Consider the following 576716-nt stretch of genomic DNA (forward strand, 5'->3'; position numbering starts at 1 on the left):
TAATCAAGTGGGAGTCTATCAGACAAGGGAGAGGAGGCAAGGCCTTACAGGCATCAGAAACAAGAAGGAAGAGGCAGGACGTGAGACTGAAGGGTTACATGAGACTCAAACTGTCAAGAGCCTAGGAATGACAATCATGATATCTAAATGTTTGTGGTATAACAGGCATTGTTTGAAATACTTTACATATATACATTTATTTAATCTGCCAACCACAAAATGAGTAGGTGCCTATTATTCCTATTCTATAGGTGAGGAAATTGAGGCACAGTAGGGTTAATTAACTTGCTTAAAATCCCACAGAACACGGCAGAACTGGGCTACACACCCACTCGGACAACTCCAGCGTGCTAGATCACTGCTCCATGCTGCCTAGGTCATTTTGTCACAAAGCCACTGAAGGTATTTAAACAATGGAGAACCAGGATCAGATTTTTTGTGTGACAAAGATTATTCTGGTTCTTCTGTGGAAAATTGCATTGGATTGGATGGAGCAAGGGTGGAGGTCGGGAGATCAAGGGGAAAGCTGCTCCAGGAGTCCCAGTGAGAGAAGCTGAGGCCTAAATGAAGGTAGAGGCCAGGGAGAGGAGGGAGATTTTTAGAAATCAATGACGGAGCCTATGTGCTTTGTATTTTACACATACTGCTAGAAATAAAATCCACGAGAAAGCAGAGGTTATTTTATTTTATTTTATTTTATTGACTTCAAGTGCAGAGAGTTGAGTTAAACATATTATTCAGTTGTCTTCTCTGGTCTTTTGTCTTATCTACTTATTTATTCCCTTCTACCCTCTTTCCTCTCCCGACCCCTACAGATAACTCTTTAATGTATTTATTGTGTAACTTTATATTGTTCTTGTAAATGTGTGTTTTCATATTGTGTACACACAGTTTACATTTATGTAAATGGTGCTGGATTATGGTTCTCATTCTGTAACTTACTTTGTACACTTGTGTACCTGTTTTTTAAGATCTATCCCTGCTACTATGTGTACCTTTAGTTTGTTGTCTCTGTTTCCTAGAATTAAAGAATTGGATTGACAATACAATGTCGTAGAAAGTGCCTTACTATGGAGTGGAGAGACTTCGGCTATAGCCCCTGCCTCTTTACTAACTTGTGGTGTGAACTTGGGCAAGTCCCTTTTCCTAGTTGAGTCTTAGCTTCCCCACTTATAAAATCAGAGGTGCCTTCTACCTCTAACCTTCCATGCAATCTCCCTTACTTTACACACAGGAAGCTCCGGGCCAAAGAGTGGGAGTGACTTGATCAAGGTCACACAACAGTTATCAATAGTTCAATTCAATTTAGCCCAAATTTATTGAGTGCCAGGCATGCTGCTAAGTGCTTTGGGTACTTAAATAAGTAAGCCCTGCTGAGTCCCTCCTCCCGGGGCCTCTAAACAGAGCTGTGTTAATTTTCCAAGAGCAGGTGCAGAGATAGCCTGTGGGCACTGGTCATTTGTGGTGGAGATATTAATAGGACAGAGCCTCAGATAGAATCTAAGGCAGTACCTCCACTGCCCCAATCAGGCCCCACAATGTTCCTGGACTCAAGAAAAGGAAAGAGCTTGGGTACACAGCTTCCTATTTGTAAAAGGTTATTTATTGCCATAGCATTTACCAATAATAACTGATCTGAAATAGTAAGACAAAAAGCCCTTATCTATCTGTATGCCTAATATTATACAGCAGTAATCACAGGATAAACAAAATTTTATATTCTGCTTTTGAAAAATGTTTTTGTTGTTGAACAATAAAACAGCTGCTGTTGATTATTTACTCTGTGCTAGACACCAAGCACTTTATGTATGTTAGCTTATTTCATCTTCATTACAATCCCATGAGGTAGGAGGTACTATTATTAGCCCCATTTTAAAGATAACAAAACAGAAGCAAAGGGAGTTATATTACTTGTCCTAGGTCAGTGGATTTCAAGCATTTCGAATGCAACCCATAGTAGAAACATTGTTTACATTATAGTTTGGATCACACATACCTATTTCACAATATTATACTAATCCTTACTATACAGGACCCACTCAGTATTTTCTATTCAATTCTTTTTTTTTTCAAGGCTGCTCCAAGCCACTAAATTGATTCTATGACGTACTAATGGATTGCAACACACAGTTTGAAAAACAAGGCCCTAGGTGACTATATACCACAATCCTAATAAAATTACACAAAATGTGAAGTCATCATACTCTTTAATGCCCTGTATCAGGTTCTGTGCTGCATGTTAAAGACACAGGTTTGAATCAAGACACAGTCCTGCCCTCAAAGCACTCACAGACTCCTTAAGGAAACACAGGTAGATAGACAATGAAAGCACAGCACTGGTTCTCAATTCTGGCTGCATCTTAGAATCACCTGGAGGATTTTTTTTTTTAAAGTACTAGTTAATGTTGAGGCTCTATTCCCCGACTTTCTGATTCAATTGGTCTGGGATGGGGCCTGGATATAGGTATCTTTTAAAAGCTCCCCAGGCGACTCTAAGGTGCACTTGGGACTGAGGATCACTGCAATACAGCATAAGTGTTACGTTAAAGGGGAGCATAATATAGGGGCATCTAACTATCTAAAGGTACTGAGAAAAGCCTCAAAGAGAAGTTGTTTTTTGAACTGAGTTTGTGTGCTGAATACCTTCTGTTTGGTCCTTTAGATCCACTGTCCACTCACTGTCTGCCCAGTACACTGAAGCTGTACAGAGTAAGTCAATGGGCTCCTTTGCTCCCTGGCTTCCCCTTAGGTATGGGCCCACACCCTTGCAGGAGATTGGTGAGAGAGAGGGGAAGGAGGGCCAGGTAGTAATTTCCTGGCTACTTCCCTGTAAGTTTGCCTTGGGCTGGCTGTGAACCTCCTCTGAAGGTAATTGCCCCTTTCAAGATGGCTTGATGAACAGGACTCTTTCCAGATTCTGTAATTTCTCCCCACTTCCCCACCCATTCAGGTCAAGGGGTGTTAACAGCCCAGATAGGTTCCTGAACTATCCCTTGTCTTCCTCTACACCCCACCCACAAGTTTGAAATTAGTCCCCTTGTGAATAAACCTTTGTCTAATTATCCCAATCTCAGTGTGTCATCTGTTTCCTTCTGACACTCTGACTGAAAAAGCCTAGAAGCAGTAAGGGAGCTTGCTATAAGGATAAGGAAGGAAAAAAAAAAAAAAAAAAACCCAGGCAGAGGGAGCAGCATGAGCAACGGCAAAGAGGTATGAAAATACTGTATTTTTGTTTGTTTAATTCCCTTTATTGGTGGAGGACAAATTGCTAAATCCAATGCTCTGTTCTCAGTCCTGTTCTTACTAGATTTATCAGCAGGATTTAACCAATTTAGCGCTCTCTCCTTCTTGGGACAAATTTGTCACTTGGCCTCCATGACATTGCATTCTTTTGGTTCTTGTTCTTCCTCTGGCTACTCTTGTTCAGTCTCCTCTGCTGGTTCCCTCTCATTTTCCTGATGTCTTCATCTCCCTGAAGATGAACGTTGGAGTCCCAAGGACTGTCTTTACACTAACTCTCCATCATCATCCAGTGTCATGGTTTCAAATACTCAGTGCTGTCCACTCCCAAATTTCTATCTTTGACCTAGATCTCTCCTCCAAATCCAGACTCATATATCCAACCTAACTAGAGATAACAGTGGTGTCTGGAGCTAACTCCTACAGCCAACTGTTACATTTTCAGGAATTTTTTCAGCCTCTTGTTAAACACAGCTATTACTGAAAAGGGCGAAAGACGCATACAATCTGAAGAGGAACCAGAGTATTAAACACAGCCACTACTGAAAATTAAATTATGTAAACTTTAAAGATAAAATAAATTATATTAAAAGCAAAAGTAATATTAAAAACATCACTTTCTAATTATTTTACTATATTTTATTATTTTTATACTCGGGGTTATTTGCATCTATTCTGTCTGTATTATGGAAATACTATACTACGGTGTGCTACTCTTGCATCCCTTCCTAACTCCATGTTCAGTGACGTCATGTTGGCAGCTCGAAATCAACCATGGTGAGAGTATTATACCACAAAAATTGGCAAATGCTACCAGTGAGAGCTTGATTTATTGTTTTGTTGACTGCTTAGACTTAAGAAAGTGACGGAAAAATATTAATAATGCAGAATAAATTTACAGTGTATTGTGTCTGTAGCTATTACACTGTAAATAACATTAAAAACTTGAGGAAATATCCTTCTAGTATTGGAAAACTGCTATCCAATTCAGCAAAGAAGACACTTGTGTCATTGACTAGTGAAGTTCCAACATGTTTTTATTGTTTCACTTTCATCTTACGATTAATGCAAACGAAAATATCAACAAACATTCATCCTAGAACTATCCTTGTTCAGCAGTTGCAGCCATTAGTTGGCTGCCAATACAAGTTTGGCAAAAATCGATTAAAGCATTCTGTGAGAATAAATTGGCCATGTGGAATTCACAATAAGGAGTATTGTATATTTTATTATCATTTGTGAATTATTTGCTATGCATCATTTATATGAGTAAACTTTATAATAAACTTCTATGGGTACACACACACATGCGCGCACACACACACACATACACCTTTTTTCCCCTAGGGAGCCAGTTGTTAAACATTTACCAGCAAAGCACTGCTAATCGTTAACTCAAACTTAACATGTCCAAAAGTGAACCCTTGATGTCCCATTGCAAACCAGTTGTCCCTGCTGAATGAAGACGGTGTCTTCATCTCATTTAATGGCAACTTCATCCTTCCAGTCGCTCTGACCAAAAACTTTGAAATCATCCATGAGTCTTCTGTTTCTCTCATACCCTACATCTAACCTATCAGGAAATCCTTTTGCCTCTACTTTCACAATACATTCAGAATCTGACTACATCCCACTTCTACTGCCATCACTTTGATCTAAGCCTCCATGCTCCCCCACGTGGATGATTGCAATAGCCTTCTGACTGGTCTCATTTCAATACTGCAGTCAGAGTGATTCTGTTAAAATAGAAGTGTCATTCCCCTGCTTAAAACTCTTCAATGGCTTCCCACCTCACTCAGATTCCAAGCCTATATCTTTAAAATGCCTTATAAGTCTCTGCCCCAACTCCCATCCCATTACCTCTCTAACCTCATCTCCTGCTACGGTTCCCCTCCCTCACTCCACTGCAGCTACACTAGCCTCCTTGCTGTTCTCCAAACACATCACTTCCTGCCTCGGGGACTTTTACTTGTTTCCTCTACGTGTAATGTTACTTTTCTTCCAGTTTTCCCCATTGTTTGCTCTCTTTCTTTGATCTTTGCTCAAATGCCACTTTCCCAGTGAGGATCCCTGATCACCTGAATTAAAGTTGCAATCCCTTCCCACCCACCACCACATTCTCTATCCCTCTCTCTTGCTTATCACCATCTAATGTACTATATGTTCCATATTATAAATTTTAGTTATTATCCTTTCCTGCCCCCACTAGAATGTAAGTTCAAGAATTTTTTGTCTGTTTTATTAACTACTATATTCCTGGCCCTTAAATTAGTGTCTTGTACATAGTAGGTGCTCAACAATTTGTTGAACAAACAAAACATTAATAGGTATTCTAAATACCCATAAAAAGCTTCTTTGAGCTTGTTATGGGAAAGAGGAATATGGGGGGATCCACAATTGAGTTCTCTACTCCTCCAGGTGCTCAGCTGAGACTGTGTGTGCATTTGTCTGTGCCTGTAGGTCTCCTGTTTGTATAGATGGACCACCTAGAAATAGCTGTGCTCTTTCAGGAACACCAAAAATTCATAGTGGACTGAAAATAAAATGATAAAATATACACTGTTGGCTAAAATCAACATTTCATATTAGATTCCAACATAGCCAAGTAGTAAAAGTCACCAGAAGGTTTAAGAAGAATGAGTATTTACCGAGTAGCTAGTATGTGCCTGGGAGCACAAAGATGATTCAGGTACAATCCTGCCTGCCCCCAAGGAGCTCACAGTCTGATGGGGAAGGTAGGCCATGGAAACAGACAACTATACAATATTATCATCATCCCTCTAACAGGAAAATGTCCTAAGTACAAAGGCAACAGAGAGGAGAGAATGATTACGTGTAGTAGCAGAGGGGGATGATATCTGAGCTAGGTTCTGAAGCATGATTAGGGAGGAGGGAAAATCCCAGAGAGAAATGTACAAATGAGAGACATTTCATTATAATTTTTCCCCCTTCTGCTTACTAGAAATGCCTACCTATCTGGACTTTAACAGGAAATAGCCTGGCCAAGCTTGCAGAACTCCAAGTTGTGTGGAGCAGAATTTGAGAACTCCTGGTTATTGGGACACCCAAGGAAAGGAGACCAAAAGATTCACAAGGGCAAAGCAGAGAAGAGCGGACCATTTAATTCCACAGGACCCATCAGAGGCTCAAGACTACCACAGGAAGGGTGTGAGAAAGGAGTATGAAGGGCAGAAGTACTTTATTTCTGCCTTGGCCCTTGCCTAGGGTACCCTTTTTCCTATTCTCTACCTCTCCGTGTAATGTTATCTGCTTCTGAAGAGAGAGGTTGATTGGTAGTACAGAAAGATCTCATGTTCTGAATCTGAAGTCCCGGGTTTGAGTCCTGTTAACTGTATAATCTTGTGCTCAGCTTCAAAATCTTTGCTTGCCACAGTCTAGAGCAGGGCTCCCCAAGGCCCGGGCCACGGACCGATACCAGTCTGTGGACTGTCAGGAACCGGGCCGCACAGCAGGAGGTGAGCGAGCGCGGGCGAGTGAGTAAAGCTTCATCTGTATCTACAGCCACTCTCCATCCCTCGCATTACCGCCCGTGCTCCGCCTCCTATCAGATCAGCGGAGGCTTTAGATTCTCATAGGAGCTCGAACCCTATTGTGAACTGCGCATGCGAGGGATCTAGGCTGTGCGCTCCTTATGAGAATCTAATGCCTGATGATCCGAGGTGGAGCTGAGGCGGTGATGCTAGCACTGGGGAGCGGCTGCAAATACAGATTATCAGTAGCAGAGAGGTTTGACTGCACAGAGACCATAATAAATCAATTGCTTGCAGACTCATATCAAAACCCCATCAGTGAGCGGCAAGTGAAAACAAGCTCAGGGCTCCCACTGATTCTGCATTATGGTGAGTTGTGTAATTATTTCATTATATATTACAATGTAATAATAATAGAAATAAAGCACACAATAAATGTAATGCGCTTGAATCATCCCGAAACCATCCCCCGCCCCACCCCCAGCCCGTGGAAAAATTGTCTTCCACGAAACCAGTCCCTGGTGCCAAAAAGGTTGAGGACCGCTAGTCTAGAGAGTGAAGTCCAAGCTCCTTGGCTTGGCTCTCAAGACCCTTCTCCATCTGGCCCCTGATGATCCCTCCAGCCTCATCTACCCCAAACCCCTTCTCAGCCAACAGCCAAGCACTTCTCTTGGGCTTTGTGTCTTCACAGACACTGTCCCCTCAGCTGACATCTTTCCCCTCCTCCTTCCCAAACTGGAGAATTCCCATTTCTCTTTCAAGACATGATTCTGGTGTGACTACCCCCAGGAGGCTTTTCCTGACGGCTAGTCTAGCAATGGCCACAAAACCCCAGAGCTTCCTCTATCCCAGCATGTGGAGCACATCTGCTCTTGCCCCTTACTATCCAGAGGAATCTTTCTACAACATAGGACTTACTGCCTCTCCCCTGCTTAAGAAAGGAAAGAAGTTTCCTTTCTTGGCTTAAAGACCATAATCTTCACTGTGGCCTGCCAGGTCTGTGTGACCTCACCCCTGCGCTGCCTCTCCACCTTTCTCTTCTCACCCTTTGCTCTCTCTGCTCCAGCCAAACTAGTCTTTGTTTCTCAATGCACCATGTTTCTCTCTCAGGATCTTTGCACTTGCTTTACCCTGGCTAATTTCTACTCATTCTTCAGAGCTCACCACAAAACTTCTTTCCTCTGGAAAGCCCTCCTTGTACCCCCTCCCCAGGCTAGTTTAGGTGGCACTTACCACAATAGTAATTTTAGAGCTATTTATGAATGATTTGATAACTGTCTCCCCCATGCTGTCTTGTTCATCACTGCACTAGAGGCACCTAGAACAGAAGCTGGTGTAGAATGGGTTATCAAGAAATGTTTGTTGAATGACTGTGTAAGTGCTTAGCCTGTACCGCATTACATGAAAGCTCCAGTTCTCTCAAGCCAGCCTGTGAGCTCCTGGAGAACTAGTACAGCGTCAGCACCCAGCACCGTGCTTGGCACTTAGTGGGGCTCCATAACGGTTTTCCAAGTTTGGGAGACACTGTGAAGTGCCGCCCAGATCCCCCATCAGTGAAGACTTGTAACACCAGCTATTGGGAATGCTGTCAGTGAAGAGCCTTTAACTGTCAGCCCCCCAGGGACAGGGCCCCCTTGGCTCCTGTCATAGCCCTTCCCAGATGGCCCCACATCCCATGAAAGATGAAGGCAGGGATATTAGAGGCCCGGTCTGGTCATCTTAGCTCATCTGGGGACAACTCTGATGGGCCATTCTAGTTCCAGAGCCCCTGTGGGGTCAGCCATGACTGTCCTTGGGCCTGCGTGGCCCTCTGGACTTCTTCTGCCCACTCCTGTTCCCTCCCCCTCCCTTCCACAGGTGCAGATCCCAAGGGCACTCCCTCATAAACACCCTGCACTGCAATCTCCATCTCAGAATCTGCTTCTCAGGAACCCATCCTGAAATAGGCCCTCTCTTTTCTCTTCTCCTCTGTCTCATCCCTTTCAGGGGACGTCCATTCATTCACCTAAAGTTCGTAGGCACCATTCAGCTGACAAAAAGTTTCACATCCATTTTTCTATTACTCTCATTCTGTACTGTCTAGGTGCATCAGGAAGGCAACAGATGGAGAAACTGGGGCCCAGAGAGGTGCAGCGACCAGCCTAAGGGCACTGCACTAATTAAAAACTAGCTAAGCTCCCAGATGCAGTTTTCCACCTCCCTTTCCCTACCTAGTCGCTGCATCCTGGAGCAAGAGGGAGCCTCATCGAAATGAATTCCGGTCTCAGTGGGCTGAATCCTGAAACCATGGCTCTAGGGTCCGGGAAGGGGCGCGGAGTCCAACGCTCCCGCAGTACAGATAGGGAGACTGAGGTCCAGAACCCGGCGGTCCACCGCCCGCGGAGAAGAAGGAGGCGCGTCCTGCCCGGCTGGCCGCTTGGATCCGGGGCCGCCTCCTTCCGCCCCCCGCGCCCGTGACCCCAGCCCTGCCTTTGCCCTTGCCACGCCGCCTGCTCGGGAGCGAGTCATGGTGGCGGGACTGGCGGCAGCATGGCTGCTCCTGGCGGCTGCGGCCTGCGCGCAGCGGGACCAGGACTTCTACAACTTCAAGGCGGTCAACATCCGGGGCAAGTTGGTGTCTCTGGAGAAGTACCGCGGCTCGGTGAGTGTCCGCCCGCCGGGCCTCGGCGCCGCCCAGCCGGGGCCTGACGGGGGCGCCCGGCGGCCCGGGACCCTGCCGGGTGTGGCTCCAAGGGGCTCTGGCCGCCCGGCCACCCTGCCCTGGCTCCCCAGCCCCACCCAGACATCCCATCGGGCGCGGCGCCCCCAGATCCTGCGCCGGGTCTGTCCCTCCACTACGTGGCATGGCCCGGCGCGCGGTGAAACCCGAAACTCTCGCTGCTGGCGCCGATCTCCCAACCAGCGATTTTGGGCAGCGGGGCCCAGCCTCTCACGCACTGGTCTAAAAAGTAACCCTAGCATCCTAGGGCCTCCCATCCCCAGTTTCCGCGTCCGGAACAGAGGGAGTTGGTGATATTAAGTCCAGTGAGAACACTGTGGAAATGAAAGCTCGGTGCAGAGGGAGTTATCATTTCAGACGCACGGGGACCTTACACAGATCATCCTTTAGAGAGTAGTACACTAAGGCCCAGAGAGGGAAGGTCACACAGCGCTAGAAAACACGGAGCCTGGAGGAGAACGGCTTATCCATCCGTGGCGTACTCTAGGCAAACTTTTAAGCTGGCAACTCAGGCTGAGATTTAAGTGTCATCCAGTATAACTGCTACCTGCTTACCGAGAGGGAATCTCAGCTCAGAGAGGACTTGAGAGAGGAAGTGTGCCTGGGTGAGTCTCTGAAACAAGAGTGAGTTTTAGTAAGACCAAGAAGAGCATTCCAGGCAAAGAGAACTGTCAAATGCCAAGACTCAGAACTAAACAGCAAGAATGGTGATGCTGGTGGGGAGGTCTTCAGGCAGTTGTGCTTGAAGGAGTATAAAGCATGAGGGTGAAAGATGAGGCTGAAGAGGTTAGGGAGGGACCAAGAGGGGCCTTGAACGCTACATTCAGAGACCGAAATGTTGCACTGTGTGTAATGAAGAGCCCTCCAAGTTCACTTCTCAAGGTGGGCCTCAGGCTGTGGTGTGGAAAGTGTGGGGAGTTGGTTTCTAATGGACAGGGAGGCCCAGCATCCAGATTTGGATGGACCACACACACACACACAAATGGCTGTTAGCATTCTTCTCCCAGGAGCAAGGCCATCCTTAGTGAAGAAAGTACTCTCTAAGCCTTGGAATTCTCAATTATCCTGGGAGTACTGGGGATAGTAGTCCTTGTCCTGATTGGCACCCCCTCCAGGTATTGTGAGTTTCAACTGAGGTGACAATGTGGAAGCACTTGGTAGAGTGCTCTGTGCTTGTGTTTGTTGGGCCCCAGCAGGAACCTCATCCAGGACTCAGGGCAAAGGGCCAGTAAGAGCAGGGCCCATTGCGATTCAGGCCTTCCCTTCCCTCTGGTGCAGCTCACCAGAGAGCCCCAGGTTTAGCACTTGACCAGCTCTGCTACTCATTAATTCATTATTTATTGTTGAGCACCTACTGTATACTAAGTACTGTGCCAGCCCTGGGGATACAATGGTGAACAAAACAGCTAAGTTTCCCCTTTAACAGAGCTTATATGCAGTGGAGAGGAGAAAGGCAATAAACAAGGAACGGAGAAATGAACAATGTAATTCCTAATAGTAATAGATGCTAAGACAAAAACAGACAAAAGCTATTTGTTTTCAGAAGTAATAAGGCATCCAAGATGTGAGGAACAGAAATCCTGGAGAAAAATTACCTGGAAAGTAGTCCCAGGATTCTGAGTGTTTTCATCCTCTCGGTCACTGGTAAATCCTAAAAAGCATTGGAGCAAGAGGCCTAGAAATCAATCAGAAAGAAACTGAAAAAAAAAAAAAAAATGAAGTCACACACCTGCTACGAGGTAAAGTTAGAATTTGAACCCAGGCAGTCCAGTTCCAGAGCCCATGTCTTAATTTCCAGCTTATTTCCAGCTTTCGAGGGAAACCAGGAACAGTCAGTCCAGGGAACCTGTAAGTGAAACTATGTGTTAACCCAAGCTTGGTTTGCCACTTGGGCAATATGGTCATTCATTCACCTGCAAATAGCTACTGGCTCATTATGTGTATTTTACCATGGGTTTTTTAAAAATTGGAAACAAAAAGCACTGGCTTCTTTATAGGCACTACATGCCTGCCACTGGATCCAGCCCTGGAGACATAGCCACAAGCAAAATTGTATGGTTTGTGCCCTCACGCTAACTGGGAAGACAGTCATTTAGACCAGTGTTGAGTGTAGATAAATGGGTGACACTCAGGAATGCCCTTGCCTACACTGTGAGGTTATGTACATATAGGCCTGAGTGTCGTGTGTATGTGAATGGTTCATTTGTTTGCTTGCTTCTGTGTAGTCATCTGAGTCTGCATCTGTGCTGGTATATGTATATGTAAATTTACTGTGTGTATTTAGGTGTATCTGTCTGTGTTTTGGTCACTTTAAAGATAAGTTTTTTGGGGCTTCCCTGGTGGCACAGTGGTTGAGAGTCCGCCTGCCGATGCAGGGGACACGGGTTCGTGCCCCAGTCCGGGAAGATCCCACATGCCGCGGAGCAGCTAGGCCCGTGAGCCATGGCCGTTGAGCCTGCATGTCCAGAGCCTGTGCTCCGCAACGGGAGAGGCCACAGCAGTGAGAGGCCCGGGTACCGCAAAAAAAAAAAAAAAAAAAAAAAAGATAAGCTTTTTGGATTCAGGCACGGAAATAGAAATAGGATTTCCCTCCTTCCAAAAGTATGGACAGACACACAAGATGTAGGTTAGAAATAAACAACCTTTAATGCTCTCAATGCCCAAGGATCCAGTAAAGAAGAAAGAGGAAGACCTCTAACTAGTGAAGGGAGCTACGAGTCCCAGTTTCTCACCACCACAGGCGCAATATGGCATATGCTGACAAAATGGGGGAGGTTGTTCTAACAGCCTGTGGCCCCAAGGAATGGGTGAGGGAGATACAGCACAGTGGTTCTCATCGCCTAGCTCAGTGGTTCTCAGCTGGTGGTGATCTTTTTCCCCAGGGGACATTCAGCAATGTCTGTAGACATTTTTGATTGTTAAGACTAGGCGTCTAGTGGGTGGAGGCCAGGGACGCTGCTAAACATTCTACAATGAACAGGACAGCCACCTCACAACAAAGATTATCCAGCCCCAAGTGTCAGTAGTGCTGAGGTCGAGAAACCCTGTCCAGCCTCAGCAGTCTGTGCCTGAGCATGTCCAGTGCCCCAGGCTGCCCCTGGAAGGTGGCCCTCTTTATGGAGCCAGCTGGTATAATCCTGCCTCTTCTTAAAAGTGGCCAGGACTTCCCTGGTGGCGCAGTGGTTAAGAATCCGCCTGCGGGCTTCCCTGGTGGCGCAGTGGTTGAGAGTCCGCCTGCCAATGCAGGGGACACGGGTTCGAGCCCTGGTCTGGGAGGATCCCACATGCCGCAGAGCAACTAGGTCCGTGAGCCACAACTACTGAGCCTGTGCATCTGGACCCTGTGCTCCGCAACAAGAGAGGCCGCAATAGTGAGAGGCCTGCGCACCGCGATGAAGAGTGGCCCCCGCTTGCCACAACTAGAGAAAGCCCTCGCGCAGAAACAAAGACCCAACACAGCAAAAATAAATAAAATAAATTAATAAACTCCTACCCCGCCTGCCGATGCAGGCGACACAGATTCGATCCCTGGTCCGGGAAGATCCCACATGCCGTGGAGTAAATAAGCCTGTGAGCCACAACTACTGAGCTTGCATGCTGCAACTACTGAAGGCTATGCGCCTAGAGCCCATGCTCCGCAACAAGAGAAGCCACAGCAATAAGAAGCCTATGCACCGCAGCAAAGAGTAGCCCCCGCTCGCCGCAACTAGAGAAAGCCCGCGCACAGCAACAAAGACCCAACGCAGCCAAAAATCAATCAATAAATAAATAAAATTTAAAAAATAATAATAAAATAAGGAGTGGCCAGAGAGATAGGGCTTGGCTACCTAAACACAGGGTGAGAATTTAAATCCTTTAATAATATATAACTAGAAGCTAAAAACATAGCATTGGTGCCAAAATTGTAACTGCAGTAATATAATCAAGTTCCATCAGCCAGATTTATATTTATCACTGAACGGCAATAAATAAATATATTATAAGGCAATCATAAATGTAAGGGTTAGTCTAGTGATAGAAGAAAGTGGTATTTGTTTGCCGGAGGGAGAGGGGCAAAAAGGGATTGCCCTGAGGTTCTCGGGATCCTTTTATCAAGAAAACCATGTCTGTCTATGTACCCATTCAGGTGATCATATATATGTGCACACTTACTTATTCATTCAGCACATAGTTTCTGAGACTTTTCCATGTGTCAGGCCCAGTAATGAAGTGAACATAGCTCCTGCCCTCAGTGGGTTCACATTCTAGAAGGAAGACCAACACATGTATAGGCAACTACAGTGTAGAATGATGAGCGCTAGTTGACTGAGCCAGAAATTGAACCCAGGTCTGCCTTTTCTCTCTCCTGTATCACTTCCTGATGTGAGTTCACCAGTATGTGTGCCTCTCTCTGTCATGGTGTTCTGTGTGTTTGTGGGTATGTGTGATGTGTGCTAATGTATCTTTGTGTCGTGGGGCACAGGCAATACCCATTCATGTGTATTGTGTACTTATTCTCATGAATGTTTATGTATGTGTTTCACACATCTATAAGACCCTACATGTTTATGAGAGAGAGCATTAATTGTTGAGGGGGCATCACATACGTGGGCATGTCAGGCCATGTACAAGTGTGTGCCTCTTCACTGGTTTGTGTATGTGTCTGGGTTTTGCTTTTGCCACCCAGGTGTCCCTGGTGGTGAACGTGGCTAGCGAGTGTGGCTTCACAGACCAGCACTACCGGGCCCTGCAACAGCTACAGCGGGACCTGGGGCCTCACCACTTCAACGTGCTTGCCTTTCCCTGCAACCAGTTTGGCCAGCAGGAGCCCAACAGCAACAAGGAGATTGAGAGCTTTGCCCGCCACACCTACAGTGTCTCTTTCCCCATGTTTAGCAAGATCACAGTCACCGGCACTGGTGCCCACCCTGCCTTCAAGTACCTGATCCGTGAGTCCTGAGCCTTTCCCTCACCTTCCCTCAGCTGGCTGAAGCTGTGGCTCCCTGAGCAGCAGAAGCTACTGGCTGGCTGGATGACCTGGGGCCCCTTAGACCCACACAGGCGGGTTGATGGTCTGTTCTAGCACTAATCTTTGAGGATGAGCTGAGGAGTGTTCCTGCTTAAGAATATCTCCGCCCCTGCTGCCTTGCAGTTCTCCCTCAGAGTCACTCTTGCAGACTTCTCTGGGCTCCTGTTTCCATCTGCAGGGGCTCCTAGAAGGAGACTGGACCCTCAGATTTTAGTCAGTGTGAATTAGTTGAGCTTATGGACTTAGCTGCAGGCAGGGGACGCCACATGCCTGGAGAAGGCCGGCCCGTATCTCCTGTCCTGAGTCAGAGGCAAAGTGTGTAGGCCACAGGAGAGAAACCTTCTGAGCTAAAACACCAGATCTTGGGAATTCCCTGGCAGTGCGGCAGTTAGGACTCGGCACTTCCACTACCCGGCCTGGGTTCAATCGCTGGTTGGGAAACTAAGATCCCAAGCAAGCTGTGTGGCGCAGCCATAAAAAAAAACCAAACAGATCTTAATATTTGAGAAATAGATTCCTTCTGCAGAAGGCTCAGAACCATAAAATGGGGTCATTAGCCAAGCTTGTCATTAAGTACTGTTTCCTTTCTCAGGCCTTTTCCTTCCTTTGGGGGTTCCATTTTTGCCTTCTCTCACCTCCTATTCCATGCTTCTGGTTGCCTTCATATCCCTCACTACCACCCCCTGCCAATCCATTCACCTGGAAGAGTAAATAACAAACAACAGTGTAGCAAACAAAAGGTCCCTTACTGAGGCAATTTGAATTTTGCTTTGTGGGTCAATCCTAATATTTGGTTTTTTTCCCCTGTGTGTTTTTATTAGTTCCTTCTCAGTTCCCATAGTTATAGATCAAACCTGGCTGTGCTTTAGAAGCACCTGGGGAGCTCTTAAAAATGCATTAGCCTGAGACCTACTGAAGCAGAGTCTAAGAATCTGTTTATATTAACCCCCCTCCTCCACCACCACCACCACCATGATTCAGATGCAGGGAGTCCATGGACTAACATTTGGAAGCCATTGAGATTTAATCAGAAAATAGGATATAGACTGTGTAGTAGTTTGAGGTCATTAATTAAGGAAGATCTGATATTGCCTTACCCAGCACTTCACAGAATCATAAAGCAATAGCTCTCAACCTGGGCACCAGATTGCAATCTCCTGGAAAGCGTTTGAAAAATACTGATGCCTGAGTCTCACCCCCAGATATTCTTACTTAAGTGGTCTGGGGGTATGGACTGGGCATCAGGATTTTTAAAAGCTCTCCAGTTCGTTCTAACTAATAGAACCACTACTTCAAGGGAGGGATGGACACCAATAGTGGAATTCCAGGAGAGGGGACACAGGGAAGCACACTTTGCTCTCCTTCTTCCTTTGCTCTAGAGACTTCTGGAAAGGAGCCCACCTGGAACTTCTGGAAGTACCTAGTGGCCCCAGATGGAAAGGTGATAGGGGCTTGGGACCCAACCGTGTCGGTGGAGGAGATAAGGCCCCAGATTACATCGCATGTGAGGAAGCTCATCCTGAAGAAGCGAGAAGACTTATAACTACTTTCCCTCCTCTCCCACTGTCCCCTCCCCTCACTGTTCACGAGTGACCAAAGCAAACTCAAATGGTGCTACAAGGGAGAGACTACTGACTCTCCTTCCTCCACTCTTATCCCACCTACCCCATCACTCCTGTCTGGGGAAAATTCTAGTAGTTTGATTATTTGAATCTTAGAGCAACCTGTAAGAACCCCTGACCAGTGACAGCTCTTGACCAATGACTCAACAACCAATAAGAACCTCTAGCCCCTGAAAACACGTGGCAAATAGAGGTACAAGCAATAATCTCCTACCTGTTATGAACTCTCTAAAATGAGGCCAATTCCTACCTCACAGGGCTGTTGTGAGATTGAGGATGAAAGGCCTATGAAAGTGCCTAGGGCAGTGCCAGCTAACTAGGAGGCGTTCAATAAATGTTTTTTGCATATGAACCAAAAAATAAGTTGTGATCAATAAAAACTTGAACCCAACATGAATCTCCAGCCATGAGAATCCAGGCCAAACATTTGTTGTTGTTGTTGTTGTTGTTATTGTTTTCCTATGTGTTTTTTTCAATTACAAAAGTAATACAAATTCATTGTAAAATAAGATGATACAAAATAAAAATGAAACTATCCCCCTCATTTCCTATATGGTCACTCCCTGGAGGTAAACACTGTTAGCAGTTTGGTACCAAGTCTTCCCAGACTTTTTTTTTTTATCAAGCCTATCATTATTGCCCAATAAGAATTCACTGACCAAAAGTATACTACAATTACAAACAGGCAAAGGATAAGAACAGATAATTCACAGAAAAATAGAGACGGATAATGAGGATATGAAAAGATGTTCAGCCTCATTCAAGTTGGAAAGATTTTGTTAAACAATACCTGTCATTGGTGAGGATGTGGGGAAACGGGCATTCGCATAAGCTGTTGGTGGGACAACAAACTGGCACAAGTTTTTAGAGGATGACTTGTCAATATCTTTTTTTTTTTTTTTTGCAGTATGCGGGCCTCTCACTGTCGTGGCCTCTCCCGCTGCGGAGCACAGGCTCCGGACGCGCAGGCCCAGCGGCCATGGCTCACGGGCCCAGCCGCTCCGTGGCATGTGGGATCCTCCCAGACCGGGGCAGGGCACGAACCCATGTCCCCTGCATCGGCAGGCGGACTCTCAACCACTGCGCCACCAGGGAATCCCTTGTCAATATCTTTTAAAACAAAATGTTTATATGCTTTGATCCACCATTTCTCCTTTTAAAAAACTCCCAAACTGTGCAAATATGTGTGTACAATAATATGTATGTACATTGTTCATAATGGTGAAAATTCGATGCAATTCTTGTGTCCATCAGTATGGTTTGGTAACAAATTACGGTACAAATCCAAATGATAATAATAACTAATACAGGGCTTCCCTGGTGGGGCAGTGGTTAAGAATCCGCCTGCCAATGCAGGGGACACAGGTTCGAGCCCTGGTCCAGGAAGATCCCACATGCCGTGGAGCAATTAAGCCCGTGCGCCACAACTACTGAGCCTGCGCTCTACAGCCCGCGAGCCACAGCTTCTGAGCCCGCGTGCCAAAACTACCGAAGCCTGTGCACCTAGAGCCCGTGCTCCACAACAAGAGAAGCCACCGCAATGAGAAGCCCACGCACCACAATGAAGAGTAGCCCCCACTCGCCGCAACTAGAGAAAGCCTGTGCACAGCAACGAAGACCCAACACAGCCAAAAATAAATTAATTAAATAAATAAATATTTTTAAAAAGGGAAATAATAAAAATATATATAAAATAATAATAATAATGGTTATTCAAATGAATGAATTAAATTCTATGCTACCATAGAATGTTGTCCAAAAGTGAAAAAATGGCAAGTTGTAATGAACACATGCACACACAAGAAAACACCCAGTACAAACAAGAATAATATTTTTATTAAAAATTTACAATGTTAAGTGTGAGAGAGAGAGAGGGAGGGAAGGAGGGAGGGAGGGATGTAGACCAAACTGTTAATGGTGGTTGTCTGTGAGGGCGTGGGGTGGGATAACAGGAGTCATTCACTTTCTTTGTTAAGTAGTTTTGTAATGTTTGAATTTTGTATGTAAAAATACGTATTTCACTTTTATATAAATATAGAAAAGAGGTGATGAGCAGAGTCACTGATAGGTAATTTATTGGCCAATGAGAATTTCATGTCTACTTCTCCCAAAGTCACTCTTCTAGAAGAAGGAAACTCAGATTCAAGTCTTGGCTGTGCCCTTGACTCACAGGCTGAGCAAATTTTTCCCTCTCTGCTGTCTTCCACTTTCCCACTGGACAGTGAAAGGGTTGAACTGTACTCAAAGCCTCCCTTAATGATCCTTCCCAAAAGCTGCAAGAGGAAATGAAGGCTTTCTGTGGGCTGACCACACACCACCCTGTGGTGGCCTCCAGCCTGTCCTTACACACCCTCCTCCAAGCTCTGGCTCTGCACATGGTCTTTTCCGCGTGTGTGCAGGTGCACGTGCGCGCACACACACACACACACAGAGTGAAATCCAGCTATCACAGAAATTTTTGTGATGAACACCTCAGAACCACATTCTCAATGGAGATTTCTCTGACCTCACCCTACTTGACCTGTCAGCCACTTCTGACATTGCTGATTGTATGACTCTTCTCCCTGACACATTCTCTTCCCTTCTTAGTTTTCCTGCCCCTGTCTTCTCTTGGCTTTCCCCCATCTCTCTGAGCGCTCCTTCCTTCTTGATGTCTGTCCATGACTCTTCCTCCTCTGCCCACTCCTTCCCTGTTGGTCTTCCTTAGGCTTCCTTAGGCAGGTCCCTTTTCTCACTTCATATACTCTTCCACAACCATCTCATTTTTTCTCATGGTTTTGACCACCGTCTACACCCTGATGATACCTAAATCTCTACCTTGTGTCTATGCTGGACTCATACCCACTTGCCTACTGGGCATGACTAGAGACACCTCAATTCAGTGTCTCCAGAACTAAACTCATCACCTCTCCCTGACACACCCGCTCTCCCTTATCCCCAGCCTTCACAAACCCCCTAAGCCTTTCCTTCCACACACCACTCACTCGCTCACTCACCACATTCTCATTGTTTAAGCAACTGCCTTCCTTTCTCTCCTCAGCACAGTCCTTGGCCCTTAAATTTAATTATATGGGAAGCATTTTGAGCACTGGCTCCATGCTGTCCCTGCCTAGACCCTATCTGGAAAACCAAAGACAAGCAAACAGTTCCCCCCAGCAGTTTAGAGTCCAGCTGAGGATTTTGCACTCCAAGTTAGACCTTCATTCCTAGGCTGTGTCAGCTTTCTGCTGCTCCCAAGTCCCCTCTAATGTGCAAGAGTCCTCCTAGGAAAAATCTCATTTTATGTTGTTATCAACTGTTACCTCAGTCATTGGTTAAGCAATATCTGCTAACAACTTAGTTTTAAATTAATCCCTCGGTAATCATCTAACACTTGAATAGTTAATATCTGATTTTCTACTGATGCCTTAATTATCTTCTAACACTTTACTTATAAGCCAAATATTTTATTTATTAGGTTATGTCTTAGCACTTAGCAGTTTAGGTATTTGCTAACACTTAATTATTAATCAATATTTTAGTTGTCTGCTTAAATCATATTACCGATCACTAAGCTCTCTTATATTTAGAGGTGATAAGCAAGCCTGGGACCACCAGTTAGGAGTTTGGAGAAGGGGTCATTTCTGGCTGCCAATACGGCAATAGCCTCTGTCTTTTTTTGAGCTCTCTTTTCACCCTCAGATGATTCTCATTCACGATCAACTGGCCCTAGGTCCTCAAAGAGAGGGTGGACCCATCCTAATTGCTTATTTATTTCTCTGAGCTGAGCTTCAATGTAGAGGGAGGAGAGCATGACTATGAGGGGAATCTCTGGAAAATTATGGTTGGAAGGGACTTTCATTCATCAACAAATATTTCTTGAGCATTGCCTATGTGTCAAGTTCTGCATTAGGTTCTAGGGATACATCAGTGAACAAAACACCCATGTTCCCAGCTGTCATGGTGCTCAGAGAATAGTGGGAAATAGTGGGAAACATTAAACAAATAATTACACCAATTATTATACAATTATAATTATGATAAACACCAGGAAGAAGTACAAGGAACCATAAGCATGTATAAAAGTGGCATTGCACATATTCTGGAGTTCAGTGGAGGCTTCCCTGAGAAATGACATTTAAGCTGAGAGCTGAAATTTTAATAAGAGTTAGGGCAAGGCTTCCTTGGTGGTGCAGTGGTTGAGAGTCCACCTGCCGATGCGGGGGACATGGGTTCGTGCCCCGGTCCGGGAGATCCCACATACTGCGGAGCAGCTAGGCCCGTGAGCCATGGCCGCTGAGCCTGTGCGTCTGGAGCCTGTGCTCCGCAATGGGAGAGGCCACAACAGTGAGAGGCCTGCATACCGCAAAAACAAACAAACAAACAAACAAAAAAAGAGTTAGGGCAAAGAAGTAGAGGGGACGGTTTGTAAACAGAAGCAGTGGCTGGAGCAAAGACCCTAATGAGGGAAGATGCTCAACAGAATGGAGCCAGTGCTGCTTGGAGCGAAGTGATAGGAAGAAGGGTCAGAGAGGTAGGCAGGGGCCAGATCATTCAAGGTCTTGTGGGATCCAGGTAAGAAATGATAGTGACTTGACTTAGCATCACAGAGTCTGTCTTCAGTCCCAAACCTGAAGGCCAGAAATAAACCCTTGGTGCAGAGGCAGACACTGAACTACAGATAGGAGAAGTAGATGGTTCTGGGGCTACCCCGAGCACTGGTCAGCATGGAGACACCTGTGGAAGGCAGGCAGATCTGAAACCTCCCAGCTCCAGCAGGGCCAGCCTGGTGTTTGCTGGAGGGAATTGCTGAGGCTTGGATTGCTACAAATCACCAAACTGCTTGCATAGATTCCTGGGCCCCAGAGGGATTACATTGCAGGTGGTCAATAGGCTACATTTCAAGAAAGAAACACTGTCTTGGGTATAACAAAAAAAACTCTGCAGCTTCCTCTCCTCCCCACATCTCTTTCAGTCCCTACATCTTAGCCCTTGCCTGTGACTTTTACCACTTTGTGTCAGGATAGAGATTTGGCAGCTGTAACAAGAACCCAAAGTAAACACAGTCTCAAAAAAAGTAGAAGTTCTTTCTATACCATGTAAAAATCGGACCTTTACCTGCTCCATGAATTAGTCAGGGGCCCGGGCTTATGGCTCTGGCATCCCTAGGATGTTGTCATCAGCCGCATGACCCAAGACAGCTGATCACCTCACCCCTATGCCTTTAAGGGCATGACTACATCACATTCTACAAGTCAGAAGAACTTAGTCTATAGCCGTACCCAGACATAATTTATTTTCACTAGGAAATAGTTTTTATTCTGTATGGCCATGTGCCCATATAAAAATTGAGTTCCATTAACATAAAAGAAGGGGAGAACAGATGTTGCAGGGGTCAGGGACAAATACCCATCTCTGTGCTATTTCTTAACATTTTTCAAATCTCTCTCCTCTCCTTTTCCTGCTATGACTATCCTAACTCAGGATTTATCATCTTTCTGGCTCATATCCTTGGCCCCAATTCCCTCCTTCAATCCATCCTTCATGTCACAAGCTGAATGATGTTCCAAAAAGCAGACCTGAGCATATCACTTCTCTGCTTCAGTGTGCCCCCCAACCCTTATCCTTGGAATAAAGGCTTGGTTCTTTAAACTGTCATTCAAAGTCCTTGCGCCTCATCCTCCTCAATTTCTCACCTTTGGTGTTGCTACAGCACCAAATTGCTTGCTATATTCTCTCTCATTTCTTCCTCCCATTGCACAAGTAGAAATTCTCTTCCTTTCCCTCATATGCACCTTATCTCTGTATTCTTTGAACGTAAGAAATGCCTGGTCCATAGTAGGTGTTCAAAAGTCATATATTGACTGACTACCTCATTGTCATCACCTATGTCAGTTTCTAAGTGTCCTAAAGACTGTCTCAGCCCCTGCATCAGCTAGGTTCCCCGTAAAAGGCTCAAATCCTCCCATGGAAGGGGTGACCAATCTCAGTAAGATGGGAAAGCCCAGTCAGAAGGCCCCTTCTAATCTCTTGGAATATGAGTGCTCCCCTCTGAGCACATGACCAATTGCGCCCTTCTGGTCATTCTCCAGAGGAGGTCCCAGGGCTACAATCGTCCCTGGTGTTAGTGATGATTGCATGGGAAAAACTTATATTTTAAAAATTACTCGTTTTTCATATGACATTCAAATTTAATCAGCCGTCTTGCATCTTATCTGGCAACACTAATCCAGGGTTGAATACCATGCAGTAGGAAGTTGAACTAGATAGCGTCTAGGATCCTTTCAACTCTAGGAAACAAAGCTTCTAACTCTTCTGATTCACCTTGTAACTCCCAATGAAAGCAGAAACTCAGGATTAAAGTCAAAGAGCTAAGAACATAGTTAATAGGCTAATCTACATAACAAATGACAATATCCCCTTACTAGATGTGTAACATTGGGACAGTCACTTAATCTACCTCAACCTCCATTGCTTCATCTAGCCAATAAAAGGAAACCAAGATTTTACCTAATAAATGCTGGGCACTGTGCTAGACACTTCTGTATATGTGCTGTCTCCCCTGGAATGTTCAGACAAACTAATGTGTGAAAAGGCCCTTTGTAAGTGGAGGTGGGCTGTAACAAATGTGAAACAGTATTAGTATTAGTGTAGCACCTATCTCTAGCTGATTTCCTTTACTGAAACCTTCAGGGGAAAGAAGTTTCCCTAGTTTGGTCATATTGTAGGGGAAAAACATTGTCTAGGACTCTAGTGTCTAGAGCAGTGATTCTTAACTAAGGGTGATTTTGCTCACCAGGGGACACTTGGCGATGTCTGGAGACATTTTGGTTGTCACAACTGGGTAATGGGTACTACTGGCATCTAGAGGGCAGAAGCCAGGGATGCTGCTAAACATCCTACAGTATACAGGACTATCCCCTACAACAAAGAATTACCTGGCCTAAAATGTCAGTAGGCTGAGCAATCATGGTCTAGAGTACTGCCAAGCAGAATTTATATCCCAGCTCTACCACTTAGCAGCTGGACGACTCATGGACTTTACCTCTCTGTGCCTCAGTGTCCTCTTCTGGGACATCTGGGATATTAATAGCACTTACCTCATAGGCCTGTTTTGATGATTAAATAAAAATACACCCATAAAGCACTGGAGTACCTGATACATAGTAAACATTCAGTAAATGATAGTTCTTCTTATAGTTATTTAAGTATTACTGTCCCCTCTTAAAAGATAGGAAATTGAGACTCAGAGAGGGGAACAGACTTGCCCAAGGTCAAGAGAAAAAGCAGTTCTAGTCATGGGGTTGTCAAACGTCACCAAGAATCTTCTGTAGACAAAGGCTGCAGTTTTCTTGTGTGTGGACCTAACATGAGACACCATCCTTGCTCTCAGCAAAGTGGAAGGAAAAGGAGAACTAACCTTTACTGAGTGCTCACATAACCTATATCTCATCTCTTAAGGTAGGTATTATGATTTCCATTTTACAGATATGACTAAGTGAGAAGTCTAAAGTCTCCCAGCAAGTCAATTGCCAAGTAGCAATTGAAATCCAGGCTGACCCAGTACCAAAGTCCCTGCCTCTCCCTCTGTTCTCTGCTCCCTAGACTCTGGTAACACTCCAGCAGGGACAGGGAGGGTTTAGGGTTGGAGATTTTGATTCTGGGAGAAGGCCGTTCAATCCATGGTGCAGCAGTCTTGGAGTAAATTGCAGAAGTGGCTGATCTCAGACTGAAAAAGAACTGTGAATATGAAAAATGCTTAATAACAAATAAAGTGCTGGACTCATGTTGAGACCAAAGAAGGAGGTAGACAAAGGCAGTGTTTGTTTCCTTGAACTTTGGGGACTGTCAAACCCAGGACAAATCCTAGTTTCTGCCATTCCTGGCTGGGTCCTTGGGTGAGAACTTAACCTCTCTGAGGCTCAATATCTTTATATATAAAATACCCATTCAGAATCATTCGTTCATTTATTTTATCTTTTTGACATCTTTATTGGAGTATAATTGCTTTACAGTGTTGTGTTAGTTTCTGCTGTATAACAAAGTGAATCAGCTATATGCATATGCACATCCCCATATCCCCTCCCTCTTGCATCTCCCTCCCACCCTCCCTATCCCACCCATCTAGGTGGTCACAAAGCACCGAGCTGATCTCCCTGTGCCATGCAGCTGCTTCCCACTAGCTATTTTACATTTGGCAGTGTATATATGTCCATGCCACTCTCTCACTGCGTCCCAGCTTCCCCTTCCCCCTCCCCACGTCCTCAAGTCCATTCTCTACATCTGTGTCTTTATTTCTGTCCTGCCCCTAGGTTCATCAGAACCATTCTTTCGTTCATTTATTAGTTCTTCCTCCTCCCTTAACCTATATGGCTATGCAGATTTTGAAGGTGGCCAGCAGAAAGGACAATTAGGAGTTGAAATCTAGCCTGAACTCTACTTACTCAGCCTTGCCTTTGGCATAGAGCTATATAAAGCCAGAGGAAGGGACACTTTTTAAAAAATATTTACTTATTTATTTAGGCTGCACCGGGTCTTAGTTGAGGCACTTGGGATCTTTGTTGCCACATGTGGGATCATTTGTTGTAGCATGTGGGATATTTTAGTTGCAGCATGCGGGCTCATAGTTGTGGCACGCAGGCTTCTTATTTGCAGCATGCAGGCTCACGGTTGAGGCATGCATGCGGAATCTACTTCCCTGACCAGGGATTGAACCGGTGCATTGGGAGCTTGGAGTCTTACCCACTGGACCACCAGGGAAGTCCCAAGGGGCACTTTTTTCTGATTTGCACAAAAGCGCACAAAAGAACAAAGGTGGCACAAAGCAGCAGCTTGAGAACCAGCCCTAGACTAAGTGTGGTGAAGCCAGCACTGAGCAGGTATAACTTTTGTCCTAGAGGAGCCCATAGTCTGAAGTTGTGGTTCCTAAGTGAGATGATGGCACGTGGAAGTGTTCAATGAATGGTACACATAGACAGAGCAGATGCTGCAATAAACAATGGTGCTTTCAGGGGCGGGGGGTCCTCAAGAGAGTATAGAGGATTTAGATAAGCAAAAGAAGGGAACTATATAAGCAAAAACTTGGGAGAGGAGGCTCCCTTCCCAGGTCGGATTGGCTGAAACAGAGGCTTCCTGTAGGAGAGAAGAGGCAGGTATAGTTGGAGAGGTATGGAGAGTTCAGATTTTACAGGTCAGACTAGAACCACTGGGGCTACTTCAACAGCTCAGGTGAAGCCTTCAGAGGACCCCTCTGTTGATAAGTGTGTGATGGGAAAGAATCAAATGCAGAGAAAAAAGAATCACATAACTCTGCCTCAAAAGTCAAAAGAATTCTCTTCAGCATTGTACTGGAAATCCTAGACAGTGTAACAAAACAAGAAAAAAATAAAATGCATCAACTGGAAAGGAAAAGTAAAACCACCTTTATTCACAAGCAACATAATATGTTGCCTGTGAGGAAATCATGTTTTTTTCATGTTAACATAAAAAAATCCTTAGTCTATAAAAAAAGCTACTAGAACTACTAACTGAATTTAACAAGATCTCAGAATACAAGGTGAATATAGGAAAATAAGTTGTATTTCTATAAATTGGCAACAAACAATTGGAATATCACGTTAAAAATGTCATTTACAATAGCATCAAAAATAAGAAAAAGGGAAAAATTTTATAAAATGTGTATAAGATGTGTACATGGAATAGTATAAAACATTGCTGAGAGAAATTAAGAACTAAATAAATGAAGAGATATATACCATGTTCATGGATTGGGAAACTCAATATTAAGTTGTTAATTCTCTCCAAATTGATCTATTGATTCAATGCAATCCTAAACAAAATCCAAGCAGGATTTTTGGGGGCAGAAATTGACAAGTGGATTCTAAAATTTATATGGAAATGCAAAGGATCCAGAATCACAAAAACAATTTTGAAAAATAAGGACAAAGCTAGGGGACTTATACTACCTGATTTTAAGACTCACTTATAAAGCTACAGTAATTAAGACAGAGTGGAACTGGCATAAGGATAGATCCAGATCAGGTCAATGAAATAGAATAGAGAATTCAGAAATAAATCCACACATACATGGTTAATTGAGTTTTGCCAAAGATGTCAAGTTAATTCAATAGAGAAAGGATAGTCCTTTCAAAGGATGGTTTTGAAACTACTTTTACTTCATATTTGGCACATAAATTAACTCAAAAAAATCAGAGGCATAAATGTAAAAGATAAAGCTATAAAACTTTTGGAAGAAAACATAGGAGAAAATCTTTGTTATCATGGGGTCTGCAAAGATCTTTTTTTAAAACTTTTTTTTGGCCGCCCCCCCACCCCACGCCACATCATGTGGGATCTTAGTTCTCTGACCAGGGATTGAATCTGCACACCCTGCATTGGAAGCATGGAGTCTTAACCACTAGATCACCAGGGAAGTCCTGGCAAAGATCTTTTTTAGATAGAACACAGAAAGCAGTAATCTTAATAGAAAAAAAGTGATAAATTGAACTATCAAAATTCTTAATTTCAGCTTTTCAAAAAACACCATTAAGAAAAATGAGAAAGAACACAACATTGTAAATCAACTATACTTTAATAAAAAAAATTTTATGAGAAGTCAAGCTATAGATTGGGAAAGAATATTTACAGTAATATATCGATAAAGGATTTGTATCCAGAATATATAAGAACTGTTACAGTTCAATAAGAAGATAACCCAATTTAAAAATAGGCAAAACGGGGCTTCCCTGGTGACACAGTGGTTAAGAATCCGCCTGCCAATGCAGGGCACACAGGTTCAAGCCCTGGTCGGGGAAGATCCCACATGCCGCGGAGCAACTAAGCCCGTGTGCCACAACTACTGAGCCTGCACTCTAGAGCCCATGAGACACAACTACTGAGCCCACGTGCCACAACTACTGCAGTCCGCATGCCTAGAGCCTGTGCTCTGCAACAAGAGAAGCCACTGCAATGAGAAGCCCATGCACCACGATGAAGAGTAGCCCCCGCTCGCCACAACTAGAGAAAGCCCGCACCCAGCAACCCAACTCAGCCACAAATAATAAATAAATAAATAAACAAATTTATTTTTTAAAAAACAGGCAAAACATACATTTTGCCAAAGAAGATACATGAATGGTTAATGAGCACATGAAAAGTTATTCATCATTAGCCATTAGGAAAAAACAAATTAAACCTACAATGAGATGCTACTTCACGTCTACAAGAATAACCAAAATAAAAAATATTGACAATACCAAGTGTTGGTGAGGATGTAGAGCCCTGACTCTCTCTCATACATTGCTGGTGGGGATGCAAAATGGTTCCAACCACACTCTGGAAAACAGTTTGGCAATTTCTTATCAAGTTAAACAGACATCCACCCTATTACCCCCAAAATCCACTTCTAGGATTCACCCAAGGGAAATGAAAACATAGGCCCCCCTCCCCCCCCCAAAAAAGCATATATGCAAAAAGTTTTATAGCAACTTTATTCATGATAGTACCCAGCTGGAAACAACTCTAATGCCTATGAACAGTTGAATGGACTAATTGCAGTATTTCATAAAATGAGTATATTTCCAGGTACTCGGCAATAAAAGGAAGGAACTACTCCTACATGCAACAATTTCTGTGTATCTCAAAGGCACTGTGGTGAGCAAAATAGGTCAGGCACAAAAGAGGACATACTATCAGATTCCATTAAGACAAAAATTCAAGAACAAGCAGAACTAATCTATAGGAAGGGAGAGCAGAGCAGTGGTTGTCTAAGGCAAGGCTAGGGGTGGGGAGGAGGGCTGACTGCAGAGTGGCACAATGGATGGTGACAAGTGATGGAAATGTGCTGTATCCTGACTGTGGTGGTAGTTACATGAGTATAAAGTCACCAAGCTGTACACTTAAAATGGGTATATTTTACTGTTTGTAAAATATACCTCAGTAAAATTGATTTTAAAAATAAAAAATCACAGGGCTTCCCTGGTGGCACAGTGGTTGAGAGTCCGCCTGCCGATGCAGGGGACATGGGTTCGTGCCCCGGTCCAGGAAGATCCCACATGCCGCGGAGCGGCAGGGCCCGTGAGCCATGGCCGCTGAGCCTGCTCGTCCGGAGCCTGTGCTCTGCAACGGGAGAGGCCACAACAGTGAGAGGCCCGCGTACCGCAAAAAAAAAAAAAAAAATCACAAGAGAAACAGCATTATACAGTAATAAAAGAAGTTGGAAGGAATCTGAACTTTGCAGAAAATGGATAATAAATTATCATATATTCACTAAGTGGAAAACTATATAGCAGTAAAAATGAATGAGCCAGACTGAGCATACACATCAATATAGACAAAACTCAAAAACATAAGACTGAGTGAAAAAAAGCAGGCTCCAGAAGAATACATGCAATGTGATGCTATTTATTTAAGATGTAATCACATGTAAAGCAATTTCATACATTGTTCAAAGATCCACACATATGTGATAAATGCATGAATAAGAGCATGGGGATGATAAACACCAAATTCAGGAGAATACTTATGTGGGGAATGAGGAGTATGGAGGGCAGGAGTGGGGCTTCAAACAGGATTGATCAAATTTTTCATTTCTTAAATTTGAGTAGTACATGGGTGGTTCTTGTATTATTCTTTATGTTGTTTGTGTGTTTTAAAGATTTCATAGGAAGACAAACAAACAGCAAACTAACGAAAACCTAAACCCAAAGAGTGACCACTTAGAGTTGGGGGAGAGCTTAGCTGGTATCAGGAGATCTGAGCCTCAGTCCGGTTTGTCCCTGGATTTCATGTTCCAACGTGGCAAAGTCACTTCTCTCAGGATGAGACGCAAGAGCCTCATTCTGGAAAAGAAGGGAAAGAATCAGTCTTGGGCATCAAGGGAGTGGTCGTGCGAGGAACTGGCACTTGTGCTTAATGCACGTCAGCGTCCTTTCTTTGCTTCTCCAACTGCGGTGACCTGCAAGCTGGCACCGGAGCCGGGTCGGGGATGGGGAGAGCCATCGGGGAGGGGCGTCGGGCGGTTACAGCTGGAGGCAGTAGGGCAAGGGGAGAGGGGGGTGCTCCGCTGCGTCCAGAGTCCAAGGACTCCGGGCAGACCCCCCCGGTGAGCGAACCGAGTCCTCACCGCGGGTTGTGCCCGGGTTCTCAGCCTCCGTGGGCTTCGGTCACCGAGCTGCGCGGCCCACGACAGCGAGGGACGTTTCTTTCCAAACCCCTGAGGACTGGGCTCCGGAGCAAGGCTGCCAGGTCTAGAGTGCATTGTTTTGAGAACCACGCGGAAGGAGCTTCCAGTTACTGTGACTCACTGGGTGCCAGGCTTCATGCTCTTCCATCTTCACTACTGCCCTAATGCAGAGAGAGAAAGTGACCTGCCTAAGGTCACACCGCAGGTGACTGTAGCTTATTACTTGTATATCCTTAAGCAAGTTACTTAACCTCTCTGGGTCCAGTTTTCCTATGGGTAGAGTGGGTGCAAAATTATGTGTGTATCTGGAAGACTCCATACCAAAGTATTAAGAGATATTTCTACCTGGTGAGGTAATGGGTGATATTTTTTCTTTTGGTTTATCTGTATTTTCTAATTTGTTGTTTTATAATAAATATGTACATATTTAATTGTTTTTATCTTTATTAAGAGAGTAACACTGCACAGAGTTGTGAGGACTGAAGGAGACTATGAAAAGCACAGAGCACAATTTCTAGTTCACAGTGTGTTCTCCATAAATATGAGTTCTCCCTGCTTACTCTTCCCTCCTACACTTTCCTTCCCCTCTGGTTGGAGACTCTGGCCCCCAGACCTCAGGTTGGGAGGAAGGAGGGGTCTATTTACTAGCTGTGTGGCTTTGGATAAATCACTTGTCCTCTCTGAGTCTCAGTTACCTTCCCTGCAGAATGGGAAGAAAAACACCTACCTCAAAGAAAGTATTTCAAGGACTACATGACATGCAAGATGGGAAACTGCCTGGCACATAGTAGGTCTGCAGTAAGTGTCTGTAGGAAGAAACATGACGCACATGATGAAGGAACAGGCATTAGGGTAGGTTCTAGAGCAGAAGAGGTAGAAGATTTTAGCATAGATTCCAAAGAGCCCAAGGGGTCCACTGATAGAGTTCAGCATGGGAGAGGTCCATGAACTTGGATTGAAAAAGATTACATCCTTGTTTTCATACCTCTAAGTCAAATTTAGCATTTTCTTCTATCATGCATGTAAGCAACAAATCACAGTAGTATTAGCAGAACCTGTCACTTTGTCACCAATAGAAATCAGTTATTTTTGTATTGCATTATAGTAGCAATATCTTGAAATACTGTTTACACTCATTCACCATCTCAAAGTTACAATAGTTAATAGACGAATCTCTCAATCTCATTATTTAATGTTAAAAAAGAACTAATTCACAAAATAACTATTTTGATAATGATTCTACATAATTGGTATCCTTTGTAATCCTAAGTAATTTACTTTTTGTAGGTAAAAATATTCTTCTGAATAGGGGACCATAGTCTTCATCAGACTGCTAGAGAGGACCCTTGGCTAGACAGACATGGATACTAGTCCTGCCTGGGCCACTGGCTGCTTTGTGACACTGGCCTTGTTATTTCTCTCAGGGGCACGATCATCCCTGCTTGGCTCACTCCACAGGGTTGCTGGAGGAACAAATTAATTCTTGGCTGGAAAAGGGCTTTGGAAACTGTTGACAGCTTCCCAATTTTGCCAAAAGCCAGAGCAGAGTGCTTTGCACCTCACAGCTGAATCCCATGTCTCCAGGAGACCCTGATCCTTTCCACAGGACTGCACCCTTTCTCTTTGCTCTCCATCTAATAAAGAGGCCAAAGTGCACCTCCATTAGAGTAGTCATACAGTTCCCAGTTTCCAGAGATTCACAGCTGAGGGGAGGAATTTTCTGGAGGATAATAACAATTCCTTCCCGTTTTCATATTTGATCTTACAGTGACCCTTGAAGACACTACCCCCTCAAAACTCTTCCCTTCTCCTTCAGATGGTGATCCCTCTGTGGCCATGGTCCCTGAATTTCCCTCTTCACTGACGTGTCCTGTGATCATCTGTCCGACTCCCCCACTATACTGTGTTTCTCAAGGGCAGACCCAGATCTGATCTGTCTCAGGGGCCCCAGAGCCCAGGTCAAGGGCATGGCACACATCCGTATCTGAGGAGCTGACCTGGAGGAAGAAAAGGAACCTGAAGGACAGAGAGAAAAAGCAGAGAAGGGGTAGCGCTAGGGCTTGAGCCCAGATCCCCTGATGCCCATGATTTATCCCATACACACTGAAAGCAAGGGATGGAGGAATTAGGGACCCCCAAGGCATCACATTAGCCATTTCCTACTCTACCCAGAGCTGTGAGAAATGAGGAGAGCTAAATACTTTTTAATCTTGAGTGAGTCCCTGCCCATCTGTACAATGGGAGGTGTCAGATTCAGTGGTTTTCAAACCTTTTTGACCTGACTCAAAATAAGAAATGCATTTTACATTGTGATCTGGACCACAGTACATAGAGACACATGTAAATGAAACAAACATTTTATGAAAGAATACTTAACTTTGCTATTTGCAGTGTGCATTTTCTATTCCATTAATTTTTTTTTTTAATGCCAGCTGTAACTCAGTAACAGATTACATGACCCATAGGTCCTTTTCAGCCCCAACACTCTGTGATTGGCTGCATGGGAAGTATTGACAACTAAAGTTCAGCAGTCCCTAGTCCTGGTTCAGTGTAATTGGGCCATACTGTGCACCTCTCAGAGCCTGGGTTTCCCCAGTGTACCCTGAGAGGACAGACAGGCAGTCTCCAAAGGCTTCATACAGTTCCTTCAGACTGTGGTTCTCTGATCCTAGTGAGAACACCAACCTTGTGATCTGGAAATGATGTGTGAGAATGGAGAGGTGTGTTGGCTTTGCTTCCTGCTGGGTGGAGTTACCATCTGGACATCCACTAGCCCCCCTTGTCCTAGGCCAGTGTGGCAGAGAGTATGAACAGGGGAGCGTGAACATGTCAGTGCATGAGTTAGCTGCTCAGGGAAAGGAAGTGGCAGGCAAGGAAGCCAGAGGATGACAACATATAAAAGTCACTGGAAAAGAGGCGCTGACAGAACCCGAGAAAGAGCAAGGGCTTGGGAACAAGGCAGACCCACGTAAAATCCCATGGGCTTAAGAGCCCCGGAAAATGACTTTAATTTGACTCTAAGCTCTCATTTATAAAATGAGTATGAAAACCCCTGGTCCTCTGGGTTGTTGTGAAGCTTAAGTGAGGTCGTGCATTGATCATCCCTATACTGACCCTAATGTGTGGTCCACGGCAGGTCCCCTGTCTGTGTCCTGCGCTAGCCTGGGACTGCCGCGCACAGCGCCTAGCACAAGGGCGGGCGCTCAGCGCAGATGTGGAATCCAAGCAGGTGGCTTCGATTCCCGCTCTGCCACCCCGCACATGCGCTGTCTCTCCGAGCACCCAGCGCCCTAGTGCATAAACTGGGAACGTAGTGGGGCCGGTGGGGGACGCTGGCAGAGACGCAGGCGGCTCCCTCCTCTCGTCTCCCGCCCGCCTTCCCGCCGCTCTCCACGCCCTCCTCCTCCCTCCCTCTCCCTCCTCCATCTCCCCTCCTGCCGAGCCCTGTCGGCGTACCTGGTCGTCTCCCTCCGTCCTCGGGGACTCTAGGTCTCTAACCGCTGCGTCTCCGCGCCCCTCGCTGTGTCTTCCTCGTCTCTGCGTCAATCTCTGTCTCTCGGCTTATCTCTGCCTCTCTCCCTGTATCTTTCTCGGGCTCAGTTCTGTCTCCGTCCGTCCGTCTCTCGGCGGCCGTCTTCTGCTGCGGCTTCCGCGACCACAAGTACTGCTGCGACGACCCGCACAGCTTCTTCCCCTGCGAGCACAGCTACATGTAGTGGCTCAGGTACTGACCCTGGCCCTAACCCCACCTAGAACCCCACTCCAGTCTTAGCCCCCGTGCTCCATCCTCGGCCCGGCCGCCTGCTAAAGTCTCAATCCTCATCCAGGTGCCCACCACCACGTCAGCACCGACACCCACCCAGTCGTTACCCCCTCAGGCTCTCGCCCTGTCACCAACCCAGCTCCCCCTGTGGCCGCTTCTCCGCTCCATTCCCCCATTTTGACCCAACCGTTATTCAGATCCATCCTTGAACCTCACACCAACTCCACCCTGAAAAACCTTCACTTCATCCCCACTCCAGACATCATCATCCACCACCCTCAACCCAACCTCAAACTACATAACAAGCCCCAGCCTAACAGCAAACTCCCATCTTGCAGCCTTCACAGGATACCCAGACTCCTCCCTTATCCAAGTACCCACCAGCGTCCCCTCCCTAATGCCATCGTCAGCGTCATCCCTGACCTTACCCACTCCCCAGTACTTACTCTATCAGCAGCCCTAACCTCCACCTCAGTCCTCCCTGCAACCCCACCTCAGCTCTCCTTCCTCACCCCAACTCCAAACACTGTCTAGACCTACATTCAAACCTCACTCTCAAGCCTTAATACCTCACCTGATGCTACACCCCAACTCAACCTGAGCCTCAGCCCAACCTCAATTCTTTTGTTCCCCCTCATATTTAGTCATTCTTTCAGCCACCCCTTCCTGAGGCCTTAGCAATGCCAGACCCTGTGGTGAGTTCTGAGCTAAGGCAGAAGTCCAAAGACTCAGAGTTGTCTCCAAGTGCATAACAAGGCAATGACATAATGCCACAGCAGAAGCCAGATCAGTGTAATTTGGGTGAATCCCCACCACAGGACCTCAGTTTCCCCACTAGTTCAGAGAAGCAGGTGGTTAGGCCAGTGCTGACATTCCTGGAACCTAAGTGTGGGACTGAGAGGGCAACAGGTCTCAATCTCTGTGGGTCTCCAAAGGCCTCACCCAGAGAATAGGACCTGACCCTGAGCCTGCTCTGGGAAACAGGCATCAACGAAAATGGAGTGGGCTGCCTCAGTAGACAGTGATCTTCCTGTCCCTGGAGGTATGTGACCAGAGGCTGTGTGCCTGCTGGGTGGGAAAGGACAGTCTGCCTCTAAAACCTCTTTGAGCCTCTGTCTTTTCATCTATCAGATGGGGAGGATGATTTCTGACTAGGGCAAGGACCAAATGAGATCAAGAGGTAAAATCAACTTGGCATATGCCACTAACAATTACAGATATTATTGGTTTTCTAGACTGCTCAATCTGTAATTCCAAAGGATTTTCAGATGGCCAGGTTTTCAGATCCTGCACATTTGGTTGCTGTCACCTGGGGAATTATATTCATATATTCTCTGTTCATCCATATTTTCATCCATTCATTATAGCCTTTGCTTTGTGCCAGGTGCTAGGCTAGGCACTAGAGACACAGAAATCAATGATTCCCTCTCTGAGGAGCTCACAGTCCATTTAAAGAGATATGACGTGCATCTAAAATATAACAATGGAGTATTTGTTGAAGACCCACTGTGTACTTAGTACTGAGCTGAGTATTGAACTATGACACCACTGACCTCCCTTTGAGGTATGGAAGCAGTGTGGAGCTTTGGGGCTGGTTAGAACCTGGTCCAAACTTTGGCTCTGTTCCCTTATTAGCTATGTGAATTTGGGCAAATTATCTCCGAGTCTCTTTTGTCATCCTTAAAATGGCAATAGTAATACCTGTCTCATGGAATTATTGTGAGGATTAAGTGCAATAATGCATGTGAAAGTGACTAGTGCATATAGTAAGTGCTCAATAAAAGGGAGTTCCCTTTCCCTGGTTCATAGGTGGGGAAAGTGAACTCAGAATATAAAAGTGAATTGTCCAAGATCTTCCAGCAATGTCATGGTACACTGAGATTTAAAGAACATTACCTAACACCATCCAAGGGCTAGATGCATTCACACATTCACAACGCTGGCACATCTTCTCTCCATCTTACAAATGAGAAAACATGAAAGAGGTTAAGTTACTATCTTAGAGTACTCCAGTGAGAGGAAGTGGCAGAACTGGGATGAAAACTCAGGCCTGTCTGGTCCCAAGCCCAGGCTTGACCTGCTGCACAAATGTCTAAATCTAGCCTGGCTCTCATAACCTGCTCTACTCAGATCACTTGAAAAGATACTCACTGACCCTCTGCTGTCTTCTGGACACTGTTGTAGCACTTGGAGACACAGAGATGAGTAAACTCCTCAGCACCCAGCCAGGATCCCATCCCACTACTACCACCCCCTTCCCTATACACCCCTTGTGGTCCCTCTCTTTGCCTTGGACCCTCTTGAGACATAGAGTGCTTTAGTGGCTCAGACAGTGAGCTAGAGGGTTGGATGGGGTGATCTCTGAGGTCACATTGCATGTTGTATGCTTCCATTCTATGACCCCAAGGGCAGCTGAAAGGTTCTAGCCTGCAGGGCTGACTCTTCCTAGGCATGGCTATAATATGGTTCATAAACATCACAGACAATTGCAAAGTGGAGGAGGGAAACTGGGGTCCTCAGGACATTAGGTGATCAGTATACTCCAAACCCTGAAACAACCCTTCCAGCATGGGATGTCAAAGCCCCGCCATTGCAGGGTAGAGAACTTGTTTTGTTCTGGACTCCATTTGGCCCTTTTCATGAAAGCTGGCCCTTAAAAACATGAAAATCAGCAGGTAAACATTGTTTCCTTGGATAGTGCTCAAGAAGAATTGCTGTCTTTAAAAGCATGTCTCAGGACTTCCTTAGTGGCACAGTGGTTAAGAATCTGCCTGCCAATGCAGGGGACACGGGTTTGAGCCCTGGTCCAGGAAGATCCCACATGCCACGGAGCAGCTAAGCATGTGCGCCGTAACTACTGAGCCTGTGCTCTAGAGCCCGTGAGCCCCAACTACTGAAGCCCGCACGCCTAGAGCCTGTGCTCCGCAAGGAGAGAAGCAACTGCAATGAGAAGCCCACGCACTGCATCAAAGAGTAGCCCTCGCTCACCGCAACCAGAGAAAGCGCACGTGCAACAATGAAGACCCAACGCAGCCAAAAATAAATAAATAAAATAAATAAGTTTATTTTAAAAAAAAAGCATGTCTCAGGAAATGAAGACTCCCTGTGGAGAAGCAGCTGGTGCTATCACATGTCTGGCTGACTTTCCAAACATCCTTTATCAGTAGTTCTGTTTTTTATCAGGACTGGCGGTCAGGCACTGTATATACACTATCTCATTTAATCTTTATGGACACTTGGTGATATAGTAACTTTTATGAATGAAGAAAATGAAGCTCAAAGGGTGAAGGATTTTTCAGCTTATATGTGAGAGAACCAGGATTCACACTTAGAACTGTCTGACTCAAAAACCCTAACAAATGTTAGACCATCCCTCCAGTTCTTTCCTAGAAGTCACAGTGGGTTACCTATCTTTCAGAGTCATAGATCTGTGAAATCCTAGAAGGCTAGCAGCTCTTCAATCCAATTTCCCACCATAGGCAGGAACCTCTAACTTCATTGAAAGGTGGATTCATCCAGGTCTTGTGCAAACCTGTCCAACAATAGGAAACTTACCACCTCTTGAGGCAGTACATTCACCATGGGAAAACTCTGATCATTTGAGTTCATCTTATACTGAGTACAGATTTTCCCCCTTGGACCCTCCCTTGTTGTTCCCAGCTCTGTCCTTGGGAGCTTGTTCCTCCGTTCCCAGACAGACCATCAGAGCAGTGCCCACTACCTGACTGACCGCTGATCTGGAATATATCCCCCCAGCTTTCTCACCCACTCCTCAAAGGATCCTATTTTTACAGGGCTTTTTCCAGCTAGGTGCCCATGGATGTCCCTTGTAAAGGTTGTGGTCCCAACCTGAGCACGAGTCTTCCAGATAACAGCCTTATAAACAGTGAGTATATCTCAAGAAAGGAAATAATACTTAGTTAAACAGTAAACTAACAAGTAGTAAGCTAGTACTAAAGAACTAAAAAGTACTATATGCTCAATGTGGAAAGGACAGGAGAAACAGAAAAGGAAAGCATCCGTGAGAAATCCAGTGTCTTAGCTTGCGCTCCCCAGAAGACTTGGAAACAAGGATTTGAGGGCAAGTAGTTTATATGACAAGCAATCCTAGAAAATACTGGTACAGGGTGGGGAAGTGAGATGGGAAAGGGAAGGAGCTAATGATGGTGTTACCAAGCAAGTCACCACCAAGGGCCACCAGAGCTTAAACTGCTGAACTCTGCCAGCCAGTGTAGAACATACTCTCAGAGTCATCCCATCTGAGGGCCAGGAAGCTGGGTATTTACATACAAATTTCTTTCAGTCATTGGCTGTGTGCTTGTGGGAGAAGGGAGGCATTAATTTTCCTGTACTTTTGACCTGTTCAACGTGCAGACAGAGACTGTTCTGGGCCCAAGAAAGCCCTCAGACAAAGAGGTACATTTGTGGGCTTTTGAAACCCTGGCCAGAATATTCCACAACTGTAAGACCCAATGGGACACAGACAGGACATCCACAGCCTGTGCTACTCCCAGAGACAGCCCGTTAGCGTTTTAGTGTATTTACATCCAACCTTACCTATGTTATGTTATGCATGTATATGTTATGTTTATGTTTATTTATTTAAGTTAGGACTACACTATATAATTAGTAGTGGGTCCTGCTTTTTTCACTTAACATTATCTCATCAGAATTTATCCTTGATTTTAAATATTATTTGAAAACATGTTTTTAATAGCTGTATACTATTCCACTGCAGGGATATCCAGTAATTTATTTAGCTTTGGGAAAACAGACTCTCCAAAGCTCTAAGGTGTTTCTGTTTAGTGGAAGTTAGCCATCAGCTAGCTGGGAGTGAAATCCAACAGAAATGGCAAAGGCAGGAATCTGAGGCTGGGGTCAGGGCTGGGAGGGGTGGGCAGAAAAGCTGCAGGAATCACAGGCAGAAAGGACACACAAACAACCCTGGTGCTACCTATCCCCTACTATTGGGAGAACATCCCACAGTGTTTGACAAAAAGTAGGTACTCAATAATAGTTACTAAGTGCCTACTATGTGCTGGAGCTTGTACAAGGAGAGAACAAAGCCAGTTAAACATGGTCTCAGTCTCCCTACAAAGAACACATGAGGAATATGTTGAACTTCTATGCACCAAGAATATTACATATATCATTCATCCTCACCACCAACTGTGAGGTGCTGGGTTTTGATCATTCTCACTTTTCCAACAAAGAAGCTGAGGCTCAAAAGGCTAAGTAATTTTATCAAGATCTCACATCGAGTTAGGTACAGACCTGGGTCCTAAACCAGGTGCGTCTGTAAGAGTTCCAAAGCTCTTTGTTCTTTCCCTACCACATTGGGCTGCCTGACCAAGTAGGAAGTGCTAAAGGCCCAGAGTAGATGTCCTGGCTGGGTGGGCCTGGCCTGGAAGAAGAAAGGAGAGAGAAAGAGGACCAAGGAAAGCACTGAGGAGGAGACATTTGAGATGGGCCTTCAAGGACAGGTGAAATTCTGATGTGGGGAGATGATGGGAGAGATCATGTGAAACAGGAAAGACAGTGGCCCCCCAAAATGAGCCAGAAGGTAGTTGTCTGGAGACCAGGTGACCAAGGCCTGACTTGGGGCAGAGGCAGTGAGGTTGTGGGGTGAGGGACCAGCAGCAGGGAGGTGTTCTAGACATGGAGTCCACACTGGTGTGATGACCCACTAGAGACTGGGCCAGAAGTTACCTTGAGTCTGGAAGGACAGCGGGTATTGAACTAAGGCCTGCTATGTGTCTTGATTTTTGATAAATTTATGTATTTTTGGCTGCGTTGGGTCTTTGTTGCTGCGTGCAGGCTTTCTCTAGTTGTGGCGAGCAGGGGCTACTCTTCGTTGCAGTACGCAGGCTTCTCATTGCGGTGGCTTCTCTTGTTGCGGAGCATGCGCTCTAGGCACGCGGGCTTCAGTAGTTGTGGCACGTGGGCTCAGTAGTTGTGGCACGTGGGCTCAGTAGTTGTGGCTCGCAGGCTCTAGAGCACAGGCTCAGTAATTGTAGCACACGGGCTTAACTGCTCTGCAGCATGTGGGATCTTCCTGGACCAGAGCTTGAACCAGTGTCCCCTGCATTGGCAGGCGGATTCTTAACCACTGCGCCACCAGGGAAGTCCCTTGATTTTTAAGAAACAGCAGTGTGGGGAGGGCTCTTTAAGATCATCTCTAGCTTCCTGGGGTGGCAGCAGGTTGAGGAAAGGAGAGGAGAAGAAAGGGAACACATACTGAGTCCCAACTACATGGTGACACTGAGCCATGTCAAGTTATGTATGTGGTGAGTACTTGCCACATAGTTGATGCTCTTTCCCATGCTTAGGCCCAGAAAGCCTGTTTAAGGCAAGGAGAGACAGAACAAAAGTTAAAGTTGGCTGATTCCTATAACACTTACAATACTTCTCTTATAACATGCTGCTTCCCAAGTCCTTTCCTGACCCTCTGCTCCCTTATGGTTTTCTCTCCCCAGTATTGGTGCTCCTGTGGGCCTGTCCATAGCAGCAGTGGTCCTCCCAGCCTTCATTGTCACCGCCTGTGTGCTTTGTTACCTGTTCATCAGCTCAAAACCCCACACAAAGTTGGACCCAGGATTAAGCTTACAGACTACAGGTAAGAAAGAGGTCACATGATTTCCTTGTATTCAGCAGGTTAGCACCTTTGCAGAGGGGAGATATTTAGAAATGATATTTGGAACATTTGCCTCAAAAGTGTTTCTGGAATATTCTGAAGCAGCAGCACATTTCTCAGGAGGTTCATGATATGAACATTTCCATCCCAAACTCTTCCATGTGTTCATTGTTAATCAAAATAATTTGATTATAGTCAGCATCCTATTTGTTACAGGAAGATGTTATTAAACATCCTACAATATATAGGACAGCACCCTACAATAAAGAATTATCTAGGGCTTCCCTGGTGGCACAGTGGTTGAGAGTCCGCCTGCCGATGCAGGGGACACGGGTTCGTGCCCCGGTCCGGGAAGATCCCACATGCCGCGGAGCGGCTGGGCCCGTGAGCCATGGCCGCTGAGCCTGCGCGTCCGCAACAGGAGAGGCCACAACGGTGAGAGGCCCACGTACCGCAAAAAAAAAAAAAAAAAAAAGAATTATCTGACCCAGAATGTCAATAGTGCTGATGTTGAGAAACCCTAGAATAGAAAGAGACTCCAGAAACAGACTAATTAAAGAATATAGTAACATGAATAAAATATTTAATTTTAAAAATAAGGGAAATATTGGCAAATTTGCCTACATCAAATACAAATAGACATCAAATACAAATAGTACAAAAGATACCATACATAAAGTTAAAAAACAAGTGGTGGACTGCAAAGATATAAATACACACACACGGTCAATCCTAATTATTTGCAGATTCCATACTTGTGAATTTGCCTACTTGCTAGAATTAATTTGTAACCTCAAAAATCAATACTTTCAGTGTTTTTGAGGTCATGTGCAGATGTGGATGTGCACAGAGCAACAAAAAATTTGAGTTGCCCTATCACACACATTCTCAGCTGAGGTTGAACAAGGAAGGCCATGCTCTGCCTTCTTGTTTCTGCTCTTATACAGTAAACAAGTGTCCTCTTCGTGGTATATTTAGTGCCACGTTTTTGCATTTTTATGATTTTTGTTGGTGGTTTCGCTGTTGAAAATGACCCCCAAATTAATGCTGAAGTTCTGTCTAGTATTCCTCAGCACAAGGCTGTCACGTGCCTTATGGAAAAAATACATGTGTTCAGTACACTTTGCTCAGACAGGAGGTATAGTGCTGTTGGCCATGAGTTAAATGTTAATGAGTTAGCAATATATATTAAATAAGGTGTTTTTAAACAGAAACACACACAAAACAAAGTTATATATTGATCGACTGACAAAAATGTGACCAGAGGCTCACAGGAACCTAACTTTGTATTTCCCCAAGGAGCAATAATTCAGTATTCACTAATTCAGTGTTTGTGGTGACTTTTTTGGACATAACTACAGCGACTAATGAGAATCAACTGTATCTAAAATAGAGACAGGATTGATATCCAGAATATATAAGCATATCTTTGAACAAGTGGGAAAAACATAATCCACTAAGAAATACAAATGCCCAACACACATGAAAAGATGTTCAACCTTACTAATAATCAGGAGAATGCAATTTAAGAATGACATACCTTTTTTTAAAATGATTACATTGGCAAAAATCCAAAAATGGATCACATTAATAGTGAGAAGTTTACATGGGGGGAATGGATACTCTCATATACCACTGATAAGAATAAATTGGTAAAACCACTTTGTAAAGCAATTTGGCACTATCCATTTAAACTAAAAATGTACATACCCTATAACTCAGTAATTCCACTTTTCTAATTATCTGCCTTAGAGATATAGTTGCACTAGGAGAGGACTTGTAAAGATGGATTCCATGACAGCTTGTCACACTGGAAACAAACTAAATGTCCATCAGTAGAGGAATAATAAAATATGATACTGCAGTTAAAAGGAATGAATTAGCTCTATATAGACTATCTCATTTGCTCTTCACAATAACCAGGCAGAGTACAGAACTTATTACTATCCATTTTACAGATCAGGAAACCGAGGCCTCAGTCACCTAGTGAGTGAGCGACAGAGCCAACTCCACCTCCACCTTCCTTCCTCTCCTTATCCCTGTGCTGAGAAAGGGAAGTCCCTACTTTATGCCAGATACCATTTGAAACTTTACATGCACTGTCTTGTCTAATTTTCCAAACTACCCCAGTGAGGTAGGTGTTATTATCACCCATGTTACAGATGTGAAAACCAGGTTCCAGGGAGGTCAGATAACTTGCCCAAGGGGTCACAGTTTGTAAATTGCGGAGCTGGAATTCAAATATGTGTGTTTTTCTGCCTCCAAAGTCCTACTCTTTCTACCTCACCAGGCCAGGTGTGTGGGGTGCTTCTGCTTGTGCCCTACTCCCCTCATCTCTCCCCACCCTATCCCCTGTAGCCTTTCTAACTCAAGGGAACACAGTTCACCCGTCCGTCGGTCCTGTGAATAAAAACCACCCTCCTGCTTTTCACTGCTCAGCCACCAGCTGGATTATTCAATTATTCAGTCACCAGGGTTTGACACAGCTTGTGTTCTTGCTATTTGCTTCCTGTTTTTCAGATGGAAAATGCATTTCCTGACTGTTCACTAAATGACAGTTTTTGGCTCTCTCTGCCTTTTGCCCAAACTCAGCTCTTAGCACCTCCCTTTTTTCTTCATTAAGTGCTGTCCTCTCCTTCCTCTGAACCCACAGCATCAACCCAGGAGCCTCTTGTCCCTCCTGCATCTGAGACGTTTACAGGCTGCTACCTTACACTCATCAGAGCTTGCCCCCTTACACAGACTTTCATCTGTTTCCATCTCCTTCACTGGCAGGACATGTAGAGAGATCATTAGCCCCATTTTACAGGAGAGGAAATCAAGGCTCAGCCAAGGGAAGTGAATGGCCAAGTCTACACAGCTGGTGAGCATGTACTGCTGGGATGTCAACCTCGATCTCCTGACTCTAAAGCCCACACTCACTGCACATGGTACCTGGGGTCCTGATCGCTGAGTCTGGGGGCAAGGACGGGATGGGGAGTTCCTTGGCAAGAGCAGCGTGGAAATAGAACAGAGCTTCTGAAAATAGGCTCCTTCTGCTGCCCAGATGTTCTGTACTGTCCCATTACCCCCACCCTACCCCATCCCTCAAACTTGGGATGCAACAAAGACCGTAAACTTTTTTATTCTTGTACTTTGTGAGGAACTAGCTTGATCAGAAGGCTGACCGAGCTTCTATGTTTGTGCTAGGCACTATGCCAAGGACTTTAAACATATTATCCCATTTAACCCGTTCAACTACTCTTATCAGGTGGTTATTATCAATCCTATTTTACAGATGAGGTGAGTGAGGTAAGTGTGGAATTGATGTTCCAACCTAGGTACATTTAATAAGAGACAAAAAGTGGGGGGGAAAAAAAGAAAGGTAAGAGTTCAGTTCTCATCCTCCTCTGAAAAGTGTTGGTGAGGATATCATTAATCAGCCATTCTCACTAATTCATAGGGCTCCTAGAAATCAAGTCTGATGTTCTCACTGTATCAATGGGTTGCTGAGGCCCAGAAAGGGACATTCATGTGCCCAAGGTCACCCAGGCATCTGGCCAAGCCTTTGCCTCCTGGGCCAAAGATCTTTTCCTGTAGCAGGCCCTCTTACCTTCCAGGAAGGGTTCCACTTCCTCAGAGCCCACTGCTTTTTAATTAACCACGCTTGGGGAGGTAGTACCTATAACCCAAACAAGCCTCAGTGATGGGTCAGTCTTGACTCATCTCTAAGCAGGGAGAGAATCTGAGAACTCCTTTCCTGGCTGGTCACTACAGGCTAAGACCCCAGGTAATGGGGGGACTGGCCAAAAGGTCCCTGGAAAAAGGTGGGAAAGCACAACCCTGGGCTGGGGTGTCAGAGAACCTGGCTCTAATCCTGGCTTTGTCACTCTTATTGTGTGGCCTTAGGCAAGTCACTTCTCTCTGGGCCTCAGTTTACTCTGTAAAATGTGTACAATAATACCCACCAAGAAAACTGTAAACCTAGAGGTGATGTTTACATAGGAGCTACTTAGTCTCTGATACATGGTAGACTTTTAACGATGAGTAACCCTCATTTTTATTATTATTAGGCACTTAGATTTTTACATGTTAGTCTCCTCAACCTGTCTGTTAATATCTCAAATATAGGAACCATGTCTTAAGTGCCTTTGTATCCCCAGCACCTAACAGAATTCCTAACCTATACTAAAGGTATGCTTGCTCTGTGGAAAGAGCCCAAGCTTTGGAATCAAGCAGAATGGAAAGTGTATCCTGGATCCAATACTTAATACCTGTGTCAGTGCTAACCTTCTCTGTCTGGGCCTCAGTTATTTATCTATAACATGGAATAATAACACCTACCTCAGAGAGTTGTTAGGAGAATCAGATAAGATTGTTGTACCAGCGTGTTTTAGCCAAACATGGATCTTATTGTAACTTGAAAATTGAACTTTTTATATTTGCCTTTAGGCATCCTCCTCTCCAAGTGCCTCTTGGCTAGCACCTTGATAAGATAGAACTCCCTCCCCCAGGTTTCAGGCACCACTGAGGGACTTTAATAACTTTCATTATATATTAGCCAGAGGAAGAGGCAGAAATATATATGTGTACTCAAGAGTTGGACCATTGCCTATTCTGCTGGTTTCCCTGGAAGGGAATTGAAGGGTTGTGGAACTGAAGGCCCTGGGATACATATGTGAGGGAATCCGTGGGATCTGGGAAAGATAATCATATAAAAAAGACATGCTGGGTCCACAAGTTCAGAATGAACCTGCATTGTGATGTATCTGCCAAAAAAGGGTGAGTGGAAGCTCAGATTACAATAACAGAATTATAGAGTCTGGAAGCAAGGGAATGATGGTCCTTCTTTACTCCCAGTTGAATAGAATGCATCAGCTGTCACAGCTCAGAGGTAACATTTTAGCACCCACTCCACAGGTTCCCAACTTTGTGTTCCAAATATATCACTGAAGGGTCCCCAAATATAGCAATGAGGATTCCTGAGCAATTTCCAATATTTCAAAGGTTTTACTGGAACCAAGTTTCTTAGTTTTGAGCTAGAATTATATTAGTCCAAGGAGGGTAATTAGCACGGGCTCTTTCCTGCTAATCAGAACTCTTTAATAGAAAATGGGAGGGGGGAGCTAGTACCTAATAAAGGCAGTCTATTATACAGACAGAATCCTTTACAATTTGAAATTCCAGGGAAAAGAAAGAGAAAAACAAGACCAGCCCTACTTTCTACCCCATTTTATAGAATAGTAACTGAGATCCAGAGAGGAGAAGAAGTTAGCCCAAGATAGCACAATGATTTAATATCAGAATGAGGATTTGAGCCAAGGTTTTATAGCTCCTAGAAGCCCAAGGATTCCCCCTGAGCCCTGACTGCCAGCTGCTCAGAGACCCACAATTTCAGAGGAACTTTGACCAATCAGAAGGTGATCAGAGGCAGGTGACCAGCTTGGTCTGAGAACCAGATTATGTGAGTATCGACTGAAGAGCTGGGGACATTTGGCCTCAAGCAAAGGAGTCTCAGTGTTCACAGCCTAGGACCTCCAGTCTCTGCAAGGCTACCCTGGGGCGCGAGGAAGAGACATTTTGAGAGAAGCCAGAGAACAGAGTTAGGATCAGTGGGGGAAGCCATAGGAAGGCAGAATGTTAATTCAATAAAGCTGTGTCTTTCTTAGAATAAGACCTGAAATACTTTTGTAAAGTGCACCCTCATCACCATGGGTCGTATTTAGTTCGTCAATTGTAACTCTTGGTTTAAAAAAAAAAAGAGCACCCCCAAGCCTGGAAGGTAACCAGGAAAAGGCTAAATGTGGGATTCAGTGAAAGAGATTCTTGCATTGAATAGAAGATTGAACTAAATCCCTGTACCAAATGGAATGCCTTAAAATGCAAGCTTAAATAACAAAGGATCCCAAAGAATCTGCAAAACAGACACAGAGAGATGCACAAAACAACCTTCTAGACCTAATAAGTGCATTCAGTATGGTCATAGTATGTAAGGTCAGACCCAAACATCAATGGTATTTATATATACCAGCAACAAACAACTGGAGACCAAAATTTTAAATATAATATCATGTATAGTCACTTGGAAAAAAAAGGAAATACTCTGGTATAAAACTAACAAAACATGTACAGGAGCTATACGATAAAAAATACAAAATGCTAGTGAAGAAAAGCAAAGAAGACTTAAATAAATGGAGCTAGAACACATATTAAAGCCACAATGAGATACCACTTCTCATCTATCAGCACCCTAAAGTAAAAACGCTGACAATCCAAAGTGAGGACATGGAACAACTGGATCTCTTATATACTTCTAGTGGGAATTAGAATGGTATAGCCACTTCAGAAGACAATTTGGTGTTTTCATAAAGTTAAACATACTTACTATATGTATTAGTTTCCTATGGCCACTGTAGCAAATTACCACAAACTTGGTGGCTTAACATAACAGACATGTATTCTCTCACAGTTCTGGAGGCCAGAAATTCAAAATCAGTTTTGCTGGGCTGAAATCAAAGGCTCCATGGGTGAATCTGTTCCTTACCTCTTCCAGTTTCTGGTGACTGCCAGCATTCCTTTGCTTGTAGCTGTATCACTCCAATCTCTACCTCTGTCTTTACATCACTGTCTGTGAGTGTCTATCTCCCTCTGCCTTTCTCTCTCTTTTTAAAAAATATTTATTTATTTATTTATTTATTTATTTATTTGGTTGCGCCGGGTCTTAGATGCAGCTCGCAGGCTCCTTAGTTGTGGCTCGTGGGCTCCTTAGTTGTGGCATGCATGTGGGATCTAGTTCCCTGACCAGGGATCAAACCCTGACCCCCCTGCATTGGGACTGTGGAGTCTTATCCACTGCACCACCAGGGAAATCCCTGCCTTTCTCTTATAAGGGCACTTGTGGTGGCATTTAGGGTCCATCCAGATAACTGAGGATAATCTCATGTCAAAAGCCTTAATGTCATCACATCTGCAAAAACCATATAAGGTAACATTCACAGACTCCAGAAATTGGGACCTGATATCTTTGGGGGTCACCATTCAATCCACTATACCATACAAAACAGCAATCACACTCCTAAGTGGTCCTAGAGAAATGAAAATGTGTGTCTGCACAAAAACCTATATACAAATGTTCATAACGAATGAACTGTCAATACACATAACAACTTGAGTAGATTGCAAGGGTATTAAACAGAGTGAAAAAAGCCAATCTGAAAAGTTGTACACTGCATAATTCCATTTATATAACACTTCTTAAATGACAAAACTATAGTGTGGAGAAGGGGTTAGTGGTTACCAGAGTTAGGTTTAGGAGGAAGGTATGACTATAAAGGGGTAGCATGAGAAGATTTCTTTGTGATGATGGAACAGTCCTTAATCCTGATTGTGGTAGTGATTATATAAATCTACACATGTGATAAGCGTTCATAGTACTATACACCAAAAAAAAGTCCATATAAAAATGGGTAAAATTGAATAGGATCTGTAGTTTAGTCAATTGTACTATGTCAATGGCAGTCTCCTAGTTCTGAAATTACTCCATGGTTATGTAAGATGTTATCATTGGGGAAAGCTAGGTGAATGGTACAATGGAACTCTCTACTATTTTTGTAACTTTTTGTGAGCCTTAAATTATTAAAAATAGGAAGTTCAAAACAAAAAAAACAAAAAAGGAATTTTTTGGCTCTGTCGATGAGAAGTCCAAAAGTAGGATGAGCTTTAGGAATGGTTTCAATAGAAGTTCACAATGTCCTCATGCTTGCGGCTTTGTCCTCTGAGATTCTCTCAGCTCTGCCCTCTATCTTGTGTTGGCTTTCTCCTCAGACTGATTTTTCCCATGGTAGTAAGTTGGCTGCCAGCAGTCCCTGGGACTCTGTGCTTTTTGTTCCCATCTAGCCAGGAGGAGAAAGAGGGAGCTATCTCTTCCTTCAACCAGGAGGAAAAAAAAGGCCTGAGCTCTACCCTGATTGGACTACCTCAGGTCCTGTGCCCACCCTAAACCAATCACTGAACCCAGGGAAATGCTATGCACTGATTTCTCATCCCTGTAGCAAAGGAACAGGACTACTTGATGGGCTGGGATCAAGCAGGCCCCCCTGCTGGAGCTGAGATGGGGCCTATCCTACCCAAACATAATTGCTATTACTGGGTGGGAAGAGGTGGAATGGATGTTGCGTAGCCAACTCCAATGTCTCATACAGCCTCCCTTTTTTTTTTTTTTTAATTTAATTACTTATTTATTTTTGGCTGTGTTGGGTCTTCATTGCTGCGCAAGTGCTTTTCTCTAATTGCGGCGAGCACTTCGTTGCAGTGCGTGGGCTTCTCATTGCGGTGGCTTCTCTTGCTGAAGAGCACAGGTTCTAGGTGCGTGGGCTTCAGTAGTTGTAGCACGCGGGCTCAGCAGTCGTGGCTCACGAGCTCTAGAGCACAGGCTCAGTAGTTGTGGCGCACGGGCTTAGTTTCTCCAAGGCATGTGGGATCTTCCCGGACCAGGGCTCGAACCCGTGTTCCCTGCATTGGCAGGCGGATTCTTAACCACTACGCCACCAGAGAAGCCTTACAGCCTCCTTCTTGAAATTCACTCTTCCCTTGGTTTCAGAGGCACCGTTCATCCTCGGTCTCTTCCATCAATGGGTTTTAAAGCATAGGAGTTTTCTAGACAAAGAAGGTATAAAATGTCATTCTAGGCAGAAGAAACAGTAAAAGTGGAGACCCAGAGATGTGAAGGAATGGACCCATTCAGGGAACAATGAAATTTTGGTATAATAAAGCATAGAGTTCTTGAGGGAAGAGTAGTAGTAAAAAAGCTAGAGAAGGGATGATGGGGCTAGTACATGAAGAAACTTGAATGCACCTCAAGGATCACAGGTAATGGGAAGACACTGAATGCTTTTGAGAAAGAGCAGTACATGGACTCACTTCACCTCAGAAAGATCTCCCTGGACGTCCTTAGTGATGCAGTGGTTAAGAATTTGCCTGCCAATACAGGGGACATGGGGTTCAAGCCCTGGTCCGGGAAGATCTCACATGCCATGGAGCAGCTAAATCTGTGCACCACATCTACTGAAGCCCACGTGCCTAGAGTCCCTACTCGGCAGCAAGAGAAGCCACCGCAATGAGAAGCCCACGCACTGCAACAAATAGTCCCCGCTCGCCACAACTAGAGAAAGCCCGCGCGCAGCAACAAAGACCCAACACAGCCAAAAAAATAAAATAAAATAAATAAAAAGATCTCTCTAGCTATAGCCTGGAAGGTGGCCTGGAGGGGACCCAACCAAAGGCTGTTTTGCCTGGGCAGAAGAACATGAAAGCCTGACCTAGTGTGGTGGCCTTGAGGATGGAGAGAATGGGTGGATATGGCAGATAGTGATTTGGTGGAATCAACAGGACCTGGTGAATTGCTTGACTTTGGAAAGGGGTAGGGGTAGGAGGTGTGAGAGTTGACTCACATTTCTGGCTTGAACACTTGATATACTTTTTATCCAAGAAGGCAGGAATGCTTAATTGTGTGAAATGCTCCCGATAAGCCAAGGGAGACAATAACTTATAAGTAACCATGGGATTCAGTGACAAAAAGTTTTAAGTTCTACTGAGGGCAGAAACCAAGTAAGCTGCAGCAGAATAAGTCATGAATGGGAAGTGGGATATAATAAGGCCAAGTGAGCTTCCTATCAAGCTCAGGTATAAAAGGAGGAGAGGATTAAGCAGCCATTGAAGAGACTCATGAAATCTATTCTTAAAGCAGAGAATAATATATGTTTTTAAGTTTTCCAGCACTTCCCTGAAGGCTAGCTGTGTAGTAAGCCTGTATCTTCACCTAAAAAATGAGTTTTTAATAGTACCTACCACACAGGTTTATGGTGAAGGTGAAGTCTTCATATGTACTAACAATTGTTTATTGTCTGTCTCCCCCATTAAACGTTAAGTTCATGAGAAGCATTGACAGCTCCTAGTTCATGATGTGGTATATGGTTAATGAATATTTGTTAAATGAATGATGCATTTAAGACTCTGAGCACAATCCTGCCCAAGGTAAGCACTCAGGGAAGTTCAGCGTGTATGATCCCGATGGAAAGGAAGGGCTGCAGGAGGAAGCCCCATGCCCTCGGCTTGCTGTTTTCCAGACCCTGATGAGGTACTGCCTGACCGCCAAGGTGGGAACATGGGCAATTCAGTGGAGGTGCCGGGAGTGAGCCCTCTCGGGCAGAGTCACCCTTCCTGAACCCATGGCCGGACTGCAATGAAGAGCAGGCTGTGGACCCCAAACGCCTCCTCCAGCACTGCTTCATGGCTACAGTGACAGCCGGTGACATTCCAGGCAGCCCTGAGGAGGCCCCTGTCCCCAGTCTAGACCCAGCTCCATAAACACCCAATAAATGTCTCTACACCATCCTCTTCTGGATTCTCTCTTCTTGGTAAAAAGGTGGGGCTGGGGATAATCAAAGGGACTTTGGAACCTAGCAGCATAAATGAGGGCTTTTCCTAGCAAACCCACTCAGGTCTTACTGTGGATCCAGCCATGGTGCTCTGCCTGGCCCACTGTGGGCCGAAGGGAGTTTAGACATGGGTCCCTGGTAAAATGGTCCTAACAACTGCAGGCGATCAGGGAGAAGCCTGGGGCCTGTGGAGATTCAGAGGAGCCCCTCGCCTAACCTGGGGAGTCAGAGAATTCGGACTTGGTCTTCCTGCCACAGAGCAGATATACTTAGGAAGCCCAGGGGAGATGACCAGGACCCAGGGGCAAGTGACTCGTGCCCCTCCAGCAGCTCTGTGTCGCTCCTGGAGGGGGTCCCTTGCCAAGGAACAGAAGGAGAGGGAGTGTAGAGTACATACACAGGGCCCAGCCATGTTTAATATCATTCAGTTCCTCAGGTGAATGAAAGAGTGAATGTGGCGTGAGTGAGGGAACGAATGGTTAATAGGCTCCACAGTGTGGCCTGGATAAAGTCCCTTAGTCTATCTGAGCCTCAGTTCCCTTGCAGGGTCATGGTGACTGTTCAATGAGTTGATGGATATGAACTCTCTTCCTGAACATGAAAGTGCTACAAAAATTCCAAAAATTACAGGTGAGTGTTTTTCAATATAACTTAGTAATTAAGAGCAGGGACTCTGGAGCCAAATGCCTAGTTTAAATCTGGTCGCTGCCCTTACTTGCTAAGTAACATTTGTGCCTAATCATCTGTACAAGCAGGGATAACAGTAATATCTACCTCGTAAGGCTTGGGGGAGGATTAAATTACTGAGTCCATGCAAAGCATCACACTTAGAACAGTGTTGGCTAACGGAAAGCATTGTGTTAGCTATTATTATTGGGTTTTTAAAATATTATTAGTCTGATAGCAAAGGAATCTTAGGGCAGGATGCTGACTGCCTCCCCTCTCTCCCAGCTGCTCTCCTTATCTTAATTTTGGCAATGGCTTTAGGCTTTGCCTTGGGGGCGCAAGGCAAAGATGGGGAGACTCAGTAGCCACTAAAGGCAGTTCTTGACATTTCTGACAGTGATATGACTCACTGTTGGATTTGGCAACAGTGAAATGGTCACTCTTAGATATCTGTGCATGGGGCCTGAACCAGCCAAGGGTATATGATGGGCAGCAAGGCAGGGTGAGTCACCTCAGAAGTGCCCTAGGCTGCAAAATGAGAGATTTTGGTTCTGGTCTTGCTTTTTTTGTGGCCTTGTGTGTGTGTGTGTGTATGTGTTATGCTCAGCACTCTAAACCCAGCACCTTTGTCCCCTTATTGTACATTCCGTGGTGTCTATCCTGTGCCAGGACCTGTGCAGGTTACCAGAAACAACAGGGAATCAGCCACAGCTCCTGCCCTCAAGGGGTTCATTTGGAGGGTGAGGTGGGCACACAAAAGGGCCCCCAGTGGGGGCCCTTCATGCAACTGGAGGGAGGAATAAGTGATGTCTGAGCTGAATCATCAAAGATGAGTCAAAGTTTCTAGGTGAGACAGTCAGAAGAAATTACGGCCAGCGTACAGCCTGTTCAAAAACAGTGAGAGAGAGCCTAGCACAGCCCAGGAATTGCAAGTTATTTGTTGTAGAGAGACCTTAGGGTACCTGTGTGTATGTGTGTGTGTGTGTGTGTGGCAGGAATGGGTGATAGGTGGGAAATTTAGTCACTGATGCTCTATGTGACCTTTCACAGCATAGATCCTGTCTCTCTCCTTGGTACCCCCATTAGGAAAATTCAGTTTTTCTCAGAACACTTTCTGTGCTGGCCTGGCAGGTTACAAGGAAGAATCCTATAAAGACCTTATTTTTAGGCTGTTCATGGTCTGTTAGGGGGAGATGATCTGTAAATTCTAAAAACTCAAGTGGTCATCAGTGGCCTAAACCCCTGGTTCTCAAACTTCAGCCTGCATCAGGATCAGCTGGAGGGCTTGTTTAAAACACAGATTGTTGCTCCCTGCCCCCACCCTGCCCTCAGAGTGTCTGATTGGGTAGGTCTGGAGTAAGTCCCCAGAATTTGCATTTCTAACTCGTTCCAGGTGATGCTGCTGCTGCTGGGCTGGGACCACCCTTTGAGCACGACCGGCCTGGAAGAATAAAGAGAATTCGGAGCTGGGGAGGCTAGGAGGAGACCTCACACTGAGCAGGGCTGGAGGCCTGGTAGGTTTTCCCCAGCCAGAGCCTCTGTGGATGGGGTGGGGATAGGTAGAAAGTAGATTTCTGTGCTTCCTCTGCTGACCTACACATCCCAGGTCCCATAAAGCTCCTCCCCCACCCGCCTCCAAAAAATCTACTCCTCATCGCCCTTGTTCAGCTTCTCTCGTTTGAATTCAGTCAGCCCCCAGAGCTGGCTCACAATGGCTTGCCTGAGTCCTAGGTTGGAAACAAACTGCCCAACTGGTGGTGTAGGAACCCCCTCCCACAAGGCAGCCAAGGAGGAAGGAAGCCGGGTGGGCTGACGCACAGACAGAAATAGTCTGAGCTCACCGCTGCTCCCAAGCACACATTGACCGGCAATTATTTCTTGTAAATTGCTTTCCTGGTTATGTTCGGAACATGTGTGTGTGCCTGCCTGAGAACAAACACTCAGAGGGCAGGCGGGTGGAGGTGGCTCACTGGGGAGAGGGCTCTAGATGGAGTGGAGCCCAAGTCTCAAACTTCAGCCAAGAATTAGGGAACTCTTGGATCTTAGAACTTGTAAATATTAGAACCTTCCACTCACTTTTATGGCACTCCTGTCAGGTGGTTTTCTAGCCTGTCCTCAAATATGCACATTTGTTTGTTCCTTCAACATTGATTGACAGTGATTCTCTGCCAGGATCTGGGCTAAATGAAATCCCAGTCCCCATCCTCAAGGAGTTCATGACTATGGCATCTATGGGAGATCCCTAACCCAGCCAAAAACTTCAGGGAAGGCTTCCTGGAGAAAGTGATGCCCGAATTGTCTTGAAGGATCCACTGATGGGGGAACGGGAGTTTGTGGTACAAGACAGAGAATAGCATTCAAGGCAGAGGGAACTGATACAAAAAGACCCAGAGCTAAGAGACAGCATATGATGATTTCAAGGAAAAAGAAGTAGTTGAGTTTGGTGAACACTACAGTCAAGGTGAGGGATGGTGAGATATGAAGCTGGAGGGATATAAGGGCCAAGTCCTGAAGTCTTTGCCCCATCAAGGGGCTTGGGCTTCATCCTCCTGGCAAGGAGGAGCCATAGGAAAGGGTTTAAAGCATTGGAAGGAACTCGGCACCTTATGCGATAGTTTTTTATGTTCTTTATGACCCTGAAGTAAAATTTGGCACCAGGAGCTCTGCTTTCAGGGCCTATTCAACAGCTGCCCCTTTGGTTCCTGAAATGTCAGAAGTCTGATGGACAGTGATGGATCGTGTGCCCACAAGAAATGGCTCAAGCCTTGGACATCTCTCCTCTTGTCAGGAGAAGGCCATGTCACTGCCCTTTGGGACACTGCTCCTCCTGGTCTATGTCCAGTTAGCTCAGGGGCCAGAGTATAGGCAACCAAAGCCCAGGGCACAGGCCAGAGCCCAGGGGAGCAACATGCCTTGCTCTGTCCCAGAGACCTGGGATGCTTTCATGTGTGGAACACTCACAAGGGTGTGAGTGGCTCCCTGCACACTTTCTACATACCTCACAGGATCAAGGCCATCTAGAGTGGGTGGTCCACTCAGGGAGTGGTTTTTGTTTTGGGTTTTTTTTGTCTGCACCATGCAGCATGTAGGATCTTAGTTCCCCCACCAGGGATCGAACCTGAGCCCCCTGCATTGGGAGCGTGGAGTCTTAACCACTGGACCACCAGGGAAGTCCCAGGGAGTGTTGACTGAGGATGTACTGTGAGCCCAGCACTGTGACAAGCCTTAAGGGATAGATGATGCAGCCCTGCCCTTAGGGAATTACTCACTAGGGATGAAAAGTAGGTTTGACCCATGAAATCCCTAGAGAGCAATAAGATTTTTGAAAGCAAATGCCAAGCTGTGGGGTAAAAGGCCATTAGAGTTGCAGAGATTCTAAAACAGGAGAAAAGAAGTAGTTTGGACACCTTTGTGGAGGAAGAGGGGGTTGAATTTGACCTTGATGGACCATGGCAATATTTGAAGGGTCTCAGTGAGGTAGAGGAAGTGTTCTATAATGTCAACTTTATATTTAAAGAGGGTACCACTTGTGGCTCCAAGGGCTTTGGACGAGTAGACTATTCACCACCCCACCCCAGCCATAGTCATTCAATAAACTACACTTAATATGTTTTGTGTGCCTTGCCCTGAGCTCTAGGAACAAAGAAATGAATCAGTCATAATTCCTGCTCTTGGGGAGTTCTCAGGCTATTGGGGAAAGACTGATAGGTTAATACACAATTACAATAGTTTGGAAAGTGCTATGATTTCTTTATTCATTCATCGGTTGAACGATGGCTTACCACTAAGATAGGTTATACAAGCCTACATGGCATTGCATTAGTGCAATGTAACTTTGCCACCCCTCCTATCCAGTAGTGGAATGTATTTTTCCATCCTTTGTTTCTGTGCCGACTTTGCGACTTGCTTTGACAAACAGCAAGTGGCAGAAGTGACACTGTGCTATTTTGAGTTTAGGCCTCAAAAGACCTTTCAGCTTCCTCTCTCACCCTCTTGGAATGCCACGTCACCATGTAAGGAAGCCTGGGCTAGCCTGCTGGCAGATGAGACCATGTAAAATACACGTGAGCTCTCCACTGAGGCCCCCGGGCCAACCAGCTCCCAGTTGAGCTACCAGATAACTGCAACTACTGAGTGACCCCAGGTGAGATCAGCAGAAGAACCGCCAGCTAAGCCTAGCCCAAAGTGCCAATCCACAGACTCATTAGCAAATAAGTGGTTACTGGGTTTTTTTTTTGTTTTTTCTTTGCGGTACGCGGGCCTCTCACTGTTGTGGCCCCTCCCGTTGCGGAGCACAGGCTCCGGACGCGCAGGCTCAGCGGCCATGGCTCACGGGCCCAGCCACTCCGCGGCATGTAGGATCTTCCCGGACCAGGGCATGAACTCGTGTCCCCTGCATCGGCAGGCGGACTCTCAACCACTGCGCCACCAGGGAAGCACATGGTTACTGTTTTAAGCCATATGTTTTGGGCTAGTTTGTTTTGTTTTGTTTGTGTTTTTTTTGCAGTACATGGGCCCCTCACTGCGGTGGCCTCTCCCGTTGCGGAGCACAGGCTCCAGACGTGCAGGCTCAGCAGCCATGGCTCACGGGCCCAGCCGCTCCGTGGCACATGGGATCCTCCCGGACCAGGGCACGAACCCGCGTCCCCTGCATCGGCAGGCGGACTCTCAACCACTGCGCCACCAGGGAAGCCCTGGGCTAGTTTTTTACACAGCAATAGATTACTGGTATAATTCTTTTCACATATTTCATTACAATTGTGAATATACCTGTCTTCTCCGTTTTTTGATAAGCCCCTCATTAGAGGAAAGAAACGTCTTTGTGCCATCTTCTGTTTGCCACTCCAGACCCACTCTCCATATCTTAGAAGGATGATTTGTATGATTTACATTAAGGCACTACTGTGCCCTTTGGATTCTGTTAGGGTTTGGTCAACTAAAGTCCCAGCAGAGTATAAATTCCCCTAGCTTCCTCCCTGAAGTTACATCATGGGCTGGCTGCATCTCTGTAGGAAGGACATAGCTCCTGTCACACTGTCCTTACCACAGCTCTCTTTGACTCCAGATTCTTGTAATTTCTCCCTCCTTACTCCTTTAGGCCTAAGGGTAGTAACTAGTGCCCTAACATTACTTGCCCTATTCCTTGTCCCTGTATTACAAAATCCCTTTATTAAACTCTTCTCAAATTACCCAAATTACCCAATTTGAGAAATGCCATCTATTTCCTCCTGATTGATAGTGTTGTATTAATTAATCTATCCCAGCTGCCAGCTATCTCATGGTATATGCTCAATAAATGTCATTTGGTGAAGGAATAAAAATTCCAAGCGATCTGCTGTTAGAGTTATACTTCAGTCAGAAAGACTTGGGTCTGGATCTTGGCTCTGTGGCTTCCTAGCTGTGTAGCCTCGGCCAAATTTCTTCACTCCTCTGAGCCTCAGTTTCCTCATACGTTAAATAACAAAGAGCAACACTGCAGGATTGTTGCTCAGATTGTATTGATAGATAATGTTTGTAAAACCTGTGGATCACAGTAAATGATAAGTATGACTTTGGTGAGGAGGTAGGAAGGATTTCATAACCATTTTCCCATTTGAGTTTCACTACACCACTCTGAAGATCACTATCCCCATATTTTTTTTAGCAAAGTAAGACCAAGGAACCAAAAACAACCTGCCCAAGGCCACACATTGAGCTGGAGGTAGAGTCAGAATTTGAATCCAGGTCTCTGACTCCCAGTTCAGTGCTGTTTTTGCCATACCAGCTGAAGAAGAGGCATGACCTCAACACACCTTCCGTCCTATAAGCCAGCTGGGAAAGCAAACAAAAACAAAGTGGGCCCTCCTAGGAGAAGCCAGCAGGGGGTCACCTGCCCCACCCTCTTCTTCAACAGAATTTTTTCACCTTTTCCAAGAAAAGGTCTTGGCCCCGCTGCCTGCCTCGCTGCCCAGCAGGAGCCTTGAGAATGAAATCATCCTTCTGGAGACTGGAGATGGAGAGAAATCATGCTTGGCTGGGAAGCCCCAGGACATGAATGCAGGGCATTTCGTAGGGCAGCTCAAGGCACTAGAGTCCTCTCCCTCACCTGCGCCCACTTGGGCACCCTTTTCCTCACCTTTCCCTCACCCAGGGCTTCCTTCTCCAGCAAGCCTTCAGCCCTCAGTGAGCGAGACCTTCTCTGAACTATCACAGTACCTGGCACACAGTAGGTGCTCTTTAAACCTTCTGGAACAGAAGAATGTGTCCGTTTGCATAAACATTCATTCCACAAATACCAGATGTCTCCCCTGTGCCTCCCCATGTATTGGGGTGGAGGACGCAAAGACAAATCAGCCCATGCCTCACAGACTGCATGATCCTCCTCTTAGTATTCACCACCTCCGGTGTGTTTACTAATAGTTTGATCAAACACTGTCAGAGCTCAAAGGGCCCTTGGAAACCTACCTTTCAACTGTCTCATTGTATAGATGGGGAGACCAAGGTTCAGAGAAACAACATTCTGGTACAGAGAAGAGCAAGGATCAGAGGTCAGCACAGCTGGGTTCCAATGCCCGCCCTGCCAGTGCCTTGCTGGTGACACTCGACCTCTCTCTGGACCTGTCTGTAACATGAGCAAAGAAGCAACGTGTACCCGGCACAGAGGGCTGCTCGAGTGCAGAGCTCTGTCTCCGAGAAGGCCTTTCTCCAGGGAGGAGGGAGCTTTCTTTGTCAAACCTTCATTTTCAAAACCTCCTGCTCCGGGTTCTCAAGCCCCGCCTCCTCTCCTGGCTGCCGTGCGTTACCATGGAGACCGTAAGCCCCGCGCAACACCCTGCTGTTCCGCACCCCTCCCCCTTCACCCTCTCTTTAAGCTGTTTCTCCTGTGGCTGCAGATCTCCCCCAGGGCTGATAAACTCCCGAACTTTCCCAAGACAGGAATTATTATCCCCATTTGAAATCGAGGAAAACTGAGATCCAGAGAAGGGCAGGGATTTGCCGCAGGTTACCAGCAGCCTGTTACTGGCAGAATCATAAACACAGCTTTGCTCCACGAGGGGCACCCCTTCCTCACCACAACCATCCCTCTGTGTGGCCTTACGTGCGCCTAATCAGGGAGGTTTGTTTTCCCTTTTTTCTTCTTTCTGCATTTTTGGTAGTTTAATTTTTTATTCTAAGAAGATCAGAACGTGTTCTGACTAAACCTAGAGTGATTTGAAGTTCAGTCTTTACGTTAGTGACTTTAAATCTATTCTTGGATATGTTGTTTAAGTCCTTTGTTCACTGAAAATAGTGCTGGACGATAAAAGCTGCTAAAAAGCTATCGCAGAATGTACCAGCCCTGATTATGCTGATGCAACAAGGATAATCACATTTTAGAGCACTGCAGTATGCCAGAATGCATTAAGAAAAATGGTACATGACCGTGCAGAATTTACACAACAAACATCCAAAAATTTGGATACATTATACCAAGTAGTTAAAAGTGTTTTCACAACTCTGGAAGACAAGGGTATCAAAACTTTGGCATATGAAAAATAGAATTTATTCTGCAAAGCTGGGTTCCAGTCCCAACTGGCTCATTTTGATCTCCTGCACATTACTTAATCTGAAGGTAGAATACCACCCACTCCAGTGTGATGCAGTGATGTGAAAGGACTTTGGAAGTTGTGATATGTTCAACAGATGTTATTTATTGTTATTAAAAGAAGGTTGGAGAAGGATCTCCTAAATTTTTCCCAAGGGTCTCCAATTGTCAAATGATTAGGTTCCAAAATTTTCTATGACTAACATATGTGATGCTAAAGTCTGTGATTCTAGAATCCTGAGCCTGATTCTAATCCCAGAACCCTGTGAGTCTGACATTTTCTGATTCCATTCAAGTGTGAAGTCAAGGTCTGAAGGCCAGGGCAGGAAGGAGACCCAGGTGAGCAGTATGGTCCTAGGCCCCTGGGGCAGAGCAGCTGTCCCTGCTGTTCACCTTCTGGGCTCACCCATGGAGCCTTAGCCTAATTCCCATCAGACCTGTCTTCAGTTCATCAGCCTTCCTCCAGCCAGCTTTTGTTGGGGCCTCATTTCCTGTATTATCCATATTCACCACACATTTTCTCCCATTAGGTCCAATTAAGCCATTTTGCCAGCACTACAGGAATCAAAACCCCTTGATTAGGAAGCCCAGCAGAGGAGGCCCCAGTTTAGATGATTCCACCTCCCACCTCCCCACCCCCACCCTGTACCCCAAACACCCTTATTCCCTCACACCCCAGATCAGCATAGTGGCTTAAGGAGCATTCCTTTCTCTAGGTTCTGGTACATGATGTTCCCTCCCTGCTGGCCTCACAGGCAGCTTCTGACTCACCCCAGGTCTCTAATGTACCAGGGATCCACGTATTCAGATGGGTCTGCTTCACAGGATGCAGCAGCATATGTATATGTGACCTCACATGCGTGGACACCACCAGAGCACCAGTGCTGGGCTGCAAACTTGAGACCCGAGTTCCAGGCTACTACTGTTTACAGGGTTACCTTGAGGCAGTACCTTCCTCTCTATCCAAAGAAAGGATTCTGGTCCTATGGGCTTCATGGGGTGTTTTGAGGCTTTTGAACCAGCGTATCAACAATGAACTGTTCAACAATAATGTGTGATGGAAAGTGATATATAAATACACTGTACTACTAAGATGTTCATGGTCAGTCCCATACCAGCACCGCAGCCTTGCTGTGTGACCTTGGGCAGGTTACTTTACTTCTGTTTTTTTTTTTTTTGGCTGCGCCATGTGGTTTGTGGGAACTTAGTTCCCCAACCAGGGATTGAACCCGTGCCCCTCTGCAGTGGAAGCATGGAGTCCTAACCACTGGACCGCCAGGGAATTTTCTTTACTTTTTTGAACCTTAGTTTGCGTGTGCGTGTGTGTGTGTGTGTAGTTTTTTTTGTTTTGTTTTGTTTTGTTTTGCGGTATGCGGGCCTCTCACTGTTGTGGCCTCTCCCGTTGTGGAGCACAGGCTCCGGACGCACAGGCTCAGCGGCCATGGCTCACGGGCCCAGCCACTCCGCGGCATGTGGGATCTTCCCAGACCGGGGCACGAACCCGTGTCCCCTAGCATCGGCAGGCGGACTCCCAATGACTGCACCGCCAGGGAAGCCCTGTGTAGTTTTTTTGAGTGCTTACTATATGCTAGGCACTGTGTCTGGCATGTTACATGATTTACTCCATACCAGTTAAGATTCGCAGTTGCAAACTATTGAAACCATCTCTGGCAAAACTAAGTTAAAAAGAGCTTTATCAGAAGGCTACTGGATGGCTCACTGAAATGATGGGGAGACTGGAGAACTAGGCATGAATCAGGGGCAGCTGGGCACAGCCAAAGTTCTGCCTTAGGAACTGTTTAGGACAGACTCCACCTCAAGCCACACAGCCTCTTGCGGCTCACCACCGCAATGTTGGGCTCTGGTCCCCACTGCAGCCTCCTCCTGAAGTAATCTCTGACGGTCCTCACCCCTCTAACTCCCAGCAGATTCAAGGCCCAGCTGTGGCACCAACCTGGCCAAGCCCAGACCCTCAGGGATCAGGTGAAGAGCAGCTGCCCCCTTCAGCTTCCATGTAGCTTGGAATTCCTCCAAGTAGGCAAAGTGTTTGGATTCGGAGCAGCCAAAATTAGGCAGTGTCCACTACAGGTGTCAGCAATCTTGAGTCAGGTAATATTACACTTTACACATGAAGAGACTGAGTCTCTGAAGGGTTTATCTACTGGTCACCCAGCTAATAAGTGGGTACACTAATACCCACCTCGTAGGAATGGGAAAAAAATATGGATGTGGGTAGTTAGCAAAGATGAATCCCCCTTTCCTCCTCAGTAATAGCTCAGCCATGGGGAAGGCTTTTTTTTTTTTTTTTTTCTTTTTATTATTTATTTATTTTGGCTGCACCGAGTCGTAGTTGTGGCATGCATGCGGGATCTAGTTCCCGGACCAGGGATTGAACCCGGGCCCCCTGCCTTGGGAGCGCAGAGTCTTACCCACTGGACCACCAGGGAAGTCCTGGGGAAGGATTTTAAAACCTTGTTCATATTCCCTATGACTCTGGAGCTCTCCCCAAACTTTCTAGCTATGTGTACAATTGTAATTTATTCCAAGAGATTGACTGCAATGCAGACAGATCATCATCACCATCCTCATCATCACCACTACCACCACCATCATCATCATAGTCCTTTTAGCTCATTGGAGCCTTACAAAACCCTGTGAAGTAGGTATTACCTCAGTTTACCAAATGAGAAAACTGGGGCTCAGAGAGGTTTAGTGATTATCCTAAGCTCACAAAGCAAGTCAGAACCCAAATCATGTCTAGGTTTTCTGTCTCCAGAGTCTGCTCTGTCACATGGCCTTTATTTCAAAGGAGCAGGCTGAAAGCAGGACATCCAGGATTCAACAGAGACAGAATGTCAGGGCAGGAAGACGTCTTAGCAATCTTCGCATCCTTTCCCTCTTTTCACTGATGGCAAAGCCGAGGCCTAGAGAGAGGAAGTGCCCTCCCCAACCTCACACAGTGCCATCTATGAAGCCTCATTCAAGAGCCAGGGTTTGAATGCAGTTCCCTTGCCTCCCCGTTTAGTGAGCATTCCCCCACACCACTCTGGAGCTCATTTTAAAGTTGCTGTAACTGAGATGGACAGCAGGAGAATACGTGGCCCACCCAGCTGTTGGGATGAGGGCCTGGCTAAGGTGTGGGCCAGGAGGAAAGGGCATGGCAGCAGGATGGCTGGGCGGTAGGAGGCTTTGCACCTCCAGAACATCCTGTTCTCTCGTAACCAGGAAATGTCTCCAAACATTAGAATCAATTATCTTCTCCTGGTTGGAAATGATTGCAAGAGACTTAAATTTGTCAGTTACTGGAATAGCTGGGGAGAGGGGTCTGAAGGCAACTATATTAGACCTAGACAGATCAAACTCATGGGCCCAAAGAACTGGACAGTCTGCAATTGTCCTTGATCTGAGGCCCCCACCTAGATGCTAGGGAATATCCATGTGCTTTGGCCCTTGAGGCAGCCTTCCCACCACACACGTGTCCCCCAACTGCATCCTGATTCCTGAGTCAGCTCAGACAGCATTCCTCTAGGAACATTTTTGAATTTCCACAGCCCCTACAACTTCCCTACGTTGCAGCCCTCACCACGCTGGGTTGTCAGTGTCCGTGCTGGTCTCTTCCGTTACAGACTGTCAACTCCAGGGCATGGAGTTGACATGGTCTGCCACTGAGGGGTCTCAGCGAATGTTAGCTAATTGAATGAATGGATGGAGAAAAGGAGGAGAGAACATCCAAGAAGCTAGCCCTCACCCCAACTCCTTCTCCATTTCCAGTCTAAACTCCAGGCTAAGGGCAGCAGTCTCTGTCCTAACCCAACACCTGAATTTGGCCTTTAGATCAGGTTCCTCTGGTAATGGAACTCCCCCACAACTTATTCTGACCTGGCTTCCCCTTCTCATGACCAACTCCAAGGATCCTGAGTTGCCTTCAGCCTAACATCCCCAGAAGCTGAACTCCAGTCCTGAGAGCCCCATCTGCAGGTGGCCCAATGGCCAGCAGCTTGGCATGCCCTAGAGTAGCCATAAACTGGGCATGCCCTCTGGGCAGACCCTGAGACAAGCACTGAAGACAGAGAAATGGACAAGGTGGTCTAATGGGGTCCTGAGTCTGCAAGGTATTTGAGATATATCTCAAAGAAGAATAGGCAAAGTCAGAAAGGAATAGGCATCTCAGTGTGAAATTGACAGAAGCCCATAGGCCAGCCTGGTGCCCATTGGCACAAGGCTCCAGCAACCAATCTTCACTGGGCTCTTAATAGGACACTGAGTAGGAGATGTGGAAGATATAGAGGCTGAATCAGATAGAAGCCCAACCCTAAGGTAAAACTAAGCAAGGAGGATGCCAGTACATCTAGAAGGAGGTGTTCTAGGAACCCAGTCACATCAACATTCCAGAAATACTAATATTCTAACACAATAATGTCCCAGCACACCACATTCTTTCACCTTGCCATTCCATTATGGGGGGCCACTCCACCCCACCAGCCTTCCTCTCTCTGCCATTCCAATGTTCTACCCTACCAACATTCCTCCATACCATCACTCCAACATTTTAAAAGACCATTATGAAACTTTCAACTTTCAACCAGTTGAAACTTTCAACCTTCCAACTTCCCTGGACTAAAAGCATTTAGTTGTTTTTTGGTTCACTTATACCAATGGCTCTTAATATTTTGGGGAATACAGACTCCTTTGAAAAATTAAAATCCATGGCCCCTTCTCCCCAGAAAAACAATGTATGTGTACATAAATTTTGCAGATCATTGCAGATTTTCAATGACTATGGGCAAGATAGTCTAGACTCTAAATTAAGAACTGTTTACTTTTACCCTATCTTAATCCAGAAAGACATTTAAGTAAAACAAGATCATTAAGTTTAAGACAGGACAAGATAAGTTTGAGAAAAACAAAATACGGACAAAGTGGAGCCTGGAATGATGCAAAAAGTGCAGAACATAGTGACGGGCACAGCTAAATTTGCATCACACATTTTTAGCTCTAAGACTTCCAGCAGCCAAGGCAAAAGGGGAAAGCTGTTCACTGTGTACATGAGATAAAAACAAAGCACTTACTCCTCAGGAGACACACAACTATTCTTGGTATGAAGATCAGACAAGAATTTCTCCTGAGAGCCTCACAAAGAATGACAGAATGGACCATGACCTCGACAGGGCTCTCACGCAGCCCCAGAGATGTGTTACGCAATAGAGAGACCAGATCATTCCGGTTTGCCTGGGACTTGCTCAGTTTTAGCAGTGAAAGTCTCGCGTCCCAGGAACCCTTTAGTCCCAGGCAAACTGAGATTGGTTGGTCACCTTATTTGTGAGTTAAAGGTCAGTCAAAGCTTACCTGGGCTAAGGTTCTACAGAATTGTGTGTAGTCAAGATTATCCTTGGAAAGCCTTTCAATCACCCATCAAGTAGGAGTATAGAACCATCTCTCAACAGCACAGCCAATTTGTCCTCTAGCAATGGAACAGGTTGCTGGTTCTTTGGGGAGGTTTCTGATGAAGAGATTGGCTTGCTTGGGGGCAAGAAATACTAGAATCGCACTCAGTGTGGTGAAATGTGCACACACCGTGGATTGTACAAGGCATGTAGGGACTGATACCAACAGAAGGAACAGCAGATTTACCTCTCCCATGACACACTCATCCTGCAGCATATGCTGAGTGGGTGAAATATTTAATATATTATTGGGCTTTCTCTTTCCATCTCTTTTTATTAACAGCAAGTAAAGTTGAATTTCTGTAAGTTAAATAAAAACAGTACCCACCCCATGGGGTTTGTGTGAGAATTAAAAGAGTTAATATTTACAAAGCACTTAGAACAGTACCTGACACAGAGTGAGTGTTTGCTCTTATTATTAATACAGATATGGTGGCACTTCACTGTGTGTCCTACAGCAATCCTGGATATAAGTTGATAGCAATTTGGGAAAAAGATATTCTGTGGCAGGGACCAGTTTTAGGGCCCCAGCCCTCTGTAGTTGGAACTTCATGAAGGGATAATTTCTAAACTTCTAGAGGAGCTGAGGACTGCCTGCCTTCAGACAATCTTCCCTGAGCACTGGTTCTGAATCCAAGATCTTAAGCGTGAGTGACGGTGAACACTGGTGAGGGCCTTGCCCCTTTCAGTCCACTCCTTGCCTTAGAAGATCCCCAAATAACCACCCAGAAAGCAGCAACTCACCAAGCTCCCCCATGGTCCAGACTGCACACTGCTCTCATGCAGTCTGCTCTGGTCCTAGGGCAGGTAGCCCTGGCTGGCTGGGATCTGTTCAGAGGCCTGCACAATGCAAAATGCTATGCAGATGTGAGAGACCAGGGTTAGTATACAGTGGTGCTAAGTTCAGAGTCCAGAGGGATAATGAGACTGGAGCTTGGGCAATGCCCATAGGGAAGAAAGGACGGAACACCTAGGCAATTAATTCAGAAGGCGTAGCGTGGGTCATACTTGATATTTAATTATGTGGAGGTCAACAATTGGTAAGAAATCCCAAGACAGCTGGGTTCCTGAATCCTCCTCCAGCAGAGCACACATTTCCCAGAGGCTTAGCATCTCAGAGATGAAAGAAATAATGACTAACTGATTAATTTAGCAAAGAGTAGATGCTTACTCTGGTCTAAACAGTGGGCTAATTGTTATGAAGTCTGACCTAAGTCCTAAGGTGGAAGGTGAAACTTCCTTGACTGTTGGCCAAATCCCAGCTCCACCACTTACCAACTCTGTGATTAGCAAATACTGACCTTTTCTAAGGCTCAGTTTATGTATCTATTAAATGGGAATAATGCTAAATAATAGCTATGCCACAGGATTGTCTTGAAGATTAAATAAAACAATAACTAACAAACACTTAGATACAAGTATATGTCAAACACTGTTCTAAGTGTTTTCCATATGTAAACTCATTTTTTTTTTTAGAAAACTGAATCTTTTTTCCCTTTATCGTTAATTGAAGTGTAGTTGATTTACAATGTTGTGTTAGTTTCAGGTGTACAGCAAAGTGATTCAGTTATACATACATATATATACATATATTACATATATATGTATGTGTGTGTATGTGTATATATATAAATCTATTTTTTTCAGATTTTTTTTTTGTTTTTTGTTTTTGTTTTTGTTTTTGGGGTTTTTTTATAATTCAAACTGTAAACTCATTTAATAACAATAACACCAGGACGTTGATACCATTCTTATCACCATTTTCCAGATGATGAAACGGAGGCACAGAGAGGTCAATTAAGTTGCTCCAAGTCACATAGCTAATAAGTGGTGGAGCCAGGACTGAAAGAAGGCAGTATGGCTCCAGAGCCTGCGTTCTCAACCACTCTGCTGTCCTCTATGTTTTCAGTGGAGTGCTTAGCACAACTCCTTGCACGTTGTAAGCACCCAGTCAATGTTAGCTGCCAGTATTATGATTATATTTTTAACAGTTTTATTGAGGTATGCTTTATATATTGGGGTTATATTTTGACTATTAGAAAAGCCCTTCTCACACTGAGCAGAAACCCCCCTCAGATCATGCCTCTTCTCTGTGGGTTCCTGTTGTATCCCCAGAACCTCCTTAGAGCCTGTCTTTCCCTTGCCCGGTTATAGCCTCTTAGAGATTTGCAGTCACAGGTCAGACCCGTTATGGTGGGACTTGGTCTGGCTTCTTTCCTGTCTGTTGGTGACTCAGCCATTGGCCCATAGGATTTGATGAGGCTCTGACAAGTCCCAGGACCACAGCAGGCTGGGGGCGGTTGCCTCCCACCCCAGAGCACAGCACCTACACAAATAAACTACAAAATGTGTGGGGTCCAGTGGAATAAAAATGAAAATGCAGGGCCCCTTGTTCAAAAATTATTAAGAATTTCAAGACGGTGATGGCAGAGCATTAAACTGAGCATGGGGCCCTGTGCAAATGCATGGGTGGCACATCCATGAAGCTGGCCCTGAAAAGCACCCTGCATCTTCAGCTCTTCATCGCCCCACCCCATCCTCAGCCCATCCTACCATATGCCCATGTGGAGGCAGGGCCTGGGAAGCTCCTGGCACACCTGAGAAACACAGGAAGAATTTGGCACCAAGAGAGTTAAAGCCCACTTGGGTTCTGGAGTCTATCAGTTACTTAAACGCCTACCTTGGACCTCACTGGCTATAAGACTCAGTCTTCCCCCCTCCCTCCTTGGCTCCCTTTGTCAGAGACAGCCCTCTGGGTTTAGTGGATGGTGATACAAACATCAGACTAGGAGTTGCGAACTTACCATTGCCTTGCTAGACCACTGGAGGCATGTCATGCCCTCTCTGGTGTCCGTTTCTTTACCTATTAAATTAAATGGTTAAATTCAGTATCAAATGAAATGTTTTTTCACGGAGCACTGACCAGGCAAGTTTGCATTATAATAATCATATCATTAAACTAACTACTTATTATTTGCCAGACACCATTACATTACCAGACATATGATACCACTGTACATTTCTCCATTTAATCCCCATGACAATCCTGAGGTATTTTCCAGAACTCTAAAATATAAACTTGACAGGGGTAGTGATTTTTGTCTGCTTTTTTCATTGATGTATCCCCAGCTACTAGAACAATGCCTGGCACACAGTAGGTGCTCAAAAGCTATTTGTGGAACAAATGAATGAGGAAACAGGCTCAGAGAGGCAGTGGTGTGATTTGTCTAAGGTCGTATCATTAGGAAATGCCAGAGACAGGACTCTAATCCTTCCTGGCTCCAAAGTCTATGCTTATGCTTATTCACCTGACATGTGGGTGTGATTCTCATTTTATAGATGACGAAATAGGCTCAAGTGAATGGGGATCTCTGCTGCCTCTCAAATCCTGTGTTTCTAAGCACACGAGCCCCACTTTGCAGTAATAACATCACTTTGAAAGCTGATGTCATTTGTCCCTTCTGCCTAGGACACTTCAGGGGTCTAGAGAGTACTTTTCTCTTCTCACAGAAGCAGGGCCACTGGCAAAGGCACACCAGGCTCAAATCCTGCTCTGCTACATACTCACTGTGACCTTGGGCAAGTTCTCAACATTTGTGAGCCACAACATCTTCATCTGTAAAATGGGTTCCATACTTCCTAGACCTTCCTCCAAGGATGTCCCCTCCTCCAGGAGGTGCCCTGCACACAGTGGGCCCTTAATAAACGTGGCCGTTATTACCCCACCCCAGAGCAGCTTCAAGGTCAAAGCTTGCTGCCACTGATGGCCGGAGTCTGTTGGGGCCTCCTGGAACCTGATCAGAGGCCACCGGCTTGGGGAGAGTAGGGTCAGCTGCTATTCTTGGAGTTGATGGAACCCAGCCAGGTTTCAAGTTCCCTCAAGGAGCCCTGACCCAGGCGGCTCAGCTGGTCATGTGAGCCATGAGCTCAGACCTCAGCATGTTCTCCCGGGCCCTCCACATGGCCCAGGCTGGAGAGAACCCTGGGGCAGAGTGTGCTGCGGGGAGACCACGTCCTCCTGAAGCTGACCTCAGCCTTTAACTATGTTCATTAGCATCTACTTGGTGCCCAGAAGGGTGCTGTTTGGGTAATCTCCCAGAGACTGCAAAGAATTCTCAACATCTGGATGACAAGCAGGCTTAGACAGAGGAAAGAGGGATTAGGAGACAGGCAGGACTAAATTTTAACCCCAGCTGCACTACTTTCTGGGTTTGTGTGTCTCTTTGCCAGCCACTTTTTCTGTCTGGGCTTCAGTCTGTCTGAAAAATGGTGAGAATAAAAACTTCCTTAGAGGGTTGTTGAGAGGATGAGAGCATCTGGCACATAGTAGATGCTCAGTAAATGATAATTATTTAGACTGTGAGCTCCTAAATGATGGGGAACTTGTCAGATTCGGCTATGTCTCCAGTGCCCAACCGAGGGCCCAGCCAAGAAGACACTCTCAGTGTTGGTTGAAAGAATAATGAGTTACAGAGGCACTGAATGGCAATGCCTCATGGGGGTCCCATCTATCACCACACTCAAACCCACCCCCACCCCAAACCTCATGTAGAATCAGTCACCTCTGCATCAGCCTTGATAGGTGAGCATTTACCCTCGGCTTGCACACTCCTATGATGGGAAGTTCACCTCTTCCCATGTCTTTACATTCTGTCAAGTAAAAAGTTCTTCCTTCTATTCAGACCTCTATGAACTGAAGTCTGTCTCCTTGCAGCCTCCATCCACTGGGCCTAGTTTTGCTCTCTGGAGCTGTACGGAGTAAGCCTAGTTCTACTTCCAGAAGAGAGTCCCTCAGCGACTTATTACACAATTAGAATGTTCCAGGCATTCAGCTAAGCACCTCACTTACTTTATCTCATTTAACCCTTTAACCCACTCATTAGCCCTGAAAAGTAAATATTATCCCTACTTCAGAGATGAGAAAAATGAGGCTCAGAGACATAACGTAACACATTTGTATGTGGCAGAGAAATGATTTAAATCCAGATCCTTCTCCAAAGCACTACCTTTTCAATACTCAATTGGCCCACTGGAAAATAAGATTCCCAGAGTCCCTTCCCTTCCCTTTCCTTCAATAAAGATTTATTTAGTACCTTATCTGTGAGGCCCTGAGCTAGGCCCTGGGAATAGAGATGAGTCAGACATAATCCATGTGCTTGGCACACTTACAGCCTACTCCAAACCATGTGAAAAGAACTAGAGTCAGAAGCACAAGGACTGTCAGAGCAGCACAGACCTTGGAAGTCCAGGAGGGCTTCCTGGAGTATGTGACATCTGGACTGAGTTTTGAAGGGCTATTAGGAGTTGGCCAGGCTTGTCCCAAGTAGGGCAAGAAAGCAGGATGTTTTGGTGGAACTACTGTGCAAAGAGCTGAAGCTGTGGAGCCCAGACTGCACGGGGGACCTGATGCCAAGAAGCTCAGACTATATACCACTTGAGCAGGTGCATAAGAATCTCCTGGGATTTGCTTATTTAGAATCCTGATTTTCGGAAATTCCTTGGTGGTCCAGTGGTTAAGACTCTGCACTTCCACTGCAGGGGGCCTGGGTCTGATCCCTGGTCAGGGAACTAAGATCCCGCAAGCCACGTGGTGCAGCCAAAAAAAAAAATCCTGATTTTCTTTTAGTACGTCTAAGTGGACCCAAGAATCTCTGTTTTAAGTAGGTGCCCCAAGAGACTGAGGAGTAGGGGGTCACCACTGCTCTAAGGGCCAAAGTCTTTGAAGGATTTCAAAGAGGACAGAATTCTTGGTCCCTATCTTTGGAACCTCATAGACTAACCAGGGAGACAAACAGGAAAATAAGTAATTATCATGAGGAGCAAAGACCATTAATTCTTAGAATTTCAAGAAAGATATTCTTAGTATTCCAAAAGAAAAGTGTGGCATACTTGGACTTGTGATTCTTTAGTCATGAGGATATTAATATTGGTTTGCTGGCATTACATTACTGAGCATGTACTTTAGGGTGCCAGGGTGGCCCTGTGTTGGGTCCTTTTCCTTCATTGTTTCAAAAACATTCTTTTTTTAAAAGACATCTTCCTGAATAGAATCCAAGAAAGAGTACCGATCCATTCATGTGCCAGCTCCGGCTTAGACAGGAGCTTTACTTGATAAGCAGTTAGTTTCAAAACCAGTACAGTCCTGCAGCTTATACCGGCTCTTGGATGTGCAGAGAGGAGCCTGAGCCTGATTTATCTTGAGGTGGTTGGCTAAGATGCCACTCTGTGCTGTTCATCTCAGCAAGCAGCCACTGTTGGCCTAGCATGTACCCAGGCTCAAGTCCCTGTTCTCCAGGAACTCCACGTCTTGCTGGACGGGGAGACCATAAATACACAAATAACACAGTGTGATCAGCACTGTGACAGATGGAAACTCGGGGCACTAGTGCATAGAGAAAACCTCTATCCTGACCTGGGGGATGAAGGGAATGCTTCCAGAACCTTAAAAGATGAAAGGCGGGCTTCCCTGGTGGCGCAGTGGTTGAGAGTCCGCCTGCAGATGCAGGGGACGCGGGTTCGGGCCCCGGTCCGGGAAGATCCCACATGCCGCGGAGCGGCTGGGCCCGTGAGCCATGGCTGCTGAGCCTGCGCGTATGGAGCCTGTGCTCCGCAACGGGAGAGGCCACAACAGTGAGAGGCCCGCGTACCACCAAAAAAAAAAAAAAAAAAAGGATGCAAAGGCATTCTACTTAATAGGTAGAAGGGCATTCCAGACAGAGGAACCAGCAAAACAAAAATCAAAGCAGTAAAAAACCAGCCTGGGTGTTTTTGTTATTACTTTTTTTTTGGCTGGGGGGTGGCGGTGGGGAGGGATCGGGGGGTCGGTGGGGGAGTGCAGAAAGTACAAGCAGTTCGCTGTTGCAGAAGCCTGTTAGGAACAAGATGGGGCTAAATACAGAGGAGGGACTGTATCATGGGGGTGGGGATACGTGTTGGGAAAAGAATTTTGGCCTTTCCCCTTTAGACAGTGGGGAGGCCTGATTTATAAACTGTAACACAATCACCATTCCTCAAGCCTGGGGAGGGGCACCAGCTGGGAATAGTTTCCACTCTGGGCCCCCAGCAGGTGCAAGTCTTCTCAGGGACTCTCACCACTGGGGCAGCAAGAGAAGGGAGGAGGCAAGGCAGGGCCCACCCCAGCCCCTCATCAGGCCTGCCTCCTGCAGCTGTTTGATCCCTGCACATCCCTAGAGAGCTAAGGCCCATCAGCTCCCTGGATGTGAAAAGAATGGCAGCAAAGGCAGCTGTTTTAGAAGCTAGACTATACCTCACAAGCAAACATTGCCACTTGGAGAGAAAACAATTATCTAATTGTAAAATCTGGTCCCATAAAAATCTTTCTAAAGGGACAGTTACTATTTGTGATAGGAGCTACTATTTAATCTTCTTAACAACCCTAGGAGAAGGCATTGTTATCCCCATGTGAGAAGTGACAAAATTGAGACCCAGAAGGTTGGGTAACTTGCCCAGGATGGCACAGCTAATAAAAGGCAAAACCCACATTAGTACCCAGGTTAAGACCTTCAGACCTAGGAACTGGAAAGAGTCTGGTGCCACCAACCTCAATGCAGAATTCAAAACAAGAGATCTAAACTGCAAAACGAATGTCAGGAAGCCAAGGCAGTTTTGATTTTTTTTCCCCCAAAGTGATTACTTAATGCTTTTTAAATACATAAAATTATTTTTTAATTTGTATTTTCTCATTCTTTAACACTCGCACTTAGTAATTCTTTGACTAAGCCAGAGTTGCCCACATCTGTAGGGCCTGAAGTCTAGGCCCTTTCCCTCTGCCATGCTGCCTCTCACAAAATTTTTCAAGCAATTTCATAAAACTTTGACAAACTAAAATGTAAAGTATTTCTAAATTTTTTAAAAATTAGCAAACAGCTCAAAAAAGTTTTTTTGTTCCCCTTGATCTCAAAGGCTCCAAATCAATATGGGTGGCTCCCCTATCCATCCATGTGCCCAGGCTAGAAATCAGGGTTTTTTTTAACCCCATGCTTGACTCCACCCTCCTCCTACTCCCACAGGCTCTTTAATCCATTTTCCACACTACAGTGATCTAATTTCCAAATGTCATCATTTCATTCTCCCGCTCAAAACCCATCAGTGACTCTGTATGACAACACCCAAATCTCCAGACTCCCCAGCCTCCTCCTCTCTCTCTGGGACTCCTGATTCCCTTTCTCACAGCCCTGAGCACTATACTGAGATTTTAGTGAGAACACTAACGAGAACACAAACCACTGGTCAATTATGAAACTTCTTCCCTATTACACCATCCAGCTCAAGGCTGGGATGGAGGAAAAATGTTGGATATAGTTGCCTGCTGGCCAGAAGACAGAGTAATGATCTTGTTTGCTGAGACCAGAGTGTGAAAACCCATTTTCAAACCTTACCTCAAAGGTTGCAAAGAAGTGAGAAACTCAACCATGCTGGCTCTTATCAACCTATTCCTTCTCATAGCAACCTGGATATGAAATGGCCTTGGACCCTGCTGGACAAGATATTATTATTATTTGCATTAAAAAAAATTAATTAATTTATTTTTGGCTGCGTTGGGTCTTCGTTGCTGCGCGTGGGCTTTCTCTAGTTGCAGCAAGCAGGGGCTACTCTTCGTTGTGGTGCACGGGCTTCTCATTGCAGTGGTTTCTCTTGCTGCGGAGCACGGGCTTCAGTAGTTGTGGCACACGGGCTTAGCTGCTCCGCGGCACGTGGGATCTTCCAGGACCAGGGCTCGAACCCGTGTCCCCTACACTGGCAGGTGGATTCTTAACCACTGTCCCACCAGGGAAGTCCCTGTTTCCACCTTCTGGCTTTTGTGAATGCTGCTATGAACATGGGTGTACAAATACTTCTTGGAGACCCTGCTATCAATTCTTTTGGATATATACCCAAAAGTAGAATTACTAGACCATATGGTAATTCTATGTTTAATTTTTTGAGGAATCGCCATATTGTTTTCCATAGTGGCTGCACCATTTTACATTCCCACCAACAATGTATAAGGCTTTCAATTTCTCCACATCCTCTCCAATACATGTTGCAAAACTGAAAGCCCGAAAACATTGTGATGACAGAAATAATGATCATGTCATCAGCAGGCAAATAACAAGCTCGCCCCCTAGTGTCAAGTAAGGAAGATAACAGAAAAAGCAAACATTCTTAAAAGGCACAACCACCACAAAGAACATAATCTCTACCTTACCAAGAATCTGGAGCGAATACTAATAACACAAATTACTAATCAATCAAAATAGTTTATTCACAGGGACAATTAAAAAGGTTCAGTTCTGAGGGACAAAACGTATCACCAACCCTTGCATACAAATCCCTAGCTGAGGTTATCTTATGAGCTGTGCCAGATGAGTAGCCTGGGGATGTTAATTTTTAACGTGTGAATGTCTCCACTAAAGGCAGGCTTATGTTGTATCCTCTTTAGCAACCCTGAAGTAATGGCCTCTAACTGTTACATCACACGTAACTCCCAATCTCTGAATTTGCTGAAAGATCTGACTCTAAAAGAAAAAAGGAAGCCCACACCAATGATTAAGTCAGAGGGCGGCAGTCATGACTATTTAACTGTTCTTAGCTCCTTAAACCCGCTATTACGTAAATCAAGATACTTTCTGATTTTTTAAGCCCTCCCGACTAAAATAATGATGATAATGATGACGATGTCTGATTCTTTCAGGCCCCGTGGCTGCTGATTTTTCCAACTCCCTGCTCTGTCTCTCCTGCCCACCCCTCCAATCTCTATGGCTCACTGGTTTGCTGTTTTTCACAGAGCTGCAAGAGTTTGAGAACCCAAATCCCATAAATGTGGATCACACCAGATAAAGGAATACTGATTGAAATACACATTTCAGACTACATCCCCGTAGGTGACACTCTGGGGCAATGGGTTTATACAATCAGAGTTACTGATATTAAATCCCAAGTCTTTCTGCTCCAGCAGGTCGACCTCCAAGGGCTGCATCAGAAATAGGAGGTGCCAGCCTCAAGCTGACTGTTGACTAGGAGGGTGGGCCACACTACCCAAACGTTAAAGGCTGGACGTTTTTCTGCTGCTCTTTGTGCAGCTGCCGGGCCCGATTTTTTAGCTCTTCAGCCTTAGCTTCGTCCTTATCGACACCATCCCCCAGCTTGTACATGCGGCTGGCATTGGCACAGGCCCAGACATGGCCTAGGTCACAGGCTTTCATTGAGTATTTGCATGCCAGGCCCATGTCCTTGGGAAAGCTGGGGGCGCCCTGCAGGAACATGGTACTGAGGTTGAAGCAGCTAGAGGCATAGCTGCCATCACAGGCCCTTGTGTAGTAGTCTCTGGCCCTCTCCAGATCGGGCTGGCCATCCTCATTGACCTGTCCATCATGTGCCAGGAGACCAACGTTGTGGCATGCCTCCAAGGACTTCTTTCCCGGCTTCTCACATGCCATCAGAAAGCAGCTGGAGGCAGCTTTCAGATCCTGGGTTAGTCCACCTGGGAGGAAGGAAAAAAAAGTCAACCTGAGCCAGGGCAGAACCTGAATGTCTCAGGCCAAAGTCAGGGAGCAATTCCTGAATATAGTTTATATACTTTGAGCTAAGGCAGCATGAAAAGAAGATGTCCTGGTATACTGCACAGACTTTCCAGCTTTTTTAGCCATGGAATCTTCTGTTCAAATGGTATCTTGTAAGGAAGCTTAAACAGGTAAAAAGGGTAAAATGATAATATCTACCTCTGGGGGTAACAGCAAGATCATAGCATCTTATAAGCACTTCATTAAACACTTAATTTTAATATATACTAAATGTGTATTATTTGCCAATTAATATGCTAGGTTCTAAGGAACAGATACTGTCCCTGCCTTTGTGAATCCTGTGGTCTAATGAGACAGACGTTAAACAAGCACACAAGTAAATGTATGATTATAAGTGTGACAAGCATATGGAGAAAAAGTACAGAATGCTATGAGAATGTATCAGGGCTCTGAACTAGGAGGCAAGGTCAAGGAAAGCTTCCCCAGGGACTTCCCTGGTGGCGCAGTGGTTAAGAATCTGCCTGCCAATGCAGGGGACACGGGTTCGAGCCCTGGTCTGGGAAGATCCCACATGCCTGAGAGCAACTAAGCCCGTGTGCCACAACTACTGAGCCTGTGCTCTAGAGCCCGTGAGCCACAACTACTGAGCCCATGTGCCGCAACTACTGAAGCCCGCGTGCCTAGAGCCCGTGCTCCGCAACAAGAGAAGCCACTGCAATGAGAAGCCCGCGCACCGCAACGAAGAGTAGCCCCCGCTCGCCACAACTAGAGAAAGCCCACGTGCAGCAACGAAGACCCAACACAGCCAAAAATAAAATAAAATAAAATTTAATTTAAAAAAAGGAAAGCTTCCCCAAAGAAGGGACATTTGAGCTGTGATATAATGGAAAAAAGAAAATAAAATATGTAGTGCAAAAAAAAAAAAAAAAAAAAAAGAAAGAAAAAGGCAAAGAAAATTGTTCCAGGCAGCAGGAATAGGATACAAAGAGAAAAGGAGCCCATGTGGCTAGAACCCAGAAATCGCTAAGGAAGGGAGGCTGGAGAGGCAGGCAGGGGCCAGATCATGGAGTGTCTGATGGGTCTCCTTAAGGACCTTGCACTTAATCCTAGGAGCAATGGGAAACTGCTAATGGATCATTTTAAGGAGAGGTGGTGACAGGGCTCACTTTTTCCTTTGTTTTGTTTTTTAATGGAACATTTCAAATCTCCATTCTCAAAAAGAGAAACATTTTAAGTATCTCAACGTTTAGTTTTTAAAGTCACTCCAAACATACCACCTAGAAATAACCATCATTATCATTAAGAGGACACCATTCCAGTCATCTTTATAGCATGTGTTCGAATTAAATGTTGGCTGGCTGAATGGACAGCTAGACAGAAGTAGAGTTGACCCTTGAATGATATGTGGGTTAGGGGCGCCCACTCTCCACACAGCCAAAAATCCAAGAATAACTTAAGAATCAGCCCTCCCTAAATGTGGCTCCTCCACATTGGCAGACTCAACCAACAGAGGATTGTGTAGTACTACTGTAGTATTAATTATTGAAAAAAAATGTACCTGTAAGTGGACCTGCATAGTTCAAACCCATGTTGTTCAAGGATCAGGTGTATTCTGAAAAACTGGATTACACATGCTACTTGTAAATAAAAAATTTAACTTTGATTTTACTTGTATTTATCGTTAAGACAACCAAACTGAAGTGAAACTGAAGAAACTGCTAACTTCAAATGAATATTTCAACAGAGAAATTTCCTAAATGAGCCTCTAGAGTTATAGATTATTAAAAGGTTAGCATCACTGCTTTGTTTTTTAACCAAATTTCAGACAGTATTAACTCATGAGGATGTTGTCACCTCACACTTCTCCCTACCTCTCTTGCCCTGCCTTCTATTTTTTGTTAGATATGTTATTTCAACTTCGGGAGACACAGAGCACAGTGGTTACCAAAGCCTGGGCTCTGTAGCCAGAAAACCTAGGCGCCAGTTCTGGCTCCATTACTTGCTGGCAATGTGACCTTAGACAAGTTACTTAAACTCTACAAAGCCTCAGTCTTCCTCATCTGTAAAATAAGGACAATAGTATCTACTTCATATTCTGGAAGCTTAAATGTGTCATTACAGAGAGCCTAGTACATAATAAGTGCTCAGTAAATGCTGTAGCATTTTTATGTCATAAAGGTTTATATTATTTACATTCTATTCCGTAACCCTAATTAGCCCAACATTCATTCTAAATGCGATTCTGCTCATCACCAGTCTTTTCATCAGAGCTCCTCCATTTCTGAATTATTTCTCTTGATTCACCTACTTACTGGTTATCAGATAGATTTTTCTAGAAAAGCATATAGATTCTACAGCCTCTGAGTTCTTTCAGTTTTGAGAATGCATTCTTGCCACCTTTCTATTTAAACAGTATATAATTAGGTCTTGCTTTTATATCCAGCCTGGTAAATCTATGCCTTTTACTGGAGTGTTTACTTAGATTTAATGCAACTCTTGACATAGCTGGGTTTAAGTCTACAACCTTATTTCTTTCCCATTTGTCCCAAATGTTTTTGTTCCTTTTTTCCCTTTCTTACAATTCTTTTGAATTGTATATTTCTAATAGTCCATTTCACTCTCATCATTGGCTTTTCAGTAATACTTCTTTTATCAGTGGTTTACCTAGTGAAAATACTATGTATACTTAATCACAATCTACCAAGAATTAATATTACAGCACTTCCCATATAATGTAAGAACCTTACAATAATACCCTTTCATTGACCACATTTCTATCCTTGGTACTACTGCTGTCATGTTTTACTTCTAAATATATTACTTGTTTGACTTCTATATAGTGTAAGCCCCATAACACATAACTATTATTTTTGCTTCAGTTTTTTAAAGACATTAAGAAATGAGGAAAAAATTCTTACATTTACATGTATATTCCAGTGTGCTTTCTTCTTTTGTATGGATCCTAGTGTCCACCTTTTTATCATTTTCCTTCTACCCAAACAACTTTTCTTGTAGTGTACGTCTGCCAGCGACTCATTCACTCAGCTTTTGTTTATCTGAAAATGAATTTATTTTATTTCATTGATTTATTTATTTATCTTTTTGGCTGTGCCACGCAGCTTGTAGGATTTAGTTCCCTGACCGGGGATTGAACCTGGGCCCTCGGCAGTGAGAGCGTGGAGTACTAACCCTTGGACTGCCAGGGAATTCCCCATCTTCATTTAAAAAAATATTTTCAATAAAGTAGAATTCAAGTTTGACAGTTTTTTTCTTTCAGCATTTAAAAGATGTTCTTTTGTCTTCTGGCTTACATTACTTCTGATGAGAAGTCAGTGATTATTCTCACCAATGTTCCCCTCAATGTGTCTTTTTCTCTGACCGCTTTTAAGATTTTCTCTTTACCTTTGGCTTTCAGCAAATGGTAATAATGTGTCTAGGTATGATTTCATTGGTTATCCTGTTTGGATCCACTAAGCTTCATGGATCTGTGGAGTGATATTTTTCATCAAATTTGGAAATTTTATACTGTTATTTCTTCAAATACTTTTTTCTGCCCCAATCTCATCTCTTTCTGGACTCCAATACACGTTATGTTAGATTAAGGGATAGTGAACCCCACAGGTTGAGGCTCTGTGTTGTTGTTGTTTTGCTTTTTCTCTCTCAGTGCTTCAGTTTACATAACATCTTCAATCCTGTCTTCAAGTTCACCGATCTTTCAAATTCACTGATTATTTCCTTCTGATATGTCCAATTTGCTATTAAGCCTGTCCAGTGAATTTTCCATTTCAAATATTACGTTTTTCAATTGCAGGATTTCATTTGGTTCTTTTTAATAGTTTCAATTTCTGTGATGAGATTTCCCATCTGTTCATTGTGTCCATCTTTTATTTAAACCCTTTAATAAATTTATTTTCCTTGTTTAAAAATATTTGACTGCTAATTCCAACATCCCTGTCACATCTGGGTCTGTTTCTATTGACTGCTTTTTTTCTGTTTAGCAATTTCTTACTTTATGCTGGACATTGTAGATGCTACTTTGTTCACTCTGGTTTTGTTGTATTCATTTAAAGACTGTTATACTCTGGTATCTCTTCAGATCACATAAATCTTTCACCTTTTACTAAAGACTGTTGAGTTTTGTTCTCACAAGTAACTAATTCACTGGTGAATCAGCCTGATCCTTTTGAGGCTTGTTTCTAAGTTTTGGAGCCTTTCTGCAGTCTGTATTCAATGAGGTCTCCCCACTCTGGCTTGTGGAATTCAAACAACTCCCAACACTGTGAAACCTCTGGAGTCTCTTTTCAGTTCACACCTCCCCAGTAGCTTTTCACTGCAAGGTCTCTCAGAGTTTCCTCCTATGCATGTGCAGCTTAACACTGAGCCAAAGACTTAAGAGCACCCCTATGTGGCTATCTGGAGCTCCTTCTCTGTGTAGCTCCTTCTTCTCTGGTATCCTGTCCTGCAAACTCTGGCAGCCTCAGTGGCCAGAAACTCTGACCTCTGCCTCATCAGTTCAGCAAGACTATCATACTCTACTTGGCTTCCACCTCTTTGTGCCTAGTCTGAAAAGTACCTCCAGGCAAAAAGCCAAAGCAATCATTCATGGGGCTCATCCTGTGTGTTTCCCTTTTCTCAGGGATCACTGTACTGCACTGCCCATTTTCCAATATCTGAAAATAGTTGCTTCATATATTTTATTGAATCCATGGTTTATATCCTTATAAAAGTTCATTTTAGTTGCCTTATGGAAAGATTAGATACCTGCATTAATGAAGCAGGAGAGGAAGGTGGCTTGGATAAATATGGTAGCAGGAAAGGGAGAGACAGGACAGATCTGAAACATATTTTAGAGCTAAACTGGCCACAAGCTACTAGGTATGGAGAGATACCACTTGCTAAACTGGAAGACAACAGGGGTGCAATATTTGGGAGAAAAGGAAAACAATTAAGAATTCTATATTGGATTTGTTAAGTTTGCAATGCCTGTAAGAACTCCAAGTCAAATTTTCCAGTAAACAGTCAACTATATGCAGTCTGGAGTGGTTTTGCCTAGAGATAAATGTTTGTTTGCAATTATCATCACTAACTTATTCATTGCCACATCCTAGAGACCACCACTATTAATTTTTGGTGTATTTCCTCCTATTACCTTTTCAATGTAGTTTGGTCTTGTTTTTACATGTTGTAATCATGCGTTTGTTCTTCACTCCCCATTAGAAACCCATCTTCATATGTTTTATTAAGAATATTTCATCAAAGAGATATATCAGAGTTACTTTCCACTTCCTTTCATAAGACATTTAAATGGCTTCACAAAAATAGTTCAAAGCTGATTTCACTGATGAAAACACCTGGGCAAAATATTGCTTGGGTCACTCTAAGTGTCCAACCAATCCAAGGTAACTTCTGCAGCAACCAACACAAACCAGACCTGTTCACACTGATAGAATATTTTACAATTTAACAAAGCAGTCACATGTGAGTTCATTTGATGCTCAGAAAAATCCTATGAATAAGGTGTGAGCTGACCTTATTACTCCAATTTTGTCATTGAGGTATTTGTAGCTCAGGGAAGGAAAATACCTTGCCTGATACCACACTGTCAATTAGTGCTCAGGATGAAAAGTGACCTCCCACTCTTCCCCCTGCCCCAAGCTAACCTTGATAAAAGGAGAGTTATTAACCAGTCTTTGTCAAGAAAGGACACTGGGTGTGTTTTCAGAACAGAGGGCAAATTCTTAGGCTCAGAACTAGGCAGGGGGGTCAACAGTATTGGTTTCTAGACAGGGCAGGGCCCAAGGTCTCCTAATTAACAATCCAAAAGAGCCTGAGTAGCAAAGATCAGCTAATGGGATCTCCTGTGAGGACACCTGACCTCGAGGAAATTACTTAACAATGTCAGTTTAACAGAGGATTAAGTATTATTCTCTAAACACTCTGTGTTCTTTCACCTGCTTACCTGCTCTCTATTCTGAAGAGAAGACATAACTCTATTCTACCTCCAGCAGATAAAATCTGCTCTGTCCTTTAAGAACCAGTTTCAATGCCTCCTCCTCTCAGCACCCCCTGATGATGACATGCTCCCAGAACTGAACCCCCAAAGTACTTTACATGTCTCTCTATAAAGATATTTATCGGGGCTTCCCTGGTGGCGCAGTGGTTGAGAGTCCGCCTGCCGATGCAGGGGACGCGGGTTCGTGCCCCGGTCTGGGAAGATCCCACATGCCGCAGAGCGGCTGGGCCTGTGGGCCGTGGCCGCTGGGCCTGCACGTCCGGAGACTGTGCTCCGGTGGGAGAGGCCGCAGCGGTGAGACGCCTGCGTACTGCAAAAAACAACAACAACAACAAAACGATACTTACCAAGCTCTCCCAGGTTAACAGGTATTAGTATAAATACTCCTTCCCTGGGGAGGGGGTGAAAAAAAAACATTTCTTCCCCCACACTGATCCATCTTTGCTTCACTGTACAGAGTAAATACTAAAAATCTGCTCAACAAAGGAGCACTTAAGAAAGAAAAAAGTCTCAGTGCACAATCATTAATCATATAAGTTTGTCAAAGAGAAGGGAAAATAATTTCACAACCTCCACAACCTCTTTTGTTCTCCTTAATTCAATAAGAAACTCAAAGTCCCTGTGGAAAATGTAGTAAAATATGATACAAAGACAAAAGGAACCCAAAACTTTATCAAGACACAAATTCAGAGACTAAACAGCTAGGAACATTTTTATTTTTGCACAGTGTATTATATAGCTGAGCTCACATCATACGTAATTTTGTGTTCAGCTTTCTTCACTGAACATTGTATCATAAACCTTTCCTGAAGTCAACAAAAATTATTTAAAAACATTATTTTTTTTTTCACATCTTTATTGGAGTATAATTGCTTTACAATGTTGTGTTGGTTTCTGCTGTACAACAGTGAATCAGCTATACATATACATATATCCCCATATCCCCTCCCTCTTGAGCCTCCCTCCCACCCTCCCTATCCCACTCCTCTAGGTCTTCACAAAGCATCAAGTTGATCTCCTTGTGCTATGCAGCAGCTTCCCACTAGCCATTTATTTTACATTTGGTTGTGTACATATGTCAATGCTACTCTTACTTCATCCCAGCTTCCCCTTCCCCACCGTGTCCTCAAGTCCGTTCTCTACGTCTGCATCTTTATTCCTGTCCTGCCACTAGGTTCACCAGTACCACTTTTTAGATTCCATATATACGTGTAGCATACGGTATTTCTTTTGCTCTGACTTACTTCACTCTGTATGACAGATTCTGCGTCCATCCACTCACTGCAAATAACTCGGTTTCATTCCTTTTTATGGCTGAGTAATATTCCATTGCATGTATGTGCCATATCTTCTTTATCCATTCATCTGCTGATGGACATTTTGGTTGCTTCCATGTCCTGGCTGTTGTAAACAGTGCTGCAATGAACATCATGGTACATGTCTCTCTCTCTCTCTTTTTTTTTTGCGGTACATGGGCCTCTCACTGTTGTGGCCTCTCCCATTGCGGAGCACAGGCTCCGGACATGCAGGCTCAGCAGCCATGGCTCACGGGCCTAGCCACTCCGCGGCATGTGGGATCCTCCTGGACCAGGGCACAAGCTCATGTCCCCTGCATCGGCAGGCGGACTTTCAACCACTGCGCCACCAGGGAAGCCCATGTCTCTTTTTGAATTATGGTTTTCTCAGGGTATATGCCCAGTAGTGGGATTGCTGGGTCATATGGTAGTTCTATGTTTAGTTTTTTAAGGAACCTCCATACTGTTCTCCATAGTGGCTGCATCAATTTACATTCCCACCAACAGTGTAAGAGGGTTCCCTTTTCTCCACACCCTCTCCAGCATTTATTGTTTCTAGATTTTTTGATGATGGCCATTCTGACCAGTGTGAGGTGATACCTCATTGTGGTTTTGATTTGCATTTCTCTAATGATTAGTGATGTTGAGCATTCTTTCATGTGTTGTTGGCAATCTGTATATCTTCTTTGGAGAAATGTCTATTTAGGCCTTCTGCCCATTTTTGGATTGGATTGTTTGTTTTTTTGATATTGAGCTGCATGAGCTGCTTGTGTATTTTGGAGATTAATCCTTTGCAGTCGTTTTGTTTGCAAATATTTTCTCCCATTCTGAGGGTTGTCTTTTCGTCTTGTTTATGGTTTCCTTTGCTGTGCAAAAACTTTTAACTATCATTAGGTCCTATTTGTTTATTTTTGCTTTTATTTCTCTTACTCTAGGAGGTGGGTCAAAAAGGATCTCGCTGTGATTTATGTCAGTAAGAGTGTTCTGCTTATGTAGAAACATTATTTATTTATTAAATAAATAAATTTATTTATTTATTTTTGGCTGCATTGGGTCTTCATTGCTGCACACGGGCTTTCTCTAGTTGCGGCGAGCAGGGGCTACTCTTTGTTGCGGTGCGTGGGCTTCTCAATGCGGTGGCTTCTCTTGTTGCGGAGCACAGGCTCTAGGCGTGCGGGTTCAGTAGTTGTGGCACGCAGGCTCAGCAGTTGTGGCTTGCAGGCTCTAGAGCACAGGCTCAGTAGTTGGGGTGCACAGGCTTAGTTGCTCCGCGGCATGTGGGATCTTCCCAGACCAGGGCTCAAACCTGTGTCCTCTGCATCGGCAGGCAGATTCTTAACCACTGTGCCACGAGCAAAGTCCCAAAACATTATTTTTTAATGGGTTAAATAACATTCCAGCTGGGGGAAGTAACATTATTTATTTAACTAAACTGCTACTGTTGGCACATAGTTTTTTTTTTTTTTTTGGCAGTACACGGGCCTCTCACTGTTGTGGCCTCTCCCATTGCGGAGCACAGGCTCCGGATGCACAGGCTCAGCGGCCATGGCTCACAGGCCCAGCCAATCTGCGGCATGTGGGATCTTCCCGGACCGGGGCACGAACCTGTGTCCCCTGCATCGGCAGGCAGACTCCCAACCACTGTGCCACCAGAAAAGCCCAGATTTTTTTTTTAAATAATTAACATAATGCAGTTATATATTACTTATAAATTATAAATTAGTGAAAATAAAATTCTGCCAGATAGATAATGCTGGGGTGAGAATCTTTGCATATAATCTTTATTTGCATTTCCAGTTATTTCCTTAGGAAAAAATACTAGGAGAGTTACTAGGCCAAAGAAACGCTCCTCTGCTCAAACAAGGGAACCTGATATTCCTATTAATGCTAAACTTTCTTCAACTTTGAGACTACCACAGACCCCATGTCCCATGTGAAGGGAGAAATAGCCCACACAGCTCCAGAGATTTAAAAAGACATCCTCTTCATCAAACGTTCACTGAACATCCTTCTAACCAGGCTTCACTGGGTACTGGGAACAAGGGATCATCCTCAAGAAGCTCATGATCTAGTGAGCAAAAAAAGAACTGCCTGTCTAAAGTCATATTCCCTATTTGTGGTGGTTTTAAAATATGCCCATAAATTCTTTTTTTGTTAAATTTATTTAATTCATTTATTTAAATAAATTTATTTTTGGCTGCGTTGGGTCTTCGTTGCTGTGCGTGGGCTTTCTCTAGTTGTGGTGGTGAGTGGGGGCTACTCTTCATTGTGGTGTGCAGGCCTCTCATTGCGGTGGCTTCTCTTGTTGTGGAACATGGGATCTAGGTGTGTGGGCTTCAGTAGTTGTGGCATGCAGGTTCAGTAGTTGTAGCTCACAGGCTCTAGAGCACAGGCTCAGCAGTTGTGGAGCAAGGCTTAGTTTGCTCCACAGCATGTGGGATCTTCCTGGACCAGGGCTTGAACCCGTGTCCCCTGCATTGGCTGGCGGATTCTTAACCACTGCGCCACCAGGGAAGTCCCAGCCCATAAATTCTTGATATTCCTTCCTTCAACAGGTGGAATTTAAGTTTTCTCCAACTAGTGTAAGCTAAACTTACTGACTCATTTCTAATAAACAGAGTGGAATAGAAATGAAAAGTGTGTGACTTCCAAGGGTATAGTATAAAAGACACTGTGGATTCCATTTTGCTCCCTCTTTGGATCACTCACTCTGGAGGAAGCCAGATGCCATGTCACCAGGACATACAAGTAGCCCATGAAGAGATCCATGTGACAAGGAACTGAGGTCTCCTGACAACAGCTGGCAAGGAACAGAAGCTTTCACCAACAGCCATGTGAGTGAGCCAGCTTAGGATTGGAAACTCTGGTTCCAGTCGAACCTTCAAAGGACTACAGCCCTGGCTCCCTGGCTAATGTCTTGACTGCAACCTCACCGAGAGACCCTGAGGCATACAGCTCAGCCACTCCCAGATTCCTGACCCACAGAAACTATGTGAAATGATAGATTTGTTGGGATAATCTGTTATTTAGCAATAGATACCTTAAACACTACTGAATACCAACTGCATTTAGGTCATGAGGAGAAAAGCAGATGGAAAGGAATTAATTATTGGTCCCCTCTTCTGTGCCAGGCACATGCTGATGCCTTTACCTACATTACCTTATTTAATCCTCACAACAACCCTATGAAGCAAGTACTATTTTTTTCTCCATTTTACAGGTGATACAACTGATGCACAGAGTTAACGTGACCGGCTCAAGGTCCCACTACTTGCAAACAGCATTCCTTAAGGTCTGCCTGACTTGAAAGGCTGCGCTCGTCCCTCCATCACTTTGCTAAACTCTTGACTCCAAATTTTCCTACAACATGCTTCCCCAATGCCTGTGAGGACCCTTCTGGAAAGAGGGCTCAGTATGAGTCTCAGGATGTGATGTCAGCACTACCATCAATGATAAGGACCAAAGAAAGCAGGCCCCTCCTTACCTTTCCCAGTCACATAATAGGCCCCCAGTTTGTAGCAGCTATCACTGTGTTTGTTCTCTTCACAGTTGAACTTCAACACCTTGGCAGCCTCATCAAAATTCTTCTGGATCCCTTCCAAATAGTCCACCAGCCGATAGCAACCTGTGAGGAAAGGGCAAAAGCTGCTGTTCAAGTCTAGGGCAGTGGGGAGGGTCCAGGTGTGGCAGGCCAGAGGTGCCTTTTATTTAGGACCAGCCTCTCTCCTAAAGGTGACCTCGCCACAAAGAGCGCAGGTAGTGTTCAGCCACTCCTACAAATGGCACTGTCCGCCCTCAGCCTAGGACTGAGCAATGTACAGACTGGGGAGACCTTGGCCCCGCACTGGCTCCACCACTCACCAGCCTTCTGTTCCCTGTCAGCAAGGCCCAAAGACGCACTGGCTTCCATAATGAAACTTTGCTAGCTTTGGGACTTCTCAGGAAGTTCAGCAGTAAAACACTGAGAACCATCAGGGTCCATGGGCTAGTCTTCATAGCTGCAAGAAAGGGATGCTTTGATGACTATACCTTAATCCTTGGCCGGGCTGAGTACATTAAGAAGAAAGAGTCGAAATGGCAGCTACCAAAGGAGTTGGAAGTAGACTCTCTCTCCTTGGCAGTCTCTAGTCCCAGCCAGCCTCTCCTTAACATCTCTCTCCTCTGTCCCTTTTTTTCATCCACAATAACACCCATCCCATCTCTTGTTCATTTTCATTCAACAAATATTTGAGCATCTATCTGCATCAATGTACAAGACACTGCTTTAGTTGCTGGGAATACAGTCACTTGGCTGCCTAAAAATTACATTGTAGAGGAGGAAGTACAATAAATAAGTAAATAGGTTAGCAAGATGCATTCAAACCTTAATAAACAAATATGACTGAACTAAAACAGGACGATAAGATAGTTCGTTGTGCACGTTGGGGGAATGGTTAACATAGACTGGGCGATCAGGGAGGGCTTTACTGGGGACTTCGATGTGTAAGCTGAGATGTGAATAACGTGAATGAACTAGCTATTTAAAGACAATGAAATGGGAAGGAGGCAGAAAGTCTCAGGCACAAGGAACAATAAATAAAAAGACCCAAAAGAGGGAATAAGCTTGGCACAAATAAGGTATAATGTGGCTGGATCCGGGAAGAAAGAGGCAAGAAGTGAGGAGAAGGCAGGGACCAATCACAGGGCCTTGTAGAAGATAGGAAGAAACTGGGATTTTACTCCCAGTCAAAGGCAAACCACTGGAGGGTTTTAAGAAGGGAAGCAATATGATTCGATTTGCATTTTTAAAAGGTCATTCTAATATATATGTTTGTATGGGTCTGGATGAATATGGAGGAAGTTAAGTGTGAAGGGACACACTCCAACACTGATAATAACAAAAATGTGTTATTTTGTCATTTAAAAAACTAATAAACATTTAAAATAACAAAATAAAAATTTAAATGTCAGTCTGTGAGTTGAGAATAGATTTTAAGGGAGTGACGGTGCAAATGGAGAGCCAAGTTAGAAGGCTATTTCAGTAATCCAGGTGAGAAATGATGATTTTGAAGACTAATATAGAAGTAGCTATAGTAACTACAGCCTCCTCTCGGGCTCTCCTTCTAAAGTGCCGCAGCCTGCCCTTCTTATATGCCCACCCTCCCCTACTTCACTGCTCCGTACATCTCCAGAGTACAAAAGCATGTATGGCTCTCCACTGCCTACAGAATAGTCTAAATGCCTTTCCGTAGCATTCAAGATCTGACACACTCCATAAACAAGACGAAAAGACAACCCTCAGAATGGGAGAAAATATTTGCAAATGAAGCAACTGACAAAGGATTAATCTCCAAAATTTACAAGCAGCTCATGCAGCTGAATATCAAAAAAAAACACAACCCAATCCAAAAATGAGCAGAAGACCTAAATAGACATTTCTCCAAAGAAGATATACAGATTGCCAACAAACACATGAAAGAATGCTCAACATCATTAATCATTAGAGAAATGCAAATCAAAACTACAATGAGGTATCACCTCACACCAGTCAGAATGGCCATCATCCAAAAATCTAGAAACAGTAAATGCTGGAGAGGGTGTGGAGAAAAGGGAACCCTCTTGCGCTGTTGGTGGGAATGTAAATTGATGCAGCCACTATGGAGAACAGTGTGGAGGTTCCTTAAAAAACTAAAAATAGAACTACCACACGACCCAGCAATCCCACTACTGGGCATATACCCTGAAACCATAATTCAAAAACAGTCATGTACCACAATGTTCATAGCAGCTTTATTTACAATAGCCAGGACATGGAAGCAACTTAAGTATCCATCGACAGATGAATGGACAAAGAAGATGTGGCACATATATACAATGGAATATTACTCAGCCATAAAAAGAAACGAAACTGAGTTATTTGTAGTGAGGTGGATGGACCTAGAGTCTGTCATACAGAGTGAAGTAAGTCAGAAAGAGAAAAACAAATACCGTATGCTAACACATGTATATGGAATCTAAGAAAAAAAAGTGGTTCTGAAGAACCTAGGGGCAGGACAGGAATAAAGACACAGATGTAAAGAATGGACTTGAGGACATGGGGAGGGGGAAGGGTAAGCTGGGACGAAGTGAGAGACTGGCATGGACTTATATACACTACCAAATGTAAAATAGGGGCTTCCCTGGTGGCGCAGTGGTTGAGAGTCCGCCTGCCGATGCAGGGGACACGGGTTCGTGCCCCGGTCCAGGAAGATCCCACATGCCGCGGAGCGGCTGGGCCCGTGAGCCGTGGCCGCTGGGCCTGCGCGTCCGGAGCCAGTGCTCCGCAACGGGAGAGGCCACGACAGTGAGAGGCCCGCGTACCGCAAAAAAAAAAAAAAAAAAAAAAAGTAAAATAGCTAGCGGGAAGCAGCCGCATAGCACAGGGAGATCAGCTGGGTGATTTGTGACCACCTAGAGGGGTGGGATAGGGAGGGTGGGAGGGAGACGCAAGGGGGAGGAGATTTGGGGATATATATATATATGTATAGCTGATTCATTTTGTTATAAAGCAGAAACTAACACACCATTGTAAAGCAATTACACTCCAATAAAGATGTTAAAAAAAAAAAAAAAGGTCTGACACACTGTGGCCCAGGGTCCCCGTCAATCTTATTTCTGACTACATTCTGACTTCAACCTTTCAAAAGAGCATTTTCTTCTCTTCCTCTGTTCCATTTTATCAACACTACTTGCCTATCCCTCCTGACCTCTTCCAGAAGTCTTCCCCAACCATTCTGCTCCTCAGTGACTCCAACTCCTGTGAAATCTCCCTACACTCAGGGCATAGACCAGCCCTCAAAGAACAACACTGGGTTCTTTTTAAGCCATCTTACACTGCAGAGCAACTCTGTGTAGTTGGTCAGCTTCAAGCTAGACTGCAAGCTATTTGAAGGTGGGGCCAGTGCCATTTTTTCCCTCCCTTTATAAAAATGAAGTAAGAAGAAGAAAACCACCCAAAGGTACTGGCTGCTCTGGGTGGTGGCCCCTTCTGGACATCACCATCCACCCACACACTTAAGTCAACTCAATGTTCCCAGAACACACGGGGCACATTCACGCCTCAGAGCCTTTTCACTAGCTGTTACCTCTGCCTGGCATGATTCTCCCTTACCTTCTTCAACACTGTTCATATGCCACTCTCCCAATGATTCTCCCTGACGTCTCAATTTAAAATTGCCCCCCTGAACTCCTGATACCTCTCAGTCAGCTCTTCTTCCCATTGCACTTACTACCTTCTAACACACTATCTCATTTATTTTCTTATGTTTATTGTCCAATACCCCCACTAGAATGTAAGCTCCACGAGGACAGGACGTTTTATCAGTTCACTGATGTAGCCCCAGTCCCTCTACTCCAAACGCCCGCGCGCTTCTCCTCCCTTCCAGCCCGGCCTCCAGGCTCGGTGCCGGCAGAGTAAGCCCCGGCGGCGAGCCCCGCAAGTCACGTGGAACCCATCCCGCCCCTCCCCAACACACAAAGAGCCGTCCGCGTCCTACAGACCCCGCATGTCCGGCCCGCGGCCCCTTCCAGATCCTCTCAGAGGTCGCTCGCGTGACCCGTCCAGCCCCCCGCCCCTGCGCACCGAGCCCTCACGTGTCCTTAAGGCCGTGCAGGCGGCGCTCACCGTCCGGGTCCTTCTCGCGGTAGCACTGGTAGTTGCACTCCACCTCCATGTTCTCCAGAAAGGACTTCACCTGCTCCTCGTCCTGGAAGTCCACCACGCCCGCCATCGCTCTTGCTCGCCCAGCCAAAATCACCCAGCCAGTCTGCCCCTGGCCACGCCGCTCGCCCCCGCGCCCCACGGTCACGTGAGCCGGCGGAGGGGCGGGGCCTGGGAGGGGCGTGCCGCCGAGGTCCGCGGTCACTCGGGCGCCCGGAAGGCACCGTTCCCGGATCCTAGTCTCTGCTCTGTCCTCATGCTATTAGTCTTTGGCCGTCCCATCTTTCCCTCTGGTCAGCCCACTCCTGAAAGTGGTAGCAGTCTTTCTGCAGCACTTTGTCCCAGCCTTGTGGTCTTAATGCTTCTCTGCCTGCATTTATTCCATTCATTCGTTAATTCGGTGTTCCCTAAGCGCCCCTGTGTGCGTCACCAAGTGCTTGGTTTTAGTAATACAACAGCTAGGAAGTATGGTCCCTGCCTTTAAAGAGCTTGCAGTTTAGTAGGAAGGCATTTGTTTATTCATTCAGCAAGTATTTTGAGCACCTACTATGTGCCAGGTGTAGCTAGACAAACCAGTGTTCATAAGTCTGTACAAGTGCAATGAAAAATCTGGTTCATCTCTGCTTTCCTCCCAGACGTACCCCGTGCCTCCAACATGAATGACCTAAGGAATGAATGGCTATGGAAGATGATAACTGGAACACAGTAGCTGTACTGGTTGCAGTAATAATACTGTTATAATAGCTAATGCTTAAACAGTGCTGAACTTTGTTCCAGATTCTATTCTAAGAGCTTTATACTAATTCTCATGGCACTCATTGTGACCCTATGGGGTAGGAATTATTGTTATCCCCATTCCCCCAATGAGGAAACTGAGGTACAGAGAGGTTAACTTGTCCAAGGTTACACAGGAAGTGAGAGAGTTGTGCTGTAAATCTTTTTAAAATAAAAGAATGAGGTACAAGAGGAACATGTCAAAGACATGGGAAAGAGGAGAGGAACTTCAGCTGGTTTTTGCTTTTTCTCCTGCTCAGAATCATTGGTTCCCTAGAGCCTAGACTGAAAGCTCTCCAAAGACAGTCAGTTCCTATTCATCTTTGAGTCCCAGCCATTCCTCCTCTAGAGCCCTCAGTGGAGCTCAATCCATGGTTTCCCATCACCTATAGCAATGCTTCCCAAATGGATTCATTATTAACCTATCCCTAACGGCATCAGAGAGTGGACTACTTCCAACCACGTCCTTATTGTAGAGCAGCCTACTGTACGTGGGAAATGTCTTTGAAATCCCAGTTTTATTTTAAAAGTTCATTTGTTTTTACATTCAATTCCATAATACATCCTTCGTAGCATAACACATTCCAGTTGCTATGCCACATTTACTAGTGGTTTCTCAAACCCCCGATCACCTTGGGAGATTTCCTCATTACACGTCTCAGATAGAGAAGCCTGACCTTTGATTTTGAGTTCACCTTCCTTTGGCTGGCCTCCAAAGCCCTGTACAATCTGATTCTAGCCTCATCTCCTGCCTCTCCTCCCCCATATCCCACCCAACTTTCTGTTCTCTGGATCGGTCCCAGGTTTGTGTCCCTGTTTACTATTGCTCTTGATGCGTGGACTACCCTTCTCAAATCAGAGAACGTCTCTTCTGTAATGTCGTCCCAGATGCAACAACCATACACTCCTAGAGTAGATTTAGATCCTCTGACTTCAGTGTTCCATCCCACTTGGTCTATTCTGATATAATGTAGTAGGGGATGACTGGCTTTGGAGGGCAGACAGATCTCAGTCAGTCTATGTCCTATGTTTACTAAGTTGTGACCTTGACCCAATTCACGTTTGTGATCCTGATTCCTCTTCTGTAAATGAAGATCCCTAGTGGGCTTCCCTGGTGGTGCAGTGGTTAAGAATCCACCTGCCAATGTAGGGGACATGGGTTTGAGCCCTGGTCGGGGAAGATCCCACATGCCGCAGAGCAACTAAGCCCTTGTGCCACAGCTACTGAGCCTGCACTCTAGAGCCCGTGAGCCACAACTACTGAGCCCGCGTGCCTACAGCCCGTGCTCTGCAACAAGAGAAGCCACCACAATGAGAAGCCTGCGCACTGCAACAAAAAGTAGCCCCTGCTCACCACAATTAGAGAAAGCCCACACACAGCAATGAAGACCCAATGCAGCCAAAAATAAATAAAAAAAAGAAGATCCCTTGTATGGCTGTCAGTAGGACTAAAACTGCATGTATGCAGTATGCTTAGCACAGTGCCTAGCTCAGAGTCATTCCTGTTCTAGAAATGTTTCTTGTCAAGCCCCAAAAGTCATAAAAGTCTGTGTCCCAACCAGACTGTGAGCTCTATATCTGTTGTGCTGGACACAGGACCAAAAATAGAGCAGAACTTGGTTGAGGGTGATGTAGATAACTAAAGTCAGGGACTGGGCCACAAATATGTAATACTTTTTCCTTAATCATATTTGCTGAGTTGAACTGCATTGAAATGAGAGAGCCTAAGCAGTAGAGGGCGATAGAGAGTTGGAGAAAAGATGGAAGAGAGGCTGGGCCAAGTCGGTCACATATTTTTAAATGAAATATAAGGTCATCAAAAGGGCAGCTAGCTTCTTTTTTTAGGCCTGTCCTTATCTCTGTAGTTTTATTCCCCTCTATTCTTATAAATGCTTGCATTTACTTTTTTAAATATTTATTTTAATTATTCAAGTGATACATGAATATATGTTTATTGTAAATTAATCTTATGTGTTTCACCTAATAACCCTTTTTGATAAGCATAATACAGCTTGTAGACTGTTGCAGAGAAACTGAAGGTCCGAGAAGTTAAGTGATTTACCCTAAAACACACAGTGAGAGGACCAGGAGAAACCAGGCCTCTTGGAATCCTAGCAACCATCCCAGATCCTAGAGGAAAGAATTCAAGGGCATTATAGTTCTCACTTCCTGACTCCAGACTTAGATTCAACTAATAATATTAACTGGTCACTAATTATGAGTTTAGTACTTTAGGTATATTATCTCATTTATTCTTCACAACATTACACTTCATTCGTTCAACGAACATTCCCTGGATGTTTAATAATATAATGACTAGGGCTTAAGGGATGCAAAATTGAAGAATGCAAGATTTCAACAAGAACATGCAATTCTTAGAAGAGCAAAAGCACTTGTCAACAAGCATATGGTGAGATGTTCCTCCTAATCATTAAAGGAAGGCAAAGTTAAAACGGTGCAATATTTTTCATCTCAGATTAACAAAGATTGGCATCCTGTGTTTGTGATGGTGCTGAGAAACCAGCATTGCCATACGCTGTTGGTGGGAAAATAAATTGATGCCTCCTCTTTGGAGAGCAATTTGATAATATTTATTAACATTTAAAATGTGGGCTTCCCTGGTGGCGCAGTGGTTGAGAATCTGCCTGCCAATGCAGGGGACACAGGTTTGATCCTTGGTCCTGGAAGATCCCACATGCCATGGAGCAACTAAGCCCATGCACCACAACTACTGAGCCTGCGCTCTAGAGCCCATGCTCTAGAGCCCGCAAGCCACAACTACTGAAGCCTTAGCTCCCTAGAGCCTGTGTGCCGCAACTACTGAGCCCGTGTGCTGCAATTACTGAAGCCCGTGTGTCTACAGCCCGTGTTCTGCAACAAGAGAAGCCACCACAATGAGAAGCCTGTGCACCACAATGAAGACCCAATGCCGCCAAAAATAAAAATAAAATAAAATAACATGTTAAAAAAATAAAAATAAAAAATAAAACGTGCTTATATATTTTGGGGAGGGTGGGAGAAAATATTTGCAAGCCGTCTTTACCACAATGGACTTGTATTCAGAACATATAGAGAACACCTACAGCTCAACAATAAGAAGATGACATTTAAGAAAATGGGCAATGTATTTGAGTAGACATTTCACCAAAGAAGACATATGGATAGGTAACGAGCACGCAAAAAGACACCCAGCATGGGGAAATGCAAATAAAAATCCACAGTGAGATACCACTATAAAATTTCTAGAATGGCTATAATCAGCAAGACAAACAGTAGCAAGTGTTGATGAGGATGCAAAAAAAACCTGGAACCTTATATGTTTCTGGTCAGAATGTAAAATGCTGCAGTCACTTTGTATTTTTGTTTGTTTGAATTTTACTTTGTTTAAGGACACTTAAAATGAGATCTACCCTCTTAACAAATTTTTAAGTGTACAAATATATTATCATTGACTATGTGTACAATGTACAGTGTTGTACAGCAGATTTCTAAGAGTTTGTTAATCTTGCTTAACTGAAACTTTATGTCCTTGATTAGTAACTCCCAGTTTCCCCTACTGCCCAGCCCCTGGCAATCATCATTCCTCTCCTAGATTCTATGAATTTGACAATTTTAGGTACCTCATATAAGTGAAATTATGTAGTATTTGTCTTTCTATAACTAGCTCATTTCACTTAGCATAATGTCCTCAAAGTTCATCCATGTTGTAGCATATTGCAGAATTTCCTTCTTTTTTAAGGCTGAGTAGTATCCCATATATATATATATATATATATATATATATATATATATATAAATAACACTTTCTTTATCCATTCACCTGTCAATGATATTTAAGTTGTTTCCACATCTTGGTTAGTGTTGTGGAACCAAACTAAGATGAGTCACTTATGTCAGGGACAAAATGGAGATGGTCAAAGCAAGCACATACAGAAAACTTAATCTAACCTTACTGGAATTTACAGCTCTTCTCAGAAATCAGCAGAGGATACCACCCAATCCTCAAACACCAAGTCTGTTCACACTATTTCTAGACTTTGTTCCCCTGACTCAGCTACCTTGATCCAAATAAGAAAGAAGACCACTAGGCAACCAATCAGCTGAAAAAAACCAAATAACTTCCACACTTACACCATAAAAATCCCTTAATCTGTGAGCAACTCAGAACTCATCGCCCCTTGTAGCCTTGAGTTTCCTCACTTGCAGGTTGAAAGCCTTGCAATAAACTCATCTTTCTGCCTTGTTTTATTCAGTATGCAGGGTTTGATTTTTGACACTGTGAATAGTCAAAAACAAACTCTGTGAACAGTGCTGCAATAAACATGGGGAGGTGCTAATATTTCTTCAAGAGGCTGATTTCAGTTCTTTTGGATAAATGCTCAGAAGTGAGAACACTGGATCATATGATAATTCTATGTTTAAATTTTGGGGGAATCTCCATGCTGTTTTTCATAATGGCTGCACCATTTTGCATTTCCATCAACAGTGTTCAAGGATTCCAATTTCTCCATATCCTCGATGTCACTGTTGTCTTTTGTTATTTTTCATAATAACCATCCCAATAGATGTGAGGCAATAACTCACAATACTTCATTGTGGCTCTGATTTGCATTTTCCTGTTGATTAGTGACTTCTGAGGCATCTTCTCATATACCTGTCGACCATTTGCACATCTTTGTGAGCTAAGGACCACTCAAGTCCCTAGCTCATTTTTAAATCATGTTATAAGTTTTTTGCTATTGAGATGTAGGAGTTCCCCACATATCCGGGAGATTAACCCCTTATCAGATATCTGGTTTGCAAACATTCCCTCCCATTCCATAGGTTGCCTTTTCATTCTGTTGGCTGTTTCCTTTGCTGTGCAGATGCTTTTCAGTTTAATGTAGTCCCACGTGTTTATTTTTGTTTTTCTTGCCTGTGCTTTTTGTGTCATTAAAATGTGCTTACATTTTTGACCCAGAAATTCAACTTCCAAAAATGTATCCTACAGAAATTCTTACACAAATAAATAAAATTTGCTGCAGGTTTTGTTGTTGCTGCTGCTGTTATAATAGAAACAACAAATATCCAAGGATAAGGGCTTTGACTACAATGTAGACATTTTTAAAAAATGAGAAAGGTCTTTTCTACCAACTTTGAAAGATGTTCAAATATATTATTAAGTGAGAACAAAGTTGTATAGAATAACTTAATTTTTGTTTAAAAATAATCTTTTTGTATTCATAGAAAAAAAAACCTGAGAGAAAATACACTGAACTGTTAATAGTTAACTTTGAGCTGGGAGAAAGGGAGGAAATAGTGCACAAGGAACTTCCAGTGTTTGTATTCTATCTTTATTTTTATAATGTTACTTTTGTAAGCAGAAGAAAACAATAAAAGAAAATTTTATGGAGATGATGTCTTTTCTGGACATGTTCACTGTCTTATGGGTCTTTTCAGGATAGGTATTAATATATCCATTTTATAAACGAGGTTCAGAGAAGTAAAGTGATTTCTTCAAGGTCACACAACCCACCAGTTCTCCCCCAGAGGGCAGTTGACAGTGAGCTGACAGGACGCTCCCGGTGCTGAGAGAGGACCAATCACATCTGCTGTGAGGTCACTTTGAAGGCCTGGGATTGGCGCTGCTGTCTAAGCTGAGCCGGCAGTCAGCAGCCCATGTAACTGTGGGTGGCAGGAGGTTCAGGATGATTACGCTTTCTTGGGGTTGTTCCGGGAGCACTAGTTCTGTCCTCTGTAGGTCCCCTGGGGACCCTCAGCATTGGGTGGGTTAGCCGTGGAGACGCCCTGCCCTTCTTGCTGTTGCCAGTCAATCCCCCCAGCCCGTGCCGGCCTAGCCTGCAGCTGCTCTCCCTGCATCTCTCCCACCCAACACAGGAAAAGGCCGTGCCAGGTGCCAGTCCTGCTCAGACTCCCGTTTCAGCAGCGGTGGTTGCATATCATAAAGTCCCCGCATGACCTGCCTGGAGCCAGCACAAGCGATCAGAGACAGGCTTCATGCAACCTCTACTTCCCTGCCTGTCTTTGAGGGTCCCAGGCTGTGCTGCAAGCTGGAGAAGGCCCTGCTTTATAGAGGAAAAGAAGGAGGGAGGTCCAGAGAGAGGAAGGGGTTTGGCCCAGAGTACACAGCAAGTTAATGACAGAGCCACAGACCCCTCCTTCAGGACAGTAAATTGGATGGTAAACTTTCCAAATTTACCTTCACCTCCTCCTAACAAATACCTTCACTCTTCTCTGCCTCTGGCTTCCTCTGTGTCTCATGCCTGTAAAGCATCATCTGAAGCAGCAAGGTTTATCAAGAACGATAAGGACTTTAGAATCACACTAACCTTGGAATCCCACACTTGCTGTAAGACCTTGGACTTACCTGGCCTTATTTTCCTCTCTGCCATGGGATGTTAATCTCTACTCTACCTTAAGAATAAATGAGAAATTGGGAGGCAGTTTGGTAACTTAGTGGTTTTCAAAGTATGATCCCTGGACCATCAGCATCAGAATCACCTGGGAATTTGTTAGAAATGAATATTCTCCAACCCTACTCCAGATCTGCTGAATCAGAAACTTTGGGGCCCAGCAATCTATGTTTTAACAAACTCTCCAGGTGATTCTGATACATGCTAAAGTTTGAGAACCACCAGTATACAAAGGGTAAGACTCTTGGGTTTGGAGTTGGGCAGTTATGGGTTCTTCTAAAAGTGTCTTTGTTCTGCCTGTTAGTATTTGGGAGTCCTCAAGCAAAGCATTTCACCTACATGCTCCTTAGTTTACTCATCTGGGAAATGGAGGTAATGGTTCTATCTACATAACAGTGTTGTTTATTTATTCATTCAACAAATTTTTTTTGAGTGCCTATTATGTGACAATCATTCTTCTAGGTTCTAGAGGTACAACAGTGAACAAAACAGACGAAAAATTCCAACCTCATGTAATGTACATTCTAACGAGACTTTGAGGATTAATTAATATAATTATAATAATGTATAAAGCTTCGTACAACATGGGCACATATTAAGCATTCAGCAAATGGCAGCTATTATAAATGATGGAGAAATTGCTTGTAAGCAGTGAAATGCTCTATTAGACTAAATTGTGAACTCCTAAGAATTGTCTGATTCATGCCTATGTCATCAAAATCTAACATAGGGTGCTCGCCTTGGTAGCACATATACTAAAACAGGAATGATACAGAGAAAATTAACACGGCCCTTGTGCAAGGATGACACGCAAATTCATGAAGCGTTCCATATTTCTCAGAAACTAACACACCATTGCAAAGCAATTATACTCCAATAAAGATGTTAAAATTAAAAAAAAAATCTAACATAGGACCTGGAGCTGAGTAGGGCTTGGTAAATATTTGATAAATGTATGTACGAAAGTCAGAGATTAATGATATCTCTCTTGTCTGAATGGGTTTCTTTTATAATCCTTTAGAGTTGACGGCTCACCAGTAAGCCATACCCTACATAAACCTTCCTCTCTCCCTATATTTGTATATTTCACTTGGCCCAGTTATTGAAAGGGAATTCTTTCCACATTAACATGTTGTGATGGGTCTGAAATGTAGTTGTTCTATGATAAATCTGTATAGAGTGAATGAGTGGATGCCAGGAGAAGCACAGAAATATATTGGAAATAGCACTGAAATAAGAGTCAGGAGGCTTCAATTATAATTCCGGTTCTGCCACTTCTATAGTGTTTGGTCTTAGCTAAATCCATTTTCTTTTCAGATCCCCAGTCTCTCCATCTGTAAAATGGGGCTTACAATCCCTACCCCACCACAATGCTGGAAGAAGACAGACTAACTTTGGTACCTAAGTTTTTTTTTTTTTTTTTTTTTTTTTTTTTCTTTTTGCGGTATGCGGGCCTCTCACTGTTGTGGCCTCTCCCGTTGCAGAGCACAGGCTCCGGATGCGCAGGCCCAGCGGCCATGGCTCACGGGCCCAGCCGCTCCGCGGCATATGGGATCCTCCCAGACCGGGGCACGAACCCGTATCCCCTGCATCGGCAGGCGGACTCTTAACCACTGCGCCACCAGGGAGGCCCGGTACCTAAGTTTTAAGGATGTCTCACACAACCGTGAATGTGTTGTCTCCTTATCATATCTCTCAAGAAGAACTGCTGAAAGCAGTAAAGGAGATAGTGTATATCTCTTTGCAAACCTTAAAACACTGTAAAAATTAAATAAGATACTATTTCAAATCAGATAATCTACAATTTATAGATTATAGGTTGGAAACAACTCCTAATCCTTGATACTGAAAGTGTGATCTGCAGCATTGACACCATTTGAGATCTTGGTAGAAATGCAGACTCTTGGACCCCAGCCACACCAACTAAACCGGAATCTTCATTTTTAACATCCCCAGGTGATTCAAATGCACAATAAAGTTTGAGAAGCACTGCTCTAAATCAGACTCATAGGACCTACGCATTGAAAAGATTTTGAAGATCATCTTCAACTCCCTCATTTTACAGATGAGTACACTGGAGCCCTACAATGAAAGGGACATTTTCTAAAAGGCAGATCTAACTGTGTCACCCCCCACGTTGGAAACCAATGGCTCCACATTGCCCACATCCTTAGCTCAGCAGTTAAGGTCCTCTCATCTGGCTGCTGCTGACCACTCCACTTAATACTTCCCCACAGGTGCTAGACAAACGAATCACTCTGATCCACGTTCCTCTGCTCTGAACTCCTCAGGCTATTTTCTCAGTGTGAGCTGCCCTTCCCACTTCTCTCCAGCCTCTTGACAGCAGCTCAGACTGACACCCCTGGTACTTATTTAGGACACTGGTTGACAGTGAGCATGGTTAGCCAGCTGAGATATCTACCTCCTGAAGCACTGTGGTCATTATCTATTTTTACATTACTTGTTTTACCAGACTGCGAGCTCCTTAAGGGTAGAAACCAGCTTTCAGGTCCCAACACAGAGTCAGGCACTTTGTAAGAGCTCAATTTATCCCATATGACTAATGATCTCTAATGTGTCTTCCAGGTCTAACTTTCTGCATTTTTAGACTGTGAAACTCCAGAGAGCAGGGACTTGATAGTCTCTTCCTGTTCCATCGCGCTCATGAGGCTCCATGTGCATGAGCACAGCAGGCACTCATTCACCACCCAGGCTGACTGGTTCAGCGGTTGCGATAGAAGTCATTCCCACAACGTGCCCCATGACCTGGTTCACTGCAGCATGTTCAGGGAAGTCCAAGTGACCCAACGGGTTGCAACACCAAGGGTAGGGAAGGAATCAGGTTTCAGAGTAAATCATTTCAGCTCTGGGCTGAGATTTAGTGCCTTCTGAAAATGCTCACAAGGGCTTCTCTGGTGGCACAGCGGTTGGGAATCCGCCTGCCAATGCAGGGGACACGGGTTCGAGCCCTGGTCTGGGAGGATCCCACATACCATGGAGTAACTGGGCATGTGTGCCACAACTATTGAGCCTGCACTCTAGAGCCCACGAGCCACAACTACTGAGCCTGCATGCCACAACCGCTGAAGCCCGAGTGCCGAGAGCCCATGCTTCGCAACAAGAGAAGCCACCACAATGAGAAGCCCGTGCACAGCAACGAAGAACAGCCCCTGCTCGATGCAACTAGAGAAAGCCCACGCGCAGCGACGAAGACCCAACACAGCCAAAAATAAATAAATAAATAAATTAAAAATAAAAAATAAAAAAATAAAAATGCTCACAAGAAAAGGGAACCCTCCTATACTGTTGGTTGGAATGTAAATTGGTGCAGCCACTGTGGAAAACAGAATGGAGGTTCCTTAAAAAACTAAAAATAGATTTGCCATATGATTCAGCAGTCCCACTCCTAGGCATATATCTGGAGAAAACTGTAATTCATAAAGATACATGCACCCCAGTGTTCATTGCAGCGCTATTTACAATAACCAAGACATGGAAGCAACCTAAATGTCCATTGACAGCTGAATGGATTAAGAAGATGTAGTATATTTACACAATGAAATATTACTTACTCAGCCATTAAAAAGAATGAAATAATGCCATTTGCAGCAACATGGATTATCATACTAAGTGAAGTAAGCCAGAAAGAGAAAGACAAATACCATATGATATCACTTATATGTGGAATCTAAAATATGACACAAGGGACTTCCCTGGAAGTCCAGTGGTTAAGACTCCATGCTCCCAATGCAGGGGGCACAGGTTCAATCTCTGGTCGGGGAAATAAGATCCTGCATATCTCGCAGTGAGGCCTAAAAAAAAAAAAAGATCAAATATCACACAAATGAACTTATTTTCAAAACAGAAACAGACTCACAGACAGAAAAATTTACAGTGCCCAAAGGGGAAAGGGGGTGGGGGAGGGATAAATTGGGAGTTTGGCCTTCGCAGACATAAACGATTATATATAAAAATAGATAAACAACAAGGTCCTACTATATAGCACTGGGAACTATATTCAATATCCTGTAATAAACCATAATGGAAAAGAATATGAAAAAGAATATGTATAACTGAATCACTTTGCTGTACACCAGAAACTAACACAACATTGTAAATCAACTATACTTCAATTAGAAAAGTAAAATAAAAAAGTAAATGTACAAAATAAAATTATGTACTTTACAAAAATAAATAAATACAATAAAAAATACAAACCCTCACAAGATTTCAAGCTGTGTCCCAAAAGTCAATTCCTGAGGCCTCCTGTCTCTACATACAAATTGATACAAGTAGGTGCTCAGTACATGTTGATAAGTGAATAAATGAATGAATGGGTAAATTGTTCTGGACTTCTAAAAATAAACAAATGCTCTCAAAAATAAAAAAACAGTTGTGCAGGGAGAGAGTTATAACCAAAGGTCACATAGCATTAAAGATGAAGTATAAGTTCCTTACCTTTGCCCACAGGCCCTGGTGTAATCTGGCCCAGCCTGCCTTGTCAGCTTTGCCTCTTCCCCTCCCATACATACTCTTTTTGCCTCATCCCAAATGATTTGTTGACCCTAAACATGTCATCTGGTTTCATGCTCCAGTGCCTTTGCATGCATGTTTCTCTATACCTAGAGTACTTCCCCCCCCTCTTAATTTAGGTAATTCTTATTTGTCTTTCAAAGACCAGGTTAAGTTGTACCTCTTCTAGGAAGCCTGCTCTCACCGCTCAAAGGGGCTAGATGCCTCTTCTGTGCTCTGGTAGGTGCCATGCTTCTTTTTATGAGTACTGATCATAGACTTTTGCTGTTGTCTACCTTTTCCCCACAAAGACTTGAGCACCTTGAGGACAGGGACTAGGTCTTATTTATTTCTGTGTCCTCAGTGTCCAGCATATGACATGACACAAAGGAGAGAGATTTACTGGGTACATTATCCAGTGGAAAGAATGGAGAGTAAAAGAGTTATCATTAGTCAGGAAATTTGCCACCCATAAAATTGCAGGTTTAAGAAGGGCTTTGCAAAGTCTCATTATTTAATATTTGTTAAGGATGGGCTTCCCTAGTGGCGCAGTGGTTGAGAGTCCGCCTGCCGATGCAGGGGACACGGGCTCGTGCGCCGGTGCGGGAACATCCCACATGCCGCGGAGCGGCTGGGCCCGTGAGCCATGGCCGCTGGGCCTGCGCGTCCGGAGCCTGTGCTCCGCAACGGGAGAGGCCACAACAGTGAGAGGCCTGCGTACCGGAAAAATAAAAAATTTGTTAAAGAATAAATTATTTACATGCATATGACCTCCTAGAAAAGGGCTAGGACAGTGAGTAGTAAATGATAGGCTGGGATGCCTGGGGAAGTGGAATTTTACCACCCCCCCCCCCCCCCGCCATGTCCATGGTAGATGCATGAGTAGAAGAACATGGACAAATGACCCGCTACAGAAAGATACAGTGGAGACAGGCCCCAACAGTCTGACTGGAGTGACTTCCAAGCTAGCTGCCACTTTTTCCTTTCTCCTACCCTTCCCTGGCAGAGAGTGGCAGAAAGGTTAAAGACAAGAAAATGTGCACCCAAAGTATGGTATCTGGATCAGTTACCAGACCCGGGAATTAAGTTAGTTCTATAACCTGGGGAAATTCACTCATCTAAGCTTCAGTTTCCTCATTGTAAAATAGGAATAATAATATCTAGCTTGCAGAATTGGCAGGAAGATTTTATAATAATAGTTAATACTTATATAACATATCATGCCAAGTCCTGTTCTAATACATAGACATTACGGCATATTTTATATTTATATATATATATATATATATATATATATATAAAATGTATATATACACATATATAGTAACTCAATGAATCTGGAACTCTGTGAGGTAAGTACAACTTTCATGCAAACTTTATAAATAAATAAACTGAGACACAGAAATGTCACATAACTTTTCCAAGATCATACAGCTAGTAAGTATGGAGTTGGGAGTAAAACCAAGGCATATTGGCTTGCTCCAGAGTCTGTGCTCTTAACAAGTACTGTACTCTATTTTCCTCTTCAGTAAGATAATTGTGTGAGAGTGAAGGTGTCTGGCCCATAATAGTACATAAGAAACAATGACAATAAGCAAAGTAATCCAGTACCTGTAGTTGATGAGATAGCATAAAATGGATTAATATTAAGAGGTACAATATTACCTTATTACTCTTTTAAAAAATGCCTTATCCTTAAACTGTTACATATTCCTGAGATTGGAAGAAGGTTTTCTGTATGAACAGTCTGGGCTATTTTAAGATGCCCTAAAGGTAAGGTGGCTTTGCCTTCTCCTGAGGAACTGGAACAAGTTCTTAGCACTTCAGCCAGAGGGTATTTGAGGGACATGAAGATGCCATGAAATTAATTCCTCCAATCAGACCCTGAAGACAGAGACAAATTGAATCCAGTCAATGCTCTCAAGGAACTCATTGTAGGAAGGCAAACAAATTAGGAAGGCAAACAAAAGAGACCATCTCAGTATAGCACTGCTGTGGGGGGAAGCTCGTAAAGGACATGTAACTTAATTATGGACACAGCAATCAGGAAAGGCTTTTTGGAAGAGGAGGAGACACATGAATCTAGTATCAAAGGGCAAGTGGAAGACATATTTGAAGAAAGCAAGAAGGGGTTTCTTGGCAGAGGGAATGCTATGAACAAATGCACAGGGGCTTGAAATAGCATTCTATATTCCAAGAACTACAAGTAGTTCAGTATGGTTAGAACAGAGCAGGAGACACGAAATGGTAGTGCCAAGACATAGGCAGAAGCCAAATGGGGAAGTGCCTCACTTGATAAATTAAGGAGTTTAACCCTTATCTTATAGGTGATGTAGAGCCACTGACTCAAGTTCCAAAAAAGAGTATAATATTAAAAGATAATCTTGGTAGCAAAAGGGGGTTAAATTAGACGTTTAAGACTAGAGACAGCTTTTAAGCACATGAAAAGATACTTAATATCAGTCGTCATCAGAGAAATGCAAATTAAACCACAATGGATACAATTTCACACACTGGGATGCCTATAATGAAAAAAGATGAACAACAACAAATGTTGGCAAGGATGTGGAGAATTTGCAACACTTATACATTGCTGGTAGGAATGTAAAATGGCGCAGCTGCTTTGGAAAACAGTTTGGCAGATCATCAAAGGTTAAATATAGAGTTACCATATAACTCAGCAATTCTACTCCTAGTTATATACCCAAGAGAAATGAAGACATACATTCACATGAAAACTTTTACATACAGTTTCTTTTTTCTTAAATAAATAAATATATTCTTAAATAAATAAATAAATTCATTTATTTATTTTTATTTTTGGCTGCATTGGGTCTTCGTTGCTGTGTGCAGGCTTTCTCTGGTTACAGCGAGCAGGGGCTACTCTTCCTTGCAGTGCGCGGGCTTCTCATTGCAGTGGCTTCTCTTGTTGCGGAGCACGGGCTCTAGGGGCACAGGCTTCAGCAGTTGTGGCACGCAGGCTCAGTAGTTGTGGCACATGAGCTCTAGAACACAGGCTCAGTAATTGTGGCGCATGGGCTTAGCTGCTCTGTGGCCTATGGGATGTGGGATCTTTCCCGGGCCAGGGCTCGAACCCGTGTCCCCTGCATTGGCAGGCGGATTCTTAACCACTGCGCCACCAGGGAAGCCCCTACATACAGTTATATAGCAGCATTATTCATAATAGCCAAAAAGTGGAAACAATCCAAACGTCCATCAGCTGATGAATAGATAAACAAAATATGCTACACCCATATGGAATATGTAATAGAATACTATTCAGCCATAAAAGGGAATGAAGTTCTGATACACGCTACAACATAGATAAACCTTGAAAACATAATGTTAAGAGGAAGGAGTCAGACAAAAGAGCCACACATCATATGGTTCCATTTATATGAAATGTCCAGAATAGCCAAGTCCATAGAGATATAGATTTGTGGTTGCCAGGGGTTGGGGGTAGGAAGGAATGAGGAATGACTGCTATTGAGTGCAGGTCTCTGGAATTAGTGGTGATGGTTGTACAAGTTTTTGAATATACTAAAAGCCACTGAGTTGTATTAAAAAAGGGTAAGTTTTATGGCATGTGAATTATAGAAAAAAAAAAAAGACTGGTGGCAGAATGACCAGTGAGGCTACTGAAATGGCCTAAGCAGCAGACTTCAAACAGGGGAATCTACACCCCTGGAGGTTCATGAAGACTTTCCAGGGGCCACACAAGCAAAAATAATTCCTATATCCCCAACTTTTACGTGTACATTCTTTTCTAAAACTAATCTGCCTGATAATGTGCCTTTTATTTCTCCTCTTTCACAATAGCTATTCTCTCATCTCCAAAGGAAAGATATGCCACTGAACTATCTTGACTATTACTATGAGAGTACTGCCCTGGGAGTAAAAATGTCTGGACCATCATTGAAAGGATGATTTGAATATACAGGCCTTCTGATGGAGAGTTCCAGGACAGCAAAGCAAGAGTGTTCAGTAAGCAATAATTAAACTGATAATAAAAATGTAGATAGATGTCAAATTAAAAATGTATGAGGAGGACCATAGTTTCTCAAAATTCTTCTGGAGAGTACCAAAGGATAAAATCTAGAATTAGCTTTACCTTAGGATCCCCTGGGGTGCTTAACATTCAAAACTCCAGTTTTGGGGTATATCCAGGCAATGGAGCATTACTTAGCATTAAAAGAAATGAGCCATTAAGTCATGAAAAGACATGGAGGAAATGTAAATACTTACCATTTTCATCAAGTAAAAGAAGCCAACCTTAAATGCTATATATACTGTATGATTCCAACTATACAACGTTCTGGAAAAAGCAAAACTGTGGAGACAGTAAAAAGATAAGTGGTTATCAGGGGTTGAGGAGAGGGAGGGATAAGTAGACAGCGCACAGAGGATTTTTAGGACAGTGAAACTACTCTGTATAATACTATAAGGGTCCATACATCTAATTACACATTTGTCCAAACCCATAGAAGGTACAGCACCAAGAGTGAAATTCTAATATAAACGATGGACTTTTAGTGATTATGATGTGTCAACGTAGGTTCATCAGTTATAACAAACGTACTACTCTGGTGTGGGATTTGATCATCAGTGAGGCCATGCATATGCAGAGGCAGTGGGTATTTGTGAAATCTCTGTACTTTTCTCTCAGTTTTGCTGTCAATCTAAAACTTCCCTAAACCAAAAAAGTCTTAAAAAAAAAACAGTCTCCTGTTCTAGAGACCCATCCCAATCCAGTTAAATCAGATTATTTAGGTGGTGAGCAAAGGCCTTATAGTTTTGAAACCCTCCTAGGTGATTCTGAAGTGAAGTCAGGGTTGAGAACCACATAGGCACTGGTGATAGGGATATCAAGGAGGTGGGAACAGGTTTGAGAAATCACCCGTGGAATTCTTGGTCTGGGAAGGGCCTTACAAAGCCTCAATATTCATTGAAGAATAAATTGATAATTTACATATGACCCTGTAGGAGCTAAATTGGTGGAATTTGGGTGATTGCTTGGTTGTAAAGGGTGAAGGAGAGGAAGGTGTCAAGGATGACTCCTAGATCACTCTTTTTTTTTTTTTTTTTTTTTCCGGTAGCGGGCCTCTCACTGTTGTGGCCTCTCCCGTTGTGGAGCACAGGCTCCGGACGCACAGGCTCAGCGGCCATGGCTCACGGGCCCAGCCGTTCTGCGGCATGTGGGATCTTCCCGGACCGGGGCACGAACCCGTGTCCCCTGCATCGGCAGGTGGACTCTCAACCACTGCGCCACCAGGGAAGCCCCCAGATCACTCTTAAAGACTCATTTGTGGGCATCTGCTCCTGATATAGGGAGCACAAGAAGGGGAATAAGATTTTGGGAAAGATAGGGAATTAATCTTTGAGTCTGAGGCTATGAGATATCAGTGGGATATCCAAGTGGAGTCTGCGTTTGGCATTAGATGTGGAAGCCTGGAGCTTGGAAAAAAGATTTGGGAGAAAAATTTTGGACTCATCAGAATACAGGGCTGTCTCCTTGTCTGTATAAAGCCATTGGAGAGTTTGTCACCATTCAAGAAAAGCATAGAGATGTACAAAGATAAAGAGATTGTGATGCATGTGTAGGATGTTTTCAGACTTCACACATGAAGGAATTTTGAGTTTGACAAGGTTCAGGGTGCAGTCATAAGAGTGGGTGGCTGAAGTGGAAGGGGGTGTCATTAGAACTGAGGTGGTCAAGGAGTAGAGAGGCCAGAGAGCTGGATGGGTCATGAAGGTGAATGTTGAAGTCACCCATGTTGTTGTAGGATTGCAATAGCCTAGTAGACTTCAAGCTTTAGTGTGGATCAGAATCAGTTGGAAGCCTTGATAAAACAGACTTCTGGGTCCCACACCCTGAGTTTCTGATTTAGTTGGTCTCAGTGGCCCAAGAATTTGCATTTATAACTAGTTCCCAGGTGAGGCTGATACTGGTGTCTGAGGACCACACTTTGACAATTGCTGCAATAGAGTGAAGACTGGGTCAAGTGTCAAGGTCTTCTGTGAATGTGTTTAGTTGGTGAGAGCAATGAAGAGGGAGTGATACCAACCCTAAACAGTTGATTTAGAATGTGGTCCTGACACTTGGACACTTCACCTGATGGTCAGTTCTTTGCCCATCTTGGGCATGTATTTCTCCCTACCACCTATACCAGAAGTTTGGGGAGCCTTTGTCTCCCCTTCCTGGCCTTAAAGTTTTAACCTCTACCTCCTAGGGCTTTGATTTCTTGTTTGAATCAAACAAGTGCACAGAATACATTTCACCTTGATGTTTGAATCAGAAGTAGCTAGAGGTACCTTTATTCTAACACCAGCAACTTCAAGGGAAAAAAAGAATACTGAACTGCCAAACTGCTTTCTAACCCCAGAGGTTTCACTATGTGTTGGGGAGTGAAAAAAAGAAAAGGAAAAGAAAACACTACAGAGGCCATTTATAGATTACATGAATAATAGCTGGCATATTTCTCAAACTAATGCTCTTTCTCACAATAAACATGTTTTTTGCCTTTATGCAACTCTCTGAAACATATTTTATAAGATTTAGAAGTTAATCTTATCTATTCACATTAAAGGTCAGGAAAATACAGGAAGGGCTCTTAACTTCTAATGGAAGAGAATGGTAGGGAATTCCTTGGTGGTCCAGTGGTTAGGACTCTGCGTTCTCACTGTTGAGGTCAATTCAATCCCTGGTCGGGGAACTAAGATCCCACAAGCCATACAGCGAGACCAAAAAAAAAAAAAAAGAAAGAAAGAAAGAAAGAAAGAGAAAGAAATGTAATCTTACTGGTTAGTTACATAAGAAAGCTTATTTTACATCATTGTACTTATAGGTCCAAGGAGTTTGTTTTCTTTCTGAACAAAAACCTCTGTTCATTGTTCCTTTTTAATTAAGACAAGACAAGAAATACTTAATTGATTTTTAATCCACATTTCTCTTCTCTGGAGACATAACTTCTGATTCTACAGTCAGAAATGCTCACCAGTTCCCCCATGAGGGCTTGGAGCATCATGTGAAGAGGATTTCTCATGTACATTCTAATTTTTCAGAGTTCCTGTGGCCCATTAAATACTACCTACTCTTTGTCCACCCTGGTGGCATAGGTATCTAGGGAAATCAAGACTCTGGCTAGGTAAGTTTGGAGCCAGAATGTTAGAACTGGTAGAGAGACCTGGGAGGTCACCCTTCCTGACCATGTACCCCCTCAGGACATTTTACAGATGATCACATTAAGCCCCAGAGAGAGGAAAGATTTGCCCAAGGCCTCAGCATTTCAGGGTTCCAAATGAAATGATAAACTGGGATTTGATAAAGGTATCAAATCCCACCTCCCCGGTGTCAGAGCCAAGGACTGGAAATCAACCCTTCCGACTTCTGGCATAGTGTTCCTCAGTCTTATCCTGAGTGTACACTTGTGTCTCAGCAGCACAGAGAGCTTTAAAATCATTCTGTTTTTCTCCTCAAATCACCTTCATTTGCCTTCTGACATCTGATAGAAGATACTAGGAAGGAAGGATAGAGTGGGAGAGGACTTTCCCAGTGTCTTCCTGGACCAGTATCATCAGCATCTCCTGGGAACATGCTAGTGATGCAAAATCTTGAGCCCCAACCCAGACCTAATGGATCAGAAACTCTGGGGGAGACACATAGCAAACTACTTTAACAAGTGCTCCAGCTGATTCTGATAGACACTAAAGTTTACAATGGATTCTAATAGAAAATTAATTCCACCTTAGAAAGACCTCCTGTTTACCAGGTCCTTCCTATCCTATAGAGAAATTCCAATTCTTTCCAAGGCTCTGAGGTAGTGGAATGAGCTCTGGGGTCAGAATTAGTTCTTACATGGCTGACTTGTGAGGTTTCCTATCTCTGAGCCTGTGCTTTCTCACCTATCAAATGGGATAGTCACCGCTTTTACCAGCCCCAGGGGATTGTTATGAGGCTTGAATGTGAGGCTGGCTGATAAACTGCTTTCTAAAACACTGCTGTGACTTTGTAAGAGATTGCTAGAGTTAATATTTGTATTGCTACTTTCAGCTTGAAAAAAATCCCTTTGATACCTAGCTCTACACAGAGAATATCCAGCCCACCAACTAGGGTGGACTTCTCTTAATAGATAATGCTTACTGGAAACTTTTGCCCTGAGTCTTGGGTTCTGATGAGTGGTTGGAATGGAGCTCAGCACCTCATGCTCAGGAGTAAGGAGCTGAAATTTCATCATACCCAGTAAGTTTGTTTTCTCTCATATTGTTAAGGAGGAACTTGTTTATTTCTAACTGGGAGTCTTTTTCATTATCCAACAGAGTAGTACAAAAGGCAGTAGACCTTTAGAATGGTCCCCTCCCTTAAAGATTCAGGGCGCTGACTATTAAAAATAACAGGAAATACTGCCTTGGAAATAAGTGAGTTGTAATGAAATTCCTATTCTTTGCTTTTGTCTTTTCCCATTTAACTTTCTTGAACTACTGACTTTCAGAATTAGGAGGAAACTAAACAATCATCAAATCCAGTTTAAAACTCATTATAGAACTCCCGTCTATTATATCCCCAATATTTTGTCTCTTAGCCCCTTTTTGTACACCTCTGGTGACCGAGAGTTTACTGCCCCACAGGTACACAGCCCATTCCATGTGAGACAGTTCTTACTCTCAGAATGTTCTTCCCTTTTTTGAGCTAAAAATCTACCTTCTAATAGTTTCCCATCTTCTCTTTGCCTCTAGCTTTGCCTTCTAGAGCAAAATTGATATTCTCCTCATAATAATAATAGCAATACAGTTATCATTTAAGAATAAAGGAATCTTCCAAATTCTGTAAACAATTGACTTTCTAGAGAAATTAGCATAAACCCTGAATACCTTAGATTCAGGCTTGATTATAGTCAGAGACCAAAGGCCACAAGCTTCAATAGCAGGAATTTTTAAAGGATACAAGTGTTTTTGAGAGGGTGAAGCACTCACTGAATTAACCATTAACTTCTGTTTACATAGATAAAGGAAAGAATAGTGTTTAATTATATGCCATTTATCACTGAATTTAAGTTAAAGCTATACTTAGAATCTTTTCTCATGAAATTGAATTTCTATGTTTATAAAAGGAACAGACCTTCCCAATAATACCAAAAGGTTTATTTTGATAGTTCCAAAGACTCTTGATTTGTAATCTTGAGATTACGAGTTGTTATAGGAAACTACCTCTGTTGTAGAAGATGACAGTTTGTTCACTTAAAGTTACAAACTCTATTTGCCAGAGGAGGTTGATTATATTCACCAAAAATGATGAGTAACTACTGATCTAGTTCTGATTAACTCAACAATAATAAAAGATTGTACAGAATCTCTTAAAATTAGGAACATTGATAAAGTCATTCCTCATCATAAAAAAATTGTTTTAATTGTAAAATAAATAAGCGGTTCAATCTTTTAAATTTTATTTATTTACTTTTAGCATAGGTAACACATTCTCATGATTAAGAAAATCATAAGATACAAAAGGCTAGTCTATGAAGAGTCTCTCTTCTACCTGTCTCCTGCCATCCACTTGTCCTCCCTAGCAGCAATCAGACAATCGAGGATGTCAGTTTCTGTTAAATTCTTCCAGGGATATTTTCTGCATATACAAGCAACCATGAATACATATTAGTACCACCACTTCTTACAGGAAAAATAGTATGCAATATACATTGTTTAGGACCTTGCTTTTTCACTTAACAATAGATCTTGAAGATCATTCTATATCAAAAAACTTTCTTATTCTTTTTTATGGATGCAGAGTAAGCTTTGTAGGAATACACTATTACCGTATTTAACCAGTTTATTAATAAACTCTATTAATGTTTATGAATAAACATTTAAGTTGTGTCCACTCTTTTGCTATTACAAACAAAACTTGTACATATGATTGAGCATACGTGTAGATAAAATTTTTAGAAGTAGAGGGAATTCCCTGGCAGTCCAGTGGTTAGGACTCTGCACTTGCACTGCAGGGTGCATGGGTTGGATCCCTGGTAGGGGAAGTAAGATCCTATATGCCTCACTGCGAAAAATAAATAAATAAATAAATAATTTAAAAAATTAATAATAAAAAAATTAAACTTCCTTGTGACTTAAACATTCTAAAAAAAATTTTTTTTAGAAGTAGAATTTCTGGGTCAAAGGGAAGGTACATTTAAAAATTTGATACCACCTCCGAACTGTCCTCCATAAAAGTTGTTCAAATTTACACTCCCACCAACAAAATGTGAGACTACCTGTTAAAACCACCATCATGCAGTGTCTTATCAGTCTTACAAATCCTTGTCAATCTGACATGTGAAAAATAGTATTTCGAAGAAATTCTAATTTGCATGTCTCTTATCTTGGGCAAGAATGAGCATTTAAGAGCCATTGCTATTTCTTTTTCTGTGAACTATTAATTCATGTCTTTTGCACTTTTTCCCCATGGATTTTGGTTCTTATAGATTTCACCTCTGTTTATAAATATGACAATTACCCATTTTCCTATGATACAAAATGCAAACATATATATGTATGGTCATTTTCATCTGACTCTTCTTATGGTGGCTTTTGCTTTACAGATATTTTTTATTTCCACATAGTTGAATTTATCAGTCTTTTATAGCATCTAAGTTTTGTTTTATACTTTAAAAGACCTTCCTCACTTTGAGAATACAGAAACTCCCATAGTTCCTTTAAGAAGTTTTTTTTTTTTAACATTTAAATCTTTGATGTATTTTAAACTTCTCTTGGTGAACAGTGTGATGTGTAGATCCACATTACATTTTTCTAGAATAACTGGCTATCCAGTTATTCTAACACCAAATGTAATGCCACATTTTTTACTGATTTGATACCTTTATTATACAAAATTCTCATGTATATTTGGAGGTATTTTTGGCCTTTCTATTCTATTTCATTGATTACAGGTCAACTGTGCTCCGTTTTTTCTTGATGGCAGAGTAGTGGTTTTTTTATGGTGATTTTCCTCCACTACCACCAGGTCCACAGGGGAAGTGATTCTCAGTTCAGACACAGACAGTAAATCATATTGGTCTAAGCTAATATTAGTGGTCTTATTCCCTTTGCTATTTGCTGGTTTATTCATGGCCAGTAGACTTGAGGGGAACTCTATTGAATGGCTACTAGGAATAATAAACATCTATTAGACATACAAAGGGGGATGTTTACAAGTTGGCAGTTGGATATATAAGTCTGAAATTCAGAAGAGAGGTCTGGAATAGAGGTGTAATTTGGGGAATTATCATTACATAGATCGTATTTAAAGTAATGTGATAGGATAAAATCATTAAGGAGTGAGTATAAATGGAAAAGGAAAGAGGTCAAAGTATTGAGCCCTGGGGCACTGCAGTATTTAGTGTTTTTTTCTTTTTCTGGCTGCACTGAGACATCTTAGTTCCCCTGACTCGTACCCCCTGCAGTGGAAGCACAGAGTCTTAACCACCAGACCACCAGAGAATTCCTGACACTGCAGTATTTAGAGGTCAGAGAAATGTGGAGAGACCAAGAGCAGCCAGTAAGACAAAGAAGAAACAGGGCAGTGGAGTGTCATAGTAGGCAAGGAGGAGGAATTGATAAGCTGTGTCTAGTGCTCTTGGTAGGTCAAGTAACACTGATGACTGATCGCTGTGAGTAAATGGACATCACTGCTGACCTTGACAAGAGCATTTCAGTGGAGTGGTGAGGGGAAAGCTCAACTGGACAGGGTTCCACAGGAAATGGGAAAAAGGAAGTGAAGGCATCAAGTACTGTACAGACCACCTTTGTGAGATATTTTGCTGTAAAAAAGAGCAGAGAAATGGGGGCTGGAGGGTCAAGCTCAGTCAAGAGAGGTTTTGTTTTGTTTTAAGATGGAAGAAATACATTCATTTTGGTATGCCAATGGGAAAGAAATACAGAAAAATCATGACATAGAAGAGAGGAGAATCGCTGGATAGATGTCTCTGAGAAAGTGAAATGGTAGGAACCTAGCACTGTGCTACTCAAAGTGTGACCTGTATACTAGTGATGGTCCACAAAAGTTTGTCACCAGTTTGTGACAGAAATCAAGAGTAAATATTTAGAGATTTTATAGCAGTTTGACAGAAAAATTTTATGTCTATTGGATCTAATAAAAAACAAACAAAAAATCTGACTGGAGTAGTCAAAATTCATAGAGACAGAAAGTATTATAGAATGGTTGTTGTCAGGATCTGGTGGGAGGAGGGAATGAGGAGTTATTGTTTAATGGATACAGAGTTTCAGTTTTGCAGGACGACAAGAGCTCTGGAGTTGGATGGTGGTTATGGTAGCACAACAACGTGAATGTAGTTAATGCCACTGAACTGTACACTTAAGAATGGATAGGAAGGTAAAAAAACTAAATCTATATCTATATATCTATACTTGGGCTTGCATTTTGTATGTCTGATTTTAAATTTAATTTTCTAGTAATTTTTATTGCATTTTACAAAAATATAGGTTTATGGCTAATTGCAGGGAGAAAACAAGTCCTTTTGCACATAGTTTGAGAAGAACTGAGGAGGGTTTGACCTTAGCTAGAGGGCAAATAGTTCGTTTGTAGTAAGGAAAGGAAGGCAGAGTATAGGAGCAGAGTTACAAGCAGAGCAGAGTTATAGGTAGGTTGCAAGTCGTGGTGGTGGTAGTGGTGGTGGTAACTTATAGATGTTCTCTTTTGTTTGCTTCATTTCACAGTAAACTGGAAGCGAAATCATCAGGTAAGTGAGAAGTATTGGGGGCTTCCCTGGTGGTGCAGTGGTTAAGAATCTGCCTGCCAATGCAGGGTACACGAGTTCCAGCCCTGGTCCAGGAAGATCCCACATGCCACGGAGCAACTAAGCCCGTGTGCCACAACTACTGAGCCTGTGCTCTAGAGCCCGCAAGCCACAACTACTAAGCCCACGTGTCACAACTACTGAAGCCTGCGTGCCTAGAGCCCATGCTCTGCAACAAGGGAAGCCACCGCGGTGAGAAGCCCGCGCACCGCAACGAAGACCCAACGCAACCAAAAATAAATAAAATAAATAAATTTATTAAAAAACAAAGAAGTATTGGAAGTTTGAAGAGAGGGAGACGAAATAGTTATCTGGTGGGGTAGGGGAGTGATGAAACTGGAGAAATGTAGTAGGATAGCCAAGCATTAAGGGCTTATTTGATGATAATGATATCAAATGTAGGTGGAGGCCAGTCAGTATGATTTTGCATTTTTCTCCACTCTACCCCCTTTTGCTACAGGATTACAGTTTCCTCAGGTGAATACAGGGAAAGGAAAGAAGGACTGGAGAAATGAAGGTGAATACCTAGGACTGATTTTCATAATGGACATAGAAGCTAAGCTGTTCATGAAAGGAAATGAGGACATAGGATAGTGTGAAGAATAGTGAAAAGGTAAGATTCTGAGTTTTGGTGGAGCTGAAGAATTTTTGGAGTTGGGTATTACAGGAAGTGAGCTAGAAAGGAAGGAGGTTGAGGTGGGAGAGTTGGGTGATTAAAACTGATATTATAGAGGAGTTACAGTTACTGGAAATGCGAAGACCTAAAGTATGAGCAAGGAAATGAGAGGCTGAGGCAAGGGTGATCCCTAGAGGAGAGGAACCTGAGAAGTTAGAGCATTGGAGGAATCATCTAAAACAACTGAAATCACCAAGAATTATGACAATAAGAATGAATGACAATAAACCAGAGCACAGGGGTCCATAGGTGACCGAAAGGAGTGACAGCTCTAATCTCCTGTTACGTCGTATGTTTAAAGCTCTTATTTATAAGCTCTAGTTATTTGAGTAAGTGTGGCTCCTTTAAGGGCCTGGGAGCGGGAGAAGCCAGAAATCGGGGGCGGGGCAGATGGGGGGGTTATTGTTGGGACTCCTCCGCCGAGTCTGCGCAGTGAGAGAGAGGAGGCGAGGCCAAGCTCCTGCTGGCGGCGCGGGCGGGGCCTCGGGGGCGGAGTCTGCGTTCCGGGTCGGGCTGCGGCTGCAGCTGCTGCCCTTCCAGCTCGTGAAGCAGGGAGGCCGAGGCCTGGGCCAAGCCCGGAGCCGCTGTTCGTCGGAGCCTCCTGGAGCCCCCGCGCAAGTTCAGCCTGGGGGCGGGCTCAGGCCCGGCCCGCCGCGGAGCCCAGGACAGAGGCTGCATGCCCGAGGACCAGTCCGGCGCAGCCATGGTGAGGGAGCGAGGCCTGCCTGAGCCGCAGCCGCCAGCCACCCTGGCCCCCGCGGCCCTGCCCTCCCCAGCTCTGATGCCCCGTCTGTTCCTGCCTTTACCTCCCCACCTTGTTACCTCCCCCTCGGTGACCGACTCCTTCTTCCCCTTGGTCCCCGGCCACCTACTGGGGTGACAGCCCTTCCCCCTTAATCTCTCTCCACTCGGTGACACCCTTTTTTTAAATCACCCCCAGTGACAGCTTCTTTCGCGTTCCCCTTTTCCTATTCCTCCTCGTCCTTTAACCCGACCTTCCTTTTCTCCTCTACCATTTTGCCTTGTTCTTTTGGGAAGTCTACGCCGTCCTTCTTTTTCCTCCCTCTTTTTCGCTCCTGCTCTTTGCTCTCGCTTCCTACCCCCTTTCACCATTTTATTTCCACTGCCCTCTCCTCTCTGTATTCTTTCTCCTTTTCGTCCTCCACCATCCACATTTCCTCTCCCCCTTATCGGATGTCCTCTCTTCCCCGCTCTCACAGCTGTCCCCATTTCCTTCTACGGGATTCAAGGGTCTAAGCAGGAACAATTTGAGGACGATTGCTTCCCAGGAGCTGTAGGGCGGGCAGATAGGGGGTCGCAGGCTTTCTTCTTCCTTTTCTTTTTTGTAGAGGGAAGAGGGAGTTTGGAGGTGTTGGAGAGAGCCTGCAAGCCTTATTACCTAATGTCAGTGCAAAACCTGAGTGTGTTTTGGAGTGATGGAGTGAGGCATGGGGTGAGGGCCGTCGTGCATACTATGGCCTTATGAGATATCTAGCCTTTTGACAGAAATAACTTAAAACGTTTTAAAATGAATTTTTTTGAGTATCTTTTAATGTGGAGTTACAGTTTGGGAAATTTAAAAATATTTATTTACAAGCTTTACTATTACTCAGAACAAATGGTTTTTGTTTGGAGGCAGAGACCAGAGCATCTGGAGACCGAAAATCAGCTTGGCAGTCAGATTGTGACAGTCTCTTTAATACCTTGTATTATCTTCATTTGTTTTGCCCTCTCTGCTTTTAGTTGGGAGAGCCTTACATTTGCAAATTTTCTCTCTCCTTCCTGTTTCTCTCTCTTGCCTGTTTGAAGCTTCAGTGGGTTTTTCATTGAGTTGGGTTCCACATGGTTTGCAGTTCAGTTAATGAACCCATTGCTCCATTATATGCAGCAATCTAAATTTTGGTCTCTGGGAGTAATAAGACATTCTAGTCAAAACGAAGTCCTGGTAATTATGTTCTCCTAGGAGGTTAGTTAATTTCTGATTTTTCCCCATCTGCTTTTTTGGAAAGTGGTTTATTATAAAGTTATTTAATCGGTGAACTTTCCCTAACTCACTGACTCTGCATTTTTAGGTTGTCATTCTCCAGTGTCTGCCTTCACAACAACCCTTCACATTCACAACTCATCACACTGTCATTGTATGTTAACCTGTTTCTTCCCCTGAAATGTGAGTTCTTCTAGGCAGTGACTATGCCTTACTTAACTCCTGTTACTACCAGTGCCCAGGCCAAGTAGGTGCTTGAATGATTTCACTTTATGGTCTCATTTTCCTATCTGACAAATATAATCTTGAACTGAAATTTGAGGCAACTAGTGGGCTACACAGAAAGAGTGAGTTTGAGAATCTTATTTTTGGTGCAAAAAGGAAATTTAGTAAGATGTGATCTTTTCAGAATAAAGAGCTGTCCCATCAAATACACCAAATGGCTAGATTTTTGGAAGTGTTAGCCTTCCCACTGAGAATGAATGTATGAGTACAGAGGGAGTTATGAACTCCTTTTTGGGTATTTAGGATCCAAAAGTGCCGTTTGAGCTGGGCCTGAAAGGTGAATAGGATTTATATAGATCATTTTGGGTAGGGGAAGAATGCTTTGTTGTGAATGTGAGTAGAAAGTAATTAGGATGTATTGTAGGTAGCAGGATTACCTTTATGTGACATGAAGAATGCAGGAATGAGGATGTGTAGTAGGAACTGAGACTAGAAAGACATTAGACATGGTTATGGTTTAGACTTTGTCTCCAACTAACTGGATTTCTCCTTACTTGTTAAAACACATGCACACAATGTAAAAGTGTATGTATGGGAGAGGTGAAGAGAAGGCAAAATAGTAGCTTATTATGAGCTAGGAATTATTCGTAGAGGCTACTTTAAAAAATTTCCTTGTGCAACAGGTGTAGTAGGCACTCAATAAATAGAACCAAACATTATTATAAAGCTTCGTATTTTATATTTTTCAAAATTTTCATTGTTATGTTGTGTTTTGAATAGCTAGGGATGGCTTCCCAAAGGGTCCTACTTTCAGGAAGAAACCTAAAGGATTAAATTACAGGAGTTGTGTTGTGGAAAACCAGATAGGACAAATAGCACATGTGAATGACCTGTGATAGTACTCTCTCTTGCCTGTTAACCCTGCATATCCTGGAGTTCTCAGCTCAAGGAAGTCAAGAGAAACCCCAACTGCCCTGCCTACTCATCAGAAAAAACTCCCAAACAACCCTAAGTCACACACCTCTGTTATGTAACTCTCCTTCATAGAATACACATCAATTGTAATTTTGTATTTCTTGCTATGACTTTTCGGTTAATGTCTGTCTCTACCCCCAGACCATAAAAGTCAATGATACAGGAGTGGCTTTTGACTAGCTTCTGAGGGCCAGGTGATGTTCTAGGCATTGTGGTTACAGTGGTTTAAAAAAAAAGACATGGTCCCTTGGGGTAAGGAAGATAGACAGTAAGCAAATGTATAATGAGAATAGTTATAAATGCTAAGAAGAAACGAATCAGGGTAAGGTATAAAGTGACATCTATTTGTGTATGGCAACTATTTTAAATAGTATGTTTAGGCAGCAACACTAATAGCTAATATTTATTGAACATGACTGCGTATAGGCCCTGTTTTAAATGCTTTACATATTTTATCTCATTTAATCCTCATAGCAACCCAATGAGGTAAGTATTAGCTCTTTGAAGGTAGAGACTGGGTTTGTTTGGCTCATATTGTATCTTTAACACCTAAATAGTGCCTGGTGCATAATAAGTGCTTAATAAATATTTGTTGAATGGATGGATGACTTTGGGGAGGGTCAGAAAAAGCCAAGGAGGCTTTGTTGAGAAGGGACATTTGAATTGGAGTTTTAACTTATGGGTTTTATTGGGTAAGAGTTTGGAAAGGAAAGCCATTCTTGGCAAAGGGACTAGCTTGAGCATAGAAGCTGAAACTGAAGGATGTATGCAGGGAAATGTATGATTCTAGCATTAAGGGTGTGATAGGATGCAAGACTAGGTGAGCCTACGGTCAAATTATGGAGGACCTTGAATCACAGGCTCAGGAGTTTGCGCCTCATTGTAAAAACCTTGGGTACCTTGAAAGATGTGAAGGAATTATCATAAGAGATTTTGAGGATGATCACTCCAAATCAATATGAAACATGATTTGGAGTGGCAAGAGCTGTTGCACTAGTCTAGGTGAAAAGGAAGTGCGTGAACTTTCACCCTAACCTTGTGGTGGTGGTGGGGATGATTTAAATTGGAGGAAGGAGAGTATAGGGAACTGGAATAGGAAGATCTGACACACCACTTTTTGGCTAAGTGAATTTTCCACAGAGGCATTACTAAGGAGTTATAGAATCACTAACAGCTTTGCAACTTTGCTCTCTGGGCCTCGGTTTTCATATATTATGCTGCCTTTAGGGATTTATGAGAATATGAAAACAAGGTAAATTTACCATACCAAAGTCCTTAATTTACAAACAGTAAGTCTCCCAAAGGTCATATGTTAGGTCATATAGAGGGAGAATTAGCACTTCCCAACCTTATTTAATTTTTTAAAATAGTTTTTATGTGATATGAGAAAGGAGTAATTTTAATATATATATATATTTAATATATATATTTTATTTTTGAATTATATATATAGGTTATTTAATAATATACTGAACAAAATACCCTAAAACAAATTTCAGCCATTACTGTTCAACAAATGACACATTAACATAAGATAAAGCATATTTTTAAATGAATATATATTACAGTGTAGATTGAAATTAATTATGCTTATGGCATCAAAATAGATAAGAACTGACTTTTTAACCTTAAATTAGGAATTCTTGCTTTTTTTGTACTTTAAAAATCAGCGGGTTTTTTTATTTTTTATTTTATTTTATTTTATTTTTTTTGCGGTATGCGGGCCTCTCACTGTTGCGGCCTCCCCCGTTGCGGAGCACAGGCTCCGGACGCGCAGGCTCCGGACGCGCAGGCTCAGCGGCCATGGCCCACGGGCCCAGCCGCTCCGCAGCATATGGGATCCTCCCAGACCGGGGCACGAACCCGTATCCCCTGCATCGGCAGGCGGACTCTCAACCACTTGCGCCACCAGGGAGGCCCCAGCGGGTTTTTTTAAAATTAATTTTTATTGGGCTATAGTTGATTTACAATGTTGTGTTAATTTCTGGTGTACAAGAAAGTGAATCAGTTATACATACATATATCCACTCTTTTTAAAATTCTTTTCCCATATAGGTCATTACAGAGTATTGAGTAGAGTTCCCTGTGCTATATAGTAGGTCCTTATTAGTTATCTATTTTATATATAGTAGTGTGTATATGTCAGCCTCAATCTCCCAACCCCCTACCCTGCTTCCCCCTTGATAACCATAAGTTTGTTTTCTGTATCTGCGACTCTATTTCTCTTTCGTAAATAAGTTCATTTGTACCGTTTTTTAAGATTCTACTTATAAGCGATATTATACGATATTTGTCTTTCTCTGTCTGACTTACTTCACTCAGTAGGACAATCTCTAGGTCCATCCATGTTGCTGCAGATGGCATTATTTCATTCTTTTTTACAGCTAAGTAATATTCCATTTTATATATGTACTACATCTTCTTTATCCATTCCTTCGTCAGTGGACATTTAGGTTGCTTCCATGTTCTGGCTATTGTAAATAGTGCTGCAATGAACATTGGGGTACATGTATCTTTTTGAATTATGGTTTTCTCTGGATATATGCCCAGGAGTGGGATTGTTGGATCATATGGGAACTCTATTTCTAGTTTTTTAAGGAACCTCCATACTGTTCTCCATAGTGGCTGCACCAATTTACATTCCCACCAACAGTGTAGGAGGGTTCCCTTTTCTCCATACCCTCTCCAGCATTTATTGTTTGTAGATTTTTTTTTTTTTAAGATGTTGGGGGTAGGAGTTTATTTATTTATTTATTTATTTTTGCTGTGTTGGGTCTTCGTTTCTGTGTGAGGGCTTTCTCTAGTTGTGGCAAGCGGGGGCCACTCTTCATCGCGGTGTGCGGGCCTCTCACTATCGTGGCCTCTCGTTGCGGAGCACAGGCTCCAGACGCTCAGGCTCAGTAATTGTGGCTCACAGGCCTAGTTGCTCCGTGGCATGTGGGATCCTCCCAGACCAGGGCTCGAACCCGTGTCCCCTGCATTAGCAGGCAGATTCTCAACCACTGAGCCACCAGGGAAGCCTTGTAGATTTTCTGATGATGGTCATTCTGACTGGTGTGAGGTGATACCTCATTGTAGTTTTGATTTGCATTTCTTTAATAATTAGACATGTTGATCATCTTTTCATGTGCTTTTTGGTTGTCTGTATGTCTTGTTTGGAGAAATGTCTATTTAGATCTTCTGCCCATTTTTTGTTTGGGTTCTTTGTTTTTTTGATATTGAGATGCATGAGCTGTTTGTATATTTTGGAGATTAATCCCTTGTCAGTTGCTTCATTTGCAAATATTTTCTCCCATTCTGTGGGTTGTCTTTTTGTTTTGTTTATGGTTTCCTTTGCTGTGCAAAAGCTTTTAAGTTTAATTGGGTCCCATTTGTTTACTTTTGATTTTATTTTCATTACTCTAGGAGGTGGATCAATAAAAATCAGTAGGTTTTTATAATTTTTCTGCTTTGTTTCTAAGTGACAAAATAAAAAGAATGGTTTTAGGCTGTTGCTTGCAAGCTTGTCTCCACAAATAAAACATTGGAGGTACGGATAGTTTATTTCTAATATTGAAAATCCAAATTGGATATAACTATCATCACATTTCTTTTTTTAATACTTAAAAAAATACTGAGATACCTTGATGTACCGTTTAAGAATCCTGATAAGATAAATTCACTCATTTACTCTTATTTCATCATCAGTGCAGCTTGTGTTTCCTGTCTTTAACCAACAGTTCATTCTAAGAATAAAAATAATTTAAAATTACTGTGTTGTTCTGTGTTCAGATGAAGTTATAACAACTGAGTGACTATAATATGATGAGCCAGCCAGTTTTCTCATTTCCACTGATTCACACATGTTCAGTGGATAAATTTTTGGATACTCTCAACTATTCTGTTTTTACAGGAGAAAAATTTAAATAATTATTTTATTAGATGGTCAAAAATATACAAATCGGTGTTTACATGTGTATAACTGAGTTACTTTGCTGTACAGCAGAGATTGGTACAACATTGTAAATCAACTATACTTCAATTAAAAAAAATTTTTTTTTTTTCTTTGCGGTACGCGGGCCTCTCACTGTTGTGGCCTCTCCCGTTGTGGAGCACAGGCTCCGGACGCACAGGCTCAGCAGCCATGGCTCGCGGGCCTAGCCGCTCCGCGGCATGTGGAATCTTCCCGGACCGGGGCACGAACCCGTGTCCCCTGCATCGGCAGGCGGACTCTCAACCACTGCGCCACCAGGGAAGCCCAATAAATATTTTTTAATGTACAAAATGAAATAGATATCAATGTTGAATTTAATGATTGAATCATCCATGAATTAGGAAATGCTGGCTAGAACACTACTCTTTGCATAGGTTCTAAAGCTAACCCTTAAAAACATATAACGAATAAGTAGCAGAAATAGTCATTATCTGCAATAGGATAAAAGACATTTTTAATGCTAATAATTAAAATGGGAAAATAATGTTAAAACAAAATTCTTTTTCTTTTTACAGAACTTTTTTTTGTTTTTCTTTTTTTATTTTTGGCTGTGTTAGGTCTTCGTTGCTGTGCACGGGCTGTCTCTAGTTGCGGCGAGCGGGGGCTACTCTTCGTTACAGTGTGCGGGCTTCTCATTGTTGTGACTTCTCTTGTTGCGGAGCACAGGCTCTAGGTGCACGGGCTTCAGTAGTTGTGGCATGTGGGCTCCGGAACGCAGGCTCAGTAGTTGTGGCGCACGGGCTTAGTTGCTCCACAGTGTGTGGGATCTTCCCGGTCCAGGGATTGAACCCATGTTCCCTGCGTTGGCAGGCAGATTCTTAACCACTGTGCCTCCAGGGAAGCCCAAAACAAAATTCTTGAATGCTGGGACATTTATTTAGAGAGCATGATCTCAAGCATTTAGTGAGCACACAATGTATCAGATGATATACTAATTAATCTTTACAGTTCCATGAGGTTGATGATGCTTTCTCATTGCACAGTTAAGAAAACTGAGGCTTTGAGAAGTCAGGTAACTTTCCTATAGTCATATACCTAATAAGTGACAGAACAGGATTCAAGCACAGGTTTGTCCAACCCCTAAGTCTGTGCTATTTCAAACACCTTCCCTGTACTCTATGAGACTGTAGGAATATAAACTGAATACAGGCATTTAAAATATTTGTACCGTTGTTTCCATTATAAAAGTAATTCATATTTATTGAATATGTCAAAGGGTATATATAATTTTATGGTTCTTGATCCATATTGCCAAATTGTCTTTCTACAAAGCATTTGGAGAGTATCAGATGTTGGTGGCATTCTGTGTTTAGCATTTAGATACCTTTTTAACATTGAAAAGCTTGAGACACGTGACAGGAATATGCTTTTAGAATACATCAGTTGGGGGAAAAAACCAAAAGGCTGGTAGAAATTAAGTATTATTTTAAAGTGATACTGCACTCTTAATTCTAACAGCATCTACTGTGCACTGAAAGTGTACATTTCAACACATTGAAATGTGGACAGAGCATACTTGGTATGCATGTAAATTTGTGGACTCTTCACTACGCTTAAGGAACCTACAGTTTAGGCCCCGCTAGTTTATAGTGGTCTTATAGCGCTGCTGCAGCCACACAGATTGTACTGCACAAATCAGGTGGCAGCTGTACATATGGCCAGCAATGGGTCTACAAAGATCCTGTGTACTTGGCAGCATCTAGCACATAGTGGGGGCTCAGCAAATAGTTTTGCATAGTATACTAGGATTCTTAAGATCTAATTCTTTAATGAGCTAATCATTTTATGAGAAAAAGTCGTTGCATTTCCTGCTCAGTAATACTGAGCACACATGCTGTTTATCGTGCCTCTAGTTTTGCTTACACTGTTACTTTAGCCTAGAATGCTGTGCCCTTCTTGATTATTTAACCTTCAGGTGTCCCCTTAAACCCTACCTCCTTGTGAAGCCTTCATTTACCCTCAGGCAGCCTTGGGTTCCTCCTTTCTTGTTTGCCTCCCCTGTATATTGTATGTGCTTTGGTTACAACAGTTACCCGGTGGTGGTGGTATTTTTGTTAAGGGGACTGGCTCTCTCTCCAGATTATGAGCTCCCTGAGGGTAAGAACAGAGTTGTATTTTTTCAGCTTCATGTCTTAAGCACTTGGCATAATGCATGAGACACAGTAAGTAAATAAATATTTGTTCAATGAAAGAATGTGTGTATTTTGTAGAGAAGTGCATAAGGTGATGTTAACTGAGATGTGAGTCATGAAAAGGGGGAAAAAAAGGTGAACACTCTGTACAGGTCCCCTGAGGGGAAAAAGAGTTTTGATGGGTAAGAAATTTTTGGATCAGATAGTTTCTCTTACTAGCGTTAAGTGATACTTTTGACCTAGGATAAACATTTCTGTCCAGAAGAGTTCATCAGAAAGAGTTGGGGAAGAAGCCAAGTGATTTCAAGATGAATTGCAAAGCAATATCCCTTTGTATAAAAATTTGCAAATTATTTGTCTATAATTTGTGGAGGTATCCTTCTGGAGAACAGAATATTTAAATACAGATAGGAAAGAATCAGTGACTGGTAAATGTAGAGGGGTGGTTAATTATACATTTTGTTAGCTCTGTATACAGATCTTTTTTCTTTTTTCCTATCTCCAGTTCTCCCTCGTGTAAACACTTTTCTTAGCTCTCAAAAGCATCTTAATGCCTGTTCAATGTCATATTCTCCTTTTCTAAGGGCATTTAAAAAAAGTTTCAATGTTCTTAGTTACATAATATCAGTTATATTCTTTTCATAGGCCTTTTAACCTATGGCAAATCGTTTTATCTCTCTGTGCCTCCATTTTTAAATCTCTAAAGTAAAAAGGTTGTATTAAATCCTCTCTGTGATCCCTTCCACCGCTTAAAAAAATGTAGTAAGATTCTAGCATGTTAAAGGTAAATATTTTAGTAAAGTAGATATATTCTATTACCTATAGTACTGTGGAATCAGAGCATGCCGCTTTTTTTTCTTTCTTTCTTCTTTATAAATTTATTTGTTTTATTTTTGGCTGCATTGAGTGTTCGTTGCATTGGGTCTTTGTTGCTGTGTGCGGGCTTTCTCTAGTTTTGGTGAGCGGGGGCTACGCTTCGTTGCGTTACTTGGCCTTTTCATTGCAGTGGCTTCTCTTGCTGTGGAGCACAGGCTCTAGGTGCACGGGCTTCAGTAGTTGTGGCGTACGAGCTCAGTAGTTGTGGCTCGCGGGCTCTAGAGTGCAGGCTCAGTAGTTGTGGCACACGGGCTTAGTTGCTCTGGGGCATGTGGGATCTTCCCGGCCCAGGGCTCGAACCCGTGCCCCCTGCATTGGCAGGCGGATTCTTAACCACTGCACCACCAAGGAAGTCCCAAGCTGCTTTTATAGGTGTTAATTTTGTGTAAACTCCATATATTACCTAATTTTTCACACCAGAAACCCTTCATTCAATTATGTTAATATTTCCATGGTACTTTAGTATTTTAAAGACACGTTCATACACATCCCATTTATTCCTCACTGCCATTTTGTGAGGTAGTCGAGATGAAGGTTTAGCACTGGTTTTACAGATAAGAAAACTGAGAAGTTAATTTATTTGCCTAAGGACACACAGCCATTAAGTAGCAGAGCCAGGACTGACTACAAGCCCAGTGCTCTTTCCATTATTAACCGAGCTTCTCTGTTTACCATATTATATTTCAAAACTAATGCTAGAAAAAAAAAAAAACTAATGCTAGTAGTTTAGAGGAAAATAATGCTAAAGTATATCTTTGAGTTGTTGATTCCTATGATCTGCTCATCTGCTCAGTGATTACTGACCTGAATTTTTGTTTTGTTTCTTAGAATAGCTTTATTACATGAGCTAAGATGGAAGGGAAGGGGATTTGTTTACCTTTGCAGGCCTTGATATTTTTTAGATAGAAATCTAGCTCCTTGCCCTTTAACACACAGCCATTTGCCACACTGCCCAAGCCTTGAAGTGACACATGCAAGAAGCTTGCCTTACTTGCATTTTTATTTGGTGTCTAGGGATCTCTGAAGAGTAGTTGGTGGTTTTTTTTTTGGTGGTTGTTGTTTTTTCTGGCTGCGCCACATGGCATGTGGAGTCTTGTTTCCCTGACCAGGGATCGAACCCATGCCCCCTGCAGTGGAAGCGCAGAGTCCTAACCACTGGACCGCCAAGGAATTCCCTAGTTGGTGGGTTTTTTTAAAAAGAAAAATAATTCCCCTCAGTCCATGCCAAATAATTCAAAAGATCTGTACCCTTGAGCACAATATATCTGTGCCTTTGGTACTACCTTCTTGACCTTCTCCCTCATTCGTAAAATGATTGTATTTGGGGAAAGAGAAGGTAAAGGGATTAAATCAAATCTAAGGTTACATTAAGTGTTTATTCCTGGAAGTCTAACTTGGTTGAATCAGTAGTAAAAAATACAAGGGGAGAAAAACCCCCATAAACTAAAAAGAGATTTCCCATGGAATACTACTAAAATGAGGAATCAAAGATTGTTCCAGTATCGGAAGTTTCTTATATCAAAATGAACTCAAATGACATTTGTCTGCTTTTCAATCCCATTGTTTAATTTCAAAGCTAGACTTGGGACTTAATATTTCTCTCTAGACATATAGTCTCTTCCTCTGGGAGCAAATAAGTATTTTAAATACACCTAATAATAAATTTGTGCTTGACTCTTTATTCATTCAACAAACATTTAGTGCCTACTATGTAATAGGCATTATTGTTGGCTCTGGGAATACAGCAGTGAACAAAACATAGTGTTAGTTCTATGGAGTTTATATTGTATAGTAGTAGCTAACATTTATTGAGCATTTAATATATGCCAGTCACTGTTCTAAGTGTCTTTCACCTAAAATTTATTTAATTCTGACAACAATCCTGTAATGTAGGTACTGTTATTGTCTGTATTTTACAGATCAGGAAACTGAGGTATGGAGAGATTAAATATTTATGCCTAAAGTTATATTGTTTTGTAAGTGGTAGAGCTGGCATTTTAATCCAGGCAGTCTGACTCCCAAACCCATGCTTTTCACTGCAGTGTTACATAGTCCTTCAGAGAGATGTCAGTAAAAAAAATTTATTTCTAATACTGAAATTGTCAAGTTTGTAATCTTTGTAGTCACCTGGTTTCTGGTCCAATCTTTAGAAAAAATCATCCAGGGTTACAAAAAAAGGAGCACTTTCAGAGCCGTTACCTTCTATTGGAGGATCTGTCAGTCCTAGGAGCCTTTCAGATAGGAGATGAGATTTTTGAGCCTATGAGTCAGAACTGAGACAACTACATAAAGCCAGGACCCTAACACCTAACAAAATGCCCACACCGTTGGTGAAAATGTAGACTAAAAAATATCTGCCTGATGGTGTAGGGAAACAGGAACTTATTTATCTTGACGTGGTCTCTGGATGGGAAAATTCTCTCCTGAGAATTTACAATCATGAACCTTCTGCCCTGTGTGTCTGAAACTTGAATTTATATAACTTGTGCAAGATCATGACTATTAAGTGAGAAGGGAACATTTACTGAGTAATTACTGTGTTAGGCATTGTGCTGGGGGCTTTAAACACATCTTTGCCCTTCATCCTGACAGTAGCATCATGAGATAAGTACTAATATTATCCCCATTCTACAAAGGACAGGACTGAGGATCAGAAGAGCTAGGTAATTTGCAGTATAACAGCGCTGAATTCAAATCTTGGTCCAGTATTCTTCCTGCTAAGCACAATGCCTCTGGAAGCATCACTTCATTTTTGTGCCTCAGCTTCCTTAACTGTAAAATGAAATTTGTAATATATTTCCTTTTACTTCCTTTTGCTTCATAAAGTTCCTTTTTTACTTCATAAAGTTATCAAATGAACTAAAGGATGTGAATTTGCTTTATTCACTGTAAGCTACTGTTACTGGCATCATCTGTAAAGTGTATTTTTCCTTTTAATTAAGCGAAAGAGAGACCTCATTATTCAGCAATTTTGAAGTCCACAGGGTCTGTCTTGAGAAATTAAGGCAATCTGAATACTTTTTGTGTCAGATATTTCCTGAAGTAGTTTCATGAGAGAAATAAAATGAATTTTGAGATAAGTTACCATCTAGCAACTTACTAATTCATTCAACTATTAATTTATTGGATGCATTTTTGAGGACTTTAGTTCCCAAATATAAAAGATGCCTGGGGCTTCCCTGGTGGCGCAGTGGTTGAGAGTCCGCCTGCCGATGCAGGGGACACGGGTTCGTGCCCCGGTCCGGGAGGATCCCACATGCTGCGGAGTGGCTGGGCCCGTGAGCCATGGCCGCTGAACCTGCGCGTCTGGAGCCTGTGGTCCGCAACGGGAGAGGCCACAACAGTGAGAGGCCCACGTACCGCAAAAAAAAAAAAAAAAAAAAAGATGCCTGATCTATGAGGATCTATTTCATTTTTTATCATACCAGCAACAGTGGAAGCCCCAGTCTCCTCCAACAGTAGACTACAATTGCAATATGTAGTCAATTCTCAGTGTCCCCCACCTTCCCACTTGTTAGAAATAAGTAGCCCACTGCTCAGAATGCTGAAATGCTTCTTTGTCATGACCCTGGCAATATAGTCACAGAATGAAGCTTTTAAATATATAAAACAAAGCAACCAACAAATTATATAACTAAGTCACAGGGAAGTGACTGAGCATGCCTCTAGCTGAGTATTGCATAGATGACTAAATACTTCAAGGAAGGAGAGTATAAGAAAGAAAATTTAAAATTTAGGAGGATTAAAAGAAAGCCATGAGAAGAAGGTTAGGAAGAGCTAATGAGTATCAATGTATGATTCCTCAGAGACTCCTCATGAAGAAGTCTGCCTGATACTTGGAAGTGTTGCAAAGCTCCTACCAAATATGTACGATACAAATTTAGTTTGTTGGAATTCCAGTAATTTCTTGGAAGAGAGCTTTGTAATCAGTGCCTCAGCAATGTTGTCTTGAGTTGATAGTAGTTTTTTTATTGTTACTAGTTTTTTTGGGTTTTTTTTGCGGTACGCGGGCCTTTCACTGTTGTGGCCTCTCCCTCTGCGGACCACAGGCTCTGGACGCGCAGGCTCAGCAGCCATGGCTCACAGGCCCAGCCGCTCCGCGGCATGTGGGATCTTCCCAGACCGGGGCATGAACCCGTGTCCCCTGCATCGGCAGGCAGACTCTCAACCACTGTGCCACCAGGGAAGCCCTGTTACTAGTTTTGTATCTTAATTGTGAATTATCATTGATTTAACTTTATTATTAATCTAGTGTGTGGTGATATAAATTTGCATTAACAGAACTTTTGACATAAAATTTTCCAAATTTAGACTTTGACAATGTATTGTTATTCAAATAGGAAACATCCATTTTATTGTTAAAGCAGATGTCTACAAAAGTCCCTTGTAGTGATACTTCTTTGTTAATATGGTTCTCCATTGGAACTTGGGAACCAAGAGGGATGGGTAGACTGTGAGGTTTTTTGCCCCACTTAAGTGGGCCATAGACAAAAAGCATTTGAAAACTACTAGCTTTCCTTGAATTCATAGTCTTGAGGGGGAGACGGCCATCTAAACAAATAAGTCATACAGTGGCTAATTGTAATAGAACTATATACAAAATGTAGTGTGATTAAATCTGTGTTTTGGAATATGAGGGACAGCTTCCTGGAGGAGTGGACATATACACCGGCTCTTGTAGTGTGAGTAGGAATTTGATAGATGGACAGGTAGGAAAGGGCACTCTAAGGAGAGGGGACAGCATATATAAAGAAGGGGAGGTATAACTACCACTGGTAGCATTCCTTCTCTGAACCTCAGCTTCCTCAACAAAAATAATCTCTTTTCTCCTCACTTCATAGAGCCATAATGATTGTTTTGAAAAGGCTTTATAAATAGAAGTGCTAGACAGATGTTTAATGATGAAGGTTCTCATTATTACTTTTTTTTTTTCTTCAACATTTGAAAGCCTTCTGTGTCTCCCCTAGGTGGTGTCATTTCAAGACCTCTCCTAACCTCCTTTCAGCTTAGTTGTTCTTTTCTTTGGTTTTGTTTTGTTGTTCCTTCAGGGTTCTGCTTTGTGACATCTAAAGGCAGGAGCAGAAGAGCAGATATTTGTGTATATACCTTGGCTTTAATAGCAGGAGACATTCTTTAACTGCTTATGTACAACTATTTAAGCTGTGTTCCATGTAGTTTAGAGCAGTGTCAGAATCCATGGAACATAATCCTGCAGCCAAAAGTCATTTTGTCATAACTCAAAGTCTTTATTTGCAGATTTTTGAACATTGTAAAATAGAATAGAATTCACAGATGTGCTTCTTAAAATTCCCTTTTTATTTCCTATCTACTTCCCTTTATACATCATAGCTGGTCCCTTGCCTTTCCCCTGAAAACCCTGCCAAGACTCCTTTTCCAACCCAGTCCACCATTATTAGATGGTAAAACCTCTGGAGAATGTAAGACTGGGAAAGGGTATAGGAGCAGTGGTAAGAAGTTACATTATGGCCAATTTAGGTAAAATAAAAGTGTGTGTATATAAATACACAAGCACATGTTTTCATTCAAAATTAAGATCGTTTTATTGAGTCTAATAAAAAATGTCTATTTTTACTAGTTTGAAATATATAATAATATATTATTGAAAAGTATGGCTATCATTGATTCAATTGACACTGATTTTTGGTTATCTTGTAATATTTGAAAAGCAGAAACATGAATATAGCTTTATTTACATTTCCACAAATTTTTACTTTTGTCTTTTTTCATTTTTAATAATTTGATAATTTAAAAAACTATATGAAACATTTACGTAAGCCATGGAACATAGTAAACAAATATCTAAAGACCAGCGTCGAACTTAAGAAATAGAAGATAACCACTGCCATTTTTTCCCTTGTGTGCCCCATTCTTCTGTGCCACTTCACCCACCCCCAACGTATCCAAGGTATTCACTACCCATTTTTTGGGGGGGGGGGCGCCTTGCCAAACCTACGCCCCCTGCATTGGAAGCTCGGATTCTTTAACTACTGGACCACCAGGGAAGTCCTGTCAACCATCCTTTTTTATTTTAAATCTTTCCCTTGCTTTTTTCTATAGATTTATCATAACATATTGTTTAGTTTAGAGGTAGCTTTTTTTTTTTAGAGGGAGCTTTATAATCTTCTGAAATAACTTTTCAGACAATATCATTTCCTATGCCTGTATAGACGTTTAAGTGAAATCCTGCTGCACATACAGTTTTTATTTTGCTTAGACTAACTTTATTCTTAGCATTTTACTGTCTTTAAAAGTTATTCAGAAACATACATATTGCTATGTAATTATCTATAGAGTTGATATACCATAATTTGCTTGCCATTTCCCCCGTGTTTTAGACATTTCTATATGTGGGTTTATTTTAGGGGGGGGTCAGAAAAACTGTGATTAATCCCTTTGTGTAAATACCTTTGTTAATATCTCTGATTATTTCCCTTTGCTTGTTTTTTTTGTTTTTTTTTTTTGGGTAAATTCTTAGATGAAGTACTAGATCCAGAGACTGGGTGTTTTTAAGATTGTAATTAAGTCTTTTCTATCCAGAAAAATTGCGCCAATTTATACTTTGACCAGTAGTATTTGAGAGGACTAATCTGGGTACACTTGATTTGAATGATTCACAATGTCAGGATTATATCCTGTCCTAGAAAACACTGTGTTAACCAAAAAAATTAAATAAAGGGCTGTGCTGTTCTTTCAGACTGGTGCTGTTTTTGCTGTTTTCCATAGGATATTTTTTCAGCCATTGTTCAGGGACCATGTCATTCTGCCTGCTGTATATGTGATAGTTAATTACAGGGCTTAGTTATTGCTTCTGATCACTTCCCCTGAGAATTTATCTACTCTTATGACTCCACTGTCACCAGTAGGGGATGATATTTTAATCTGTATATTCAGCTGAATTCTCTCACAGAAGCATTATTAGTTCCTTTTTTGTACTTGCCTAAGCAGGCAGACTTTCCACGGCCTTAACAAATTCCCCTGAAGAAATAATTCCTTGCCTTGTCTTCTTATCAGTCTTGTCCTTATCAGTCATGTGACCTCATGGGAGTATCAGTCTTGTCCTTATCAGTCTTGTCCTTATCAGTCATGTGACCTCATGGGAGTATTAATTACTATTTCATTTTTTTATTTTTATTTTCTAACTTTTTATTTTGACAATTTCAGACTTATAAAAAGTTGCAAAAATAACACGAAGAATTCTCATGTAGACATTCACCCAAATTCCCCAAATGTTAGCATTTTATCCTGTGTGCTTAACTGTGCTCTTTACACACACACACACACACACACACACACACACACACACATTTACCACTGGTTAACTACTACTTTAAATCATGGAGGTTTTGTTTTTTTTTTTTTTTAAATCTCGACTTCTCCTTCCTCTACCTTTTTCCCTCCACCTTTTTCCCTCCTTCTGAGCGGCCTATATGGGATAGGAAAAAGGACCTGATATTTGGAATTAAATACTTTGGTTCAAGGCCCAATTCTGCCACATTTTTAACTAGATGAACTTGGGTACACTGTTCTTTCTGATCTCCAGTATCCTCATATACAAAATGGTGTCTATTATACCAGCTCCACAAAACTGTTGTGACGGCTAAATGAGCTAATGTATGTCAAAAGTATGCTGTATGAATGCTGGTCAGTCCTTCAGAGAATACTCGTGTATCTAGTACAGTGCCAGGCATTGTGCTAAGTACTGGGGATTCAGAAAAAATCAGCATCTATTTCCTATTTGGTCACTTATTGTATTTTGTCAATTCTTCCTTCGAATTATTTTTCACTTTTGATTTTTTTTCCATTTTCTTTGCTTCTACCCTAATCTATAGCATTATCACCTCATGTTTGAGTCACTGCAACAACCAACAGGTCTCCAAGTTGTTTTTTGGCATTTATGTCAGTGACAAACTAATAATTGTCCTGAGGTATGGTACAGTATAGTGGAAAAGATATGGACTTCATAATCAGTAGACCTAGGTTTGCATCTTTGCCCCACTTCTTACAAATACTGTGACTCTGGGCAAGTATCTTTACCAGTATTCTAATTTGAACTCGTTCTTTTTTTCTTTTAACAGGTAAATATCAGGGAGTGTTTTGGCTGCTAAGGATATACAGAAAGGGTTAATATGTTCCTTGAACTTGAACAGCATCATGGTCTAGTGGGGGAGACAGATACAGTCATAAGTAACTATGGTGTAACATAGAATTATAAAAGAAAACTAGCTTTGGAGTCAGATATAAAGGGCAGCTTATGTAGTCGTAAAAGCACAGACTTAACTCTAGAATCAGATTGCCTGGGGTCTAATCCTGGCTCTGGCACTTATTAGCTGTATCATCTTGGGCAAATTAATAAACCCCTTAAAGCCTCAGTGTCTTCATCTTCATAGAATGGGAATACTGATAGAACTTACAGAATTTTAATGAGAAGTAAATGAAATTATATATGTAATGTACTTAGCATAGTTTATTGCATATAGCACATAGCATATGTTAACAAATAATGAGCCCAATAATTATGATTATGATATTATTATAGTATAGTGGCTTAAGAGCTTAAAAATATAAGCTTTGGCCTCATTTTTGAGTTGGAGTTCCAGTTTATCAACATGCTAGCCATGTGTATATGGGGAAGATATTTAACCTAAACCTCAGTTTCCTCATTAAAATGCATATTGTAATGGTGCTTGATTCATAGAATCTAGAAGTTGAAAGAGCTCATGTATCTAAAGAGCTCTGACCCAGGACCTGAGACATAGTGTTTCATGAATGATAACTCTTGTAATTTTTATTCTTGCTCTGCCATCTGCTGGCTCTGTTATCTTTCATAGTAAATTAATCTTTCTGAGCCTTAGTTTACCTACTTTGTTCAAAACAAGGTTGTCTGGAAGATTCCAAGTATATATAAAGTTGCTGGATTGGTGCCTGGTACCACACAACTGTCATTCAGTACATAATAGCTAATGGTTAATGGTGAAGATTAATTACCCAGGTGCTGAGGGTCAAATTAATTCTGCCCTGGAAATTAGGAAAGATATTCACAGAACTGAATGTTGAAGGATGTGTGAGATTTTGCCACATAGAAGGACTAATCTAAAAAAAGGCTCAGAGGTGTGAAAGTGCCTGTTAAAGTGCTTAGGAAGTGGTGGTAAATAGTAGGTTGCTTTAGGGAACACACAGTTTAGTGTATCTAGTAGGTAGCGTGTTTGGAGGGAGAAGGGAAAAGTGGAAAATGCGGCTAGAAAGGAAGGTTGGAGCCAGTTAGTTAAACGTTTCGAATACCTTACTAAATTGTTTACACTTTATTCTTTAGGTCTCTGTTTTTCCAACTTCTAACAGCAGAGGGAACTAATTTGCTGTGGGATAGAAAAGGGAATTACTTGAAACCAGTGTTACAAATAGGAATTTCTTGGTAATCTTGTGTTTTATCTTAAAATTCATACAGTGTTTGCCTTTTATATAATATATTTGTTTCAGTACAAAAATATTTTAAGTTATTTACTGGTTGCATAACTTGATTCCCTCTCCCCCAACCTCCCATACTCTCATCCCCTCAAATAAGCTTTGAGTGTGTTTGCTATCCTAAAATGTGCCAAGTTAATACTGTAGCTTTAGTCCCCTGCCACACTTCTGCTAGGAACCCCTTGAATGTGTTCCCAGCGTGAGAACTGTGCTTATAGATGATATGGAGCCTTTGAAATTTTTTTTAGGAGAGTGATAGGATAAAAGCTATGCAGTGAAGAGCTGGGTTGGTCCAGATTGAGTAGAAGCCATTTCAATTAATTAGAAAGAACTTTCCTGTTTGTTCTTCCTAGAAATTATTTAGTCTTTGAACTGTGGATTTCCTTACGATCCAAATGAAATCAGACTTGACCTTCTCTCCCTTCTGCTTTTTTTAGTAGGAACTTTGTTTTTACTTGCCTAGGGTATTCCTAATTGGTGAAGGGAAAAATCTCTCTGAGCAGGAATTTCCAAGAGATGAATTGTTTAGACATGGAATTCCAGCTTCTGCTTTTGTCCTTTCTTTGTTAGTCCTCCTGTGCTGCTGCTATGTGTTTAAAAATAAGGGGAATTCCCTGGCAGTCCAGTGATTAGGACTCGGCACTTTCACTGCCATGGCCCGGGTTCAATCCCTAGTTAGGGAACTAAGATCCTGCAAGCTGCAGCACGGCTTCTACTACTACTACTACTACTACTACTACTACTACTACTACTAAAATAGGAAATACTGATCTCTCAATACTTCTATGTTAGCTTAAAGTACTGGAATTTGGAGAGTCACAGATGGCAGTATAGTTTTTGGAGCAGATCTCAGATAATCTGAGTACAGTTCTAGTCCTGTCCCTGGCTTGATATATAACGTCTCTGTTTTCTTCTTTAAATGGAGATGATTATCCTTGTTCACATCACAGACCTTTGAGTATCAGGTGAGATAACATATTTAGAATTTGTATATAAAGTTGAAAAGGTAGTATATTATGGTGGATAAGGGCATAAGCTCTTGGAGCTACATTTCCTGGGTTTGAATCCTGCCTCTGACCCTTACAAGTGTGTTTCCAGACGCACTGCCATTATTCTAAGTTCTTTGGTTCCTGTTTTATCTCATTGAATCCTCACAGCAACTTTATGAAGTAGGTATTATTATTACCTACATTGTAAGATGAGAAAACTTAAGAGCAGAAAGGATAGGTAACTTGTGTAATGTCACACACTTAGTAAATGAAAAGTTGGGATTTGCACTCTAGCTCCAAAGCCCAGGTGGATTAACTATTAGGCACATGTACTTCCCAATAGAAGAGCAGCTGACTAGAAAAGTCTTATGCTTACTAATAGGAATTAACATAGAGATAAGGGGAAGTTTTCTTTGAAAAGGAAAAATTTGTGGGGTCTAAAAACCTGTTTTTGTTTGTGGACATATTTTATCAATTGGAAAAAAATTTTTTAGAATGATTAATTAAATTTTATAAATGTCCATATGTTACTACCTGGGTTTGTTCTTTTAAAATGACTTCTAAAAATTATGTACTCAGAAGGTTTAGATGTCTCCCCTCTGATAGTTACCCAACTTTCATTTATTTTCTCTTTTGTAAAATAAATAGATCATTTTGAAACTTACCAACGGAGGTCAAAGGGCATCTTGTTTCATCTGGGTGATTAATTTTAGACATTTAGAAAGATGGTACAATGAAGAGTAGAAAAAGCAGAAAGAATTCATACTTAGAACACAGGAAATAAGACAGAATAGGCAAAGTTCTGTGATGCAGAAGTTGAATTTGAAGAATTACTTGCTCTGAACTTTTTCTTATGTGTCCTAGCTACACCTAGCTGCAGAGGATACAGAGATATATAGTCTTTGTTACAAGTGGTCCTGTGCCCAGGTAAAAATAAAAGGTTTTATTAACATGGAAGAAAAGAAGAACAAGTTTTAGGGTTGACAGCTCACAGTCTCTGCTTCATTGGGCCAACCATTTAACTTTTGTGAAGTCTGTTTCCTCATCTTAAAAAATAATGTCTTTGTTGCCCATCTTACTCAGTTATTACAATATCAAATGTGTCAATGTGAAAGCGCTTTGTAAACTGTGAAGTATGTAACCATTTTAATAACTTAAAATTTTATTTACTTATTTATTTATATTTTGGCTGCATTGGGCCTTCGTTGCTGCACGTGGGCTCTCTCTAGTTGTGGCGAGCGGGGGCTACTCTTCCTTGCGGTGTGCAGGCTTCTCTTTGCAGTGGCTTCTCTTGTTGTGGAGCATAGGCTCTAGGTGTGCGGGCTTCAGTAATTGTGGCACATGGGCTCAGTAGTCGTGGCACGCAAGCTCTAGAGCACAGGCTCAGTAGTTGTGGCTCACGGGCTTAGTTGCTCTGCAGAATGTGGGATCTTCCCCGGCCAGGGATCGAGCCCGTGTCCCCTGCATTTGCAGGTGGATTCTTAACCACTGTTCCACCAGGGAAGTCCCAGTGCTATTTTAAATGGAATTGTTTCCTTAATTTCATTTGCATATTTTTCATTGTAAGTGAATAGAAATATAGGTATTTTTATATATTGATCTTATATCCTATAACCATGATGAACTTGTTTTTGGTTTTTCTTTTTTAGATCTGATAGTTTTTTTGGTGTGAATTCCTTAGGATTTTCTTTTGCAAAATTATGTTACCTGCAATTAGAGACAGTTTTACTTTTCCTTTCCAATCTGTATGCTCTTTATTTCTTTTTCTTTCTTTTTGGTTTTCTTTTTTAAATTTTTTTTGGCCTAATTCTAGGACCTTCAGTACAATGTTGAATTGATGTGGTGAGAGCAGATTTCTTTGTCTTGTTCCTGATTTTAGGGGGAAAGTATTCAGACTTTCAACATTAAGTATGATACTAATTGGGTTTTTCATGGATGACCTTTATCAGGTTGAGGAAGTTCTATAAACTATGTAATTTTTAAAACTTACCTTTAAAAAAATTTATTTATTTATTTATTTATTTGGTTGCTCCAGGTCTTAGTTTACACTTTGTCACTTACTGTGTGTAGAATACTGAGAAAGATGTTAGTTTTCTGAGCCAGTTTTCAGTTATGCAAAAATGAAGATAATCCTTCACTGCTTTGTAAAGTAGGGGTGAGGAATAAATGAAATAATGGATAATTCATGTTAAACACTCAGCAGAATCATATAGAAAGCACCTAACGGATGGTAGCTACTGTAATTACATTTTAGTTATATTATTGTTGTTGGGGACACTTAGAGTGTTTATTTCTGTAATTAAAACGCTTATACTTAATCTTTGTGCTTATTTGATTAGTTCTTTGTTCCTCAGATTGGAATAACTGGGTTAACCTTTTTCTTTTTTGACGATAACAACTATAGCACATTCGTTTACCCAAATAAACTGATCATATTTGAACTGTTAGGTTGGGATAGGAATTTTGTGGGAGATTAAGTTGGAAAGTAAATTGGGGCTAGATTTTGGAAGGACTCAGGCATCGTCATTCTGACAATCTAAGAATTTTGTCTTTTGTCTTCAGCCCCATGAAGTCCATTGACATTTTGAGCAGTACAGGGTTATTTAGGGCTGGTAAATTAGGAAGATTAATCTGCTGTGCCTCTGAGGTCTTCCGTGACCATCCTTGACTGATTAGGGTACTCTGCTGTGTGCTTATGTGACTACCCAATATATCCTCTATATTTAGTATTTAATAGACTTTATGTAAATATTTGTTTAAATGTTTCTCTTTTCCTGCTTCTTGAGAACATGGACCACTGTCTAACATGATATCTAGCACAAGGTAGACATTTGAATAAAAGTACTTGTTGAACAAGGAAATGAATATTTTGTTCTCCACTCTTCTGGAAACTAACTTGTTGACTTTTGTTTTCCCTTTGTTTCTTCCTGGGATCCAAGGAGGAGGCATCTCCTTATTCCTTACTTGATATCTGCTTGAATTTCCTGACTACTCACCTTGAGAAGTTCTGCTCAGCAAGGCAAGATGGAACACTGTGTCTGCAGGAACCTGGAGTATTCCCACAGGAGGTGGCTGATCGGCTGCTTCAGACCATGGCTTTTCATGGTAAGAAATGAAATAAATAGAGGAAACAAAAATTATGTGCTGTTAATTGGCATTGGATTTTGAAGTGCTACTGTGGCCATTTAATGATTTTCGTAGAAATAACAGAAAACCCTAATTCTAGGAAGAGGAATTCATTTATTTTTGCCAATCCTGCCACTTACTTTGTAATTTCTGATAAGCATTTTTCTTTTCTAATGTGGCAAATCATTTTTTTGTTCGTTTCTTCTATATTGTTTTGTTTTGAGGAGCCATTCTCAGGGCAAAAATAATTTCTCTTCCAAAATAGCAGTTTAGAAGTCTGCTGGTCTAAAACACCTTACATTACCATTTGGCAGCAGGAAAATCAATAAATACTACTATGGAAAAACTAGTTTCTGCTTTTGACCTTTGAAATGGGAAATCATAGCTAGTTTATTACTTCTGTTTTCAAACACATTCTGAAAATAAATTATGAAAGATTTATCTGGGAAATTCTGGTTATGTATATTGATAATTTTTGTTACCTCTATATACGTTTTAAGTTGAAAGAGATATAATGCCTTTATATATTTAGGGTGTATAAACTCTTACAAGTAAGAAACACAATTTTCCCACAACTATAAAATAGAATGAAAATGTGGCAGTAATGATAATTATCATTTATTGATTGCCTCTTGCATGTAATAATGCCAGGCGTTTTATATGCTTTTCTTGAATTTGACTTTTCTCAAAAACCTATAATGTAGCTATTTTTATCCAATTTATATACAGATAAGGAAACTGAGGTTCAGAGATGTAACTTGTTAAGAGTCACAGTGTTAATAAATGTCGTGGTTCAAATGCAGATCTGTTTGATTCTAAATCTATGTTCTTTTCACTGCCACACAACCTTCCTACACCTACATTAGAGGTATTCCTGCTCCTAGATGCCTGATGATGGTATACACTTTTGTTGTGACTTTAGATATGTATATGCACACAGACACATACACATCTATTGGGTTGGCCAAAACATCTTACGGAAAAACCCGAACGAACTTTTTGGACAATCCAATAACATAAATATATTTATAAATATTATATTTTATTAAATATTAAATATAAATATATAAATTTATTATGTATACTTAAAGTCACAGCAAAAGTGTATACCATTATTTGGCATATATATAGAGAGAGAGAGAGAGAAAGAGAGAGAGAGAGGGAGAGAAGGAGGAGAGCGAACACAAATGCAGATAATGCATTCCAAGGAAAGGTGGGAGAAATAAGGCTGTAACTGAGGTATTTTGGAATAATTTAGGGAAGAAGAAGACATCTACATTCCTTGGTTTTCACTAAGCTGCTCAAGTCTGTAGTGTCTTTGAATTCTTCCAACCTGCCAAAGGAACTAGGGTAAATTTCAATAGATATTATCCGTGTTAAAGTTAAAGGTCCCTTACAAAGCTGCACAACAATTTAAGAGATCATGCCAGTGCTAACATTTCTTTCTGGTCTCAATTGAATGATTACACTTACCAAGCTCAATTTAAATATTTATATATATATAACTGGTCTTGTCAGTCAAAAGAATAAATGTTAACTGAAGTTTTAACTTTGCCAGATTCCTTTTGAAATATGACTACTATTGCTTAATAATAGCAGCTAACATTTATTGAATGCTTGTTATATACCAGGGACTGTGGCAAATGCTTTATATGGATAAAATAATGAAAGTAGTTTTTAAGTAAATGTAACTAAATAATTGCCCTCCAGAGTAATGTCTTGGGGAGGCTATATGCTTGATCAAAATGTGTTTTCTACCTCTTTGTTTCAAACTGCCTTCAGATGAGGAAAGTGAGAGTCAGAGAAACAATGTGCTGCCCCCATTTGTGTTTCCCCAGTGTGATTACCTGCCTTTTTCACCAAAAAGTGTTCTGAATTATTTAATCTCTTTGTAAAAATCATATCCACCTTCAGTCAGGAGTGGATACTGCTAATATGCAAAAGAACAAATTCTTGTCACAATTTTAAAAAGTTGTTTGATAAATGTTTGTGTGTTTGAAAATTTTCATAATAAAATGGGAAAAAAGTTGTTCTGTGAATTTTTTCTTTCTTATTTTTGCTGTGCCACGCAGCTTGTGGGATCCTAGTTTCCTGACCAGGGATCAAACCCAGGCCCCTGGCAGTGAGAACGTGGAGTCCTAACCACTGGACCACCAGGGAATTCCCTATGAATGCTTTTAAAATTGATAATATATTTTTTCTAATAGCATAATGATTTTAAAAAATAATTTATTTACATTAAAAAATTTTTACTTATTTACCCGATTCAAAGGATTAATGATATTGGTGGCAATCCTTATTAAAATAAGACTGATACTAAAGAGTTTTACTTATTTGGTTCTGTGATTCTCTTGTCATAATCTTTGCTCATTGTGTCTGTTGTCTCAAAGCTAAAAATCTTCCAGGAAATGTGTGGATAAAAGCTAGGAATCAGAATAAGAATTTTACCACCTAATGATAATGCTATTTAGCTATTATGCATATAATATCTAACTATTAGCTATTATGAATATAATATCTATTAGCTATTGTGAATATAATATCTAATATTATGAATATTATAATGCTGTAATCATCCATGTACAGGTCTCATGTGAACATAAGTTTTAAGTTCTTTGGGATAAATACCCAGGAGTGCTACTGTTGGGTTCTATGGTAGTTGCATGTTTAGGTTTTAAAAAACTGCCAAACTGTTTCCAAAGTGGCTTCGCCATTTTACACTCGTACCAATATAAGACTGACCCAGTTCCTCTGCATTTTGCTGGCATTTGGTGTTATTACTATTTTTTATTTCAGTCATTTTAATAGGTATGTAGCCATTATTTCTTCAAATACTTTTTCAACCCTACTCTGTTGCTCCTCTCTGGGACAAATAGCTCTGTTCAATTTTTTTTTTTTTAGTCTATTTTTTTTTCTTGTTCTTTAGGTTTGGGTAATTTCTATCTTTTTATTTTTTAGTTCACTGATTCTTTCCTCTGTTCCTTCTGTTCTGCTGTTTAGCCCAACCATTACTGTATTTTTCAATTCTAAAATTTTCCTTTGTTTATTTTATTTATTTATTTTTGGCTGCATTGGGTCTTCATTGCCGCACGTGGGCTTTCTCTAGTTGCAGTGAGTGGGGGCTACTCTTAGTTTCGGTGCGTGGGCTTCTCATTACAGTGGCTTCTCTTTGTTGCAGAGCACGGGCTCTGGGTGCACGGGCTTCAGTAGTTGTGGCATGCAGGCTCAGTATTTGCGGCTCATGGGCTCTCGAGTGCAGGCTCAGTAGTTGTGGTGCACGGGCTTAGTTGCTCCGCTGCACGAGGGATCTTCCCAGACCAGGGCTCAAACCCGTGTCCCCTGCATTGACATGCGGATTCTTAACCACTGCACCACCAGGGAAGCCCTCCCTTTGGTTCTTCTTTATACCTTCTATTTCTTTTTTGAGGCTTTTTGTTTTCCATTTGTTTCAAGCATGTTTGTAATTGCACACTTAAGCATTTTTATGATGGCTCCTTTAAGATCTTCATAAAATAATTTTAACATTTCTGTTATTTCAGTGTTGACATCTATAGATTGTCTTTTTTCAGTTTGAGATCTTACTGGTCCCTTGTATGATGAGTGAATTTTAATTGAAATCTGGACATTTTGGAGACTACTGTTTTGGAGACTACATGAGACTACTGTTTTAGTCTGTGTCTCTGACACCACTTTAGCACTGGAAGGTGGAGGCACTGCCTTGTTATCACCAGATTGGGATAATATTCTGGTTCCCCACTTGACTTCTGTTGACATCCAAGACTTGGGGCTCCTCATTATTGCTGTGCAGGGGATTGGCGTTCTGTTTCCCCACTAGGTCTCTACTGATACTGCCCTAGCTGAGGGAGGTACGAGTACCTCATTTCTCTTCTTCAGTTGGCCTCCACTGACAGCATGTTGGGGTGAGGTGACCTCATTACTTACTATTGGGCAGTGATGAAGTCTCGACTCTCTACTAGGCTTCCTTTGACACCACTCCAGCACTGAGGGGGAGGAGCATCTCATTACTGCCAGATGGACATGAAAGTCCTGGCTTCCTACTCAGCCTTCTGTAACACCTCCCTGTGGGGAGACTGGGGCAACTAGTTACAGCAAGATTGAAAGTCTAGGTTCCCCACTTGGCATTTGCTGGTGTGGGTGAGGGTGTGGCCACAGTTTTTTCTTTGGTGTTTGACTGAAGTAAAGTAGTTACTGTCTAAAAGTTGCCTGCCTTGCTAGGCTGCCCCATTCCTGATACTTTGGCTAGAGTGATCAGATTTTGGGGGGAGCTACTTTTGTGTGTGCTTGTTGGTATTTACCAATTGCCCACTTCTTTGACTTTAAGCCTGGGATGTATGGTGCAAGGAAAAAAAACCAGTATCCAACGTATTGTTCTTTGTGTCCAAAGACCCCTAGCTGGTCTGGTTTCTTCTCTTCACCTTTCAGAGTGATCTAGCCTCATTTCTTATCTCTTCCCACTTCCATACTTAAATTTCCAGAAATGTACCATGTTCTCACTCATATCTAGGTTTTCCCCTATATTCTTTTTCCTCTCTTTACCAGGGAGACACCTTATAGCTCTAGCCGTTTCTTATGTTCAAGCAGTGTAGAACTACTTGTTGTTTTCTAACTGTGTGCTGGGCTTTCACATCTCTAAGGCTGTTTTTTTTTTTCCATTTTTTAAATTGAGATATAATTGACACGTAACATTATATTAGTTTCAGGTGTACAGCATAATGATTTGCCATAGGTATTCTAAGGCTTTGTTGATGCTGTTTATTCTTCCTTTAATTCCCCTCACCTTCTTTCTCCATCTTTGAACTTTTCCTTCATCTTTGAAGGACTTTCTCAAAGATCACCTTTTCCATGAAGTCTTTTTCAGATCTCCAGGCATCATGGATTATTTCCTTTTTTTTGCTTTCATGATACTTTGTACTTGGCTCTGGTATACCATTGGCTAGATCTAGGCACATAGCCCCATCTAAGTCCAAGGGTAGGTTGGGAAACGTAGTTGTCCGTGTGTCCAGGAAGGGGAGGAGAACCAGATGTTAATAAATATCAATAGTGTCTACCACAGTCCTGATTCTGCCATGTGCTATTTCTGTGCTCTTGGAAGGCCACTTTTTTGAACCCCAGTTTACTCGTCTGTAAATTGTAGATAATTGTATTCTTACCTCACTGAATTGTATGTCAATTAAATGAAATATTTTTACATGGGACTGCTTTGGAAATTTTAGCTATCCTTTAACCGTTTTTTGAAGTTAAAGTGTTGCTTGTTTTTTCCTAGGTCTCCTGAATGATGCAACTGTAGGTATTTTTAGGGGCAACCAGATGCGCTTAAAACGAGCTTGCATTCGCAAAGCCAAGATCTCTGCCGTTGCGTTCCGGAAAGCCTTCTGCCACCACAAGTTAGTGGAACTTGATGCCACAGGTGTGAATGCTGATATCACAATTACAGACATTATCAGTGGGCTTGGCAGTAACAAATGGATCCAGCAAAATCTCCAGTGCCTAGTGCTGAACTCATTAACTCTCTCACTCGAAGATCCTTATGAGCGGTGCTTTAGCCGGCTTTCTGGCCTTCGAGCATTAAGCATCACCAACGTTCTCTTTTATAATGAAGACCTGGCTGAAGTTGCCTCACTGCCAAGATTAGAGAGCCTGGATATTTCTAACACCTCGATCACAGACATCACGGCTCTGCTGGCCTGCAAAGACCGACTCAAGTCTCTAACCATGCATCACTTGAAATGTTTAAAAATGACAACTACCCAGATACTGGATGTTGTTCGGGAACTAAGACATCTGAATCATCTTGATATTTCAGATGATAAACAGTTTACATCAGACATAGCTCTTCGATTACTAGAACAAAAGGACATCCTGCCCAACCTTGTCTCCCTGGATGTCTCTGGGAGGAAGCATGTGACAGATAAAGCTGTTGAAGCCTTTATACAACAACGGCCCAGCATGCAGTTTGTAGGTTTGCTGGCCACTGATGCTGGCTACTCTGAATTCCTCACAGGCGAAGGACATTTGAAGGTTAGACTTTAAAAATATATTCCTTTGTCTGGCTGACCAATGTTTTAGTTGCAGAAGACTCCATTAAGGTGAATGTCTAATAACATATGGAACATGTTCATGAAACAGGACATTATATAGTGGAAAGGGCTTGCTTTAGAGTTAGAGTCCTAATTAAAATCCCAGCTTACTTGCTTCACAACCCAGAGCAAGCTATGCTGTAACTTTTTTGAATTTACATTTATTTATAAAATAGATATGATTCGTACCTTGCAAAATTCTTCTGAAGATTAATAATTATATATGTAAAGTGGAAGTCATATAGTAGGCCCTGGATAAATGATAGTTCACATGATGATAATGTTTAGATATTTTGAACCACTTAAACATACCATTTCTAAAGGATCACTTCAAAGAAACTAGGGATGCTCCTTGTTGAATTGAGTATCTGATGGGAGAGCAAGTTCTCCAAGGAGATCTCTATTGTAGAAATGGTAAAATTTTGCTTTTCTTAAGGTTTCTCCATGCCTAATGGTTTAAATTCAGTTTAGGAAACATCTGTTGGACTTGGTACAGCTTGGGATTCAAAGATGAAAAAGATATAGGATTTGCCTCCAAGGAGCCTGATAGTAGTAGTGATGTTATAACTATAAAGCCAAGGATCAGTGTAGTTGCTGTAAGAAAGTAGGAGAAATTTTTTCTAGCTGGAGCGTTTTAGACTTGATAGAGAGAAGATGGTATCTGAATCAGACTTTGAAAGATAGAATTATAACAAGTTAAGGAAAACTAATATTCTTCTAACATACATTATATCCTATAGGTGCTTTATATTGTATATGCTAATATCTATAGATAGGTATTAACTCCATTTTATAGGTGAGAAACAGAGTCATAGAAATTATATGATTTACTGTTTTTTTTTGTTTTTTGCGGTATGCGGGCCTCTCACTGTTGTGGCCTCTCCCGTTGCAGAGCACAGGCTCCGGACGCGCAGGCTCAGTGGCCATGGCTCACGGGCCTAGCCGCTCTGCGGCATGTGGGATCTTCCCGGACTGGGGCATGAACCCACGTCCCCTGCATCGGCAGGCGGACTCTCAACCACTGCGCCACCAGGGAAGCCCATGATTTACTATTAGTTAGAACCAACATTTGGATCTACATCTGTCTAATTCCAGAGCCCCATTTTTTTTCCCCCTACTTCCTACACCGCTTAAGCAGAAGTATCATTTGATCCTACTGGGGGCAGAGTCAGGGATGGCCTAGAAATGAATACTATGACCAAAATTACAAGGTATCTTTTTTGAGCAACCATTATTTTATTTATTTTTTATAGAAGTATAGTTGATTTACAGTGTTGTATTAGTTTCTTGTGTACAGCAAAGTGATTCTTTTTCATATCCTTTTCCATTATGGTTTATTACAGGATATTGAATATAGTTCCCTGTATTATATAATAGGACCTTGTTGTTCGTCTATTTTATATATAGTAGTTTGTATCTGCTAATCCCAAACTCTTAATTTATCCCTCCCTCTTTCCCATTTGAAAACCATAAGTTTGTTTTCTATGTCTGTGAGTCTGTTTCTGTTTTATACATAAATTCATTTTTCTCATATTTTTTTTTTATAAATTTATTTTATTTTTTGGCTGCGTTGGGTCTTCATTGCTGCGCTCAGGCTTTCTCTAGTTGCAGAGAGCGAGGGTTACTCTTCATTGCTGTGCACAGGCTTCTCATTGCAGTGGCTTCTCTTGTTGTGGAGCATGGGCTCTAGGCACGCAGGCTTCAGTAGTTGTGGCACGTGGGCTCATTAGTTGTGGCTCGCCGGCTCTAGAGTGCAGGGTCAGTAGTTGTGGTGCACGGGCTTAGTTGCTCTGCAGCATGTGGGATCTTCCTGGACCAGGGCTCGAACCTGCGTCCCCTGCATTGGCAGTTGGATTCTTAACCACTGCACCACCAGGAAAGCCCCTGTCTCATATTTTAGATTCCACATATAAGTGATATATGGTATTTGCCTTTGTCTGTCTGAGTTACTTCACTTAGTATAATAATCTCTAGGTCCATCCATGTTGCTGCAAATGGCAATATTTCTTTCTTTTTTATGGCTGAGTAGTATTCCATCATGTATATATACCACATCTTCTTAATCCACTCTTCTGTCGATGGACATTTAGATTGCTTCCATATCTTGGCTATTGTAAAATAGTGCTGCTGTGAGCATTGTGGTGCATGTATCTTTTCAAATTATAGTTTTCTCCAGTTATATGCCCAGGAGTGGGATTGCTGGATCATATGGTAACAGTATTTTTAGTATTTTAAGGAACGTCCATACTGTTTTCCATAGTGACTGCACCAATTTACATTCCTACCAACAGTGTAGGAGGGTTCCTTTTTTTTGTGCAAACATTATTGATCTCAAAAAAGGAGAAGGAAAGTTTAGTTATAAACATTTTAAAACATTTCAGTTCTTAGACTATTTGTAAATGTAGACTTTAAAAAATACAATGTAAGTTGGGCCTCCCTGGTGGCGCAAGTGGTTGAGAGTCCGCCTGCCGATGCAGGGGATACGGGTTCGTGCCCCGGTCTGGGAGGATCCCATATGCCGCGGAGCGGCTGGGCCCGTGAGCCATGGCCGCTGAGCCTGCGCGTCCGGAGCCTGCGCGTCCGGAGCCTGTGCTCCGCAACGGGGGAGGCCACAACAGTGAGAGGCCCGCATACCGCAAAAAAAAAAAAAAAAAAAAAAAAAAATTCCAATGTAAGAAATTATTTTGAGTCACTCTTTTTTATTCATTCAATAAATATTTTATTAAGTGCATACTCTGTACTGTGCTGGACATGGGGATTTGATGGTGAGGCGAAACAGGCATGCTCTTGCCCTCATGGAGCTTGTAATTTAGTGAGGGAGTCAAACAATGAAGTTTCATATGTCATGGGTATATGCTTTAAATATATATATTTACATTTCATATACATATTTTTAAATATTTTATTATTTATTCATTTATTTATTTATTGGCTGCATTGGGTCTTTGTTGATGCACGCAGGCTTTCTCTAGTTGTGGTGAGCGGGGGCTACTGTTCGTTGCAGTGCACGGGTTTCTCATGGTGGTGGCTTCTGTTGTTGCGGAGCACGGGCTCTAGGTGCGTGGGCTTCAGTAGCTGTGTCTTGTGGGCTCTAGAGTGCAGGCTCAGTAGTTGTGGCACATGGGCTTAGTTGCTCCGCGGCATGTGGGATCTTCCCGGACCAGGGCTCGAACCCATGTGCCCTGCATTGGCAGGCGGATTCTTAACCCCTGAGCCACCAGGGAAGTCCTCATATACATATATTAACATATAATATGCATCCATACATATGCTTTAAACTGCATAGTGCTAAGAATCTAGAAGATATACAGTACTACATTTGAGAATATTTAACAGAGAGACGCGACTTAGTTTAAGGCTTCTCTGAGGACTTGATGAATGAGTGAAGATCTTATGGATGAGTAGCTTGGTAGAGGAAATTCCAGGCAGCGAGAATGATATATGCAAAAGATGTGTGGTAGGATGGAGCATGGTACATCCAAGGAACTGCAAGAAGGCCACTGTGGCTAGAGTTCCAGAGTAAGAAGTTGCAGAGCGATGAAGTGAGGCTGGAGAAGTAGGTGCCAGGGCCAGATTTCGCAAGGTCACATAAGCCAGGTGCAGGGCAGCAAGAAGTTTGAGGAACTTACATACAACTTGTTATGGAACAAGATAGATTTCTAGCACAGGGCTTGTTGGTAAAGGAAATATAAACATGTAAATTACTATTTTAGTGTTACTTAACTCCCTAAGAAGTGGGTCAGACAGTAAAGAACTGTAAAAATCAAAGGGAAAGAATTCTTAATCTCTGTGTATTGGAAGTTTTGGAAGGATTTCCCAGAAGAGGTGAGCTTCACCTGTGTCCTGAAGGATGAAAGGAATGTGTCCCTAGTACACTGCACTAAATAATCTTCTCAAGGCAAAGATCCTCTAATAGTTGTGATTCCTGAGCAGTACAATTTTTGCTGATTGTTCTTACCACCAACAGACCCTAGAGTGAATTAGCCTAAGTTTTTTAGTTGAGGCTAGTAGGACATCTGTGTTCCACAATGCCTCTGTGAAACAAGTTTGATTTCACAATGGAACTGTTATTACTTTGAAATCTTGGCTCTAGGAAACACCTACTTTATTTGCTATCATCTAGTTTCCACCTCTGTAAACATTGAAGCAGTGATTCTCAGCCTTGACTGTAATTAAAATTACCTGGAGTGTAATTATTTGAGATGAAGGATGTGTTAACTAACCATATCATGGTAATCATTTTGCAATATTTACATGTATCAACTCATCATATTTTACATATTACACTTACATGATGTATTTGTGATATATGCATGTATAATATTATACATCTTGATAAAGCTGGAAAAAATTTTTAATTAAAAAAATCATCTGAGGAACTTGAGCAATTAAATCAGAACCACAGGGAGGTGGGACCCAGACATCAGTATTTTTTAAAGCTCCTTGGGTGATTGTAATATGCAGCTAAAATGGAGAATCATTGTTTTAAAATATTTTTTTAAAAATAGAGATCATTGGAACTTTGCCCTTTATTCAACTATACACAAAAGTTGATGTTGCTTTGTTTTTTCATTAGTTATCTATTTTATACATATTAGTGTATATATGTCAATCCCAATCTCCCAATTTATCCCACCCCTCCTTTCCCACCTTGGTGTCCATACGTTTGTTCTCTACATCTGTGTCTCTATTTCTGCCTTGCAGACAGGTTCATCTGTACCATTTTTCTAGATTCCACATATATGCGTTAATATACAATATTTGTTTTTCTCTTTCTGACTTACTTCACTCTGTATGACAGTCTCTAGGTCCATCCACGTCTCTACAAATGACCCAATTTCGTTCCTTTTTATGGCTGAGTAATATTCCATTGTATGTATGTACCACATCTTCTTTATCCATTTGTCTGTCGATGGGCATTTAGGTTGCTTCCATCACCTGGCTATTGTAAATAGTGCTGCAGTGAACATTGTGGTACATGTGTCTTTCTGAATTAATGGTTTTCTCAGGGTATATGCCCAGTAGTGGGATTGCTGGGTCCTATGGTAATTCTATTTTTAGTTTTTTAAGGAACCTCCATACTGTTCTCCGTAGTGGCTGTATCAATTTACATTGCCACCAACAGTGCAAGAGGGTTCCCTTTTCTCCACACCCTCTCTGGCATTTATTGTTTGTAGATTTTTTGATGATGGTCATTCTGACTGGTGTGAGGTAATACCTCATTGTAGTTTTGATTTGCATTTTTCTAATAATTAGTAATGTTGAGCATGTTTTCATGTACCTCTTGGCCAAAAAATTGACGTTTCTTTTAAATTATTTGTTTGACTACTAATTTGAGAGCTGAAAAATAATAGGTCATGTTAAGGGAAGAGAGCTGAGATTGCTCTGTCTCCTTTTTTAGAATTTTCCAAGTTAGCAAAGTTGATGAAAAACTTGTCTGAAATGATTGTCTTAGTATTGTGATGCTTTAAACTAGTTTAGGTTGACATTTTGGGCTTTACATGTTTTTTAGACCACACTGAAAGATACAGGAAATAGAGACAGTGTGACTCCCCAGTATTCCTTATGAGGCATTCTATTATACTCTTAGTGGGTGGTTATAAGAACAAAGGTTTTGTTTTTTCCACTTTCATATATATTATTTATTTTGATCTCTTGACTCTGTGTGGGAAGTATTGTCCTCAGTGGGAGGGAATGGCTTTCTTAAGGGTCGCAGCCAGCTGATGAGCCTGGTATGTGTCCTTTCTACTACATCTCATTGGCTATATTTGAGAATCTTAGTTCTTTCCTTTCCTCTCTGTTTCTAGTCCCAACACAGATGGTTTTCTTACCACAGAATTACCAACTCTGTCACCTGTTTCCCTACCCAATTTATTCGTCTGTAAGCAACAGTTTCTTGAACCTTCCACTTCTCCACAGTTAGGACTCTTATGTTTTTTGGCTGCCTCATTCCTAGACTCTGGGGTTATTTACCAAGCTGTGGTTCCCAGTTCCTGAGAATCACTGGTTGTGTGCTAAACCCAATATTCTCAGTTGTCATCTTATTTGATCTAAAGTGGCATTTGACACAGTTGATCTTGTCCTCCTTCTTGAAATACTTTTTTTTACTTAGTTTCTAGGATATCAGACTGGTCTTGTTTTTTCCCTACTTTTTGGACTCACCCTCAATTTCCTTTATTGGTTCTTCCTAATCTCCCAGGCCCTAAACCTATATGCTAATGACTCCTAAATTTATATCTCTAGCCTAGACTTCTCCCTTGAGAACTAAGACTCCTATATTAAATGGCAGTAATCAACATCCAGTGAAGGTACATAATAAGTTTTTTTAAGCAAAGGAGTCGATCCATTTTAAAAAACACTAAGAACTTTTTAAAGATGTCTGAGCTAAGGCCTCTGCCCTTGAGGAATTATAGTCTCGTGGAGAGGAGGCAGACCAATTTAAAAATAGCTTTAATCCATTGTAAGAAATGCCATAATAGAGTTATATACTGAGTGCTACAAGAAAGTTTTTCCTTAGAATATACATTTTAGTTTTAATCCATATATTAAATATTAATAAGGCTTAATTTAGTGGTTAGGGATATTTTCTCTGTTTTAAATTGTTTGCAGAAACTAATGCATACAGACACTTGTTTGTTTTGTTTTGTTCATTTTTGGTTTCTTTTTTTTTTTGATCTAGCATACGAAATTGATTGAATTGAAGATGCATATAGTTTGAGGAGCCAGATTGCTTGATTTGAGGGTTTATCACTGGCTAGAGAAGTGTTGATCACTGAATAAACATACAGGCAATGAAATTTGGTTTAGAGTATTTACATTCCAGTAACAAAAGTTCTTTAATTTTATATTTAAAGGTAACTTGAGGTTACATTTCATGTAAGTTAATATAAAGCTGTTGGAATCAACCAAATGTGGACTGATGAAGTCTGATGAAGATTATTGTTAATGTGTTTTCCCTCATACAATCTTTTTTATCTCATGTAATAATTCAGTGTCTTTCCAAATCTAAGAAAATCTAAGAAAAAGTTCAGGGTGATTCCAAAAGAACTGAACACTTGGAAAGTTTTTATTATTCAATAACTGCTTATATATGTGAATACATAGTCAAGACCAATGTTTATGTATGTATGTTATACATAAATAGTTTAAAAAGCATTTTGTAAAGAAACTTCCACTGTTATTCCTACAATCTTACAAATGCTCAAAACTTGCCTTTGTGTCACTTGGTACACATCTGTACTGTAGTCTAATTCTTATTAGACCTTTGTAGCATATCCTATCAGTGTTTGAAATGTCAGCCATGATGCAGCCCTTCATTTCCTCAAAGCTGCATATTCCCGCCTGAATACTCTATGTTCATATAAAACCTAGTTTCTGAGTAATATATTTTAAAAGTGTTTATTTTTGTGTCACCTTTTATAATGGTACTGCCAAAAAAAGACAGTCTTGCACCGTAATGAGATTATCTCTCTCTGAACAGCAGGGTTTTGGGTTTTGTTTTTGTTTTTTTAACGTTTTTTTGCCTTTTTGTAAAATAAGACAGATGCAAAGACCATAAATAACAAATGTATACCTTAATGAGTGAAAATAAGATGAACACACTTGAAACCATCACTCAGGTTAATAAATAGAACTTGTCAGCTACAACCTGATCACAACTCCCTCCTTCCCCACAAAAGTAATCTCTGTCCAGACTTTAATGATAATCATGTCCTTGCTCTTTTAAATAGTTTATCATCCAACTGTTTACCTCTAGGCACTTAGTTAATCTTACCCATTTTTCAAAATTATATGTCTTTTGAGTATCTTTTATAAGTTCCCTCTCCATCCCTTTCTTTTCCTTATAATTTGTGTATTAACGAATCCAGCCCTTTGATTTGTAGTCTCCCTCAACCTGGGTTTTCTTGACTGTATGCTTGTAGTGCATATTTCACTGACTTTGTATTTTCTGCAAATTGGTAGTTGGATTTAGTGACTTAATCAAACTCACGTTTGATCCCTTTGTCAGGACCCTCAGGTGTTGTGCTCTTTCATTAAGGAAGTACATAATGTCTGGTTGGTTTTCTTTCTGTGATTTTTAGCAGTTGTTGACACTCAACACCTAGTTATTCATTGGGGATCATGGTGATATTCTAGAAGTTTCTTTTTTTTATTTTAAGAGTTTTGTTTAGTTTTGGCTGCATTGGGTGTTCATTGCTGTACATGGGGTTCTTTAGTTGTGGCGAGCGGGGGCTACTCTTCGTTGCAGTGCACAGGCTTCTCATTGCAGTGGCTTCTCTTATTGCAGAGCACGGGCTGTAGGCATGCAGGCTTCAGTAGTTGTGGCATGCAGGCTCAGTAGTTGTGGCTCATGGGGTCTAGAGCTCAGGCTCAGTAGTTGTGGCGCATGGGCTTAGTTGTTCTGCCTCATTTGGGATCTTCCCAGACCAGGGCTCGAACCCATATCCCCTGCGTTGGCAGGCGGATTCTTCACCACTGCGCCACCAGGGAAGCCCTCTTTTTTTTACTACTCATTAGTTGGATTACTTTTCTAAGAAGCCACTTCCTGTTAATATACATTTCATTACCCAATGGTATATGAACCACAGTTTAAGGATATTGACCTGTATAAATGGGAAATTCCTAGGTAAACTTACTTTTGAACAGCACCTCTTGATGCTGAGTGGGAGCTTGATAAATCTGGGAAAATTAATTAATACATTTATTTGATAAGTATTTATTGAGTGCTTATTATGAGCCACACACAATGCTCCCTGTTGAGGTACAGTGGTTAATAGGTCAGTCTACTAGGGGGGTTATGATAATGGCTATGAAGGAGGTGTTTCAAGGGAGACCTGATTTAGATTGGTGGGTCAGAGAAGGCCTTTCTAGAGAAGTGTCATTTAACTTGAAATGGGAAGGATGAATAGAAATTAGGTAGAGAAAGAGAGGAAGATTTCACTCAGAGAGGATATTATATTTAGTAGCCTTTTCCTGGGAAAGAGCTTGGCTTATTGAAAGATCAGAAAGAAAGGCCACTATAGGGTGCGGGGGAGGGATAGATTGGGAGTTCGGGATTGACATGTACACACTGCTATAAAAAAAAAAAAAAGAAAGGCCACTGTAGTTATAACATTGTGAGTTAGGGGGAGAGGGTTACCTTAAGAGGCAGTAGGAGCCTAATCATGGGTAGTAAGACCTTGTAAATAGTGTTACATATCTTGAGATTTATTTTAGGTACAGTATAGAAAATTTTACCCATAGACTTATAGTAGGGTCTTAGCCTATCTAATATACATCTCTTTAGCATATGTATACCTCCAAAGGATGACTTTTCTGGATGGATTGGAAAGTGATCATTCCCATTTGTTTCAGGCTTTGCAAAGCTACCCTGGATGCTATCCACACAAATGATGTTTGGATAGAGACAGAGGGTTGAAAAGAATCCTAAAAACTCATCTTCTGTTTATGTTCAAAGGTGTCTGGAGAAGCCAATGAAACTCAGATTGCAGAAGCACTGAAGCGGTACAGTGAACGGGCATTCTTTGTCCGGGAAGCTCTATTTCACCTTTTTAGCCTGACTCATGTGATGGAAAAAACAAAACCAGAAATTTTAAAGGTAAGAATAAGAAACTGCATATGAGAAATTTGAAATTGTCTTCCTAGATAGATGATGGTTTTGTGAAGAAAATCAGTGAAAATTTGCATTTAGTCTGGTTTTTTGTAATGGGATTGATAATGTATAATTTCAGTTATTAGCCATAAATGAGAATGAGAGGAGATAGTTGCATAGTGTTACTGAAGTTTTATAGTAGTCTCATTTAAGCAATATAAATGCCTTCAAGTTCATATTTAACTATCTAAAACCAGTAATCACTGTGATATGTTTTCACCAGCTGTAGTAGAAAATGGAATATATGACTGGAATCAGGACACTGCTTTGTATATTACCCCTGTATTGCTTTCATATAGGCTTTTTTAAGAAATACAATATTGGAGTTTTATAAGGCACTTTTCCATGCAATTTATGAACCTCCTGTGCTTTTGTAACTAATCTGCGTTATTCCTCAATTAAGATATTTTAACCAAGATAGCTTTTGAAAGGCAAAAAAGGAGGATTCTTAATTTTGTTGATTACTTAGGACATTGTTTGTCAGAATGTGGTCCTCTATCCATCAGAAGTCTGGGATACTGCTTATTTTAAGAAGCATATTCATGAGAGGCTTCCCTGGCGGTCCAGTGGCTGAGACTTTGCCTTCCAATGCAGTGGGTGCGGGTTCAATCCCTGGTTGGGGAGCTAAGATCCCACAGATTTTTTGTGGCCAAAAAATCAAAACATAAAACAGCAGCAGTATTGTAACAAATTCAGTAAAGACTTTGACAATGGTCCACATCAAAAAAAAAAAATCTGTAAAAGGGGCTTCCCTGGTGGTGCAGTGGTTAAGAATCCACCTACCAATGCAGGGGACAAGGGTTCGAGCCCTGGTCTGGGAAGATCCCACATGCCACAGAGCAACTAAGCCCGTGTGCCACAACTACTGAGCCTGCGCTCTAGAGCCCGTGAGCCACAACTACTGAAGTCTGCACACCTAGAGCCTGTGCTCTGCAACAAGAGAAGCCCCTGCTCACTGCAACTAGAGAAAGCCAGCACGCAGCAACAAAGACCCAACGCAGCCAAAAAACACATTAATTAATTAATTAATTAATTAATTAATTAATTAAATCTTTTTTAAAAATCTTAAAAAAATAAAATAAAAATTAAAAGCATATTTGTGAACCTCATGCCAAGAAATTTAGTTTCAATAGGGCTGGGTACAGGAATTATAAGGAAAATTAGAGTACCTCAGGAATTCGTGAGGTACTGGAATCTGCATTTTAATAATCCCCCAAGATAATCCTTATGCACATTCAGTTTAGAAACCAATGAGTATAGGACTATATTATATTTGATACCTCATTTAGTGGGCACGACAATCCCAAGAGATAAGTTTTATCTCCTGTTTTACAGATTATGTACCTGAGGGTCTGTGAGGTTAAGTAACAGAAAGTTAGTGTCAGAGCCAGATATGCCTTAACCTCCCAGTTTCTTAGATTTTGAGAATGGGGTGTTTGGAAAGGAACCAGTAACATTTAAGTCCTAAGGTGTTACCCCCAACATCTGTCACCTCCTATGTACATACCAGAGGATGTTGGCACTTGGTATATGCATTATCATTTTTTGGTTTTGGTTACTGTGAACCTGAGTAACAAAGGACCAGACCTCTAGTCCTGATCTGAAATATTTACTCATTCATTCATTCATTCATTCATTCATTCAGAGAATGATGCAGAGAGAAATGTGATTCTTGCAAAAGAGAGCAAAGAAAAAAGGTGGTAGTTGGCTGAAGAAGTGTGTGGGGTTTTTTTTTTTTCTTTTTTTGGATGGGAGAAAAAAATAGCTTGTTTGTATGATGATATTAATGATCCAGTACAGAATAAAAAACTGATACAGGAGTGAAAGGGGAGAACAGCTGAAGCAGTGTCCTTGAGTAGACAAGAAGGGAAGAATCTAGCATATAAGTGGAGGGATTACCTTTAGAGAGGAGCCCCCAAAGGTCATTTATGGTAACAGGCAGGAAGACAGCATATGTGCATGTGTATGCTGGTAAGGAGGTACATGTGGAAGTGAGAATCTGAAGTTCTTTATGATTGCTTCAGTTTTCTCAAGGTAACTGGAAGCAAGGTCTTCAGCCAGTAGTGAGGAATGGGGAGGATTTGTTGGGGATTTGAGGAGAGAGGAAAAGGAGAGAAGTAGTTATGTCAGCCAGAGGGAAGTGAATGGATTTTATGGTACTCTAACTTTAGCAGTGTTCTTAAGGAACTGACTGTTGGGATTTGAAAGTGAAGTTTGCTACTGGTTTACTCTCTTCAAGTCAGTAAGAATTTGTTTAGTGCTTAGCATATAATAGGCCCTGAACTAGGTCTTGGAAATACAAAGATGTTTTCCCTGAATAGAAAAGATTCTTTAGCCTTATAGAAAAATCTCTGGACATGAACAACTTGATACCTACCTTGACCAGGTGAACAGGAACTGAATATTGGTGAGTAACTGCTATGTCCTAGGCTCTGCACGTGAGGATAAAAAAGATACGTAAGACATCTTAGAAATTATTATAGATCAACAAAGTAATGTTGCTATATGAAGAGAGCTTATATTTATAAGTTGGATCAAAAGAACTAATTTTTTTTCCAGCTTGTGGTTACTGGGATGAGAAACCACCCTATGAACTTGCCAGTGCAACTTGCTGCAAGCGCCTGTGTGTTTAACTTAACGAAGCAGGATCTTGCTGCAGGAATGCCTGTGCGACTCCTGGCTGATGTGACCCATTTGCTGCTCAAAGCCATGGAACATTTTCCCAATCACCAGCAGGTAAGCATATGGGAACTCCCATTCAAATACTCCTTTTAGTGTCTCTTACCCATCTCCCACCTCCATACAGTTCATTTTAATAGACCAAGCCTGGAAATTCAAATGCCTTTGGAGGCTGTGAAGTAATAACTTTATGGTGTGACTGAGTGCAGAACAATAGAGAAGTAGAAAACTAGAGAATGCTTTCCTTGCCTAAAAGTATTTCAGTCCAAATGTTGAGGGAAATAAAGCAAGCCATACAAAACATCTTGCACCTAGACCTTGAGTTAGTGATAATTTCAGCAAACAGGCATAGGCTTAGAGCTTTTGTTCTGAACCAGGTACTGGTTCAGTACTCAAGTACTCAATACTTAAGTACTGGGATAGAGAAATGAGTAAGACATGGATTTTCTATTTCTAGCAGTATAGGTAGACTACAAAACCTGTCCTGTCCTCAGGATGAAAACTAAAAATGCTGCTTGAATTACATTTTTAACTCTTAAAATTTAACAGTGAGTTGGCAAGTTAGTACAAAATGCTCAGAGGTGCAAAACCAAGTAAAAATGGCAACCCAGATAGGTGAGTGGGTCATTAAAGCCAGCTTCCCTCATTGAGAGCAATTGCCAAACTAGATGAACTTTAGGCTTTGGTGTTCATGGACTCTGGAAGCCAGGTGAACAGAAGACAAAATAGGACCCACCCAAAGGCCACCAGAAGGGAGGGAGATTGGCTGGAGTTATCCTATTTATTACCCTATTTCTCACGTAATAGAAAAGATTTTTTAAAATGTGCAAGTAAACTTATATGGGCCCAGTGGAAGTCAGTCTTTGAACAGTAGGTGGGCAGAATAAAGGTTTTAAGAAATAAGCGGTGTTTTATCAATCTTTCTTTTTTTTTTATAGAGTCTACCCCTGTTTAAAAAATAAAATAATATTTTATTCAGGATTTTTTTTCTCCCTTTGGTTCTTTAGTTACAGAAGAATTGCCTCCTTTCACTTTGCAGTGACCGAATTCTTCAAGATGTTCCATTTAACAGGCAAGTGATAGCACTAGAACTTAAAATGGGGCAAAATGGAATTCTAGAAATATGTCTTGGGTCATTTCTTACCATTCAGGGTATTCCTGGTGTACAATTAGTCAAGTGGGTGGGATTGTGCGTTGCCTTATAGAATGCTAAATCTACTTTCTCTAATTTAGTGCTTTGACGTTCATGATAACAGATTGGCCCCTGTTTTCATAGCCCTTTGCATAAGAATTTATATTGATTATAGTTTTTAGAATATCTGCACAATATTGTGGGCTGAAGAAATTGAGGCATATAGAAATTCAGTGTCTTACCCGTGGTTTTGTGACTAGTAACTGCTAAGCTAGAAAGACTCAAGTCTTCTAGGTCCAATGTTCTTTTCTCTGTATCATACCTCATTATTATTGTTATTTGATACTTAATTATAGAAGAAACTTTTTAAGCAGAGGTTAAGGGAGACCATATAGCTGGATTCCAGTAAGTATAAAGGGTTTCCTTGTTTTCTAAGATGTGATTTGGGAGCTAAACAGGTTTTTTTTTTTTCATTTTACTACTTTTTTTTTTTTTTTTTTTTTTTTTGTGGTACGTGGGCCTTTCACTGTTGTGGCCTTTCCCGTTGCGGAGCACAGGCTCCGGACGCACAGGCTCAGCGGCCATGGCTCACGGGCCCAGCCGCTCCGCGGCATGTGGGATCCTCCCGGACTGCGGCACAAACCCGTGTCCCCTGCATCGGCAGGCAGACTCTCAACCACTGCACCACCAGGGAAGCCCTCATTTTACTACTTTAAAGTATAATTTTTTAATGATGGTATTTGGAAGAAGAAATTTATACTTTATGATTTAATGAGAAAAATGTCTTTCTCAAGCAGTAATTTTACTGTGAATTACTTTTATTTGGGTAACAGTACACTGTTACCTGGCATGGCTGAGTCAGTGAAGTATTCCATTTACTCTTTGAAATAAATAATTTGGATAAAAATATAACTACATATATCTCATGTAGATTGCTAATTTTATTTTATAAATATATTGAGCATCTGTATTGATCATATGAAGTCATAGGTAGAAAAGACATAATCTCCTAAAGAAAATTATAAACTACCCCAGGGTTGGCAAACTTTTTCTTAAAGGGCCAGATAATAAATGTTCTAGGTTTGTGAGCCATTGGGTCTCTGTTGGACCTACTTAACTCTGCCGTTGTACCTCCAAAGCAGCCATAGACACTTTATAAACAAATGGGGATAACTATGTTCCAATAAAACTTTAGAAAACAGGCAGTTGGGCACACAGCTATTAAGATCATTCAAGGTAGGCTATCATTTGCCCTTGATGTAGCCCGTGCACTCTGCTAGAATTGAGCTTCTTTGTGGTAAGAAATGGTGATTGGTTCATCTTGCCCCTAGTACTTAGTACTTAAGTGGATGTTTAATGGATGGATGGATGAATGAATGAATTATGAGTATAATAGAAGACAATCATTCATAGAAGGGGATGATAGAATGTACTGGGCCCCCAAGCAAAGAGGGAAAGATTCCATCTGCTTGGTGATCATTAAAGATTTCATGTTAGTGATGGTATTTAAGATAATAAAGATAACTAATGTATGAAGCACTTACCAGGCACTGTGCTAAGTGTTTTACATATGCTTATTCAGTCCTTACAACAGTCCTGTGAAATTGTTACTCTTGTAATCTTCATTTTACAGATGAGGAAACAGAGGCACAGAGAAGTTTAGTAACTTGCTCAAGGTGATAAGATAGTAAGTAGCAGAATTTAGATTTAAATCCAGACTGACTCCAGAGCTTCTACTTTTTATATCCATGCCATATTGCCTTGAAAATGAAAGCTGGTTGAGTTGATTGTTTTGTGTTTTGGGAACTGCACAGGTAAAGGCACAGAGGAAGACAATACTAGTAAAAAATTAACCTTTATCAAAAGTTTGGTATGTGCCAAGTTCTGTACTAAGTCTTGAGCTTTATGTGTGATATCATATACAACAGTCCTATGGAATAGATCATATTATTTTAAAGACAAGAAAATTGAAGTTCAGAGAGATTAAGGAAGTTGCCCAGGGCCCCAGAGTTAATAAATGGTGAAGGTGATATTTGAATGCAGGCTGATTCCAAAGTGTATCATGTTCTTAATGACCTGACTGCATTGCCTCACATGATAAAATAGTTTATTTTATTATTGTCATTAGCATTAGATAAAGCTAGAATTCCAACCCCAAAATTCAAAGAACTTTGGAATCTGCTCTTAACTACCAGGCTATATTACCACCTAATTATGGGCATGTTTGGGGACGATAAAGTTTCCACATGTCATATCCTCTCTTTTCCTGCTTTCTTTTTTTCTCTATAGCATATGTCAGTACCTAAACAAACCATATATTTTACTTATTTATTTATTATCTGTCTTCCCACTATCTGTAAGCTCTAATGAGAGGTGAGATATTTTGTTTTGTTCACTACCCTCTCTCCAGCACCAAGAACAGTATCTGGCACAAAACAGGAGCTCAATAAATGTTTCGGAGTGAATGAATGAATGTTCCCCTTGTGCTAGGTACTGGGAGGAACCCAGAAAGTACTTTAAATTATTGCTATAATATAGAAATCACTACAGAATAGAAATATGTTGTAATTCTAGAAGATGAATGCCAGATATTTTTGACCATATTTTCCAAACTCTTGTTCCTTTACAAAGTGTTGTCAGAATTAATGACACCATCTCCACAACACTAAGTGCACTTGTTATTCTCTTATCAATCAGGAGGAATTTTCCCCTTCCTTCTCACCTACCTAAATTGTAGCATCAGTTCCCAGCTGGAGCTTTGAAACTATGCCTGGGGCCTCCAGGATTAATTCATGACACTCTTTGTGTGTTTTCAGGTTTGAAGCAGCCAAGCTTGTCATGCAGTGGCTCTGCAACCATGAGGATCAAAACATGCAAAGGATGGCAGTTGCAATCATTTCCATTCTGGCTGCCAAGGTGCCTGAACTCTTGTTGAATAGTTTTCTGTAGGGAACTATTTCCCATGACAGTTACTATTTTTCCCCAAATCTGTGTGCCAGTGGGGTTTTAGTAAGCCAGGTAACTTACTCAAGCTGTATTCGGTATTGTGGAATTCCAGGTTGATCAGAGATTTTAGTCTGACCTTTGGAGTCTGTTACAGTGAATGATATTAAACTCACACTGGTGAATTCTTGGACATTTACTTTGTCTTCTGCTTGCTTGCAGCTTTCTACAGAACAAACTGCACAGCTTGGTGCTGAACTCTTCATTGTCAGGGTAAGTCTGTACAGACTCCTAAACAGTTTTCATTTGCATTATTTTCAGGCAGTGTTGTGTATCTTCTGACATTTTATATTTTAAAAGATTATTTTTGTTACTTCTAAGTGACTGAATTAATTTCTCTTCACTGAGGCAGCTTTACTCCTTAACAGAGATGGAAAGAGCCCTGAACTAGGAGTCAGATGACCTGGGATCTAACTTGTAAACTCACTTTGTGAATTTAGATAAATTACCTGGACCATTGCGACCTGAATAAACCTTAAGATCCTATCTAGTTCTAAAATTCTGTGATTTTGTTATTTATGAAGAAAATGTGGAGTCTATTTTAAGCATACGGTCGTGCTAGATGCTTTAGGGAAGAAGATAATGTAAATAGCTGATATATGATTTACTTGCTTCACTTGAGGAATTAATATAGTGAACAGTGAAAAGTTAAAAGCTTTAAAGAGAATAAATTTAAACCATGCCTTAGGGAGGACTGAAGGAAAAAGTCCACTTAGGAGCTGCTTGTTACAATCCTGGTGTGAGATGTTTGAATAATAATAGTAGATGGAAAAGTCAAATGAGAGACTCCCTTTTTCTATAACTTACAAATTATGTATGTAATGAGAAAGTAAGTCACTCATTTGGTAAATATGTATAGGATACTCATCAGGTACCTACCACCTTACTAGGTGTTAGGGATCTACACTGAATTATATCTATAATTCCTGCCCATAAGAAATTCACAGTATAGTAGAGAAAATAGCTATGTAGACCTGGTCGTAATACAGTAATACAGTCTAATAAATATGTAATAATAAGAGTGATATGAGTGAAAAAGGCAGTGTAAAAAGAGGAAAAGGCTGTGATGGCATAAAGGAAGGAGTAGTCAATATATCTGGGCTTATTCCCAGTTCTATCACTTACTAGCTGTGTGATTTAAGACAAGTCACCTAAATTTTCTTAGGGATGATAAAATGCTTTATACAGTTGTTATGAAGATTAAATAAAAAGGAAAAAAAGGTTAATTGAAGGAATATGCTAAGTGCCTAGCACAAAATATGATACGTATGTTAGATGAGTAGAAAAGGATGCTGATTTTATTTATTTTTACTCTTTTAGGGATGACATTTTAGTTTTAAAAATGGCTTTTTATTGCTGTACATGTGTTTCAGTAATTTTGGCGGGAGGTGTACTCAAAGAGATTAAGGAAGTAGTACACTCATATGCTGTGGGAGAAAATTGTTTAGTTTAAGTAGGAATTAGCAGGAATTAATAGTAGTAGTAATGATGATGCTAGCTAACTTTGTTTTTTAAGCCCTTAATTATCACCCACAATTTACAGATGAGGAAACAAAGAGTTAAATTGGCAAACAAGGTTACACAGTTAGTCAGATGCAGAGATTATATTTAAGCTCAGATAGCCCAATTCTAGTGCCACACTCTTAGCCACTATGCTATTAAGTTACATAATTGCAACTAGATGTTTGTGTTTTTAAAAATTTTTTCCTGAATTGTACATAACTTTGATAGTGTTCATTAATGTTACTTGTATCTGTTGTTGCAGAGCTCCCTTTTACCCTCAAAAGTGTAAACTAAAAATGGAATTATGTATGTCACATGTAGGTCTTAAAATATTTCTTTTTCAAGCTTAAATTTCTTAGGTTAAAGCTATGGTAGAAGTAATTTACAAATGGAATTTCAAAGCTATTATCTTATTTAAATCCAATTTAGACTTTAATTCTCTTACTATTGTATGTAGCTTGCCCTTTCTTTTTTTCTTAAGGAAAACTTGGAGTTAGAGAGAATTAGGTCTTCCAGTTCTTACTTTCTCTTACTAAGTTGACTCTGATCAAATTACTTAATATTTCTCGGACTCAATTTCCTCTCCTGAAAAATGGGGATGACAATATTACAATATAGGATATGATTTGCTGATGTGTAGTAAATATTAGATTCATTCCCTCTTCACCCCTCCACCTTTTTTATGCCAGGATCTGAAATGAGTATATGTTGTGACCCGTTGGGTAAGATAGTTGGTCCTAAGCTTTAATCATCTTGCGTTTCATTTTATTTACAGGTGATTAGATTATAGGTATGATAAGAATATTTTAAAAGTATTTATGAAAATCCTCTATTTTTTTCTTGTTGAAGGAAAAGTCTGATCCAAGAGGCTGTTTGTTGTCCTTGTAAGAACCTTCATAGGAAATGTTTGAAGCCATGAAACTAATCCTCATGGACTTGTTAGTCAGTGTTATTACCAGTAATTATAATAACAATTCAGTAATTAGAAATTAATTCTATTTTCCTCCTTTCAGCAACTTCTTCAAATAGTGAAGCAGAAAACCAATCAAAATTCAGTGGACACTACTTTGAAGTTTACTTTGAGTGCACTTTGGAACCTCACAGATGAATCTCCAACCACTTGCAGACACTTTATTGAAAATCAAGGGTTGGAACTCTTCATGAGGGTTCTAGAGGTTAGAATGGGAATTTAGCCTACAGTTTTTGACATTCATTTATTGATTGATTTGAGCATTTATTTATTATATTTGGTTCTTTAGTTATAGGTTTCTCGTTCTTTTTTACAGTCATTCCCAACTGAGTCATCCATTCAACAGAAAGTCCTAGGACTTTTGGTAAGATATAAGCATTTCCTGCTAATTTCAAGCTGTAATTATTTTCCATCTGAGGTAAGATAGAAAGATGCTACTCTATTTGTAAACACTTAGTGACATTAGAAAATATATATAATATAATTAGGTGAAAAAAGCAGGCTACAAAATTATACATACATATTAAGATTTTCACCACACTAAAAAATATAAATTACATACTTTTCTTTATATATTTTGGTATAGTACAAAGCTTCAGTGTGAGCATATTTTACTTGTATAATCAGAAAAAAAAGATCTCATGAAAAATGTCACTAACCTACAAGTGTCCTTAGATTCTATGTTTGGTAATTGATAATTACCACTTAAACAACTGTTTAACAAATCAGATATTCCATAAATATACTGGATATATGTTAAAGTGAGCCCTCTAGGATTTTGAGACAAAGGTGAGGATCAGATTATTTTATCACCTTTAATCACTGCAACAGGAAAAGTACCCAATATGGTAAAGCCCATTTCAAAGCAGACCTCTGCTCTTGAGGAATTAGATCACAGGAGGCATAGATTAGTGTTTGTTTTCTAGATGCAGGAGTATGAAAGATGGATTTTTGGGAAAGCTGAGGGCTGACATTTTAGGAAGACTATCTATTTACTGTAGTTTTAGTTATATAAAGCAGAAAATGTAAAACTACCTAAATGCCCAGTAATAGAGTATTAAGTAAATTATAGTATTTGATTGTTTTATTCTGGGTTTGTAGATTATTAGATACAGAATTTGACTCAAGTCATTATAAAAGGAAAAAGGGAATTGATTTTAAATATTCAGAGAGATCTTATAGGACTTTAAAAATGCTTTTTAAAAAAATTTCATAAAGAATACATGCTGGGGATTTCCCTGGTGGCGCACTGGTTAAAAATCCACCTGCCAATGCAGGGGACACGGGTTCGAACCCTGGTCCGGGAAGATCCCACATGCCGCAGAGCAACTAAGCCCGTGTGCCACAACTACTGAGTCTGCGCTCTAGAGTCCGCATGCCACAACTACTGAAGCCCACATGCCTAGAGCCCACGCTCTGCAACAAGGGAAGCCACTGCAATGAGAAGCCAGTGCACCTCAACGAAGAGTAGCCCCTCCTTACCGCAACTAGAGAAAGCCTGTGCGCAGCAACAATGGGTCTCAACACAGCCAAAAACAAATAAATAAATAAATTTTTTTTTTAAAAAAAGGAATACATGCTTATTGTAGCTAGTGAAACAGTGCAAAATGTATTTAAAAAGGTTAAGATTTTGTCCCCAACATTTCTTTATTTTCATCTCTGTGAGGTAATTAATATTAATACAACTTGGTGTGCTTCCTTCCATATCTTTCTCTATTACTTTGTGATTGAATTTTTTTCAATAATTTATTTTGAGATATAGATTCTAATTTAATTTTTCATGATCAGAGAACATACTTTAAGTCCTTTTGAATTTATTGAGACTTGTGTGTGGCCCAGGATATGGTCTATCCTGTTAAGTATTCCCTGTGCACTTGATAAGAATGTATATTCTGCTATTGTTAGAGTATTCTATAAATGTCAGTTGGGTCTAGTAGGTTGATATTATTCAAGTCTACCACAGGCTTACTGATTTTCTGCCTACTTGTTCTAGCAATTATATTCTATCAGCTTCTGCTTCCTATATTTTGAAGTTCTGTTATTAGGTTCATAAACAGAACTGCTATGCCCTCTTAATTAATTGACCCCTTTATCATTATGAAATGACCTGGTATATTCTTTACTTTGATGGCTCTTTTTCTTCCTTCAAATAGTTTTCTCACAGTCATGCTCTGATCAGTACTCTGCTGAGTAGAGTGCTACTCCCTGCAGCTCTCTGGATTCTCTCCATGTACACTGTCTTCTCTCTAGTACTCAGTCCTATGAATTGCCTTGGTCTCCCTGGACTCTCAGCTCCATCTCTTCAACTCCTTGAGCCCACTGGGCTCTGCTTTTAGTTCTGTATCCCTGTGCCACAGCCTGGAAACTCTCTCAAGGCAGCATCTCACCTTGTTTGTTTTCCATCTCTAAAGGTCACTGTTCTTTATTACCTAATGTCTAGTATCTTGAAAACTGTTGTTTCATGTTGTGTTTTTTCAGGTGTTTTAGAATGGAGAGTAAATCTGGCCCCTTTTAGTCCATCTTGACCAGAAGCAAGAGTCCTCATCAATCTTTCATTAAATAGATTTAAGAATGAGAAATTTGGCTTTTATACTTAGCCATGTATTTCTCATACTACTCTTTTTTTTTTTTTAACATTTCTTTTAGTGTAGGTAAGCTGGCAATGAATTTTCATTTAGGTTTTGTTTATGTGAAAAAGTCTATGATTTAATTTTCAAAAGATAAATTTTTGCTCACTATTGAAGTCCAAGTGGATATTTTTCTGTTGGGTTTTGAGGTTTATAATTTTCATAAATTTGAAAAAATTTTGGCCATTATTTCTTCAAATATATTTTTCTGTACCCTCTCTTATCTCCTCTCTTTCTGAGACTCCAATTACAAGTATGTTAGATTGCTTAAAATTGTCTCAAAAGTCACAGAAGTACTCTGCTGGCTTTTTTGGCAGGTTTTTTTCCTTTTTTCTTTCTGTGTTTTGACCTTGCTGTTTTCTATTTAGTTCACTGATTATTTTTTTCCTGCAGCATATCATCTGCTGTTAATCTCATCCAGTATATTTTTCATTTCAGGTACATGTATATATTATTTCTAGAAGTTACATTTAGATCTTTTTTATATCTTCATTTTTTTCTCCTCAGGCTTCTTATATTTTTCTTTCATTTGTATCATATTTATAACATTTATAATAGCTGTGTTTTTATTTTATTTTATTTATTTTTTTTATTTTTATTTTTTTTTGCATTGTGCGGGCCTCTCACTGTTGTGGCCTCTCCCGTTGCGGAGCACAGGCTCCGGACGCGCAGGCTTAGCGGCCATGGCTCACGGGCCCAGCCCCTCCACGGCATGCGGGATCTTCCTGGACTGGGGCACGAACCCGTGTCCCCTGCATTGGCAGGCGGACTCTCAACCACTGTGCCACCAGGGAAGCCCAGTAGCTGTGTTTTTAAATTAATTAATTAATTTTATTTTTTTGGCTGTGTTGGGTCTTCGTTGCTGCGCATGGACTTTCTCTAGTCGTGGTGAGTGGGGCTACTCTTTGTTGCAGTGCTCGGGCTTCTCATTGCTGTGGCTTCTCTTGTTGCGGAGCATAGGCTCTAGGCACGTGGGCTTCAGTAGTTGTGGCATGCAGTCTCAGTAGTTGTGGCTTGCGGGCTCTAGAGCACAGGCTCAGTAGTTGTGGCACACAGGTTTAGTTTCTCCATGGCATGTGGGATCTTCCCGGACCAGGGCTCAAACCCATGTCCCCTGCATTGGCAGGCAGATTCTTAACCAGTGTGCCACCAGGCAAGTCCCGATAATAACTGTTTTAAATCCTTGTCTACTGATTCTATTATCCCTGTCATTTCTGGGTCTATTTTTTTTTTTTTTTTTTCTTTTTGCGGTATGTGGGCCTCTCACTGTTGTGGCCTCTCCCGTTGCGGAGCACAGGCTCCGGATGCGCAGGCCCAGCGGCCATGGCTCACGGGCCCAGCCGCTCCGCGGCATATGGGATCCTCCCAGACCGGGGCACGAACCCGTATCCCCTGCATCGGCAGGCGGACTCTTAACCACTTGCGCCACCAGGGAGGCCCTGGGTCTATTTTTATTGATTGACTTTTCTCCTGTTTAAGGATCATGTTTTTCTGACTCTTTGTATGCCTGGTAATTTTTAATTGGTTGCAGTCATTGTGAAGTTTAATTTACTTTGTTGATTAGTAGTTTTGTTGTTTTCCTTCAAAAAATCTTGGACTTTGTGCTGGCATTCAGTTAAGCTACTCATGGATCAAGTTGTCCCATTCAAAGCTTATTTATAGGCATACCTCATTTTATGCACTTCACAAATACTGTGTTTTTTACAAATTGAAGGTTCGTGGCAACTATGTGTCGAACAAGTCTGTCCGCACCATTTTTCCAACAGCATTAACTCACCTTGTGTTTCTGTGTCACATTTTGATAATTCTTGCAACATTTCAGAATTTTTCATTATGATTATACTTGTTATGGTGATCTCTGATCAGTGATGTTTGACGTTACTACTGTAACTTGCTGAAGGGCTCAGATAATGGTTAGAATTTTTTAGCAATAAATATTTTTAATTAAGGTATTTGCATTTTTTAAAAGACATTATGCTTTTGCACACTTAATAGACTACAATATAGTATAAACATAACTTTTTATGCACTGGAAACCAGGAAATTTGTGTGGCTCACTTGATTGCGATATTTGCTTTATTGTGGTTGTCTGAAATCAAAGCCACAATATCTCCAAGGTATGCCTATATTTACTTTGTTAAAGTGGCTTCAGATCAGCCTTTACCCTACTACTTTATCCTAGTTACCCCACTACTATCAAATGTTTTGTTTATTATGAGATCTCTTCACTCTGGCTGGTGAGAATGTGAATTATTCCTAACCCTGCGTCACTTTGGGATTTGTTCACGTACTGCTTTCTGGTGGTTCTTTCCCTGGCCTCATGGAGTTTCACTCCGTATCAGTACTCAGCCAAAGATTTCAGGGGATCCCTCTGCAGATGTCTTTCTTTCTCTTTCTTTGGAACTTTTTCCTCTACATTGCTCTGTTGTACAAATTTTTGCTGCCTTGGCCACCCTGAAGACTGATCTCTGTCTCCTTAACTCAGCAAAACTGCCATCTCTTTAGGTTCCCCTTATATGCATAGCAATCTAGAAACTGCCCCATTTGAATATCTTCTCTCAGGGATCACATTCCTGTATAGCTAGTTGTCTGCTGTCAGAAAACAGTTCTCTCATATATTTTGTCTGATTTTCCAGTAACTTGTTTATGGCAAGAAAGAATGGCCATAATTGTTTTGATGCTCTATTCCAAATCTTTCCTTATCTGTTGTTTTTTGTTTTAATGGTGCTGTCTTTTGCATTTTCGTGTGTATGTGTGTGTGTTTAACTTTTTAAAATCAGGTACTATCTTATATTACATGAGGTTCTTGGGAGAGTCTAATTTTCTACTGTATTTGATGATTTCACTCATTATGGATTGTTTTCATTGTGAATTGTAATTTATCACCATCTGTGGGGCTTTGAGTACAAGGTGTGTCCTTCTCAGAGGGTCTTTATATTTCTTTCTATCAAGCTTCCCCAAGCTTGAAGGAGACAGAGAACTATCTTTTTTTAATTTGTTTATTTTAAAAGACATATCTATCTTTCCTTTTCTTGTCACTATAAAATGATACATGCTGTGTTAAAAAACATAAATAGGGAAGAGTATAAAAAATGAATGTGAGGGCTTCCCTGGTGGTGCAGTGGATAAGAATCTGCCTGCCAATGCAGGGGACACAGGTTCAATCCCTGGTCCGGGAAGATCCCACATGCCGCAGAGTATCTAAGCCCGTGTGTCACAACTACTGAGCCTGTGCTCTAGAGCCCGCGAGCCACAACTACTGAAGCCCGTGTGCCTAGAGCCCATGCTCCACAACAAGAGAAGCCACCACAATGAGAAGACCAAGCACCACAACGAAGAGTAGCCTCCGCTCGCCGCAACTAGAGAAAGCCCACATGCAGCAATGAAGACCCAATGCAGCCAAAAATAGATAAATTAATTAATTAAAAAAAATGAATGTGAAATGCCTTTTCTTGTTTGAATATGTGAGATTAGAGAGGGACATAGGAGACATTGATTTATCACTAATGCTGATGGAAAGGCACAGGATTATACACATTCATGTAGTGAGTAAAGTTACACTTGTCTCTTCCATCCTCACTCTTCCATGATTGGAAAAGAAAACTTGTTAGTCGTTACAGAGAATACGTTTGGACACGATAGCTTTCATTTTCATTTGTTATAGAATGACTTATGCTAGGGAGTGAATAGTTTCTTACTGACGAAAAGGCCAGGGGTTTTGGTTCCTAAGAAATGGAATCAATGTGTTAGGAAGAGAATTATGATTTCATAGTAGATCAAATGAAGTTTTAAGAATGAGGATTAGGGACTTCCCTGCTGGTCCAGTGGTTAAGAATCTGCCTTCCAGTGCATGGGATACAGGTTCAGTCCCTGGTCGGGGAACTAGGATCCCACATGCCATGGGACAGCTAAGCCCATGCGCCACAACTACTGAGCTCATGTGCCTCAATGAGAGAGCCCACGTGCTGCAAACTACAGAGCCCATGCACTCTGGAGCCTGCACACCACAGCTACAGAGCCCACGCACTCTGGAGCCCGTGTGCCACAACTAGAGAGCCCGTGCACTGCAACTACTGAGCCTACTCACCAGAACTAGAGAGAGGTGCCTAGGCGCCGCAACAAAGAGCCCGTACGCCACAATGAAAAATCCCGCATGCCTCAACGAAGATTCTGCGTGCCGCAACTAAAACCTGGCACAGACAAAAATAAATAAATTTAAAAAAAAAAGAATGAGGATTAATCTTCAGAGTAGTGAGATAAGTTGAATCTTAGATCGTTTTGGAGAAGATCAAGCACAATCTAAATTGCTCAGAGCCCAGATTACTTATTTTTTATGTATTTATGTCAATCCACTCTTTTACTGAGGTGTAATGCTTTGAAAGTTCTTGCTTTGTATGTCTATTAAAACCCGGTTCTCTTGCCCCTGCAGGCCAGTGATAGCCTGTTATGCTCTAGTTTGATTCCCTTTTTACATTTTGTCCCACCAAAAAAGTTACATATTTAAAGTTTGTTTGCCTGTTTTTACTCAGCACTTCTAGATATTTTATAGCAGGAAATTTTTAGGTTATCTAGTTTACTGTTTTACCTGAAACAGAACTTGCTACTGTTTCTTTATTATTTTATTGTTTGGGGAGGAGAGGAATAAAATCACCTGTAATCCCACTGTGCTAACATAGCAACAATATTTGCTTTTGTCCATACATATTTAAATCATTGCAGTGTCATTTAGCCATTTATTATACATATTATTTTAATTTTTATATCTTCTTTTTTTTCCAGAACAATATAGCTGAAGTACAAGAATTGCATTCTGAATTAATGTGGAAGGATTTTATAGACCACATCAGTAGCCTTCTACATAGTGTTGAAGTGGAAGTCAGTTACTTTGCAGCTGGGATTATTGCCCACTTAATATCTAGAGGAGAACAAGCTTGGACATTGAGTCGTAGCCAGAGGAATTCTCTTCTGGATGATCTGGTAGGGTAATTTGGTGTTTTTTGGAAGCATACAAACAACATTCATAATGGTTAAACTGTCAAACCCTCATAATGCAATGCTAAATAAATATTGTAACCCTTTCTTGTGTGCTTTGTGTCTTTCAGCATTCAGCAATTTTGAAATGGCCAACTCCAGAATGTGAGATGGTAGCATACAGGTAACTAGCAAGATAATTAATATTAAGCCAGTAATCTAGTCATTTTGCTTGTGTAGAGATCATTCCTATTAGATGTAGATTTTACCCTTTGGCATCTGTCTTCGTAATGGCTTTAAAATAAACAAAGTATTTTAAATTTATTTTGCTACCTATCATTCATCGGTCCTTCCTTCATTCTACATTTATTGAAAACAGGTGCCACGGTCTTGTTCTACGCTTTTGAAATTCAAAATGAGTACGATATGGTGCCTCCATACAAGAACTTTACAGCCTAGTGGTGGAAACCAAATGTAAATCAGAAATAATTCACTCCTATGCTAGTTACGTACATAGAATGCTCTGAATGTGCATTGGAAAATGGTAAAAAGCTTCCAGAGGTGGGCTTCCCTGGTGGCAGAGTGGTGATGCAGGGGACACGGGTTCATGCCCCGATCCGGGAAGATCCCACGTGCCGCGGAGCGGCTAGGCCCGTGAGCCATGGCCACTGAGCCTGCGTGTCCGGAGCCTGTGCTCCGCAACGGGAGAGGCCACAACAGTGAGAGGCCCACGTACCGCAAAAAAAAAAAAAGCTTCCAGAGGAAGTAGATTGTGAGCTGAGTTTTGAGAGATAATTAAGTAGAGACAGAAGGTTTTAGGTAGAGTATTAATGCAAGGAGGTCTAAAACGAGAACACATGGAGAGAACTAGAAGTAGCACCTGATTTGTTCAGGGAAACAGTTTATAATAATTTACTAAAGGGCATACTGGATTCTAACTATTTATGACAGTTAGGTGACTTGATAGATAAGTTACTAATATACCAGAAGTATTCTAGATTGCTGCATAAATATTATTATTGCAATTTATTTTGTTGTCTACTTTATAAATGCTGATGCTGCCAACACTTTTGATTCCAACTTATGTTCTGTACATTTTTGGGCAGAAGACTTGTAGAAGTAGAAAGGCTAATTCTAGAGCTCCGACATGGTGTTGTTCTGGTTAGTTATCAACTAACTTCTCCTTATCTAAGTTCCAAACCAATGGCTGCTATTCTTCAAATGTGTATCTTCAAGACCAACAGGTGCTTTTGAGAAAAAGTATGTTGTTCTGATTACCTTCCATCTTCTGTACTAAGACTTTTGTCTGAATATACTCGTTTATCAAATGGCTAAGACAAAGAAAAGATGTTCTGTAGAAGCTCATTTATATTATATAGTTTAAAAATAGCAGGATGAAATTTCTGTAGCAGAAAGCTCAGGAATCATTGCTTTAAAAAATGATACTAAGTATAGGAAGTAACTTTTATTCTTTTCTTTTGAACTTTTAGGTCCTTTAATCCATTCTTCCCATTACTTGGCTGTTTCACAACACCAGGAGTCCAGCTATGGGCGGTTTGGGCCATGCAGCATGTCTGCAGCAAGAATCGTACGTACCAAAAAGAGAACTGTGTTTTTCTTTTTCAAGTGAAATTCTCCTTGCACAGGAAAGCCATTTCTAAATTGTGTTTGATTTTTAAGGACACAGACTTTTAAAAATACAGTGTAAAGAGAATCTTAAGTTATGAACTAAATTTATACTTTCAGAATGAGCTAGGCAATATTAGAAATCAATGACAGTGGTGAATGAGACTTACACTGTTCTAAGAAAGAACTTCAGAAATCTTTATAGGAGTTTCTTGAGTCTTAGGCTGTGCATGCCTAGGGTGAGACTTCCTGAGGCCTGAGAAAGTACAAATACCAAGGAGCTGCTAACTGAACAACACATGGAGCTTACACAGGTTAGAAAATATTCGAATTCCAAACAGTGGAAAGAACTTAATACCCAGGACATTCACTACAGATGCCAGAAAAGATTAAACTAGCCCTAAATTAAAGGTTTCTCTAAGGCAACCCTGTGAAGCTTAAAAGCAAGTCTTGAAATGATCAAGCTGCTCTGCAAGTAAACTGTCTGTCAGAGAAAAACTAGCACTCTTTTAAAAAAGACAACAAAATCTATACACTCAACAACATGTTTAGTTATATGGTAAGAGTTGCTAGATGAAAGATGAAGCAGAAAAATATGACCCATAACCAGGAGAAAAATTAGACAATGGAAACAGACCCAGAAGTGGTAGTGATGATGGAATTAGCAGGAAAAAAAATTCAAACTTTTTTTATAGATATGATCCAAGATTTTAAAGAAAACATGAAATTAAGAGGAGGAAAAGTAATGTTTAAAAAAAAAATAAAAATTTGACATGAAAAATATTTGGGTGAGCTTAAGAGTAGATACAAATAAGAAAAGGTCAGTGAAATTGAATACACAGCAATAGAAAATATCCAAACTGAAAGAAAGCTGGTTTAAAAAAAATTAGAAAGAAAGAACACCAGAATTATCCTGATATCAATACCAGGCAAAGACATAAGAAAAGAAAATTACTGAACAATATCTCTCATGAGCATAGATGAGGAAATTCTTTAAAATTTTTTAACAAATGGAACCCAACAGTATATAAAAAGGACCAAGGAGGTTATTCCAGGAATGCAAAGTTGGTTTAACATTTGAAAATCAATGTGTTTCATCCTATTACCAGACCAGGAAAGAAAAACAATCTGATCATCTCAGTAGATGCAGAAAGAGCATCTAAGGATATCCTACAGCTAACATCAAAATTAATAGTGAAAAATTAAATGTGACTGTTTCCCCTCTAAGATCAGGAACAAGGCAAGGATGTCCAACCTCACTGCTATTGAACATTGTAATGAAGGTTCTGTCCAGTGTGATCAGGAAAGAAACAGAAGGCATCCAGATTGGAAAGAATGAAGTAAAACTGTTTTTATTCACAGGTGACGTGATATCTGTGTAGAAAAATCCCATGAAATCTACAAGAGGGCAACTAGACTTAATGAGTGAGTTTAGCAAGGTTCCAGGATACAAGATCAATATACACAAATCAGTTGCATTTCTTTATATTAGCCACAACCAATATAAATGAAAAAATGACATTTACAGTTTTACCAAAAACTATGAAATACTTAGGGGTATATCTGACAAAGATGTACAAGACCTGTACACTGAGAAAAACAAAGCATTGCTGAGAGACGTTAGAGAAGGCCTAACCAAATAGAGAGAAGGAGGGCACTTACAAGTTAGAAGACTTACTATTGTTAAAATGGCAATTCTCTCCAAATGTGTTGTAGATTTATATAGTCCCAGTCAAAATCTTAGCAGTCTTAGCAGAAGAGAAATTCACAGGCTGATTCTAAAATTCATACAGAAATGCAAAGGACCTAGAATATTGAAACAACTTAGAAAAATGAAGAACAAAATTGGAGGAGTTATACTACCTGACTTCAAGACATACTATAGAGCTACAGTAATCAAGACAGGTGTTTTGTGGCTCCAAATGTGTGTTTTTTCCATACCTCATCAAGCAGTTCTCTAATTCTCAGCAGACGCTGACTGGGTGTCCAACAAATTTAACTCAATTCTGACACTGTTTACCTGGAGATAGTGTCAGATCCCACAGGTTAAGGGCTCAATCCCACAATACTGCTGTCCCCACTTCAGATGCCAATCCCAAGTTTATGTTGTTACCTGTGCTTCTGACTGAATAGCTGTAGATCTGAGGTTCCCACGACCCCCCCTCCTCTGGTTCAGTTAATTTGCTAGAGCAGCTCACAGACCTCAGAAACATTTAATTATATTTACCAGTTTATTATAAAGGATGCAGATGAGCAGCCAGATTAAGAGATACATAGGGCAGGGTTCTGAAGGATTCTGAGCACAGGAGCTTCTATCCCCATGGAACTAGGCTTTCCCACCATCCAGGCATGTGAGTGCATTCACCAACATGGTGAATGCTCCCTTGCCCTGAGAGACATTTTCATATGATAAACTGGACTAATTATTAATGACTGAATGGGTCTCTAGTAATGTGCTAGTATCTGTTAACTGTTACAATCATTTTGTTTTAAGGGATCTGTCACCAAAGACCAGAAGATAAAATAAGAACTATATTTGGTCTTTGTTCCTGGTTCCTAGCACAGAACTCCTCAAACCTTTATAATTTCCTGAGTGATAGGAGTGTCTTTTGTCACTCATAAGGATCCCCTTTTGACATACGGTAATGAGGTGACAGAGTGGGATGTCTCCCAGGGCAAGGCCACTGAGGTTTGCAGGCTTCCAGTAGATTTTGTATGGCTCCAAAAGCAGAAGTGGTCTTAGGGTGAAGCCATATATTGCTCTTTAACTAAGAGATAATATCATCTCTTGCTCTGAGCCTTTTTTGATGTGTTAATGTCATATTGAATTTCTCTTATTACATAGCCTATTTATTCATTCCTGTACCCTCAGCTCCTATTCCTCCTTCTCTTCATGTACTCTCAAACTTTTCCACCTTTGGAAGGGACATTAATTTTGGCCACTGTGTTGGTCTAGATTGCCAACAGCAATACTAGTCTAGCAAGTGTCTCCCCCTCAGTCCGCTGTCATTCAGATAGGGTAAGATTACATAGGTGCAGAACTAGTGGGCTGTTATTTATTTATTTATTTATTTTGTTTGCGGTACGCGGGCCTCTCACTGCTGTGGCCTCTCCCGTTGCAGAGCACAGGCTCCGGACGCGCAGGCTCAGTGGCCATGGCTCACAGGCCCAGCTGCGCCACGGCATGTGGGATCTTCCCAGACTGGGGCACGAACCCGCATCCCCTGCATCGGCAGGCAGACTCTCAACCACTGTGCCACCAGGGAAGCCCTAGTGGGCTGTTTTTACCACAAGGCAATATAGTTGCATTCAGTGTTATTCCCAATTTTGCCAGATGGAGTTAAGGCATAACCCAACCCATTAGGCCCTTGGGAATCCTGACAAAAAGAGTTTACAACATAGTTACAGTTTCTTGCTTAGGAATCATCCCTGCTTCCAGCATTTGTAGTTGCAGCCCTGGTTCTGTGACCACTGCACCAGGTAGGGGAGTTAAAAAACGTTGTGATATGGGGAAGAAGAAAAAAGTATAGTCATTATACCAGTATCCTCCCTTAGCAAGAATTACATAATCATATCAACATCCTTTCCCACTCCCTCTTCCCCAGGTTCCCCAGAAAAACAGGAGAATATCTAGTGGGGACGTTCTATCTATCTATCTATCTATCTAGTTGTACCGGGTCTTAATTGCACCTCACCAGATCCTTGGTTGCAGCATGTGGGCTCCTTAGTTGTGGCTCCAGGGCTTCTTAGTTGCGGTGTGTGAGCTCCTTAGTTGTGGCATGCATGTAGGACCTAGTTCCCTGACCAGGGATCAAACCCGGGCCCCCTGCATTGGAAGTGCAGAGTCTTATCCACTGCCCCACCAGGGAAGTCCCTAGTGGGGACATTCTTTTAGCTCCACTCATATTGAGTGTGAGCATACATATACTCGTGAAGGTGTGAAAGCTAGCCCTTCAGGCCTATATCTCCCCCCTCCCTCCCATCTCCGATTTTAGATAACTAATGTTTTAATTGCCCATTCCAATTCTCTATCAAACTATTACTCTTAGGAGGATATCTCTCTGCCCATTGCTGGACACTGTAGGGATAGAAAACGTTTTCCTTGATTCTGGCACTTTGTGCCTCAAAATGCAAGAGGAATATGTCTAGATTCAGTCCATTTCTGCATTGCTGCAGTTCCTCCATATCCACTCATCTCATGGACTCAGGTGGCCGCCTCAAGCAAGAGCATTGGGATATCTGCTTGTCAGTTCCAGTCAGCTTCTGAACATGGAAGAGAGTTCTTCTGATGGGCACAGATACGTCCTGCCTTAATGACCAGGTTTCCATTGCCCTTGTATCCACACACACGGCTAGACCATTGGCCACTGCCCATGAAGAAACCCAAACAGAGGCTTTTACCACTATTCAGTTTTTCATCCTTGCTGGGAAAACAGCATGCAGTTCAGTCCACAGAGCTGTTTTGGTTTTACCTTTTTCAATCAGAATGGTGGCCTTCCAAACAGGATGTTGCCTGTTTACCTTGGAACTGCTATCCACAAACCAAGCAGCTGTTTGTTGGTTGTTGGAGAGCTGTTTATAGGGCACCATCCAAGTGACTGTACAATCTGGCAGCTCCTTGTGCAGTTCCAAAGTCAGTCCTAGGGGCTGACTAGGGAGAAAGAGGCTCCCTGCCCATGAGTATCTCCTCCTTGTGTTCTCCAGGTAGCACGATCCTATATAAACCAATTTCGTTTTATTATGGAACTCTTCTGGGCACTGCCATCCCCATTAGAGTGTTTCTCTGACATCACTCAAAACGTCTTGGGTATTTCAGGTTTGAAGATCATTTTTTGTCCTTCAGTCATGAGGGTAGCTTCAATTAATGTCAAATAACAAGGTAGTAAATGCCCCTCAAATAGAAATTCTCAAGTCCAAAGTCCCAGTAATCATCTCTGGTAGGCACTCACAGGCTTTTGCCATAAACCCCAGTCAGTCCTTCACACAGGGCTATGGCACAGAGAATTTGTCCCTACCAGCACTCCAGCTTCTATTCTACATTTCATTGGCTTGGGCAGTCCTACTGGTTCCCATTTAGCATGCCAATTAACATTGCTTGAAAGATGGATTTACATGCTTTCTGTTTTATGATGTTAGGTAGTGGAAACATTTCCCAGTCAATAAAATGTTCATTCTCATAATACCATCAGGTAAAAGAAATGTAACCACTTCACATAAAGTCTGTTCAACCATACCAATTCTCCTACAAACTTTTACCTTAATTCTGTTAACTCTTTTATTCGTAACTGTAATCATCCACAGATTTTGGTCTTACAGTACTAGGTAGGAGAGTGTTCCCCAGCCAGACATAATACTCATTCCCATAAAATATTGAGGCAAAGGAGACATAACTTCTTTACATAAAGTCTGTTTAAACATTCCAATTTTCAGGACTTCCCTGGTGATCCAGTGGTTAAGTATCTGCCTACCAATGCAGGGGACGTGGGTTCGGTCCCTGGTCGGGGAACTAAGATCCCACATGCCTCGGGGCAACTAAGCCCGCAGGCTCTAGAGCCCGTGGGCTGCAACTAAAACTCAATGCAGCCAAATAAATACATAAATAAATAAATTTTTTTAAAAAAACACTCCCAACTTTCATGATCCTGTCAATCCTTACATTTTTTTTTAAACTCTCTAACTGTAGCCCACATTAGGACTTCACCAGGAACTTCTCCACTGCCTAAGTTACCCACTATTGTGCAAAAGGCTTTAAGTCCCCAGTGAGGAGTCAAGCCAAGGAATCCTGGCCTTTTGTCAATCTTTGCCTTGATTAGATAAAGCAATTGCTGGTCAGGTTTGGATTCATCTCTAAATTCCATTGGTTGGGACTTCCCTGGTGGCACAGTGGTTGAGACTCTCCATGCACCCAGTGCAGGGGGCCCGGGTTTAATCCCTGGTTGGGCAACTAGATCCCACATGCATGCTGCAACTGGGAGTTTGCATGCCACAACTAAGGGGTCTGCCTGCTGCAACTAAGACCCAGCGCAGCCAAGTAAATAAATATTTTTTTAAAAAAACAAAACATTGGGTTTCCCTGGTGGCGCAGTGGTTGAGAGTCCGCCTGCTGATGCCGGGGACATGGGTTCGTGCCCCAGTCTGGGAAGATCCCACATGCCGCGGAGTGGCTGGACCCATGAGCCATGGCTGCTGAGCCTGCACGTCCGGAGCCTGTGCTCCGCAATGGGAGAGGCCACAACAGAGAGAGGCCCCCGTACAGCAAAAATAAATAAATAATATATATATAAATAAAAACAAACATTTAACAAAACTCTTAAAAACATAAATAAATAAAAAAATAAATTCCATTGGTAACTTTTACTGTTAGTAACTGATTGCAGCACAGCTGCTACTCCACATCATGGAGTAGCCACCCAAGAACCAAAGGTTCCTTATCCCTCACCTTTTTATCCTTTCTGTTCCCTAACCACATGTTTCCATAAGCCAGGACCAGGATAGCAAATCCCACTTCTGACACCAATTCTGATATGTGTTTTTTCCACATCCCACCAAAAAGTTCTCCATTGCTCAGCTGACACTGACTGGGTGTCCTACAAATTTAGTTCAATTCTGACACTATTTACCTGGAGATAGTGTCAGATTCCACAAGTTAAGGGCTGAGTCCCACAAAACTGCCCTCACTTCAGACTCCAATTGGAAGTCCAGGCATAAACATAGACAAAGAATGTTCAAAGGACCAGAATAGAGAGTACAGAAACAGACCTATACACATATGGTTAGTTAGTTTTTGACATAAGTTCAAAGCAATTCAATAGAGAAATAAGAGTCTTTTCAACAAACAGTACTGCATCAAGTGTATCTCTATCTGCAAAAAAAAAAAAAAAAAAGAACTTTGATTCATACCTTGTATACAAAAGTTAACTCTTGGGACTTCCATTGGCTAAGACTCCAAGCTCCTAGTTCAGGGAGTCCAGGTTTGATCCCTGGATGGAGAACTAGATCCTGCATGCATGCTGCAACTAAGAGTCCACATGTCACAACTAAGAAGCCCACATTCCACAACTAAAGATCCCTCATGCCACAACAAAGATCCTGCATGCTGCACCTAAGACCTGGCACAGCCAAAATAAATAATTTTTAAAAATTTAACTCTTAATTGATCATAAGTCTAAATATGAAACCAAAAACTATTAAAAGTGTCAAGAGGAAAATGTGACAAAATATTTGTAACCTTGTCTTAGGCAGATTCTTTTTTTTTTTAAACATCTTTATTGGAGTATAATTGCTTTACAATGGTGTGTTAGTTTCTGCTGTATAACAAAGTATAACAAAGAATCAGCTATACATGTACGTATATCCCTATATCTGCTCCCTCTTGCGTCTCCCTTCTACCCTCCCTATCTCACCCCTCTAGATGGACACGACACAAAGCATGGAGCTGATCTCCCTGTGCTATGCGGCTGCTTCCCACTAGCTATCTTTTTTACATTTGGTAGTGTATATATGTACATGCCACTCTCTCACTTCGTCCCAGCTTACCCTTCCCCCACCCCATGTCCTCAAGTCCATTCTCTATGTCTGCGTCTTTATCCTGTCCTGCCCCTAGGTTCTTCAGAACCACTTTTTTTTTTTTAGATTCCATATATATGTCTTAGCATACGGTATTTGTTTTTCTTTCTGACTTACGCCACTCTGTATGACAGTCTCTAGGTCCATCAACCTCACTACAAATAACTCAGTTTCATTTCTTTTTATGGCTGAGTAATATTCCATTGTATATATGTGCCACATATTCTTTATCCATTCATCTGTCGATGGACACTTAGGTTGCTTCCATGTCCTGGCTATTGTAAATAGAGCTGCAGTGAACATTGTGGTACATGACTCTTTTTGAATTATGATTTTCTCAGGGTATATGCCCAGTAGTGGAATTGCTGGGTCGTATGGTAGTTCTATTTTTAGTTTTTTAAGGAACCTCCATACTGTTCTCCATAGTGGCTGTATCAGTTTACATTGCCACCAACAGTGCAAGAGGGTTCCCTTTACTCCACACCCGCTCCAGCATTTACTGTTTGTAGATTTTTTGATGATGGCCATTCTGACTGGTGTGAGGTGATACCTCATTGTAGTTTTGATTTGCATTTCTCTAATGATTAGTGATGTTGAGCATCCTTTCATGTGTTTGTTGGCAATCTGTATATCTTCTTTGGAGAAATGCCTGTTTAGATCTTCTGCCCATTTTTGGATTGGGTTGTTTGTTTTTTTGATACTGAGCTGCCTGAGCTACTTGTATATTTTAGAGATTAACCCTTTGTCAGTTACTTTGTTTGCAAATGTTTTCTCCCATTCTGACTGTTGTCTTTTGGTCTTGTTTATGGTTTCTTTTGCTGTGCAAAAGCTTTTAAATTTTATTAGGTCCCATTTGTTTATTTTTGTTTTTATTTCCATTTCTCTAGGAGGTGGGTCAAAAAGGATCTTGCTGTGATTTATGTCTTAGAGTGTTCTGCCTATGTTTTCCTCTAAGAGTTTTATAGTGTCTGACCTTACATTTATGTCTTTAATCCATTTTGAGTTTATTTTTGTGGATGGTGTTAGGGAGTGTTCTAATTTCATTCTGTTACATGTAGCTGTCCAGTTTTCCCAGCACCACTTATTGAAGAGACTGTCTTTTCTCCATTGTATATCCTTGCCTCTTTTATCAAAGATAAGGTGACCATAGGTGTGTGGGTTTCTCTCTGGGCTTTCTATCCTGTTCCATTGATCTATATTTCTGTTTTTGTGCCAGTACCATACTGTCTTGATTACTGTACCTTTGTAGTATAGTTTGAAGTTTGGGAGCCTGATTCCTCCAGCTCCGTTTTTATTTCTCAAGATTGCTTTGGCTATTCTGGGTCTTTTGTGTTCCCATACAAATTATTCAATTTTTTGTTCTAGTTCTGTGAAAAATGCCATTGGTAGTTTGATAGGGATTGCATTGAATCTGTAGAATGCTTTGGGTAGTATAGTCATTTTCACAATGTTGATTCTTCCAATCCAAGAACATGATATATCTCTCCATCTGTTTGTGTCATGTTTAGTTTCTTTCATCAGTGTCTTACAGTTTTCTGTATACAGGTCTTTTGTCTCCTTAGGTAGGTTTATTCCTAGGTATTTTATTCTTTTTGTTGCAATGGTAAATGTGAGTGTTTCCTTAATTTCTCTTCAGATTTTTCATCATTAGTGTATAGGAATGCAAGAGATTTCTGTGCATTAATTTTGTATCCTGCTACTTTACCAAATTCATTGATTAGGTCTAGTAGTTTTCTGGTAGCGTGTTTAGGATTCTCTATGTATAGTATTGTGTCATGTGCAAACAGTGACAGTTTTACTTCTTCTCTTCCGATTTGGATTCCTGTTATTTTTCTTCTCTGATTGCTGTGGCTAAAACTTCCAAAACTATGTTGAGTAATAGTGGTGAGAGTGGGCAACCTTGTCTTCTTCCTGATCTTAGTGGAAATGGTTTCAGTTTTTCACCATTGAGAATGATGTTGGCTGTGGGTTTGTAATATATGGCCTTTATTATGTTGAGGTAAGTTCCCTCTATGCCTACTCTCTGGAGGGTTTTTGTCATAAATGGTGTTGAATTTTGTCAAAAGCTTTTTCTGCATCTATTGAGATCAAATTCTTAAATATGCCCAAAGGTATGATCTACAAAAGAAAAAACTAGGGACTTTCCTGGCAGTCCAGTGGTTAAGACTCCACACTTCCACTGCAGGGCATGTGGGTTCAATCCCTGGTTGGGGAAGTAAGATCCCGCAAGCCACACGGAGCAGCCAAAAAAGAAAAAGAAAAAGAAAAGCCTGCTAAATTGGACATGAACAAATCAAACTTAAGGACTTCAGCTTTTTGAAAGACATTGTCAAGAAAATGAAAAGTCAGTGCACATACTGGGTCAAAATTTTCAAATCACATGTCTGATAAAGCATTTGTGTTCAAAATATACCATGTACTCTCAAAACTTAATGATAAGAAAACAATACAAGAAAATGGACAAAAGAGTTGAACAGACTTTTCACCAAAGATTTACAGATGGCAAATAAGCACATGAAAAGGTGCTCAACATCATTAGGATAGATGTATAGATCAATGCAATAGAATTGGGAGTCCAAAAATAACCATGCATCTATGGTTAATTGATTTTTGACAAGGGTGCCAAGACAATTCAGTGGGGAAAGAACAGGTTTTTAAACAAATGGTGCTGGGAAGACTGAGTAGGCACATGTAAAAGAAAGAACTTTGACCCTTACCTCATACCATATACAAAAATTAACTCAAAAATGGATTACAGGCCTAAGTATAAGACCTACATTTACATATGCATAAGCATATAAAACTTTTAAAAGAAAACATAGGTATAAATCTTTATGATGTTGGATTAAGCAATGATTTCTTATATAGGACACCAAAAGCATGTGACAAAAGAAAACTAGTTTAATTGAATTTAATAAAAAATTTTAAAACTTTTGTGCTTTAAAGGACACCATCAAGAAAGTGAAAAGACGACTCCCAGAACGGTTGAAAATATTTGCAAATTATATACCTGATGAGAGGTTGTTTTCAGAATATATAAACACAATAGTAAAAAGGAAAATAACCCAGTTTAAAAATTAGCAAAGGATCCGAATAGACATTTCTTCAAAGAAATTATACAAATGGCCAATAAGCACATCAAAAGAGGTTCAGAACTTCCCTGGTGGTCCAGTGGTTAAGACTCCATGCTTCCCCTGCACGGGGCACAGGTTTGATCCCTGGTCGGGGAACTTAAGATCCCGCATGCCACAGGGCGTGGCCAAAAAACTAAATTAATTAAATTAAAAAAATAAAGATACTGTCATGATGGCAAAAAAAAAAGTTCAGGGCCTCCCTGGTGGCGCAGTGGTTGAGAGTCCGCCTGCCGATGCAGGGGACACGGGTTCGTGCCCCGATCCCGGAGGATCCCACATGCCGCGGAGCGGCTGGGCCCGCGAGCCATGGCCGCGGGGCCTGTGTGTCCGGAGCCTGTGCTCCGCAACGGGAGAGGCCACAGCAGTGAGAGGCCCGCGTACAGCAAAAAAAAAAAAAAAAAAAAAAAAAAAAGTTCAGCATCATTAGTCATTAGAAAATATAAATTAAAGCCACAGTGAGATGTAAGCCACTTTACACCTGATAGGAAAGCTGCCTATAATCAAAAAGATGGACAATGACAAGTGTTGATGAGGACATGAAGCAACTTTCTCATTCATTGCTGATGGGAATGAAAAATTATACAACCATTTCAGAAAACAATTTGGTGATTTCTTATAAAGTTAAACATACATTTATGGATGGATCTAGAGACTGTCATACAGAGTGAAGTAAGTCAGAAAGAGAAAAACAAATATTGTATATTAACGCATATGTGTGGAACCTAGAAAAATGGTACAGATGAACCGGTTTGCAGGGCAGAAATTGAGACACAGATGTAGAGAACAAATGTATGGACACCAAGCGGGGAAAGTGGTGGTGGGAGGGATGGGTGTGTGATGAATTGGGAGATTGGGATTGACACGTGTACACTGATGTGTATAAAATGGACAACTAATAAGAACCTGCTGTATAAAAAAAATAAAATTCAGAAATAAAATAAAAAAATAAAAATAAACATACATTTAGCATTTGCCCATCATTTTAGGTATTTTCTCAAGATCCAGGAAATGAAAAGTTCCCAAAAAACTTGTGGAAGAATGATTATAGCATTTTTAGTCATTGTAATGAAATGCTCAGGGAGAGAGAACATCCAACAAATGTCCATCAGTACAATAACATTAAAAACATGTGACGTATTCAATGCAGTGGAATACTTCTCAGCTTAAAACAACAAGAAAAGATTACATACAGGTAACAACTTGGAAACATCTCAAAAACATCATGCTGAGCAAAAGTAGACAGACACAAAAGGTTACATGCTGTCCATTTATATGAAGTTGTAGGCAAAAGTCTATATCACAGAAGTTAGAACAGTGGTTACCTGGGATGAGGGGTGTAGGGGAGATTGACTTCAAAGGTGCACAAGGAAACTTTTTAGTTGTTGAAAATATTCCATATCCTGATTGTGTTGGTGGTTACACAAGTGTATACATTTGGCAAAACTCATAAAACTATAGATTAAATTAGGTGCGTTTTATTGTGTGTAAATTAGACTGTAATAAATATGACTAAAACTAAAAAAATAAACTTTAAAAGGCATGTGTAAGAAAAAGGTAAAAGGAAAAAATATATTTAAAAATAATGAATACTGCATGTACAACATCACTGCTATTAAATTTTATTTATTTATTTATTTTTGGCTGTGTTGGGTCTTCGTTGCTGCATGCAGGCTTTCTCTAGTTGCAACAATTGGGGGCTACTCTTCGTTGCGGTGCGCGGGCTTCTCGTTGCGGTGGCTTCTCTTGTTGCAGAGCACAGGCACTAGGCGAGTGGGCTCAGTAGTTGTGGCTCACGGGCTCTAGAGCGCCGGCTCAGTAGTTGTGGCACACGGACTTAGTTGCTCTGCGGCATGTGGGATCTTCCTGGACCAGAGCTCGAACCTGTGTCCCCTGCATTGGCCGGCGGATTCTTAATCACTGCGCCCCGAGGGAAGCCCTCAATTTTTTTTTTAACATAGGAAATGCATAAAAGTGTAACAGTACCCATCTTACTCATGATTTGAGGTCAAAGAAGATTATCTATGTCTTATGGTTATGATTTTTATATAATGTATAATATATATATATATAATGGTATGTGTATTATCTATGATCTATGTGTGGGCCTTGTAGTGTAGGCATAACATCATTACAGAGATATTTTTCAAGCTCTAACTTATGTTAGTGAGCAATAACAAAACAGCTTAAATTTAAGCAAAAAAATAAAAATTATTCCACAAAAAAACAAACTAAGTTTTTTAAGGAAAGCTCTTTCTCCTATTTTCTTTTCAGCCTCAAGGTATTGCAGCATGCTGATTGAGGAAGGAGGATTGCAGCATTTATACAACATCAAAGAACATGAACAGACTGATCCTCATGTCCAACAGATTGCTGTGGCCATTCTGGACAGCTTAGAGAAACACATTGTACGCCATGGAAGACCACCTCCCTGTAAAAAGCAGCCCCAGGCCAGACTTAACTGATAGCTATAGGTAATTGGATAATTGAATCACAGAAATTCTTTTTGTGTTAGGTTCACTTGGAATATCTTACCCTCTCTGATGTTTTGGGGGTTTCTACAGCAAGAGTCATAAAGTGAGTATGGGATTGATAATGTACAGTACTGCCCATGTGAACAGTCTTTGATTTGTCTTGTGATTTTTGACTTATCAGATGAGAAGAGTCTCTTCCTTCATCATTGCCTTTTAGGAAAATTTCCACATCCTTCAGTGTTTGAACTTACTTGTGCTTAAAATTCTACAGTTTTATGAGGAAGTTTGCACGGACCCTTAGGCCAGACTTTTCTTATCTTAAAGTCCCTTCAGTCAATTTGCAGCTTTAAATAAGCTGTTAACCTGATTTATGGCACTACTTCAGTTGTAAATTTTATATTGCTTCTGTATAAAATGCCTTTATTCTCTGTCTGTGTATCTTTTATAAGATGTCCTTCTTAGTGTGAAAGAATGGAAATCTGAGTCCTCTCCTTGTGAAAGCTACTCATTGGCTGGTGCCCAGACGGCTGGCAGAAAATACATTAAAAAGAAAAACTACTAAGGGAAAATAGAGTTTAGGAACTGGGAAAAGGTCTGCTCTTGTGGTATATAGTTTTTAAACTGGGACTGGCTAATCTTCTGGAGCCCACCTCTCCTGAGGCATTGCACAGTAGCTTGTTCGTATTTATTCCTGGAGGCATGGGCTGCTGCTTCCTACGCAGACTGCTGGTTACTCTCTAGAAATATTTCCCCAAGCACCACAGTATAAAATATTACAGCATTCTGCATTAGAGATTAACTGTCTGAATTTCTTTATGTCATATTGTTGTGAAAATGTGAATTTTACAAAAATTGTCTCTTGCTCAAACAGACCATCCTTTTCCCTCTATTTCAAAGTCATTTTTGTTCAGTGGAATAGAGACTATACATGGTATTACCTGCTCACTTAAAATACAATTAACAACAGTAAATTTGGCCATGAGAAGTTAATTTTCTTTTGTTTAAGACTACATGTATCTTAATATTTTCATGTTGGGGAAGGATATCCACATCTCACTGCCAAAAGTAAACAAGAAGAATTAGACTATTGTTAAATGTAATGATTCTAGTTGCAGTGCATAAAAGGAAATATTTTGTGATGGGTAATTTTGTAGACAGTTGCCTTTCCTTTAAGAGAGTTGTTACAGTAGAGTAAAGAATCAGTTATCAATAACGGCAGTTGGGAGGCAGCAAGTCACCAAGAGAGTTATTTTCCATTAAACAAAAAAAAAGGTGAAAGATTTATACGATCTAAAGAGAAACCAGAGTATCCATCTTAAATTTTAGTTTGTGAATAAAGTTAACCTGCAGTCTTAGATGACTGCATCTTTTTCATAGATGGCCAAAATGTTTTCAATAGAGATTTTAAATAATACGTTTAAAATCATGGTGATTATTCAGAAGCATTTTTATTTAGAAAGGAGCTGGCTTATTAGTATTCTGATAATGTTTTTGACATACACATTTCATACCACTATCTCAGTAGTCATACTTGAATTATTTGGTACTCCTTCACAGGAGTGAAAACTTAAACTAAATGAAAATAGATATTTAGAATCATTAAAAACCATATTAAATTGTGGGTTAATTCTGACTTAACCGGTTTAAGGAATTTTTATAGGTGTGAGATAAATTTTCACAGATTATTTCTATTTCAGAGGAAATGGAAAATTCTTTTAAAAATTCCCTCTTTTTTCTGGGTCTTAAATGTCTAAGGCAAAATGTAGAAAATAGGATGGTCTACAAAAGCTTGGAGTCGCTAGCTATGTAGACCACTTCTAGGTCTTCTAGCTTGTGTAGTTAAGGAAAAGCCTATTTGAGAAGTTTGGCTTCAAGTTTCTATTGTATCCTATTCAAGACAAAAGTACATGTTCCTTCTAGGCTAATCCTAGGTTTTTGTCTTTATAAATTGTTTTCAAAAATGGCTAAAAATGTATGGAAAACAATAAATCCCTTCATTACTCAGAATAACTTGTTGATAGATGAAGACTCAAATATATTTAAATTTAAATTGAAATTTACTACTTTGAGCACTGGTAATGGCCAGATACTTTTGAGTCTTAAAAGCAAAATAATTAGGCACATCCCAAATATATAAAAATTTTAGTGCCTTTGTGGTTGGGATGGCTCTTAAAATTATGTATCTAATTATGGCACTGAATTGTCTATAAGGTCTTGAATCTGGCTACAATACAGTATATATGTATATGTATATATACATATATATATAAATTGAAATTATGAGGTGTAACTGGCCTGTCTCTACAGAAAGAATCTATTAGGCCTCCTATTTGCATTTGTACACTAGAATGTAACAGAACTTGGTGCCTTCAAGGGTTACCTCTTCAGTGGCTTAGAGGTGCTGCTTCAAGCACAATTTAGACTAGGGTTGAACCACTCATTGCTCAGATCATTGGTGTGCTCAGATATTGCAAATTATCACTACATCAGTCCACAAGCAACAGCAAGGTTTAGATCTACTAAAGGAAAAAGGAAATGGAATTAGACTTTTTAAACTATAATGATGCATGTGGGTATTTCTGAGTAAAACAAGAACAGTCTGAAATTAGAGCAAAAATAATTAAGGTATCTCATTCTTTCCATCAAGTACGTTTTGCTGTTCTCTTTATACTCTAAAAAATCATTTTTTCCTTTTGCAGTTGAAAAGGAACATAAATCAAATCAAGTAGTAATAAGGGGTTAATTTACTCTCTGGCCAAGGACTCAGTGGTTACTGATCTTAGTTGAGAATTTAAAAAGTCATACCAGACTCACAGATCCAGGAATTGACCTTAAATATTGCTGCTCCTCACCCTTGGACAGAAATGCCATTTAGTGGCACTAGTCAATTTAAGTGAATTACCCAAGGTAGAGGTGAATCCCACAAAGCAACTATGGGAACTTAATTTCATGATATCTTTTGTTTGCAAGCTTCCAAAGAATCAAGGATTCATGTTTTAAAATATCAGTGCTGTATTTCCAGCCTAGGAAGGTGATCTTGCTAGTGGGACCTTTTGAGTTGGCCCTTTTTCTCCCCAGTCACTTTCATTTGGCTATATTTTAAATTATGCCATGCTCAAGATAGTATTAGGCCATCATCTAGACCTTTGGAGCACATTTTGATGAAAACATATTTTATTATGGTTCATTATGTGCTAAATTAGGGTAGAATCGATTAATGAACCGTGGTTTTGGCTTAGTGCTTTAAAATGCCTGACACCCCACCCTGTCCCCCCATAGAACAAGGTGCAGCAATACCCAAGGTTGAAAAGAGGTCATGAGTAGCCAGGAAAATAAACTTACTGTGTTGCATATGTTGAAACCCACCCTTCTCCTGCCCTCTAATGGTATGTTTACATTATTTGGTTATTGTGCAACTTTTATCTTGATATAAACAGTATTATTAAACTGAAGGTGTAAGTTAAAGGCAGTATCATACTGTTGGCTGACATGGGCAGTTTTATCTGTATGTTACTTATTTGGGGGCTTTATATGGCTAGGGCTTCAGAGTAGTGTTCCGAGATAGCTTACAGAGAGGTTTGCAAACTTATGGTTTCCCTCTCAAATCCATCGTAGCAGTTTCAAATGATTGTGTGTGGATATTGGATATTTAAATTTTACCACTTGCTTTGTATTGACACATTTTTCATTTTTTGTATTAACCCACAAACTGTTTATTTAAGTAATAATGCAAATCCAGACTTCATCCAGTGATGAAAATAGCGGTATGATAGGAAATTTTGCTGAGTGTGCTTTAAATGAGTAATTGCTTTATCTCTTTTTAGTATTTCATAGATTTTGTGTGACATGTACACTCCTAATTATGCATTCTTTGGTTTCCAAATCTTAACCTAAGACATTCTTACGTTAACTGATTGATAGCCTAAGAGAGAACTTTCTCTGCCTGTTTCTCCCCTCCCCCAATTTTTTTTGGTGAATTATGGGGAAATCAATGCTATTTCTCATTTCTCTGGAAAGCTCCAAAGCTCCTTTGGACAGCACAACCTAACTTCATAGCTAGACAGAATGGCTATCGAGAATATTTAGAAAATCCAAATTTATCAAATTATGAGAAATCATAAATGTAGTTCATTAATATGTGCTTAATTTTGAACTTATTTTGGAAAATTGTTCAAATTGGGTTCTTTTAAGCTTACTTTAATCAGCTTAGAAGCAAGAAGCTACTTTGCTAATGAAAGCTGAGACATACTTTCATAAAAGCAGGAAATTCTTGAGAGCATTTAAAAATGGGAGGATGTTATGTCAAGATTTATACTTTCAGATAATCTGTAAGAATAAAATTTTTAAATCCCTGACTTTTGTAGAATTCCCACTGTCAAATTCTCACTGACTTGTGAGTATGGAAAAAGCTACCTTTTGCTTGAATTCTGATATAAGAGTTTAACTCCTTTCAAAGGATATGAAAAATTCATTGGAAAGTGTAATGTGTATACATTTCAAAGGTTGTCAATTGTCTGGACTGAAGGCACTGTTCTTACTGTGGCCAGATGAATGGGAGTGTCCTGTACATGAATCATGCTGTTTTAAATCAGGACATCACTTAGGTATTAATGTTGTGTATACAGATTTTCGTTTTGGGGATTTTTTTTTTTTTTGCCTAAATAAATGTTACAAATTTTATGTAAAGTGTGTCTTGTCTACATTTATTCTGGGCATTTGCTTTAAAATTTAAAACTAATGCTGCAAGATTCAGATTCCTTGGTCATCTGTTTGTAAGTTGCTTTCTGGAAAAGGCCAGTGGTTTTACTGCAGAAATTTCTAATTTTTTTGCAGGACCTGGAACTCCATTCATTCATTTCATTAAATACCTATGCTAGGTACTATTTATGTGTTGGAACTTGCATAATTTATAAATCCTTCAGAGAACTTAACAGTTTTGTGGAGAAGAGGAAGTGTCAAATAAACATAAATATTACATAACATTGTATTACAGACCAGTCCACGGTACTTGTTTATAAAGCCACAGAGACTATACCTAATCCAGACTGGGCACCCATCAGACAGCCCAAGAACACTTCCTAGAGAGCGTATCTAGGTTGACAGTCATTCACACAACTATTGAGACAATTAACTGTTATAATATATATTGTATAAGTGCATTTAGTGAGGGAGGTTACCAAAAAACATAGTATAATATAAGAACCCCATGACCAGGAAGAATTCTTAGTGACTTTAGTTTCAGAAACGTCATTTTATAGTTGAAGAAACTAAGTCTTAGGTAAAATGACCTTGCCCAAATCACACAGCAAGTCAGTAACAGACTCTGCATTACAATTCTTATTTCCAAATTTACAATCCAATGGGTCCCCTCTCCCCCTATTATTGCATAATCGCATGAGATTGCTTAGCTCTTAGGCAATATGTGATTAAACATCAAATGAATGGTAGAGAAAAGAATGCGCCAGATGGTCAGAAGTGGAGGTTGACCATCCTTACAGATGATGTAGGGCAACATTAGTGTTTAGATGCTATAGAATTGTTAATGAATGGTCACTACAAATACAAACATGAGATTAGATATGTTAGAGTGATAGGGTTTTTAATAGTAGTTTTATTATAATTTTTATAATAATTATTAGCTTTTTAAAAATTTATTTATTTTATTATTTTTGTTTATTTATTTATTAGTTTTGGCTGTGTTGGTGGGTCTTAGTTGCTGTGCACGGGCTTTCTCTAGTTGCCACGAGCAGGGGCTACTCTTTGTTGTGGTGTGCGGGCTTCTCACTACGGTGGCTTCTCTTGTTGCAGAGCACAGGCTCTAGAGTGCGCAGGCTTCAGTAGATGTGGCGCGTGGGCTCTAGAGCACAGGCTCAGTAGTTGTGGCGCACAGGATTAGTTGCTCGTGGCGTGTGGGATCTTCCCGGACCAGGGCTTGAACCCGTGTCCCCTGCATTGGCAGGCGGATTCTTAACCACTGTGCCACCAGGGAAGCCCAGCTTTTCTTAACCTTTTATTGTCCCAATAATTCACTCAATACTAACATGGTATTACTATGGGCCATACATATTGAGGAAGATAAATACCTTTGGCCGATATTTAACCAAACAAGTTGTTGAGCTGTGTTGTCTGTAGCCTATCTTCAAAAAGACAAAATCAGGGCCTCCCTGGTGGCGCAGTGGTTGAGAGTCCGCCTGCCGATGCAGGGGATATGGGTTCGTGCCCCGGTCTGGGAGGATCCCATATGCCGCGGAGCGGCTGGGCCCGTGAGCCATGGCCGCTGGGCCTGCGCATCCGGAGCCTGTGCTCCGCAACGGGAGAGGCCACAACAGTGAGAGGCCCGCATAACGCAAAAAGGAAAAAAAAAAAAAAAAGACAAAATCAAATCTTCCTCCATTCTTCCCCTTCCCCACCCTTTCTCACAGTTTTTATTATGTAGATCAACCCAGTCTCTTGGCTAAATTTAAATTTCTTCCTTTCCTCCTGATTATCTTTCCATCTCCTATTCCCCATTCGTAATCTGCATCATAAGACTCCAGTGCACAGCTCTGAGTAACTGCACAACTCCTCAAATTGAGAGGAGTAGGTGAATGGCAGAAACCATGAGCACTCACATTAATCATTTTTGTCTTTTTATAATTTAAGATTCTAATGCAGGCTGAAAATTCAGCCTATAAAAGAGCAAGTCATAGGGTGGGCACACTGAGCTCTTGGCTTCCAGAAGCCAGACCTCACAGCAGGTTTGGGAAAACGACACCAGTGGCCAGATGTTGCAGGTGAAGAATGGCTTACTTACTCCTGTGCGTTCAGTGTGATAGCTGTTTACAATCATCTTGCAATGACTCAGTCAAGGACTGTCACTGAAGACTGTCTCTCCTAGACTGTGATGAGGCAATAAGAGCTAAGAACAAAAAAACAACCCCCCCAGCTCTCCTGTTACTTTACATCAAAACACGTTATAAAAGGAACTATTTTCAATGACGTATCTAGAGTGTGATTGTCATACTTGAATGTGGAGATGAAGGAGTTACCAAACACATTTTTAACCTAATTCTTGGTCTCATCAATTCAGTCTTAAATAAAGCCCTTTGAAATTGGATGGATTATGAGTAATGAGCCAAGTGCTGTATTTAACCCTCAAACATCTTGTAAGGGAAGATAATTATCCCCTATTTTACAAATGAGGGGAAGCCTAGTGAGGTCAAATGACTTGCCTCACATCACCCAGATAGTAAGTAGAGGAATTTGTAGATTCAACCTAGGCACTGTTTTAGCACCAGCGTCCCCACTCTGAAGAATCTTTGCTGCTTTGTACAATCTCAGTAGTGATGTCTTTGAATAAAAAGACAAATGTATAATCAAAAGCCCTCTGAAACTGGTTCATGAAATAAACCACATTATTGTTTGTGGGTACTAGCAATGGATTTAGAGTCTTCTCTTTTAAAGACCTATGGGAACAGATCAACTATAGTTTAGGATTTGGGGTCAATCAATTGCCACTATGTGCCAAATTCTATTGTAAGGGGTCTACAATTTCAAATAGCATTAGTTATTCAGTACATTCCAATGCAGTCAGAAAATATATGGAGGCAAGCACTATGCTAAGCATTTTTTAATGTATATTTTTTCAACTAAGCCTTGCAACAGCCTTGTAAAGAAGGTAATCATTACATTTTATGGATAAGGAAATTGTGAGCTATTAAATAACTTTGTCAAGGTCACAAGTTATTAGGTTTCAGAATCACACACACAGAGACTTAGGTCTGTCAGACTCTGAAATCTATGCTCTTAATCACTGTGCTATAAAGGGGAAAAACCAATTTTACCATTAAGGACAATCCCAAATCCAATTTAACCATTAAGGCCGTTCCCATGCACACTTTTGGCCTGTCTCAAAGAATGGAGACCATTGACAGCTTCCCAAGTTTATGATTTTCAACCTCACTGGCCCTCAGTGTCATTATTGTAGTGGCTCTTACAATAAAACATAAGATTTTACAAATTTGGGGAGAAAATTTCCTCCCCAAAATAATGGGGCTAACAAGACCAACAACCCATGAAACTGATATAGATGGAGATTACTTCAATGTGAAAACATCTGAACATGGCTTATCTAACTAGTATAGAGCTTTAGGAGAGTCAGCTGCCACAGACCCCATTTCTAGGGAGGTCTCCAATCAGAGAGGCACTGACCTTGGGCATCAGGACATTTCCAAATAACTGTACAAACAACACTCATAACTTTCCATCCTTTGAAGCCCTAAACCAACTCCCCTGTCTTACTAAGCCAGTATGTAAACCTTTCCCCATAGCTGTTCGAGGAGTTACTTTCTATGTAGGATATTCCACTGTGTGTGATAAATTTTTCTCTGGTTTATCTGTTGTCAGTTAATTTACAGGTCTCCTTCCACTTCCAACAATCGGACCTAAGTTGGTAGAGCAGTTTTTCCTCCCAACAGGGTTCACAGTAAGTTCATTAAAAAAAAAATCATTAAAACCAATAAATAGGAAGACATAATGTCAGAATAAAGGACAGTACTTTAAATGGATGCATGTAGTTTTATATGTATCACTTGTCCTTATTTTACTCATTTTGATAACCACCTGTGATAAAGACAACACGAGTCTTTGGATCAGCCTTAGGGAACCATTTCCTTAGTTAATTTGGTTCCCCAGGAGTGGTTTCTCTTTCTTCAAGTTCACTACTTCAGTGTGTTACCTTTTACTAATTAAGTTAGTAAAGAAGGAGACTAGTCAAGAGGGTTCTCTGAACTCTAGGCTGCCCCTCCCTAAATAGAGGCAACCTTTTCTTTAGGGCCATTGATGATTTGTACTCCTCTGTGGTTCCAGTTTCTTTGTTTCCTAAGCAGGCTCTTTCTGTGATAATACAGGTTTTACTGCTGATCACTACAGTAGGAGAAATAAACCGAATCTACAGACATAGATAAGACAAAGACTTAGTAGCTAGTCTTTGTGTTTCTGATGCCCAGAAAGAGACAAAGACTTGCTCAAAGTCACAGAGCTTCAGGCTTCCCTGGTGGCGCAGTGGTTGAGAGTCTGCCTGCCAATGCAGGGGACACAGGTTCGTGCTCCCGGTCTGGGAGGATCCCACATGCCGCGGAGCAGCTGGGCCCTTGAGCCATGGCCGCAACGGGAGAGGCCACAGCAATGAGAGGCCTGCATACTGCAAAAAAAAAAAAAAAAAAGTCACAGAACTTCAAATGACCCTTAGAGATCATCCTGTCTACTTGAGAACACAAAAATAACACATGGGGTGTTAGACAACAATCTCTTAGTTTTTGAAATTCTGCAAGTTTGGTATTATTCTTTATTTATCTCACTTTCCAGAAGAGGAAACTGAGGCTTATAGGTTAAGTAACTACCCAAAGGTCAGGTGGAGATGGAATCTGAATTCAGGCTTTTTTGACATCAGAGCTCATGATCTTTCCCCTATACTTCATGCCAACAAAGCTAAAGAAATTTTACAAAGTCCTTAAAGAAATCCAACCATGATTTAAAGAAATCTTGACTATGGTTTTCTAATTTCATTTCAGAAGTTTAATTTCTTGAAACTTCCCAATTTCTATGTTTCTGCACTATCCTTCCCCTACCTATTCAGAGTTTTCAGGAAAAGGGTGGGGCATGTCAGTGAAGGCTCTCTAAAGAAAGTGACATCTCAGTGAGATCTGAAGGATTAATAGGGATTACTTAGTAGGGGGAGGTGGCATGGACAACAATGAATGCAAAGATACATTTCTAGAACTGAAACAATTTCAGTACCTAATTTTTTTTAAAATTTATTTTTGGCTTCATTGGGTCTTTGTTGCTGTGTGTGGGCTTTCTTTAGTTGCAGCGAGTGGGGGCTACTCTTCGTTGTGGTGTGTGGGCTTCTCATTGTGGTGGCTTCTCTTTGGTGCAGAGCACAGGCTCTAGGTGCGTGGGCTTCAGTAGTTGTGGCTTGCGGGCTCTAGAGCGCAGGCTCAGTAGTTGTGGTGCATGGGATTAGTTGCTCCGTGGCATGTGAGACCTTCCCGGACCAGGGATTGAACCCGTGTCCCCTGCAATGGCAAGCGGATTCTCAACCACTGCTCTACCAGGGAAGCCCAGTAGCTTATTTTTTTTTTTTAAATATTTATTTATTTATTTTGGCTGTGCCCGGTCTTAGTTGCGGCACACGGAATCTTTAGTTGCAGCATGTGGACTTCTTAGTTGGGCATGCATGCAGGATCTAGTTCCCCAACCAGGGATCGAACCCAGGCCCCCTGCATTGGGAGTGTGGAGTCTTACCCACTGGACCACCAGGCAAGTTCCAGTACATAATGTTATAATGAGAATACCGAGGGTTTAAACTAGAGATGTAACCAGGAGCCAGATCATGAAGGACCATCTAAAACCGTCCTAAGATGTTTGGATTTTATTCTGAGGAAAATGGGGATCCATGGAAGTGTTTTAAACTGGGGAGAAACGTGATCAGATTTGTGTTTTAGGTAGAATACTCATTTTAGGTGGGTAAAAGACTGGAAGGGATGAGTCTGGTAATGGGTCAATTAGGAGCATGAACTAAATCCTCAGAAACTGTTAAATTGAAGTGGAAAACTGGAGAATAAGTAGCGGATGGGCGTAGAGGAGATTAGGGGAAGAAGAGGTGGAGGCAAAGTTTGTCACAAAAATTTGCCCTTCTCTGAATAGCTGCAACTTTGCCTCTGATTTTGGAGACAAACTTCCTTTTACAACTACAGTTCATTTTTTCCAGGTAGCCATTTCATGCATTTTTTTCAACTAGTATTATTGACCACCTTCTATAAGTTAGGCATTGTTTTAGGCCTGGGGATACCAAAGTCCTTGCCCTCATGTGGCTTATATTTTTTTCCTAGTGAGAGGGAGCAGAAGATAAACAGAAACAAAATAAATATACAGCATGACAACGTTAAATATAAAGGCAGGACAAACGGGACAAGAAGTATGGGGAGGGTGTGGTGATGGTGGTGAGGATTGCTATTTAATGTAAATCCTGAGCAAAAACTTGGCAACATTTGAGCAAAAACTTGAAGGAAGTAAGAGAGACATCCATGAGGGTAACAAGGAGTCCAATAGTGCTGGAGTAGAATAAACAAAGGAGAGAGTGGCAGAAGATAAGGTGAGAGAAGGGTGTGGAAAGAACAGATTATGTAGAACCTTGTAGAGCACCATCCTTACGAATTTTTAAATTCTGCCTGAGATGGGAAGCTATTGGAGATAGCTTTTGAGTAGAAGGGTGACATGATTGTTTAAAGTGATCACTCTAACTGCTATGTTGAGAATAGATTTTAATGAAACAAGGCTGGAAGCTGGGAAACCAGATAGGAGGATATCGTAAGAATCCAAGTGGGTTATGACAGGGGCTTGGACCAGGGTAGCAGTAGAAGAGATAAGACATAGAGAGTCTCTGGATATATTTTGAAGACACAGTCAATAGGATTTCCTAAGAGATAGGATTTGGGATATAAGAATAAAAGAGGAGTTAAAAATTATTTCCAATGTTTTTGTCATGAGCAACTGAAAGGAAGGAGTTACCATATACTGAAAAAGGAAAGACTGGCAGGAAAAGCAGGTTAGGGGGAGGACAACAGGAGTTTACTTTTGGACACATTAAGGCTACTTTGATAACCAGATGAATATGTTGAATAGACAGCTGGATGTATCAGTCTGAAGTTCAAAAGCAAGGTAGAGGATAGACACATAAAATAGGGATATATCAGCATATAGATTTCTTTTAGTTATGAAACTAGATGAAATTACCACAAGTAAGAGAGAATGGATAGAGAAGAGGTATATAAGTACTGAGTCTTGGGGGTACACAAAGATTTAGAATTCTGGGTGATGAGAAATCAAGAGGATGAGAAGGAGCAGACAATGAGGTAGGAGGAGAAGAGAAAGAAGAAGGAAGAAGGCGAGGAGGAGGAGGCGGAGAAGATGCATCCTGGAAGCCAAATGAAGGAAGTATTTTAGGGAAGAAGAAATGATCACTTGGGTCAAATGCTGCTGAACAAATAAGATGAGAGAGGAGTGATAACTGAATTTAGCAACTTTGAAGTTGACAAGAACGGTTAGTAGAGTGGCAGAGGTGAAAGAAAATGGTAAGAGAAAAATTGGAGACAGCAAGTGCAGACCACATTTTGGATAAGTTTTGCTCTAAAGGATGGAAGAGATGTGAGGGCAATACCTGAATAGGGAAATTAGGTCAAAAGAAGTGTTTTTTGTTTTTTTTTAAATTATGGGAAAAATATCAGCTGGTGGGAATGATCCAAGAAGGAGGGGGAAAAATGATAATTCAGGAGAAAGAAAGGATGTTGCTGGATGATGTCTTTGACTAAGCAAGAGAAGATGAGATCTATTGCACAAGTCCAGAGTTGGCCTTAGATAAGGGTATAAATAGTTCATAGTAATAGGGGGAAATGCAAAGACAGAGAGCCTATACTGGTAGGTGGGTAGATGTGATGGGGGGAGCTTGGAATGTTCTTTTTGATTCTTTTCTTTTTTCAGTGAAAGAGGAAACTGACAGTATGGTTGGGGAAAGAGGTGTTGGAGAGTTGAGGATAGAAGTTAGGAAATAGTCCATTTAATGTACTCTAATATAAAATAAAAATTAAATTAAAAAAAGAATATTGATTGGATTTGGATTTAGAAAACTTAGTTTTGACTCCCAGGTTTTCAACTCATCAGGTAGGTAAAATTTAACTTGTCTGTTCAATCCCTCAGGTAGTTCAGTTTCTCTATGGGTAAAATGGAGATACCTAAGGCCTGGGATTTCTATTTGTATGAGGATTAAATAAAAGAATAAATGTGAAAGGAATGCATTTTGCAGCTATTTGAACTTGAAAAATAACTTTAATATTTGAATCCGCTTATCAAGGACTTGTTCCATTACTCATTTTCATGTGTTTTACATAATCTTTTTTTTTTCTATTTTTTTTTTTTTTTTGCCGTGCAGCTGAGGGATCTCAGTTCCCCTACCAGGGATTGAACCTGGACCATGGCAGTGAAAGCGTGGAATCCTAACCACTAGACCACCAGGGAACTCCCTACATACATTATCTTATTTAATCCTTACATTAACCCTGTGAGATAAGGCATTCTCATCCCATTTTACTGATGGGGAAGTTGAGCTTCAGAGAAAAACACCTTGTCCAAGGTTCACAAATTAGTAGGTGGCTGAGCAGGCATTCCAAAGCAGGATTCAAATCCAAGCCTCCTACTCTTAGTAACTATCCGTTTCCAAGACATATTTTCTCTTAAATTAGCTAAAGTGTACTAATTCACTACTCTCTCTCAGGGTTATCTTTCTTGGAGCAGGTTAGAAGGGTCTTCTCCATACTTTTTACGTCACAAGAAAGCTGAGCAGTTCAGTTTGTGTACTTACTAGATCAGAAGTGGTTTTGATATTTGATTCATCCAATGTCAGTAGAAGTTGAAACAGAGGTCTGATATAAGAGAGGTGCTGTTGCCAGATTTGTAGGAGAAAGGACTTTAAAAAATATATTTCAAAAATGTAGGGGCTTCCCTGGTGGTGCAGTGGTTAAGAATCCGCCTGCGCTGCCAATGCAGGGGACACAGGTTCGATCCCTGGACTGGGAGGATACCTCGTGCCGCGGAGCAACTAAGCCTGTGCGCCACAACTACTGAGACTGTGCTCTAGAGCTTGTGAGCCACAACTACTGAAGCCTGCACGCCCTAGAGCCCGTGCTCCTTAACAAGAGAAGCCACCGCAATGAGTAGCCCCCGCTCTCCGCAACTAGAGAAAGCCTGTGCCCAGCAACGAGGACCCAATGCAGCCATAAATAAATAAATAATTTTTAAAAATATATACAATCATTCCTCCTTATCCACGGGCTCTCCATCCCTGGATTCAACCTCTATGGAAGATGTTCAGAAAAAAATTCCATAAAATTTCAAAAAGCAAAAGTTGAATTTGCCAGTACCAGCTATTTACACAGCATTTACATTGTATTAGTTAGTATAAGAACTCTAGAGGTGATTTGAAATATAGGGGACGAGGTGCCTAGGTTATATGCAAATGCTACACCATTTTATATAAGGTACTTCAGTTTCAGAGGATTTGCATATGGTGGATCCTGAAACCAATGTCCCTGGGGACACGGAGGGCCCACCATATTCTATTTCCCAACTCCACAGAGCTGGTCGGTGGCCATGCCTTTGACCGGCGACAGGAATGTGGTACCTAGCCCTATGGTGTCGGTTGGAGGGAGACGGTCTCAGAGGGATGTGTAGGAGTTGGGTGAGTGGTTCGGCAGGCCTAAGGTGGTCTCTGGGGCGTCAAGAAGGCGGAAGGAAGGCGGCTGCGCCCTCAAGGCGTGGAGTGGTGGTCGACTCCGGTGTGGGTGGGGGACGCCGTCCTGGGGGCGGGGTCTGCGGCGGAGGAGTGCGCGTCGCCACGCTGAGCGTTTCAAAAGCCCAAACCTTCCGCAACGGCGCTGAGTGCCTGCCCGCCGAGCGGGCGCAGTTTAGCTGCTTTCCGGTGCCGGTCGAGACCACCTCTCGCGGCATCCGGGCCCCGCTCGACGGCCGCTCTCTCCTCGACGCCTAGCAGGCGGGGGTCGCAATGGTTCACTTCTTGCACCCAGGCCTCTCGCCCCGGACCATCGTCCCTCCGGACGCTCAGAAGGAAGTCCTGGGCTGCGGCGTGGCGCAGGTGAGCACCGGGGAGGGGGAGGGGGGAACGCGAGCCTAGGCGGGACGCCAGGCCCCTGGCGAGCGCGGCGAGTCGTCGGGGACTGTGCTGAGGCATTTGTTGGCTCGTTTGACCAACGCGGGGGTAAAGTCTGAAGAGGCTGAGCCCCTGCCAGGCTTCTGCCTTTTAAGGGAAGTGCATGCCGGAGAGGAGCTTTCCTCCCAGGGCGTCCCAGCCTTGGAGCCGAGCAAGCAGACCCTACGCAGCTGAGAGGAGGAGCGGCGGGATGAGTCCCGCCTCCCGCGTAACCCTGGGCGAGTCCCTTGCTCTGGTCTCTGATGCTCACCTGTGCCTGCGAGGGCGGCAGCTATTTTGCAGGGTGGTGTAAATTTAGACGTAAGTGCTGGGCATGGCTTTAGGCTTGGCCCGTAGTAGACGGTGGCGCTTTTTGTCATGATGCACCCAAATGCCTCAAACCTCTACCGTTCCCCCACGTGTGTTGGGGATCTGTTGCTTCCCAGAGGCTGTGACCTGTCGGTCCGGGGATCGTTAACAGGAAGACCTTCTGAGCCCGCTGGGGGGAACTGGAACCCCGAAGGCTGAAATTCCTTAAATTCCACGTGTTTGTTTCCCCCTCTTTTCCCTCGGAATGCCTGTTAGACTAAACTGAGCAAAATGCAAACCAAAAGAGTTTGTATTTGGCGCCTACTGTGTCAGGTATTGCATTTCTAGAGTAATCTCGGATTTTTTTGTAGGCATTTTACTGGTGTATAGGGAAATTGAGAACCCTTCCTTGACTTGCTCATGATCTGGAGCCTGACATCAGTTGTTCTGATGTCAGACTCCATGTTCTACAACATCCCAAGGGCTACCGGTCTTAGAACTCAAAATCTAATGAACACTCTACCCACAATTAGTATGGGGGGGGAAGGAAATATCCTGATTGAGGTTGTACTTTACACGCTGACGCCGTGTTGGCTTTTGTGTCCTTCAAAGATCTAGCCTGTATTCCTGTAGACCCTTTTGAACTCACTTTTAAAAGCTCCCTAAATAATTTGTAAATTTGTTTGTAGCTAATGGAAAAGCTGCGGTTTTTTTTTTTTTTTTTTTTTTTTTTTTTTTTTTTTTTTTGTGGTACGTGGGCCTCTCACTGTTGTGGCCTCTCCCGTTGCGGAGCACAGGCTCGGGACGCGCAGGCTCAGCGGCCATGGCTCACGGACCCAGCCGCTCCGCGGCAGGTAGGATCTTCCTGGACCGGGGCACAAACCCTCGTTCTCTGCATCGGCAGGCGGACTCTCAACCACTGTGCCACCAGGGAAGCCCGAAAAGCTGCGTTTTTAATGTATGTACTAGCACAGCGTGACAAGCATATTTTTTGTTGGCGCTGACTGGAATTGAAAAGCAAGGTTTTCTTTAGAAAAGTGATCAGACTAATCCATTTTCTGTCTGGTTCCATACTGTACTATGTACACTGGTATTTTTGGTTAAGATTTTATTTTTAATTAATTTTAAAAGTTGTACAATGCATGAATACTTTTCCTTTAGATATATTTCTCTATGCTGTTCTTAATTTTATTTAGCAGTGTTTCGTAGTTTTTGGTGTAAAGGTCTTTTACATATTTTGTTAAATTTATCCCTGTTTTTGATAGTACCGTAAATATTTTTTAAAAGGTTATAATTTGGGGGGGGGTATATTGATCTTGTATCCTACAACTTTGCTAAAGCCACCTATTTTCTCCAGTTTTTTAAAGATTTCTTAAGATTTTCTTTACAATCTGTCATCTGCAAATAAAGACAGCTTTACTTATTCTCTTTCAGTCTGTCCTTTTTTTTTCTTTTTTTAAAAATGCATTTTCTAGGACCTTTTGTAGAACGTAGAAGTGGTGAGAATAGACATCTTTGTATTGTTCTAGATCTTTCACCTCCAAGTATGATAACTGGCTATAGGTTTTTCCGTTAGATGCCCTTTGTCAAATTAAGGAATTTTTCTTCTGTTCCTAGTTTGCTGAGGTTTTTTGTTTTTGTTTTTTTAAATCATGAATGTGTGTTGAATTTTGTTAAATGCTGTTTCAGCATTTAATAAGATGTTTTTGTTCTTTATTGTGTTAATGTGGTGGATTTTATTGATTGTGAATTTAACTTTACATTCTAGGAATAAACACCACCTGGTCATGATGTATTATTTTTATATATCGAAGAATTCTATTGCTAATATTTTTGAAATATTGTTTATGTCTATGTTTATGAGGCAGATTGCTCTTTAGAAATATTTTATCTGGGAATTCCCTGGTGGTCCAGTGGTTAGGACTCTGTGCTTTCACTGATGTGGGCCCGGGTTTAATCCCTGGTCGAGGAACTAAGATCCCACAAGCCACGTGGCATGGGCAAAAAAAAAAAAAAATTATCTAGTTTTAGTCTCTAGATAATATTGGCCTTAAAATATGAGTTGGGAAGTGTTCCCTATTCAGTTTTTTGAGTTTGTGGGATATTGGTATTATTTATTCCTTAGATGTCTAACAGAATTCACCAGTGAAGCCATTGAGACTTTAATTTCTTTGGGGGATTTTTAAAAAATTTTTATTTTATATTGGACTATAGTTGATTTACAATGTTGTGTTAGTTTCAGGTGTACAGCAAAGTGATTCAGTTATACATATACATATATCTATTCTTTTTCAGATTCTTTTCCTCTTTAGGTTATTACAGAATATATTGAGCAGAGTTTCCTGTGCTATAGGTCCTTGTTGGTTATCTGTTTTAAATATAGTAGTGTGTTATGTCAATCCTAAACTCCCAATTTATCCCTCCCCGCTGAGGGAAGGTTTTAAACTATATCTACTTCTTGGGGGAAATGCTCATAAATTTTGATATATTGTTAAAAATATTTTATAATTACTGTTAAGAGTCCTTCTTTGACCCATGGGATATTTAGAAGTGTACTGCCTAATTCCCAAATAGTTGGGGATATTCCACATATCTTTTTGTTTAATGCAAATACATTGTTGTCAGAGAACATGCTCTATGATTTCAATCCATTTATATTTATTGAGATTTGTTTTATGGCTCAGATATGATCTATCTTGGTGCACGTTCATGTGCACTTAAAAGGAGTATGCGTTCTGTAGTTGGGTATAGTATTCTATGAATGTCAGGTCAAGTTGATTGAGAATGTCAATCTATATTCTTTTTTATTTTTTGGCCACGTAGTGTGGCATGCAGGATCTTAGTTCCCCTACCAGGGATCCAACCTATGTCCCCTGCAGTGGAAGCGCAGAGTCCTAACCACTGGACTGCCAGGGATTTCCCAATGTTAATCTATATTCTTATTCATTTTCCATCTACTTGTTTTTATCAGTTGCTGAAGACAAGTGTTAATTTCCCAACTGTAGTTGTCACTTTTTCTTTTTGTTCTTTCAGGTTTTACTTTATGAATTTTGAAGCTGTTAGCAAGTGCATATACATTAGGAATTATGTCTTCTTGATGAATTGATCCTTTTATCATTATGAAATGTCCATCTTGATTTCTGATATTCTTTTCCTGAAGCCTTCTTTTTCTGACATTAACATAGTCACTCCAGTGTCCTTATGATTAGTGTTTTTTAAACAACGCTGTTTAAAGCCCATCTCTTGTAAACAGCAGGCTTGCTTTTTTAATCCAGTTTGACAATCTGTGCCTTTTAAATTAGAGTAAATGTAATTATCAAAATTGTTGTGTTTAAGTTGCTGTTTGTGTTCTATTTGTCCTATGTGTTTGTTGTTGTGTTTCTTCTTTGCCTGGCTTCTTTTCAATTGAGTATATACATATATTTTTTTGGCCGTGCTGTGCAGCTTGCGGGACCTTAGTTCTGCGACCAGGGATTGAATTTGCACCCTCAGAAGTGAAAGCATGGAGTCCTAACCACTGGACTGCCAGGGAATTCCCTCAGTTGAATATTTTTAAAGTTTCATTTTATCTCTACTGTTGACTTACTAGTTCTGTTCCTCTCCTTTCCCGCCCCACCCCAACTCTCTTTAATGGTCACTCAAAGATAGCAGTTTTTTTTTAAAATTAATTAATTAATTAATTTTTTTTTGCGGTACGTGGGCCTCTCACTGTTGGCCTCTCCCGTTGCGGAGCACAGGCTCCGGACGCGCAGGCTCAGCGGCCATGGCTCACGGACCCAGCTGCTCCGCGGCATGTGGGATCTTCCCGGACCGGGGCACGAACCCGTGTCTCCTGCATCGGCAGGCAGACTCTCAACCACTGCGCCACCAGGGAAGCCCAAGATAGCAGTTTTTTAAATGTGGACTCAAGACTTCTGGGATCTCTAAGACCACATTCTCTTTCATTAAGCCACACATTAATAAATTTGCAAAAATGTAAAACAGTGCTGCCGTTGTCATTAAACTTTTAAAAGTTCTTTTTGAAAATATAGCTGTTTTAAAAAAATGTTCTTTCTTGGGAATTCCCTGGAGATCCAGTGGTTAGGACTTGGTGCTTTCACTGCCGAGGCCAGGGTTCAATCTCTGGTCTGGGAACTAAGATCCTGCAAGCCACACGGTGTGGCCAAAAAAAAAAAATGTTCTTTGTGTCAACATTTGATTTTTTTTTAACTTTTATTATTTCTAATGCATTAATACATATTTTAAAGATTTCTTAGTTTTAATGCAGTAAATGTTGAAAGATGTAATACAATTTTTAAGAGTATAAAGTGGTCCTAAGTTTGAGAGTCACAGCTCCAGGTTTTAAAATATACATGTTTGACTTACCACAGTCTACTTTTAAATATATCGCTTCACCTTACAACAGTATTCTTTCATTTTCTCCCCTCTTTCCTGTACTTTGTACTTTTGAAATAATACATTTTACTTCTCCATGTTAGAAATTGCACAATATATTGTTTTTACTTTTTCTTTGATCAATCAGTTATTTCTTAAAGGAATTAGGAAATAAGAAAAAAAGTCTGAAAATATCTTTATTTTACCTTTATTTCTGAAAGATATTTTCATTGCACTTAGTTTTTCTTTTTTTAAAAAATATTTATTTATTTATTTATTTGGCTGCACTGGTTCTTAGTTGTGGCATGCGAGATCTTTAGTTGTGGCATTCAAACTCTTAGTTGTGGCACATGGGATCTAGTTCCCTGACCAGGGATCAAACCTGGGCCCCCTGCATTGGGAGCATGGAGTCTTAACCGCTGGCCCACCAGGGAAATCCCTGAAAATGTTATTTCATTGTCTTCTGGCTAGTATTGCTTTTGATGAAAATTTAGTGGTCATACTTCCTTTTTTTTTTTATTTTTAAAACTGTGTCCACATTACCTCTGGTTCCCTTTCCCCCAGTCTTAAGGTTTTTCTGTTTATTGTTGGTTTCTAGACATTTATTATGTTGTGGTATCTTTTGTTTATTTCACTTTGGGTCCATTTTTGCTTCTGGGATCAGTGGGTTTATATTTTGTATCTAATGTCAATATTTTTTGACTTTTTTAAAAAAGAAAGCTATTAAGCTTGTTGTTCTTTCTACCTGGTGAATTAACTGTGTAATTCAATAAATATTAAACTGTAAAATAATTTCATAGATTCCAAGCGTAGGACATTGTCCTCCTTGACCATTATTTCTTAAAATATTTTTTCTTCCCCAATAACTCCTCTCTTCTGGAGTTTCAATAATACATTTGTATTAAACTGCTTAAGCTTGTCCCTTGGGGTTCTATGCTTCTCCACTTTTTTTTCCCAGACTTTTTCTGTTTCAGTTTAGATAGTTTCTATTGCACTACCTTCAGCTTCACTTGTCTTTAATTTGGTAGTATCTAATCTGTTGATAATATCATCTAATGTGTTGTTTACATTAAATAATGTATTTTTCAACTCTGAAAGTTCCATTTGGGTCTTTTTCAGATCTTGCACTTCTGTGTTGAGATTGCATATTTATTCCCTCATTATATTCATATTCTCCTCTATATCCATGAATTATAATATCTGTTTAAAGTTCTTATCTGCTAATTGTGTTATTTCTGGGCTCCTTCCTCCCTCCCTCCCTTCCTGGCATTGCGCAGCTTGTGGGATCTCAGTTCCCTGACCAGGGATTGAACCAGCACCCTAGGCAGTGAAAGTGAAAGCATGGAGTCCAAACCACTGGACCTCCAGGGGATTCCCTGGGTCTGTTTCTGTTGACTAATTTTATTTTCTGTCCTGATTCTTACCATATTTTATTGTAAGCTAAACTTTATGGATACTATTGTGTTTAGATTTTTGTTGTCTTCCTGAGTCAGGCCTATATGTGAGGTTTTTAAAACAGATTTTTTTTTAGGGGGGATCATGCTTTGTGGCATGCGGGTCCTTAGTTCCCTGATCAGGGATTGTATTCGTGCTCCCAGCAGTGGAAGTACGTGTTCCTAATCAGTGGACTGCCAGGGAATTCCCTGAGGTTTTAATTTTTAAATTTTTGTTCATTTATTTTTTTAAAGATTTATTATTTATTTATTTTTGGCTGCATTGGGTCTTAGTTGCGGCACACACAATCTTTTTTTTTTTTTTTTTTTTTTTTGTGGTACTCGGGCCTCTCACTGTTGTGGCCTCTCCCGTTGTGGAGCACAGGCTCCGGACACGCAGGCTCAGCGGCCATGGCTCATGGGCCCAGCCGCTCTGCGGCATATGGGCTCTTCCCAGACCGGGGCACGAACCTGTGTCCCCTGCATCAGCAGGCGGACTCTCAACCACTGCGCCACCAGGGAAGCCCACACAATCTTTATTGAGTCATGTGGGATCTTTCATTGCGGTACACGGGCTTCTCTCTAGTTGTGGCATGCAGGTTTTCTCTCTCTAGTTGTGGCACGAAGGCTCCAGGGCACGTGGGCTCTGTAGTTTGGGGCACGCAGACTCTCTTATTGAGGCGCTCGAGCTCAGTAGTTGTGGCATGCGGGCTTAGTTGCCCCTTGGCAGGTGGGATCCTGGTTCCCTGACCAGGGATTGAATCCTGGTCCCCTGCATTGGAAGGCAGATTCTTTACCACTGGATCGCCATGGAAGTCCCCCCTGAGGTTTTTAAAGTGCTATTGTAGGGACTTCCCTGGCAGTCCAGTGGTTAAGACTCTGCGCTCCCAAGCGCAGGGGGCACGGGTTTGATCCGTGGTCGGGGAGCTAAGATCTCGCATGCCATGTGGTGTGGCCAAAATCAAATCAAAACAAAACAAAGATGCTATTGTAAATTTTTTAAATTTAATTTTCCAATTAATTGTCGGTTGTATGTAAAATAACAGCTTTTTGTTTGTTTTGTTTTTTTACCTTGTACCCATTAAAACATGTTCATTAGGAGAGTTATATAGTACTGTTTATATTTTAGAAATGATGAGTCTAAACTCTGGGTAGAGATGGATTGGAAAAGGATTAAGAGTGAAAGTAGAGAAACTAATTTGGAGTTTTTTAATATTCTAGGAAAGATATGGTAGTGACTTGCATTAGAAATTAGTAGTGGAGCTAGAAAGAAGGGGATGAACTAGAAATTTATTTGGGAGGTTTAACAGTCATACAGCAGGAAACAGATGACACACTCAGCATAGGGATAATTTAATGAGAGTTTAATTAAGGGACTACTTGCAAAGATAAGGGAGAGGTATGGAAAACCATAGTAATATACTACTCAATGTCCGGTAACAGTAGCTATTGCCACCCCTAGGCCCAAAGGACCTCTCAGAAGGAATATCTTAGTTCATTTGGGCTGCTATAACTAAAATACTGTAGACTGGGTGACTTATAAACAACATAAATTTACTTCTCACTGTTCTGGAAGGCTAGGAAGTCCAAGATCAAGGTGCTGGGGGATTTGGTGTCTGGTGATAGCCCAATTCCTTGTTCATATACATCTTTTTGCTGTATTCTCACATGGCAGAAGGGACAAGGGAACTCTCTGGGGTCTCTCTTATAGGGGCACTAATTCCATTCAGTGAGGGTTTCACCCTCGTGACCTAATGACTTCCTGAGGTTCCTCCCTCCAAACATCATCAAATTAGAGGTTAGATTTCAACATAAGAATTTTGGGGGGACTTTCCTGGTGGTGCAGTGCTTAAGACTCCACACTCCCAGTGCAGGAGGCCTGGGTTCAATTCCTGGTCAGGGAACTAGATCCCACATGATGCAACTAAGAGCCTGCATGCCAAAGGGGAGATCCCACTGACCTCAACTGAAGATCTCACATGCGGAACTAAAGATCCCGCATGCTGTAATGAAGATCTTGCAGGCGGCACTGGCGATCCCACGTGCCATAAGTAAGACCTGGTGCAGCCAAATAAATAAATAAATATTTAAAAAAAAAAACTTCAGAAGAATACAAACATTTAGTCAGTAGCAAGGAGAGAGGACTGATTTTTAGAGGAGTGATGAGGGAGACATAGCCTGCCCAGGGTACTTTAAAAGAGAAAGAGCTGGGGAAATTATCTGTAGTTATTCCACACAAGTTGCCTCAGAGTAGAGGTAGAGAAGATTAAGGAGTGGGTCTGGGTGTGAGGTAGGTAGCAAATGGAAGATATCTGGCACAAGTAGAACCAACAGGATTTGCTAATTTATTGGATGTCTGTCTTGTGTGGGATGTTGATTAAGGGTAAGAAAATGTCAGTAAAGATTAAGCAGCTGAATAGATGTGATGGTGTTTACTGAGTAGGGAAAGACCGGGGAAGTTCAGTTTCATACATGGTGAGTTTGAAGTATTTGTGACACAGTTAAGTAGATATGTCAAGGAGACAACTGGTTATCTAACACTGTGGCTTAAAGAGAGATCTGACCTGGAGGTAGTAATCTAGAATTCATTGGATTTATAGATAATATTTAGAATCATGAAATCAGTACTTAGATATTATAGAGGCAGAGTCATTAGTCATTAGTGGTCTTGGTGGGAAATCGATCTCTAAAACATGCTACTGATTTATAAAACAAAAACAAGTAACAGAATACTGTAGTATAATTCTATTTATATAAGTTCAAAAGCATGCAGAACTAAACAGTATTCAGGATAATGATTACCTCTGGGTGAAGGGATGAGAAGTAGCATCAGGGAAGGCTGTATAAGGAACTTCAAAAATTTGGTATATTCTACTTAAGCTGTGTGGTGAATACAAGAATGTTTTTAAAATATTTATATGTATATTTTTTTTACTGTGTTCGAGTTCTTTTTATTTTTTATTATTTATTTATTTATTTTTAACATCTTTATTGGAGTATAATTGCTTTACAATGGTGTGTTAGTTTCTGCTTTATAACAAAGTGAATCAGCTATACATATATCCCCATATCTAAAAATATTTACATTGTTTTCTATTTTATTATATTATTTAAATATTTTACATATGTTCTAAACATCTTTTATATGGATTTAATCTTTACTGTTTTTAAAAAATATTTATTTATTTGTTTTTGCTGGGTCTTTAGTTGCAGCACATGGGCTCCTTAGTTGTGGCATGTGAACTCTTAGTTGCAGCATGCATGTGGGATCTAGTTCCCTGACAGGGATTGAACCCAGGCCTCCTACATTGGGAGCATGGAGTCTTAACCACTGCGCCACCAGGGAAGTCCCCTTTACTGTATTTTAAAAATGAGGCTGCCATGTCCAATAATATGGCATATAATGTCATAAAGTCTTAAAAGGAAATATTCTGGATAAAATGTAACAAACACTTTCAAATGCAAAGTAAGGAAAATCCCCAGCATCCCCACCCAATTCAAAGAAGCTGGAAATCACCACTGTAAGCAGGCCCTAAAATAACCAAAGATTAGAGACTAGACCTTTGCCAAAAGCCAGCGGGATGTTTGAATGGAGACTGTGAACTGTAATATATACATATGTATATGTATACGTAAACATGGGTTAACAAAGGCTGGTCATGCTTCAGTGAAATGGTAGGTCTAAAAAAATCTGCTTATGGGAAAGGGAAACAGGGAAGCTTGTCAGTTTTGGCTTGGATTTTGAGTGAGAAAAATATGTCCTAAAAATTTGCTATCATAGGTCTGTCCTCATACAGACTAAGGGTTTTAACTGACATTTCTAGCTTGGTTCAGGAAATGCGTAGCTGAGAAATTATCAAAATGGCCCCTGGTGATGCCCCTAAGTAAGTAGCATTTAGCATAATCTCTCTGATATGACATATCTTCTGCCCAAGCTTCACAGGAGTCTACAGTAAACTCTCACTAAAGATTAGCTCATGGACTTCCCTGGCAGTCCAGTGGTTAAGACTCTGCACTCCCAATGCAGGGGGCACGAGTTCGATCCCTGGTCAGGGAACTAAAATCCTGTATGCCGTGATGCGTGGCCTAAAAAAAAAAAAAAATTAGCTCACAATCTTAAATTATAAAACATGAACCTCTATGATTAAGAATCAACAGAGGGACTTCCCTGGTGGTCCAGTGGTTAAAGAGAGATCTGACCTGGAGGTAGTAATGCAGGGGGTGCAGGTTCAATCCCTGGTCAGGGAGCTAAGATCCCACATGCCTCACAGCCAAAAAACCAAAATGTAAAGCAGAAGCAATATTGTAACAAACTTAATAAAGACTTTAAAAATGGTCCACATTAAAAAAAATCAACAGAATCAATAACTAACAGAATTAGATTCCCAGAGACTTCAGAAAATGGTATTATTGAAACAGTATAAAATAAGTGTATTTAAAATTTATTAAAGAAATAAAAGATGAAATAAAAATGAAAAAAGAACAATATACAGTTCAACAATGAACTAAATGCCACAGAATAAAGAAATAGTAACCTGGAAGATAGATCTAGAGAAATTACCCACAAGAAGCATAATTTCTGTTTTCACATGGGCATATGAACCAATTCTGGTTATGAGACCGAAGTAAAAGTCTGCTGAGACTGTTTCAGGGAATTTTTTTGCTTCATTGGCTCCTTTCTGACATTAATTCTGACATGGCGAGGATTTGGAGCAGTTGAAACTCTCACATGTTCTTTTGGGAATGCAAAATAGTACAGCCACATTGTAAGAACGGGTTAGCACTTTGTTATGTAAAGTTAAATACATGCTTAACATGTAGGAAGTGTTGAATTCCAGGGACCCAGGAATCCCATTTTTAGGTAACTACCCAAGAAAAATGAAAACTATGTTCCCACAAAACGTTGTGAATAGTTATAGCAGCTTTATTCAAAATTGTCAAAAACTTCAAGTAATCCAAATGCCCTTCAGTTGGTGAATAAAGAAATTGTGATATATTCATTGCAGTGGAATGCTTCTCAGCAATAAAAAGGAACAAATTACAAAAACATGCAGCAACACAGATGAATCTGTGTTAAATGCATTATGCAAAATGAAAGATGTGAGATTCAAAAGGCCCAATTACTTAATGATTCTATTTATATGACATTTTGGAGAAGGCAGAACACTGGGAACAGAATGAAGATAAGTGGTTGCTTGGGGTTGGTGGGAGGGATTGTCTGCAAAGGGACACTAGAGAATTTTTGGGTCATAGAACTGTTCTATATCTTTATTATGGTGGTAGTACACGACTGTATGCATCAGTCAAAACTCGTTGAACTAACTACACCAAAAAGTAATTTTTTTGCTATATGTAAATTATACCACAGTTAAAAGAAAAACAAAAATGAATAACAGGATAGTGATTACAGCGTGCAGATTAAACTTACTGAAGAAATATGGTTGAAGAGGATGTGGGGGTCAACAGAAGGCTTTTGTTTTTAAGGCAAATAATAGAGCATAAATTGTATGTTAAGAGGATCCAGGGGCTTCCCTGGTGGTGCAGTGGTTAAGAATCTGCCTGCCAATGCAGGGGACACAGGTTTGAGCCCTGGTCTGGGAAGATCCCACATGCTGCAGAGAAACTAAGCCCTTGTGCCACAACTACTGAGCCTGCACTCTAGAACCCACGAGCCACAACTACTGAGCCCACGTGCCACAACTGCTGAAGCCCGTGTGCCACAACTACTGAGGCCCATGTGCCTAGAGCCTGTGCTCCGCAACGAGAAGCCACCGCAATGAGAAGCCTGCACACTGCAACGAAGAGAAACCCCCGCTCACCGCAACTAGAGAAAGCCCACCACAGCAATGAAGACCCAACATAGCCAAAAATAAATAAATAAATTTATTTATTTAAAAAAAAAAAAAGGGTGATCCATTTGATGGGAATTCCCTGGTGGTCCAGAGGTTAGGACTTGGTGCTTTCACTGCCTGGGCTCAGGTTCAGTCCCTGCTCAGGAAACTAAGATCCTGCAAGCTGTGTGGCCTGGCCAAAAAAAAAAAGAATGATCCATTTGAGAAGGAGAGTTTGAAGATATGCATGAATGAAGAAATAACAAGGAGGGGCCAAGGCAGGAGGGATGAAATCCAGCCTTCACACGTGGAAGTGTTGGTCTTTGCAAGGAGGTACGTGTTTTCCATATAAGAGGAGACCAAGGAAAAGATGCATGCAGTTCCGAACTAAATTTGATGGTGAGGTGGCTTCATTTTTCTCACTGAAGTGAGTCAGATTCTGTTACCAGCATGAAATGGGTTTGAGGAACAAGTAGAGGCATGAAATAATTCTTGCCTGACGGTGGGAAAGTGCCCTGTCTAAAGAGACCTTGAAGGATTTCCAGCTACGGAGGGCTCATTTGAAGTTAATGTTTATGAATTTTCCATGACATACTATGTTGTCATACTCTTCCCTTCTTCTTCTTTTTTAAAAAATATTTATGTATTTATTTTTGGCTCTGTTGAGTCTTAGTTGCGGCACGCAGGGTCTTCATTGAGGCATGTGGGATCTTTCATTATGGTGCACGGGCTTCTATCTAGTTTTGGCCTGCAGGCTCCAGGGTATGTGGGCTCTGTAGTTTGGGGCACGTGAGCTCTGTAGTTTGGGATACGTGAGCTCTAGTTGAGGTACGCGAGCTCAGTAGTTGTGGCATGTGGGCTTAATTGCCCCGTGGCATGTGGGATCTTAGTTCCCTGACCAGGGATTGAACCCAGGTCTCCTGCATTGTAAGGTGGATTCTTTACCACTGGACCACCAGGGAAGTCCCCTCTTCCCCTCTTCATAGATGATTAGTTGCTGGGTGTTGCCATAAAAAAGGTGAATAGTGAAGTTCTTCAAGGAGAATGTCTTAGAGTGTAATGGAGGAGAGGGAACAAGGAGTTGAGGATATTTGTAAAGGAGTAATTTATACTTCAGACTATGGAGGGAATTTAATCAGTTAAAAGTGAGGTGGAGGTCAGTGAATGTATTGCATGTTGAAACCTTTGACAAAAATGCAATCTCCGGGGCTTCCCTGGTGGCGCAGTGGTTGAGAGTCCGCCTGCCAGTTCAGGGGACACGGGTTCGTGCCCTGGTCTGGGAAGATCCCACATGCCGCGGAGCGGCTAGGCCCGTGAGCCATGGCCGCTGAGCCTGTGCGTCTGGAGCCTGTGCTCCGCAATGGGAGAGGCCACAGTGAGAGGCCCGCGTACTGCAAAAAAAAAAAAAAAAAAAAAAAAAAAAAAATGCAATCTCTGGCTAATCACTCTCTCTTCATGTCTGAGTGCCATACCTTTCAAATATATATTTTTTAAAATTTATTTATTTATTTATTTGGCTGCACCGGGTCGTGGTTGCGGCATGTGGGATATATAGTTGCAACATGATAACTCTTAGTTGTGGCATGTGGGACCTAGTTCCCTGAACAGGGATCGAACCCATGGCCCCTGCATTGGGAGCACGGAGTCCTAGCCACTGGACCACCAGGAAGTCCCTCAAATATTTGTAGAATGAACAAATGCCAGTCTCTTAGAGAAGATGCCTTACATCTGTCAGTTCTAATTCTTCTACAGCCTCCTGGGTATAGCAACCTTTTACAGTGTGAACACTTATGAGGGTGGGAATAGGCAGGCCTTCTTATCCTCTGGCATGTAGTAATCATTCAATAAATATTTGTTGAATGAATGACCATGTGATTTCTGCTTGATTAGTTCCTTTCGTTGTATGAAATTGTCAGATTTATTGGATGTATTCCACACTGAACTGTTAGCTCCAAAAGGATTAGAACTATATCTTACTCATCCCTGTATTTTTAGTGGCTGGCACAGAACAGGAGATAAGTGAAGGATTGAGAGAACTTAATTTTTTTTTAAGATACAACAGAAGCTACAACAGATAAAAGTCTTCCATTCAGTTAATAGTTGGAATAAGGTAGTTTCATTACATATAAATCATTAGAGTGAGGAAAATGTAGCTTAAGATATCCTCATTAAGTAGTTTGATGTATGGCATGACCACTTTTATGTTGTATTTTTATAGATGTGTTCTAACAAATTTGTTTGGGGGTTTGTTTGCTAGGAGGAGGCGTCTCCCTACTCTTTGGTCAACATCTGCCTGAACGTCCTGGTTGCTAACCTGGAGAAATTGTGTTCTGAAAGATCTGATGGAACACTTTGTCTTCCGGAGCATTGGCGTTTCCCTCAGGAATTAGCTGATCAATTCATTGGGGTCATGACTTGGCAAGGTAATGATAAGGCTCCTTTATAGTGTACTTCTATAGCATTTTACTGTTTGAAAAGCACTTTCACATATAATTCCTGTTTTGCTCCTCACAACAACCCGGTGAGAAATATAGAAGTTATTCCCATTTTATTTGTGTGGAGGTTGATTCTCCGAATCTCTCTGGGATCCCTTGATGGAAATTGTCTGGTGTCTAGGCTTGCCCTGGGGTTGCTATAGTCTCATCTCCCATTCTTTTCTTTGTGAACATGAACCTTTAAACTTTTTTCCTTTACCTCCTATTGTAGTGGGGCTTTCAAAGAGCTATGTTTAATTTACGATGTTACAGTTTTTTCTTAATGAAAAATTTTTTGGGGTAACACATTATTGAGATAAAATTCACATACTGTATAATTCATCCATTTAAAGTATACAATTCAGTTTTTATTTTTTTTAGTATATTCACAGATTTGTGCAGCCATCATCACAGTCAATTTTCATCACCTTAAAAAAAATCTCTGGGGCCTCCCTGGTGGCGCAAGTGGTTGAGAGTCCGCCTGCCGATGCAGGGGATACGGGTTCGTGCCCCGGTCTGGGAGGATCCCATATGCCGCGGAGCGGCTGGGCCCGTGAGCCATGGCCGCTGAGCCTGCGCGTCCGGAGCCTGCGCGTCCGGAGCCTGTGCTCCGCAACGGGGGAGGCCACAACAGTGAGAGGCCCGCATACTGAAAAAAAAAAAAAAAAAAAAAAAAAAATCTCTGTATCCATCCCACCCTAATTTTAAGTAGTCATAATCTACTTTCTACCTGTATGGATTTGCCTTTTCTGAACATTTAATATAAATGGAATCATTCAACATGTGGCCTCTTGTGTCTGTCTTCTTTCACTCAACATAGTATTGTCAGGGTTCATCCATGTTGTAACATCAATCACTATTGAATTTTTATGGCTGCATAATATTCCACTGTATTGATATACCCCTTTTTATTCATTTCTCAGTTGATGAACATTGGGTTGTTTTTACAGTTTGGCTATTATAAATAATGCTACTATAAACATTAGTGTACACATTTGTGTGTGGGCATATGTTTTTATTTATTTTGGGTGTATACCCAGGAGTGGAATTGCTGGATTAAATGGTAGCTCTGTGTTTAACTTTTTGAGGAGCTTCCAAACTCTTTTCCAAAGTGGCTGCACCATTTTATGTTCCCACCAGCAGTGTTACAAGAGTTCAGATTTCTCCACATCCTCACCAAAACTTGTTATCTGGCTTTTTGATAGCCATCCTGGTGGATGTGAAGTGGCATCTATTGTGATTTTGATTTGCATTTCCCTAGTGACTAATCATATTGAGTGTTTTTTCATGTCCTTGAAGGCCATTTGTTTATTCTCTTTGGAGAAGGCTCTATTCAGATTTTTTGCCTATTTCTTATTAGGTTATTTGTCTTTTATATTGAGTTGTAAGATATGTCCCTCATCAAACATGGTTTGCAGTTATTTTCTCCCATTCTATAGATTGTCTATTCACTTTGTTGATAGTGTCCTTTTACTCATAAAAGTTTTAAATTTTGATGAAGTTCAATTTATCTTTTGTTGCTTATGCTTTTGGTATCATATCTAAGAATCCATTGCCAAAGCCATTGCGAAGTCCTAAAGATCTTACACCTATATTTTCTTTTAAGAGTTTCATTGCTTTCACTCTTATGTTTAGTACTTTGGTCCATTTTGAAATAATTTTTGGCATGAGGTGTAAGGGTCCAGCTTCATTATTTTGCATGTGGCTGTACAGTTGTCCCAGCACTATTTGTTAAAAAGGCTGTTCTTTTTGTGTTGAATAGTCTTGGCATCCTTGTTGAAAATCAGTTGACCATAGATGTATGGGTTTATTTTTGTACTCTGAATTCTATTCCATTGATTGATGTGTCTGTCCTTTTGTCAGTACCAAGTAGCTTGATTACTGTTTGCTTTGTAGTGAGTTTTGAAATTGTTAAGTGTGAGTCTTCCAACTTTGTTCACCTTTTTCAGGATTGTTTTGGTTATTCTGGGTTCCTGATATTTCCATGTGAATTTGAGAATTGACTTGTCAATTTCTACAAACAGTCCAGCTGGGATTTGAATAGGAATTGCATCAAATATGTATAATCAGTTGGGGGATTATTGCCATCCTAACAGCATTAAGTCTTCTGATCCATGAATATGATGTCTTTCTATTTCTTTAGATCATCTTTAGTTATTTTCACCAATGTTTTACCATCTTAATAATCTGAAATCCTTAATACATGAGCATGGGAGAGCTTTCTATTTATTTAAAATACATCTTTATTTCAACAATATTTTCTAATTTATGGGTATAAGTTTACATCTTTGTTAAATTTATTTCTAAGTATTTTATTCTTGATGCAGTTACACAATTGCTCTCATTTTTTTTTTTTTTTGTGGTACGCGGGCCTCTCACTGTTGTGGCCTCTCCCGTTGCGGAGCACAGGCTCCAGACGCACAGGCTCAGCGACCATGGCTCACAGGGCTAGCTGCTCCGCGGCATGTGGGATCTTCCCGGACCGGGACACGAACCCGTGTCCCCTGCATCGGCAGGCGGACTCTCAACCACTGCTCCACCAGGGAAGCCTGGATTGTTCATTTTTAGTGTACAGGAATACAATTGATTTTTAAAAATTATTTTTAAAATTTTTATTAGGCTGTGCTGTGTGGCATGTAGGATCTTAGTTCCCCATCCAGGGATCAAACCCGTGCCCCTTGCATTGAAAGCACAGAGTCTTAACCTCTGGAACACCAGGGAAGTCCCTACAATTGATTTTTTTTTTTTTTTTTTTTCTTTTTGCGGTATGTGGGCCTCTCACTGTTGTGGCCTCTCCCGTTGCGAAGCACAGGCTCCGGATGCGCAGGCCCAGCGGCCATGGCTCACGGGCCCAGCCGCTCCGCGGCATATGGGATCCTCCCAGACCGGGGCACGAACCCGTATCCCCTGCATCGGCAGGCGGACTCTTAACCACTGCGCCACCAGGGAGGCCCCCTACAATTGATTTTTAATGTTAATCATATACCCTGGAAACTTACTGAATTGATTTATGCGTTCTAATAGTTTAAAGGATTTCTTAGAATTTTCTGTATACAAGATCATGTCATCTGCAAATGGAAATAGTTTTACTTCTTCCTTTCCAATTTGGATGCCTTTTATTTGAGTTTATTGTCCAACTGCCCTGGCTAGAACCTCCAATACAAAGTTGAAGTATTGAAACATTCACCCTTTTCTTTTCCTGATCTTAGGGGGAAAGCATCTAGTCTTTTACCATTAAGAATGATTGTAGCTTTGGGTTTTTTGTAATTGCCCTTAACAGGCTGAGGAGGTTCCCTTCTATTTTAGTTTGTTGAATGTATTCATCAGGAAGAGGGTGTTGGCTTTTTCTGCATTTGTTGAAATGTTCACGTGGGTTTTGTTTTTTATTCTTTTAATGTGGTGTATTACATTAATTTGCTTTTGGATGTTAATCAATCCATGCTTTTCTGGGATAAATCCCACTTGGTCACATTGTATAAATCTTTTTGTATATTACTAGATTCAGTTTGCTGGTAATTTGATGAAGATTTTTGCATCTATAATTTAAAAGGATTTTGGTCTGTGATATTTTGTTCTTGTGATGTCTTTATATGGATTTTTGGCATCAGGATAAAACTGGCCTCAATGAATTGGGAGGTGTTCTCTCTTTTTTTTTTTTTAGAGGAGTTTGTGAAGAATTGGTATGTATTCTTTAAATGTTTGGTAGAATTCAACAGTGAAGCCCTCTTGGCCTCTTTGTGTGGATAGTTTTTTGATGATGAATTCAATCTATTTACTTGTTATAGGTCTATTCATATTGTCTGTTTCTTCTTCAGTAGCTTTGGTAGTTTGTGTTATTCTGTGAACTTATCCATTTCATTTAAATTATCTGATTTATCAGCATACAGTCTGTTCATGATATTTCTTTACAATTCATTTTATTTCTACAAGGTCAGTAGTTCTGTCCCTTTCAATTCTCATTCTAGAAATTTGAGTTCTCTTTTTTTCTTGGTCAGTTGAGCTAAGTTTTGTCAATTTTGTTGATCTTTTCAGAAACCATCTTTTGATTTCATTGATTTTTTTTTACTTTATTTACTTTTCTGTCCTCCATTTCATTAATTCTCATTATAATTTTTATTATTTCCTTCCTCCTGCTCATTTTGTGTTTGGTTTGCTTTTCTTTTTCCTGTGTCTTAAGGTAGAAGTTTAGGTTATTGATTTGAGAGCTTCTTTTTTAAATATATGCAATTAGAGCTATACATTTCCTTCAAGCACTGCTTTAGCTGCATCCTGTAAGTTTTTGTATGTTGTCTTTATTTTTCATTCATCTCAAATTATTTTCTGATTTTTCCCTTTTGATTTCTTCTTTGACCCACTGGGTTTTAAGAAATATATTGTTTAATTTCCAAATACTTTTGAATTTCCAGATTTCTTTGTTATTGGTTTTTAAATTCATTTAACTGTACTTTGAGAACATACTTTGTTTTATTTCAGTTTTAAAAAATTTATTGAGATTTGTTTTTTGGCCCAATATATGCTCTATTTTGGAGAATGTTCCAAGTGCATTTGAGAAGAATATATATTATGCCATTATTGGGTGAGTTGTTCTGTAGATTTCTGTTAGATCTAGTTGGTTTATAATTGTTTTAATCTTCTATTTCATTGTCAATCTTTTGTAGTTTTTCTGTATAGAAAATAGTTTTTTAATCCTTTTTGTTATTCATGCTAAATAGGATATACGTGTACTTTTAAAATACATTGTTGGGACTTCCCTGGTGGCACGGTGGTTAAGAATCTGTCTGCCAATGCAGGGGACACGGGTTCGAGCCCTGGTCTGGGAAGATCCCACATGCTGCAGAACAACTAAGCCTGTGTACCACAACTACTGAGCCTGTGCTCTAGAGCTCGTGAGCCACAACTACTTAGCCCGCATGCCACAACTGCTGAAGCCTGCATGCCTAGAGCCTGTGCTCTGCAACAAGAGAAGCCACTGCAGTGAGAAGCCCGCGTACTGCAATGAAGAGCAGCCCGTGCTTTCTGCAACTAGAGAAAGCCCGTGTGCAGAAATGAAGACCCAATGCAGCCCCCCCACCCCAAGAAAAAATACATTTTTGGATTTGATTTGCCAATATTTTGTTGAGGTTTTTTTGTTGTTGTTGAGGATTTTTGCATCTGTGTTCATGAGAGATATTGGTCTATAGTTTTCTTTCATAGTAGCTCTGTGGGTTTTTTTAAATTATTTTTTAATTTTTTATTTATTTGGTTGCACCAGGTCTTAGCTGCGGCAGGCAGGCTCCTTAGTTGCGACAGGCAGGCTCCTTAGTTGCAGCATGCAGGCTTCTTAGTTGTGGCTTGCAAACTCTTAGTTGTGGCATGCATGTGGGATCTAGTCCCCTGACCAGGGATTGAACCTGGGCCCCCTGCATTGGGAGTGTGGAGTCTTATCCACTGCTCCATCAGGAAAGTCCCAGGTGCTCTGTGGTTCTGGTGTTAGGGTAATGCTGACCTCAAAGAATGAGTTAGGAGGTATCCCCTGTGCAACTATGTTCTGAAAGAAATTGTAGAGAACTGGTACAATTTCTTCCTTAAATGTTTGGTAGAATTCACCAGTGAACCCATCCAGGTGCTTTTTGTTTTGGAAGGTTATTAATTATTGATTCAATTTCTTTAATAGATATAGATCCATTCACATTGTCTATTTATTTTGTGTGAGTTTTGGTAGATTGTGCCTTTCAAGGATTTGGTCCATTTAATTTAGGTTATCAAAATTGTGGGCATAGAGCTGTTCATAGTATTCCTTTCGTATCCTTTTTTAAAAAAATTAATACATTTATTTATTTTTGGCTGTGTTGGGTCTTTGTTGTGGTGCACAGGCTTCTCGTTGCGGTGGCTTCTCTTGCTGCGGAGCACGGGCTCCAAGCGTGTGGGCTTCAGTAGCTGTGGCATGTGGGCTCAGTAGTTGTGGCTCATGGGCTCTAGACTGCAGGCTCAGTAGTTGTGGCGCATGGGCTCAGTAGTTGAGGCACGCGAGCCCTAGAGTGCAGGTTCAGTAGTTGTGGTGCACAGGCTTAGCTGCTCCGCGGCATGTGGGATCTTCCCAGACCAGGGCTCGAACCCGTGTCCCCTGCATTGGCAGGCGGCTTCTCAACCATTGCACCACCAGGGAAGCCCATCATATCCTTCTTTCTTTCTTTTTTTTTTTTTTCATCATATCCTTTTAATGTCCATGAGATCTGTAGTGATGTCCTCTCTCTCATTTCTGATATTAGTAATTTGTCTCTTTATTTTAGTCTGGCTAGAATCTTACTGATTTTATTGGTCTTGTCAAAGAACCAGCTTATGGTTTTATTGATTTTCCTTTATTGATCTGGGGTAACATTTGTTTATAACATTATTAGTTTTACATGTACAGAATATATTTCTACCTCTGTATAGAAATACAGTGTACCCATCACCAAAAATTTAGTTTCCTCTGTCACCATACGGTTGATCCCCTTTACCTGTTTGCCCTCCCCCCCACTTTTTCCTGTCTGATAAACACTACTCTGTTTTTTCTATCTACATGTTTCTGTTTGGTTTAGTTTTTCATATTTTGTTTGTTTATATTCCACATAAAAGTGAAATTATACGGTATTTGTCTTTCTCTGTCTGACTAATTTCACTGGGCATAATACCATCAAGGTCCATCCATGTTGTCAGAAATGCTAAGATTTCATTTTTTTAATGGCTGAGTAGTATTCCATTGTATATATTCCACATCTTCTTTATCCATTCATCTGTTGATGGGCACTTAGGTTGTTTCCATATCTTTGTTATTGTAAACAATGCTGCATTGACCATAGGGGTGCATGTATCTTTTTGAATTAATGTTTTTGTATTCTTTGGATAACTACCCAGAAGTGGGATAGCTAGATTATATGGCAGTTCTATTTGTAATTTTGTGGGACTCTCCATGCTGCTTTCCATAGTGACTGCACCAATCTACATTCCCACTAACAGTGTATGAGGGTTTCCACATCCTTGCCAGTACTTATTTCTTGCCATTTTGATAATAGGGTTTTTTTGGTCTATCATTCATCCTCTTTATCTTTTTAATTTTCAAATTTGTATACAATTTTTAAAGGTTATAGTCCATTTACAGTTATTACAGAATATTGGCTATATTTACTGTGTTGCACAGTACATCTTTGTAGCCTTTCTTACACCAGTAGTTTGTACTTCCCAGTCCCCTACCTCTATTACTGACCACATACACACACTGGTAATCACTAGTTTGTTCTCTATATCTGTCTGTCTTCTTCTTTTCTGTTATATTCACTAGTTTGTTGTATTTTTATTAAGTTCCACATGTAAGTGATATCATACAGTATTTGTGTTTCTTTGTCTGACTTATTTCACTTAGCATCATGCTTTCTGAATCCATCCATGTTGCTGCAAATGGGCAAATTTTGTTCTCTTTTATGGCTGAGTAGTATTCCATTTTATATAAATATAAATATATAAAATATATAAATATAAAAATCATATATAAAAATGTAATATATATAAATGTTATACACACACACACACATACATATACACACCTTCTTTATCCATTCATCTTTATGTATGTTCCTGTTGCCATTTTCTTAATTATTTTGTGTTTGTTTTTGTAGGTCTTTTTCTCTTGTGTTTCCCGCCTAGAGAAGTTCCTTTAACATTTGTTGTAAGGCTGGTATCCATTCATCTGTTGATGGACACTTGGGTTGTTTCCACATCTTTATTTATTTATTTATTTATTTATGGCTGTGTTGGGTGTTCGTTGCTGCGCGCGGGCTTTCTCTGGTTGCATAGAGCAGGAGCTACTCTTTGTTGCAGTGCATGGGCTTCCCATTGTGGTGGCTTCTGTTGTTGCGGAGCACAGGCTCTATGCGCGTGGGCTTCAGTAGTTGTGGCTCATGGTCTCTAGAGTGCAGACCCAGTCGTTGTGGTGCACGGGCTTAGTTGCTCCACAGCATGTGAGATCTTCCTGGACCAGGGCTCGAACCCGTGTCCCCTGCATTGGCAGGCGGATTCTTCACCACTGTGCCACCAGAGAAGCCCTGCTTCTGTACCTTGGTAGTGGTAAATAATGCTGCTATGAACATTGGGATGTATGTATCTTTTCAGATTAGTGTTTTCATTTTTTCTTCAGATATATACCCAGGAGTGGAATTGCTGGTCATATGGTAGTTCAGTTTTTTTGAGAAACCTCCATGATGTTTTCCACAGTAGCTGTACCAATTTACATTCCCACCCAACAGCATATGAGGGTTCCCTTTTCTCCACATTCTCACCAACATTTGTTATTTGTGTTCTTTTTGATGATAGCCATTCTGACAGGTATGAGGTGACATCTCATTGTGGTTTTGATTTGCATTTCCCTGGTGATTAGGGATGTTGAGCATCTTTTCATGTGCCTGTTGGGCATATGCATGTCTTTGGAGAAATGTCTTTTTAGGTATTTGCCCATTTTTAAATTGAGTTGTTTGTTATTTTGATATTGAGTTGTATGAGCTGTTTATATGTGCATTGTGGATGGATGTTTTATTGGCTGTAGATTGAAGGGGAGAGACCACGGTAGTCTTTCACTCTACCATGTTGCTGATGTTAGTCCTTCTGCTCTAATTCTTATTTCTTTTCTTCTGCTTACTTTGAATTTAATTTGCTCTTCTTTTTCTAGTTTACTAAAATGGGAACTTAGATTATTGATTTTAGATCTTTCTTTTCTAATATATGCATTCAGGGCTATAACTTTCCCTCTAAGCGCTGCCTTTGCTGCATCCCATAGATTTTGATAAGTTGTGTTTTCATTTTCATTTAATTCAAAATATTTTTCAGTTTCTCTTCAGATTTTTTCTTTGACTCATGTTATTTAGAAGTGTGTTGTTTAATCTCCATGTATTTTGGGATTTTCCAGTTATTTTCTTTTTTTTTAAAGAAACTGGTCATTTGTTTTGTAAAGTGTCCTACAATCTGGACTTTACCATTGTTTGACTGTAATGATTTGATATGTTTCTCTGATCCTTGTAATTCCTATATATTGGAAATTAGAGGTAGAGGCTTGATCAGATTCAGGTTTGATGTTTGGTAGTGCCCTATACTTAAGGGTGTTAATAAAGTCTGATTGCCTGGTTGTTTTTCACTTTTGGTGGCCATAGATGATTATTACCTTCCTAGATTTATTAAATCATCAGGGGTTCTTGTGTGTATGACTTAATGTTTATTACTCTCAACTTTCCTGGCTTAAAGTACTTTGTTTTTCTGTTTTTTTTTTTTTTTTTTTTTTTTTTTGCGGTATGCGGGCCTCTCACTGTCGTGGCCTCTCCCGTTGCGGAGCACAGGCTCCGGATGCGCAGGCCCAGCGGCCATGGCTCACGGGCCCAGCCGCTCCGCGGCATATGGGATCCTCCCAGATCGGGGCACGAACCCGTATCCCCTGCATCGGCAGGCGGACTCTCAACCACTGCGCCACCAGGGAGGCCCTGTTTTTCTGTTTTTTTATTTTATCCTTGGTTACTATTCCACAATTTCGTTTGTATGCCTCTGTTTCTCCGTATATACGTTAAATGTTTTATGTTCCTCAAGTTTCTGTCTTGGGTACCCTTCTCACTTTGTACTCTACCTGGGTAATTTTGTTTGGTTTAGCTACCACTTCTACTTGAATTTCCCAGAGTTTCCAGTGCAGGTCTTTATTCTAAGCTCCAGAACCACATATCCAGGATGCCTCTTACATATCTTATAACTCTTCTCTGGGCTGCTGAATCATCATCTTCTTTTGGTTTTCTTCTACCTCAGTGGCTGCTGCTTATCTGTCTGCTCATCTATCTGCTCATCTAGCTTCCCTTGAAGGGTAGTACAGAAAGGGTAAGAGTTCTGGCTTTGGTGCCAGACTCTTTGGGTTTGCCACCATTTCCATGGGCCAGTTACTTAAGTTCCTTATGCCTCATCTCATCTGTAAAGTATGACTAATAATAATACATACTTCATTGGGTTTTATGAGGATTCAGGGAGTTAGTATATCGAAAATGTTCAGAACATTCAAAAACGGTTATTTATTATCATGGCTATTATTCCTCATTCTGCTATTTGATCTTAAACGTAGATGCTTTTTGGTACTTGGTCCTTGTTCCTTTTCTTCTTACCTTCTCATGTCATCCATTCCCATGGTTTTAAATACTGTCTCTATGCTGATTAATTCCAAATGTTTATGCTTCAGCCTTTTAGATTTAAAATATGTAGAACTGAGAAGACCTCAGCTGATCTTATGGGAAGTCCTGAAGGTGGAATAACTACCCAGATCTGTGTTGCATTAGGGCGTGAGGGCTGGATCTTTATACCTCCCAACACAGTCTTGGGATATGGGTTTCCATGGGAAAGTGGTATGACCATGGGTGAAGCAGTTCTTTTCAGCTGATGCAGTCCCCATAGATGAGGGCTGTCAGTCGGTGGTATTCCCAGCAGCTCAAGTAGTAAGTCCTTTATGTCTAAATGTGATCTGGTGTCACATCACAGCATCTGCTACACTGCCATTTCCTCCCATCTCAAAATCTTCCTAGTTGTTCAGTGACTTAGGAGTCATTTTTCATTCCTCCTCCCTCTACCATTGATTCTGTTGGCACATTTTCTGTCTTCAAAATACATATCCTCCTAGCCCCTGTCATTGACACCTTTCTCTTACTTCTCCCCTGGTCTCCCAAGTGGTTTCCTTACCTCCAGTTCTGCCCCTCGCCAAGCTCTGCCACACAGCAGAGAGCAGTCCTCTTATACCTTAATCAGATCTGTATACACCTCTGCCACTCTTTAAGGGCTTCTCCTTGTACTTAGGATAAAATGCCAATTATTTACCCTGGCCTGTAAGGTCTGACTCTTGCCTCTGTCTCTACCCTGTCAGATGCCGGTATCCCCTTCACCAACTATGCTTCAGCCACATTGGTTTTCTCTTATTTCACAGAAAAAGCCAAGCTCTTTCCCATATCAGGTCTTTAACTCCTCGTGTCTGGAATGACAGCTGCCTTTGCTTTTCATATCCTTTTGGTCTCAGTTTAAATGTCGCCTCCTCATACCTCACCGAGAGACAGAAGATTCTTGTCCTCCTCCTCCTTTTCCCCACCCCTATATTATATTCGTGTTTGTTTCCTTTAGAACACTTAACTACATTTTAACGTTAGTAGTATTCTGCTTGTTTTATATTCTTCTGTGTCTGTGTCCTCCTTCTAGGAGGTAAATAAACCCCAAGATGGCAGGAGCCATGTCTGTCTCATTCACCATTCTCAGCATGTAGCACAGCACTTTGCATACCTTGAGCACTTGGTATTTGTTGAATAAATATAATAAGGTCCTTCTCAAAGCCTTGAATATTGGGGTTTCCTTTTTCCTATCTTAGTAGCACACCCCAACTCAAACTGGGAACTTGTGAATCATCTTATACACCTTCTCCTCAGTTCTTTCCCCTAGTCTATTCAGCTACCATGTTGTCAGTTTAAACTTTCATTTCTCATCATTAAAATCATTAATAATCTCTTGCCCCATCTCACTCCCATCAAATACCATCCTAATTCTTTTACATGATCACATAATTGGTCTTTCTAAAAATATAATTGTGACCATTCTTTTTTTTTTTTGCTTAAAAATTTTGAGTTGTTCATTATTGTTTATAGGGTAAATGTCTGAGTTTCCTAGCTTTGTTTACAGGCCCCATCTGCCTTTTACCTCCCTCTCCACTTTCATTTCCAGCCATGCTTCCCCTTGTATGCTATGGGCCAGTAGTGCTGATCTACTTAGGGTCATTCTGAAAAATCTGTTGTTCTGTGCCTCCATGTCTTTGGCATGTTCTTCCACCCTTCACCTTCACCCTGGGAAACTGATATTCCATCTTAAAAACCTTCCCCGATGTTAACCTCATTTGTATTAATTCAATACCTGGTATGAATCACCATTGGATATAATACATTATTATAATAATTTATTTGCCTGACATGCTTCCTAGACTGAATTCTTTATGGTCACACGTGTCTAATTACCTTGTGAGCCTATTACTTAACATGGGATCTCACACATAGAAGATGCTTAGTAAATCGTTTCTAAATGAAATCTAGTATAACCCACTCATTTTACAGATGAGGAAAATGAGGCCTAGAGAGGTAAGTGACTTACCAAAGGCCATGCACTAATTTGGTTAAAAGTAATCATTAGTGCTGTTTTCATATTATATACCCTATACTTACCTACTTCTTTTATTTTGTTCTTTATTTTCTGTGAACAAGGTTGCTGTGGTTAAAACTGTGGGCTCCGGAGTCAAACTGGTTTTGATTCTTGATTCTGCCACACATTTTGACCTTGAGCAAGTTACTTAACCTCTTTAAGCTTGAGTTTCCTCGGCTATAAGCTGGTAATAATCATAGTTCTTTTATGGTGTTATTGTAAAGAGTAAATGAGATAATTTGAGTAAAGCGTTTAGAACAGTGCTTGGCACAGAGTAAGCAGTAAATGTAGGTCATTATTGTTGTTATTATTAGCATCTGTCAAAGTTCTTTGGCCATAACACCTCCTGGAAAAGGCATGAGATTTAGTTGTTATTACAAGCTGGTTCTGGTTCTCTTATAGGCAAGCTGACTGATAGAACGGCAAGCATTTTCCGAGGCAACCAAATGAAACTGAAGCTGGTCAATATTCAAAAAGCTAAAATATCTACAGCTGCATTCATAAAAGCCTTCTGCCATCACAAACTCATTGAACTGGATGCTACTGCCGTACACACTGACCTCTCAGTTCCAGACATCCTAAATGGACTCTGCAGCAATAGCTGGATCCAGCAAAACCTCCGACGTCTCCTGTTGGACTCAACAAGCATCCCTCAAAATTCAAGACTGTTGTTCTTTGGTCAGCTCACTGGTCTTCGCATCTTAAGTGTTTTCAGTGTTTGTTTTCATAGTGAAGACCTGGCTAATGTTTCTCAGTTACCCAGACTGGAAAGCTTGGATATCTCTAATACTATGGTCACTAACATCTCTGCACTCCTTACCTGTAAGGATCGACTCAGATCTCTCACGATGCACTATCTAAAATGCCTGACCATGACCAAACCTCAGATTCTCGCAGTCATTAGAGAACTTAAATGTCTGCTTCACCTTGATATTTCTGATCACAGGCAACTCAAGTCAGATCTAGCTTTTCATTTGCTACAGCAGAAGGATATTCTGCCTAACATTGTGTCACTGGACATTTCTGGGGGCAGTTGCATCACTGATGAAGCTGTAGAACTGTTTATACAGCAGCGGCCTGCGATGCAATTTGTGGGACTCTTGGCTACGGATGCTGGTTATTCTGAATTCTTTGCTACAGCGCAAGACTTGAGGGTTTGTTCTTTACTGAAATAAGTTCGTTTCATTTGTTCAAAACATTTTAAAGTTTTTGTTGTATATCAGAATCTGTACTAGGCATTAGGGTTACAAAGGCAGATTAAAAAATTCTTAAGGAGCTTAATTAAGAATTATTGCGTAGCTCCTGTGTGGTAGGTTGTGAACATATAACCTTAAACAAGATACAGTCCTAGCCTCCACGTCTTCTACTCTGGTTTGATAATGATAAGCAGAGTCATTTATACATTACCTCTTATGTGCCAGATGTCATGCACATTGTTTTTTACAGATGAGGAAATGGAAGCTCAGGGAAGTTAAGCTACTTATCCACAGTCATAGAAGTATTAAATGATAGAGCTGGGACTTGTATCCTGGTCTTTGTGACTCTAAAACTAGTGTTTTCACCTCTAGTAACAGCTAAATATAACGAATAAGGCAGGTGATCAATATGCCTAACACCATTTTTGGTGAAGGTATGACAAAAAGCGATTTTTAAAAGAGTCTTAAGAAAAAAGTATTGAACACTGCTGAAATATGTTTATAGCCTCTCATGGTGCTGTTTTTAAAGCAGCATATATGTCCTAGAATATTTCTCTTTTAAAACTGGCTTTCTACCTCAGTTGTACATTGTAAACACTTTGGAAGCTTTAAAATACACTGATGCTTGTGTCCCATTCCCCAGAGATTCTGATTTAATTGGTCTGGGACTTGTTCTGGGCATCAAGGTTTTGAAAGCTTGCACATAATTCTAGTGTGCAGCCAAAGTTCAGAACCACCACTTTAAAAGAACCCTTTTAAAAAAATAATTATACCTTATGTAATTTTTCCTAGGGTGAGAGAGAAAAGTGATTTACAGTCATTAGTTGTTTTCACAATTTTATTCTTTTGATTTGAAAATAGCAATTGTTGTATTTTAAAGTCCTTTTAATTTTCTGGCTTGTTAATGAAGGTGGAAGCCATCAGTTACATCATTAGGCTACAGATAGATAATTTGAACTTTCAAATTAAATGTGTATAGTAGAGAATTGTTTACCGTGAATGAACACCTAGGCCAGTTTCAGATTAATGGCATTTAGTGTCACAATGATCAAAAGACCACAGTGATTAAAAAAAATAGATTTTAACACATCAACTCCTGATATATACAGTAATATTGGACAAGTGCTATAGACAGATTATGCATATTGTTAAGATACTGTCAAAGTGGGTACACCAAAAGAAAATGAGAGAAGTTTTCTTTCAGTAAACTTTATCTGGTATACATGTAAGTTTAGTTTATTTTGAAAATTTTAAATTATGCCTTATATACAGTGTTGGATATTGTGGGGATGGAGAGGAGAGACCATAATCTTCCTAGTACTAAGAAACTCTAAAGATCTTAATCTAGACTTACGTGGAGTGTAAGGTATGGTAAGTTTAAAAGGTGTGTTTCAGAAAATCTTATATTTAAGAGAAATATCTATTGCTCGAATCAGATGCAAAATATACTAAGTATTTTTGTTGTTTAGGTTAATCAAAAGTTTGCTTGGGGCTTCCCTGGTGGCGCAGTGGTTGAGAGTCCGCCTGCCGATGCAGGGGACACGGGTTCGTGCCCTGGTCCGGGAGGATCCCACGTGCCGCGGAGCGGCTGGGCCTGTGAGCCATGGCCGCTGAGCCTGCGCGTCTGGAGCCTGTGCTCCGCAACGGGAGAGGCCACAACAGTGAGAGGCCCGCGTACCGCAAAAAAGAAAAAAAAAGTTTGCTTAAATTAAAATGGATAAAATTAAGTGTTAGTGAAAACCTAACAGAACAAGTATGTGTTATTTCCTGCACCCAATGTTAGAGTGGGCAATGTGTACTTAATTGCTTTAAAATGGGTGGAAAGGGCACCCGCCATTAGTATTAAAAGCCATGTAACATTTTCATTTGCTAAGAAATCCTTGTTGATCCACTGGTGGGGCGTAGCAAGAATCCCTTTTGAGGATTGTTTTGTAATGGCATCTATAGGAAGCCCTGGAGAGAGAGGGTGATGCAACAGCTATCTGGTCTTCTGCTTAGCCTTAGTAGGGCTTATCCTTTGTTTCTCTTTCAGCTCTTACATCTGGATGTTAACAAAACTTTAAAAAATTTTAGAATATATCCAGCATTTAGATTCTTAATAATGTGTAGGTCGTTGGGCAGTTGATCTATGTATAGTACTTGAAAAATTATTTTGAAATAATTTTAAACTTTGCAGATCACTAACTTTAAACATTTTTCCAAATTTGTTTTTTCATATTTTATCTCTGCATGCACGTGTACACATATGTGCACACACACACACACACACAGAGTTTTTTCTTGAGGGTAGGTTGCATACATCATGCCCCTCTGCCCCTTAACATACTTTAGTTTGTTTATCGTAGAACAAGGATAGTCTCTTGGACTCTGCTGAGAGCAAGGATAGCCTCAGGGATGACCACAGTGCAGCTATCAAATTTCAGGAAATTTAGCATTGATGCAATACTTTTATATAATCTACTATATATATTATCCCAGTAATGCCCTTTATAAAATATTTTTCCTTTTAGTCCAGGATTATTTTTGCATTGAGTTGTTATATTTCTTTATAATTTTAACTAGAAGAGTTCCTTAGTCCTTCCTGTCCTTTGTTACATTGATATTTTTGAAGAATACAGACCAGCATTGTTTTGTTGGCTTTTTTGAAGAATACTCCTCATTTTGGGTTAGTCTGATGCTTCCTCATAATTATATTCAGGTTCTTCCATCTCTGCTCGGAATACCACATAAGGGTCGTTGTGTCCTTCTCAAGTGTATTACAACATGAAGCACACAGTGCCCCTCATTAGTGAAGTTACTTTTCATCACTTGGTCAAAGTATTGTTCAGGTACTAGGTAAAATATCCAGGTGCAGATAAAATATTATCTATGTACTGTTGTATTGTTTCTACACTACATAGGTAATACTATTCCTCTTGAAACTAATAAGCAATATATAAGATATTAGAAGACTATGCCAATATCCTGGTCCTCATCAAACGTTCTGATCTAGATATAGCATCCATTGATGTTTCTTACCTGAACCAATCTTTACTGCAGTGGTTGCAAAGTGGTGATTTTCCAACTCCAGCTTTCCTTTCTACATTTAGCAAGTCTAACGTATCCTCAGTGTGGACTCATTGATTCCTGATGTTTTCAATGATTTATAATTCATTACTCTTCTTAATTATTTTGATGCTCAATTTGTCACAGGTTGGCCAATGAGAGCTCCCGTGTCAGTTTTTACATGCCCCCATTTTTGTTGTTGTTATTATTTTGAGTACTTCTTTACTTTCTGGCAAACTAAGATGTTCTAGGCTTCTTATACTTCTCTGTTTTGGCCTTGGAATTAGACATTTCTCCCAGAAGCCCTGGTTCCTTTTAGGAGGAAACCAATATCTGAGTACTAGATGTGTTTTTTTTTTTTTTTTTGCGGTATGTGGGCCTCTCACTGCTGTGGCCTCCCCCGTTGCGGAGCACAGGCTCCGGACGCGCAGGCTCCGGACGCGCAGGCTCAGCGGCCATGGCTCACGGGCCCAGCCGCTCCGCGGCATATGGGATCCTCCCAGACCGGGGCACGAACCCGTATCCCCTGCATCGGCAGGCGGACCCTCAACCACTTGCGCCACCAGGGAGGCCCACTAGATGTGTTTTTAAGTCCTTTCAGCAAACAGCGCCAAGAAATAGATGAAGTAAGTTTAAAAGTGATACTTCCAAATGACCATCCTCACACTGTTCTTTGCCCTTCCACATTCTGTATTTGTATCTCTCTTTCCCACAGTGAGAACTTTGGCTCTCAAAAGTGTCAGCACATTTGCTTAATCCTATAACACATATAAAATAGTTTCAGAGTTGCTACACCTATACTACTTGTTTTTTCCTTTTACATTATTTATTTATTTATTCGGTTGCACAGGGTCTTAGTTGCAGCAGGAGGGCTCCTTAGTTGCGGATCTCCGGCTCCTTAGTTGTGGCATGCAAACTCTTAGTTGCTGCATGCATGTGGGATCTAGTTCCCTGGCCAGGGATTGAACCCAGGCCCCCTGCATTGTAGCGCAGAGTCTTAAACACTGTGCCACCAGGGAAGTCCCACACCTATACTACTTTGAAACACAAACCTACTAAAAAAAGTTGAAGATGTTTGCAGTTCTTTCTTTTCCCTCTTGACTGAGAGTATAGTCAAAGTACTAAGCACATATATTTAGGTTTTTAAATTTCCTCTTCTTACACAATAGGTAGCATAGTATATGTACTCTGCACTTTGCTTTTTTTACTAAGCAGTATGTCTTGGAAATCACCCTGTGTCAGTTCATGTTCCCATTTTTTGGGAGGGGATGGTAAAATACATATAACATAAAATTTATCATTTTAATCTTTTTTAAGTATATAGTTCAGTGGTTTTACATACATTCATAATTTTGTTCAACCGTCACCACCATTCATCTTCATAGCTCTTTTTATCTTGTAAGGCTGAAATTCTATACCCATTAAACACTAACTCCCATTACCCCTTCTCCCTGGACCCTGACAACTTCCATTCTACTTTTGTCTCTATGATTTTGACTATTCTAACTACCTCATGTAAGTGGAATCATACAGTACTTGTCTTTTTGTGACTGGCTCATTTCACTTTGCATAGTGTCCTCAGGGTTCATCCATGTTGTGGCATACTGCCTTTTTCAGGTTGAATAACATCCATTATGTGTATACCACATTTTGCTTGTCTATTTATCATCGATGTACACTTGGGTTGCTTCCATGTTTTGGCTGTGTTGGTAATTGTGAATAATGTTGTTACAAGCATGGGTATACAAATATCTCTTTGAGACCCTGCTTTTTTTTTTTTTTTTTTTTTTTTTCTGCTGTGCTGCACAGCTTGAGGGATCTCAGTTCCAGGGATTGAACCTGGGCCACAGCAGTGAAAGCCCAGAATCCTAACCACTAGGCCACCAGGGAACTCCCAAGACCCTGCTTTTAATTCTTTTGGTATATATCCTGAAGTGGAATTGCTAGATCTTACGGTAATTCTATTAATTTTTTGAGGAACGGCCATACTGTTTTCTACAGCAGCTGTACAATTTTACATTCCCACTAACAGTGCACAAATGTTCCATTTTCTTCACATACTTGCCAACATATATTATTTTCTGTTTTTGAATTTTAAATTTTTTATTTTTTAAAGGTCAGCAGAGACATTAAAAATTTTTTTAACATCTTTATTGGAGTATAATTGCTTTACAATGATGTGTTAGTTTCTGCTGTATAACAAAGTGAATCAGCTATACGTATACATATATCCCCATATCCCCTCCCTCTTTCGTCTCCCTCCCACCCTCCCTATCCCACCCCTCTAGGTGGACACAAAGCACCCAGCTGATCTCCCTGTGCTATGTGGCTGCTTCCTACTAGCTAGCTATTTTACATTTGGTAGTGTATATATGTCCATGCCACTCTCTCACTTCGTCCCAGCATACCCTTCCCCCTCCCCACGTCCTCAAGTCCATTCTCTACATCTGTGTCTTTTTTCCTGTCCTGCCCCTAGGTTCTCCAGAACCTTTTTTTTTTTTTTTTCAGATTCCATATATATGTGTTAGCATACGGTGTTTGTTTTTCTCTTTCTGACTTACCTCACTCAGTATGACACACTTTGGTCCATCTACCTCACTACAAATAACTCAATTTTGTTTCTTTTTATGGCTGAGTAATATTGCATTGTATATATGTGCCACATCTTCTTTATCCATTCATCTGTCAATGGACACTTAGGTTGCTTCCATGTCCTGGCTATTGTAAATAGCAGCAGAGACTTAAAAAAATTTTTTTTAAATTTATTTTTGGCTGGGTTGGGTCTTTGTTGCTGCACATGGGCTTTCTCTCTATTTGCAGCAAGCGGGGGGCTACTCTTTGTTGTGGTGCACAGGCTTCTCATTGCGGTGGCTTCTCTTGTTGCGGAGCACGGGCTCTAGACGTGTGGGCTTCAGTATTTGCAGCACGCGGGCTCAGTATTTGTGGCACGTGGTCCCTAGAGTGTGTGGGCTTCAGTAGTTGTAGTGTGTGGGCTCAGTAGTTGTGGCATGCGGGCTCTAGGGCACACGGGCTTCAGTAGTTGTGGCTTGTGTGCTCTAGAGCGCAGGCTCAGTAGTTTTGGAGCACGGTCTTAGTTGCTCCATGGCTCGTGGGATCTTCTGAGACCAGGGATCAAACCCATGTCCCCTGCATTGGCAGGTGGATTCTTAACCAGTGTGCCACCAGGGAAATCCCTGTTTTTAAATTTTTTAGTAGTAGCCATACTAATGGATGTGAGGTGGTATCTCATTGAAGTTTTTTTTTTCTTTTTACAGGGATAACCCTTTTAGTTTTTATTTTATTTATTTTTTTGGCTGTACTGTGCGGCATGTAGCATTTTAATTCCCTGACCAGGGATCAAACTGACGCTCCTTGCATTGGAAGCATGGAGTCTTAACCACTGGGCCACCAGAGAAATCCCTTGAAGTTTTGATTTGCATTTCCATACTGATCAGTGATATTGGGCATCTTTTATAAGGAGCTTATTGACCATTGGTATGTCTTTGAAGAACGTCTGATGAAGTCCTTTGCCAACTTTTAAATCAGGTTGCTTGGGGTTTTTTTTGTTGTTGTTGTTGTTGAGTTATAGGAGTTCTCTGTGTAGTCTGGATATTAATTCCTTATGATATATGATTTTCAAATATTTTCTCCCATTCTCTGGGTTGTCTTTTTTCATGAAGTTCAGTTTGTCTGCATTTCTTTTGTTGCTTGTTCCTTTGGTGTCATATCCAAGAAATCACTGCCAAGGATAATATTGTGAAGATTTTGCCCCATGTTTCCTTGTAAGAGTTTTATAGTTATAGGTCATAAATTTAAGTCTTTGATCCATTTTGAGTTCATTTTTTTTATTGTAAGATTTTAAAAAACTATTAATTAAAAAATTTTTTTGGCTGCATTGGGTCTTTGTTGCTGCGTGTGGGCTTTCTCTAGTTGTGACGAGCGGGGGCTACTCTTCATTGCGGTGCATGGGCTTCTCATTGAGGTGCCTTCTCTTGTTGCAGAGCACGGGCTCTAGGTGTGCGGGCTTCAATAGTTGTGGCACATAGGCTCAGTAGTTGTGGCTTGCGGGCTCTAGAGCACAGGCTCAGTAGTTGTGGCACATGGGCTTATTATTTGCTCCGCGGCACGTGGGATCTTCCCGGACCAGGGCTCGAACCCGTGTCTCCTGCATTGGCAGGCAGATTTTTAACCACTGCGCCACCAGGGAAGCCCCAGGGACGGTGTCTTTTGATTTTTCTTCTTTTTCCTTTTGAATGGACTATGTTTTCCTATCTTTTTATATGCTTTATGATTTGTTTTTGTTGTTGATAACTGGACATTTGAAACTAATAATATTGCAGCTTTGGATATCAGGTTTTTTTCCTTTCCTGGGGTTTGATGCTTTTGTTATTGTTTTTGTATTTTGGGTCTGTGTTGAGGATCAGCCTGAAGTATAAACTTTAAGGTCTTTTTAGGTCTTTTTTGAGCCTTTTCCTGGGCATGTGCAGTCACTTTGAAATTTTCTCTGTATATGCAGTTGTTTTGAATGTCATAGTCATTAATGTCTCCTAAAAGGGGAAAAAGAAAACAATGAAGGGGCAGCCCTTTAAATCCCCTGGTAGTCACTTTATCTGTTGGAGGGGGGCTTTGAACAGTTGGTGGGGTGGGGGTGTAACAACAGTGGCTGCTCACCTCTTTGTACCTGTTCTCAGAAGCAGCAAGCAGTGATCAGAGAGCATAGGATCCCTGATATTTGGAGGGCAGGGTCCTTTTTCCCACATGGGCTCTCACAAGCTAAGTGCAGGGAGCTCTAGGAGCATGTGCTGGTGGCTGGGGGGTGGGTTGGGGCATGGACAACTGTTACTGTGGTAAGAGCTGAAATTTATGGAATTGAACACAATTTACTGTCCAGACTTCCTCTAGAAGTTGCAAGCATGGATATAAACTCCTTTGTTTACCTTTTTTTCCCCTTATTTCTTGAAAATGCTTGTCCACTGTTACATTGTTTTGTGTGTTGCTTGTTAAGTCTGCTGACAATCTAATTCTCTAATTTGTTTGATCTTTTTATGTGAAGGCCCTGAAGATTTTTTTCTTTATCTTTAAATTTAATCCTTATATTGTGCTATGTCTCAGACTTGGTCTGGGTCAGTTTTCCCAGGTAGCTGGTGGATTATTTCAGTGTATTGATTTAGGTCTTTTTTTTATTTCTGGAAAGTTTTTCTTGGTAGTAGTTTTAAATGTTAGTTCATTTCTTCCCCAGGAACTTCAAGTATATGTGTGTTGGATCTTCTTTATTTTTTTCTATATAAGCACTCAATCTTAGATTCCTTTTTACTTCTTCTTTCTTAAAATTTCTTTCTCTTGTTTATTTCTTGCATTTCTTCTCCTTACTAAATATTTATTCAACTCTACTCTTCCTTGGGTACTTTGTAACTTAATTTTTATGTTTGATATGATTTTGTCTTTTTCCTGAGTTTAATCATCCCTTGTTTCATCTTTCTGTTGAATGTATTTTTTCACATCCTAACATGCTGATTAAGAAGATTTAATTCAGTTTAAAGTGCTGTGTTACAGTTTTCTTCTGATTTGTTGTTGGTTTATGGGAAGAATTTTTCTCAGCTGAAATGTGTAGATTTGCTTCTTAAAAAATTTCTTACAGTAGCTTTTTATGGAATTGGTTTGAATCTTTTTATTTATTGGCATTTAATTGACAGGGTTCCTAATTCAAAAGCACTCTTCTGTCAATTTAATGATGTGATGTTTCTTCAATGGGTGATGTGACTACTGGTCATGGTGGAGTGGAGAAGAGGTTGTTTTTCTTTTCATTTTGTAGGATCCTGAATTTTACCCCTTTATTTTCTTCTTTTTCTTCACCACCCAGGAATGCTGAAAACTGCATAATATCTAGTTTTGTCTACATTCTTTGTTGACTTGATGGTTTGGATCAGGAGGATACCATTATCTTCCAGACCCAAAGTCTATTTATAGACTTTCTGAAATTACTACTTCAGTGGTAGCAAGGAAGAATTATATTAATATTAATTAATTAATTCTATAACTGGTCAACTCCTTTTTCATCTTAGTTATTTTACGTGTTTTTTTCCCTGTCTTTTATTGTCTAATTCATTCTGTATGAGTACTTAGAAGACGTGCATTCATGGTTATTTATTGGTTGTTTAAGAATTTACATGCTAGCTAGTATGCAGTTGCAGTCTCAACTGTAATATAGTTGTATGGAGATGGTATTTGAATCTGGCCCCACCACTTAACTGGTTTGTTACATTTAACAATGTACATCACCTCTCTGGACCCACCATGTAGAAATGAGGTTGAGAAGAACTTTTACCTACTAGAATTATGATTGAATGAGATCAAGATTGTAAAGCTCTTAAAACATTTAAGTGAAAATCTGTTGTTTCAAATACTTGACACGCTCTAAAAGCCTGTGCTTGAAGGTGAATGGTGAAACCTATTGGTAACACCCTTGTTTTCCAGGTTGCCGGAGGAGCCAATATGAGTCAGATTTCAGAAGCACTGAGCCGATACAGGAATAGGTCATGTTTTATGAAGGAAGCCCTCTACAGGCTCTTCACAGAGACATTTTCAATGCAAGTAGCCATGCCTGCTATTTTAAAGGTAACTGCTCCTCAGAAATGTAGTTTTTATTGTTATTATTTGGTTCAATTAAAGTTGTTCATCAAACACAATGAATACGGTTAACTTATATGCCTTATTCTATTGTGAGTCAAAGTGCCCTCACAGATAGAGGAGAATGGTATTAGGCTTAAACTGCTAGAACATCTCTTTTTTTGAGCATCTGAATCAATTTGAATCATTCAAATTTTTGAATTTGGTCTGAGCAGGGGATTCTAGAAGCATTGCACTATTTTGTCTAAAGCAGGACTTGATCTTTAAACATGAATTCACTTTGCCTAAACATTGTGTTATTTGTTTACTCTTTAAAATCTAAGATATGGTTTTCTGAAAGAAAACAACAACAGTATCCACAATAAGAACAGAACAAAATAACAATAATTGAAGGTAACCAAGTCTACCGTTTAAAGTTATTTTGTGAATAAAGTAAAATTACCAGTATCGACCGGGCCAACTTTGCTTTGGTTTACGGAAGAAGGAATTTATTTTAAATGTAATTGGAAGTTTTAAGTGGTTTGGGAAGGAAAACTGCAATTATTTAAAATTAAATGTAACATAAAAATGAAGAGTCTTAAGGTCACCTTGTTTTTATCATTTGTAATTTTTTGTAGTTCCATAAAACTAGGGCTATTTCTGTACCACGGGAGATTAGATTTATTCATAACTTTAAAATGATACTGTATAAAGGAAAAAACTATGGATCTTTGTTTCCCATCTGTAAGGAGGAGGTTGAATTAGACGTTCTAAAAGTCCTTTTCATATCTAAGATTTTCATATCTGTGTGATTTTTGATTTTGAAAATCATGTTTGTTTTACTTCATACATGTTTATATTGTCGATGATGGCAATCCAGTGAAATCCTAAGAGCAGTTTAGCAATATAGAAAAAAGACATTTTCCATTGGAAAAGTGTATCCCAGGTCTGAGTTCATATAGGTGTCAAAGTAAGGGGCTCTGGTCTCTTAACAGTTCATAAAATCATGGTTCATGCGTGTATCAGCAGACTGGTCTCTGAGGTGGGTAAGGATGATTATCCCTATTCGATAGACAAAGCAGACCACGTTGTCCCTGAATGTTAGAGCAGGTATGGTCTAAGCTTAGTATAACACCTTCATTTTACATTTGTTTCTAGGTCTTACGCAGTCTCTCTTCTAGTTGCCTTTCTAATGTTAGGGTTTTTTTGTTGTTTGTGGCTGCATTGCGTGGCTTGTGGGATCCCAGATCCCCGACCAGGGATTGAACCCGGTCACAGCAGTGAAAGCACCAAATCCTAACCACTGGGCCACCAGGGAACTCCCTAATATTAGGTTTTACCACTTTTCAGATTATTTCAAATTCAGATTTCTTCCCCTTCTCTTGGTGGATTCATCCCATCTTTTTGTCCACTTTATGTTTTTTCTTATCACATTTCCCTTCCCTAGTAATTCCTCTCCATTCCACCCCTACCTCCATCTCCTATCCAGATCCCATCTGAGACCCTGCCTAAATGCGTTCTCTGAATGAAGCCTTTGACTTCCATACCAGACATGATTGTTCCCTGCATAACCACCTTAGGTAGCACTTTATTTACACCTCTTTTTTGGTGCTTTTTTTCAGCTTCATGTTTTGACCTCCCTTACAATGTTATTTGTTAACATACCTTATTTCTTTCATAAGGCTTTATGCTCAGGAGTAGGGTATAAGTGATTGATGTTGTGTCCCCTGTAGTGCTTATCATAATGTCTTGGGTGGATTGAGGCTCAGTAAATGACTGTGAAGTCACAGATGACAAAACAGAGGTCCAGAGAAAGGAAGTGAGTTACCTAAAGTCACACAGCTAGTTAATGGCTACATTTGGATTGAAAGGTATTGCTGGTGTCTTAAAAAATAAATGCCGAGGAAGGGGAGAATCTGTTACTTTTTGTCCCAGTGAGCAAATATTTTTGACAACTAACACAAAAATAAGACTGTGTAAAGAATGCTAATGTTGTCACATGCCACTGAAAACAAGTTCGTCTTCAGCTTGTGGCTATAGGAATGAGGAATCATCCATTGGATTTGCCAGTGCAGTTCACAGCCAGTGCTTGTGCCCTCAACTTAACACGCCAGGACCTAGCCAGGGGGATGCCTGTTCGTCTGTTGTCAGAGGTTACCTGTCTACTTTTCAAGGCTCTGAAAAATTTCCCCTATTACCAGCAGGTAATTTGGTTTGAATATTTGACTGCTTCTTACTTGAGGACAAATATATGAAAAGTATTTCTTATTTAGTTCTGATTTTTCATCCTGAGAGAGAGAGAAGGAGGGAGGAAGGGAGGGAGAGAGAGAAATAGGTAAGGAATTCATGTTTGTTATAGAAAAAATAAGAAATATAAATAAGTAATAGGGTTTAAAAATTTTAAATTGATCAGAAACCAGTTACCCAGAAACATCTACTATTAACACTTTAGCACATCCTATAGGCTTAACATCATGTGTGAAATTAAACTGAATTGAATCATAGACCTAAATATAAAAGCTAAATTAAAGGTCTAAATAATATAAAAGCTAAAACCATAAAACTTCTAGAAGAAAATGTGATGTCAGAGTAGGCAAAGTTTTCTTAGGATACAAAAAGCATATATCATAAAAGAAAAATAATAAATTGGAATTCATCAAAATTAGAAGCTTCTGCTCAAACGCACACAGACATTAAAAAATGAAAAGGTAATCCAGGGCTGGGGAAAATGTTCATTTTATGTATATGACAGAGGACTTTTATCCAGTATGTGAAGAACTGTTTGGCTTGTAACACAAGACAAACAAACCAATTTTTTAAGAAGGGAAAAGATTTGAAACAGATACTTCACCAAAGAAGATAGGCAGATGGTAAATGAGCACATGAAAAGATGCTCAGTATCTTTAGCCATCAGGGAAATGCAAATTAAAAGCACATTTGGATACCACTGCACACCTAGATACCACTACACACCCCCTAGATTGATTGAAATAAAAAAAACTGACAATACCAAGTGTTGACAAGAGTGTAGAGAAACTGAAATTCTCATATATTGATGTTAAGAAGGTAAAATGATAAAACCACCAGTTCGACAGTCTGGTAATTTCTTTGAAAGTTAGACATGAAAGTCCTCTTTCACGCTACATAGTCATTTTACTCCTAGAGAAATGAAATCATATAACCATATAACGACTTATACACAAATGCTCATAATATCTTTATTCATAATCCCCCCCAAACTGAAAACTTAATGTCCAGCGGCAGGTGAGTAGATAAAACAAATTGTGATATATTCATATAAGAAAATACTACTTGGTGATACAAAAGAATGAAGTACTGATACATATACAACATGGATGAATCTCAGAAACGTTATATGCTGAGCAAGATAAGCCAGATGCAAGAGAGTAGATACTGTATGATTTTACTTATGTGAAATCTTAGTAAAGGCTAATCTGTAATGACAGTATAATTTTCTGGGACTGGAATTTGCAGGGTTGGGATTGAGTGGAAGGGGGCACAGTGGAACTCTTTGGGGTGATGGAAATATTTTTTATGTTGCTTGTGGTGGTGGTGGGTGGTATTAGTTACACATCTTTATAAATTAGTCAAATCTAATTGAAGTGTGTACTTAAAATGGGAATCAATTTATTAAAAATACAACAAGGAAGGTGGTCTTTCCTTGTTGAAAAAAAAATCTGTATTTCCACTCTCTTGAAAAGTTGGATGATCCTTCTCAATTCAGTCTTAATTCCTGCATGGCAGTCATCAGTTGGAGCTGAGTAACAACTGCCCCTATAGAAGGGTATGAATTCTCCAGTTTGCCATAATTCCTACCACTGCCCTATTGTTTCGTACTCTGCTTTCTTCACTTGTTTATGTTACTGCCTAGTTCCTGCTGGCATTTCAGGTTTGCTATCCCTGCCTCATACACTGCTGTCATGGCAGTGCATGTCTCTGGCCTACTCATGGCCTTCCAAAGAGATGTTATATTTTTCTATTCCTAAAGCTTTCCTAGAAGGCCTTTTCTCTTTCTTTCCTATCTTTAAAGGCATAGTTCAATCCCTACCAATCATAGGTAGAAAGTAGAAGCTCTATCACAGAATCCGTTATGAGATCTGGTAAGGACATTTATCATTCAGTAGATGGGCCAGAATTCCGGTAATTGATTTGGACTGACACACAGTCAGGCAACTCTCTACATAGATCCTTCTAGGGTTCAGGGAGAAGGGAGACTGCCTCTTTGCCAAAAAAGGGAAAGATTGTTCTTTAGGCAAAGGTGAATGTTACAGAGTTTAATAGTAAGATTAAGTGAAGAACTTGGAGAGGACCAGGTACACAACAAGCTCTCAATAAGAAAAGCTTATTAGTAGCAGCTTCCAAATGTTTAATTAGAACCTTTATTTAGAATGAGTATACATTTGCTCAGAATTACTTTTCTTTATTCCGTTAAGTTACAGAAGAATTGCCTTCTCTCCTTAACCAATGCCAGGATTCTTGTGGATGTTCCATTTGACAGGCAAGTATAAAATTGGATTATCTGATTTTGGGGTGTTGACCAGTGTGACTCTGAGCATTGTTGGCTTTTGGTTATTAGCCTAGCAAGGGTCTGATTAAGGCTGGGATAAAGTGTTGGGGGAGAATGTTCTGTTGAGATTTTCCCACAGAGGTGTTCAGAAGTACTATACTTGCAAGTGTTGTCTCCCAAAGTGTGATTCCAGTTTAGGGCAGTGGGTGGTAAGAACATGGGCTCCAGAGAGTAAAGCATCGAATCAAGTTCTCGCCCTTTCATGATCTTTGTGCGTAAGTTTCCTCATTTGTAAAATAGTGACTCTTACGAGGATTAGATATGATGTTTGTAAGGTACTCATCACAGTGCCTAGCATAAGAGTGCAGGCTGTTCTAAATATTAACCATTCTTTTTGTTATTATTTTATTGATAATGCTTTTTTTTTAAAAAAAAACAAACACAAAACATCATTGTAGACTCCAGAGGGGTTCCTCTTGAGGCCATTGTAATCTCTCAGATTCATGAGTTCCAAAACATTAATAATAGTTGCCATTAATAATAGTTGCTGCCAACAGGAAAATTAGCCACAGTCTGATATGAACAGAGCCCATGATTTATGCATGCAAGGTTGTAGGCTAAGCCATTGTCAAATCTAATTAAAGTGTGTACTTAACATGAGAGTCGACTTTTAAAAGTACAGTAGGGAAGGTGGTCTTCCTCATTAAAAAAAAAAACGAATCTGTATTTTCACTTTCTTTTGACAAGTTGGAAGCTCTTTTTCAATTAGTCTTCATTCCTGTATAGCAATCATCTGTTGGAGCTGAGTAAAAGCCGTGAATAAAGGGCCATGAATTTTGTCTAGCTAAGTGATTTGTTTGCTGTGGCATTTTAGCACTGTCTGCAATTCAGATTATAAATTACTACCTCTTGGGAACTTACTTCCTTTTTCAGACCCATCATAGTTGGAACTGAGTGCCAAAAATAAGTCTTTTTTAGGTCTGTCAGTCTTTGAATCTTGTGCATTTTGCTCACGTTCTTTTTTTTTCGCCATGCCCCGTGGCTTGTGGGATCTTAGTTCCTGACAAGGGATCGAACCTGGGCCCTTGGCAGTGAAAATGCATAGCCCTAACCACTGGACTGCTGTGGAATTCCCACTCACATTCATTTTTGCATGCTCTCCTTTTCCTCTTCTGATTTTCTCTTCTTTTTGCCAAATGCTCTTTGCTTTCATAGCTGAGGCTTTATAAGTCCAAGACTATTTTTGTTAAACAAGATTTGTTGGGGAGGCTAACTGATTTCTTCACTTCTCATGTACAGTTTCACAAACTTTACTGTGAGAAAAATACTGTTTTTTAGGTTCGATGCTGCCAAATTTGTTATGAGATGGCTCTGTAAGCATGAAAACCCCAAGATGCAAACAATGGCAGTGAGCATAACCTCTATTCTAGCCCTGCAGGTATGTGATCGCTAAATGCAAAATTTCTCTCTCCCTAGTCTTGGTGGAGCTTTGATGGAGGTCTAACATTTCACTTTCGGCTTTTTGTTTGTTTATAGCTCTCACCTGATCAAACTGCACAACTTAAAGAAGAGCTCTTCATGGCAGTTAAGGTAGGTTAATTGTCACTTTTATAACTTTTTTTTTCAATAAAAGTAATTTGTGAACATAGTTTAAAAAATTAAATCATTTTAAAAAGCTTATAAAATGAACAATCTGTAAGACCTGCACCCAGAAGAAACTATTCTGTACTCATATAGCTATTTCTTCTCCATATCTCTAAATAAAATGCTTATAATTGAGGTTTCAGTCTGTCCTACAGAGTGAAGTAAGTCAGAAAGAGAAAAACAAATATCGTATATTAAAGCATGTATGTGGAATCTAGAAAAATGGTACAGATGGACCTATTTCCAGGGCAGGAATAGAGACTCAGACATAGAGAACAGATATGTGGACATGAGGGGACGGGGAGGGTAGGAAGAATTGGGCGATTAGGATTGACATAAATACACTACCATGTGTAAAATAGATAGCTAGTGGGAACCTGCTTTATAGCACAGGGAGCTGTCAGCTTGGTGTTCTGTGATGACCTAGATGGGTGGGATAGCCGGGGCGGGGCGTGGGAGGGAGGTCCAAAAGGGAGGGGATATATGTATACATATAGCTGATTCACTTCGTTATACAGCAGAAACTAACAGAATTGTAAAGCAACTATATTCCAATTTAAAAAAAAGAGAGAAAAAAGATTTATCAGTTTTAGATGTTATATCGTGATTCTGCTGGTATGGTAAATAAGAATTTGGCTCTCCTACATATATCTCTACAAATTACCTCCTTTCCCAACCCCCAATAAATTTATATTACAGGTTTTAATAAATCAGTATCTACATTATGATTATGCTAACATTGATCATGAAAAAATGTACATCATTGTTTTATTTTGCACTTCTCTTATTCTGAGGTGAGGCTTGAGCCATTTTTTTTTTTTTTGGAAGAGTCATTTATAATTTCTGTGAATTGTCTGTTCATGGCCTTTAGTTTTTCTTTAGGGTTGCTGGCTTTTTTCTAATTTATAGGATTCCTTTATGTTTATAAGATGCATGTAATTTTTTCCCAGTTGGCTGTTAGTCTGTTTTTACTTTATTTATGGCATGATTTGGTATGCAATAATTAAAAAAAAATTTTATATTGTTGAATTTATTCTTTTTTTTTAAAGGAGAAATTTTTGTCATTGGGTTTTTTTTTTGTTTGTTTTTGTTTTTTTGTGGTACGCGGGCCTCTCACTGTTGTGGCCTCTCCGTTGCGGAGCACAGGTTCTGGACGCGCAGACTCAGTGGCCATGGCTCAGGGGCCCAGCCGCTCTGCGGCATGTGGGACCTTCCCGGACCGGGGCACGAACCCGTGTCCCCTGCATCAGCAGGCGGACTCTCAACCACTGCGCCACCAGGGAAGCCCCTGTCATTGGGTTTTTAAAAAAATATTTATTTATTTATTTATGTATTTTGGCTACAAAGGGTCTTAGTTGCGGCACGCTGGATCTTTGTGTGGCACGTGGACTTCTTAGTTGCGACGTGCATGCAGGATCTAGTTCCCTGAACCAGGGATCGAACCCAGGCCCTCTGCACTGGGAGCGTGGAGCCTTAGCCACCGGACCACCAGGAAAGTCCCCAGATGCTGGCTTTAGATTGGAGCAGAAAGGAAGGTAGAGTACACTGATGCAAGGGCAAGCAGGTTGTTAGATTTTGTTAGGAAGAATAGCTATGGTTCCCAGTGAAAACTTAGATGAATTGATCAAATGAAAGGAACAAGAAGATGGCAGTTAAAGTTTGGGGAGTGAGAATTATGAAATAGTAGTCTTTGGAGTGAATTCATTGAGAAATATAGTAGGATTGCCAGTACAGTTGAATGCCCTTTTGAAATTTTGAGGCAGATATTAAGTGTGAGACTCGAGCACAGTCTTTTTCCATATTCAGATTTTGGAGGTGGGGCATGAAGAAGGGTTTAACTAAGGTAGGAGTTTTGCCAAGATGATGTGGTGGAAGAACACTGAAGTTACTGGGAATGCTAACAGTAATAGATAGAGGTAGAGAGAGAGAGATATTGATATGGAGAACAAGTACTTAAAGTAACACGGAGGGAAGTGTAGCCCTGTAGTTCTTGGAGAAACCATTTTAGGTAGTGGTACCAAAAGTTCCGGCTTTAACGTGGATGGATCTAGAGACTGTCATACAGAGTGAAGTAAGCCAGAAAGAGAAAAACAAATATCGTATATTAACGCATATATGTGGAACCTAGAAAAATGGCACAGATGAACCGGTTTGCAGGTCAGAAATTGAGACACAGATGTAGAGAACAAACGTAGGGACAGCAGGCGGGGAGAGTGGCGGGGGGTGGGGGTGGGGGTGTGATGAATTGGGTGATTGGGATTGACATGTATACACTGACGTGTATAAAATGGGTGACAATAAGAACCTGCTGTATAAAAAAATAAATAAAATTCAAAAATTAAAAAAGTTCAGGCTTTAGATTAAAACAAACTAGGTTCAGCCACTAACTAGCCATAGCCCTTAGGTAATTTACTTATCTCCTCTGCGCCTCAGATTCTTTATCTGAAAAACTGGCATTGGACATGGGAGTAATATTTTGCAGTTATTTTGAGTATTATTAAGATAAAATGTGTAAAGCATCTAACCATGGGCCTGATCACAGCTGTCGTTGCTTTCCAGGTCAGCCTCACTTTCTGCTCCCTCCCTTGCTGCCACTCACACCATTGGCTGTCTAGGTGATTGCTACCAGCGTGGTGTGCACTCATATTCTTCTTTTGGCTCTAACAGCTTTATTTTTGTGAATTCTCTTGATATGTTCTCTCCTGATGGGGTAAAATATTTGAGATGGTCTCATTCCTCCTGAAAACAGACATAATCTGGTTTGTTTAGCGTTGTTATATTTTATGTATCTTTTCATTAGCTGGTTAAGTGGAAATGGCTGTCTTTTTCCTTTCACATGACAGTCTAGTATGTTTGAAAGAAATCATGAATACTGGCTTAACTTTTGTCTAGAAAAATTCTGATTTGAAATGGTATATTGGAATCTCTGTTAAATAAGTCAGTGGTTTCTTCAAGCTATTAGGACATATTATACTACAAATTAATGTTATCCTGTAGCCATACTAACCTGCTCAGTGGTGTAGAACAGCAAACTTTTTTTTTTGCCTGGAGTATCTGACCCCCTCCCCTTTTTATGTCCTCATTCCTTGCTTAACTGCCTTGTCCTTTTTTTCTTTTGGTCTCTTTTACATATTACCTTTGTATGGAGTCTTCCCTCTCCCACCTTTTCTAAAGAAAGTTCTTAGGCTTTTATGTGTTTCCTTCAGAGCGTTTACCAAAACTAAAAAATTATTTTATTTAGTTGAGATAAACTTTTTTTTAATCTGTCACTCTTATCTGAATACGTGCCTGACTTCCAAAAGGTGTTGACTAAACATTGTCAATATGTGAATAATGGAATAGCTGATATGTACTTGATTATGAGGTTTATTAACAAGCACCAAGAACTAGATTAAGTGCTTGATAAACTTTAATATTTTTTCCTCACAAAAACCCTAAAAAATAGGTGTAAGTCATTTTATAGAGAGAAAGTGGGTCACAAAGCTATTAAGTGATAGAACTTGGGTTTAGAACCGAGGTTTGATTCTAAAGCTTTTCTTAACCATTTCTTTCCTTATACTGGAATTGAGTCAGTCACTAGGACATCTTACTCCCTGTCTCTTTGTTTTTTAGGAACTTCTAGCAATAGTAAAACAAAAGACTACTGAGAATTTAGATGATGTCACCTTCTTGTTTACTTTGAAAGCACTTTGGAATCTTACAGATGAATCTCCAGCTGCCTGCAAGCACGTTATTGAAAATCAAGGATTGGCAATCTTCATCCAAGTCTTGGAGGTGGGAAGACAGGATTGAGTTTATATGTAAAGTCCTTTTAAAAAATATTTATTTATTTATTTTGGCTGCTCCTGGTCTTAGTTGTGGCATGCGGACTTCTTAGTTGCAGCATGCAGACTCTTAGTTGCGGCATGAGGACTTCTTAGTTGTGGCATGCAGACTCTTAGTTGTGACACGCATGCAGAATCTAGTTCCCCGACCAGGGATTGAACCTGGGCCCCCTGCATTGGGAGTGCGGAGTCTCACCCACTGGACCACCAGGGAAGTCCCTGTAAAGTTCTTTTCTTCATGATAAAACCTGTATATTCTTTTCACAGACTTTTTCAGAGTCAACAATACAAAGAAAAGTACTTGGTCTTTTGGTAAGGTGAATTGTTTTGAGTTAATTCTAATTACTTAAAAAAATAGAAAGCTCGCGCTCATGTAGTACCTACTATGTGCTAGGCACTTTTGTAAGCAGTTTACATGCATTAACTCATTTAATCTTCACACTATCCCTATAAAGTAAATACCATTATATATGAGTCATCTATTGCTGTAAACAAACTACAGCTTAAAACAGCATCCATTTTATTCACTTATGAATCTGTGGGTCAAGAGTTTGAACTCAGCCCAGCTGTACAGTTGTTCTGCTGGTCTCTGTGGAGTTACTCGTGTCGCTGCAGTCATCTGGTGGCTCAGCTAGGCCTAGATGCTCTAGGATGGCCTGACCCTCAACTCTGACCATTGGTGCAGGTTGTTAGCTGGGCATTGTGTCTCCATGAGCTTCTTCACTTGGCAGTTTCTGGGCAGCAATAGAAGGCAAGTGCACTGTACAAGTGCTTCTTAAACCTCTGCTTATATCAGATTTTCTAATGTCTCACAGGTCAAAGTAGGTTATGAGACCTGGGGTATTTTCCAACAACCACTTTGCCACTTGTTTGACACCAACTGGGTGTCCTACAGTTCTATTCAGTTCAATTCTGCCACTAGCTATCCAGAGTTAGCATCAGATCCCACAAGTTAAAAAGCTCAGTCTCACAAGTCTGCCTCCACTTTAGTTGCCAACTGTTAAGCCCAGGCCACCCCTACTTCTGACTGACTGACTTTAAATTGGGGGTTTCCACGACCCCCTCCTTAGGTCGATAATTTGCTAGAATGGCTCACAGAACTGAGGAAGGCACTTTATTTGCTATTTTCAGTTTATTACAGGATACAACTCAGAAATAGTCAAATAGAAGAGATATGTAGGGCAAGGAAGGAGGAATGTGTGCAGAGCTTCCATGCCCTCTCTGGATACACCACCTTCCCAGCACCTTGATGTGTTCACCAACCCAGAAATTCTCCAAACCCCATTATTTAGGGGTATTTATGTGGGGGTGGGGGGGGTCTCATCACACAGGCATGATTGATTATTAATTCAATCTTTAGCCTCTCTCCTCTCCCTCTGAAGTTGGGGGCATGGGGTTGAAAGTTCCAGGCTTCTAATCAAGGTTTGGTCTTTCTGGCATCCAGCCCCCATCCAGAAGCTATCTAGGTGCCTGCCAAGAGTCACCTCATTAGAACAAAGATGCTCCAATCACTCCAGAAATTCCAAGGGATTTGAGAGCTCTGAGTCAGGAACCAGGGACAAAGACCAGGTATTTCTTATGCCTATGGATAAGCCCAGATTAAAGGAGGTGGCCACCCCTTGATGGGAAGAGCAGCAGTCACATTGTTAAAGGGCATATACACAGGGATGGGGAAATTGCGTTATGTTCTGTACTCTCCCATACATCGTCGTCTACATTTTATAGATATTCAGTCTGAGGCACAGAAGTGCCATTTACCCTATGTTACCTAGATAGTAAGAGGCAGAATCAGAACTCAAACTCAGGCAGTCTGGCTCCAGACCCTCTGATATTAGCCACTTTACTATACTTCCTCTTTAACAATTGAATTAATTTTTTAGAAATATCTTTGTTTATACTTTTATACTACCTCCCAATCAGGATATTTGTTATTGAGAGATTTCTTTGTTTCCTAAAGATAAAGGTGAAGATTTACAAAAAGTAACGAAGACATACTACTGTATGCCCCTGCAGTTTGCTGTGCTGGTGCTTTGGAAGACACAGATACATGAAACATAGCAAGCCGGTAGTACTAATAACGTTGGGAGGTGGTGTCAGACATGTATGCACATACCTCTCTAATTCATGATTGACTGTGGTAAGTGCTGGAAAAGAGGCACAAAGTCCAGTGGGAGCCTTTGATTCTAGATCATGAACTCATTGAAAGCAGGGACTGTGTCTTTCCCTTTGTATCCCTAACACATACAGGACTTGGGACAGAGCAGATGTGAAAGGCTTCATAGAGAGGAATACATGATTGGTATTGGAAACCTGGAAGGTACAGAAAAGTAGAAGAAAGGAACAAAGGTCATTTGGGGCTAAGAAAGGATGAGAAAATGTAATCATTTGAGGGACACCGTAATATAGAGTGTCTGGAATTTTGGGAGAAGGTGGGAAGAAGAAAAACAATGGGAAATCAGGCCAGAAGGGTGGATTGAAGCCTCATAGATCTATACAATGCTAAGTATCCTACTTTTTATCCTTTTGAGAGCCTCTCAGAATACTGAGGATTAGGGAGGTTGTTCCTTTTCCTTCCTTTTTCTGTATGAGGAAGACCCACATTCTCCTGTAGCTCCCATTCAGTATTTTATTCCATAGACTCTTGGGAAGAAAAGGCTAATATAACAGCCTCTGCCAGGATTACAAGAGGAACTTGGGACTCAACTGAGGTGTCCCTCTCAGTTTTGCTAAGGATCCTGTCTATCATCTTGTCTCTTCTTGTTTGGGGCTGCCATCTGATAGACTCAATGCTGAAGTCATGCTGTTGACTAATTGTGTAGCTGGCCCAGGGAAGAAGGGCAGGGGATCTAAAAACAGTGCAATTTCTGCTGAAATCATGCTGTTGACAAGAGGGGTATAGCTAGTCTTGGGAGAAGGGGGCAGGGTGGGTCTCAAAACAGTACAATTTTCTGCAGAGTGCCTTATGCCTTTTTCAACATACTAAGTCTATAGAGTATACTTTTCTGAAAGCTGCTTGAGAAGGAGCAGTAACTGCTGTGGTTGCTTTGACTGTGTGTTTATCCTCTAAACCTTTGTTTTTTCACCTGTGTAGTGGACAGACAGACCCTAAGTGACCAACCCCCAGTGATAATAGGTTTTTTTTGGTGTTCATGTCTTTGTGTAATCCCCTTCCCCAGAGTCTGGGCAGGACCTGTGGCTTGCTTCTAACTAACAGAATATGGCAAAGATAATAGGATATCACTCCTGTGATTATATTACAATATGTATAAAATCCTTCTTCCTAGCAGACACTCGAGAAGTGAGTGGTTGGAGAAGGGAGAAGCCCACATAGCAAAAAAAATTATGGGCAGCTTCTGGGAGCTGAGGGTGGCCTCCAGCAAGAAACCCTCCTTCCTGCAGCCACAGGGGAATGAATTCTGCCAAGGTCTGAGTGAGCTTGGAAGTATTCTCCCCACCCACACCTCACCCATTGGAGCCTCCAGATGAGAATGCAGCCCAGCCAGCCCTTTGACTGCAGGCTTGTGAGACCCAGCTAAGCGAGGCCCACAGAAACTGGGAGAGGAAAAATGTATGTTGTTTTAAGCCACCAAGTTTGTGTTAATTTGTTACACACATAGAAAACTAATACAGTACATAAAATAACAAAAATACTTCCTGCCTTTCATTGTTACTGTTAAACTTAAAGCTAATGTAACATATAGTGGGCCCCCAGGAATGTTAAGTTTTTTAGTCAGACCTGGATTTGTATTCTAGTCCAACCAGTTATTAGCAGTGTGAACCTGACAAGTCAGTCTTGCTGAGTGTCGAATTTCTTTGTAGGACTATTAAAGATTAAGTGAAATAAGGCAGATAAAAAGACATTTCAGTCTCTCTAGCTCAGTGCCTGGCACTTAGTAAGTGCTTACTCAATGATTTGTTATTACTGATCATCCTCATCATCAAGGGGGTGGGATTGTAGGTGTTAGGCTAAATCAGAGGGAGGAGGATGGGACTAAGTGTTCTTGTGTGTATATGAGCTGAGCAGTCGGAGAGGGAGAGGAACCAGTTCCTGATTCTCCCCTCCTTTCCTGTCCCTGATATTCTCTGCTCCATCTGACCCATAGAACAACATAGCTGAAGTCAGAGAACTCTCTTCCAAGCTGATGACTGAAGATGTGGTAAAGCATGTCAGCAGCTTGCTGCATAGTAAGGAATTGGAAGTCAGCTATTTAGCTGCAGGCATCATAGCCCACCTGACATCTGACAAACAGCCCTGGATATCCCATGACCTCCAGAGGAGAGCACTTCTCCAGGATCTGGTATGAGAACCATTGCTCTTTACAAAACCCAGAGTCATCTCTTGCAGAAAACTTATTTTTCTAGATCATAAGAATTTTTGAAATATGTGTTCATTGTAGAAAATGGGAAAGATAGAGAAAAATATAAAGAAAACATAAATCACCCACACCTTACCACCCAAAGCTAATCTCTATTAACATTTTGTTGCATTCCTTCTGATAACTTTCCTTCTATAAAAGTTATACATGCAAACCATTTATATGGCTGATTCTAATTCTCTTTCCCACTCTCAGCTCTTTTTAAAGCTATTTCTTTTGGTGTTTACCTCCATATCTCTAACATATGTTGTTATTTCTTGACTTTGTAGTTTAAGACATTATCAATTTATTTTCCCACTTTGGAAAATGAAGATTCTTTTTCTCTTTGTCCCAATGCACACCTTTTCCTATACTCCAAGTATACATCTCCTTTCAGTACATTCAAGCACATCCTGTCTACTTCAACTTCTCGGAGACTACTTTCCCAAGCCTTCTGTTTTTTTTTTCTATCTGATTTGCTTTTTTGTATATCTGTTAGACCACTGTCATCCCAGGATATTCATTTACTATCATTCTGGAGATTCTCTTTGCTCTCTTGTGTTGGATTCCCTGTTTCCTGGATTGCGTACCTTCCTATTTTTTGGTGTACTCCCTCATTCTCTTGGGTCATATCCTCCAGTAGCTTCCTAAGAGATGTATGAAAAAGAAAATTTGAAACCTTTTATGTTTGAAACGGTCTTTATTATACATTCACATTTAGTTGATCAAATGGCTAGGTATAAAAGTTAAGTTTTGAAATATTTTCACAATTTCTAAGTCATTGCTCCATTGTCTTTTATTTCTCTGTATCACTGTTGAGAAGTCCTGTGCCATTTTTCTTTGGAAGCTTTAAGACCTTTGTCTTCAGTGTTTGGAAATCACAGTGATGTGCCTTGATGTGGGTTCATTTTCATCTGCTACGTTGGCTACTTACTGCTCTGGAAGCTCATTTCCTTCAATTCTGGGAAATTTCTTTCTCTCCCTCTCGCCCCTCCATCCCTCCTTTTTTTTCCCTCTTTTTTCTCCCTGCTTCCTTCCCTTCCTTTTTTTTTTGGCTTCATTGGGTCTTTGTTGCTGAACATGGGCTTTCTCAAATTGCAGCGAGCTGGGGCTACTCTTTGTTGTGGTGCACGGATTTCTCACTGCAGTGGCTTCTCTTGTTGAGGAGCACGGGCTCTAGGCACGTGGGCTTCAGTAGCAGCACACAGGCTCAGTAGTTGTGGCTCGCGGGCCCTAGAGCGCAGGCTCAGTAGTTGTGGTGCACGGGCTTAGTTGCTCTGCAGCATGTGGGATCTTCCCGGACCAGGGCTTAAACCCGTGTCCCCTGCATTGGCAGGTGGATTCTTAACCACTGCACCACCAGGGAAGTCCCGTCCCTCCCTTCCTTAATTTCTATTCTTCTGATTGAAGATTATAAGGTCGGCTTCCAACAGGCTAAACACCCACTAGAGGAAGAGAGTTGGGGGGTAAAGGAAACTCAGCATTTAGTATTTAGATTTTTCACTTTAGCCCCCTGTTTTTAGCATGGTACTCCCAGCCTCAGTTGTTCATAGGATTGCCCAATCCAGAAATTTTTGTAAGGGGTGTTAGAGGAAATCTTGAAGTCTTGATTCTTTGATACTTTCAACCAATCCTCCTATTTTCAACCCCACCTCTAATCTCACTTCCTGAAGTAATACTTTTGCCAAATTTTTAAGTCTCTTGGGTGTTCTGTTCAAAATGGTTTGTTTTTTTAACCTTCCCCAGCGCTAGATCTATTAAATTAGTTACCATTTTTCTTTTGCTTTCTTCTATGTGTATTTGTCTTCTTTTAAACCGTTTGTATCATTCTGTTCATGGGATTTAGGAGAGGAGTGGGTGCATGCTCAATCTTCCATCATTAAACAGGAGCCCCTTTTTATTGCATTGTTTTCCACATGACTTTGTTTATATTCTACATATATAATGCTTATTTAATCGATAGTTGGCAGGTTAGGTATCCTAAATTTGAGTAATCAATCCCATATTTTGAAAACTTATGTTGTTTCATATATATGTAATTATAAAGGACATGAAACAATACCAGAATCTTGATTTGTCTTTTTGTACAGTATACAACCATCCAGAATTGGCCAAGTTCAAGTTGTAAGATGACAGCATTGGTGACCTACAGGTAATTTCATGATGGTATAGTGCTTTTCTTAAAGCTTGTCCTCAGTCTACTCACTATGTAGAGGCCATGGTACAGTGATTAAATATTAGAATAAAATAGCCTGTGTTCAAAGCCTGTTTCTTTGTGATATTGGGAAAATCACTTTTAGAAAATCTCTGAGACTCAGTTTTCATCATCTGTAAAATGAGGCTGGCAGTATGCAAGATTGAGGGTGGAATCAGATATTGAATGTATAATGTCTCACACAGAGTATAATTTCTTAAATGCTAGTTCTGATTATATGCTCAGCAGTATATCTGTCTTGGTGAGGAATTGACCCTGGGGGAAAATGTTGAAAATTATTATTATATCCCTGATGTTAGCTTGAGTTCTGAAGAAACATCTTCTTTGTACTTATTTAGATCCTTCAAGGCATTTTTCCCACTCCTTGGCAACGTCTCTCAACCAGAGGTTCAGCTCTGGGCACTATGGGCCATGTATCATGTCTGCAGTAAAAACCGTATGTAATTAAAAAGAATAGTTTTCCAGCTATTTTTCTGTATAAGGATTAAGTTCAAGGTGGAATCTTGAAAAATTGTTCACCTATGTCCTGATTTTAACACTTTAAAAAAAGAAACTGAAAAGCATTTGTATTAGTATAAAAAATGCTACAGAATTATAATTGGGGGTGGTTGTCAAGCAATATAGAAAGTGAAAGTTTGCTCCCACTCCTATTCCCCATAGGCAAGCACTGTCCATAAGTTGATAACTATAACTATACTTCCAGATACTTTTCTGTATACATGCTATAGTTAGTATATACTATATGCGAATAGGATAATGTTTTTAGACAAAATGGGCTCATTCTGTGCATACTATCCTATAGCTTGCTGTTTTTCACTCAGTAGTTTATCATGAATACTGTTCTTCCTATAGTAATACATAGATTTGCCTCTTTGTAATGGTTTGAGGGAGGCTGGGGGGCCAGATGTCAGGAGTTGGTCCCAGGCAGATTAAATCTTTTTCCATGTTTTGCTGTTTTAAATTCCCCTTGGGAATTCTTGGCTTTTATTCTTTTTTTAAAAAAATATTTATTTGGTTGTGCCAGGTCTTAGTTGTGGCTTGTGGGCTCCTTAGTTTCAGCACGTGGGATTGTTGGTTGCGGCAGGTGGGCTCTTTAATTATGGCTCCAGGGCTCCTTAGTTGTGCCTTGCCAGCTCCTTAGTTGTGGCATGCATGTGGGATCTAGTTCTCTGACCAGGGATCGAACCCAGGCCCCCTACATTGGGAGCGTGGAGTCTTATCCACTGCGTCACCAGGGAAGTCCTTTGGCTTTTATTCTTTGTTAAGCATTATTATTAAAATTTTTGCTTTTATTATAAAAGAAATACAGGCTATAATTTTATATTAAAAAACCTAAGATATAACTTTTAGAATTAATTAAAGGTTTAACTATCAAAAGCATAAGGTATCTTAAAATGGCTTTAACAAGTATTGAGGCCTATATGCAAAAAAAACTATAGGAAATAATTTAAAAGCCTGAAATAATTGTGAGACATACTATACTCAATTCTTTTCAGTTCACGGATATAATACAATTCAAGTGAATGAGTAAGAGTTGAGGAATCTGAAAATTATTTTAAAGTTAAAGTGGCAGGATAAACAGGAAAGAACTGACTGAGAAAAATGGTTTTTAGGAGCTTGCCCTAATACTTCTCTTTATTTATTTATTTATTTTTGGCTGTGCCTGTGGCGTGCAGAATCTTAATTCCCAGACCAGGGATCAAACCCTGGCACCCCTTGCAGTGGAAGCATGGGGTCCTAACCACTGGACCACCAGAGAAGTCTCTAACACTTCTCTTTAAATGGTACTGGCATATGAATAGATGGAGGCAGATCAATCAGTTTGAATGGCATTGAAATAGACTCTGATATATTCAATTACAACAGTAGTAACTGTAACAAAAACTAGAATTTAGTTGAGTATTTATATTTACTATGTGCCAAGCAGTGTTGTAAGCTATTTATGTGTAACTTATTTAATCTTCACAACAGATAGAACGGGTAGCATTTTATTCTATATCTGTTACAGATGAGAAAACGAGGCATAAAGAAGTAAAGTAACTTGCCCAAAGTTAAAACAGCCTGCACCGGCAGAGATAGGGTTCTAACCTAGTGATCTGACTCCAGATCACCACTATTAATTAGATTCCTCCGTATTTCTTTGCTATATGATGTAACAATTTATTTAACATTGTTTCCAGTCTTTTCTATCACAATATAAACACTGGTTCAATGAATAATGACATTCTCTCTCTCACTCTCACTCACACACATACTATATATTTAGGAAAGATGAACATATGTGCTAATTAAGAGGACAGACCCCAGAATCAGACTATTTGTACTTTGCTCCCATTTACTAACTGTGGGAGCTTGAGCAAGTTACTGAACCCCTCTGTGCTCCAGTTTCCTCATCTGTAAAATGGGGATTAAAGTACCTATTTCATAGGGCTGTTATGAGAATTAAATGAGGTAACATTTGCAAAGCATTTAAACATTGCTTGGCTCATAGTACGAGCATTTGTATATAGCACAGTATTAGTACAAGCGTAGTGCATACCATTTGTTAAAATAAAAGACATCACTTTGCAAGCATAATCTGCAGAATACTTTTAGAATTACTGAGTCAAAGTGTTATGAATGCTTGTTTTGGTAGGTATTGCTAAACTGTCATCCAGAGAATTGATTACCAGTTTGTATTCCCATCAGCAATATATTAGAGCTTCCAGTTTCCTTTTATTCTTGCAAAAAGGTTTAGTTGAATTTTTTTTTTTTTTTTTTTTTTTTTTTTTTTTTTGGCGGTACACGGGCTTCTCACTGTTGTGGCCTCTCCCATTGCGGAGCACAGGCTCCGGACGTGCAGGCTCAGCGGCCATGGCTCATGGGCCCAGCCACTCCGCGGCATGTGGGATCTTCCCGGACCAGGGCACAAACCCGTGTACCCGGCATTGGCAGGCGGACTCTCAACCACTGTGCCACCAGGGAAGCCCTAGTTGAAATTTTTGATCTTTGTCCGTCTAAGGTGAAAGAGAGTCTCAGTTGACGTTTATTTTAAGTAAGGTGAACTGTCTTATATTTGAATTGTCTGTTGATTTCCATTGCTCACTTTTTGTTTACTGTTTTTTGGTCTTTTTAATTTGAAGAAACTCTTGAAAATATTTTTTCCCAGTTTATTGTCTTGATTTTATTCATTGTTTTTACAAGTCAGTATTTTGTTATATGGCCCCTGGGTTTCAGGCCATGATTATACCTTACAAAATTGATGAAAATTTTCAGCCATTTTCTTTTAAAATATTACCCTCCACCTATTCTCTCTATTCCTTTCTTGTAACATCTATCAGAAGTATCTTACAACTTCTCTGAATCTGTCCTACATATTTTGTAACCATTTAAAAAAAAATGTTTCCATATCTTTGTTCCTTTTTACTGCATTCTTGGTAATTGCCTTAGATGTGTTTTTGGATCATTGTTTCTGTGTCTAATAGACTCTTGGACTGATTAAGAGAATCCTTTCAGACTGATTTGTGGACATGTGCCTTCAGTACAGCTTTGTATTTGCTTCTGTCAAGTGTTCTAGAGGTTTCCCTGGGATTGGACTAATTCTTATATTAATTTCTCAGCTCAAGGGTTCCCAGAACATTTAGGGTAATGTAAATTCAAACCCTATACCAACTTGGGACTAGTTATAAATTCTCAGGAAAGACTTCTCCCCAGGAGCCCAGGCTAAATGCAGATGTTTCATTGTCTTGTCCGTTGTCTTGTCTAGCCCTTTGAGGGGCCAGCTTTATGCATTGATTTTGCTTCTGACTTCCTAAGTTAAAATCTAAATTCCTAGATTACTGAAACTGATAGTCCCTTTCTGCCTCACGATAGTTACAGGTTAGGTTACATGAGCTTTAGGTGCTTTTTGCTCTTTGTGTCTGACTCCTGGACAATTCCTTTACTTTGTGCACTCAACTATGAATTAAAATTTTTTTCAATTATACTGTATCCAGCTCTGGTGTTTTTAGGTTGTCTAGCTCAACATATTGCCTGAACCTGAAATTTGTACTGTTTTTGTAATAAAAGATGTTCTTATCCTTTTAGCTAGGATTAGAGACATTTGAAGCATAGAGTTGTCCAGAAGTAAACATAATAAAAGAATCATCCATTATCTCATTACACAGGCCAAGCATTAACTGGCATATTTCTTCTAAATTGACACAGTTTATCTGTTAATTCCTGTGTCACAGGGCTTAAAACTTTGTACTCTTTCTTCAAAATGGTGAATGTGGTAATTTGGGAATATTTAAGATGCCAACTTGTCCATCAGGTTTCTTTGTTTGATTTTCTTTCAGCCAGCAAATACTGCAAAATGTTAGTCGAAGAAGAAGGACTGCAGCTTTTGTGTGACATCCAGAAGCACAGTGAGGCAGACCCCCAAGCACAGCACATTGCAACCTCCATTCTAGATGACTTCAGAATGCATTTCATGAATTATCAGAGACCCCGTCTCTGTTGAATGCCCTTCTTATCCTCAGGGGCTTCAGAGGTGCTCTGTTGCTCAGTGTCAGGTCTTCTGCCCTGTCACCAATTGAATGTTGAATTGAATTGAAACAAGTTGTCACTGGAGTTTGTGAGTTGACTGCCTTCTTGGCCTTTTTTTTTTTTTTTTTTTGGTTGGTTTTCTGTAAGTTATAAGAAGGTTGGGTTTGTATGATAGCCATGATCCCAAATCAAGTTGGAATCATTCTGGGAATACCCTTTCAGCAGTTTTGAAAAATCAAGCCCTGGACTCTGTGTGAAGACCTCTGAGCTTGTGTTGGAACAGCTATGCCAGTTACTTTTCTCTAGCCCTGGCCAATTTCTTAACTCTGAGTGTTTGTCAGAGGAAAGGAAAAAGAAAGACTTACGGGGAAGCTGTGATATTTATGTTAAATTTCATGTTTGAAAGAATCTCCTAAGTTGTTATTCCTGGTTATATGAAGCCACTGGAAAAGAAGTACATGAAAAAGTTCTAGGAAACATACACGTATAAATGTATTGTTTGGAAGGCAGAACCTCTATTGGAGGGGAGGGAAAAAAATTATTTTTAATAAATACCAGAGTACCTTCCACTTGTTGGGTGGAGGGAAGAGAAATATATTTTTATGATTTTGGGTAGTCTACCTTTGACCTTTCTCCCTCCAGCGTTACGCATTAGACTGAGTAAGCATAACATTGTGTGTAATTGGGTGTGGTGGTGGGGCACGGTCAAAGTTAGGACTGAGAATAGAGTGTTCAGATGAAAGATTATATGGGGATTATAAATCTCAAACCCTCAGTCCCTCAAATTTTTAATTTGAGTTAGGACTGTGACCAAAACTGAGAGGAAAAGGAAGGGCTGTGCCAGAGATGCAAAGAGGTGCTCTTACCTAATATGGAGATGAGAAAAATAGTGAGCTTTTCTGAGAACCAGCCTCACTCACAGTATAAACTCTCAGCTGCTTTGGTTTGTGTCCTCTGCAAACCCGTCTATGGAATAGAGTGTGAAGTCCTTCCTCACCTTATTATTGACAGCTAACAAAACACGTTTTACCATTCATCTGTTTAAGTTTTTCAGAGAAATAAATTCCTTTCTGAATTAGTAGCTTATTTTAGGACTAGATTTTTGTGCTGTTAGCTGGCCAGACTCTTAACTGGAATGCTATATACCTTCGTTTGGAATCAGATGAGGCTTATTCTTATTCTAAACCATATTTCAAACTGTTGCTCACTGGTGACTGGATAAGAGGAATTTGTAACCTGCTTCCTTCTACAGTCCTGCAACTACACAGTATTTTTTCTCATTCACTCTTTTGCGTGATTCAAAAGGCTGTCTTACTTTCCTGACCGGAGTTCTGTACGTTGGAACGTGCTGTTACCAGATACTAGCTTAGGCTAATGTGAGGAGGGTGGGTGGGAAATAGTGCCTATTGAGGTCCACTGCTACACTGGGCACCTCTCCAAGTTTTGTCTCATTCACAACAATCCTCTGCGATAGTTGAGTTTTATCCTCCCCATTTAACAGATGAGAAAGAGGAAGTTAGGTTACTTTCCTGAGTAGATAGATACTGCTCATGCGGTTGCTGCTGATTCTAAGACTCGGGCTCTTCTGTGTTACTCTCCTTTTCAGGAAGTGAGCACAACTTTGGGGCACATTTGTATTTAGCAGCAAGTCAACAATGTTATTGGTATGTGTCCATGCCCATGGCTTAGTGACTTCTGAGTCTGGCCAGGCGTAGGCTCAGAAAGCTCAGATCAGTTAAAGAATGACCACGTGGCTGTCTCTTCCCCTGCCTTGGTACACAGAAGGAGGGCTCCTGAGACTAGTGTGCATATGTGCATATCAGCCACCCTTTATTTCTGAGTGTCGTCATCTTGCTCACTTTTGCTCGTGCTGTTCCCCTCAGGCTTCCTCGTTTTCGCCTCAAATGCCTATTGATCCTTCAGCTTTCAACTCCAGTGTTACCTGCCCATTTCCTGACCTTCCATGTTGTCCATCAGAGTTAATCGTTCCCTTCTCAGTACTGCTGAAAGCCATTTAATGCTCCATCAAAGATTTGCCTGCCACGTTACAGTTTACAAAAGGTTTTCACAGCAGTGATTTCATCTGGTTCTTAAAAGAACACTGTACATGAATAATAACTCACGTTTATTGAACATCAGGCATTTTATTATTTTTTTAGTCCTCCCAACAGTTTCATTATAGATGAGGAGGCTGAGGCACACAGTGAGTAACTGGCAGAGAGCTGGGCCTATTCAACCACTGCCAGGGTTTCCTTATTATCTCTGCTGTACGGAGGAAGAAACAGGGTAGTTGGGGGTGGTTCTTACAACCTCCTGTCATCTCTGGTGAGCACCTAATAACTGATATGCAGAGGTCAGGCTTGAGTGCCAGCGATATAAAGGCCCAGAGGGGTCTGTTTTGTCCTTAGTTGATCGTTCTACTAGGGAGAGACAGGTATTCTCCAAAGCCAACCCGACGCCAGTGATTGTCTAGCCTGGGTGAGGAATGACGAAGGTAGCAATAGGTGGCATAGCCAGCACCTTAGTGCCAGGCACCATGCCAGTCATTCTATATCGATCATTGTCCTTGTGAGGAAACTGAAGCCTAGAGAGGTGAAATGATGAGGGCAGGCGCGCTGCACATTTTCCTTCTGGATCCTTCCCTGTAAGCTGTGCATCTCCCATGCTTAAGGTTCAAAGGAAGTCACTCGCCAACAAATCTAGGGGGCCGCTTCTCCCTGAAGGCAGCCATGCCTTCCAGCCGATCCCGGGTCGGGATGTTCTGAAACAACATACAGAGTGTCAGTCTATGGGAGCAGGACCAGAGGCCAGTACTCGCTCAAGCTTGTTCGACGCATGACAAGGACAGAATCCAAGTCTTTCGCTGCCTCTGGACTCCGGCGTTGGGCCATGCAGCAGTATGGGCCTCGATGGCTCCTTGGTCTCCTGGGGGAAGGCAGGCTGCCTCTTCAGCACCCAAGGCCTGTCACACTAGCCTCTCTTTGCACACAGCTTACATGCCTCCAGAGAGCTCACAGTCCCGTGCAACAGTCTGAAATGAGGCTACTCAGTAGAGAAGATAGATTAGGCTTTGCGGTAAGAACTCTGGCTTTGAATCCTGGTGTGTAGTTGGTTCACACTATGTCTTACAAATCCCAGGACCCCCTGTTTAAGAGTATTTTCATTATTTGTTAACCTGGAGATTAATATTTTTGACTCACCCAGGAGTGAGGGGCTAAATAGGTCAGCCCCAGGTTTACTGCCCCACCATTGAACACACACAGCCTACAGGTGAAAACCAAGGCTTTGATGTCCCACTCCAGCCTGGCCTCTACAGTAGCCACTGGTACAGAGATCGCATAAGCTGCTATTCTTCTCTCTCAAGTTCCTCTGTGATTCTCTGGGCACCCAAGTAGAGCAGGTTACACCACCATTAGATGGCTGAGGAAACAGTCCCAGAGAGGAGCAGTGTGGCTCCCCTGGCATCACCCCAGGCTAACTGAGGAAGGAATGGCACAAAGACTGACTCTCTGGGTTGGGAGGAACCTACTGAATTGGTCATATAGTACTTAAGGCCGCCCACTCTGGCCCAGCCTCTGCTACAAGCATGCAGGACTGGTGGCAGACACATACCTGGGCATAGCATATCCCTTCAATGGCCATCCCTGATGCAATGTCCACCTGCAAGAAAGAAGTTGTGCCTGGATCAGCCTGACCTTGCCCATCTCCATCAGCACTGGGCGCCAGCTTGCCCTGCTTCCTACACCACTTCTTACTGATGATGGATTCTTCCAGCAAAGAATTATTGAGGCTTACTGTATGCCAGCCCGTATGAAGAGAGATGAGAAGATAAAGAATCCCCTACCTGGAGAGGGAATACCATTCGTAACAGTGGTGAAACAGTGCTGGGACGAATGCGGGCTGTGAGAACAGTGGGGAGGATTACACATAGCCTGTAGAGCTGAGGAGGGTGTGCCTGAGCTGTGCTTGCACAGCCAGTGTTCCCTCCTTGCCATCTGGCTGCCTCCCGTCACCCCTATTAGTGAACTTGGCTGGCTTCCCATTGCCCTGAGGACTAAGGCCTTTATGACTTGGCCCCTGGCAACTTCCCAACCTATACTGCCCAGTACTTGCTATTACTACCACTTACAAGCACTATTCTAAGAGAGGTACCTTTCACAACAGGGGTTATTTTCCCTACTATACAGCTGAAAAATCTGAGGCATAGAAAGGTGGAATGATTTGTCTAAGGGCTCAACAGTATGTGGAAAAGCAGGTCTTTGAACCCAGATGGTCCAGCACCAGAGCCTATGCCCCTAACCTCCATGCTATGTTGTCTCACTCGTCCCTTCGTCCTGTTCTGTCAAGTTGCTTATTTATACACCTCTGTGTTTTTCCTCACACTTTTCCCTATTTTTTGGAATTCTCATTCACCCTAAGCCCCAGTTCTAGAAAACGTTCTCCAACTCAGCACTGTCCAATACCGTAGCCAGTAGCCACATGGACAGTGCAGCTCTAACCTCTCCAGGGTGTCTGCTTGGTACCCTTGACCTTTTATTAGTGATTTGTGTCTGTCCCCCTCCCCACCTTGGGGGCAGTGACCATATTTGACTCATTTCTGCGTCCCAATTCAGGTCTAGGTTCAGCGTGTGATGAATAAATGAATAAGCTGATGTCTAGGATTGGTTAGCTGCAGCCAAGGCACCACACCTGAGCCCGGTCCACGAGGCCACATTACTGACCACCAACACAAACCCGAGAACATGGACTGGGAGCCACGCAGACCTGGGTTCTTGTTACTCCCTTGTTCTGTGACCCTGGATAAGTCTTACCCTTTCTGAACCTCAATTTCCTTCTCTCTCCAAGGGAGAGAGATGAGGATAAAATGTCATTTGGAATATCACCTGGCCACACTTCATTTTGTAGATAGGTAAAAGCAAGGCACAAAGAGAGAGGTCAGACTCAAAGTCTGTTAGAAGAGTCCAGTTCCTGAGCTCTTTCCAGCTGTGCTGTCCATCTGTTTGCCATGAAAGCACCACCTCCCAGCCGCCCCACTGACTTTAGTGGGGCCCAGGTTCCAACCCAAAACCCTCTCACCTCTGTTCCTCGGTCAATGGCTACTTTGCCCAGCCGCACAGCAGTGGGGGCCTAGGGAAAAGAAGAAGCTTGGTTGAGGAGGGGATCAGTGCTCATAGTTAGGCACACAGCTCCACGGTGGGGGAAGAGGTCTGCACAGAGATCCAGCTGTTTACTGACAATGTTAAGTTTCGTTAGTTTTAGTACCTGCTACTTCTCAGCTGATGTTCCTTTTCTATAATGGAGGAAGCCTAACTGATCCCTGACCCTCCCAATCCTGACCATCCGAGGTTCTTGTCATTTAATCCATCCCTCCAACATGTACAACATTTTCCAAATACTTTCCCGCCCACAGACTTCTCTAATGGTCAAATGGTGCTACCCATCCTTCCAGGATGGTGCCATGTTTAATTGAGGCTCAGGGTGGTGAAGCACTTGGCCACATTTGTCCAGTGAGTCAGTGGTGAAGCTCAGATCTGATTCCCAGTCACCTTTCCCACTGCTGCTCCCTTCCTCTACCCCTCTCATCTCAAGCCTCTACTGCAAGCAGGTTTTCCCCCAGTAGGGTGAAAAAAGGTCAAGATTAGGAACTCAGGCTTTGGAGTCTGACAGGCCTGGGTTGAAATCCTGAGGGGGCATTTTGCAAGAGCATCCAAGTGGCTGTCTTTGCCTCACTGGCCTTGCTTCCAGTTAGCTTGTGCCACAGCAGGCCTGGCACTCCATCCCCAGCCCCACTTCCAGGCAAGGAGTGCTTTTGCCTCCTATATTATTCATATTATTTGAAGTTTTTGTAAGTAAGACTTCATCAGAAAAAGAATGATTTAAAAAGTCTGTTAGCATGGAAGCCATAAATAAAAAAGCTAGCTACATAAAAATGAAGGACTTCAGACTGAAAAATACCACAGATAAAAGACAAAAATCAAAAACTGGGAAAATATATTTGTGATACTGTGACAGAAGAATTTCCTTAACAAAAAGCTGGTATAATGTTTTTTTAACATTCACAACAGTATGAAAAGTTAGTTCACAGAAAAGAAATACAGGCACAAGGTATGCTCAGCTTTACTTTTAAAGAAACGTGAATCAGAACAGTGAGGTGCTCCTTTTCACCTCAGACTAGGTAAATTGTAAAGTGTTGGTAATGCCCATTAGAGCTGAGATTTAGGAAACAGGTATTTGCATACATAATTGATAGGAGAGTAAATTGGTACAATGCTTCGGGCAGGCAGTTTGACAAGAACTGGCAAATTAGATGCACATGCTCTTTCATGTTGTACCTCCAGGTAGGCATCTACTTCCAGAAGTACACTAAGGTGTACAAAGTTATTCACTCCAGCTATTTTTCAGGAGCGTAAAGATGTAAGCAACATGATGTTCCTCATTAGAGTACTGGTTAAATGATGGCACATCCATACCATGAATGAAAAAGTGTGCAGCTGTTTAAAAGAATGGGGTTGATAAGTATGTGCTGAAATGGGAAACTCTCCAAGGTAGTAGGTAAAAAAGAAAGGTGCATACTGATTTGTATATTATTCCATTTGTGTAAAAGGTGTTGGTATGATGTGCCTTTGGGGAGAAGGGTCAAGAGAATGGAGAACTTCACTTTTTTGTTTTATACTTTTCCATACTGCTTGAATTCTTTTCTATGCATATTTTAATTTCATGTTTTTTAAATGTCTGTTAGAATTGGATTAGCCTCTAAAGGTGTGTTCCTTGTCCCCTAAACCATCCTAAAAAGAATTTAGAGTCATTTAGATATGAGTATATGCATAATTTATATTGTACATACAATGAATATTTCTGGAAGAATGTGCAAACTGTTAACAGTGGTCATCTCTGGGGAGAGGGATTGGGGAATTGAGCGATGTTTTTTTTGTTGTTGTTGTTGTTGTTTTTTGTGGTACGCGGGCCTCTCACTGCTGTGTCCTCTCCCGTTGCGGAGCACAGGCTCCGGACGCGCAGGCTCAGCGGCCATGGCTCACAGGCCCAGCCGCAGCCGGACCGGGGCACGAACCCGCGTCCCCTGCATCGGCAGGCGGAATCTCAACCACTGTGCCACCAGGGAAGCCCTGAGCGATGTTTTGGTGACCAGCTCTCCCGGCTTGCCAGTGACTGAAGGGTTATTAGGACGTGGGACTTTCACGTTGAACCTGGACAGCCCCAGGTAAACAGGGTCACCCTACTTTTGATTTTTACTGTATGTCCTTCTTATTCTTCTGTTTGATTTGCTTATCATGAATATGTTATTTAACTACTGATTTCTCATCACAGAACATTAAAAACTACATAGCTATGTGTACTGTGTTGAAAACACACGTTTATGTTTCTGAGTGTGTATGTATGTGTGTGTGTATGTGTATATACATATACATATATATATGTAGTTGACCCTTGAACAGCCCAGGGGTTATGGGTACCGACCATCCATGCTGTGGAAAATCTGCGTATAACTTTACAGCCAGCCCTCCCTATAAAGAGTTCTGCATCCGCGAACTCAACCAACCTCGGATCGTGTAGTACTGTAGTATGTATTTAGCTGAAAAAAATCCATGTATAAGTGAACTTGCACAGTTCAAACCTGTGTTGTTCAAGGGTGCACTGGGTGTGTGTGTGTATGAATTATTAGAAATATGATTGATCATTTCATGTTATTTGGAATGAGAACAGTGAGTCACACTGGCCACAGTATGTTCCATCCCTTTGTTGTTCAAGTGGAAAATGTAGCCAAATCCATATTCAAAGGATAAGGTATGTTTATTATTTAAAGGGAAGATCTGAGTGTTAAGTTGTGGACCTTGTGTTTATTGACAGTTTTTTCTGGGCTCTAATCTCTGCAGCCACTTGACTCCCTAGTCTTAGTAGTTTGTCCACTAGAGGGCAGCCATCTACCACACCACCCTTTGTGCTCACCCCATCCAAGAACCCTTTCATCCTTGGCACCCAGTTACTCAGCTGGAAGTTAAAGATTCGTTTTTCAGGTTGCATCAAAATGTCCTAGCATTTTGCATTAGTGATTTTAGTACTAATTTTTGGTATGCTCGTGTTTTGGTATACAAAGCTGCTTTTAAATCCTGAAATACTAGTAATTATATTAGTAGAATACCGTTATTTCAATATACGGAAAAATCTGAAGCCTGAATCATCTTGAGATCAAGCTCAAAGACCCAGTTATTTAGTTTATGCAAAAAGATAAGCCCTGTAGTCTACAAGTCTTGCTGGATAGGCCCCCTCTGTGGAAGTGTAATTAGCTACTATCCTGAGTCATTCAGAGTTTTGTATTAGTTCAGAGACTTTCTGACCAACTATAACAGAAACATGACAGCATTAAAATTAACAGCATCAGACTCTCCATTTATATGTGATGAAACTATCAATAAAAAGAAGAAATGAAGACAAAAGAAATACTTTCTTTTAAACCAAATTCACTATCAGTTTTTTATAGTCCCTGCCCTCAAAGAAGACCTCGAAGTTATAAAAAGAGGCAGGATTATTTAAGGAAGACAGTGTTTTTTTCCCAAAATAGAATACCTCTTTTTTACTCTTCATGATTAATTCAAATACTTTTCTCTGTTAATAATATTAAAATGATAGAGTATGGGTAACAGTTTTATAGGCTTATATTTTAACTTCGTTTTATAACGTCTGTAATTTTTTGTATTTGAAATGCATTATTTAGTTTGTTTTTTAAAAAAATCGTACACGTTCTGCACTCTTTAAAATAAAATACCAGTTTTTTTATTATGCAAAATTAATGCCAAAATAGCAGTTACTGTTTTTCTTTCTGGTATTGCAGTCACTTTGTTTGACCTTGATGAACGATCACTTAACCTTTCTGGGTCTGTTATAGCATAGATACAATGGGGATAATCAGCTCAGCTGGATTGTCCTAATAGTTGGGACACTATTAAAATACCGTGGATTGTGTCGGATGGATGAGATGCTCCGTATGGGCTAAGTCAGTATTATAAATTAGCAAAACCTAGCTCCATTTCAGCTGCTTGCATATCTTTGCAGAAACTTGGGACCTCCCTCTGGGTCCTCTTAGAGGATAGTGAGAAGCCAGCAGAGCCTCTGAGGTACTTGGAGCTTCCATGTAGGCAGGGCCTAAACCTACTCCCTGGGTCTGTAAACCTTTTGGGAGACTATGCTCATAGGCTATTTTCAGGATTTTAAAAAATTAATGGAGCTTAACACGTCCTACATCATGTATTTGAAGCACTTTTCCCCCATGTAGTATGGTCGGAAAGTTGAGCTGGTAGTTCTCTATCTGCTTTAGAATCTTGCTTTTTCAATTTTGGGACATTTTAATGGAGTACTGTCCAATACAGTAGCCAGTAGCCACATGTGGCTATTGGCATTTGAAATGTGGCAAGTGTAATTGAGAAACTAAAATTTAAATTTAAATTTAAATAATGCGGCTAGTGGCTGCCTTAGTGGAGAGCACAGGTAGAGGATGTTTATATCATCTCAGGAAGTTCTGTTTTACAGTGCTGTTCTGAGGATTTTCAAGCCTATTTGATTCCAGTCCCTCAGAACTTAATTTTCATTTTAACTTAAAATCTGATTTCATTTACTGGATGGCTGAATGGATGCTAAAACTCCAAAGAGGGTTATTTTATAAATCTGGGTAAATGGATCTTATGTGGCTGCATGAGACACCATTGCCCCCTGGCCTCTCCACACGTGCATCCCGTATGGCACAGGCCCTCCTGTGCTGGGTGATCATCAAACCTGGGGCAGGATCTCCTGGGCCAGTGCTCGTGCCCGGTGGTAGGCGGCGTTGCCCTCCTCATTCTGGGCCACAGCATGGTTCACCAGCCCCAGAGCCTGGGCCTGGGCCCCACTCAGTCGTCGGCCTGTGAAGATGAGCTCCTTCGCCAGGGCCACCCCCAGGCATCGAGGCAGCCTCTGAGTCCCTCCTGCCAGGATGGAGTAGGGGTGGTGAATCTGCATGGGAAGTGGGAGGCCAGAGAAGGCCCAGGCTGGGAGTCAGCCAAGACCTCTCAGAAGAGCAAACTGAGTTAGGTTGGCAGGGCAGAGCCCAGAACATAGGGCAAAAGAGGAAAGTAGGGAATTATGCTGGATAGACTGGAGTTGGACAGGTAAAGAAGGATGGATGCTGTGGGTTGAGGTTACCTGCTCCTGGGAGGAGTCCTCGGGTGGTCTCAATCAGCCCCATGACAGCTGAGGAAGCTGCTTAAACAAAACAGAATGAAGCCCCAACCCTACCTTCCAGCGCCAATCCCCAAGGAGAAGAGATACCGCCTGTGGGCTCTGCTCGCTCCTCCAGCCAGCCACTTCCCTCGTGGTGTGGCCACAGCCAGACTCCCCCAGATGCTGCCTTTGGAAGAGCCCTAGCCTGGATCCAGCAGGCTCAGGCACTCATCTACCTCCCCTACTCACCAGGCAAGCCTCTTACCCTTTCTGAGCCTCATGGGTGGGAAGAAGACGACTACCCCTCTTCTGCCTACTCCAGAGAGCTGCTAAGGATCAAGTGAGGTAATGGTGCTTGGAACAAGGCAGGGGTTCCTAGGAGGTGCCCTATACCTATTTGTAAGTTAATGGATTCTCTGTCTCACGCATCCTTAGCTCAGGTTTGGCCTCGAGTGTCGCTGACTCCTGCTCCTACCAGTTATTTTTCCCAGCTTTTTGTCAGCCTGAAATTTTCCTGTATTCCGGTCCACATCCTCTTTCCCCAGTTCTGCTTCCTCTGACAAGCCCTCCTTGAGGTGTCCCACCACACAGGCTTCTCCTGAATTCCCTCAGCACAGGCCACCTGAACCATGCAGTACAGGAGGGAGGAGGTGACGTTCACCCTCCTATCCACCAAACCCTGCAAGTTAGTTGCCCTAAACATAGGCAGGTGAGAAGCAGATTCAGGGCGGTGACCTGACCTGGTATTTTGATGCCTTCTCTTTGATACGCATCTTGTAGATATAAGCTCCCTCTATGCCTGGGGTTACACATTTTAAAAAAATGTTCTTCCTGGGTGGTGGGAGAAAGCAATGAGGGAAAGAGAGTAGCACCGTGATGGCCCTCAGACTTTCTCTGATTGCCTCCAAGAAGGGCGCACCTAACCACCAAGACAGGAAGGTTAAAAAGTGATCGATCATCTTCATCCTCCCCTCCCTCCACTCTTCAAAGCTCAATTTCTCTGAACTAGTAACTCAAACCTTTTTGGGTGCCAATGAACCAGAGGGCAGTGTTCTTGCCCAGGCATGTTTGTGATTAGCTGGGCAGGTGACAGGCCGCCCCCACGGCTCACCTTTGCTCAGAACGTGATTGAAAAAGCTGGCTTGGACAGAACCGGAAGGTTGAACAGTTAGTCTTTGTCCCCAGCCTTCCCTCTCTGTGTTCTTTCTGCTGTCATGTTAGCAGTTGCTCTGGGGTTGGTAGGAGCAGTCCTGAGTGGAGGGCAGCTGACTGAGAAGGATGGGTACTGCCGCAGTCGGGCCAGGCCAGGAGGGGAACCAGCTGCTGCCTGAGCTCCCTGTCCCCCACCTTGCCTTTAGTTCTGTGGCTGCTTGGCAAGCAAGAGCAGTGGCTGACTGCAGAATCCCCAGAATTAGCCTGTTTCACTCTTCATTCCCCACCCTACCCCACCTCTCCCCGTGCCCAGTACCTGCCACTCGGAGGTCACAGGCCAGGGCCAGTTCCAGGCCTCCACCTAAGGCAAACCCATCCATAGCTGCAATGGTGGGCGCAGGGAAGGCTGCTGTGGAGATGAAGAAAGGCTCAGCCTGCGAGGCCCTGGCAGGACCAGGACAGTGTCTCAGGGAGGGGAGGAGCTCACTGGTTGGGACAGAGGGCTTCACTGGTCCCAGGTTTGGGGACCTTACCTGGTACCTCAGCCAGGTTACCTTAGAGGTTGGTTTTCCCACTGGGGAGAGTTGTGCCATCAGCTGGGGATCGGGATTGGGGAGATGGGCAGGGTAATCTCCTGCTGGCCTCCCTGGGACCAGCCTTTTTGCACTCCCTTCTCATTCTGTGTGCCAAGCCCCATACTGAGTGCTGGGAACACAACTGAACCAGACGTGGGGAAGGCAGACCTGTAAACAGGCAATGATGACCCAGGTAATCAGTGCTCTGATAAAGGAAGCTTGGAGGATGGATCAGGGACAGCTTCCTGGAGGAGGAGGCACTGGTGGTCTTAAAGAACGAGTAGAAAGTTCAGATGGCCAAGGAGGGATATTCCAGGCAAAAGAACAGTCATTGTCAAAGCCTGAAAGCATGCTTGGTGAAACCTGACTCTGAAAAGGCCAGGCTTGCACCCTGAGGGCACAGGGGTTGGGAGTCATAACCAGCAGGACACAAAGGCTGAGAAGCCAGGGCTCCCCCTGGGAGAAATGCCCTCTGAACCCTCGTCACACCCTCCCCCTTGTAGAATTCCTTGTTCCCTGCCCCCGCCCCTTCCCCACTCCCAGAATCATCTGTCTCTCCACAGAGCTCACAACAGAAACTGTTCTGTCTTTAGAGTAGAGTGGTGGGTGGGGTGAGGCTGGGGCCAGCAGGGCCCCGGAATGCCCTCCTCCTCTGCACTCCAGGACCCTCACCAATCTCATTCATCAGGCCTCGGAGCCGCTGGACAAAGACCCCCACCTCCGCCTCACTCATCTGCTCCCGCTCCTTCAGGTCTGCACCTGCAGATGCAAGGGTGACAGCCCGTTACTGCATCCCAGGCTGTCAAAGGATCCAGCAAAGGAAATCTGAAGAGAAGCAGCCAGAGAGGAAAGAGAAACACTGGGAAAACATGGTTAGGGAAGCCAGGGGTGGGGGGTGGGGGGGTCAAAAAAAGGAGAGATGCAACAACAAAAAGATAGACTGGATTTCATCAAAATTAAAAACTTTTGTGCATCAAAGGACACTATCAAGAGAGCAAAGACAACCCACGAGTGGAAGAAAATATTGGCAAATCATATAACTGGCGAGGAATTGATATCTAGGATATATAAAGACTTCCTACAACTAAAAACAAAACCAAAAACAAAACCCTCAAAGGACAAAGGACTTGAATAGATATTTCCCCAAAGATGATAAGTCAGTAAGCACAGGAGAAGATGCTCAACATCATTAGTTATTAGGGAAATGCAAATAAAAACCACAATGAGATACCCCTTTACACCCATTAGGATGGTGATTATAAACAACAACAACAAAAACAAAAAAGAGTTGGCATGGCTGTGAAGAACCCTGATGCATTGCTAGTGGGAATGTAAAATGATGCAGCTATTGTGAAAAATATTTTGGTGGCTCCTCAAAAAGTTAAACATAGGATTACTGTATGGTCCAGCAATTCTGTTCCTAAGTGTATACCCCAAAGAACTGAAGGCAAGGACTCAGACACTTGCACACCAATGTTCATAGCAATATTAATCACAATAGCCAAAAGGTATAAACAAACCCAGGTCTATCAACAGATGGATAAAATAAATGTGGAAAAATATATATATATAATTTATATATATATATAAAATGGAATATTCATTTTTTAAAAGGATAGAAATTCTGCAATATGCTACAACGTGGATGAACATGAAGGACATTATACTAAGTGAAATAAGCCAGACATGAAAGGACAAATATATGATTCCACTTGTATGAGGTACCTAGAATAGGCAAATTCGTAAAGATAGAAAGTAGAACAGAGGTTACCGGGGGTTGGGCGAATGGGGAGGAATTGCTTAATGGGTATAGAGTTTATTTGGGATGATGAAAATTTTCTGGAAATAAACAGTGGTAATTGTTGAATAACCTTGTGAATGTACTTAATGCCACTGAATTTTACACTTAAAAATGATTAAAATGTAAATTTTTGTGTAATATATATATTTGACAATTCAAAAACTATGTTAAATAGTAATAAAATAAAAAATTGTTATTTTTTTCCAGTTTTATTGAGAAATAATTGACATACATCACTGTATAATTATTTTTTTTTAACAGAAGGGGTTGGTGGGGTCCAAGGAGGCTGAGAGGTCAAGTAAGATGAGAACTGAGGAGTGAGTGCAGGGCCCAGTGGCATGGAGGTGGGCAGGGACCTTGGTGAGAGTAGTGACAATGGAGGCGTCATCAAAGGCCAGATGGCAGGGGCCTGAGGCGGGAGTAAGGGGTGAATATAGCCTTCGCAATGTTAGATTATCCGAAAGTCAGTTGGGACAGCCCTTGGAATTCTTTGATTAGTTCCAGCCCCTCAGTGAGAGATGGGGAAACTGAGGCCCAGAGAGGGACAGGGACTAGCCCAGGATTCCAGAGCAAGTCAGGGGCAGACCTCCTGCAGCTCCCCTACTTCCCTGTCTTTAGTTGGGGTAGTGAGGAGTGGGGCTAACGGGCATGAAGTGACCATGATAGAAGAGGTCAGATAGAGGTGGAGCCAGAGGAAGAGGCCAGGGGAGGAGGAGGGCCTCAGCCAGGGCAGCGGGGTCAGGCAGACTGGTCCACATACTTATCCTGCCATGGCAGACCCCGAGCTGGTCTCCGTGGTCTGGACAGCTGAGACCTAGGGACTGAGCCAAATCTCCTTGAAAACTCCTAAGCATCACGCTCCTCCCACCCTAGCCTTCCACAGCCTCTTCCCCGCCTCCCCAGTGCCAGTTCTTAGCTCAGCTCTCATTCATTTGCTTATTGTGGGCCTGGGATGCGGCATTTCTCATCTTTGAAATGAAGTGCGTGGCGAGGACCAAATGGTGCAGAGACATTGAAGAGTTTTTTTGACGGACTGAGATCTTGTAGGTGGGCAAAGGGGCACAGAGTCCCACCTTGGCCACAGACCTTGTGAATGTCTTTGGACTCAGCTTCCTCATTTCCTCAGTGAAGGGTCAGAACAGTGGGTGGTGCAGCAGGAAGAACAAGGATTTGGGGGTCAGAGAGGCCAAGTTCAAACTGAATTCTTACTATCTGTGTAACCCTAGGCAAGGAATTTTACCGCTGAGTTCACATCTCTAAAATGGGAATAATGAGTCCTGTGCTGGAGCTGACCTAAGGACCCCCCCCCACCACAAATGCCCTGCAGGCTGGGGGGAGCCCTGCTGAGCCACAGCATAGGGGCTGGAAAGGAAACCCACCTGCACAGAATACACCCTTCACTCCACTTCTGAAGATCAGGACACGCACTTGCCGGTCCTCCCGCAGCTGGGCCAGAGCGTCCAGCAGCTGCAGAGGAGACTCCATCAGATACCTCCCAAGCCAGCCCCAGCCCACCCTCGTGCCCACCCTTTCTCACCTCACTAACGAAGACGTTCCCCAGGGCATTGCGGGCGCTTGGTCTGTTCATCAAAATCTCAGTGATTCCTGCAGGGGACAGGGCAGCCTGGGGTGAGCCAGCTGCCCTGCTCACTCCTGGGCTGGGGCCTGGGATCTGGGAAGCCTCTACCCTCGATGAGCAGTGTAACTTGGGGCAAGTCTCATACACCAGGCCTCAGTTTTCCCAACCATAAAATGGGGAGAATAACTCTTGCCCCTTCTGCCTCACAGAAGAAGTAGAAGGGCTTGTGAACCTTGGTGCAACATGGGGAGAGGGACAAGAATGACTGCCACAGTGGTTCCTGCCTGCTTCTGCCATTGTAAGGCACACACACACCACACACCCCTTCTTCAATTTCACGTATCTCTCCATTCTTCTTTTCTCCATAGCCGGACTTCTTCCTCTTGAGCTGAGTGAGTTATAATAATATCACCACCCAGAAACCTCCTCGTGTGCTCTGACTCGTTCATTGTTCCCTCCCCGCCCCGAAAAGTAACAACTCTCTTGACTTTTATGGTGATCACTTCCATGCATTTCTTTCGTTTTATCACACAAATGTGCATCTCTAGACTTCAGAGTTTAGACTTGCTAATTTTCAAAAATATTGATGTGTCTTTTAAAAGCTTGTTAAAATCATCAGGTTCTGCCTCTAGTCCTGTCTTTCCCTCAAAAGTTGTTTGTTTGGGACTTCCCTGGTGGTCCAGTGGTAAAGAATCCGCCTTTCAATTCACGTGACATGGGTTCAATCCCTGGTTGGGGAACTAACATCCCACATGCCACGGGGCAACTAAGCCAGCACGCCACAACTGCTGAGCTTGCGAGCCTCAACCAGAGAGCCTGCGTGCCCCAAACTACAGAGCCCACACGCCCTGGAGCCTTCGCGCCACAACTAGAGATAAGTCCGTGCACCACAACGAACAGCCCGCGCCGCAGTAAAGATCCCGGGTGCCACAACTAAGACCTGATGCAGCCAAAAATAATAATAATAACAATAAGGAAAAAACCAGAAGTTATTTATTAAAGAACCTGGGGCATTTGACCTGTAAGGTGTCCTGCAGCATGGAATTCACTGATTGGACACTCATGGGGCAAGTGACCAGGTTCCTCTGTCACAGGAATTTAGCAACTAATCCAGAGGCTTGAGCACACTCACATTCCGTCCCCTTTGGCAAGAGAATAACGTTTGCCCTACCCGTGTGATATTCTTTCACCCGCAACAGTCAAGCTTCTTGAAAGGGTTTTCTGTACTCAATTAATCACTTTCTTGCCTTCCATTCACTTAAGGCTTCTCCGATCTAGCTCCCACCCCATCACTCAGCAGAAACCATTCTCACCAAAGTGACCAATGTAACCACATCACTAACCAAGGAACATGTTTCCATCCTGGTCCCAGGCTCCGCAACGGTTAAATCTGCTGACAATACACATGCTCCTCCTTGAACATTTTCTGCCTTGGCTTTTTTTTTTTTTTTTAAATAGATTTAGTTTTTTTCAGAGCAGTTTAGGTTCACAGGAAAATGGAGTGGAAAATGCGGAGATTTCCCGTAAATCCCCTGCCGACTGCACATACATGGTCTCCCCCACTATTAACATCCCCACCAGAGTGAGATATTGGTTACAAAAGATTAGCCTACACGGAAACGTCATTATCACCCAACATCCATAGTTTACATTAGGGTTCACTCTTAGTGTTGTACATTCAGTGGGTTTTGACAGATGTGTAGTAACATATATCTGCCTTGTGGCCCCATGTTCTCCTGGTCTTCCTCCTACCTCTCAGATGATGCCTCTGCACTTTTCTAGGTTTTCTTCTACCCAATTTTAAAATTCTTAATTCATTTATTCAACATATATCTATAATAAGTAAGTCCTCGGAATGTAATGTACAGCATGTGACTTTAGTTAACAATATTGTATATTTGAAAGTTGCTAAGAGAGTACATCTTAAAAGTTCCCATTACAGGACCTCCCTGGTGGCGCAGTGGTTAAGAATCCGCCTGCCAATGCAGGGGACATGGGTTTGAGCCCTGGTCCGGGAAGATCCGACATGCCGTGGAGCAACTAAGTCCGTGCGCCACAACTACTGAGCCTGCGCTCTAGAGCCCGCGAGCCACAACTACTGAGCCCGTGTGCCGCAACTACTGAAGCCCGCGTGCCTAGAGCCGGTGCGCCACAACAAGAGAAGCCACCGCAATGTGAAGCCCACACACCGCAATGAAGAGTAGCCCCCGCTCGCCGCAACTAGAGAGAAAGCCCGTGCACAGCAATGAAGACCCAATGCAGCCAAAAATAAAATAAATAAATAAAGTAAAATTACTTAAAAAAGAACAGTTCCCATCACATACAAAAAAATGTAACTGTGTGGTGATGGATCTTAACTAGACTTACTGTGGTGATTATTTCACAATGTATACAAATACCGACTTTTGTTGTACATCTGAAACTAATATGTCAATTATATTTTAATTAAAAAGCCAACTCTTACAAAAAGGTAACTCCATGAAAGAAGATATACAAATGGCCAATAAGCTCATGAAAAGATGTTTAATTTTATCAGTATCAAATAAATAAGAGTTTAAGAAAAGCATAGCACCCAGTACAACGACTAAAACTAAGAAGACTGAAAATAAAAACCAAGTATTGGCTATGAAAAAAACCCTTACATATCTATTGAACAACTATGATATATAATAAATTGTGGGAGTTATAAGTTATGTAACAGCCCCAGTCTTCAATGTGGTTACAGCCTAATACAAGTAAATGATAACATGAGGTCATAAGTAAAGTAAGCACATGAAGTACTATAGGATTACAGATGGCAGCTCATAGATGGAAGCATTTGAGCAAGGTGAGAATAGGTAAAATTTTTCATTTGGGGCTTCCCTGGTGGCGCAGTGGTTGAGAGTCCGCCTGCCGATGCAGGGGACACGGGTTCATGCCTCGGTCCGGGAAGATCCCACGTGCCGCGGAGCGGCTGGGCCCGTGAGCCATGGCGCGTCCGGAGCCTGTGCTCCGCAACGGGAGAGGCCACAACAGTGAGAGGCCCGCGTATTGCAAAAAAAAAAAAAAAAAAGAAATTTTCATTTGAAGAGTGAGGTATGATGGGGAAAATACTACAGGTAAGAGACTACTCAATTTTTTAAAAAAATTATTGAAGTATAGTTGATTTACAATGTGTTAATTTCTACTGTACAGCAAAGTGATTCAGATATATATATATATGTGTGTGTGTGTATATATATATTCTTTTCCCTATTCTTTTCCATTATGTTTTATCACAGGATATTGAATATATTTCCCTGTGCTATACAGTAGGGCCTTGTTTATCCAGTCTATATATAATAGTTTGCATCTGCTAACCCCAAACTCCCAATCCATCCCCCCCTCCCCCTCCTCCCCCTTGGCAACCACAAGTCTGTTCTCTATGAGAGTACTCAATTTTTTAATGTTGAAGTTCCTGAAAGCTCAATCCAAGATCTCTTTATTCAGTCATTTGTACAATTACGAATTTAACACATGCTGGCCTCTGTACCAGACACTGATGTCAGAGGCCAGAGCAGACCCAGTCCCTCTCCTCTTAGATCTTACAGTCTACAGAGGAGACAGACAGACATTCAACCAGTAATTACTATTTGTGATGAGAACATGGGGGGGAAAAGGACAAGGAGGTGAGCGGTATAGAGTGGGCAGAGGGGGCCCCTAGTGTAGAAGGTGAGCAGTGACTTCCCAGAGGAAGAAGTGACCTTTCAGCTGAGAACTGAGGAACAAATAGGAGTCAGCCAGGCAAAAGTGTGTGTGTGTGTTTGTGTGTTGGTGGGGAAAAGCCCATTTCAGACAGAGGGAGTGGTACAGATGAGGGCCCTGAGTATAGCAGAGCAGGGTACTATAGGGTTTGTAGAGCTGGGCCTCTTAATGTTTTTTGGCTGGGCCTGAGAATTAAACCAACATAAAACAGATTAAGAGGAGAAAAGCACACAAATTTGTATAAGTTTTACATAACATGAGAGCCCTCAAAAGGAAATGAAAACCCCCAGAAATGGTAGAACCTACATGCTTTTATAGTAGGCTGAAGAAAGAATGTCAGTTGTGGAAGAGCTAACTATGTGGGAGGCTAAAGGAAGATAAGGCCTGTTTGTACACAGTTGTCTGTTTGTACAGAATTCTCTTGGCTTCAACTCCCTGTTGAAGAATGTTTCTTTTCTCCAGGTTCAGGGAGGGCATCTTTTACATGGGAGTTTTTATCTCCTGTTTTCAGCAAGCAAAGGGGAGATTAGAATGGCCTTCTTGCATCTGCTGTTTTTTTCAAGTGTCTTTAGCTCAAAAAAAAAAATCCCTATACCAATGTGGCATATTTTTTTTGGTGGGGGGACACATTGTGCCACCTTTTAGTGTCTTCCAGAACTGGAGGAGTTCAGAGCAAAGGGAGAGCAGCGTGAGGCAAGGCAGAAGAGTCAGGAGGGCTGCACTTGCTCATCCGCCCCTCTCCTTCACGCCTCCCGTGTGCCTACCTCCTGTACACCCAGGACTTCCCTGCACACCCGGCCAGCTCTCCTCTGAGCTCCGAGCCTGAATATCCAGCTGCCCACTTGACATCTAGACCAACATGTCAAGAAATGATCACTCTTTCTCCTGCTCCCTTGGTGAGCGAATGACATATCAACTCAGAGTTCTGTCATGTTGCCTCCATCTTCCTCACCCTTGAAGTTTACTCAGTCTCCCAAGTGGCCAGTACAACCTCTTAGATCTCATACCTGTCAGCTCACATCCCTCCCTGCAGCCACTAACCTGGTGGGCTCTTTCTTCTCTTACGTGAATCCCCCAACTGGCCCTCTGCCCTCAGTCTTGCCTCCCCTTCCCCCTCCACTTTTGTTCCCTCATCTGGGTCAGAGTCATCTTTCCTACCCAAATCTGACCATATTCTTCCCTTCCCTTTTCATCAAAATTAAGTCTAAATCCTTAATACCATCCCAAAGACCCCCTACAATCTGGCCCTTGCACCTCACTCTGGCCTCAACTCACCTGCCAAATCTGGGTCAGGTGTGGGGAAGAGAGAACAGCTCTGGGCAGGGGCTCAAATACTCTTATGCCTTCTTGGCTGTTTTTTATTTATTTATTTATTTATTTATTTTTTTTTCGGTATGCGGGCCTCTCACTGCTGTGGCCTCCCCCGTTGCGGAGCACAGGCTCCGGACGCGCAGGCTCAGCGGCCATGGCTCACGGGCCCAGCCGCTCCGCGGCATATGGGATCCTCCCAGACCGGGGCACGAACCCGTATCCCCTGCATCGGCAGGCGGACTCTCAACCACTTGCGCCACCAGGGAGGCCCCTTCTTGGCTGTTTTGCCTCCTGTAAAATGTCAGGATGGACTAGAGGAGTGTTTACCAATCCTTTGGGTGTCAAAGCCCCCTTATTATTTTCTCTCAGGGTGTTTAGCTTTGAAGAACAAGCAGGATTTATTAAGATGGCATTCTCAGTGTGAGTTGATCTGAGACACGGAGAAGGGCCAATGAAAGTTGCAGGGCTCTCAGGGGACAGGGTTTCCAGCCACAGTTAGAGAACTGTGGTCCAGGACAGAGAACTGTAACATGCAGGCTAGGTGGGCTTCTTTAGCCTCCCCAGAAACCTTCATAGAGTTCTTTGAGCCCAGCAGGCCTGGAGGTCCCACTGAGGAACTCAGATGTCCCAAAGATCCTCTCCAGATGAGAAAATGCTGCAACTTTGGGGGAGGGAAACTGTGGTGGATACAGAGAAACCACATCAGAAGGGTTGAGAACAGTCTAGGTCCAAGGTCATTGTGGCAGACAGAGTGGCCCCCATGTTCACATCCTGCATAATCCCCTTCCCTTGAATGTGGACAGGGCCTGTGAATTGCTTCTAACCAAGAAAATACAGGTAAGGTCATAAAATATCACTTGTAAGATTAGGTCTAATTATATGGCAAAGGTAATGAGATGTTAGTTCTGTGATTAGGTTATGATGTATATAAGACTCTATTACTAGCATACACTAGAGAAACTAGTGGACCTATGGAGAGGGTTGTGTGGCAAGGTACTGTGGTCAGCCTCTAGGAGCTGAGAGTGGCCCCCTGGCCAACAGCGAGAAAACAGGACTTCAGTACTACAACCACAGGAGATGAATTCTGCCAACAGCGTGAGGAACTTGGAAGACCTCTCCCCAGTTGAGCCTGTGATGAGACCACAGCCCCAGCCAGCTCCTGGATTGCAGCCTGCTAAAACCCTGAAGCAGAGAACCCAGCTAAATTGTGCCTGGACTTCTGACCTACGGAAACTATGAGAAAATAAATGTGTGTTATTTTAAGCACAGAGTTTGTGGTAATTTGTTACATGGCAATAGAAAACTAATACAGTCATGACGTCTTGGGATTGACAGAAACTTTTCTCTCTTCTCTTTGCTTTCCTGTTCTGTTTTTCCATTTTCTCTGGCTGACTCTCTCCCATATTTCATCTCTATTTCCCTCTTTCAGAATGTAAATGTGGTGCTTGGCTCAAGTCACAGCTCAGCCACATACCAGCTTCATGGCCTTGGGCAAATTACTTTACCCTTCTGACCTTCACTTTCCCAATCTGTAAATAGAAATACTAAAAAGGTTGTAATGAAGATTAAAAGAGATAATGCCCACAAGTGCTTAAACATAGTTTGTGGGTACTGTGAGTGGGGAAAATGCACAGAAGCTGGGGAAAGTCTAGGGCCCCATATGAGGTGAGGAATCTAAGCTGGGAGCCCTGAGGAGCCAGACAGGGTGTCTTTGGCTTTAATTCATTCACCTGACAATGTGCAAGTTGTACAACCACATGCCAGGCCCCAGAGAAATAGAGAGGACTCAGCCATGGTCCCTGACTTCTTAGTTGAGCCCCTATTCTGGGAACCTGGCCTTGCTGGGCCCCAGTAGTGCACTGCACCCTCTCTACTCTTACTAGGCTCCCCCCCATACCACTGGCTGATGATTTGATTTCCTTAGCAGATGACCTAGAGTCACATCTGACTGGATGGTTTGAATCACAAGGTGATGTGGGTGGAAGTCAATAGAAACTACTGGAAAGTAGTATAGAGACCAATTGGTTTAACAATCCCTTACTATACAGAAGGGGAAACTGAGGCCCAGAAAAGAAGAGAATTTGCCAAAGTTAATAGCTGGACCCAGCTAGCAATCCTCACTCTCAAAGAGCTAACAACTGATGAGGGAGACAAGTCCAGACACAAGGGATGTAAAAGGACAATGGGGGGGGGTGTAATTCTAGAAGGATTTACAAAGGTAGAGAGGAAAGAAGAGGACCCAAGTCAGGGGCATAGTTAGAACAAAACACTGAGGTGGGACAGCTTGAAATGAACAAACACATGGGTAGAAGAGATGAGGTGACAGTGTCAGGTTGTGGTGGAGAAACTTGAACATCCAGCTAAGGAGCTAGAGTAGAGCCATAAGGAAGAGTGAAGAGTGGTTAACGAGTTAACCAAGAGTGGGTTAATAATCCCATTTTCAAGGACAACAGGCACAATGTGACTATGCTCTGGTGACATCATGCCAAGTGGAAGGCAGAACGGGTGGCTTCTAACAGGGTGGTGGGGTGGTTCTCCTGTGTGTGTGTCCCCTCCTCATGCCTCCTCCACTGCTTCTCGATTTCCTTATCTCATTCCTTCCATATGCCCTCTGGCAGGGGCAGAGGCTTAATCTCCTGATGCTTGTTATTTCTGGATAAAAAATTCCCCTTTTTTACAAGTGAGCCCTAAGGTCTATGACCCGTGGTAATTTTTTAACTAATGTACAAGTCTGTGTTTTGAGTCACTGAATTACCAGAAGAGGTAGTGATGACCTAATAGTTGAGGACACAGGTTTTGAAATCAGAGCTGGTTCAAATTGCTTAACCTCTCCATTCCTCAGGTTCTTAATCTGTAAAGTTGGGAGAATAACTATAATTATTTCAAGGCAAGCGCCATTGCCAGTTTGGCAGTGAACTAAGCATGAGAGTAAGGGGTATTCTCTAACACCAGCAATCCCACATGGCCAGAGAATTCTCACCAAGTGATGTAATCGGACACTGGAAGCCCCTACATGACCATCAAAAGTGGGGGATGCACACTAGGGAGTAGTATACAACAGCAGGGAGCAAGGAACAGATTTTTATGGCAAAGAAGCTCTTCAAAACTTAGTATCAAGTGAGAAAAAGGAAGAAACATGAGATGTCTAGAATAGTGCCTTCTGTGTAAATTAAAACTCAGACACAAACAATGCTACATAAAATGCAGGGAAGGTTAGAGGGGTTGGACTGGGGAGAAAGTAAAGACAAGAGAAGGACCTTGCCCTGATGGTAATGAGCAGCAGACTGTGGAGTGTAACACCACTGAATGCAAAGTTCAACCACCGCTTCCCAGCACCACCCCCTCAAATAAAACTACCCCCAAACAGAAACAAAACAAAATAAAACCAAACAACCGAACAAACAAAAGCCAACACCGCTCAATCAATATGCTCTTAAGTTTGCTAATCAATATGCTCTTAAGTTTGCTAATCAGTATGCTCTTAAGTTTGCTAATCAGAGAATGCCAATATGACAAGCAGTTCACAATTGCTTTCTTCTTGCTTTTCACTAGAAGTTAAGATTTTTTTAAGGGTTAAAAATTATGATATGTAATCAAAGCTACTAAAGTGACAAGGGAAGCATTTCAGTGTGTAAAGCAAGTAGGATATTTGTTGTCAGCAAGAATATATAAAGACTGGAGATATTTTTTGTTAAAAAAAAAAAAGAGGAAAATAATTTTGTCCTAGAGCTGATTGTTTATGGATGGGACAAGTTAATATGGATCTGAAAGGTGATAAAAGGTTTGTGAAAAAGGAACTTTGAGAATAGAATTTTGTACATTGTTAAGATTGATTAAGACTAGATTAAATTTAATTAGGTAAATAAATTTTGTGATTAACAGTAAGCTGGTACCAGACTGAAATTTGGTTCTCTCTCTCTGTTAAGAGAACAAAGTTTTGGGCTTCTCTGGTGGCACAGTGGTTAAGAATCTGCCTGCCAATGCAGGGGACATGCATTCAAGCCCTGGTCCAGGAAGATCCTACATGCCGCGGAGCAACTAAGCCTGTGTGCCACAACTACTGAGCCTGCACTCTAGAGCCGGTGAGCCACAACTACTGAGCCTGCGTGCTGCAACTACCGAAGCCCGTGCACCTAGAGCCCGTGCTCCATAACGAGAAGCCACCATGATGACAAGCCTGTGCACTGCAATGAAGTGTAGCCCCCGCTTGCAGCAACGAAGACCCAACACAGCCAAAAATAAATATATTAATTAATTAATAAAAAAAAAGAGAACAAAGTTTTCTTGGAATGCTGCTTTTGATAATAGACTGTGTGAATTTCTTTACATTTAAGTGATTTATATTTGTTTTTAAAATCTTCTGTTACTTTATTAAAGTAAATAAATATTTCACAATGATCTGTGAAGATTATGGCACATGTAGATAAAGTTCATCCTGCTTCTACAAAGATTAACCCCTCATTGTCAGACTTTTGCCATCCTGATGTCCTTGTAGTATGGCAGTGGTCTATTCCTAAGTAAGAGAATTTAAAATGGATAAATGGGCTTCCTTGGTGGCTCAGTGGTTAGGAATCCGCCTGACAATGCGGGGGACACGGGTTCAAGCCCTGGTCCGGGAAGATCCCACATGCCGCAGAGCAACTAAGCCCTTGCGCCACAACTACTGAGCCTGTGCTCTAGAGCCTGCGAGCCACAACTACTGAGCCCGCGTGCTGCAACTACTGAAGCCCGCATGCCTAGAGCCCCTGCTCCACAACAAAGAGAAGCCACCGCAATGAGAAGCCTGCACTCAGCAACGAAGAGTAGGCCCTGCTCACTGCAACTAGAGAAAGCCTGTGCCCAGCAACGAAGACCCAACGCAGCCAAAAATAAAATAAATTTATTTAAAAATAAATAAATAAAATGGATAAATAATGACTATAAATTAAACAGGGCTATGGGAAACCCAAGACGGCCACTTGGCTTTTCCCAGCTCCCTGACAAACCTCATTTTTTAATTTGATGGGTTAAAGTCTTCCCTGGCTGGAGGGTTAATGCCCTCACAATGAAGAAAATAAAAGATTAAAAATTTGTTTTCTGGGACTTCCCTGGTGGCACAGTGGTTAAGAATCTGCCTGCCAATGCAGGGGATACAGGTTTGATCCCTGGTCTGGGAAGATCCCACATGCTGTGGATCAACTAAGCCTGTGTGCCACAACTACTGAAGTCCACACGCCCTAGAGCCTGCATGCCGCAACTACTGAGTTTGCGTGCTGCAACTGCTGAAGACTGCACGCCTAGACCCTGTGCTCCGCAACAAGAGAAGCCACTGCAATGAGAAGCCCACGCACTGCAATGAAGAGTAGCCCCCACTCACCACAACTAGAGAAAGCCCATGTGCAGCAACAAAGACGCAATGCAGCCAAAAAAAAAAAAAGTGTTTCCCACTTGCGGTATACTTTCTACAGTCTCCAGTGATCAAGACACCCACTTCACTGGATAAATCATACAAGCCTTAACAAAAACTTCACAAACTTCTTTTTTTTTTTTTTTTTTTTGCTGTACGCGGGCCTCTCACTGCTGTGGCCTCTCCCGTTGCGGAGCACAGGCTCCGGACACACAGGCTCCGCGGCCATGGCTCGCGGGCCCAGCCGCTCCGCGGCATGTGGGATCCTCCGGGACCGGGGCACGAACCCGTGTCCCCTGCATCGGCAGGCGGACTCTCAACCACTGCGCCACCAGGGAAGCCCTCACAAACTTCTTAAAACTATCACTGTCACTATCATTCTCAATCATCAGGCAAGGTTAACAAAACTAATAGAAAAACTGGACTCAGAACAAAAATTAATTACATGGGATTAAATGAACTGCTAAATATGATTATAATTCTTTTATTACTTTTTGTCTGACATATTGCTAGCTTTTAATCTTTGTTTTTCAGATATAAAGAATCTCTTCTTCTCAAGCTACTTATGGTTTACAACAATTTGGTAATTTACACCCGTGGGTAAAATTAAAACATTTTTCTTTTCTTTCTTCATGGTCCCTCCAGAAATAGGAGACCGTTGGGTTCTGAGCAGCCTTACCAAAATTGTTATTTCTTACATTACCAAATATGTGACTGAGCCTCTGATAAAATGATAGTCCCATATAAGGTCAATGATTGTAATGGTGTAACTCTAGGTATGGGAAAAAGCAACAAGAGAGAATATTTTCCTGGACCATAAGAGACTAGACTAGTCTCAGGTGGTCCAGAGAATTTTGGCTACTACTAACGAGGCCTAGTCCAGTAACAACGCATTATGTGGCCTATCAGCGGAGGAAATAAACATTCCTAGCACTGTGGGACAAAATGGGCATGAAATGCCCCCCAAACCATGGTCAAATTTATGGCCATGAAGGGGCCCTGCCAACTGGAAACTGGCACTTGCCATCTGCCTCTACAAAGATTAGATCAGGAGCTGCTGCAGCTGTTGACCTTCAACACCCCCTGAAAGGAGTTCAGGGTGGAGGTCAGGAATCAGGCATTCTGTGCTCTGGGAAAAACTGGCAGAACAGGCCTTCAGATAGTTAGATATTTTCAGGTAAGGATTTTTATAAGCCCAAATTCTTACATCTTCTTATACCTAGAGAAACACTAAAATTATTATTATTATTATTTTTTTTTTCTTTTTTTTTGCGGTATGCGGGCCTCTCACTGTTGTGGCCTCTCCCGTTGCGGAGCACAGGCTCCGGATGCGCAGGCCCAGCGGCCATGGCTCACGGGCCCAGCCGCTCCGTGGCATATGGGATCCTCCCAGACTGGGGCACGAACCCGTATCCCCTGCATCGGCAGGCGGACTCCTAACCACTGCGCCACCAGGGAGGCCCACTAAAATTATTAATGGTGACAACTGCTTTGGTTTATACGTTAATACCGCATCAAAAGTTAAAACCTACTGGCTACAAGTCTCCTCGAAGTGCCAGACCTAGACTGGGATTCAGGCTTATTCTCTGGAAAAAAAAAATGAGATCTATTTTGTCTATTAATGTTCAGGTTGTCACTCTTCCAACTACATCTGAGTCTGTTACACCTACATCAATCACACTGGGCTAATAAAAGAGAACATCAAAAGATATATGACCATGCTAAATGGCTTCATTCCTTTGGACAGGGTAACCTAAGTGCTGACTATATCTGGACCACAGTTAAAGGAATGCTACCAAATGTATCCTGGTTCTTACTCCTGCTTGGGCCTCTGGTTACAATAATTCTTTTACTGTGGCTCCTGCCTTTTTAATCTACTTGTTAAGTTTGTCTCTTCCAGATTACAATAGTTTCACATCAGGATGACAGTGATGCAGAGATTCCAGCCACTCCTCGGAACAGATCCTGCTGGAATAACAACAGAAGTCACCCTGGGACCCCTTAGTGAGATAGGGCGAGAGCTCCGTAACCCCAACTAGGTAGGGTCTACAAGCCCCTTTCCAGCCTGCAGAAGCTACAGAAGACAGACCATTGCCCTGCATCCTCCCAATAAAGATTTCTTCGGGGTTCACGTCCCTCAGGGGGGATTTGAGGTAGGATATAGATGGGCCCCTGGGCCAGACAGCTGGTGTTTGTCAAGTGGAGTAAAACTGAAGCTTTGTTCTCACCCAGACAATCCAAGGACAAAGCTAGTGGCAGAAGCTGAGCTCTGCTGGAATAAAGAGATAAGATGACCACTCCTGAGGTCAAGGAAAACTTCCCTGTCTACACATGGGCAGGAAGGCTCCGTGAGGGTCAAAAAGGGAGGAGGTGCCACCCCATAATATGTGTGGACATGCACCCACAGGCCTCTGGTGGGATCCATCTTAACAAAAAGTTGCGCACGCGTGTTGGGGAGGGCCCTAGGGCAGGTCAGGTGTGGAAAAGAAACAAGATAATTGGCCAAATGTAAACAAAGACCTGGAAGGACTGTCCTATATAAGTAATTTAAATCACCTCTTTACTGCGCTCCTCTTTAGAGAGGAAGCCCATACTCTTTCTCTCTGTGTATTTCTGCCTAGCTTCTGACTTAAATAAACTGCTTCTCTGTGTGCGCTCTCATGTTGTGCTGTGTCTCTAATGATAAACTTTGTACATGTTTTTACAGTTTTTGCCTCCTTGAAACATTCTTGCTTTCAAATGGGGGAAAGAGCCAGGGCCACTTTGCTTCTAGCCTCTAACCGCTCACTGGTGGTCTACTGGCTAGGATTCCTGGTTTTCATCCAGGTACCCAGGTCCAATTCCTGGGCAGGGAACTAAGATCTCTCTTCAGGACCGCTCACTGCTGTCTCCGAGATCGGTTTCAGTCTGCTCGGGGCAGTGGGCGCGCTGGTCATGGGTCCCGCCCCGGCAGTAGTGCCAGGCCCCGGGCCGGCCTCCGACAGCCCGCTAGAGCTCGCCCCAGCCGCCTCCCGGGCCTCCCAGGACAGAGCACTTACCTTGGTCTGGACCCGCCAGAGCGCACACTTGGATCTCGCGGTTTGCGGCCGCGAGATTGGCGGCGCAGCCACGGGCCTCAAGGGGCCTCCGGGGGCTCCGAAGGCGCAGGGCGCTGGTCAGGGCGCGCAGCATCCGGACCAGTCTGGGAAGGTGCCTCTCGGCCCCTCCACCACCCCCTCCTCTCCGGCTGAAAGCTTGCCGCTCAGCCCCAGGCCTTCGTAAACCGCGCCGCCTATGGGCCGAGAGGCCGGCGCGGCTCTCTTAGGCTCTTGGGAGACCGGAAGACCTGGGTAGGAGAAAGCCCAGCTCTGCTGTGTGATTTTGGACAAGGCTGCCAACCTCTCTAAGCGTCCATCTGTAAAGCGCGGATATAAAAGTGACTAGTGTCAAAGATAAAGAAAGCCGGACACTAAGATAGTGAGAACAGATTTTAATCGTTAATATACTATTGCAAAAGGGAAGTGTCCTGCGTGACACTGAACTCAACTTGTATTTGTACAGAGGTGACTGGGAGTTTTACGGGGAGAATGAAGGAACGGGGAATGAAGGAACAGGGCGGTGGTGAGCGGGGACTATGTACAGTCGGGGAAGTAAAACTTACAAAATGCGCAGAGGGGGTTAGTCCACACGAAAGCGTTCTAGGTTTGCTAACTGGCACTTATGCGAGCTTAGGCTCCCACAGAGACTGGGAGACAGGAGCCCTACCTTCAGGTGTTGGCTGGAACAAACAGTAAATTCTTTCAGCTGCCTTGAGTTTTCTCAGGGAGGCACTTTAAATGGGGCTAGAATCATCCTAGGGATGTGTCCTTGAGCTGTTAGAAACTATGTTAGTGTTCCTTTAAGTCTTTATAGGGGAGGCTGAAGCCTAGTAGAGAAGAGGGCTCAGAGGACACTGGCTAGAGTTTGGTGATGGAGAGAATCTTTGTCACTACCTTGTGGTGGTGTTAGTATGATTGGATGGGATGTGTGAATCTTGCTTACACATATGCTCAATAATGTTATCTCACTTTAAAAAATGTTATTTCATTTATTCATTCGGACATAGTGTCTACATTCATGGACTTCACCACCTCACCTCCCATTTGCATCTCAATTCATCCCAATTTTACGCTCAGTAACTGGACTGCAAAAATATTTGTGAATGAGAATCCCAAGAGTCTGCCCCCACTGTCCACCCAAAATGCTTTTGCAGAGATCATCAGTGGCCTTGTTTAGTTCATTCTGGGTGGATCAATAGTGTTCAGCAAACACTCTCCCCTCTTTCACTTTCCACTTGTTGAAGACCCCAAAGCCACTAACAGTCCTGGCCTCCAACTAATGGCTGGACTGTTAGGCGATCTAGAAATAAAACTCTCTCTTTTTAAAGTCACTGGTGCTTGCTGAGGTCAGCACTGTGTCCATCAAGGTTTAAACAAAACTGGTATCTAACCTCCTTCCTGGGTCCAGTGGGAAACTCTTAAGTTCCTCTCTGTGACCCTCAAGATTAATTGGGGTTTATGTCACTCCTGGTCATTTGTGACCTGTTCTTGCTTCCAATGAATTCAGGTTATGGATCACCTGGCCATCCCTCCCTGTCCCTTTTCTACATATTACTGGACACAACTCCAATTCTGCCACTGCTTAAAGAATCACAGACACGAGGCTGCATGAGAAAGATGTTTACAGAAGGTTGGGGAGCAATTGTGGGACTTCACATCTCACACTTAAGGAGGTTAATGCTAACTGTTATGGACTGAATTGTGTCATCCCCCCAAATTTATGTGTTGAAGTCCTATCCCTCAGTACTTCACAATGTGACTGTATTTAGCAATAGGGTCTTTAAAGAGGTAATTAAGTTAAAATAGGTCATTAGGGTTAGCCCTAATCCAACATGACTGATGTCCTTATAAGAAGAATTTTTTTTTTTTTTTTGCGGTACACGGGCCTCTCACTGTTGTGGCCTCTCCCGTTGCGGAGCACAGGCTCCGGAAGCGCAGGCTCAGCAGCCATGGCTCACAGGCCTAACCGCTCTGCGGCATGTGGGATCTTCCCGGCCCAGGGCACGAACCTGTGTCCCCTGCATCGGCAGGCAGACTCTCAACCACTATGCCACCAGGGAAGCCCAGAAGAGATTTTTTTTAACACAGATGGGTATACAGGAAGACAAAGTGAGAAAATGGCCATTTAGAAGCCAAGGAGAGGCCAAGGCCTCAGACAAAACCAACCCTGTCAATTCCTTCATCCTGGACTTCTAGCCCCCCAGAACTGTGCAGAAATAAATTTCTGCTGTTTAAGCTACCCAATTTGTAGTACTTTGTTATGGCAACCCTCACAAACTAATACACCAAGTAAAGGAAGTTGTTCTCCTAAGAGGAAATCTGGTGCTTTTTTTTTTTGCGGTACACGGGCCTCTCACTGTTGTGGCCTCTCCCGTTGCGGAGCACAGGCTCCGGATGCGCAGGTTCAGCGGTCATGGCTCACGGGCCCAGCCGCTCCGCGGCATGTGGGATCTTCCCGGGCTGGGGCACGAACCCGTGTCCCCTGCATTGGCAGGCGAACTCTCAAGCACTGCGCCACCAGGGAAGCCCTGGTGCCTGGTTTTTAAAATAACAAGGTGCACCTCCTCCTCTCTATGTTATGATTATTTCTGGGATTCCAAGGAAGCTTAGCAAAGGAGCAAGGGAGGTAGGATGAGAGTGGTAGTAATAATATGGCCATAGGCAGTAACATTTTTTTCTTTTAAATCCTGAGGGTTTTAAGCAAAAAATCCTTCAGTAATCCCTTCTGAACTATAATATGAATTTCACTATTGTTTTAGTTATTACAGGATATATGCAGAGCACTCTCACGATGATGATAGTAAATGTCTTTAATGGAGGCCAATTGGCAATATATGTTCAGAAGTATAAATCACCTCTTTTTTTTTTACCGTGAAATTCCAATTTTAGGAATTTAACCTACAGATATACCCACACAGGTGTGAAATGACATATGTACAAGGTTATTCATTGCAGCATTGCTTATAATAGCAAAAGACTGGAAATGGTGTTGATATCCAACAACAGGGAATTGGTTAAATAAATTATAGTACATCTGTAAATTGAATACTTTGCAGTTATGAAAAAACATAGGAAGCTCTGATATGATCTTCAAAATCTATTTTTGTATGGAAAAGAAATCAAGATGTGGAATAGTGTGTAAAGAATGCTAAAATTTGTGTTATAAAGAGGGACAGCATTACTTAGGTGGGTATATATACACTTGGTTGTAGTTACATAAAATATTTCTAGGATAGGAGAGAGGAACTGGAAGCTGGCAATAGGGGTAGGAGGGAGAATTTTTACAGTTTGACCTTTTGTACTTTTTGAATCTTGATTCATGTTTTAAGTATTATCTACTCAAAAATAAATAGTTAAAGTGAAAACAAAACACAACAAAAATTAAAATAAATACATGATAGAGTAAAGACAAAAATAAAAGTAACACACACAAGATCAAAACATTCAAACAGTACAGATGGATATAAAATTAAAAGAAAAACTTGCCTCTTCCATCTTGTATGCATTTAAAAGAAATTTGCTGTATTTTATGCAGCATTTCTAGGTGTTTTGTGGCAGGAGAATTTTTGGATTATCTAGTCTTCCACATTGGAAAGGGAAGTGTCCTTTCCCAATCTTTTCAGCATTAACAGCAATGTTTATTATTACTACCTCTCCACCTCTATGGGCTCCTTTTTTGAAACCAATATCCATGGGACAGGCAGCATTTGTTACATAATATTAAACTGGACTCTGTGACTTGTTGCTCTAGTGGGTTATCTTATCCACCAATCACAGTGCTGTCTTTATCAGCCAATCAGAGTTTCAAGAAACAACTCTACACTTAGTAAAAGCCTCTTCAGTGCCAGCCTTATGCTGGACTTTAGGAATAGGCAGGAAAAGGGGAGATTCTCTGATCACGTGAAGATTTTACTAAGTTGACCCATTCTCACCTCAGGAGTTCTTTACCCAGCCTAGTGGAGGCTCCTTAGAATCAACTAGGAGCAACTTTCTAAATATTGATGCCTAGGCTTTACTCCCAGAGGCTCTGATTCAGTAGAGAGTGGGCTCTGGATATGGATGTTTTGAACCTATGGTGATTTTTATTGGGGGTGGCATGGTGTATATACATATGAAATTTCTATAAGGCCTTTTGAAATAATAAAAATCGCCTGTGAACTGAGGGTCCACTTGGTTCAGTTTCCCTTCCAGGGGTAAGGCTGTCTCCTGCAATAACCCCAAGGCCAGTCAGCCTCAATTTGAACATGTCTCTTCCCCCAGAGACAGGTTACTCAGTCCCCATAGAGATAGTGTGATCAGTCTCAGAACACCTCTGCTTGCCCCAAGTTTTTCCCTTGCCTTTCCGTGTAGCTTCCTTGTTCCGCTTCCTGCCCAAAGCCTCCTCAGCAGTCAAGTGGAGTTTCTGCTAAATGAACATCTGGCCTTAAATTCTACCAGTGCTAGGAACAATTACAGGAAGTTTTCCTGAGGGAGTGAACTTCCAGCATTTGATGCTTTATGCCATGGAGATCTAGGAGGGGCTCTTATCACACACCCTTAGGACTGGAAGGGCCCTCAGAAGTTTTACACATACACACACACACACACACACACACACACACACGCAGAGTCGGTTCTCAGTTTTTGGTGGTATTTATGTTCTGAAAGTTGCTGTGAACACAAATTAGTGAATACTGAACAATTGCTCCTAGGGGAAATACAGGGTTAGGCTCCTGCAAGTTTCTGCCCACAGCATTTTTTTGTCAGCTGATCAATACATAACCTTCTTTTATGTGTGTTTCTGTTTAAAGACATCTTATTATTCACATATATATATATATTAACATTGAACTCAGAGCCAATGGCACTCTAACATGTTTGAACTAAGTTCATGTATTTTCTTCATGGTGCACCTCACACCCTTCTTGTATCCAGGTATACTAGACAGCATTTCAGGCAACATGCTTGGCGACCACTTTTAAACAGTGAAATCATCAACAAAAAACGCAAAAATGCGAATAAGGTGGCACTAAATAGATCATGAGAAGTACCTTGGTTTACAGCATGAGCTGAAACAAACAGAGCATGGTTCTTGTTTAATCTCAGCTGAGAACAGGCACGTGGGGCAACTCACATTTTCTGCCACCTCAAGGGTTCTTCTAGTATTGATTTGGGGGTTACAAATACATTTTTGTGAGCAGGAAAATCTGCAAATTCAAAACCAGCCAATAAAAAGCATCCACTGTATATATCCACAGTATACCTATATATATACATATTCCTTCTATTCAGTGCTAAAGGCTTTGTTTCTATCACCTCGTTTAATCCTCACAAAACAACACATGAGAATGAGTTTCAGAGAGGTTAAGAAAGGTCACAGAGCTAGTGACAGAACTTTGGTTTTCGTTTTAGACATTCATGTAATAAAATCCGCCCCCCTCCCCCCAGTGTACAGTCCTATTTGTTTTACACGTGCAGTGACTCTTCTAACTACTACGACCAACAGGATACAGAACAACTCCAACACTCCGAAATTCTTCCTGAGGCTACCCTTTTGTGAGTCCGGTTTCTGGCCAAGCCCTGCCCTCAGCCTCAGGCCTTGCTCTCGGCCACACTCCCTCTCAGCATAAATAACCTAAACCTGAGGGGCTGGTTCCAGGCTATAGAGCTTTTTTGCAAGGGCTGAGGCGGCCTGGGTCTCGAGCCCACCAGTGAACTCCAGCCTTGACCCCAAAGGATTCCCTAACCCGCGACGCCCCACCAGGAGACCATACGGCCACGTCGCAGGCGCCTCAGTGCACGCGCGCGCGCGCGCGCGCTCCGACGCCTGCCCGCCCCGCCCCCTGGCCGCCTACCGCCCCCTGGCCGCCTACCGCCCCGCCCCCGGTTCTAATTGCTCCGGCGCAGCAGAGGTTTCAGTAGGTCTGCGCGCTCGTTAGGCCAGTCGTTCTTACGTTAGCTGCGGCTCCCGTGCCCAGAAGAGTCCGAGCCATGCATGTGGACATCTCACAGTCTCCGCGCCGGAACCGGGTGTTTGTGGTGGGCGTTGGGATGACCAAGGTAAACAGAGCCGTGGGTCCCCGGAGGCGGGCTCCCTGCTCTGCTGTGCCTGGGTGAGGCCTGGGGAGATTCGAGGTGACCGGGAACCGGGGGTGGGGGTGGGGGAGAATCAGATTTGGAGCTGTGCGTCGGTCTGTCCTTCCTACCCGGAGGGCGCCCGGGGCATCCCACCGCCCAGCTTGGCTTCTTGGCCCTGGGGGCATCAGAGTGGCGACTCGGGTGGGTTGTGATGTAGGGCGTGTCTGCGGGATCGTAATATCGCAGGGTTGTTCCAGCGGCCATATCTTCCTCCTTTTTTCCTTTTCTCCCTGGGGCGCAGTTTGTGAAGGACGCCCCAAGATGACCCAAAGTCCGCACCTCCTTTGAATCTGGGTGGAATCCTAAGGTGTGGACCTCTGACGGAGGCAAGGTCCGCCTCACACCCGAAAGGAAAGCAGGTCGTGAATGTCGCCAGCTCTGCACTTCCAGGAATACTCCTTGTAGGATCCCTTCTCAGGGACAGTTCCAGTGTAGATGAGGAGGAGAATCATTAGTGATGCTCAGCGTCTCGGCACAGGTGGCAGGTTTTCTGGATCCTCCGACCTTTGTTGTTCCTCAGGTGGTTACTCTCGGTGGTTACTCTCTCTTCTTGGTACTCAGGAGGCCAGAGACTCCTACAGTCTCACTTCTTGACATCCTCACCACCTCTGTGCTCTAGTGACTCCAAACTGCTTTTAGTTTCACCCCAAACTTTTTTATGCCTCTGTTGCTTTGCTTTCTGTTTTTCCCACTACTTTTGTCTTCACTGGTTAACTTTTTTGCATTTTTATTTTTTTTAATTAATTTATTTATTTTTGGCTGCGTTGGGTCTTCATTGCTGCACGCGGGCTTTTCTCTAGTTGCGGCGAGCGGGGGCTACTCTTCGTTGTTGTGTGCGGGCTTCTCACTGCGGTGGCTTCTTGTTGCGGAGCATGGACTCTAGCTGCTTGGGCTTCAGTAGTTGTGGCACGTGGGCTCAGTAGTTGTGGCTCGCGGGCTCTAGACCACAGGCTCAGTAGTTACGGTGCACAGGCTTAATTGCTCCGTGGCATGTGGGATCTTCCCGGACTGGAGCACGAACCCGCGTCCCCTGCATCGGCAGGCGGACTCTCAACCACTGCGCCACCAGGGAAGCCCAGTAAAACCTTTTAAAGTACGGTATAAATACAGTCAGATCCTCCACCGCTGGCTGTTAAATGTCTGGTTAAATTGGCTATATAGAAAAGCACTGAGCTTTGGGAAGTAGGAGATGTATTTATTTTTCCTCAAGTTGAGAGGTGGAGGTGTGGGAGGTGTTAGTTACAATCTTCAGGGAAGAGATTGGGACTATGGAGAGCCGCTTTATTGATGTGCTTACTAGGCCAGTGTACTTCTCTCTGGGTTTGATCTTTTGGAACTTGGGGGAGGGTTTAATGAAGAGGGAGAAATTTAGCAGATAATACTTTAAGCTCTGTTGGTAGATCTCAACTGGTTGTGGTTCTTAATTTGAATAGCTGAATTCCTAGACAACTTGAAGTTCTCTTAGTGAGGTTTTATTATCAGTGTAGGAAATTAATTCCTATGGTAAACTGGAATTCGCATGATGCATGTCAAGAGGTTTTAACACAACTAAATCACAACTACTACCTGGCTGACAGCAGGCCGAGTCCCTTTGCATATGCTGCCTACCTCCTGATAATGCCCTCTTTTCATCAATTTAAATTCTGGCTATCTTCAAGAACTGGTCTGTCTTAGTCTGTTAGGGCTGTATAACAGCAATACCTTAGACTGGGTGGCTTGAACACGAAATACTTATTTCTCACAGTTCTGGAGGCTGGGAAGTTCAAGATCAAGGCACAGGCTGATTTGATGCATGGTGAAGTCCTGCCCTCTGGTTCATAGACAGCTTTCTATGGCAGAAGGGGCAAGGGAACTCTCTGGGCTTTTTTATAAGAGCACTAGTCCCATTCCTGAGGGCTCCATCTGCATGACTTCCCAAAGGCCCCACTTCCAAAAATGAAGAATTAGATTTGCGAGTTAGATATCAATATATGAATTTTGAGAGGACACAGACATTCAGTCTATAGCAAGAGTCCAAGTCCTGTATTTTCTTAAAACTTCCTCAGACTGCTCTAAGTTATGTTGGCCACTTTTTTGGGGGGGAAATTCTGGTGCCGTTATAGTCAGGACCATATAATTAAGCATTTGATTTTTCTATACTTTTATATATAATTCCACAGCCCACAGAAAGAAATATATCTTACATCACAACTCCATACACACATGCACTCACAAAAGTGAAACAAGCTTGCTAAAGCAACACTTACTATTATGTGTGATGAACTCTTGATATTTCGTATTTTGTTTCATTTTTTAAAATGCTGATCACAACCCACAACACTTAAAATTAATTTTGTCACCTTCTACAAACCTACGGTTTAAAAAATATTACATTATCGTGTTTAGTCCTCACCACACAAGGGATTATTATTATCCACATTTTATTGTCCATTTTTGTGGCTCAGAGGGGCTAAGTAATTTATCTATCTTGATACGGCTCCTAAATTTTGAAACTGCATTACTTAAAATCTCATGTTTCTCCCATGCTATCTCTAACACACGTTAATGTTATAGGGTAGTTAATTCATCATTTAAGCATATATTCAATAAACATAGTATGTGCTATATGCTAGGAGTACAAAGATGAAAAAAGCAAGGTTCCTGTTCTTAAGGAATGTATACTATGGAGGAGGAAAGGATAAACAGGTAATTTAAATATGATGTATTAGGACATTTGGATAAGCATGGCAGGTTGAAAATATGAATTTATCTCTATTGGTGCTTTCTAAATACCACTAAAATGACAGTAAGGATGAAGTGACTAGGAGAGGAAACAATAGCAGAAAGATGTCAGAAAAACATTGGATGATTAAAAGCTGATGGAAAAGTGGTCATTGACTCAGAACAGAGAAACCCACAACCCAAGTTCCTGAAGAGGGGTTATATTGGCTGAGTCTTCCTGCAGAACTCCAGAAGGCTCAGAACCTGCATGTACTAGATGCCAAGGAAGTTGGGGATGAGAGGAGGGAAGGAAAACACTTCTATGGAATAATTGGATTCCAAGATGCTTTTTATCACTAGGTGACTATCCCTTCCTTGTCAGGGTATTGGAGGCTTGTTCTCTGGAGAAACTGAACAGATGAGTCTCTAGAATCATCTGACCATGAGGCTTACTGGAAGGCGGGAGTGAGGCCCAAGTTGAAAAAAAGGGAATCAAGTAAAATTCTGTATACTAAATGATGGTACTTCCCAGCCCTGTTCCCAGAACACTGGCAATCAGACACATACCAGCTTCCTGGCAGAGGTTTGGAAAATTATGTGAAATGGCTCCAGAGAAAAGCCAGATTACCACTCCACTCAAAGTGCAGGATTTTCTTGCTTCCTTGGAGGGATACTGCTTCCATTCCAAAGCATACCAGACCACCACGGTGTTTCTGAGAACCCTCCTGCATTCCTCCGTGCACAAAATGTGGGGTTTTGTTATTCCTTTTTCCCATGCCTGCGACTGGTCTGGCACCAGGACTCTGATTCACGATGCGTGGTGGTGAATCCTGACTTGACAGCGTTTCTCCTCTTTGCGTCACCCAGCCTTCCGCTGACATCACAGCCACCGCACCAGAGTCTCCTGGAGACCTGGGTCTCCAGATCTCACTGCATGCGCTGGAGTGCTGGCCTTAACCTGTTGGCGCCTCAATCTCGGCTATTTGGGGTTTTCGCACTGTGGGACCCCCGCCCCATCTTGGCCTGGCTCCAGCCCAGCCCAGCCTCTCCGGGGTGTCCGCCCGCCTCCACAAGCAGAGCTCTGGCATCAGCCTAAGGCAAGGAGAGCAGACGCCTGGTTGCTTTTGATGTCATTTTTTACTCTCGGACCTCTGTTCTTCCGAGGATCACATCAATGCCCCCGGTGTCACGCACCCCAGCAGGCCTCTCGGCACAGACACCGGCCCACCCCACGCAGGGATCCGTTTCACCAGGAAAACCCCACTTGTCTGCGATATTTGGGACCTTCAGGATGACTGGATTGCGGGCCTTTGATCTTCCTAAGCAATATTATGGAGAAAAACCATATTTATTGTCATGTAGGATGTGGTTCTGTGGGTCTTTTTTTTTTTTTTTTTTTTTTTGTAAGAGAACAAAAACTGGTTAAACGAAGTCTGCTGAAGTTGTGACTTGAACCACACTTGACCCTCCAGAAGGTAGGAGACAGACCACTTCAGAGTCCTGCCTCCCCACAGGGGCGGGAGCCCACGCCTTCTTCCTCCCAGGCAGGAAGTGGAAGCCACCTTGGCTGGAGCAGCCCGTCACACCAAGCAGACCCCAAGAGCTGGTCATTGTCCTTCTGGGCAGGTCTGTGCCCAGCACATCAGCTTCTCCATGCTACATGTCGCCCAGTTCTTCTGTTTGCTGCCCCACCAGAAACACTGAAGACCAAGGGCTGGAGCTTCTTCACGGGTCAGCTGCTCTCAAGAAGGACCGTGTTGGCTGGGCCATTAAGCTGCTTCCCTACTGCTGTCCCATAAACCTGTCACTGGAGGGGCTCCAGGACAGCCCCACCCTGCATCCTGCCCGTGTGGACTGATGCTTTTGCAGAAAGGAGATGCCAGCCATCATCAGAGCACTCAACCACCAGCAACTCAGCTGAGACCCCAGCAGGGGTGTGGGACGGCCACTCCCACCCCGCTGGCTGCTGTTCCTTCTTCCTCAGTCACTTGCTTGGGCTAAGGGGGACTGCAGGATGGAGTGTGAAGCCCAAGTCTGTTTCCCGACCTTATTTATTGAGGAGTGCCTCTTCCCTGTCCTCCCCAAGACGGTCCCCAAACCCAGTGTGCACCAAGTGGGGCTTGAAGGATGAAGCTGCTAGGCCCCAGGCATCTCTTCTGCAAAGTGACCTGTCCTGCCACAACAGCATCTCCAGAACACTCCTGTTACAGGCACTGCAAGGGACCAACTTCCAAAATGTACATCCTGGTTTACAATTAGCCTTGAGGGACACATCTTCCTGGGAATTTCTATACAGATGTTAGAATGGCTGATATGGTAACTTAAGTTAGCCTGTTTATGCAGAGAGAATTAGTCATTCACCAAACCCGTCTGTACCTTCCCTTTAGTGCGTTGCTTCCTTTTTAATAATGTCAAGAGCTGCCACTGTGTGATACTCAAGTGAAGCCAGTATTTAAGGCATTAAACTTCAGCCTGAACTCTCACCCCCTAGAATCAGCCCAGACAGCTGTATCCAGGGGCATGGGGCCACTCCCTCAGTTCCTGGGAGGCGCCGTGGACTTAAATGTGTGCTAAGTGGCTATCTGACCTCACTGTCTAGTCCTGTGTCATGAATCTCTTTGCAAAAAGTAACATATTTGTGCTTTAAGTAAAATTTGGTTTTGCAAAAAAAAAAGTGCAAGATTTTAATGGACTTGAATATAACAAGAGTATGAAAAGTTCATTGATATTGTTTTAAATTCAACATTGCAACTAACCTGTAAGAAACTCCCACTTGTCAAGTTTTAGTGTAGTATAAAAGAATATCCACAATTATCTAAAAAGGCTATTAAAATGCTCCTCCCTTTTCCAATCACATATCTGTGTGAGGTCAGATTTACTTCATAGATGTCAACCAAAACAGCATAACGCCAAGCGCTGAATGAAGAATCAGCTGTGAGAATTCAGCTGCCTCCTGTTAAACCAGACAATAAAGAGAATTGCAGGGGACTTCCTTGGTGGTGCAGTGGTGAATCCTCCTGCCAATGCAGGGGACATGGGTTCGATTCTAGGTCCGGGAAGATCCCACATGTCATGGAGCAGCTAAGCCTGCGAGCCACAACTACTGAGCCTGTGCTCTAGAGTCCGTGAGCTGCAACTACTGAAGACCGCGTGCTCTAGGGCCCACGTGCCACAACTACTGAGTCCGCGTGTTGCAGCTACTGAAGACCGTGCACCTAGAGCCTGTGCTCCACAACAAGAGAAACCACCGCGATGAGAAGCCTGCGACCACAACGAAGAGTAGCCCCACTCGCTCGCTGCAACTAGAGAAAGCCCGTGTGCAGCAACAAAGACCCAATACAGCCAAAAAAACAAAAGAGAGAATTGCAGAAATGCAAAACGATGCCACTCATCACTTTTTTGAGGGAGAGATATAGTTATTTTTCATAAAAATTATTTATGTTAACGTGTAATGGTTTTTTTTTGAGTGAATTGAAAGTTATTTTCAAATTTTAAGTGCCAAGAGGGTAAATACTGGTAAATATAATCCTCATAATCAAAAGCTCTTTGGTATCTTCAGTGAGTGTAAAGTGGTCTTGAGACTGAGAAGTTTTGAGAATTGCTGGATCTAGTCATTGAGCACCAACAACTGTTAGAAACACAAAGAGCAAAAATAATCAGATGTTATATGCTTCCTTATGAAAGAATACACTACCACCTATAGTTTTGTCAGGGAGATAGAATGTGAGTTTGCAAGCTTCTGGATCCAGCGGCCAATGTGTGGGAAATAAAGAGAACAGAGGAACATGTTGAACTGCATGAGTATTCAATCTACAAAATCCAGACTGTGGGAAGCTACAGGCCAAATGCTCTGGGTTCTTTAACAGATACATTGAGAGGAAAAGAAAGTAGTGGAGGGGAACCTGTAGATTAAAAGAGAATTTAAAAGGCCTATAAACACTTTAAAAAAAAGCTGAACAATAGTGTCTACAGATAGACACTTGGGTGATAAAACTATGAAATACTAAAAGGAAGTGATTATTGTAAGAATCAGGATAATAATTACTTTGGGGGTGGAGTGGGGTTGAGATTGGAACAGAGTGCTTAGAGGAGTTTGTGGAGGGGCAGGCAGGGTTCAGTTTTTTAGTTTGGGTGGTTGGTGTCAAAGATAAAGGTAGACACTAGGTAAAGTGTTAGGACAGATTTTAATTAGTAATATGCTATTGCAAAAGGGAAGAAGTCCAGTGTGAACTGAACTAACTTTATACAGATGTGACTGGGTATTTTAAAGGGATAATAAGGGAATAGGGAGGGTGGTGAGTAGGGACACAGTACAGTAGTCCCTTGGTATCCCTGGGGGATTGGTTCCAGGCTCTCTCTTGGATACCAGGATCCATGGATGCTCAGTCCCCTTAGTTGGTCCTCTGTATCTGTGAATGCAGAACCCACGGATGCAGAGGGCCAGCTGTAGGGTCAGGGAAGTGAAAACTTATATAAAGTGGGGAAAGGGGAGGCTAGTTCACATGAAACCCATCTGGATTTGCTAACTGGCGCTTACCCAAGCTTAGGCTCCTACCCTCCCACAGAGACTGGGATACCAGCCTTATATTCAGGTGTTGGTTGGAAGAAGCAGTAAATTCTTTTGACAGCCTTGAGTTTTCTCAGGCAGGTGCTTTAAGTTGGGCTAGGGTCCTCCTAGGGACCTGGCCTTGAGCAAGTTAGAACTCATAAAAACTATGTTAGTGTTTAAGTTTTTAGGCCAAGGTTGAGACCTAGTAGAGAAGAGGACTCAGAGGAGCTTGGCTAGAATTTGGTGAAGGAGAGAATCTTTGTCAATGGTTACAAGAATGTTTGCCTTGAAATAATTCATTAGGAGATATATATATATGTGTGTGTGTGTGTGGTTTTCTGTATCTCTGTTATTTACAATAAAAAGGTCAAAACTTTAAAAATGAGGCAGTTAACTCCAGGAAAAACAAAGCAAAACAAAATTGTACAATAAAGCACGTGTAATCATAGTATACAACCTAGCCCAATACTAAGAAACATTAACTTTATAAGGTAAGCACTACATACTGATTTAATAAAAAAAATTGTGATTCAACTGTATAAGGAGGATGGGGGAACTGTAAATGTATATGTGAGGTGGCCTGAGAGACCTAATTCTCATTGGCCCTTATTAGAGACTATGATATAATTTCTTAAATTGATAAAGAAATAATAGTATAAGAATATTTAGAAACATGGCATTTTGTCAAAGAAGAAATATCTAAAAGAATTGAAAATGGATGTTTTGGGAGCAAGTAAGACTAGTGGGTGGAGAGTAGTGGAACAAGATTGCTGTTTTTATTATAAACCTTGAGGTAGGTTTTTATTTTTATTTTATTTTTTGCATTTCTTTGATTAAAAAAATAAAAACTAAAAAGCAAATATAAACAGAACATTACCAGCACCTCAGAAATTACTCTGTGCCTTCTTCCAGTCACTGACTCCTTGCCTGCAAAGGGTTACCATTATCCTGACTTCTGACCTTTAATATCATAGATTGGTTTTGGCTTTTTCATTCAACATTATGTTTCTGGGATTCATCCTTAATTTTATGTGTAGTTATAGATTGTTCATTCTCATTGATGTAACATAGTCCATTGTGTGAACATTCCATAATATATTCAATTTATTGTTAATGGACATTTGGTAGTTTCCACCTAAACATGCTTTTCATTTTGAAGGAGTAATGTTGTATGTGTTTATTTGCTTGACTAATCTTTTAAAAACTGCCTTGATTTCAGTAAGAAATGAGAAAGTGCAGTCATTTCACTACCTGGATAATAATGTGGTTATTAATAGGTATTACTTGGTGGAGCCTAGTAGCACAGTACTCTCTCCTTACAGTAAGTGCTCTCTATACTACATGCTCTGATTGTAATTAGCGAACTGAAGAGTAACTACAGGGAAAATAGGTAATTTGGGGCTGCTGAATTAGGGAATTATGAAGGCTTCCCTAATTCAGAAGTTATGAAGAATTGGGGTGGGTAAGAGATAGGAACAAATGTTAAACGTTTTGTTTTGGTTCAGTTCAACAGATGTATTTTGGCACTGTGCAATAAAGTGTGGCATTTAAGTCTAGTATCTGTACAGTGTTTCAAACTGGGTTTTGTGATCCATTGCAGGGGTAGTGACGTCTGTTTAGAAGGTTGCCTCTAGCATTAAAAAAATTGAAATAGAGTCAAATCAATATATATATCAATAATCAATATATATATATAAAATCAATATCAATATAACAAGGATAAGTATTTCATGAAAATTTTGCTTCACTATGTGTCTACTGGGTCATGTTGTATGTTATCGTGGTTTGCAGTTAAAAATTTTTGAAAGCCATTTCACGTTAGCACAACCTCTGACTAGCAGACCACTCCATCTTATCTAATTGATCACTGTATTTGGTAGATTTTACTTCACTTATGTTTCTCAAGTCTCTCTGCTTCTTTCCATTCTTTCTGCTGCTATCTTAGTTAACTCTCACTTGGGCTATTTCAGAATTATGCCATTTGGTCTCACTGCCTCCAGCCTTTCTCCGTTATTCATTTCTCAACATTGCATTTAGTATGATCTAACGTGCATGTCTTCTCGGCCCAGTCTCTCTCTCTCTCTCTCTTTTTAAAGTAGGGCTTTATTTTTCAAAGCAGTTTTAGGTTCACAGCAAAATTGAGCAGAAAGTACAGAGGGTTCCTACATGCTCACTGCCCCCGACCCTGCCGGAAAGCCTTGCCCACTATCAATAATCAGCATTAGAGTGGCACATATGTTACAGTCAGTGAACCTGCATTGACACATCATTATCACTCAAAGTCCATAGTTTACATTAGGGTTCACTCTTGGTGTTGTATATTCTATGGGTTTAGACACATATGTGGTGACACGTATACATTACGTCGTCATACAGAATAGTTTCACTGCCCTGAAATCCTCTTGCTCTGCCTCTTCATCCCTCCCTTCCCTCAGTCCCTGACAACAACTAATTTTTTTTTACTGTCTCCATAGTTTTGCCTTTTCCAAAATGTCATGTAGTTGGAATCATACAATATGTAGCCATTTCAGATTGGCTTCTTCACTTAGTAATATACATTTAAAATTCCTCCATGTCTTTCTGTGGTTTGGTAGCTCATATCTTTTTAGTGCTGAATAATATTCCGTTGTCTGGTTTTACTACAGTTTATTTAACCTTTCACCTGCTAAAGACATCTTGGTTGCTTCCAAACTTGGCAATTATAAATAAAGCTACTATAGGGCTTCCCTGGTGGTGCAGTGGTTAAGAATCTGCCTGCCAATGCAGGGGACACGGGTTTGAGCCCTGGTCTGGGAAGATTCCACATGCCGTGGAGTAACTAAGCCCGTGCGCCACAACTACTGAGCCTGTGCTCTAGAGCCTGCAAGCCACAACTACTGAGCCTGCATGCCACAACTACTGAAGCCCACGCACCTAGAGGCTGTGCTGCACAACAAGAGAAGCCACCGCAATGAGAAGCCCATGCACCGCAAGGAAGTGTAGCCCCTGTTTGCCGCAACTAGAGAAAGCCCATATGCAGCAATGAAGACCCAATGCAACCAAAAAGAAATAAATAAATTTAAAAAATAATAAATAATAAAGCTACTATAAATATCTGTGTGCAGGTTTTTGTGTGAACATAAGTTTTATACTCATTTGGTAAATACTAAGGAGCACAACTGCTGGATCATATGTTAAGAGGATGTTTAGTTTTGTAAGAAACTGCCAAACTGTCTTCCACAGTGGCAATACCATTTTGCATTCCACCAGCAATGAATGAGAGTTCCTGCTGCTCCACATCCTGTCAGTGTTTGGTGTTGTAGTGTATCTCATTGTTTATTTCAGTCTTTGTTTTTTTTTTTTTTTTTTTTTTTTTTTAAATACACTGTCTTCAGGATAAAGCCCAGGTGTCATAGGAGGGCATATAAGGTCACTTGTGAATTGTCTCTAGAACCAGGTTGAAGTTTCAGCTCCACTAATTATTAGCTGGGCAAGTGACTTAATCTCTGCCCTTGTTTTCTTATCTTAAAATGGTGATAAGAATAGTACTTACCTCTGAGGGTTGTTGTGAGGATTAAACAAGTTAATACATGTGAAGTGCTTAGTACAGTGAGTAACAACAGTAAGTGCCCAATATTAGTAATTATCATCGTTTGGTCCTCAGTAATTTTTCTGTCCTTATCACTTACCATTTCAAATCATGTTTCAGCCTCTGCAATATAAAATTGTTTGCATGTAAAATTGTTTGCATGTAAAATTGTTATATTCTGTCATTTCCAGGCCTTTGCTCTAGAATTTCCTTTTCTTTCACTTGGCTAATTCCTACTCATCCTTAAAGACTTAATTTAAACGTCAGTTCCTCTGGGAAGCCTTTCTAGTCCTCCAAAGCTGGGTAATTGTCTCTCCCAAATCATTCTGTACTTATGACACTGTGGTGTAATTGCCTGTTTTCCATTAGACGGTAAGCTCCCGGAGGGTACGAACTATATATTATTTATTATCAGAGTCCAGAAACACGATAGGTGCTCAATATGTTTTTGTTTAAATGAATAGACGAATGAATTTCTGCAGTTCTCTGTTGTGAAAAAATCTAACTATATTTGTTTCTATTTATTATCTCCTTCTATATTTCTAGTTCACAAAGCCTGGAGTTGAGAATTCAAGAGACTACCCTGACTTGGCAAAGGAAGCAGGTAATATAGAACATTCAGATCTTTGAACGTTGTAGTTTATTGTGTGGTCTGTCTTGATTGTGGAGCAGCCTTGCAACCTTAACAGGAAGCTGGGTCAAAGGAGATGTTGTAAGTTCAAGGCCAAGCAGTCTAAGCTTAGGTATCAGCTGTTTAAGGGAGTGCTGGGGAATACAGGCTTCCCACTCATGGAGACCTTGGGAGCTCAGTGGTACCATGAAGTTGTTCAGGTACAGTCCTCCTCCTAGGAAGCCTTCCCCTTCCTCCTATTCTTGCCAGCTTGCTGCCAGCAACCCAAAAAGGGTTACTGTGGTTTTTAATTGGACACTACTTGTCTCTACAAGTACCTAGTGCACTCAGTGTTCATAAATTAGGTTTCATTTCAACTACATCATTCAACTCAGTATTTAGATATTACTATACAGGGAATCAGAAATCTCTGTCCCCCAAAAGGAAGGTTCATGAGATTTGATTAACTGATGTTGATTTTCCGGGTAGACACTGTTCATTTAATGTTTTTTCTTAATTTTTATTTTTTTATTTTTCTAAATTTTTTTTTTTAATTTTTAAATTTAATTTTATTTATTTTTTATATAGCAGGCTCTTATTAGTCGTCAATTTTATACACATCAGTGTATACATGTCAATCCCAATCGCCCAGTTCATCACACCACCACCCCCCACCCCCATGGCTTTCCTGCTTGGTGTCCCTAAGTTTGTTCTCTACATCTGTGTCTCAATTTCTGCCCTGCAAACCGGTTCATCTGTACCATTTTTCTAGGTTCCACATATATGCCTTAATATATGATATTTGTTTTTCTTTTTCTGACTTACTTCACTCTGTATGACAGTCTCTAGATCCATCCACGTATCAACAAATGACTCAATTTTGTTCCTTTTTATGGCTGACTAATATTCCATTGTATATATGTACCACATCTTCTTTATCCATTCGTATGTTGATGGGCATTTAGGTTGCTTCTATGACCTGGCTATTGTAAATAGTGCTGCAATGAACATTGGGGTGCATGTGTCTTTTTGAATTGTGGTTTTCTCTGGGTATGTGCCCAGTAGTGGGATTGCTGGATCATATGGTAATTCTATTTTTAGTTTTTTAAGGAACCTCCATACTGTTCTCCATAGTGGCTGTATTAGTTTACATTCCCTTGGTGTATTCTATTTAAAATTTTTTTTTCTGTGGCTATCTGGGATCATATTCTATATGTAGTTTTGTGTCCTGATTTTTAAAACTTATTATTGTAAAGATTTCTCCACTTAAAACTGGAAAAAAAATAATTTCTGCATATTTCATTATATATTTATGCCGTAATTTTTGTTGGATATTTGCTTCACAACCTTTTGATATTTTAGAAGAATTATAGTAAACATCTTGCTGAACACAAATATTTGTTCTCACCTCTAGTTATTGTTGAGGACAAAGCCTAGAAGTAGACTCACGGGAACAATGAACATAAACAGCTTTAAGACTCTTGTCAGATTATTTTTCAGACTGTTTATATTATTCGTTTCAGTAGCAGCATATGCGAATGCTCTTTTAAACATAATCCCATCAACATTATTATAAGTAAAACATTAATTTTTTTGCTCATACATTAAGCGGGAAAAGATAACTAGTCTGACTAAACCAATCCCATAATCAATCATATATCTTCTTAAGTTAAAAAAAACTTCAAAGTAATACATTCATATGGTTAAAACACACACACACAGATGGCTTATACTTCCCAGGCCCCTTCCCCAGCGGGCAACTTCTTTTAACGGTTTTGACTTTAGTTCTTCTGGTGGTTATCTCCATATCTTTAAATATTTGTTCCACCACACTTATTCCAGTTTTTGACTTATCAGTTTTAGACATCTGTTTGCTTCTCACTATGGTAGATGAGGATTTAGGTTACATCTTATCTCTAGCTTCCACTCTCCTCTTCCTAGTTTATTTTCATAACTTTTCTCAGTTCCTCCATTGGTCATTTCTGTACCTTTGGATAGCATCCTTAAAGCTTCATTTCTTGTTCCATAGGCAGGGTCATCTCTTGATCCTGGCTTTGTAAGATGACCATATGAGTGCTCCCACACTCTTGCTCAACAATAAAATTCTATCCTATTTTGTCCTCTAGATGTACAATAGAGCCACAGAGATGAATAACACACCTTGACATTAAGGAGCTTTAAGACTATTGGGATTTAATATATTGATATTTATAGTTAGGTGTACAGTTAGAATAGGAAATGTTAAATATCAAAAAGGCGGTATGAAAAAGTGTTACATAGCTTAGAGGAAGAAATGATAACTTTTGAAAGGTAAGGTAACTTCTGAAAATCTGAGATGATTTGATGAAGGATTTGTCATTTGAATTGAACATAGACTAACTAGAGGTAGGTTTACTCTGGGAAAACTCTAAACTTATTTTTACTCACTTAAAGTGCTATGTGATAATTTTTTTTTTGTTTTTATAGGCCAGAAGGCTTTAGCGGATGCACAGATCCCTTATTCTGCAGTAGAGCAGGCATGTATTGGCTATGTGTATGGTACGTAATAAACTATATATTCTAAAAGTTACAGCAACTACATAAACAATGCAGAGGAATTTGTGAATTTTAACCCTCAAAACTCAGAGTTCAGGGTCTTATTCTCATCATTCCTAGATTTCCCTTATGTGTCAGCCTAGTTTAGTATATATATATATTTAAAAAAATTTTTTTTGCCATTATTGTACTGCCAAAACAGTACACTTTTTTAAATTAAATTAAAACACTTTTTATCTTTTTTCTTTGTTGTCTTAAAATTTGTATTTATTGATTTTTTTGTGTCTAATAAAATTTTTTCATTAAGATTTTTTTCTAATTAGAAAAATGATATATACTATTGTAATTAAAAAAAGGAAACACAGAAAAGCGCAAGAAAAAATAAGTCACCTGTAATCTCATTATCCAGAGATTATTACCATTACTTTTTTGGTGTAGGTCCTTCAGTGAGTATGAATATTTGTGAATACATATGCACACATAATTTTCTCTTCAATTTAGGTGCTAGTTACATACTTTTGGTAACCTGCTTTTCTCATTTTATTGTATTCAATATTTCCCATGTGATTCAGTCTTCTTTCATTTCATCATTAATATTTTTCAACTTTTTTTTTCTGGAATAGATTAAACATTTACGTGGTACAAAAATACAAAAGGTAGATGTTTATGTATTGGAAAGTCTCACTCTTATTCCTGTCTCCCTGTCTCATGATTTCCTTTCCTTAGACAACCAATTTTACTAATTTCTTTTTTTATTGAAGTATATTTGATTTACAATATTGTGTTAGTTTCAGGTATACAGGAAAGTGATTCAGTTATATATATATTTTTTCAGATTATTTTCCATTATAGATTATTACAAGACATTAAATATTGTTCCCTATGTTATACAGTAAATCCTTGTTGCTTATCTATTTTATATATAGTAGTGCAATTTCACTAATTTCTAGTGTATCTTTTCATAGGTAATTTATCCATATAAAAATAAGTATGTGTGGGTGTATAAATACCCCCTCCTCCTTTCTTTTGTTACACATGTGGTAGGATAATATACACATTATTTTGTATTTTGCTTTTTTAAAAAAATTATTTATTTATTTACTTGGTTGCACTGGGTCTTAGTTGCCGTGTGCAGGATCTTAGTTGTGGTGTGCAGGATCTTTTAGTTGCGGCATGCAGGGTCTAGTTCCCTGACCAGGGATTGAACCCAGTCCCCCTGCATTGGGAGCGTGGAGTCTTAACCACTGGACCACAAGGGAAGTCCCTATATTTTGCTCTTTTTAACTTAGTAGTTCTTGGTGACTTTTCCAAATTGTTTCATAAGGAGCTTTCTTGGTCTCTTTTAATGATAGCATAGTGTTCCACTGAATAGATATATCATGATTTATTTAATCTATCCCCTTCTAATGGACATTTAGAATGTTCCCAGTCTTTTTACAGCATTTTAAATTATCTCATGATATTCTAGTCTTGGGGATTTACTACAGTTTATTTAGCAGTAGGAATGATACCCTATTCTTGGGCATTTTAAATTATTTCTAATTTCTAGTTATTATAAAGGCTATAGTAAGCATTACTGTAGATGAATCTTTATATCTGTGATTATTTCTTTGAGATTTCAAGATATCAAGAGAATTCTTGAAGGGAAATTTACTAGTTCAAAGAGATGCACAATGTATTTATGAAAGGGAGGTCCTGAACCTTACTGCTTTCCCTGAAGACTTCTGGAGAGTCTGTATCTTCAGGTGTTTCCATCATACTGCTCCAGCATGTCTGCCTTGGTGGACCTATTCCTTGGGAAAGGGCGTCAAATGTGTTTTTACTTGGATTACATTCCTCTGGAATACCCTGGCATGCAGAATCTTTTAACTTTTTGAAGTTACGAAATTTTACATGAAGAGAAAAATCATGGCCTTTTAATCAATTGGTTTACTTTTTTTTTTTTTTTTGCGGTACACGGGCCTCTCACCGTTGCGGCCTCTCCCGCTGCGGAGCACAGGCTCCGGACGCGCAGGCCTAGTGGCCATGGCTCACGGGCCCAGCCACTCCGTGGCATGTGGGATCTTCCTCGACTGGGGCACGAACCTGTGTCCCCTGCATCGGCAGGCGGACTCTCAACCACTGCGCCACCAGGGAAGCCCAATTGGTTTAGTTTTAAAAGATTTATATCTGACAGTATACATGAAATATTGCTGCCTGTCATGTAACCCTAGCCAGATTGAATTGTTTGCTATTACTTGGTCATGTCTCTACTTTCCTACCTCTGTATTGTGTAAAGAAAGTGCATATATATTCTGTGTTTTGAGAATTTTTATATTTGCAGAGTAAATGATGCTTCATGCTAAAACTGTTTCTGAGTAAGATGTCAATAGTATATTTATTGTTCTGCCCATGTTATATGTTAGACAAAGACATAACACTGGAAAAACCATAATGTAGTATTATATTGCTTTGCAGCTCCATAATTCTCATGTTGCATATATAAATTTTTTTTTAATTTTTATACGTAGGTGACTCTACCTGTGGACAGAGGGCTATCTATCACAGTTTGGGACTGACTGGAATTCCTATAATCAACGTCAACAATAACTGTTCTACTGGTTCAACTGCTTTGTTTATGGCCCGGCAACTGATTCAGGGTGGTGAGAAGTGCCTATTTGTGTAGTAAACTTAAATAGATGTGGGGTTATTGCCCCCCTTTTATTATTTCTCCATACGACCATCAGAGGGATTGCTTTATAATGTATTTCTTTTTAAAAAAATAACAATTAGGGCTTCCCTGGTGGCGCAGTGGTTGAGAGTCCTCCTGCCGATGCAGGGGACACGGGTTCGTGCCCTGGTCCGGGAAGATCCCAAATGCCGCGGAGCGGCTAGGCCCGTGAGCCATGGGCGCTGAGCCTGCGCGTCCGGAGCCTGTGCTCCGCAACGGGAGAGGCCACAACAGTGAGAGGCCCGCGTACCGCAAAAAACAAAAACAAAAACAAACACAAAACCAAAAACAAACCAAAAAAACCCAATTATATTGAGAGGTACTTTATATAGCATAAAATTTACCCTTTAAAAGTTTACAATTCAGTGTTTTTTAGTATATTCAGAGGTTTATGCAACTATCACCACTATCTAATCTTAGAACATTTTTATCACCCCAAAAAGAAAGTGGTACCCATTAACAGTCACTTCCCATTTCCCTCTCCCAACAGCCCCTGGCAACCACTAATCTACTTTCTATCTCTATGGATTTACCTATTCTGAACATTATATAAATGGAATCATATGATATATGGCCTTTTGTGGCTTCTTTCACTTAGCATAATATTTTCACAGTTCATCCATGTTGTAGCATGTATCGGTACTTCATTCTTTTTTGTGGCCAATTAATAATTCATTATTTGGATACACCACATTTTGTTTATCCATTTACATGTTGATGGACATTGAGTTGTTTCTACTTTTTGGCTATTATGAATAATGTTGCTGTAAGCACTTGTGTACAATTTTTTTTGTGGCCATATATTTTCAGTTCTCTCAGATATATATCATAGTCTATATTTCCAAATATTCTAGGCTCTTTTATTAGGCCCTCTGTTCTTTCTTCTGATTGATTGTTGATTATTGCTCTACTCTTTGGTGTTTTAATTGTTGGAGCTTTATAATGTCTCACTATTGGATAATACTAGTATCCCCTGTGCCCCCTATGTTATTTTTTTTCCTTTTTTTTAGGAAAAACTTTGGTAATTCTGCTTGTTTTGCTGTTTAGTTGAACTTCAACATCATTTTTAGGTGCCCCCTCCCTCCAAAAATAATTCTGTTGAGATTTTGATCAAGATACTTCAAAATTTTTTAAAATTTTACTTAATGTTTAAAAATTGAAAATTAGCTATTTATATTTGTTCTTCACTGGAACATATTTCCACATTAATCAAAAGTCTTATTAACACTGAGAATCAAAGAAAGAATTATATACTTTATTAATTTTTCCTCCTATTTAGAAGCATATAAGAATTTTCTCTGTAATTTTTCACTTATTAAAAATTTTATAGGATTATACCATGTTTTTACATTTTGTATAAATTGACATGCTTATTTAAATTGAAGTATTCAATGATATTTTGTTGGGCGTCTAGAAATTTAATTTTTCAAACTAATTACATTTTCTTTCAAGGTCTGGCAGATTGTGTCTTGGCTCTTGGGTTTGAGAAGATGGAAAAGGGATCCCTTGGATTAACAGTGAGTCTCATTTATTCTTATTTTGGAATTGTAACACTATGAGAAAACTTTGCCCATCTGACTACCATAAATGGAGCTTGCAAAAGCTGAAAGGTGACATTGCATGTATATGCAATAGATCCTGCTATTTTAGACAATAAAGAATCATAGAGATAATTTTGTTCAACCCCTTTATTTTGTGAAACTGATGTTCAGACAGGTTAGATGATTGAATCTGAGGGTGACATATCTGTTTAATTTGAAAGTCATTCATTCATTCATTCAAAAATTATTTCCGTTCAACAAACTGAAGAACGTTAATAAGGTTTGGGACTTCTGTTTTTGGTAATGGCAAGCCAGGTTTTTGAATCATTTCTCCTACTAATGACAACTAAAATATTTGAATGGAATAGAAACAAGATATCCTAAAGACACTGAAGAGCTAACGAGAGAGGAATTGCTGGTGAATGCTGGAAAATTAAGATCAGCATTTGAAGCTGCTTTTGCCTTGAAGGGCTTCGCTGATCAGGAAGCTGTGAACTTCAATTTTGATGGCCCCCTAGATGAAGAGGAAAGTAGTCACAGCTCAGGTCTCCCCAAGATCAGAAGTTAAATACCGACTCTCCACATTAAACTGGTTAGGGGTAAACCTTTTTGGTAAGGGTGAACACAAAAGTAAAACTACCCCCCCTCCCCTACTTTCTCTTTTCCCCACTTTCAGCTGATTACAGGGAGAGTTGCTTTGGCACTGAGCAGAGCAAGGGAGAAAAAAAAGAGAATAAAAAAATAACCAGAAAACCTTTCACTGAGAATTAATAAACCACAGGGACAGCTGCCAAAATTCTCATTTACCTGGGTGGTCAAAGAAACGTCAGACCATGAATTGAGTCTTAAGTTGGTTCTAGTTAACCATGGCACTTAACAGAAGCAACTGCAAATTTTCTTTTGGAGGAAAGCATCTTCCTTCTAGAAGGCTTTGAGAACTCTTCAAGTAACCTTTCAAGGACATGCAATTAAAAATAATCAAGCATTAAAGAAACAAGGCAGCATATTTGAGGACGAGGATAAAGAAGGAACAGTAAAAAGTGATCTCTGCAGACCTCAGAAACTAGATTTATTGCATCTAGTTTTAGGCATGCTTGCTATGTTTTAAAAAATAAAAGCCAAGCTTGGAAATACCTCAGGGGTATAAGAAACTGCAAAAAGGGACATTACAGGCATTGAAAAAAAAACCAAATAGGATTTATAGAAAAGAAAAATGAAATAATTAAAATTAAAAATTCAAAAGATAGGTTTGATAGCTGATTATACATGACTAAAAGAGAATTAGTGAAACTGGACTAGAAGTGATTATTTAGAATACACTATAGAGAGGGAAAAGATTGAAAATTGGCAGGAAGTTATGTTATATGGAGGATAGTGTGATAAGGTATAATAAATGTGTAACTGGAATTAAGAAGTGGTGAGAGAGAAAACAGTGTAGGCATTTTGTTCATCTTTTCAGAAAATCAGTTCTTAGTTTCATTGATCTTTTCTATAGTCTTTTTATCTCTATTTCATTTGTTTCCTCTCTAAGCTTTGTTATTTTCTACCTTCTACTAATTTTAGGCTTAGGTTATTCTTCTTCTAGTTCCTTGAGGTGTAAAGTTAGGTTGTTTATTTGAGATCTTTCTTGTTCTTAATGTAGGCGTTTATTGTTATGAATTTCCATCTTAGAACTGCTTTTGTGGTATCCCGTAAGTTTTGGTATGCTGTATTTCCATTTTTGTTTGTCTCAAGATATTTTATGATTTTTCTTTTGATTTCTTCTTTGACATATTGGTTGTTCAGTAGCATGTTGTTTAATCTCCACTTACTTGAATTTTTTAGTTCTCTTCTTGTAATTGTTTTCTAATTTTAAACCACAGTGGTTGGAAAAGATGCTTTCTATGATTTCAACCTTAAATTTATTGACTTGTTTGTGGCCTAACACATGATCTGTCCTAGAGAACATTCCACGTGTACTTGAGAAGAATGTGTATTCTGTTGCTTTTGGATGGAATGTTCTGCAAATGTCTGTTAAGTCCATCTGGTCTGGTATCTTGTTTAAGGCTGATGTTCCCTTATTGATTTTCTGTCTGAATGATCTATCTATTGATGAAAGTGGAGTATTAAAATCCCCTACTATTATGGTATTGCCATCTATTTCTCTCTCTTTTTTTTTTTTTGGCTGCGCTGTGCTAGGGCTTTCTCTCTATTTGCAGCGAGTAGGGGCTACTCTTCGTTGTGGTGTGTGGTCTTCTCATTGTCGTGGCTTCTTTTGTTGTCGAGCACGGGCTCTAGGCACGCAGGCTTCAGTAGTTGCAGCATGTGGGCTCAGTAGTTGTGGCACGCAGGCCCTAGAGCATGCGGGCTTCAGTAGTTGCTGCACGTGGGCTCAGTAGTTGCTGTGCACAGGCTCTAGGGTGCATGGGCTTCAGTAGTTGTGGCTCGCAGGCTATATAATAAATAAAGATAAAAATAAAGTAAGGACAATTGAAGATTGGGGAAGACAAGATCTTTCTGGGTGTTGGAGAAAACATCATAAGCCAAGTCATGAATGTTGGAGTGAATATAGTATGTTCAGGGAACAGTTTGAAAAACTGGATTGGAGGGTGGCAACTGGAGAAGATGCAAAGTAAGATGATTAGGTGTTGCCTAACAGAAGTGCCTAACATTTATGACACATGAAAAATAGATGTTTTTCTTCCATAGTTAATGGTAGGTACCTTGATAACTTTTATTTGAAAATTATTAAAAACTATAAAATAGTAAAATTCATCCATAGTCCCATAATTTAAAAAGCATATATATTAAAAGTCCTTATTTGCCTGTTTAATCTTGTTCTTCAGAGGTAACCAGTGTATCTATATGTCCTTTCTTTTTTCCAAGTTTATACAGACATATCTAACTAAGCATTCATACACATATACATGCATATACATGTTCAGAATGTTAAAAAGCACTGATATGTTCATGGAGAAGATTAATGATTTTATATATGTTGCTTTTTCACATGGCAAATGGACAGCTTTCCTGGCTAGAACATATTGATATACTTCCTTATTTTTAACAGCTGCCTAGTATCCCATTACATGGCTATAGGGTTTTCAATCAGTCCCTTCTGCTCTTCTGATTAGGTTGTTTAATTTTAGTTTTACATGTTCTTTTTTTTTTGCTATTATAGTGCTCCAGTCAACATTCTTGTACATATATCTTTACTTTCTCCAGCCATTCTTTCTTTTTTTTTCCCCCTCCCACCCTCATCAGCTATTATTTCTATAGGATAGATTCCTGGGGCAGGCAAGCAACTTAGACAATGTTTTAGCTAGAGATGGTCCTGAAGATATTTTATAGGTAAAGTGAATCTGTGAAGCCCAGAGTGAAGTAATTACCCAGTGACATTGGACCCAGTTAGCAGTTAATGATTCAACTGAGACCAGGTCTTTTAATCCAAGTAAACTTTTTGCTGTGCCTGGAGAACCTATCATTTTTCCCCTTCTCTTTCACTATGAGTTTCTTCTCCATTTCTCTTTTATACTTTGTCTTTTCCTCCTTTTTATTTCTATCTGACATGAAATCCTTTTGTTGGCATTTCACTACCCCCCTACTTCCATATACATCTGCACTTCTTTTTTTCTTCTTTTCTTCCCTTATTCATTTATTAATTATAGCAATTTGTAACTGAATTTATTAAGATTTTGTATTTAGAATCCTAAATTTAAAAATCAGGTGATTGAACAATCTATTTGAACGTAACAAAAATAACTTGCTGTTTCTGTTTATGGCCCCTAGGTGGCTCTCTATAGCAGAGGGCTTAACTTCCCACTCCTGCATTGCTGTTTTGGTTTCTATCTTTGTCCTATGTCTTTCCCTTCAGATCATGTGTTGTAACTTCCCTTTTTATGGGTATGCTGCAAACAAAGGTAATAATTTCTTATACAAGAGAGAATTATTACCTTGAACTAAAAAGGATACTTGTTCCACTGGGAATTCTATTCACAACAAACAAATATACGTGGCTGCCTACCTGGATCAAATATTTCTGATAAAAATTTAGCATCCAAGTTGAGATGTGTTGGAACCATAAAATATACATGAATTTTAAAGATTTCCTATGAAAAAAGAATGTAAACTGTCTCAACAATTTAAAAATATTTCTGCATATTTGTGCCAGCACAATACGCATAATTGATATTGTTTAAATAAACTAAAATATTAAAAAAATAATTTTGGGGCTTCCCTTGTGGCACAATGGTTGAGAATCCGCCTGCCAATGCAGGCGACATGGGCTCGATCCCTGATCCGGGAAGATCCCACATGCCACGGAGCAACTAGGCCCATGTGCCACAACTACTGAGCCCTTGTGCCACAAGTACTGAAGCCTGTATGCCTAGAGCCCATGCTCTTCAACAAGAGAAGCCACCGCAACGAGAAGCCTGTACACCGCAATGAAGAGTAGCCCCTGCTCGCTGCAACTAGAGAAAGCCCACGCGCAGCAACAAATACTCAAGGCAGCCAAAAATAAATAAATAAACAAAACCACTCTTATTTTTAAAATATATATATTTTTAAAAAATATTTCTTTGAAATTATAATATTTTGGATATATTGGTTTAAATTAATATATTCAAATAAATTCTACCTTTTTAAAATGTGGCTGCTTGAAACTTTATAATTACATATATGGCTTACACATTATTTTTTTATTTATTGGCCTGAGTGTAACCAAGAAAGGGACTTAAGAGGCTGCTGCTCTTATGAGATGAAATGGTTCTATGGTTCCCATTGTTGGCACTTCCTACCAGTTAATTTATTTTGGTTAGTTTTATAATTTCTTCAGAGTTGGAATGTAGCCACTCAGTTTGGCCTCTGACCACTTATTTTTCAGTCCACCTAAGCATGTGATTTGATGTGATTTCCATCCTCAGGTCAGCAGCAGGCAAGGAGGGAGTGCTGAAGTCAGCTCTTGGCTGAACTTTAGGCATCAGGGAAAGCCTGGGATTGGCTGTTCATAGCACAGACAAACATAGGAGAAAATTAGGAGTTAAATTTACCAGAGAAGTAGAGGAACAGTGTATTCTTGTTTTTTATTTTTGCCAAGACATCTCTTCATTATCTCTTTAGGCTGAGAACAAGAGCTGTTGCTCTGCTTTTAACTTCCTAGGGTGAACTAAACGTTTTTATCCCCTCAAAATTCAGATGTTAAAACTCTAATTCCCAAGGTGATGGTATTTGGAGGTGGGGCCTTTGGGAAGTAATTAGGTTGTGAGTGTGGAGGAATCCTCATGATGGGATTAGTGCCCTTATAAAAACATGAGAGAGTTTGTTTCCACTCTGCTCTCTGCCATGTGAGGATACATTGAGAAGACAGCCATCTGCAAACCAGGAAGTGGGCTTTCACCAGATGCCAGATGTGCTGACACCTTGATCTTGGATTTCCCAGCTCTCAGAATTGTGAGAATATGTTGGTTAATCCACCTGGTCTATGTATTCTATTATAGAAGCCCAAACTGATTAAGACATGGGGCAAGGAGCAAAAGAGATATTTCATCCCCAGATACTTAGAATGACAGATGCCAAACTTTTATGAGTGTTTGTATATATGTTTGGAAGGATTTGCATAGTTACTTCTTACGTTTTCATGGCCCACTCTTAGAGGAGCTGCTTATTTAAAAATTTTTATTTTCCTGGAACTTCCCTGGTGGTCCAGTAGTTAAGACACTCCCAATGCAGGGCACCTGGGTTCCATCCCTGGTCAGGGAACTAGATCCCGCATGCCCCAACGAAGATCCTGTGTGCTGTAACTAAGACCTGGCACAGCCAAATAAATATAAAAATTTAAAAAAGTAAAAATTTTATTTTCCTTGTTGTAAAGTCATAAAAAATGGAAGAATACAGAAAAAATAAAGAAGAAATAATCACCTGTAATGACAATCATCATTAGTGATTTGCTAATTTAGCTAAAAAAAGTCAAGATTGTGCTGTATCTATAATTCGATTTACTTCATTTTGACCTAACATTTTTTTATGTCATGTTAAAAATTATTTATAAGCAAAAAATTTTTAATGTCTGCATTACAATTTATCACATGGCTATATTATAATTTACTTAGGATTGCTCCTGTTATTGGACATTTAGATTTTTATTTATTATTATTGCAAAGTATGCTGTGATGAACATAATTTCAGCAATATTTTTCTGCACTTGATTCTTTTCTTGTGACAGATCCCAAACTGATATTATTTAGTAAAAGATATGAACTTTTTCTTTTAAAGACTAAGGACTTTATTATTTTCAGAAAGGAATTCATGCTAATTATAAAGAAATTCAAACAATACAGTAAAATCCAAAGGGGAAAAAAGTTTTCCCAAATCCCTGTTTCATTAACACTTATTAGGGGTGAGAGAGCGAGAGAGACAGAGAGAGAGACAGAGAGAGAGGGAGAGGGAATGAATTACCTTTTCCTTTTCTTCAGTCCTAAGGAAGAGGACCCCACCCTTATGACCTCATTTAATCTTTACCTCTGAAAAGCCCTTTTCCCCCCAAATACAGTAGCATTGGGGGTTAAGGATTCAACATAACTGTTGGGATGGACAAAATTCAGTCCATAGCAATGAAGGTTCCAATTTTGCCACATCTGCCAAAATTTGTTATTGTCTGTCTTTTTTATTATAACTATCCTAGTAGGTGTGAAGCAATATCTCCTTGTGGTTTTGAGTTGCATTGCCATGATGGCTAATGATGTTGAATATCTTTTCATGTATTAAAGGCCATTTGTGTATCTTTGGAGAAATGTCTACTCAGATCCTTTGCCCATTTTAAAATTAGGTTGTCTCTATATTATGGAGTTGTAAGATATATTCTAGATACAAGTCCTTTATCAGATAGATGATTTGCAAATATTTTCTCCCATTCAGTGGCTTCTCTTTTCACTTTTTTAATGGTATCCTTTAAGGCAGCGGTCCCCAACCTTTTTGGCACCAGGGACCTGTTTCGTAGAAGACAGTTTTTCCACGGATGGGGTTGGGGTGGGGTGATGGTTCAGGTGGTAATACAAGCAGTGGTTCAGGAGGTAATGCGAGCGATGGGGAACATCACATGAAGCTTCGCTTGCTTGCCCACTGCTCACCTCCTGCTGTGTGGCCTGGTTCCTAACAGGCAGAGGACTGGTCTGGGGACCCCTGCTTTGAGGCATAAAAGTTTAAATTTTGATGAAGTTCAATTGATCTATTTTTTGTTGTTGTTGCTTATGCTTTTGGTGTCATATCTAAGAAACACTGCCAAATTCAAGGTCATGAAAATTTACTTTTATATTTTCTTGTAGGAATTCTGTAGTTTTAGCTGTTACAGTTAGGTCTTTGTTCCATTTTGAGTTTTTTTTTTAATATAGTGTGAGGTAAGGATCCAGCTTCATTCTTTTGCATGTGGATGTCCAGTTGTCCCAGCACCATTTACTGAAAAGACTATCCTTAACACCCATTTACTTGTCTTGGTACCTTTGTCAAAAATAACTTGATGGGGCTTCCCTGGTGGTGCAGTGGTTGAGAGTCCGCCTGCTGATGCAGGGGACGCGGGTTCGTGCCCCGGTCTGGGAGGATCCCACACGCCGCGGAACGGCTGGGCCCGTGAGCCATGGCTGCTGAGCCTGCATGTCTGGAACCTGTGCTCCGCAACGGGAGAGGCCACAATAGTGAGAGGCCCGCATACCGCAAAAAAACCAAAAAAACCCCAAAAAAACCCACTTGATTTTGGGACTTCCCTGATGGTCCATAGGTTAAAACTCCGTGCTCCCAATGCAGGGGGCCTGGGTTTGATCCCTGGTCAGGGAACTACATCCCACATGCATGCTGCAGCTGAGAGTTTGCATGCCGCAACTAAGAGCCCACATGCTGCAACTAAGACCCAGCGCAGCCAAATAAAGTAAGTAAATAAATAAATATTAAAGGGCTTCCCTGGTGGCACAGTGGTTGAGAGTCCGCCTGCCGATGCAGGGGACACGGGTTTGAGCCCTGGTCCAGGAAATCCCACATGCCGCGGAGCGGCTGGGCCCGTGAGCCATGGCCGCTGAGCCTGCGCGTCTGGAGCCTGTGCTCTGCAACGGGAGAGGCCGCAACAGTGAGAGGCCCGCGTACCGAAAAAAAAATAAAAAATAAAAATAAATATTTAAAAAAACCCCAAACCACACTGTCAAGAGTAAAGACTTAATAAAAATAATATTTTAATAAATTGATTTTAATTGTGAGAGTTTATTTCTGTACTCTCAGTTCTATTCCACTGATCTATATAGTCTTATGCTAGTTAATACTACAATGTTTCGGTTACTGTGTTCTTTTTGTTTGTTTTTTGTTTTTCTTTTTTTGGACCCACTGTGTGGCAGGCGAGATTTTAGTTCCTCAACCAGGGATCAAACCCATGCCCCCTGCAGTGGAAGCACAGAGTCCTAACCCCTGGACCACCAGGGAATTCCCCAGTTACTGTTGTTTTTTAGTAAGTTTTGAAATCAGGAAGTAAGAGTCTTCTAAATTATTCTTTTTCCAGATTGGTTTGGCTGTTCTCCGTCCATTGAATTTCCACATGAACTTTGGGATTGGCTTATCAATATTTGCAAAGAAACCAGTTGAGATTCCGATAAGGATTGTGTTGACTGTATATCATTTTGAGCAGTATTACCATTTTAACCATCTGAAATCTTCCATTCATGAGCATGGAATGTCTTTTCATTTATTTAAAATAGATCTTTCATTTCTTTCAACAATGTTTATAGTTTTCTGAGTGTAAGTTTTACACTTTTTTTGTTAAATTTATTCCTAAGTGTTTTATTTTTAGTGATGCTTTTGTAAATGGAATTATTTTCTTTCTTTTTAATATTTATTTATTTGGCTGTGCTGGGTCTTAGTTGTGGCATGCAGGATCTTTGTTGCCATGTGCGGAATCTTCATTGCAGCATGTGGGATCTTTTAGTTGTGGCATGTGGAATCTTTGGTTGTGGCATGCAGTATCTTTAGTTGCAGCATGCAAACTCTTAGTTGCGGCACGTGGGATCTAGTTCCCAGACCAATGATCGAACCCGGGCCCCCTGCATTGGGAGCATGTAGTCCTAGCCGCTGGACCAACAGGGAAGTCCCTATTTTCTTAATTTCATTTTGAGTTGTTCTTGGCAAGTGTATGGAAATATATTTAATTTTTATATATTGATCTTATATCCTGTAATCTTGAGGAACTTGTTTATTCTAATAGATTTTAGTGGATTCCTTAGGATTTTCTATTTGCAAGATAATGTCATCTACAAACAGAGATAGTTTTTCTTCTTTTTTTTTTCAATCTGGTTGCTTTTTATTTATTTTCTTGCCTAATTCCCCTAGCTAGAACTTCTAGTACAACATTGAATAGAAATGGTGAGAGCAGACATTTCATCTTGTTTCTGCTTTTATGAGGGAAGCATTCAGTCTTTCACCATTAAGTATGTTATCTGTGGTAGATGCCTTTTATCAGGTTGAGGAAGTTCCCTTCTTTTCCACACTTAAAAATTTTTTTTAAATTAATTAATTAATTAATTTTTGGCTGCATTGGGTCTTTGTTGCTGCGTGTAGGCTTTCTCTAGTTGTGGCAAGCGGGGGCTACTCTTCGTTGTGGTGCGTGGGCTTCTCATTACGGTGGCTTCTCTTGTTGCAGAGCACAGGCTCTAGGGCGCGCGGGCTTCCGTAGTTGGGGCACATGGGCTCACTAGTTGTGGCATGCAGGCTCTAGAGCACAGGCTCAGTAGTTGTGGTGCACAGGCTTAGTTGCTCCGCAGCATGTGGGATCTTCCTGGACCAGGGATTGAACCCATGTCCCCTGCATTGGCAGGTGGATTCTTAACCACTGTGCCACCAGGGAAGTTCCTCCATGCTTTTTAAAAGTGTTTTTTTAATCAGGAATCTGTTTAGGATTTTGTCAAATGCTTTTTCTGTGTCTGTTGAGACGATTGTGTGGTGTTTGCCCTTTCTTCTATTGATATGGTGTATTACATTAAATGATTTTTAGACATTAAACCAACCTTGCATTCCTGGGATAAATCCCACTTTGTCATGGTTTTTTTTTAATGTGTTGTTGATTCAGTTTGCTAGCATTTCATTGAAGATATTTTCATCTACATTCTTAAGAGATAATGGTATGTAGTTTTCTTGTGATCATCATTCTTTTTAATTTTCTTCACACAGTGGGTGTACAGTGGTATCTTATTGTGGATTTAATTTGTATTTTCCTAATATTTAGTGGTGTTGAGCATCATTTCATGTTTTTATTTGTCATTGGTATATCTTCTTTGATGAATTCAATGACTGTTCAGATATTTTGCCCAATTATTAGTTGGTTATTTTCTTATTATTGTGTTGTAAGAGTTCTTTATATATTCCAGATAAATACAAGCTCTTGTTCAATATGCTTTACAAATATTTTCTCCAGTTCTCTGGACTTGCCCTTTCCTTTTATAAATGGTATCTTTTGAAGAGCAAAGTTTAAAATTTTGATGAAGTCTAGTTTGTCTGTTTTCTACTATTGTGCTTTTTGTATCCTATTTAAGAAAATTTTAAGTTAATTTTTGTAAGTGGTAGGAAGTAAAGATCAAAGTTTAAAATTAAAAAAAAATGTGTGTCCCATATTTCATACAGCCCCATTTGTTGAAAAGATTATCTTTTCCCCATTGAACTGCCTTGACATCTTTGCTGATAATTAGTTGACCATGTAGTGTGGATCATTTTTTGGACTCTTCCTTGATCAGTCTTTATGCCAATACTTTACTTTCTTGAATACTGTAACTTTATAATAAGCCTTGAAATCAAATTGGATTGCATATTCTCCAACTTTGTTTTTCTTTTACAAAATTGATTTGGCTATTCTTTGCATTTCCATATACATTTTAACAATTGGCTTGTCAATTTCTATAAAAATGCTTCCTGTAGTAGATTTATAGGTTAATACATAGGGGTCTCCACATTTTTAACAATATTAAAGGTTCCAGTCCATGAAAATGGTTTATCTCTCTTTATTTAGGTCTTTGATTTCTTTCAGTAATGTTTTTTAGTTTTCAATGTGTAACTCTTACATATTTTATTAAAAATTTCCCCAGGTATTTCAAGTTTTTTATGTTATTAAAAATAGAACTTATTTTAATACCAGTTTCCAACTGTACATTGTATTTTGTGTTCTAGCTAGTCTCTCTTCCTAGTCTAGTGGCTTTTTTAAGATTCTGTAGGATTGTCTGCATAAACAATCATATCATCTATGTACAAGACAGTTTTATTTCTTCCTTTTCAATCTGTATGCCTTTTATTTATTTTTCTTGCCTTATGATTGCACTGGCTAGGGTCATCACAACAAATTGAAATAGAGGTTGTGAGATCATTTATCTTTTCCTTGTTTTTGATCATAGGGGAAAACATGCAGATTTCACTATTAAATATGTTAGCTGTAAGTTTTTCACAGATGTTCTTTATCAGGTTGAGAAAGTTACCTTCTATTCTTAGTTTGCTGAGAGTTTCTGTCCTGAGTATATGTTGAATTTTCTCACTTGCTTTTCCTGTACCTATGAGAGATCCTTATTTTGTTTGTTATTCTTAATTTAGTTGGTTAATATGGTGAATTATATTGATTTGATATTTGAATATTAACCCATCCTGTATTCCTGGGATAAATGCTTGGTTGTGATGTCTTATCTTTTACATGTTGTTGGATTTAATTTGTTAAAATTATGCTAAGGATTTTTGTGTATATGTTTGTGATGGTGTTGATTTGTTTTCTTTTTTGTTTTAACGTTTATGTACTTTTGATATCAGGATAATGCTGGCCTCATAGAATGGTTGAGAATTGTTCCCTTCTCTTTTTTTTTTTTTAATTTAGGAAGAGTTTGTTTATATAATTGGTATTTTTTTCCTTAAATGTTTGGTAGCGTTCACCAGTGCACATCTAGGTCTGTAGTTTTCTTTATGGGAAGGTTTTAAAGTTCAGTTTCTTTAGTAAGTATATTACTCTTCAGGTTATCTATTTTTCTTTTTTTTTTTGAGTGGGCTTTGATAGTTTGTGCCCTTTAAGGAATTTGTCCATTTCATCTAAATTGTTGAATTTATTGACAAAAACTTGTTCATATTATTCCCATAGTATCCCCTTAAGGTAGGATCTTTAGATATGGCCTTTCTCTTCTTCTGATATTGGTAAACTTTGTCTTCTCTATTTTTTCCATGATCAGTATAACAAAAGGTGTTTACCAGTCTTATTGATCTTGTCAGAGTACCAGCCCTTGTTTTCACTGATTTTTTTCTCTTTTCTATTTCATTCTACTAGGACCAGCCCTTGTTTTCATTGATTTTCTCTATTTTTTTCTCTTTTCTATTTCATTCTACTAATTTCTATCCATTCTACTTCATTCTGCTCATTTTCTGTTTATATCTGCTGTGATCCTTAATATTTCAGTTCTTACATTGGGTTTAATTTACTCTGTTTTGTAGTTTATTAAGCTGGAAGCTTAGGTCATTGATTTTAAATCTTTTCAAACATGGGCATTTAATGTTATAGATTTCTTTTAAAACACTGCTTAAGCAGCATACCACAAATTTTTTATGTCATGATTTCATTCTCATTTAGGTCAAATTATTTAGCAATTTCCATTGTGATTTCTTCTCTCACCCATACATTAGAAGTGTGTTGCTTAACTTCCTAACATTTGGGCAGTTTACAGATACCTTTTTGTTACTGATGTTTGTTTCTATTTTAATTATCTGTGGTCAGAGAATATACTTTGTATGATGTGAATGCTTTTTCATTTATTGAGATTTGTTTTTTGGCTCAAGATGTGGTGTGTTTTGGTAAATATTCTTGTGCACTTGAGAAGAATGTGTACTCTACTGTTGTTGGGTGGGGTGTTCTATAAATTCTAGGTCAAGTTGGTTGATAATATTGGTTGCCTTCTATATCCTTACTGGTTTTTCTGTCTACTTGATCTATCAGTTATTGAGAGGGAGGTATTGAGATCTGCTGCTAAATCTGTGGATTTGTCTATTTTTTTCAGTTTTATCAGTTTTTGCTTCGTGTAGTTTGAGGCTCTCGTATTAGTTGTATTAACATTTAAGATTGTTATGTCCTTGATAAATTGACCCCTTCATCATTGTGAGGTGATGTGAGGCGTATTATATCATGAAACTGAAAACACATTTGTGAAAGTTTTTATGGATCCCAGCCATGTACTCCCTTTGTCAGACCCTGCCTTTTGAAGGATTTTAGGCTACTTATAAGAATTTATCTCTTGTAGTGTTCTTTGATGTTATATCTATTTTGTCTGATATTAACATAGCCATTTCAGCTTTCTTTTGAGTAGAATTAGAATTGTTTATCTTTTTCCATCCTTTTACCTACTTCTGTCTTTATGTTTGAATTATGTTTTTTAGGCAGCATTCAGTTGGGTCTTGCTTTTTAACAATATAATAATCTTTGCCTTTTAATTGGGCTTTTTATATCCTTTCCACTTAATGTGGTTACTGATATAGCTGGGTTTAAATTAGTGGTTAGCTGAAACTGATGCCTACCGGCTTGTACCAGCTTGCAAGATCTGATTATGCATATCTCTTCTCATCTTTGCTTTCAGTGACATCATGCTAGTAGATTCAAATTGGCCATGGTGGGAGTATTTACAACACAAAAACAGACAAATGCTATCAGTAAGACCTCCCTCACCCCCCATGAGACTATTAAACATTTACTAGGACACCACTGATTTAAATCTACCATCTTTCTACTCATTTTCTTTTTGTTCAATATCTTTATTCCTTTTTTCCTCTTTGTCTTCTTTTCTGTTCATTGAAGATTTTTTATAATTTTATTTTGTCTGTTTTATGAGCATATTAACTATGCCTCAGATGTTTTGCTTTTAGTGGTTGCTTTAGGGTTTACATTCATCTTTAACTTATTCACAAACCACCTTTAAGTAATGTTACGACTGTTCACTATAGTATTACATGAACCTTACAAAGTATTTTTTTGTTTACCTCTTCCTAGAAGCACATTTTACTTCTATACATGTTATAAGCCCTATATCAGCTATTGATTTTGCTTTAAATAGTCAATTATTTTTAAAAGAATTCTTAAAGTAGAAAAAAGCCTTATATTTCTCCACATGTTTATAACTTCCAGTGATCTTTTTTTTTCTTTTTTTTTTTAAGTTTTTAATTTTATTTTTTTTCTGCTTTATAACAAATTTAATCAGTTATACATATACATATGTTCCCATATCCCCTCCCTTTTGCGTCTCCTTCCCACCCTCCCTATCCCACCCCTCCAGGCGGTCACAAAGCACCGAGCTGATCTCCCTGTGCTATGCGGCTGCTTCCCACTAGCTATCTACCTTATGTTTGGTAGTGTATATATGTCCATGCCGCTCTTTCACCTTGTCACAGCTTACCCTTCCCCCTCCCCATATCCTCAAGTCCATTCTCTAGTAGGTCTGTGTCTTTATTCCTGTCTTACCCCTATGTTCTTCATGACATTTTTTTTCTTAAATTCCATATATATGTGTCAGCATATAGTATTTGTCTTTCTCTTTCTGATTTACTTCACCCTGTATGACAGACTCTAGGTCCATCCACCTCATCCAGTGATCTTTATTCCTTTATTATTGATTCCAATTTTCCTCTAGGATTATATTCCTTTTGCCTGAAGATTCTCCTTTAACATTTCACATAGTGCTGGTTTGCTGGTGATGAATTTTCTCAGTTTTGTATGTTCTAATAATTCTTTATTTACCTTATTTTTTTTTCTTTTACCTTTTTTTTTAAAAGATGTATTTGCTGAGTACAGAATTCTAGTTTAGCTTCACTATTTTTTTTGGCTTTCATTGTTTTCGATTTAAAGTCTGCTGTCATTCTTATTTTTTTTTGCTGCTCTATACTTAATGTGTATTTTTCTTTGGTTACTTTTAAGATTTTTCTTTATCACTTTTTTTTTTTTTTGGGGGTTCGCGGGCCTCTCACTGTTGTGGCCTCTCCCGTTGAGGAGCACAGGCTCTGGATGCGCAGGCTCAGCGGCCATGGCTCACGGGCCCAGCTGCTCTGCGGCATGTGGGATCTTCCCAGACTGGGGCACGAACCCATGTCCCCTGCATTGGCAGGCAGACTCTCAACCACTGCGCCACCAGGGGAGCCCTATCACTGGTTTTGAACAATTTTATTATGACGTACCTTGGTGTAGTTTTATCGTGTTTCTTGTGCTTGGGGTTTGTTGAGGTTCTTGGATATATGAGTTATAGTTTTCATCAGATTTGAAAATTTTTCATCCATTATGCCTTAAAATATTTTTTTCTGACTTTTGTCTCTCTCCATTTTCTCTGTTTCTGGGACTCCAATTACATATCTACTAAACTTCTTGGTTGTTGTACCATAATTCACTGATTTTGTTCATTTTTTTCTAGCTTTTAATTTGCTACTTCTCCAAGTTTACCAATCTATGCTGCATTGTCTAATCTGCTGTTAATTCCACTGAATTTACTTTTCATTTCAGACAATGTATATTTTATCTCTAAAAGTTTCATGTGGGTCATTTTTTTATATCTTCTCTATTTTTCTTTGTCATGTTCATGCTTTCTTCTACCTTCTTGAACAGATGGAGTATATTATAGTAACTGTTTTAATGTTCCCATCTAATTCTATCAGCTATATCATTTCTATTGATTGATGAATCCACTCTTTACAAGTTGTACTTTTCTGTTTCATTGCATGCCTTATAACTTGTGATTGAATGCTAGACATTTTAAATTTTACTTTGTTGGGTGTTGAATTTTTATGTTCTGTTAACTACTTAGGGGTTTGTTCTGGGGTAGGTGTTTTTTAGAAGTGGTTTGATAATTTTGAGATTTGCTTTTAAGCTTCGTTAGGTAGAATCAGAACAGCCTTTATTATTCTAAGACTAAACTGACGCTGTTACTCAAGCAGTAACCTCAGGATTCCATTGATGCCCCCATATGTTAGGAGATTTTTTCCATTGTGGTTTTGGGAATAAGAACTGTTCCTGCCCCTGTGGGAACATTGGGAATTATTCTGCCTGCTCCTTTCCAGTGATTCTTTCCTTGGTCTCAGTAGTTTCCTCATATTCATGTGTTGATTAGACTCATTGAAAACTCAAGAGGAACTCTCTTCAGATCTTCAGCTCTCTCTCTCTCTCTCTCTCTCTCTCTCTCTCTCTCTCTCTCTTCTCTCCATTACTCTTCTCTGTGAGTTATTTCAGAGATTGCTATACTAAGCTTTATGTTGTCCGTTGTCTGAAACCAGTTGCTTTGTATATTTTGTCCAGGTTTTTAGTTGCTTAAGACAGAAGGGTAAATCTGGTTTCTATAGTGCATCATGACTAGAAGCAGAAGTTGTATACCATTGTTTTCATTCACATTCCTCTTTAACTTAGGTACGAACATTTTCTGTATTTTTAAATGTTTTTTTTAGATTTCTTATGACAGAAAAAAATTTACATCTATGGAAATCCAAACACATAATTATATATACTTATTTTTAAGATTTCTGTGTTCACAGATTCCACAGATCCCATTTATCAGCTCATTTTGTCTTACTCCTTTGGATTGTCAAGTTGCTTATCATATCTAACTAAGTAATTTTCCTCTTGTAAGCCTATTTTTTCTTAATCTTAGTTTTTTCATAGCATTCCCTTTAGAACCCCTTTGTGCACCAAAAAAATCTTGATTTATTTCATTCAACAATTATTTATGGAATGTTTACTATGTAACAGGCCATATGCTAGGCATTGGATTCACATACAGAAGTATGTGAAGCAGAGTTCCTGCCCTCAGGGTGTTCATAGTCTAGTAGGTAAACTGGTAAGAAACAGTTAGCTTTCCCTTTGTAGAATGTTTGCAGTAGGAACTGTGTTTCTCTATTCTAGAACCATGGAAACAGAGGTGATTGCACTCTGAGTATCACTTTATGCTAACCCTAATTCACTCTTTTTCTCAACTACCCAAGCCTGCTCCTGCCTTAGGGTCTTTATTCTCGCTGTTCCTTCTGCCTTGAATGCTCCTCTCCCAAAGGTGTCCAAATGACTTGTTCCTACTCCTTCACATCCCTGCTCAAATGTCGTTTTGTCAATGTGACCTCCCTTGACTATTTTCTATAAAGTAGCACTTCCCACTTTCAATCTTTATCCCTTTACTTGAATTTATTCATTATAGCATTACTATTTACATTTTAATTAATTTTCATCCCCATTACTTTCTGTCCCCTCCTCCCTCAAATGTAAATGCCAGATGAGCAGGGACTTTATCTGTTTTGTTCACTGTTTTATCCCCAGCACCTTGAGTAGTTATTTGCACATACGGATTCTATATACATGTTTCTTGAAAGAATTAATACCTCTTTGGTCACTTGATTATTTTTCCTTCCCATGTTTCCCTGCAAAGCATTTTCTGACTGATTTTATTCACATTGTCCATTTTTGGCTTACTCTACACTTCAAATAAGCAAATGTCTTAGTAACACTGTAATAGTTAAAAGAGACACCTATCATGTCAAGTACTTATTAAATTTTGTTTTTTCCCCTCTCTTAGTTTGCAAATAGGACCAATCCAATTGATAAACATCTCGAAGTCCTGATCAACAAGTATGGATTGTCAGCCCACCCAGTTGCTTCTCAGATGTTTGGGTTTGCTGGAAAAGAGCACATGGAAAAATATGGTATGTTAAAAAACTTTAAGTCTTATGGGTAGTTATATATATGTGTGAGAAACAATAGGTATTTATTAAGAAACTGTGGGGGATGCCAAGATGTATAAAATATGAAATGGTTTTTCAATTAAGTTGAAGAAATAGTCTGTATAGAATTCAGTTTTCTAAAAGTATTTATACATAGGACATCATATGAGAAGTACCTAGAATGCTCTGAAACAAGACATTGAAATAGGAAAAATAACATAAATCTTGTCTCCTTTAATCATAGACTATAAATTGAGGCTCATTAGTTCCGAATATGGTAATGAGACTTAAAGCTAGCTCTTGGTAGTAGATTTATGTAGCCAAATTTTATTCTCAGTACTTGAACCCATCAGGAGTCCATCATCATCCGTCAACCCATAGTGTTTTATGAGATTTAAAATTTCACAGTTGATTTTTATTTTGTAGGTTAACATCCTAGCTTTTTGACTGATGATCAGTGATTGGCCTGCCTTAGCCAGTTAGATAAAGCATGGGATAGTGCAGATAGAGTTTTTGATTTTGTTTTTGTTTTTATTGTATGACCCTGAACCAGTGCCTTGTTGTGTATTGTGAGATAAGAAAGAAAATAGTTGTGCTTGAAAGTTCAGCATTCCTATTCTTTGCAGGAAATATATCCCAGGTTTGATAGTCAAGATCAAGTAATCCGAAAGGAAAGAAATCTTCAAGGAAGAATGGTAGGATGGTATAAAGGAGCACTGCCAGTTTGGGGCCATGGAAATTTTCTTTCTTGTAACTATTTCTTACCATTTTAAACTCAGTCCATTCCAATCTGGCTTCCCTCATTTCTCAAGGCTACCACTGATCACTACGTTGCCATATCAAGTAAATGCTTTTCAATCCTATTTTAATAGACCTCAGCACCATTAGTCCCTTTTGATCACTTCTTTCTTAAAACATTCTCTTCTCTTGGCCTCTGTGACATCTCGTTCTTCTGGTTTTCCTTACCTCTTTGGCTATTCCTTGTCCATTTCCTTTTTAATTTTTTTAAATGATTTTTTAAAATTTTATTTATTTATTTATATTTTTAATTTTTGGCTGTGTTGGGTCTTCATTGCTTCACATGGGCTTTCTCTAGTTGCGGCGAGTGGGGGCTAATCTTTGTTGTGGTGCAGGGGCTTCTCATTATGGTGGCTTCTTTTGTTGAGCATGGGCTCTAGGTGCATGGGCTTCAGTAGTTGTGGCTCGTGGGCTCCAGAGCGCAGGCTCAGTAGCCGTGGCGCATGGGCTTATTTGCTCCGCGGCATGTGGGATCTTCCGAGACCAGGGCTGGAACCTGTGTCTCCTGCATTGGCAGGTGGATTCTTTTTTTTTTTTTTTGCAGTACATGGGCCTCTCACTGTTGTGGCCTCTCCTGTTGCGGAGCACAGGCTCCGGGTCAGGTGGATTCTTAACCACTGCGTCATCAGGGAAGTCCCTCCATTTCCTTTTGAATTAAATAATTCATTTAAAATATTGAGCTATTATTATATTGCAGGCACTATTCTAGGCACTGGAATATAGCAGTATATCAGTTAGCTATTGCTGTTTAATAAACCACTCCAAAAGTCAGCAATTTTAAACAATGATTATTTATTATTATAGCTTACAAATTTGTAGATTGACTGGGAATCAGCTGATCTAAGTCATGCTCAGGTCTTTTTGTCTGGGTTGATCATATGACTGTAGGTTGGTTGGAGGCTCTGTTTTAGTACTGTTTGGCTGGGTCATATGTCCCTCATTTTCCTCTTGGGACTGGAGGGCCAGCTCTGGCATGTCCTTTTCATGGTCACAGCAGAAGCACAAGAGAGTAATCTGCAACATGCAAGGCCTTTTGAGACTTGACCAAAGCAAGTCACATGGCAAACTTGGAATCAAGGGATAGGGTAATATACTCTACTTCTTTTGTGGTAGGAAACTTCAAAGTCAGACCATAAAGGATATTCAGGAGGGAAAAAGAATTAGGGACATCAGTGCATTCATTCACAAGCAACGAATAAGCAAATGAAATGTGAGGTTTTTGCTTAAATTTCTAGTTGGGGAGAGACAGTAGCGTATGAAAAAAACTACGATAATTTCAAACAATTATTAGTCCTGTGAAGAAAATAAAACAAGGTAAGGCACTTGTGGGGAGAGGGAGGCAAACTTAGGATAGTCAGTGATGGACTCTATACTTGTATATCCAGTTGGCATCTTTGCATCTCTGCTTGTGTATGTAACAGATGTCTCAAATTTCACATGTTCAGGTGCAAACTCTTCATTCTGTTCCCCCATATCTTAAATTTGTTCCTCCTCTACTTTTCCTCATTTCAGTAAGTGGCATTTCCATCCATTCAGATGTTCAAAGCAAAAACATGAGTCATCTTGGACACTTCTCCCCGCTCTTCCCCTACTCCAGTCCCTCACTATGTCCTATCAGTTCTACCTTCAAACTCCAAATTATGTTTTTTTTTCCCCCAGTTTCTTTTACTATCACAGCTCTTATCCCAGACCATAATTTTTCAAACTTTGATCTGTGACCTGCTAGGAAATTAAAGAATCAAAGTAGTGATTGAACCCAGCATTTTAAAAAAATATGACATTTGTTGTTGTTGTGTATTATAACTCAAGTCAGAGAAATGCACACAACATAAATATACGGCTTCATGAATTCTCACAAAGCTCATAACTGTGACCTAAATTACCTCCCAGGTCAAAAATAGAATGCTAACACTCTTAAGAACTTTGTGGGTCTCCTGTGAATCTTGTTTGGTCACGCCATTAGTCAACAAGCTACACCTGCAAATCTCTTTGGGCTAAGTGTCTTTCTACCTTGGGTCCTTTCTGAGATGGCTGAGGAGCAACATTCTTAAGCTTCCTTGCAGCCCTTTGATTGAGAGGATTTGTGAGGCACAGGTTTTTTCTCTTTAGAGGGCTTTTTTCTCTCTGAACAATATTCTGAGGCATCACCTTTGATCTTTCTGAGGTCTTAACAAAAGATTTGTCACAACATGGGCTTCATTTTTGGACCATGTTTTCCTGGCAATGCCCTGGATTTGATCTTTGCTCAAAGACTATTTCTTTTTTTTTTTTTAACATCTTTATTGGAGTATAATTGCTTTACAATGTTGTGTTAGTTTCTGCTTTATAACAAAGTGAATCAGCTATACATATACATATATCCCCATATCCTCTCCCTCTTGTGTCTCCCCCCCACCCTCCCTGTCCCACCCCTCTAGGTGGTCACAAAGCACTGAGCTGATCTCCCTGTGCTATGCAGCTGCTTCCCACTAACTATCTGTTTTACATTTGGTAGGGTATATAAGTCCATGCCACTCTCTCACTTTGTCCCAGCTTACCCTTCCCCCTCCCCGTATCCTCAAGTCCATTCTCTAGTAAGTCTGCATCTTCATTCCCGTCAAAGACTATTTCTTAATTTTAGCATCTTTTACCACTTTGAAAGGCTGAGAATTTTCAAAACTATCAAGTCCTGAATCCTTTTTGTTTAATAGTCCTTTCTGCAATATAGCATTATAGAATTTTACTGTAAGCAGCCAGAAGAAACCATGTGGCAGTTTCAATATTTTGCTTATTAACTAGTTTCTACATAACTGCAAGTAATGGTATTACTGTAATCTCTGCTTCTATTTTAACAGGGCTCTCCTTTCCTCCAGTTTTCAGTAAGATTTTGTCCTTTTGCAAACTCTCACCTGCAGCATCCTCAAAGGACTTTGAGGCTACTACTAATGGTTTCTTCAACGCACTTTATGCTTTTGCTAGCAATTGTTCCAAACTTTGGAACTAGAATGGTTCCAAAGCCATTCACATATCTTACATTTTTGTTCAGTGTAACTCCATTTCCACTATATTAGTTTGCTTGGGCTGACATAGCAAATACCATAGACTGGGTGTCTCAAAGAACAGAAATTTATTTCTCATAGTTCTAGAGGCTGGGAAGTCTAAAATCAAGATGCACGATAGGTTTTATACTGATACTGGTTTTATACTGATGCACGATAGGTTTTATAGGTTTTTTCTTGGGTTATAGGTGACTGCCATCTCACTGTGTATTCACATGACCTCTTCTTTTATGTGGGTGCAGAGAGAGAGGGAGAGAGAAACATCTTTGTCTTCCACTTTTTGTAAGGATTCTTATAAGGACACTAATCCTATCAGGAGGCACTCATCCTCATGACCTCATCTACCATAATTACCTCCCAAAAGACCCATCTCCAAAAACCCTCACACTGAGTGTTAGGACTTCAATAAATGAATTTTTTTTTAAATAAACTTATTTATCTTTGGTTGCGTTGGGTCTTCATTGCTGAGCGTGGGCTTTCTCTAGTTGCAGTGAGCAGGGGCTACTCTTCGTTGCAGTGCACAGACTTCTCATTGCTGTGGCTTCTCTTGTTATGGCGCACGGGCTTTAGGCACACGGGCTTTAGTAGTTGTGGCTCATGGGCTCTAGAGCGCAGGCTCAGTAGTTGTGGTGCACGGGCTTAATTGCTCTGCGGCACGTGGGATCTTCCTGGACCAGGGCTCGAACCCGTGTCCCCTGCATTGGTAGGCGGATTCTTAACCACTGCACCACCAGTGAAGTCCAACAAATGAATTTTGAGGGGACACAATTCAGTCCATGGCATTCAGGTACCAAAATATGTATCAGTATTTTCTATTACTTTGTTACGGTGAGACTCTTTTTAAAAATCATTTCTTGTTTTAATTCCTGTTGTCTAGTCTTCCTATGTGTAAGCTCACTGGCCTTTCAGTGTGTTCGGTAAGCCAAACTTATTCCCTGCGCCCCAGTCTCATATTTTCTTTGGCTACAGTGCTCTTTATTCTTTCAAGGTCAACTCTTTTCATTCTTTAGGTCTTAAAAAATCTTATCTCATATCTCCAACACTTTACAAAAGTATTTCTGCTTGGATGTCTAATAGGCCTTTCAAACTTAACAGGTCTAAAACTGAAGTCCTAATTCTTTCCTTGAACTTCCACCTTCCCCATCTGTTCCTCCTGAAGTTTTTCCTATCCAGTAAATGATAACTCCATCTCTTTAGGACCTTTGGCCAAAAAGCTTAGAGCCATTCCTGATTTTTCTTATACTCAGCATTCAATATATCAGCAAACCTTTTTACTCATTTCTTAAAATATCCGGAAATATGAGAAGGAGAAGTGTTTCTCCACATTTTCCCCACTTCTACTATAGTGCAAGCTATCATAATTTCTCACCTGGAGTATAGGAATCTCCTAAGTGGTTTTACTGCTTCTGCTTGTGTACCTGTTCAGTCAATTCTTCACTTTATGTCCAGAGCAACGCTTTTAAAATATAAGCTAGATCGGGCTTCCCTGGTGGCACAGTGGTTGAGAGTCCGCCTGCCGATGCAGGGGACGCGGGTTCGTGCCCCAGTCCGGGAAGATCCCACATGCCGCGGAGCGGCTGGGCCTGTGAGCCATGGCCGCTGGGCCTGTGCGTCCGGAGCCTGTGCTCCGCGGCGGGAGAGGCCACAACAGTAAGACTCCCACGTACAGAAAAAAAAAACAAACAAAAAAAAAGAAAAAAAAATAAGCTAGATCATTTCACTCCTCTGCTAAGAACTCTATTGTGTTCTTACCACACTCAGATTGAAACCTACAGTTCTTATTATAGCCTACAAGCTTCTATATGATCTGACCCTCCACCCTCATTAGCTCTCTGACCTCATCTTTTACCATTTTTTCTTTTACCACTCTGCTCCAGCCACACTATCCTTTTGGTTCCTCAAACACAGTAAGCACATTCCTACCTCAAGCAGGGCCTAAGCCTTGCTATTTCAACTTCTGGAATACTTTACCCTAAGATATCATCAGTGCTAGCTTTCCTACTTCCATCAGGTCTTTGCTTAAATGTCATCTTCTGCTATCTTTCATCACCCTCCTTCCCAGAACTCCCTATCCTCTGTCTCTTACTTTATCATTTTTTAAAAAAATTTTTGGCTGCGTTGGGTCTCCGTTGCCGCACGTGGGCTTTCTCTAGTTGCGGTGAGCGGGAGCTACTGTTTGTTGTGGTATGTGGGCTTCTCATTGCGGTGGCTTCTCTTGTTGTGGTGCACGGGCTCTAGGCACTTGGGCTTCAGTAGTTGTGGCTCATGGGCTCTAGAGTGCAGGCTCAGTAGTTGTGGTGCACGGGCTTAGTTGCTCCATGGCATGTGGGATCTTCCTGGACCAGGGCTCGAACCCGTGTCCCCTGCATTAGCAGGTGGATTCTTAGCCATTGTGCCACCAAGGAAGCTCTTACTTTATCATTTTATAGAGCACTTAATGAAAATATGGCATATATATTTTTTCTTATTTATTGACTGTCTCTTCCAACCAGAATCTAAGTCTACAAGGGCCTGATTTTTGTTTGTTTTATTCCCTGCTCTTTGACTGTTACCTAGTAGAGTGCCTGGCACAAAGCAGGTATTCTGTAATTAATTAATCTTCAAAGAAAGACCCTCCTTGATCATTCAATTGAAGTGAATCCCTCCTGTTATTCTTTTTCATAGATAGTTTCCTATTGCTTTCCTTCATAGCACTTAGCACTATTTATATTCATGCATTTATTGTGTGTGGTTTTACTTGTTTAATTTTTGTCTTCCTTATTTGTCTTATGAACTCCATGAAAGCAGGGACCATGTCTGTTTTGCTTACCTTCAATATATCCAGCCTAGCGCAGTGGTTGGCATGTAATCTGGCCAGAAGAAAGTTTTTTCCCCCTTCTCTTCTACAATCCCTAGCATATTTAAATACTCAATAAATATTTGTTGAATGAATGAATGAATTTCCATACCCATATTATCTCATTCAATTCTCACAACAGTCCATTATGGGAGGTGTTATATTAATAGTTACTAATATTACTTTTAAGTACAATTCTGGCTTCAAGATCTCATATATATATTTATTTATACATATATATATTTATTTATATTTATTTATTTATTTAATTGTGTTGAGAAAGTACTCAGCAATTTTTATTTTCTTGAGTTTCTTTTTATTTCAGGAATGGGTATTGAATTTTGTCAAATGCTTTTCCAGCATCTGTGGATTTCATTATGTCCTCCACTTAGATCTAGTAATAGAATATTTTATTAATGGATTCCTGATATTGGTTCAACATTTCATGTCTGGAATGAATGCCACTTGGTTATGATGTATTGATTTTTTTTTAATGTGGAGTTAGACTCTGTCACTATTTTATTTGGTGCTTTCAGATCAACACTCATAAGTGATATTGGTTTTTAATTTTCTTTTTTTTAATGTCTTTATCAAGTTTAGGTGTTAATTTTATACTTTATAAAACGAAGTAGGAAGTGTTTCTTCGTTTTTGATGCTTTGGAACGATTTATGGAGCATTGGGACTACTTGATCTTTGTAGGTTTGATATAATACCCTGTGAAATCATCTGGGCCTGTTTTTTTGGTGTGTATGGTTTGTTTGTTTGTTTTGGTAGTTGCTTGGTAATTATCTATTTCTTTATGTTTAAACATTCCATCTCCAGTGGGGTCAATTTTGGTAGTCTGTATTTCTCTGGGAAATTATTCGTTTCATTTAGAGTTTCAAATCTATTTGTATGGAAGTCTGAAAAGTAGTCTTTTACATAAAATTTCTATTTCAATGGTATTTCTCTTGTTATTTATTATTTTTGTATATATATGCTTTCTGCTTTTTTTCCTATTAAATTAGGGTAGCAGTTTGTCTCTTTTGTTAAATTTTTCAGAACTATATGATTTTGACTGATTAATTATGTCTATTCTTTCTAATTCTTTATTCCATTATTTTCTGCCTTTATCTTCCTTGTGCTTTTTTTTTTTGCGGTACGCGGGCCACTCACTGTTGTGGACTCTCCCGTTGCGGAGCACAGGCTCTGGACACTCAGGCTCAGCAGCCATGGCTCACGGGCCCAGCCACTCCGCGGCATGTGGGATCTTCCCGGACCGGGGCATGAACCTGTGTCCCCTGCATCGGCAGGTGGACTCTCAACCACTGCGCCATCAGGGAAGCCCCTTCCTTGTGCTTTTTATTGGTTTATTTTGTTGTTGTTTTTTGAATTGGGAATTTAATTCATTTTTTATCCTTTTAGTGAATAACAGCTTTATTGAGATAAAATTGACATACCATAAAAATTCATTCTTTTAAAGTGTACAATTCAGTGTTTTTTTGTATATTCACAGAGTTGTTCAATCATCACCACTATCTAATTTCAGAACATTTTCATCATCCCCAAAGGAAACCCCATACCCATTAGCAATCCTTTGCTCTAAGGCACCTGGCAACCACTAATCTAATTTCTGTTTTTATGTGTTTGCTTATTATGAACACTTCATTTAAATGGACCCTACAGTATGTGACCTTTTGTGACTCCTTCTTTCACTCAGCACAGAAAACATTCACAGTTCATTCATGTAGTAGCATGGATCAGGACTTCATTCTTTTTAATTGATCAATATGTTCCATTTTAATCATTCTTAGTGCTATGTCCTTGTTACAGCTTTAAACATATCGCATTGGTTTTGATATGTAGTGTTTTAGTTTTCAGTATCATTTTTTCAGAAGCTTTGCAATCATTTGTCTTTCCTCTTTTTGCCCAAGAGTTGTTTTATGGAAATAGTTTAAAAATTTCCAGGTAGACTTAATTTTTACATTTTATTAATAATTACTAGTTTTATTACATTGTGATTTGAGAGTGTTCTTTTAAATTTGGAGTGATTCCTAATTCTCTGATGTCCTCTCATGTTAGTGTAGTAAAGTCTTATTTCTGTAGTGTATTTTTTGAAAGATGGACTGTGTGTCCTCTGATTTCTTGTTTCTTTTTTGTTTGTTTTGTCTTGTAGGACCCCAGAAATTTCCCTGTTTACTTCTTTTCTCTTTCACCATCCAGTTGCCAAAGGGGCCTTCCCCCCCACATTTTTTTTTCCCTCTTTCCTTCTCCTAGAAGCTATACCTTTCAAAGATTACCGCCTTGAGTCTCCCGTGCTTTTCTAACCCTTCCTTGTAGTCATGTTTTGATCTACAGGAATATTTTTTCAATATTTTCACTCTTGTGGGGTGTCTTTTTCTTCCTGGTAGTAGTTTCAGAGCAACTGTAGGCTTGCCACTAGCTCCCCTCTTCTCTCCTCTGCAGTATTTTTCAGACTGCCCTTCTTCCCTAGGAGGCTTACTGTGGGAGCGTGAATGATTGCTGGCAGGGATTTGGTCACTTTTTCCCTTTCCTTTTTTTTTCACTTACAGATAATTTGAAGTTTTGTGTTTTCTTTTGTCTAGTTATGCTGAGGGTATGGTTTTGTACAGTTTTATTTGTTTTTCTTATTATTCTGTATTTTTTTTTCTTTTTTGCGGTATGCAGACCTCTCACTGTTGTGGTCTCTCCTGTTGCGGAGCACAGGCTCCAGATGCGCAGGCTCAGCGGCCATGGCTCACGGGCCTAGCTGCTCTGCAGCATGTGGGATCTTCTCAGACCGGGGCATGAACCCATGTCCTCTGCATTGGCAGGCAGACTCTCAAGCACTGCGCCACCAGGGAAGCCCTATTCTGTATTTTTTTAGAGGATATGGAGAGAGATTTAGGCAGCTTCCATTGCCCTCAGCTAGCTGGAAATCTGTGTTTGGTGTGTTTTCAACCTTTTCTCAAGGTTTACATTACTCAGAGTAGTTGGACAGTTTTTTCTAGTCTAAAGTCTGAAGTGTAAATGTGCAGTATTTTAGTTGAAATGTTATTCTTCATCCAACAGATTTCTAATGAATTGTAGAATTTCATAGAATTTTAAGTTGTTTGAAATTGCTGTTTGTGAATGTGCTCTAGAAATGAATATGTAAGAATGTTTGTAGTAGCTTACATTCTGCTATAGAATCAGGAGATTTTTGTGGCTTCAAGGTTTGATTCAAAGAGATTGAGATCTTTTTACACCACTCATATTCTTAGAACAGCCCAAAATCTGAATTGGCAGTTCAGAGTCAGTAGTCAACAAGCCCTTAATCAGTGTCCAGGATTAGTAAATACATGGTAAGTGATCGGCAGAATATTTTTCAAAGGGTTGCTATCTTCTGTAGATTAACTGGATCCCATAGTAAGGAAACAAGAAGAAAAGACGTCAATACCTACTGAATATCTCCTATGTCAGACACTATCCCAAGTGCTTTTATATAGTTTAGCTGCCCTTCTTCCTACAAATCCGTTTGTGAATTGCTTATAAATCTTCTAATAGATGACAATAAAGCATTTGAACTTCCTGTGACAAGAAACTTGCCACAGAGGCTACTCATTCCATTTTTTTGATGATTCCAATTGTTACAGTGCTCTTTTTCATGTTGAACTCAAATCTCTCTCCCTGTAGTTTCTGTCTTCTGAGACTCATAGAACAAGCCTCTTTCACCTTACAGCCCTTCAAATATCTGAAGCCAGCTTGACCTGTTCCCTTTAACTGTTTCTTATTAGACTTGTTTCATGACCCATCATCCCCAGACTAATTAATGTACTGTGATCACATGTAAGCTTTTCTGGTAATCACATCACAGTGTTGAATCATATTGAGCTTATAATCGAACAGAACCTCAGAGCCTTTCTCATGATTGCTGCTCCTTTTCTTAGGTAGTTTTGGGTGGTCAAGAATAGAACTGGGCATTTAATTAATTATATTCTGATCCATCTCATTGATAAACCTCACTGAAGTCTATTTGGATCCAACATTATAGCAGTCTTTCTCAGCTTCAGGTTTGGTGAGCATACCGTTGAATTTTCTTTATTTTTTAAAAAATTTATTTATTTATTTATTTATGGCTGTGTTGGGTCTTTGTTGCTGCATGAAGGCTTTCTCTAGTTGCGGTGAGTGGGGGCTACTCTTACCCTTTAATTTTCTAATCCAATTTTTGGTAGAAATACTAACCAAGCATGGCTAAGGTTAGAGGTTAGCAACAGAGACTTTGCTCTAGGTTAGTACTTTGATCAGTGCCTGTCATTGATCAGTGCATATGTGTTCTGTTGACTCTTAAGATGCTCCGTGACGTGGGTCAGTTAAGTTGGAAAATGCTTCATACTTTAACTCCCTTTTGCACAATCAAAATACACACGCAATAGTGAAAGAAGGTCTCTTAATGCTCTGCCATAAAGAAATTTGTTTAACTTTGTTTAAGCCAGTGTCATGTAAACCTGACAGAAGAACTCTCATTTTTATAGTAACACCAAAAAACCCCTGAAATATAAAAGGGAAAAAACCCCACACTACAGTATTTCCTTGTCTTGTCCCAAAAGATGGCCTTAAAAATTTTGTCTGTTGTCTTGCTGATACTAGATACTATGTTTCATTTGATCTACCAGCCAATACAATAAAAAAGATAATTAATTTGGGTGGATTGGTTCAAAATGGCGGAGTAGAAGGATGTGTGCTCACTCCCTCTTGCTAGAGTACTGGAATTACAGCTGACTGCTGAATGATCATCGACAGGAAGACACTGGAAATCACCAAAAAAGGTACCCCACATTCAAAGACAAAGGAGAAGCCGCAATGAGAGCGTAGGAGGGGCGCAATCACAATAAAATCAAATCCCATAACCACTGTGTGGGTGACTCACAAACTGGAGTACAATTATACACAGAAGTCCACCCACTGGAGTGAAGGTTCTGAACCCCACATCAGGCTTCCCAACCTGGGGGTCCGGCAACGGGAAGAGGAATTCCCAGAGAATCAGACTTTGAAGGCTAGCCAGATTTGATTGCAGGACTTCAACAGGACTGGGGGAAACAGAGACTCCACACTTGGAGGGCACACCCAAAGTAGTGTGCGTACCAGGACCGAAGGGGAAGGAGCAGTGACCCCATAGGAAACTGAATCAGACCCACCTGCTGGTGTTGGAGGGTCTCCTTCAGAGGCGGGGTGTAGCTGTGGCTCATGGTAGGACACTGGCAGCGGAAGTTCTGGGAGGTGCTCCTTGGTGTGAGCCCTCCTGGAGTCTGGCATTAGCCCCACCACAGAGCCTGTAGCCTCCACTGCTTGGTCACCTCAGACCAAACAGCCAACAGGGAGGGAACTCAGCCCCACCCATCAGCAGACAAGTGGATTAAAGTTTTACTGAGCTCTGCCTACCAGAGCAACACCCAGCTCTACCCACCACCAGTCCCTCCCATCAGCAAGCTCACACAAGCCTCTGAGATAGCCTCCTCCACCAGAGGGCAGACAGCAGAAGCAAGAAGAACTACAATCCTGCAGCCTGTGGAATGAAAACCACATTCACAGAAAGATAGACAAAATGAAAAGGGAGGGGACTATGTGCCAGATAAAGGAACAAGATAAAACCCCAGAAAAACAATTAAATAAAGTGGAGGTAGGCAAACTTCCAGGAAAACAATTCAGAATAATGATAGTGAAGATGATCCAGGACCTCGGAAAAAGAATGGAGGCAAAGATTGAGAAGATGCAAGAAATGTTTAACAAACACCTAGAAGAAATAAAGAACAAACAAACAGAGTTGAACAATACAATAACTGAAATGAAAAATACATTAGAAGGAATCAATAGCAAAATAACTGAGGCAGAAGAAAGGATAAATGACTTGGAAGACAGAATGGTGGAATTCACTGCCACAGAACAGAATAAAGAAAAAAGAATGAAAAGAAATGAAGACAGCCTAAGAGACCTCTGGGACTACATTAAATGCACCAACATTCACATTATAGGGTTCCCAAAGGAGAAGAGAGAGAGAAAGGACTCGAGAAAATATTTGAAGAGATTATAGTTGAAAACTTCCCTAACATGGGAAAAAAATAGCCACTGAAGTCCAGGAAGCGCAGAGAGTCCCAGGCAGGATAAACCCAAGGAGAAACAGGCTGAGACACATAGTAATCAAATTGACAAAAATTAAAGACAAAAATTATTAACAGCAACAAGGGAAGAATGACAAATAACATAGAAGGGAACTCCCATAAGGTTGACAGCTGATTTCTCAGCAGAAACTCTACAAGCCAGAAGGGAGTGCCACGATATATTTAAAGTGATGAAAGGGAAGAACCTACAACCAAGATTTCTCTACCCAGCAAGGATCCCATTCAGATTCGACAAAGAAATCAAAAGCTTTACAGACAAGCAAAAGCAAAGAGAATTCAGCACCACCAAACCAGCTCTACAACAAATGCTAAAGGAACTTCTCTAAGTGCGGAACAGAAGAGAAGAAAAGGACCTACAAAAACAAACCCAGAACAATTTAAAAAATGGTAATAGGAACTTACATAATGATAATTACCTTAAATGTGAATGGATTAAATGCTCCAACCAAAAGACACAGCCTCGCTGAATGGATACAAAAACAAGACCCATATATATGCTGTCTACAAGAGACCCATTTCAGACCTAGGGACACATACTGACTGACAGTGAGGGGATGGAAAAAGATATTCCATGCAAATGGAAATAAAGAGAAAGCTGGAGTAGCAATACTCATATCAGAATAGACTTTAACATAAAGAATGTTACAAGAGACAAAGAAGGACACTACATAACGATCAAGGGATCAATCCAAGAAGAAGATATAACACTTATAAATATATAGGAGCACATAGGAGCACCTCAATATGTAAGGCAAAGCTAACAGCTATAAAAGAGGAAACTGACAGTAACACAGTAATAGTAGGGGACTTTAACACCTCACTTACGACAATGGACAGATCATCTAGACAGAAAATTAATAAGGAAACACAAGCTTTAAATGACACAATACAGCAGATAGATTTAATTGATATTTATAGGACATTCTATCCAAAAACAGTGGATTACATTTTCTTCTCAAGTGCACACGGAATATTCCCTGGGATAGATCATATCTTGGGTCACAAATCAAGCCTTGGTAAATTTAAGAAAATTGAAATCATATGAAACATCTTTTCTGACGACAGTGCTGAGACTAGAAATAAATTACAGGGAAAAAAATATAAAAAGCCACAAACACATTGAGGCTAAACAATACGTTACTAAATAATCAAGAGATGACTGAAGAAATCAAAGAGGAAACCAAAAAATACCTAGAGACAAATGATAATGAAAACATGACGATCCAAAACATATGGGATGCAGCAAAAGCAGTTCTAGGAGGAAAGTTTATAGCAATACAATCCTACCTCAAGAAACAAGAAAAATCTCGAAGAAACAATCTAATCTTACACCTCAAGGAACTAGAGGAAGAAGAACAAGCAAAACCCAAAGTTAGCAGAAGGAAAGAAATCATAAAGATCAGAGCAGAAATAAATGAAATAGAAACAAAGAAAACAAGGCAAAGATCAATAAACTAAAAGCTGGTTCCTTGAGAAGGTAAACAAAATTGATAAACCTTTATCCAGACTCATCAAGAAAAAGAGGGAGAGGACTCAAATCAGTAAAATTAGAAATGAAAAAGGAGAAGTTACAACTGACACTGAAGAAATACAAAGCATCCTAAGAGACTACTACAAGCAACTCTATGCCAATAAAATGGACCTCCTGGAAGAAATGGACAAGTTCTTAGAAAGGTATAACCTTCCAAGACTGAACCAGGAAGAAACAGAAAATATGAACAGACCAATCACAAGTAATGAATTTCAAACTGTGGTTAAAAACCTTTCAACGAACAGAAGTCCAGGACCAGATGGCTTCACAGGTGAATTCTATCAAACATTTAGAGAAGAGCTAACACCTATCCTTCTCAAAGTCTTCCAAAAAATTCCAGAGGAAGGAACACTCCCAAACTCATTCTATGAGGCCACCAACACCCTGATACCAAAAACCAGACAAAGATACTACAAAAAATGAAAATTACAGACCAATATCACTCATGATTATAGATCTAAAAATCCTCAACAAAATACTAGCAAACAGAATCCAACAACACATTAAAAGTATCATACACCATGATCAGGTGGGATTTATCCCAGGGATCCAAGGATTCTTCAATATATGCAAATCAATCAATGTGATACACCATATTAACAAATTGAGGAATAAAAACCATATGATCATCTCAATAGATGCAGAAAAAGCTGTTTACAAAATTCAACACCCGTTTATGATAAAACTCTCCAGAAAGGGGGCATAGAGGGAACCTACCTCAACATAATAAGGGGCGTATACAACAGACCCACAGCAAACATCATTCTCAGTGGTGGAAAACTGAAACCATTTCTTCTAAGATGAGGAACAAAACAAGGATGTCCACTCTTGCCACTATTATTCAACATAGTTTTGGAAGTCCTAGCCATGGCAATCAAAGAAGAAAAAGAAATAAGAGGTATACAGATTGGAAAAGAAGAAGTAAAACTGTCACTGTTTGCAGATGATATGATACTACACATAGATAAACCTAAAGATGCCACCAGAAAACTACTAGAGCTAATCAATGAATTTGGTAAAGTTGCAGGATACAATAATTAATGCACAGAAATCTCTTGCATTCCTATGCACTAACAACGAAGATCAGAAAGAGAAAGTAAGGGAAGAATCCCATTCACCATTGCAACAAAAGAGTAAAATACCTAGGAATAAACATACCTAAGGAGGTAAAAGACCTGTACTCAGAAACTATAAGACACTGATGAAAGAAATAAAAGATGACACAAACAGATGGAGAGATATATCATGTTCTTAGATTGGAAGAATCAATATTGTGAAAATAACTATACTACCCAAAGCAATGTACAGATTTAGTGCAACCCTATCAAATTACCAATGGCATTTTTATAGACCTAGAACAAAAAATCATAAAATTTGTATGGAGACACAAAAGACCCCGAATACCCAAAGCAAACTTGAGGGAAAAAAACAGAGCTGGAAGAATCAGACTCCCTGACTTCAGACTATACTACAAAGCTACAGTAATCAAGACAATATGGTACTGGCACAAAAACAGAAATATGGAACAGGATAGAAAGCCCAGAGATAAACACACACATCTATGGTCAACTACTCTATGACAAAAGAGGCAAGGATATACAATGGAGGGAAGACAACCTCTCTAATAAGTGGTGTTGGGAAAACTGGACAGCTACATGTAAAAAATGAAATTAGAACACTCCCTAACACCATACTCAAAAGTAACTCAAAATGAATTAAAGACCTAAATGTAAGACTGGACACTATAAAACTCTTAGAGGAAAACATAGGAAGAACACTCTTTGACATAAATCACATCAAGATCTTTTTTGACCCACCTCCTAGAGTAATGGAAATAAAAACAAAAATAAACATATGGGACCTAATGAAACTTCAAAGGTTTTGCACAGCAAAGGAAACTATAAACAAGACAAAAAGACAACCCTCAGAATGGGAGAAAATATTTGCAAACGAATCAATGGACAAAGGATTAATCTCCAAAATATATAAACAGCTCATGCAGCTCAATATTTAAAAAAGAAAACAACCCAATTGAAAAATGGGTAGAAGACCTAAATAGATTTCTCCAAAGAAGACATACAGATGGCCAAGAGGCACATGAAAAGCTGCTCAGCATCACTAATTATTAGAGAAATGCAGCTCAATACTACAATGAGGTATCACCTCATACCCATTAGAATGGACATCATCAGAAAATCTACAAACAACAAATGCTGGAGAGGGTGTGGAGAAAAGGGAACTTTCTTGCTCTGTTGGTGAGAATGTAAGTTGATACAGCCACTATGGAGAACAGTATGGAGTTTCCTTAAAAAACTAACAATAGAATTACCGTATGACCCAGCAATGCCACTACTCTGCATATACCCAGAGAAAACCATAATTCAAAAAGACACATGCACCCCAGTGTTCATTGCAGCATTATTTCCAATAACCAGGTCATGGAAGCAACGTAAATGCCCATCGACAGGCGAATGGATAAAGAAGATGTGGTACATATATACCATGGAATATTACTCAGCCATAAAAAGGAACGAAAATGGGTCATTTGTAGAGACGTGGATGGACCTAGCGACTGTCATACGGAGTGAAGTAAGTCAGAAAGAGAAAAACAAATAGCGTATATTAATGCATATATGTGGAATCTAGAAAAGTGGTACAGATGAACTGGTTTGCAAGGCAGAAATAGACACACAGATGTAGAGAACAAATGTATGGACACCATGGGGGGAAAGTGGGGGATGGGGGTGGTGCTGGGATGAATTGGGAGATTGGGATTGACATATACGCACGATTATGTACAAAATAGATAACTAATAAGAACCTGCTGTATAAAAAAATTAAAATTCAAAAAAAAGATATTAATTTGATGTGGCTTGTTCTTACTGGACCCGTACTGACTGCCACTGTATCAGTCACTACTCTTATTGGTATGAGATCGCTAGTGGTCTCTACCTTTTTCCATTTTTATTAGAATTGAGAGAAGATTTGTTCAATTATATGTATGTCATTTCTGCTCTGAAGATCACCCTCCTTGACAGAAAAGATAGAGATAAAACAGAAATGGGGACTCTCCACTTTATTGTGCTGTGTATTAACTTAATATTATCAGCTCCGATCAGTGCACTTTTTCATTCCTTGGTCTTTCTAGTTCCAAAGGAGGATTCAAAACCTATTTTATTCTGTTTCATCTTCTTAAAAATAGTAAACAAGATTTTTGCAAAATTTACTTCATTAATGTGCTTGCTTTTATTTTCCGACACTACTCTTTGAACTTTCTGTTAAAGAATTTAAACAGTATACACTTTTCTTGTTAGACTGTAACTCTTGTGAAGACCTTTCTGCCTTATCATAAGGAAAAAGAAGTTCAGGCCCTAGAGGTATGAATTGTAAAATTCACTTCGTCCAGGGATGTTGGGATGTTTTGGCAGACTCCTTGAAGTATTGCTGGCAGTGCTTTCCTGCCTTATAACCACTGTGGTCCTAGTCTATATTTTCTGGGTTTTGAAAGTAGACCCTAGTTGTACTAGGTAGAATAGGCCAGTTTGAACTATTTTCATATCATACGCTTATTTGTTGATTCAATTCATGAAATACACCCAAGTCTAATTATAAAGAAATGTTTATGTGAGGGATCAGTGTTGAAGTTTCCAATACTGGTATCTATGCATGGGAAAATGTGGAAGTATTAGAAGGATACTGAGTATCATTGCAACATTTGTTAACAAGGAACAGGAAGGCATTAACTCACTAATAGAAGTTTGCTTTCTCTACAGGAACAAAACTTGAACACTTTGCAAAAATTGGATGGAAAAATCATAAACATTCAGTTAATAACCCGTAAGTATTTCAGAGATATGAAATGTGAGAATCTGGGTTATCCTGCTATGTAATATGCAACTTTATACTTGAAAAGCAAATGTAAGACCTCAAAGATGTTAACTAGAATGTCTTTTTTTTCTTATGAAAGGCTTGTGCCCAAGTAAACTTTTGACTACTTTTCAGTTTAGGTTTTGGTCTATTTATATTTAAAATGCCATTTAAGCTTAGTTGCTCTTTTAAGAAAGAATGTGAATGGCTGGCATTAAAAGATGTAATTGGTCATAGGTTCTAACTCTAGTAAATGAAATTTATTGTAATAATTTTAATTGGAAATAACCAGGCCCCATTTTAAACCATTTTTTAAAACTTTTCTTAGTTTGTTTTGATTAATTAAAATGTTTGTAAAACACGTATTAGTGGTTGTTTTAATTACTTTATATTAAATTATTTGCATTTTAATTATGTTAGTGTCATTTACTCTTACTCTGATAGAATAATATGGTTATTTATATCCTAAAAAATAGTCTGAAGTAAAATTACATCATATGTATTACTGATAATTAATCTTTGAATCCCTAATGCCTAGTGCAATGCGTGGCTCATAGCATGTACTTAATGGTTGCTGAATAAAATTGGTTCACTGGGAAATGAATTAGTGCCACACAAGTAGAATCTCTACAAAAGCAAACCACTAGGCAGTAAAAGAATAGTAGCTAACTTTATTAAATGCCAACTCTGTGTTACTGTGCTAGGTACTTTTATGTACATTTTCATTTAATCCTCTCAAGGACCCTATAAGGTAGTTATTTTTATTCTTACTTTATAGATGATGAAAATGAGGCCTACAGAAATTAGGCAACTTGCTCAGGATCATTCTAAATAGTGGTAAAATAATGTTTATATTTTTCCTTCTACTAGATCATAAACTCCTTGAGGGCCAGAGCCATCCTCTTATCTTTATGTTCTTAATGCTTAGCACAGAGTCTGGAACATAATCAGTGCTCAGTAAATTGTTTCTGAACTATTAAACAAATTTTGCCATGTTTAATAAACATAAAAACATGATAAGGGACATTTTATACCACAAGTGGGTCATTACCACATATTTCTAATACTTCATGCTACTACTTGTTCTCCTCATTATTCTGATTTTGAATTGATGTTTGAATTCAGGGTATACCTAATTAACAAATAATATCTACTCCCATGCCCTAAATTTAATGGTATTTTGTGAAAGATCTAAGGGTATTGTGGAAGCTTTGGTTAATTCCCTTGCTTATATAATAAAATAGAAATTCCTTCATATGAGATAACAAGCCTGTTATAATTTGGCCTCATTCTACTTTGCTGGTCTTATTTCCTACCACTACCCTGGTTATTCTCAATCTCATCTCTCACAAGATTACTTGGTATTTCTTAAGTGTATTATACTGCGCTTGTTCCTGTGTTTTTAGTTATGCTGTTAACTCTCCCTGGAATATCCTTCTGCCTTTCTTTTGTTTGGCAAGTATCTACTTACTCATCAAGTCTCAACCCAAATATCATTGCTTCTCTTAGTACCTTCTTAAATGGGCATAATTATTTTTTCTCATGAGCTTCATTGTACTGTCTGTATATGTCTGTTACAACATATCACACTGTATCATACTTATTTATAAATCTTTCTCCTCTGATGATGATGATCCTTGAGCAGAGATTATGTCTCATCTTTATATCTTCAGTACCTAGGAGGGTATTGGAACATAGTATATGCTCAATAAAACTTTGCTGTTACTGAATTGTAGTTAGGATAAACAGTCTTAAGCCCATAAATTTGGTCTAGAGCTGATTTCTTTGTCCTTGGAACTTGGAGAACCATTAAAAATCCTTGTGATTTCCTGAAACTAGTAAGGAACTGTACCAACATATTGAGGAGTTGACAGTACTGCAGTTTCCTGGCTTTGAGGCTCCAAAGAGCAGCTCTTGACCTTCCCCAGAGAAGCAAAGCTTCCAAGTCTTTCTTTTACTTAACTCCCTGCCCAACCAGGTACTCATTTATCCACTCATTACAGCATTCTTCTAAAGGATTTTCATTCACTCAGCTATTAGGTATTCAGTAGCCTACTATGTGCAAGACACTGGTAAAGCTGCTAGTGATATAGCAGTGAACAAGATGGATAAGTTCCTTGTCCTCATGGATCTCCTGCTATGTATTATAAGTTCTCAATTATGTTGAATAGGCAAATGTTATTTCTGAATCTCAGCTTCATCATTTAAAACTCACTGAAACAGCCAAGAATAGCCTTCTAGGTTTGGCTCAGAAATTTCAGATGCTAACTTCTTACACTAGGTTTTGCTTGACTAGTGAAGAAAGATAATTCTGCGTTTGCTGACCAGTCATTAGAGATAACCTGTTACATATTTCTAAGAAGGTTGAGTTAAGAACCTTCTCAAGTGCTTCCTCACAGATTATAAGAATACCTAAAGGCAGTGAGAATCTGTGATCTGTAGTATAAGCTAAGATCAGGGATAGCTTCTGCCACTTGAGCCTTCAGACCTGTGTCTATAACTCTCCCTCCTTACTATCTCTTGAATTCATTACTTCTTTCCATCTTTTTTTTTTTTTTTGCGGTACATGGGCCTCTCACTGTTGTGGCCTCTCCCATTGTGGAACACAGGCTCTGGACGTGCAGGCTCAGCGGCAGTGGCTCATGGGCCCAGCCACTCCGTGGCATGTGGGGTCTTCCCAGACCGGGGCACGAACCCGCATCCTCTGCATTGGCAGGCGGACTCTCAACCACTGCGCCACCAGGGAAGCCCCATCTTTTTTTTTTTTAATTTTACTTTTTTGGCTGTGCTGCACGGCATGTGGGATCTTAGTTCCCTGACCAGGGATCGAACCTGTGCCCCCTGCATTGGAAGCACGGAGTCCTAACCACTGGACCTCCAGGGAAGTCCCGCTTATCTCCATCTTTTACTTCCAATTCCCTATTTTAGGCCCTTATCATTTCTTGCCTTAATTATTGCCCCAATCTCTTAGTTGGTTTACTTGCTTTTGGTAATGCCTTTTTAGTGTCCCTTTTCCATACCACAGCTTTCTTGCTGAAATACAAATCTGGTTATGTCACTTCCAACTTAATATCCTTTAGTAGTTCCTCATTGTTTTCAGTATAATGTAAACACCATATACTGGCCTTTCATGATCTGATCCTTATTCATGTCTCCTGCCCCCTCTTCTTCATCTTGCCTCCATATTCCTTCCCAGATGTCACGCTCTAGCTTCAATAAACTATTTCACCTCAAGAGGCTTTGCATGTGCTGACCCTTTTGCCAGGAATTCTCTATCTCCTATTTCCTCTTATTTGCCTAACCTCAGAGAGGAAGCCCCCTTTGGTATCTGGGTTTGATGTGTATCCTGTTGGTCCCATGGCACCCTGTGTAACATTTCTATCATGGCATTTATCATACTAGAATGGTGTATTTATTGCCGTGGATTCAGACTGAGTTCCTTGAGGGTAGGGACTATGTCTATGTCCCCACTGTCTAGTACAGGATCTGGCTTAAATAAAGCATTTTTTTGAAAGTTGGTGATGGTCAAATTTAGCTTCAGAAGCAAAGGTGCAGACGGTAGTATGCAGATCTAAGTTACATGGGCTTGATTTCTAAACACTGGAATTACTTAATTTCCATACCAGTTGAAGTTTGCTTTTAGAAACTCCCTTATTGTATCTATTTGTGCTGCTGTCTTTCCAGAGCAGTTTCTGAAACCATCTGATTATATTGTTAGAGACACCAAAGGGGATGAAAATAACTTTCTTCTTGGCAGTGATGAGAAAGGAAATGTGTTTTGAAGAATGCAGGTATTTTATTATAGGTTTTATACATTTATTTAAGAATGCCATGAGCTTTCATTAAATGTAGTTGTATAATATTATCACCACAAAAGTTGGCTGAATTGCAAGTCATTTAATTTTGCTTTTAAGGAACTAATATTTTTATAATTCTCCAGGGAAAAAAAAGGTATTTTATTTTAACCTCCAACTGGTTTGACACCAACTGGGTGTACTGCAATTTAATTCTGGTACCTGCCACCCAGAGTTAATGCAGACTCTATGAATTAAGACTTCACAAAACTACTCTCACTTTAGATGCCAGATGAAGTAGGATCCCCAGGCCACCTGCACTTCTGACCAACTGACTATAAATTCAGTGGTTCCCATGATCCTCTCATGTTTGATAATTCACTAGAATGACTCACAGAACTCAGGAAAGTACTGTACTTACTGAGGAGCAGCCAAATGAAGAGGCACATAGGATAATGACTGGGAAGATTCCTAGTGCAGAGCTTCCATGCCCTCTTCCCATGGAGTCAGGGCACATCACCCTCCTAGTATGTGAAGGTACTCGGCAACCAGGTGGCTTCACCAAGCTTCAGTTTCTAGAGTTTTTATTGGGGCTTCATTAGGCAGGCATATTCAATTAAATCATTGGCCACTCGATCTCTAGGCCCCCCTCTTCTCCCTAGGGGTCAAACTGGTTCAAAAGTCCCAATCTTGTATTCGCATGGTTGATCTTTCTGGTGACCAGACCCCTGGCTCATCCTTCCCTTATCCCCCAGCTAACAAGGGGACCACCACAAGTCACCTAATTAGCATAACAAAGACACTTTTATTACTCAGGAAATTCCAAGTGTTTTAGAATCTCCCTGCCAGGAACCCAGGACAAAAATTAGACAAAAGTTTATTTATACAACATGATATTTCGGAGTTAGGAATTTTAAAAATTCAATTCAAATGACTTATTTATTGTAGATTGAAATGGTTTATGAAAGCCTATCTTTCATTTGTGAAAAGAGTATTTACGTATTATTCTCTCTTTAACTTCTGGACCAGAATATCTTCAACAAAAATTGTGATTGCTACCTCACATTCTGTAATTACTTATTTTATATTTAGGTATTCCCAGTTCCAAAAGGAGTACAGTTTAGATGAAGTGATGGCATCTCAAAAAATTTTTGATTTTTTGACTATCTTACAATGTTGGTAAGAAAAACACATTTTAATATTTAATAGAAGTACTGTGCCTTCTCCCCTCCACCCACCCCCTCTATCCCTTGGGTAGACTGTAGGCTCTGTATCTGGGTATATCTATATCTGTATCTGCTTTTATAGAACTCCTACCAAGTATAGTCCTTACCCTGGAGTGAGCACCCTTGCTTCCTATTCCTGTCTAGACACAGATTGTCTTTTCTCTTGGAAAATTATATATTTTACTTCCTTTTCTCATGACTTCCAGCTACTCTGTTTTAATAGTATTTATTCATTTAAATGTGGCTTGGGAGGCCAGTGGAGTCCAAAGGTTTTTCCCTTGACCATTTTGTTTTCTCTGCTGTATATTTCTACTGTAGGAAATTTTACTCAATCATACTAACTATGAGTAAAGGTAAAACAAGAAAAAAAATCAAAGCTCTAATAATGATAGTAGCTCTATCTTGAAAATTGCTTGACAATATCTGTCTCCTGGAAGACTGAGTTAGTATTGCATAGCTCCTACCTGTGCCTGACTCTCACCTGGATGTGTCCTGGAGTTACTGTCTGGGATGCAAGTGAACAAGTGACGTCCATTTTTATCAGTTGCAGTATGAGTGTCTGCCCATTTTTAAAGTACAGCTCAACTCACAGAAGGCTTCTTGTGTCTGCTGCCTTCCTTCACAGCTGCTCTAAGGAAAAGGTCTATTTTGAGGAGATCTCAAGAGTCTTAACCAAACCATGGGCTTTCTGGTATCTCCTGTTCCATCCTTTCCCAGTTTCCAAAAGGATTTCAAGACTGATTATTTGGGAGATAGCAAAGTTGGAGCTAGTTAGGCCTATAGTAGAATCTTTACTAGCTCAGGAATAACCTTGTGGACTCCTCAGAAGTCACCAGAAAATACCTTATTTATCTGCAGAGGCAAATCTGGGATTCTTTGCAATAAGAACTTTTTGGGAGAGACCCTTAGAGACCAAGCAGTGACTGATAGCATTTAAATTCTTGATAGAAGTTCAGTCTTCAGGTGCGAAGCATGTATAATTTTTAACTGCAGATATTACAAAGACAGTCCAATGACCAGCAAGCATACCCTGCCTTTCCACACTGAAAGAACTCCTAGACTGAAATCCTAAGATCGAGGTGAATCAGGTGTAAATAACTATTTTCACCTCCTCTTAGTCCCACTTCAGATGGTGCTGCAGCGGCAATTTTGGCTAGTGAAGCATTTGTACAGAAGCACGGCCTGAAATCCAAAGCTGTGGAAATTTTGGCTCAAGAGATGGTGACTGATATGCCAAGCTCGTTTGAAGAAAAAAGCATTATTAAAATGGTGTGTCTGAGATTCTGTTTTATTAATCAGTTAAGAGATTTCTTTTTCAAAATTTCAAGGTGACATCATGTCATCAGCTCTGAACATTATTTACTTGAAAAAAATTGGTCTAGAAAATTTAATATTATAACCCATCCTTAAGAATCTGTTAAGGGGGGCCTCCCTGGTGGCGCAAGTGGTTGAGAGTCCGCCTGCCGATGCAGGGGATACGGGTTCGTGCCCCGGTCTGGGAGGATCCCATATGCCGCGGAGCGGCTGGGCCCGTGAGCCATGGCCGCTGAGCCTGCGCGTCCGGAGCCTGTGCTCCGCGACGGGGGAGGCCACAACAGTGAGAGGCCCGCATACCGCAAAAAAAAAAAAAAAAGAATCTGTTAAGGGAAAATAACTGATAAGAACATATGCATGCACTTCTAACTAACTAGTGTGCTATTTTTAAAAATTTTGAGTTGCCTAAATATGCCTGGAACTCCAGTCTTACAGAGTTAAGGGAAAAGCAAAGATATTTTCAGGAACTTTTTTGCACTTTAAAAATTACTGATTGAAGATTGAGTACAAAATGGAGGAAGTAAAAAAGATGAGAATTCTGACCTAGAGTTAGTTGAATATTTGAAGATACATACATATATACACATATAAAAATGTGCATTATGTACATATACATGTATAAATAAGCATATGGTTTACGTTAGAGTTTACAAAATGATTTTACAACAATGCTTTGAATTTTAAAATGTTTCTGTAACTTGCCCAAGATCACACAAGCTAGGGTGTGGCAGAGGTGAAACTTATACTCAGGTTTTCTGATTGTAGTACATTTTCCATCACATCACAATTTTATTCCTTGGAAAAGAGGTGAATTTGCATGTTATTATCTGAGACCAAAGGGGTGTTAATAGCATGAATATTGGAAAAATGGTTTGAATCCTATATGATCTTCTAAAAGAAGATTGTTTATTTTCATATAGAAATTCATCCATATTTTTCAGTGTATCTGAAACATAATGATCTCTTGATAAATCTCTTCAACCTATCTACCACACTATATATTGTGGTTTGATAGAGTTTTTGTAACTTTGCACAGGATATGGCATGAGGAATCGTAAGTCCTTTTTATAGTACAAAATGTAATGTGTATGTTCATTCTCCCTCCTGGGTATTCTTTTATTTGGACTTTCTGTGTAATACAGAATTAACTGAGATTTCAATATTTATGGTCAGTTCTCAACTGTTAAGGTTATACATATTAATCTCTTATAAGCCTTATATAAAAGTCCCAGTTTTGATGCCCTTAATTTATTTAAATATGGTTTTGGTTTTAGGTTGGCTTTGATATGAGTAAAGAAGCTGCCAGAAAGTGCTATGAGAAATCTGGCCTGAGACCAAGTGATATTGATGTAATAGAACTTCATGATTGCTTTTCCACCAATGAACTTCTTACTTATGAGGCACTGGGACTCTGTCCAGAAGGTAATATCTTTGATGAGATGCAGATTAACCTACTACATGTCACTGAGAACATTTCACTTTCATCATAAAACAAAACAATTCACTAACTGCCTTTCCCTCCATGTTGGCTCTGCCACACTGTGCAAAGTGAATGTAAGCTATCTTCATCTTGGACTCTTAGAACATGTAGTCTTGGACAGTACCAAATGAGATGACAGAGTATACAAATAATTTGTTTTATGTAAAGCAGGGGTACTTGTAACGCACTGTTAAGTTAAAAAAAAAAAAAAAGAAAGAAACAAAGGATAAAAAAAATCACATATGTAATTCCAGCTATTTCAAACTGTGTTTGAATAAAGACCTGCAGAAAGGAAAATGGAAAAACTAGTTGGTGGGATCTGGAGGATTTTTTTTCGTTTCGTTTTTAAAGTGGTTGTACCATTTTCCGTTACTACTAGCAGTGTGTGAGATTTCAGTTGTTTCACATTCTCATCAACACTTGACGTGGTCAGTTTTTTTTTTTTTTTTTTTCCTTTTTCCTTCCTTTTTGCGGTCCGCGGGCCTCTCACTGCCGCGGCCGCTTCCGTTGCGGAGCACAGGCTCCGGATGCACAGGCTCAGCGGCCATGGCTCACGGGCCCAGCCGCTCCGCGGCACGTGGGATCCTCGTGGACCGGAACACGAACCTGCGCCCCCTGCATCGGCAGGCAGACTCCCAACCACTGCGCCACCAGGGAAGCCCAGTGTGGTCAGTTTTTAAAATTTCAGCCATTCAAAAGAGTATATAGTGGTGTTTTATTTTAGTTTTATTATGCATATCCCTCATGACTAGTGATGTTGAGCATCTTTTTTTGTGCTTTTTGGTCACTCATACATCTTTTGTGAAGTGTCCAGATCTTTTGCCCTTTGATGATTGGGTTACTTGTCTTTATTGTGTTGTAAATTTATATAAATGTATATTCTGGATACAAGTAATTTGTCTGATATATGTGGGCTGTGAATGTTTTCTCCCAGTCTGGCTTACCTTTTTGTTTTATTAATAGTGACTTTTGAAGGACAAATTAAAAATTTTTTGATTATCAATTATATATTTTCTTATCAAATTTTTTTAATGGTTCAGGCTTTTTATATTCCAAGAAACTTGCCTACTGCAAGGTTGTAAAGATTTTCTTCTATTTTTTTTTTTTTTTTTTTTTTTCTTTTTGCGGTATGTGGGCCTCTCACTGTTGTGGCCTCTCCCGTTGCGGAGCACAGGCTCCGGATGCGCAGGCCCAGCGGCCATGGCTCACGGGCCCAGCCGCTCCGCGGCATATGGGATCCTCCCAGACCGGGGCACGAACCCGTATCCCCTGCATCGGCAGGCGGACTCTTAACCACTGCGCCACCAGGGAGGCCCTTTCTTCTATTTTTATTCTAGGAGTTCTGTAGTTTTAGATTTTACATTTAAGTACATGATCTATTTTGAGTCCATTTTTACGTTTGGTGTAAGGTAAAGGTTGATATTACTCTTTTTTTCCCCATACATATATTCAGCACCATTTATTGGAAGGACTTTTCTCTCCCCATTGAATTGCCTTGGCACCTTTGTCAAAAATTGCCCATATATGTGAGGGTCTGTTTTTGGATTCTCTGTTCTATTCCAATGATCTACATGTCTACCTTTTCACCAATACCAAGTTAGTTTGGCTACTGTGTTTATTCTACTACACTCTACTATACCATACTATATCAGATAGGATAAGTTCTCCAATTTTGTTCATTTTAAAAATCATTTTGGTTATTTTAGCTCCTTTGCATCTCCGTGTACATATTAGAATTAGTTTGTCAATTTCTACAAAATAAAAAGCTTGCTGGAATTTTCATTGAGTCTGTAGATTGATTTAGAGAGAATTGTCATCTTAACAATGTTGAATCTTCCAACCCATTAGATGTGTATATGTTTCCATTTATTTAGCTCTCCTTTAACTTCTATTAGAATGTTTGTTGTTTTCAGTATAGCTCTTAGGTGTCTTTTGTTAGGTTTATTCCTTGGTATTTTATGGGTTTGGCATAATTTTTTTTTTAACCTTCATTTTCCAATGTTTGCTGATAGTATATAAGAATACAATTGATTAAAAAAAACTTGGAAACTGTAACTTTGCTAAATTCATTTGTTCTAGTCGTTATTTTGCAGATTATGAGTGATTTTTCATATGAACAATCATGCCATTTGCCAGTGACAGTTTTTTGTCTTCCTTTCTGATCTTTTTAATTTTTCTTACCTTACTGCAATGACTGTGAGCTCTAGTACCATATTGAATAGAAGAGGTGAAAGTGGGCATCATTACCTTATTCCTGATCTCAGGGGATGCACTTTAATCTTTTACCATTATGTATAATGTTAGCTATAGGTTTTTTGTTGATACCATTTATCATGTTGAGAAAGTTCCCTACTATTCTAGCCTGCTGAGGTTTTTGTTGTTTTGTCATCAAGGGGTGTTGAATTTTCAAAAAATTCTTCTGCATCTATTAAAATGATCATATGGATTTTGTCCTTTTTTCTTTTCACATGGTGAATTACATTAATTTTGAATGTTAAACTAACCTTATATTTCTGGGATTAATCCTACCTTTTAATATATTGTTAGAATCAATTTGCTAGCATTTTGTTAATGAAATTTGTTTATATATTCATGAAGGATATTTGTCTGTAGTTTTCTTTTTTTCCAAGTTGTTTTATTCCCGTCTCATAAAATAAATTGAGCAGTGGTCACTCATTCTCTATTTGCTAAAATAATTTGTGTAAGATTAGTGTTAGTTCTTCCTTGACTGTTACATTACCAGTATAATCAAGTAGATCAAAGTTTTCTTGGGGGGGGTGTTTTCAATAAATTAAAATTTCTTAATAGATATAAGCCTGTTTATAATTTTATTTATTTACTTATTTTTTAACATCTTTATAGGAGTATAATTGCTTTACAGTGGTGTGTTAGTTTCTGCTTTATAAAAATTGATTCAGCTATACATATACATATATCCCCATATCTCCTCCCTCTTGCATCTCCCTCCCACCCTCCCTATCCCACCCCTCTAGGTGGTCACAAAACACTGAACTGATCTCCCTGTACTATGTGGCTGCTTCCCACTAGCTATCTATTTTACATTTGGTAGTGTATATATGTCCATGCCACCCTCTCACTTCATCCCAGCTTACACTTCCCTCTCCCTGTGTCCTCAAGTCCATTTTCTACATCTGCATCTTTATTCCTGTCCTGCCCCTAGGTTCTTCAGAACATTTTTTTTTTTACATTCCATATATATGTGTTAACATATGGTATTTGTTTTTCTCCTTCTGACTTACTTCATTCTGTATGACAGACTCTGGATCCATCCACCTCACTACAAATAACTCAATTTCATTTCTTTTTATAGCTGAGTAATATTCCATTGTATATATGTGCCACATCTTCTTTATCCATTCATCTGTCGATGGACACTTAGGTTGCTTCCATGTCCTGGCTATTGTAAATAGAGCTTCAATGAACATTGTGGTACATGACTCTTTTTGAATTATGGTTTTCTCAGGGTATATGCCCAGTAGTGGGATTGATGGGTCGTATGGTAGTTCTATTTGTAGTTTTTTGAGCAACGTCTGTACTGTTCTCCACAGTGGCTGTATCAATTTACTCTCCCACCAACAGTGCAAGAGGGTTCCCTTTTCTCCACACCCTCTCCAGCATTTATTGTTTGTAGATTCTTTGATGATTGCCATTCTGACTGGCGTGAGGTGATACCTCATTGTAGTTTTGATTTGCATTTCTCTAATGATTAGTGAAGTTGAGCGGCCTTTCATGTGTTTGTTGGCAATCTGTATATCTTCTTTGGAGAAATGTCTATTTAGGTCTTGTGCCCATCTTTGGATTGGGTTGTTTGTATTTTTGATATTGAGCTGCATGAGCTGTTTATATATTTTAGAGATTAATCCTTTGTCAGTTGCTTCATTTGCAAATACTTTCTCCCGTTCTGAGGGTTGTCTTTTCATCTTGTTTCTGGTTTCCTTTGCTGTGCAAAAGCTTTTAAGTTTCATTAGGTCCCATTAATTTTTGTTTTTATTTCCCTTTCTCTAGGAGGTGGGTCAAAAAGGATCTTGCTGTGATTTATGTCATAGAGTGTTCTGCCTATGTTTTCCTCTAAGAGTTTGATGGTGTCTGGCCTTACATTTAGGTCTTTAATCCATTTTGGGTTTATTTTGTGTATGGTGTTAGGGAGTGTTCTAATTTCAGTCTTTTACATGTAGCTGTCCAGTTTTCGCAGCACCACTTATTGAAGAGGCTGTCTTTTCTCCATTGTATATTCTTGCCTCTTTTATTAAAAATAAGGTGGCCGGCCATATGTGCGTGGGTTTATCTCTGGGCTTTCTATCCTGTTCCATTGTTCTGTATTTTCTGTTTTTGTGCCAGTACCATACTGTCTTGATTACTGTGGCTTTGTAGTATAGTCTGTAGTCTAGGAGCCTGTTTCCTCCAGCTCCATTTTTCTTTCTCAAGATTGCTTTGGCTATTCAGGGTCTTTTGTGTTTCCATACAAATTGTGAAATTTTTTGTTTTAGTTCTTTGAAACATGCCATTGGTAGTTTGATAGGGATTGCATTGAATCTGCAGATTGCTTTGGGTAATATAGTCATTTTCACAATATTGATTCTTCCAATCCAAGAACATGATATATCTCTCCATCTGTTTGTATCTTCTTTAATTTCTTTCATCAGTCTTACAGATTTCTGTACACAGGTCTTTTGTCTCCTTAGGTAGGTTTATTGCTAGGTATTTTATTCTTTTTGTTGCAATGGTAAATGTGAGTGTTTCCTTAATTTCTTTTTCAGATTTTTCATCATTAGTGTATAGGAATACAAGAGATTTCTGTGCATTAATTTCGTATCCTGCTACTCTACCAAATTCATTGATTAGCTCTAGTAGTTTTCTGGTAGCATCTTTACGATTCTCTATGTATAGTGTCATGTCATCTGAAACAGTGACAGCTTTACTTCTTCTTTTCCGATTTGGATTCCTGTTATTTCTTTTTCTTCTCTGATTGCTGTGGCTAAAACTTCCAATACTATGTTGAATAATAGTGGTGAGAGTGCATAACCTGGTCTTGTTCCTGATCTTAGAGGAAATGGTTTCAGTTTTTCACCATTGAGATTGATGTTGGCTGTGGGTTTGTCATATATGGCCTTTATTATGTTGAGGAAAGTTCCCTCTATGCCTACTTTCTGGAGGGTTTTAATCATAAATGGGTGTTGAATTTTGTTGAAACCTTTTTCTGCATCTATTGAGATGATCATGTTGTTTTTCGTTCAATTTGTTAATGTGTTTTTTCACACTGATTGATATGCGTGTATTGAAGAATCCTTGCATTCCTGGGATAAACCCAACTTGATCATGGTGTATGATCCCTTTAATGTGCTGTTGGATTCTGTTTGCTAGTATTTTGTTGAGGATTTTTGCATCTATATTCATCAGTGATATTGGCCTTTAGTTTTCTTTCTTTGTGACATCTTTTTCTGGTTTTGGTATCAGGGTGATGGTGGCCTCGTAGAATGAGTTTGGGAGTGTTCCTCCCTCTGCTATACTTTGGAAGAGTTTGAGAAGGATAGGTGTTAGCTCTTCTCTAAATGTTTGGTAGAATTCACCTGTGAAGCCATCTGGTCCTGGGCTTTTGTTTGTTGGAAGATTTTTAATGACAGTTTCAATTTCAGAGCTTGTGATTGGTCTGTTTTTATTTTCTGTTTGTTCCTGGTTCAGTCTCGGAAGGTTGTGCTTTTCTAAGAATTTGTCCATTTCTTCCAGGTTGTCCATTTTATTGGCATATAGTTGCTTGTAGTAATCTCTCATGATCCTTTGTATTTCTGCAGTGTCACTTGTTACTTCTCCTTCTTCATTTCTAATTTTATTGATTTGAGTCTTCTCCCTTTTTTTCTTGATGAGTCTTGCTAATGGCTTATCAATTTTGTTTATCTTCAAAGAACCAGCTTTTAGTTTTATTGATCTTTGCTACCATTTCCTTCATTTCTTTTTCATTTACTTCTGCTCTGATCTTTATGATTTCTTTCCTTCTGCTAACTTTGGAGGGTTTTTGTTCTTCTTTCTCTGATTGCTTTAGGTGTAAGTTTAGGTTGTTTATTTGAGATGTTTCTTGTTTCTTGAGGTAGGATTGTATTGCTGTAAACTTCCCTCTTAGAACTGCTTTTGCTGCATCCCATAGGTTTTGGGTCATCGTGTTTTCATTGTCATTTGTCTCTAGGTATTTTTCATTTCCTCTTTGATTTCTCCAGTGATCTCTTGGTTATTTAGTAGTGTATTGTGTAGCCTCCATGTGTTTGTATTTTTTACATATTTTTTCCTGTAATTGATATCTAGTCTCATAGCGATGTGGTCGGAAAAGATACTTGATACAATTTCAGTTCTCTTAAATTTACCAAGGCTTGATTTGTGACCCAAGATATGGTCTATCCTGGAGAATGTTCCATGAGCACTTGAGAAGAAAGGGTATTCTGTTGTTTTTGGATGGAATGGCCTATAAATATCAATTAAGTCCAACTTGTTTAATGTATCATTTAAAGCTTGTGTTTCCTTATTTATTTTCATTTTGGATGATCTGTCCATTGGTGAAAGTGGGGTGTTAAAGTCCCCTACTATGATTGTGTTACTGTTAATTTCCCCTTTTATGGCTGTTAGCATTTGCCTTATGTATTGAGGTGCTCCTATGTTGGGCACATAAACACTTAAAATTGTTATATCTTCTTCTTGGATTGATCCCTTGATCATTATGTAGTGTCCTCCTTTGTCTCTTCTAGTAGTCTTTATTTTAAAGTCTATTTTGTCTGATATGGGAATTGCTATTCCAGCTTTCTTTTGGTTTCCATTTGCATGGAATATCTTTTTCCATCCCCTTACTTTCAGTCTGTATGTGTCTCTAGGTCTGAAGTGGGTCTCTTGTAGACAGCTTATATATGGGTCTTGTTTTTGTATCCATTCAGCGAGTCTATGTGTTTTGGTTGGAGCATTTACTCCATTTACATTTAAGGTAGTTATCAGTATGTATGTTCCTATTACCATTTTCTTAATTGTTTTGGGTTTGTTATTGTAGGTCTTTCCTTCTTTTGTGTTTCCTGCCTAGAGAAGTTCCTTTGGCATTTGTTGTAAAGCTGGTTTGGTGGTGCTGAATTCTCTTAGCTTTTGCTTGTCAGTAAGGTTTTTAATTTCTCTGTCAAATCTGAATGAGATCCTTGCTGGGTAGAGTAATCTTGGTTGTAGGTTTTTCCCTTTCAACACTTTAAATATGTCCTGCCACTCCCTCTGGCTTGCAGAGTTTCTGCTGAAAGATCAGCTGTTAACCTTATGGGGATTTCCTGGTATGTTATTTGTTGTTTTTCCTTTGCTGCCTTTAATATTTTTTCTTTGTATTTAATTTTTGATAGTTTGATTAATATGTGACTTGGCGTGTTTCTCCTTGGATTTATCCTGTATGGGACTCTCTGTGCCTCCTGGACTTGATTATTTCCTTTCCCATATTAGGGAACTTTTCTACTATAATCTCTTCAAATATTTTCTCAGTCCCTTTCTTTTTCTCTTCTTCTTCTGGGACCCGTATTATTCAAATGTTTGTGTGTTTAATGTTGTCCCAGAGGTCTCTGAGACCGTTCTCAATTCTTTTCATTTTTTTTTCTTTATTCTGCTCTGTGGTAGTTATTTCCACTATTTTTTCTTCCAGGTCACTTATCTATTCTTCTGCCTCAGTTATTCTTCTATTGATTCCTTCTAGAGAATTTTAAATTTCATTTATTGTGTTGTTCATCATTGTTTGTTTGCTCTTTAGTTTTTCTAGGTTCTTGTTAAACATTTCTTATATTTTCTCCATTCTAGTTCCAAGATTTTGGATCATCCTTACTATCATTACTCTGCATTCTTTTTCAGGTAGACTGCCTATTTCCTCTTCATTTGTTTGGTCTGGTGGGTTTTTACCTTGCTCCTTCATCTGCTGTGTGTTTCTCTGTCTTCTCATTTTGCTTAACTTACTGTGTTTGGGGTCTCCTTTATGCAGGCTGCAGGTTTGTAGTTTCCATTGTTTTTGGTGTCTGCCCCCAGTGGGTAAGGTTGATTCAGTGGGTTGTGTAGGCTTCCTGGTGGAGGGGACTGGTGCCTGTGTTCTGCTGGATGCGGCTGGATCTTGTCTTTCTGATGCGCAGGACTCCATTCCGTGGTGTGTTTTGGGGTGTCTGTGTCCTTATTAAGATTTTAGGCAGCCTCTCTGCTAATGAGTGGGATTGTGTTCCTGTCTTGCTAGTTGTTTGGCATAGGGTGTCCAGCACTGTAGCTTGCTCGTCATTGAGTGGAGCTGGGTCTTAGTGTTGAGATGGTGATCTCTGGGAGAGCTTTCGCCATTTGATATTACATGGAGCCAGGAGGTCTCTGGTGGGCCAATGTCCTGAACTCAGCTCTCCCACCTCAGAGTCACAGGCCTGATACCTGGTTGGAGCACCAAGACCCTGTCAGCCACACGGCTCAAAAGAAAAGTGAGAATATAGAAAGAGAGAAAGAAAAAAATAAAATAAAATAAAGTTTTTAAAATAAAAAATAAAAAAGTTATTAAAGATAAAAAATTAAAAAGTATTAAAAATAAAAGAAAGAAAGAAGAGAGCAACCAAACCAAAAAACAAATCCACCAATGATAACAAGCACTAAAACCTATACTAAAAAAACAATAAACAGAGAAAAAACACACAAAAAATGGACAGACAGAACCCTAGGACAAATAGTAAAAGCAAAGCTATAGAGACAAAATCTCACAAAGAAGCATACACATACACCCTCACAAAAAGAGAAAGAGGAAAAAATATATATGTATATATATAAAAAAAGCAAGAGAGCAACCAAATCAATAAAAAAATCTACCAATGATAATGAACTCTAAATACTAAACTAAGATAAACATAAAACCAGAAACAAATTAGATCCAGAAAGTAAACCCCAAGTCTACAGTTGCTCCCAAAGTCCACCAACTCAATTTTGGGATGATTCCTTGTCTATTCAGGTATTCCAGAGATACAGGGTACATCAAGTTGATTGTGGAGATTTAATCTGCTCCTCCTGAGGCTGCTGGGAGAAATTTCCCTTTCTCTTCTTTGTTCACACAGCTCCTGGGGTTCAGCTTTGGATTTGGCCCCGCCTCTGCATGTAGGTTGCCTAAGGACGTCTGTTCCCTGCCCAGACATGACAACGAGGTTGAAGTAGCAGCTCATCAGGGGGCTCTGGCTCACTCAGGCTTGGGGGAGGGAAGGGTATGGAATGTGGGGCGAGCCTGTGGCGGCAGAGGCCAGTGTGATGTTGCAACAGCCTGAGGCACGCTGTGTGTTCTCCGGGGAAGTTGTCCCTGGATCCCGGGACCCTGGCGGTGGCAGGCTGCACAGGCTCCCGGGAGGGGAGGTGTGGATAGTGACCTGTGCTTGCACACAGCCTTCTTGGTGGCTTCAGCAGCAGGCTTAGTGTTTCATGCCCGTCTCTTGTGTCCACACTGATAGCCATGGCTCGCGCCTGTTTCTGGAGCTCGTTTAGGTGGTGCTCTGAATCCCCTCCTCTCGTGCACCCTGAAACAATGGTCTCTTGCCTGTTACGCAGGTCCAGACTTTTTCCCAGAGTCCCTCCTGGCTAGCTGTGGCACACTAGCCCCCTTCAGGCTGTGTTCATGCAGCCAACCCCAGTCCTCTCCCTGGGATCTGAACTCTGAAGCTGGAGCCTTAGCTCCCAGCCCCCACCAGCTCCGTTGGGTGAGCAGACAAGCCTCTCAGGCTGGTGAGTGCTGGTCGGCAGCAATCCTCTCTGCGGGAATCTCTCCGCTTTGCCCTCTGCACCCCTGCTGCTGTGCTCTCCTCCGTGGCTCCAAAGCTTCCCCGCCGCCACCCTCCGTCTCCGCCAGTGAAGGGACTTCCTAGTGTGTGGAAACTTTTCCTCCTTCACAGCTCGCTCCCAGAGGGGCAGGTCCCATCTCTATTCTTTTGTCTCTGTTTTTTCTTTTTCTTCTTTTGCCCTACTGAGGTACACGGGGAGTTTCTTGCCTTTTGGGAAGTCTGAGGTCTTCTGCCAGTGTTCAGTAGGTGTTCTGTAGGAGTTGTTCCACATGTAGATGTATTTCTGATGTATTTGTGGGAAGGTGATCTCCATGTCTTACTCCTCCGCCATATTGAAGATCTGATCTATACTTTTTGCTTCTTCCTGTACCTATTAATTTTGGTAAGATATATTTTTCAAGAAAATTGTCCATTTTATTTAAGTAGCCAAATTTGTTACTGAAGTTGTTCAAAGTATTCTCTTATTATCCTTTTAATGTCTGTAGAATCTATGGTGATAACCTTTTTTTTTAATTCCTGATATTGATGGTTTTTGTTCTTTCTCCTTTTTTTCTTCATCTGTCTAGCTAGAAGTTTGTCAATTTTGTTGAGCTTTACAACGATTCAGCTTTTGCCTTTGTTACTGTCTTTTTTCCCCCCTCCATTTCACTGATCTCTGCTCTTTATTATTTACTTCCTTTAACTTACTTTGGGTTTACTTTTTTTGTTTTGTTTTGCTTTGTTTTAAGTTTCTTATGATAGATCCTTAGATCATTTATTTTAGATATTTTTCCTTTTGTAGTGTAAGTATGTAAAGCTGTACGTTTTCTTCTAAGCAGTATTTTAGCTGCATTCCACAGATTTTGATATATTCATTGTCATTTAGTTCAAAATATTTAAAATGTCCCTTTAATGTCTAATTTTGTCTTTGACCTGTAAATTATTTAGAAGTGTGCTGTTTAATATCCAGGTATTTGGAATTTTCCTAAGTATCTTATTGTTATTGCTGTCTATTATAATTTTGCTATAGTCAGAGATTACACTTTGTTTGATTTTGATCCTTTTAAATTAATTGAAATTTACTTTATGGTTCAGCATATGGTATATATTGGTGAACTTATGCACTTGAAAAATAATGCAGATTCTGCGGTTGTTAGATGTAGTGTTCTATATATGTTAATTAAATCAAGATGATTGATAGAATTTTTAAGACCTTCTGTGTCTCTACTAATTTATTTGACTTGCTCTATTACTTGCTGAGAGAGGGGTGTAAGAATCTCCTACTACAATTGTGGAACTATTTCTTTCTTTATTTCTGTCAATTTTTGCTTCATTTATTTTGAGGCTCTCTTATTTATAATTGTTAGGTCTTCCTGATGAGTTGTGTTTTTTTTCATTATGAAACATTCTGCTTTATCTCTGGTTACATTCTTTATCTAGAAGTCTCTTTTATCTGACTAACATAGCATGCCAGCCTTTTTATGCTTACTGTTTACATGATATATCTTTTTCTGTCTGTTTGCTTTCAACCTATTTGGGTTATTTATTTATTTATTTACTTACTTATTTGTCTATTTAAGGTGTGTCTCTTGTAGGCAGTAGTGTATTGTTTTTTATCCACTTTGTCAGTTTCTGCCTTTTAACCGAGTGTTTAACGGAGTGTCGTCTAATACAGTAGCCACTAGCTCTATGTGGTTATTGAATCCTTAAAATGTGGCTAGTCCAAATTGAGATGTGCTGTATGTAAGTATGAAGTACACATCAGATTTTGAAAACTTAATATGAAAAATAGAATATAAAGTATTTCATTAATAATTTTTTATAGTGCTTACATTTTTTTAAAAAATTATTTATTTATTTTTATTTTTGCCTGTGTTAGGTCTTCGTTGTTGTGTGTGGGCTTTCTCTAGTTGCGGCGAGTGGGGGCTACTCTTTGTTGCAGTGCGCGGGCTTCTCATTGCAGTGGCTTCTCTTGTTGTAGAGCATAGGCTCTAGGCACGTGGGCTTCAGTAGTTATGGCACGTGGGTTCTAGAATGCAGGCTCTGTATGTGGCACACGGGCTTAGTTGCTCCACAGCATGTGGGATCATCCTGGACCAGGGATCAAACCCGTTTCCCCTGCATTGACAGGTGAATTCTTAACCACTGTGCCACCAGGGAAGTCCTTATATTGGTTACATTTTGAAATGAAAATATTTTGGATATATAGGGTTAAGCATTATAAAATATATATTAAATAAAATATATACTAGAAAATTTTAAAGTACATATGTGATTTGCATTATATTTCTGTTGGGCAGTGTGATTTAAAGCACATTAACGTTTAATGTAATTACATATTTATATAGTAGGATTTAGGTTGACCATTTTATTATCTGTTTCCTCTGTATGTATGTCCCTTTGTTTTTTGTTACTCTGTTTTCTCTCTCACCTGCTGCCTTTTGGATCATCTGAATATTTTTAGTCTGACATTTTACTATGTATTGGCTTTTTGGCCATATCTGTTTATTCTTAGCTTAGTTTTTGGTTAGTTTTGTTTTGTTTTAGTGGTTGCAGGGTTTCTCAACCTCAATACTGTTGACATTTGAGGTAAATCATTCTTTTTTGTGGGGCTTGGACATTGTAGGATGTTTAACAGCATTCCTGGCCCTCAACTCACTACATGCCAGTAGTACCTACCCCCACAGTTGTGATCATCAAAAATGTTTCCAGACATTGCCAAATGTCCCCTGGGGGACAAAATTTCTCTGGGCTGGGAACCACTGCTGTAGGGGTCTCCTTAGTGTTAATATTGTACCACTTCACATAAAATGTAGAAACCTTGCAAACATATACGTCCATTAACCAATTCCCTTCTTCCTTACACCCACCTTTATGTTAAATTTTCATATGTATTACATCTATGTACATTAAAAAAACCCCAAAGACAGTGTTATAATTTTTGTTTTCAATAGTTGCACATATTTTAAAGACCTTAAGAGGAAAAAAGTCCTTTATATTTACCCAGATATTTATTATTTCTGTTGTTCTTTCCTCTTTCTTGCTGTTCCAAGTTTTTCTAGAGAATTTACTTTAGCATTTCTTATAAAGCAGGTCTTCTGGAATGTTAATTCCCCAGTAGAATATTCTGATACTTCATAGGATTGTATGTATTATGGAAAATCATGCAGTAAATTATTTACTTCTTGGGGTTGGTTTGTGTTCAGTCTGCTATTACTTGGTACAGTGACAATATTTAACAATATGAAAGCAGTAATAGCAGATAGTTTACTTGTTATGACTAGAGGCTTGTATCAGGTTCTGTGTTAGAAACACATCAAAAAATAGAAGAATGTCTCAATGGATGGTTTTTAGTCTACAACCTAGATTTAAAATCAAATTAAAAGTGTTAAGTCATCTAAAATTCTGTGATTAGTATGTTTCATTTTGACAGTAGAGAAACGCTCTTGTTTTTGAAGGCAATAAAATGTGTTGGCTAAGAACACAGGCTATGGAGCCAGGCTGCCTGAGTATTCTAGATCCCCTACTTTGGCCTTAGATTGGTTACTTAATATCTACGTGTCTCTTTCCTTATCTGTAAAGTGGGAATGATAGTACCTACTTCATAGGGTTGAGGATTAAATTAAATTATGTAAATATGCATAAAATAATGAGAACAAAGCCTGACACAGAGTGAGTACGTAAAAGCTATTAGCCACCTCTGATAACACCACCACCACCATTATCATCATTTGGAGATTCCACCTCTCATTACCAGAAATATCATCTGGAAGAATATTTTATACAGTACACGCATTTTTATTTACTTCTTAACCACCTGAAAGAATGACCAGGGAATCAATAGTAATATTGAAGCTGCCAAGCATGTGATGTAATTTTTTTCTTTTAAGCTTACATTTATGCTCAACGGTATTTTCAGTCATTTTCCTTCATTTCATGAAAGCGCTCTTTTTTTTCTGTCCCTCTCCCCCTGTTGTTTACTAAGAATATTTATATAGAATGTAATAGTACAGTTGAAATGGAAATGAATATTTTGTCAAAATTATGAATTTTTTTTTTTTTTTTTTTTTTCTGGTACGTGGGCCTCTCACTGCTGTGGCCTCTCCCGTTGCGGAGCACAGGCTCCGGACACACAGGCTCCGCGGCCATGGCTCGCGGGCCCAGCCGCTCCGCGGCATGTGGGATCTTCCGGGATCGGGGCACGAACCCGTGTCCCCTGCATCGGCAGGCGGACTCTCAACCACTGCACCACCAGGGAAGCCCCAAAATTATGAATTTTTAAACCTAATATTATTTTACAATATTGTATCCATTTCAGTGCTTTTCTTCTCGTTCTCTGAATCTCGATTATATTTGTAGCAATTTTGGAAGCAGAGAGCTCTTAGGAGCTAATAGGAGCTTTGTTTCATGCAGGAAGTGTTCTGAAAATATAAGCTTTTATTACTCAATATTTATTACCTCACTTTTAGAAGTACTTGTATCAATTTGAAGTTAGTTTGAGCCATCAAGAAATGTTTGCTCCAAGAAATTCTTGGCTATCTGTAAGTTTAAAAAAAACAAACACATCATTTGTTCCAATGTTATTTTTAACATTTATGAATATTATTTTTCCTTCTATAGGTCAAGGTGGGAAACTGGTTGATAGAGGAGATAATACTTATGGAGGAAAGTGGGTCATAAATCCTAGTGGTGGATTGATTTCAAAGGGACACCCACTTGGAGCTACAGGTAATAATACACACAGATTTTATAATTTTTAAGTCATTTTTGGCATAAGTGTGAATGATTTGGTCATTGATTTGAATGAATGATTATATTCTCTGATTTTGGTAGCCAGTGTTTTAAATGATTATTTAGCCACGGTATCTTCGATTTTCGTTAAGTATAGTATAGTTCAATAATCTTGATTAATTGATGAGAATTTGAATTAGTTGAAACTCTAAATTCAACAACAGGCATTTTAAAAAGTTTGATTATTTTAAAGTTTGTGTACAGCTTAACAAGATGTTTCTAGATCTGCTAGATAAGAATCATTTGAAATAAGCACGTTATTTATATATAGTTGCATATGTGGTTGGTGTTGCATAGAAATTTTTTTCTCTTGAGAGAACTGGACTAAAAGATATAAAATAAGAATTTCACTATGGCTCTACTGCTGACTGGCCATGTGATGCTTTTGATTAATTATCAGTCAGTTAGTCACTTTGAGTTTCCTTAATTGTAAAATGAAATTGTACAAAGTGGTTTCTGAAATAACTTAGGACTAAAATTCTGAGATTTATTTTATGAAGACAGGTGATTTTATATTTTTTCATAGTATCTTATATATTAAGCAATATTTTATAAATTATCACAAATTCCAAAATAGAGAAGTTAGAATTTATAGTGTATTTATTACAGCAATTAACTTTGGCTTGTTTCTGTTTATCACTCAAATTAGGTAAGTTTATAATCTAGTAGAGAAAATGGGTATACATAGATAGAGCATAAGAGAGAGATAGGTAGACAGGCACATACAGTTGCAGTATAATGTGCCACCTTGCTATTTGTTTTCTGTCCTGTCTGTTCTTTGGTTCTTTTCTGTCTTTCATAATATCTTTTATTAATGGGTATTTTTTAGTATTTTATTTTCTCTCTTCTATTGAGTTATTTCTTTTTCTCTCTTTTTTTTTTTTTTTTTAGTGTTTGCTCTAGGATTTTCAACATCCATCTTTAATTTACTGTAGTCTACCTTCAAATAATGTCATACAATTTCACTTATAATGTAAGGAATTTTTACAACATATTTCCATGTATCCCCTCCTATCCTTTGTGCTATTATTGTCATACACATACTTCTAAATATATTATTAACCCCACAATATACTATTATTATTGCTTTAAATAATTTAATGTCTTTAAAAGTAATCTTAAAATGAGGTGAACGAGAGTGATGTTACTGAGAGTGGCAGAATAACCACATCTGAAAATACTCTGTTAGAAAATTACCAAAACACTTGCAAAAATTGTCAAGATCAACTTTTTCAGAACTTTGGAAATTAACCAAAGGCTTACAACAATCTGGGGGAGCATTTATTAAAAACAAGTCAACAGCGTTATCTCTGTAAGAACAGCAAGCTTTGTGGCATTTTTTACTTGCTCTGGTAACAGTCCTTTCTCCAGCCTCATGGTAGCCTTGAAAACCAACAGCCTGAAATCATGGTGAAAACTAGCATTTTACCCAGCACTGGAGGAGTCAAAATGGAATTGGAGCTCTTTCAAAGCCCCATATTCAGAGACTTGTCATTATTTGACCTGTCTGGAAGTTCCCTGGTAAACCAGTCTCAAAAAGCTTGTCTTCATGTAACCTGACAGAGAACTTGGCCAGTGTAAACAGTATTTTCCTCAGAGTCATTTGTCAAGAACAATCAGCAACAACTGTTTAACAACATAGCTGCCTGAGATGCCGATAACAACTGGAGCAAACAAAAAATTAACCAAAAAAAAAAAAAAAAAAGCTTAAAAGAAGAAGCTGGTGAATGAAATGTCCATAGAAACTGAGGTAGCCCAAATATTGGATTTGCTAGACAAAGACTCTAAATCAGCTATTTAAGTATGTTCAAAGAAGTAAAAGTATAAAAGTATGCTTTCTTTTACTTCTTTATATATAGTAAAGAAGTAAAAGGAAGTATAATAATGTTTCACCAAACAGAGTATCAATTACTAGATAGAAATTATAGAAAAAAACCAAATAAATTCTGGCATTGAGAAGAAAAGTAACTGAAATGAAGAATTTACTAGAGGGGCTCAGTACCCCTCTAGATTTGAACAGGCAGAAGAAAAAAATTGGTGAACTTTAAGATAGGTCGATTGATATTCAGTCTGTGAAACAGGAAAAAAAAAAAGAAGAAAAATGAACAGAGCCTCAGAGACTTGTGGGACATCAGCAAAGTGTAGCAACATATACATACTAATAGTCCCAGAAGGAGAGGAGAGGAAAAAAAGGGGCAGCAAGAATATTTGAAGAAGTGAGGGCTGATAAACTCCTTAAACTTGAAGAAAAAACATGAATATACATATCCAAGAAACTTAACAAGTAGGAATACCTCAAAAAGACCCACACCTAGACACATAATCAAACCATTGGAAGCAGAAGACAAAGAGAATATTGAAAGCAACAACAGAGAAGTGATTCATCATGTACAAAGGATCCCCAATAAGACTTAACCTCTGATTTATCTTCTGTAACCATTAAGGCAGTGTGATGAAAGAAGCTGCCAACCAAGAATTCTGTATTCAGTGAAACTACCTTTAAAAAATGAAGAAGTTAAGACATTCCTAGATTTAAAAAATTGAGAGAATTTATCACAGACCTCTCTATAAGAAATAATTTTAAAGAGAGTCATTCAGACTGAAGTGAAAGAGCACTAGACAGTGAAATAGAGAGCACATGAAGAAAGAAGGAGCACTGGTAAATGTAACTACCTTGGTAAATATAAAAGACAATATAAGTGTATTTTTTGTTTGTCACATTTTCCCCCCTCCTATCTGATCTAAAATACAACTATAAAGGGCAATAATCTGAGTTGCTTTATACAATGCATAGCAATATAATTTGTATGACAATAACACAAAGGAGGAAGGAGAGAAGAGAGTTATATAGGAGCAGATTTTTTGTGTATGCTATTGAAATTAAGTCAGTATTGATTTGAACTAGATTGCTATAAATTAAAATGTGAATTGTAATCCCTAGAGCAACCACTAAGAAAATAACTATAAAATACATAGTAAGAGAAATGACAAAGAAGTAAAATGGTGCATTAGAAAATACCTATTTAACACAAAAGAAGGAAATAATGGAGAAATAGAGGGATTAAAAAAGACTAAAGTTCAAGAGAATGAGAAGGGAAGCCACAGACTAGGAGAGAATATTTGCAAAAGACACATCTGCTAAAGAACTATTATCTAAAATATACAAAGAACTCTTTTTTTTTTTTTTTGCGGTGCGCGGGCCTCTTACTGTTATGGCCTCTCCCGTTGCGGAGCACAGGCTCCGGACGCGCAGGCTCAGCAGCCATGGCTCATGGGCCCAGCCGCTCCGCGGCATGTGGGATCTTCCCAGACTGGAGCACGAACCCGTGTCCCCTGCATCGGCAGGTGGATTCTCAACCACGGCGCCACCAGGGAAGCCCCCAAAGAACTCTTAAAAGTAAACAGTAAGAAAATGAGCAATCTGATTTAAAAATGGGCAAAAGATCCAAACAGACACCTGTCTAAAGAAGGTATACAGGGGCTTCCCTGCTGGTGCACTGGCTAAGAATCTGCCTGCCAATGCAGGGGACATGGGTTCGAGCCCTGGTCCTGGAAGATCCCACATGCCATGGAGCAACTAAGCCCGTGTGCCACAACTACTGAGCCTGTGCTCTAGAGCCTGCAAGCCACAACTACTGAGGCCCGCATGCCTAGAGCCTGTGCTCCACAATGAGGGAAGCCACTGCAGTGAGGAGCCCGTGCACCTCAAGGAAGAATAGCCCCCGCTCGCCGCAACTAGAGAAAGCCCGTGCGCAGCAACAAAGACCCAACGCAACCAAAAATAAATAAATAAAATAAAATATATTAAAAAAAGAAGATATACAAATGGCAAATAAGCATATGAAAAGATCCTCGACATCATATGTCATTAAGGAATTGCAAATTAAAACAGCAGTGAGATACTACTACATACCTATGTATTCAAATCTCCAAAATCCAAAACAGCAACAACACCAAATGCTGGAAGATTCTTACAAAACGGAACATCCTCTTACCATAGGATCCAGCAGTTGTACTCCTTTGGCATTTACCCAAATGAGTTGAAAACTTATTTACACAGAAACCTATACATGGATGTTTATAGCAGCTTTATTCATAATTGCCAAATCTCGGATGCAACCGAAATGTCCTTCGTTAGGTGAATGGATAAATAAACAGTGGTACATCCAGAAAATGGAATGTTATTCAGCCCTTCCCCAAAATTTAGTTATCAAGTGATGAAAAGGCATGGAGGAACCTTAAATGCATATTGCCAAGTGAAAAAGCCACTCTGAAAAGGTTACGTACTCTATGATTCCAACTATATGATATCCTAGAAAAGGCAAAACTATGGAGACAGTAAAAAGATCAGCAGTTGGAGAAGGGAGTGTTGACTAGGTAGAGCACAAAGGATTTTTAGGGCAGTGAAACTGTTCTTTATGATGCTTTAATAGTGACTATGTGTCATTTTACATTTGTCAGATGTATACAACACCAAGAGCAAACCCTAATATAAACTATGGACTTTGGGTGATAATCATATGTCAACGTAGGTTCTTCAGTTGTAACAAATGATCCACTCTGGGACAGGGTGTTGATAGTGAGGGAAGTTATGCACGTAGTGGGGACAGGGAGAATATGGGAAATCTCTGTACTTTCTGCTAAATCTTGTTATGAACCTCAAACTGCCCTAAAAACGAAAGTGTAAAAAAAGTTAATCTCTGTTAACATACATTTACGTTAGATGATAGATAATGGAAGACAGGAAAGCAAAAGCAATTTGGTTAATATATACAAATATATTTATGTCAAAGCAAGGAAGATAGTCCTGTTAAATTGTTAAAGTCCTTTTTCTGCTACTTGTCACTATTAAAGTCCTTATTTCTGCAACTTGTAGGTGGTGATAGCTGGTATTTGTAATTTCCTTCTTTCACTACCATTCTATACTGCTTTTGCCCTTAGTAAGTACCTCATTTGTAGTTTCTCATCTGGTGCAATAAACTAAACCTTCATTCCTGAATAGTCTGTGCTGTTAGCAGTCCTGCTTCTTTGGGTTTTTGTAGTAAACTAACTTTTATTACAAGACATGAGAGTATTAAGAGACACCCCATAGTACTTTTGGGTTCCAAGCTAATCCTTTTTGTCCTCGTTATATAGTAGTAACCCAATATTCCCATGATAATCAGGTCAGTCACCCCAGTCAATAAATCCCCTTCTTTGCCTATTAGTTCTGTGTCATGAAGAACCCTAAGTGTCCAGGTAGCAGTCTCTGCTTCCAGTTCAGTGTAATCACTGTTTTGTCTAAGACTTCTAAACCAGCAGAGCCCAAAGTTTCAGGAATGGCAAGTAAAATGTTGCTAGTGGATCATTCAGGATAATAGTGAGAGGAACTGCTCCCTTTTCTATCCTTTGATCCTTTTTGTATCCTGGCTATGGAGAAACAGCATCATTGATTCAGAGCATGTTCCACTTTTTTTTTTTTTTGCGGTACGCGGGCCTCTCACTGTTGTGGCCTCTCCTGTTGCGGAGCACAGGCTCCGGACGCGCAGGCTCAGCGGCCATGGCTCACGGGCCCAGCCGCTCCGCGGCATGTGGGATCCTCCCGGACCGGGGCACGAACCTGTGTCCCCTGCATCGGCAGGCGGACTCCCAACCACTGCGCCACCAGGGAAGCCCATGTTACACATTTTGGAGGATATTTTCCCAGCCCTGCAAAGTATTGCTGGCACCATTATTGAGTCTTCAAAAGGCTTTTACATTATTCTATCAGACCAACTGCTTCAGGGTGATAGAATACATGGTAAGCCCAGTGCATGCTATAAGCAGGAGTCTATTCCTGCATTTCATTTATTTAGGCTGTTAAATGAGCTTCTTAATCAGAGAAATATTATGTGGAATACCATGTTGGCAAATCCACCCAGCACAAAGATCAAGTATAAAACCCTAAGGAGTATAAAAATTAGAGGTGTAGATGGAGAAGAGACATTTAAGAATGTTGTGAAGAAATGATTGATTATCCAAGGGAGGAGAATGTTTCAAAAGTTAGAGGTCAGGCCAGAAAAGTTAGATTGATAAAGAGTGAAGAGTGTTGTTTGGATTTGGCTATTATCAAGTCATTGGCAACCTTGAAGCAATTTTAGTAAAATGTTTTGCATGGAAGCACATTGGAATTTGGAAAGAATTAGAAGTGAGAAAGTAGCAACAGCCGTGCAGATAAACTGTTAGGAGTAGTGGCTGTGACTGGAAAGGGATACGTAGAGGGTGTACCTCAACTGCAGGTATATGTTCTATATGAATGAAGTCATGGCTTTGATCTTAACCTCTTAACTCTTTTCAGCCTAATCATTTTATCTGTAAAATAGGAATAAAATATAGTATCTACCTAATAGGGTTGTGCTGTGGATCAGATGAGTAAATATGTGAGTCCCCAAAATAGAGTAGAAAAACAATAATTGCTAGTATTCTCTTCCCACCATTGCTACAAAAGAAAGCCAAAATGGATCCAGTTAACTGTTGCTAGTAATAACGCACTTGTTTGTGTCTCAGTATGAAAAATAATTTATAACCATTTCAGGAAAAGAACATTGTTAATTTGTAAAGGAAATAATTTTCCTTCTAGTATGACAGCCTCAAGGCACCAATTTCACTATGTAAATATTGTGCCCAATACTACACAGATGTTATTTTAATACTATGCTCTGCCTTTGGTAAATAGACTAACCCTTTTCCTTTATCCCTCAAAAGAATGAGGTCATACTTCAGTGTTGATTTTGGTGCTAATGGTATGTACAGAAGTCAGGGTGATAATAAATGTTTCTGTGGTATGGTCATTGAAGCCTTAAAGAGTTACAGTTTGCATTTGAGACAGTGATTTAAATTCTCCTTTCAGACAGCTTCCTCACTCTCATATAGGAAACTTCTGTTTTCATCAGGAGATGAATGTGACATTTCAGTTAGTTGTTGTTATTGACAACATAACTTTTTTCTCCTCTGAAAGAACATGTTTTTATTATAATTGACTTGTTGGCCATTCCAAGATATTTTTGTTCTGTCATCCACTAAAACACTCAGAAATAATAATTTGTTGTAACGATATGATTTTTCATATCCACATTCTTTCTCAAAATTGAGGTATAATTTTCATAAAATAAAATGCACAGTTCTAGCAAAAACACAGTTGTTTATAGCAGCATTATTCATAGTAGCCAAAAGGTGGGAACAACCCAGATGTCTGTCATCAACTGATGAATGGATAAACAATATGTGGTATATTCATACAATGGTATATTCTTTGGCCGTAAAAGAAATGAAGTAATAATGATACATGCTACAACATAGATGGACCTTGAAAACATTTTGCTAAGTGAAAGAAGGCAGTCACAAAAGACCTCATATTACATGATTCATTTATATGAAATGTCCAAAATAGGCAAATCTGTAGAAACAGAAAGCAGATTAGTAGTGGCCTAGGATTGGGAGAGATAGCTAAAGAGTATGGAATTTCTTTTTGAGGTAATGAATATGTTCCGAAATTGATTGTGGTGATGGTTGCACATATCTCTGAATATACTAAAAACCATTGAATTGTAATCTTTAAATGGACGATTGGTTTAGACAATTGTGTACATCCATGTAACTACCAGCCGAAACAAGACATTAGAACATTTCCATCACCCCAGAAAGTTCCATTGTATCTATTTCCAGTAAATCCCCAACTTCCCTCAATCACCTCTCTCTAACTCTCCAACCCTACCCCACAACCAAGCTAAGACTTATTGACTTCTATCATGGTAGATTAGTTTTGCTGATCTTCGAACTTCATATAAATGGTACAATACAATGTGTATATGTACTCTTTTGTGTCTGGATTCTTTAACTCAGTAGAATGTAAGATTTATCAAAAATTTTCTTGTATCAGGAGTTCATTCTTTTTTATTGCTAAATAGTATTCTATTGTTAAAATATATCAGTTTGTTTACCCATCCTTCTGTTGATGGACATTTGGGTTCTTTTCTGTTTAGGGGTATTATGAATAAGGATGCTATAAATATTTTTGTACAAGACTATTTGTGGACATACCTTTTGTGTTTTTCTTGGGTTAGTAACTCAAAGTGAAGTTGCTGAGTCATAGGGCAGCATATATTTAACTTTATAAGAAACTGCCAAATAGTGCTCCAAAGGGTTGTCATATGCTTTTTAATATTATAGCTGGATGACAAATTTTAACATTTTTTAAATTAGTTTTTAATGGAGTGTAGTTGATTTACAGTGTTGTGTTAGTTTCTGCTGTACAGCAAAGTGAATCAGTTATACATATACATATATCCACTCTTTTTTAGATTCTTTTCCCACATAGGTCATCACAGAGAATTGAGTAGAGTTCCCTGTGCTGGACAAATTTTAACATCTAACAAGTATTTCTCTTTCTCCTTAGGTTTAGTTCTATTCCTCAGAGTCAACCCCTTTTAAAATTTCTTTTGTAGTTTTCCAAAAATTGTTATGCTTATACATATACATATGTATATGTGTATTTATAGTCTTTCTGAATGTATGTTTGTATATGCGTATATTTATCACATTGTAGACTGCTTTTTTACTTACATCTTAAAATTTTTTCTATATTATCACTTATAGCTAGTCTTCATTCTTTTTAATGCCTGCATAGTATTCTGATTACAAGAAATTTACCTAGTGATTCACTTATGGATAGACATATAGGTTGTGTCAAGTTTGTTATTACAATGTTGCACTAACCATCCTGTGTCTTTGCATACTTTTTCAAGTATACCCATAGGATAAATTCCAAACAGTGGACTTCCTATGTCAAAGGGTAGTATGTATTTTAAAATGGATGGATATTGCCCCATTTTCTTCAAAAAGATTATACCAATGCACATTCCCAACAACAGCGTATGAGAGTGCTTTTTTTCTACAACCTTGTCAACATTGGATTTTTAAAAATCAAGTGTAAACAATTTTGCCAATCTTGATAGGTCATCCAGTTCTTTCCCTTGGGCACTAAAAAACTAACGTAAAACACCCAGGAGGGTAGAATTTGCCCAATTTTTAAATACTTCAAAGAGAGACTCGTACCTTCTGCAGTATTCTTTGAAAACTCTTTTCAGTATTTGAGTCTACACTGTTGGTAACATTTTCCTCTTATCAGTCTTTGAGGGATAGTGTTTAATGGTGGTGTAGCATTTTGGGAGGAAAATTTATAAATCTTGATGACTTTATTGGTAGTCTGCATAAAATGAGGAATTACTGAAGAGTAAATGTTTACTTGCTACACACTGAGGATTTGGATATATGTCAAGTAAATCTGACACGTGGCCATTAGCTGTAGCCCAAGAAAGAATTCAGACTCCTGGAAAATATATCAGAATGACAGCTCAGAGTTGTTTAAATATTTTTGCCCTAGTTACTTGGATAGCAAACTGCAATAGGATTCTAAGAAAATCAGAAAACAGTCAAGTAAGTGTTTCCAAAACATGTTAAGGTGGGGTGGGGAAGGTTTAAGGTTCTCTTCTACCAATGGTATTCTTTTAATTGTATGATATTGCTACTTTGGTGGGAACTCAGCATTGGAGAATTAGCTTTAAAATTAACTTTCCATAATACTGGTTTCTGATTTTAACTTGTTACGGTCTGGGTTAAAAAAAGCTTCTAGGGCTTCCCTGGTGGCGCAGTGGTTGAGAGTCTGCCTGCCGATACAGAGGACACGGGTTCGTGCCCCGGTCCGGAGAGATCCCACGTGCCGCGGAGCGGCTGGGCCCGTGAGCCATGGCCGCTGAGCCTGCGCGTCCGGAGCCTGTGCTCCGCAACGGGAGAGGCCACAGCAGTGAGAGGCCCGCGTACCGCAAAAAAAAAAAAAAAAAAAAAAAAACTTCTAACTTCCATAATGGTACTTATAATAGAAGAAAAAGAGGTTTATGCATTTGAATTGAGTGGTCTTTTGTTCATTGTCAGTTTAAAAACATGAATTCCTTTTGGATTTTCCAATTAGAAAAATCACAATAAACCTTAGGGGGGTGTTTTTTGGTGTACTTTGCAATTGTCATACAACAAAAAACAAATTAGTGTCCAAATAATAGTATATTTTATTCCAGTTTTTAAAATTCTTTCACATATATTGTTCAACACATTGAACGTTTGTTTAAAATGAATAAGTAAAATTTGACTTTAGCTCATTTTTAGCCATCTCTGATTCATGAAAATGCATATTAGTGTCTGGGATCTACTGAAAGGGCATGAAAGTGCTTTTGAGATAAAACTCCTAATAAGGGATTGTTGCTTTGAAGCTGAAAGTTGGTTATTTAGTTTGGCCTTTTATATCAATTCAACCTGGCATTTAGTGCCTTTCCAGTGAGGCTTCAACCTCGTTTTCTGTCCTGATCTTCCATTTTTCAGTCTATGAAAGTTCAATAAATGCTTATTGTATGTTCAATAAATGCTTATTGCACATTATCATTAGGTGCTATAGGTAACTGGTATTCAAATATGGTGTCTACTGATGGACTGATTCAGAATCCCCTGTGGCTTTAAAAAGTATGTATTCCTGCCCTACCATTAGAAGTTCTGATTCCTAAGCCTGGTTGATCCAAACAGCTTATGTGTTTATAAAGTTCCCCCAAGAGCTTTTCATGCACAACCAGGTTTAGGAGCTAGGGCTAGGGTACACAAGGTAACCGCTGCCCTAAGGAAGCATACAAGAGGCAGATAATGTAACACAAATTATTAGAATCCAAGGCAGAATATAGGTGCCTTAGGCAAAGCACAAACCAGAACTATGAAGAAAGGAAAAAGGGAAAGGAGAATGGGAGGGGTGATGATTTACTAAATACCCACCACATGTCAGATTCTATGCTAGCATTTATATCTAGTTGGGTTTTTGGGGAGGAGATGTAGAAAGAGGAAGCATATTTAAACTAAACTGAACTGTGCTTTTTTCAGATGTGTTTAATTCCTTCTCCCCTCTACAAACTCTGGCTTTGCTGTTTTCTCAATAATAGCAACAGCCAACACACGTATACAGTGCTAATTTCTAGGCACTGTTCTAAGTATTCTTCATGTACAAATGCATTTAATTCTCATATCTACTTTTTTATATTTTATAAAAGAGGAACGTAGAGGCACAGAGTAACTTGCCCAAAGTCACCAAGGTAGAAAGTAGCAAAACTAGGATTCAAACCCAGGCAGTGTAGTTTTAGGGTCCAGGCTCTTAACCACTACACGCTACTTCAGTGCCCTTTTCCTCAGTGGAAATGCCCATCTTCAAGGTCGATCTCAAGTGTTATCTATCTTATGAAGCTTTTCCTGATTTCTTGATCCTTTCCATAGATTAATCTTTCCCTTTTCTGAACTCTTGCTATACTTTCTCAGTACTTCTCTTTTGACATTTATGCGTGTAGTGCATATTATAATTATTTATGGCCTTTTAAAAAATCTCCTCTGTTTGACTAAGAGCCTGTGAGGGCAGGATCCATATTTCATTTGTCTCTGTACCCTGAACAGTGCCCAATACAAGACGTTGCACATCTAAAGAGGGTTGAATAAATTATTTCTCCTTTAATATCTGAAGGGTGGTATGGGGCAGAGGGGATAAACTTGTTTAGTGTGAGAAGACTTAGGATCATTGGGAAGAATTCATGGGAAGGTAGATTTTGGGCTGTGGCAGGAAAGAAACTTTGTTAATTGTGGGAAAATGCACATAACATAAAATTTACCATCTTAACCATTTTAAGTGTACGGGTCAGTGGTATTAAGTACATCAACCTTGTTGTGTCACTGTAACCACCATCCATCCATAGAACTCTTTTCAGGTTGCAAAACTGAAGCTCTGTATCCATTAAACAATAACTTCCCATTCTCTTCTCCCCTCACCCCTGGCAACCACCATCCTACCAACTGTCTACATGATTTTGACTACTCTAAGTACCTCACATAAGTAGAATCGTGCAATGTTTGTTCAGGAAAGAACTTTAAAAAAATTTTTTTTTATGCGGTACGCGGGCCTCTCACTGTTGTGGCCTCTCCCTTTGCAGAGCACAGGCTCCGGACGCGCAGGCTCAGCGGCCATGGCTCACGGGCCCAGCGGCTCCGTGGCATGTGGGATCTTCCCGGACTGGGGCACGAACCCATGTCCCCTGCATCGGCAGGCGGATTCTCAACTACTGCGTCACCAGGGAAGCCCCAGGAAAGAACTTTTTAACATGGCGTTTCAAAAATGGAATAGATTGCCTCCTGAGAGCATATATTGCCTGTCACAGAGGCTGTGCATGAGAAATACAAGTTAACAACTTGATGGGAATGTTGTAAGGGGAATTGCCCATCTGTTAGGGCCTTAGATTTGACACTCTTAGATCCTTCCTAATTCTAAGATGCTCTAATATCCCAAAGGGATGGAATTATGTCTCCTCCTGAATTCACATAGTTCTTAATATTTTTAATGGTACATATACTATTCTATTGTGTGACTTTTTTTTTTTACATGTTTCAGTACCTTTAAAGGTATTATAAACTTGGGTTTTAAGGAGTTGGGTGAAAATGAAATGAGAGTAAATGGAATTTTAGCCAGGGGACCTAACATACTCAAACCATGGCCTGGCTCTTCTTGTATTCTATAAGGGGTCACCAAAAGAAGTACATTCTAGGATGATGACTGACAAAACCTAAATCCAATACTGACACTAAAAAGTAAGTCAGTAAAGCCTAAATAGCATTTTACCAAAGTATCTGTTTCATCTCTCATCATATCCTAGAGGTCACCTGTCTTCATTCCCGTTGCCCAGAATTTTGCACATTTATCACTGTGTTGTGAGGGGAGGTAAGTTTTATCATTAGACTCTAATGAACACTCTTCAGTGCCAGGAGAAATGGAGCCTAAGAGAGAATGTTTACTTTTGATACCTATTGCCAGGTAGAGATAGCTAGGAGCAGGCCCTGGCTTTTTTTTTTTTTTTTTTTTTTTTTTTTGCGGTACGTGGGCCTCTCACTGCTGTGGCCTCTCCCGCTGCGGAGTACAGGCTCCGGACGCGCAGGTTCAGCAGCCATGGCTCACGGGCCTAGCCGCTCCGTGGCATGTGGGATCCTCCTGGACCACGGCACGAACCCGTGTCCCCTGCATCGGCAGGTGGACTCTCAACCACTGCGCCACCAGGGAAGCCCCAGGCCCTGGCTTTTATTGCTCCTGACAAGAAAAAGGAAGACAGAGAAGGAATATCATTCCTATATATCCCATATTTTATTTTTTTATTTTAACAGCTCTTTTGAGGTAAAATCAACATATAATCAGCTACACATATTTATTATTTTTTTAATAGATGTTTATTGGAGTACAGTTGCTTAACAATACTGTGTCAGTTTCTGCTGCACAACAAAGCGAATCAGCCATATGCATACACATGTCCCCGTATCCCCTTCCTCTTGAACCTCCCTCCCATCCTCCCTATCCCACCCCTCCAGGTCATCACAAAGCACCGAGCCGATCTCCCTGTACCATGCTGCTGCTTCCCACCAGCTATCTGTTTTACGTTCGGTAGTGTATATGTCGATGCTACTCTCACTTTGCCCCAGCTTCCCCCTCCCATCCCAAGTCCTCAAGTCCATTCACTATGTCTACCTCTTTATTCCTGCCCTGCAACTACATTCATCAGTACCATTTTTTTTTAGATTACATATATATGGGTTAGCATTTGGTATTTGTTTATCTCTTTCTGACTTAACTTCACTCTGTATGACAGATTCTAGGTCCATCCACCTCACTGCAAATAACTCAATTTCGTTTCTTTTTATGGCTGAGTAACATTCCATTGTCTAGATGTGCCACATCTTCTTTATCCATTGATCTGTCGCTGGACATTTAGGCTGGTTCCATGTCCTGGCTATTGTAAATAGAGCTGCAATGAACATTGTGGTACATGACTCTTTTTGAATTATGTTTTTTCAGGGTATATGCCCAGTAGTGGGATTGCTGGGTCATATGGTAGTTCTATTTTTAGTTTTTTAAGGAACATCCATACTATTCTCCACAGTGGCTGTATCAATTTACATTGCCACCAACAGTGCAAGAGGGTTCCCTTTTCACCACACCCTTTCCAGCATTTATTATTTCTAGATTTTTTGATAATGGCCATTCTGACCAGCATGAGGTGATACCTCATTGTAGTTTTGATTTGCATTTCTCTAATAATTAGTGATGCTAAGCATCTTCTCATGTGCCCCTTGGCCATCTGTATGTCTTCCTTGGTGAAATGTCTATTTAAGTCTTCTGCCTATTTTTTAACTGGATATTTGGGTTTTTTTGACATTGAGCTGCATGAGCTGTTCATATATTTTGGAGATTAATCCTTTGTCAGTTGCTTCATTTGCAAATATTTTCTCCCATTCTGAGGGTTGTCTTTTTGTCTTGTTTATAGTTTCCTTTGCTGTGCAAAAGCTTTTAAGTTTAATTAAGTCCCATTTGTTTATTTTTGTTTTTATTTCCTTTACTCTAGGAGGTGGATCAAAAAAGATCTTGCTGTGGTTTATGTCAAAGAGTGTTTTTCCTATGTTTTCCTCTAAGAGTTTTATAGTGTCTGGTCTTACATTTAAGTCTTTAATCCATTTTGAGTTTATTTTCGTGTATGGTGTTAGGTAGTGTTCTAATTTCTTTCTTTTACATGTAGCTGTCCAGTTTTCCCAGCACCGCTTATCGAAGAGGCTGTCTTTTCTCTATTGTATGTACTTGCCTCTTTTGCCATAAATTAGGTGCCCATATGTGTGTGGGTTTATCTCTGGGCATTCCATCCTGTACCATTGATCTGTATTTCTGTTTTTGTGCTAGTACCATACTGTCTTGATTACTGTAGCTTTGTGGTATAGTTTGAAGTCAGGGAGCCTGATTCCTCCAACTCCGTTTTTCTTTCTCAAGATTGCTTTAGCTATTCGGGGTCTTTTGTGTCTCCATACGAATTGTAAAATTTTTTGTTCTAATTCTGTGAAGAATGCCATTGGTAGTTTGATAGGGATTGCATTGAATCTGTAGATTGCTTTGGTTAAGTATAGTCATTTTCACAATATTCATTCTTCTAATCCAAGAACATGGTATTTTTCTCCATCTGTTTATGTCATCTTTGATTTCTTTCATCAGTGTTTTGTAGTTTTCTGCGTACAAGTCTTTCACCTCCTTAGGCAGGTTTATTCCTAGGTATTTTATTCTTTTTGCTGTAATGGTAAATGGGAGGGTTTCCTTAATTTCTTTTTCTGATTTTTCATTGTTGATGTATAGCAATGCCAGAGATTTCTGTGCATTAATTTTGTATCCTGAAACCTTACCAAATTCATTGATTAGCTCTAGTAGTTTTCTGGTGGCATCTTTAGGATTCTCTATGTATATATAGTATCATGTCATCGGCAAACAGTGACAATTTTACTTCTTCTTTTCCAATTTGTATTCCTTTTATTTCTTTTTCTTCTCTGATTGCTGTGGCTAGGATTTCCAAAACTTTGTTGAACAAGAGTGGCAAAAGTGGACATCCTTGTTTTGTTCCTGATCTTAGTGGAAAAGATCTCAGTTTTTAACCATTGAGTATGATGCTTGCTATGGGTTTGTCATATATGACCTTTATTACGTTCAGGTAGGTTCCCTCTATGCCCAGTTTCTGGAGAGTTTTTATCATAAATGGGTGTTGAATTTTGTCAAAAGCTTTTTCTGCATCTATTTAGATGAGCATATGGTTTGTATTCCATAATTTGTTAATGTGGTGTATCACATTGATTGATTTGTGTATATTGCAGAATCCTTGCATCCCTGGGATAAGTCCCACTTGATCATGATGTATGATCCTTTGGAATGCTGTTGGATTCTTTTTGCTAGTATTTTGTTCAGGATTCTTGAATTTATGTTCATCAGTGATATTGGCCTGTAGTTTTTTTTCTTTGTGACATCTTTGTCTGGTTTTGGTATTAGGGTGATGGTGGCTTCGTAGAACAAATTTGGGAGTGTTTCTCCCTCTGCAATTTTTTGCAAGAATTTGAGCAGGATCGGTGTTAGCTCTTCTCTAAATGTTTGATAGAATTCGCCTGTGAAGTCATCTGGCCCTGGACTTTTGTTTGTTGGAAGATTTTTAATTATGGTTTCAATTTCATTACTTGTGATAGGTCTGTTTATATTTTCTAATTCTTCCTGGTTCAGTCTTGGAAAATTGTGGCTTTCCAAGAATTTGTCTATTTCTTCATAGTTGTCCATTTTATTGGCATATAGTTATTTGTAGTAGTCTCTTATAATCCCTTGTATTTCTGCGGTGTCAGTTGTGATTTCTCCTTCTTCATTTCTAATTTTATTGATTTGCATCCTCTCCTTTTTTTTCTTGATGAGTCTGGCTAAGGTTTATCAATTTTGTTTATCTTCTCAAAGATAAACAAAAAAAGCACCAGCTTTTAGTTTTTTTGATCTTTGCTAATGTTTTCTTCATTTCTATTTCATTTATTTCTGCTCTGATCTTTATGATTTCTTTCCTTCTCTTGACTTTGGGTTTTCTTTGTTTTTTTTTCTCTAGTTGTTTTAAGTGTAGGGTTAGATTGTTTATTTGAGATTTTTCTTGTTTCCTGAGGTGAGATTGAATTGCTATAAACTTCCCTCGTAGAACTGCTTTTGCTGCATCCCATAGGTTTTGGGTCATTGTGTTTTTGTTGTCATTTGTTTCTATGTATTTTTTATTTCTTCTTTGATTTCTTCAGTGATCTCTTGGTTATTTAGTAATGCACTGTTTAGCCTCCATGTATTTGTGTTTTTTACAGTTTTTTTTCCTGTAATTGATTTCCAGTTTCATAGTGTTGTGGTCAGAAAAGATGTTTGATACAATTTCAGTTTTCTTAAATTTCCTGAGGATTGATTTGTGACCCAAGATATGATCTATCCTGGAGAATGTTCCATGAGCACTTGAGAAGCAAGTGTATTCTGTTGTTTTTGGATGGAATGTCCTGTAAATATCAATTAAGTCCATCTTGTTTAATGTGTCATTTAAAGTTTGTGTTTCCTTATTTATTTTCATTTTGGATGATCTGTCCATTGGTGCAAGTGGGGTGTTAAAGTCCCCTACTATGATTGTGTTACTGTTGATTTCCCCTTTTATGGCTGTTAGCATTTGCCTTATGTATTGAGGCACTCCTATGTTGGGTGCATAAACATTTATAATTGTTATATCTTCTTCTTGAATTGATCCTTTGATCATTATGTGGTGTCCCTTCTTATCTCTTGTAACATTCTTTATTTTAAAGTCTATTTTATCTGATAGGAGTATTGCTACTCCCGCTTTCTTTTGATTTCCATTTGCATAGAATATCTTTTTCCATCCCTTCACTTTCAGTCTGTATGTGTTCCTAGGTCTGAAGTGAGTCTCTTGTAGACAGCATATATATTGGTCTTGTTTTTGTATGCATTCAGCCAGTGTGTGTCTTTTGCTTGGGTTTTAATCCATTTACATTCAAGGTTATTATCTATATGTATGTTCCTATTACCATTTTCTTAATTGTTTTGGGTTTGTTTTTGTGGGTCTTTTTCTTCTCTTGTAATTCCCACCTAGAGAAGTTTCTTTAGCATTTGTTGTAAAGCTGGTTTGGTGGTGCTGAATTCTCTTAGCTTTTGCTTGTCTGTAAAGCTTTTGACTTCTCCATCGAATCTGAATGAGATCCTTGCTGGGTAGAGTAATCTCGGTTGTAGGTTTTTCTCTTTCATCACTTTAAGTATATCCTGCCACTCCCTTCTGGCCTGCAGAGTTTCTGCTGAAAAATCAGCTGATAACCTTATGGGGATTCCTTTGTATATTATTTTTTTGTTTTTCCCTTGCTGCTTTTAATATTTTTTCTTTGAATTTAATTTTTGTTAGTTCAATTAATAGGTGTCTTGGTGTATTTTTCCTAGGGTTTATCCTGTATGGGACTTTCTGTGCTTCCTGGACTTGGGTGACTATTTCCTCTCCCATGTTAAGGAAGTTTTCAACTGTAATCTCTTCAAATATTTTCTCAGACCCTTTCTTTTTCTCTTCTTATTCTGGGACCCGTATAATTCAAATGTTGGTGCATTTAATGTTGTTCCAGAGGTCTCTGAGACTGTCCTCAATTCTTTTTATTCTTTTTTCTTTATTCTGCTCCTCGGCAGTTACTTCCACCATTTTCTCTTCCAGCTCACTTACCCGTTCTTCTGCCTCAGTTATTCTGTTATTGATTCCTTCTAGTGTATTTTTCATTTCAGTTATTGTGTTGTTCATCTCTGTTTGTTTGTTCTTTAGTTCTTCTAGATCTTTGTTAAACATCTCTTTTATTTTCTCAATCCGAGCCTCCATTCTGTTTCCGAGATTCTGGATCATCTTTACTATCATTACTCTGAATTCTTTTTCAGGTAGGTGCCTATTTCCTCTTCATTTATTTGGTCTTGTAGGTTTTTACCTTGCTCATTCATCTGTGACATATTTTTTTGCCATCTCATTTTTTTTTTTTTTTTAATGAGTGGGTTTGTGTTCCTGTCTTACTGGTTGTTTTGCTTGAGGTGTCCAACACTGGAGTTTGTAGGCTGTTAGGTAGAGCTGGGTCTTCGTGCTGAGATGAGGAACTCCATGAGACCTCACTCTGATGAATATTCTCTGGGGTCTGAGGTTCTCTCTTAGTCCAGTGGTTCGGACTCGGAGCTCCCACTGGAGGAGCTTTGGTCTGACCCCTGGCTCGTGAACCAAGATCCCGCAAGCCACGTGGGGGGCAAAAAAAAAAGAACAATAACAAAATAAAAAGTAAAATTAGATTAGGAAACTAATAGGTATGTTAGAAAGAATATAAAAGTAAAAAATACAGATGAGTCAACAACTGGAAGGTATATCAGTACCATAATAGTAAAAAAGAGGAAGAGGGAAAAGAAAAGAATAAAAAGGGGGGAAAGGCTTTGGCTGTGGAGGGCGGGGCCTAAGCAAGGGTGAGGTTTGGGCAGTGGGCAGGGCCTATGCTTAGGACCCACAGGGCTGGAAAGGCCCTGGGGAATGTGGGGGGTGGGGCTTAGGCTCAAGGAACAGAAGGGGTCCAGGCGTGCCCCCCACCCCTGGTCTCAGAAGGCAGGGTACCTCAGCTGGGAGCCCAACAGGCTTCCTGGGTTTGAGTGGGTGGGGCAAACGCCCTCCTCTCCTCTCCTCCTTGGGTCTGGGAGGGCCCCTCCCACCTCCCACCTCCCGCCTCCCTCTCCTGATCTCCCTGGCCTCCTTCCTAGGCTCCCAAGGGCCCACACGGCCTGGAGGGGGCTTTGGAGGGCAGGAGACTAGCCTGGGAGCTCAGCAGGCTCCCCGGGCCCCAGTGGGTGGGGCAATCACCCTCCGCTCCTCTCCCCGTTCTCCTGGATGGCTCCTCCCACCTGCCTCTCGTGATCTTCCCAGCCTCAGGGGCACTGATCCTGTCTGGCCTCCAGTTCTCCTCCCCACTCACTCCCCCTCCATCCTACCAGTTCACTTTGGGGTTCCTTCTGTGTCCTTGGGCATCAGAGTCCCCCATCAGCAGCTGGCAGGTGCCCTAGTCGTGGGGAGACACTAACTCTGCATCTTCCCACGCTGCCATCTTCAACTGCACATATTTAAAATGTACAATTTAATAAGTTTGACATATATATCCACCTGTTAAACCATCACCATAGTCAAGATAGTGAACGTGTTCATCAACCCCAAAAGTTTTGTCATATATACATCTTTGTAATCCTTCTCTCCCACTATTTCCCACCCCACATCCCAAAGCAGTGTTTTCTGTCACTATAGGTTAATTTGCATTTTCTAGAGTTTTGTATAAATGGAATTCTACAGTATGTTGTCTTTCTTTTTGTCTGCCTGAGATTTGTATATATATTTTCATGTATCAATAGTTCATTCCTTTTTATTGCTGAGTAGTACTCCACTGTATGGATATATCATGTTTATTGTTGATGGACATTTGGGTTGTTTCTAGTTTTTGGCTATTACAAATAAAGCTACTGTGAACATTCATGGGTAAATCTTTGTATAAACATGGATTATATTTTCTCTTGTGTAAATACTTAGGAGTGGAATGACTGGATCATATGCCAGGTGTAGATTTAACTTTTTTTTTTTTTTTTGTGGTACACAGGCCTCTCACTGCTGTGGCCTCTCCCGTTGCGGAGCACAGGCTCCGGACGCGCAGGCCCAGCAGCCATGGCTCACGGGCCTAGCCGCTCCGCGGCATGTGGGATCTTCCCGGACCGGGGCAAGAACCCGTGTCCCCTGCATCGGCAGGTGGACTCTCAACCACTGCGCCACCAGGGAAGCCCAAGTAGGTTTAACTTTTAAGAAACTGTCAAACTGGGGACTTCCTTGGTGGTCCAGTGGGTAAGACTCCATGCTACCAATACAGGGGGCCCAGGTTCGATCCCTGGTCAGAGAACTAGATCCTGCATGCATGCCCTAACTAAGAAGTCCACATGCTGCAGCTAAAGGATCCCACATGCTGCAACTAAGACCCGGCGCAGTCAAAATAAATTAATTAATTAAAAAAAAAAAACACAAAAAGAAAATGTCAAACTGATTTCCAAAGTGGTCATACTATTTCGCCTTCCCACCAGCAGTGTATGAGAGTTCTAGTTCTTCCACATCCTCGTCAGCACTTGGTATGGTCAGCCTTTTAAATTTTAGCTATTCTAATCAGTATGTAGTGGCATCTTCTTGTGGTTTTAATTTGCATTTTCCTACTGGCTAATGATGTTAAACAGTTTTTTATGTGCTTATTTGTCATCTGTATATCTTCTTCGATGAGTTTTGAGAGTTCTTTATATATCCTGTATACAAGTTCTTTACCAAATATATGCTTTGCAAAGATTTTCTCCCAGTCTGTGACTTTCCTTTTCATTCTCTTACTAGTGTCTTTTAAAGAGCAGAAGTTTTTAATTATGGTTAAGTCCTGTCTAAGACATCTTTGTCTAACCCTGAGTCACAAAGATCTTTTCCTATGTTTTCTCCTAGATGTTTTATACTTTAAGCCTTACATTTAGATCTGTGACCCACTTTTAATTAATTTTTATGTATGGCACAAAGTGTGGATCAGAGTCCATTTTTTACATATGGATTTTCTGTTGTTGGAGTGCTATTTATTTATCTATACTTTGTCCACTGCATTGCCTTTGTCAAAAATCAGTTGTTCATAAATAGGTGGGCATTATTTGTGGTCTGTCTTTTCTGTCCATTTAACCTATGTGTCTGTCTTTACATGAGTACCATACCGTTTTGATCACTGTACCTTTGTAATTGTTCTTGATATTAGGTAGCCTTAGCCCTCCAACTTAATTTTTCTTTTTTAGAGTTGTTTGGCTATTCTAGCTCCTTTGTATTTTTACAGAAATTTTAGAATCAGCTTGTTGATTTCTACAAAAAATTCTCCTGGGATTTTTATTAGGATTATGTTGAATGTATAGATTTATCTGGGGGGAATTGAGATTCAAACAATAGTGAATCTTCTGACTCATAAACAAAATATATGTCTCCATTTATTTATTTTAAAAAGTCTTTAACTTTTTTCAGAAATATATTATAGCTTGCACTGTACAGGTCTTGCACATATTTGTCAGATTATGGGGTAAATACTTAAGGGTAAATATTTGTCAGATTTGCCCCTAAGTATTTCATATTTTTGATGCTATTGTGAATGGTATTTTTTCAGTTTCAAGCTTTCATTGCTAGTATGTAGAAATACAATCAATTTTTGTTTATTCATCTTATAGCCTTGCTAAAACTCACTTATTAATCCTAGTAGTTGTTTAAAAACTGCATCAGGTTTTCTGTATAGACAATCATATTGTCTGTGAATAAAGACAGTTTTATGTTTTCCCCTTTATCTTCATGAAATGGCCTTCTTTGCTCTGGCAAGTCTTTGCTCTGAAATCTGCTTTGGCTGATTTAATACGGCCACTCCAGCTTTCAAATTTTAACTAGTGCTAACATGATATATCTTTTTCTGTCTTTTTAGTTTTAACCTATTTGTGATTTTATGTTTAAAGTGCATTGGCAGCATTTAGTTGGGTCTTGTTTTTTTTCTCCACAGTGACAATCTCTGTCTTTGATTGGGGTGTTTAGACTATTGATATTTGATATGATTATTAGTATGGCTATTTGTGTTCTCTTTGTCCCAGCTGTTCTTTATTCCCATTTCTCTCTTTTTATCATCCTACTTTTGGATTATTTTTTATTTCTCCATTTTACCTTTATTATCATAGCCTATCTTCAAGTGTTATTATACGAGCTCACTAATAGTAAAAGAACCTTACAACAGTATACTGCCATTTCTCCTGTCCAGGCCTTATAATACTATAGTTGTAAATTTTTCTTTTACCTATGTTTTAAACCCCACAAGAAATTATTTTTGTTTAAATAATCAGTTATATCCTAAAGAGATTAAACAATAAGAAAACCTTATCTATTTAAGGTTAATGTAGTTACTACTTCATTCCTTTGTGTAAATTCATATTTCCATCTGCTATCATTTTCTTACTGCCTAAAGGATTTCCTTTAACATTTATAGTGTGGGTGTTACAGTATGGTGATGAATTCTTTCAGCTTATTTTGCCTGAAAATATCCTTGTTACTTTTGTTCTTGAAATATATTGTACATTTGATAGCATTCTAGGTTGATAACTTTATAACTTTTGGAGGGAAAAACTGATCTTAATAAATGTGCATTTTTCAGTGTATGCTGAATCCATTAACACTTTTTGCCCTTCAAAGCTCAACAAATCTTGCTTTCTCAAAAAGCCAGGCTCCAACGATAGAAAAACATGCTTTTTTATGCTGTTTATGCTAAGGTCTTTAGGTGTCTAATTTGAAACTAAAGCTAAATTATGACTTTTTGTACTTGACTGTCTTAATGTTATAGAAAGAGCTATGGGTTCAAGGAAGCAGGAGGAAGAAAAGACCTCAGATAATATCTCAAGATATTATTCCCTGTAGTTTCTCCATTCTGTGGATTTCCATAGCACTTAGTACTTATCTTTATTAGCACTTCATATTACACTGTGAATTCTTTGTATCTTCAGTACTTAGTGGACTGCTTGATACATGTTTGAATAGTTTATTTCCAGTAGCAACCAGACTATATAACTATGTAGCTGAGTCCTAGGCTAATTATTTATATATAAAAAGATTGACCAACATCTTGTTAGGAAATTTTTGCAGCAAGGTAGTAGTAAAATGAAGTAACCAGGTTAAAAATATTTTTTCCCCTTCGTAAGAGACTTTAAGAAGGACATTACTGTTTGAATATACTACTTTGACAGGATGCCCATTTCTGTGTCCCTCCACAATTTATAAATATATCATGTTCATGTTTGATAGTTTTTTTTTCCAAGGAGAGGAAAAATATGGTTTTTAATTCAGTGCCAGAAGTTATGCAAGGAAGGAAAAATTTTAAAGTGTTGCTTATATAGTTTATGCTTTCATAACTATCTTCTGCGTCTTCTTGGCAAGTAGATTTCTGAGGCCAACTTTTGACTTCCACCCTTCACAAATCTAGATTCTAGAAATGCAAGAAATGCCAGGTTATTGTGAAAGCAGATAATCAGAAAGCTCATATAATCAGTATGTTTTCTCACTGTCGTCTTTTGTTAAAAGTGAATAAATAAGTTAACATGGATCTTTATTCCCTCCCTTCCTTCTTCCTTTTTTTGCCACATGTGAGTTAAGCAAATCACGAGTAGAGATTTAACACAGTATACCACATCTCCTACAGTATCAGTGGTATGGTGTGACTGAGATTATTGCAAAATCTGGTACTTCCAGTACATTCATGTTCTCTTTCTCTCCCTCCTTCTCTCCCGCTCACTCTCTCCCTTTCTGCCTGCCTCCCTCCCCCAACTCCCTCTCTCCCTTTTCACCCCCTTCTCTCTCACTCTCACTGGCTCTCTTGAGCACTCTCTAGCCTCATTCACTTAACTTTCTATTCCTTAAGTAGGCTGTGTACCTTTATATGCCTATCTTATTTATTACATCTTCTGAGCCTTGAGCAGTGTCAGCACATATTAGGCATTTAGTAAATATTTGTTGGATGGATGGGTAGATGAATATCTAAAGGGTTCCTTGCATTTTTTACTAAGATTATATCATAAACGTTTTTGTAAATTATTAAAATTTTTGTGTACATCATTTTAAATAGGAACATAGTACTTTGTCATATGGATAGATCATAATTTATATAACCATTCCCCAGTTATTCCACTTGTAGATTATCTAGTTTTTCACTGTTCTAAGAATGTGATAAACAGATAGCTTTGTGTGTAAGACTTTTCCCATGCTTGATTATTTCCATAGCATGGTTTTCAAGGCATTTTAAGTGCTCTTAATAATTTTGTACATTGCTTTCCAAAAAGGTTGTACCAGTTTGAACTTTTACCCTTACTGTATGAAGGTGGCTGTCGCACCATAGTCTCCTCAGCATTGATTAGTTCCATTTTTAAACAGCCTGACCAATGTGATTGGTTAAAACTATTTGATCAAGGTAAAGTTGAGTATTTTTCTCAAATATTTGTAAACTATGTATATTTACTCTTTGGGGAAGAGAACTAGCCCTATTTCCCCACCCACATATACATAAGACCAGTCTGAATACTTATTTTGGTCTTATGTATTCATAAATGTTTAAGCTTTTTATATGGCAGATTTCAAGTAAAACTGATTGCCCCAAAGTTTGGATATATTAGTAGAATTATTCACTTTGACCTTAATATTCAAAATGTTCACAATTCAAAAAAATCATTACAAGATGTAGAATTACCTATTTTAAAACAGTGTTTAAAATATATATTCTGTAAAAATATGTAGACATTGCATAGAAAGGAGACATGGCAGTTAAATTTCTTGAGAAGGTTGGGGTTATACAGAAAACTGTCATAGGTATTCAGGAATCAGACGTTGTGATTGGGGGTGTGGGTGGAAGAACAGACATTATAGGTAGACCGGTTTGCTCTGCCTCCAGGACGATGAAACCAGTCTATCCAACATTCTTAACTAAACTATCCTTGAATAGCTGGTGTGGGGGAAAAACGAATGTAAATCAGGAGACTTGGCTTCTTATCTCAACTCTGGAATTAGCCTGCTTTGTGACCATTCACAAATTACTTAATTTTACAGTTTCTCATTGCTACCTTTGTAACTAAGCAAGGGCTTCTGTGCCCATGGCTTGGCGCAGAAAGCAAACTCTGATAGTGGGTGTTTGCAGCAAAGTAAGGGTTTATTTGCAGGGCGCCAAGAAAGGGAGTGGGAGACAAGTCTCAGATCCACTCCACCTTGGTCTTTGAGTTAAGGATGTTTTAAAGGGGAAGAACAAGGAAACTGGAATTAATCATCATCTCAAGACATTTCTTTTTCATTATTGAACACGTGTATTTTTTTATTAATTTTTATTGGCATATAGTTGATTTACAATGTTGTATTAGTTTCTGCTGTACAGCAAAGTGAATCAGTTATACATATACATATATCCACTCTTTTAGATTCTTTTCCCATATAGGTCATTACAGAGTATTGAGTAGAGTAGAGTACTATACAGTAGGTTCTTGTTAGTTATCTATTTTATATATAGTAGTGTGTATATGTGTGACATTTCTTAATCATGGTTTTGGGAGTCAGAATGTGTCTGGTTTATGATTCTCTGGCCAGGTGGTCCATGGCTCTGGGGGTTGTGAGCTCATCTTGCCTGGAAAAACAACTTGAGTTTGTATGATGGTATCTACAACAGCAATTTTAATACAGTAACGATGTTATTAACAACAGCAATCTTAGTCAACTGACCCTGATTAATTAGTGTTCAGTTAGCACAGGATTGAGGGGACAAGAAAGGGATTGAGGTCAGAGGAGACAAGTAAGGGAATAAAGTTTTGGATAGAGAGATTAATCATAAACTCAGTAAGGGAACTCAGTTTTAGGGGGGTTTGGTTTCAACATTATTTAGTTCTCTCCAGCTCTAAAAATCTCTGATTTTATTATCCAGAGGACAAAATGCTATTTTTGTGAATCCAGTGCTATTTTTGGAATAGCTGTGAACAGTCTAGAAAACACTCTCTAGGAACTTTTTGAGGAGAATAATAGGAAAATTTCCCATACCAGCTAAATATTTTAGGGAAAGTCAACTCCCAAGTCCTAGATTATATTCTTTTGATACATTAAAAATGGTAAAATTAAATTGTTTTTATGCTGTTTTGCCTCAGCCAGAGAACGGTATATTCAGTGTTTTCTCTTTCAACATTGCCAAAAAATGGCAGGTTGGATAAATGTAAAGAGCACAAGGAATTTCTGAAGCCTGAATATTGTCTAAATACAGAGATTACTTAGGGAGAAAAAATAGCTAGCTGCAAAAACCCTCCAGGCTTTTAAGAGAAGTTCTTACTTAGGCAAACGTCGTCTTGGCTGAATAAAATGGTTTAGTTAAAAGTCACAATTAAACGTTAGCCCTTGTCTGCCTTTAGCTTTCTAAACCAACGGAATCTGACTGTTCTGCGTTCGATTTGTTAGGTCTGGCTCAGTGCGCTGAACTCTGCTGGCAGCTGAGAGGGGAAGCCGGAAAAAGGCAGGTTCCTGGTGCAAAGATTGCTCTGCAGCATAATTTAGGCCTCGGAGGAGCAGTAGTTGTCACGCTGTACAAGATGGGTTTTCCTGAAGCTGCCCGGTAAGTGACATTCTGGGTTTTGTCTGGCAATGAACCCTTCTGACTTTTCACAACTGATGACGTTGTACAAGTAAAAAAAAGTCCTAATTTTATTGTGTTAGTGCTCAAAGAACAAGTATTTCATTACCTTGCTTTAATAGCATGGTTTTAAAACTTTAGAACTGGCAATTAACTTTTAAACTTAACTAGCCTTAGGAAAGTTTTGTTTAAAAAGAAGGCAGCATAGTCAAAAGAGAGTGCTGAACTAGAAGCCAGAGCTGGCTGGGCACTCGTCTCAGCCCTGCCAACCTGAGTAATTTTAATTCAGGCAAGTCATTTTTTGGTTGCCTTTGCCACAATTTGCTTTCTCCCCCGAGCGTCCCGGGCTTCTGAGGTTATTGGGAGAAAGTCATCAAATATGCTGATTGTATCTCTGCAGATTTCTGTTTCTGAATCCAGCTAAGCACTCACTGCTGCTAGAATCCTTTCTATTTGTCTCCTGCTGATTTTCTTCCTGCCCTTGTCAAATGCCTGTGCTCCTAAGATCTCCAAGCACTTTCTTTTTCAAGCCTTTTCAGGATCCCTCAACTTCCTTGCTCTTAGAGAAGTGCTCATCCTTTTTTCCGAGAGGAAAAAAGTCCCTTTTCCTTTCCAAGGCTCATCTTTCCTCTTTGCATGCTTTTGTTTCCAACCACTTTCTGTAACTTTGTTCCAAATATTAAGTATACCTTCTTTCTTTTGAATCTTTCCATTTTTACCTTTCTGTTGACCCCTTTCGCTCTGTCAGCAAACACGTTCAGGTCTTCCATATTCTAAAACTCTGTTTTTCTCCTTACCTTAATTATTCTCTTTCATGATGAGCCTTTTATATTGAGCCACTTTTGTTTTTCTACTCTGAAATGTCTTTAGTTTCTGATCTCATCACTGAGATCAGGTAAGGCCACCAATGACCTGATTATGATATATTCTTGATAATTTCTGTCTTTATTCTCTTAACCCTGCTGTAGCTTTCAACACTAATTGGCTCCCTTTTCTCTCCTGAAGTTCTTGGTAATTATGTATTCATTTTTTCACGCTTTTGGTTCCACAAAGGATATGTGAACACTTTTTTACAGAGTCCATTATATTCTCATGTTTTGTAAACTCTTGAATCTCTTCTCTCTGTCCTTTCTTCTTTCATGCCTGGAATACTAGTTCTGTGTGAAAATTCTATCTTCCAATTAAGGCCAGTCTTAGGTACCATCTCTCTTTGAATATCCACAGCACTTTGTAACTTTTGGGTCCCTATCCAATTTTTGTTTAGTTGTAGAGTATCTACCTTGTTTTGTATCCTGTTTGTTATGTGAACTCCTTGAGATCTAAGACTTGGATTCTCCTCACCTCTCTGAGGATCTCTCTCATAGTGAGTAAATGTTTATTGAATTGGATCAAATAAAAAGATGTTAAGATGTTGAATTTTAAGTTTCCTCCTAAATCTGATTCATTGGTTCTGTATTGTCCACTGGAATTCCACGTAGTTCATATTTGGAGTTGAAAACCCTCAGTAAAAGCCAAACTATAAAGAGCTACCAGAGTCAGAATATTAGTATAGCTGTCTAATTTGCTCAGAATAGAAGATTATGCATTTAGGGCAATAAATTCTATTTTGAACATGGAATTCTCATAGTTCTTTTTTTTTAACATCTTTATTGGAGTATAATTGCTTTACAATGGTGTGTTAGTTTCTGCTGTACAACAAAGTGAATCAGCTATATGTATACATATATCCCCATGTCCCCTCCCTCTTGCGTTTCCCTCCCACCCTCCCTATCCCACCCCTCTGGGGGGACACAAAGCACCGAGCTGATCTCCCTGTGCTATGCAGCTGCTTCCCACTAGCTATCTATTTTACATTTGATAGTGTATATATGTCAGTGTTACTCTCACTTCATCCCACCTTATACTTCCCCCTCCCCGTGCCCTCAAATCCATTCTCTACGTCTCCATCTTTATTCCTGTCCTGCCTCTAGGTTCTTCAGAACCATTTTTTGTTGTTTTTTTCTTTAGATTCCATATATATGTGTTAGCATATGTTATTTGTTTTTCTCTTTCTCACTTACTTCACTCTGTATGACAGTCTCTAGGTCCATCCACCTCACTGCAAATAACTCAATTTCGTTTCTTTTTATGGCTGAGTAATATTCCATTGTATATATGTGCCATATCTTTATCCATTCATCTGTCGACGGGCACATAGGTTGCTTCCACGTCCTGGCTATCGTAAATAGTGCTGCAGTGAACATTGTGGTGCATGACTCTTTGTGAAGTATGGTTTTCTCAGGGTATGTGCCCAGTAGTGGGATTGCTGGGTCATATGGTAGTTCTATCTTTAGTTTTTTTTTTTTTTTTTTTTTTTTTGCGGTATGCGGGCCTCTCACTGTTGTGGCGTCTCGCATTGCGGAGCACAGGCTCCGGACGCGCAGGCTCAGCGGCCAAGGCTCACGGGCCCAGCTGCTCCGTGGCATGTGGGATCTTCCCGGACCGGGGCACGAACCTGTCCCCTGCATCGGCAGGCGGAGTCTCAACCACTGTGCCACCAGGGAAGCCCCATATCTTTAGTTTTTTTTAAAGGAACCTCCATACTGTTCTCCACAGTGGCTGTGTCAATTTACATTTCCACCAACAGTACAAGAGGGTTCCCTTTTCTCCACACCCTCTCCAGCATTTATTGTTTGTAGATTTTTTGATGATGGCCATTCCGACTGGTGTGAGGTGATATCTAATTGTAGGTTTGATTTGCATTTCTCTAATGATTAGTGATGTTGAGTGTCCTTTCATGTGTTTGTTGGCAATCTGTATATCTTCTTTGGAGAAATGTCTATTTAGGTCTTGTGGCCATTTTTGGATTGGGTTGTTTGTTTTTTTGATATTGAGCTGCATGAACTGCTTGTATATTTTGGAGATTAATCCTTTGTCAGTTGCTTCATTTGCAAATATTTTCTCCCATTCTGAGGGTTGTCTTTTTGTCCTGTTTATAGTTTCCTTTGCTGTGCAAAAGCTTTTAACTTTCATTAGGTCCCATTTGTTATTTTTGTTTTTCTTTCTAGGAGGTGGCTCAAAAAGGATCTTGCTGTGATTTATGTCATAGAGTGTTCTGCCTATGTTTTCCTCTAAGAGTTTGATGGTGTCTGGCCTTACATTTAGGTCTTTAACCCATTTTGAGTTTATTTTTGGGTATGGTGTTAGGGAGTGTTCTAATTTCAGTCTTTTACATGTAGCTATCCAGTTTTCACAGCACCACTTATTGAAGAGGCTGTCTTTTCTCCATTGTATATTCTTGCCTCCTTTATCAAAGATAAGGTGACCATATGTGTGTGGGTTTATCTCTGGGCTTTCTATCCTGTTCCATTGATCTATATTTCTGTTTTTGTGCCAGTACTATACTGTCTTGATTACTGTAGCTTTGTAATATAGTCTGAAGTCAGGGAGCCTGATTCCTCCAGCTCCATTTTTCTTCCTTAACATTGCTTTGGCTATTCGGGGTCTTTTGTGTTTCCATACAAATTGTGAAATTTTTTGTTCTAGTTCTGTGAAAAATGCCATTGGTAGTTTGATAGAGGTTGCACTGAATCTGTAGATTGCTTTGGGTAGTATAGTCATTTTCACAATGTTGATTCTTCCATCCAAGAACATGATATATCCCTCCATCTGTTTGTATCATCTTTAATTTCTTTCATCAGTGTCTTATAGTTTTCTGCATACAGGTCTTTTGTCTCCTCAGGTAGGTTTATTCCTGGGTATTTTATTCTTTTTGTTGCAGTGGTAAATGGGAGTGTTTCTTTAATGTCTCTTTCAGATTTTTCATCATTCGTGTATAGGAATGCAAGAGATTTCTGTGCATTAATTTTGTACCCTGCTACTCTACCAGATTCATTGATTAGCTCTAGTAGTTTTCTGGTAGCATCTTTAGGATTCTCTATGTATAGTATCATGTCATCTGCAAACAGTGACAGTTGTACTTTTTCTTTACCGATTAGGATTCCTTTTATTTCTTTTTCTTCTCTGATTGTTGTGCCTAAAACTTCCTAAATTTTTTGAATAATAGTGGTGAGAGTGGGCAACCTGGTCTTGTTCCTGATCTTAGAGGGAATGGTTTCAGTTTTTCACCATTGAGAACAATGCTGGGTATGAGTTTGTCATATATGGCCTTTATTATGTTGAGGTAAATTCCCTCTGTGCCTACTTTCTGGAGGGTTTTTATCATAAATGGGTGTTGAATTTTGTCAAAAGCTTTTTCTGCATCTATTGAGATGATCATATGGTTTTTATCCTTCAGTTTGTTAATATGGTGTATCACATTGATTGATTTGTGTATAGTGAAGAATCCTTTCATTCCTGGGATAAACCCCACTTGATCATGGTGTATGATCCTTTTGATGTGCTGTTGGATTCTGTTTGCTAGTATTTTGTTGTTGTTGTTCAGAATTTTTGCATCTATGTTCATCAGTGATTTTGGTCTGTAGTTTTCTTTTTTTTGTGACATCTTTGTCTGGTTTTGGTATCAAGGTGATGGTGGCCTCGTAGAATGAGTTTGGGAGTGTTCCTCCCTCTGCTATATTTTGGAAGAGTTTGAGAAGGATAGGTGTTAGCTCTTCTCTAAATGTTTGGTAGAATTTGCCTGTGAAGCCATCTGGTCCTGGACTTTTGTTTGTTGGAAGATTTTTAATCATAGTTTCAGTTTTAGTGATCATGATTTGTCTGTTTTTATTTTCTATTTCTTCCTGGTTCAGTCTCGGAAGTTGTGCTTTTCTAAGAATTTGTCCGTTTCTTTCAGGTTTTCCATTTTATTGACATATAGTTGCTTGTAGTAATCTCTCATGATCCTTTGTATTTCTGCAGTGTCATTTGTTACTCCTCCTTCTTCATTTCTAATTTTATTGATTTGAGTCTTCTCCCTTTTTTTCTTGATGAGTCTGGCTAATGGTTTATCAATTTTGTTTATCTTCTCAAAGAACCAGTGTTTAGTTTTATTGATCTTTGCTATTGTTTCCTTCATTTCTTTTTCATTTATTTCTGATCTGACCTTTATGATTTCTTTCCTTCTGCTAACTTTGGGGGTTTTTTGTTCCTCTTTCTCTGATTGCTTCAGGTGTAAGTTTAGGTTGTTTATTTGAGGTGTTTCTTGCTTCTTGAGGTAGGATTTTATTGCTATAAACTTCCCTTTTAGAACTGCTTTTGCTGCATCCCGTAGGTTTTGAGTCATTGTGTTTTCATTGTCATTTGTTTCTAGGTATTTTCTGATTTCCTCTTTAATTTATATTCAGTGATCTCTTGGTTATTTAGTAGTGTATTGTTTAGCCTCCATGTTTTTGTATTTGTTACAGATTTTTTCGTGTAATTGATATCTAGTCTCATAACGTTGTAGCCGGAAAAGATACCTGATAGGATTTCAATTTTCTTAAATTTACTGAGGCTTGGTTTGTGACCCAAGATACAATCTATCCTGGAGAATGTTCCATGAGCACTTGAGAAGAAAGGGTATTCTGTTGTTTTTGGATGGAATGTCCTGTAAATATCAGTTAAGTCCATCTTGTTTAATGTGTCATTTAAAGTTTGTGTTTCCTTATTTATTTTCATTTTGGATGATCTGTCCATTGGTGAAAGAGGGGTGTTAACGTCCCCTGCTATGATTGTGTTACTGTCGATTTCCCCTTTTATGGCTGTTAGCATTTGCCTTATATATGGAGGTGCTCCTAAGTTGGGTGCATAAATATTTACAGTTGTTAATATCTTCTTGTACTGATATCTTGATCATTATGTAGGGTCCTTCTTTGTCTCTTGTAATAGTCTTTATTTTAAAGTCTATTCTTTCTGATATGAGAATTGCTACACCAGCTCTCTTTTGATTTCCATTTGCATGGAATATCTTTTTCCATCCCCTCATTTTCAGTCTGTATGTGTCCCTAGGTCTGAAGTGGCTCTCTTGTAGACAGCATATATACAGGTCTTGTTTTTGTATCCATTCAGCCAGTTTGTGTCTTTTGGTTGGAGCATTTAATCCATTTACATTCAAGGTTATTATTGATATGTATGTTCCTGCTACGATTTTCTTAATTGTTTTGGGTTTGTTATTGTAGGTCTTTTCCTTCTCTTGTGTTTCCTGCCTAGAGAAGTTCCTTTAGCATTTGTTGTAAAGCTGGTTTGGTGGTGCTGAATTCTCTTAGCTTTTGCTTGTCTGCAAAGTTTTTAATTTCTCCGTCTAATCTGACTGAGATCCTTGCTGGGTAGAATAATCTTGGTTGTAGGTTTTTCCCTTTCATCACTTATTTAAATATGGCCTGCCACTCCCTTCTGGCTTGCAGAGTTTCTGCTGAAAGATCAGCTGTTAACTTTATGGGGATTCCCTTTTATGTTATTTGTTGCTTTTCCCTTGCTGCTATTAATATTTTTCCTTTGCATTTAATTTTTGATAGTGTGATTAATATGTGTCTTGGTGTGTTTCTCCTTGGATTTAGCCTTTACGGTACACTCTGTGTTCCTGCACTTAATTGACTATTTCCTTTCCCATATTATGGAAGTTTTCAACTGTAATCTCTTTAAATATTTTTTCAGTCCTTTTTTTTCTCTTCTTCTTCTGGGACCCCTATAATTTGAATGTTGGTGCGTTTACTGTTGTCCCAGACGTCTCTGAGACTGTCCTCAATTCTTTTCATTCTTTTTTCTTTATTCTACTCTGTGGTAGCTATTTCCACTCTTTTATCTTCCAGGTCACTTATTTGTTCTTCTGCCTCAGTTATTCTGCTATTGATTCCTTCTAGAGAATTTTTAATTTCACTTATTGTGTTGTTCACCATTGTTTGTTTGCTCTTTAGTTCTTCTAGGTCCTTCTTAAACGTTTCTTGTATTTTCTCCATTCGGGTTCCAAGATTTTGGATCATCTTTACTGTCATTACTCTGCATTTTTTTTCAGGTAGACTACCTATTTCCTCTTCATTTTTTGGTCTGGTGGGTTTTTACCTTGCTCCTTTGTCTGCTGTGTATTTCTCTGTCTTCTCATTTTGCTTAACTTACTGTGTTTGAGGTCTCCTTTTTGCAGGCTGCAGGTTTGTAGTTCTCGTTGTTTTTGGTGTCTGCCCCCAGTGGCTAAGGTTGGTTCAGTGGGTTGTGTAGGCTTCCTGGTGGAGGGGCCTGGTGTCCTTGTTCTGGTGGATGAAACTGGATCTTGTCTTTCTGCTGAGCAGGACCGCATCTGGTGGTGTGTTTTGGGGTGTCTGTGAACTTATTATGATTTTAGGCAGCCTGTGTGCTAATGGATGGGATTGTGTTCCTGTCTTGCTAGTTGTTTGGCATAGGGTGTCCAGCACTGTAGCTTGCTGGTTGTTGAGTGGAGCTGGGTCTGAGCGTTGAGATGGAATCTCTGTGAGAGCTTTCGCCATTTGATATTACATGGGGCCAGGAGGTCTCTGGTGGACCAGTGTCCTGAAATTGGCTCTCCCACCTCAGAGGCTCAGGCCTGACACCCGGACGGAGCACCAAGACCCTGTCAACCACTTGCCTCAGAAGAAAAGGGAGGTTAAAAAAAGGAAAGAAAGAAAGAAAAAATAAATAAAATAAAGTTTTTTTTAAAAACTATTAAAAATAAAAAAGTAATTAAAAAAAAAGAAAGAAGCAAACAACTAAACCAAAAAACAAATCCTCCCATGTTAACAAGTGCTAAAAAGTATACAGAAACCAAAACCAAAACAAAAAGTGTACAGACAGAATCCTAGGACAAATGGTAAAAAGCAAAGCTATACAGACAAAATCACACAAAGAAGCATACACATACACACTCACAAAAAGAGAAAAAGGAAAAAAAATTTAAAAAAAAGGAAAAGGGCTACCAAATCAATAAACAAATCTACCAATGATAATAAGCTCTAAATGCTAAACTAAAATAAACATAAAACCAGAAACAAATTAGATGCAGAAAGGAAACCCCAAGTCTACAGTTGCTCCCCAGGTCCACTGCCTCAATTTTGGGATGATTCGTTGTCTATTGAGGTATTCCACAGATGCAGGGTACATCAGGGTGATTGTGGAGATTTAATCCACTGCTCCTGAGGCTGCATGGAGAGATTCCCCTTTCTCTTCTCTGTTCACACAGCTCCTGGGGTTCAGCTTTGGATTTGGCCCTGCCTCTGCGTGTAGGTCGCCTGAGGATGCCTGTTCTTCGTCCAGACAGGACGGGGTTAAAGTAGCAGCTGATTAGGGAACTCTGGCTTACTCAGGCTTGGGGAGGGAGAGGTATGGAATGCAGGGCGAGCCTGCAGTGGCAGAGGCCAGCACAACATTGCAACAGCCTGAGGTGCACTGTGTGCTTTCCCGGGGAGGTTGTCCCAGCGTCACGGGACCCTGGCAGTGGTGGGTTGCATGGGCTCCTGGGAGGGGAGGTGTGGATAGTGACCTGTGCTTGCACACAGCCTTCTTGGTGGCTGCAGCAGCAGCCTTAGCGTTTCATGCCAGTCTCTGGTGTCCACGCTGATAGCCGTGGCTCACACCTATCTCTGGAGTTCGTTTAGGCAGTGCTCTGAATTCCCCCTCCTCGTGCACCCCGAAACAATGGTCTCTTGCCTCTTAGCCAGTTCCAGACTTTTTCCCGGACTCCCTCCCGGCTAGCTGTGGCGCAGTAGCCCCCTTCAGGGTGTGTTCACACAGCCAACCCCAGTCCTCTCCCTAGGGTCTGACCTCTGAAGCCTGAGCCTCAGCTCCCAGCCCCAACCCATCCCAGCTGGTGAGCAGACAAGCCTCTCGGGCTGGTGATTTGCTGGTCAGCAGCGATCCTCTGTGTGGGACTCTCTCCACTTTGCCCTCCGCACCCCTGTTGCTGTGCTCTCCTCCGAGGCTCCAAAGCTTCCCCCCTCCACCACCCGCGAAGGGGCTTCCTAGTGTGTGGAAACTCTTCCTGCTTCACAGCTCCCTCCCAGAGGTGCAGGTCCCATCCCTATTCTTTTGTGTCTGTTTTTCCTTTTTTTTTTTTTGCCCTACCCGGGTACGTGGGGAGTTTCTTGCCTTTTGGGAAGTCTGAGGTCTTCTGCCAGCGTTCAGTAGGTGTTCTGTAGGAGTTGTTCCACATGTAGATGTATTTTTGATGTATTTCTGGGGAGGAAGGTGATCTCCGTGTCTTACTCCTCCGCCATCTTGAAGGTCCCTCCTCATAGTTCTTTTATTTTCAGGTGACTAAATAATTGGGAGATAGAATTGTTCACGATAACTACAGTTGATATTTCTGGGAAGCCAGAAAAATGAAAAAATCCAGATGACATATTAATGACTGAAAGAAATTGGCTTCAAGTATTGAAGATATTTTTGATAGTTTTAGTGATAGAATATATCCCACTTCAAAGGCCGAAGTTGGGAAAATAATTCTAACTCTGATGGTGTAGATATAGTTTTAAAATGAGGATTTGTTTTAAACAAAGTAATTTTTTTTTTTTTTTTTTTTGCGGTACGTGGGCCTGTCACTGCCGTGGCTTTTCCCTTTGTGGAGCACAGGCTCCGGACGCGCAGGCTCAGCGGCCATGGCTCACGGGCCCAGCCACTCTGCGGCGTCTGGGATCCTCCCGGACCGGGGCACGAACCCGCGCCCCCTGCATTGGCAGGCGGACTCTCAACCACTGCTCCACCAGGGAATCCCTAAACAAAGTAATTTTAAGGTACTCATTGCACATGAGCTGATTCCCTTAGTTTCTCGTTTAGCTAACTTTGATGGAGCAGCTGCTACATGCTTAGGCCCTTAAGTATGGTCTTCTGAGTAGATGGGGAAGGCAGACATACCTTTTTCAAAATGCTATAGAAGCCCAGAGGAAGAAATTAGTATGAAGGACCTAAATTTGAACTGGGATGACTAGGTTTGCCCAGCAAAAGGGTAGAGGAAGGGCATCCCAGGCCTTTACATAGGTACGCAATTTGAAAATATAAGAGTGGTTGTCCTGTGTGGGTAGAGGGTGGATTATTTTGTTGTTCCTGGGTAGAGGGGCAGAGTCAGTAATACATAGGTGATAGGAGTTGCAGCTGTAACAGTAGATTGGATCAAGGTTTTGAAATGCTTCCAATGTTATGCTCAGGAGTTTGAAATTTATGCTACAGAATATGAGTTTTAGCAAAAGACTATGTGATTATATTGCACTTTACTTTAGGTAGATCAGTCTGGTATTACTTTGAGTTGAATGGTGGAGGGACCAGAGGCCAGGAATCCTTAGGAAGCAGTTGTAGTAGTGTGGATAAGAAATGTTTAGTGTTGCAGCAGGGACCATGAAAATGAAGAGGAGAGGTCTTATTTAAGAACTGTGACTAGTTGCATTTAATTTACAGTTAAACTTTCCTTTAGACCACTTTTGAATATAAGTATTGCCTCTGTATTATAACATCCTATTCATTTTATGTAAGACACAGATTGAGGATAGATTTGCATTTGGTATTCTGTTAAGTGAAACCTGTTTTTAAACCCAACTTTGTTTTGTTTTTTCTATTTTTAATTAAGGTATAAAAATTTACATACAGTGAAAGTCCGCCTGTTTAGTACATAGTTCTATACGTTTTGACAAACATATACAGTCAAGTAACTACCACCATAATCAAGATACAGAACAATTGCATCACCCACCAGAATTCCTTGTTCACCTTTGTAGTCAACCCTTCCCCCTATCTTCCATTCCTTGGCAACCACTGATCTATTTTCTGCCCCTTTCCAGAATATCATGTGAATAGAATCAAAAACCCTTTGAGTCTGGCTTCTTTCACTTAGTATAATGCATTTGAGATTCATTCATGTCATTGTGTGTGAGTAATCTGTTCCTTTTTATTGCTTAGTGGTATTCGTTTGGATGGATGTACCACAGTTTATCCATTCCCTGGTTGAGGTATATTTGGATTACTCCACTTTTTCTTTTTTAATGGAAAATTATCTAAGTTAGCTTGAAAGTTTAACTCAACAGGTGAAACCCCTAAGTGATATAAGAAGTTAAAAGTTAGAAGTAAATGGGCTTCTCTGGCGGCGCAGCGGTTGAGAGTCTGCCTGCTGATGCAGGGGACACGGGTTTGTGCCCTGGTCTGGGAGGATCCTGCATGCCGCGGAGCGGCTGGGCCCATGAGCCATGGCCGCTGAGCCTGCATGTCCGGAGCCTGTGCTCCACAACAGGAGAGGCCACAACAGTGAGAGGCCCGCGTACCGCAAAAAAAAAAACCCCAAAAACAAAACAAAACAAAAAGTTAGAAGTAAAAATTGTACCCATGTATGTGTGCTCATAAACAAGGACTAGAGGAAGCAATGTGGAAAAAATGAATATAGGAAACTTGTTGGTAGTGGTGAGATTGTAGGTGATTAGCCTTTTCATTTTCTCAATTCTCTATTTTAATTAGAAACCTTGATTTTGACATAATTTCAAACATACATGGAAAAATTACAGGAATAGTACAAGGAACTCCCATATACCTTGTACTCAGATTCACTGATTGTTTATATTTTGCTTCATTTGCTTCATCATTTTTCTACATGCATATATATGTATATGCATATATACATATATATGCATGTTTTTTCTGAAATGTTTGAAAGTTGGAGACATTATGCTCTTTTACCCTTAAATATTTTAGTATGCATTTCTAAAGACTAGGACATTCTATTACTCAACCACAGTATAGCTATCAAAATCAGGAAATTTAACACTGATAAAATGCTATTACCTACAGGGGCCCCAGGTTTCAAACTCTGGTCGGGGAACTAGATCCCACATGCATGCCACGACTAAAAGTCTGTGTGCTGCAACTAAGAAGTCCTCATGCCGCAACTAAGAAGTCCACATGCCACAACTAAGAGCCCGCATGTGGCAACTAAAGATCCTACATGCCACAACTAAGCCCCGGCGCAGCCTAAATAAATAAATATTAAAAAATAAGTAAATTTTAAAAAATGCTATTACCTAATCCAAAGAACGTATTCATAGTTCGACAATTATCCCAATAATACCTCTTTAAAGATACTATAAGCTTTAGTTTTTCTCCTTGTCCAGGATCCAATTTAGGATCCTGAGTTCATTTAGCTGTCATGTCTCTTTAGTTTCCTTTAATCTGAAACAATCCCTCAGCCTTTCTTATTTCTTGACTTTGACTTTTTTGGAGAGTATAAGTAGATTCTTTAAGAATGGAATGTCCCTCAATTTGTATTTGTCACATGTTTCCTCATAATTAGGTTCAGGTTACACATTTTTTGCAGGAATACCACTGAAGTGATGATGTGTCCTTCTTAATACATCATGACTGGAAGCACATGATGTGGATTATATCCTATATTGGTGGTGTTTAGCTTTGATTTCTTGACTAAGGTGGTATCTACCATGTTTTCCTCTGAAAAAGTTACTGTTTTTTCCTTTGTAGTTAATAGGTAATTTGTGGTGAGATGTTTTGAGATTATGTAAATATCCTGTTCCTCATCCAACTTTTACCCATTACTCTTTCATCTTAGCATCCACTGATGATATTTTTCTAACTTCATCATACTTTATATTTATTAAGTGGTATTCTGCTGTAAGGGAGATTCTCTTCTCCCCCATTAAAAAATTTATTCATATCCATCTATATCGATAAATATATTGGTATGAACTCATGAATTCATATTTTATTCAGTGGGTTATAATTCATTAGTATCATTTATTTTGACACTCAGAATGTCCTTGCTTTAGCCAGCAGGAGCCCCTTCTAGCTGACTTGTACTGTCTTGTGATTCTATTTAGTACTTGCTTACTTTCTAGCTCAAGAAGGTATTCCAGGCTCATCCTGTATTTTCCCTGCCCCAGCCCTAGGATCAACCATTTCTTCAAAGAGCCCTAGTTCCTTTTAGTGGAGAATGGTATTTAGAAACCACAGTGTGGCTGCTGGCTGAGTGCTTGTTGTTATTACCTCCAGGACTTCTCAGGGGACACAGTGGACACACACACAACACCACACACACACACACAATTTTAGTTTCATTTATTTTTTTAAATATTTATTTATTCATTTTTGTCTGCGTTGGCTCTTTATCGCAGTGTACAGGCTTCTCATTGCGATGGCTTTTCTTGTTGAGGAACACAGGCTCTAGGTGCGTGGGCTTCGGTAGTTGTGGCACACGGGCTCAGTAGTTGTGGCTCGCGGGCTCAGTAGTTGTGGCTCGTGGACTCTAGAGTGCAGGCTCAGTAGTTGTGGTGCATGGGCTTAGTTGCTCCGCGGCATGTGGGATCTTCCTGGACCAGGGATCGAACCTGTGTCCCCTACGTTGGCAGGTGGATTCCTAACCACTGTGCCACCAGGGAAGTCCCTTAGTTTCATTTAAAAAGAGATATTTAAGAACATATGCAAAAATCTTATCTGATTTTTATCTTTCTCCATACTAATGTAGCCACCAATTAATTAGCAGTTAGAATGAAGAAATTATAAAACTACTGAAATGCCACCTGTATGCGACATCTTTTTAAATTTTTTTATAGGCTGGAGTTATCAGAGAGGCAGTGTTGATCAGTGGAAAGAACACCCCATCAACTTTTCCGTCACACTGCTTGCTTTGGACATGTTCACCTTTCCCTCAGTTAGAAAAGAGTGAAAATATCTACTTTAGGGATTAGAAAACTAATCTAAACTAAACTAAAAAGTACCTGCCACTCATTGAGTTCCTCAATAAACTGTTGATTTCTGATTTATCTAGACATTTTCCTTTTTTCTTTCCTATTTCTGTAGTTCACGTCACTGGTTAAATTGTTGAAAATGGTTTTATATATTAAATTATAAATGTCACCTAGAAGTTTGGAAAAGATGAACTTTAATTTTTAGTTCAGAGTGGGGGACATATCCAACCTGTTGAGTCCACAGTTTGGCTTTCCGGGCTGGATTTCTGTCTGTGATGGGGCCGTGTGCCTGTTCAGAGGTCAAGGGGAGTTGATTGCAAATGAACCCTATTCTTTTGTCCTGTGTGTGTTGCACAGCCATTTCTAATTTGAACAGACTACTTACTGGTAAAACTGGTAAAATGTTAGATTTAGGGATGGAGATTTGATTAAAATGTAGGATCCTGTATTCTTCCTAAACACTACAAGCAGCAGCAGCCACTTTAAAAATGATTTTTAACAGCTTTTTGGGGGATATAATTTACATGCCACAAATTCACTATTTTAAGTGTACGTTCAGTGGTTTTTTAGTATATCACAGAGTTGTGCAATCATCACCACAATCGATTTTAGAACATTTTCAACACCCCTAAAAGAAACCATGTACCCATTAGCAGTTATTCCCCAGTCCCACTTCTTACAGGCTCTGACAACCACAATCTGCTTTCTGTCTCTAAGGATTTGCCTATTCTGGACATTTCATATAAATGAAATCATACAATATGTGACCTTTTGTGACTGCTGCTTTCATTTAGCCTAATGTTTTCAAGGTTCATCCATGTTATAAAAATGAATGTAGTACTTCATTCCTTTTTATGGCTGAATAAAATTCCATTATAAGGGTTCTGATTTCTTCACATCCTCATTAACACTTGTTATTGTCTGTTTTTTTTATTTTAGCTATCCTAGTGGGTGTGAAGTGGTATCTCATTGTGGTTTTGATTTGCATTCCCCTGATGGCTAATGATGTTGAGCATCTTTTTTTTTTTGTTTTCTGGTACACGAGCCTCTCACTGTTGTGGCCCCTCCCGTTCCGGAGCACAGGCTCTGGACGTGCAGGCTCAGCAGCCATGGCTCACGGGCCCAGCCGCTCTGCGGCATGTGGGATCCTCCCGGACCGGGGCACGAACCCTTGTCCCCTGCGAACTCTCAACCACTGCACCACCAGGGAAGCCCCTGAGCATCTTTTCACGTGCTTATTGGCCATTTGTGTATCTTAGGAGAAATACCTATTCAGATATTTTGGCCATTTTAAAATTGGGTTGTCTTTTTATTATTGAGTTGTAATAGTTCTTTAACAACCACTTTTTGAGGGCCTAGTGTGAGCACCAAGACCATGCTAGGTGCTTCGTCTTCACTTCTTTGTTTAATCCTCATAAAAGCCCACATGGTAAGTTTTGTACCTTGTTTATAGATGAGGAGATTGATGATCAGAGTTAAAACAATGTATCTAAAGAGAGTCTTAAGTGGTAGCAGTCAAGACTCTATCCTTCATCTATCTGAGTTCAAAATTCCTGTTTTGTTGGCTACTCTGTGCTTCTGATCTTTGACATTGTTGAAACAGTGCCTGTGTTCTAGACCTTGGAATGAAAATTTCAGGAAGCATAGAGGGAATTCATACACTAAATAGTTAATCTTCAGAGTCCCTTCCAACATTTTATATACTAGATTTATTCCAGAAAACTTATGTATAAACCAAGTTAAAAAAAAATAAAAATAATCAGACTTTAGTTTCTGCTAAAAGAACTTTGAATATAAAGAAATCATGAGGTGCATCCTTTTGTAATATGAGTAAGTTATTTTCTGAGTTTGTGTAAGTTATATTCAGCTTCCCTAGAGCAGGGCACATATCAAATAAATTGTAAGATATGAGGGATTTTCAGAAAATATTGATATAACTTTATATATTAATTTTTTTCCCTAATCTGGATGAAAAGTTGGTTAATCATTAACTGAGTGAACTTTTCAACAGAAGCAAAATAAATATCTGTGACCTGTCAGAACTTGTCTGAACTCTGCCCCATAAAGTATCAAGATACTTTGTACATACCGCTGAAAAGTATCAGTTATTATTTTATCACATACAGTTAGGAAGTGGCAAGCTTGGAGAGGGCACAGTGATGTTTATGACTAAAGGCTGAAAAGTTGGACTATTAATGAAATGAAACTGGCGGAGGACTAGTTGTAGCCACTGGATTTTAGGTCACTCGTTCAGACTTTTGACTGAGAAAATGGTGTACCGTAGATAATTCTGCTCTAAATGGAACAGGAAAAAATTAGAATTTAGCTAAGAGAGAATTCAATGTAATTCAGTTCTATTCAGTCACTATTTACTGAATACCTATTGTGTGCCAGGCACTGGGGATATAAATAAAGATTATTTTTTTTAAAAGCTGTGGTATCTGCTCTTGAGAAGCTGACATTTAGTAGGGTTTCACAGAAAGGGAGTTTCCTGGCCTGGATCTTGAAGGGTAAAATAGAATTTGCTAAGACAGAGGTATTCCAGACACGGGGAGCAGCAAGGGCAAAGGCATGGAAGTATGAAGTAGCGTGCCATGCTCTGAGAATTGCATGTATTTCAGCATGGTGAGAGCTTACTTCCATTCCTTGTTGTGATATTCATATGATTTCTCTAGTAGGTTCACTTTTCACCCTCTTAGACTTTCCATACTCTCCTTTCACCCTCATTTTCAGCTGATTACTTTTGCCTTGTATGTTGCTGAAAAAACAGAAGCCATTAGAGCCAAACTCCCTTATCTTCCATCCCAAGACTTATAGACCTATCTAGCATTTTACCCATCTGATCCTCTTCTTCCCTTGAGTCTCCTCCTCTTCCTTCATAGGTCACTAGATCTCATCCGCCTTCACCTTCTCAAGACTTCTCTCCTGTCTCTTTTCCCCTGGTTCATTACCATCATCAGGCAAACATGCTCTAATATGTTAATCTTAAAACAAAAACAAACTTTCCTTAATACCACCCTCTCCTCCAGAGACCACTCCATTTCACTATTCCCCTGAAAGTAATGTCTCAAAAGAGACACAGTGTTTCTGTTTCCCTCTCCTATTCACTCTTTAATTTACTGTAATCTTTACTGACTTCTGCCTTCCAACACTTGCTTAATATTGCTTTTGCCCAAGTCACCTGAACTTTTCATGTTGCCAGTCCAGTGGGTATTTGACCTTTGGCAGCATTTGACATAGTTTCCTCCCCACCTCCCTCCCTCCCTCCCAGATTCTTTCTTCCCTCTTGGCTTCTGTGACATTATGTTCTTCTAGTTTTTCTCTTGCATCACTGGCTACTGCTTCCTCTTCCCTCCCAGACTTCTAAACAGGGTATTGTCCTAGGCTTACTTCTTTCTCTAGAATTCCCTCAGGGTGAGCTTGTCTGTTCCCATGGATTTAAATATACTTTCATTATGCTAATAATTATCTGACTTTATCTCCAGCCTAGACTGCTTCTGAGCTCCAGACTCTCATATCCAACTGCCTTCTTGTCTCACAAAGGTTGCATACTGACTGTGCCTGAGATGGGACTTTGATCCCCTTTACTCCCACTGCATTCTTCCTTTTGTCAATAAATGGCACTGTCATCCCTTCAGTTATTCAGGCCAAACACCTAAATCATCCTTGCTCTTTCCCCTCCCCCTTAGATCTCTCTCATGCCCAGCAGCAAGGCTTATGGATTCAATGTTTAAAATATATTTTGAATCCACTTCCTTCTCTCCATCTCCACTGGCAGACTGCCTCCACTTCCTATCTGGACCACTCCAGCAGCCTCGTAACCCTCTCCCCACCTCAGTTCTTGCACCCCAACCCCACCAATTCATTGTCTGCACAGTTGTAAGAATAATCACAAATCAAACTATTTCACTTCCCTGTTTAATCATTTCAGTGGTTTCCCAAAATCCCTACTTTCGCCTGGATGGTCTGGTCCCTGCCCAGTTCTCCAATTTCATTTCCTGTCATTCTCCCCCCACTTACTGTACTCTAGTGACTGGTCCTCTTTTACTTTCTTTTAACATGCTAAACTCTTTTCTCTCTCAGGGTCCTTGCAAGTTTCCTCTTTGAATGTCTAGCTCCTTTTCTTCCTTTAATTGGGTCTTAGCTTAAATTCACTTGGTCGGAGACATCATTCCTTGACTGCCTTAACCTAAAGTAGGTTCCTCTTTTTGTCTGCTTCCTAATACTTGTAATTATTTTGTCTGTTTACTTCTTTTTTTCCTGGAAAAATATAGACTCGGTGAGGACTGGGACTGGGTCTGACTTGTTCACCATTGTACTCCCAGTACCTCAAACAATGCTTGGCCTGTAGCAAGCAGTCATTAAATATTTATGAAATGATAGAAAGAAGGAGAGGGAAGGGAAGGGAAAGGAGAAATGGGTGGGGTGGGTGGGGAGAAAGAGAGAAGGAAGGAGAGGAGGTAGAGAAAGAAGGAAAGAAATGCTTTGCTCACTGAGCAGCTGCTACGCTCTTGATTCCTTCAAGTATATGCTTCCCATGTTTGTTGTTCCAGTCCTGGCCTCAGCCACCGCCAGGATGCTTGTGGTATGTCAGAGGAATTACTTAAAATCCTAAGGCGCCCTCGTCTTCTTCAGACCTTTCAGTTTCTCTCAACATCTAATACTTGAGGCTCTGCAGCCTGTAATAGTTGTGGCTGTCATTTTTTACCATGGGCCAGTGTCTCTGCTAGGTACCTTCCACACGTGATTCTACTTAATTCTGCAAAGTCACTGGCACCCTCCACCTTCTTCCCTGCCTCCCCACCAGAGGTTGCACAGAGATGAAGTAGCTTGCTCAGAATCGCATAGCTAGTGAGTGGAGGAAGCCTTGAGGTTCTAACCCAGGCTTTTGTAGCTACAGGGACTATGTTCTTTCTGCCACATCAAGCCATTTATCTATAGTTGTTCCCCAAGTATCAAGCAACCAATAGATGGATGTTGGTAAATTCATATCTTGTATCATAGCTAAAAAATAAATCTCGAGTCCAACCTCTGCTTACTCGCCACTTCATTATACCCTGTTTAATCACCATCATCTCTTGCCTGGACTACTGCAGTAGCCTCTTAATTGGTCTCCCTGCCTCCTCACTTGCCCTCTTATAGTCCATTTTCCAGCTAGCAGCCAGATTTAACATGTAAATGGATTGTGCTACTCTCCAGCTTATACCCTGCAGTTCTCAAGGTACTTAAAATAAAACCCAAACTCTTAACTGTGACCTGTAAAGTCGCTTGTTATCTTGCCCTGCATGTTTCTGTGACCTTAGGTCCTTCTCCTCTGCTCTGCTCCAGCCATACTGGCCTTCTTATAGCTCCTTTAACAGCTAAGCTAGTTTCTACATCAAGTTCTTTATACTGGAAGTATAGAGCTGACTTCTCCACCTAAATCTTTACATGGCTGGCTCATTTACATAATTTAACACCTAATTTAAATATCACCTCCTCAGAGAGGTCTATCTGACTAGGCTATCTAAAATAGACCACCTGGGGACTTCCCTGGTGGTCCAGTGGTAAAGAATCTGCCTTACAATGCAGGGAACACCGGTTTGATCCCTGGTCAGGGAACTAAGATCGCACATGCCTGCGCCACAACTACTGAGCTCGCATGCCTCAACTAGAGAGCCCGTGTGCTGCAAACTGCAGAGCCCACGTGCTCTAGAACCCACACGCCATAACTATAGAGCCTGTGTGCCACAACTAGAGAGATAACCCGCATGCCGCAACGAAAGAGCCCCCATGCCTCAAAGAAGACCTCGCGTGCTGCAACTAAGACCCTATGCAGACAAAAATAAATAAAATAAATAAATAAATAATAAAATAAATCTTTAAGAAATAAATAAAAAATAAAATAGACCAACACACATAAATATACTTTCTTTATATCCCCTTAATCTGCCTTATTTTCTTCATAGTAACTATATTCTTTATTTTTTGCATGTTCATTGTCTCCCCCAGTGGCATAGAAGCTTCATGAGGGTAGGTTCATTGGTTTAATATATTTTCAAGGACAAGGCCTACCACCTAGTGGTGCACTCAATATTTGTTGAAAAATGGGAAGAAAAGCTTAATTGTTTTATTTGCTTAATAACAGTTTCCTTTGGGTAAAAGGCACAGCATCTCTGTTTGGGTTTTTGAAAATTACTACTGTATAAATGTTGAAAAACTTAGTACCTGTATGACTCCATGGATTGAAATCGATTCTTTTCCCCAGTTCTTTTAGAACTCATCAAATTGAGGCTGCTCCAACCAGCTCTGCAGTTGATGGATTTAAGGCAAGTCTTGTCTTTAAGGAGATTGAGAAGAAGCTTGAAGAGGTAAGATTTATGTAAAATATTGGGATATTTCTTACGGAAAAACCCGAATGAACTTTTTGGTCAACCCAATACTACCAGGAGGACCCTGGGGCTAGAGGAAGCAGATACAGATTTCAGGTGTTGCCATGAGTGGTACCAGTTGAAAATTTATATCATACTGTCAAGTATTGAGTGTATTTTATATTTCTTAGTGTCTACTATGGCTTCTTTGTAATTCTGGTAAGAGTACATTTCAGAGATGAATAAATCTCCAGATTTGAGTTATGTAAAGGGATTCTAATTTATTTGGGTGTAATTTCCTTCTGAATTACAAAGATCTTACTTACAACCATTTTAAAGAATAATATCTGCATCTTTATTCCTGTCCTACCCCTAGGTTCTTCAGAACCTTTTTTTTTTTTTTTTTTTTTTTTTTAGATTACACGTATATGTGTTAGCATACAGTATTTGTTTTTCTCTTTCTGATTTACTTCACTCTGTATGACAGACTCTCGGTCCATCCACCTCACTACAAATAACTCAATTTCGTTTCTTTTTATGGCTGAGTAATATTCCATTGTATGTATGTGCCACATCTTCTTTATCCATTCATCTGTTGATGGACACTTAGGTTGCTTTCATGTCCTGGCTATTGTAAATAGTGCTGCAATGAACATTGTGGTGCATGACTCTTTTTGAGTTATGGTTTTCTCAGGGTATATGCCCAGTAGTGGGATTGCTGGGTTGTACAGTAGTTCTATTTTTAGTTTTTTAAGGAACCTCCATACTGTTCTCCATAGTGGCTAGGTCAGTTTACATTGCCACCAACAGTGCAAGAGGGTTCCCTTTTCTCCATACCCTCTCCAGCATTTGTTGTTGTAGATTTTCTGATGATGCCCATTCTGACAGGTGTGAGGTGATACCTCATTGTAGTTTTGATTTGCATTTCTCTAATAATTAGTGATGTTGTGCATCTTTTCATGTGCCTCTTGGCCATCTGTATGCCTTCTTTGGAGAAATGTCTATTTAGGTCTTCTGCCCATTTTTGGATTGGGTTGTTTGTTTTTTTAACATTGAGCTGCATGAGCTGTTTATATATTTTGGAGATTAATCCTTTGTCCATTGATTCGTTTGCAAATATTTTCTCCCATTCTGAGGGTTTGTTTTTTTGTCTTGTTTATAGTTTCCTTTGCTGTGCAAAAGCTTTTAAATTTCATTAGGTCCCATTTGTTTATTTATTTTTTAATTTCCATTACTCTAGGAGGTGGGTCAAAAAAGATCTTCCTGTGATTTATGTCAAAGACTGTTCTTCCTATGTTTTCCTCTAAGAGTTTTATAGTGTCCGGTCTTACATTTAGGTCTTTACTCCATTTTGAGTTTGTTTTTAGGTATGGTGTTAGGGAGTGTTCTAATTTCATTCTTTTACATGTAGCTATCCAGTTTTCCCAGCACCACTTATTGAAGAGGCTGTCTTTTCTCCATTGTATATCCTTGCCTCCTTTGTCATAGATTAGTTCACCATAGGTGTGTGGGTTTATCTCTGGGCTTTCTATCCTGTTCCATTGATCTATATTTCTGTTTTTATGCCATTACCATATTGTCTTGATTACAGTAGCTTTGTAGTATAGTCTGAAATCAGGAAGTCTGATTCCTCCAGCTCTGTTTTTTTCCCTCAAGATTGCTTTAGCTATTCGGGGTCTTTTGTGTCTCCATACAAATTTTAAGATTTTTTTGTTCTAGTTCTGTAAAAAATGCCCTTGGTAATTAGATAGGGGTTGCATTGAATCTGTAGATTGCTTTGGGGAGTATAGTCATTTTGACAATATTGATTCTTCCAATCCAAGAACATGATATATCTCTCCATCTGTTCGTGTCATCTTTGATTTCTTTCATCAGAGGCTTATAGTTTTCTGAGTACAGGTCTTTTACCTCCTTAGGGAGGTTTATTCCTAGGTATTTTATTCTTTTTTTTGCAATGGTTAATGGAATTGTTTCCGTAATTTCTCCTTCTGATCTCTTGTTGTTAGTTTATAGGAATGCAAGAGATTTTTGTGCATTAATTTTGTATCCTGCAACTTTACCAAATTCATTGATTAGTTCTAGTAGTTTTCTGGTATCATCTTTAGGATTATCAATGTGTAGTATCATGTCCTTTGCAAACAGGGACAGTTTTACTTCTTCTTTTCCAATCTCTGTACCTTTTATTTCTTTTTCTTCTCTGATTGCTGTGGCTAGGACTTCCAGAAACTATGTTGAATATTAGTGGTGAGAGTGGACATCCTTGTCTTGTTCCTGATCTTAGAGGAAATGCTTTTAGTTTTTCACCATTGAGAATGATGTTTGCTGTGGGTTTGTCGTATATGGCCTTTATTATGTTGAGGTTGGTTCCCTCTATGCCCACTTTCTGGAGAGTTTTTATCATAATCGGGTGTTGAATTTTGTCAAAAGCTTTTTCTGCATCTATTGAGATGATCATATGGGTTTTATTCTTCAATTAGTTAATATGGTATATCACACTGATTGATTTGCATATATTGAAGAATCCTTGCATCTCTGAGATAAACCCCACTTGATCATGGTGTATGATCCTTTTAATGTGTTGTTGGATTCTGTTTGCTAGTATTTTGTTGAGGATTTTTGCATCTATATTCATCAGTGGTATTGGTTTGTAATGTTTTTTATAGTATCTTTGTCTTGTTTTGGTATCAGGGTGATGGTGGTCTCATAGAATGAATTGGAGAGTGTTTCTTCCTCTGCAATTTTTTGGAAGAGTTTGAGAAGGATGAGTGTTAGCTCCTCTCTAAATGTTTGATAGAATTCACCTGTGAAGCCATCTGGTCCTGGACTTTTGTTTCTTGAAAGGTTTTTAACCACAGTTTCATATTCATTACTTGTGATTGGTTTGTTCATATTTTCTATTTCTTCCTGGTTCAGTCTTGGAAGGTTATACCTTTCTAAGAATTTGTGCATTTCTTCCAGGTGGTCCATTATTTTGGCATAGAGTTGCTTGTAGTAGTCTCTTATGATGCTTTGTATTTCGGCAGTGTCCATTGTAACTTCTCCTTCTTCACTTCTAATTTTATTGATTTGAGTCCTCTTCCTCTTTTTCTTGATGAGTCTGGATAAAGGTTTATCAATTTTGTTTATCTTCTCAAAGAACCAGCTTTTAGTTTTATTGATCTTTGCTGTTGTTTTCTTTGTTTCTATTTCATTTATTTCTGCTCTGATCTTTATGATTTCTTTCCTTCTACTAACTTTGGGTTTTGTTTGTTCTTCTTTCTCTAGTTCCTTTAGGTGTAAGGTTAGATTGTTTCTTCAAAATTTTCTTGTTTCTTGAGGTAGGATTGTTTTGCTATAAACTTCCCTCTTAGAACTGCTTTCACTGCATCCCATAGGTTTTGGATCGTCGTGTTTTCATTGTCATTTGTCTCTAGGTGTTTTTTGATTTCCTCTTTGATGTCTTCTTTGATCTCTTGGTTATTTAGTGACGTATTGTTTAACCTCCATATGTTTGTGTTTTTTACATTTTTTCCCCTGTAGTTTATTTCTAACCTCATAGCATTGTGGTCGGAAAAGATGCTTGATATGATTTCAGTTTTCTTAAATTTACCGAGGCTTGATTTGTGACCCAAGATGTGATCTATCCTGGAGAATGTTCTGTGTGTACTTGAGAAGAAAGTGTATACTGCTGTGTTTTTATAGAATGTCCTATAAGTATCAATTAAATCTATCTGTTCTATTGTGTCATTTAAAGCTTCTGTTTCCTTATTAATTTTCTGTCTGGATGATCTGTCCATTGGTGTAAGTGAAGTGTTAAAGTCCCCCACTATTATTGTGTTACTGTCAGTTTCCTCTTTTATATTTGTTAGCATTTGCCTTATGTGTTGAGGTGCTCCTCTGTTGGGTGCATATATATTTGTAAGTGTTGGATTGATCCCTTGATCATTATGTAGTGTCCTTCCTTGTCTGTTGTAACTTTCTTTATTTTAAAGTCTATTTTATCTGATATGAGTATTGTTACTCCAGCTTTCTTTTGATTTCCATTTGCATAGAATATCTTTTTCCATACCTTCACTTTCAGTCTGTATGTTTCCCTAGGTCAGAAGTGGGTCTCTTGTAGACAGCATATACATGGGACTTGTTTTTGTATCCATTCAGCAAGTCTGTGTCTTTTGGTTGGAGCATTTAATCCATTCACATTTAAGGTAATTATCAGTATGTATGTTCCTATTACCATTTTCTTAATTGTTTTGGGTTTGTTTTTGTAGGTCCTTTTCTTCTCTTCTGTTTCCCACTTAGAGAAGTTCCTTTAGCATTTGTTGTAGAGATGGTTTGGTCGTGCTGAATTCTCTTTGCTTGTCTGTAAAGATTTTGATTTCTCTGTCGAATCTGAATGAGATCCTTGGTGGGAGAGTAATCTTGGTTGTAGGTTCTTCTCTTTCATCACTTTAAATATATCTTGCCACTCCCTACTGGCTTGTAGAGTTTCTGCTGAGAAATCAGCTATTAACCTTATGGGAGTTCCCTTGTGTGTTGTCATTTTTTCCCTTGTTGCTTTTAATAATTTTTCTTTGTCCTTTTAATTTTTGTCTATTTGATTAGTGTATGTCTTGGCGTGTTTCTTCTTGGGTTTATCCTGCCTGGGACTCTCTGTGCTTCCTGGACTTGGGTGGCTATTTTTTTCCCATGTTAGGGAAGTTTTCAACTATAATCTCTTCAAATATTTTCTAAAGTCCTTTCTCTCTCTTCTCCTTCTGGGACCCCTATAATGCGAATGTTGGTGCATTTAATGTTGTCACAGAGGTCTCTTAGGCTGTCTTCATTTCTTCTTATTCTTTTTTCTTTATTCTGTTCCACGACTGTGAATTCCACCATTCTGTCTTCCAGGTCACTTATCCGTTTTTCTGCCTCAGTTATTCTGTTACTGATTCCTTCTAGTGTATTTCTCATTCCAGTTATTGTACTGTTCATCTCTGTTTGTTTGTTCTTTAATTCTTCTAGGTGTTTGTTCTTTAATTCTTCTAGGTCTTTGTTAAACATTTCTTACATTTTCTCGATCTGTGCCTCCATTCTTTTACTGAGGTCCTGGATCATCTTCACTAACATTATTCTGAATTCTTTTTCTGGAAGGTTGCCTATCTGCACTTCATTTAGTTGTTTTTCTGGGCTTTTATCTTGTTCCTTTATGTGGTCCATAGTCCTCTGCCTTTTCATTTTGTCTATCTGTCTGTGAAAGTGGTTTTCGTTCCACAGGCTGCAGGATTATAGATCTTCTTGCTTCTGCTGTCTGCCCTCTGGTGGATCAGTAATTAGTTCTTGATAGATAATAATCATACTAAAGCAATCTAACAGTAACTCTCCAAAATAGAGAGTTATTCTCTTCAGGCAAAATTAGGTATTTACTTCATTGTTTCAAACTTAAAGATACCTTGGAATTTCATAATTGATTTTAATTGTGACCAACAAGGCACAGTTATAGCCACAGTCACATAATTCCAATTACACATCTATTAAGCTAACCAGTGGGCTGAATTAAAGGATTCAAAACATTTAAGGTGTGCATTTCACTCATGTTAGAGCCACAGTGTGAAGGCAAGCATTGTGCATATCTTGTAACTCCCTTATTGTAGCACAAAGGATTTCTTAACACCTTAAGGTGATTGTGCTGTGGATGGGAAAACAGCTAAAGTGACTGACGTGTCTTGACAAAGTACCCTGCATTTCTAGAATTTTCATAATGATCAACAATCTTCCTGATGTAGAGGGGGCCAGGGCTGACAGTTCCCAGCAGGCAGGCAGTGGCCCAGGAGCTTGCAGACCTATCTTGCTGCCATCTTGAGGGATACACCCTCATTAGTCTACCTGGTTTTTTTTTTTTAATATTCATTTATTTATTTTTTTGGCTGCTCCAGGTCTTAGTTTCGGTATGCGGGATCTTTAGTTGTTGCATGTGTGATCTAGTTCCCTGACCAGGCATTGAACCTGGGCCCCCTGTGTTGGGAGTGTGGAGTCTTAGCCACTGGACTGTCAAGGAAGTCCCTACCTGTTATTTTATAACTTGCTTTCTTCTCTTGATAGTATGTTCCCTGCCCATAAATATAAATCCTTACCATCAGTTTTAATGACCCCATAGAACACGTTTGAATATAGGTATTATAATCTATATAACTAGCCTCCTGTGATGAACATTGTGTTGTATTTAAATCTTGCAAGTAAAAAAAAAAGTATAATAAATTTCCTTTTGCCCTCATTTTTAAATACTTAATGCCATGATTATCTTAGCACAAATAGTTAGAAGGGGAAAATGTTGGGTTGTTGGATATGTATGTTTAGCTTTTTGATACATGTTGCCAAACTATCCACCTAAAAGGGTACTAATTTACAAACTTAATGACAGTTCATGAGAGTGATGGTTTTTTCTTCACACTATCTCCAGTGCTTTGTTGGCTGGTTTTAAAAAAATCTTTGCCAATAGTAGGAAAATATGTCTCATTATTGTTTTTTAAATTTCTTTTATTACAAATGTCCACTAAAGTGAAGCTGGACTCTCTAAGGGCTCAGCTTGAAAAAAATTTTTTTCATGCCACCAGTATTTGCCTGCAGAGTAATCCATAGGATAGTTGCTTCTGCCAGGTTGTCCCTTTTTTTTTTTTTTCAACTTTATTCTGTCAAAAAAGAAAATAGTTTAGAGAGTATCTGTTATGGCTATATGCCAACCATTGCATATTTCATTACGGGGATTAACAAAACAGTGCTGTTTTTATTTCACAGTTTTCTTTTAGCTTTGCAAATGTATGCCTCTTGCTCCCATTTTAGTTCTTTTCTTCTCCTTCTGTAACCTCACTTGCATGGACCTTGTCCCCTTGTTTCTTTTCTCCTTCCCACGATTGTCAGTTTCCTAAATGTTTGTAGTACTAGAAAGTGAAAGTCTTGGAATCTTTTGTCAATTCATGCATTTTCTGCATTGCAAAGGAAGCCTGGCAAGAGATTTTATTTCCACTTTTGTTTTCAATAGCAATACCCCATTGCCCTTCTTTGAATTGTCTTAATTTTTTGTTCCTATTAAGTTTACAACAGGACCTACTCCTTGACCCTTTGCCTACTCAGAAAGAAGTACTTTTCTTCAAGCAAGGAGGCACTTAGAACTTTCTTAGTACTAGTGATCTCTAGTGTTGCAACAGATGTGTATTTTCTTTACCCTTTTAACTCTCTCCTCCTTGTCCATTTCCTTGCCCTCTCTCACTCCTTCTTCAATTGAAAATGTTTTATTGACCAAAGGATTTGATTTTATAAGAGCATCAGTTGGTTGTCAAAAGTAACAGCAAATGCAAAATTAATCTACATCTGTCTTAAGGAAGTGGGAGGAATTTCCAGGTATTCAGGTAGAATTCCTAAACGTTTGCTGGTGATTTCCTGCTCTAACTTGTTGGTGTCTACCATAACTATTCCCGAGGCATTGTGCGAGCAGATGACGCGTAGATGCAGCTGGGAGTAGCTGTTCATGGGCTCTTGGCCCCAAAGGAAGCCTGGCTCCTTGGGTGGCCCAGCACACCAGCATTACTACGTACTCTTCTAGATTATCTCCACAGAACCTTGAAGGATAAAGGATTTTAAGGAATGTGGAAAAGACTTGAACTTTCTTTTAATTTATTTATGGTGACAGAAACTACTTTTATAGGCTAAAGTTTGGAAGTATTGATATAACCTACTTTGCCATATGGTATGAGCAAATGGAAAGAGCATTGAATTTGAAGTTAAACCAACCTGAGATTGATTTCTGGTTGTGTTGCTTACTTGTCATACGTCCTTGCCCCTCAGGGAACATTGAGTTTAGTGGGAAAATAGACATGGAAAATTTTTCCTGGGGGAAAAAAAAAAAACTGCTTTAGCAAGAAACTTGCAGGTGGGTGTATGTGCAAAGGGCTATCAAAGTGTCCAGTAGAGGCAGAAACACCTTTCCAGAAGAGTTAGCATGTGAGCTGAGACTTGAATTGATGAAGTTAGGTGGGAATGAAGAGTAGGAGGAGGTGAGTGAACTGGGACAGGGCATGAGCAAGGGCATAGAGGCATGTATGTTCATGGCATTCAAAGCGTTCAGAATAAAAAAAGCTGGGGAGGATGAAAAAGGGGCTGAAGGTCAGAACATATAAATATCCTTCAGATTATGAAGAATTTTGAATGATATATAAAGGCAGACTTTATCCTGTAGGCTATGGGGAGCCATTTAAATTCAAACCCGAAATTGATATTTATGTTAGTGTTAGGTGGGTTATATTAGATGGATTAGTTGGCAGTAGGATAGAGAATAGTCTAAAGCGTTCTTAATCTTTTAGAGCCTCAGTAATTTTTTCTGCTTAATGAGCTAATATTAACACCTGTGCAACTACTTACAGTGTTTTATGAAAATTAAAGAAATAATATATATAAAAGCACTTGAAAACTTTATAGCCCCCAAAAGAGTATTGTTGTTGTTAATAGTTTTTCCAAAAGTTAACTTAATTTGAGTGAGATGTTTTAAGGGAAGCCAGAATAAGAGAATTTCTCTCCTTCACTTTAAAAATTTGACAATCATTTTGATTTCTTGATTTAATTAGAAAATGTTGGTAGTTGATTTCAGGACAGTCACATGTAAGAATTGCTTCCATGGCTGTTGAGATAAGTAGGCCTAGACTAAATATTTTTAGAATAACTTCTTTGGAGTCCTAAGACCCATGATTCATTCTAGATAGGTTCAGGTGTGTTATCTATGTACAAGAAAAAGATTGACACACCCACTAGGATAACTAAAATTAAAAAAACAGACAAAAATGTTGGTAAGGATGTAGAGAAGTTGGAACCTTCATTTGTTGCTGGTAGGAGTGTAACATGGTGCAGCCACTTTAGAAAAAAGCTTGATAGTTCCTCAAAAGGTTAAACATTACCTTATGACCCAATTTTTACTTCTAAATATAGAGGAATTAGAGCCTATGTCCATATAAAAACTTGTGCACAAATGTCCATAGCAGTATCATTGATAATAGCTGAAAAGGGGAAACAGCCATCAACTGATGAATGGCTAAACAAAATGTGCTGCATCCATACAATGGAATATTATTTGGCCATAAAAAGGAATTAATTACTGATAATGTGCTTCAACGTGGATAAACCTTAAAAGCATTATACTAAGTGAATGAAGCCAGTCACAAAAGACCATATACTATATGATTCCATTTATGTGAAATGTCCAGAATAAGCAAATCCATCAAGGCAGAAAGTAGGTTAGTGGTTGCCAGGGGCTAGCAGGAGGGGAGAATGGTGGGGGTGGGGGGTGACTGCTAATGTGTATGGTTTTCTTTTGGGGGTGATGAGAATGTTCTAACATTAGATAGTGGTGTTGGTTGCACAACTTTGAATATACTAAAATACCACTGAATTATATACTTTAAAAGGATAATTTTTTTGATATATAAATATCTCAATGAATTTGTTATAAAACAAACAAAACCCAACAAAAAGAAAGAACTTAGGCCAGACTCTCTGCATACATAGAAACAGAGGTTAGTATCTGATAATAATTATTTGAGTATTTCAGGTACTTAGCACAGTGCCTGAACATAGTAAACACTAAAGTCTTTGTTAAAAGAAGAAATATTATGATACCAAAAGGAGGAATCTTGGATATAAATTATTGCAGGGATGTAAGGCTGAAAAAAAAAAGGTGGTAAATAAAAACTCTATTAGAAATTACAAGAAAATTGAAAAGGTAGCCAATTCCAGAATAAATATGTAAAGATGAATATATTTTCTATATATTTGCAATTACCTAGTCATGAAATATAATGAAAATGTATTATTAACAAGAGTAATGTAAAATATTAAAAAACTAAGAATAAACTTGGCAAGAAATGTACAAAAGCCTATATGGGGAAAATGACAAAATATTGCCAAGGGACATCAAGGAAAACTTGAAGATACACCATCTTCATGGATGGGAGGACTTAATATTGTAAAGATATTACTTTTCCTCCAAACAGATCCATATATTGTATGTAGCCCCATTTATTTGTTTGTTTGTTTGTTTGTTTATTTTGGCTGTGTTGGGTCTTTGTTGCTCCGCACAGGCTTTCTCTAGTTATGGGCGAGTGGGTGCTACTCTTTGTTGCTGTGCATGGGCTTCTCATTGCTGTGGCTTCTCTTGTTGTGGAGTATGGGCTCTAGGCGCACGGGCTTCAGTAGTTGCAGCACGCAGGCTCAGTAGTTGTGGCACATGGGCTCTAGGGCGTGCAGGCTTCAGTAGTTGTGGCGTGCCAGCTCAGTAGTTGTGGCTCGCGGGCTCTAGAGCACAGGCTCAGTAGTTGTGGTGCACGGGCTTAGTTGCTCCGTGGCATGTGCGATCTTCCCGGACCAGGGATTGAACCCATGTCCCCTGCATTGGCAGGTGGATTCTAAACCACTGCGCCACCAGGGAAATTCTATAGCCCCATTTTCGGGGGAAAAACTAACTAAATGATTATAATGTACATCTAGAGGAAAAAATGTCCAAAACAAATCCAAGAATAGTCAAGAATCTTTCTAAGAGAGGAATTATGGTATTTACTGTACCAAAGAGTAAAGTACATTTATAAAGCTATAATACTGGCACAGGAATGGCAGACAGATCATAGAGTAAAATAATGGGAAAAAATGCCAGCGTTTATTCAGCAGTTACTCTGTGCTTTGTGAGTATTTAAATACCATACAACTCTATGAGGGTAGCTATATTATCATCTCCATTTCACAGATAAGAAAACTGAGATTCAGAGAGATTTAGTAAATTGCTCAGGGTTATATAAGTACTGGCAGAGCAGGAATTCAAACCTATGCTGATTGCAAATTCATTGTTATTAATTAGTAAAATTTAATTCTTGGAGATTAACCTTAAGTAAATGAGGTTATGTAAAAATACTTAGATATAAGAACATTATGTACAGCATTGTTATAAGAGCCAGTAGTTAGGACTAACCTTAAACATCAAGCAGCAGAGTATTGGTTAAATAAAGTATAGTACTCGTCTACAATTAAAGACTATGTATGGTCATTTAAAATTATATGAAAGAATACTAATGACACAGTAATAAGGGTAGCTATATTAAACCGAAAAGTGGATTACAAAACAGTATATATACTCATTAAAAATATATATATAGGGGCTTCCCTGGTGGCACAGTGGTTGAGAGTCCTCCTGCCGATGCAGGGGACACGGGTTTGTGTCCCGGTCCGGGAAGATCCCAGATGCCGCGGAGCAGCTGGGCCCATGAGCCATGGCCGCTGAGCCTGCACGTCCGGAGCCTGTGCTCCGCAACGGGAGAGGCCACAACAGTGAGAGACCCGCGTACCGCCAAAAAAAAAAAAAAAAAAAAAAAAAAATATATATATATATATATATATATATATATATATACATATGCAGAGAAAAAAGATAGAGGAGATTTATATCAAAATGTTATTTTCTCTGAGTGGTAAAATTATGAATGATTTGTTCTCTTTTTGCTTCTCAATATTTTCTATTTTTTCCGCAGTACAATATGTTTTTTTCTCTAAAGAAAAATAATTGCAATAAAATTATTGTGTGTGTTTTTTTTTAAGGTGTGTGAGTTATTCACCCTGCCAGCCGGGTTAGCGGGTCCTCTGTGCTCCTGTAGGCCCCTGTATTCCCCTTTTTCATAGTGATCATAGTGTATTATCATTTACCCTTCTAACTCCGTAGCGTCTGGAATAAAGTCTGGTGCCAATCATTGTTTTGGTCAATCAGTATTTCAGAAAGGAAGGATGAAACAGTGGGAATGAAGGGGAGAGGGAGGGAGAAAGGAAACCAACGGAGATGTGGATCTGAGGTTATTTTTCCGGCTTCATTCCTCAAGATCCAAAAGTAGGTGGTGGTTGGTATATTACTTGTATAATTCTTTATACTAATCCAGGAAATGAGTTGAACCACTTATCTTTAAATTCTGATTGTGAAACACCAAAAATATATGTGAAGGGATTTACGTACAAAGAAAAAGAGGAGTTAGGCTTCCTACATTGAGAGAGGCCAGAGTGAATCTTTCAGAAATTATTGAGACAAATGAAGGTTATTTCAGTAGAAAATGCTGCTGTGCCATCCACTCTCCCTTTCTCCCTGTCCTTCCACCAGTTGTATCCAGAAAGCCATTTTCAACAAAAGATTTGGCAGATGACGGAGTTGTTGCCTGGTTGCCTTTCAGACTTCTCTGGGTAAAATATCCTAAGGGAGCTTGGGGACTGTCTGCTGGCCCAGTTGCTCACGTCATGTATCTATTTAAAAATTTGGGGAAAAGCCAGAGGAATGAACTTCATATAACTCTGTGTTATTTTTCTTTCCAGGAAGGGGAGCAGTTTGTGAAGAAAATCGGTGGTATTTTTGCCTTCAAGGTGAAGGATGGCCCTGGAGGTAAAGAAGCCACCTGGGTGGTGGACGTGAAGAATGGCAAAGGATCAGTTCTCTGTAACTCAGGTCAGTGCAGTGATGACTTCATTTATAGGAGCACTGACAAGTTCACAAAGAAAAATGGGGGCCTGCTTTGGTGTTCTCCAAAAGGGCAGGCTTTAGAGTTATAGGGCCTTGTTAAAGAACTGGGGAATCCTTGGGAACAGGAATAGGTCGCAGCTGCTTCCTCCCAAAGACTGGGAGGCTCCATCACTGTCACCATCCATAGGCTTTGGAATTAAACAGACTTGGGTTTGGAGTCCTGGTCCTGCCACTCACAGATTCTGGCCTTGAACAAATTATTTTACTTCTCTGAGCTTTGTTTTTTTCATTTGTAAATGGGAATAATAAATGGTACCTATTTCATAGGGTCACGTGAGGATTAAGAGCATTATCTCCTAATTAGCCTGTGAAGCATATGGTTCAGTGTATGGTTATGTGTCCTCAGAAGACCTGTCTGTACTCACTACCTCCACTTCTCTCACCCAGTCTTTCTCTCACCCATTCCAGTCAGCTTTGGTCCTCATTATTATCCCCAAACTGTTCTTGTCAAGGTCAAGTAACTGCCATGTTGGTAAATTTAGTGGTGAATTCCCAGCCCTCATAATTATATTATTTTTCCAGGCTTTCTTCTTACCTACTGGCTGTTCCTTCTTGGCCTCTCTCCCTGTTTATTTCTGCATCTCTAAAAGTCTAAATGTTGGAGTGCTCTAAGGCTCAGTTCTATCTACATTTAGTCCCTGGGACTCTCATCTAGTTTCATACTTTTAAAACCGTCTCTACACTGATGACTCCCAGGTATCTTCAGTGTGAACTCAGATACTGAACTCCAAGGTGTATATCCAGCTGCATAATTGACAAGTTTACTTGGATCCTTAGTAGGTATCTCAAAGCTAACATGTATGAAACTGAACTGCTGATCTTCCTCCCACTCCCCTTTAATTATGTTCTCCTCGAACCGTCTTCTGCATCTTTGCTAAATTGCTCCTCTGTCTTACCAGTTCCTCAGTCTAAAACCCTTGAAGTCATGCTTGGCTCTTTTTTTTTTTTTTAATTGAAGTATAGTTGATTTACAATGGTGTGCCAATCTCTGCTGTACAGCAAAGTGACTCAGTTATACACATATACACATGCTTTTTTTAATATTCTTTTCCATTATGGTTTATCCCAGGAGACTGGATATAGTTCCCTGTGCTATACAGTAGGAGCTGTTGTTTATCCATTCTACATGTAATAGTTTACATCTACCTCGGCTCTTCTTTTTCTCACACTCTACAGTGTAATCCGCCAGCAAATTCCATCCTATACTACTACCACCTTGGTCCTCCATCATTTTTTGCCTGGTCTCCCTGTTTCTAACCTTCCACCCTGTTTCCCCACACACCAGCTGGAGTGATCATTTTATAACTCAAGTCAGATGTGACCCGTCTTGGCTCAAAACCATCCAGTGACTTTCAGCTCACAGGGTAAAAACCAGGGTTCTTACAATCACACCACATGATCTGGCCCTAGTCTTCTCTGTCTTATTATACTCTCCCTCACTTTGCTCCAGTCACACTGGCCTCCTTGCTATTGCTTGAACGTGGGCGTTCGCAGTTCAGGGGCTTTCTACTGCCTGGAATCGTCATCCCTCACATATCCTCATGGCTTGTTCTCCCATTTCCTTTGGGGTTTTGCCCAAATGTCACCTTCTCAGTGAGCCTTTCCCCAACCACACTTCTAAATCACACCCCCATTACCATTCCCTATTGTCCTTTTCTGCCTTATTTTTCTTTATAGCACTTACTGCCATCTGATATACCATATCTTATTTCTTTGCTTATTGTCCATCCCCCCCACTTGAGTTGTAAGCTGCATGAAGGCAGAGCTTTTTGCCTCTTAGGTTCACTGCTGCATTCACAGTGCCTAGAATAGTACCTGATACATGGTAGGCCTTCAGTAAAATAAATAAATAAATAATGAACAGCAGAATGAATGAATGATGCTCAGTAAGTGGTAGCTATGTTGTATGTTATGTTTCTCTCGGAGAGAGCCTGGTGCGATTAAGAGATGGGATGGATAGGAACTAGCTTTTTAGAGGGCTATACTATGAACTTTGAAAACGATTTTATATATAATCAATCCCTTAAATCTTTTTGAGTAGAAAAGTGAAAGTCAGAGCTGTGTTTTAGAGGATGAAGCTGGTGTATTCAACCTGATGAATTAGAAATGAAGAAATCAGAAGCAGAGAGAGCAACTAGGAGGATGGATGGCACCACCATCTAAGTAAGCAAAAAGGATAGCCGAGTGTTGGCAGGGAGAAAAAAGGATGTTGTTACATGGTAGTTGCTAGGGGTGTTTGGGGTGAAGTTGATGGTACTTGGAAGCTGTGAAGGAGAAGGAGATCTATCAAAGATGGTAGAGTTCATTATTGCTACATTACTGAGGAAGGTCCTGGAGGAGAGAATGACATCAGGAGCACAGGTGGAAGGAGGGTTAGCCTTAGCAAGGAGGGATGGATACTTCTTCCTCTAAGAGGGGGTAGACAAATATTCAGGGGCATTTTGAGGTACAGAGGGGTTTGTCAGAGACCCTGGAATAGAGTTTAGAGCTTGGAGAAAGGAGAAGATGTTAAGAGCAGTGTTATATGTGCTGTTGAATAAGGAATCAACTAGAGATTAATGAAGGAAAAGCTGAGTGGTAGTAAGGGCATCTGGTGTGGGCAGCATTTTTTTTTCTCAAAATGAGTGGGCAGAAAAATAACTATGTTTACATTCTGTGAGCTGCCATCTAACATGATGTACGAAGAAAAACTAAATGCTTCATCTAGATTCTAGCTTTTAGAAATAAAAAGAACTTTGGGGAAATAATGCCAATTTTTTAAAATGACTGAATGTTAATGGTTACTTCAGGATTATATATTGACATGTCTAGACAGATGTCAAGGTGATTTTTTTTAAGTTTTTATTTTTCTTTAATTTTTATTTTTATTGGAGTATAATTGCTTTACAATGTTGTGTTAGTTTCTGCTGTACAATGAAGTGAATCACCTATATATATAAATATATCCCCTCCCTCTTGGACTTCCCACCCACCTAGGTCATCACAGGATATCAGGCTGAGCTCCCTGTGCTATACAGCAGGTTCCCACTAGCTATCCCTTTTATACATGGTAGTGTATTTATGTCAAACCTAATCTGCCAATTCATCCCACCCTCCCTTTACCCCCCTGTGTCCACATGTTTGTTCTCGATATGTCTGCGTCTCTATTCCTGTCCTGCAAATATGTTCATCTGTACCATTTTTCTAGATTCCACATATATGTGTTAATATACGATATTTGTTTTTCTCTTTGTGACTTCACCCTGTATGACTGACTCTAGGTCCATCCACATCTCTACAAATGACCCAGTTTTGTTCCTTTTTATGGTTGAGTTATATTCCATTATATATACGTACAACATCTTCTTTATCCATTTATCTGTTGATGGACATTTAGGTTGCTTCCATGTCCTGGCTGTTGTAAATAGTGCTGCAATGAACATTGGGGTACATGTGACTTTTTTTTTTTTTTTTTTTTTTGTGGTACGCGGGCCTCTCACTGTTGTGGCCTCTCCCTTTGCGGAGCACAGGCTCCAGACGCTCAGGCTCAGCAGCCATGGCTCATGGGCCTAGCCGCTCTGCGGCATGTGGGATCTTCCCGGACCGGGGCACGAACCCGTGTCCCCTGAATTGGCAGGCGGACTCTCAACCACTGCGCCACCAGGGAAGCCCATGTCTTTTGTTTTTAATGTAACTTTTTTTTAAAACTTATTTTATTTTTTTGGCAGTGTTGGGTCTTCATTGCTGCACGTGGGCTTTTTCTGTAGTTGTGGCGAGCGGTGGCTACTCTCCGTTGTGGTGCGTGGGCTTCTCTTTGTGGTGGCTTCTCGTTGTGGAGCACGGGCTCTAGGCGCGTGGGCTTCAGTATTTGTGGCATACGGGCTCAGTAGTTGTGGCTCATGGGCTCTAGAGCTCAGGCTCAGTAATTGTGGTGCACAGGCTTAGTTGCTCCGCAGCATGTGGGATCTTCCCGGACTAGGGCTCGAACCTGTTACCCCTGCATTGGCAGGTGGATTCTTAACCACTGCACCACTGGGGAAGCCCACATGTGACTTCTTGAATTATGGTTTTCTAAGGGTATATGTGCAGTGGTGGGATTGATGGGTCATATGGTAGTTCTATTTTTAGTTTTTTAAGGAACCTCCATACTGTTCTCCACAGTGGCTGTATCAATTTACATTCCCACCAACAGTGCAAGAGGGTTCCCTTTTCTCCACACCCTCTCCAGCATTTATTGTTTGTAGATTTTTTGATGATGGCTATTCTGACCAGTGTGAGGTGATATCTCATTGTAGTTTTGATTTGAATTTCTCTAATAATTAGTGATGTTGAGTATCTTTTCATGTGCCTCTTGGTCATCTGTATGTCTTCTTTGGAAAAATGTATGTTTAGGTCTTCTGCCCATTTTTTGATTGGCTTGTTTGTTTTCTTGATATTGAGCTGCATGAGTTGTTTGTACATTTTGGAGTTTAATCCTTTGTCCGTTGCATCATTTGCAAATATTTTCTCCCATTCTGAGGGCTGTCTTTTCGTCTTATGTTTTCCTTTGATGCACAAAAGCTTTTAAGTTTAATTTAGGTTCCATTTGCTTATTTTTGTCTTCATTTTTGTTATTCTAGGAGGTGGGTCAAAAAAGATCTTCCTGTGATTTATGTCAAAGAGGGTTTTTCCTGTGTTTTCATCTAAGAGTTTTGTAGTGTTTGGTCTTACATTTAGGTCTTTAATCCATTTTGAGTTTATTTTCGGGTATGTTGTTAGGGAGTGTTCTAATTTCATTCTTTTACATGTAGCCGTCCAGTTTTCCCAGCACCACTTATTGAAGAGGCTGTCTTTTCTCCATTGTATATTCTTGCCTCCTTTGTCATATATTAGGTAACCATAGGTGCATGGGTTTATCTCTGGGCTTTCTATCCAGTACCATTGATCTATATTTCTGTTTTTTGTGCCAGTACCATATTGTCTTGATTACTGTAGCTTTGTAGTATAGTCTGAAGTTGGGGAGCCTGATTCCTACAGCTCTGTTTTTCTTTCTCAAGATTGCTTTGGCTATTTGGGGTCTTTTGTGTTTCCATACAAATTGTAAAATTTTTTGTTCTTGTTCTGTGAAAAATGCCATTGGTAATTTGATAGGGATTGCACTGCATCTGTAGATTGCTTTGGGGAGTATAGCCATTTTCACAATATTGACTCTTCTAATCCAAGAACATGGTATATTTCTCCATCTGTTTGTGTCATCTTTGATTTCTATCATCAGTGTTTTATAGTTTTCTGAGTACAGGTTTTTTGTCTCTTAGGTAGATTTATTCCTAGGTATTTTATTCTTTTTGTTGCGATGGTAAATGGGATTGTTTCCTTAATTTCTCTTTCTGCTCTTCTGTTGTTAGTGTATAGGAATGCAAGAGATTTCTGTGCATTACTTTTGTATCCTGCAACTTTACCACATTCATTGATTAGTACTAGTAGTTTTCTGGTGGCATCTTTAGAATTTTCTATGTGTAGTATCATGTCATCTGCAAACAGTGACAATTTTACTTCTTCTCTTCCATTTTTGTATTCCTTTTATTTCTTTTTTTTTCTCTGATTGCTATGGTAGGACTTCCAATACTATGTTGAATAAGAGTGGTGAGAGTGGACATCCTTGTCGTGTTTCTGATAGAGGAAATGCTTTCAGTTTTTCACCATTGAGAATGATGTTTGCTGTGGGTTTGTCATATATGGCCTTTATTACATTGAGGTGGTTTCCCTCTATGCCCACTTTCTGGAGAGTTTTTATCATAAATGGGTGTTGAATTTTGTCAAAAGCTTTTTCTGCATCTATTGATGATCATATGGTTTTTATTCTTCAATTTGTTAATGTGGTGTATCACATTGATTGATTTGTGTATATTGAAGAATCCTTGCATCCTTGGGATAAATCCCACCTGATCATGGTGTATGATCCTTTTAATGTGTTGTTGAATTCTGTTTCCTAGTATTTGTTGAGGATTTTTGCATCTATATTCATCAGTGATCTTGGTCTTTAATTTTCTTTCTTTTTTTTTTTTTTTTTTTTTGCGGTATGCGGGCCTCTCACTGTTGTGGCCTCTCCCGTTGCGGAGCACTGGCTCCGGATGCGCAGGCACAGTGGCCATGGCTCATGGGCCCAGCCGCTCCGCGGCATGTGGGATCTTCCTGGACCAGGGCACGAACCCGTGTCCCCTGAATCAGCAGGCGGACTCTCAACCACTGCGCCACCAGGGAAGCCCTAATTTTCTTTTTTTGTAGTATCTTTGTCTGGTTTTGGTTTCAGGGTGATGGTGGCCTCGTAGAATGAGTTTGGGAGCGTTCCTTCCTCTGCAGCTTTTTGGAAGAGTTTGGGAAAGATAGGTGTTAGCTCTTCTCTTAAATGTTTGATAGATTTCACCTCTGAAACCATCTGGTCCTGGACTTTTGTTTGTTGGAATGTCTTTAGTTATAATTTCAATTTCATTACTTGTGATTGGTCTGTTTATATTTTCTAATTCCTTCTGGTTCAGTCTTGGAGAGTTTTATCTTTCCAAGAATTTGTCCATTTCTTCCAGGTTGTCCATTTTAATGGCATACAGTCGTCATTGCAATAGTCTCTTATGATCCTTTGTATTTCTGTGGTGTCAGTTGTAATTTCTCCTCTTTCATTTCTAATTTTATTGATTTGAGTCTGCTCCCTTTTTTACTTGATGAGTCTGGCTAAAGTTTTATCAAATTTATTTTTATATTCTCAAAGAACCAACTTTGAGTTTTATTGATCTTTGCTATTGTTTGCTTTGTTTCTATTTCATTTATTTCTGCTTTGATCCTTATGATTTCTTTCCTTCTACTAACTTTGGGTTTTCTTTGTTCTTCTTTCTCTAGTTGTTTTAAGTGTGGGGTTAGATTGTTTGTTTGAGATTTTTCTTGTTTCTGGAGGTGAGAATGAATTGCTATAAACTTCCCTCTTAGAACTGCTTTAGCTGCATCCCATAGGTTTTGGGTTGCCATGTTTTCATTGTCATTTGTTTCTATGTATTTTTTAATTTCCTCTTTGATTTATTCAGTGATCTCTTGGTTATTTAGCAGTGCAGTGTTTAACCTCCATGTGCTTGTGTTTTTTACAGGTTTTTTTTTCCTGTAATTGATTTCTAATATCATAGTGTTGTGGTCAGAAAAGATGTTTGATATGATTTCAATTTTCTTAAATTTTCCAAGGCTTGATTTGTGACCCAAGTTGTGATCTATCCTGGAGAATGTTCCGTGTGCACTTGAGAAGAAAGTGTATTCTGCCACTTTTGGGTGGAATGTCCTACAAATAGCAATTAAATCTATCTGGTCTGTTGCATCATTTAAAGCCTGTGTTTCCTTATTTATTTTCATTTTGGATGATCTGTCCATTGTTGTAATTGGGGTGTTAAAGTCCCCCACTATTATTGTGTTACTCTTGATTTCCCCTTTTATGGCTGTTAACATTTGCCTTATGTATAGATGTGCTCCTATGTTGGGTGCATAAACATTTATAGTTGTTATACTTTCTTCTTGGATTGATCCCTTGATCATTATGTAGGGTCATTCCTTATCTCTTTAACAGTCTTTATTTTAAAGTCTATTTTATCTGATATGAGTATTGCTCCTCCATCTTTCTTTTGATTTCGATTTGCATGGAATATCTTTTTCCATCCCCTCACTTTCAGTCTGTATGTGTCCCTAGGTCTGAAGTGGTTTCTTGTAGACAGCATATATACGGGTCTTGTTTTGTATCCATTCAACGAGCCTTGTGTCTTTTGGTTGGAGCATTTAATCCATTTACATTTAAGGTAAGTATCGATATGTATGTTCCTATTACCATTTTCTTAATTGTTTTGGGTTTGTTTTTGTAGGTCTTTTTCTTCTCTTGTGTTTCCCACCTAGAGAAGTTCCTTTAGCATTTGTTCTAAAGCTGGTTTGCTGGTGCTGAATTGTCTTAGCTTTTGCTTGTCTATAAAGATTTTGATTTCACCATCAAATCTGAATGAGATCCTTGCTGGATAGAGTAATCTTGGTTGTAGGTTTTTCCCTTTCATCACTTTAAATATATCCTGCCACTCCCTTCTGGCCTGCAGAGTTTCTGCTGAAAAATCAACTGATACCCTTATGGGGATTCCCTTGTACGTTATTTTTTGCTTTTCCGTTGCTGGTTTTAAGTTTTTTTTGTTTTTTGAATTTAATTTTTGTTAGTTTGATTAATATGTTTCTTGGTGTGTTTCTCCTGGGATTTATCCTGTATGGGACTTTCTGTGCTTCCTGGACTTGGGTGGCTGTTTCCTTGCCCAAGTTAGGGAAGTTTTCAACTATAATCTCTTCAAATGTTTTCTCAGACCCTTTCTCTTTCTGTTCTTCTCCTGGGACCCCTATAATTCGAATGTTGGTGCATTTAATGTTGTCCCAGAGGTCTCTGAGACTGTCCTCAATTCTTTTCATTCTTTTTTCTTTATTCTTCTCCTCGGCAGTTATTTCCACCATTTTGTCTTCCAGCTCACTTCTTTGTTCTTCTGCCTCAGTTTTTCTGCTATTGATTGCTTCTAGTGTATTTTTCATTTCAGTTATTGTGTTGTTCATCACTGTTTGTTTGTTCTTTAGTTCTTCTAGGTCTTTGTTAACATTTCTTGTATTTTCTGGATTTGTGCCTCCATCCTATTTCTGAGATTTTGGATCATCTTTTTTTTAATTAATAAGTTTATTTATTTTTGGCTGCATCGCGTCTTCACTGCTATGCACGGGCTTTCTCTAATTACAGTGAGCGGGGGCTGTTCTTCGTTGTGGCGCGCAGACTTCTCATTGTGGTGGCTTCTCTTGTTGTGGAGCACCGGCTCTAGGCACGTGAACTTCAGTAGTAGCACATGGGCTCAGTAGTTGTGGGTCACGGGCTCCAGAGCGCAGGCTCATTTGTTGTGGCACATGGGCTTAGTTGCTCCACAGCATATGAACCTGTGTCCCCTGCATTGGCAGGCGGATTCCTAGCCACTGCACCACCAGGGAAGCCCCTGGATCATCTTTCCTATCAGTACTCTGAATTCTTTTTTCAGGTAGGTTGCCTATTTCCTCTTCAGTTATTTGATCTTGTAGGTTTTTACCTTACTCTTTCATCTGTAACATTTTCTTGTCATGTCATTTTTTTGATCAGTGGGGCTGTGTTCCTGTCTTACTGGTTGTTTGACCTGAGGCGTCCAGTGCTGGAGTTTTTGCAGTTGGATAGAGCTGGGTCTTGGTGCCGAGATGAGGACCTCCGGGAGATCTCACTCCTATTAATATTCCCTGAGTTCTGAGGTTCTCTGTTAGTCCAGTGGTTTGGACACAGCGCTCCCACCACAGGAGCTCAGGGCTGACCTCTGGCCTGGGAACCAAGATCCCTTAAGGTGCACGGCACAGCAAAAGAAAAAAAAAGGAGCAGTACAATAACAAAGAATAAAAAATAAAATAAAATTAGAAAAATTTTAAAAAGTTAGAAAAAATAAATATATAAGTGAAACAACAGCAACAAGGTAAAACACAACCACAACGCCCCCCCGCCCCGAAGGAAAAAAGAAAAAAGGCCAGAAAAGGCCTTGGCTGTTGGGGGTAGAGCTTAGGTCTGGGTGAGGCCTATGCTCAGGATCCACGAGACAGGAAAAGGTAGCATGGCTGGAGGGGGCCTCGGACAGCGGAGTTCAGAGGTAAGGCCCTGGGTGGGAGTGCAGGGGCGGGGTTTAGTCCCAGTGCAGCAGAGGAGGCCTCGGAGGGCAGAGGATCTGGCCTAGGACCTCAGTAGGCTCCCAGGGGCCCGAGTGAGTGGGGGAAACGCTGGCCTAGTTCCCTTCCCATCCTCCCGGTCCCTGCTGATCCCCTCACTGTGAGTGGGCCACTCCCGAGTGTGGAAACCCCACCCTTCCCCAGCCACCCCTCAGTGCACCGGTCCCGTCTGGCCTCTACTCCCCACCCACGCCCTCAGGACTCGGGCGGCCAGAGGGGATCTGGGAGGGCAGAGGATCATGCCCGGGACCTCAGTAGGCTGCCCAGGGCCCAAGTGGGTGGGGGAAACGCTGGCTGCCTTCCCTTCCGATCCTCTGGCCTCTCAAGGGTCTCTCCCCATCCCCGTTGCTCCCCTCACTGTGGATGGGCTCCTTCAGGTGTGAGAACCCCTCCCCTCCCCCAGCCATCTCTCAGGGGTGCCGGTCCCATCCCACCTCCACTTCTCCTCCCCGCCACGTCCCACCTGGTCATCCGGGGTTCCTCCTGTCCCCTTAGGTGCCCGTGGTTCCCCACCGGTGCCTGGTAGGTGCCCTAGTTGTGAGGAGACGCAAACTCCACGCCCTCCTACTCCTCCATCTTGACTCTGCCCCCAAGGAGATTTTTGAAGAAAAATTTTCCCGTTTTGTTGTTATTGTTTGTTTGTTTTGAAAGATTATATGCTTATGGAAACATATGGCAAATTTTCAGAAAAACCTTGCTCTCTGCATATGGACTCTGGCAGCGAGCTCTCCCCACATTAGGTGCCCCATTCCATACCTGAAGGGATTTTACCCTGAATTTCTGCTGAAACTGATATTTGCTGGCAGCCAGGAGTGGCGTTGAAATATGGACTTACCAGTAAAAGCTACCGTGGGAAATTGCCAGCTCCTTTTACATCAGCCAACAAATGACCATTTGTTAGAGATCAGCTATGTTAAAGCATTAATAACCTGTCCTAGTTTGAACTGGCATCTTAAAGAGAATTGCTAGATCTTTTGACACGTCCATACTATTGAGAGGTTTACTTTCTGTTAACAAAGTAAGATTTACTCAAATGTATTTCATTTGCTTATATTCTAAGAGTTTGGTAATGATACAGATGGTTATATCAAGGACTTTTAGGCTTTGTGCATTTTTCCATAATCTTTTCTTGCTGCCTGGTGTTTCTCCATGAATTCCGCCCCTCCCTCTTCTCCTTTGAAATGACTTGCATATCTCCAGGAAGCCAACTTTAATTAATTTAACACAATATATTATTCTTTCATTCGTATATTCTTCCCTCTCAGCACCTGTTTGAGTTCTCAACCCTGCCCCTTAATGGGGAACATGATACAGAAAGCCTCAGAGTCTCTCATCCCCAAGGTACAGGGGAAAGAGCATAGCCTTTGGAGATACCGAAACCTGGGTTCAGACCTTGGCTCTGTCACTTACTAGGTATAAACCTTCCCTGAGTCCAGTTGTCTCATCTAGAAAATAGTGAGAATAATGTCTATCCATGGAGCTGTTGTGGGGATTAAATGAGATATAAGGTATGTAAAGCCCCTAGCATGGTAAGTGCTCAGTAAATCATTGCTTCCTCCCCAACCCATATATTAAACATGAATTTTGCGTAAACACATTGGAATTGTCTGTGACTCCTCAAAAGGACTAGGGGAGCTGAGAAAGCATCTGGGATACATCAGATGCAGGTGAATTGGTGAAGGCTCAATTAAAACTGAGCTGTTGGGGCTTCCCTGGTGGCGCAGTGGTTGAGAGTCCGCCTGCCGATGCAGGGGACATGGGTTCGTGCCCCAGTCCAGGAAGATCCCACATGCCACGGGACGGCTAGGCCTGTGAGCCATGGCCGCTGAGCCTGTGCATCCGGAGCCTGTGCTCCGCAATGGGAGAGGCCATAACAGGTTATGAGGCCATAACTGCAAAAAAAAAAAAAAACTGAGCTGTTGAATGTTTGTATTCTTCCTATAACAGGGGGAAGCCATAGAGCTTAGGAGTTGGGAGTGTGGGCTTTGGCAGCAGGAATCTGCTTTCATACCTAGCTCAGCCACTTAGTAGCTGTGTGACCTTGGGCAAGTTGTTTGACCTCTCTGACCCTCATAGGGTTATTGTATGAGTCCAGGTATGTGAAGTAATCGGCATAGTGAGAGCTCAGTAAATGCTGATATAGTAACAGCAGCAGCAGCATTTATTTCCTAAAGTCACCTTTTTATTGACTATGAGTCCTTTTTTTGGCATATTAGGATCTAATCCAACTATGCATCAAGTCCAGTTATCTCAATTTGCTAGCTTCTTTTCTCCCTGCTCTTTGATGTTATATATCTACAAGAGAACTGGATTTTCTAGGTTGTAAATACCTTAATTTTTAAGACTTCAGACCTTTTTTCAAGTAATAAGAGAAAATTTTGTTACAGGCAAAGATGGAGTGGCTATTGAATCACAGTCTTTTTATGGGCTATCCCTGCATTCTAAGACATATAATAAAAACTTTAATTGTCAATCTTGTTTTCGTTACTTAATAATATAGGCATGCTGTACTTTCATAGTTTACCCCCATCTTAGGCCATTTGGGCTGCTATATCGAACATACCACAGTCTGGGTAGCTTATAAACAACAGAAATTTACTTCTCACAGCTCTGGTGGCTGGAAGTCCGAGATAAAGGCATCAGTATGGTCCCGTTTGGTGAGGGCCCTCTTCCTGGTTCATAGCCAGTGCCTTCTTGCTGTGGGCTTATATCATGGAAGGAGCTAGGAGTCTCTCTGGAGCCTCTTTATAAGGCATTAATCCCATTCATAAGGGCTCTACCCTCATGACCTTCCAAAGGCCCTCCCTACCAATACCATCACATCAGGCATTAGGATTTCAAAATACAAGTTTTGCGGGGGATGCAAACATTCAGACCATAGCAACACCTATTTTTTTTTATTAAGGCACAGATTATCTAACTTTGGGGCCATAATTTGACATTATTACTATTAGTGGTAGTAGTACTATTAGAATACTATTGTTATATTGATTGCCTGAAACACTGACTACTGAAAATTTTGATTTCTTGGTGAATTTTTCCTTTTGCACTTGTCCAAGGTAGACATTGCTGATTTAGCAATAAGATATTAGTCTTTGTGGCACAGCCTTTTTTGCATTATACTTTGGTTATACTACTAAAATTAATATTTTAAACCTATTTGCAGGGCAGGAATAGAGACGCAGACGAAGAGAACGGACATGCAGACACCGGGGAGATGGGGAGGGTGGGAGATTAGGATTGACATATATATGCTACCATGTGTAAAATAGTTAACTAGCTCGGTGCTTTGTGATGACCTAGATGGGTGGGATGGGGGGTGGGGGAGGGGATATATGCATACATATGGCTGATTCACTTTGTTGTACAGCAGAAACTAACACAACATTATAAAGCAACTATACTCCAATAAAAAAATTAATATTTTTAAAACTTTGTTTTTATATAGTAATACATACTTAAGTGCAAAAAAAATTGGGAAAGATAGAGAAACAAAATGAAAACATTACTCTCCTATAATCCTACCATCTATATCAGGGGTTGACAAATTATGACCTGTGGGCCAAATTCATCCCGCCACCTGTTTTTTTTGGTTTTGTTTGTGTAAAAGTTTTCTGAAGTCTAGCCTGTAAGAAAGGGCATGAATCTGTAGTGTACAGCCTGATAAATGTTAACAAATGAATACTTCTCCCAGATCAAGATGCATAATGTTGCCAGCACTGTAGAAACCTCCCTGACACTACCTCCCATCACTATCCACTCCCAAAAGGAGCCACTATTCCAAATTCTGTCACCATAGGTTGATATTATTTATTTTGGAAATTCATATAGATGGAACCATACAATATTTACTCTTTTAGATGTGGCTTCTTTCACTCAGCATTGTAAGATTTATTATATTGTTGCATGTAGCAGTAGTTCATTTTTACTATGTGAATACACCAGAATTTATTTATTCAGTTCATGGTTGCTGTATCTTTGCAGTTTTCCATTTTGTGGCCTTATGAATAAAGGTGTTATGAACATTCTCATATGTGTCTTTTAGTGGACACATGTACTTATTTCCATTTGGCATATAACCAGGGTAGAAATACTAAGTCATGAGCTACCATATAGCCAGTTTTTTTATATGGATATACTATTTTACAGTCTCTTCCATATTATATGAGAGTTTCATTTGCTCCACATTTTTGACAGTACTTGGTAATGTCAGTTTTTTATTTTTTTTAAGTCAGGTCCATTGAGGTATAATTTACATACAGTAAAGTCTACCTTTTTTAGATGTACAATTCTGTGAATTTAGACAAATGCATACAGTTGTATAGCCACTACCAAAAATCAAGATACAGAATGTTTCCAAAAAATGTCAGGGCTTCCCTGGTGGCTCAGTGGTTGAGGGTCTGCCTGCTAGTTCCGGGGGTGCGGGTTCGCGCCCTGGTCTAGGAGGATCCCACATGCCGCGGAGCAACTAGGCCTGTGAGCCACAACTACTGAGCCTGCGCGTCTGGAGCCTGTGCTCCGCAACAAGAGAGGCCGTGATAGTGAGAGGCCCATGCACCACGATGAAGAGTGGCCCCCGCTTGCCACAACTAGAGGAAGCCCTTGCACAGAAACAAAGACCCAACACAGCCAAAAATAAATAGATAGATAGATTAAAGTACCCTTAATTAAAAAAAAAAATGTCCTCATGTCCTTTTGTAGTCAAACCCCTTCTGTCACCCTCAGGCCCTGGCAACCCCTGATCTGATTTCTGTCCCTGTGGTTTCACTTTTTCCAGAATGTCATAAACTGCAAATGGAATCATACAGTATGCAGCTTTTTGAGCCTGCTTCTTTCATGTATTATCAGTAGTTTGTTCCTTTTTGTTGCTGAGTAGTTTATCCATTCACCAGCTGGAGTATATTTGGTTTTTTTCAGCTTTTGGCAATTTGAATAAAGCCACTATGAGCATCCACATACAGGTTTTTGTGTGGATTTATGTTTTCATTTCTCTTCGGTAAACACCTAAGAATGGGATTGGTAGGTCATATGGCATGTGTATGTTTAGCTTTCTAAGAAATGTCCAGACTGTTGTCTAAAGTGGCTGTACCGTTTTACAGTTCCCTCCAGCATTGTTCTGACCTGTTAGTTGCTCCTCATCCTCACCAGCACTGGGTATTATCTTCTGGGGGTTTTTTTAAGCCATTCATTCCAGTAGGTATGTTGTAGTATCTCAACTGTACTTTTAATTTGCATTTTCCTGATGACTGATGGAATTGAACACTGTTTCATGTGCTTTTTTTGACCATTTGGAGATCTTTTGTATGTGCCTGTTTATGTTATTTGCCCACTTTTGTATTGAACTATCTAACCTTTTCTAATTGAGTGATAGGAGTTTTTTATATTTTCTGGATACAAATTCTCTGTTAGATCTGTGAGTTGCAAATATCTTATCCCTCTTGGTCTGCTACCTGTTTTGAAAATAGTTTTATTGGAATACAGCTACATTCATTTGTTTATGTATTCTCTATGGCTGCTCTTGTGCTACAGGTGCAGAGTTGAGTAGTTGCAGTAGAGACCTAGTGGCCTGCAAAGCCTAAAATATTTAGTGTCTGATCCTTTACAGAAAAAGTTTAACCCCTGATCTAGATAACTATTCATCTTCTAACAAATTACCACAAACTTAGTGGTTTAAAAAAATGCACACATTTATTTATTACCTCACAGCTTCCATGGGTAAGTTGGCTGAGGACAGCTTAGCTGGGTCCTCTGCATAGGGTGTCACAGGCCATGGTCAGGGTGTTGGCCAGGGCTGAGTTCTCATCTAGAGACTTGACTGGGGAAGTGGTTCGTGTCCAAGTTCACTGATGTTGCTGGCAGAATTAATTTCCTTGTAGCTGTGAGAATGATAGCTTTAGTTTTTTACTGGTTATTGGTCAGAGTCTGCCCTCAGCTCCTAAAGGTCAGTACCCTGCCATGTAGCCCTCTGCATGTGCAGTAAGCAGTTCACAGTATAGCAGCTAGCTTATTCAAGGCCAGCAGGAGAGTGAGAGAGAGCCAGCAAGACAGAGTCTTATACAGTGTAACAGAACACAGGAATGACAGCCCATCACCTTTGCCACATTCTGCAGGCTAGAAGCAAGTCACAGGTCCTGCCCACACTCGAGAGTAGGGGATTATACAAAGGCATGAATACCAGAAGGCAGGGATCACAGGGGTCACCTTAGAGTCTGTGTGCCACAGTAGCTATTATTAATATATTGGTCTCCAAGTTTACAAATGTTTTTCCTATACATACATAATTGAATATCTGTTTTTAAGCAAAACTTGGGTCCATTCTTACAGTTTGTTTTGTAACTGGCTTATATAACAGTATCACGAAGAGTATAACATAAATATCTTTCCAGGTCAATAAAATGTAGATCCACATCATCTAATGACTGCATTGTATCTCATTATATGAATATACCATGATTTATTTAATAAATTCCCTCTTGTTAAATATTGAGGTTGCTTGTGATTTATGTCACATTTCACCAGGCTGCCATAGAGTGTATGTGAGTGCCCATTTGCCCACACTAATTCTGGATGTGATTCTGTTGCAGTCAGTGGCTTTTGACTAAAATGTATACATGAAACTGAACACTCCCCTTTTCTCCTTCCTTCTGCATGTCTCTGTTTTAGATAAGAAGGCCGACTGCACAATTACAATGGCTGACTCGGACTTACTGGCTTTGATGACTGGTAAAATGAATCCTCAGTCAGTAAGTATGATGGCGCTTATATCCTTTTCTTAGGTGGGTTTTAGCCCGTTTCACTTCATCACCTACCTCAACCTCATCCCATAAAGTGAAAAGTGGTCAAACCCACAAAACTCAGCGTTCCCCAAATGTTCACTTAACAAATGACAAACAGTTGTGAAGCTAATGATGTGCCAGACAATGCCCTGTGTGCTGGAAATGTCCAGATGTAGAAGAAATAGTTCCCATGCTCAGGGCGTCCACAATTTGGTACAAGACAGGTCTGCAAAAGAGTAAGTGCAGGGCCTCCCTGGTGGTGCAGTCGTTAAGAATCTGCCTGCCAATGCAGGGGACACGGGTTTGAGCCCTGGTCCAGGAAGATCCCACATGCTGTGGAGCAACTAAGCCCGTGCGCCACAACTACTGAGCCTGCACTCTAGAGCCCATGAGCCACAGCTACTGAGCCCATGCACCACAGCTACTGAAGCCCGCATGCCTAAAGCCCGTGCTCTGCAATAAGAGAAGACACCGCAATGAAAAGCCCACGCACCGCGACGAAGAGTAACCCCTGCTCACCGCAGCTAGAGAAAGCCTGCACACAACAACAAAGACCCAATGCAGCCAAAAATAAATTAATTTTAAAAAAAAACTTAAGAGTAAGTGCAGCCAAATATCCAAGGTGCCCCGCCTTACTTGTGGTCAGGGAGGGTGGAGGAAGGAGAAGCCACATCTTCCCGGGCCATCAGAGAAGGCTTCACAGAGGAAACAATGCTTGGCTGAGTCCTGGGAGTGATTAGGAGTTAGCAGTGCACAGATGGAGAGTAGGAGCCATCAGATAGAAGGAGGGACGGGTGTGAACAAAGGCATGATCTTGTACATTTCGTGTCTTTGCCCGTGCTCTTTTTCTTTGCCTGAGCTGTCCTTCCTTGACAAACTCCTTGCCTTTCAAAATGAACTTAGATGTTATGTCCAAAGACCTCCTACCACATTGTTGGGGAGCTGTAGTCAGTCCCTCTTCTGGGCCACTTACTGGACTGCTAGCCTGGCACTTGTCTCATTATACTAGTCATAATGTGCCTATCTCTTCCCTATTAGATTGTGTGTATCTCAAGGGAACAAAGCACATCTTGATCATCTTTGTGTCTCCAGAACTTAGCATGATGCCTTGTGCTTTTGGGTTTTCACAATTAATTTGCATTTGTCTAAGATGTATTTATGCCTTGTATAGATTTTCCAGGCCCTCAGATTGTCAAGGGTCTTATACTCTTTAGTTGTACAGTGTTGAACAGACTTGGTATACATTATCCATAGATAACACAAAGGAAGCTAAAATGCTGCTTTCCACCGTAACCTTATTTTTTTGTTGTTGCGTCAGCCTGATTTGTTTTAGGTCTTGTTCCTGTGGTACCCTCGTAATTTGAAAGATTGGATAAAACAACAAAATCTGACTCCTACTCGTATTCCTTTTAAAAATGCTTTTTCTAAGCAACTAAGCATATTTCAGCTGATGTGTCAACAAGTGAGAGACTTGCATCTGTGATGTTTCAACTGAATACACACCATTGACATTGACATTTCCACCCACTGCGCCCTCTCCAAAAGTCTGGACAGAACAGAGGCCACCAATCTCGGAGCTGGCCGACGTCCTCCTTCCCACCTACCGCTGCTTATTCCACGGTGCACACCATGCACTTCCTTGGCAGTGTGGTCAGGCTTCACACTCAGCTGCCCTCGTTCTCTCAGTTTATCTGTTTACCACCCATTTTGGGGAGTGAAGTGTCAGCTTACTCTTCCTGAACACCTGTTAGCACCCAAAGGAATTAAAGATAAAAATAGGAGATGTTTCTGTTAATGTGCTAATGGCCTTCCCTTATGCTCAGTAGAAGACTTGACTGGAAACCATTAAATGCAGTGGAAATTATAATTTCAGTGTTTGGCTGCAGTTGAAACAAAGCAATGTGATCTCCAGCAGGAAGCACATGAAGAACGCCTTAGGGGCCAGATTTAAATGACTCTTATGTTCGGATTCTCTAAAAAGTGAAGACTCATTTTTCCCTATAATAATTATTAAATGAAAAGTCATTTCCTCTTTTAATTAAGAAAAGGGAAATATGGTGAGTTTCTCTTCTAGGTACTACTGGTCCATATTTTTAAAGGACATATGTTAAATATATTGTGTTCTGAGACACCTGACCTTAAAGTCATCAGACAGAAGGCTGTGTGCCATATAGAAAGAAATATTTAGTTTGTCCAGACAGAGGAGAAAAAAAAAAGGAATTAGTCACCCTCACCAGAAGGTGTAGAGAAAGCAGAGCTCTGAGATTTCCTATGGATGAGGCAGAAGAGCCCCTCACTTCTTAACGAATATACTTGTTAGGAAACTAAGACTACCAGGACTTTTCCTGTAGCTTTTCCTTATTTTAAGAATTGAGTTGAAAGACCGAGATCGTAGCAGGGAAATAATGCTATGTTCCCAATTTTTCTATTTCTTTAAAGTTTTCCTGGGATTTTGTTACATGATAAATTTAGCAAACATCATGTGATCTAATCCCAGGCAGTTGTTAAATGGAACAAACTGTGGCTCTGCACTTGGGATTGGTTTGATTCTTCTTATTGAGCCAAAGATTAACACAGACACCTCAGTCTCAGCAGTCTGCCTGGCCTCCCTCTGTAGGGAATAAATCTTTATCATGTAGACCAAAAAAGGGAGAAAAATGGTCACATTTCATCTGCATTGTATTGAATCCCAAGAGTTCATAAGCGTGTTATGCATGTGCTTTTTCTCCCTGCTAGCAGACCCACTGAACAAATGTGTAATGTTTTTAAACAAAATCGGTCTAGTATGAATCCACTCTGCCTAATATTAGGAAAATGTACCACCTTTGAGGAAGGCAGGTAAAGGCAGACTCAATTTTTAAGAGAACACATTTGGGAAAGATGTGCCTTTTGACGGCTCTGTGTAAAGCATGACTTTTACAGATTCGTCCTTTTGAAGACTCTGGTTCTGAATCTATTCCTGAAAGCCAAGTTTCATATTTTGAAGAAAGTTTAAGAGACCTGGATAAATAAATCATCTCAGGGCTGGATAGTCTAGAAATATCAGCGGTCTCAAAACAAAAAACACCAAATGATAAATTTTCTTTCTTCTTCCTCACAGGCCTTCTTTCAAGGTAAATTGAAAATCACTGGCAACATGGGGCTGGCTCTGAAGTTACAAAATCTTCAGCTTCAGCCAGGCAAAGCTAAGCTGTGAAGAACTCTCTTTGCCTACCTTTGAAAATCAAGATGAGATATATAGATATATATCCATATATTTCATTGTCAGAAGTTAGATTGAAACTACACATTGGCAAATAGCTTATTTGTTTTTAAATGGGTGTGACCAATCCTGTTTTTCCTAAGCTCTGGGTGAATAGAACCTGATGGTGTACTACTGCTTTGCTGAATTGCATACAACTGTGCATTACAAAGTTAATATGGTAATTATGGTTTGGGGTAAAATTGAGTTTTAGAATAAAATTAGGAATAGCAAAATCCAAAAACTATGTAAACAAAAGCTCTCATTTTGCTTATAAAGTATATTTGAGGATTATTCTGCTGAAGATTCAATTTAAGTTTTCCTTGGGAGAACTAGGGAAGAAACAGAATACCAGTAGCTGGCCAGTAATTAGTGTTGTGCACTTAATGACCTTAATCTGTTTTCCATTGATAATTTTTAAAATTCTGTACTGGGATTTTTTTTGAAAAAATCTTTACAGTTTTGCATTTCATGCCAGCAAAACAGTATTTTCTTCCCAAATCAAAGAAATATGATCAAAGCTTGGGAGAAAAAATATATAGCTGAACACAGGCCTATTTTTTAAAACAAAAATATTTTTAAGTGAGTTTCCTTCTTGGAAAAAAATCAGTGTATTAGAATCATAAAACACTGTTGTTAAAAATAATTGAACAAATAAAGTTTGCTTTGAGATGCACAGTTTTCAAATTATAATCTCGTATTAATTTAATTTGTAAAACTCTCCTTCCTTGTTATAATTTTCCCTTTTCATATGTTTAGTTTAACAAGCCACATTCAGTTTACCTTCCTAGTTTCTTTTTTATTCAATTTAAAGGAATATTGCTTTTTATTCCTTTTTTTTAAAGGTAAATTTCATATCAGACTTTGGCATGTGATGTGTTTTCCCTACTTTTACCTTCCTAGTTTTTCTAATGCTAACGTTATTTCTAATAACTCAGTAAGATATGGGGTAAAATAATGTTTTTGGAAGAATGTTTAATAGAAAATTAAAACAGCTCTTCCTCATCTCCTTTGTTTTTATTGTATATGTTCTTTTTGTTCAGGGTTTTCTAAATGATGGAGAGTAAGAGAAATATGGGGGATTTACAGTCTGTGTTATCTAGACTACTATCTACTGGTTACTTTGGCATAATCAATCACTAGCTCTTGATTAGGGAGGTGCTGTGTTGCAGTGGAAGGAGCACTTGACTAGGAGCCAGGAGTCTTGTTTTTCTTAGGCAAATAAGTAACTGTCTGCTAGCTTGTTTGCTAACTGTTTGCTAGCCTGTTTGCTAACCTGTTAAAAGAGAGCATTTAAGATGGTCTTTAAGGTCCCTTCTGTTTTGATAATCCTGTGAGTCTACTCAGAGCCCAGTAGAACTGTTTGGGAGTTATCCAGGTCCCACCTTTCTGCTGTGAACACGTTTACTTCACCCAAAGGTGGTCAGAGATAAAAAGCCAGGTGGTTTCATTTTGCTTGTTTAGATGTTTGGAGCCTCTACTAATCAAATTAGGACTGTGGATCCGATCCCCCTAGGCCATTTAGCTTTGCATGTTCTGTGACCAGCAGAACAGCATTTGAGGATGGGACAAGATGGTAAATTAAGGCAGTATAAGTTGATCTCAAGTCCCATAAAATCAGTTCAGAACACAGACTTCCTAATCATAGAGGCTTTTTACTCTGAGAAGGAAAAAGACTTCAAGAAAAAAGTTCCAACAAAATGTCTGATGTATTTGTAGTTTGGATTTGCTGCATTTTTCTGCCTTCACTTGTCCCAGATAGCAGGAGATGTTTGTTTTAGGCTTTAGGATGAACCTGAAAAAAACAAAAGAAAAACAAAAACTTGTTCTTGGGGTAGGGATGTATATAAATACAATTATAAATACATATATAAATGTATAGAAATACAATTTATATGTATAATAGAAAAGTACTTAATGATAAAAATATAGTAGCAGTTTAATTTCTAGGGAAGCATCATGGTTTGGAGGAAGGAGGTTAACAGGTCTGGGTTAAAACTGATACTGTTACTGGTTTTGCTACTTGCGCAGGTTGAGCCTCAGTTGCCTGATCTGGAATAATATTGACCTCCTAGGATTATTGAGAATCTAGAGAGGTAACATCTGTAAAGTACCTAAATTAGTGTTAGGTGTACATCATAGTCATTCTTAGTCCCTTACTGGAAATGTGAGTTCCCTTCCTCTCCCACCTTTTGCCTCTGTGATATGTGATAAGATGTCTGTAGTGTGTTTTTTTTTTTTTTTATGTCCCACTTTTTGAGTCTTTTTCTCATTTGTTCATTCACTGAACAAATATTTCTTAAGTGCCTATCACATATTGGGTACCATATTGAGGGTAATGCTAAGCACTGGAGACAGCAGTGAGCTCCTCAGTCAAATCAAAGAGATGAATAATTATTACAGACTGATGTGCCGTGCAGGAGATGGTCAGAGTGCTGTCATGGAGAGTCATAGTGACTTTGACTCACTATGATACAGTGGTTAAGGGAGACATCTCTGAGGAGGTAATATATAAGCTGAGATCTATAGGTTGAGGAATGAACCATGCAAAGAACCATGCAGGAAAGGGGGAAAGACACCTGGCTTGTTCTAGAAATTGCAAGAGGGCCAATGTGAGTGGAATATAATGACCCAGAAGGACAGGCCCAAGATGAGGCTGGATAGATACACAGGAGCCGGTTATACTGGAATCTGTTCATTACGGTAGGTAAGGAATTTGTATTTCATTCTTAGTGCATTTGGGAGCTGTTGAAGGTGTAGCTTTACCTGTGTTTCTTTCTCACTCATGCTGCATATCCACTTCACCTTCATATCCTAAGTCTAGTACCCAGGCTAATGGAGCGCTTCTGTCTGGAGCACTGCTCCCATTTCATTGTCCAAAGAAAGTCACGTGCCTCACCTAACTTCACAATCTTACCATGTATCAGAAGAAGAGAATGGAGTTGGATTATTTCTGAAGGAACTGATGACCATCACAGAAGGGCTCTAGGCAGGGGAATGAAATAATTTAAACTGTCACTGTAGCTGCTGTGTGGAGAATGTACTGGGAGTACAGGGCTGAAGAATGGAAGGTGCAAGAAGATGGTGTCCTGGACTAGGGTGTCAGTGGTGGACTTAGATGTGGAAATTAGGCAGAGGTAGAGCTGACAGAACTTGGTGACTGGATATAGGGGCAAGAGTGGCTTCCAGTGACTGGCCAGGTGAATGGTGGGTCATGACTGGAATGAGGAGGGGACAGCAGGTTTTAGGGAGAGTGGTTGAAATAATAAGCTCCACTTTTGAACTTGTTAACTTTGAGATGCCTGAAAAGATTTCCAGGTGGAGATATCAAGGAGGCAGCTGCATTTACAAGACTGGAGCTCAGAGGCGGGGTCAGCTTACAGATGCACTTTTGGAAGTCCTGAGCATATGGGTGGTAGTTAAAGCCACAGGAATGGATGGTGTTACCTGGGGAGGGAAGAAGGGGGATTAGAGTACGCCTTGAGGAACTCCAGCTGTTAGAGATCAGGTAGAGGAGGAGGATCTGGCGAGGGGTATGAGGACGAAGGACTAAAGAGGTGGAGGAAATTTTCCTGAGAAAAGATACAGCCTAAAAGTGGCAGTGGTCAACTGTGTCCTGTGCTGCTTGTGAGGTCAGTTAGGATGATGTCTGAAAAGTGTCTACTGGATTAAATTTGTCAACATGGAAGTCATTGGTGATTACTACAAAATCACTTTCAGTGCTGGATTGGAATTGGTTTCATGAAGAGCTACAAAACACAAGAACAGAAAAGTTCCATTTGGTAGTGATATGTTCAGTTTCCAAGTGATTAGTACAGAGCAAGCACATTAGCTAATACTTTTAGTTCTAGATTAGGTCATCTTGCACATGCTGTTCTCTGTGCCCACCCTCACCATTCTCTCCCTGCTGCCTGCCACCTTATCCACTTGGCAAGTTCCTTTTCATCCTTTTCATGCCTTAGCTTTCAGGAAGTTGTCCCTCTTTGCCACACACACACACACAAAACAAAAAAACAAACACTACGTAATCATTCCTTTGTAGTAATATGTTTCTGTCTCCTACTGAACAGAGAGCTCCTTAAGGGCAGGGACTGCATTTCATGCGTCCATTTTGATACCCCCGGTGCAAAGTCTTGGCTTACTGTCATAAAGTGAATGAATGAGATAAGCTGAATAACAATTTCATATTCACAGGGGGCTTTTCTGAAGATAGGAACCTCATCATAGCAATGCATTCTCTATGACAGTGACCTTCTGTTGCCCCGATGTTGAAGGAGAACATTAAAAATTCCTCTTTAGCCGGACTTATCTTGCTATTTTTTTTTTTTAAGAATCAATTTTATTTATTTATTTTTGGTTGTGTTGGGTCTTCGTTGCTGCATGCAGGCTTTCTGTAGTTGCGGTGAGCGGGGGCTACTCTTTGTTGCAGTGCGTGGGCTTCTCATTGCGGTGGCTTCTCTTGTTGCAGAGCACGGGCTCTAGGCATGCAGGCTTCAGTAGTTGTGGCACGTGGGATCAGTAGTTGTGACCCGCGGGCTCTAGAGGACAGGCTCAGTAGTTGTGGTGCACGGTCTTAGTTTCTCCGCGGCATGTGGGACCTTCCCAGACCAGGGCTCGAACCCGTGTCCCCTGCACTGGCAGGCAGATTCTTAACCACTGCACCACCAGGGAAGTGCTATCTTGCTATTTCTTTGAAAATATTTGCAGCTTCTCAGAATAGTCTTTCAATTTAAGATTGAAGCAGCCTGAAGTAATCAGAAAAGTCAGTTTATTTGTTGTTTTATTACATGTTTGTAAAAAACAAAGTGGCCTAGTTGGTTCTGGGTACATTAAAATCATTAGTCTTCTTGCTGTACTTGTCCAAATGAATTAAAAATCTCAGGTTTCTGTAATCCTTGTTGCATATGTAGAAGAACAGTAAATGGAGCACATGATTAGGAAGTTGAGTGTGGAGGTGACGGAGGAGTCACTGAGGTGGGATCAGAAGAATCTCAGATCAGGTCCTGTCTGCCTCCTGGAAGCTAAGTTAGGACAAGGCTTTAAGCTTCGTCAGACTTTAGTTTCTTCCTCTGCACAAGGGGGACACTGTTCATATTTTTAAAAATAGTCTCATTAGACTGTGAACACCTTGAGGGCAGAAACTGTTATTCACCTTGGTCTCTAGTATTAATACCATGTCTACCAAAGTAAGCATCAGCAAAGGTTTCTCAGACAAATGAGGAGTAGACAACAATCCATTAAAGTTCTTTTAAAATTGTAATATACCTTGTAAAAGGTTCAGTTACATATAAACATAAACTCCTTCTGTTTTCTTCATCTGTGTCACCCTAGAAAAAAGAAACATGAAGTTAAATCCTGTAAGTAACCACTTTATCTTCTGAAACTTTAGCAGTTAGAGAAAATAATACATTTAGAGCAGCCTGGTATAGTGGGAAAACTTGGGGCCTATCAGATGAGGGTTTTGGTCCTAGCTCTGGCACTTAAACATTGGGACCTTCCTTGAGCTGATAATGACTCTGAGCCTGTTTCTCACTCTGTAAAAAGAGAATAATAATGCCTACCTTGCTGGTTGTGAGGATTAGCAATTGTAGCTGTAAAGTGTCACGTACTCAATAGATGGTGCCTAATGTTATTTGAGAAATTTTTTTAACATGAAGGAATTTATTCATTGGAACATTTTGTGATAATCCTTTGAGTTCAGATAATCAGCTAACTTCAGGATTGGGGACAATTTGCATTCCTCGTTGACTGTCATCTTACATTTTTCTCAAGATTCATTAAAATTTAATAGTCTCTGTAACTGAGTGAAATATAGGATTATGTAGACTTTCAGAAGGTTTGCATTTCATCCAAAGATTACAGTTCTAGCTGTCCATGGCATGGCTGCTTTTTGAACACAAAGAAGTTGCTTGATTTTATTGACTGGGGGAAAAAAGGGTAATCAGCCAGATTGTACCTCTGGGTAACTTACTCTGTGGGATTGAGTTTGTTTAGAGACTTACTCTGGGATTGAGTTTGTTTAGAGACCACACTGATGTGAATTAGGAACTTTGGGTATACTACTAAACAGCTAATGAGGGCCCTGAAAGATTTATGTGCTATCAGGAACCACAGCCATGTCTGGCCAAATTTTAGAGTTTTTCTCAATAGAGAGTTACAAAATCTACTGGAAAGGTCCAGTATTAATATCTATCTGGAGACTGCTGCAAACAAACAGCTCTTTAGTTCTTGGTAAGAACAGAGACTATTGGGCCAGATTTCTGGCCCTTAAGAAATGTGGTGTCTGATTCCATTTGGCAGGAAGTTTAATCTGGTATGGAAACCTTAGCCAGACTTCTTGGAGAAATATTTTTTTAATGTAACATATCCAAAACTTATTGCAAAAAGCAATGTCCACTTAGTCTATCCTATTAATAATCATTTAAATACTTTGTAAATATTCACAGTGCTGTTTTCAGCAACATCTAGTAAATGCTTGACCTTTTAGTTCCTGAATTTGTTGTGGCCATAAACTTTTATGTAAAATTGGGGGAGATTCATTGTAGTCTGCTGTTTATTTAAGCTGCAGGCAGAGAAGCAGTAAGTGCTACAGATTTCTGATCAACTACCAAACAGCGGTAGGTTTTCTTTTTCTTTGCAAGTTATTGTATAACTCACTTTTTAGAACATGGCACCTTCTGTAGTGTACAGAACACTTGGTTCAAGATTAAACACCTCATTTAGAACTGGAATATATGGACACGAATTTTGGACAGGAAGGCGGAGCATTATAAGAGAACGGCTGACTTAGGCAGGCTGAAAGGAACCTTCCCCTTGGCAAAATGATACCCAAGGGCAGGGGGTGATAACAGTTTACAAATATTTGAGAGGTACAAAGACCAAAGGGGGAGGGGATTATTTTGCTTAGTTATTAGAAGTAATGAGAAGAAATATAGAAAGGAAAATTTCAGACTGAAAACCAGTTGAATTTCCTGACAGTAAAAATTGGTCGTGAGAGGACTGAACGCTCCAACCACAGAGAAGATCCTAAACGAATCTGGCAAAGCAGGGCATTTCATTGCGGAAGATGTACCTCAACAGTGGCCGAAGGAGCATCTGAATGGGAGGAAATATTTTATTGACAGGCACTCTTGAGGATTTCTCTTTATCCTCTGTATCAAAATCTTTTTTCTTCTATGTGTCAGAAAGAAGACTTTGATATCTTTTTATACTTACTTGTTTATACCCTGACGCGTTCCCTGACTTACTAGATACCTTCGGAAGAAACAGAAAGAAATGAGTATTCAGAAGCCTTTAAGTTTTCACGATGTAAAAGCAGCCTGGGGCCTCCCTGGTGGTGCAGTGGTTGAGAGTCCGCCTGCCGATGCAGGGGATACGGGTTCGTGCCCCGATCTGGGAGGATCCCATATGCCGCGGAGCGGCTGGGCCCGTGAGCCATGGCCGCTGGGCCTGCGCATCCGGAGCCTGTGCTCCGCAACGGGAGAGGCCACAACAGTGAGAGGCCCGCATACCGCAAAAAGAAAAAAAAAAAAAAAAAAAAAAAAAGCAGCCTGAATTTTTGTTTGTTTGTTCTTTTCTTTTTTTTTTAGTCTGTTTTTTATTTAGCTTGAGGTAGTAGAATCTGAAAGCCACCAAATGGTAGCTGCAGTGTAGGAGACACCTCTCACCGGAGTTGGAACCAGAAGGCCTACGTTTGAATCCTGGCTCAAGTACATACTCATTAGCTGGTCACCTGAGCAAGTTCCTTAGCCTCCCTGAGCATCAATTTCCTAAAATAAGGGGGCAATGATCCCATCATGCTTGGGAAGATTAAGTGAAACGATGTGTAGGAGAATGCTGCTGTACAATGAACCAGTTCTAGTTGTGTTTATGTTTGTTTTTTTTATTGCTACTGTGACAAATTACCACAAACTTAGTGGCTTAACTTCTTACCTGGAGGTTCTGGGAGAGAATCTGCTTCCATGCTCATTCAGGATGTTGGCAGAATTCAGTTGCATGCGGCTGTGGGACTGAAGTCCTGGTATCCTTGCTGGCAGCCAGGGGTAGTTCTCAGCTTCTAGAGGCTGCCTGTATTTCCTGCATCTTTAAAGCTAGTCAAGTCCTCACATTTCAGATCTCTGTAACCTCCCCTTCTGCCTCATCTACCTCCAGCCAGAGAAAGTTCTCTGGTTTTTATTTATTTATTTATTTATTTTTGCTGTGTTGGGTCTTCGTGTCTGTGCGAGGGCTTTCTCTAGTTGTGGCAAGCGGGGGCCACTCTTCATCGCGGTGCGCGGGCCTCTCACTATCGTGGCCTTTCTTGTTGCGGAGCACAGGCTCCAGACGCGCAGGCTCAGTAGTTGTGGCTCATGGGCCTAGTTGCTCCGCGGCACGTGGGGTCCTCCCAGACCAAGGCTCGAACCCATGTCCCCTGCATTAGCAGGCAGATTCTCAACCACTGCGCCACCAGGGAAGCCCAGTTCTCTGTTTTTAAGAGCTCATGTGATTAGGTTAGAACCACCTGGTTAATCCGGGATGATCTCCCTATTTTAAGGTCCATAACCTTAATTACATCTGCAAAATCTCTTTTGTCATATAATGTAACTGTTCGCAGGCTCTAGGGATTAGGGTTTGGACATCTTTGGGGGTTCATTCTGCCTACTACAATGATGGTATTTTAGGGCTAGAAAGGGACCTTACAGAACATGAGATGGGGTTCTTGCCCTGGAGGGTTTATAATTCAGGGGGAAAGAGATGAGAAATATAATATTCAGCAAGAAAAGTCTGATAATAAAGAATTTGTATGGGGTGTTATAGGAGCCCAGAAGACTTTTTCTGTACCTAATTAGCCTGTGGTTTTTCATCATGCCCTGCTTGTTCTTTGATCTCATTTATCAGGATCCTTCAGGTGGAATCCATATACACAGAACACCACCATGCAATTTGATTTCTGAATGTCCAGAAAATTAAGCTGCTGCCATAGCTCAGTATTTGGGATTCTGCTACTTAATAAGGAAAGGTCTTGAGCCCTTGAGGTCTTGAGTAAGAGGAGTTATTTTCTTCTCTGACGATGAAGTATAACACCACCTTATCTCCCCTTATCTTGTCCCTTATCCCCGATTTTTCCTCATCAGACTCCCCTTTGAGAGCCTTCCTGTCCCTCACTCCTAGATCTTTCCGTCCGTGTATGTCTTTACTCTTACCCTCTTTTGAGTTTTCTTGTTTCGTATTGTTTTGAAATAGAAGGCACTTACCTGGGGCCACGCAAAGGTTTCTGTTTAATTCTTGTCACTTGTCATTTCTGCTTTAATAATGTTCCGTGGATGTTCAGTCAGAGCTCGGTGATAGTTTTGTAGTAATAGCAGCTGCCATTTATTGAGCACTGGCCATGTGCCAGGTGCTGTGCAGAGTCCTGTACTTCCACCTTCTCATTTAATTTAGACATTCTGTGAGGTGTAGGTAATATTTATCTTCATTTGAACCGGGCTGGGATTTGAACCCAAATCTAAGTCCAAAGCCTGTACTTGACACCATGCACTACAGTAATATTAGGAGCTGAAACTGAGGGGCAGTATGAAGGCACCAAAGCGGCACAAGCAGATTCAGGAAACCTAAATTTCAAACTCTACTCTGTCTTGACAGCCCATGTGAAAGTTAGAGGATCTGCTTCGAGAGCACCAGGATTGTCTCTGTTTCCCACCAGAGACACTCAAAGTGATTTCTGCATATAAGACTTCAGCCAGGTGAATTTAGCTTGTGCCTACAGCACTGGGCAGCCACAGAGCATGTGTGGGCCCTGGCTTGGCATTCCACAGAAGAGCCTATTTCTCTGACGGGGGGGCAGGCAGGCAGGGGGAAGTGGTGTGCCCTGTGGCTGGAGAACACCTTCCCCACAGGGCTGGGATGATTAAGATCTTCAAGTATTTAACTTAGTAGGCACTTAGTAGGCACTCAGTATGTGCTGGTTCTCATTGTCCTTCTAGAAGGTTGTCTTTAGTTCATGGGTATTCAAACCAGTAGAATCATGCTCTTCTAGCTCCACTTGAATCTAGGCTCAAGGAGAATTGAGGAGAAGACATGAGATGCATCTCTGTTGGCTCCTGTCCAATCCTGTGAATCATACCAACTCATAAATTTAAGCTGGAATCTGAGGCCAAAGAAGGCAAAATATTTCCCTTTCCCCTTCTTGAGTTCTTGAGTTACTGATGTAATGGAAACAGACAGTCCAGGGTTCAAATCCAGGCTCGGCACTTGGCTGCTCAAGTTACGTGCCTGTCTCCATCATGGAAAGAACTTGGACTGTGGGGAACAGTACACTTGGCCATTTTACCCAGTCACTTATCCTTTCTGAGGCTGTCTCCTCACCTGTGAATGGAGGCAACGGCAGTTCTTCTTTTACAGGGTTGTGAAGATGAGAGAGTAACGCATGTGGTACAATCAGGATCCGGTAGCAGAAGCGGTGAAAGGTCTGCAGCTTTTACACCAGCTGTTCATTCATTCAGGGCCCTGGCAATTTAAGTTGAGCGAGTAGTCCCAAGTTGCAGTCACTTATCCTTTTCCCTCTCCAGCAGGAGGGCAGCCAGGTAAGGTAGCTGGGGGTGCTCTGTCCACAGGCCAGAGCAGGTATGGGGGAGAGCCTTGTTAGGCCGTGGAGGTGCCAAGTACCACCTAAACCCAGCCTGACCGCGTTCTACCACCAAAGACCCTGGCGCCAAACGGTGTTGCTTCAGCTGCTAGTAGTTAATGCTCCTTGACTTGGAAACGTTTTCAGTTCCTGGGAGCAGTATGGTGCCGCGAGGGCTCACGGCTCACCCCCCTAGTCTTCCTGCGACTGGGATCCCCATGCACCCTACTCGCAGCGCAATTTATCGTCCTTCAAGGCTCAGCAGGCTGTGGGCCCAGGGCCGAGGTGGACGTGGGGGGAATTTTCCGGGAATGGGCCCAGCAGGCTCTTGGCTGGAGGACCCGTTAGCCACAGCCCAGGACCCCCGGGTGGGAGAGTGAATGGAAAGGTACTCGCGCCTGGAGCGGTTGCAGAATCCTCTGTCGTGAGGAAGGAAGAGCTAAGAGGCACTTGATGGAAGGGGCCCTCTCTCCGGCCCTCCTTTCAGGTGCTGGGGCCTAGAGGGGGTCCAGTTCCACTTGGGAAGGCTGGGAACTAGGAAGTGTTGCGGGCTAGACACCCCGCCTTCCCAGTCTCCTGGAGTGGGGGGGGTTCCGGGGGGTGGGTACGGCGGCCCCGCCAGGGCGGAGAGCGGGTGAGGGGGTCCGTGCGGCGGCACTGCCTCCCCGGGAAGTGGGGCTCGGCCCAGTCCAACGCGGGGGAGAGGCGGGCCCTCCCCTGCCCCCGCCTGGGGGGACCCTACGCCTGTGTCCGGAGGAGGCTGGCGTCCAGCAGATGCGCGCGGGGCGGGTGGGGTGGGGGGCGGGGGAGAGGCGGGGAGGAGAAAACCCACAACAAAACTTGCGTCGCCGATCGCACGACTGGACTTGAATGGAAGGAGCCCGCGCCAGCGGACCGCAGCCGAGACTCGGGAGAGCGCGGTCAGCCGGCGGGGCGCGGCGCGGCGCGGGGGCGCAGCAGGTACCGGGCTCGGGCGGCCGGGTGGGCCGAGGGCCGGGGCCGAGCTGGGCAGCGGACTTGGACTTCCCGCCTGGTGCGACGGCTCCAGCAGCTGGCCTGGCGGGGCCGCGCATCTCGCCCCGTCAGTCGGAGCCCTACACGGGGGGCGCAGTCGGAGAGCTCTCCCTCGGGGGCGCGACCCCCCGCGATTCCCACCCCGCAGGGGCCTGTTCTCTCCCGCCAGAGGCTGGTCCCAGCCCCGGCCCTCCTGCTGCGCACATCTGGAAAGAATCTGAGGGCGGATGGGGTGGGGGATGGAGTGGAAGGACGCAGGCAGGCAACAGGGAATGTGGGGGGCAGGTGGAACCGGGGAGGGTCGAGGACCCCTGTACTTAGAGCCTGGGCGCTGAATATGCCCGTGTCTTTCCACGTCAGCTCATCCCAGGTAGCCCACCGTTCGACATCTTTACAGACAGAGAAACTGAGGCCTATAGAGGGACAGAGATCTGCCCCCAGGACGCGCGGACAGCCCGTGCGTCCCCTTCCCGACCTTCTCCTGGCTTGGCTCCCCGGCCCCGCGCCGCGCAATCGCTGAGCCAGAGCTCTCAGCTGGGGTCCTGGTGTCTGTCTATCCGGCTGCCTCCCCGCTGGGACAGCAGGACTGAGGAGGGGGCAGGGGGGTGGCCGCGGAGCGCGGGGTGGGGGGCGAGGCCGGCGCGCCCCGGCGAAAGCGGCCAAAGCCCCCAGCCTGAAGGTCCTTGAACCGCCGGCTGGCCTGGGCTGAGGATAAGATCGTGGCGTTAGAATACCTGATGTGCTGTCAGGTGGAAGAGGGGGCGTCGGCGAGCTCCTGGCGGCCCCCGGGGCTGGGGCCGAGGCTGGGGGTGGGAGGCAGCTGCAGCCTGAACTTCAGGAGAGGAGCAGACACAAGCGTGCATGCGTGCGGCACTGACCGTCCCGATCCGGTCCGGGAGGCACAGAAGGATACGCGCCCGTCGCTTGCCGGGCATCACGGAACGTCGGAGGGTCACGCAACCTGAGCGTCTGCCCTACGACTTCGGGCTGGCTGGGGAAGGTGAAGCTGTGGTCGACTCAGCTACACAAGGCACCACGGGAGCTCCTGGGTGGTCATGTCCCCTTGTAGGGCCCAGGGCCCAGCCGATTCTAAACTAGAGTGCAAGTTAAGAAATGTCAGATTCACATGAATGCTTTCATGAAACCTTGTGGAAGCATACTTTGTCCCTTCTAACTGAATCTTGGGACAGGGGTGACTAGTGGTGGCACCTTTAGGCCTGCTAGAGTCCTACGTAAGAGCTCCAACCATGATCTGCTTACAGCCCTTGATAGCTCCCTATCATCAACCCGTTAGCAAAGTGCCTGATGCCCTTGGAGACTTGGACCTTCGTTCCCTGTTACCCTTCCTTAAACATACCTCCCTCTTTGCCCTCCCCATACTGTGCCTTTGCTCATGCCCTGTCCTCTGCCCTGAGTGCCTTTCCTCCCCTTTGTCCACCTAGAGAACTCTTCCTCAGTCTTCAAGACAGGCTCAAGGCTCTAAGCAGGAGTCAGAAGACACGAATTCTAATCCTGGCCTTGCCTTTAAAATACTAATCAGTAAACTGAGGGAATCAGACCAGATAATAATGCTGTAGCTCTTTCCAACTCTGCCTTCCACAAATACATTCCTTCATTCAGCAGACATTTCCTGAGCACCTGCTTCTTGCCTGGGGAGTCAGGAAAGACTCAGCTGAGCCCTGAAGGGTGCTGTGGGAGCATCAAGGAACTCCCTAACCCAGCCAAGGGGGCAGGAGCAGCTTCCCAGGGCAGGAGCGTTTGAGTAGGAGCTTGCTGGAGATGGGCAGCAGTGGGAGCCTCCTTGTGCTTTAGTTTCCTCATCTGCAAAATAGGAAGACTAGCTCTTAGTCTTGGGATTTCTGTTATAGTCAATAAGAAACAGCTGTTCAGGGCCCAGCACAGAGCAGGTGGTCAGCAAATCTCTACTGAATTTGAGTGGAGAAGGAAGGCGGTGCTGGGGTTTGAGGATCTACCTCCTGATTTGGATCTCCCTTCCCCTTCCTTCTACTAGTCCTGCCTTAATCCCCCACTTAAGCAGTTCAGGACCTTAAGGTTTGGTTCCCTGGGGCGAGTGAGTGGGTGGGTGACAGCGGGTCCCAGGTACTTCCTCAGTAAGAGTAACCCCAAGTATGTTGCACTTGCTGGGCGCCAGCATCAGCTGGGCATGTCGTTTCATTTACACCTCACAAGGAGCTCTCATCTCCATTGCCTAGACTAGTAAACAGAGGCTCAGAGCAGTGAAGGGACTTGTCCAGGCTCACACAGCAGTCAGGACTGGAACAACTCACCACGGACTGAGCTGCCCTTCTCGCCCAGCTGTTTTGCTGTTGCTTAGCAGGGGGATTCCTCACTCTGCGGACTTCCAGAGACTAGGAAGGCTCTCTCCTCTGTTCTTCCACACCCAGCTCCAACATGGCTAGGCACAAAGAAGGGGCTTTGGGGGCTTATCTTGCTCCATATTCTTAGAGAAACAAAAAAAATTGAGACTCAGATGGGTCAGTGATGTCGCCAAAGTCACACGGTAAACTAGGTGATGGAGCTGGAGTTGCCCAGGATCCCAACATCCTGAGGGTGGCTGGCCAAGCTAGGAGGAGGGGGACGTGGCACTGGGGCCACCACTCTCCAAGCCCTGTCTGTTCTTCCTCCCTCTCCCTTGAATCCACCTCCTTCTCTCCATCCCTGCAGCCCAGCACCTCCCTCTGCCCAGACCAGGCTTATTATCCGTTGCCTGCACCACCGCACAGCCTCTGAGAGCTCCCCACTGGTCCCTCCATAAACCTGCCTACGCCACACTCCAACTCTTCAATGCCTCCTCATTTCTCCTAAGATAAGGGTCAGTCTTCCTAACGTGGCTTTCAAGTTCTTTCTTGGCTTGGACTGTGGCCACTGCCCACTTGCATCGCTCCCAGTCCCCACACCACACCAGACACTCTAGTGAGCTTTGTAGAGGTAACATGGGCTCTCTTGCCCCAGGGCCTTTGCACATGCTGACCCCTTTGCTTGTATCACCCTTTTCCTTTTGCCTAATATTCATCCTTCATGGCTAAATAAAGCATCACGTTTTCTTGGAAGTCTTCTTGGCATCAGGCAGACTTAGGCCTCGGGCACACCTAGGCCTTCTCTGGGTCCCTACGGATGCTAGATTCCCTCTATCACACCTCTGATGACACTGGGATTATAATACTTAATTTACACATAATATCTAGACCACCACTGACCATTAGGAATATAATGTGAACCACAAATGCAAGCCACAAGTGTGTAATGTAAAATTTTCTAGAAGCCACGTTAAAAAAGTAAAATGAAACAGGCAAAACTTTAATGATTTAACTCAAAATATCCAAAATATTATGTAATCACTATAAAAATAAATGAGATATTTTATAAGATATCATTAATATTAATGAGATGTTTTACTTTTTTTTGTACTAAGTGTGTGAAATCCATGTACACTACATTTTATACTTATAGCACCTCTCAATTTAGAGTAGCCACATTTCAAGTGCTCGGTAACCACATGTGGCCACCACATTGAACAGTGCAGGTGTGAGCTTTTTAAGGATAGTAGACATACCTGAGTCGTCTGTCTGGGTCCTTGGTGCCCAGCTGTGCTTGGCCCAGGGAAGGGCCTCATGGCTTTGTGGTTAAGACTCAGGCTGGGAGCACAGCCTTGCCACTTAACAGCTGTGTTACATTGGCCAATCCCACTGGGCCTCAGCTCCTCATCTATAAAGTGGTGAGGATAACATTTTCAATATGGTTCATGATGTTAATATAAATTAAATATTTTTACAGATACAGTTTAGAGATCTTTACAGATATGAAACTGAAGGTGAGCATACAGGGTATGTGGGGAGGATCCTCCTCCTTGGCCTCCTGCCCGGATTGAATCTGGGGCCTGGGCCTGTGCCCATACTCCGCCTCCCAGAGTCTGGATCTGCAGTGGGGTCAGGCAGCCAGGCAGGCAGGCAGGGTGGGGAGACTCTGGTCTAATGCTGGTGGCGCCAGGGACTGAAGGCTGTTGACCTAGCTGGGGGGTTATAACGTGCCCTGGGAATGATGGTCTGTAGACTGAACAAGGATTTATGGCGCATCTGGTCAGGGCACGGAGCAGCAGGGGTGTAGTAGGGCAGGCAGGGCTGGGCTGCAGCATGCATCGCTCACTGCTGCCGACAGAGCCTGGGAGCTGTGTGTGCTGGGCTCCCTGGTGCTCTGATGGGCCAGTGGCTGGGGCCCAAGTCTGCTTAGACCTTCTGGACCTACCTATAGGGTCAAGCAATCCAGGCTGCCAGCCCTCTTCTCTCTCCTCACAGCTTGCTTTCTAGGACCTCGTGCACCTTGGGGCCCCTTTTACAGGGCTCACCCAGTCTGGTGGGCAGTGGTTATTGTCCTGGGGTCTGCTGTCTCCTGACAACAAAGGGCAGGGGCCTTGTGTACTGTACCTGTATCTTCCATGCCCAGCACAGGGCTGGGGGCAGATGGGGCCTCACCTTCAAGAAGTGGCTGAGCCAACAAGTAAGGCAAAGCAGTATCTGAAATACCACAGCAGTCACAGGGCAGCAGGAATTCACAGGAGGCTAGGAGGAGGAGGGCCACATCTGGGAGGAGGTGGGCCTGGGACTGGACTGGAAAAGCACGATCAGGAGCTACACGAGAAAGGGAAGAAGCAGGGGGTTCTGAAGCGGAGAGTGGCGTGGTTGGGATGTGAACAGTGCCCATGGATCAGATATTAGTGGTAGAGCTAATTAGCAGAGAGCTAACATTTATTGAGCACTTACTGTGTGCAGTATGTGCATCCCACTGACTCTCACAGTATCCCCAGTAGGACAGCTCTGGGGCCACCCAATGGACGGGTGAGGAAGGTGAGGTTTAGAGCGTGGCAAAACTTGCCCAAAGTCACACGGCTGATAAGAGCCAGAGCCGAGCTCGAAGCTCCGGCTCTCTGGCTCCAGAGGCTGCTTTCTTAACCAGACATCAGTGTCATCATCAAACTCCCAGGTGCCCAACCCTCCCAGGCCCAGCATCTCGTCAGACCCTTCTAACCACTCTGGGTTGTGATCTCTGCTCTAATGGTGGGGAGAGAGGCTCAGACTGCGGCAGGTGCCCCCAGGCGTGGATGCTTATCTGGTACCTGCGTTCATAATCACTGCAGCAGTGACTGACAGCAGCGCCTCATCACCTAATGGGTGCTTCGCATCTGCTACCTTGCTGACTCCTCCCTGGAGCTCTGAGGTTCGATATATTATCTGCATTGTAAGATGAGGAACCTGAGGCTCAGCAAGGTCAGAGCCACTAAGTGATAGAGGGGGACGTGAACTGGGGTGTGTATGACTCCAGAGTCAGTGTACCTGAGCTACCGCCTGTTACAACTTACCACACCCCAGACATGTTTTCTAAGTGAGTCCCTGTAAAGAGAGCTCCAGGGACCAGCCCAGAGCCAAGCCACGCCCATGGCTGCCTGGAGGATGAAACCCCAGCACCTTCCTCAATGGCCTGAGGCCATGTCCCAAGGGAACATGCTGGGGAGTGGTCTCTTGCAGGTGGCAGTGGTCACGTGAGCAAAGCTGTCCCTGGTGAGGGCAGCTGAGGGTGTAAGCAGGAACAGGACTTGGGGGGCTCTGGGGGCAGCAGCAGCTCCATTCACTAATGACTACTCTGTGCCTGGCACACAGAGACAGAAAGTGGCTCACAGCCCTGTGTGGGAGAAAGACAACATCACATATTCAAAACCCAACCGAACTCATGCAAAGCCCTGAGGCAACAAAGTGATGCAGAGCCCTGGGACATCTCAGAGTTATCTCAGGGGATCTAACACTGGAGTTGGTTCTTGGAGAAGTTGCTGATTGCACAGGAGAGGGGGAGGGTGTTCTAGGCAGAAGGAACGCACATGCAAAGGCCTGGAGAGAGGAGCTACTATACTAAACAGACCTGTGTAAGCGGGGCAGGTGAGGGGGGGGGGGATTGGAAGAGAGGCAGGGCCACGTCCTGAAGATCCTAGAATGGCAGGCTGAGGAGCTGGGACACACCCTGCTGGTGCTGGCCCACCGCGGCCTGTGGCTGCTGGAGGAGGGACAGGGCCTCAGCACTGCCTGTGCCAGGGCAGCGAGAGCTCAGCAAAGTCCAGGCCAAGCCCTGCAAGTCACAGTTCTTCCTGGGCCTCAGCTTTCCTTTCTGTGAAATGGGGGTACAGATTCCTTGAGGCCAGGCCTGTGAGGGTTGTGGGAGGCTTTGCAGACCTGCCTAAGGACAGGGCTTCACTTCACCCCGACCCCTCCAGAGGGCAGCCCTGAGGGGGTGGGTGGGAGGGGAGGGCGGCAGCCAGCAGGTCAGATGCATGCTGAGGACAGGGTCCAGAGTGGGCTCCGCCTTGTGGCCTGGAGGGCCCCATTATGACTTTCGTGGGCCCTGGTCCCCTGCCTGCTCTACCTGACAGGTTAAGTCAGCCCTGGTGCCCAGGTGGGTCTGACTTGACCCCTCCTGCAGGCACCATGGCCCGGAGCAGGGCACTGCTGCTCCTGCTGCTGTTGCCGCTGCAGCTGCAGCTGGGACCGGGGCTCGCCGTGAGGGCCCCCGTGTCTGGCCGAAGTGGAGCCCACAGCCTGAGCCCTGAAGAGAATGAATTCGTGGAAGAGGAGCCGGTGCTGGTCCTGAGCCCTGAGGAGCCGGGGCGCGGCCCGCCCACCATCGACTGCCCCCGAGACTGTGCCTGCTCCCAGGAGGGGGTCGTGGACTGCGGCGGCATCGACCTGCGCGAGTTCCCGGGGGACCTGCCTGAGCACACCAACCACCTGTCCCTGCAGGTGAGGCCGGCGCCGCGCCAGCGGTCACCAGGGCCCGCCCCCCACACGGCGACTCCCGCCCCAGAACCACCCGCGCCACAGCCCCCAGACGCAGGGCGGGTCAGACTCGAGGAGGCTGGCTCTACCACGGGGCGTGAACCGCCCCCCCGCCCGCGTCCTAGGCACAGAGCACAGGGACCTCATGACCTGCTTTGTCTCACGGGGGGAGTCTGGGCTGAGGCCTTGTCAGCAGAGTCAGGCCCTGAGAACAGACACAGACCTCCCCGGCAGCTGATCCTCTGGACAGACAGTCAGGGCACCTCAGACTCCATTACAGGCCAGGAAAGTGAGAGCAAAGCAGACCCCCCTGGGGTGCCCTGGGGGCTCAGGGGACACAGTGCTCTCCCCAGCTGAGGCACAGGCTAGGTTTTAGAACCTGAAGAAGTGGGACATGGCATTCCAGACGGGGACTCAGGGAGCGCTGGTGCGCCCATGACACCCTCGTGTGGCCCAGCAGCCCTGGGGGAGAGGGAGGGTCTGTCACACCCATTTCCAGAGGAGACCAGGCCCAGTGAAGGAAAGTGACTGGCCCACGGTCACGTAGCCCTGTGGGGTCTGGGCTGGCCAGTGGTGGGAGCCCAAGACCGGGGTAGCCTATGAGGGAAAGGGACGAGCTGAGGGCAGCACTTATTGTTGCTTCATTCATCAAATAGCTCCTGTGTACCTGCTGTATGTTTCTGCTCCTATGTGGGGTGCTGGGCATGTAGGGAGGTCTCGGACATGCTCTGCCCTTGAGGCTCTCACAGTCTGTGAGGGAGGCAGAGACCTAAACAGGTAGAGATAACAAATAGAGATAAAGGACTAGTGCTGTGAGGCCAGGGCAGCTCCTAATCCAGCCCCCTGATCCAACCCAGGAAGGCTTCTGGAGGAGGTGGTATCTGACCCAGGTTTTAAAGCATCTCAAGGGAAGTGGGGTCTACAGGGCATAGAAAGGGAACTAAAAGTGGTTTCTGGCTTGGGGGAGGGGAGAATGGGCTGGGACACCTGTCACTAAGTGGGAACATGCAGGGAGCAGGTGTGGAGGGTAGACCACATTCCAAGTTTGAACTGCCTGTGGATGCCCGTGTGCATGTGCGCGGTGATCCTAGCAGCGGGACCCACACCTCTTTTGTGTTTACTGCTGAGCCTGCAATGCCCACATCTGGGCCTGCTTCAGAGCCGGTCCCCAGCGTTCGTCCACCACAGGGCAGAATCCCAAGGGAAGCACCCAACAGAGGGACTGGCTCCTGGGACTCTGGCTGAGGGTGGGTGCAGGCCTCTAATGGGGCAGGAGTCCTGGGCACCCCCTCATGCTGCCTCCTCACCGACCCCATCCCCCTACTCCCCAGAACAACCAGCTGGAGAAGATCTACCCCAGGGAGCTCTCCCGGCTGAATCGGCTAGAGACTCTGAACCTCCAGAACAACCGCCTGACTTCCCGAGGTGAGGGATCACCCAGGGCTGGGGACCGGGACCCCAGGCAGGGAACTGGGTGCCCATGGGGAGAGCCCCGCCCTGCAGACCCTGGCATATGGGAAAGAGCAGGCCTAGGCTGGGCTGGCATTGGGGCCCCATGGCAGGGGCTCCCTGTGGTTGGTTGCCTAACAGCCGCCACTGGGCGTTTCTGAGACCCGGGAGTCCGATCAGGGGAGAGGCTTCAGAGCAACTCAGACTCCAGGGCCTGAAGAGTCACAGACTCTTCAGTTCACAGAAGGCCTTTAGAATCAAACAGTGTAGAGTCCTCAAATTTTAAAAATTTAAATTTTTAAATTATAAATAAATTTAAATTTTATTTTTCATCATTTTTCTGATGATGAAAATAGTTTCTGATTATAGTAGAAAATTTGGAAATATAGAAAATAAAATGGAATAAAAAAAAACCCACTCATGATTCTGCCACTTGGAGTTTAGTCACTATTGACATTTTGGTATCTTTCTTTCCATTTTAAGAAAAAGCATAATTTATATACCATAAGGTTTACCCGAATTAAATGTACAATTTGATGAGTTTTAGTAAGTTTATATGTTGCACAACCATCACCAGAATTCAGTCCAGTCCTTTTTCTTTGTGTTTTTAAATTCATAGCTGGACTGATAGTATGAATATTATAACTATTAGAACTGCTTTGTTTCACTTAGCAATTAGCTCAGCTGCAAATCTCATGTTGCTAAAAACTCTCCGTGGCTATTATTATACACAGGGTATTCTGTGAAGGGATGCTGCACAGTTTATGTAACTGTTCCCTCTAGTTAGATACTTGGGTGAGTCCCAGCATCTGAGGGTCTGGGAGCCCAGAACCGAGTGTCAGAGGCCGACTTCAGGACTGGAGAAGGGCCAGCCTGGCCGGGCTCCCAGTGACAGCCCAGTTCTGACACTGCATCTGCCAGATGGGGCAGGGGAGGGCCAGGTGGGGTGGAAGCTCAGAGGCCACAGCCCTGCCCTGCCCTGCTGTGGGGCTAGGTATGAAGAGGACCCTTCTGGGGCTGCCCCCAGGGACGCACTCCTTCCTGGCAGGTCCTCTGCCCTGTGGCCTGACCTTATGGGGGCCCATTCCCACCCAGGCTGCCCTGAGTAGGTGAAGGATCAGTGGACACTTCCCATCTGCTCTTCTCAGCTTGGGCCCCTGAGAGCCAGGGGAAGGAAAAGGGGCTGGGCAAGCCTGTTTGGGAGGGGCTGGGAAGGGGTCACAGCCACACCTGCCCCAGGGAGTACCTCCCTGTCCTGGCAAGTGGGGTGCGTGCGGGGGCGGTCAGTGTTCACGTGCTCCCCTGTAGCGTCTCCTTCATCCAGGGCTCTGACTGATGCCTGTCCTTTGAAGGGCTCCCGGAGGAGGCATTTGAGCATCTGATCAACCTCAATTACCTGTACCTGGCCAATAACAAGGTGAGGGGCCTTCAGCAGGGCAGGGTGTGGGGGGCTAAGCACCAGGGACTCTTCTGGGCTAGCTGCTGGGTTCCTGTTGCTGCTCAGACATGGCCCAGACCCAGGGCTTCAGAGCGGTCAGATAATGGCAGAGGCTGAGACCTACATCGGCATAGTGGGGTGAGAGCTCATCCCCATGGGGAGGGGGTGCTGGAGGGCTTCCTGGAGGAGATGGCATTTGAAGGGCCATGAAGGGTAATAGGATTTCAGCCAGAGGCCTCAAGGGGGAGGGCACCACAGTAGAAGGGACAGCATGAGTGAAGACATAAAGGCACTCAACCTCAAGATATTTGGCCTGCCCCAGGGCTCTGTCCTGGCCCCCTCTCTCTGAACTCTCAAGGAGACTGTCTCTCCTCCCTGGCCTGTAACACCCATCTACATCATGGCCACGTCCAGAGGCAGTCTCCAGCCTTTCCCCTACTCCCACTTGAGACTCAAAGGTCCACCTGCCTCCTCAGCATCTCCCCCAGATCTTTAATAGAAGTAGAACTGGTGCTTCCTGCCACAGCCCCCAAACCCCAGTCATCCCGTTGTCTCCCCACCTCTGGAAAGGGCATCTCCAACTACCTGCAACACCACTGGTCAGAGCCACAAATCCAGGTGTGCTTCGCTCATGCATGTATGGTCCCACTGCAGGCCCTCAGCTCCCCACACCCAGCAGCCCAGGACCGCCATCCCGCAGCGGGACACAGACGTGGAGCCCCTGCCTCCTCGTTTGCTGCCCCTTCTCCTCAGAGCAGCCAGAGGGGCTTTACAAAGTCGTACCTCACTTCTACCACTCCATCTCCCCTCCCCACTTAAAACCCTCCTGTGGCTTCAACCTCGGCCCAGGAAGAAACCCACACGTCTCCCCAAGGCCCGCAGATCTGTGTGGCTTGGGGCCGCGTGTCTTTCTTATCTCCCCACTGGCCCCCTCACACTCCGCTTCACCCCCAGGCCTGGCAGACCCCACACACAGGGCCTCTGCTTGCTGCCCCTGCTGTGTGGGTGCTCTCCCCGCAGACAGCATTTAGGGTGCTGTCATGCCTTAAGTGTTACCTGTTCTCCAAGCACCCAACCCAGTCGTTCTCTGTCATCAGTCTGTTTGAATTCCCTGCAGAGCAGTGATCACTCTCAGATGCTTTTATTCCTGTTTATTCACTAGGATGTAAGCTTTGGTGGTGGAGGTGGAAGGAGGTATCTCTGTATCTTGTTCCCTAGGACATGTCCAGTGCCTGGAACTGTGCCTGGAATATTGCAGACACAGGGACTACTATTGAATGAATGAAGGGTAGACACTATGAGCCGGGTCTGGGGAAGTGTGGGTGCTCACTGTGGCTGCACAGAGGGCCAGTGTCGGAGGGCAATGAGGGGAGAGACCAGGAGAACAGGCAGAGCAGGGGACAGGCTGGAGAGCTTTGAGTGCCAAGCTCAGGACTATGGGGAACTGATTTTGTGTTACTGAGGATTTTAGAAAGATGGCTCTGGTTGCAGGGAGGAGATGAATTGAAGGGGCTCAGATGAGCAGCAGGTAGTGTAACTCAGCAGCAGCCTCTGACCTGCCACTGGTCCTTCTAACCAACTCTTCCCTTTCCAGCTGACCTTGGCACCCCGGTTCCTGCCAAATGCCCTGATCAGTGTGGACTTTGCTGCCAACTATCTCACCAAGATCTACGGGCTCACCTTTGGCCAGAAGCCAAACTTGAGGTCAGAGGTCAGAGGGGGGCCCTGGGCTTAGGCTGGAGAAAAGGCAGGAGCTGAGGCAGAGGCTGCCAGCCCTGAGTGGGGCCCAAGGGCCCAGACAGGCCCTGGAGGAGGGGCATGCTGTGCAGAGCAGGCATGATACCCCATGCTCAGGGCTGCGGTGACAGACGCCCAGGGCTGCAAGGGCACAGGATCTGGAAGACTGACCCCTAAAAGATGAGGAGGGATCAGTACAGGAGGCGAGGACAGAGGGTGATATCTGGGGAATTGCGGGGAGCCGAGTGAGGGTGTTTCCCTCCTTCCCCAGCCCCCAGGGGAAGGGAGCATCTTTCAACAGGCAGAGCCATCCCTTGCTGAGAGCTGCTTTGGGAGGAGTGAGTCCCCCCAGCACAGTTGTGTGGGCAGCACAGGGTGGTGTTGGGGAGGGAAGGTGCTGACAACCTCCGGTGCCACTCTGTCCCTGAATCTGTCACCTCGATTCTCTCCATTCCCTGGAGGAGCCGGAGTTGCTGTGCATGGCCCCTTCCCACAGACGAAAAGGCTGAGGCCCAAGAGAGGCCACACAGCAAGAATGAACTATATTGCCTGTGGATTTCTCTTGTTCCTTATCTTCTCTCCTTGTAGTATGGTGGCTCCATGAGGGCAGGGGCTTGTTGGTTCTGTCCACTGCTATATCTTTAGGATCTAGAACAGTCTTGTCACCTGGAGGCACTCATTGTATATTTGCTGAATGAATTGAGGGGTCACCTCCTCTGAGCCAGGATCCTGTGCTGGGCACTAGGGACAAAGAGGTGATAAGGATAGGACCGTTCTCAGGAAGTCCACAGAACTCAGAGCCAGCTGTTTAAAGCTGACAGGCAGGGACTCCAGGGCTGCAACACTAGAGGAACAACTGAGAACCTTGAAGGATATAGAGGAGCAGGGACTTGGGGTCAGGAAATCCTGTTTCTTCCACTAACTTGTGGGGTGGGTCCTTGGTCCCCTCGGCTATGTAGGGGGGACTGGATTTGGCGGGGTCTGAGGTTCTTGAGATGGGAGGAGGGTGCCCTGGGCCCCAGGCCCAAACTGAGCAAGGTCTGGAGCCTCACCAGGTGAGCTGATGCCGGGGCTGGGAGGCCTGGGTGGGTGAGCACCTGTGCCTCATCCCCTAGGTCTGTGTACCTGCACAACAACAAGCTGGCGGATGCTGGGCTGCCGGACAACATGTTCAATGGCTCCAGCAACGTGGAGATCCTCATCCTGTCCAGCAACTTCCTGCGCCACGTGCCCAAGCACCTGCCACCTGCCCTGTACAAGCTGCACCTCAAGGTGGGAGGGAGCGGGCAGGGAGGAACACTGCCAGAGCAGGGACCCACAGCAGGGGAAGAGCCCAGTCCCACACGGGCACAGCAGTAAGGCTGTGGGGCCTTGAGCACGTGCCGGCGGGCACAGCGTCTGCTGAGGAGAAACAAGCAGAAGCCCGGGCACCTGGCTGTCAGCCCCACAGGGAGTACTTTAGGCCTGGGCCCCTCCCCGTGGCTCCGCCAGACCCCTCTCCACACCTCATCCCAAGACTCTGCCCTTGCCCCTTGGCCGCCCCTCACACTCCCCTCCCTACCGTCCCACCTCTCAGAACAACAAGCTGGAGAAGATCCCACCAGGGGCCTTCAGTGAGCTGAGCAACCTGCGTGAGCTGTACCTGCAGAACAACTACCTGACTGATAAGGGCCTGGACAACGAGACCTTCTGGTGAGCCCCTACCTGGGCCCTCAGTGTGAGCTCGGCATCCAGGAAGCCCTTCCCAGGGCTCACATGGCCAGGCCCTTGCCCACCTGCCCCTGGCCAGTTTCCACAGAGAAGGAACTTTGAGACTTTTGCCTTTACTGACATTTCTGTCCCCAAGAATAATGATATGTAAGGCCTGCCAAAATTCTAATAAGGCAAGGAAGTGTTTGCAGAGGCTGTCTTCTTCGTACAAAATAGAAACTCAGAACACCAGAATTAGATTCCCAAGGCCATCCATCAGATGTTGGAATAATCAGGTGCAAGGCAGAAAATATACATAAAACTGGAACTGAAACAAGGAACAAGGATGTTTTCAAAGACTGGTAGGATCTCTAAAACATTTTTAAAGTACATGTCATTGATAAAGCTGAATACTCAAAGGTTGTGTAATACAACAGATTAATCATTGAGAAGAGTGAAATTTTGCTGTTTTGAAAACTATGGCAGGTGAGATTTTCTGCCTAATTATATAAGAAGATTTCTCTAAAAAATGCACATTATTTCAAAGACTTATTGTCTGTGAAATAAGTTAAGGGTATTTCAAATGGCTTGTCTGCAAAGAAGGGTGAGATGTAGAGAATCACAGAAAGTCGAGGCGAAAATATGTCAATATATACAGTGCCATAGGGTGAACTAAGCCTTAGGCCTGCAACAATGTAGAGGACCTGACCCTTAGAAACTTACAAGTAAGCTGGAATCTTCAAAAGTTCAAATCTTTATAAGTAAAAAGATTTATTAAAATGAAAAAAAAATAGAAACTCAAACATACTTGTTGAAGGCAAATCTATTTTCAGTTTTTAGGGCCCGGGTAGCCTAAAAGGACAAAAGACGTTAGTAAAACAATTAGTCTTCAAATAAACTTTTATGTGTCAGAAACCATGCTAGATCCTCCCTATATCAATATATCATTGAATCAAACCAGTGAGAGCCTCGGAGAGGATTGAGGTCCCCCAGTCAGCTAGCGGCGGAGCTGGGATGAGTTAGAGGCAGGTCCCCTGCCACCTCCCTTGGGAATAATGTTGGAAACAAGTGCCATGTGGGCTCCTGCCCACTGGCCTGATCCCCCGCCTCCCTCCAGGAAGCTCTCCAGCCTGGAGTACCTGGATCTGTCCAGCAACAACCTGTCGCGGGTCCCGGCAGGGCTGCCGCGCAGCCTGGTGCTGCTGCACCTGGAGAAGAACGCCATCCGGAGCGTGGACGCAGACGTGCTGACCCCCATCCGCAGCCTCGAGTACCTGCTGCTGCACAGCAACAAGCTGCGCGCGCAGGGCATCCACCCGCGGGCCTTCCAGGGCCTCAAACGGCTGCACACGGTGCACCTGTACAACAACGCGCTGGAGCGCGTGCCCAGTGGCCTGCCCCGCCGCGTGCGCACCCTCATGATCCTGCACAACCAGATCACCGGCATCGGCCGCGACGACTTTGCCACCACCTACTTCCTGGAGGAGCTCAACCTCAGCTACAACCGCATCACCAGCCCGCAGGTGCACCGCGATGCCTTCCGCAAGCTGCGCCTGCTGCGCTCCCTGGACCTGTCAGGCAACCGGCTGCGCACGCTACCGCCCGGGCTGCCGCGCAACGTGCACGTGCTGAAGATCAAGCGCAATGAGCTGGCCGCCCTGGCGCGCGGGGCGCTGGCCGGCATGGCCCAGCTGCGGGAGCTCTACCTCACGGGCAACCGGCTGCGCAGCCGGGCCCTGGCCCCCCGTGCCTGGGCCGACCTCGCTGGTCTGCAGGTGAGGGGGCGGGGCGAGGCGGGGGCAGGGCCATGCCCGTGTTGGGGGGCTACTGGTCTGGCTGCCCTGAGCCCACCCATCTGCTGGGCCCGGGTGAGGGGTGGGCGGGAGGGCTGGGCCGTGAGGGAGGTACCCGCTGGGCAGTCTGGGCCTTAGGGTAGGGGCTCTGGGCCATAGCCAGGGTATGGCGGGCGCGCGGTACAGGAGCGCAGGGCAGAGCTCAGCGGACATGGCTAGGCAGAGCTCATCACCTGCAGGGACGAGCTTGAGGAGCCCTGTGGGGATAAGGGGAGGTCATGGCTGCAGGTGCGGGGGGCACTGGGCATTGTTCAGGAGGACTGGGGGGCAGGGACAGTTCAGGTGGCATGGGAGAGTGGAGCTCACCCCCCTGTGGGCAAAGGATAGGTGCCTGGAGAAGGCTGGGCTTGGGGCAGGGGAGGACGGCAGGCCCTTGAGGGGTGCTGACCTCACCAGTCTGCAGAGTCTAGGGGGGTGTACTTGAGGCTTCTGGGACTGGTCAGTGAGCGTGGCTCCCGTGGCCAGAGTCTGAGACAGGAGGGCTATCTGGCCATGTGAACTGAGCCTCCTTGGTTACAAGTGAAACCTGCCAACCCAATGAGGGGCGGAAAGCGAACTTCACTAGAGAAACCTGGGAGGCTCTGCTGCCTGACCAGGCCCCTCTCTCCCAGATGTCCTCAGGCCTTGCTCTTCCCTTTTCCTCAGGGCTCTGCTTAGATATCAGCTCCTTGGGAGGTCTTCCTTCACCACCTGCCACCTTCCTCTGCTTTGTTTTTCTTCATAACCCTCATCCCTTCCGACAACAGATCATCTGTTTGCTTGTTTGTTGTCTGCTCTTCCTGCTAGAACAAGGGGCGGGCATTTTAGTCTGTTGTGTTTCCTGCTGGACCAGGGCCCTCGTTGTGATAGGTGCATGGTACATGCTTGTGTGGGGAGCTGTCAGGGTGGGGATGTCTGAGGGGAGTACAGGGGAGAGGCCCTGAGAGTGGGAGGCTGGGAGGTGGGGCAGAGCCCTGAAGGTGGAGTTGGGGGTTGGCAGCTGGCCCTGCAGGAGCCGCTGGGGTCTCTCCCAACCCAGACAGCCCGGCCGAGTGCCAGACACCAGGATCCAACCACCTGTGCCAGTCTCTTGTGGGTATTCTTAAGGGGCCCAAACCCCATTATCCTCTCTTCCACACCTACTCCTTCTGCTGCATTTTCTAACTCGCTGAAGGGGGCAACATCCACCCAAGCGTCCACGGGAAATGTGGATGCTGCCCTGACACCCCCTTTGCACGCTGTCTGCCCTCCAACGCCCATTGTCCCTAAACCCTGCCAACTCTACCATCACATCTCCCCATCTCTCCACTTCTCTCCTTCCCTACTGCTCATACCACCAAGTCAAGCCTTCCCCATTTCTTTCCTGGACCCCAGCTTCCTAGGAGCTCTCCACTCCTAGATTCCACATGCAGTCAGAGGGTATCTTGAAAAAAACATGCTCACCTTACACTCCCACCCAGGACCCTTCTGTGTCTCCCCGCTGCCTTTAGAACCCAGACCAGCACCCTTGCCACAGCCTTCAAGGCCTAGTCTGCCCCGGCTCCCAGCCTAGTGTCTCCGTTTCCCAGGTGCACTGGGCTTTGTTCATACTGTCCCCTCTGCTGGAAGCACCTTCTCCACCCTGGTGGCACCTACTCATTCATTCATTCCACAAGCCTGTACCAAGCTTCACCATGTGCAGACACAGCTCTAGAACTGAGGACCCAGAGGGAAATAAAACAGATCCAGGGTCACTACCCTCCTAGAGCTTATAATATACCTAGGACTCAGCTAAAGTGTCACCTCCTCCAGGAAGCCACCGGTGATGGGCAGGTTAGATGCCTTCCCCGGGTGAGTCCAGTCGGGGATGAGGTGTCTGGTGGAGGGGGCTCTTCCTCTCACTGTTGGATCTTTCTACAAGCAGCTGCTCTTGTTGCTTCAGAGCCCCCACCTGCACTGGCTGCCAGTCTATTCCCTCCACCCGAGGCTGGATCGGGCCCCTCCCCCAGGCTCCCTCATCACAGCCCAGTTCCACTGCTGCTGTTGTCAGATTGTTGCGTCCATCTCCCCTGCCAGCCTGGCTTCCTGAGCACGGAGGCAGCGTCTCAGTGGATTCCATGCCCCCAGTGCCCATGGGCAGGCACTGAGGATGTTTGGAATGAATGAGGAAGTGCTGGAACCATGTGGAAGGAACCCAGTGGGGAGCAGGGAGCCCTGCTGGGTAGGGGAGGTGACAAGGAGGCTCCCTCAGGTGACTGAAGCGAGTGCTCCCCTTGAATCTTGCATCTGGATTCATGGCCCCCAGTTTCCTGGCCCTGAGCCCCAGCCCGTCAGGGTGAGGAGGGAGCTTAGAGATGATGGAAGCCCACCTGTGGCTGCACAGGTGTATGTCGGGGCAAGGGTGCTGACAGCCCAAGGGGCAGGCAGTGAGTCGGGCCCGGGCACGTCCTGGTCTCCTGCCTGCTGCAGGTGCGTCCTTCTCCCTGGGAAAACTACCCCATTTTCCTGGCCACCTGCTTCCTGGACTCTAGGCCTGTTTTGACTCTGAGACTGACCAGCCTGGGGCCTGGCTGCCATGCCAAGGTCACTGTGGGCTTTGAACCCTTGCCCCTGGCCCCTGTCCACATGGCCCTGAGATCCACAAATGAGCAGCCCCATCTCCACCCTCATCTGACACCACTGAGGTGAGATTTAAAGACTGGAGGACCCCTAGCCCCTGCCCTTATGGGATCTTTAGTCTGATGGCAGTGACAGGTGTGTTAAGGAGGGAGGACTTTGACACCTAGACATCTCGGCCGTGAATTCCTGTGGGAAGGCAGAAGGAGCGGAGTAGGATGTACATCAATTAGAACAAGGGCTCGGAGTCAGGTGCACCGGCCTCTGGCCCGTACAGGCTGTATGGCCTGGGATAGATCTCTGAACCTCTCTAAGCCTCTGTTTCCCCATCTGGAAATGGGGATAATTATAGATCCCACCTCACAGGGTTATGAGATTTAGATAGGCTCTGGGGTTGGTGGGAGCTTGGCATGCTGTTAAGTGCTTTGGCTCCCCTGGTCACCCCTGCAGCTGCTCGACATCGCCGGGAATCAGCTCACGGATATCCCCGAGAGGCTCCCCGAGTCTCTCGAGTACCTGTACCTGCAGAACAACAAGATCAGTACTGTGCCCGCCAATGCCTTTGACTCCACACCCAACCTCAAAGGGATCTTTCTCAGGTAGGAGGTCGTCTGGGGCCCTGCACGTGCCCCTCTGGGGACTGGCCCGGCTCCAGCAGGATAGTCAGGGCACATGGGAACCACTGGCAGGTAGAGGTCAGTATTTGAAGCCTAGCTTTCCTGCTGACCAGCTGTGTGACCCTGGGTACATCACAGAACCCGACTGAGCCCCTGTTTCCTCAGTGCTCAAGGGTGGGGACAGTCCTGGCCAGGCCTGGTGAGGTTCATAGGTTTGTGAAAGGGCTTTGGAAGATTTAAAAAGCAGAGCATTTGGGTGTTATTGATGTTCCTGTGGCAGGAGGGGACCACAGAAAGCATCTTCCCAATTTACAGCTGGGAAGGCTGAAGCCCAGAGAGCACAGGTGACCACTGTGTCCACAGCTGGCCAGGCTGCGCCTGGGCCTCAGATCCAGGACAGCAGATGTTCAGGTCTTCACTGGGTTCTGGGGGTTTAGAATGATTCAGGGGACCCAGCTACACAAGGAACTTCCATACAGCAGAGCCAGGGTGGTTCTTCCCACCATCCCCATCCCCCAAGTCAGAGAGGAGACAGATCAGAGTAAGGCAGTATGTGCACTCCCAGGGGCTGTGTGACCCAGAAGGCCAGGCTGGGTGACGTCGGGGTGCAGTGTGACCTGTGCCTCTCGGCTCCTGCAGGAGACTGAGGTGCAGAGAGTTGAGGGGGCCTGAGATCAGAGCCCAGCCTCCCCCTTCCCAAATCTAAGTGTATCCCTGGCCCAGCTTGGCCCTGGCCTTGTCTGTGTGCCCCTCCACACCTGGCACCAAGGCGACTCCAGGCTGGCAGCGCAGGAGCCTCAGGCCTAGAGGTTAATGCCAAAGGGCAGGCAGAGAGGAGGTGTCTGTGTCTGCCCCCCCAATCATAGTGAGAGCACATATGGGGGAGGCCTTCCCTCCACTGCACTGGGTCACCCCTACCCCCCAGCAGCAGCCACATTGAACAGCTTGAGCTCCCTGTAACACCTGTGCTCCTGAGCCGCCTCCTTTTGTGTTTGCCGCGCGTCTTCCTGGAGGGCCCGTCCCCTGCGCTCCACTTCTGGGCTGGGTCAATGTGGGGCGTGGTCAGCCCCCGGCGCTGACCCCACATGGGTGGCCTGCACAGGTTTAACAAGCTGGCTGTGGGCTCTGTGGTGGAAAGTGCCTTCCGGAGGCTGAAGCACCTGCAGGTCTTGGACATAGAAGGCAACCATGAGTACGGTGATGTTTCCAAGGACCGGGGCCGGTTGGAAGAGGAAGAGGAGGAGAAGGACAAGGACGAGGAGGATGAGGAGGACAAGGAAAGGTGGTAGTGACAGGGTAACCGGCTCTGACATAGGTAGGTGGTCTGTGCGGGGTGCACTAACCTGCTTCACCAGTTTCCTGGCCCTGACCCCAGTTTGGGTCTTTCTGTCCTTTCTTCACCCTCTGTCCCCCGCTTCATCATTCATTTTGCAAATCTGTTAGAGCACTTGGTATGCTCAGGCCCTGAGTGAGAGGTCGGGTATGACAGTGCACCTGTGGGAGGCCGGCCGGTGCTGGGGGCCTCCATGCAGGGTGATGCATCCCTGCTGGGACCCACACAGGCGCTGGGATGGTGGGAGCAGGGAAGGAATGTGGGGCCCCGGGAGGAGGCTACTGCTGTATCCAAGTCAGAGATGCTGGGGGCGGGCGGTGAGGATGCAGACAAGCAGCTGGGCCTGAAAAGAGTCTGGGGGTGCACACTAGAGGAGCCCAAGTAATCCTGCTGGACATGGGGTGAGGGAGAAGACAAGATGCCAGTTCTAGCATGGAATTCCAGGTGGACGACAGTACTGGGAGGAGCAGGTTGTGGGGGGGAGTGATGAGTTTGGAGGGCGCTGGAGGGGTTGTCCAGCGTGGGCTGGATATGTGGGTCTGGGGCTCAGGAGTGAGGTCTGGGCTGGAGATGGGGGTCCAGGCATCGTCAGCCTTGAAACAGTCACTGAGACCACAGGAGGCTGGGGGAGCTCGCCTTGGGGGAGAGAGAGAGAGAGAGGGAGGGAGGGAGAGAGAGAGAGAGAGAGAGAGAGAGAGAGAGAGAGAGAGAGAGAGAGAGAGAGAGAGAGAAAATGGCCAGCCGGAGGGGAATGGCAGAAGGAGCTGGGACAGAGCAGTGGGGGACCGAGACAGGAGAAATGCAGGCAGCCCAGGACAGAGGGTGATTACACACGTGTGCAACACAAACACCTGCACGTGCACACAGCACCAACCCACAGGTACCCACGCTCACACCCACGTCTAAGCATATACACACATGTTTAACACAAAGCACACACTCAAACACACACCACACATGTGCACACAGAGACACACATATACTCCATCGCACATTCACAGATGCAGGACAGGTGCACCATTGCATGCACGTATGTGCATGCAAGTACATGCACACATGCCTCCCCAGGCACACGTGCCCTTGTGTGCACGCGTGCACACACACATACGTGTGCATGCCCATTATGCCTCCATGCACAGGGTTCTCTGGAAGTAGAGGGAATCAGCCGTGCTTCTGACAGACTGATAGAGCCGAGCATGGCCACGGACTCACCGGATTTATCCACAAGGAGGTCACCATGACCTTGTGGGGAGCGGCTTCAGGGGCAAAGAGGGTGGAGAAAGCGGCTGGAAAGGAGAGGGTCCAGGGAGTGTAGACACTTCTAAGAAGTTTGACTGTGAAGAGATGAAAGAGGGTGGTGGTGGGAAAGGGGGCGTGAAGTTCAGGCAGGGCTCTGTTCACGTTATGCCTTTTTTAAGGGATAGAGCTGGCTTGAGGGCTGATGGGGAGGGGCAGTGTGGAGGGGGGAGTTATAAAATATAAGAGAAGAGAGCTGGGTGTAGCCATCCCTGTGGGAACAGGAGGAAGGACTGGCTTGGGCAGGAGGGTCCCTGCTCCTTTCACTGTGTCAGGAGGACGGAGGACCGAGTGGCTGCAGTTACACGCATATTAGTGGCTTGGTAGCTGCACATGAAGTCACACCTGCCTGATGCACACCTCTCTGTGCAGCAGGAGGTGCTCAGCAGATGGGGGTAGGTGTGGAGACGATGACCAGTTGGATCCTTCCATGGCTGGGGTTTTGGCCAGGTGTGTGGGACAGGAGGGCAAGGAACAAGGAAACTGAGGGTACTGGCAAGAGAATGGCTGCCTCGCGGAGGCTGGGGGTCAGGCTGGGAAGGGAAGAGGGTGCAGACAGGAGGGGTTGGTCTCCTGGGGGGGATGTTGGAGAGTGGGCATAGTGGTGGTGAGTAGCCAGGAGGAGAGGTGTGGTCAGGAGGGAGAATCAGAGTGAGCGGAGCTGGGAGTCCTGGGGCCAGGGTGTGGCCATGGGAGGAGGCCACTGGGCCACTGTTCCGATGCTGAATTGAAGCGGGGCCTGGGTCAGAGAAAGGCCTGAGGGGGATTGAGGATACCGTGGGTGGATGACAGAGGGAGGTGGGGAAAGGGGTCCAGTGGATGACAGAGGGAGCAGTGTGCTGGGCTGGCTATCCAAGCGTGGAGGGCAGGCCCAGAGGCAATACTCGGGAGTCATCTTACTTGACTCCTGGGGCCCTGGGCCATGAAGCTGGAGCCCCTTCTCTCCATGCATTGTCCTCAGGCAGAGCCAGGGGTCAGCGACTGGGGTGACTGGCCATTCAGTGAGGATGCTGTGGCCTTCACGAGGGGTACCCTGGGTCCTGGGGTGGAGAAGATCTGCCCCCTCTAGAGGACATTGGCCACAGTCAGGTGTGCTGAGCGGGACCCTAGGAGAGGCCCTGGGAAAGGCCAGAGAGATCCGAAGTGCCTCCAGTCCACACCAGGCCCCCCAGGAGCACCTCCTAGTGGGTGACCCGCTGGCTCTGGACCCCCGGGGCACCTCCCCCTCAGGCCTGCAGTTGCCTGACCCTCCCAGAGCCCCCAGCTCTAATCTACCTGTCCCAGGCTGGTCGTGGTTGGCGGGTCTGCCCTGGCCTCCCCTGACTCTCCCGCGTGTTCTGCAGGATGACGGACCGCTGGAGCCTTTCTGCAGCACGTGCCTGAGCCTTGTGCGTCCCCACTCTGCCTCGCTCACAGACACACCCAGCGCAGCACCTGCCGGGCCCCCGCTCCGCACACAGGCTGGACCCAGTCTCCCACACCCACCCCTTCCTGCAGCTCATCCGCAGCCAGACACATGCAGACACTGCACCCACACACACCACACAGCTGCACATCATCCTCCAAATGTCCCACTCTCACTCCACACCCAACACCGCCATCACTTCCTGAGTCCTGCAGACTCGAGGAAGGGTTTGACCTGCCCCGGCACTCATGGGTGCCTGTTCCCTGCCCCGTGGACACACGTACATACACACACATACACGAGTCACACGCAAACAGCCCTCCTTGGCCTATGCTGCCAAGAGCTCTTGCCCCAGCCAGAAATGGCCAGAGCAGCTTGCTGGCTGACTGTCTGCCCGTCCGTCTGTCCCTTGCGGAAGACACAGAGTTACCTCCATCCTCTCTGCGGCCAGGTGCCTGCACCCTCTGGAATTCACAAAAGCTGGCTTTTGTTCCTTTCCCTCCATTTGGGGACAGGAACCTTCAGGACTGCTGCCCTGGCCCGCCCACCCGGCTCCCCACCACTGGGGCCGTCACTCCCCGCCAGGCCCTGGCCGGCTGCAGGCACGTCTCTGATGGACCAGCCCCCCTGAGGCCAGAGGGAAGGTCTGGGGCCGCTAGGGCCCTTGGGCTGGAACTAGGCGGAGGCCATGGGGCCGGGCACAGCAAGAGCGAAGGGCCCAGCTGCACCGATGAGAGAACTTTTTTATTCTTTGGGCCTGAGGGGAGTTCTGGGTGCCTTTGGTTTTTTTATTCTTTTTTAAGGAAAAAAAAATGATAAAAACTTCAAAGCAGATTTTTCTTGTTACAGAAAAACTAATATAAAAGCATTACCCCAGTCTGGCAGCCTGTGGCCGTGTCTATGTGTGCTTCCTGCCAGGTGCTGGGCTCATGCCTGGCCGGGTGGGCAGGATCCAAGCACCTCAGCACCTTCTGAACCAGCAGGAGCCAGTGCAGAGTTCAGTTCTCGGGGCCCACAAAGTAATCACACAGGCAGAGGTCCAGGGACGCAGGGTTTAGTTGCAGGTAAGGCGGCCTGGAGGCAGGTGCAGCCCCTCAGCTGGGTGGAGGTCAGCAGGTTGGGACCACCACACTAGGCCGTGAGCTCACTCTGCACTCCCAGGGTCTGAGCATCCAAGCAAAGGGCTTGCCGGCTTCAGGCTGCTCAGGGCTCCTGTGCACTGAGTGGGCATTCCTGATGGGGTCTGTCCCATAGAGGATGCTGGAGTGGGAAAGGGGCTGGAGGCAGGCCTGGGAGCTGGGGCTCTGGTCTCTGCAGACCTGCCCAGGGAAGAGGTTGCAGACATGCCCAGTGCACCACCACCACCAGCAGGGCCAGAGCTGGACCAGAAGGCAGTACCCGGCTTAGAGCAAAGAAAAACCTCTGACGGGCAGAGCTGCCGCACAGTGGATGAGATGCCCAGCAAGTAGTGGCCCCTCACTACTGCAGGTGTGTAAGCATGCTCCTGTCAAGCCCAGTAAAGAGCAGGTTCCTGCCTTGTGTGGAGCAGATACCATTGCTCAAAGGGCCTTAGAGATGTGACACAGGGAAGGGGCCAATAAGCCGGGCCACACCATGTGGGGAGTTAGGATAGCTTGACATCTGACCTCTCCTAGGTGACTGGGCCTTAAGGAAGGAAAGATGCTCCCATGGTGGATACTACAGCCCTCAGCCCTGCAGTGGGAGGGGGAGCCGGGCACCCTTCCTGGGCTCCTCAGACTATGGCCCTGGGAGGAGGATGGAAGTAGTTCAGGAGTGGGGGCTGGGAGGCAGGTACCCTCCTGATTCTCGGAGTGAGCCTGGAAGGCCCCTCCCCTCCCCCAGCTTCAGTGTCTCCAGGGCTCCACATTGTAAGACCCTGGGGCTGCAACTTCTCCCCAGAGTACGTCCAGAGCAGGCTGTGTGGCCAGGGCTCTTCTGTGTCCCCTGCGAGCCTCCTGGAGGCACCAAGGGGCTGAGGAGAATGACGGAGGGAGAGTCCGGAAACTTCTTGGGCACATCCCCTCCTTAAAGCAAAGCATTCACTGAAAGGAGCCAGGCTGGCTGAGGAAATGTGTTTCTTTTGTGAGGACTGACCTCAGGGCCCTGCCTGCAGAGTAGAGGGCAGGCTGCGGGCAGAGTGGTCCGTCCACACTGTGGCTGTCCAGACAGGCCCCTGGGCAGCCTGGTTTGCACTCTACCTCCTGCATGTGACGGCCCAGGCAGGCCTGTCCCCACTCCAGCCACCAGGATGGGCTCATTTGCACACTGGCTGCCCAGGCAGGCCTGTCTACACTCCAGCTACACAGACAAGGCTGTTGACATTCTGGCTTCCTGGACAGCCCTGTCTGTACTCTGGCTGCCCAGACAGGCCAGTCTGCTCTTTGACTGCCTGTATTAGCCCAATAAAGAAATGCTGGCCAGAGTATGGTCGCTAGGCGCACAAGATTGAAAAAGAAAATACCTTTATTTAGTCATCACTGAATTTGCAAACACAGAAGGGAATAGAAAATCTAACTCCACTTCATCACACGGGCTTTGGGGGAGCGCTGATCCCAGGGCCACATGGGTAGCTTGACTGAAGCATCCCAGGTGAGTCTGCCTCCCCAGTCCCGGCCAGCCCACCTGTTCAGTGGGAGGCTAGCCCTGGTGTTTCTAAGGGCCCTGTGGCTCTGATGAAGACATCCTCATCTCTACATTGGGTGAGCTTTGTGAGAGATAACTGGTAGGACAGGAGACAGGATGGGCTGTGGCACATGGAAGGCAGCGGTCTTGGCCTTAGGCTGGGCCCATCCTCGGGGAGAGCAGTTTGTTTGAGGCCACGTGTTATGGGGCAGGGTGGGGGCTGGCCTGGGCTGGGACACAGCTGGGGCAGAACCAGGACATTGCTATGTCTTCATAAATTGAAAGCAGTGGTGGCTTTGGGGCTCCTGGGGAGGGGCGGAGCCTCTCTCTCAGCATCTGGCCTTGCAGGCATCCCTATCCTCCGGGAGGGAGGGGCCGAGTCTTGAAAGCCTTGAACTAGAGTCCTGGCCCTGACATTATTTGCTCTGAGACCTGGGCAACTGTTTTCAGCTCTCAGAGCCTCAACTCTGAGCTCCAGAAAGTGGGGACAGTACCCCTGCCTGCCGCCCTCACAGGCCAACACGATGGAAATGTTACAGTCGGGGCTTGGGCTACGCCTGCCTGTAACTCTCCAGCTGGGGCTCCCATGTGCAGTCTTTCCCCTTTCTGAGACTCCACTTTCCGTCAAGTGGATCTCATTCCGGTCTCTCAAGGTGGGGGAAAGTTAGTGTGAGCCTGGTCCTTGTGCTCAGGAAAGTCATGAGTTGAGATCCTGCCCTTGGCCCCTGATCGCGGAGGCCTCCCCTGGCCCCTACAGCTCCACAGGCTCAGACGTTGGTCTCAAGCTCACTGATCTCAATGGTGCAGTGGTCCAGGCTGGTGGCAGCTGGCTCCTCATCCTGCTCTACCTGGATGGGGACGTGGTGGGGACAGGTGGGGCCCAGGGTCAGCTCTGAGGCCTCAGCCACGCTCTTCACACAGCCGTTCTGCTGGGTCGCCACGATCTCCTGGAGGCTCACTGGCTTGGTCTCGCAGGGCGGCAGCTTCTGGTGAGGGAAACAGGTCTTGGCAGCAGCAGGCGAGACTGGGGTGAGGCGGTAGGGAGGACTGAAGGAGCAAAGGGCTGGGAACAACCTGACCGGGTTTCCTGCAGATGTGCTGGGGGGTCTTGATAGGTCACAAGGACTCTCTGGGCTCCAGTTCCAAGCTGTCCTGCCTTCTCCTGGGACTGTCTTAGTAGAGGAGGGCACCTGGCCCACGGGGTCCAGTGCGGGAATGGGCGGCTCCCCTGCCTGGCCTCAGCGTCCTCCCCATGGAGTGGGGCAGCCTGCTACACGTGGTTGCTGAAGGAACCCTGAGGACCGTGAAGCCCCCGCAGACGTGTGGACGCTGGCATTGTTGTCGGCAGGACACTAGGGTGCTGCTCCCTGAGGGCACTGACTGTGTTCACCACTGCTGCTCCTGTGTCTGGATCAGCACCGGCCACAGTGGGTGCTCAGCAATTTGCTGTTAGAGGAATCTGTCACCCGGGTGCCCACGATGAGAACAAGGCATGCAGGGATCAGGTGAGGGCTGCCCAGCTGGTGGGTGGCCGATGTGCTGCCTTGCCCACCCCACCTGGCTCCACCCCCGGGTCTTTGGGCAGCCCGGCTGGGAGGGAGGCACCCTTCTCACCTCAGTGCCCGTGTCCTGAGAGAAGTCCTTCCGGCAGACGTGAGCCATGATCCCGGCGGCCAGTGCATCACCCAGCACGTTAATCATGGTGCGGAAACGGTCCCTGGTGGGCCAAGGTGGGCGGTGAGCGGCAGGCCCTCTGCTGTAAGGGGAGCTGGAAGAGGACAGTGCTCACCCCAGCAGCACCCACAGGATGGGCGCCTTCCTGGTCCTCCCAGCCCACCACCCCCTGGTGATGCTGAAGTGGGGGATGCAGGGTCGGCTTTGTAGGCACGTGACTGTGCAGTGGCGCAGGGCCTGTGTGTAGAAGGGCCTGGACTTGGGCTAACGCTCTGCTCCCACCCTCTTGAAATTCTGTATAATGTTCGAACAGGGGATCCCACATTTTCATTTTTGAAAACTGGGCCCTGCAAAGAATGCAGCTGGGCCGGTGTCAGCGAGTACCCACTGTGCCAAACCACAGCAGGTCCCCAGCCCACCCCGAGTGCCTGCCACCCAAGGGATAGGGGTGGGTGGGGCGAACCCCACTCACAGAGCCCAGTCGACGGCGATGATGAGGGTGATGTCATCAGTGGGAAGTCCCACGGAGGTGAGCACGATGACCATGGTGACGAGCCCGGCCTGGGGGATGCCAGCTGCCCCGATGCTGGCTGCGGTGGCTGTGATGCTGCAGGAGGGGCAGGGAGCATTGCTGGGCCCTGGACCCAAGAAGGAGGCCAAAATCCCAGGGCCTCTGGGGATAGCATTGTGGAGCAGGAATTGTTAGGAATGCCACATCAGGGGGTTCCCTGGGTGGGAGGCATGTCTCTGCTTAAGGTCTTGTGGTCCCAGAGGCCCCCATCCCTGGCCTCAGCAGAACCTCCTGAGAAGTTTGTGGAAAACCCTGTGTCTGGAGCCACTGTCTCTGTAGGTTTCCAGGAAGCTGCCCACAGATTCTGATTGTCCACTGGCACAGCTCTGCCCAGCCTCCCTCTAGGACTGGGTCCCCAGGGTCAGACTTGTACCCTCAGGGTGGCATGTGAGGCTTTCCCCTTGGCCTCTGCCCCTCACCCTAGCACCCTTCCCTCAGCTCTAGCCACACCAGCAGCTCTTCCACCGTCCATCAATCCTGCCCCTGGCCTCTGCTTACCCTGTGCCTGCCTGCATCACCCTCCCTGCTCTGCATGTCCAGACTGCAGGCCCTCCGCTGGCCCCAAGCTTCCCAGCCTGCTCAGAGCTCCCCCTCTGCAGAGCAGCGCTGGGGGAGGATACTGGTGCCCTGAGTCACGAGGCCAGGTCACATTTCAGCCCCAGCACTGGCTTGCTGTGTGGCCTGGAATAAGCCCCTTGCCTTCTCTGGGCCTCAGAGACTCCATGAGATCTGGGAGCTCAAGACTCCTGAAGGCTGTTCCGGAGTACCCCCCACCCCAATCCACACTGGGTGCAGGGTGTCAGGAGTGCACCTGATGGTGATGATCTGGCCGAAGTCCAGCTCATAGTTGTTGACCTGGGCAATGAAGATGGCAGCCACAGCCTCGTAGAGTGCGGTGCCATCCATGTTGATGGTGGCGCCCACGGGCAGCACGAAGCGGGCAATGCGCCGGTCGATGTGGTTGTTCTCCAGCAGGCACTTGAAGGTGATTGGCAGTGTGGCTGAGCTGTGGGCAGAGGGGCCAGTGTCTGCTCATCACCCTGCTCCAGGATGGTCAGGGCCCCCAGGTTGCCTGCTGACCAGTGATGGAAGCTCTCCAACCCCACCCCCCGCCCCACGCCAGGCAATTGGCCCATCTGGGGTGGGGGGAGAGCAGGCTGAAGGGGCTTTGAAAATAGTCACATGGCCAGACTTGCCCAGGCCCAGGGCCTCAGAGACCCCCATACACACAGGTCAGGAAGGGAGTTACCACCAGCCGAGCTCCTACTATGCGTCGGGCACTGTGCTTTATGCATCCTCATGGCTTCCTGCGAGGGAGGGGTTTTAAGTCCCTTTTACAGGAGAAAAAACTGAAGCCCAGAGGGGAGGAGGGGCTGACCCTGTGTCGCACGACTGTGCCAAGTGCGGATGAAGAGGTCAGTCAAAAGCAGGGCTCTGGCGGGACCGCTGGCTTCAGATTCCGGCCTCCCACTAGCCCAGTGGCCCTGGCACCTCCTTAACCTGCGTGTGCCGTAGCTTCCTTGTCCCAAGCAGTCCATACATTACAGAGCTATTAGGATTAACGAGTGGGCCCTCAGGACAGCGTCTGCATACTGTAGGCGCTCAACCAGTGGTAGCCGCTGCTCACGTGGCAGCTGTGTTGTTACTGAGCTCCCAGTGGTATGTTGGGACTGAAACTTGGGTTAGCCTGGCCCCAGAGCCCTTCCTCTTCCACAGGCCATTGCCTGGGAAGCCCACTGGCCCCTGCCAGAGCCCCTCATGGGCCCCAGGCATGCTGGGCCCTAGGCCGTGGTTCCTGCCAACAGGAAATGACGAGGGCTGCCGGCTCTGTCACGGGGGCCAGCAGCTGCTTGGGGCTTCGTCTTTCCCTCTCACCTCCTCCCTCGGCCCTGGGTGAGGGTTCCTGGACAAGGCTTCTAGGGCTTCTCCTCACTGGGCTTCTGCTCCTCCTGAGTCCTGTATGAGGTGCTTCTGCTGCCAAGGGTGGGCCATGTGGCTGCCAGGGAAGGAGGTCTGTGGTGGCCCTCATTCCCATTTTACAGGTTGGGAAGCTGAGGCCCAGGGAAGAGAAGGCAGTAAGGGATGCAGGGAAGAGCCAGGCCTTTGGTACCAGAGACATGGGCTCAAGTTTGGGTGACTTCTTCCATGCGGAGCTTGGACATTTGCTGTGGGGAGAACCACCCTTTCTTCACAGGGTTAGATGCCCAGTAAGTGACCACCTCCTTTCCCCCACCCCACCCCTTGCTCAATAGCCGAGTTTGCATGACACTACCTCCCTGGGTCTCCTGCACTCGTTGCGGTCTGGGATATTTGAGAGCAGGTGCTGCTTCATCAAGCCCAGACCGGCCTTAGTGGGTTATCTCCATTAATCCCACAGTAACCCTATGTGGCAGAGGCTACAATGATCCTCAGTCTGTATCCGAGGAAACTGACAGGGAGGTCACCAGGGAGGTCAGGTGACTGGCCCACAGCCACACAGCTCGTGGGTGATGGAACCATGAGGCAAGTTCCCACTGTCTGGAGACACCGCCAAGGTTGTGACGGGGCAACGTGCCAGGCTGTCCCAGTGACAGTAGACAGGCAAGGTCCCTAAACAGCACAGGGCCTGACTTCAACAGAAGCACCACGTGGCAGTGCAAGGCGACAGCGATAGCGACTGCAGACTCAGCACTCTTGAGCTCTCCCTGCCCCTGTTGCGTGGAAGCCGAGCCCCATGTGGACTGAGTGAACCCGGGGTATGTGGGCAGGTGGAGGAGGGCTTTCTGCCGTCTGGGCAGGTAGTGCCTCAAGCATTACATTTTAAGAATACGTCTTGTTACCGTAGCGTCTCCCAAGTTTGTGAAGCAGGTCACGCTGACACTTTCCGTGGTTCTACGGCTACGGACAAATGATGGCTGGCCAGAAGGACAGCATTCAGCCATGGTCTCCTCCCCCATCCTGCCCGCTGCCCAGGGCTACCTGGAGGAGGTGGCCAGTGCGATGAGCAGGGCCTGGAGAATGCCGCGGATGAAGACGATGGGGTTCTTTTTGGTGATGAAGAAGTAGAGCAGGGGCAGGATGAAGAGGCCGTGCACCACCAGCCCGCACACCACGGTGACAGCGTAGAAGCCCAGCTTCTTTCCCACGGTCGTGGGGTTGTCCATCTCCAGGATCTTGCCGGCGATGAGGAACACGATGCCAAAGGGGAAGTACCTGGGGTGGGCGGGGCAGCCGGCTCAGTGCCGGGCAGACAAAGGTCCTGGGAGGCCCTGGCACTGCATCACTGCCTAGCCTCACCCTCCTAAGCCTCCCGGGGCCCCTGTGAGGACGGGATGAGACTGTGTGCCCAGGTGCCTGGCACGTGGTGAAACGAATGCTACCTCAACCAGCCCAGCGATGCACAGCCTCCTGCCGCTCTGCCTTCCTCCGTCCAGGCCTTTGAGGAGCTCCCCTGCCCTCTGCAAGCCCACGTTTCAGCCCAGCAATGCTACAGCCTCTGGAGGTGACCTTGGCAGGCCTCTGCATTTCCCCATCTGACTGTGCAAGGTTAGATTAGAAGATTCCTAAGGTCTGAACTCTGAACCAAGAAGGGGCAGCTGGTTGTCGCTTCCGGTGTTTCCTTTCTCCAAAAACTGAGCTGATGAGGCCCCAGGTGATGGGGAAACTGAGGCCAAGAGCACAGGGCCAGGTTTATTAGCTCTTAGCTTGCCACCAGTGGGCCTGATGGGGCCAGAAGTGGCAGGCCCAGGGCTGGAACCCGGCCTGGTCAGGGCTGGGGGGATCCAGGGGAACACAGCCTCCCGGGCAGCTTTCTGCTCCCTCCTAAGGGACCACGGTGTCCCTCCAGCTGCCCAGGGCAGAGCTGGCAGGGGGTGGAGTGGGTAGAAGAGAAGCCCCCCCCGCCCCTACGATGAGGCTTACCACACAGCCACTGCCACGATCTTCATGACGGACTCATTGAGGCACTGGCAGAAGCTGACCAGGGGGGCCCCGCTGTCACCCATACGGCCCAGCATGATGCCTGCGGGGGGCAGGGACACAGCATATCACAGACGCCGCAGACGGCGGCAGATGTGCACGACGCCTACGTGTGCCAACACACGCTGGTGGCCAGGCAGGGACAGACCACAGGCACACGCAGATCTCGGCGCTTAGCCGACTGCCCAGCAGCCTCTGACGCCCCAGCGCTTCCCCCGCACCTCCCCTCTCCTCCCCGCTGGAGCAGGCTGTGACCTCCCCACAGGGCTCTCATCTCTTCCTCCTCTCTCACCCCGCTCTACCCAGCATCAAGTGCCATGTTCTGAAGATAAAAATGCTCCCTGCCAACACCTCCGACTGGCTTCCCTGCACACACAGAGCATAACCAACACTCCCACACCCCCCGCTTCAGGCCCCACTTGATCTGACCCCGTTTACAACTCCCGCCTCTGTCAGGCCCTGCTTTCCCTTCCTCACTGTGCTCCTGCGTCGCGGCCTTCTTCACGTTTCTAGACTACATCAAGCTCTTGACTGTGGTGGAGCCTTTGCCCGCATGGTACCCGACACCCAAAGCTCTGGCCTGGCTGGACACCCGCTCCCACTGCCCTGGCAGACTCCCCACCTACTCCCCTCTATTTCACTTCTTTCTGATCCCTTCATATCACTTATTACAACAGTCGTCTGGTGTTTTTTTCTGTCTTCTCCAGTAGAAGGTTAACCCCATGAAGGCAACTCATCATTGGATGGATGAATGAATGTATGAACGAACAAATGAATGCATGATAAAGCCTTTTCCGGAGCCCCTGTTACCCTCCCCTTGGGGTTCTGGGCTCTCCATCACTCAGGAAGCATTCACATGTGTGCTATTCTGTGGGGTGAGCTCATGCAGGTGAGCATGGTGAGTCCAGTCCTGGAACAGTGACAAGTGACTGCCCTCCCTCTGGTGACACAAAAATGGAAAGCAAATCACACCCTGTGACTGCCCTCATGGAGCTTACCGCCACTGTGTCCGAGAGGCTCATCCACTGACTCAGCTGGGGAGGGGCAGGATTTGAACCCTGGTCTGTGGGACTCCAGAGAAGAGCTCTTTCCCTGCCCATGAAGCCCGAACCCACGCTGTCTGGGGAGCAGCTACCACGGGTGATGGGGAGCGGTGGCACCCTGCCGGGGTGGGTAGGAGAGGCCGGAGATGCGATGACCCTGGGCCCAGCCCTGCGCATCTGGCCCATGGAAGCCTGACTGAGCTCAGAGCCAGGGTTTCTGCTGCCTCTGTCCCTTCTCGGCTATTCCTATTCCCCATCAGGCTCCCTGGGTGGGGCACCCATGGGCGCTGGCTGGGTGCTAGTGTGCATGGGACGCAGGGGGTGGCAGTGGGCTTCCTCTGACAGGCAAGGCCAATGACACCTTAGCGTCAGCCACATCCCAGCACCAGGGAGGAAACGGGGAAGGAGGTTGCGGTGAGGGGAGCAGCCGTGCAAGTGTGCTCGCTAACGCTCAGATGTGGGCACACAGATGTGGGTGCAGCTAGAGCTGGGCACACACAACAAATATACACTGACACGTGGACAGTTGCATGTGCTCAGCAAACAGTTGAGTTGAAGGGTCTCAAAGGTTTCTTTTTTTGTGTGTGTGCGGTACGTGGGCCTCTCACTGCTGTGGCCTCTCCTGTTGCGGAGCACAGGCTCCGGACGCGCAGGCTCAGCGGCCATGGCTCACGGGCCCAGCCACTCCGTGGCATGTGGGATCTTCCCGGACCGGGGCACGAACCCGTGTCCCCTGCATCAGCAGGCGGACTCTCAACTACTGTGCCACCAGGGAAGCCCTCAAAGGTTCCTTTAGCTCTGCCAATAGATGTCCTTTTAGTGTGTTCCCACCCCTAAGAGAGAGGTGATGGCTGGGAGGAGGAAGAAAGTCCAGGATTGGGGACAGATTATCAGATGGACTGAGGATGCTTCCAAACACTGTCTCCTCACACACTCGGGTCTCTGAGGTCCTGGCCCCTCTGTGTGCCTGCCTGGCCTTTTGACCACGACGATAAGTGCTCCATTACCCCTTATCATTCATCCATCCATCCATCCATCTACCTGTCTCTCTGGAAGATTTTTTTTTTTTTTTTTTTTTGAGGTACGCGGGCCTCTCACTGTTGTGGCCTCTCCCGTTGCGGAGCACAGGCTCCGGACGCGCAGGCTCCACACGCGCAGGCTCAGCGACCATGGCTCACGGGCCCAGCCGCTCCGCAGCATGTGGGATCTTCCCGGACCGGGGCACGAACCCGTGTCCCCTGCATCAGCAGGCGGACTCTCAACCACTGCGCCACCAGGGAAGCCCTCTCTGGAAGATTTTACTGAGCACCTGTTCCAGCCAGTCCCGTGGAGGCTATGGGGCTAAATGGAGAACAAGCCCTGTCTCCGCCTGCAAGGAGCGTACACAGCTGCCGTGCAGCCGTTAAACAGTCACACAAACAATTACCTAACTGCACTGGGTCAAACATGTGAGTAACACAGGGCACCTGACTAGGGGGTCAGGTAGACTTTCCCCAGGACGGGATGCTTATGCAGAGGCCCCTCAAGGATGAGAAAGGTGCAGGGGAGAGGGAGGGGCAGGAACAGCCAGGCTGAGGGAGGTGGGAAGGGTCCGGGAGGCGCCTTCCAGGAACTGGCGGGCAGCTCGGCGCGGGGAAGTGAGCAGGACGAGAGGGGGCAGCCTGGCCGGAGCTTGCAGGCTCTGCGGGCCGCGCGTGGTGTTTGGACCCCTCTTGGAGTACAGTGGAGCCAGTGGAGGCTTTACATGGAGACTCAGTGACCCTGTGAGGAGGACACACCAGGACAGGGAACTCTTGAGGCGGCATTTGCAGAAACCAGGTAAGAGATGACGGCGGCCTTGGCTGGGGCAGTGGGCCGAAGGTAAAATGCACAGACTGGGGAGAGATTTCAGAGGCAGGCCTGACTGGATTTGGGTGTGGGCTGAGGCAGAAGGTGCGGTAGCAAGTGACCCCCAGGTTCCTTGCCTGAGAATCCATGAGGATGGGGAGGCTTTCCACTGAGAAGAAAGCCCTGCAGAGGAGTCGGAAGCCAGAGAGGCCCTCCCAGGTCTGGGGCTGGGGTGACGGGGGGCTGATGTGATTTTATAGTGAGACTCGTGATGACCCCTGGGCTGGCCTAGAAGGACGAGGTGGGACTGACAAGCTAGATTGCTGTGGAGGGGTTAGGACTTCCTCGGCTCCAAAAAAGGGAGAAGGTTGTATGCGTATGTTGGCGGGGGTGGCCATGGGCGCACAGGCAGGGGCGTATCCAGAGGTTTTGTGGGATCTGAAGCTTACACAGTTTGCGGACCTCTTCAAGAAAAAGAATACAAACTTAAAAAAAGAAAAATAGGTACAGGCCCCAAAAGGGGCCTGTGCAAGTTAAGCGTAACCAGCTTCCTGGTTAAGTAGCCTGTGGTGGGCCTTGGGGACCCAGAGAAGAGTAGCAAAGGGAAGGGTGTGGTCAGGGGGCCCCAAGAAATGGCACAGACAGGTCTGCAGAGAGAAGGCCCCATGGTTGAGGGCGGAGGGGAGGAATGAGGGCTTTAAATAAACAGCCGCTGGGACGGGACTAGAGGCATGCTCTTCTCATAGGGAGGGCCGACACCCCTGGAGGCAAACAGCACCCAGGGCTGGGGAATTCCGAGTGAGGAACATCAGCTCCAACTTGAGGGAGGGCTGGGGATACCTCCTGCCCCCGTAATGGAATGGGGACATGAGCCCCTCCCTTGGAAAGGAAAGGAAGGAACCACCTGGAAGATGGGGAGACTCCAGGCTATTCAGGTTACTGGACGCAGGGATGCAGGGAGGGATAAATGCAAGGAAGGCAGGCTCCAGGGCAGGCCTGGGCGGGTGGGCAGCACATACCCATGGTGGCAGAGAAGATGACGATCCCTAGCACGTTCATGCCATCGCTGGTGCCAGGTTCTGACTTGTAAACAACCTCGGGCGGTGGGGTCAGGTCCAGGGCGAAGTTCTGCACACGAGAGCCATTCTCCTCCTGGACACCATAGATGAGGATCCGCCGAGGAGGGGCCTCCTCCGGTGCCACCTTGGGGGACTTCACAACGGGGGTAGTCTTGGTGCGGTACTGTGGGGTGACATCCCAACCCGGAATGAGTCCAAGTGTTGTTACTAATATCAACAAAACAATAATAATAACATCTTGGAAGCACATTTGTATCCACTCATGAAGTATTTGATGGACACTAACCCTGTGACATAGGCAGGACAGGGATTATTATCAATTATTATCAATATCTTACCAAAAATAAAACTGAGATTCCTTTATCCATACATACACTACCCAGCCACACCTCCCTCCATCCCGCCTTCCCTCTTCTTTCTATGCCTCATTACACCCACCTGGGACCCTCTCTAATCATCCATCCATCTCCTACCTGGATAATCTACTTGGATAATCCTCCTTTCACCTGTTTATCCCCTTTCAACCATCCATTATCCATCCATAACAGCCAGCCGGCCCTGCCTTCTACTGACGGAAACTTGGATTTTCTATTTGAAAAGCTCAGCTTGTCCCGAGCTTTCTTCCCCAGCTGGGAAGAGTTGAGTAGCTGAGTCACCTCCCTTTCCTCCCCAGCCCTCAGGGCATTCCTGAGTCTTTTCCTCTCATTCCTCAGGTACTAGGAGTCCACACAAGGGCTCCTATCCTCCCAACACCACAGTATCAATAAAGCAAGTCTTCTAGTGGGGGAAAAAGGGAACCACTCAGGATCTGTGCTTCAGTTCCCTCATCTGTAAAATGGGGTCTTAATAGTTAATCTACCTCGTTAGGTTAAATGAGACAATATATGTAAAGTGTTGACAGCAGGGCCTGGCACATGGTAAGCCTTCTGTAACCATTACTGCTATTAACACCACCACCACCATCACCATCATAATCATCATCCCAACGTTGAACGCTCTGTGCTGGGTGCTGGGCCTTGAAGGATGGGTAGGAGTTTGCCAAAAGATAAAGGGCATTCCAGGCAGGGAAGTGAAGTAGCGCAATATTCTCTCTTTCTCTCTCACATCTTCAATAATTCCCCGTCACTGTTGGAATAATATCTAAACTCCTTAGCCTAGCATTCAGGGCCCTTCACTACCTGGCTCATTTCACAGATGAAGACCCAGGAGGTTAGGAAAGATATAGTGATTAGCTCAGGGTTTCACAGCTCCTTATTTCGAAGCCTCTTCCGCAACCCTCAGCCACCTCCTCTGTGTCTCCGGGCCCAATACAGGGCCCCAGCACAGGGAAGAAGATCAGGAAATGCTTGTTGGACTGAGTCAACCAACCGGCTGACACTTTAGAAGGGGAAAAGAATGGGAAATTATTAGAAGTGCAGACAAAGATTGGTGTACAAGGTTGTTTACCATAATTTCTTGTTTTGGAAAACAACTGAAAGGGGAAATGGGCAAATAAATTATAGCCCAGCCTTACAAGAGCCAAAGAGTTGCATCACCACTAAATATTGTATTTTTAAGAAACATTTAATAACCATGGAAAGTACCCATTATATAACGGGAGTGGGGAAAAAAAAAGCAAGATGCACACCATATATGTCCTATGATCCTAATTTTATTTTTTAAAACATTTCTGCAGAGAAAAAAAGACTAGAAACATACCTTCTACTATCGCTATTGCTAGGTGCTGGAACTACAGGTGATTTTTATCCTCTGCTTTATATTTTTTAGTATTTTCCTAATATTTTACAGTGAATGTTATTACTGTTTTTATTAGGGGCAAAGGATTATTCTAAAAAGAAAGAGAAAACAGGCTTAGACACAGACAGGTCTGGGTTCACCTATTAGCTCTGCCATTTACTAGTGGAATAACCTTGGGCAAATCCTTTAACCCTCCTGAGCCTCAGATTCCTCTTCCAGGAGAGGGGCTGGCCCTACCCCAGGGCAGGGTTATTATGAGGACTGAAGGGGATGGTGTGTGCGAGCGGGTGTAAACGAGCTCAGAGCAGGCACTCAGCAGGGGCTTCCCTCCACCCTCATAATTCTTCCTCGTGAAAAGTTGGAACCCAGGGCGGGAGTGTGGCCACAGGAGGCTCTAAGGATCCAGGTCCTCCCACCACCTCTCCCTGTAGCGTCCCAACCCCAGGGACAGGGACACTGGCTGGGCAAGCCTGTCATTCCCTAGCCAGGCCCAGGCTGGCCCTGCCTGCCCACCCCTCCATCGCCCGGGGACCCACTCACCTGTTTGAATGTGGCTTCCACCAGGTTGGCTGGGAACATGTTCCTGGGAAGAGAGTCAGTAATTGAAGAATTCCAGGACAGGAGGGCCCTTGGGGTCATCTGAACACTTCCCTTGGCAGTGAAGGGCTTCTATGATCCTGCCCCACCTCCCTATGCAGTCTTACTTCTTCCCACCACCCCCATCCCAGGACTTAAAGCTCCAACACCATCTGCATAAGGTTCCCAAAACACGCTGCATACGTCTCCAGCTCCAGGCCTTTGACCACTGTTCCTTCTGCCCAAAATGCACTGCCTACTTCTCTGGCTGATTCCTACTCCAATCAAGCAGAGGCCAAGCCTTCTATGACTGCTCCAGGTGGACTCCATGGCCCTTGCCCTGTGGGTCAACTATGCTCCAGCAGGCTGCTGGATGGCACTGGTCACATGATTGCTTCCCCCACAGACTGGCTTCCTTGAAGGTGGGACTTGGTCATTCATATCTTATCTGTGGCTCCCAACACAGGACCTGGCACATAAATGGGATCATTATTCTCGTTAATATAATTTTCATAAAGCTAAAGGAGGAGGAAGTCTTGTCCTACCAGATATGAAAGCATACTGTAAAGATGTAACTGTCAAAACAGTGAGATATTGACACAGCCATCAATCGAAAAATCAATGTAATGGAACCTGTAGCCTAGAGACAGAACCTGGGACATCTAAGTATTTCATATTTGATAGAAGTTGCTTCACAAATCAGTGAAGAAAGGAAGGACTCATTCTAGAGAACTGCATAACTAATCAACAATTCAGAAAAAATGGAAACTAGATCTTTATGTACACTGCACCAAAATAAATCCCAGATGGCTTAAAGAAATAAATAATTTAAAAAATGAAACCATAAAAATATAGAAGAAACACAGGTTCATGTTTTATCAGATCTCAGGATATGGAAGGACACTCTAAGAACAAAATCAATAGATTTTACTTCATTAAAATTCAGAATTTCCTAAGTGCAACTTAGTATCCTGCATTGGATTCTGGAATAGAAAAAAAGAACACTAGTGGAAAAACTGGTGAAATCCAATGAAACAATTTAGTTAATAGTGTGTACTAATTTCATGTCTTACTTTTGACAAATGTGGTAGATGTAAGTCACTGACATCAGGGGAAGACGGGCACAGCTGGGAACTCTCTTTACCATCTGTGCAACTTTTCTATAAATCTAAAATTATGCCAAAATCAAAAGCTAAAAAAATTGAGAAGCTCTCTAAAACAGATTACAATACAAATAAAATAATAAAGCAAATGACAAACTGGGGAAACTATACAACAAAGTGTTATCATCTTAATCTTTAAAGAGTTTTTACAAATCTTGGCCTTGTTTCCATGTTCACTGTCTGTCATTTCTCACCAGAACATCAGCTCCCTGGAGGGCAGGGATCTCTGTTTTGTTTTCTGCCATGTCCCCAGCACCTGGAAGAGTGCCCGGCACGTAACAGGCACTCGGTAAATATTTGCTGCATACATAAATGGACCACAGAAACATTAATACCTCAGTAGAAAAATGATGGAACGTCCTGACCAGGTTATTCACTTTGCAGAAGAAAAAGAACATAAGTAGCCAAAAAACCTTTTAAAAAATGTTCGGGGTGGTGCAGTGGTTAAGAATCTGCCTGCCAATGCAGGGGACACGGGTTTGAGCCCTGGGGCAGGAAGATCCCACATGCTGCGGAGCAACTAAGCCCATGAGCCACAGCTACTAAGCCCGTGTGCCACAACTACTGAAGACCGCGTGCCTAGAGCCGGTGCTCTGCAACAAGAGAAGGCACTGCAATGAGAAGCCCGCGCACCACAACGAAGAGTAGCCCCCGCTCGCTGCAACCAGAGAAAGCCCGTGCGCAGCAGTGAAGACCCAACGCAGCCAAAAAAAAAAAAAACCCATTAAAAAAAAAAATGTTCAGCTTCACTGAAAAAGACATTTTCACCTATCAAACTGTTAAAGAAATTTTCAAATGACAGTATACACCGCTGAGGATGTTTGGTGACTCCCTCACATGGTTCTGGCAGCAAACTTTGCATAAAGCAATTTGCAGTTCACAGCGAGGGTCTTTGTCTTTATAATCTGCTTTAGGAATCTAACCTAAATCAGAGATGCTAACAAGGATTTTTGTTCCTGTGCTGGCACTTCCTTGAACAGGCCATGCGCCTCGTGCTCACGTTCCTCCTCTACCTGGACCCTCCTTCCCGCTCACTCTTGCTCTTGGCCAGTCTCTCCTTTTGCGAGACTCAGCTCACACATGCATGGAGTTATACACATGAATATGAGTGTGCGTTCTTTCTTAACTTCACACCCTGGCAGCCACTGTTGGGAAGCAGAAGCTATAATTTTTTTCACTGCTGCTAAAATACAGGTTCAGGGTTAGCATATGGCAGGAGGAAGAGGGCTTAGAATGAGCTACCGTGGCAGAAAACTGGTAGAGAATCGTCTTGGCTTTCCCCACTGATTTCAGCTTTGTCACAAGGGAGAGAAGAAGCAGGGTCAGGAACTGAGATCACAGAAGCTCACATGAGGCTTATTTTTGATGAGTGCTAAGCAGATTTCTGCCACCAGAATAATAGCTGCCTGCAAGGGCTTTGGACAGCAAACAGAGCCAAAGTCACGCCAGGCACACAGCCTGCCAGAGTGCATGGCCTACTGGCCCTGGGCGCTCCTAACCAGAAGGGAGGAGGCCCACACTGCATCATGTGGTAACAGTTTGAAAATGTCTCCTGGGTATACTTCCAGTAGGTTCGAGTGATGAAGTGGTTAGAGGGAAGGATGCTTTAGCATGAGCAGAAACCAAGGGCGTTCAAAAGGCCGTACGTAAGAAACCGAATGGAACTTATACCTCATATATACATCTCTCTACAACTTCCTTTAAAATGACAATAATTTAAATTAGGTGTTTCAGCAAGGATGACTAGTTGTCTACCCAGTCTCCATGCTCTCTCCTTACTCACTTACAGAAACCCAGGCATGTTACAGGGACCAAGAAGGCCCTGCCATCAAGCCCTGTTTCCCAGACTCTCTTGCCAAAGGGGTGGCCAATGCAATGTAAGTGGGAGTCATTGGGTGGCATTTCCTGGAAGAAGCTTTAAAAGATGCCCATGCAGCCAGGACCCTTTGATCCTTTCCTCCAGTTCTTTTCTTTCTGCCCGGAACATGGACATAATAGCTGGAGCTTCAGCAACCTTACTGAACCATGAGACACACTGATGATAAAAGCCAAGTGCTTAATAAGTCCAGCAAAGCACAAAGGTGGAGGGAGCATGGGCTCCTGATGACCACAAGCTGCCACCTCTGGTCTGCTTATTTGGGAGAAAATGCAGGCCTTTACCTTACTTAAGGCTCTGCTGCTTCAGGTTTCTGTTAAGTAGCAGCCAAAAGCATTTCCTAATACATGTGGTCATACTAATTATCAATGAACTTACCCTCAGATTTTAATAAAGAAGTATAGCTTTGGTTATTAAATGAAAAAATATACACCATTTTCTTTTGGCTTTGAAGACCCATGGGAAGCCTTCCTGTTTGCCCCATGAGGCCTGTGTTCCTGGTGGTGGTTACATAAAATGCAGACATAATGTGCCTGGGAGACATTGGCAGCCAAGCCCATCAAGTATACACACACTCTGCCCTGGGCCTTCCCACACATCTCTTGGGGCAAGGCCACAGTCCACCTCACTTACTATTTGTAAGTTCCCGCTGTGACGGTTTCAAACTCACCCCCATCCCCAATCCAAGCTCCAAAGGTGGGAATTATTCCTTTCCAAGCACAGCTCCCAAGAGCTTCATCCAATCCCTGAGGAGGTAACTGGGAGCTATAAATAGAGCTAAGTCATTACTTAATCTCTCTGGTGTTTTCAAAAGATTGGAAAACAAAGAAGGGGCCCAGCTCTGACTGGTGTTCCGCTTGGCTTTGTTCTGTGAGGCTGCTCTGTGAGCAGACGTCAGTTTTCTGGAACCCCTGCTTGGAGCCCTGGGAAATGAACTCATGTCTTGGAGAGTCATCCAGGGACATGGCCTATTGTGTTCCTCTGGATCATCTTTGAGAGACGGATGCGTATCTTCCCTCCCTGAAGGATGCAGTGGGCCTTATTTCCCTGTTCGGTTGGACCCCTCATCTTTCTGACTTTTCCTTAGGCACACCTGCCTCCATTTCCCAGTTCCCTGCCCTGGTCCTCTGTGTTCTTGGTTGGTAGGCAACTGTTCTGGGCCAGAGCAAGGGTGAGGGGGCCGCTGGTACCCTCATCGCTGGTGTCCTCATTTTCTGCACAGCCTCTCAGAATGTCAGAGCTAGAAAGGGTCGCAGAGAGTAGCTGTCCAGGGCATTCTTCTGGTCTGTCTGTCCTAAGATGGTTGACAGCTGGATGCAGGGACCTGTATTTCCCCCCTCGCTCTCCCCACCAGCTCTCAGCACAATGTCTTTGCCCTGAGCAGTTACTTAATAAAAGTGGGCTGAATGGAACGAAAGTGACTGCACCCGCTCCCAGGGCGTCCCCATGCCTCCAGGCATATCCTGCCCACTCCATGCTACCCTGCTCCAATCCATCCTTCCCAAACTCACCACCGGCCTCCCCCTTCTCGAGAGGAACAGCCACGCCCTCACCTGGGATCAAGGTCTGCAAGGTTGAGCTCTGTGCCGTCCTTCCAACCTCGTCCCGGAACCAACCCACCTCCAGAACCTTCTGCTCGTGCCCAGAAGCCTCCTCACTGGCCTCTAGGCCTTTGTGTTTCGGAACCACAGAGCTAGAAGGGATCTTGAAATCCACAGGGGGAATAGGCCCAGGGAGCCGGCTGGCCTGCCTGCAGCCACACAGCGACCACACAGAGGTGAGACGAGCTTCCCTGCAGGAAGCATGTGATCTCCCCTGCAGCTCTGCTCTCTGACTAAGAAATGGTGACAGTGATGTCCAACCACCCAGCTTTGCAAAACAACTTGCTCAGGGTTGAGAGCGACTGGGGAAAAAACCTCAAACCAGAAGGATCGATTTTCACCACATGAAAAGCAACTGAGAGCAGGAACTCCTCCTGGAACATTTGACTCTGACATGTGGATCGGATCCAGAGCCCTCAGCCCCCAAGCAGGGGAGGCCATTGGGGAGGGGGGGTGCTCCCCGAGTGCCAACAGTCCTTCCACCACAAGGAAAGGCTGTTTCAAATCATAGGATCCAAGAAATGATGAATCACAGTCACCAAATCTTAGAAATAGTGGATCTTAGACATGAAGCTTCTCAAAATTCCTCCTCCCTTGGCTTCCAGGCTGTCGGCTTTCCTGGTTCTCCTCCTGCCCCAGCAGCTGGACGCAGCCTTCCAGTGCGGCCTCGCGCCTCGTGATCAGCCACTCTCCCTGTGCTGGTGCTTCTTCCTGCGGCTTCAAACCCCAGCGTCACCGATGCCCCTGCATCCCACGTATGCAATCAGCAAACACTCAGCACCTCTGCCATGCAGTTGCTGTTCTAGGCTCCGGAATACAGTGGGGTGATTTTTTTTTTTGCGGTACGCGGGCCTCTCACTGTTGTGGCCTCTCCTGTTGCGGAGCACAGGCTCCGGACGCACAGGCTCAGTGGCCATGGCTCACGGGCCCAGCCGCTCCGCGGCATGTGGGATCTTCCCGCACCGGGGCACGAACCCATGTCCCCTGCATCGGCAGGCGGACTCCCAACCACTGCGCCACCAGGGAAGCCCATACTGGGGTGGTTTTTAACTGGCCCTCCCAAAGCATAGTTTATTCCAGTGGGGGAGACGGAAAAAGAAATACAGAAATACACAGATAGGGTAGTGTCAGGTAGTAATCCAAGCTATGAGGAGAGAGGCTGATGGAGGCTGGGAGGCCCCTCTGAAGAGGTGACAAGGCAGCGGTGTCAATGGAAGGAGGGAAGGGCCATCCAGGCAGAGGCAGCGAGGAAGACAAAGCTCCCAGATGGGACCCTAAGCACGTTTGGAGGCGTGCACAGAGGCCTGCAGGCTGGAGTGAGGGGAGGGAGAGTTGGAGCAAAGGTCAGAGGCCAACCTGTGCATGGTGGGGGGATCTTGACGGGCCTGTAGGCCATAGTGAGCACTGTGGATTTTGAGGACCTGTGACAGGTTGCGGGCAGGTTTTTAAAGGATCCCTCTGGCTGTGGTGCTGAGAACAGACTGTAGGGAAACAGAGAGAAAGCAGGTGACCATACAGGACCCTCAAGTGAGAGGCGATGGTGGTCTGTGCGATGGTGGGAGTGGCAGAGGAGGACAGAAGGGGCACGGTTTAAGATATTATTTTGAAGGCAGAGCTGACAGAATTTGCTGACAAACTGGATGCAGGATATGAGAGAAAAAGAGAGGCATCAGACTAAGATGGGCAGGACTGAGGAAAGGACAGATCTATGGGGAAAATCAAGAGTTTAGCTTTGGATGTGCTAATTTCGAGATGCCTTTAGACAAGTGTATGTAAGAATCTGGAGTGCTGGTGAGAGGTTTCCACTGGAAACAAAATTCAGCAGCGTCAGTGTACAGAAGGTGTACAACACCATGGTACTAGATGAAATCACCAGGCAAGTAAGTGTAGATACAACAGACCTTGCCTGGGTCTCTCTGGCTCTTGACCCTGTGCGTGAGAACCACACAACAGGAACAAAACTGCAGGTATTTTTGTGATCTTTAGTTCATCACACATCTCAAAGGATAAAAAGAACCTGGAGAATGGAGAAAATGGAGGGAGTGGTAGCTGAAGGCCCTCATTCGTGGATGCCTTTGCCTTGTCACATTGCCAACCCTTCCCACCCTGAGTCTGGGCGTGGCCACATGGCTTGCTTTGGCCAATAGGATGTTAGCAGACTTGACAAAAGCAGAGACTTGGAAAAATACTTGTATGTTTCTTTTCGCCTCTCTCGTTCTTCTACCTTCCTCGCAAGAACATGCCCAGGCTAGCTCTCTCTTGGAACCCTCCCACCACCATGAAATAAATACAGGCTGGCCTATGGGAAGGTGAGGGACCACGTGGAGCCCAGCTGGATTATCTCAGCCAAGATCACCCTGGAGCTGCTGTTCCCCAGTTGAGCAGCCAGCTGCCTGCAGACACATGAGCAAGCTCAGCTAAGCCCAGTCCAAGTCAGCAGAAACTTCCAGCTGACCTTATGGTTGTTGTCTTAAGGCACTAGGTCTTCAGATGGTTTGTCACACAGCAACAGCTAACTGATGCAGAGGGTGAGGGTTTTTCAAGAGAAAGGGAAAGGGAGAGAGAGAGACTGTATGCTGAGGACGAGAGGAGTGCTTCTCCCTAACTTTAAGCCAAGAGAACTACTCAAAGACCTTGGCGGTGTCCCCTAAGATTTGAAGTATGTAGGGGCTGGTGCCTGACTCACATCCAAAGGCCTTGGGAAAGGGCTGCGTTTCCAGCAAGGATGTGTGTGTTTTTCACGGGCCAATGCGGACCTTGCAGAAGGGACACTGCCTAAGAGGATCACCGGGGCGGGGGGCGGGGAGGTGTCCCAAGCAGGGGAGCTGACCAGAGGTCAGGCCTGAGGAGGGCGCTGTGAGCAGCCAGATGGCGCAGGGAGCGCCTGAGTCACGGAAATAACAGGTGAGAGACACCAGTGATAGGAGGGGCCCCAAAGAGCCCGCAAAAGCTCCGCTGAAGAAAAACAACCAGGGAGCAGCTACCCCGGCTCACCTCACTACCATAAAGGAGGACCTTTCTAGCTCCCTCCCTCTCCCTCTTCACTGCGCCACCCCCAGGGCTAGCAACAGGGGAGTAGGTGCAGCAAGAAAGGGAGAAAAACCTGCTAGGACCTTCTTCCCACTCCAGCTTTCCACATCTGAATCAGATGCAAAAGGCTAGGACAGGATTCGCTTTAAACTGGATGAGTCTGGAGTTTTACTGTTAGACTGGACTGGATTTCTTTTTTTTTTTTTTTTTGCACGTGTGGGCGTCTCACTGTTGTGGCCTCTCCCGTGGCGGAGCACAGGCTCCAGACGCGCAGGCTCAGCGGCCATGGCTCACGGGCCCAGCCGCTCCGCGGCATGTGGGATCTTCCCGGACCGGGGCACAAACCCGTGTCCCCTGCATTGGCAGGCGGACTCTCAACCACTGCACCACCAGGGAAACCCTGGAGTGGATTGCTTATCTCTGAAATTGGTGAGAAAATGGGAGGGACCAGAAGGAGAGCAAGTTTAATGGGGCGCCCTATTGAGCCCATTAAACCGTTTCCAATGTGGTGCTTCCCCCGGCTCTGTCCCAGACCTGCTGTCCTCACCCACACTGTCCTGGGAGACTCCTCTGCCATCAGGGCCTCCCTAACACCTCTACCTGCTGCTCTCCCAACCTCCATCTCCCGTTCAGACTTCCCCACAGGATTCAGATCCACCAGCCAACCATCAGCTGACGCCTCCCTCAGGAGGTCCGCACCTGCTCCAGCACTGTCCTCTGGCCCTGTGACCACGCTGCTGTCCACTCATGTGCTCAGGCCAGAGACCTTCATGCCCTTTCAATCAGACTCCCACTGCCTCCACCCTTCCCCCCTTCTCACCGTCTCTTGCAGACTGATTTTACCTCCTGAGCAGCCTTCAGTCTTCCCTCTTCCCCCAGGCCCATGGCTGCCAGCCTGGCCCAGTCCCTGCCTCTGTCTTCCCCGCCTGCCATGCGCCCCACCTCCAGTCCACCAGCACTCTGGCGGACAGAGGGAGCCTTCTGAGTTGGATCATGCTACTCCTAGGTTTAAAACCCATTTCCGGGGCCTTTAGGATAAAATGCAATTTGGGGCCTGATTCCCAATGCTCTTCACGGTCTGGCCCCAGCCGACTTCTCCAGCAATGACTGTCCACTCCCCGCTCACATCTCAAGCTCCAGTCACACTGAATGGGCCATAACTTCTCCCCATAATACTACCTCCCAGCTCAGGACCTTTGCACAGCTGTTGTCTTCTTCGGGAATGCCCTTCCTGTGTCCCCTGTGCCCTCCCACTCATCCCATCTTGATGGGGGTGGACAGTTCAGTGTGAGCCCAGCAGGAGGCACGGGGGGGCTGAGGGGACAGAGAGTGGCCTCTGCGGCTGCCCCCCTTGTTACCATTAGTGATCAAGGGCAGACCCTGAGCACCTCATCCCCACACCCTCTTCTGCCCCCTGGGTGACCTGCGGGGCTGGGCCTGAGAGGTCAGCAGCCCCAGCCCAGGCATGGCGTTCCCAAGCAGGGTGCCGGCGGCAGGACTTACCGAATGAGGTCCAGCAGGGGGTCTGCTGAGCTCATGATGGGCTTCCCACTATGCTCCGTCGTCTCCTTCTGGGCTGCGCTGCCCGGGTGGATGATGGAGACCATGACGATGCCCACGATGACTGCCACGAAGGTGGTCCACAGGTAGTAGGCTACCGTGAGGATGCCCAGGCGGCTGGAGGTCTTGGCATCCAGGGAGGCGAGGCCGGACATCAAGCTGGGAGAGCGATAGGGGTCAGTGTCTGTGGGTGGGCAGGCCAGGCACTCAGGCGTACCCACTCTCGCCCCCTCCTGGCTCTGCCTAGCACCCTCACAGCGTTCCAGGGAATGTGCAGGCATGGGGATGCCCCCCACTAATCCAGTCCCCGAGGCTCCATCCAGCCTCTCTATTCTCTGCTCCGCTCTCTCCACCTTGCCCAGTGTCATCAGCCAAGCCCGTTCACACCTCTAGACCTTTCCATGTGTGGTGTCCTCCTTTCACTTGTCCAAATCCTACCCAGCAGGTAAGACCAAGCTCAGTGCCTCCTCTTGGGTGAAATCTTTTAGGAGCCCATTCTGGGGGTCCCACAGCTCCCGGCCTCCTCTGTCATGACCCTGGTTGTCACTGTCACTGTCTGTCTCTCTCATCAGACTGAGGACATGTGAGAAGAGGAGCAGATCTGACTTCTCTGTGGGCCCCTCGTGCCCAGCATGAGCTCTCTGTCCTGCCACCAAGCAGGTGGTTACTGCAGGCTTTTGAATAAACTAATGAGTGAGAGTGAATGAGTGAGTGAGTTAGAGCCCTGGGCTGGGACTTGGTGACCTGGGTCCTAGTCCCAGTTCTGCCCATTGGCTATGTGACCCAGGCAAGCAAGTCACTCCTCCATCTTTAGGCCTCAGGATCTGCATCTAAAAAATGGGGCCATGGTTAGATTTTCCTTGAGAGGTGCCACCCTGTGGCCGTCTTGGGTTAGTGCCCTGGCCCAGACTCTCCTCTCTGGAGACTGTATGGAGAGGCTTGCGGGTCTCTCTCCTCTTGGCTCCTCCCCACTCACCGCCTGCCCTGACCCTGGCTCTCTGCCCACCAGAGCAAGTCAGCCCTGGAGCTATTTTTCTCATGGCTGTTTGGCTGGGGAAGGGGGATGGGGGATGGGGGCAGGTGGGGAGTGAGAGATTAGTTAAGGAGATGCTTGCACTTTGCTGCCAAAAGGATTTTTCCCCAAAGCCTTTTCATTCTTTCAGATAAAGGAAGTATTTGTCTGGCTTTAATCATGTAAACAAGAGCAGATAATCCCTCCCCATCCACCTCCTCTATCATTAGGCTACATCTAGCATCAGGGCTGAGCACAGAAAGCCTCTCCTGCACCCCATGGTAACCGCTGCCTGTGAGCACCCTACTCTTCCCTGCTTGCTGTAGCAAAGACTCACTCCTCTTTTAAGACACAGTTAAAGTGTCCCCTCCTCCAGGAAGCCTTCCCTGACCATCAGGCAGGAGTAAGGCCCCTTCTCTGGGCTCCCATGGCCCCTGTGCTGCTCTCTGTCCCAGCCCCACCTCATTGAACTGTTGACTATTTACTGGAAGCACTTCCAGGGCTGGGCCTGGGTCTGATTCAATGCTGGGTCCACAGAGCCAGAACCAAACTACACTGCTGGAGTGTAGTTTGCTGAATGAAGGAGTGAATGAATGAATGAATGAGTCAATGTTTACAACCTCCATTCATGCCTGTCTGCCAGGACACCATATGTTAGTGATGGGCTTAGGGTGGGTCTTAGATGTAAATCCTGAAGGGCTCATAATGAGATTGTGTGGCCAGGAGAAATGGGGGCCACCCTGCAACATCATCCATGAGAGAGATTATCTCCAGACAAGGGCCAGCACCTCGGCCCAGGGCCAAACAGGCCTCTGACCATAACAGAATTTCCTCACAGTCAAGTCCAACTACTTCAGGCCACAGGGAAGCCATGGCCCTGAGAAGAGGCCCTGCTCGAGGCCACACAGGACACTAGTGGCCAGCTGGACCGGAACTCATTCCCCGCCTCCAGGCCTGTCCTCCTTCATCCATGTAGTTATTCAATCCTTTAGCACGTGCCCACTCTGTGCCATGCCCTGTGCCCACAGAAAGAAATCAGAAATCAGTCCCTGACCTCAAGTAACTCCTGGTCTGGCAGGGGGGGTTGGGAAGAAGATGGACATGGACACTCGGGACAGAAGTGGACTCAAGTACCCAGGGGTCAAGGTGTTGGCATCAGTACCACAAGGGAGGGGACAAGGACGTGCTATCTTTTTTTTTTTCCCCCGGTACGCGGGCCTCTCACTGTTGTGGCCTCTCCCGTTGTGGAGCACAGGCTCCGGACGCGCAGGCTCAGCGGCCATGGCTCACGGGCCCAGCCGCTCCACGGCATGTGGGATCTTCCTGCACCGGGGCACGAACCCATGTCCCCTGCATCGGCAGGCGGACTCTCAACCACTGCGCCACCAGGGAAGCCCAGGACGTGCTATCTTTATTCAGAGGAGTGAGGGATCACTTCTAGCTAGGAGGATCAGGAAAGGCTACATGGAGCAAGGGGCACTGGAAGATGAGGCAGATTTGGAGACGGAGCAGACGTGCCAGGCAGCGGGACACCAGAAGACAACAGGGAGGCTGGAAAGTGTGGGGACACTGTGGTGTTTAATGTGGTCAGAGCTCAGGTCATATTTGAGGTAGAGTGAGATATGGGGCAGAAAAGATGGACTGAGCTCAGGAGTAGGAGTGACCTTGAGTGCGAGGCCAAGGGGGACACGGGAAAGTGGGGTCCAACACAACACAGCTAGCAGAATTTGCTGGATGTCTGAGAAGGGAGAACTAAGAAGTCCTTAGATCTAAGAATATCAAAGTAAACAAAGTATATAGGGAGGGTCACTGAAGTGGTATTTGTAAGAGCAAAAAGCTGGGACCAACTTCAATTATCAAGGCAGATTAGATTAAAAGTTACAGCATATCCATGCAGTGGGCTTCTAAGCAGCCATCAGAAGTGATGGTGTCATTGGAAAGATGTTCCTGTTTTATGTCAAGTGGAGAAAGCAGAGTACAGCATAGTTTGCAGCTCTGCAGGGTGCCCTGGAGCTCCTGTGACACAGACCCCTCTCGAGGTTTGTGGTCCAGATAAACATAGACATGCTTGAGGGATCGTGCAGGAGAGGGGTGCAGATGAAGATCAGATCTCAGAAAGGGGCCAAGGGCTCCTCAGAAGGCCACCCTGAGGAAGAAGAGGTCTAACATGGGGGTGGTGCCAGCTCAGGGACAGAGCGGATGTGGTAAGGAAGGGAGTGCAGGTTCTAGATGTAGCAGGAGTGGACCCCTGACACAGGGGCTCTGGAAGGGAGAGGGCTGATGAATAAAATGGAAAGAATCCCATCACCTGGGACACAAGCACTTCCACTGTGGAACGTGGCTCCCGCCCGCCGAATGGAAGGGGTTTTTCTACTGGCTGAAGAGAAAGGGGAGCAGCCGAGGTGGGAGCGGTTGGGGAGGAACAGCTGACAGTATGACAGAGCCGACCCTCCCCTCCCCAGGCTGGTGCCGGCAGTGCCAGGGTGACCGCAGGTGATGGCAGAGGCCGAGGAGAACGGGAGCTAAGTGCGGGGAGGGCCTGGATTCCACGTGAGACGGCGGCCACTCCCGGAACTCACAGTCACAGGGAAGGAAGTTCAAGTGACTTCCTTGACAGCCTGCCATTTGGCTGGAGGGGGCTCCTTGAGGTCTAGACTTTTGGGCCAAGCTGTTAAAGTGACCTTTCTGAGAACCTCCAAGCCGGGGTGGTGTGGTCTGCAGGGAGTGTTAGGTCACATGGACATGCACGGGGGAAAAACTAAAGTTTAACAGTAGCTGTCTTTGGGTGGTAGGATGATGGGCCATTTTTGTTTTGTTTTTAATGTTTTTCCACATTCTCTAATATTTTTAGAATAAGCATGTCTTGCTTGTATGATGAGAAACACAACCCCTCAAGTGCCAGCAGCCACAGAAACCGTAATTCATCTGGAGCTTAACTGTCCCCAAACATCTGAACATCCACCTCATTTGATCCTTAACGTTCTGTCAGTGCTGCCCAATAGGACGATAATGTGAGCCACTGTAATGTTAAAGTTTCTAGTAGTCACAGTAAAAAAAAAAAAAGTCAAAAGAAACAGATGAGGGCTTCCCTGGTGGCACAGTGGTTGAGAGTCTGCCTGCCGATGCAGGGGACACGGGTTCGTGCCCCGGTCCGGGAAGATCTCACATGCCGCGGAGTGGCTGGGCCCGTGAGCCATGGCCACTGAGCCTGCACGTCCGGAGCCTGTGCTCCACAACGGGAGAGGCCACAACAGTGAGAGGCCTGTGTACCGCAAAAAAAAAAAAAAAAAAAAAAGAAACAGGTGAAGCTCATTTTTGGTAAAATTAACTTTAATAATACTTTATTTAACCCAATTTATCCAAATTATTATCATTTCAATGTGTAATCAGCACAAAAATGCTTAGAAAAACGGCTTCTGGTTTAAAATTTTAATTTAAATTAATTAAAACCAAAAAGTTCAGTTGCTCCTTGCACTAGCCACATTTCAAGGGTTCAGTAGTCACTTATGACTAGCGACTGCCTGCTTGGGTTGTGCAGTTTGAGTTACAGATAAGGAAAACAAAGCACAGGGGGTGGAGCTAATTGGCCAAGCTGCCTAGCTGTGAAGTTAAGACTGGAACAGGGATTCAGCCCTGTGGGGTTTCCCTTCTCCCACAGTGGCTCTCCGTGGTACAGACCTGGTTTAACTCCTGTGCAAGAAAAGGCCTTCCGGTTTTGGCTAACCATGATTTTAATGTGATTCAGCCCACGTAATGCCTCTTTAGTTCAACGCTCGGAGTTCATGACCTGCCCCATGGCTACAGCCCTCAGATTTGTGGTGGTGAGCTCCCCATCTTTGGAGGTTTCCAAATGGAGGTTGGGTGGCCACCTGTTGGAAGGCTAGATCAAGGCTTCCAGACTGAGTGGGAGATTCCATGAGGATGACTTCAAATGCTCCTTCAGGCTCTGTGATTTATGGTGAGGGGAGAATAGGTAACCTTGCCTCCGTGACTCCCACGATGGCCGGGTGCTCCTGGGAGTACCCCACATCCTCGAGGGCCCTGGCAAAGCACCTCAGGAAGCCCAGAAGTGTGGGACTCCCTCCGAAGCCATCTGGCCAGCACCCCCGCCCCGCCCCCAGGGCCTGGGATTATGGTTCAAGAGCTTGATGTGACTGGGGACCGGCTGGTTCCTGGGCCCAGCCTGTTTCCATCTGGTAACCCCTCCACTTGCAGGGGGCGGGGAATGGAGGGAGAAAAAGGCCACTACTGACCCTTACCTGTTCTCACGCCTACCCCTGAGGTGGGTATGGTGACCCCATATAACACCGGGAGGCACCCACCGCTGCCTGCACACTTCAATGCGGGGGGCGGACAGGCTGCTGACTCTGCTGGGGGCCCCTCGCTGTTTGAAGTCCTTGGTGGCTCCCCTTCGCCCTCAGGAACTGTCCACGCTCCTTCAAGGCCTTGGGCCACTCTCCTCCTCCTCACTGGCACCTCTCCAGCCACCCCGTTCTCCCTGCTGCTCCTTGCACCATCTTTGTGCTGGTTGTTCCTTTAGCCTGGCACTCTCCACCCACACCCCCCAACCCCTCACATACCTGCCCAGCCCAACCAATTTCCACTTGCCCTTTCCAAGGTCAGCTCAGACATCCTTCCTCTGGGAAGTCTTCCCTGATACGGCGATCTCACCTACCTCCCCAGGGCACCCCGTGCTTCCCAGTTTCTCACAGGGCGCTCTGCCGGCATGCTCAACCCTGAAGCCCCATGGCCCAGCCCAGCTCTGGCGCAGGGCAGGCTGGCAGGAACACATGCTGAGCGAAGCAGTGAACACTGAAGGAACCCAGTCCCCTTGCCCCTGCCCTCCCTGCTTCACTTTCCGATCCTCTCCTGCTGCTGCTACCCAGCTCTCTAGTCTCCACTCAGGTACTTCCTCCCTCTGAGGGCCTCCTGACCCTGCTGACTAGGCCAGGCAGCTCCCGGATGCTCCTGAACGCAGCCCTCACTGGCTGGGAGCCTTGGGCAAGTTCCTCAGCCTCTGTGCGCCTCAGTTTCCATTGGAGGATAGAATGGGGATAATGATGGTTTATTGTGAGCATTGATCTAGGTTTAGAATAGCACCTGGTACATAGCAAGTATTCAATATATTCCAATAATTAGCACTCCTCTGTGATGGCATCGTCTGTTCTGTGACCACCTGCCCCAGGAGACTGTGAGCTCCTCCAGGGAAAGGCTGAATCTGGCTCAGTTCTAGGCCCTCAGAGCCCAGGGCCTGGCCTGGCCTGGGTGCTGGTTTGCTGGTGTGTATGTGTGATGTTAAGCCAGGGTAGAACACTAGACTAGTTGTGAAAAGAGGTGACTTCTGAGCTCTGATGACCATGAGCAACCACTGTGGGTTCCCGGAGGAAAAGTCACCTGGACCAGCCTTGGGCCCCTTGCCAGGTTTAGAGAAATGGCCCTGGCACTGTGTGTCCGTGTGACATCAAGCAGTTGACACCAGGTTCTCTGAGAACTTCGGGGAATGATTACCACAGGCAGTGCCCTCTTCTGAGTGCTGAGAACCTGAGAGGGTCTCTGGAGGTGTACTTTGGGGCTCTCCCTTCAGCCCTCTCCTTCCTGGTTGTTTTTATCAATGCCTTGGCCAAGGGCACTGACAGCATGTGGATCAGATTTGTAGAGGTTGGGAGGCTGGGAGGAACAGCTAATGTGTTGGATGAGGGAGTTGGAACTAAGCAGACCTCAGGCCAGTTCTGACTGACATGATGAAGAACACGGACACACGCAGAGCCATGCTTGGCTTCAACAGCTCGGAGAGCACAAGCTCTGGGGTGGAGGGGGGCCTGAGCCGCAGTGGCAGCACGTGGGAGGGGGACGTTGGGGGTTTGTTTGCTGCCAGCTTGGTGAGTCACCAGGGAATAAGGGTGCCAAAGGGGTGGGGGGCCCTCAGCCTGTGCGGCTAGAAGCCCGGAGGGCTTGCTGAGGAGGCCACGGACCTGCCCTGACGTTAAGACCCCCCTGGGAAAGGGACAGGGGAGGGAGGTGTGTGTCCCATAGAGGGCAGCTGGGGAAGGTGGCAGGGGACAGTGATGCCAGCTTGGAGGGCAGGGGCTGTGGAGCACAGCAAAGCAGACCCCGGGAACACTGGGATTGATGCAGAAAGCCACAGGGAAGCAGATCTCAGCTCAGCACCAGGAATAACTTTCTAGCAAACAGAGCTGTCCCGTCCTGGAAGGGACGACCTTGAGAAGTAGTGAACTCCCAGTCACTGGAGGTGTGCAAGCAACTTGCTAAAGTCACACAGTGAGTAAGTAGATTTGAACCTTGGTCTACTAGCGTGACAACATCCATAGTCACAACATCCTGCACTAGGAAGTTAAAGGCAGGAAGGAGCCAAATCCTTGGGCTCTGGCTTTGTGTGACCTAGTCAGGGAGGCTCCCCCAAGCTGGTCCCTGGGTGCAGCTGCAGGCAGTCCACCTGACAGGCAAGTGGATGGAGGCATCTGGGGGTCCATGGGAGTCTCGTCAGCCCCTCCAAATATTAAGGTCTTTTTCCTTCCCCTGAGCAAATGACAGGCCCAGCAGTTGATAGCAGGTACCGAATTACGCTTCCCAGCTGTTCCTGCCACGGCTCCACCCTCAAGCCAACTCCTTCTAAGACCTGAGGCAGGAGGTCAGACTCCCACTTGGCTAAGGTCTGCGTCATCTGGTCCCAGCACTCCCTTCCAAGGGCAGAAATTCCTCTACCACCTCTGACTGCACACCTCAGAGGACAGAGAACTCACTACCTCCACTGTGGGCTAGTTATGCTTATGAGTATGAAATCTGCCTCCAGGAGAGAGAATTTCCACACTGGGCCCAGCCCTGTCCTCTGGAGCCACACAGACCAAACCTCTTTGGTTCCACTTTAGATTCCACGGGATGGAGGCAGATAGGAAGGTGGGGAGGGAGTGCAGGGCTCAGAGGGTAGGAGGTGGGGTGGGAGAGGGAGGAGGCGGCACAGAGACAGGCATGGGCCTCGGGGCGTGCTGCCACACTGGCATCCCCAACTGCCTTCTGCAGGCCTCTCCTTCCCAGGCCCCTGGGCATGGGGAGGGGATCGATTGGGAACTCAAAAATAACAAGCCTGGGGCTTCCCTGGTGGCGCAGTGGTTGAGAATCTGCCTGCTAATGCAGGGGACACGGGTTCGAGCCCTGGTCTGGGAAGATCCCACATGCCGCCGAGCAACTAAGCCCATGAGCCACAGCTACTGAGCCTGCGCGTCTGAAGCCTGTGCTCTGCAACAAGAGAGGCCGCGACAGTGGGAGGCCCGCGCACCGCGATGAAGAGTGGCCCCCGCTCGCCGCACCTAGAGAAAGCCCTCGCGCAGAAACGAAGACCCAATACAGCAAAAATAAATAAATAAATTAATAAACTTCTACCCGCAACATCTAAAAAAAAAATAATAATAACAAGCTTGAACTCAGTCAAAGGCAAAAGCTGGAGGAGCTGCAGCTGCAGCCCTCTGAGAGCTCACATATGACCATCGACCAGTCTCAACTCCTTTCCACTGGAAAGGCTGCATTCTTGAGTGTCATAAGGGTCAATCCAGTTCCCAATCCACGTGAGCGGAACCCCTACCCCTTTCTTTCCCACAAGGCAAAGAATGGCAGGTGGGAGGGAAACAGTGTGCCCACGGGTGACCGTTACTCTGCTCTGCAGTCGCAGACTGTCGCTAGGAACGACTTCCCTGGGCTGCCCGTCACTGGTTTTTACGACCAGTGCCACTACGCCATGGTTAGGAGCCCTGCTCCAGCGGGAGGGAAAGACCCCACCCAGAGGGAACACAGGTCCCCTGCCTCCCTTCCCTCCTCCATCAGGGCTGCCGGTGTCTACTCCCCAAAGGCTCTGGCTGGGCCTGCCTGCCCCAGGCAAACGAGACCCTCTCTGTGCAGTGTCTCCACAGAGAAGAGTAGCAGCTTTTTCAAAGCCTCACCCACCTCCCCAGGCTCAGAGAGGTCCCCAGCACGCCCCACGTTGAACACCTGCTCTGTGTGCTATGGGGTCCCAGAAACAAAGGAGGTGGGTTTGTGGTCCTCAGGTGGGTGGAGAGACCTGCAGTCTGGACAACACAAAACGCTGGGTCATGGCTGGGATTGAGAGAGGCCAGAAGCAGGGTCTAGCCCAGCCTGGGAATCAGGCTAGGTTTCCCAGGGGAGGGGGCTGCTGAATGGATCCTTGAAGAATGAACAGGAATTCTCTAACTGGAAGGGGGAAAGAGCACGGGAGTCTGTGATGGGTGATAAAATCTGGGAGTTTTTCAGAGTCACCAGGCTGACGGTCTGATCCCACCCGCAGCCCACAGCTGGGCCATGTTTCCCCTCCTGATGAGTAAGGCGATCAGGTGACTGGGCAAGAGGGCCAAAGAGCGATCCCAGGGCTCCCATCAGAGAGGTCAGCAGAGCTCTGCTAAGAACGGTTGCTCCATGGCTTGCAGAAGCCGTGGCTGCCCATTCCTCCTGCCCTCTCCCACTCACTGTCTATCCTGGGACGCCCCCGGCACGCTGGCTCCCAAACCAGACTCCGACGGCTGCTTGGCCCAGGACCATCTCCAGTAAGCTAGAACGTGGGTGTTTGGGAGTTTTCTGCCAAACTAGAGTTCCTCAGGAAGGGGGAGAAGGGAGTGTTGGGTTTCTTTGGCCAAACGTGACTTCCTGATTCTAAGAAAAATCAGTTTAAAATTCTTACAATAGAAAGAAAAGCAATACATACACATGCACACACATACACACACAACATACACATATGTAAAGACCCACACCACACATTCACATACTAACCCACACACGCCCTTGGATTTCTCTGCTGCGATGTAGAGCTGACAAAACATTCTGCCATGTTCAGCATCAGTGAATCACAAACACATGGATTCAGTTTTCTTTGAATGATGCCTGGTTTAAGAAATTGAAGAATGAGGGGAGAGGAGGGTTTGGCAAAAAAGCAAGTGGAGACTTGGAGGCCCCAGCTGGATTCAGATGCTGGTTTGACCCACCCCTGGTTCCTTGCATTGCTCTTGCCTGAAGATGTGTGAAAACAAGGTTCAGTTGACTTCCCAACGTTAGAAGCAAACTCCAGCCTCAGTGGGGACAAAACGCCCCCTGGCCCCAACACACACAGCACCTGCCGGGAATTTCTTTGTAAATCTGCAGACGGCGTTGTGTCCATTCTATGGCCGGGGTGAAGAGTGTGGTAAATAACAGAGGCTGAGGTACATCTAGAATCCTGGGGCATAGTGATGCCCCAGCAGGGTATCCAGCAGCATCCTGAGTGTCTAGTAAAAGGAAAAGGGCCTTGCAAACTCTGCTCCAGCCTCTGAGTGGAACAGTCAAATGTGATTACAAAGATGAGGGTGTGGCATAGGCTTTTTTTTTTTTTTTTTTTTTTTTTGTGGTATGCGGGGCCCCTCACTGTCGTGGCCTCTCCTGTTGCAGAGCACAGGCTCCGGATGCGCAGGCTCAGCGGCCATGGCTCACAGGCCCAGCCGCTCCGCAGCATGTGGGATCTTCCACTGGGGCATGAACCCGTGTCCCCTGCATCGGCAGGCGGACTCTCAACCACTGCGCCACCAGGGAAGCCCCATGGGCATTTTTATATCATGTTGAATGAAAAAAAAAAAAAAGGAAGATAGACATACTTTTGCAGAAGTAACAGTAAGGTTTCCTCCAAGAACTTAAAAGAACAGAAAGTTGCCAGTATTCTTTGGGTTAAACCATAAATTAAAAGCAAAAGGGATCAGAGCAGCAACAAGTGGTGTTACAGGGAGAAAATGGGAAAGGAAGGCTCCAAAGGCTTGACTTTCTAATGAAAGAAGGTGTAATTAGCACGGAATCAGTCAGCAGTGGAGCAGAGAGAAGAGAGTGGAGAGTGGCAAAGTACTCAGCACCATTCAAGTACCACCCGTGGGAGAGGGGCCCTAGTTCAAGGACATGACAATGCCGTGGCAGGTCCTAATCATCAGACAACTAGTTCCTATGCCAATGTAACATGAGGCAGAGTTTTCTAAATTTTGTCTGAGGCTTTTGTGTTCAAAGGTAGAGACAGCAAGTCTCCTTACAGTTGACTTTGTTTTTAGAAGAATTTTTCAAATGGCAAATGCAAGGCAAGAAGGCACACATTGTCCAGGGGAAGGGAGAGATTTGCAGTTTGATGGTCTCCTTGAGACCTTAAGATTTGTAGAGTGATGGAAAGGGGCACCAATTTGCATGAGAGGCTCAGGGGCCTTCCGAGAAAAAAGAGACTAAGCCCCCCAACCCCTGCTCCTTGCAATTTGAAGTTAGAATCAGGGTATACTAGAGTGCCCATGACCAAGGTCTGTCAACACTAAAGGTCTCCAGGGCTAACCCACCAGGGTAGAAAATGGACTCAGGGATCAAGCCCAGGGAGCTAAGCCCAGGGCATGACTGAGGTTGCTTTGAGGAACAACAATTGAGCTCTTTGGTATGATCTAGGGGCCAGAGCAGAGCATCCCTGTGGCTTGAGCAGGGACATGTAACTGCAAGGGGGCCATGTTCAGACTTGAACCAAACCATGCAAGACCTGTGTTCAACAGCGACACCATATGGAAGGAACCAGAGCAACAAGGCTAGTGGCAAGATCGGATGTTCCAGTTCTCTCTTTACCTACTTATAAGCTGACCTTGGCCAATGGATGCAGGCCTCAAGAGGAAGACACTGGGCTTCCTCCTTGTACAGAGGAGAAGTAGGACCATATTCGGCGCATTCAGTTCTCAAGTCAGTATATAAAGCAAAACCCACTCATAATTAAATTTGCCCTTGAAGATCCCTTAAGTTGTTCGTTAAGTTCAGGAGGTATATAATTTCACTCAAGACAGGTTTCCTCCCAGTTTTGGAATGGGTTGCTGTTTCTTAAGGTGAACACCAGCTAACGCAGTCAGCATACACTTAGAGGCCATGATGTAAAAAGGAAACCAAACAACCCTCTCTTCATGGCCTAGAATCACAATAATGATGTGGGGAGATGCTCACTCTGAAAGGCACTTGGGAACTGAGACTGGCTTAGAGTGAGGTAGACCCAGCTCTCCCACGGTGCACTCACCCTGGACATAGCTCTTCGAATGGGGGAAGCTGCTTGTCTCCTTTAAATGATTTTCTCTCTTCTTCATAGCATATGTAATTGAATTCACTAAATTTAAATGCACATACGATGGAACTCCACCACCTGGGGCCCCAGAAACTAACTGAAAATGGCAAACCTGGACTCATACTGGTTGTACCATTAAATAATTAAATTGTCCTGCCAGGCAACAGATTTAACCAGTGGGGTCCCCAAGTGATGAGCCTATAGGGAGAAATGCTCTGGCCAGAGGCTGTGTGCATCCGTCCTCCTTGGCAACTGTATTTATCTCTGTGGATGAATAAATTGGCATTTAGTTTATTTGGTTGCCTCTTGTCAGCATCAGAGGACAGCCCTGACCAGCTCAGGGACGCGGATGAGGCTGAGCTTCTGAACCAGTCAGCCAAGGACCACACCCTGGGCCTAGTGAATTTGCTACTAAGAATGACAAGAACAAACATTTATAGGAAGAAGAACAGTGGCAGAATTAGGGTTGTGGAATGATGGGATTTTTTTGTTGTTGTTATCCACAATGTTTGTAATTTGCTTATATAACTTTTTAAAGTACCAACTTTTTTTTTTTTTTTTTTTTTTTTGTGGTACGCAGGCCTCTCACTGTTGTGGCCTCTCCTGTTGCGGAGCACAGGCTCCGGACGTGCAGGCTCAGCGGCCATGGCTCACGGGCCCAGCCGCTCCGCGGCATGTGGGATCTTCCCGGACCGGGTCACGAACCCGTGTCCCCTGAATCAGCAGGTGGACTCTCAACCACTGTGCCTCCAGGGAAGCCCAAAGTACCAACCTTTAAAAAAAGACAACTCCTAATCATCCTCCAAGGGTCATTTCAAATGAAGGTCATAAAACTTCCCTGAATTCTGACTCAACTTTCCTTCCACTGCTCTTTATTTATTTAATAAGCAGTTCTTAGGCACTTACTATGTACCAGACCCTTGATGTCCCTGAGACAGAGGTGAATTCAAATTCTTCAGGATTCTTTTTATGGTAAGGGCGTTCGGAAGAATTTCCTTGATGAGCCACTTGGACCAGAATCTGAGCAACACATCCACCTAATCCCACTCCAGGAATGGGGCACGAGTGGAGGTGACTTATAAAGACAAGGAGGGCACTATTTCTGGCTGATCTCGGAAGAAGGGTAGAGAGAAGGAAGGTGTGGAGAGAGAAAAGAGGTGGACACACCCTAGGTGACCCCCAGTGATCCATGCCCTTCTGTAATCCCCCTCCCTGTGTGGGTGAGATCTGTGACTTGCTTCTAATAGAATATGGCAAAGGTGATGGATACTACTCCCATGATTATGTTATATAAGACTTTGTCTTAGAAGACTGGAGAGAGAGGATCCTCCTCCTGGCCTTGACAAAGCAAAAAGCCATGTTGGGAACTGCCTTTGGAGATGGCCAGAAGGCAGGGTACTACAGGTAGCCTCTAGGACCCGAGGGTGGCCTCCAGTTGATAGCCTTTAACAAGGAAATAATTTCTGCCAAGAACCTGAATGGGCTTGGAAGTGGATTCTTCCCTGGCGGAGCCTTCAGATGAGAACACAGCCCAGATGACACTTTGATTGCAGCCTTGTGAGACTCTGAGCAGAGGATCCAACTAAGCCATGCCTGGGTTTCTGACCCATGGAAATCGGTAGATAGTAAATGGTGTTAAGTCACTAAGTTTGTGGTAATTTGTTACACAGCAATAGACAGGTAATATACAGAGACAGAAAGAAAGAACCAAGAGACAGCGGAAGGGCTTACACTTCTAGATGTGATCCTCACCTGTGATCTTGCTGCCAGCTGTTGGTGAAGTTGAAAAATCTAGGAACTGCTTGAAGCAAGGGAAATATACTTGAATGGGAAACTGGCAAAGGCTGTGCCTCATGACTGCTTGTAGGAATGTGAGGGTAGATAAAACCAAGAGGCAGTAAGAACCAGGAATTCATGGAAAATGAGGAGGCTGTGACAATCACAGCATGAGGCATGGTTCTGGGCAAGGTGACAATGTGCTATGTGGAGACGTGTGGTCCGTGCCCCTGCAAAGGCCGCTGTGAACACAGATGTGCAGGACTCAGGTGGGGGGGTGCTACATGCACCGCACCTGTATCAATGTTGAGGGAGCACCCAAGCATACCTGAGTCCAGGGAGACTTTCTAGAGGAAGTGACAAGTAAGCTGCAGGTGCTAAAGGAGCATGAGGAAGGAAGAGGTCACCCCAAGGGGCTGCCTGCTGAAAGAAGAAACAGAGGTAGAGGTTTTCATGAAACATCTCATCTGGGCCTTGGAGAAGACTGGTGATGTATCAGGAGCTATGCTGGGTGCTTCAAGGGCATTATCTTGTTTCATTCTCAGAATAACCCTGCAAGGGACGGAGGTGTTCTTCCCATTTTACAGATAAGGTCACTGAGGCTCAGATGCTAAGAGACTTGGTCAAGGTCACACATCTAGTGAGTGACTCCAGAGCCCCCGTTCTTCCCCCGGAACCTCTGCTGCCTGCTCACCCCCCTCAATATGCCTTACAAAGCCATGACTGGCCAAGGGTAGGTGGCCCTCCGCTGGCCTGCATGTGCCTGTCTGAGGAGGGTGTCAGGCTGGGGGCTGGTTTGGAGTGGATTCTAGAAAAAAGAGGCCCACGAGCTGGAAGATGTCAGATTGTGGGAAGAATGACTGAGTTGGGCTCTAACCCAGGCCACAAGCCCCACCTCCCTCCCCCTGGGGCTCCGTTTTCTGGAACAAAGTGGCTCTGTGGCTGTCTCCCTGCCGATGGTGAGACCCTCCAAGGCAGGCACAGGTCTTCTCTCCCCTCGCATCAACCCCACCATTACCACCCATACTTCTTTACATCTCATCCTCTCTCTTTGCTTGTCTATTAGATTTCCATCTCCTGCAAAAATCTGTTACACTGACCACCAGGAAGAGGTTAGTGTGAATGACAAGGGGGAAATGAACTGACCCCCTCCCAGTATCTCACATAAAAACACAGCAGTGCACATGGTTCTTCTCCAGAGAGGGGTCATGGCGACTGGTTCCGCCCATTGGCAGGGCCACTTCTTGTTCAGCAGCATGAGTGGCTAGTCCAGATAAGAATGCTAATTTATTTCTATGTCACTACTTGCAAAAAATGGTGTCTGTACCCCATAATGTGGTGTGCCAGCTGTGAGTGTGAATTCATTTAACTAACAACACTGTGTCCATCCAGGGTTAAAAGCTGCATTAGGGATGGAGACAGGTCATCATCACTACTTATCAGTAAATGAAGAGCTGGGAGGATTTCATGGAAGAAACTTGATCTAGGTCTTGAACACAGAGGGGGACTTAACTAATTAAGAGAAGAGGGCGTTCGTGGGAGGGGAGCAGCATGAGCAGAGGTGGTATGTGGCATGCTTAGAGACCAAGGAGGTGACCAGCCTGATGCCAGAGGCTTGGCATAGGGAAGGGTGGCAGGTTCTACTGGAAGAGGTGGGAGCATTTAGAGTCATGGGTGCCAGGCTTTGGGACCCAGGCTTGCAGGTTATTGGAACTGAAGCAAATGTGCCTTGATGTATATCCTCCCACTGCCCTGGAGCAATTTATACTGCAGGAAACCTCTGTCTCCTGGTGGGGGGTACAGCTTGGGGGCCCTGGGGACTGAAAAGCAGCAGTGCTCACGCCAGGCTCTTTAGCTATCCAGCCAGAAGCCCTGATCCCAAGACATCAGGGTTTCTTTTCAAACCATTAGAACACTTGTGGGGCTTTAAAACATGTTTGGGCCCTTCGGCAGTTCTGGTTCAGTAGGCCCGGCATGAGACCTGACGTCTGAATTTCCAGAGTAGCTTTGGTGACTCTGCTCTGTCTGGAGTGACAACCGCCACACCAGAGTGGTTGCTCCTTGAGGATAGGGATGCCCCGCCCTGGGCTGGCCAGGAGCAAGGGATCAGGGGACCGTGAGTGATGGATGGATGGATGGATGGAAGGATGGATTAACGGATGGATTATAAACCAGTTGAAGCTAAAGGAATGAGGGCTCAGGGGTGGAGTGGTTTGGAACTCAGAAATGTGTCATTTTCCCCTAAGAAGGTTTACTTCTCCCTTAGGAAAATTTTAAAGCACTTCCATTTTTCAGTGACACGGTTGCTTTGAACCAGCCGAAATTGTATAATAAACAAATGAAACATATGAGCACACACTGGCTTTTCTCAAGTTAATACCACATTTCGTTTCCAGCCAAGAGAAAGCACTTGAGTTTGGTGGTGAGAGACCAAACCTTTGAGAGCCAGGACCCAGAGAGCTGAATGGGTCCAAAGCCACTGGGTAACCTTGGTAAACTGAGACTCAAGGTGAGGGTGCCTGCCCCAAGATCACGTGATTTGCGGAGAAGCAGGTCTAGGACCCAGGCCTTTGACTCTGACTTCAGGATTTTAAGTTAAATAACTTGCTCAAGGTCACACAGCAAGGAAATGGCAGGGCCAGGATGGGAACCCAGGTCTGTCTGACTCCAGGGTCTACTCAAGGGCCTCTGCCTTGGAGGCATTTCAGTTCTGAGTAAGAGGCAACACCCTGGCAGTAAGTAAGGTCAACAATAAAGGATGATTGGGACTTCCCTGGTGGTGCAGTGGTTAAGAATCCGCCTGCCAATGCAGGGCACATGGGTTTGAGCCCTGGGCCGGGAAGATCTCACATACCACGGAGCAACTAAGCCCGTGTGCTACAACTACTGAGCCTTGCGCTCTAGAGCCTGCGAGCCACAACTACTGAAGCCCACACACCTAGAGCCCGTGCTCCGCAACAAGAGAAGCCACGGCAATGAGAAGCCCACGCACCGCAACGAAGAGTAGCCCCCGCTCGTCGCAATTAGAGAAAGCCCGCGCGCAGCAACAAAGACCCAATACAGCCAAAAATAAATAAACAAATAAACAAAAAACACAATAAAGGATGATCAAGCTGCCTAACCATATTGCAATACAACTGGGAAAAAGGGAAACAACAAAAAAGAGTCCTGTGCTTCCTGCATCGACACGCTTACTTGGCTGTCGTGTAATTATTTATTTTCTCATCAGTCTCCCAGGGCAGGGTCATGTACCAGAAAGCACAGTGCATGATTGCTGAATTCATGAATCCACTGGGCAAGTATTAATGAGCACCTATGATGAGCCAGGCATTTGGTGTGAAGGCCAGAGTGGAACCTTAACAGAGTACTGTATCTGCCTTCACAGAGTTTACAGTCCAGTGGAAGATAAACAAGTTAACAATTGAATCCATATAGAATAACGGTACAAAAGTAAGTGCTGTGCAGGAAAAGGAAGCGGGCATGGTGGGGGAGAGTGAAGGTGGGGGTGAAGGGGGACAGGTTGGGAGGGGCTTTCTAAGGAGGTCACATGGAAGTTGAGATCTAAAGGATGAGGAAGGGGAAGACGTGTAAAGCATTGAGGAAGCGTGCTCCAGGCAGAAGGGACAGCATGTGTGGAGACCCTGAGACAGGGGAAGGGTTTGGTCTGCTTAGGAAACTAAGAGGTCAGGGGACCGGAGTGAATTAGGCATGACATGAAGTGAGGCACAGGCAGGGAGGATCCTGCAGGGCCTCCAAGGTGACGTTAAGGATGCAAGGGTTTATTCTAAATGCCATGGGAGCCACTGAAGGGTTTTAGGTGAATGAATGGCATGGCCCGCTTGGCTTTTCACAAGATCATTCTGGCCACCAGGTGGAGAACAGATGGGAGGGGAACAAAAACCAGAGCCAGGAGACCAGTGAGGTCATTGTGGAGTCTGCCCAGTGGTAGGGATGACGCTGGGTTCTAGTTGGGGGGAAGAATCAGCTGGAGTCGCTGATGGAAGAGCTGGGGGTGGGGGAAGAGAATAAATATGGAGGCTTGAATAACTGGGTAGATGGAACTGCCGCTTACTGACAAGCAGAAAACAGAAGGAACTGGTTTGCGGGTAAAATCTCAAGTTGGTTACGTTAAACTGAAATCCTTGTGAGATATCAGTGGCAATGTCAGGTAGGTAGTTTGAGTGGCACTCAGAGGGGAGGTTGGGGAGGGAGATCTATATTTGGAAGGGCTGGACTTGTAGGTGGTATGTTAAAGCCCTGAGGACAGATGAGAAAAGGCCTGAGAAACTACAATGGTTCAGAGGTTGAGTAGAGAGAGAGAAACTCGGCTGGTGGGGCAGGGAGCAGACAAAGCCGGAGAGTGTAAGGCCATAGGGAGGAGTGTTTCAAGAGGGAAGGAGTGACCAACTGCTGTATCAACTGTTGTGGACAGGTCACGCAGAACAAGAACTCGGAGTGTCCTTTGGGTCTAGCAATATGGAGCCTACCGGTGACCTTGACAGATTCCCTGACTCAGTGAATGACTCAAAAGATGCATGAAGAGGAGACAACTACAGAAGTGGGTTGAGGAGTCAGGGAAAGCTTCTGGAGGGAGGTGGCCTTTCAGCAGAGCCTTGAAGGCTGAGTCCTGAGAGACCCAACTGCTGCCTGCACAAAGCCGAACTGAGCTTAACAAGGCCCCCTGGGGGCAGCAGAAAGCACCATTACCTGGCCTCCCGGGCCGGGGGGAGCATTATCTCCACCACCCTAGAGGGAAAGGGTTAGGGTTCTCAGCAGGGAGGCTGAGAAGGCTGACGACACTGTCCCAGGGGATAGAGCCCACTACGTCCCCCAGGACTCAGAGGCTTGTCCACTTCCCTCCCTGCGCACAAGTCCTGGGAAGTGAGGATTCCAAACCCATGGTCTCAGAGCAAAGGGCTCTTAGACACCATCTGGAGCCGCCAACTCATTACACATCTGGAAAATCTGAGACCTAGAGAGGACCAGGGGCTTGTCCAAGGTCACCAGCACACCAGTGGTAGAGACCAGGTGACCTCCAAGGATTTGCTCTGGTCCCACTCTAGTGGGTAAAGACTGAATTCTTTTTTTTGTGTGTGGTACGCAGGCCTCTCACTGTTGTGGCCTCTCCCATTGCGGAGCACAGGCTCCAGACGCGCAGGCCCAGCGGCCATAGCTCATGGGCCCAGGCGCTCCATGGCACATTGGATCCCCCCGGACCGGGGCATGAACCCGTGTCCCCTGCATCGGCAGGCGGACTCCCAACCACTGAGCCACCAGGGAAGCCCCAAGACTGAATTCTTTAGCCTGGCATTCAAGGTCTTTCATGATCAAGCAAGAACCCATCCTCCAACTTCATCTCCCACCTGTCTGCCCTGTGATCAGTCCCTGAACGTTTAGCAAATAGATAGCCTCCTACAGTCCTCGCAGCAACCTTTTGGAGTAGGTGTCACTATTATCATTTTACAGATGAGGAAACGGAGGCTCAGAGAAGTCTGACCTGTCCAAGGTTCCACAGCCAGTACAGCACACAGTTGAGCCAGGATATCATCTTGTGATCATCTCCAAGGTCATCTTTTCCCCCATGTCTTGCTGCATTCACCACAAAGAGCCTCTCCCTGGGAACAGTGCGTGAACTCCCTGGCCCCGAGCTACCCTGGAGTCAGGTCACGTCCTAGGACTCCAAATCACTTACTCAAGTCACTCAAATGTCCACTGAATGGGACTGAAACAACTGGTGTCACTGAATGACCCAGACTCCAGCGCCTGTGCCACAGTCTACGCCCCATGAAGCCCCCAGGGTCACACCACCCAGAGCCTGCAGTCCAGCCACCCACAGCAGGAGGAGGGCACCTACAGAATCCGTACAGAATCCTCCTCCTGCAACCCCACCACAGACCTCCCAGCCAAACACCCGCCCCTCACCTGGAGACCACCAGTGGTAGGATCAGCATCTTCAACATCCTCATCAAGAGCTCTCCCGGAAACTGGAAGTAACTAATTTCCTGAAAACACAGCAGGAGCTGGGGTTATAGCAGGTAGTACAGACGTCACAGTTGCTTTACAATCTTCAAAGCACCATTTCATCTGTATTCTCCTGTCTGGCCCATGGACAGCAAAGTCCGTGGAGAAAACACTGGCTTTGGAGCCAAGCAGACTTGGATTCTAACCTTGGCCCCCTAGAAGTAGCTGTGGCCTTAAGCAAGTTCCTCGGCCTCTCTGAGTTTTTCTCGTCTGTAACATGAGGGTAATAACCACTTCATAGGGCCACTGGGAGGCTTAAATGAGAGGATGCACATAAAGCACTTGGCAGAGGGTCTGGATGAGAGTAAATGGTCAGTAATAACAGTAGATAACAGCTCTTCCCCACCTTTTCACCATTCACCTGCCTAGCCTTGCTACAAATCGGTCTCATGTAACAGATGATAAGTGGCGAGAGGGCAGGGCTGCCTACTGTTCACACATTCATTCAGCCCATACTTTGGCAGGCATTGTACTGGGCACCCACGAGTGAATAAGGCACAGTTCCTGCACTGGAGGAATTGTCAGTCTACTTTATGAAAAGACTGACTCGTAAACAGCATTTTTGAGTCAGTTTCCCTACTGTACTGGGTTCCCTCGCCCCACACTTTCGTAAATTCTTACCCCACCCTTGAAGCAGGGCTCACATTTGAAATGCTGAGAGAGAGAGAATCGGATTGGTTGGTGAGACACCACTCTCAATATTAAAGGGCCCTCACTGGGCGGAGTTCCTGCGTCGGGCTTCCTCATAGGCTGCTGGTTCCAGCCTATCTGCCGGCCCTTGGATTAGTGCACCAAGTCCTTGCGCAGTCAGCTGTCGCCAGAGTAACCGGTCACATGACAGGAACCTAACAGCAGAAGAGGAAGGTACGCCAAAGCCCAGTTAAGTTTGAATTTTGGATAAACAACAAATATTGGTTCTTTACTTATACTAAAAATTATTTGTTTATGCGAAATGCAAATTTAACTGGATGTGCTCTTTAAAAATTTTTACATTTAACTTAGTTCAATTTTGCTATTTCTGGCAATGCTAGCTTGAGTCCACTTTCCTCAGAGGGTAAGCTTCTGGGTGAGGCCAGTACGTGGACTTTCAAACACCATCTGACTTAAATTTTTGTACTTGTAACTTTTTTTTTTTTAAACACAAAACCAAACATAACCCTTGGTTACTGGCCTGATGCTTTGAAAAGTCACAAATTATAGAATGTTGGTGCTGAGAAGGGGTTTTACAGATCTCTTAGTTCAGCTGACAACTCATTTTATAGATGAGGGAGCTGAGCCAGGAGAGGGAGGTGATTTGCCCGCAGAGTGATTTAGTGACAGTGCAGGACCAGAAAACAGGCCTCCTAGTCCACTTCTACTACCATTTCCAACACACCAGAAAATCAACTTTTAAAAATTTACCCATCTGTCTTTTGAATTAATTTTAATCCATGTGTATATTCTTTAATTTAGATAGCACTATAATGATAAAAAGGCAGCCGTTCCTCACCCATCTCTATGCTTAACCCCAACTTCCTAGGAGTGACGACCCCCAACTCCTCCAGCTGTTTTTCCTTTAGTATTGTTATTTGTAAATAATATGGTTATAAAGCTATTTCCAGATATATCTTTTTGACATCTATTAACTTCCCTGCCATGACAGATGAGGACTTAGTTCCTACTCCTTTTTTCCTCCTACCATTTCACCATTATATCAATTTTTGATTAAACTAATTGTCAAGGTTTAAAATATTTTGATCACAAAATATTGCTCGCTGTTGAGCCAACCATGCCTCCTTTCTGTACAACCTTCAGTTTTTCCCTGAAGTTAAGAACTGACTGATTTTTCATTTACCTTGTTTTCTGTGAGCCACTCGTTAATTTCTTCCAAGTGCTTTAACGTTGCTTTTTAAATGTCTAACAATAGTATTTTCTATATACTCAAATACATAGGTCCGTTTCTAGGCCCCTGGGACCACAGTGCAAGAGCTCTCCATCCTCTTGTTCCAGGTTGGACAGATTGCTCTCTAGGCCCAGTGGTTGTCATGGGTCTCTTCTTCGCTGTCATTCTGGGACTTTTCCCATATCGGAACCCTTCTTTCCTGGATCCCTTGCCTTCTTGGCTTACTTCTTTGTTTTGCTGGAATATCTCCTTTGGTACCTTCCTAGTAAGCATGAATGGGAGAGAAACTTCTGAGTCTTACATAGTAAAAATGTTTTTATTCTAGCTTTAACTCTGATAATAGATTGGCTATATATAAGACTCTTAGTTTAAAGAATTTCCCCTCCAAATTTCAAAGGTGTTTCCTCTTTGTCTTCTAGATTCCAGTGTTGCTTAAGATGTTGGGAGCCAATCTTACTTCCTATTCTTTACATCAGACCCAGTTTATTCCCTCAGAACCATTTAAGGCTCACCTATCTATCTCCAGTTTTTCTGTACTTTTCATGATGACGTACCATGGTATGAGATTTTCTCCTTTCTTTTTAAAACATTCATAGTGCTGTGCATACCTTTTACTTCAGAGAAATGTTCTTGTTTTCTCTGTGAAATTTTTCTCTCCATTTTTTTCTGTTAGCTCTCTTTAAAACTCTTATTAGTAAGTTGAATGTTAGACATCCTAATTTTCTTATAATTTTCCTATTTTTAGCTCATTTTGTTTTACTTTCTGGGAGATTTCTGCAGCTTTATCCCAGCTATTGATATTTTTATCTTGGCTCATCTATTTTTAATTTCCCAAAGTTCTTTCTTTTTCTCGAATTGTTTCTTCTTTTTGCACCCTGTTCTACTTTATGGTCACTGTACCTTCTCTCATATCTTCAAACAACTTGAGGAAAGGTTTTAAAAGTTTTCTTCTACTCCCTGCATTGCCTCTGCTTCATTAGAGACCTACTGTTCTGTTCGTTTGGTCTCTGTCTTCCATATTAGCAGCTTTGACTTCGGCTTCTGCTTGTGTATAAGTGTGACACACTAAACTTCTGTGTGCATGAGTGGAACTTGTCAACTGATGGCTCCTCAAGGAAGGCTAACAGGTGAAGATGTAGCTTTTTCACTGGGGGGAGGGTGGAATGGGGAGGATTCCCCTTCACAGCAGAATTTGGAGATCTTTCCTCTGAGGCTTCAGTGAAAGAAGTCCCTTCCTGCCTCTGGCTGTGTGTGGGGTGGGAGGTGGGGGGATGGGGCTGTGCCTAAGCCCAGCTGACAGCAGACTTAGGGGGACCCCACGTTCAAGATGCAGATGTCCACTAATTCACCTGAAGCGTGTGCCTCACCACCTCCCCTCCCCCAACACTTACAAGTGGGCCTAACATCCCTAAGTCAAGCTGCTCTGGCTCCTTGGGACAGGCAGGGGGATAGAGATAGTGGATGAGGGATCCTCTGATTACATGAACTGTAAGGGACCTAGGGGTCGAACTGGTCCAGTTACAAAATTCTAACCAACATCCCTGATTTCAGCTGCGTGCTTAACCCTTGCCTCCTGCAGTGCCTTGCACTTTCAGGTCCAGAGCCCTTCTGGAGTTCTCCAAGACAAACTCAGGTGGTATCTGCTGTCATTCTGCTTCTACAGACACAAGATTTCAGCTTTCTGTGCTCTACTAAATAAGATCATTCAACTCTATCCACTTCCCATCCAGGAATTATTGTAATTCCTCGACTTCTTTTCTCAGTTGTCTCCATTTGTATTGTCTTTGTTCTTGGGAGTTTATATTTTTAAACAATTCCATTACTGCAATTTTAGTGGTATCCCAGGAAGGAAAGAAAAATGGGTACAATTATAAATTCATCATGGTTTAACTGGAACTCTCAAAATGATCTATATTTTTAAATGAGATACTCATTTCCAAAGATAAATCTTGTGATTTTGTAAGTTCTTTTCACAAATAGGACATTCTACCATTTTGCATATTGTTTATGATTTTTGCCTTGTTGCATAAGCTTACAAAACAAGTAGGGTTTGGTTTCTGAGTCACAGGCAGAGATCAAATAAACAACTCCTGGATTTCAAAATAAGATGCTGAGAAAGCCAATTCCTGACAAGTAATTGTTCTAAGGCTCCACATCCTTCCTTCAATTTATCTGGCAGGTTAATCCAGACCAGAACGCGTTAGCGCTTCCAAACAGATGGGGAAGGCAGCTTTGGCAAAGGAGGCGCCAGATGAGTTTGGCTTTTAAGAATAGGCATTCCAATTTGTTTTCACAGAATAATCTTCCTGCAAGAAATATATTTTAGTTGCTGAGGAAAATTAAAGAAAGTGGCTTGCAAATTGTTTGTGCCATTGCCAATTTAATTCAGGCATTAGTTGAGGGTTCTCTCTGTGACACCGAGCTAGGCTCACCTTTTGGTTCAAGAAAGCCCATGTGATAGTCAGCAAGTCAAAGGCTGATGGGAGAAATAGACTTTGAACAAACAGCTCTGAAGCAAGACCTCCAGCACCTGGGTTCCAGTGGAGGGATGAGCATGGGGTGAGTGTGGGAGGAGAGTGGGCAGATGTGGGCAGGTCTGGAAGAATTTTCATAAGATACGGGATCTATGAGGCGGTTCTTGACGTAGGTAGGACTTGGACAGGTGGGTAAGGGAGGGAGGAGTAAAGTAACACTCACTAAGCACCCGCTGTGTCCAGGCACTGATGACTCCTTGATTACTCCTCACAGCAATTCTAGCAGACATATAGTCCCACCCTCCTCCATTTTACAGATAACGAAACTGAGCCCCAGAAAGGAGACAAGAGTTGGCCTAGGGCCACACAGCCATTCACTAGTAGAGTCCAAGTTCACGGTTCCTCTGACTCCAGAGTCTATGCTTCTCCCTAAATAACTGACAGCACCTTAACAGTGTAACCATAATAATAGCGGGCTCGATTCCCAGAGAGGCGTGTTTTCCTTTTAATGGAAGATGAAATCTGATACCTCGAGCCCCAGTTGTAGAGAACATATTAGGTATCACTGAACTGCAGGAAGAGGAATATTATGAAACAAGGAATCTTCCAGGAGCCCATTGACAAAAACTTTCCTTGACCGAACTTTAGACCGGCCATTCTGAGCCCTCTTTTCAACTAAGCCTCATCCTTTCTTTGTCCTGCTTCACCCATGTGTAGCAAAAACCCTGCTAAGTCAATTTAGTGAGAATCCCCCCAACTCTGCCTTCAACAAAGATCTTGTTAGTGGGTTTAGCAAGACTCCCCTTCCCCTATCCTTGATGTCTCCCCTTAGTAATTTTCTAGTCACTGACCTCCTCACTATGCTCATTGGCAGTAAATCCCCAGCTGCAGTTGCCGTATTTGAGTTGCTCCTGGTCACTCGCCCCTGTCGCCATAGTCTTAACACCCATCACAGTAGTCCTGAATAAAGTCCTGTTAGAAAAGTTTTGCCTTCGACAGCATGAGTGTCCCTCAGTCTCCCGCATGAGATGAGTGCTAAGTGAGAAGAGGGCCCTTCCCCAGGCAAGGCACCGTCACCCTTGCAGTTACACAGGCCAGAACCCTGGGGGCCTGCATTGCCTCCCTGTCCCCCCAACCCCACATCCAATCAGCCACCACATCCTGAAGCTATCTCTTTGGGAAACAGTTCTCAGATCTGCCCTGCTCATCCCCACTGTCATGTCTCACCCCTCACCTGGCCCCCTGCCCGTTCCGCCACTACCCCATCCTCCACTCAGCACCAGAGGGATGTCTCCAAGCTCAGGTCTGACCATATCACTGCTCAAAGCTTCTCGTGGTTGCCCCAAGCCCTTGCTCGGTGGTGGGATCTAGAAGCCTGATGGCCCCTGTGCTCTAGCCCCTGCCTCACAGCGTATGTTCCGGCTGCTGTGAACAGCTTGCTCCACCTGCACCCCCCAGCCCCCCGCAAACCTTTCATGCCCCTTTGCCTTGCTTCTGCTGTTACCTCTGCCTAGAATGCCCATTCCGGCTCTCTGCCCATGAGCTGCTTTAGGAGGTATTCTCTGATGCCTGCTTTGCATGCTTATAGGATCCCATTCTTCCTTCCCCTACAGCTCTTAGCCTGTGGTTATTCCAACAAGGCATCCTTCCCTATCTTTCACCTGGAGATGCTGGTGTGAAGCCACTTCCTCTCTCACTCTAGTCCTGCAATGCGTTTATCACACCCATTTTACAGAGGAGAAAACTGGGACCCAGAGAGGCAAAGTGACCCACTGTCATGTCATCAGGGAGCCACGGAGTGGGAATGTGACCCCCAGATTCCTCAGGCCCACCCAGCCCTCCGAGATGGGGACCCTTGATGCCCCTCACGGCTGACCTGTGGTGAGAGGTGCCGGGTCCTCAGGAAGAAGCCGAGGAGGCAGCCCACGGTGACAGAGAGCACAGACAGGATGAGCAGTCCATTCCGCCTGCACACATCCCGCCCTCGTGCCAGGATGGCACCCAGCACCATGGCAAGCCCAGCCTGCTGGCCCGGGGCACAGCACCATTCCATGCACGGGAGGCCAGCCCGGGCACAGGGTCCTGGCTGGGGGCTCTGGCTCCTCAGCCGGCAGGTGGTCAGGGTTGCTAAGCGCTAGCTGCCAGCCCCATGGCCATGGCCTGTGTAGTTGCCCCAGAGGGAGGCCACAATCCTATTACTAGATGCATCATTAGGAGCCAGGGAGCAGATTAGAGCCTGGGAAATTAGAGCAGGCCACGTGGTTGGGGGCTCAGACCTCAAAGCCAAGTGCTCCTTTTAGAAAGGGGAGGGGACAGGGGACTGGTGGGAGGAAGAAGAGAAACATTTGTTTGGTTGGTTTGATTTTTACCTCCACTTCATTCCAGAAAGCATTGAAGGCAAGGCAATAACTGGCAATAATAAATAACAATAAACTAGCAATAATAAATAACTAGCAATGCTAGCAATCGTCAGCATTAAGCATTTACTGTACACCACGTGCTGTTCTAGACACACATTACTTGTATTAGCACATTTAATCCTAGCACTAAACCCAAGAAGTAAGTACTATAAGTATCATTTTACAGATGAGGAAACTGAGGTAAAGAGAGGTCAGGAAACGAGCAGGTTGTGTGGGAGTCCTGTTCCAGTTGCGTGACCTGTGTGAACCATTGGGAATCATCTCAACAACCCCAGGGTTCCAACCTTCATTTTACTGAAAGTAAAATGAGATTGAGACCCCAGGAGCCAGAGTCCCTTGGCCATGGGACTCTGGCCAGAGCTAGCAAGTAGCAGAGTGCAAATCAGGCCTACGTTGTTTGGTTCCCACCACGTGTACAGGTGGATGGGTTCAAAGGTGCTTCCCAATATTGTGGGGAATGTAGGATTTGAGTCCAGTGGACCCGAGTTCAAACTTGGGCTGTGTTACCCGTTGTGAGGTATGTCCTTCAGGGCTGCTTTAAGCCTAAAGCTGGGAACCCTGTAGGTTCTCAGGGCTTATTATTTTTAGAGATGACAGTGTCCAGGGGACCTACATTCAAGTCCCAGCTCTGCCACTTACTAGCTGTGTGATCCTGGACCAGCCATTTAAGAGCACACTGCCTCAGTTTCCCCAACCAAGCAGACATAATAATAGCATCTACTTTGTTAGGGCTGGTGCGACATTCCATCCAGAGAACATTTGTGAAAGCAGGAATGAACTGCAACATGCCAAGCAGGGAAATGGCTGTTAGGTCACCATCTATATTTAGCGTTTTTTTTTTTTTTTTTTTTAATGATTCGGAATACTGTGGATTATTTATTTATTTATTTATTTATTTTTGCTGTGTTGGGTCTTCGTTTCTATACGAGGGCTTTCTCTAGTTGTGACAAGCGGGGGCCACTCTTCATTGCGGTGCACGGGCCTCTCACTATTGCAGCCTCTCTTGTTGCGGAGCACAAGCTCCAGACGTGCAGGCTCAATAGTTGTAGCTCACGGGCCTAGTCGCTCCGCAGCACGTGGGATCCTCCCAGACCAGGGCTCGAACCCATGTCCCCTGCATTGGCAGGCAGATTCTCAACCACTGCGCCACCAGGGAAGCCCCTATATTTAGCGTTTTTAGATAAAGGTGTTTTCTTGTTTGTGTTTTTGGGGGGGTTGTTTGTTTGTTTTGTTTTGTTTTTTGCTATTTCTTGTGGCCTGGCCTGCCCTTTAAAGCCAGAGGGAATTAACTCTCGTCTATTTCACCAGGAGTCTGTAATCTCATTAGGGGCAGTCAGATGACAGCAGGGAGCTCTGTCTGTGGGTCTGTGGTGGGCAGTGTGTGCACAAGGCTGCCTCCCCTGACAAAGGGGACAGGGCCAAGAAAGTGCCAGTGGTCTTGGTGGAGGGGACTGCAGTGCAGGCCCTGAAGCCATGGGCAGAGCCCCGGACTGGGAGGGGACCCTCAGATTCTGGTCTCAACCAGCTCTGTGACCTTGCCCTCTCTGGACCTCAGTCTTGCCCTCCTTAGAATGAGAGAAACAGCCTAGGTGCTTTCTAAGGATCCCTTGGTTCAACGAGCCAACCTTCCAAATCCCCTGCTCTTTGCCAGTAGCTTTGTGGGTGTGGGGATGGATATAGGCTCTGAGAGTGATTTTTTTCCTTCCAACTCTGACTCTTAAAAGCAAGAATCTACTGATGCACCTTCAACTCCAACAAATGCCTCATTTTCCGGTTGACCGGGTGGGTTAGCTGCTGTCTAAAAGAGAAAATATTCTGAGTAGATATTTGGATTTGCACTTCGATCAATGTTCACACCTGGCCTTTAGTGAGTTTGGCTTTTGCATTTCAAGTCCAAGACTCTGGACCCCATGGTGCCCTCACAACTGTCCCTGCCTGCCTCCTGTCCCTCACACTCTGACATGACCACCTCCCCCGGCTGCAGGCCTTTCCTTCCGTTGCTCCCACTGTCCTCAACAGGGGAAGTTACAATTCATTCAAGCAAATGTTCTTATAGCACCATCTCATGTCATCCCTCCTGGGTACTGGGGAGATAGCAAGACTATTGAGGTGCTCTAGGAAAGGACTAATTCACACCAAAGTGTAAGTGCCTGATAACAGCATACTAAGGATATTTGCAAATCAAATAGAAAGCTCCTGGATAAGAACCCTTGAATAGCTCCCCATTGCCCACAGAATCAATTGTCTTGCAATGTTACCAGATGTGCAAAAATTTTTCCATAATTAAAAACAAGTCAGGAAAAGTTGGATGAAACAAAGTTAAGCCCATTCTTTACTCCAGGAAGCTCAAAATCAGACTGCTCAAGTTCATATCTTAGCTCTACCACTTACCAGCTGTGTGACCTTTACCCCCCTATAAAATTTCTTAACCTCTCTATAAAATAGGAATGATACAACAGGACCTAGATCATAGGGTTGTGAGGTGGGTCAAATTCGGTGATGCCTGCCTGGTGCCTTGCAGACACTCACAGGTAGTTACTATTAGTTTTAGCAAAACCTTTACAAAACTCACATATGTCGGAGGAAGTCACGTGGGGGACACAGAAACCCAGCCCTCTTCTGGAGCTGAGAGTTCCATGGGTCTAGTGTTTGGGGAATACATACTGGAACACTGCCGCCCCCAGGATGAAGTCCCTGGCTCTGGGGTCCTCAGGAGCTTTGCTCACCTCTCCAGCACACCAACTGTTCCTGCCCGGCATCATACCTTGAGTTCCTATAATACCAAACAACTTTGAGTTCCTTGAGTCCTGCATCTTCTCTCAGGCCTCCACACCTATGCGCATGCTATTTCCTCTGCCTGGAAGGTTTTTGTCTCTAAAGTCACAGGTCAAATGCCCCATCTTCCCTGAAACCTTCGCTGACCTCCCCAGATACACACCCCCTCCCTCCCCTCCCACTAACTCAAGCCCTTCCTCAGTCACCACTGGGGATTAACCCCAGTTCCCCCCCACCTTTTTTTTTGGCCACACCACGTGGCTTGTGGGATCTCGGTTCCCTGACCAGGGATTGAACCCGGGCCACAGCAGTGAAAGCCCGGAGTCCTAACCATTAGGCCACCAGGAAACTACCCCCAGTTCCCTTTTAAGTGGCTCTGACAAGGAAGTAAAAATCTGTGAGAATAAAATTAAGTCTCTGTTATCGTGTTATTTGGAAACACCTTGATGGATCATCCTCAAAGTTAGAGGGGAGCCCGGGGGAGCCCCAAGGGGCAAAGAGTTGCCCTCCAGAGCAGCTGAAACTGATGGGCAGCAGGAAGCCCAGGAGATGCTTCTTGGGATATTTGAGCTGCACTGATTAAGATACTATGGACAGAGAAGATAAACAGTGTTGTCAAAAAAGAGCCCCAAATCACAAAGCTGCCCCACTCTGCAGGAGTGAGTTTGCAGTCGGGCTGTTTCTCACCATGGCAACCCTGTGCAGGATGTGCCACGGTAGACAGCTGCAGGGTCAGTTTATTTGCTAATTATTAATGATTCTCCAGGGTCAGCAGAGGGGCCAACTCAGCCCAGGAAGGTGGGTGGAGGAAGGCTTCTCGGAGGAGGGGTCATTTAGTCAGAGACCTGAACGAGCCAGGAGTTAACCTGGGGCTGGGGGGCAGGCGCTGGTCAAGGGGGAGGCAAGAGGAGAGCTTGTTCCAAAGAGGGGCCCAGGCTGGAGATACAAGAGCTGCTTCTGGGAACCCTCAACCCAGTGGGCTGGAGCGGCCAGCAGGCCTGGGGCCTCACTTCTTCCACCATGTATCAAAGTGACTTTAGGTTGAGCTCTCTGAGCTCCCAGCTGGGTTTATGGTGTTGACAGCTCTGGGTTTGTTGGCTGCTTTTCAGAGACATACCAGAGGCGCCTTCATCTCCTCCCTGACACGTCTCCCAGCTCATTGTAGGCTGGGCCCTTCTCGGAAGGTTTTCTGTGGACAGCTAACCCAGCTGGGTGTGGATTCCTGTGAGCGTTAGTCACCGAGGGGCTGTCCGACCTCCGCTGAGGCTGGTCCTTTCCTGTGTTTGCCTCAGGATGGGGTAAAGTGACATTCCTGTGACAGTCGCCTTCCTTCTTCCATTTCCAGCCCCCTGTCCGGATTCTTCATCTATAGAAATGGCCTCGAGCACCCACGAAACCACTCAGTTGCTGTTTGTTGAGCACCTATCATGTGTCAGGCTCTGCCAAAGAGCCTCGCACCAGAGGGAACCAGTGAGTGATTCAGCCCCTCCATAGGCACTGCTGAATCCAGTCAAGTGTTGAGGTACAGGGGAACGGCACAAGTTCTGGTTCTGTTCAGTCCAATACAGTAGCACTACTTAAAATGAAATTAATGAAAAATAAAGTTTAAAATTCAGATCTCTGAGATGAGATGTCCCAGCTCAAGCAATAAGGCAGAAAAAAGGGGCAAATTCCTCCTTCCTCTGTCTTTTTGTTCTATACCAGCCCTCAACAGATTGGAGGAGGGCCACACACACTGGGGAAGCCCATCTACTTTCCTCTGTCTGCTGACCCAAATGCTAATTTCAGCCAGAAACACTCTCACAGACACACTCAGAAATAATGCTTAACCAGATATCTGGGCATCCGCTGATCCAGTCAAGTTGACACATAAAATTAACTATTGCAGTCCTTGAAAAGAGCTTCTGGTCACCTGGTATATGTAGACTTTGACAAGGACAGCTTGTGCCAAACCAATGTTGTCATCACTTGAGCCATTGAATCAAATAAATGGACTGCTAGCCACACCTACATAAACTTGGGACTTGTTCAAGCACGCACACTTAAACTTGCTTCAGTAGAGTTTTCTTCACTGAAAACAACACCAATCAATTTGTAATGTGATTAAAATGTTACGATAACAAGGAGAATATATGTCCTGACATAAAAAAAAATTAAAAATAATAAACAACCCAGCTTGAACAGTAAGAGGAAAAAAAAAGAATTTAGAGGTGGTGATAGCAGAGCATTAAACCAAGCATGGGGCCCTTCTGATGCCTATGAAACCAGTCCTGTTTACAAGACTGGCTGGTGAGGCTTTCAAGAACCCAAGGGCAAGAGGAGAACTGAGCTGCAGAGACCTTCTGAACTAGGTGCTCAATTGTTACAGAATTCTCTCTCTCACCCGCTCTCCTTTCTGCCTGCCTGATCCATTCATTCATTTTTCCTTCAACACAGGTTTACTGACACCTGGTGTAGGATGGTGATTAAGAGCACGGACTCTGGAACCACATGACTGGTATTTGAATCCTGGTTCCTAGACCAATGATCTGTGTGACTTTAGGCAAGTTACCCTGTGTCTCAGTTTTCCCATATGGAATATGGTGATAATATTATTCTATCTTATAGGGTTGTTATGTGGATTAAATGAATTACATGTGTGAAGCACTTAGGACAGTTGTCTGATCATAATAAGCACTATATATATGTTCCTATTATTATCATTATTACTATGTTCCAGGCATATTCTAGGGATACGGCAATGAACAGAAATAGTCAACAATCTCTGCTCTCATAGGACTTACGTTTTGGTGGTGATATTTGTGCTACATTATTCTTTCTCTAATGGAGAAAATGGAGCATTTCCACTACTGCTCTGGTCCAGGTGGAGGAAACATGGCTACCAGAGCTCCCTTTCACTCCAAGTCCAAAATTCCCAGGGAAGGTTCTGATTGGCCCAGCTTGGACCAGTCATCTGTGGCTAGTAGGGGCAGGGGGCAGGGTCACATTGTTTAAAATTGCTACTTTCATGGAAACCCTGTAGATGTATGTGGTAGCAATTAGAAAAGTGGACTGAATAGACACAGCAAAGTAGTACATTATCCTAGTCGTTCAGCTCTTGGCTTTCTTTTCTTTCTTGTATAAAATGCCTAACATCTTATCCCCTGTAACGCTGCTCCAGAACTTAGGATCAGCTGCTCATCTTTCATCATTGCTCTGCCTTCTCTGATGCCTACCTCTGCCCTTTATGGCAGCAGGCACCTGGGGCCCCACCCACAGTGGGCTCAGAACAGACTGCAGGCCACCGTCTGGTCCAGGTGATTTCTTACTCCTCAGCCCATTGTTTCTCACTTGTTTGGGCCCACAAGGCCACCAACTTAGTGAACCAGCATTCAACACCCAGGCTTAAAGACCACAAGGAGCCCTAGACATTCTGGAACATCCTCTGAGGCCCAAAGAGAGAAAGGAACCTGGGCAAGGTCACTGGAAACTAGGTGTCAGGTCAGGAACAGAATTGGGGTCTTCCTCTCCCTACTCTTCCGTCTTCCCTAAACCTGGGAACACTCCTCAAAGAATCGTTCTGCTGTTGGCTGTTATTTTGCAGCCTCTGTCTCCTTTATGGTCTAGACTTTGCTTCCACCTCCTAACTTGCATGGCAGTAACTGTATGGACCCTCTTCTGGGACAAGCCCCCTCCCCTCCCTCTGCCCACTGATTCCTGTACAACCTGTGTCCAGGCTCTTGCTACCGCTGCCTCTGGCGGTCAGATGCTCTTTTCCTTTGGGAAGGTGCTGAGGTCAGTGGTTGCTGAATGGGAGAGGTAGGGCAGGGGACACAGGACAGCTGTCTGCAGAGCCACAGTGGTCAGTGACTGGGAAAAGACTTGGGGAGTTGGGACCACGGATGTTAGGGAATCAGATTAAGAAATTGAACAGGGAATGGATTCAGCCTTAGTTTCTGATGAAAGCTGCGGTGAGAGTAGGCCAATGCACAGAGGCTCAGGACAGAGGGTGAACAAGTCAGGGGAAGGGCAAAGATTTAGGTTCCTGTTCCAGTATTGAGGAATGCTTTCAGGGAAGTCATTCGACCTCTCAGAGCCTTAGCTTTCTCAGCTCAAAGATGACTCCTTGCTTCATGAGGCTGCAATGGGGCTGTGAGAGAGGCAAACACAGTGGTGGGGAAGAGGGCTTTGGTGTCAGAGAGACCTGAATGTAAACCCAGCCCCACCATTAACTAGCCTTGTGACTTTTTAGCATGTTGCCTCACTGCTCTGAATCTGTATTTCCTCATCTATGAAATGAGGATATTAATTATACATAACTCACAGGGCTTGGAGAAGTTTCAATAGACTCTTACATGAATAATAATTAATACAGAGCTTGGCACGTACTAACTGCTCAGTAAATGGTTGCAAGATATAGAGACCCCAATGAAGAAAACTTAAACTTAAAAGAGCAATTTATTCAAAAGCTCTTGAACTTTCCCTCCTTCCCACCACATCCCCATTTCACAATTGCTCAGCATTTTAGAACCTGACAACCACATATATCTAAGAATGGAATAGGCTACCTCTGAAGGTAGTAAATTCCTTGTTCCCAGAGAAAAACAAAAAAAGCTAGGAGATGTCTTGGAGGGCACATGGCAGAAGGGATTCAAGAAACTAATGGGATAGGGGTGAGGGGAGGACGGCACTGGGCTACAGCCCTCAGCGATCTTTTCCAGACCCTCTCCCTCACAGAGTCCACCCCACCCCAGATGTAGATGTGGGTGGTGACCGCTGAAAACTCTTATCTGGGCAACACTAAGGCAAATCCTGCTGAGAACTGGCCACCAGGAAAGTCCACTATAAACGGGTCTCTCCACATCATCACACATACCTGTGTTTGGATTTTCCCTTCGTAGAGACGGGGGCTGGTCCTACGAGAGGAAATGGCTCAGGTGGCTGGCTAGTGGACTCCTTCAGTCACAGCCTGGCCAAAGAGGGGTCTGCAGTGATCACAGAGAATCTCCAGGCCAGAGATGAGACTTCATGGGTGCAGCGATGAGGAGTTCAGGGAAGCAGTTCACAAACCTGCCCTCCTGGGCCTTCTCAGACAGCCAGACCAGACACTAGACCTGGGCACAACTGCAGACTGGTTATCTGATCAAGTGATTCTCCTCTCTGGGAGGAAGGGGTGCAGCACAGTCCCCTGAGGGGCATGGTGCAACATCTGAAGGAGGTTTGGCTTTCAAAAGCATGCCCAATACCACAATTTCATTTTGGAAAATAAACACAAATCCCCTTTTCTTTTACTCCATGAGCCACAGAGTAAAGCTCAACAAAAACTTCTTGGCTAGTGGTACTGTTTCTACCTAACCCCGCCGGCCAAGAAAATTCCCAAAATGCTAGGGGAGAGAGAATGTTCCCCTGGAAGGTCCACATCATAATCTCTGGGGAGTATGAAACTTTTCTATTCTTCCAAAGAGAGTATGTGTTCAAAAGACTACAAAATGTTAGAAGTGAGCTGGTTCTGGGTTGTAATTAAATCTTATCTTTTCTTATTAAGTCCAGGACTCTTTAATGCATTGATTGATTGAATGATTGTGATGTGGCACTTGAGGAAAACAATATGGGCAATGGTGTTTAGAATTTTTAGCCTTTAGCTTGAGTCAAGAGGTCAAGGTCAGGGGTTGGCTCCTGTTGGGGTCAGGAAGGCTGGCTCAGCTCCTTGGTCCCAAACTCTTATGAAGGGGCAAGTTCGCTCTAGCAGAAGGCTGTTGTACTTCCCTTGGCCCCAAGCTCTGATCAGTAAAATCTAAGGATGCCATAATTAAGAACATAAGTCTTAACCATCTCATGTGCTGAATATTTAAAAGAGGAATTTTATTTTATGTCTCTCTTCTCTTCCCAAAGTAACCAGTCTCCCAAACTTTGTGTTTTAGCGTTCTACTGCTTTTCTTTATAGATTTGAATGTATCAGTTTTGCCTGTTTTTGAACTTATGTAAATTGATGCCATTGAATTTTTTCTCCACTTTATATCATGGTCTAGAGATTCAGTGTCAACGAGTGTAGCTATAATTTCTTTTTTCTATGTTATGTAATATTCCGTGGTATGAATGGAATATACATATATATTTTTTTTCTTTCTTTTTTTTTTTTTTTGGCTGTGCTGAGTGGCTTGTGGGAACTTAGTTCCCCAACCAGGGACTAAACCTGGGCCATGCAGTGAAGTTGCCGAGTCCTAACCACTGGACCACCAGGGAATTCCCTGGAATATTATATATTTATCATATATTGTAGATAGACATTTGTGTTTTTTCCAGTTTTTGACTATCATGAATAATGCTACTCTAAGCATTAACTGCAACTGCATTTGTGCAAAACTCTCTCTAGATTATATACATTGCAATGAAATTGCTAGCTCGTAGGTTATGCAAATGTTCAACTTTACTAGGTAATGCCACCTCTTTTCCAGATTACTTTTACCAATTGATAGATTCAACCACAGTCTATGAAAGTTCCCTTGCTCCACACGCACACCAACATTTGGTACTGATTAATTTTTAACTCTTGCCAATCTGGTAGGTGTGAAATAGTATTACATTATGGTGTCTATTTGTAGCCCTGATTACTAAAATTAAATATATTTTAGTATGTTTATGAGCCATCTGTGTTTCCTTTTCAGTAAAATTCCTGTTCTTTTGCCCATTTTTAATTGGGTTGTTTATCTTCTCTTATTGATTTATCTTCTTTATATAATCTTTTTTACCTGTTTTATATAATCTGGATATTAACTCTTTATCATTTATATGCATTTCCCTGTTTATGGCTTATCTATGATATCTTTAGATAAACAGAATTTATAACTATTAATGTAATTGAATGTATCAGTCTTTTTCTTTATGATTTGTCTGTGTCTTATTTTAAAAACCTCCCCATCTCTATTAAATTACTCTTTTATGTAAATTTCTAAGAATTGTGTACTTTTACTTTTCTCATATGGGTCTAACCAACCTGGTTAAAGACTAATTTAAGAGTCTACTATCATGTTTTCCTTAAGGTTAGCTAATTGTCCCAGTACCACATGTTGAAAAATCTATCCTTTCACCTTGAACTAAAATGTTTGCTCTACAGTAAAATTAAGTTTTGTGTGTGTTTGGATCTATAATGCCACTCTGTCTTAATTACTATAAGTTTATGATAATTCTTGATACTTTGCCAAGCAAATATCTTTTTCTTCCTTTTTAGGAATGTAATAGTTTTCAATAAAGGCACAAAAAATTTAGGAAACAACTTGTCAAATTCCAGAAAAAATTGCGATTTTTATTGTAATTGCATGGACATTATTTTTATCAATCTGATAAATTTGATATCTTTATGATATTGAATCTTCCAATTCATGAACATGATATATCTTTCCACTTATTTAGATCTTGTTTCAATAGTTTTATCATTTTTCTCCATGTGTTGAACATCCTTTTTTAGATCTGTTACTACATACTTTACTTTTGTTGATGAAATTGTAAATAGTATCCTGTTTTATTGCATTTTGTTTGTTTCTGGTATATAGAAATACAACTGATTTTTGTTCCTGGGTTTTGTATCCTGTTGACTACCAAATTCTCTCATACTTTGAGGTATTCTATGTAGACAAGCATATTAGCAGCAAATAATGATAGCTTTGCTTCTTCCATTTCAATACTTCCACATTTTATATTTTTCCCCCCTTACTGCCATGGTTAAGACCTCCAGTACAAAGTTGAATGAAAACCATGATTTGGGGCATCCACGTCTTGTTCCTGATCTTAAAGAGAAATGCTTTCAACATTTCATCAGTAAGTATTGCTATTGTTGTAGTTTTTTGGTAGATGCTCTTTATCAGATTAAGGAAGTACTCTCTTATTCCTAACTTGCTAAAAGAGTTTTTGTTTTGGGGTTTTTTTATAAGTATGTTTCTGAACTTCCCAGAATAACTTTTTCCTACTTATCTTTTTGTTATTTTTTTTAAAAGCTTTATTTAGGTATAATTTACATATCATATGATTCACTCATTTTAAGCATGGAATTCAATGTTTTTTAGTAAATGTACTGAGTGTGCAATCATCACCACAACCCAATTTTAGAACATTTCCATCATCCCCAAAAGACCCCCTCATGCCCAGTTTTGGTCAATCCTCAATCCCTAGGCAAACACCAATCTGTTTTCCATATCCATAGATTTGCCTTTTCTAGATATATTATATAAATGGAACCATAAAATATGTGGTCTTTTTTTTATTTGACTTTTTTCACTGAGCATAATATTTTTGAAGTTCATCCATGATTGTAGCAGGTATCAGTGATTCACTCCTCTTATTGATGAAAAGTATTATATTGTATGGATATAGCACATTTTGTTTTTCCCACTCATCAGTTAATGGACATTTGTATTGTTTCCACTTTTTGGCTTTTATGAATAATGTTGCTATGAACTTTCCTGTACAAGTGTTTCTGTGGACACATGTTTTTGTTTATCTTGAGTGCATATCTATGAGTCGAATTACTAGGTTGTTAAACATAAATTTATGTTTAACTTTTTAAGAGATTGCCAAGCTATTTTCCAAAGTGAATATACTATTCTACATTCCTGTCAGCAGGAATGTACAAGGATTCCAATTTCTTCACATCCCTTCCTACAGTTATTATTCTCTTTTTAATTATAGGCATCCTAGTGGGTATGAAGTGGCATCTCCTTGTGGTTTTAATTTGCGTTTTCCTAATGACTAATGATGTTAAGCATCTTTTAATGTACTTATTACTATTACTTATTACTAATACTATTATGTATTACTATTCACATATCTTCTTTGGTGAAATGTCTATTCAAATCTTTTGTCTATTTAAAAATTGGGTTGTTTGTCTTCTTCTTCTTGCGTTGTGCAAGTTCTCTGTATTCTGAATATAAGACCTCTATCAGAATTATGACTTACAAATATTTTCTCCCAGTCTGTGGTTTACCTTTTCATTTTCTTAGTAGTGTCTTTCAAAGTACAATTTTTTTAAAAAAATAGCTTTTTATTATATATTTTATGCTTTTTCTGTTTCTTCTTCTTTTTTTTTTTTTTTTTTTTGGCGGTGCAGTTTGGCTTGTGGGATCTTAGTTCCTCCACTGGGGATTGAACCCAGGCCCTTGGAAGTGAAAGAGCAGAGTCCCAACCATTGGACTGCCAGGGAATTCTCCCAATTTTTAAAAATTAAATCAAATTTATCAATTTTTTTGTTTTATGGATCATGACTTTAGTGTCACATCTAAGAACTCTTTGCCTAATCCAAAGTCAAGAAAATTTTCTCCCATGTTTTTTTTCTAAAAGTTTTATAGTTTTAGCTCTTAAATTTTGGTTTATGGTCATTTTGAATTAATTTTTATGTAAGGTGTGAGTTAAAGGTATAAATAATCTTTCTGCATGTGAATATACAATTCTTCCAGCACTGTTGGTTGAAAAAACTTGTTTTTGGTTTCTAATAACCCTATTGTGGACAGAGAATGAGGATCTATGAGAGTAATCCTTTGAGATTTGTAGAGATTTGCTTTATGACCCAGTGAATGTTTGATTTTTATAAATGTTCAGCTTGTGCCTATAAAGAATGTGTATTCTGTAAATGATGGGTGCAGTGTTATATGTATATCCATTAAATCAAACTTGAGAATACATTAGTTCAAATCTTCTATATCTGTACTCACTTTTTGTGTGTTTGATCCATCAATTACTGATGGGTGTTAAAATCTAACAACATGATAGCAGATTTATCTTTTTCTTCTTGTCCTTTTGATTTGAAATGTATATATATATATATATTTAATTTTATTTTACTTATTTTTTTATACAGCAGGTTCTTACTAGTCATCCATTTTATACACATCAGTGTATACATGTCAATCCCAATCGCCCAATTCATCCCACCAGCACCACCCACCCCCTGCCTCTTTCCCCCCTTGGTGTCCATATGTTTGTTCTCTACATCTGTGTCTCAATTTCTGCCCTGCAAACCAGTTCATCTGTACCATTTTTCTAGGTTCCACATATATGCGTTAATATACGATATTTGGTTTTCTCTTTCTGACTGACTTCACTCTGTATGACAGTCTGTAGATCCATCCACGTCTCAACAAATGACCCAGTTTCGTTCCTTTTTTATGGCTGAGTAATATTCCATTGTACATATGTACCACGACTTCTTTATCCATTCGTCTGTCGATGGGAATTTAGGTTGCTTCCATGACCTGGCTATTGTAAATAGTGCTGCAAAGAACACTGGGGTTCATGTGTCTTTTTGAATTATGGTTTTCTCTGCATATATGCCCAGTAGGGGGATTGCTGGGTCATATGGTAATTCTATTTTTAGTTTTTTAAGGAACCTCCAAACTGTTCTCCATAGTGGCTGTATCAATTTACATTCCCACCAACAGTGCAAGAGGGTTCCCTTTTCTCGCATCCTCTCCAGCATTTGTTGCTTGTAGATGTTCTGATGATGCCCATTCTAACTGGTGTGAGGTGATACCTCATTGTAGTTTTGATTTGCATTTCTCTAATAATTAGTGATGTTGAGCAGCTTTTCATGTGCTTCTTGGCCATCTGTATGTGGACTTGGAGAAATGTCTATTTAGGTTTTCCGTCCATCTTTGGATTGGGGTGTTTCTTTCTTTAATATTGAGCTGCATGGGCTGTTTATATAATTTGGAGATTAATCCTTTGTCCATTGATTCGTTTGCAAATATTTTCTCCCATTTTGAAGGTTGTCTTTTTGTCTTGTTTATGGTTTCCTTTGCTGTGCAAAAGCTTTTAGGTTTCATTAGGTCCCATTTGTTTATTTTTATTTCCATTATTCTAGTAGGTGGATCAAAAAAGATCTTGCTGTGATTTATGTCAAAGAGTGTTCTTCCTATGTTTCCCTCTAAGAGTTTTATAGTGTCCAGTCTTACATTTAGGTCTCAAATCCATTTTGAGTTTATTTTTGTGTATGGTGTTAGGGAATGTTCTAATTTCATTCTTTTACATGTAGCTATCCAGTTTTCCCAGCACCACTTATTGAAGAGACTGACTTTTCTCCATTGTATATCCTTGCCTCCTTTGTTATAGATTAGTTCACCATAGGTGTGTGGGTTTACCTCTGGGCTTTCTACCTTGTTCCACAGATCTATGTTTCTGTTTTTGTGCCAGTAGCATATTGTCTTGATTAGTGTATCTTTGTAGTATAGTCTGAAGTCAGGGAGTCTGATTCCTCCAGCTCCGTTTTTTTTCCCTCAAGACTGCTTTGGCTATTCGGGGTCTTATTGTCTCCATGCAAATTTTAAGATTTTTTGCTCTAGTTCCATAAAAAATGCCATTGATAATTTGAAAGGGATTGCACTGAACCTGTAGATTGCTTTGGGCAGTATAGTCATTTTCACAATGTTGATTCTTCCAATGCAAGAACATGGTATATCTCTCCATCTGTTGGTATCATCTTTAATTTCTTTCATCAGTGTCTTACAGTTTTCTGCATACAGGTCTTTTGTCTCCCTAGGTAAGTTTATTCCTAGGTATTTTATCCTTTTTGTTGCAATGGTAAATGGGAGTGTTTCCTTAATTTCTCTTTCAGATTTTTCATCATTAGTGTATAGGAAGGCAAGAGATTTCTGTGCATTAATTTTATATCCTGTAACTTTACCAAATTCATTGATTAGCTCTAGTAGTTTTCTGGTGGCATCTTTAGGATTCTCTATGTATAGTATCATGTCATCTTCAAACAGTGACAGTTTTACTTCTTTTCCAATTTGTATTCCTTTTATTTCTTTTTCTTCTCTGATTGCCATGGCTAGGACTTCCGAAGCTATGTTGAATAACAGTGGTGAGAGTGGACATCCTTGTCTCATTCCTGATCTTAGAGGAAATGCTTTCAGTTTTTCACCATTAAGAATGATGTTTGCTGTAGGTTTGTCATATACGGCCTTTATTATGTTGAGGTAGTTTCCCTCTCTGTTCACATTCTGGAGAGTTTTGTCATAAATGAGTGTTGAATTTTGTCAAAAGCTTTTTCTGCATCTATTGAGATGATCATATGGTTTTTATTTTTTAATTTGTTAATATGGTGTATCACATTGATTGATTTGCGTATATTGAAGAATCCTTGCATCCCTGGGATAAATACCACTTGATCACGGTGTATGATCCTTTTTTTTTTTTTTTTTTTTGCGGTATGCGGGCCTCTCACTGTTGTGGCCTCCCCCGTTGCGGAGCACAGGCTCCGGACGCACAGGCTCCGGACGCGCAGGCTCAGCGGCCATGGCTCACGGGCCCAGCCGCTCCGCGGCATATGGGATCCTCCCAGACCGGGGCACGAACCCGTATCCCCTGCATCGGCAGGTGGACTCTCAACCACTTGCGCCACCAGGGAGGCCCATGATCCTTTTAATGTGTTGTTGGATTCTGTTTGCTAGTATTTTGTTGAGGAGTTTTGCATCTATATTCATCAGTGATATTGGTCTGTAATTTTCTTCTTTTGTAGTATCTTTGTCTGCTTTTGGTATCAGGGTGATGGTGGCCTCATAGAATGAGTTTGAGAGTGTTCCTTCCTCTGCAATTTTTTGGAAGAGTTTGAGAAGGATGCATGTTAGCTTTTCTCTAAATGTTTGATAGAATTCACCTGTGAAGCCATCTGGTCCTGGACTTTTGTTTGTTGGCATATTTTAAATCACAGTTTCAATTTCATTACTTGTGATTGGTCTGTTCATATTTTCTATTTCTTCCTGGTTCGTCTTGGGAGGTTATACCTTGCTAAGAATTTGTCCATTTCTTCCAGGTTGTCCATTTTATTGGCATAGAGGTGCTTGCAGTAGTCTCTTAGGATGCTTTGTGTTTCTGCGGTGTCTGTTGTAATTTCTCCTTTTTCATTTCTAATTTGATTGATTTGAGTCCTCTCCCTCTTTTTCTTGATGAGTCTGGCTAATGGTTTATCAATTTTGTTTATTTTCTCAAAGAACCAGCTTTTAGTTTTAGTGATCTTTGCTATTGTTTTCTTTGTTTCTGTTTCATTTATTTCTGCTCTGATTATGATTTCTTTCCTTCTACTAACTTTGGGTTTTGTTTGTTCTTCTTTCTCTAGTTCCTTTAGGTGTAAAGTTAGATTGTTTATTTGAGATTTTTCTTGTTTCTTGAGGTAGGCTCGTATAGCTATAAACTTCCCTCTTAGAACTGCTTTTGCTGCATCCCATAGGTTTTGGATCGTCGTGTTTTCGTTGTCATTTGTCTCTAGGTATTTTTTGATTTCTTCAGTGATCGCTTGGTTATTTAGTAATGTATTGTTTAGCCTCCATGTGTTTCTGATTTTTACACTTTTTCCCTGTAATTGATTTCTAATCTCATAATGTTGTGGTCAGAAAAGACGCTTGATATGATTTCAATTTTCTTAAATTTACTGAGGCTTGATTTGTAACCCAAGATGTGATCTATCCTGGAGAATGTTCCATGCGCACTTGAGAAGAAATTGTAATCTGCTGTTTTTGGATGGAATGTCCTATAAATATCAAGTAAATCTATCTGGTCTATTGTGTCATTTAAAGCTTCTGTTTCCTTATTTATTTTCATTTTGGATGATCTGTCCATTAGTGTAAGTGAGGTGTTAAAGTCCCCCACTATTATTGTGTCACTGTTGATTTCCTCTTTTATAGCTGTTAGCAGTTGCCTTATGTATTGTGGTGCTCCTATGTTGGGTGTATATATATTTATAATTGTTATATCTTCTTCTTGGATTGATCCATTGATCATCATGTAGTGTCCTTCCTTGTCTCTTGTAACATTCTTTATTTTAAAGTCTATTTTATCTGATATGAGTATTGCTGTTCCAGCTTTCTTTTGATTTCCATTTGCATGGAATATCTTTTCCCATCCCCTCACTTTCAGTCTGTATGTGTCCCTAGGTCTGAAGTGGGTCTCTTGTAGACAGCATATATATGGGTCTTGTTTTTGTATCCATTCAGCAAGGCTGTGTCTTTTGGTTGGAGCATTTAATCCATTCATGTTTAAGGTAATTATCGATATCTATGTTCTTATGACCATTTTCCTAATCGTTTTGGGTTTGTTTTTGTAGGTCCTTTTCTTCTCTTCTGTTTCCCACTTAGAGAAGTTCCTTTGGCATTTGTTGTAGAGCTGGTTTGGTGGTGCTGAATTCTCTTAGCTTTTGCTTGTCTGTAAAGCTTTTGATTTATCCATCAAATCTGAATGAGATCCTTGCTGGATAGTGTAATCTTGGTTGTAGGTTTTTCCCTTTCATTACTTTAAGTATATCATGCCACTCCCTTCTGGCTTGTAGAGTTTCTGCTGAGAAATCAGCTATTAACCTTATGGGAGTTCCCTTGTGTGTTGTCATTTTTCCCTTGTTGCTTCTAATAATTTTTCTTTGTCTTTTTAATTTTTGTCTATTTGATTAGTGTATGTCTTGGCGTGTTTCTTCTTGGGTTTATCCTGCCTGGGACTCTCTGTGCTTCCTGGACCTGGGTGGCTATTTCCTTTCCCATGTTAGGGAAGTTTTCAACTATAATTTCTTCAAATATTTTCTCAGGTCCTTTCTCTCTCTCTTCTCCTTCTGGGACCCCTATAATGCGAATGTTGTTGTGTTTAATGTTGTCCCAGAGGTCTCTTAGGCTGTCTTCATTTCTTTTCATTCTTTTTTCTTTATTCTGTTCTGCAGCAGTGAATTCCACCATTCTGTCTTCCAGGTCCCTTATCCGTTCTTCTGCCTCAGTTATTCTGCTATTGATTCTTTCTAGTGTATTTTTCATTTCAATTATTGCATTGTTCATCTCTGTTTGTTTGTTCTTTAATTCTTCTAGGTCTCTTAAACATTTCTTGCATCTTCTCGATCTTTGCCTCCATTTTTTTTCCGAGGTCCTGGATCATCTTCACTATCATTATTCTGAATTCTTTTTCTGGAAGGTTGCCTATCTCCACTTCATTTAGTTGTTTTTCTGGGGTTTTATCTTGTTCCTTCATCTGGTACATAGCCTTCTGCCTTTTCACCTTGTCTATCTTTCTGTGAAGGTGGTTTTTGTTCCACAGGCTGCAGTATTGTAGTTCTTCTTGCTTCTGCTGTCTGCCCTCTGGTGGATGAGGCTACCTAAGAGGCTTGTGCAAGTTTCCTGATGGGAGGGACTGGTGGTGGGTAGAGCTGGCTGTTGCTCTGGTGGGCAGAGCTCAGTAAAACTTTAATCCGCTTGCCTGCTGATGGGTGGGGCTGGGTCCCCTCCCTGTTGGTTCGTTGGCCTGAGGCGACCCAACACTGGAGCCTACCCAGGCTCTTTGGTGGGGCTAATGGCGGACTCTGGGAGGGCTCACGCCAAGGAGCACTTCCCAGAACTTCTGCTGCCAGTGTCCTTGTTCTCACCGTGAGACAGGGCCACCGCCCGCCTCTACAGGAGACCCTCCAACACTAGCAGGTAGGTCTGGTTCCTCCTCTATGGGGTCACTGCTCCTTCCCCTGGGTCCTGATGCGCACACTACTTTGTGTGTACTGTCCAAGAGTGGAGTCTCTGTTTCCCCCAGTCCTGTCGAAGTCCTGCAATCAAATCCTGCTAGCCTTCAAAGTCTGATTCTTTAGGAATCCCTCCTCCCATTGCCAGACCCCCAGGTTGGGAAGCCTGATGTGGGGCTCAGAACCTTCACTCCAGTGGGTGAACTTCTGTGGTATAAGTGTTCTCCAGTTTGTGGGTCACCCACCCAGCAGTTATGGGATTTGATTTTATTGTGATTGTGCCCCTCCTACCATCTCAGTGTGGCTTCTCCTTTGTCTTTGGATGTGGGTTATCTTTTTTGGTGAGTTCCAGTATCTTCCTGTCGATGATTGTTCATCAGTTAGCTGTGATTCCAGTGGTCCTGCAAGAGGGGTGAGAGCACATCCTTCTACTCTGCCATCTTGAACCAATCTGAAATGTATATATTTTAAGGCTGTGTTGTTAAATTTCCTACAAGTTTTCCTTATGATTTGATCATTTTATCATTATGTAGGGACTCTCTTTATCTCTAGCAATATTTTTTGTCTTCAAGTCTATTTTGTCTGATATTGATATCTTTCAGGGAGAAAGTCCAGGGACTGTATACATGGAAGATTTGATCTGGTGGGGTGATAAATACTGCCTAAAATATAGTTCACACAGCACTTTTCCTCTCTCTCCCCCATAGCCAGGCTCACATCTTTATATTAATCTAAGGACATCTTCACTGAGCAGGCAGCATCTTTTCCTTGGGATGCCAGAGAGCACCAATAATTTTTAACAGGTTATTCAAATCATGTGTTGTTTGGTACAAGGAAATGAAAATATGACAGAGAAAGAAGGTTCTGCCTTTCAAAGCCAGACAGACCTAGGAAACTTTCATATGTAAACAGATGTACATACCAGAGGAATGCAAAATGTTTGGGGCTCTAGATTTCTTTTTTAAGGTACAATAGCTCTACATGTATGCAGTGTAAAGCACTGCCAGCTTCTCCTGCATTCCGACCTGGACTCAACAGAAAGGCGTGGACAGCCATATTTTAACAGACTCCGAAGCAGTTGGACCGGTCACACAAATGGGGGTGAGGCTTTCTCCCTATCCAGACATCATCCCCTCATACCCAAGGAAAGGGCACCTCCTCTTCCTCACTGGTTCATGCAGAGAAATTCTCTCCCCCAGTGTGGATGAAGGCCTTGGTCTCATCCAACATACCAAAAGAAAACCCACTTATTCAGCATTTATTCTGTGCTGCGTCCTTGGCAAACACGATTTTGTCTAATCTATAAAACAACCCCATGAGGAAGTATTGTCATTATTATTTTACGAATGAGAACACTTAGGCTTAAATAAACCGACTTTCCAAAGGATATGCAGCTAGTAAGTAGCAAAGCCAGGATTTGGAACCCAGCACTTCTTACCTTCCTATTTGAAGGAGAAACCAGAGAACCAGGCTTCTGTAGAGGAGGGTTTTCAATCCACCCAGAGCAGCCAGGAAAGCAGGCAGGGGGAGGGGGAAGCATGAGTGGCCACCTTCCCTCCTGCTCCCTTCGGAGCCCTGGTACTTCGTACAGGGGGACATCAAACAGGCACAGTGGGCCCAGGAGTGACAGGGACCTAGGTGTCAATCCTGCTCCACCACCCTACCAGCTGGATAACATTGGGCAGTCACTTAACCTCCGAGGAGCCCAGTTTCCTCATCAGTAACTAGTGGAGCTGTTAATAGTTCTTGTTCCGAGGGCAATTATGAGCATTAACTAGCGTTACACATGAAAAACACCTGTGTTCTAACTGCATCTTAGATTCTGTATTTGTCTCTTTGGCATCCGTTCATCACAGGACCAATCATATTAAGTATATTTTCTTGTATTCTTGATGCTCTGGCATTTGGGGGCTTTACAGATGCAGGAAGAGACTGCCCCTCCCAAGACTGGCAGATTCCAAGAGATAATAACAACGTGCCCATAGACCTAGCATGTCTATCATGTGCAAACAAGCCAGTCCTGGGTCTATACCCCCATAAATACCTCCTTATCTCTCACACTCGAAGCCAATATTTCCCCGGCCCTAAATCATCCCAGGGTCAGGTACCAGGCAACTAGAGACCATGCCTATTGCCCAAAGCCCACCAGAATTATCCTGTTTACCTTGCCCTGCCTTGTCTTTACTGCAGAAACCCCAACAAAGGCTCTGGCCTAGACTATTCCCTCACTCCTTTCTGTCTCCTGAATGACACTGGTGCTTTCCCCTGTGGCTGCACAGAGCCCCCTCTTTGGGATCTGTGAGCATAATAAACTTCTTCCTTTCAATCCTTGTTCTCATTTCCTCTTGTGGCCACGGTGACTTTACCATCTCATATCCAACATGGACACTCTTAACAAGAGCCTGGCAGTCTCTGGCCTGTAGGAAACATTCAATAATTGTTAGCTATTACTGTTATGACTATTGTTCGTATTCTATTTTTTTAACTTTTAAAAAATAAATTTATTTATTTATTTTTGGCTGCATTGGGTGTTCATTGCTGCACGTGGGCTTTCTCTAGTTGCAGCGAGCGGGGGCTACTCTTCATTGTAGTGCGTGGCCTTCTCATTGCAGTGGCTTCTCTTGTTGCAGAGCACAGGCTCTAGGTGTGTGGGCTTCAGTAGTTGTGGCTCACGGGCTCTAGAGTGCAGGCTCAGTAGTTGTGGCGCACGGGCTTAGTTGCTCTGCGGCATGTGGGATCTTCCCGGACCAGGGCTCTAACCCATGTCCCCTGCATTGGCAGGCGGATTCTTAACCACTGCGCCACCAGGGAAGTCCCTATTTTTAGTATTCTAGACCAGCTTCCGATTTATTATGCAACCATAACGAGTCCCTTTCCTTTCTGGACCTCAGTTTCCTCAGGCCACCAGTGGGGATCCACGATAGCCGCAAACTCAGTGGGATGGTTTTGGAGATCGAATATGTAAAATGTAAATATTAGTCTATTTTTTATTCCTCTGTCTCCTAGAAACTTCAAAGAAAGAAAGATTACCTTGAGCTCATGGGGGTTTCGTAGTCATAGGGAGCTTCGGAGCCAAAGGGGTCGAATTGGCTCAGATTGTGATGAACTCTGGATTCCCAGGCCAGTAGTCAGGCTCTGGCCAGAGCCAGCAACCATCTACCTTTCATCTGTTGTGCCTAGTTCCTCCTAGTACCACCAGGGCACAGGGCTGTGATCCAGAAGTAACAAGGGCCCCAGCTTAGGGCCCTGCCCCAGGGAGCTTGGCTAAGGCCCGAGCTTCAGAGAAGAGGTACACAGAAGGACGCCAGACCAAGAGAATAACATGTACACAGGTGTGGACACTTACAGACATGATGCACTCAATTAGGCCACCTTCTCCATGACTGATCTATTAGTAAGTTGTTCTCAGAAGTATTTAGTGAGCGCTATGTGGGACCTGGTCTCTGCCTTCAGAGCTTAGCTCTAAGCTGCAGACATAAAATGTACCAACCTGCTTGTGAACATATAAGCATTCCAGAATTTCACTAGTCAATCAGTGCTTGGTTCTCACAATAAGTTGTACTTTGGGGGCATAAAACAATTATACACTGTACTATGTATTGTATTTCTGACCCCATCCATGGAAAAATATTTGATATATATAATTATATACAGTGATATATATTTGTAATGAAAAATTGTTGGAAAAATAAGCAGCTCAAAAAAAAACCTATGTGTTTGTTCCTGACACATAGTAGATTCTGCATAAATGTTTGTAGACAAAATATTTGTCTACAAAACATTGTAGACAAAAAACTAACTTGTTTTTGGTCTCAGTTGCCTTCCTTAGGACCTGGTCACTTGCTTCTAATAGGTCCTGGTAAGCCTTGTAATTGATTTTGAATGAGTTACCAAATTCAGATTTTCAAGGACTAAATTTTAGGTAGAAAACAATTATTAAAATTAAAAATGAAAGTAAAACCAAAAAACACCATAAAGTCAAAAGGCAAGTAACAAACTGGGAAAAATTATTTGTAACTCATGTCACAAAGGATTAATCCCCCTAATATCTAAAAAGCTTCTAGAAATAAAGGAGAAAAAGAGCATCGATCTAATAGAGATGGGCAAAAGACAAGCATGAAAAGTTCACAGGTAAATACAGATGGCCCTTAAACATATGCAAAGATGGTCAACTTCGTTCAAAATAAGAGAAATATAGATTAAAATGACTAGAGGGTGCAATTTTTTACTTGACAGATTAGCAAAAATCCAACAGATTGTATGTAGTGAGTTTATGGTGAAACAAACATTCTCATCATTGCAGACAAGAAAGCAAAAACCTCTGTGAGCAGCAAACACCATCTATGAAATTTCCAAATTCATTTGCCCTTTGATCTTACACCCCACTTCTAGGAATTCATCCTCTGACTTGCATAAATGTGAAATGACACATGCACAAGGGTATTAAGTATGGTAATAGCAAATAGTAATAGCAAAAGATGGAAATAACCTACAATCATTAAGCGGGAGATGGTTAAATACTCCATGGTATATCCACACTACGAAAGCATAGTAACGTACAGAAAATAATGAACTTTGTGTTTAAATAGAAAGATCTCTAGTACATGTTAAGTAATAAAACTAAGGTGCAGAATAGTAATTGTATAAGAAGGGGAAAAACAAGAATGAATATTCACGTTACTGCTATTTACAAAAGAGACACTGGAAGGATACGTCAGAAATGAAGAGAAATGTTTATTAGACTAGAGCAGTTGTTCTCAAATGCCAGCATGCATCAGCATCACCTGGAGGGCTTGCTACAACACAGATTACTAGTCCCATCCACAGAGCTTCTGCTTCAGTAGGTCTGGGATGGAGCCCAAACTGTGCATTTCTAAAGTTCCCAGGTTACCAGTCAGGGGATCATATTTTGAGACCTACTGGGCCAGAAAAATAGAATAGAGTCAGAGGCTGCAGTAAGGCTTCTCAAGGTTTATCTTTTTTTATCATTTTGATTTTTTTAAACATATGAATGTATTACCTACTCAAAAAAAAATCTCAATGTAAAGAAACCAGTGTGTCCAATAAAATAACCTGCTCCTCAGTCACTCTCTATTCCTTGAACTGTTTTATTTTTCTTTATAACACTTATTATTATACCTAAAATGATGTTATTTTGTTTACGTGCTTTTCTCCCTGCCCCCCCCCCCACTAGACTAAAGTCAAGACATTGCCTTTCTATTGCTCACTAATTTCCAACATACTATGTATCTGGCACATAGTGGGTGCTCAAGAAACAGCTGTTGAATGAATAAAGTATCTGCTGAATTCTCTTAATAGACACTCAGTCAGTGATCCTTGGTTGATCACCTGGGGAGCTTTTAAAACTTACCACTGTCCCTGTTAAATGCCCAGGTTTTGATGTAATGTGGGGAGGTGGACCCAACATTAGGCTGAGGGTGATGGGAGTCACTGGTCTAAACCACAGCAATTTAGAGACTTATGGTTTGTATTCTTAACATAAAATGTATTAGTATATAGACCTTGCTGCATTTTTGTACATTGCTTTTGGGACTGGTTCCAAGACCCTTTTTGATCGGGAGACTGATGTCCTCTCTCTCCTATCTCTTTAGGCTGCCTATTGCAGATCTGGAAGCCTCACTGAAAAGATACCCTAATGCCCAAGACCCTCTTCTGGGCAAGGTCTAGTTCAGGCATTGATTGATGGAACACAGTTGACTTTAATGGTCTTCAAGTAGGTTTCCCCCATTGTGAAGCAGAGCAAGGCAATGAGTCTGAATGCTGGGCCCACAGACTTTGCCCATTGCCATGACATTGTACTTCTGCTGTGAAGTCAAGGGGCCTATGGGCTCAGGTGATACTGTGTTGCAATCTTGCAAAGTCATCAGAGTGAAAAGAGATTGGGTTTCGGAGGCAGAGAGGTGGCATTCAACCCTATTGGCCCCTCACCAGTTGTGTGACCTTAGGCATCTCTGGGCCTCAGTTTCCTCATCTGTAGAATGGGAGTGCTAATGCCCATCTCTTGAGGTTGCTGGGAGAATCAAATGCTATAATGTTCATGACACATAGAACCCAATTAATGTTCGTTGTTTCTTGGCTTTTCAATTTAGTTATTGCATCAGCTACTTTTATAGTTCTCCCCTGGGGTTTATTAAATAATAGCTGTAAAAGTTTATAACAGGTCACAAGTTGGCAGCCTGCATCTTTATTTTGATTGGCTTTCAAAGTGTTTTACAAAACTCCAACTTAATTGCCAACATTTAAAAACTAGAGATCTTACATAAAAATCTGGATTTGTGGTTTCATTAGAAACATCTGCATGACCATAATCACTGGAACGAAGTGCTGGCTTCTTGCTCTGCCTGCAGTCCCCATGACTCCTCCACCTTCCAGCTCACCACCCCGCATCTCCCGGGGTTCCCTGAACAGCTACCTGCTGAAGGCTTTGAGTCCTAGATTAAGCCCTCAGTTTATAAAGAGCTTTCACTTACTTCATCTCAGTTGAACCTTACCCATGAGGTAGATGTTACTACTATCCCCCGTTTTGCAGGGGAAGAAACTGAAGCTGAGATGTTATGTGACCTACTCAGGGTTGTTCATACCAGCGACAACAATAAATAGCTAACACTTATTGGGTATTCAACATGCGCCAGGCATTATTCTAGGCACTTTACATTGTCTTGATTAATTTAATCCTCACCACAATGTTATTAGATGTTTTCATTATCCCTATTTTACAGAAGAGGGAATTGAGGCAGAGAGAGGTCAATTAACTTCCCCAAGGTCAGACAGCTAGAAAGCACAAAGTAAACCCAAGACTTCTGAGTCCTAATCTGCACTTATTCTACTGCACTGCAACATAGTCTTGCCTGCCTTCCTCCCTTTCTCTTTTTTAAAATAGGCAAATCTATGGGCCCCAGCTTCTGGTAAGATTTTGTAAGGCTTTTTTTGGTGGGGAGCAGGTGGGATTACATTTTGTAATATTTACTTCCTGCTGTATTCTCAGCACCTAGAACAATGCCTGTAGCATAAGCGTAAGAAACACAGCAAAGAAAAGAATATAGTAATAAAGGTATTAATCATTATCATCAGCATTTAGTATTCCTGGTGTCTGTAAATAAGTTAATTGGTTAACTAATTAGCATAAAGATAAAGAGGACCTACTATGTGGACATATAATGGGTTCCCTGCTCTTGAGTAGCTCAAGTCCGGGTGAGAAATACTGACAAATATAACTCAAATACAAGATATATGTGGACATGTCACTTGCCAAGAAAGTTACTTTTCCCATTAGAAATGATCAATGATCTACTTGTGATGTTTTCAGTAAAGGCTAAAAATGTAATCAAGTTAGTTTAGAATTATAATTATCTTACTGAGTTTTTATTTTCAATAGTGAAACTGGGTCCATGAGACAGGAAGACCTGAAGTCTGGAAAAGTTTTATGATGAAAACACAAGAATTTGAAAGAATTTGAAAGAATGCAATTTGAAAGAATTTCCTGCTAAAATATCCCTGTGTTGCTGGGGTAGGCTCATGGGGATCCAGCAGAGACATTGAAGTTTAACATGTTTGATAAAACTAATTTCTACCACTGTTTCCCTTACCAGGGCTTCTGCAAAGTCCAGGTAAGGACTTCAGCCTTCCCGAGACAGGTGGGAAAAATAGAACCTACACAATTTAAATATTCAATATAGAGCTTCAAGAAGTTAAATATATCCAAAGAAGATGAAATTCCTATCTTGAAGAGATAGCTGCACTCCCCATAGCAGCTTTATTCACAATAGCCAAGACATGGAAACAACCTGAATCCACAGGCCCCTCGACTGCAGAAGTAAAATGCCAGGGCAACGGCAGAGTCAGTGGGCCCAGCATTCAGACTCATTGCCCTGCCCTGCTCCACAGTGGGGGAACTTACATGAAGACCATTAAAGTTAACTGTGTTCCATCAATCAATGCCTGAAGTAATTCTTGCCCAGAAGAGGGTCTTGGGCCGAAGAGGCAGAGGGGAAACACACATCACACAGACCCTGCCAGTGGAGGTACACCCTTCCCTGCCACCACCGCCCACCAGTCAGTTTGTACCTGTACTGCCCGTCTCCTTCCTTTTTTCAGCTAAAAAAGAAAATGCTTCAAAGAATACATGTTCATTGCTGAAAAGTAAGAAAAACACAAAAATATCCTGTATTCTAACACCTAGAAATAGCTTTTTAGTTTATACTCCCATACATTTTTCTTTTTTTTTTTTAACATCTTTGTTGGAGTATAATTGCTTTACAATGGTGTGTTAGTTTCTGCTTTATAACAAAGTGAATCAGTTATACATACACATATGTCCCCATATCTCTTCCCTCTTGCGTCTCCCTCCCTCCCACCCACCCTCCCTATCCCACCCCTCTACGTGGTCACAAACAACCGAGCTGATCTCCCTGTGCTATGCGGCTGCTTCCCACTAGCTATTTTACATTTGGTAGTGTATATATGTCCATGCCACTCTCTCACTTTGTCACAGCTTACCCTTCCCCCTCCCCATATCCTCAAGTCCATTCTCTAGTAGGTCTGTGTCTTTATTCCCGTCTTACTCCTAGGTTCTTCATGACTTTTTTTTTTTTTTTTAAGTGGTGCTGGGAAAACTGGACAGGTACATATAAAAGTATGAAATTAGAACATTCCCTAACACCATACACAAAAATAAACTCAAAATGGATTAAAGACCTAAATGTAAGGCCAGACACTATCAAACTCTTAGAGGAAAACATAGGCAGACCACTCTATGACATAAATCACAGCAAGATCCTTTTTGACCCACCTCCTAGAGAAATGGAACTAAAAACAAAAATAAACAAATGGGACCTAATGAAACTTAAAAGCAAAGGAAACCATAAACAAGACCAAAAGACAACCCTCAGAATGGGAGAAAATATTTGCAAATGAAGCAACTGATAAAGGATTAATCTCCAAAATATACAAACAGCTCATGCAGCTCAATAACATACATTTTTCTATGTTTAATTATTTTTTGCAAAAGCTTTCATATTGCTTGTTTCTTTTTCCCTTGTGCTAAAATATGCATAACACAAAATTTACTCTTTTAACCATTTTTAGGTGTATGGTTCTGTGGCATTAAGTACATGTACAGTGTTGTACATCCATCACCACCTTCCATTTCCAGAACTTTTCCATTCATCTTTCCCAACTGAAACTCTGTACCCTTTAAAAACCAACTCTCCATTCCTCTCTTCCCCAGCCCCTGGCAACCATCATTTTACTTTCTGTCTCTGTGAATTTGACCACTCTAAGTACCTCGAATAAGTGGAACATACACTATTTGTCTTTTTGTGACTGGCTTATTTCACGTAGCACAATGTCCTCAAGGTTCATCCATGTTGTAGCATGTGTCAGAATTCCCTTCCTTTTTAAGGCTGAATAATATCCCATTGTATGTATATACCGCATTTCGTTTATCCACTCATCCATCCACGGACACTTCGGTGGCTTCCACATTTTGGCTCTTGTGAATAACGCTGTTATGAACATGGGTGTACAAATATCTGTTTGAATCTCTGCTTTCAATTCTTTTGGGTATATACCCCAAAGTGGAATTGCTGGATCACATACACACTGTTTTCTTTTTCCAGTTTTTAAAAATTGTAGTAAAATACACGTAAAATATAATTTATCATTTTAACCATTTTTGTTTTTTTGGCTGTGTGGCTTGTGGGATCTTAGTTCCTGACCAGGGATTGAACCCGAGCCCTCGGCAGTGAGAGCATGGAGTCCTAACCACTGGACCACCAGGGAATTAACCATTTTTAAGTGTACAGTTTAGTAGTATTAAGTACATTCATTTTCTTGGGCAATTATCGCTACCGTCCATCTCCAGCGCTCTTTTTATCTTGTAAAACTGAAACTCTGTGCCCCTTAAACAGTGACTCCCCATTCTCCCCAACCCCCAGCTCTCAGCAACCACCATTCTACTTTCTATCTCTATGAATCTGACTATTCTAGGAACCTCATATAAGTGGAATCATATGGTATTTGTCTTTTTGTGACTGCCTCATTTCACTTAATATAATGTCTTCAAGGTTCATCTATGTTGTAGAATATTGTAGAATTTCCTCCCTTTTTTGTGGCTGAATAATATTGCTTATCCATTCATATCTCAATGGACACGTGGGTTGCTTCTACCTTTTAACTATTGTATATATTCCTTCTTGATATATTATGAACATCTTTTCATATGAATAACCAAATTTCCCCAAGGCCTTCTTTATAGCACATTATGTGGCTGTTCCACAATTTAGTTGACAAATCCCTGTTAGTTAAAAATTTGGTTCATTTCAAAGTTTTTGCCCAAGTGGTTTGACAAGATGTTTTTAAGACATGCTAAGCACTTAATCCCTGACTTTTATCATCTCACTCCTGGGAACGTAGTTTGAGGATATGATGCCAATTAAAAATTTCATTTGTACTAACTTTTGAGAAGAAGTATGGCTTAATGACAAAGTGTGGGTTTTGAAGACAGACTGACCAAATTCCACTCCAGGCTCCCCTGCTTCCTAACTTTATGAATCTTTGGGGACATGTTGATTTACCTCTTAGAGCCCCATTTTCTTCATCTGTAATACCCATCTCCCCCCTCAAGCTCTTTTTTGCTTCAAAGAATTATTGATTGTGAGGCTTAGATAAAACCACACAGAGGGAAGTGTCTGGATATGTGGTATCATAGGCACAGCATAAATGGTGGTATTATTACTATTATTTTTCACTGCAACATTATCTGTAACAAAAAGTTTGGAAATAGCCTAGATATGTAACAATAGGGATATGATTAAGTAATTCATGCCTGCAGCTTCACTCTATGAAATATAAGCATGAACACAATGGTGAAGACAATGGGGCCACATGGGATAATGTCTCCATTCTGAAGTTGAATGAAAATAAAGAATTGCGAATACTAGTTTTATAATATTCATAAGTATAATGAATGGAAGAGAATATGAAGATATAGAAATAATCAATATGCCTGGTGAGGATCATGGGTATTTTTTTTTTGTTTCTTTTGAAAAAACTTTTAGGTGGTTTTAACAGTGTTTCTATAAACATAGTTTTCAAAATCACACAATTATTTGACCTGAGCAAAAGAAATTTCTTCTTATGGGTGACTATATTCTTTTCCTACGGCTGCTGTAACAAATTACCACAAACTCAGTGGCTTAAAACAACAGAAATTTATTCTTTCACTGTTCTCGAGGTCAGAAGTCCTAAATCAAGGTGTCAGTCATACTAACAAATTGAAGAATAAAAACCATATGATCATCTCAATAGATGCAGGAAAAGCTTTTGACAAAATTCAACACCCATTTTATTATAAAAACTCTCCAGAAAGTGGGCATAGAGGGAAACTACCTCAACATAATAAAGGCCATATATGACAAACCCACAGCAAACATCAGGAACAAGACAAGGCTGTCCACTCTTGCCACTCTTATTCAACATAGTTTTGGAAGTCCTAGCCATGGCAATCAGAGAAGAAAAAGAAATAAAAGGAATACAAATTGAAAAGAAGAAGTAAAACTGTCACTGTTTGCAGATGACATGATACTATACATAGAGAATCCTAAAGTTGCCACCAGAAAACTACTAGAGCTAATCAGTGAATTTTGTAAAGTTGCTAGATACAAAATTAATGCACAGAAATCTCTTGCAGTCCTATACACTAACAATGAAAGATCAGAAAGAGAAATTAAGGAAATAATCCCATTCACCACTGCAACAAAAAGAATAAAATACCTAGGAATAAACATACCTAAGCAGGTAAAAGCCCTGTACTCAGAAAACCACAAGATACTGATGAAAGAAATGAAAGATGACACAAACAGATGGAGAGATATACCATGTTCTTGGATTGGAAGAATCAACATCATGAAAATGACCAAACTACCCAAAGCAATCTACATATTCAATGCAATCCCTATCAAATTACCAAGGGCATTTTTCACTGAACTAGAACAAAAAATCTTAAAATCTGTATGGAGAAACAAAAGACCCCAAATAGCCAAAACAATCTTGAGGGAAAAAAACAGAGCTGGAGGAATCAGACTCCCTGACTTCAGACTGTACTACAAAGGTACAGTCATCAAAACAGTATGGTACTGGCACAAAAACAGAAATATAGATCAGTGGAACAGGATAGAAAGCCCAGAGATAAACCCACACACCTATGGTCAACTAATCTATGATAAAGGAGGCAAAAATATACAATGGAGAAGAGACATCCTCTTCAATAAGTGGTGCTGGGAAAACTGGACAGCTACATGTAAAAAACTGAAATGAGAACACTCCCTAACACCATACATAAAAATAAACTCAAAATGAATTAAAGACCTAGATGTAAGACTGGACACTATAAAACCCTTAGAGGAAGAACACTCTTTGACATAAATCACAGCAACATCTTTTTTGACCCACCTCCTAGAGTAATGAAAATTAAAACAAAAATGAACAAATGGGGCCTAATGAAACTTAAAAGTTTTTGCACAGCAAAGGAAACCATAAGCAAGACAAAAAGACAACACTCAGAATGGGAGAAAATATTTGCAAATGAATCAATGGACAAAGGATTAATCTCGAAAATATACAAACAGCTTATCCAGCTCAATATCAAAAAAAAAACCAACCCCATGAAAAAATGGGTGGAAGACCTAAACAGACATTTCTTCAAAGAAGACATACAGATGGCCAAGAGGCACATGAAAACCTGCTCAACATCACTAATTATTATAGAAATGCAAATCAAAACTACAATGAGGGGACTTCCTTGGTGGTGCAGTGGTTGGGACTCTGTGCTCCCAATGCAGGGGGCCTGGGTTCAATCCCTGGTCAAAGAACTAGATCCCAGATGCATGCTGCAACTAAGGTTTGCATGATGCAACTAAGGAGCCCTCGAGCCACAACTAAGGAGCCCTCCTACCACAACTAAGACCCAGCATAACCAAATAAATAAATAAATAAAATTAAAAAAAAAAACTACAATGAGGTATCACCTCACACTGGTCAGAATGGCCAACATCAGAAAATCTACAAAAAATAAATGCCGGAGAGGGTGTGGAGAAAAGGGAACCCTCTTGCTCTGTTGGTGGGAATGTAAATTGATACAGCCACTGTGGAGAACAGTATGGAGGTTCCTTAAAAAACTAACAGTAGAATTACCATATGACCCAGCAATCCCACTACTGGGCATATACCCAGAGAAAACCATAATTCAAAAAGACACATGCAGGACTTCCCTGGTGGCGCAGTGGTTAAGAATCTGCCTGCCATTGCAGGGGACACAGGCTCGAGCCCTGGTCCAGGAAGATCCCACATGCTGCAGAGCAACTAAGCCCGTGAGCCACAACTACTGAGCCCACGTGCCACAAATACTGAAGCCCATGTGCCTAGAGCCTGTGCTCTGCAACAAGAGAAGCCACCGCAATGAGAAGCCCACGCACTGCAATGAAGAGTGGCCCCCTCTCACCACAACTAGAGAAAGACCATGTGCAGCAACAAAGACCCAATGCAGCCAAAAATAAATAAATAAATAAATAATTTTATTAAAAAAAAAAAGACGCATGCACCCCAATGTTCATTGTGGCACTATTTACAATAGCCAGGTCATGGAAGCAACCTTAATGTCCACTGACAGATGAATAGATAAAGAAGATGTGGTACATATACACAATGGAATATTACTCAGCCATGAAAAGGGACGAAATTGGGTCATTTGTAGATACGTGGATGGACCTAGAGACTGTCATACGGAGTGAAGTAAGTCAGAAAGAGGAAAACAAATGTCGTATATTAACGCATATATGTGGAATATAGAAAAATGGTACAGATGAACCTGTTTGCAAGGCAGAAACAGAGACACAGATGTAGAGAACAAGCGTATGGACACCAAGGGGGGAAAGGAGGGGTGGATGAATTGGGAGATTGGGATAGACATATATACACTGATAAGTATAAAACAGATAACTAATGAGAACCTGCTGAATAGCGTAGGAGACTCTACTTAATGCTCTATGGTGACCTAAATGGGCAGGAAATCCAAAAATGTGGGGATATATGTATACGTTTACTTGATTCACTTTGCTGTACAGCAGAAACTAACACAACATTGTAAAACAACTATACCCCCAATTTAAAAAAAAAAAAAGAATGAAAATCCCAGCTCCCTGGTGACAGAAAAAAAAAAAAAATGGTGTCAGCAGGGCCATTCCACCCCAGAGCCTCTGGGGGAGAATCCATTCATTGGAGAATCATGCCTCTCTCCAAGCTTCTGGGGGCTTCCAGCAATCCTTGGCGTTCCTTGGTTTGTGCCTGCATCTCTCCAGTCTCTGTCTTCACATTGCTTCTCCTCTGTGTCTGTGTGGTCCCCCTCTGACTCGGTCTTATAAGGACACTTGCCATTGGATTTAGGGTCCACCCATATAATCAAGAATAATCTACTTATCTTAAAATCCTTAATTTAATTACATCTGCAAAGATCCTTTTACCAAATAAGGTCACATTCACAGATCCCAGGGAGGATGTGGCCATATCTTTTTGACGAGCCATCATTTAACCCACTATAAGCCATTTAAGAGAATTCAGAAACTGGGGAGGGTGGGGGGGAAATTCAGCAACTTTGGGGAGGGAAACCAAGCTGAAACATCAGAACAGATGATGCTTATTGGGGGAAGAACTAGTGGAAGAAAAGGAAGACAACTTTAACACAACAATAACAAATAAAAATGTTTATTGAATGGATGGAATGAATTGAAGGGAACTGAGGATGAGCTATAATAGAAGCCTGAAGTCCCAGATTTATCTCCCAGCCTCAATAATAAACCATGGACTTATTAAATGTCTGCTGTCCACTCATCACTGTGCTGAACTCTCCTCCTCACCTCTTAACCCAGCTTTGCCTCTAGCTTGTTCCTATTTGCTAAATGTCTCAATCTGAAAATGAAAATGAAAATCATGGGGGTGTGTGTGTACTGAGAGATCAAATATATAAACAGACAATTGTCAGATCATATTTGACAATTGAATTCTGACCCACAAACTCTGCAGCAACCAGCCTGGGAAGCAAAACCATAACCTCGGAAGTAATCAGCCCAAAACAATCAGGACTGAGTCAACAATGGTCAGTTTTTTGAATCTTTGCCCTCACTTCCAACTCAGGACTAGCCAGAGAAAACCAAATTTGCTCCCCAAACCAATTACACAAAGATGTCCCTCTTCTAGTCAGCTGTTTCCACTCTTCTTTGCCAACAACCTCCAATCAGAGTACCTTTGAAGCCTTCACTTTTTTTCCACTATAAAGCTTTCCTGCTCCCTTGCCTGCCAAATGCAAGTGATGGTGGCCGTCTCCCTTGCTATAGCAAGCTTGGAATCAGCCCCTGTTTGTTCTCATTTGGGTGGTCTTTATTTCCACAGTGTAGTCTATTCCTTCTGCTCAGTTGAGCTCACTTAGGCCCCTACCCCTTGGCTATTCCTAGAAAGTTGAACCACTCTAGGTGGGTTGCTGCAGCTCCAAGTTCTTAAATTAAATTCTGGGGAGTAAGTCCAGGATATTTACTTTTAGGGAGACTCCAATGAATTCTTGGTTATTCTGAATTCTTTGGGAAATGGAGCTTTCTAGTTAACTGAACTTTCTGGTTGACTCAATCAAAGGGTCTGAATGCCCTCAAATATGGCCCTCACTTAACAGACCTTAATGGTTCTTAAAGATGCAAATGGCATGTTGTAATTTCACAAATGTTGCTGTGAAAAGTCTTGAGTGCCACACAAAATGAGTAGAAGTTGGATGGTGCCACCTGAGGGGCTACACCAACCCAGGGGGCTATTTTTGAACTAAGTGCCTAACAGGAGCATGTTTTCTTATTATTTCTTGCTCATAGAATGGAATACAAACTGCTCTCATATACCATCACCACTGTAGCATTCCTTGATTCTCTTGGTTGTTTAGATTGTGGATAAACAGGCTGTTGCTTGGTTACTGGGGAGAAAGTCTGGAGGCAGCAGAGATGAGGAAAGCAGTGGGCCTGTAGAAAGAAGCCTCAGAAGAGGCTCCTGAGAGGTTGCTGTGCCCGTGAGACACTGGGACCACAGGATCTTTCACTTCTGTTAATTATGCAAGGTGACAGTCACCAGTTCCAAGGCCCAGAGAAGACAATTTCCCTCAAAACAGCAAGAGGTTCTTCTGACTCTGCCCCACCCCCTGCCCTTTAAAATTCAAAATATCCTCTTCAAGCTATTTAGCTCTTTTCATAACTGTGTTTAGACAAATTGAATAAATAAAATTTACTTAACATTTCAAGTGCAAGGCCTTTGGCTAGTCACTGCATATTCTATGCTTGAATAAAATTTTGAGTTTGCACATCAGCAAGAATTGTGCCATGAAAATTTATTTACCACAAAGGCCAAAGGCTGTTCTCCTTGTCTGCATGTCTCTTTACTTTCCCTTCTCTTCTCCTTCCCCTTGCCCCACCCATACTGAAATTCCTATAATTTCCCCAGCATACCCATACCCTTCCTTGTCTGAGTCTTGCACACTCTGTTCCCACTACCTGGAATGCTTTCTCCTCTCAGTCCATCTAGTGTAACAAACAATCTTTTAAGACTAAATACAAGAGGGGATTCTGGGAACAGGGCACACTAAGAAACACCAGGGATCTATCTTCACACCTAGACGACAATTGCTTTGGCAGAATCTGTCTGATGTACCTATTTTGGTACTCTGGAGTCTGTTCCAGTCTTGCAACTTCCAGAGGAAGGCTTGGATAGTAAATTGCAGTTAATTTTGGTCAATTTCAGTTCTTTGCACAGGAGCAGCTACCCACCCTCCATCGCAGCCATGTGGTAGGCAGCTGTGCATATGTTCCTGGAGTAGCTTGCTGGAGCTGCAGTGAGCAAAACAGGTCCTGTCCTCCACATGTCAGGGGTCTGTGCTCTGATCGCCAATTGCTGTTTCTGATCACAGAGGCACAGACAAAGAGGTGGCCCAGCATTGTTGCTGTACCTCCCCTATTGTTGAAAGCCCCTACCCATCCAGCCGAAGTGACTTCCAGGGAATTTAAAAGGCTGGTCCCCTTCCCCCTTCATTTTTTTCTTTTTTTTTAAACATCTTTATTAGAGTATAATTGCTTTACAATGGTGTGTTAGTTTCTGCTTTATAACAAAGTGAATCAGTTATACATATACATGTCCCCATATCTCTTCCCTCTTGCATCTCCCTCCCTCCCACCCTCCCTATCCCACCCCTCTAGGTGGTCAGAAACCACCGAGCTGATCTCCCTGTGCTATGTGGCTGCTTCCCACTAGCTATCTATTTTACATTTGGTAGTGTATATATGTCCATGCCACTCTCTCACTTTGTCCCAGCTTACCCTTCCCCCTCCCCATGTCCTCAAGTCCATTCTCTAGTAGGTCTGCATCTTTATTGCCACCTTGCCCCTAGGTTCTTCTGACCATTTTTTTTCTTTTTTTAGATTCCATATATATGTGTTAGCATACGGTATTTGTTTTTCTCTTTCTGACTTACTTCACTCTGTATGACAGTCTCTAGGTCCATCCACCTCACTACAAATAACTCAGTTTCATTCCTTTTTATGGCTGAGTAATATTCCATTGTATATATGTGCCACATCTTCTTTATCCATTCATTTGTTGATGGACACTTAGGTTGCTTCCATGTCCCATGTCCTGGCTATTGTAAATAGAGCTGCAATGAACATTTTGGTACATGACTCTTCTTGAATTATGTTTTTTCAGGGTATATGCCCAGTAGTGGGATTGCTGGGTCATATGGTAGTTCTATTTTTAGTTTTTTAAGGAACATCCATACTATTCTCCACAGTGGCTGTATCAATTTACATTCCCACCAACAGTGCAAAAAAAAAAATTCCTATTCCTATTCCTTGTACTTATTCCCCAGTGAACTTACCTGGCAGCTCAGTATCATGTCAGCCCAGCTAAATATCATCTCTCTACTCAGTAGAGCTACTGTAGTCTCCACTGCTCTCTCCAGAGACCATTCACTGTTCCCTCTCCAGGGCTCCCTAACATTTCATATTTACCGCTTTCCTCATTCATCACATTGAGTAATACTTCCAAATACCACTTGTTGAGTGTTTACTCTGTGCTGGGCATGTGCTCGCCCTGCAACTACCCTGCGTGGTATCTATCACCATTGGCTCAGAGGGGTTAAGTACCTGCTCAGCATCTCATGGCTCACGAGCTTAATCATTTAAAATCCCAGTGCTGATCATCCTGCCTGGCGAAGAGTAGTTAGTAAATTTTAAATGGAACGACATTTTAAAAAGTTGTGCAGCTTTGCAAGCTCACTGGCTGGAATGGAATAAAATAAACTAGAGGTATTTGTCAGGGAAGTCGTCAAAAGCAGAGAGATTTTGTTTCTCTTTCACCACCACTGACGATTCTCACTGTTTGGGGAGAGGGCCAGGGAGGGAAGCCAGATGGTCTCCCTCGTTGGTACAGGTCACAGCAACTTGCTGCCACCAGCCGACACGGCATGGAACGCTGCAGCTCTGTAATGGCCATTTGGGAAGCTCTCCCTGGTGCCATATCCCTCTCCCTTCTGTGTGCCAGCTGGGGTCTCTCCTGGCTGGAGGTGGCCCTGCTGAAGGCCAAACATTTGCAGACAGGATTTACAAAGTTCTGAGCTTTTGTGATCTCACCCGAACGCCTGGCTGTGGGGCGTGGGCTTTTTCTCCTAGGCTATCAGCTCTGGGGTGGTGGAAATTACACCAGACTTGGGCTCTGAGGCCTGGGTCTGGTTCTCAGCCCTGCCACTTTGCAGCAAAATGACACTGAACCTCCGTTTCCTTTGCTGTAAAATGTAAATGAGGATTGTTCCTCCCTCACAGGGTTGTTATGAGAAGTAAGACATTACACATAGGACGTGTTTTTAACTGCTTGTTGCTGTAACATGCGAGAGATTGTTAGTAACTCAAGGAAGCAAGGGTTCCTCAAGCCGCAGTCTCAGGATGATGTACCCAGCACGGTGCGTACACCCTTACTAGCAAATGCCAAGATGTCTAGACAACCCAGTCGGTTTATCTGAGTTTATTATTGAGAGCCACACAACAGGGAAATTACTCGTTGAGCTGATTGGACCAGATTTGGTTATTTATAGAGGCCCTTTGGAACTAGCCCAGGATCTGGAAGCAGACATTCTGGAAATGAATCCTAGATCCCCAATTTCTCTTTGTGTGGGCTAAGCGTTGTTTTCTCAGCTCTGAAATTGGGACTAAAATCTCTACTTTGTATGTGCCCTGTGACCCATCAATCCTGCTCTTGGATTATAGCCAAGAGAAGTTCTCTTACAGGTGTATAAATAAGGGGACATGTTGGAGGATATTCATCATGGTGGTGTCTGTGGTGGTAGACAGCAAAGGGAGTGAAGGTTTTCACTGCCAGAGGAAAGGATAAGTAAACTGTGGTGGGTGCAGTGATAGGATTCTGAGAGCAGGTGCAAGCAATGGACTAGACGCACATACAGCAACAGGGATGATTCTTCAAAACTGACTTGGGTAAAAACATAAGAGGCAGGACGTGTACCATGATACCACAGACATGAACAAAAACCAGAAGCACACACGAAACAAGAGAATATATTTTACAAGGATACATGCATATTTACAGAGCTATATCAAATGCACTAGAATGGATGCCTATGAGTGGAGATTAGTGACGAGGGAGGAAATTGAAACCAGAAAAGAGCATTGCACAGACCAATGACAGTAATGGGCCATTAACCAAGAGGTATGATCAACTTGATTTCCTGCATCAAAAGTTAAAAAATATCCTTCCCTCAAGGTGTTGTCAGAATTATACACATTGTTCATAAGCACCCCTGGCACAGTGCTTGGCACATGGTAGATGTTCCATCAGCTTTTTGTCTTTCACTCATTGAACACAAAATGTACCAAGTATCTACTTTGTGCTGGACATAGTACAAGGAGCTCTGGAAGAGACAGACTGTGTGTCTCTCGGGGACTTGAGATGGCAGAGGGGATGTGATAGCATCAGGAGGAGGGAACCCTCATCTGGGATAGCAGAGATCATGCTGTCAGACCCCTTCACTTTCCAAATTGAGGCTGAAAGAAGTGACTTGTTCAAGGTCACACAGCAAATTACTGATGGAGTTCAGGGCAGCTATCCAGGTCTCCAGGGCCCTTTCCAGAGCATTAGCCAAGCCAGCACCTCTGAATCCTAGACCACTGTGAGGCTTGTCACACCTTTGACCCCAACAGTCCTCCCTGAGGCCCCTCCCTTGTTTAAACACCCAGCTCTCTGTGTGTGTGTGTGTGTGTGTGTGTGTGTGTGTGTTTAATGGAGAAGGGAATCAACAGAGTGTTTTTACAATGTAGTTTGGTAGCTAAAACCCTCAGGAGACAGAGCTGAAGCTCTAAGGAATCAGCCTCCTGCTCTTCCTCTTCTGGGCTTGTCCAGCTGCTTGAGTGACCCTAGGTCAGAGGCTTCCAGTCAGAAGCAACCTCGACCCCCAGCCCTCAAAGTTGGCCCTCAAAATCTTCCCACCCAAATGCTACTCCAAGGAGAGGGAGAAGGGTCCCTATATTCCCCTTCTAACTTTTATTATCCTTTTACTCATCCCTAAAATATCCTATTTCCCCCCAGGTGACAGGTCCTCCAGAGGAGTAAGGAAGTCTCTGATGGAGCTCCGGTCTCTGAGATTTGATGGAGGGGATGGGGAGAACCCTGGGCTGGCTCACCCCACTCACATGGGGTGCTGTGTCTCGGGCAGCAAGTCCTTGTGAAGCTCCAGGAAAGTGAGGAGGTGGTCAGAGAAGCCCAGAGGAGGAGGGGTGGACATGGTAAAGGGGAAGGACCAGTCCCTGAAGACTCTGCCAACATCTTGCCAGCCTTGATTCACAGGGCTATAATAGCCTTTTTCGACAATTTTAGAAAAGCTCAAAAGTTTTCCCACAGATTTCAAAATGAGATTGGCAAAAAATGGAATAACATACTGACTTTCCAGGACAAGCATGATGAGTTACATGTCAGATAAAAAGAGAGATGAAGGGGAAAGAATTCTCTCGGGCATGGGAACTCTCTATCTCCTGGGAGTTCGGCACAGCCCTGAGCTGGGATAATGGCGATGCTGAGGAGAAGCAGGATGGCTAACATTTAATAAGCACTCTCTCTGCCCCAGGCACTGTGCTAAGCCCCTGCTAGATTATCTCCACTGAGATCTCACACAGCAACCCCATGAGCTGGGCACTGTCATGTGACCATTTTATAGATGAGGAGATAAGATGCAGATTTATGGCTTGCCCAGGATCACAGGATTGGAACCCAGATTGTCTCACAGCAGAGTCCATGGCCCTAACTGCTAAACCAAACAGCAGCTAAGCCATAGTCTGGTCATTAGGGATCTCCCAGCAAATGGCTGAGAACACGAGATAAACAAATCCTTTCCACTCAGGGCAGGAATCCAAGTGCCCATCATTCAGTGCTCATTTTCCCTTATATTTTTTAGGATGTGCATTCCGGGAAAACACCAGTCTATAGCCCCTGAAGCATACTTTTGCTTTCTGTATTCTCAGTTTCACCGCTAATATTTTATGGCGTGCTCTGTGCGAATTGAACAGCAGGGGTTTTATCACATCTAACCTTCCTTCCGTCGTAACTGATTTCCAGCAATGTTTTTCAGAACTCTCAGCACCACCACTGTTTATGGAATGTTTGGATAACATTATTATAAGATATTTAAAGAGATTTTAGAACACAAAAAGTAAATACAAGCTACCACGGTTACTCGAAGAAATTCTGGAGCGCGTGAACTGGAGCGTTGCTGGTTCACAAAATTTTGACGGGACCCGGCAAGGATTTCTGTTTACCGGCTAAGGTGGCGCCACTATGTGGCAAGAATGTGAACACCGTCCACAATTGACTTGGATCGCCAGTCTTGAAGTTGTGGGTCCTGATTGTTTTTAATTCAGGAGAGTTGCATTATTTTAAAGTTGTACACATAAAGTCAGGCTTTATTAGCATCTCATATCACACCGTTTCAAGTTATCAGGGAGCCTCTAAAGTACAGTGTGGGTGACCTATAGATCATGGTTCAAGACTCCTCCTCCTGTCACTTTCAGTTGATTAAAGCCATGTGTAGTAGGTGGAAATTCTGATAACCTAACATTAGGCACATCATAGAGGGGCCTTGGTTGCACCCTATCTGGCAAGTCCTCAAAAATATGGTGACAGATCGACTTTAAATGGCACTCTGAAATTGAACCAAATAACCTTGGGCTTTCCGGGCCAGAAGAATATGAACGACAATATGGTGACCCTTAGGGAAGGTCATGTTAATCATGTGAATTTAGTCACAGTCACAAGCTTGCTTTGGCTCAGTAGGGTGTCTTTACATATATCTGATTTGAGAACCCATCCTGGATAGATTTCATTGGTTAAACTCTTAAAGTTCTGGGTCTTATGACCTATGCCTATGTCAAAGGATTGTTGTGAGGATTAAATGGCATAACACTGGTACAGCACACAGCAGAGGGTGGCAGTCAATAATTTTTTTTTTTTTCTTTTTGCGGTATGCGGGCCTCTCACTGTTGTGGCCTCTCCCGTTGCGGAGCACAGGCTCCGGACGCGCAGGCCCAGCGGCCATGGCTCACGGGCCCAGCCGCTCCGCGGCATATGGGATCCTCCCAGACCGGGGCACGAACCCGTATCCCCTGCATCGGCAGGCGGACTCTTAACCACTGCGCCACCAGGGAGGCCCAGTCAATAATTTTTGATTGCTTTTCCTTTTACTATTTGAAATATGCTTTGTAAATTACAAAGTGACAAATGCCATTGACAAATACTTGTTTGTATGATGTAGGTGGAACTGGTCCAGTGGAAGAGACCAGTGTTTCTTAAATGCTAATGTACCTGAGAATCACCTGAAGATCTTGTTAAAATGCAGTTTCTGGTTCAGTAGATCTGGGATGGAGCCTGAGAGTCTCCATCTCTAACAAGCTCTCAGGTGATTCCAGTCCACCAGCTGCACTTGAATACCAAAGGTATAGAACAGTGATCTTAAGCAGACTGTACCTTAGAATTACCTACTTGTAAAGTGTGGACTCTCAGCCCCAACGCTAGATCTACTGAATCAGAATTTCCAAGGGTGGGGTTCAGGCATTTATAGTTTTAATAAGCGACCCAAGTGATGCTGGTGCTCAAAATCTTCTTAAATCTCCTCTCCAGACAATTCTGATTCATTCAATCAGCTGATATTTGTTGAGCTTCTACTCTGTGCCATGCATTGAACTTGGTGAGGAGGACAAACCAAAGAACAGCAGCAACAAAACATATGATAAATCCTGGACACTGAGTGCTTTATATGGGACGGGGGTGTGAGGGTTCAGCCAGACTGTTCAGTCAAGGGCAAGGACGGCTTCTCCGTGGGAGGGGAAGTTAGGACTAAGTTTAAAAGATGAATGGGACCGAGTAAGAACAACAAGAAGACGTAACATGCTAGGAAAGACTTGGGTTTACCCATGGGAGGGGTAAGTAGCTAAGTTAGAGAAGAAATTAGGAACAAGATCATAAAGGGGTGCTAGGCTAAAGAGTTTGACCTTCGTTATGATGTCTAGGGTTTTAAGAAGTATCTGGCAAATAGCAAACACACAATAAATGTTAGCCCTCATCATTAGCATTATTTTATTATTATTCTTATTAATGTCAGTTTGTGGCTTAGAAAGATTACACTGACAGCATGACGGAGAGGACTGGAGGGGACCTAAACTGGAAACAGGACAGGTAGTCACAAACTATTACAGTAAAGCAGTGAAGGACTTGGTTCCTGCAATAATTTAAAAACTCATCCCTTCATGAACTGTTGCAAATTCCTTTCACTTACAAACTTGAGAAGAAGTCAATGTACAGATTAGTCCAGTTTTATTAATAAAGGAAGCTGAGGATCTGAAATAAACTGACTTGTTTACGGTCACATGACAAGCACATGGGAGCACCTGGTCTATCTGACTTCCCTTCTGCTGCCCACAAGGTGCAGCAGGCAGGAACCCTATAAGAACACTGGGAAGGCTAGGTTCATTCCTCTTAGTTGGTGTGTTGACTGGCCTCGAAGGGACCCAGGGTTCAGTCCTTGCTGCCGTTAGCTCCATATTCCCAATTACGGAAATTGTGGGAAACTGGAGCTCCCAACACTAGGATTCTCAGACAGTTTTGAGAGGTACCCAGATGTGGCTTCCAACTTCTCCCAACATGGTCTTGAAGCTGATGGGATAATGGAAGCAAAGCAGCAATAGCAAAAGTACGGATATTGGAGCAGATGGCAGAGGTGAGTGGTGAGGTTATCTTGACCCATCCTTCTCCTTTCTCAGTTT

At 42.4% G+C, this 576716-nt stretch overlaps 9 protein-coding genes and 1 non-coding gene across 16 annotated transcripts; 7 read left to right on the forward strand and 3 right to left on the reverse strand.

Annotated features, from left to right (window-relative positions):
* Window positions 1–3991: 3991 nt before the first annotated feature.
* Window positions 3992–16506, forward strand: GPX7 (glutathione peroxidase 7). The gene is made up of 5 exons (XM_060119206.1): window positions 3992–4017; window positions 6611–6734; window positions 9028–9372; window positions 14117–14378; window positions 15838–16506. The coding sequence occupies exons 1-5, from the start codon at window positions 3992–3994 to the stop codon at window positions 15999–16001; spliced, it is 921 nt and encodes a 306-aa protein (XP_059975189.1). The 3' UTR covers window positions 16002–16506.
* A 12538-nt stretch (window positions 16507–29044) lies between these two features.
* On the forward strand, window positions 29045–49983 carry SHISAL2A (shisa like 2A). The gene is given in 5 exon segments (XM_060119218.1): window positions 29045–29366; window positions 32843–32966; window positions 39482–39621; window positions 49743–49832; window positions 49835–49983. Coding segments are annotated over 5 exon segments (825 nt in total).
* A 22985-nt stretch (window positions 49984–72968) lies between these two features.
* LOC132479880 (cytochrome c oxidase assembly factor 7) lies at window positions 72969–89380 on the reverse strand. The gene is made up of 3 exons (XM_060083560.1): window positions 89202–89380; window positions 85044–85184; window positions 72969–74211 (listed from the first exon to the last, which is right to left on the reverse strand). The coding sequence occupies exons 1-3, from the start codon at window positions 89305–89307 to the stop codon at window positions 73763–73765; spliced, it is 696 nt and encodes a 231-aa protein (XP_059939543.1). The 5' UTR covers window positions 89308–89380; the 3' UTR covers window positions 72969–73762.
* Window positions 89381–97155: 7775 nt separating this feature from the next.
* Window positions 97156–97262, forward strand: LOC132484712 (U6 spliceosomal RNA). The gene has a single exon (XR_009531272.1). It is a non-coding gene; the product is annotated as a U6 spliceosomal RNA (small nuclear RNA).
* Window positions 97263–114923: 17661 nt separating this feature from the next.
* ZYG11B (zyg-11 family member B, cell cycle regulator) lies at window positions 114924–190284 on the forward strand. Its single transcript, XM_060089812.1, has 14 exons — window positions 114924–115118; window positions 137986–138151; window positions 143457–144211; window positions 153728–153868; window positions 156482–156658; window positions 157609–157673; window positions 160550–160649; window positions 160899–160949; window positions 163253–163414; window positions 163526–163573; window positions 170616–170813; window positions 170939–170991; window positions 172298–172395; window positions 185405–190284. The coding sequence occupies exons 1-14, from the start codon at window positions 115089–115091 to the stop codon at window positions 185593–185595; spliced, it is 2235 nt and encodes a 744-aa protein (XP_059945795.1). The 5' UTR covers window positions 114924–115088; the 3' UTR covers window positions 185596–190284.
* A 9916-nt stretch (window positions 190285–200200) lies between these two features.
* Window positions 200201–258859, forward strand: ZYG11A (zyg-11 family member A, cell cycle regulator). Its single transcript, XM_060083573.1, has 14 exons — window positions 200201–200290; window positions 214549–214714; window positions 227369–228120; window positions 237682–237822; window positions 239841–240017; window positions 242268–242332; window positions 243680–243779; window positions 243878–243931; window positions 247598–247759; window positions 248077–248121; window positions 251913–252107; window positions 254255–254316; window positions 254718–254815; window positions 258696–258859. The coding sequence occupies exons 1-14, from the start codon at window positions 200201–200203 to the stop codon at window positions 258857–258859; spliced, it is 2271 nt and encodes a 756-aa protein (XP_059939556.1).
* Window positions 258860–261011: 2152 nt separating this feature from the next.
* Window positions 261012–287905, reverse strand: ECHDC2 (enoyl-CoA hydratase domain containing 2). 4 transcript variants are annotated; one of them, XM_060089816.1, is made up of 10 exons: window positions 287660–287903; window positions 274160–274227; window positions 274002–274089; window positions 271494–271580; window positions 270563–270655; window positions 269077–269133; window positions 268672–268859; window positions 263962–264012; window positions 262498–262545; window positions 261012–261646 (listed from the first exon to the last, which is right to left on the reverse strand). In XM_060089816.1, the coding sequence occupies exons 1-10, from the start codon at window positions 287790–287792 to the stop codon at window positions 261569–261571; spliced, it is 891 nt and encodes a 296-aa protein (XP_059945799.1). In that variant the 5' UTR covers window positions 287793–287903; the 3' UTR covers window positions 261012–261568. The 4 variants fall into 4 exon arrangements, with proteins under 4 accessions (XP_059945799.1, XP_059945797.1, XP_059945798.1 ...); XM_060089814.1 differs by having other exon boundaries at window positions 269077–269136; XM_060089815.1 differs by lacking the exon at window positions 261012–261646 and adding an exon at window positions 261671–262029 and having other exon boundaries at window positions 287660–287905.
* Window positions 287906–293586: 5681 nt separating this feature from the next.
* On the forward strand, window positions 293587–449899 carry SCP2 (sterol carrier protein 2). 3 transcript variants are annotated; one of them, XM_060089817.1, is made up of 16 exons: window positions 293587–293737; window positions 305179–305236; window positions 307709–307780; window positions 310288–310419; window positions 311940–312004; window positions 329578–329704; window positions 347837–347900; window positions 352817–352903; window positions 354069–354219; window positions 355539–355686; window positions 370147–370254; window positions 396810–396963; window positions 416806–416908; window positions 429248–429377; window positions 445851–445930; window positions 449064–449899. In XM_060089817.1, exons 1-16 carry the CDS (start codon window positions 293669–293671, stop codon window positions 449157–449159), a joined length of 1644 nt encoding a protein of 547 aa, XP_059945800.1. In that variant the 5' UTR covers window positions 293587–293668; the 3' UTR covers window positions 449160–449899. The 3 variants fall into 3 exon arrangements, with proteins under 3 accessions (XP_059945800.1, XP_059945801.1, XP_059945802.1); XM_060089818.1 differs by lacking the exon at window positions 449064–449899 and adding an exon at window positions 446080–449056 and having other exon boundaries at window positions 445851–445948; XM_060089819.1 differs by lacking the exon at window positions 352817–352903.
* A 10741-nt stretch (window positions 449900–460640) lies between these two features.
* Window positions 460641–483916, forward strand: PODN (podocan). The gene is made up of 11 exons (XM_060083586.1): window positions 460641–460767; window positions 467305–467621; window positions 468989–469082; window positions 470459–470523; window positions 472139–472248; window positions 473397–473553; window positions 473858–473973; window positions 475088–475745; window positions 478848–478996; window positions 480117–480329; window positions 482987–483916. The coding sequence occupies exons 2-10, from the start codon at window positions 467310–467312 to the stop codon at window positions 480301–480303; spliced, it is 1848 nt and encodes a 615-aa protein (XP_059939569.1). The 5' UTR covers window positions 460641–460767; window positions 467305–467309; the 3' UTR covers window positions 480304–480329; window positions 482987–483916.
* Window positions 483917–486458: 2542 nt separating this feature from the next.
* On the reverse strand, window positions 486459–533692 carry SLC1A7 (solute carrier family 1 member 7). 2 transcript variants are annotated; one of them, XM_060083601.1, is made up of 11 exons: window positions 533543–533692; window positions 527212–527291; window positions 507329–507544; window positions 498120–498162; window positions 495783–496005; window positions 491837–491936; window positions 490895–491128; window positions 488748–488942; window positions 487838–487972; window positions 487306–487408; window positions 486459–486677 (listed from the first exon to the last, which is right to left on the reverse strand). In XM_060083601.1, exons 1-11 carry the CDS (start codon window positions 533675–533677, stop codon window positions 486459–486461), a joined length of 1683 nt encoding a protein of 560 aa, XP_059939584.1. In that variant the 5' UTR covers window positions 533678–533692. The 2 variants fall into 2 exon arrangements, with proteins under 2 accessions (XP_059939584.1, XP_059939593.1); XM_060083610.1 differs by lacking the exon at window positions 507329–507544.
* Window positions 533693–576716: the final 43024 nt, after the last annotated feature.

Source organism: Mesoplodon densirostris, chromosome 2 (assembly GCF_025265405.1).
Source record: "Mesoplodon densirostris isolate mMesDen1 chromosome 2, mMesDen1 primary haplotype, whole genome shotgun sequence".
Lineage (NCBI taxonomy): Eukaryota > Metazoa > Chordata > Mammalia > Artiodactyla > Ziphiidae > Mesoplodon > Mesoplodon densirostris.

Coding starts and splice junctions, on each gene's coding strand:
- ECHDC2 (XM_060089813.1), bottom strand. CDS start 287,792: ATGCTGCGCGCCCTGACCAGCGCCCTGCGCCTTCGGAGCCCCCGGAGG. Junction 274,228..287,659: donor TCTGGCGGGTCCAGACCAAG/GTAAGTGCTCTG, acceptor TGTCCCCTGCAG/GAATCACTGAGATTTTGATG. Junction 268,860..269,076: donor AGGACTCCTCCCAGGAGCAG/GTAACCTCAACC, acceptor CCATCCTGGCAG/GAGGGACTCAGAGGCTGCCT.
- SCP2 (XM_060089817.1), top strand. CDS start 293,669: ATGCATGTGGACATCTCACAGTCTCCGCGCCGGAACCGGGTGTTTGTG. Junction 293,738..305,178: donor TGGGCGTTGGGATGACCAAG/GTAAACAGAGCC, acceptor CTATATTTCTAG/TTCACAAAGCCTGGAGTTGA. Junction 312,005..329,577: donor AGGGATCCCTTGGATTAACA/GTGAGTCTCATT, acceptor CCCCTCTCTTAG/TTTGCAAATAGGACCAATCC.
- GPX7 (XM_060119206.1), top strand. CDS start 3,992: ATGTTGGCAGCTCGAAATCAACCATG. Junction 4,018..6,610: donor GCAGCTCGAAATCAACCATG/GTGAGAGTATTA, acceptor TCTTGTGCTCAG/CTTCAAAATCTTTGCTTGCC. Junction 9,373..14,116: donor TGGAGAAGTACCGCGGCTCG/GTGAGTGTCCGC, acceptor TTTGCCACCCAG/GTGTCCCTGGTGGTGAACGT.
- ZYG11B (XM_060089812.1), top strand. CDS start 115,089: ATGCCCGAGGACCAGTCCGGCGCAGCCATG. Junction 163,415..163,525: donor TCTTCATGAGGGTTCTAGAG/GTTAGAATGGGA, acceptor TCTTTTTTACAG/TCATTCCCAACTGAGTCATC. Junction 170,992..172,297: donor TGTGAGATGGTAGCATACAG/GTAACTAGCAAG, acceptor TTGAACTTTTAG/GTCCTTTAATCCATTCTTCC.
- PODN (XM_060083586.1), top strand. CDS start 467,310: ATGGCCCGGAGCAGGGCACTGCTGCTCCTGCTGCTGTTGCCGCTGCAG. Junction 469,083..470,458: donor CAACCGCCTGACTTCCCGAG/GTGAGGGATCAC, acceptor TGTCCTTTGAAG/GGCTCCCGGAGGAGGCATTT. Junction 473,554..473,857: donor TGTACAAGCTGCACCTCAAG/GTGGGAGGGAGC, acceptor CCCACCTCTCAG/AACAACAAGCTGGAGAAGAT.
- LOC132479880 (XM_060083560.1), bottom strand. CDS start 89,307: ATGGCGGGCGTGGTGGACTTCCAGGACGAGGAGCAGGTGAAGTCCTTT. Junction 85,185..89,201: donor CCGCGAGAAGGACCCGGACG/GTGAGCGCCGCC, acceptor CTTTCCTCACAG/GTTGCTATCGGCTGGTGGAC. Junction 74,212..85,043: donor CTATTATGTGACTGGGAAAG/GTAAGGAGGGGC, acceptor CCTTCCTCCCAG/GTGGACTAACCCAGGATCTG.
- SLC1A7 (XM_060083601.1), bottom strand. CDS start 533,677: ATGGTGCTGGGTGCCATCCTGGCACGAGGGCGGGATGTGTGCAGGCGG. Junction 527,292..533,542: donor CCCGGCACCTCTCACCACAG/GTCAGCCGTGAG, acceptor CTGTGTTTTCAG/GAAATTAGTTACTTCCAGTT. Junction 486,678..487,305: donor CTCAGGACACGGGCACTGAG/GTGAGAAGGGTG, acceptor TTCCCTCACCAG/AAGCTGCCGCCCTGCGAGAC.
- ZYG11A (XM_060083573.1), top strand. CDS start 200,201: ATGGTTCACTTCTTGCACCCAGGCCTCTCGCCCCGGACCATCGTCCCT. Junction 237,823..239,840: donor CCATGCCTGCTATTTTAAAG/GTAACTGCTCCT, acceptor GTTCGTCTTCAG/CTTGTGGCTATAGGAATGAG. Junction 248,122..251,912: donor GAAAAGTACTTGGTCTTTTG/GTAAGGTGAATT, acceptor TCTGACCCATAG/AACAACATAGCTGAAGTCAG.